Here is a 576716-nt window from a genome sequence, read left to right as displayed (position 1 = left end):
TTATTTGATTCCTGTGCAAATGTTCTACCTGCACCTCTGAATGTGTTTTAATACCTCATGTGCCATGTTCTTTATGTTTTATCCCCTTTGCTAAAAGTGACCTGCTTAGAGGATTGTTGATGTCCCATTACCTTTGCTAAAAGTGACCTGCTTAGGTATTTTATTTTTTATCCCCTTTGCTAAAAGTGACCTGCTCAGAGGATTGTTTATGTTATTACCTTTGCTAAAAGTGACCTGCTTAGGTGATTCCTTATGCTTTTATTCCCCTTTGCTAAAAGTGACCTGCTTAGAGGATTGTTGATGTTTTATTGCCTTTGCTAAATGTGACTTGCTTAGGTGATTATTTTAGGTTTCCTTCCCTTTGCTAAATGTGACTTGCTTAGGTGATGGTTTTCCTTCCATAGGTCCTGATGATAAGGTCCTAGTTCCCTGCGTGATTTTTCCTACAGTTTTAGGGTTGCGTAGGAGGTATTTACCCTTTGTCAGGAAGTCCTGGTTGTATGCTACATATATTATTTTGTGTGCTAAGTGTTATACCTACAAGTATTATTTCTAAAAAGTGCATACCCCTGACAGTGGTCCAGGTGGCACTGTCCTGTACATAATCCCTTGTAAATCTTGCCCGTGCCTGTTGGCACATTGTAAAGTGTGTGTCTTATCTAATGTGTTTTTATTATAATACAAAAGCTATTTTTGATATAACCTTGTGTGGAGTTTCCTTTGTGGTGGGCCTAGGGTGTTGTCGCTGGGGTGCGCGCGCAAACGCTTTACACATCGCCTCCGAGATTAGCCTTGCTTCTCGCGTCACGTTACCTAGAGGGTGAGCAGGGGTTACCTTGGTGTGTAACTCCCTTGCCCTGACCTTAGAAATGGCGATCCCTGACTGACCTTGGCGTGAGCATTTGCCTGCCGGGGGTCCCGTTTCTAACATTGGTGGCAAGCGGTGCGGATTGGACTTGCGTTTGCGCTGTACCACAGTGGCGGCAGGCTACACTACAAAACTCTGCAATTTTAGATAACCACTTTTTGGGGATTATTGTTTTTTAGGGAAGATCAGTATTGCTTCTCCTGAAAGGTGTCATTTTGTGATTTGTGTCCAGTACCTTGTTCCCCGCCCTACTCCCACATTGGTACCTGTGTCGCTGTATGGTCAGGTTGAGAAATCAGGGGTGGTAGAAACTGCCTTACCAGGGGGGGTGTGTGTGAATGAGGGTGTGCTACACTGGACAGAGGAGTGCAATTTCTCTGAGATAGGAATCTTGCAGAATTTTTGAAATTGTGTACTCCTGTGTAAGCTCAGACCCCCAGGTTCCCTGTGTCAAACTCTTCTTGAGAACGTCCGCCAAAATGGAGCCTGTTTTTGATCTCTGTGGTCTTTTTAGGTACAGTAGGTCAGAGCTGGTCAGATTCTGTGAAGAGGGAGGCATGGAGGTGAGTGAGTCGGATACTCAGTCCCAGCTTAGGGACAGCCTGATCCAATGGCAAAAGGATCAGTGGGATCTTGAGCACAGTGAGAGAGATAGGGCCCGGGCCACATGCCATGAGGGTGGTGAGTCTGTGGGGAGCCCTGAAGAATGTGAAGTGAATGAGGATGACAGTGAATGGGCAAAAGCAAATAGTGAGGACCCCATAGATAGGGAGTCCCTTGCTGGGTCCAGTGTCAGTACCAGCGCCCCATCCCTTGTCCTGTCCCCAGAGGAGTGGTTGGATAGGAGGGAAGAGCGGGAGCATCAGCTAGTGATGGAACAGCTCAGGTTGGAGCACGCCAAGCTAGAGGCTGAAAGGGCCTTGTTCAGGGAGAAGGTAACCCTAGAGAGTAGGTTATCCCCTAAGTACAGTTTAGATTTTCTGGATTCCCCAGGGAGGGTTGAGTCCAGTGGTGGCAGCTATTTAAATGTTAGTGTAGACAGTCCTACTCCCAGTTCCCCGAGTATGGTACCTGTTTCCCCAGAAGAGAAGTTCAGGGTGAAATTCAGGAACCTTAGGAAACCACCTCACCAGGAGTGGGGGTATTTTGTGGATGACTGTTCTGATGCAATGTGGGGTTGGCTGATGGCTAACTCGGACAATGAGGTGGACGGAGTAGTCAATATGTTTCTCAAAGAGCAGTTGCTCAGTGTTGTTTGTCCAGAGTTGCGCCAGCACCTGCTGAAGTTGAAATGTTTTTGTCCTTGGGACCTTGCAGAGGAAGCAGAGCGCTGGGAAAGTGCGAGAGGTTCTTTAGAGTCACTAGTGAGTGATTCCAACAATAGTGGGTCAGGTGTCCTCCAGCCCAGCGTGGTGGAGGAGGGTGAGAGTAGCCCAGCTAGGTCCCAGTTTAGTGAGGAGGGTGTAGGGGCTGACTGCCTGTCTCAGTGGAGCGGGAGTGAGTGTGTGACCGAGAGTCCCCAGACGCCCGAAGCCCTGCCTCAGAGCCTGGATGGTTTCTTTAGGGAACACCAGGATGAGAACCTAGGCTTACTTGTTAGTTCACTTGAGGGAGATCTCCTAGTGTGTAGAGGACCTGGAGCATCTGTAAGCGGAGCTTCTATGGTTCTAGAGTCTGGCAGTACCGCTCCGGTAGGGAGGGTACAGGAGTCCAGTGAAAGGAGTGATTGGGGGATAGTATGTGAGTCCCCAGAAGTCCTGTAGTGCCAGGCATTGGTTCCACCAAAGGTTCGAGACCAGAGGTTGGAAGGCCAGGTTCAGGATCCGCCTGACCTGAAGGGTGGGACTACTGTAATCAGTTTCCTGACCAGTTCTTCATCCAGATGTACCGCCCCGGTTGGGAGGGAGCAGGACTCTGGAAGGGGGTGCAGAGGGTGGGAGAGCCCACCTCTGACCCCGGTGTAACCTGAGGGGTTAAACCCTAGGTTGGGAGAATGTTGTTTAGAGGGGACCCCTCGCAGGAGGAGGAGGAACCCTAGGAGAAGAGGTAAGGGGAGGAGAGCCTTCCCTGAGACTCCTGGTCCGCCTGAGGTTGTAGACCCTAGGCTGGAGAACCAGTGGCAGTCTAGCCCTGTCTTGCAGACAGGAAGGGTGGAGAATGGCTATTATGTGCCAGGGGTTACTACCCCCCACTTTGTGAGTAGGCAGGATCCAGTGGCACCTGGATGGCCTAGGGCCTGGTCCTGGCCGAGGGCACCTGGAGATTACCAGTGGGGTAGCCCAGTTAGTCCCTACAGTAGTTTTAGAAGGAACCCTAGGGGTTCACCGTGGCGTAAAACAGGAGGATGTCCCTGCAGTTGCGGGCCCGCGTCCGTGTTTTATCGCCCCAAGCAGGGAAGTCAATCACGGTGGTGATTGGTCTGCCCTGCGTTTTGGCTGGAAGGGGGTTGTGTTGGACTTGGCCCTTAGGGCAGGTTCACCCCTAATCTTTTTGCTTTTATTTGTGACCCTGTGTAGTGATTTTTGGGTCTCTGCGCACTTTTTCCCTGTGTCCCAGAGTAAAGTGCGTGCGTGTAGTATGGCTGGCCTGCCCTCCCATAGGAATGCATGGGGAATGTGTGTGGCCATGTTAGTTCCTGATGTGTGGGGAGTGCAGGCTTGAGTTTGGTATGTGTGAACTCGTGAGAATGAATGCTGCGCGATGGTATGTGCGGCTTGTATGTGTCTAGAAGGGAAGTGCTACTTCTGGACATTGATGTATGTGTGCAGTAAGGGTGCTGGAGCGTGATTGGCTGGAGCTGGCTGGCATGCCAGGCTCCAGGAAGTCTGGATGGGTCTGCCCGGTGGTGAGTGTGAGATCAGCATGAGTAATGTGTGGGAGGAGTGCACCTGGGTCCTGGATGGGCTGGGTTTTTCCCCACACAATGCTGGCTCCGCCCCCCTGTGGTTTGTCTAACGACCCAAGCCTCCCCAGTGAATAAAAGGGGTGGTTGGGCCATCAAGGGTACTCCCAAGCCAGCTGCAACTGGTTTCCCCCCACCCTGCACCCTGAAGACAAAGGATTTTGTAGTATAAGAAGGGGCTGTGTCCCCTTACAATTGGTTCTCTGTTCTACTTTTGGATCCTGCCAGAGGGGGCTGCTGCTGCTGCTGGGGCCAGGAGGACCGCCACTTGGATTGTCTCCCTGCCTGGAGACCCAGTGTGCTGGCTCTGGCCCAGCCTTGCCCCCCTGCCTGTCTCCAGACCCTGCTGGAGCTTTGCTTTTGGCCAGAGCGCCTAGAAGCGCTTTATTTCTCCCCTCAGCGCTGGGAGCGCTTTGCTTATATTTCTAGCGCTGGGAGCGCTTTATTCCGCCCCTAAGCGCTTGGGAGCGCTTTGTGTGCAGCCGGTGCCCACCCGGCGTCTGCCCGTTGTGTTTGGACGATTTTCGGCATAGCGAGTGCCTACCTCGCTTTATATTTAATTTGGGAGCCGGTGCCCACCCGGCATTGCCCCGTGGTTATTTTATTTAAAGCCGGAGCCCACCCGGCATTGCCCCGTGATCCCCGCCGCAGCCGGGGAGCATTGAAAACTGTTGCCGGGCCGCTGCCTAGTGCGACCCGGAAGTCCCGCCTCCTGACCCCCAGGGCCGCGCTGCCATTGGCGGCCCCAGTGGAAGTCAGGCGGAGTGCAGCGAGACCAGGCCACGTGGGAGACGAAGGAAGCAGCCGTCCGGGTCCGAAGCTCCCTCGAGGAAGAGGAGCCCCGCCGCGGCCCCCGCCGAGCCGTCCAGGAAGCAGAGAGCCGGTGAGTGGGGCCGGGAAGAGCGAGTGAAGGGAGGAGGGCGTCGGGGCACATTGCCGGTGCCCACCCCTCCCCTTTAGTGTGCTGACCGGGCCTGAGAGAGGCCCATTGGTGTTAGAGCCCCGTGAGGCTCTTGGGGCATTAGTTGATTCCTGAGTCCCCCGTGAGGGACTCCAACGACCGCCCTAATCATATTTACGAGCCCCGAGGCTTGAGGGGGCATTTGTTGTTTGAGCCCACGAGGCTCCACGCCCATATTTGCTTTCAGAGCCTAAGAGGCTCTTGGGCGCCATTCATTGTTCTTGAGCCCACTAGGCTCCAACGTTGCCCAGCATTATATACAACTGTCCAGCACTTAGTGGACAGTTGCTACGTTTAGGCTTGTGTTCTTGGCTGCCTGCGCAGCCTTCCCTGACATTGAGACTCAGGGTATTTCAACCCTTGCGAGGCCAGTTGGCCTGAGGGACAGTTCTAGTGTTGTGCTACATGCACCCTGCGCAATTTATTATTTACTGCTTATTTGATTCCTGTGCAAATGTTCTACCTGCACCTCTGAATGTGTTTTAATACCTCATGTGCCATGTTCTTTATGTTTTATCCCCTTTGCTAAAAGTGACCTGCTTAGAGGATTGTTGATGTCCCATTACCTTTGCTAAAAGTGACCTGCTTAGGTATTTTATTTTTTATCCCCTTTGCTAAAAGTGACCTGCTTAGAGGATTGTTTATGTTATTACCTTTGCTAAAAGTGACCTGCTTAGGTGATTCCTTATGCTTTTATTCCCCTTTGCTAAAAGTGACCTGCTTAGAGGATTGTTGATGTTTTATTGCCTTTGCTAAATGTGACTTGCTTAGGTGATTATTTTAGGTTTCCTTCCCTTTGCTAAATGTGACTTGCTTAGGTGATGGTTTTCCTTCCATAGGTCCTGATGATAAGGTCCTAGTTCCCTGCGTGATTTTTCCTACAGTTTTAGGGTTGCGTAGGAGGTATTTACCCTTTGTCAGGAAGTCCTCGTTGTATGCTACATATATTATTTTGTGTGCTAAGTGTTATACCTACAAGTATTATTTCTAAAAAGTGCATACCCCTGACAGTGGTCCAGGTGGCCCTGTCCTGTACATAATCCCTTGTAAATCTTGCCCGTGCCTGGTGGCACATTGTAAAGTGTGTGTCTTATCTAATGTGTTTTTATTATAATACAAAGGCTATTTTTAATATAACCTTGTGTGGAGTTTCCTTTGTGGTGGGCCTAGGGTGTTGTCGCTGGGGTGCGCGCGCAAACGCTTTACACATCGCCTCCGAGATTAGCCTTGCTGCTCGCGTCACGTTACCTAGAGGGTGAGCAGGGGTTATCTTGGTGTGTAACTCCCTTGCCCTGACCTTAGAAATGGCGATCCCTGACTGACCTTGGCGTGAGCATTGGCCGGCCGGGGGTCCCTTTTCTAACAGTGGTATTTTGCAATTCCTTAAGCCAATATTCGCACAACTTGGGTGCTTCCTACATTGCATTTAAGGAATCACAATTTGCGATTCCTTAAATGCAATAGCAAAATAAGGAATCGCAAATTTTGCGATTCCTTATTTTGCATGTGGGTTTTTGTGTGCTACATAGCACACTGCCCTAATTGCGATCGCAAATGCTGAAATTCATCAAATTTCAGCATTTGCGAGCGCAATTAGGCTTTCTACATATGGCTCTAAATCAGTCCAGTTAGTTATGCACAAAAAGAGAGCTTATTTATAATTTCAAGCGGATTTATCATATTTGTAAATGTCATTTAATATGAGGTATACCTGAAGGATCTTTCCACGTCTCAGCTTGTGCGGCTCGGTATGTGAACTTGGTGCTTGTCTATCTCTAATGAAAGCTTTGTTAATTAACGTAAAGTAATATTGCAGAACGTTAATAAATGTTTTTCGTTACAATGACAATAAGCCAAATCAATGGTGCCGGTTTCATTGACCCTGGCGTGATGAGAAGCTGAGCAAGCCCTTCCAGGAATTCCCACCCCAGACCTACAATTCAAATGCAGCTCTCCGCGCGCCGTGTCGATTTACTAATTATTGCCTCCTGCATTTTCTCTGTAGACCTGGACACATTGGGTGGGGCAGCAGGACGCGCAGTTCGTTCGGAGAATAGCTCTGCAAAGCCCTCTCCTTAATCCTTCCCCTGTGCGTGAGAAAGGCGCTCCGTCCTTACTTGCTAGAAAGGCTGGTGGTGGTTTCGCCTCGCCCTCCCCCGAGAATGTCAGGTTTCCGTTATGACACGGCGGGCCCTCCCACCTGTGACCTCATTACAAGTGAATACATATCCAGGTAACAGAGCATCTCAGTCGTCAGCTGCAGCCTCCTGTGCGCGTGCCGGAACTCATCCTCAGAATCAGGTGAGACTTGACTCCCCGGAGGCCAGGCACCCCCGTCCGCCCGAGGACAGTCGGAGCCAGAACCTCCCTTTATACCACCCAGGCCCAGTGTACTCTGCCCACCCGGGGTTGTTCAGACCCGGGTAAAATCACAGGAAAGACATTGTCAACACCTCAGAATCCGCCCAATGGAAAACCGCGTGCCCCTGGGATGCTCCCTCGGCAACCAGGGCACCTGGTCCTCATTGCACTCGTGTCCAGTGCCCTACGGCCTCTGACAGGGAAACAGACTAGGGGAAGCCATCTCAGCATTTAAAACCCCAACCACTCGCGGATTGATTATTATGAGATACCATGGAACGTCTCGGACCGAGGCAAGATGGGCAAGGAACTTGCAGTCTGCTCCACCCACATCCAAACGTCTGAAGGGCTACCAGTACAAAGGAACCCCTAAATGAACACCTAAACTCCACTTCAACACATCAGTCCCCAGAAACCCCTCTCTTCCCCTCCCCTGACCCTCGCTACCCCCAATCTCTTATGCCTCCTCTGAAACAGCCAAGGACCGTCAGGCTCAGGGAAGACCCTTTTCCCTGCCGCGACCCACTCAGGACCATTAGGCCCAAGCTAGCCCCTCTTTACTCTCCCAACTCCTCACCCGCCCATGCGAGGACTATCAGGCCGAATACAGGCCCTCGTTACAGACAGCCAGGTCCAGGCGCCTTCCCTCAACTACCTTCCCAGCACCCATGGACCTTCATCCTGCCGAGGGGGGGACCCAGGGAGAGCCGTGCGCGAGCCGGTCTCTCCCTGGGTAGGTTCGCGCAGACGGAGTGGCCACAGGTGAGGTTGATTAGGGAGAGAGACCAAGGCTATATTTAGGGCCAGGGCAGGGTTTAGAGAGGGCTTTTCGGCGGGAGGCGGACAGCGGAGTTTGTTTTGCGGAGGTGGGGTGGGGCTCTCCTAGTCCTTTCCGGTAGTGCCCCCCCGCTTGCGGCTGTCGCTTCTGGTGTCCCTGGTTGGGGGCGCGCGTCCTTGCAGGACGGCGGCTGGAGGCGTGGCTTAGGCGGTCTCTGCCTGCCTGTCTATGCCGTCGACTCGACGGACGGCGCTGCTGCCATGCCCCATGAGCTGGTAAGTGGGGGGGCCGGGTGCAAGTTGTTTGGTGATGCCCCTGCGCTGTCGGGCGCTCCTCCAGAGGTCTGTTCTGCCCCCCCCTCGGGGGCGGGGAGGCCGCTGGGGGGTGTCTGGTGTGTGGCGGGGGCGGTCCTTTGGGCGGGCTGTTCTGTGGGTGGGTGGGGGGGAGCGAGCGAGCCCTGTCGTTGTGAGCAGCTTTCCCTTCACTGTTTCCCACCTCCCAATGCCCCTGCGTCACTTCACTGTTTCCCACCTCCCAATGCCCTGCTTCACGGTTTGTCTTGGTCCTGGCCGGGGTTTTTGCTCCGGCCATTCAGTGTATTTCAGGACTTCTGTTGTGTCTCCTTTCCGCCCTTGGTATTTGGTATTTGTCTGTGGGAGGGCCCTTTCGTGTGGAGAATTTCTAGTCTCCATGCCCACCCTTTTGCTGTGTTTGGTGCTCTTTTGTACTGTGCACTCGTCTTTGTTCTCTTGTGACATGCTGTTTGCTGCCTCTTATCTTTGTTTTTCGATACTGGCTCAGGTGCCAGCATTGCCTACCTACGTGGGTTCTTGTGTTTGAGTGTATTCCATTTCATGCGGTGTTCTACTGCTACTTGTCCTTGGTACGCTTTTGGGAACCTGCACATGTCATTTTCTTCCTGTTATGCACTGTTTGCTACTTCTTGTATTTTGTTTGCCCACGATGACACTTTCGCCTCATGTACTGTACCTTTTGTTTTGTGATTTGTCCTTTTCTCATTTTCAGCTGTTCCTATGGTAGAGCGCTCTGACACCTTGGGGTAGGGTCCGCGCTCTATAACCACGCATAAATAAATAAAGGTAACCTCTGTTTCCCCAGCTGGCTTGGTTGTGGGGCATGGGGGGGGGGGGGATTGGCCGCTTCAGGGTGAGCCTCTTCCGTTGGGAGGGGTGGTAGGGGCTGCCTTTTTGGCCGTCTGCGGTGCCGTTGTCAGTTTCTTTGTGAAGACATTGCGGACTGCGCATGAGGCGGTTCGGCCTGGGGAGGTGGCTCAGGAGAGGGATCTGGAGCGGATTCCTCTTCTGGGGTGTGAGGCGCAGTGCGCAATGACGATTTTATGGCATTTTTTCGGACATTGTTGCAGTTGCCTACAGGTATGGGGGGTTGGTGGTGGGTGTGGCAATATGGGGAGAGTCTCCCCGTCAGAGCTTTCGATCTATTGATTGGGGATGGGGCTGTTGGTGAGCAAGTTGCTCTTATGACGCTGCCGGTGCGGCAAGCTGATGTGCATGCTGCGCCTGGAGGGGACGCCACCGCCGTTCCGCATGGGCGGACAGGGGATGCTACTACACCTATGGTTCATGACGAAGGGGACAAGAACATGTACTACAAATTACCATATACAGGAATTGGTTCAGTCTGAGGCGGGGTGGGGGGTACAGGAGGGGGATCTGGAGCGGATTTCCCTTCTGGGGTGTGAGGCGCAGTGCGCAATGCCGATATTTTTCTGCCACTTTCACGATGGTGGGAGTGGAAACTGGCCCAGGGGCAGGGGTTTATGCTGGGCATGCAGATGACCTGATTATGGTTGTTTATGATGATGATCTGGAGGGGGGTGCATTACGAGAAGTGGAAGTTCCGCTTGTGACAGTCATGACTCGGAGGGGAGTTTTGGGGCATTCTGGTTCACTTAGTCTTTTGCAGGAGTCTCGTGCGGACCATGCACAGGCAGGTTTTTTGCGGAGTCTCGTGCGGACCACGCAACGGCACGTTTTTGCAAGAGTCTCGTGCGGACCACGCAACGGCACGTTTTTTGCAAGAGTCTCGTGCGGACCACGCAACGGCACGTTTTTTTGCGGGAGTCTAGTGCGGACCACGCAAAGGCACGTGTTTCATAGTTTTCTCTTCGTCCAGCTAAGCCGCGACAAGGGGACCCTGTGGTGTTTCGACGGACATTGGTTGACCAGGGGAGAGTCTCCCAGTTATGTGTACTTGTTGGGACTGGGGATGAGCATGTTGGGGAGCAAGTTGCTATTACACCGCTGCCTGTGCGGCGCGCTGTTGTGAATGGTACGTCTCGAGGGGATGATGCCGCCATTTTACATGAGCGGACAGGGGACTCTGCTCACCACAAGGCCCAGGAGGGAGAGGATACGCTAAACCGTATGCAATGGCCTTCTTCAGGTATTGGTATGCCCTTGGTTTCTCACTTGTCAGGCAACACAAAAATCCAGGATTTGGTATCATGCTGTTGTTGATGTGTCACCTGACAGTACGGTAGGTATAAACATGTGTTCACAATGTGGGGTAGGCATCCTTTCGCATACTGCTTCCTGGGACAGATTTTTGGATTTCAAGGGGGGGGGGAACAAGGGGGCAGAGGCCAGTTCTTTTGGTTGTCCCGAAGTGCTCCTACTCCTTTCCAGGTGACGGTCTTGGAACAGTGGTTTCAGGATTTCTCTGGACTTTGATGCAGCAGTGCGCTTGTTATGGGGCTTCGCGGTAGGTTTCACGATTGGTTACAGGGGACCCGGCAGGGTAGGGGTCGGATGACATGCACTCCGCATACAAGAGTCCCCAGGTTGTGGGGAATGACTTGGAACTTGACCTTGTTGGCATTTGCATCTTCTGGGTGGGGCGCTGGTGCGCTGCACGTTGGCCTGTTCACTGCAGCGTCAGGGTCGCAGTGTTGTAATTTTAGAGTTGTTCCGTTTGCTGGTGGCCCTGTACATCTGAGGCACGGAATTCCAGAACAGGACTGGGTTCTTCCATGTTGATAATTTGGCATTTGTGGAATTGGTTCCCGGGCGAGGAGCAAGGGATTTGTGCGTGCTGCAGCTGTTGTGTGCTTTCCGTTGCGGTGACTGCAGCTGCATATTGTTGTCAAAGCGCGACTTATTCCGGGGACCCCTCATTACACTTGGTGGACACCGGTTTTTCGCACACCACTATCCTGGTTCCATGGCCGGGTTTTCTTTTTATGGGCAGCTTAGGTGGAGGAGGGATCCGATGGGGGGTGTTTTTCGGTTGAACAGGTTTTTTGAATGTTTTGGGTAGACTACAGGCTGGTTCTAAGCGGCTGCGGCAGCCTGTCCTTTTGCCTTACTTCGGTGCATGTTGTCCTGGTTGCCTTCTTGCTGTTCTGATGATTTTGAGTGCGTTCTGTTTCGGTTCTGTTTTGTATGGTTCTTTTTGGGGCGTTTTGAGCTTCCGAACTCGGGTTTGCATCGGGTCGGGCATGTCCAGTACAGAGGTATTTGTGGAGGGGTATGGATTGCGCCTTTGGCTCAGTGTCTGAGATGGATCAGCTGGGTGGGATACGCGGATTTTCCTGGGGAGGAGTGGTTTTGGAATGGGAGGTTTTTCTGGATTCCTCTGTTTTAGGCCGGGAGTTCATTTTGCTGTGAGGATGCCAGCCCGATTTTTTGTTGCCCAGTTGTTGACTGTTTTCAGGAAGGTACTTTTGGGGTTGGGGTTGACTCCTTTCCACTTTAGCACTCATTTCTTTAGGCTTGGGGCGGTTCTGAGGCTGCAAGTTTGAGGGGGGGGATTGGTCTCAGATACGCGGCATTGGGTGATGGAGGTCGAGATGCTGTGAGAAGTTTGTCGGTCGGTGGTGCACCTTCTTTTGTTGATCTGTGTTTTTTATCCTCGGTCCTTTTGCACAGGATGGTCACAGTTACACGGAGGGTTTGGTTTGTTGGTCGCTCCTTGCAATGGGCCGCAATCCCTGCAGAATGCCATACTTGGTGGGAGGTCTCTTGGTCTCAGCAGTTCACGCATGACTGTATTGGCATGGTAATCGGGGACTGTGTTGGGGGGACTGTTTCATTTTTGTCTCTGCTCTGTGAGGGAGGGGGGGGGGTTCCGCCAGTCTTGCTAGAACTTCACTGGGTGAAAATGATCTAGTTTTCTCTATCTGGTCTGTCTTTGTTAAGAATGCTGCAGATGGATCCGGACGTCATCAAGGACGCCTGGGCGAGCACCATGGTGATCTGGACGACATTTGTGACACGTTTCCACTGGAATGAAGCTCTACGTCGCACAGCTGTGGGCAGAGCGGGGGACACTGAACAACTCTATGCAACTGTTTTGTAATGGCATGATGTTTTCATTTGGGCTCCTCCTCACTTACAGGTTTCTGAGCGTCACTTGTTTCATGAGGATGGGGTTCACCTTTATCAGATGGGTCAGTCCTTCTCTATTTTGGTATTGCGGGGTTTGATCACGAAAGTTCTGGATGTGCAGTTGTGGTGTTCTCGAGCGTTGATTATTTTACTGTTTTGGTGGGGCAGGAAAACTCTAAAGGTTTTCCTGGGTGGCGGTTTTTAGTGGGGGGTGGGCAGCCTGGAGCGGGTTGGTCCATCCTCAAAGGGCAGGTAAAGGACAGGAGGGGATAGTACAGGATTCAGTTGCCTGGGTTTGTTAGGTTTTATTTGGTGGGGGGTTGACTTCTTATCAGGGTTGCTCAGTGAGCTGAAAGATTTGAGTATTATTAAATAAATAATCGAAATATGTTGAGATGTTTTGCCTACACCTGTCTTAATAAAGTGGCCTTTCTTGCTTACCAAGAAGTTGTGGACAGTGAGTTCTTGCGCGAGGGGGGACCCAGGGAGAGCCGTGCGCGAGCCGGTCTCTCCCTGGGTAGGTTCGCGCAGACGGAGTGGCCACAGGTGAGGTTGATTAGGGAGAGAGACCGAGGCTATATTTAGGGCCAGGGCAGGGTTTAGAGAGGGCTTTTCGGCGGGAGGCGGACAGCGGAGTTTGTTTTGCCCCACCCACCCTCCCCTCTTTTTTGTTTTTAGGTCTTTTTTCTTGCGATTGTGCTTTAGATAATTTTGTTGTTAGGTTTGCCACGATAAGACAGGTTGTAATCTTTTATTTGTAGGCGGTTTTTAGTGGGGGGTGGGCAGCCTGGAGCGGGTTGGTCCATCCTCAAAGGGCAGGTAAAGGACAGGAGGGGATAGTACAGGATTCAGTTGCCTGGGTTTGTTAGGTTTTATTTGGTGGGGGGTTGACTTCTTATCAGGGTTGCTCAGTGAGCTGAAGGATTTGAGTATTATTAAATAAATAATCGAAATATGTTGAGATGTTTTGCCTACACCTGTCTTAATAAAGTGGCCTTTCTTGCTTACCAAGAAGTTGTGGACAGTGAGTTCTTGCGCGAGTGGATTCACACTTTTTTCAAGTGCGTTGAATCTTTTTAAAATGGGGACGTGTCCGGCATTTGAGCAGCTTGTGAGATAGACGGATGCTGGCAGTGCCGCCAATATATCGCCTGAGTAATTTGTGGATGTCAGCAGCATGCACATGCGAGAAGTGCATTCTTTTATGTCTTAATTCTCATTTCCTCGGCAATGTCTGTTCATTCCTCGGGGGCAGTAAATGAGGCCTAGTGATTAGGTGTGCAGTTAAAGAGATGGATTTGTGCAGATGGCAAAGCGAATCGGTGGCGCTGAGATGGGACCGTGGGTACGGGAGTAAAGGGGCACCCAAGTTGAGGGCTTTCGGATTGCGTCAATACGGAGATGCAGTAATGCTTAGAAGTACATGTCCTCGTAAAAATCTGGAATTGCCTTTTTATTCTATATGTGACCTTTACATGTCGATGTTACTGTGATACAGGATGTGTACAGACTTTACGATGTGCTGCTCTGTCTTTTTCTCAGAGGTTAATGCGTCAGACCAGCGAGGGGCTTCAAAATACACAGGGCAGAACGAATCTTCATTCGCCCCTGGTGGTTTGGTTAAATGCAGGGCGTGGCTCATTGCTCCAAGTTAATGTAGTAACGAGAAAACCAGATACCATCGTGCGCGCTTTATTCTCGCTCGCACTACGAATCTGCCGTTATTTCAGAAACGCATGGGCATCTGAAGAGAATCACGGAGGAGGCGGGGTTTGGGGGCGGTGGCTATAAGTGGTTGAATGGGGAGATGGTATCCCCTCAGATTTTGGAGTGGAAGCAGGCCTGGCTCCAGGAATTTTTATTTGGGTGGGCCAAGGGTGTGTCTGGGTGTGCCACTGCGGGCCCGATTTGTTGCTTATATGTCTAGTCAGGCCTGCTTCTGTTTGTCCTTTATCTCTTCTTAGTTTTACAAAGCCCAGTAAAATGCACTCTTTTCCAAATCTCTTTCTAAATGTTTTCTCTCTCAAAGTGTTATTTTTTCTATGTAATGTCCCTTTGATGGGAAGAGGAGGTTTCAGAGGAGGGAGTATCAGGCAAATGACACTACTCAGGCTTCCTCTGTATGAGCCTTCAGGGAGAATCTCTCTTCATTATTACCTCCACCTGACCCCTGACTCTGCAGCGCACTTCCTTACAGGCTTTATTATCCACTTTTCTGCCACCCCTTTCCAGTGCATCTTATCTAACAGCTGACCCTGGTCTACAGCCCCACACCAGCCACCATCTGGTTCCACTTCCATTATTCCCGGTAAAAAAACATTAGCAAAATCACTTCCAAACTTGAAACATTGACTATAGCAGTAAATATAATTAGCACACACTTTAAAGTATGTTCCACAGTTGCCCTAATGACCTGACTGTTAATTAAATAAACATGCACGTGCAATGCAATAGGTCTTGCATTTGCAAGAGTTTAAGCTATTGGCATTGTAAATGGCAATGCCTTTTAATTATGACTTAAAAACCAACACATAAATAAAAGGCATTGTCATTTACAATGCCAACAGCTCAAACTCTAGCAAATGAAAAACCTATTTCATTGCAAATGCTTGTTTTAAATTTCGCGCCTCTCCTGCCCATGATGCTCCCTCGTTCTGCGGGTCTTCAAATTCTTCACTCACAACCTTCGTTCATTGAGAGAGCACTTCTGTAATGAGGACACGTGTGAATGGCAATTTAGTTATATTGCACTTAATACTCCTGATGGGGCATCGTGATTTAGCTGTTTCGGCTCTGAGTGTACATAATGTACTGTTTCTAGTGTGCCTTTTATTAAAGGGCTCTCACGTCAACTTGGACTGCATGTGCCCCATATAAAGGAAAATAAGCATTTCTCCAGTGTGAACCTTCTGGCTGTCCGTCAGACAGACCCTGTCCATCACCCGTTCACAGGAAGCACTCAAAAAGACAGGCCCGCGGTGCAGGCTTCCAGCACATAAGCCATGCAATGAATGAACATGACTGCCCCTAACGTATGTCTTACCCGCATGTCCACATCAGTGTTCCGACTTGCCATTGGTTGTGAAAGGATTGTTGGGTGTAAAGTGATAGGTGCAGCATAGCAATGAAAAGCACCGAGTAGATAGACTTCTGGTCTGAAAGTGCCTGTGTAAAAAACACAAATCGGTGTTTTTAATTTGTGTTTTCAATAGCATGACTTTGTAAAAAGTCAAAAGTTGTTGGTTTTTATGTATATTTTTGAATGTTTGTTTGTACCTGTAGGGGACAGTGGTGCAGTAAATCTTGCGTTTATTTTAAATTTAAATGCCCCTTTTTAAGGATGTTGGTTTGCATGGGGAGTGCTGTTTAGAAGGATTTAGGCGAGCGCCACGGTATGGGTTCACATTGTAACTCATTCTCAAGGGATGACCATACAGAACTAGGTTATCTGTGGGTACATATCACCCCAAATTCACAGTGCCCATTTCAAACTCAGAGGAATGAAAGGCAAAGATGGTCCAGTAAGAATGTCCGTATAAGCTGAATGTTGCACACAGGAGCAGCAGGCGCATTGACACGATGGGCTATACTGCCTCGCTTTGCATCATATCAAGTCCACTGCGTTGTATGGTTTCACACAAGCCTTGACTTTTGTTATGCAAATTTCCCCACTTTGAACACCGTTTACGACATAAACGGCCACTTCGTGTTGATTGTTCAGGAGGTAGGAAGAAGGGGGAACGTGCAGAGTCTCTGTGACAAAGGCAGTAACCCATTGAGATATCCACATACAATACAGTTTATCTGCATTTGAAAACTACCAACAGACAAAATGATTGCTCTCTAGATGGATCATAAATCACCAGAGTTATCAGTGTATTTTTTATTACCGTTGTGCATCATTGGCAGATTCACTGTGGGCCAAGGCTCGTGTTTGGGTGGGCCAGGCTCATGTTTAGGTGGGCCTGGCCCAGCCGGCCCGCCCTCTAGAACCGGGCCTGAGTGGAAGAAGGGCCCGGTGATACCTCTCTAAAACCAACACCCCCCACCCCCTCTGCTCCCAGTCCCCCAGAACATTGGATATAATGGTGGCAGACAGAGCATAATAATCAGTCGCCCCACTGCTGTGCAGCAGCGAAATAAAGGGAATAAATAATAATAACTCAAGGTGATTATCATATTATTTTGTCCTGCTGCTGCAGTTTTGCAGGGCGGGGTGGGCTGCTCTGACCCAGGAGCAGGGGGAGCAGTGAGCACACTTTGCAAGTGCGCATGAATGTTTGGCTGCCTGTCTGTGGCCCGCCAAACATTCATTCACACTTAGCATGTCCTGAGTGGAGAACATGCCCAGGCTCCTTCCTATTCCCTGGCTGAGCGCTGAATGGAGACGCTCAGACTAATCACAGCGCTGCATTGCAGAATTGTGATTTGCTTAGGGGGGCCTGGGTGCTTACCAATCACAACCCTGCATTGTAGCACTGTGATGGGCTTAGGGAGCCTGGGTGTGCTTCCAGGGCCGGACTGGGAATATAAACTGGGCCTGGCAAACTGGTCGGCTGGCCCCTTTGTAGGGAGGGGTGGTGCGGCCAAGCTGTTTGCTAGGGCCGGTTTCGGCTGATTGTGTTACAGGGGGCCGATGTTGCTGGCCCCCGGTAACAAAAACGGCCCCCAGGGACCCAAAACCGCCCCCACCCTGTCTGCCCACTGGGGAAACACCTGGTGCCCGTTACGACCAGTCCGGCCCTGTGTGCTTCATGTTCTGTCACGGTGGTGCTGAGGGACAAGGAGAAGAGACGGAGGAGAGACACAGTGGTATGGTAAGGCATTTTTTTTTTAATTATTTTTTATTATTTTCATTCTCCTTAGCCCTTTCACACGGAGCACATCTGCTCACAAGGTAGTTCCCTTCAGTGTCCGTTTTTTGTTTTTACTTTATAATTATTGTAGAGTTGCTCTTGTTTGTAGTGCTGCCAGATGAGAGCACAGGGCACATTCCAGCTTTATCACTTCCTGTCATCTGCCACTGCTGTTGTAAATTTCTTTTAAAGTGGCCTTTGTTCATTTATCTGACTGCTACTTTTTCACACCATACCACCAGCTCACATGTACTCTGAATATAAGCTCATGAGGGTGCTCTATCTTGGCGCCCTAGCAAACTATCATTCCGGCCTTCTTTCATTCTTTCATTCCTTCTTCCTTTGCTTCTTTCTTTTTTCTTTTTTACTTCTTTTTTCTTCCTCTTTTCTTTTTGCCTTCTTCTTTCTTTCCTTCCATAGTTTCCTTTTCTTTCATTATTTCCTTTTTTTCTTTCTTTCTTTCCTTTTTTCTTTTCTTTCTTGCCTTCCTCTTTTCTTTCTTTCTTTCTTTCTTTCTTTCTTGCTTTCTTTCTTTCTTTCTTTCCTACTGCCTATCTCCTTTTTATCTCACCTTCATACCCAAAGTCAAGAGACTGGCAGCCAATGCAAGACCAGTTGGCTTTTTTAAGCCTGTGTTATTGAAGACCTTTTGATTTGACTAAAATTATGCACACAATATAGTTACTTCGTCTATTAGTCTGTGGTTCTGTCATACACATTTCTCTCCCATCCACTCCAGCATGCATCAAGGGGCAAAATGCTGGTTGACTTCTGCCATTAACTGACTTGACTGTAAGTGACGGCTTTCGGCCCTTTCACAAGAAGCATATGAACACACAAAGTAGTTCCCTTTAGTGCCATAGAGTACTATTGCAATGTGTGTGTTTTCGAGATCACAACAACATTTATGCCTTTAAGCCAATGTTTTTGTTTAGACTGATAAGGGTCCAGCAGCTTTAGAACAATAAAGTTTTGCAAAAACCATGATGAAACAAGATATGAATTGCCAAAAGGCTGGTAGTCAACGCCAGACCTACTGGCTTTGAAAATGTTAATTACACATGGTAACTTTGTCTTGTCAAAGATTTAAAATCATCAGTACTAGTTTAATAAACAAATACAGTAATAAGCAACTGAAAGATGACAGGTCAGTCTTTGCGAAATGCCGTCCACTGTGTGGGAAATCATGTTGCTACATTTTTAGTAGCCTTTGATCCATCTGAGCTAGAAAGAAATGATTTTTTGTTTGTGCTAAAATCTAAAGGTTGTTCAGCAGATAACGGACTATGTGGCAAATGTGACGAACCCATAATCATGCGGAAAAGGCCACGGTGACAGAATCACATAAATCCATACTAATACTACTTGAATAACAACATTTAAATTACTAAACACAAAGCACTTATCTATGGTGTTACAAGAATGACAGAAGAATATAAACCTAGAGTCTTGGAAGTGCACAATATGCAATTCTGGACTCAAGACCCAGGTTTCCCACTTTACCATATTATGTGATCCACAGCTTGTAGCTTTACTTGACTATGAATATTTATCCTTAGTTCAAAATATCTTATATTCATAGAGAACATGACTAACAGACATTTTGTATAACTCGTGGCAAGATTGTCATGACAAGGGGGTATTCCTGAGTGTTCCATTAACAATAAAAAAATACTACTTTCCATAAATGTCACTCTATGAAGTGACATAATTGTATGTATTTGAGATGTAGAAAAAATATTGTATTAATTTTAAAGTCTACATCATATTTTTTCATGGTAACTGTTGATGGCTTGGCTCATGCTTTGGCTGTTAGAGCCACTCCAGACCTCTATCTTGACTCTCCCCAATGCTCTCCTTGTTCCCACTACGCCCTCGGAGAAAGGTGTTCAGAGCCGGTGTTCCATTTTAGGTCACTGTGCTATGACTGCTGAACAGCGTGCAGGTTTGTGATGTGGGTTTGTTACATTGAATTCCCAGGCCACGCCTGCTGGGAAAGATGCTCCGATCGATCCATACCGACAACACCACAGATGAAGCAGTCAGCAAGTTTAGAATAGAAAGGCTTAGAAATGCTAGTCTGGCATGAGTGGGCCACTGACCGATCCTACAAAATGCCAATCTCTGCAATGAAATAATTCTATAAATAGGCAAAAAAGACTTCACGTTGATCTAAAACCAGGCTACTACACAAAAGCAGCAACATGGACCACGTGCGTGACCCCGCCCGCCAGGTCTATGTTTATAGCCAACTGGCCTTTTAATGCTAACACTTGACATCATTTTTCTAAAGCTCAGAATAAAACTCCAGGTTCCAAAATCCAATCTTCTGTTGGCTAGAAAGCAAGGAATACAACTCAAAAAGATGATAGACGGAATACTGAATATTGTCAAACATTCACCCCCCCCCAGTCACAGATCTGGGTTTAATCCATCGTTATCTTGCTTGCCACACAATTCCAGTTTGGACCCAGCCATATGCAAATCAGCCTTGACCCTGCTCCCCATGGGAACAGTCCATCCCAGACTGCCAGGCCCGGTCCTCCCTGGACCAGAAAACAAGCATCCTGGGACCGGTTTCAGGGTATCACCCCTCCACCAGGCTAGCTTGAAACTTATTTATGGCTTAGCGAGCAATGGACTCAAGTCTGGGCATACCCTTTCCCACTTAAGGCAAAAATGCAACACAAAAAGATGATGGAATGCTGAACCCAGTCACAGATCTGGGTTTAATCGATCGTTATTATTGCTCAAGACTGATTTGCATATGGCTGAGTCCAAACTGGGGTGGTATAGTGAGTAAAAGAACAATGGATTAAACTCTGATCTCTTGACTGGGGTTGAGTGGTTGAAAAGTTTTCGAGCTCCATCAATCATCTTGTTGTGTTTGCTAGGAAGCAAAGAATAACTGAAGGTGTTGCACAGGACTACTGACATTGACCTGTATGATGCGCCTTCGTCCAGCAGGGAAAGGCATAGTTTATACACTGTCTTTGCCAACATTGTGTTTGATTTGGATGTGTTCACCAATTGTGGGAAAGTAAGATCTGCTTCTTATGGTTACCCCCAATTTTTGCTTTTTGCACCCACTGTTTTGACTAGTCTGGCTGGGATCCTGCTATTCAGGACCCTTAAATTGATATATATGTACTTTGGTTCAACTCCAGATTAAAAACTGGGGTACCCTTATCAGTCCCTAGTATATGGTACCCATGTACCCAGGGCATAGGTCCCCCTGCCAACTCCCATGGGCTGAAGCATGTATTATGCCACCCCTGAGAGGCCATGCAACATTGAACCCAAGGTCTTCTTCTGCAGGCTGTGTAAGCTGGTGCTTGCACCACTTATGAGAGCTATAGGTTCACTATATCTATATATAGCACTACACCTAAAACCTTATTAGTCACTCCTATAGTAGGCCTTAACAATCCTGAAGCCAGAGTGCTGGGTTATGTGAGAGGGTACTTCTGCATGAGCAGGGCCCCTCTGCAGTCTTCGGAGACCATTCACACGGGCTGTACGTGACTCTGCCAGACATAGCGGTAGAGGTGCTTTATAACCTTGCGGTAAATGCTATCTCAAAAGCGACTGCAACAAAGTATGTCGTGTTTGGTGTCAAACACCTTGGAATAATACCTCCACACCTGTAACTGGTGTGGGAGGTATGATTCCTCCCCTCAGAACCGAGATTCTGGGGGTACCTAAGTCTACTGGTACCAACTTTCTCGAGCCTTACAGCACAAAATGGATGCTGCCAGCCACAGACACAAGTCTGCCCTCCTGCTACTGAGCCAAGCTCATGTAGAGGAAGGTCGGACACTAGGTATCCTGTCACAGGAAGGTGTGACGACCTCCCAGACAGGATTTAATGTATTGGTGCTGGGTGGGTGCACTGTCTCAGTGCCAGAAAGTCTGCACGAGGGGCAAATTTGGTGTCTCCGTGCATAGTCCAGCACAAACCAGTTCTGGAAGCCATTTGCTTGTGCTCTGGCATGAAACTGGACAAAGAACATGGGTGTAGCCACCCCTCTGTCCTGTCCCTCCCCTAGGAGGGACCCTAGAATCTGTCCAACCCTTTCCTGTGGGTATAAAATCGGTTACCTGGCTACAGGACATTAGATTTTACGTGGACAAGATTCTGCAAGAAGATACCACTACACTTGGACCGTCTAGACATGCTGGACTTCGCTGGACCTCCCTTTGGCTTGACTTCACCTTCCCTTGCCGTCCCCAGTCTCGCCACTGTCCGTGATCCATACAGGCTCCGTGCTGGACCCTGTGGACCCCCAAGACAACAGAAGAATCTCCCGTGGGGTGAAGGAGTCACTCCGCTGCAAACAAAGGCACCATAATGCATTTGACCAGTTTGCTAATCCTGAGCTCCTCCGGACTCCGAAGGCTCCAGCAACACAGGAGGTAGGTTTCTGAAAGTCTCTGAGGTTGAGCTGCCCTCTCACTGAGTTTGAGGCAGATATCCCTGGTGGGGACCGTATACCCATACTCCTGTATAACGTGTTCATTTGCAACTGCACATGCTTGTTGTCGTGCAATAATTCTGTGCATTGGGCCACTTGTAGCCCTGACTCCAGCGCATCTTTTCTGAGAAGGATTCTGGTATCCACGCACTCTGTGCACTGCTAGCTAGTATCTTGTGAAACCATCTGAGGCCCGCTTGCGACTCCTGTGTCTTCGGCCTGTGGGTTCACTTGAGTGTCAACTTTGCTTTAACTGGGCCCCCTGGTTTCTCCATGCCTGCCCTCACTCCCTCTGCTGTGGTGAGTACTCTGGTCCTTGCCGGGCTAGATCAACACCGAATTTGACCATTTACGTTGTTTGCCACTGCTAAGGCTTGTTGGTGCTCCCGCTGGACACCAACCCCTCAGCACTCAACATTATTTGTGGGACAGCTTGCCTCTGGCTCCTAGTCATCCTAGACATCTCCAGGGTCCTCGCTGCTGGAGAGTCAAGATCACCGTCAACAAATCTGAAGCACCCGACATCGGTGGGCATTCGTCTACCGAGCCTCTGGTCACTCCAAAGTGACCCAGACTCTGTCCCCTTGGCTTTCAGGTTATTCTCATCTAATATCCATGTTTGGATTCCACCTGACACTTTTCATACTTCCAGTACTTTGTCAAAATCCATACGAAACAACGAGGGTTTCCGATGCCACTTTGCACCCCGCTCCTCTGGAATAGGTAACTCTGGTACAAAGGTATCCATGGTGGGGGTGGCTCTCCCAACTCTTACGTTCCAAGGGTTGTCTTCATAATCTGCTGGGAAGGGTCCTTAATCTCTGATTTTCCAACTACAACGTTCCCATTGAATTGTATGGAGCACGCAGTAGTGTTCTCACTCTGCACCCATCCTCGGTGGGGTCCCTACTCATTCACCTTGGGTGGTTCCTTGGGCTCCCAGCAATTCTACACCTCCTAGACTATATCTAGTCCCGAGTCGTGGTCCTTATACCACTCATTTAGTATATGGTTTGGTCTCCCCCTGGAGTCCACTGTGTATTATGCTACTTATGCTACTTACATCTGATTCTTTACAACTGTATTATTTGATGTGTGCTCTATCCTCATGTAGAGGATACTAGAGAGTATTATAGATAATAAATACATATTTTTATATCAACTGTGTGGTTTCCCCTTCATTTAACCAATACTATAAGGTTGCATTCTGGTAAAACAAGATGCTTAACATTCCTTCAAAACTTAACTTGAAGGCTGCTCTCCTTAGCTACCACTAGGATAGCTTTCTATAAGGTTATATTTGACCTAATCACCATAAGGGTTGTTTGGACTGGTACAAGGTGTCCACTTTAATTAGTGGACAGCATATTCTAGGCCAACTTCTCACACCAATCCATTTGGATAGTTCTACAAGTGCATCCATGTGGCCTCCTTGACATGGGTCAGACCATCAACCCACTGAAAGCAGGCACAGGTAATCAAGTATATCTGATGCTCACTGAAGGTGTATGGAAGAATAAATATCCCATCTAAAAACACACAGATTAAAAAAACATAACTCACTAGTGATGAAGTAAAAGCTGTCCTCTATTTAATGTAGCCAGGAGGAATGCCTCACTAAGCAAATGGAAGTTCTCACCTGACTCACTTGTTCTTTACTGGAAACACAAACGCCCACAAACCTGCTCCCTAGTTCATTTGAATCCTCCATTAAACTCTTCAATTTACATCTAGAATTGCTCAAATATTCCAGCCAATGGACATCTTTTCATTCTTATATAACTACACATTCTTCTTTGCGTAAGACTTTTTGTGCATTGAAATATGATTGGAGGTTTCACTGTAGGTTTCCATCTTCCACCCTAGAATCTTTGGGAAGAGAAAGGATTCTACAATGCAAACAGTGATTCTCATGCATATGGATGACATTGTTGAGGTAATTGTAGGCAGGGGTGGGTAAAATCAGTTTAAGCAGCTGCATTCTGTCTTTGCAAAACGTCAGTGCCATTATCTGGGGGCTGTATCCTAGTTAGGTACTTTCAATGTGAAGATGATCCACTTTTCTCATGGAGAGCTGCTTTGATGGAACAACATGTTTACCACTGTGTGGAGAGTATTGCTGTGCAGCACCGCTTTTGATTGACATTCTTGTTAATCCTGCAGCTTTCTGCCTGAGCAGGCTGGAGATTTGCTGTTTGGTTACCCATACCCATGGGAATACCTCTACCTCTGCAGTGGAGCATATTAATTCCTCCTTGGTTTCCTGAAAACCCAGCATGCAGCACAATAACTCCCCGCATTGATCACTGATTTCCTGTAAAAGACAGGTTCTGAAAATCTTTCTGTACTAATTTAGACTGAGCCAGAATGAATTTCTCTTCTATTTTCCTCTGCTTCATGTCCAATTCATCACTACAGTATTTTTTATTACGCAGGAGTTCGTCCAAAGGCTTATTCTTCCTACAGATCAAACCTTTGTGTGATGTGGGCAATGATTTTAGGCTTCAATCCTAATACAAACTGGGAAACAAACATCCCCATATCCTTTTCTGCAGCATACTCCCACCCAGTGTGCTGTAAAAACACCTGCAATAATCTCTCATAGTATACATGATCTGTCTCCCTCCGCTCTTATGTGGTTCTTTTAATATTTAAAAAAATTGTATCCTTTGGAGGCATTTTCCCTTTCAAAAAGGTAATTTTATTTATTTATTTATAAAGTTTTATATAGTGCGAACAAGATCCCGAGGGATATCAGAGCGCTTTACAGTATGATGAGAGGAAGGACAAAATGCAATATCCATATCAAGTAGGAGGGAGAAGCAAACAGGAATGGTCACATATTACAGTACAATTGCACCCAGGAGGGTAATGTAATAAACAGGTGTAGGCGGGCAGCAAGGGGGAGTCACAGTATGCAGTAATACCGCCTCATATTTCTCCATTACTACTGGCGACAGTTCATTTATCCCTTTCTCTCTTGTCAGTTCTCCCTTCTGCCATTATACCACAGTCTTACAGCTTGCCCACAAATCAGCTGGCACCACAATGTCAAAGAACGCTTTCAAGTCACTCCACAACACTTTCAAAATCCTTATGAACCTTTCTACTTGAGTATATAACTGCACTGGCTAGTCTCTCAACTTAAAAAAAAATTGTTTATAAATGCTGTCAGGTCACCTACATTCCATGGCACATGTACATAAGTTCCTCCAGCTATTTCTCTCAGTGGAGATGCAGCTACCTCATCGCCACACGGCTCATACTGTTTCCCTTTAATTGTTGTTTCTCTCTTTTTTTCATGTTTCTTTGCCCACATGAGTTCAAATTTCTCCACATCTTTCCATCTGTGAATGTATTTTTTCAATTCTATAAGGTGCAAATGCAGTCCTGTAATCCACATATTTTCTATAGCCTGAGCATCCAGTTCAACTCTATAGCCCTGATGCAAGTTTACATTGCTGGAAAGATCCACATCATACTTCTTTGCTATCCCTGTCAATCTGCCATGCACCATTGCAGCCCTCTGAGGAGTATCCTTGCACAAGTAGATTAACTCATTTCTCTGGTACTGATCTACATGATCAAACTCCAGGCATTCCTTAATTATTTCTACCTTCAATTTTGGATTGTCCAATGGTGTGTCTTTTCTAGTATTTAATTATTTTGGGAGCTCTGTGACCTCTAGCTTCTTTTCTCTTTCGTCTTCCCCAAGCCATCATTGTTCTTTAGCTATTTTCTCCACCCCAGTTCAGACCCAGCTATATGCAAATCAGTCTTGACCCTGTGCCTCTTGGGAACAGTCCAGATGAAACTGCCAAGCCCTAAGTTGGCAGGGTATACCCAGATGTGGGTCCCTTGCTCACTTTGCCTCTGGATTCAAGCTAGCCTGGCTGAAGAGGGGTGTCACCCTCAACCAGTCCTAGGATGCTTTTTTCCAGACTAGGGAAGACCTGGCTTGGCAGTTCGGGCTGAACTGTTCACATAAGGCACAAGGTCAAGACTGATTTGCATATAGCTGGGTCTGAACTGGAGTGGCGAAGTGAGCTAAAGAATGATTATGGATTCAACTCAGACCTGTGACTGGGGGTGAGTGTCTGAAAAGTTTCAGAACTCTGTCCATCATCTCCTTGTGGTTACTTAGTCCTTACTCTTTTTCACTGCTTCTGATGTAAGAACTTGATATAATCTGGCTCCTTCAATAATGCCATTCCTCCATCTATGCTGTTCCTCATCCCATCAAGCACTTGCATAATTCTCCATTGCTTTTTCAGTCCTTCTCTGATATTTGTCCTTCTCTCTCGCAACTTAGTCCCACGCATTAAGAGGCTCATATTGCATGAGTCGAGGTAGTGGCTATAATTCGTACAATTTTCCCTTCAAATGATCTAGGATTCTGGTATTAAATGTTCCATATCTAGGAAAACTCAAAGCACACTCATTTTCCATAATCCTACTCCATCGCCAAAGCCATAAACATGAACTTAAACCATGTTCGGTAGTCATAATATATGCCTGAGTACCTCTGCATACAGGAATAGTGACATACCCTCCCACTAATTTCTTACAATCCTTAAAACATTTCATGATAACTTAATTTTCAAAAATTCACGTCAAGCCAAATGTTTTGATTCTGTCCTCCACATGTGAAATTTTAATTCCCCTATAAAATGTCAGCTATTAATTTCATGTGATTCCTTACCAAATCCAAAGACAGCACTAAAACTGATGATACACAATCGCAGCATGGCACTGAAAATCCCCTTAGCCAATGGTAGCGCGAAAGCACACCAACTGTCCAATCCCAGTGTGAAACACTATGCATACACTCTCACTCCTTGCAGCAGTCTCTGTCCTTTATAATTTTCCTTGCATTTACATGCAACTTTCATATAACTTCTTTAAACAACTTCTTGGTTGCTCTACTAAAAGAAAAAACGTACTATAACCATTCAAAAGTTTGCTACACTCGTAAGTGAATTCTCAACCAGCAAAAAGTCACAAAGATTAACGCTGTTTCTCCTGTTTGCGCAATAAGGTTCTGCTAACATTAACCAAGATTAATCAATCACAACAATGTGTCCCTACGTATCGGTGCAAGTGATGGTACCTCATACTCCAGCTAAATTTCTGCACACAAGTTTAAGGTTATATTATTATCCGAGGAGCTTTCGACGTCAACAAGTCTGAATTCAAAGTCTTCTCTTAATCAATTTCTTGATCCCTCTACCACTCACTCACACCACTCAAAAGGAAATACACTCACAACTGCGACATTCACAACCACAACATTTTCACCCTATTAATACTCACACCTTCTAAACAGCAACCACCAAACTGCAACGCCTTCTAATTCCGCTTTGTCACACCGTCAGGATCTGACACTGGAAACAGGATTATTTTAATATAGCTTGGATGCTATTTTTCTGCTCCACTTGGGGTGTAAACCATATCCTCTGCTACCAGAAACTGTTAGGGCCCAAAGAATGGCAAAAATCCGGTTTTAAACCAAACACCCAAACTTACAGCTTGGACTCTCAAAATCCTGTGACTCTTGACAGGTCGGATGGACCTTTGCAACAGTTATGCGAATGGAGCAAGGACAAAAGTAAAGGTCATGTATATCATCAACTGTCAAGTTCTATATTTTCAATCAATGACAAGAAGTTGAAGTCTCCAAAACCTTTATCTATCTTTAAGGAATTAGTATGGTTTTGCCATATTTATTTCAGTTAGTCCAATTTACAGGAATATTGAGAATAAAGGGTTGAATTGTCGCAGCATAAATCAAACAGAGTATTTCATAAAAGAAATTTGTCACTAAACTATCTAAAAGAGCCTAACCTATCCTATTAGAGAACCCACGAAGAGTCCTTTTTAGAAAAGAGCAAGTTTTTCAGAGCATAGATAACAGCTTGCATTTCCCATAAAGGGTTGTTCTGGAAACTCACATGAGTTCCCCACAGCTGCAGTAGTAACCGTTAAAATATATCAGTGATAGAGGAATGATCATTTCAGAAGCATTGATCAAGACAAGTCAGGATAAAGGAGGGCAAAGTCACTGTCAGCAGTAGCTTTCATAAACAAGGAGCAAGGAGTGGGTCTAAGTAGAGTCAAAAGGGGTCTCATGCGCTTTAACTAGGAACACTGAATTATAATATAAAATGCACAATGATGTATCACAAATTAGTAGGTGTATAATGCTTTCAACCAATGAAAATCAAACATCCGATAATGTCATTGACATCAGCTGCTTCTCCTCCCATTTCCCACGGTAAACATTCACACAGGTACATCGTAAATTGAATGTTGCAACAATGGTAAAACAGAGGAATGTTCTCATAAGGACCTTCTTACTTAAGCTATTAGCTGCGTTCGGTGTCTCGTTGTGAATATAAAGGGCTAGCCAAATGCAGTGAAACAAATCTATCAACAGTTTTCTGGTTTACGCATTCATAAAATATCTATAAATGATTCTTTATTCTAACAGTCTATCGTTATGTTATGTTATAGAGTTTTATAGAGTGCTCGTGTACCCTAAGGTGTTTTGGCGCTGTTAATTATGACTCCACAGCAAAGTTCATTGCTGAAGCAGGATGATATAATATGGTGTGATGGAGCAAAGAAACATATTCTTGAAGTCAGCACATTATTTAGTAGGATGCTGGTGCTAGGCAAAATGTTCTAATAAAAATCTATTTAACTGAGAGCAAGCACATTATTTACCCTACTCATTTAAGGCAAGCACATTTCCCTATCAAGAGGTTCACTTATGAATTATTTTATTAGAGTTTAATTGCATTCTAAAGTGATTCTTACACGTTCAAAGAAAGCACATTTTCCCTCAGTGTTGTTTTTCTATGCAATATTGTTTCTGAAAAGTTTTATTTGCACTCTAAAGTGAAATTCTAATACAGTATGCAAGTCGAAATTTGAATTTAAAATGTGTTTCTCACCGTGGCATTGTGCAAGGCCAGGGGATGGAGAAGAGAGGATTGTGGTCTCTTTTACAAAATATTGTTGCTTCTTGGGTGACTTTTTGCTAAGCTGAACTATTTAGCTGGGGTCCAAAAGATATGTTTTAAAATATATTTTTGGTGCTTTTTTTACCATTTACAGATTCTGCTTAAGGCATTTTGTAACAAACTGTGCTCTCCTGTTCTCAGAGACTCTCCTTCGTCATTTATTTTTAAGAACAACTGGGTATAGTTTCCATTATTATGGCTTAAAAGTTTTAAAAGAGCAAGTGTATCAACATCCCAGTCATGACTTTATTGGATAGATTTGTGATTGATATTAACTCTGTGGGAATGTTCTTTAAGTCAGATGAGATCCTTGATTTTAGGTTTGGCACTACTTGAAACCAAATGCAAAGTTGAGAGTACAAAGTATTCTTAACTTTCCTTGATAGGTTTGTTGAGCAGTCAAGACATTTCAAAGGAAGTTGTGAAGTTAGAGCCTGATATAAACCAACCGTTAGCACGATACACACACAAGCGCGCATACATGCAATATAGATGTGCAGTCAGGGCTACAACTTTACAAAGAATACTGAAATAAAAAGTCCAAAATAATGGTACGGTAATAATTACATTCATTTCTCAGTGTCTCAAGCCTGTAGCACTGACCGTTCAAGAAATAGTCAACCACATAGCTTAAGGATTGAGACTGTTTTGAGGGTGTGGACAAATTCTGATTCTATTCTGTGACTCTTCACTGCTAAATACTTCTCCGCGGCTACAACTGGTCAATATTATTTGATAAGAGTTCAACATCAATGATAGCTCGAAAACTTCTGGTGTGTTAACATTTTTGAGAGATGATTCTATATTAATGCCACAGAGTACCATAGTTTAGAAAAATCAGATTGTACACTAGGGATAACTTCTCTCTCTTCTCCATGGTAAAAGGGAACGTATGATAGTCTTCTTCCAATTTGTAGAAATTACATTTATAACTTTCAAGCTGGAGAACATTGGCCACTGACAGCTATGTGGGCATAGCTAGGCTATAGCTTCTGATTAATCAAGACTTGACTATCACCTCTTCCAATTCTGGGAAACCTTCTGGTCACTTACATGATCCTGTATCTTAAACTGGTAAAAGTACAACAAGATTGCCATCTACTGTCTAAGTAACAGAAGACACAATACCTTTATTTTCTAACTGTCTTCTATTTCAGAATGTCACACACAACAAACTATTTGTGCAACAACTGCTATAGTTACATATTTGAAATATTAAACTAGTAAAAGATGAATCATCACACCGATTTCTGCTATTGATGATTTCAAGCACATGACACAAGCATACATGAAGACAAACGAGAGTTGCATGTTCATTTCTCTCAGCGTTAACCAGGCAATCCCTCCACTACACACCGTTTCCTCTGAGTAAAATAGTTGGATAGCATTCCAACCATGCAATTATTCTGTGGGTATGAATCAAATGCTGCATGCAAATCTTTTATTTATTCCCAAATACCTCCATAATATCCGCAGGCATAAAAGCAGTGACACGATTACAGCGACATGACCATACCGTATGTTGAGACCTAATGCATCACCCAATTACCTCATCACAGGACATGCTACAACCAATGCCCTTCCAAGCAAACATGCAGGTCCGCCTATAATTGTGCCAAACCTTTTGACGGCTTCCATGCCACATTAATGGTAGTTGTCAGATATGCATAACGAGGGTTCAAAGGGCCATTTCAGCTTCATTATCGGGGCTGAGCTACATGTTAGTCCTCAGTACATCTGGTTGTGCAGTTGCTACAGCTGGGCTGATCTGATTGAAGCTATGTGATTGAAGAATTTTGGCCCTCATTTACTACGGCTTCGCACCAGGTTAGCGTTACTTTTTTAACGCAAACCTGGTGCAAAGGTTATGCTCGGAATACCTATCCAACACAAATCAGGATTTATATTTTATAGTTTCCCAAAATAACACAAAGTTGTGTTGTAAGAAAATGGGTTATTGGTTAAAGGGTCATTAAACCCTTGTCAAGCACCAACAACTTGTCAGGGTGAACCACAAAAGTCACCAAACTAAGGGGTTCATTAGGATGGCGGACGGATTGCCACCGCCATGCAGGTGGTGGCGATCCGTTCGCCATCCTTGCCCATCTGCCACCTTTTTTTCCCCCGTCATATTACAATGGCGGGGGGGACCGTGGCGGACGGGAAGACCGTCCGCCGCTTTTCCGCCGCGTTCGCCTTGCGACCGCGGCGGAAAAGGCCTGATATGATGGCGGTGTCTATCAGACACCGCCAGCCATATTAGGATGGCCTGAGGGGAATGCCTTTCCGTGGCGGCAATGCCGCCACAAAAAGGCCTGCGGTTCCTGTTTTTGGGGCCCGTTGCGGGCCCCCATGGTGAAGGGGGGGTGGGGGGTGCACATAGGGGGTACCTATGATACCCCCCTGCGTTTCACAGCACAACATGGCAGGCACCGCGCGGTACCTGTCATGTTGTGCTGTGAAACGCACAACATGCATTTTTCACATTGCGGCAGCCGGTGCTTTAAGCACCGTCCGCCACAATGTTAAAAATGCGGGTTGCACCCGCCACTGTGGCAGGTGCATCCTAATTGAGGGCATGGTTCCTCCGCCCTTGTGGCGGATGGTACCTGCCCCCGACAGGATGCCGCCATCCTAATGAACCCCTAAGTTGTGTTTAATTTTTTGGTAGCTTGTCACAAAAGCAGTCTGTCTTAACTTGGAGGCATTCTGTTAAGCAGTTATGCAGCGCACAAACGGTAATAACGTGAAAACATTAGAAAAATCCCTCACCAATTTAGAAAAATAGAGTAAAATGTAATAAATAAAATGAAACCAAAACAATAGTGCCTAAACAATCAAAGCACCAATAATGGGTATCTGGTCCAGGGGCAAGACATGGGTAAAGGCAAAAGTTAAGGCCACCCCCCAATAGAGCATGGTTCGGTTACACTAGGTGGATTGGGCCCGGTCTCGGCTTACCTTCGTACATAAGAGAAATTTAAGAAAAGTTCCTGAGAAGGATAACTTCAGTGGGGCAATGGAGCCGGCTGTGTCCGAGGAGGCGGCGTTGTCATCGGGGAGCTACTGTATGGAGTCGAGGTGAAGACTTCTGCCCTTGTACATTGTCACTTTTTTGGAAGTCAAAATCTCCAATTTAATGAAGCTGCAGTCTGTAGGCAATGAGGACTCCATGAGGCCAGATACATTTGCTGAGAAGACTACTTGAAAAAGATTTGCTGCTGTTGGGAAAACATAGCTGGAACTAATGCAGGGTCTGGCTGACAGACGATGCACCTCGACAGGCAGGTAGCTCCCAGTCTTCTGTTGGTTCTCATCCAATTTTGCTGAAAATATTACAAATCTCAACTTCTAGGTTTAGTCATGAGCAGAAACTTCAGCACCACAATCAAAATCCAGGACTGGATGCTCTCCATTTCGGGAGTCAGGGCTCACTACAACAGAAGCCAGGAGCAGGGCTCATGGTCTCCGGAGCTTGGCAAGTGCCCTTGGAGGCACTCTAGTAGTCCTAGGTTCAAGTGGCAAGACAGGTCTCAGGCAGCAGGGCAGTCTTCTGGTAGCAGCACAACAGTCCAGAGAGGTACAAGGCAGGCATCAAGCAACACAAAAGTCATCTGTGGGGTCCAAGAAGGTCCTTCTGATGTCCTCTGTAGGATAGGGAGTGTACTGAAGAATGAGTCTGAGGATCCATTATTTATGCCAGGTGCTGGCCTTTGAAGTGGGGGAATCTTTTAGGCTACCCTCACATCTGGTTCTGGAAAGTTTCTTCCTTCCTTCCCCTGTCAAGAATCTCAATAAATTTAGGGTCACAAAAGGCTAGTTTTAGGTTTCTTTGTGTGTGCTATAGGAATGTTCTTTGAAGTGCAAGTGGGGGAAAGGAACAGTTCTGCCGTGACCCTTTTGCCAGGATGGCCCATCCTGCCCACACCTATGCCCTATTGACTCACTGTCATATGTCCAAGTACACTGGCAGCAGGCACCAAATTGTTAGGACAAGAAAATTGCAACTTTCTAAAAGTGCTATTTTTAGAAATGTGCCATTAAATCTGACTTTACCATTTAAGATGATTTTAAATTACAATTCATTTGGGGCCAAACATGACATAAAAACCTGTTCCCAATCAAAAGCTATCACTTATGAAATGTATTAATGTAACCCAAGGTTATCTTATGTAGCGAAGAATACATTTAGGGTTTTTTCACTACCAGGACATGTAAAATTTAAAAACACATCCCACTTTTTATATACAATGTACCCTATTCTGTAGACTGTTTAGGGCCTACCTTAAGGGTAACATGTGGATTAAAAAGGAAGGTTTATTTTGTCAGGTCTAATTGGCAGTTTAACCACATCGCTGCGGCGGCTATTCCGCCGCAGCGCTAAGGGGGCGGGGGCGCGCGGCGGGCCCATGCTGGTGACGGACCACTCCGTCACCAGCCGCGGTTGAGCTGTGCTCATGACGAGCGGTTCCGTCATGGCCCCGCCCGCTTAATAGAACGCGCCGCGCAGGCGCGAAATCAGTGCCGCGCAGGCGCGAAATCAGCGCTGCGCAGGCGCGTCGGCGGGCCATGATGGAACCGCTCCGTCATCAGCACAGAGCCACCGCGGCTGATGACGGAGCGGTTCTGTCATCAGCATGGAAAGAGTTAAGACTGCACTTCAGGCTGCTATGGCAGGCCTGATATATGTTCTAAAGTGCTACTAAAGTGGATGGCAAAATAAGTGCTGCAGGCCCACTAGTATAATTTAATTTAAAGTCACTGGGTACATGTAGTACCACTTTACCAGGGACTTACAAGTAAATGAAATGTGCCTATTTGGCGTATGCCAATTTTACCACGTTTAAAGCAGAGAGCACAAGCACTTTAGCACTGATTAGCAGTGGTAAAAGAAGTAAAATGCAAAGAGTCCTAACAGAAATGAAATTCAGAAAATAGAGGGAGAGAAGGCAAAATGTTTGGGGGATGACCACACCAAGGATGTGAGGTCTAACGTGCACTATGCATTGCTTTGCATTATTTTGCATCAGGCTGGCATCCCATTGATTTTGATGCAAATCCCTTTCAGCATATACATGTAGAGAAGGATTTGCATCAAAATCTCACGCCTCCTTGAGGCACATGAGACAAGGAGAAATGTTTGATTTTCTCCTAATTTGCATAAACAGAAAAGGACATACACATACAAAGCAGAAAACATGTTAAATGATTTGTTTTTTATCCAGGAAGGGGCCCTTCCCAGTACAAAAACTATTCATTTCAGAACACACATACTATTTTGAAGGAGTGTGTGCACTCCTGCATGACAGCCTAAAGTGCACCAGTGCAGGCAGTGGGAAACAGCTTCAGTCTTAGTAGATATGGTGCAGTTCTGCTCTCTCCCTTTTTTGTAACACAGTACAGCAACTTTAGTTGCTGTGCTGCCTGACTTGTTTGTAAATCTGGGCCTATATACTTACCTATTTACAAAAACATTTTAAAAAGTGGTTGTAAAGTTACGCTTTGTTCAAATTTCCAGATCTGTTCAGTTTCTTTAGTTTAGTTGTTGGGACAAGTGTATTCAGGCATTTGTACCAGCTGCCATAATCTTTGTCATTAGGTCTGGGGTTAAACAGGACCATTTGATTTTACTGAAATTATATGTAAAATGCACTTTTTGTATGGTCGTTCAGTGTTCCCTCTTCATGCATTGGTCTGCAGTTCGGTCATTTACATTTTACTTCTGCCCACTTCTCCCATTGACTAATTCTACTGTGAATTTTCATCATCATCAATATCTTTATTTGGTTTTTACATGAAAACCATAAAATAACACATCATGAATACAGCTAACAACATCAAAGTTTAAAAATGAAGGTTTTGACAATAACAGCAACCCCCTGAGAAGTGCGAAAGCCACTTCAATTATTAAATAAAGTATTTCACAAGCGAACAGCACCTGATAAAAAATTAGTCAAATTAAAACAAGTAAACAAATATGGTAATAACATTAGGTAAAAAAAAAGCACGACAAACTTGTGCAAAATGCTGGTCAGCAAATAATGGGATAATAAAGGTCTTGCGTAAACTTTTACAAAAAGTGCAAAATATAATAAAGTTCAACCTGACCTAAGCTGATAGGTAATCAAAGCTACATGGGATAAAGGATGAGCCGAAAAAACTGCCTGGAGGGAACTGCTAACAAATTATGAATTAAGTTTAATCTAAAACGCAGCAAAATAAATCAATAGTAATCAGGCATGTTATAAGTAAGATACTGTTCGATTACAAAAGTAATCTGAAGCAGTAAGAGGCTCTTACAGATGGTTTATTCTTAGCCAATGAGGCTCTCTCATTTACTTCCAATTCTTGTAAGACTTCTTGGTTCAAGATTAATTCTCTGTAACTAAAGACTCTGGATGGTACAGAAAACTCCGGTCAGCCTTGCTTGATAAAACTGTCCTTGATCCTACTTAACCAGGGGATACTAAATGCTCAATCAAAGGCGAGACAGTCTTTTAATACTAAACAGGTAAACTTTTTATTGGGTTGTAACCACACCAAGTCCAGACAACAATATATCCTCTAGATAGTCAATGCCTACCTCCTCATGAAGAATAATGGACGGTGAACACTGGGGGAGGGAAAGGAGTCTTTAATGGAAGACACATTGGCATACTCCCAAAATATCGCTACCTTAAGTGGCAATGGAACCACATTTTGCTTTATAAATCTCTATCTTGGCCTTGACGAGTTTATCCTCCAACCTAGATGAAAAATCAAACACAGAAGCGATGTTCCTGGGGACATATGTAAATGTTGACATTCTGTTCTTTCACAAGGAGCACACCTGCACACAATGTAGTTCCCTTTATTTGCCAGGGGCTGCTACAGTAATACATGCTTTTTGAAACCGAAAACATTTTTTGCTTTGAGACCATTTTTCCCTGATTTGCACCTGCGAGGACACAACAGCTCTACCAACATCAAGCATTAAAAAAAAGTGACAAAACAAGGATTTGAAGAACCAAAGTCTGGCAACCGACACCAGACCTACTGGCTGTACTTGTTTTGTCCATGATCACAGCAACGTTATGTGTATGTCCAAAGCAGTGTCAACCAGTTATTCAAGCTGGGGGCCATTCACAACATGCACACTAACTGACTCACATCCATGCATTCACTTGCACATACACACACATGCACATTACCATCCACAGCACACACTCATAAATACATATAAATCCACAAATATACACAAAAACTCACACACCAAACATTTAAAAAATAACACTTACCAGGCATCAGTGATCTTGAGGGGCAGGAGGGAAGCCTTGGTGGTTCCTGACAATTGGAATTGCTGCCTTCTCTCATTGGTATGGGTCTAACAATGAGAAACGGCACAGTCCCTTACTCATAACAGTGTGATGGGGTGAGGGGGCGTGGCTTGGACGCCGATGTAGGCGGCAGCGGTTCCCGGAGCTCCTCCGCGGCTGCCCTTCTCCAGACAACATCCTGGACATATTCACGGCTCCCCGGGCACAGAACTTGAGCCGCAGCACCCTGTGCCCCTTCTGTGCTGGAGGACGAATGGGTTTGGTCCTCAAACGCGCAGAAACGGACGACTTTGCTGCCCCCGAGATAACGAACCCGGAGGCTCCCAAAATGGCGGCGGCGGTCCAGCGACCTACTGCCTGACCGGACCCCTCCTCCGTTGGCTGCTGGGACCCTGGACACTGGGACCACGGAGCGGGAGGTGAGGGGGCCTTGACGCGGTGCCCGCACCGTTCATACAGGCTGATGGTGCAGCGCTACGAGGCTGAGAGCTACTGATGAATGTCCCTGCCTGGCCCTAAGATGGCGGCGCCCACGTGATCCCGGGGTGGTGCTGGAGAGCCTGCTGCTTGTGGTCCCTGGCCCCCGGGAGGGCAGCGGTGCCGCGCAGGAGCTGGTGGTGCATGATCTGACGGTGTTGCAAGCTTTTCCTTGACCCCCAAGTGGTGCGAGGGCCCAGAACACTTGCCTCATCCTTGGCCTGCACCGGGGACCGCGACACTGGCGGGGGACATTGTACACCTGAGATGAAGGGGCCTACGAGCGGATAGTGTTGCTCCCTGCGGCGGAGCGTGGCCTCTGCTACCTGGGGGACGCCCACACCCCATGCTGGCCCCTTCAATTGACCGATTCGCACTTGCCCGGGATTGCTGCCTGAGGATTCTTGTTGGGGCGCTTACCCTGCGCTGACCTTACTCCTGCGCCCACCGGCGATAGAGCGGACCTTCCCGAAATGGCGGAGAGGGGAGTAAGGGGCCAGTGTTGGAGCCCCCCCTGGTGCTGCGGCGCTGAGCTGGTGGGCCTAGAACCCTGGACCCAGGTGGACATCGCCCGCAGCGTCAGAAGTAAGCACGGGGGTGTGGACTCGAGGGGGCCTCCTTTCTTGCGGGCCGCGTGGGCACTCTACCCGGCCAGCACTATCGCTTGGAGCGGACTTCGAAAGCTGACGCAAGATGGTCAGGGGGGCCAAAAAGAAGGGCTTTGATGTGCTGAGACTCGATGACCCAGGTCATTCCATGGAGGGAGACGAGACGGCGTCTGGCCCTGGGAGCTCTGCCCCGCCATGAGACCCCTCCCTGAGTGACATTATGCAGGCCATTGTGGCATAGCGCGAGGCCCTGGAGAAGCGTATAGACACCATTGGGTCTGACCTGTCCCTCTTGAAGGATGACCACAAGAAGCTGAAGGAGCGAGTAACGACTTTGGAAGCGAACATGAAGGACATTCCTGGCGAAGTGACTAGCCTGAAGGCCTCGTTAGCGGAAGTGGCGCAGAAAGTTCGGGTGCTGGAACTCAGGGCCGAGGACAGTGAAGGGCGCTCCAGACGTAACAACCTTCGTATAGTAGGTGTCCCGGAGAGAGGAGGGCCAGGATGCGGTGTCCTTTTTGGAAACCTGGTTGCGGGCGGAGGTGGCGGCAGAGGGGCTCTCCCCATTTTTCGCCCTGGAGCGCGCCCACAGAGTCCCGACGCGCCCGCCTAGACCTGGCGGACCGCCGCACCCGATGGTGGTGCGTCTTCTGCACTACCGGGATCGTGATCACATTCTTCAGGCGGCCAGGGGTTTACCGAACCTGCGCATTGGTAACAGCAAAGTCATGATTTTCCCGGACTTCACCAGGGACGTCCAACGACAACGGGCATCCTTCCTGGCAGTCAAGCAAAAATTGAGAACTATGCAGCTGCCCTATGCCATGCTGTTCCCGGCCCGTCTGAAGGTCATTGCTAGAGGGGACACACACTTCTTCCTTACACCAAAAGCGGCTTGGGACTGGATAGAAGCCAGGGGGGAGGCTGATGGAGGCAACCCCCTGCGACCACGCCTAGACAAAGCTCCACTGATCTGACACCGACGCGACGACCTGGCTCCCCGGCTGGGTGGCAACAGGAAAGGAATAAAGCGGTGCTGGAAGTGGCGGCCATCAGCCAAGGGGAAGTCAGCCCCTCCAGTAATGCCTCGGAGCGCTCGAAGAATGCTGATTTAAGTCCTGGCTCCAGCAGTGCTCATGGTCTCTCAGAGGCAGACCTACCGGTGGTAACTCCACAAACGGCGGATGGCATCTTTGGCTGATGTGGCTGTGAGGACATTGGACACGCTGATGTACGGTACTGGGATATGGGACGGGCCCTGCCTGCTGGTGCTGGGGGGCGGGAGGCAGCTGGCTCCTGTTGATCATTACTGTGATATTGGGGGGTGAGCTGTGGGTTGCTTCTGAATACTTGGGGGAAGGGGGGGGAGCTGAGATTGACGTTCCAAACAGCCTAGCCTGCTCTGGTTGATTTACGCTTGATTTGCAGGGTTTGGATGGGGTTACCACGTTGGTTGTCTGTCCTGGGGAGTGGGAGTTGGGTAGGATTGTTTGGTTATGTTTGTGGGGGGGTGGTGGGTGAAATCTGGGCGTGTCAGAGGGACCTATGAGGGAACATGTGAACTGCGCTGGGGGCTGCCATGGGACCCGTCTTAGGCTACAAATGTCTCACGTGGAATGTGAGGGGGATGCATACCATGCATAGACGCCACAAGATTCACTCATATTTAATTTGGCGGGGCATTCATATTGCCTTCCTCCAGGAAACACATCTTTTAGCAAAGGAGGGGAAAGCATTGCAACGGAGATGGAGGGGGCAAGTCTACCACACTGATTACTCGGCCTACGCTAGGGGGGTGGTCATCTGGATAAGGGCGGGAGTACCATTTCAATGCATGCAGCAGCTTATTGACCCGGAGGGGAGGTATGCAGTGGTGAGGTGGGAAAGCTAGATGGGAGGGACCTAACGTTGGGTTGTCTATATGCCCCGAACGTAGAACAGCCTGACTTCTTCTCCTCGTTGTCCCCCAAACAGGCCCCGTTTTTAGTGGGAACATTGCTCTTGGAGGGGACTTTAATTGTGTAACTGACACTGCATTGGACCGCTCACATCCCCCCTTACCAAATGCACCGGCGAGCAAACTGGCGCTTGCGCGTTCTGCCTCGCAACGTCAATGGGGGGGGCTGATTGACTCAGGGAGAGCTAACCACCCATTAGACAGGGACTATTCCTTCTTTTCCTCCCTTCACGAACTTCATGTCCGTATAGACGCCTTTGTGTGTTCCCCGGAAGTGCACGGAGAGGTGTGCCACAGTGAATACCTTACGCGCACGATCTCCGACCATAACTCGCTGCTGGTGCAGCTACGATGGTCGCAGCGTCGCCCACGAATTCCCACCTGGAAACTACGCCCGGAGACGCTTGACGATCAGGTCTTCCGGACCGCGATAGCCTCGAGTATAGAGACGTATTTTCAGATCAATGCGGGGACCGCGGGGTCGGCCACGATTGAGTGGGACGCCTTCAAATCAGTGGTGCGGGGGTGATGCATTGCGACGGTGTCGGGGGTTCGGAAAACCTGACTAAGTGACATTCGCCGGGAGGACGAGAAGCTACGCTCGCTGGAGAGAGAACTACCTGTGCGACCGGACATTCATGAGGCCCTACTCGAGGCGAGGGAATCAGCGGCGGCGACGGTGGAGCGTCTCAGGTGCTTCGACTACAAATCCTACCTCACTCGTGCACATTCTGAACGGGATAAAACGGGGGCTCTCTTGGCCTGGCTAGCCAATCCGGCTCGCTGAGGTTCGGTCATCCTTGAACTCAGAGATCACACGGGAATGGCGCGGTTCGACCAACAGGGAATTAATGAACTATTCTATGATTATTACACAGAACTATACCGTAGTCTGGTCCTTCCGTCGGAGGACGAGTTCCAGAGATTCCTGGAGGGTTTGGGTTTGCCGTAGCTGGACGAAGAGGACGCAAAACCACTGGGGGATAAAATTGAGGTGAGGGAGGAGAGATTCGCCATCAAGAGTATGGCACGGAATAAAACACCAGGCTCCGATGGTCTCCAGACGGAATTCTATCACACCTACGTCGACCTCCTGGCGCCCCGACTAGCGTGGCTCTACAATGAGGCTAAACGACTGGGCAGCTTACCGAAGACCATGGGCGAGGCGCTAATTGTCCCACTATTGAAACCTGGCAAGCAGCCTTGGGACAGATCGGCGTATCGCCCGCTGTCCATGCTTAACCTGGACTACAAAATTTTGAGCAAAATCTTGGCGATGCGTCTACTCCCCCACATGTCCACACTGATCCACGTGGACCAATCGGGCTTTATCCCGACCCGCAACACCGCGCTTAATATACGAAGGCTCCTCCACGTTCTGGAGGCTGACACCTACGATATGGACGAGGCGGCGGTGTTTGCAATCGACATGGAGAAGGCCTTTGACAGCCTGGAATGGCCCTACCTTTTCCATGTTATGCGCGCAATGGGACTGGGCAAGGACTTTGTGGATTGGACGGCACTATTATACCGGAACGCTACGGCGAGGGTCAGAACAGGAGGTGTAATATCTGAGGCTTGCGCCGTAGGAAGGGGCACTTGTCAGGGTTGCCCCCTCTCCCCCCTATTATTTGCCATAGCGATCGAACCTTTGGCGGCGCGAGCCCGGTTGGGGCGGGCGTATCAGGGGTTGGACGTCTACGGGCAGGTGCACCATATCGCATTATACGCTGATGACCTCCTACTGTTTTTGGCGGACTCTGCTGCCTCCCTGCGGGGGGCTAAATCCCTCCTTAAGTCGCTGAGCACGGTGTCTGGCCTCAGAGTGAACTGGGCGAAATCTTACCTGTTCCCAACTCGTGCGCGTAGAACATGCCCGCACTCTACGGAAGGAGTGACCTGGGAGGAGAGGAGTCTTCGCTACCTGGGTACTTGATCTATCATAATAGGATAGACATTCTAGAGGGCAATATCGGGTCGGCGATCTAGCTTACTAAAATGAATTTCGACTTCTGGAGTACGCTTCCATTGTCACTGGCTGGGAGGGTGGCGCTCCTTAAGATGGTTACTCTACCGAGATTGCTCTATTTTTTCCGAACTCTTCCGGTCTGGATCCCGGCGAGTTACTTCCGGCGGCTACGGGCCATGGTGACTGATTTTCTGTGGGGTTCGGGTAGACGCAGAGTGGCACACAACACGCTTCTACGGCCTCGGGCTGAGGGGGGTCTCGCGGTGCCGGATTACGAGCTGTACTACCTGGCGGCCCAGCTACAATGGTTGACACAGTGGGTAGCGAGGGCCACGAGAGAAGAGGACGGATCCGGTGAGCCGACCTGGCCATTTCGGGTAGTATCCCGGATCGTTCTAGGCCTCCCGATGGGGGACCTCCATCTCTCCCAAGAATTCTCGACGGTCCGAAAGTGTAGGAATAAGTATCTGCGGAGGGGACATATTGCGGTTCCATACGTACCTGAGATCCCGCTCAAATTATGCAGGGCGCTCCCGCATAGGGGCACATGGCACCGTTTGGAAAACTGGGAGCATCAGGGCCTAGCGACCGTTGGGGATCTGTATGATGACGGAGTGCTACTGCCTTTCGATCTCTTGAGAGATCGCTTTGATCTTCCGGGGGGGAGACTTCCTCCTTCATGCGGCTCTGACAGCGGCGATCCGTAAACATTGGGGGTCGGGTATGATGGAACCGCCACTATCCGTGGGCTGTCAATACATGGTAATGGCCGCGGGGACGGTTAAGGCTATTACGTGCCTCTATAGGCGCATGAGTATGGAAGCTTTGACCCCGCTGCTAGCTCTGAAGGCGAAACGGGAGGCGGATTTAGCAACGGAGATCCCTGAGGCGGCGTGGTCTGGTATAGTGGAGCGGGCCTGGAAAGGGACGCGCAACACGAGGTTTCAGCTGGTGCATTTGTACATCCTGCATAGAGCATACCTGACCCCTAACAAAGTACATAAGTACTTCCCGACACACTCGGCGGCCTGCCCGCGCTGCCCGGCAGAGGTGGCCGATTTCCAACACATGTTCTGGTCCTGCCCAGCACTGGGCTCCTTTTGGCATGGGATAGTGGAGAGTCTGCGAGAGGTCACTGAGAGGGATTTACAGCCCACAATGGCACACTGCGTTCTACACTGGTTCCCACACACATCAAAGATCAAAATTACTAGTAAGTTCCTGGACCTGGGTCTGCTTTTAGCGAAACGAGCCATAACATCCCAGTGGAAGGCGAGTAAGGGCCCCATGGTGGAGAGATGGCGGGCGGAGCTCAATAAATGGGCCCGCTGTGAGGGGGAGGTACGTCTGCAGCTGGCACTTAGGGCAGGTACTGATGCTGCTCTGGAGCGGGCCCGGGCCTGGGAACGATTGGTTCTGGAACTCACACTTTCGGACTCTGACAGTGAAGGCTCCCCCGCACGTACTCCTGCTCCTTAGGTACCTTAGCCTAGGTTTGTGATCGTCCAGTCTCCTTTTGGTTACTCCTGATAGTCTGTCTCGGACCCGCACTGCCAGCGATGGATTCTAGCTTGCTCTTGTGGATTTCTGACACCCCTGGGGGGGTGGGGGCAGGGGGTGGAGTAGGGGGGTAGGGGTAGGGGAGTAAGGGACATAGGGGCTTGGGTTGGGGAGTTGGGGGGGAGGGATGTTTGGTTTTGTTAGGGGCTTAATAGGCCGGGGGCGGGAGGACCGGGCGAAAAGAAAAGCAGAACTGAGTACTACCTGAGGGACAGTTGTATTTGAGCCTTAATGCACTTGTCAGCTACTAGTGCTCTCCTGTCTAATGCCGCTCGAACACCGGGGTGTGAGCTGAATGGCCCTGTAAGGCTTTCTTTGGGGGCCTGTGTTACGCAAAGGAGGGTAGCTGGATTGATCGACGAACTGGTTGTACAAAATATAATTCTGCAATAAAAATATATATAAAAAAAAAATAACAATGTGATGGGGTCTGTGAGACTGCTAAACCCACCCCACTCTGTGGCTAGCATAACTGAGTCTCAGACCTCAACTCTTCAGGGCTTAAAAGTGAAGCACCCAGGTCTGAGGCTATTAGTGATGCTCGCTCGTCATGAGAGGATGAGAGCCACTAAGCACTTATCCGGGCTGATGAGGTCACGCCCACAAGGTTGTGACATCTTCAGCCCTGAAAAGTTCAGCTCCGGCAGCGAATTGCCTGCACATTTAGTGAAAGTACACGCCTGACTGCCTGACCCGAACATGAAAAGTATCTGTCAGGCTGACCTCTGCTCCCTGAAAGGGGAGGACTGAGCACTGAAAGTGCTCCTGACCTACCTGAACCCATACGTAGTGTTTGTGAGACTGTAGGATAGGAATGTGGAAATAGGCATCCTGCAGATCCAACGCCACAATCAAGTATTCTGGATCCAGGGCAGACATGACTTGGTCCAAGGTGAGCATTTTACACTTATCCTTATGAATGAATGACTGCAGTGGATGAAGACTAAGGATAGGGCAGAGGCCTACTTTCTTTTAAAGCACTAAAAAGTAACAGAAATAATAATCAGCTATCGTCTCGGATGCAGGCACCTTCTCTGTGGCTCCCTTGGTTAAGAGAGCTTCCATAAGGAAGTATTGTGGCGTGGAAGGCTTTTGCGGAAGGGGTGACAGGAAGGGGAGGGAGTGCCCATTCTACACAATCAAAAGCACCAATTGGTCAGGTGTGATGCTCCTCCACACGGTGAGATAAAAGTTGATATGGCCTTGTGAGAAATTAGGTTATTTATTGAGGCGAGTGTGAGCTATTCTAAAGCAACAGCCACAATCCTTGTCAGGGTGAACCATAACCTGTCACTAAATTACCCTGTGTTTAATCCTCTGACAGCTTGAAATAAAAGCAGTCAGGCTTAACTTAGAAGCAATGTGCAAAGTATTTATGCAGCACATAAACAGTAATAAAGTGAAAGCACAACACAAGAGAAATCACACACTAGTTATACAAATAGAGTAAAATTTGATAAATTATTTAACACCAAAATGACAAAATTCCAATCACTAGAACCGTAAATATGCCATTTCAAAGTTTAAGGTAAGTATAGCACCATGTTGTCCATGATTGAGGGCAAGACGGATACTGGGACCAGGTTAGTCCCTGTGAAAAATTAACCTTCAAAAGTCCAGCACAAAGAGTTCTGTTCATGGGGGAAGAGTCTTCAAGAAACAGAGAGAGCGTTATGGATACTCATCCCTGCAGTGAAGGACAGTTGTCGCTATAGCACGAAGATCTTGTCAGGTGTCATGGATGGTTGTTGCTGGAGCTTTGTTTAGGCAGTCACTGTGGGCTGTCGATGCTGTTGCGTGAAGTACAGATCTCACCATCGCTAGTGGTGACTGTAGTGCAGAGAGTAAGATTCATCGGAGCTTCGCATTGGTGGTTGGTGCAGGCAGTAGGATCGGACCTGAGCCCAAAACTCCAGGATTTCTAATTTTTTCTAAGAGGAGCTCAACGGATGCAACATCAAGGGTACAGGACCTGCGAGGTACCTCTTAGGGATCAGGGACTCACTCTGGCAGATGCCAGCAAGGCTCAGTGATGTCCAGTTGCAGGTCCAGTGCAGCAGGTCAGCTGGGCAGTTGCAGGGAGACCTCTAGAGCTTGTTGTGTCTCTGTTTTGTCAGAACAGGGGGCTAACTAACTAGCCCTTGGAGCTACTCAAGTAGCCTGGGATGAAGGGTGCAGGTCCAGTCTTCCTTCTCTGACAGAAGAGCAGTTCAAAAGGTCCAGGAGTGTACAGAGGAGTGGGTCTGAGGGTCCTGCTTTTATACCTAGCACTAGCTTTGAAATGGGAGAAGTCCCCCCCCCCCACAGATGTTTGGAATTTCAGGCCTTCCTGCCCTGGCCCCACTCTGTCTGAATTCACAATAGGCTAGTGTTACGTTTTTTGTATTTGAGCTGAGGCAGTATCTTTGAAGTGCAAGTATGACAGGTGACAGCTCTGCCCCCCTCATCAAGTCAGGATTGCTGTTCCTGATAACACCCAGACCCTCTATTGGGATGATGTCAGAGAGGAATAGACAAAGGCCAACTACCAACTACAACAAGTCATGTGACCCAGGAAACAGTCAGGAGACATCAAATGGTTGGGACAAACAACTGACAGCTTTATAAAAGTCTCTTTCAACAACAAGAGAGTCAGGGATAAAGATAGTCACTCTCCTACCCCACTACAAAATATTTCAACAACAAAAGAGCAACTATCGATTAAATCACTGTGTGCAAGTGAAAAAAACAGAACAAACAAATAATTATGAACAGAGAGACAACCTATTCGTAATCAAAATGATACTATTTGTAAAAAAAAACCTCACTCACCCTCGTGATGACATGCTTCATCATGGGGTTCCCACGGGGGAAACCGAATATCTCCCCCGTGTGCTACAACGCCTGCGATTGCAGCGGAGCAGGTTGATAGTGATATCAGTGCTGTGTGCTCACTGAATTTAGGTGAAAAGTTAAGAGATCAACAGTACCTCAAAAAACGTTATTCGTTGGTCTGTTGGTCACATTAAAAACAGGTGGGGAGACTGTAATATTTGTTGTAATAATCACTGTCTCCTACAAAAATAATAAGGTCAACATGTTTCTGCTGTCAAAAAAGCCATTTACGGCGCAGCTTTCATCAGGACCATAAGTGTGTGATCCCCCGGGGGTCCGTACATGCTAAGGCACGTCCACACCGTGAGGATATTTATGTGAAAAAAGAAAAAATTCATTGAGGTTTTCTCTTTGGGTAAAAAACTTACGGTTTTTTACCGTGTCGTCATGTACTCACGGTAAATCAACCGGAGCCCAACCTGAAATAACATTCAAACACAAAACATATATTCATTACGTGTTTGTTCAGCATTAATGGTTCATTATGCTAAAATCATTACGGTTGTCTCAATGTTTCAACATCTGTGGTGTATCTATAACCTCATAAGAAAAATATATAGGAAGATACTCAAATTGGTAGGAAGTTCATTACATCACCACTCCCCCTATCTGTGGGTTCTCAAACTTAACCACACTTTGGTCATGTTAGGATTTATGCCTTATTCTAAGCTTGAGAAAAGACAATATTTTAGAATAAAAACAAGAAATACATTCTCTCAAGCTACCCCTGTTACAAAATGAAAATAGTCCCATGTTAGACTACACAATCGACTGTTAAAATCTCTGGAAGATTTGTACACTATAACGCTAAGGTATGGTCTTTAGCAGAAATCTCTACTCACATCAAGTCTGTTTAAAGGTGTGCCCCTTAGAGAAACAGCACGGCTCAGTCTTCACGCTGCGTGTCCACTAGAAAATAATATGAAAAAAGGCAGCGTTTTTTTACAAGCAACAGTCGATTGTGTAGTCTAACATGGGACTATTTTCATTTTGTAACAGGGGTAGCTTGAGAGAATGTATTTCTTGTTTTTATTCTAAAATAACGTCTTTTCTCAAGCTTAGAATAAGGCATAAATCCTAACATGACCAAAGTTTGGTTAAGTTTGAGAACCCACAGATAGGGGGAGTGGTGATGTAATGAACTTCCTACCAATTTGAGTATCTTCATATATATTTTTCTTAGTTTTGTGAATAGTATTTTGCAATATGTAAGTAATACTATTGTGGTATTACTTTATATCCTACAACATGCAGTTTGTGATATTCCCCTCATACTCTATTACTGTTGGTCTTCAGTACTCAAGTTTTCAATTGAGTAACGCTGTGCACTTTTACTTATAAGGCTTTAAAATAGTTATTACTGAATGCTTGTTTATTATTGTATAGCAAAAGAGAGCTTTAACCCAAAACTACTTAATAAACTTATCGGCACAGGCCCATAAAGCTGCTAGCATCGAGGCAAGTTGAATTTCAGGCTCCATGCATCACCTGATGGCCACCGATGCATCAGACAGCTATTCTAACCGAATACTCAAGAGAGCTCCTTTAGGGGGTCAGAGTGTCCTCCATGCATCCAGAGCCTCCTTCATGCATCCACTCTGAAGCAATTTGAGGGTGCCTCTTAAAGTAATTCCCCACTGTCTTCCTACCACAGTGAAAATGTAGCTCGTTATAAAAAGGATGAAGTCAGTGTGTTTGTTTAGTGTTGTTGCCCACAACCTGCCACATTTGGACCAAGATGACATTGACAAGGCCTAGGTGTGCTATGTAAAACATTCTTAACATAAGTGTAAACAGTACTCTTTCAAGCACCGACCAATAATTAGGAGAGTGGATATTCATAAATATGAATAGCTGGAGAAGAATGTTTCTGAAACAAGCTAATAAAATATATTCCGAATCAGGGTAGATATGGGGCAAAGTACAGAGATGATTTTTCTCATGAAAGTAGGGTTGAGCCATTGGCTGTCTGTAAAGATACCCAGGTAGGGGGAAAGACAATGGCAGTAGAATTTGAAGGTAAATAAACTCTTCTGCAAGATAGAAGATAGGACAGTAGGCAAGTTGGCTAGACCCGAAAGCCTCTACCTGCTGTTTATTTCCAAAGGTGTTGGAACCTCTAATATTTTGACAGACTGTGGCTTATGTGTGTCTTTGCGTTTCAGTATGGGTCTTGGAAGAGAGCACCTCTGGAGTGTCAGACACAGAACAGCAAACCCTCACCAACATCTTGTGGCACGCCTAATTACGGGGTTCACTCTTGGATATGGCAATACAGCTGAGACCAGTACGAGGGGAATAGTTTCTGTGGTCTGGCATTGGTTTTCTATGTTCTAGATTAATTATAGAAATACTAACTTTTATCTTTGTAAGCATCCTTTTGCATTGATATTGCCAGCAACAAACAATCATTCATATCCATGCACTAAAAAAGCTCCAGTAAATTCCCTGGTATCACCATTGGGCAATATAAGTGTTGGGAGCAATTCATCTTTATTCATGCATCCACATCTCAATGTTAAACCCAAGGGAATTTTATTTGGAACCCATTGTGTCTTATGTGAATGCCTTTGTGCCTACTTGAATTCTCTTGAGAGGTTAGAGGTATTCTTCAGGATGTGTGTCACCTGAATGAGACCACCTCCCAGAATGTATAGTAGTGCAGTGTAAAGGATACATTTGTGCTGTGCAGGTCACAACCTGTTAGTGGTTTGGCATTCACATCTCCAAAGACGCATAATGCTTGCTCTTGTACCTGCTGGCTAGCCTAATTATTGACCAATCCCGGCAGTGTGATGCTTGCACTTTTCCTTAATTTTTTGTTGAAAAACTGGTCAGAGCATGCAGAGCCTGCTGAATAATGAAGGCATGGGTCCTGGATTTTCCTTTGATTGCTGTAGGATATTTGCTCTTCTTCCTTTCACTGCAGTGAACTGAAGTAACAACTCCCAGAAGAAACTGATCTGTTAATTGAAAGCCCAGGGACAATGGTGGCATTGAGTTGTGGAGTAAGCCTTGCTGTCATCCATACCAAAAACAATACAAATAACTGTGGTATATAAATAAATAATACCGGGACTATTTTTGACTATATTAACAATAACAGATAGCTCAATAAATAAGAGGCAGGATCCGATGTGTCCGAGTCAAAAGGATTTATTCAGGCAAAAGGGAAGGGACTGGAACGGGACAGCCTGAAATAAAATAGGAAGGACGGAAGGCAGCTGCAATGCTTCATCGACAGTGCAGCATGTATAGTAATACATTTCAAATACATTACATACAGTAGGCGTAACTTATGACAAACGTAAGATAAGAGTACATGCGTGGAGAAAGAAACGCGTGTACAGGGCGTGTAATGAAACATGTGGTATGAAACGTCACAGAAGTGTCATGAATGGGGCGGAAACATGGAGGGGGCTACTCGAGCAGCTGGGACCTTTAACCTAGTGGTGCGCGCAAACGGGCAATGACGTGTTACCAGGGAGAACTGGGGGCTATGACTTCTGCGCTAGAAGAGGAGACTAAAGTCTGCGGTGTCAGGGCGACATGTACCTATGGCATATCTGGTATCTGGTGTTTGGAGTACATGTTGATAGAATCCAAAAGTTATCAGGGCAAAGGCTTCTTGACACTAAGGCTGGTGCATGCATTATTCTACATGTATTGCGTGTGCTAGGAATATTCTATGAATATTAATACAGTATTTCTCTTACATGGAGACAGAAAGACTAGACCATAGCTGGAACTGTTGATGCAGCTCAGTAGCTTAGGAATGCAGAGAAGGAGGGCTGGACTGATAACTAGAAGCATAACATACTCTTGGCAGACAGGCAGGCAGAGCCAGGCCGGGCCGGGCACCGTGAGGCAGGAAATAAGTGAAGGGTCAGGGATGCAGGTGGGGGCTGCATCGCTCCTCGGAGTCGGTTCAGGAGACTGGAGCTTGAATCTGATGTCCGGGCCCTTTTGAGGCCTAGGAACGGGGACAATTCAATGAATTAACGTGCACACTGTGAAACGTGGCAACACAGGCCTAATACTCGTTGCTTTCACGAGAACTGGAAACTGGCATACTAGAGTTGGACACAACTATGATTGCGTCTTTAATCGATCATGAGGGAATACATACATATCGATCATGCACATATAACATAGAGTGGGGAACACGTAGGCACATACAACATGGCAAAATTTACTTTTCCACATTCCCTCCTTGTGCCCTACGTTTCCATCAGGAAACATCAATATTCATGATACCATCTATCTGTTCATAAAGCATCATTTGCTCGTCTCGAATTGTCTTGGAACGGGATTTAGAACTAGGAATACAAGAGGTAGCACACATGCCGCAAATCGCAGGGCCACATTGTAAACAGAGGCAGCAACTGAATATGATCATTACTGCTATACCTAGGAATGACAATACTTTCCATCCCCAGGCAGATATGATACTCCAGAGCCAACCGGACCATGTCCAGGTGCCTGGATTCTGGTGTAACTGATGGGCAATTTTATGAAGTCTGGTTATAGCTGAATAAACAGACGGCGCGTTATTTGGAATGAAAATGCAGCAACTAGATCCGTTGACTCTACAAGCTCCTCCTCTATCGGCCAATATGACGTCAAGAACGAGACGATTTTGGAGCACAACAAAACGCATAGCAGATTGCTCTTCGGTTAAGTTACCTAGAGCGGAAGTAGTCTCATTCACTACTGCTTCAAGGGTTCTGGTTAGCCTACGTATTAACTTACTATTCTGGACAGGACCTATAAAGAAAAAGAAACCTTTATTGAAGTCTTGATACTGTTCTAGAGTAGTTTCAGTTTGATCGACAATTGGGGACTCAGTCTCCCTTCTATGTCTAACGTGTACTAGATGTGTGTTTCTGTGATAATCAGATGGGGCTAGAAAAACTGGTGGCAGTAGGAAGGCAATGTAACATGTTCCATCCCAATCGAGGGGCAGGCGGATATATGCGGTCTGACCACACACAAAATAAGAATGACGTGAGGCTTTGAAAATAGATTTCCCACTGTCACTATACTCGACCATAGTAGTACAATCACTATGTCCTACATGTGCGGAACCATTCTTTCTGACACATAATTCGCCTTTGACGGGTAGTACTGAAATAGCAGGCAAATCTGGAGTAGTATCGGATTGAACATTCAAGACCATGAAATTCGAGGAATAATTACCTAAATCATATACTTCATTTTCTAGATCTAACCCTGTTCTATGGGAAAGACCTTGCTTGTCTGGGAAACATGTACGATTCAGAAGGGACATATCAGTTGAGGATGACGTTAACGTGGACCATGCTCCACACGAACCATTATGTGAAAACGGATAAGGAAAAAGTGGCAGAACTCCCTTCGGTGTCTGGAAAGGGGGGAGTCGACCACACACCCAACAATTTGTGGCATTGCTGGTCTGGTGTGAATAGTGCAACATTCGGATAAAAGTGTTGTTACGCATAGCAAGACGATAGGATAACTCGTGAGGAGGCAGATGACTAAATGTGTGCTCTACTGTAACATTAGAAAACATATGTACATGTGAAATAGGAAAACATAAATGTAACGCATAACTTATGCATGTAACCATAAGACTTAGGAACAATAAAAAGAATAGAACGATAATACATCTTTTAGAGTTTTGACTAACTCTCTCACTGTGTGGGTCTATCTGATACATGTCAGGGACCTGTCTAACCGTTTCACCCGAGAGGGACTTAGACAATTAAACTGGCTGACTTACTTTACTAGACCGGAGCTTTGCTTTATACTCCTGCTGCGGAGTTTTCTCTAACAGGGGTATTTTAGATTTATAGTCTGGACAGTCCTTGGGGACGGGGCAGTCCTTGAGAAATGTCTTATTTCTGAGTCCATGGAATTTCTTGATGTGGCTCATATGTAGCCACCCCTTGCGCTTTTCGAGCTTCACTGCAGTCCGGGTGGTAAGGAGGACCACACGGGGCTGCTTCCAACGGGGCTCCAGCGGACTTGAACGATCAAAATTTCGCACCAAAACAAAATCCCCCGGAACGACTTCATGCGGTTTCACTTCGGTGTTGTCTGGAAATGCAGCGGCAACCTGTGAACGACAAGATTGTAGTGCAGACATCAAGGAGGCAAGGTAATCTGTCAGCATATTACTGTCAATATCGGTAATGCTACGGGGTCTAGGTGCACCCCACATGTTAGGGGGGCGACCAAATACTATCTCGTAGGGAGATAGACCTGAACGGGAGTGAGCGACCATTCTCATATAGAAAAGGGCAACTGGCAGTGCTACTATCCAATCTACACCTTTCTCTGCACACACTTTGGCTATGCGGATTTTCAAAGTCTGGTTATGTCTCTCTACGAGACCGGCTGCTTCAGGATGGCGTACACAATGGAACTTCCACTGGTACCCTAACAGAAGGGAAACTTGTTTCATGAGCTCGGATGAGAATGGCTGGCCGTTATCTGAATACACGACCCTAGGTAATCCATAGCGGGGAAAATACTCACGAACCAACTGCCTGGCAGTGGTCGCCGCTGTATAATCTGGAACTGGATATGCCTCTGTCCACCTGGACAAAGCACATACAACTACGAGAACATACTTGAAACCTCGACATCGCTCCATCTGAATGTAATCCATTTGGAGGACCTCAAAAGGGTGGTCAGGAGGATGGAATCCACCTTGTTCCACCAGGACACTTTTACCTGGATTGAACTGACAACATATCATACAGGTACGTACTTTCTGCTTGGCTGCTGCTCGTAAATGCTTGTTGAACCAGAGGTTCTGGATACTGTCTAACATGGCTTTTTCTCCTAAATGTGCTGGACTATGTGCGGTGTTAATAATGATTTGAACCATAGAGTCGGGGAGAAACCATGTGGCTTTTCCCTTCGTCAACCATCCCTGATCTGTCTGGACCCCTCCTTGTTCGGACCATTTCTTGAATCATCGGGAGTAGCATGTAACTGTATATCTAGTACATCTTGTGTAGGGTCCTTAACTGTCATACAAGTAGTCTGTTCTGGAGTGAGTGTCTGTGTCGTATTAACTGGAATGTCTGGAGTCTGAGCTGTGAGCTTGGCTGTTCGATCTGCTAGATCGTTACCCTGGGAAATGATGTCAGTGACTTTCGTATGTGCCTTGCACTTCATGATGGCAATAGCTGTCGGTAAATGTATTGCTTCTAACAGAGCTTGAATGAGGAGACCATGCTGAATCTTGGTCCCATGAGAAGTCATGAAACCTCTCTCCTGCCAGAGCACTCCAAAGTCGTGTACGACTCCGAATGCATAACGTGAATCTGTGTATATGTTAACCTTCAGGTTCTTGGCACGTATGCAGGCTTGGGTCAGAGCAATGAGCTCTGCTGCTTGAGCAGACAGGGTGTCAATACGATGTGTTTCTATAACTTCAGTGTCAGTAGTCACTGCATACGCGGCTAATAGTTCTCCTGTACTTGTTCTCATACATGAACCATCCACATAAAGTGTCAGGTCGGGATCAGGTAATGCAATATCTGTCAAGTCTTGTCTTGGCTTTGTCATGGTGTTAACAACTTCCACACAGTCATGTGTGGCCGGATTTGAAGTAACTGACGGTAACAGTGTAGCTGGATTTAAAATGTTGCAGCGTCTGATTTCTATGTGTGGCTGAAATAATGTCAGTTCATAACCTGTTAAACGTGCAATTGTCAAATGTTGAGTCTGTGTTCGGTTTAAAAGAATTTCCACGGAGTGTGGAACTTGTACTGTCAGGGAGTGTCCTAACACTATGGAATCACTCTGTCTGATAGCTAGAGCTGTGGCTGCAACTGACTTGAGGCACGCAGGCAGAGCCTGGGCCACTGGATCTAATGTGCTAGAAAAATAAGCACAGGGCTTGTATTGTCCTGCTTGATCTTGTATGAGAACAGATAATGCAGTACCATCACGTTCTGTGACAAAAAGTGTAAAAGGCTTACTGTAGTTCGGTGTTGCAAGAACGGGTGCATTACATAAAGCTTTCTTTAACTCATTAAAAACAAGTGTATGTTCCTGGGTCCAAGGGAGGACAGTCGATGCGGCTGCCTCCTGTGTCGTTAACTGTATCAGTGGCTTGGCTAGAAATGCATACTGAGGAATCCATTGTCTGCAGTAAGAAGTGAGGCCGATAAAAGCTCGTACCTCCTTCTGTGTCTTGGGCTGTGGAAGACATGCTATTAACTGGATACGGTCAGGTGTCAACTGCCTACCCCTCTTGGACAGTAAGTGTCCTAAGTAGACCACTTGCTGGACACAGAATTGCAATTTGGAAGGGGACACCTTGTGCCCCACGTCGGCCAGAAAATACAGAACTGTAAGTGACGCACGCTCGCAGTCACGTTCAGAACGGGCTGTGATCAGTAGATCATCGACATACTGGAGCAGGGCAGTGTCAGTTGGCATGTGAATATTGTCTAGTTGTCTCTTAAGTGCTTGACTGTAAATACTAGGACTTTCTGTGAAACCTTGGGGTGCTCGTGTGAATTTATAGCTTCTTCCATTTAAACAGAATCCGAAAAGGAACTGGCTGTCTGGATGAATGGGGACACTGAAAAATGCGTTCTTGAGATCGATAACTGTAAAGAATGTAGCTTCAGAATCAAAGGCTGTCAATAGAGAAGAAATATCTGGGACTACTGGGTACTGAGGTATAATACACTTATTAAGTTCTCGAAGGTCAATCACTAATCGATAAACTGGAGGTGCATTTGGATCCGTACGTTTCAGGACTGGAATGATAGGAGAATTACATACATTGGAGTCAGTTTCTACAACCACTCCCTGAACAATAAGTTCATCAATAATTTTGGATAAGGCTGCTACAGCCTCAGGGGGCAATTTGTACTGTCTGATTCGTGGTAAAACAACACCTTGCTTCAGAGTCACACGATGGGGTGTGATATGCATACAACCTACATCAGTTGGACCTTGCGCCCATAAATGCTGTGGTACATTCAATAATCTTGGATCAAAATCACGTAATACATAATGACCTTTAAAATCACGCAAGAACAGGCGGACCCCTTCTGGGGAGCAGCAAATGACTGCCCCTAATTCTTTCAATGTTTTAATGCCTAACAAATTTTCTGGACAAGATTTCGTGAGTAACAAATCTGTAGTTCGGGACAATGGACCAACTTCTAGAGTAACTGGTTTCGATATTTCATTAACAATAGGCTTTCCTGAAAATCCAAGGGAAACATTTCTAGAGCCTGAGAGTGGAGCCCCTGGAACCTCGTCATGACTGATGGTAGTCCTACTTGCCCCTGTATCAATCAGAAACTTTCTGTCTTTCCCCAATACTTGACTGTGTACATAGGGACCCTCTTGATCTACAGGTATCTCGATGAGAGGCAAGCCTACCTCCCTCTCCAGGCTGTTTCATGAATATGGCTGATAATCTGGATACTCTGTCTGTGCATACTGGTACATCTGCTGTGTAACATGTTGTGTTGCAGCGATAGGCTGCGGTGCGGTAACTGACTGTTGTGCATTCTGTGGTGGCTGGGAAGTCTGTGAAACTTGTTCTTGTCTAGGCGGACGTGATCTCTCTTTAGTTTTACCAGTAGCTATGTTGTGTTTCAGAACTGCACACTCGTTTATAAAATGACCTGGCTGTTTACAGTAATTGCATGTCCCTTTAACGGGAGCTGCAGGATGACTGACTTGATTCGGACCCCTCTTCTGACTGTCTTGTGGAACAGATTGTGCAACTAATACTTTCATTTTCGTGTCTTTCATACGTCTCCTTTCGTGTTCCTGCTCTTCCCTGATTCTGTTCTGGTGATACTGGAGCATTTGAAGCATCTGTGACGGAGAATTAGCTTGCCAGGTACTTTCGACTTTCAGTACTCGATTTTTAACTTGTGGACTTGAATTCTCGACTAGTTTGGTAACAAAAAGATGAGGGTATGATTCACTACTTGTTTTCAGACCACTATTAATAATAAAACATTTTTCAAATCTAGAATAGAAATCACTAGTATCTTCGTCTTGTTTCTGTTTGCAGGCTGAGATGGCATCCCAATCTTCCTTTTTCGTGGCTAGTAATCTTGGCAAAACTTGTATTAATAACTCGGGCAATTCTTTAGCTTTATCCCCAAGACCGGTACCTGGTACTCGTATATTATCTTCAGTTTCTAGAGCTGTCCAATCTATCTTTTTCTCTCCCACCTCCCATTCTTTTTCTTTGAGTTTTTCATATATGCCCGCAGGCAACAGGACCTTTATCATTTTAATGATATCAGGATACGTGTATTCTCCCATACGGAGCATGTCCTTTAATTCACGGTGGAACCCTGCTGGATCTTTATCATGACAAGGAATTAATTTTTTCATCTCTAAGAGTTCCATTTTTGTGATGGGGGTGTAAACAAATACTCGTTCTAGACCACCACCCTCTTTCTTGACTGGATGTACTTCTCGTAACGGATTCTGTCTGTCTATGTAGAATGGTTTACTTTCTGGTGGTGAGACGTGAACAAAATGTGGATTCAGAAAAATTCGGTATTTGTGGCGCTGTTCTAAAATGACACTAATTAAATCGGTACCTAGACCTTTCCATCTGTACTGGAGTATCTCGTTCAATACATCATGTAGAGGACCTGGATCAGAATGTTGATCCTCATACAGCGTAATGAGGTGCTGCATCATATACATACCCACCAGTCGCTGTTCGGCCGGGGGCAGTTTCAGAAACATTTGTGCCACTATTTCGTCTGGAAAAGTGGTAGAATCAGCAGTCCACCGGACTGCCGATCGGGCTAGTTCTTGTTCATGCATTGTACTAAGCTCGCTATAACCTATTTGTGATTTCAGAATGTGATCGGTAGCTTGGAATACTTGCTCAAGAGAACACTGTTCTGGTGCTGGAGGAGGAAAAGCTTTCTTGTAATCTGGGCGTGAATGTCGGTCGGAAAGTCTAGTTCTACCTACATACGCTATTCTGGAGGGATTCTCGTCGTCTACCTCTTCTGTAGAAGAGTCATTCTCTTTCTCGGTTGCTTGCCTTGCTTCTTGTTTCTCGTGTAACTTTATGATTTCCCTACGGATTTTCTTGTACATACTCTCTATACAATTTTGTGTCTTTGTGTTTTCCCTCGGCTATATTGTCACTCCACCTGGTCAGGGCTTTCATTTCTTCCGGATCTTTTTCTGGAGTATCGTGCTCTCTTATTAAACAGTTAATCAAAAACTTTAGAAGCATGAGCTGAGTCTCGACTTTTCTTTGAACCATGGCTTCGTGAATACTTTCGGGATTCACTCCTGTACGGATAAAACGATATATTCTGTCTAGATGTTCTCCCATATCGGGCAGGGTGTCCAAATAGTCGACAACCCGTCTTAAACGTAATGAATATATGACCATATGACCTTCGCCTGGAACTGGATCATAACGGCATTCAGTAAGGGCTCGCTTGATATCTGCGTATGTAGTCGTTTTTGGCGTACGCTGTAACGCTAGTTCATGTAGCGTCAGCCGTCTGGTTTGAGGCGGGGTACGAAGAGAACCTCCCCCTGCGGCTCCTAAACTAGAGTCGTTAGTGTATACTGTACGTGCTGGTAGAGTGACTGACGAAACGGGTACATGTACTGTGGGCTGGGCCGGGGGTGCTGTAACAGATGCTGTAACGGGTGCTGTAACCTGAACTGAACCCACGGAACCAGCGGCTGGAGGAACAGGAATTACATTATTAACGGGAACAGGCGGAATAGGATTTGTATATTCTGGGACTGTATCGTCCAAATAGGACGAGAGAAAAATATCAGCTGCGGTCGGTTTGTGACGTAGCTTAATCGGGACCAATGGTGGCGGGAAATTACAGGGTGCTTCCGGGGTTGCTTTTGGCAAGCCCTCGGCAAGAAGAGGATACATACCTTTAATAAGGGCATTTCTCTGTCTGTCTGACTGTTCTGCTTTAACACGTTCACCTTCCTCAATTAATTCCCTTTCTTGGGCTTTTTCTGCGGATTCCCTACTTAATTCTGTTTTTCTGAATTCTTTTTCGGTTCTTTTATGAGATTCTTTGCGCCATAACTCGATGGCATCTTTCTGGGACTGTCTGGCTTTCTTTTTCCATAATGCTTCTTCTACTCGCATGATGCACTCGGCATCCCATGTACCTGATACGGGCCATCTATATTTCTCTTCTAATTCCTTGGTATAGTCCGCCCATAAGTCTAGATATATAATGGCATCTAAGCAATGCTTGTGATACATAAAATGTCCTGGACTGTCCCTAGGGGGGACAGGAACTGCTTCTTCGAGCAACCCTTTTCTGGTCTTTAACTGACGTAACTTCGAGAACAGAGGCATTTCACCAAGATACTTGAAACACAATACACAATAATCACAGTAAGAACAGCGAACAAAGCACTCATACCACAACATAAAAAATACATTGATAACAGTTCGAACAGAATATTACCTGATACACTGAAAACAGAACACATGAATTTCTCGAGAACGGAACTTTCTAGAATTACTGGATGCACTGCTAAAACATTACAGAACATACCGGTCCCATAAAGAGACACGTCAGGACCCGTATCCACCTAGGTGAATACTTCGTACTGGATCTGCGTACCCAAACCCATCGGACCAGGAACAAACTAATGCTCCTGTCTAGATACTTCCCCTGCGACGGTACTCACCGGGAAAGCAGAAACTGGAAGGCCTCGGACTGGACTTGACTGGACTGCGACGACGTCGGACTACGAACTTCGGAAACTTCGGTTACAGGTGGGCCTCCGGATACTTCGGACCTTGCTCTCTCGGCTTGGGCTCTGGTCGGGACGAACCGCATTCCACACCGCTTCGTCTGGATGTCGGACCGCAGACGCCGTTTCCTCCGTGGGCCTGAGGGAGACTTGAAGCAGAAATATCTGCCGGTGCGCAGTAGAGTTCCGTCACGGCTGTAGAGGGTCAGGGGACCTGCGTGGCATCGCCAGCGCGTGAGGAAGGGGCTCGTCCCTGTTCGGGCGCCATTATGTGGTATATAAATAAATAATACCGGGACTATTTTTGACTATATTAACAATAACAGATAGCTCAATAAATAAGAGGCAGGATCCGATGTGTCCGAGTCAAAAGGATTTATTCAGGCAAAAGGGAAGGGACTGGAACGGGACAGCCTGAAATAAAATAGGAAGGACGGAAGGCAGCTGCAATGCTTCATCGACAGTGCAGCATATATAGTAATACATTTCAAATACATTACATACTTTAGGCGTAACTTATGACAAACGTAAGATAAGAGTACATGCGTGGAGAAAGAAAGGCGTGTACAGGGCGTGTAATGAAACATGTGGTATGAAACGTCACAGAAGTGTCATGAATGGGGCGGAAACATGGAGGGGGCTACTCGAGCAGCTGGGACCTTTAACCTAGTGGTGCGCGCAAACGGGCAATGACGTGTTACCAGGGAGAACTGGGGGCTATGACTTCTGCGCTAGAAGAGGAGACTAAAGTCTGCGGTGTCAGGACGACATGTACCTATGGCATATCTGGTATCTGGTGTTTGGAGTACATGTTGATAGAATCCAAAAGTTATCAGGGCAAAGGCTTCTCGACACTAAGGCTGGTGCATGCATTATTCTACATGTATTGCGTGTGCTAGGAATATTCTATGAATATTAATACAGTATTTCTCTTACATGGAGACAGAAAGACTAGACCATAGCTGGAACTGTTGATGCAGCTCAGTAGCTTAGGAATGCAGAGAAGGAGGGCTGGACTGATAACTAGAAGCATAACATACTCTTGGCAGACAGGCAGGCAGAGCCAGGCCGGGCCGGGCACCGCGAGGCAGGGAATAAGTGAAGGGTCAGGGATGCAGGTGGGGGCTGCATCGCTCCTCGGAGTCGGTTCAGGAGACTGGAGCTTGAATCTGATGTCCGGGCCCTTTTGAGGCCTAGGAACGGGGACAATTCAATGAATTAACGTGCACACTGTGAAACGTGGCAACACAGGCCTAATACTCGTTGCTTTCACGAGAACTGGAAACTGGCATACTAGAGTTGGACACAACTATGATTGCGTCTTTAATCGATCATGAGGGAATACATACATATCGATCATGCACATATAACATAGAGTGGGGAACACGTAGGCACATACAACATGGCAAAATTTACTTTTCCACATAACAATCATCGAAAATCTCATCATTGACGGCTGTGAATCCTTAGTGGAGTGAGTCCAATTTACTGGACAAAGAGATAACAAGAAAAATAAATCCAGATGTAACCACAAAAAGAACACAACATGGGTAATGACAACATCAAAAGAATGAAAACACAACTCAACATACTACAGCACAAATGGAGACAATCAGGACATGAAAGAGACAAAAGCATGCTGTGGCACTATAACAAAGCCTACAAAAGAGCCATCAGAATAAAAAAAAAATGGATCTCTGAAATATTATCGACGGCCAAAATATCGAGTTGCCAAAATATCGTTGAATAATTATCGACTACAAAAATATCGAGTTTATATACTTATTTAACTAACTACAAAAATATCGAGTAAATAATATCGAGTCTATAAAATATCGACTTCAATAATATAGACAAACAATATATCAACCTCAAATATATCTTTTGTAAGCTAAATAACCCTAACACTACAAAAATATTGACTACCAATATATAGACTACTAAAATATCGTTTTTTGTGATTTATCGACTTCGGATTATACACATTATATATGTAAAATGATACATAAATCGTATTGTAAAATACATTACAGAATCCTAATTATATATTATATATTAAAATACATTTTTTAAACACATTTAAATGTGTAAACATTTTTCCTACATATCATGAATACTTTGACAATAATATATACATTTTTCGAAATTTTTCTACATATATTATCACATTATTAGTACATATATTTAAAAAGATTTAATTGACTAACCTGCTTTAATGCAAAACTCTTCACAAATGACCATTTCCACTTCAACAAACCAATTAATTGTGAAAAAAATCAAAGTAGCCAATAAAATGCTCTCTTTCTTAAAACATCCAATGACATTAGAGAACATAAAAATACACACTATAAAAGGAGTACATGCCTACTACCATTTGTTGCTGAACAAGCTATAGAAAACAGAAGGCAACTCTTTGATCAACTAGTTCCTTATAAATCGAGATTACTATTCAAGATTGCTACAAAATTAATCAAGTAAGTGAAAATGTATTATTATAATACACAAGTACTAGGCTAAAATTGTATGTATTTCTCCTAACTGTTTAAATTACATTTATTTTTCTCTTTTAACATTTGGTTTATAGACATCGCCTAAACACATCAAAATACGTGCTCCTAGTTATTTACCACTAAATACTATTTGTAAGTATATGTAAATGTTCTCTAATACACCAACTGCTTTTCTTATTAACTATTTTCTAATATCCTTTCTTCATTTACTCTATCTTCTTAACAGAATTTCTGATAACATCAGCATTCTACTCAACGAAATGTAAAGACTACACAATTTAAACAAGTAAGTATATGTGTACAGTTCTAAAAGGCCCAAATATACTAAAACTATTTTCTAAACACCATTTCTTGTTTATTCTATCTTCCTTACAGATATTCTAAACACATCCTACATCTACTAGACTAAAGGCAAAGACTACACAATTTAAAAAAGTAAGTATATTAGTAAAATTCATGAAAGGCCCTAAAACGCTAAAGCTATCTTCTAAACACCATTTTTTATTTCTTCTATCTTCTCTACAGATATTCAGAAAACATCCTACATCTCCTCTACCTAAAGCTAACACTACAGAATTAAAACCAGTAAGTATATTTATTAACTTCCTCAAAGTCCCTAAAGTTATACATTTATGTACTAATAATCATTTCTTGTGTATTATATCTTCTCTACAGATAATCACATTACATCCTTCATCTACTCCACCAAAGACAAACAGTGAACAATTTAAAAAAAGTAAGTATATCTAATAATGTCCTAAAATGCTAAATTTAATACTGCTTTCTCCCAAAAAAATCTAAACATTTTTTAAAAATGGCTTATAATTTTTTACTTTGCCTACCAACAGGAAAACAAGAAGAACATACTAGAAATAAATTGAAAATAACAGTTTCTGCATTTCTCAACACCAGATTTACTAACTGTAAGTATAAACAGTGAAATATAAATGTGTAAAACACTACCAATAATATTTTACATTTAACCCCTTGGACGCTCATGACGAGCTCAGCTCGTCATGGAGTTTCCATTGATTTCAATGGAAATTCAATGAAGAATCTGAAAGTGCCTTAGCATCCAAGTGGTTAAACACGTTTCTTTCTAATCTTTCCTAGCACAAGTAATACAAAATGACTGAAGGTGCAGAATTTGTTATGTCACAGAAAAATAAATTGTTGTTATGTTATATGGGGTATGTTTATAATCAAGAAAGACAAACAGGAAGCAAAGTATTCTGGAAATGTACCAAATACTATTCAAACAAATGCTATGGTAGGGCTACTACTGAAGACACAAATGTATTATCTACCAGAGAACATAATCACCCCCCAATGTCACAGAGATAGAGATAAGGGATGCTTTAGAAACTATAAAAACAGCTATCACAGGGAGTGACAAACCTACCACACAAATCCTAAAAGAAGAACTGTTAAAAATTCCTGCCCATGCTTCAGGGCAGCTACCCTCAATTGACTCCCTTAAACGCACAATAGCACGTACTAAAAGATTAACTACCACTACTCAACCTAACCCTACATCTTTTGAAGAAATAATAATTTCCCCAGAAATGAGCGTAACACACAGTAATGAGAAATTTTTACTTTTTGACAATGAAAGCCCCACCAACAGAATTATCATGTTTGCAACTGCAACAAATTTAAGAAAAATACAACAATGCGACCAATGGATGATGGATGGGACTTTTAAACCATGTCCCAAACCATTTTATCAACTATATACCATTCATGGATTATATCATCACTACAATATCCCTTTTATTTACTGTTTGTTACCTAACAAACAACAAAATACATATATAGAAATATTAAATGTTATCAAAAATGAAATCAATAATTATTTTTCCCCAAAAATAATTATTGATTTCGAAATTGCTATGATCAATAGCATTTTGAAAACATTTCCCCACACAGCTATCCAAGGTTGCTACTATCACTTCAACCAAAGTATATGGAGACATCTCCAAAAATCAACTTTAAGCATTCAATACTCAACTGATAGCAACTTTGCATATCAAGTAAAAAAATTAATAGCACTAGCCTATGTTCCAGTTACTGATGTAGCGGAACACTATAACTTACTTATTGACAGCACATACTACAAAAAGTATGAAGACAAACTGGCCCCACTACTGGACTATTTTGAGGATACTTGGGTGGGAAGGTTACATAGATCTGGGCACCGACGCCAACCTAAATTCCACATACCTTGGTGGAATGTATATCTAAGTACATTAAACCAAGAGGCAAAAACAAATAACAGTGTGGAAGGATGGCACAATGCATTCCAAGCTACCACTAACAGAGCAAAACCCACCTTCCTAAATCTAATACAATCTTTAAAAAAAGAACAAAGCTACCAAGAACTAAGGATAGAACAATCTGTTACACAAATTGGCCCTAAACTAACAAAACAAACAAAACAAATGTTCAGACTCCTGCAAAGCCAAGTGACCCTATATCCTTCAACCAGAGGTTTAGAGTACCTATCACTGATAGCTAAAAGCCTACTATAAAGTATCACACCAAAACTAACAAAAACTTCTGATAATTACAGAAATTATGAAATCCATAACATTTTGCATTTAATCATAAATAATACATATTTGTTTAATATATTTGTTAAATTTTAAAAAACATTTACTTAACACATATGCAATATTTATAATATTAAACATTGCAATGACATTTAAATCAACATTTCCCACCCAAATAAAATAAATGTGAAAAACTTACAATTTATGTAGCAGAAGAAGAGGTCATCCAGCCACGTATAATCCATACAATACCTTACAATCCAGTACAAATCCTATTTCGGAAACCCTCAAAAACCCGAAAATAATATAATTTTTCTGAAAAACGCTCCAGGAAATCCCGATAATACAAGTGTGGACACTTTATTATTTAAAGTGATATACACACACCTTGTAAAAAATAAATTACGCATATTCTTCTCCCAATGCAATGCGACACCCTACAAATATCCCGAAAATTAGTAAAAGATTACAAAAATCGCTCCAGTAAACGGGGAGTAAACAAAGTGTGTTAAATTCATTAAAAAAATCAACATACACACACTTAGTTAAAAAAAATAAGCACTATGTTATCGTAATCCATTCCAAATGAACAACCATAAAAACCCGAAAAATCGTGAAAAAGATTAAAAATCACTCCAGGAAATCACGAAAAAAGGAGATAGATGTTAAAATATTACATTTATTTGTAATACAAGCTTATCTCCAAAAAAAAACCGCATCCTTCCATGGAATAATACTGCGAAGTTCCGGTACCTGTAAAAAAACATACATTAAGGGGTCGATTCCGATCCAGTAAAAAGCGCTCCGATTTGCAGTTCGGAGCGTTTTTCCCCGTACGAATCGCACCCGTAGGCGTCCCCGTACGATTCAGCAAGTACGATCACAAATAAATGCGTGACTCCGTACGACTCGTAAAAAACACCGTACAAATCGAAAATCCATACGAATTGCAGTCGGCTGACGCACCACGCAGCGTCCGTACGTAAATAGACCGCGCCTTCCGACCCAGGAAGTACGATCCGTGTCGAACACACTCCGTACGGCTCTTTTGCTACGAGAGCTCAAAACTACCGTAAACCCACACTCCGGCAAACCCGGCACCCGGTACATGACAAGCAAGACATGAACGCCATTGTCCGTGTCATCCCTATCCTGTACGCCCACCACCTCGTATATAGAAACCGACGACGGCGCAGAAGGTGAGTACAACGAACTCCAACATACCTGTACTTGTTGCCACACGGGCACATCTCCATTGCACGACTGTCATGTCTGGGTACGTTGCACCACACACTCCCGCACAACACCAGTGTCATACGGAGACGTACCGCACCTACGTCATCGACTTCGGGGTACGGTACGTCACCGCACTCCACCAGTGTCATACGTGCCGCATGTACGTCATCCAGCTCGGGGTACGGTACGTCACCGCACTCCACCAGTGTCATACGTGCCGCATGTACGTCATCCAGCTCGGGGTACGGTACGTCACCGCACAACACCAGTGTCATACGGAAATGTACCGCACCTACGTCATCGACTTCGGGGTACGGTACGTCACCGCACTCCACCAGTGTCATACGTGCCGCATGTACGTCATCCAGCTCGGGGTACGGTACGTCACCGCACAACACCAGTGCCATACGGAGACGTACCGCACCTACGTCATCGACTTCGGGGTACGGTACGTCACCGCACTCCACCAGTGTCATACGTGCCGCATGTACGTCATCGAGCTCGATGTACTCATCCAGCTCACCGCACAACACCAGTGCAATAGACGTGTGGGACATACGTCTGCCAAGTAATTGTATGTGTAAGTATGAGAGTGTGTGTCTGAGACCCCCCCCCCTGGCCACCTGTGCCCAGCATCAGAGTGTGTGTATGGCTAAACCCCCCCCCCACTGCCCACCACTGCCCAGCATCAGAGTCCCCACCACTGCCCAGCATCAGAGTGCCCACCACTTCCCAACATCAGAGTGCCCACCACTTCCCAGCATCAGAGTGCCCACCACTGCCCAGCATCAGAATGCCCCGCATCAGAGTGCCCACCACTGCCCAGCATCAGAGTGCCCAGCATCAGAGTGCCCCGCATCAGAGTGCCCACCACTGGCCAGCATCAGAGTCCCCACCACTGCCCAGCATCAGAGTGCCCAGCATCAGAGTGCCCCGCATCAGAGTGCCCACCACTGGCCAGCATCAGAGTCCCCACCACTGCCCAGCATCAGAGTCCCCACCACTGCCCAGCATCAGAGTGCCCAGCATCAGAGTGCCCTGCATCAGAGTGCCCACCACTGCCCAGCATCAGAGTGCCCAGCATCAGAGTGCCCCGCATCAGAGTCCCCACCACTGGCCAGCATCAGAGTCCCCACCACTGCCCAGCATCAGAGTCCCCACCACTGCCCAGCATCAGAGTGCCCTGCATCAGAGTGCCCACCACTGCCCAGCATCAGAGTGCCCAGCATCAGAGTGCCCCGCATCAGAGTGCCCTGCATCAGAGTGCCCACCACTGGCCAGCATCAGAGTCCCCACCACTGCCCAGCATCAGAGTGCCCAGCATCAGAGTGCCCCGCATCAGAGTGCCCACCACTGGCCAGCATCAGAGTCCCCACCACTGCCCAGCATCAGAGTGCCCAGCATCAGAGTGCCCCGCATCAGAGTGCCCACCACTGCGCAGCATCAGAGTCCCCACCACTGCCCAGCATCAGAGTGCCCAGCATCAGAGTGCCCTGCATCAGAGTGCCCACCACTGCCCAGCATCAGAGTGCCCAGCATCAGAGTGCCCTGCATCAGAGTGCCCACCACTGCCCAGCATCAGAGTGCCCAGCATCAGAGTGCCCACCACTGCCCAGCATCAGAGTGCCCAGCATCATAGTGCCCACCACTGCCCAGCTCGTACATCATAAACATACCATTGTCAACCTCATTACCCTCAGGAGACAGACACATTTTAGTAGACCTAAATGTGAACATCACACCAGCTCCCAGGCACCCAGCAGTCACAGACATCATCACACAAACTACAAATCTGAAAAGCAAAAATTAGCTTTATTCAGCGGAATCACAAAAGAAAAGCAAATGAGAGTCCTCACTCATTAAAGGCCAATGGCCAGTCCAATAGAGTTTCAGCAATAGCTTGTGCCTCCATGGGTGTCATCTCACCCAAACCTGCCTGCACATGGCGTTTAATCAGCTGTGCTGACTACGGGGGCACCATCTGTGGAATCCTCCGGCACCGCATGGACAGGAGAGGGAAGGACAGGTGGAGTGGGTGCAGGTGTAGTGGATTCATCCACACTGGTTGGGGCATCGCCGAAAGTAGATTCAAAAACCTGGCTGCACACCTCAGCCAGGGCGGAAAAACTACCACCTGAACCCGGGGACACATTGGGGGTGGAGGTACAGGGCTGTGAGTCAGTCCTACTGGGTGTGTGGATGCGTGTGTGAGGTGTCTCCCCTCTCCCTGTGGGTGTGCCTACTTGCCCTTGAGACTGTGTGCGTGGAGCTTTGAGCTTCTTATGCTGTGTGTGTGCGCTGGGTGTGTCTGACCTGTGGCGTGTGCGTGTATGCTGTGTAGGTATGTGAGAGGCAGAGGTGGATGGCTCCGAAGGATGGGGGGGGCAGATGCTGCTGGGTGTACATAGCTGCCGTCAGTGTTGATTCAATGGCAGCCACACTCCGACGCAGATCAGACATGGCTGATGACATGCCCTCCATGAACGACACCACCTGTGTAATCAGTTGTGTATGTCCATGGAGGACAGACAGCATGGATGCCTGACCTACTGCAATCTGCCGGAGTAGGTCCACTGTCTCAGCACTGAGGGCAGCAGGGGACACAGGGGCAGGGGCTGCGGTGCCGGGAACAAAGGAGACACTGGGGCTAGCACGGACCCTAGGCACACCAAGGAGTGGGAGGTTGGAGATGGGACTGGAGGAGGGGAGGGCAGCCAAAGATGTATGAGTGACCATTGCTGCATATTCCCCCCCCTCCTGAGAGTCTGTCTCGGATTCGTCGGCATGGTACGATGTGTCAGTCACATGTCGTGCGGCCTGTAGACTCTCCTCCCACTCTGTGCCACTGCCTCCCTCTGACACCTCCCAGCAGGTGGCACTGTCGGTGTGTCCCTCCGCCTGGTCCGCGCCTCTGTCTCCTCCAGATTCAGATGATGATGCTGTGAGCAAGGAGAAGAATGAAAACATATCAGTCACCTGTACACATCAGACATATCAGCTGCAAATCATATGGCCTCTTTCGTCAACATGGCATGCATCATGAGTCACATGACACATAACTCTTCATAATGACAATTCTACTTGTGGAGAAATGTCAGAGACACAAAGCTCAATGTAAAGTAGGAGACAAGGTATAGGCAAGGAAAATACTTGTATGAGAGACACAATCATGATCCACTGCCTGACAACAGGATAGCTGATGATGCATAACAGTTCATTAGCCAACCCTGCCACCCAAATGAAGACCTGGTCATGTTTGATTCGCTTTGACTCTGTGCCACATTAGAAAAGTCCTGGGCAAACTGCCATGTGATGCCATCCTGGGACCTGAAACAAGTCTTCCATCACCTCACACTGCCATCACCGCTTTGTACATCCAAAGTCACATTGTGTGGCAAACCATCAATACTATGTACAAAGAACATGCCACAGATGTTGAGAATATGCACACACGCACTGCCCAGTGTGAGTATGCAGAAGTCCAAAATATAGCACATGTACATTGTGCACCTGCAGCTAACACAAGATAATTAGAAAGTGTACCATGGACAAAGGTCACTGAGGCTGACTTGTGCACAAAACACTTGTTGAGACTCAAGAACAGTGCCACAATATGAAGAAGGGCAGACATAGTGCACATGTGGTGCTACATTTAAGGTACGAACAGGTGTCACATACCCCCCTACAACATGAAGATGTGCAAAGGAAGATGCAACTTGAGACACTGCACCATAGGAGTACATGTCAAAAACAAGCATTAGCCAAAGCAAACCTCTACTGTGGAGTAGGGCAAGGCATGTAAAGAAGCAGCTGCTGACAGAGGGACAATCGAATTCCAATGCATGAACTGCCTGTCTGACTACACCACTCAAACTATGGGAGTGTGGCCATGCCGTAGAGCTCTTCAGGTACCATTTCTCACACACATGACTACAAACAGACATGTACCTACCCCCTTCGTGCTGCTGTCCCTCCTGCAACTGCCTATGGAGGTCTGGGAACACCACTTCCAGGACCCGGAGCATGTTGGGGGTGAGTTGGCGGCTGCCGCCATGCCGGCGTGGAGCTTCCAGCTTCAGCTGGACTCGGGCGATGCGGCGGCTCCAGCACCGGATGTCCTGCCACCTCTTCTTTATGTTTCGAAGCCTCCTGCGAGGCCCCCCCCTCTCTCCGGACAGCCCTGGCGATGTCCACCCAGATTTCACCCTTCTCATAGGCAGATACCTGTCACAAATGTAAAGTTACAGAACATCAGTATACCTGGTGCATGTTCCCAAGACACCCATATGTCCACAAAATACATGATGACAATAGGGCAACGTATGGCACACACATTAGCATCATTGTCCAGGAGTATGTGGCCTGTGTGCTAACACAACTGCTTAGCATGACATAGTAAATCTACAGATTACATGAGGGCTGTAAAACACTCTTTGAGCATGACACTCACTGAACAAGATATGCTATATCTGGGTGCAATGCAGCACGTGACATGCTGTCACACACCACACTACAACAAATAACTCTCTTCTAACAACACTGTGCACCCTGGCACTCACTCACAACAACATTGCATCTATCCACTATTACTACACAGTGGCTATGATGTCACACACACAACAGGTGCACACTCCAAAGTATTGCACACATCACTCACCTGATCCTCTGGTCTCCCATACAGCTTGCTGAAGTTTGGCAGGAGGGCATCCAGAAGGGCCTTGTTCTCACCATCAGTGAATGCAGGTGCCCTCTCCATGTTCAGCTAATCAGGGCCAGAGGATTCAGAGACAGCAGCTGTGGTTAGCACACCAATGTTGTGCAGGCAAGTGCCCTCCCACAGCCACATGCTGCCTTATATCTGTGCTGCAGAGGGTCTGTGAGTCCAAGGAGTAGTGTGTGATAGGCCACCATAATTTGCATCCTATGTTCCATCCAATCACATCACACCTAAGCCCATGACACACATATGCATGGTTTGAAAATAGAGCCAGAGCTGAACAACAACTTTCGCAACATTGTATACTTTTTCCTAACTGAATCTTCCAGGACACCTGTAGGAGTGTAAAAAAACTCCGTATCCATGACAGCCTGGTTGCATTTTGAACAGTACACTGTTCCCCTAGTTGTTCCCTATGCATATTTTAATATCCACACACAAGTACGGTGACATTGCCATTGCCAATGCTACACATTGAATGGTGTAACGATGCGTACACAGGCCCGTACCATTGGGGTACGCTCAGCTCGCGTAGAGCCTAAAGGCGATAAGGAAACGATGCGTACACACGCCCGTACCATTGGGGTACGCTCAGCTCGCGTAGAGCCTAAAGGCGATAGGGAAACGATGCGTACACACGCCCGTACCATTGGGGTACGCTCAGCTCGCGTAGAGCCTAAAGGCGATAGGGAAACGATGCGTACACAGGCACGTACCATTGGGGTACGCTCAGCTCGCGTAGAGCCTAAAGGCGATAGGGAAACGATGCGTACACAGGCCCGTACCATTGGGGTACGCTCAGCTCGCGTAGAGCCTAAAGGCGATAGGGAAACAATGCGTACACAGGCACGTACCATTGGGGTACGCTCAGCTCGCGTAGAGCCTAAAGGCGATAGGGAAACGATGCGTACACAGGCACGTACCATTGGGGTACGCTCAGCTCGCATAGAGCCTAAAGGCGATAGGGAAACGATGCGTACACAGGCCCGTACCATTGGGGTACGCTCAGCTCGCGTAGAGCCTAAAGGCGATAGGGAAACAATGCGTACACAGGCACGTACCATTGGGGTACGCTCAGCTCGCGTAGAGCCTAAAGGCGATAGGGAAACGATGCGTACACAGGCACGTACCATTGGGGTACGCTCAGCTCGCGTAGAGCCTAAAGGCGATAGGGAAACGATGCGTACACAGGCACGTACCATTGGGGTACATTGTGTCAGACATGGTCAAGTGAACGATTGTGTAGGCTGCGTCCCTGTCCACCTTCATGTCACCATTGGCAGAGTCACACTAGGAAATCACACAGCAGGGATGTAGTCTACACTCATGTCAACCATGTGGATGCATACATCAGCATGGCACACATACATCAGTATGTGCCAGGTTTGGCAGACATTGAAGAAGCACAGGGATTGTGACCCTGTGCCTCAGTTGATGTGTAAATAGCTTGCACAACATGTCATCATTCATGATGCACATGTGCATCACATGCATTCAACAATTTCAACACGATTAACGTCTGCAACATGTAGCGAGGCACATGAACACTCGAATGGGCCACAATTCAGTACAGGGAACTGGCACATTATGACAGGAACATGCCCACTGTCACAGAGGTGTCATAGCCGCACAGCATGACCCTGTGTGACCACGTCATGTGTGTGCCATGTGCTACATTGTGCATGCTGTTAGCATATGTCATGAACAGGTCAGTAAAGTATTACTCACCTCAGAATATCCCCACATGTCATCCTGGACATGGCAATTTCCGTAATACCGTACACTTGTGTGTTGGTGTGTAAGTCCTCTGGCTCTGCAAGTATCCTTGGCGTTGTGTCTGCCCTGATGACGTTATCTGAGTAGTCATATGTCACCTCTGCGTCCACACGTCAGGTCCTCTGTTTGTTTCTCAACACCAACGCAGGTCCGGTCTAAGTTAAAGCTTACACATTTTGTACCCTAAATCATTGTACTAACACTTCAGAACATTTACCTTTTATTGTCATACTCAAGACCGTGCCAATAGGGATGTCACTTACAAAGCCTGTGAGGAATGAAAAGGCCTCATGTTGGTGAGTGACCCTCACCGTCTGTGTCTCCACGGTTTTCACGTCAGGCACAACAACAAGAGCTGCTCCAATTGCGGGGAGCTGACATATGAATCCAGGTGTGATATGTCCCACAAGCCACTTAGACTCCAGCAGTTGGCACAGCAGCACAATAGCTCATGGTTGGGATGTAGGACCAGTGCATGTGTGTGGATGTGGAGACATGTGAGCCCCTCATTAGTACATCATTCCCCAGGCGAAACTCGTCAGGTAAACAACAAAAGTCAGAGATGTGTAATTGCATTGACAAATAACCACGATGCAAGTGCAATGCTGCATGGGATTAGGGTGACAGCGACCACACGGCTCCATCAGAATAGCAGCCATCGTAGCCAGCACCACGACCTACGGTCCCAGCCCTGCATGTGACACAGGAGGAGTAAGTGCACTTCCTCATGTCCATGATGTCCCTCACCCCGCCCACTGACTCCGCATCAGCTTCTGGCCCACCGTACCCGTCAGGGGGCAGTTGCGCCTCTGTTGATATGCCCCTGACGCCATCATTCGCTGAGTGACGGACGCAGGCGGTGCATACGTCCCAGAACCGCTGTGACAGACATGATCGGAATGTTCATCCTGGTCCCCGCTGGTTCAACTCACAACCTCACTGCCAGATCTCCCCCAGGTGTCAGCCGTGGCGCCATTCTGGGGTGGTGCTGGCCCCGATAACACACACTGTACGGCTCCGCCGTGGTAACTGTGTGGCAGAACACCGCTCTTAATGCTGCATGGGAATGTAAACATCAATGAGCTGGCCACACCTCATTACAATTGGCGCAAATGAGTATTGGGAGGGTCAAGAAGACCCACTGGCACGTGAGTGTCAGTCCCAACACCACAGGACAGGTGGACTGGGGGATGCGAGTGTTGTGGACACCTAGCCAGACACAGGTGATGTCTCAACTCAAAAGATGTGTTTGGATGATTGGGCAACGTTCAGTGTAGTGTTTATGTGGGCGGTTGTAACCATGGCCCTTCATCTCCCTGTTGCTGCGGTGAGGACCAACTTGTCACTCAGGTCCTTCAACTACACTAACGCTACGCTGAGCCTCTGCAGGCCTATCTTGATGAGAGTACTGTATGTATATTTGCAAGCATGTACAGCCACGCAGCATGTTTGTCTGTACATAGGCACGTTGTCAGACCCCCACTGCCCTACCCGGACTGACCATGTTCCCTGTCCTACCACCCCATCCCAGGAAGCATCTGCATGCAGCCCTCAAAACCACAGAACACATTCCCGTTACCTACGCTGTAGAGGGTATCCAAGAGGTACAGGCACTACGCAAAGATGTCATCATCCTCCCTGACTCTGGGAGTGATGTTTAGCTACTTGACATGCATCTTTGCCTGCTACCCACACTCTCTGTGGGATATGTTTGTGTAACAGCTGCCAGTGTATGCGTTGTAGGTACGGCCAAAACGTGGCCACGCCCTTGTCGGATGCCAATCAACAACACTAGTTTTGCTCCGGTGTGGTCTGGATAGCCAGCACTCACTGGTCAGATCGATGACACCCAGGGAGGCTAATTAGTCCTAAGCTATGTATGTATTGAAATGTGACACTTTGCTACTGCCTACTGTTCCTTACAGATATTGGTTTACAAAAGGTAAGTAACTAGTCTTTGAAAGTACTGTGCATCTGCTGTAGGAGCATCTATGTTGTGTCCTTGCTGTGATGGCAGGGTGACTAATGTACACACACCATGCCACGTGTGTTAATGACCCGTTCACATGTGTGATGGCATCACAGACCGTCAGTGACAAATGTAATTATCATGCTGTATGATGATGGTCATGTAATTGTCACTGAAAGTACACACCGCGACATGACTAAGGCTGAACAGTGCAAATGATTGCACATGTGGTGTGTGTGTGTATTGCAGTCTGCCCTCTGGGTGTGCAGACAACCTCCTACTGACATTGACATGACGTGTCTCACTGACATGATACATTGTCATGGTCACTTAGACCTTTACATCTGAAGGCTTGTATGCATGTCACATCCATTCCACACACTACAGGTATTTACCTTCGCCACGGAGGAGTGTGTGGGAGCTGGCATCTGTGTGTATCCCACACCACACTCCAAATTGTATACATTATTTGAAGAAGTGTTGCTTGTGCCATGTACATTGTTATAGTCTTAGTCAGACAGTTGTAGACATTTCCTTAAAATTGTGTCTTGCAGGGCACCCCCTCTGGAAAGGCCGTTGCCTGACTTGGAAGCCACGAGGGAGCGCAACTGCATCCGTCGATATCGCTTCGGCCGACAGTTGATCAAGGACCTGACGGGCAGGCTTGAGGCTCACCTACAACCACGCCACAGGTATCCAAGTGCACTGACACCCAAGGTAAAGGTGATGGCAGCCCTCCATTTCTTTGCCACAGGTACCTTCCAATTTACCATAGCTGATGTGGGAGGGATGTCTCAGACCATGTTTAGCCGGGTATTGGGTGATGTTTTGGGAGCAATGTTGCTCCACCTTGATGATTTCATTACATTCCCTACTCCAGAAGAGTTGACAGATGTCAAGGGGGAATTCTATGGCCTGGGCCGTATGCCACATGTAATTGGTGCAATTGATGGTACACATGTTACTCTTGTCCCACCACAGGCTCAGGAGCAAGCGTATCGCAACAGGAAACACTACCACTCGATAAATGCCCTGGTGGTGTGTCTTGCCAACATGATTATCTCACATGTTTGTGCACGTTATCCAGGATCGTGCCACGATGCTTTCATCATGAGGCGTAGCAGGGTACCACAGATGATGCTGCAGCTGCACAACCACCGGGCATGTCTAGTTGGTGAGTATACACTGTGAGCTCTGTATGTCAGTATGTCACAACTTCATGATCTGCATCATATGATTCACTCTTGTACATGTTGTCAAATTGCAGGAGACGCTGGATATCCAAACATGCCGTGGCTAATGACTCCGCTACGCAACCCCAGGACAGCTGCAGACCAGCGTTACAACAATGCACATGTGAAGACCAGGCAGGTGATCGAACGGACCTTTGGACTCCTGAAGAGCCGCTTCAGGTGCCTGGACAAGACAGGCGGCGCACTCCAATACAGCCCACGCAAGGTGTGTGACATCTTCACCGTGTGCTGCATGCTACACAACATGGCAGTGGAGAAGGCTGTGCCACTCTACCTGGATCCTGATGAGCTGGAACATCCGCCCGTTGAGGATGAAGGCCTTGGCCAGGATGCCAGTGATGAGGAGGGTGAAGATGATATCCGCGGTCACCTCATCCGCAACTTCTTTTCATGATGGTGAGTCCTTTCATCTTTTCAGTAAAAGATGGACTATAGAGTAGCATGGGTAGCATGCTATGTATGCAACAGACTGTAAGCAAGATCAATTGGATGTGTGTTGTGCTGTGTCACATGTTCAGTTGGAATGCTACACACATACGTGCTATGAGTGCACTCGGAATGTACAGGTGTCATACTACATCTGGCTATTCAACAGACATTGACAAAATGACATTATACCGACCGTGACCCCTTGTGTGCCACTCTCATCCACAGCTCGCCCTGCCTGTTGTCCGTTGGGGTACATCGTGGTCATCCTGCTACTGCTCATTATGATTGCAAAGTCAGCCACATCAACGGAGCATGCTTGGACATGTGGAGAAGTCAATTTGGGTAAGGACTCATATGAGGCTGTTTAGCATTGGTATGTGTAGAAATGTGTGGTACATGTTCATGTGCATGTGGTGTCATCTTGCATACATGCTACTCCATTATGTACCTCATGACATGTATGGCCACTCCCATGACAGGATAGTCACCCCTTCTGTCATCTGTTGTACTTTGATACTCTGGTGAATGCATCAATGTGTGTAGACATTGCCACAGCAACATTGCACATACCATGGCATGACATTGTGTCAGAGGTCACAACCACGGACTCTGTGGGGGATTGCAGCCTCACTGTGTGCATTAGAATGTGACTGGATCCTCACCTCCAGCTTGTGGGCCAGTCCAGTGTGATTACCATGAAACCATGTGGTGTTGGTGTTGCCCAGTGTATGTTCCACATCTTAAGACAACTGTCCTGTGAATCAGTTAACATGGATGCATTGCCCCTTGCAGCAGTATATCATGTCACTGTCATGTCGTTACCTCAGTGCAGGTTGAGAATACTGCTACGCCAGCCTTCACAGTGAGTAGCCGTGATGTTTAGATGCACATGATGCCATGTATGTTTAGCATGACAAAGTAAAAAGTGTGAAAGATGCATATGTGAATTTCTGTGTAGCACCAGTGGAGTGCGGTCATTCACATGAATCTGTGGTCGCCGGCACCATGACTGTGCTATGGTAGGGTCTGATTATGTAGCTTGGATGGACATCACTTGCACTTAATATTTTTTGTACATGCATATCATGTTTAGCATTGTGATGCATACTTGACACACCAAAAGACTGGCTACAGAGTGCCTTCATTGCATGTCGATCATTAGCTTCCTCATCATATGTGATACTAACAGCTGTAGTGGATTTGCTCAAGTTAGCTTACAGGGCCCTTATGGCTAACCAATATCACATACAGACTTTAGAGTTAGCGGTAGTTGGATTTCCATATGTTTCCATTTGTTACTGAGGTCTACCTCATCTGTGCCTGGGAATGTGTTTATACTACATAGATCTTTTTGCATGGGTGCTCACTTGTGAGCGTTACACATGACTCTAATGGATGACAGACTGTCCCAGTTTTTATGTGTCTGTGTCACAGCATCGAATCTGATGTGATGGCATGATTAATCATCATTATTTGTCACCAGACAGTACACTTCACAGGTGTGACTGGTACAGTGTAGCTAATGAGGTTTTTGAAGTGTCTGTGACATGAGAATGTTGTCCTAATGCTTAATTGCCTCTGTTTCAGGTCTCCCTCCCAGCAGTTCCCATCCTCTCCTTCCCTCGCCTGATCACCCTTTTATGTCTGTTGTTTGTACTCAGACCAATGGGCTATTTGGAGGTGGAACCCTTAGAGCATCACACCAGTCTGATGAAGAAAGGTACGGCCAGTCGTTGACAGCCTTGTAGGTATTCGTAAAGCGGCATTACAGGTGACATCATGATTAGTGTAAATTGGACTTATTGACAATGCACATGTATGATTGTGATAGCTCCATGGGCTCACAATGTAGATTATCATGTTGTGCATGACGTCTGACTCCTACAGAATATAGTGCCTGCTTGTGGCTCTACACACATGTCCGTCTAATGTGCACATATACTATTTTGAACTTAGTTACCTCATGCTTGTTAGGTGTGTAACTGTATATTGACCACACGCATGGGGTGGGTGAAGGCTAGAATACTATGTTGTGTGTGAGGTACATGTCTTTGTCGGTGCAGTTTTCCTTTGAACATACTAGCTCTTGTATACACCTGCAGACGCTGTGTGTCTTGTGCCCCACTTGACCGTAAGGGCCCTGATCCACTGACTGTGATGTGTGGTGTTTACTGTGCCATTTAGTTGTCAGTGATCCTGAGTGAGGCAGACACTCCTGCCTTCACATCCACATGTCACTTTGTGCATTGCGGCTGCCCTTGTGTTATGTGTTTGTTTAGCAATTAGTCACACCCCTCCTGCCGTCATTTATTCACTCATTGCTGCAGCTGCATACACAGCCAACATGCAGCGCACACTATCCAGGAACACAGACACCTACAGGATGACCCTCCTTCCATCCATTAATAGAGCATGCTCCGGCCACCCTACACACAGACAACACCAGACATTCACCCTCGTGCTATGAAAATGCTGTGTACTCAGCCATAGCTGCTGCTATGCGTGTGTGTGCAACACATACTGGCACAACTATGCAGATTCACATGACATTGGGTCTATGTACCACCAGGTCATGTGGCGTGCCCAACACACACACACCTTACATAGGCACAATATTGTACAGTGTTAGCTTGTCAACACCACTAGATCCGAAAACTGTTAGCTTACAGTCACGTGCCAGAACACAACATGCTCACACCACTTCAACAGTGCTGTCACAGTCAGTCAAGTTGGCACATGGGACACACACCATGACCCTGTCTCTTGGGTGTGGTGTGATTTGGCCGTTCCGGGGTTGGTATTTGTCTGGTGTGTGTCGTTTTTCTGTATGCGTTGCTCCCATTACAGTAGTATAGTACTTGTAGCTCCATAGGGGTAGGTCACCTAATCAGGTGTGCTTGTGTAGAGTGCTCCAGCCCATTGCCCACAGTCTGTCCTGCCACCGTAATCCTGTGCGGCATTAATCACATACACAGTAATGCATCATGCTGATGGTAGCTCACATACCTGAGGACACAGTTGTAGGTACTCCCTACATGGACTACTACTTTTGTGACACTGACATGTACTCCTCAAAGTGACTCTCCTGGGCCTGCCTGTGCTAGCTGTATTGGGATTCAATCCCCCCTCCAGCATTGACTGTCCCACACAGGTGTGTCTTACCATCCATGTATGTAGTTTGTGGAAATTTCTGACCAATGTGTGTCCTCACTCAGATTCTGATCCAAGTGTGTGGATGACTGCTGTTTGTTGTATACCTTGCATTTATGACATTTGCTGACACATATACATGTATGCTGTTTCAAAGATTACTCACCAAATGCGTATGATGTTTAAATTATTTATTGGGTGCTCTAGTGCATGAAACGTGAATAGGTGCTGTACAGAAAGGGGGGGAATCCAAAATTCACTGCTGGAGATGAGATGCCTTACTGTTTCAGTCAACAGAGTCCAGCCCACAGTGCCTGACATCATTGGGCAGACTGGGACCAGCAAGTCCATGTGGGAGAGTCTCATAGGGGATGCTGTTGCACCCAGGGGCTATATGCCAGGTCCAGTGTCCTGGGAGAAGTCCATGGGCCACAGGCCCTCAACGTCTTCGGCGTGGACGACCCACCTTCCTTGGGGGACCCTCATGTGCAGGCATGGACGGTGCATGGGACGCTACGTCAGAGGGTTCATCCTCCTCCCTCTCCTCCCTCCCTGTGGCTGGTGTTGCACTTTGTCGTGATGTTGCTGGCCTTGTGACACAGGGAGGGGGCTGCATGTTGGCAGCCATCTGACGTAGCACATGGACAATGTCCCTATGCACCATCAAGAGCTGAGCCTGGTGTGCCTCCACCTGTCCATAATGCAGGTCTTGCCTGGCTATTTGCTCTGCCTGCTGTTCTTTGAGCTGGTTGAGGGTCTCCGCAAGCTGGCTTACCTCACTGGTGTCCCGCCGGTATGCCTCAAGGATGTTACCGAGTTCAGCCATACCGGTCCCTGCAGCTGACTGGCCAGATTCTCGCCTCCGCCTTGCGCCACTCCCACCACCCTGACCCACATGAGCACGGCCTGCGCTTGTGGGCACATCCGATCGACGGGCCCCCCGAGTGCTGGGAGGGTGGAGGTTGTCATCAACCTCAGGGGCGCCCGACAAAGGGTGTCCCTCATTTTCAGACTGGCTCGATTGTGAATCATGGGCAGGGCTCTGACCTGTCTGCTGGGATGTGGTGGGAATAGGTCCGGTGGTTGGCAGAGATGTAGCTGGTATAGTTGCTGCAGGGGTTTGGGATCCAGAGGAGCCAGGTTGGTTGGGGTCATCCACAGTGCGTTGAGGGACGGCGCTGGCGGTGGGGTCTGGGTCCTGCTGAGCCTGGGACTGGGATCCTTGGCCCCCCTGGCTGGGGGGGAGATCCGCACGTTGCCCTGTGTGTGGGAGAGAGAGAGACACTGTTAGGGCTATATCAAGTGACATGTGGTTTGGTTATCCATTATCAGCATCACTGTTCCACAAGCTATACATAGTTGACATTGTACAGTTGTGTATTTAGTGGTAGAAAAAACAATAGTACGATGGGGTATATACATTCTTCCAATCTCTTGACAATGACTGACACAGCCATTGCTGTGTCTTGTGTTGCCGGCACCACACGTGTAAAGCATTTGTAAGTTTCACGCAACATCCTGGATGTGGTGAAAATTCTTATGTGTGCGTCAAGCATGCACAGAGTTTAGATGCAGCATGTTGATGTAAGAGACAGAGCATCATTATTTAGCATGTCAGCGACTACTTTGGATGTCTTTTGCTGTTCCATGCTGGCCAAACAATGCCAACACCGCTGGACCTGTACACCCACTTGGAGATCATGGCTTTAGAACTTGGCACTTCTCTGAGACGCATCACCTTGTCAATACCCATGTCCATGTTGGTACTTATGTACATCCACAAAGGTAATGAGATGGGGCACTAGCTTTTTTAGAGGGGCACAATGGACTGGAGCTTCTGTTATGTGCATGTAAGAGTTGTATGCATATTCATATGAGTACGTGTTTTGTTGTGGTACATGGCAATTGGGACAGTGTTGCAATACAACGCCTGTCCCCCGGGGATGAGTTTCTGTAAGGGGTGTGTACAACAGGCCATGCTATTACTTTGTTTGCGAATTGCAAGCGTCCATTGTTCATGTTTTGGCTGTCCCCTCATGTGGCATGCTGCCATTATGTTGGATTTGTGTTGGTGCACAGGATGTGTGACCTTGTCCTGATGTTTGTGTTGGCAATGAGCACAGGAGGGACTTGTGCTGCCTACACCTGTGCCCATTGTGTACTATAGAGCTTTCTGAGATGTGTGTCCTGACACAGTACAGTGTTGACAGCAAATGGTGGGTGTCTTACAGGCACATGGCAGATGCTTGCTGGTACTTGTGAGACATCCCTTAACATTCAGCTCTATGGAGTTTGTGAGGCCTGTGCAGTGCTTGTGTGCAACTGTGTGTGTGCCCCAGGGATGTGCGTTGAGGTGACCGAGGGACAAACACTGACTGATGGAGACAGAGGGAGAGGGCGACAGAGGGAGACAGAGGGAGAGGGCGACAGAGGGAGAGGGCGACAGAGGGAGAGGGCGACAGAGGGAGAGGGCGACAGAGGGAGAGGGAGGGAGAGGGAGACAGAGGGAAAGGGCGACAGAGGGAGAGGGCGACAGAGGGAGACAGAGGGAGAGGGAGACAGAGGGAGAGGGAGACAGAGGGAGAGGGAGACAGAGGGAGAGGGAGGGAGAGGGAGACAGAGGGAGAGGGCGACAGAGGGAGACAGAGGGAGAGGGAGACAGAGGGAGAGGGAGGGAGAGGGAGACAGAGGGAGAGGGTGACAGAGGGCGACAGAGGGAGAGGGCGACAGAGGGAGACAGAGGGAGACAGAGGGAGAGGGAGACAGAGGGAGAGGGAGACAGAGGGAGAGGGAGGGAGAGGGAGACAGAGGGAGAGGGCGACAGAGGGAGACAGAGGGAGAGGGAGACAGAGGGAGAGGGAGGGAGAGGGAGACAGAGGGAGAGGGCGACAGAGGGAGACAGAGGGAGAGGGAGACAGAGGGAGAGGGAGGGAGAGGGAGACAGAGGGAGAGGGCGACAGAGGGCAACAGAGGGAGAGGGCGACAGAGGGAGAGGGCGACAGAGGGAGAGGGCGACAGAGGGAGAGGGAGGGAGAGGGAGACAGAGGGAGAGGGCGACAGAGGGAGAGGGCGACAGAGGGAGAGGGCGACAGAGGGAGAGGGCGACAGAGGGAGACAGAGGGAGAGGGAGACAGAGGGAGAGGGAGGGAGAGGGCGACAGAGGGAGACAGAGGGAGAGGGCGACAGAGACAGAGGGCGAGACAGGGATGGAGACAGGTAGATTGTGCTTGCTCTCTTGCTACACTGCCTTACTTTGTCACAAAATGATGCATCTCTGAAAGGTGTGTCAGCAAAATGTTAATATTTAGCAGCTGTGGTCTAGTATCTTGTGTGATCTTTACCTATCCCTGTGCATTGGGCATTATGCTTGTGTGTGTCCCTGGGACATATGGCATGAGAGCAGCCTCTTACCCTACACATTGCACCCTATGTGCCTCCCCCTTGCAACTACCACCATTTGGTTGTGTACTGCTTGGAGTCATGGCCACCCACCCCATGCTGCTGGGCACTGTTGTTAGTCTACCCATGTAAGTTGTGTTTTTTGTACACTCACCAGACTCAATGGCTCCTTCTATTCCATGTACTCCCACCGCTGGCAGTAGGACCATGACCTTCTCCTCCCAGGGCTGGTATACAGGAGGTCTGCGGGGACCACCGCCTCCAGTGTGGTGTGCATTGGCGTAATCCTGTGCCATCTTCTTCTTCACCATCCTCCGCAGATCGTACCACCTGGCCTGGCATTCTTCCCTGGTGCGCCTGATGGGTGCAACAGCATTGACCCGGTCTACAATCCTCTCCCACAGGCGTGTTCTTTCTGCCATGCTGGTCTGTCTGACCAATGCGCCAAACAGCTGTGGGTCGACTCTGATGACTTCATCAGTAAGTATCTCCATCTCCGGGTTGGTGAATTTTGGATTCTTGGGTGTGTTCATGGTGTGAGGTGTATGTGATTGAGGGTGTGATGGTGTGTATGGATGAGGGTGTGTGTTTGTGATAGTGAAGGAGGTGGTGTTGGTGTAGATGTGATAGGGTGTATGTGTGAAGGTATGTGGCTGCAATTGTTGGTGTGCTCTCTGTTTCCTCGCAAGCATGGGTATGTTGCAAAGGATGATGGGTTGTATGTGTGATCCCTTTTATTGGTCAAATGGTGGGTGTGGCTTAATTTGAATTGTTGGTGTGGGTGTTATATGGGGTGGGTGTTGGTTTTGTCCTCTGTTTGGCTGCTTGGCTGTGACCAGGACATTGATTGTCAAAGGTGTGTACACAGGAGACATGTTCAGTGTGGTAGTGCGACTTGTTAGCAAGGTCCTTGTGGTCGTTTTGGTGTTGGCGTTATGTGTGCTTGCGGTACTTGTGCGTGCGAGTGAGTAGTACGGGCCGTTGGCGGGTGGGGGTGTTCGCGTAGGCTTGGCCGAGGGGTGTGCGTGTCGTACTTGTGCATGCGAGTGAGTAGTACGGGCCGTTGGCGGGTGGGGGTGTTCGCGTAGGCTTGTTGGGGGGGGGGTGCGTGTCGTACTTGTGCGTGCGAGTGAGTAGTACGGGCCGTTGGCGGGTGGGGGTGTTCGCGTAGGCTTGGCCGAGGGGTGTGCGTGTCGTACTTGTGCGAGTGAGTGGTATGGCCCTTGGCGGGTGGGGGTGTTCGCGTAGGCTTGTTGGGGGGGGGTGCGTGTCGTACTTGTGCGTGCGAGTGAGTAGTACGGGCCGTTGGCGGGTGGGGGTGTTCGCGTAGGCTTGTTGGGGGGGTGTGCGTGTCGTACTTGTGCATGCGAGTGAGTAGTACGGGCCGTTGGCGGGTGGGGGTGTTTGCGTAGGCTTGGCCGAGGGGTGTGCGTGTCGTACTTGTGCGTGCGAGTGAGTAGTACGGGCCGTTGGCGGGTGGGGGTGTTCGCGTAGGCTTGTTGGGAGGGGGTGCGTGTCGTACTTGTGTGTGCGAGTGAGTAGTACGGGCCGTTGGCGGGTGGGGGTGTTCGCGTAGGCTTGGCCGAGGGGTGTGCGTGTCGTACTTGTGCGTGCGAGTGAGTAGTACGTGCCGTTGGCGGGTGGGGGTGTTCGCGTAGGCTTGGACGAGGGGTGTGCGTGTCGTACTTGTGCGTGCGAGTGAGCGGTACGGGCCGTTGGCGGGTGGGGGTGTTCGCGTAGGCTTGGCCGAGGGGTGTGCGTGTCGTACTTGTGCGTGCGAGTGAGTAGTACGGGCCGTTGGCGGGTGGGGGTGTTCGCGTAGGCTTGGCCGAGGGGTGTGCGTGTCGTACTTGTGCGTGCGAGTGAGCGGTACGGGCCGTTGGCGGGTGGGGGTGTTCGCGTAGGCTTGTTGGGGGGGTGCGTGTCGTACTTGTGCGTGCGAGTGAGTAGTACGGGCCGTTGGCGGGTGAGGGTGTTCGCGTAGGCTTGGCCGAGGGGTGTGCGTGTCGTACTTGTGTGTGCGAGTGAGTAGTACGGGCCGTTGGCGGGTGGGGGTGTTCGCGTAGGCTTGGCCGAGGGGTGTGCGTGTCGTACTTGTGCGTGCGAGTGAGTAGTACGGGCCGTTGGCGGGTGGCGGTGTTCGCGTAGGCTTGGCCGAGGGGTGTGCGTGTCGTACTTGTGCGTGCGAGTGAGTAGTACGGGCCATTGGCGGGTGGGGGTGTTCGCGTAGGCTTGGCTGAGGGGTGTGCGTGTCGTACTTGTGCGTGCGAGTGAGCGGTACGGCCCTTGGCGGGTGGGGGTGTTCGCGTAGGCTTGTTGGGGGGGGTGCGTGTCGTACTTGTGCGTGCGAGTGAGCGGTACGGGCCGTTGGCGGGTGGGGGTGTTCGCGTAGGCTTGGCCGAGGGATGTGCGTGTAGTATGTATTGGTGGAGCTTGCAGTGAGGCGAATGTCCCATACGACTCAATGTTGAAGCGTGAATACTTTGGCCCGTACGTATCTCGCTCAGGCATGTCGTTCCGAATCGGAATAGTGAGTTTGTACGGACTGATTACGAATCGTACGGTGGTCTGCCCGAGGCTTATTCGTACGGGTATACGAATGTCAATCGTACGGATCGTAGCAAATCGTACGGAAATCAACGGTAACGGATCGGAATTCGCTGGTCGGACGGTAGTTTCCCATTCGTACGGAATCGGCTACGAATACGAATCGTAAGCCGGATTTTTTTACCGGATCGGAATCGACCCCTAAGTAACCCACCCACACAAACACCCAAAGATTCCAAAATACACATTAAAATTTATGTAAAACATGTTCAAACACATATCCTAAGCATAAAAAAACACTAGGGTGTCGATTCCGATCCGGTAAAATGCGCTCCGAATGGTCGTACGGAGAGTTTTTACCCCGTACGAATCGTATCCGTAGACGTCCCGTAGGTACAATGAAGTACGATCCGTACTAGGTGCCGAACTCCGTACGAGTCGTACAGGACTCCGTACGACTCAAATCTCCATACGAATCTCACTCGGAACCCGCTGTACGCGACATCGCGGCACGTTTTTATGACCCAGCAAGTACGATTCGTGCCGGGTACACGCCGTACGACCCTTTTCCTACGGGAGCCGAAAACAGTCGTAAACGCAGAGTTCGCGCCGAAACAGGTACGGAACGCCCCCACCTGTACGCACCGTACCCCATGTACAGTGGGTGTACGGCACGTACCCCATGTACGCTGGGTGTACGGCACGTACCCCGCATGACCACAGGGGTACGCCGCGTACCCCTGCGATCATGGGGGGTACGCGCCGTACGGTGTGTAGGTGATCGTGCGCTTTTCCGTACGAATCGGCGTGTACCGTACGAATCGCGTACGGGTCGGCCGATCGGGATCGGAATCGTCCGGTCATACGGCGTCTGTACGAGTCGTACGGAAACGGCTCCGGATACGATTCGTACGCCGGATTATTTTACCGGATCGGAATCGACCCCCAGGCCTCTAACATACACGACGCCTCGGTAAATACGAAGTTTCACCTAAAACATACCAAAACGACGACTACATACATACAATAACTCTAAAAACTTCGAATATAGTCTCAAACACTACTACTCTCTACGAAATATTAGTTAAAATTCCCCTTACCTTTCTCAACGCGAAGCAGCTTCCAACCGCGATCTTCTCCAGTCCTGAATGAAGCAAAATAACCTTACGCGGTCAAAAAGTAGTCCCCTTAAACTATATTAGAAATAAATACAATGTTCTAATAAGAAATAAAATACATACACAAACTTATAATTTCTAATAAAAATGTGTAACACTAATTACCATTTATTTAGCTTAAATATCCGTTCTTAATTAATATTAAATAATATTTATAGAATATTATTTAATATTAATATTACTTTAAATATATAAACTTTATAATACATATCTTTTAAATATTTAATGTAAAATGATATTTATTATAAATAATTTTCCTTTATTTAAGTAAATGTAGAAATGTATTTCATTTGTAAATTAATAGTATAAATACATTTTTATTTATTTATTTATATTATTAATATAATTTAAATACATCAATAGGAAATAAATACTATGACAACTCTAAAATTGATTTACTATTTTCAGAATGTATATTTTTTTATTGTAACAAATGTTATAATTATTGTAAAATTGTAAATTAATTTTAATAATTAATATATAATATATTATTATTATTATTAATTATCCCAACAATGTATGTAAATTTAAAACATTTACTTAAAAACATTATATCCAACTAAGTCATTGTTTTACTATTTCATATAGTATTAGGAATAATGTTTTTCTCCTAAATATTTGTATATATATAACAAGAATTATTAATTTTTTGTTGTTTATTAAGAACATTGTATGTAATATCTATCAAAGTATTTTACATTTTTTTTTATAATATCTTTAAAACATATACTTACTTTCTTATGAGTTTATAATAATCTATATATCAAACATGTATATTTAATAATATTAATATATAATATATTAACATTATTAAATAGATATTTAACAGTCTGTTAAAAAAATTGATTATAATTTGTCCTAAATATTACAATTTGTCACCCAAATATAAATATGTTACAAATTATTATGTTTTGTATAAATACAGTACAAAAGATATGTTTAGAAAATGTACATTTATAAATTATAATAAATGTAAATGAACACATCCTATTTTCCTAACTACTTATATTGAATATTAATTGTTTTGACTATTGTACTGTACATGTTATAAAAACAAATTGACAATAAAACTTTTAAAACATCCATGTGTACTTATTTTCCTAAGATTATAACACAGTCATGTAAATTTTTCTGTGAGGGTGCTGAACACTGACCAATTATATTTTACTATTCCTAGTCCAGTCAGACAAATATCAGGGAAGGTGCTGAACACTGACCAATTATAATTTACTATTCCAACTCCATTCAGACAAATATCAGGGAAGGTGCTGGACACTGACCAATTATAATGGATGTATGACGTTACAACGCATACTTTTACAACGCATACCTTTACAACGAAATTTTTACAACGCAAAAACCATTACAACGCATGTAATTGAAATTAATTTAATTTAAATTAATTTAATTTAATTTAATTTAATTTAATTTAATTTAATTTAATTTAATTTAATTTAATTTATTTAATTTATATTTAATTTTATTTTATTTGTACCCTGTACCCATCCCCCAAAAACCCAAAACTGACCTGGCCTGAACCCTAAAAATACCCTTTTACCCAAAAACCCCAAACTGACCCTGAACCCTTAAAATACCCCTTTACCCAAAAACCAAAAACTGACCCTGAACCCTAAAATACCCCTTTACCTAAAAACTAAAAACTGACCCTGAACCCTATAAATACCCCTTTACCCAAAAACTGAAAACTGACCCTGAACCCTAAAAATATCCCTTTACCCAAAAACTAAAAACTGACCCTGAACCCTAAAAATACCCCTTTACCCAAAAACTGAAAACTGACCCTGAACCCTAAAAATACCCCTTTACCCAAAAACTGAAAACTGACCCTGAACCCTAAAAATACCCCTTTACCCAAAAACTAAAAACTGACCCTGAACCCTAAAAATACCCCTTTACCCAAAAACTAAAAACTGACCCTGAATCCTAAAAATACCCCTTTACCCAAAAACTGAAAACTGACCCTGAACACAAAAAATACCCCTTTACCCAAAAACTGAAAACTGACCCTGAACCCTAAAAATACCCCTTTACCCAAAAACTGAAAACTGACCCTGAACCCTAAAAATACCCCTTTACCCAAAAACCCAAAACTGACCCAGAACCCTAAAAATACCCCTTTACCCAAAAACCCAAAACTGACCCTGAACCCTAAAAATACCCCTTTAAAAAACCCAAACATATTACATTTTAAATATAATTATATACTTACCAATACTTACGTTGTAATGGTATGCGTTGTAAAGGTACCTACGTTGTAAAAACATGCATTGTAAATACATGTGTTGTAATGGTTTTTGCGTTGTAAAAGTTTTGTTGTAATGGTAGTGCGTTGTAAAAACATGCGTTGTAAATACATGCGTTGTAATGGTTTTTGCGTTGTAAAAGTTTCGTTGTAATGGTAGTGCGTTGTAAAAGTTGCGTTGTAAAGGTTGTTTCCCATTATAATTTACTATTCCAACTCCAGTCAGACAAATATCAGGGAAGGTGCTGGACACTGACCAATTATAATTTACTATTCCAACTCCAGTCAGGCATATATCAGGGTAGGTGTTGGACACTGATTCTAAATAAATGTTCCCACATATTATTTGTGATTTACACTATTTATAATATATTTGTTCATTTTTTATTTTTTATTTAAAAACGTATATTTTTAGTAATGATTTATTTTAAAAATATTACTTTTAATTAATATTTTTATTCTAAATGTTTTAAATTTATGTGCAAAATTGTATTTTGTATGACCTATGTTTGTAATTTTTTTTCACATATTTAATTATTTTATTTGTGTTATAAAATAATATTTATGTTATTTTCTGATATATTTTATTTTTATTTTTATCCTTTTTATTTATTAATAATCTGTTTTTTAATGTATCTGTATATTGTTCTAAAATAAAATAGATTTAACTATTTCTTACATATTTTATGATTGTAATTCTTATATATTATTTCTTCTTCTTTTATTAGCAACATTTAGTTTTTATTAATATTTGTTAAAATTAATAATAATTACATTTAAATATTAATTTATTTTATTAATATTTGAATAAATTAATAATTATTATTTATAAAACAAATTGTGTAGTATTTGATTAAATTATTAATAATTATTTATAAATATAAAAACAAATATTAATTTGTTTTAGTACATTTTTTTTATTTTTAATTAGTTATTTTACATATATTATGCCATATTTATCTGTTTATTTCCTATATTTTTGAAGAAATTTATATAAAAATTTTAAATTTTAATAAATATTTTATATAAAATAATAATATTTATAAATATTTGTTTTTTTTAAATTTTATACTACATTTATAGATTTTTACACTTTTTATTACATATTTTTAAATTACTCCCCACCCTTATCCCCTATTAACCCAACATCCCGCTCCTAAACATTAACATACATTTATATATTTATATAAATATATATATTATTTTTTATATATATTAATAATATTTTATTAACATTTTATCTATACTTGTTCGATATTTTTTACTATTACTACATATCGATATTAATACTACTCGATATTTTTGACTCGATATTTTTGTACTCGATATTTTTTTCACATTAAATAATACGATATTTTCTACTTCGATATTCTTTTTTTTTATATTTTCCTATACTCGATATTTTTGACTCAATATTTTGTCCTTTCGATATTTTGGAGTCGATATTATGACTAGTTACCAAAAAAAACACCACTTCTCCACACGTGTAACTGAAGTAGACTGCTTCTCAAAGAACTTCATAAAATTCTAACAGAATTTGGCAATTCAGTGTGCCTAAACACAGAAAAAGCTTGATCACAAGACAAAATCTTCAACTAATTGATCTAGCAAATTGCAAACATTGAAAATGACCTGAAGGAGATCACAGACAAACACAACCATGTGTGACCTAACTACCACAGAGAGAGACACCAATAACCATCCATCAACGCATACCCCTTAATACCCTGTCAAAAAAAATTCCTTAACATTATCTTTGCAGCCAGACCATCAGGATCACCATAGGACCCAGCACTGCCAAGGATCTTAAACTGTACCCTTAGCTCAACCTGTTCAGGGGAGGTAGCCAGATGCCTAGTCAGCAAGTCCCTGGAACAAGATTTATTTATATCTGAGCTTGAAACCTCCTACATCAGACCTCTCCTCAAAAAGAAAAATATTGACCCATGTGATACAGCAAACTACAGGCCCGTATCCAATGGACCATTCTTAGACACACATCTGGGCAGATTTAATAATTTACATACACGGACCTCATTTATGTAAAATGTTGCAAAGCTGTGGTAACACAGCGATGTAACATTTTTCAGTGCTCCTTCAATGCGACACTATGGATGCGCCTTATTCACTGTACAGCACACTCCATGTCGCAAAGATTTACAGAAACGTCAGGAATCCTGATGTATCTGTCAGCGCAAAAAGGGCACCTTGCTGGAGTGTGTCTGGAAACAGCACAACTCCAGCAATGTGTCATTTCACATGGAGCAAGCCCCATATAAAAAGGCACTGAGTCACCCCTTACGCCATCTTCAAGCAGGTGTAAGGATTTGATGCAGTGAGGCCGTAGAAGTGTTGCATTGAAATCTCTAAGATTTCACTGCGACACTTTAAAGAGTCTTTTCTGCACCTGAACACCCACCCTGCATACATTATACCTGTTGCAGGTACAATGTAGCTCAGGGTTTACATAGTGATGCATCTGCCTAGATGTCTCACTTTGTGAATATACACAACGGCGGAGTAAATGCCTCATAAATAAGACCCACAGCGTGCGAAGCAACCAAATTTGCTGCTTTGCATTGTGTAAGGGAGAAAACACAGAGCAGGGCCATACCGACCGAGAATCACCTGTTGACGATGTCATCTACCGAAAATACCTGGCTGGTAAAATGTCATCCACTGAGCTGGCACTCTAATTTTACATCCTGACACAATGGTGTAGAATTGAGTGTGGGCAGTCCAGCTGAAATCTCGTAATGGAAGACTACCCTTCCAGTACAAATACCTAGGCAAACTCAGAGAGCTCCAGTTTCCTTTGTTATCCCATTCTTCAAGGACGTCTTCATTTTTTGAGGCACAGCTTAGTCAGTGCCTTGTTCGCTCAAAAGGGCTTTCATTAAAAACTTTTGGGAGTTTGAGTTGATTCCCCTCCAGCGACGCCCAAGTAACACCCACTGGACACTCAACAACACTAAGCAGCACAGAATGATGTTTGTGCTGAGAAAAGGGCATTTCTCCTCTCCAAGAAAGTAAATCTGGGATTTGGTGTTTAATCTCAGTCAAGCTCAGTGGGCCGTTTGACTGTCATATGAACACATGCAATACAAGAGATGAATGGTTAGGTGGGCACGAGGGACTAGAGACTGGGGCACAACATCCCAGCCGTAGCTTCTCTTTTCCTTGCCACTGATTTGTGCATTAAATGTCAAGGACTGAAAATAACGCGTTTCATTAAAACATTCCTGCGGTCACCTACTTCTTGATGAGAAAAGGCTCAAAATGTACAGGAGGCGCCGCACTTAGCGCAGAATGTGTGCGACGGGTGAACTGCACATCCCTATGAACAGGGAAAGGATACTGCAAGGAACAACGGCCCTGCACTCCATCAGCCGCTGCCGCTGTAGGTGAGAGCGGTAGGGCCCAGCGAGGATTTCGAGAGACGACCACAAGGGAAATTAAATAATGAATGAATGTTCCCTCGTGCTAGTCCCTCCTAATCCCCCCCCCCCTTCCCCAGCCGGCCGACTGCCCTTACATGCAGTGGCGCGGGTGATTGTAAATTCACTTCGAGCCCTGACGATGCTTTCAAGTAATTTCTGGGTTTTCAGTTTCCAGCACGCAAAATCCTGGAAACTGCGAGTACACATTCAGATCAAGTACCAGCATGCTCGGTGCTGTAGACCGAAGATCCGCACCTGCCTCTGCGTCTGCCCGAGGCCACCCGGTGGCCATCAGGAGGGCGGGCCCTTAGTCACAGAGGGCTGCCCCCGCCCCTAACTGTGGTCAGCCACCCCTCCTCAGGGCAGGCTTGCCCGGTGGAGGTGGGCGGGGGCGGCAGGCAGGGAGAGGGTATATCTCTCCCACTCGCCATCATGGTGGCCGCTTTGCCGCTCCGAACGTCGCGCAGAACACCTCGGGATTGCCCGTAAGATAACCCACCGTGATTACATAATGTTGTATGTAACAATAAAGCTGCAGCAACTTTTCCCAATCTTAACACTTGTGTCTGTGTGTTATTTGCGGGATGTTGGTTATGTTGGGGCGGGGGGTTCCTGTGGCCCTGATGTGACTATGAACCAAGCCCATGACTCGGAGCAAGATGTAGCGAGTCTGTCCATCCCGTGCACACCTTTCTCCGGCCGCAGAGTCTCGCGTGTCTCCGGGGTTAGGATTCGAGGAGCTGAGAGTCAAAATGAGATCTTCAATTATCCTGTTCCAGGTGTGGCGCAGCCTGCCCCACAACAAAACACGGCAGATGCGAGACAAAGGCGCCGGAGGACGCGTTTTCAATCAGGGTTGGCCAAATTCCAGTCTCGTTTTGGTAGCAGAGGGGTCACGGTACTGTCAGAGTTCACAACATTAAGACTTATGGAATATCCTACAGTTGTTTTTGACGAAAGGTTTTTTAAAAAAGGCGTGATGTCTCTAGATAAAAAAAAGAAAAAGAACGGCAATCCCCATATTAGCACTTTATAAATGGACGGCAGTACTTGAAAGCAATTTTCGCCATATCTGCAATAATGTACCTGCAATTCTGTTAGGGGCTTCTGCATAGTCCTTCAAGCTCCCTCAATATTTCTACATATAATTAATTCTACCGTTGTCCTCCCTGGGCGAAGTTAGCTAGCCAGAAGAAGATGTCGTACAGGAAGGGTACCAGAGAACAATAATTGTTTAGGTTTCACGAAGCATATTCCACCGCCTGCAAAATCGAAAAACCCTGCCCTTCAAAAGACAGGCACTACTTTCTCCCGCCTTAACTCGAGGACGAGTTTTGTTTCACCCTACCCCATTCTCTGCAGGCGGGTGTTTTGCATAAGATGGATGGGTGTTTAGGCTGCAGCTAATTGTATCTCCTCACTGGCGCGCGGGGCTGCCTTAGCCTGGGTTGCCAGTGGTGAAACACATAGGGGTGCCCCTAACTCCATGTCATCACAGATAGTATTTACCAGAGGTGTGGGGGCAGGGATTACGGACTAAGACACCATACTCCTGGCATTGCAGGCCAAATCAGACAAGTTGCCTTCCTTTGGGACCTTGATTCTTTCCCTCTTAGTACAAATATTGCACACATCAATCACTTCTGACGCTGGTGGGCAGTAGAAGTGTCAGGAAACATTTAGCATACATCTATATTACATTTAGAGAAAGGCACCACGGTTGGCCGTGGGGAGGATACAACTTTAGAATCTGGTTTTATTAAGTCAAAACCCTGATATACTAAATTGATTAGTGGTTATTGGTCATTTCTGGAGAAACATATCATAAATGAATGGGTATATATTCTTGTTATTGGTTATAAGTTTTCTTTTTTCAGTATATTTTTTAGTATCGTTTGAAGCTCTATATATATATATATATATGATGTTATGTTAAGGAGGTGTTTATAAAGCGCACTATCACCGTGGGTATCATGGCGCTGAAGGGGTGCTGAGAAGAAACAGAGGGAGTTTAGCTGGGTTGTGGGAAGAGCCAGGTTTTTAGTGATTTGCGGAATTGGATGAGAGTACCGGAGATCCTAGCTGGAAGAGGGAGAGAGTTCCAGAGTTTGGGGCCGAGGACGGCGAATCTTCGACCACCAGATCTACAGAGTTTAAAGGAGGGGACCACCAAAAGATGTAAGTGAAGTGATCTAAGATTGCGTGAAGGACAATAGGGTCGGATGAGGGATTTCAGAAAAGCGGGGCAAGAACCAGAGAGAGACTTAAAAATGAGGCAGCCAAGCTTAAAGGCGGCCCTTAGGCTGACAGGGAGCCAATGCAGTTCGACGAGGAGGGGTTTGGCAGACTGCCACTTCGGTATCCCGAGGGCCAGTCTCGCCGCCTGGTTTTGAATGATTTGCAGCCTGTAGATGGAACATTTGGGCAAACCATGATAGATGGAATTCGAGAAATCCAGGCAGGAGAGAACGAGGGCCATAATGACCTGTAGCAGGGCATCGGGGGTAAGGAGGTAGGCCACCTTCCTAACCCTGCGTAGCTGGAACATGCAGGAGGAAACCACCATCCCCACCTGCGGCCCGAGAGAGAGCCCAGCGTCAATAGTGACCCCGAGGCTTTTCACCGAAGCTACCGGGGTAGGAGGGGAGCCAAGCTCTGCCGGCCAAAAGTGTGGACCCCAGTGGACGGCGCTCTTACCCGGCAGGAGGAGCTCCGTCTTTCCTGGGTTCAGTTTCAGCTGGTTCTGACACATCCACTGAAAGATATGGGACATAACTGCCTGAAAGGTGGGAATAGCAGAGGGAGAGTTTAGAGAGAAAATGAGTTGTAGGTCGTCCGCGTAATTAAAAACGGTGACGTCCCACTGCCTCAAAGAAAAAAGAAGGGGGCGAAGATAAAGATTAAAGAGAAGAGGGGATAGAGAGGAGCCCTGGGGGACCCCACAAGGCAGGTGCTCCCTAGGGGCCCTGAATGTGCCTAGGCTGAGAGACTGGGATCTCCCAGTGAGGAAGGATTTGACCCATGCCAACGCCAGGCCCTGGATGCCGGCCTGTTCGACACGGTGGAGAAGAATGTTATGATCCACCGTGTCGAAGGCGGCCGACAGATCTAATAATACCAAGGCCTGGGAGGTACCCCTGTCAGCTCCATCTCTCAAGGTATCCAGAACGGCCAGGATCACAGTCTCCGTAGAATGGCCAGGACGGAAACCGGCCTGGTTGGCCTCGAGAAAGGTGGAACTCTTGATGAACCTTCGAGAGACAGGCAGTGACATGGGCTTCCAAGATTTTAGAAAGAAAGGGTAGAAGAGAGATAGGACGATAGTTCGCCGGGACGGCAGGATCTGCTCCAGGCTTCTTCAACAGAGGCACTAGAACGGCCTCCTTGAAGGAGCTGGGGACTCTCCCGGAGAGGAGAGAAGAGTTAAGTAAAGGGAGGATGCAGTCAGGTAGGGAATGGCAGATGTCACGCAGTATAGAAGGTGGACAGTGGTCGTCAGGGGAACCAGACTTGATACGAACGGCCAAGCTGGCTAGGGATGTAGGGTCTAATGGGGGGAGCTGAGTGATAGAAAGAGCATTATGAGGGGGAGTAGCCGAGTCAGCGCCCAATGAGGTGACCGGGATAGTGTCCTTAATCAAAACAATCTTCTGTAAAAAAAAAGTGCTAAGTGCATTACAGGATTCCTGAGTAGGAGCCTGAGACAGGAGCGTTCTGGAATCAGAGGTAAATTCGTCCAGAACTCTGAAGATCTCCTTCGACTTGCAGGGGGCTAGTAAAATGATGACGTACTGCTGACGATTGTCTATATGGTGGAGATGAGTGATAAGTCAATGATTTGTAACGCATGTTAAGAAACAAAATGTTTCTGTTCCTGTATAGACATCCGTGATGAATGAAATACAGATCTATTTATAAAAAAAGATCACTGACAGTGTTTCCAGTCCTGAATCTGTAACCTACAAATCATCGGTTCTGGTAAGGTAGTCTAATGAGTTCAGGAGAAGTAAACCAAGACTAAGTCACCCATAATGAGTTATTCTTCCACCCACACGCATAGGACTGAAAACTGTGTCCGGGATTACATGGAGTGAGGTGTTCATCCTAGAAACAGAATAGTTGTCATTCGGAAGATGCACACCTTTCATTGCCTTCTGCCGGCTATCCCGCCCTTGGAGTTTCCTGAGGGAGGAATGAGACTGACTTCGCGAAACACCAGCAATCTAGGTCTGGGCAGAGATCGAGGAGTTCCACTACGCGGTACTCCACGAAGTGACATAAAAACTCTGCAGAGTTCCACAAGAAGTCGAGTGCAGTGCGAACTGCTGTTCGCACTGATCTTCCTGCCACTTGGGTAGAAATTCTCCCCTAGCAGCAGCTAGCATTTGCCAACTTACCGTTGGGTAGCTCGAATGGGGGAAAAAATTGGCTGCGTACACGGAGCGGAGTTTTCTGCTCTCTGCGAGCTCCTCCGCGTGCAGAAAACTGCAAACTCCATGACCGTAGCGGAGTTCACCACCCAGGCTTAAAACTAAGCAGCTGCAAAATGGCATACTTACTGTCCTGAGCGGCAATGGGAGTATTCCACCTGTTGTACATAATCATGTTTACTCTTTCTCTTTTAAAAAAAACTTTGACAGTTTCACACTTTGCTTAAAAACTCTTTACTGTTAAAATTTGCACATGCCTAACCCTTACCTCTCCGGATATAGGGTGTACATCCTGAGAAGTTGCATTAATATTTTCGTGTCATATGTGGTGTCATAGTTCAGCTCATCGGCTATCAAAGGCCTTAACTCTGCTCAATATCTGTGTGTGTAGTGCGATTATATAACATACATTTTAACTCTTGCCTGTGACAGCGAAACTGTTGCTTGCAAGATATTGTGTTAGCTTACAGTGAGCTCAGCGCTCACCCACTGATTATCATTGGTTGGTTTAATCATCACTTTCATTTCCTTGCTTCTCTTTCTCTGTGAGTGCTGGCTTTTCTTCCCTTTTGTGTGTTTGTCTGTCCCCCTGGAAGATGGCCCATATACTTGTGTTCATCCATTGCTTTTGCTGCAACTTTTTTCTTTTAGTTGACGCTCTCCATTAGAGTGCATGTATTTACATACAGCCTCTTTCATGTCCTTCTACCCCATACCCATCCTCCTGTCCCTCTGTATTTTGTTGCTTGCCCTCCTCCACACTCTATCTCTTTCCATGTTGTTGCTTACCCCCTCCCAACCTTCTTTCCCACTCAGTGTTATTACTTGCCCTCCACCACATCTCTTCGTGCTGTTGCTTGCCCCTCCCACCCTATTATCCTGCTCTATGTTATATGTCCCCTCTCCAACCACCAAGTCCCCCTCCGTGTGGTTGCCTCCACACCGCTCTGTCCTGTTGCTTGCTCCCTCCGGTCCATCTTCGTGTTATTGCTTGCCCCTTCCACCCTCCCATCCTTTGTGTTCTTCCGTGCTCCCTTGAACATTCCAGTCCCTCTTTATGTCGTTATTTCTCCTGCCCACCCTTCCACCCCTCTCCGTGTTGTTTCTTGCCACCTCTTACCCTGCTCCGTCATGTTGCTTGGCACCTGCTGTCTCGATCAGTCACATTACTTCCTCCCTCCCACCCTTCCCCACCCTGTTCCGCTGTATTGCTTCTTCCTGTCCCCTCAACTAGTGTTGTTGCTTGCCTCCTCCTACCATACAGCCCCAACCTACGATGTTGCTTGCCTTCTCCCAGCCTAAAGCTCCATCCCATGTTGTTGGTTGCCCCCTCAAAACCAGTCTCACATTGTTGCTTGTCACTGCCTAACTTCCCATGAAACCAGGAACAAAAAAACATTTGCAAAGCCAATAGGATTCGCCTATGTGGCCTATTGGCTTTGGCAATGTTTTTAGCCATGTTGAACAGCGGCACAGCTGCTCTGTAGCATGGCTGAAAGTTAGAAATTTAAAGCACAAGACAACATTTTTTTTAGAAAAGCACTATGTGTAGTCAGCACTGGCCACGTCATAGCGCCTTTTTAAACTTTCAGCCGTGATTCTGCAGTGCTGTGCAGCATGGCTAAAAACATTAACAAAGTCAACAGTTCACATAGGCGAGACCTGTTGGCATTGACAATGCCTGTCTAGGTCCTAGCCTCAACCACGACTGTATGCTTGAGGGAAAATGTTGGTAGTGTTGGGCAGGATTTATCATTCAGTTTTTTAATACATATTTAGTGTTGTATTATTTCAATGAAAACAAAAAACGTAGAGAAAGATACTATTAAGGTCGTACAAATCACTACGAGCACCAAAAGACTTTCCGAGATATCATCAGCCTTGTAAGGAAAAACTTTTTTTACGAAACACTTAATTATTAGACTATCAAAATCCAAAAGAGCAGAATTTTTTAAATATCTGTTCCTGAAAAGTATACACAATCTTGAAAAAAATATAAGCCCTGTGATGCTTTTATCTGGTTTTTTTCCTCGCTTTTTTCGATATATTCTCATATACTTCTTTCCTTAAGGTCAGGGTACTGGAATTAAGATAAAAAACTGCTGCCATGGCGTTTTCCAATATTTTTATGCACTTGACACATAATCCATTAGCTGCTACATATTTTGAAGATTTAAACAAAAACAAAATGTTTTTAATTGAAATGGATGAAAAGTTACTTAAAAAAAACCTGCTACACGTACTGTTGCATACTCATCAGCGCAGCACCCTCTGAGCACTAGCACATTACCTCCTCAGTAGCAGCACAGCTCCAACACAACATCAGCACAGCACTGTCTCAGCATCAGCAAGGCATCACCTTGGCATCAGTGAACCACTACCAGCGCAGCCCCACTTCAGCACTGATGCAACCCCACCTCAACAGCAATTCAGTATCAACACTGCACCACTTAAGGATCAGCACCACCTCAGCATCACTCAGCGCCACCTCAGCATCACTCAGCACCACCTCAGTATCACTCAGCATCACCTGAGCACCACCACAGAACCACCATATCATCAGCACAGCACCATCTCATCATTAGCACGGCACCACCTCAGCACCAGCACAGCACCACCTCAGCACCAGCACATCACCATTTCAGAATTAGTGCTGCACCATCTCAGCATCAGTACAGCACTATTTTCACATTAGTGCACCACCAACAGCCTAGCCCCACCTCAGTCCTAGTGCCGCACCATTACAGCCCAAACCTCAACAGCAATTTGGCCACGTGAGGTCCCTCAGGGATCCTCTCTGAGCCCATTGCTCTACAATATTTATGTCACTGAACTGGCCACCCTGATCAAATTGTTTGGGTTCTCCCTCACCTCTTATGTTGATAATACGCAGATCGTTGTGCTGGCCCCTAATAATGTAAATGCCACAATTTCCCAGTTCCTCAATTGTATGAGAGCTGTCAGCAATTGGATGGGCAAACACTGTCTTAAGCTGAACTCAGATAAAACTGAGGTTATACTTTTTGGTAATAGACCACATTTCTGGAGTCCAACTTGTTGACCATCTGAGCTAGGAAGACTCCCCTTTCCTGTTCAAAAAGTGAGAGATTTAGGAGTACTCATAGATGGTGAATTAGTGTTTAATAAATATTTCAGCTCAGTTATCTCCTCTAGTTTTAATACGTTGAGAACCATCCGGAAGATCCTTCCCTTCATTCCACTTAATTAAAGAAAAAATAGCAATTGCATGACTAATTCCTACAAAACTGGACTATTGTAAGGGACTTTATGTCAGACTTCATAAACAATATTTGAAAAAGTTACAGAGTGTACAGAACGCAGCGGCGAGATTTATTCTTGATCTCCCCAAATTTCAACCTGGTTCTGCCTCCATCAGGGTAATCCACTGGCTCTCAGTGAGCAACCACATTAAATTTAAGGCGTTGTGCCTTGCCTATAAGGCATTGCATGGCTCAGGTCCTTGTCAGCTCAAAAAGTCCCTAACCTGGTACGTCCCCAGCAGAGACTTACGATCTGAAAACATCATGAGGGTCTCTCGTCCCCAATTTCAAGTGACTTAAATGGGGGGAGGGGGGCAACTGTTTTTTTCTTCAGAAGCCCACGTATTTTGGAACTACATGCCTCTAAGCATTAGAGCAGCTCCCACCTTACTGATTTTTAGGAGGCTGCTTTAAACTTGGATCATTAACATCAAGCCCTCTCTCTCCCAGCCGGGCTGCTAAAGCTATCTGCACCAAGACACCCACGGTTAAATGTGCGCTTAAAAATTTATAAACATAACATAACAATTCAGCATCAGTGCAGCACTACCTCCGCATCAGTGCAGCATCACCCCAGCACAACACAAACTCAGCATCACTCTGCACCACCTGAGCAGCAGTGCAGCACCACCACCTTAGCATGATTCAGCACCACAGCATGACTCAGCACCACCTCAGCATCACTCAGCACCTCCTCAGAATTACTCAGCATTAACTGGACATCATATCAGCACCACCACCTCAGCATCACTCAGCATCACCTGAGTATTATTCAGCATCACCTGGAGCATCACCTCCGCAGCAGCACACCACCACCTCAGCACCACCTCAACATGAAACAGCACCACCTCAGCCTGCCCTTGGAATGTGGCATCTGTTGATTCTCCCCTAGTGTCCGTTCCCTGCTCGTGTTGCTCGTGTTGTAATTTAGGTACTATCTCCCAACCTCCACCTTTCAATTGTTTATTTCCCCCCACCCCATAACAAAAAAAGACTACTACTGAGAAGACCTTTGTATGCTTTTTCTTGTTTTAATAGGGTTGTTCAATTGTACATAATGTTGGCTTGCTTTCAAACATTCTTTTCGCTCACGCTGGGACCCTGCCTTGGTGAAAACTCACCGGACTTTACTGCTACTGCTCGCGGAACCCGCTTTGCGGGTCCCGCTTCGTAGGGGGGCCTTGACCAACACTGGTGACGCCTGGCTGTGGAAATTATCGACATTTGTTTGTGGTTGTTGCTTGTGGGTGACTGCAGTGAGCAGGGCTGCGAGCGAGTAGCGGGCGCAGGACTTCAAGTCCCAGGAGCGCCCGCCTGCCCAAATTGCCAGCACCTGGGCCGCTCTCCCTGCACGCTCCTCCCCACCATCGCGTTGAAAAGCTCACGTCCTTGGATGCTCTTTGGGACGCTTTCAAACATTCTTTTCGCTCACGCTGGGACCCTGCCTTGGTGAAAACTCACCGGACTTTACTGCTACTGCTCGCGGAACCCACTTCGCGGGTCCCGCTTCGTAGGGGGGCCTTGACCAACACAGGTGACGCTTGGCTGTGGAAATTATTGACATTTGTTCGTGGTTGTTGCTTGTGGGTGACTGCAGTGAGCAGGGCTGCGAGCGAGTAGCGGGCGCAGGACTTCAAGTCCCAGGAGCACCCTCCTGCCCCAATTGCCAGCACCTGGGCCGCTCTCCCTGCACGCTCCTCCCCACCATCGCGTTGAAAAGCTCACGTCCTTGGATGCTCTTTGGGACGCTTTCAAACATTCTTTTCGCTCACGCTGGGACCCTGCCTTGGTGAAAACTCACCGGACTTTACTGCTACTGCTCGCGGAACCCGCTTCGCGGGTCCCGCTTCGTAGGGGGGCCTTGACCAACACTGGTGACGCCTGGCTGTGGAAATTATCGACATTTGTTCGTGGTTGTTGCTTGTGGGTGACTGCAGTGAGCAGGGCTGGGAGCGAGTAGCGGGCGCAGGACTTCAAGTCCCAGGAGCGCCCGCCTGCCCCAATTGCCAGCACCTGGGCCGCTCTCCCTGCACGCTCCTCCCCACCATCGCGTTGAAAAGCTCACGTCCTTGGATGCTCTTTGGGACGCTTTCAAACATTCTTTTCGCTCACGCTGGGACCCTGCCTTGGTGAAAACTCACCGGACTTTACTGCTACTGCTCGCGGAACCCGCTTCGCGGGTCCCGCTTCGTAGGGGGGCCTTGACCAACACAGGTGACGCTTGGCTGTGGAAATTATCGACATTTGTTCGTGCTTGTTGCTTGTGGGTGACTGCAGTGAGCAGGGCTGCGAGCGAGTAGCGGGCGCTGGACTTCAATTCCCAGGAGCGCCCTCCTGCCCCAATTGCCAGCACCTGGGCCGCTCTCCTTGCACGCTCCTCCCCACCATCGCGTTGAAAAGCTCACATCCTTGGATGCTCTTTGGGACGCTTTCAAACATTCTTTTCGCTCACGCTGGGACCCTGCCTTGGTGAAAACTCACCGGACTTTACTGCTACTGCTCGCGGAACCCGCTTCGCGGGTCCCGCTTCGTAGGGGGGCCTTGACCAACACTGGTGACGCCTGGCTGTGGAAATTATCGACATTTGTTCGTGGTTGTTGCTTGTGGGTGACTGCAGTGAGCAGGGCTGCGAGCGAGTAGCGGGCGCAAGACTTCAAGTCCCAGGAGCGCCCGCCTGCCCCAATTGCCAGCACCTGGGCCGCTCTCCCTGCTTGCTCCTCCCCTCTCACACTGCCTATATAAATATATCCTCTCGGTCCCGCTGCGCGGGAGCGCGCCGGGAGAAGCCCGGGACAAGGGCGGGACCGTCTGTGGCCGTCCGAGGCCGGCTGGGGTCGGGTCGGGCCACCCCCCTTTTGCACCTCACATCTAGGTTACCTGGTATTGTGAAAACTTTGGTCATATAGTGATTGTTTTTTATTGTACATTGTTTCATTCCTTGTCTATCGAAAGTGGGGGCCAAGTACACATATATTCAAAATGCCCCTACACTCAGGAAAGGAAAGCCAGGTCCAAGTATCTACGACAAATGGAGTCTTCACAGGCACTATTGACCAATTTTTTAAACATTCCACATGTATTTTAGAAAAAGAAATCGTACTTGTAGAAAAGCGCTTATCGCTTGATCTAGTTACGGGTAAGCGCTCTTCATTAGGGAAAATTCGTGAAGCTGTTTCCCCAGTCCCCCTAACACAATTGGATCCCGTGGCCAGTACTGTTACAGCCACGGTTGTTGTGCCTGTTGACCCTGAGTTCGGAGTTGGAAGGGGGTGCTGATAAAAATATCTTAGATTTTATATCAGAAGGTAGTTCATTATTACACGACCTAGTTAATATTGAAAGTGATGTTTCGGCTTCCTCTAGTATTGTTCTAAGCTCAGAGCCTGAAACACGGTCACCAATTCAGGTGCACAGGAAAACACATATAACTAGTAAAAGGAAACGGGACGACTCGTCACAGATGGGTGGTAACAAAAAGATTCAGAAAACTAATAATACATTCTCGCCCCCAAATAGTACTATATTCCTACCTTCAAACCCCTTAGTGAGTAATAATAACCCAGTTCATGATGTAGAAGGTGCACTACTAGTTAAAATTGAGGTGCTGATTAAATCTCTCCTTCTGCCTTTATTTGAACGATCTAGGCTTTTAAACGCCAAAATGGATTCTATGGAAATCCTAGTGAGGGAAAGTGTGGATACTCTGAAAAAGATATCACAATCTACTACCGTTAAGGGGTTAGAACAAATGAGTGCCCAGAAAGAGGTGCTGAGTAGTGGGGATGAGGGGAAAATGGTTAAACCTGTATCATCTTCCACGAGAGCCCCTCAGCAGAAGCCTGCTACTGATAAAAATAAACAGACTTCTGAGTCGACTATATCCCTTAATATTGATATGGGTAACAAACAACAGTCCACCTCTAAAGGCTTACCTAAACCAACCCGCCCATTGGTTCAAAATACTCAGACAAGGAAAACTGTTCCGTCTAGGAAACAATGTGTGAATCTCCCTCCTGAATCACTGCCATATACTGTAATCCTGACTGGAGTAGCCCCATTGAGAGAGGGCAGGGTGGAAACCCATAGTGATTTACACAATAAAGTAAAATTTTGGTTAAACAAGAACCGACCTCTCCCACCAACGTCTAAAACTGACATCCTTACTGTTAGGAGGGTAGATTGGGTAGGATTTAGCAAAAAAGACCTTGATGGTGATTGTGTAGTTATTAGTTTTAGGGAGCCATGGGTAGCAGATTTTATTTGCAGAGAACCAAGATTTGGAAGAGTGGGTGACGTCCAAACCTTGTCCCTGCACTATTTTTATCCCAAACTTAGTCTAGGGAGGGATTATCCTCAACAAACCTATTCCAACCAAAACATTAGACCTAGAGGAAGCTATCCCCCAGAAGCGGCTGCCTACCCAATGTTTTTGCCCTATCTCACGAACCGTTATGCACCATTATGCGGGCTGGAAGGTGTTGACTGACATAATGGGGGAGTAGTGGATCAGGATAATAGGGTGCCCAGTTTGCTTACTGGGAAAATATCCCCTCATATTTTAGACACCCAGGTGATAGACATTGTCATCGATAGCCTGAGCAATAATGTTGATTCTCTATTGGGTGATCAGATAAGGAATGGCCCTACCACAACAAATTTGGTAGAGGAAAGTATGGGCAGCCCCTTATTGTATAAGAAAAGTGGAGGGTTCTTAGGTTCACTTGATGAGCCATTGGTAGTTCCTGTTAACACACTCAAGATATTGTCCTGGAATATTGCGGGACTGAAGGGGAAAATGGACTTGACAGAATGGGGGGCCTTTATAGAGAAATTTGATATTATTATGTTTCAAGAAAGTTGGTCAATTGATGCTGTTTTTCGCCTTGGTTACTTGAATTTTTATAAACCAGCACATAAAGGGCAAACGGGTCGCCCGTCTGGGGGGCTTGTTATTTGGCTTAAACAATCACTATGTTATAGGACCCATGAGTTAGCTGTCCCAAGCGCTGACTTACAGGGACTCAAACTTAGCAGAACAAACTAACGGGATTTGTTTTTAATTATTATATATGCAAGGGGTCGATCAGGAGGTAAGAGTCCCGGAATAATTGAGGATTTAGAAATCCTATTGAACAATATTGGTCGAGACAAGTGTGTAGCAGTGGCAGGGGATTTAAACTGTACGTTTGAACCCCTACCAACTATGGAAGACAATAGCTATGGTGTGGCAGACCAGTTATGGAATATCCCCAGCCTGGCCTTATCGCCAATTAAAAAGGTCACTGAGGCCGTTTTGCAATGGCTTGGGATATGTTTGGAGTGGGACTTGAGGGCAGCTAATGGGAGGTCTATATCTGACAAGGCGGGAAAAGCCACTTTTGATAATGGCCATAGTACCAGCCGTATAGATTATATCCTTATTAAAGTAGAGTTTTGGAGCTTATTAGGAGATATGGAAATAATCGATAGACCAGAAAGTGACCATAACCCCCTTTTTATAAATCTGAAAATGGATGGTGGGTTGCCCGGAAGAAATGTAACAAAATATACTACAGCTGAGGCATTCCTTACCAACGATTGTCGTAGGGTACGCTGGGGCCAGGTTTTGGAAGTTCCAGACCCCATTGAAAGAATATCACTGGAAGTAGTAGCTGCGACCAAGACTACGATAAGACTTGCCGCATAGCACACAGTTCCTTGATAGCTGTTATTAAAACCAGGGTAACATTGGATATTAAAATAGAGAGGGCTAAATATAAGAAAGTGCTAAAGCAAGCAAAGGCGGCATGGGACGACCAACGTTGGTTGGAACTTTATGAGGCGAGTCAGTCCACTAACCAGCTTAAGTTTTGGCAGGTAGTGAAATAGGGAGGGTCAGGCGACTTGCAAACCCCGGGTAACCATGTTTCAGCCGAAGATTGGGTTGAATATTTTTCGGGACAGTTCTGTGGTACGATTACAGGAAGTCCTAATGTAGGGGAGAGTAACCTGACTCCCACTCCTGTAGCTATTTGTGAGAACATAGTCTTTAAAGAAATTGAGACAGAGATTGCATTAAAACAGATCCAAAACGGTAAAGCAGCTGGAATGGACTGTGTTCCTGCGGACCTTTTTAAGCTTGATATAGTAAACTGGGTTCCCTATATAACCACCCTAGCTAATGCTATTGCCAGAGGAGCCAGTATACCAGCTTCCTGGAAAGGGGCTGAAATCCTCCCTGTATTTAAAAAGGGTGATAAGTCACTTGCGGGGAATTATCGCCCTATAAGCCTCATCGACTCCCTGCAGAAAGTAATTGCCAGAATGCTGCTGGGTAGAATTCAGTTTTGGATGAGTGAAGAAAATATTCTATCACCACTGCAAGCAGGCTTCAGGGCTAGTATAAGCACTATTGACCAAGTCCTTAGATTTCTTATGATCTACTGGAAGACAGTGCATTTAGGAGGAGGCACTATATACGCAGCGTTCGTGGACCTAAAATCTGCGTTCGACTTGGTCCCAAGAGAAAAGCTATGGGAGGCCTTAAGGAGAATGGGTATGCCCCCCGATTTACTTGAGCTTACTATCAGGCTACATGAATCCAACTTTGCAAGAGTTAGATGGGGACGCCAGGGCCAGGTGACAGAGCCCTTCCCAGTGACCCGTGGAGTAAGACAAGGCTGTGTCCTGGCCCCAACTTTGTTCTTACTCTTTATTAACCAAGTAGTTCAGTTTCTTTCATCCACCCCGACAGATGCGCCAGTCTTGGGTGGGACAAGATTCCCCCTTTTAATTTTTGCTAATGATACTTTGATTTTGGCAAAAACACAGATGGGTCTTCAGATTGCTATAAATAAGTTTGTGGAGTTTTGTAAAATAAATGACCTCGAAATTAATGTTTCAAAAACCAAATTCATGGTTCTGACCAAGAATAAACCATTAAGGGGTCATGTAACTATGAATGATTCCAACTTGGAACAAGTAGGGGTGATGACCTACCTAGGGGTGGATATAGACTATAGGCTGCGCTGGAAGGAGCAGATCGAGGCACTTTACTTAAAGTTTGCCCGTTTAACGGGTTGCCTTGTTAAAGAACAGCGTTGCTCCCACACTAAAAGAGTTTTGCCAGCACAAAAAATTTTTAATGCCAAAATTAGTTCAGCCATCCTCTACGGTTCGGACCTGTGGGGTTACGTAGATCTTGCCTCACTAGACAAAATCCAGACCAAGTTCTTCCGTAGTTTAGTAGGTCTCCCCATATCGACACTATCACTCCCCCTTACGTTAGACATGGGCTGCCAAACAATTAAACATCAGGCACAATATAGGATGGTATCCCTTTGGAGACGTATATGGTCCACTCCAGAACTTTCTATGTTTGCAAATGAAATTCTGGATGTGAGAGCGATATCAGGGTCTGGGAATCTAGCCTGGTTTAAAAATGTGAAAGCAACCCTTCATAGAATGGGTCTTCATAAGCAGTGGTCAGATCCGGGAAACCAGGTTTTTCCGTCAAAACAAGAATTTAAACTAATGTTTTGGGCCACGGTCAAAGAAGACTTGGTTCTGCTCTCACAGAACTTTAATTTGACAGGTATTTTCTTGCTTCACAAAGTGGTTCCTCACACTGAGACATATTGGGACAATATTACTAAAAGTGCAGATAGGAAACTCTACCATCAATTTAGAGTTGGTACATTGCCAATAAGGGAGTTTACCAACAAATGGCATAACCAACCATCCTTGCACTGTCCTTGGTGTAGTGAACATAAGGAAACTATGGCCCATTTTCTTTTTGCTTGTCCAGCATACTGCGCACCACGTCAGAAATGGCTAAAACCTATCTGCAGAAGGGTCAATACACGGGTATGGGAAGAAGCGTTGCTTATTTTGAGATTTAACACTGCTGAATGGATTTCTATAGGTATGGCTAAATATCTTGGTTGGGCGTGGATCATCAGAGTTAGGCACCTTTCAGGAAGAAAACTGTGATCAATATGATAACTGTATAAGTAAGAATACACTCAGTGTAGCTTCCCATTGATTGATGGTATGCACTGTGAATTGTAAATCCCTTTTTTTTTTAATGACTCCTAATAACGTCTTGTGAAGTTATTTAATCAATTTTTAAAAATTCCATTGATGGTTATTGAGAACCGTTTTTAAGATTTGTATTAACTATGTTGTGTATTTGTATCTGCTGTCTTTTATGAAAGAAGTTTCGAAATAAAGACGTTAAAAACTGAAACTGATAATGTCGGCTTGGTTATATATAAGGTAACTGAAATGCTTATAGCTCTTATTTATTTTAACTTTTCAACATACTGAACAGCAGCCACTATGCTCTACATCATAGCTTAAAGACACTGGCAAAGCAAATAGCTCTGGTGAGACCTATTGGCTATTCCAATGCTTGTTTAGGGGATGTATGACGTTACAACGCATACTTTTACAACGCCTACATTACAACAAAACTTTTACAACGCAAAAACTTTTACAACGCATACCTTTAAAATTCAAGATTTTACAACGCATATACCTTTACAACGCATACCATTACAACGTAAGTATTGGTAAGTATATAATAATTTTTTTAATTTAAATGAATTAAAAATATTGTAATATAATTTAATTTTATTTAATTTTATTTAATTAATTTAATTTACATGTAATTTTATTTTATTTATAAAAAATACCCCTGTACCCCAAAAACCCAAAACTGACCCTGAACCCTAAAAATACCCCTTTACCCAAAAACTGAAAACTGACCCTGAACCCTAAAAATACCCCATTACCCCAAAAACCCAAAACTGACCCTGAACCCTAAAAATACCCCTTTACCCAAAAACTGAAAACTGACCCTGAACCCTAAAAATACCCCTTTACCCAAAAACTGAAAACTGACCCTGAACCCTAAAAATACCCCTTTACTCAAAAACTGAAAACTGACCCTGAACCATAAAAATACCCCTTTACCCAAAAACTGAAAACTGACCCTGAATCCTAAAAATACCCCTTTACCCAAAAACTAAAAACTGACCCTGAACCCTAAAAATACCCCTTTACCCAAAAACTGAAAACTGACCCATAACCCTAAAAATACCCCTTTACCCAAAAACTGAAAACTGACCCTGAACCCTAAAAATACCCCTTTACCCAAAAACTAAAAACTGACCCTGAACCCTAAAAATGCCCCTTTACCCAAAAACTGAAAACTGACCCTGAACCCTAAAAATACCCCTTTACCCAAAAACTGAAAACTGACCCTGAACCCTAAAAATACCCCTTTACCCAAAAACCCAAACATATAACATTTTAAAAATAGTTATATACTTACCAATACTTACGTTGTAATGGTATGCGTTGTAAAGGTATCTGCATTGTAAAAACATGCGTTGTAAAGGTATGCGTTGTAAAAGTTTTTGCGTTGTAAAAGTTTCGTTGTAATGGTAGTGCGTTGTAAAAATTGCGTGGTAAACGTTGCATACCTTGTTTAGGAGTAGGCACTGGTCCCAGGGGCCACTGCCTGTTCCTCAAATATGTTCTAGTCTACTTTCACAAAAGAGAAGGTGTCTGTTGCGGGCCCCTTCCAGTTTCCAAATTCCTCTTTTCTCCCTTGAATGAAAATATTAATGTTTTTTAACCAGATTTAGGTTGCACAATGTTAACACATACCTTAAGTAATCAGTATTTGGAAGGGACCTCCAGCAAGCCCAAATTGCTATTCGGTAATATGCTACAGACTTCCAATTTGTGTTTTGTTAAATTTAAAAATGCTATTTTGGGGTTGCAAAGGTTCTGTTTTGACCATTGTGACAACAAAAACTGTTATGTATATGAGATCCATTTAAGTCCTAGATTGAGATATTTCTCTCTAGACTCAAGTGCACCTCCAATTGTATGTGTTGAAAAAAAATTAATGAAACACGTCGAAGCACCAAATGAAATGTTCTTAAACCTTGACATTCCTTTAAGCAATACTGTGCGTTTTTTTGAAAAGGACACACCCTTGGACTCGAACTCCCAACAGTCATTCCCGTGAGAATGCCCCCGCCCCACACTGCCCACCAGTTGCCTAAAAGACACAGATGAGACGTGTCCGAACAGCCGCATCTTATAGAGGTGTTGTTTGGTCCTGCACTGGGTGCGTCTCATTCCGCAGGCTTTGAGCATAGTTTGACTTCTGCTTTGCAAGTGAAGGAGGCAGGGGTGGCCGACACTGACAACAGAGGGACACTTCTTATGGAACATCTGTGCCTTGAGGAAATCGTTCCTTCCTCAGTGTTCATGAGGGATTCTCCAGGCGCTTTATTCTCAGAGTTCGAGACCATGGGAGTTTGCTCTCTAGTGCTTCTTATGTTCCTGAATGAAAACAATCCAAGTCTCTAGACTGTAGTATATTGCAGCAGGTCCCTTTTATGATAAGGATTTAGAAACGGCAAATACACCATAGAGCAGATTTACTATTTTTTTACACGTAGCGCACTGCAGCAGCCTCAAATGCGGCGATGTGCTATGTGAAAAGGAGAGAGGAAGAGAGCGCCCTATTTACTAAAATTAGGCACTCTCCTCCCCTCTCCCCAGCGCCCGTGCTGAAATCAGCTGCCATGCGCCACTGAGATACCTTTGCGCCATGGTGCCAGGGTGTCTCCCCGAGTCTAGCAAAGGTTTTTACAAAATACAATCCACAGACTCACTTTAACCATTTTACAACTTTGTATGTGTGCTGTAAAGTGCAGCACACATGCAAAGTCAGAAAAGGAAGGAGAAATGAAGGCATTTCTCCTTTCATACCCCTACTTGAAAAGAGCACAGTTTCTCACGCTAAACCCAATCTACTTTATTTAGTAAATCAGGTTTAGCGTGAGAAACCTTGGGTGGTTGTGTGGAAATGCTTATGCGCCATCCTTGGTATGCCCCCCCCTGGTGCAAAGTAATGCAAAGCAGAGCTATGTGCTGCTTCGCATTACTTTTCTATTATTTGCAGCACTAAACATGGTTAGCGCTGGAAAGTAAACTGGGAAAAAAAGATTTTGCGCCGATTTGTGTCACTCTCGTGAGGCAAATATGGCTCAAAATCTTAGTAACACTCGCCTGTTGTGTTCAAGTGTTGTGTTTATTAGGCCCATCCTCATGCTAACTTGAAGAAGTATTATTCAAAGCAGACTTCCATGGATGTCGTGGCAGGTTTTTCGTTGAAGTATTTGTCTTGCACTTCTTACTCCTGATGAGTAAGTGAAGCACTCAGATTTTCTTAGTTCCCGGCTGCCTTTTCGGAGGTGGTCATTGCAAGGACGCTTGGATATTCTGAGGCGTTTGTAGGATGTGTTCATTGTGGTTCCTGAGGTTGTAAGATGCACAGGGCTTTAAGTGGGATGAAAAAACTGTGAGCGGGGATCTCTCAAAGGGGCGTGGCCTATGAAATTAAAGGCTAGCTTTAAAACACTCAAGCTAAAAACCTGTATTTAGCATAGTGTGCCACTCGATTGGTATTCTGCTGCTTTTGTCATTGCATCCAGACATATAATACAAGTAACATTACACCTACAAAATGCCAGGAATATTAGCATTGTCAGTGATTTTTAGTTGCATAAGATTAATATGGAACAAGTATGGCTTTGTTGTATATAATATTGAAAATGCTTCAGTTCTGAAATTATGAGACTATAAGCGACCTACAACGAGCCATTTTGAAGTTACATCAAAGCCACTGAAGGGTGGTACTGCTGCAGAGTCAAGTTTTTTTTTTTTTTTTAATAGAGGGTGAGGGCAAAAATGGAGAGCCCGATAGGGACCCTTCTCTGCACCTGCTTTTTGGAACTGCCGATGCTGATTACCGGCAGGACCCGGCCCACTTATAGCCCTGAAGATACGTTTCTAGCAGGGCGTGGCATAGGTCGCTGTGCAAAAACAGGAGGTGTTGTGGAGATTGTGAGAGGATAGGCGAAGTCACAGTCACAGATTTCCAATTTTACAAGTCAAAGTCTGCATTACATATTTACATTATAGGGAATAGTCATATTTTAAATCCTTTCCAGTACTGAAAATGAATGATGATTGTTAGTCGGAATGTGTGGCGTATTTTATCACAGATACCTTGATATTTTTTCTTGATATATAAGTTTGTGGTGTATTCTGTGACTATCCCTAAATAAAACACATTAGTTTACCAACAAAATGTATACAAAGGATTTATAGTTTTAATCGAAAATGACACCCAGCTGCCTAAAAAGGAGTTCACATAATAGAAGGTGGTACAAGAAAGAATAATGCTTGCAAGCTATTATAAAATAAGCTAAACGTGGGTGGGTTTTGTTTAGAAAATCTGGCAATAGCCAAAATAACAATTACCAGAAGAAGTAGAATTGATTTTTCTAAAAAAGGTGAATATTCAGTAGTTGGTGGGAGCAATATAGAGCTCTTAAACTGCCCTGCAGTGGTAATCTACAGCATGTCCTGTCTCCTTCAGTGATAACTTGCAGTGCTAAATTTGAGCCGGTGGTTTATGGTGCTCGGCACCGGCAATTGTCAACACGGCACATGCAACAGTCTGCCACATGGTGCCGCTGCTTGTATGCTCTTGAGATTAACACAGCAATAGCTTTATATTCATCCAATATACATTAAAACTGACTAGTACCTAATACCCAAGCCATCGTTATAGCTTTGGGGGGCCTAGAATAGTGTGACTTGTCACAGTTGTAGAAGTGTGGTAGTTAGTAGTTGTGTTGGTACTGTCATTGATAGCGCTGGGAGGAATACTGTCTTGCGCAAGCTGCAGTGGCCTGACAAGGGCCCTGGCATTTACTTTTTTTTTTTAATTAAGCACTAGTAATAGAAGCTTCAGTCCCAACATATGTAACCTCAAAAATCATGACTTAGAAAGAGGAGCTGGACTACTCACAATACTATACTATAAGAGTGACTTTTATGGCCAGAGGAGATTTGTGCATTGGAACATTGAAGCTGCAGTGTGCCTTTGCTGTCCTCCCAAAAACATTCTACAGAGTTGTTAGGTGTCTTCTTTGGCCAAATTATTGTGCTTGGATGATCCCCATAGACTAGTAATTATCAGGAAGCTGTTTATGAATAGGTTAGGAAGGGGAATGGCCTCTAGTCAGGTCAGATCATTACATCTTGTGGTACGTTGCCATTTCACATTAAATTTCTAAGAGCAAGTAGGAGCACTAAAGTCTTAATATCTCACTCTATAGCTGAAACCTGTTTAACTAAACTGGTCTGATTAGAAGTGTAAAAGTGCATTCCATCGACCATGGGTAGGGCCCCTGACTGTCATACATACAGACAGGAATAGGGGAATTCTAACTACATAGTGTAAACGCTAATCAGTATTAACATAAAGTAAAAGAATTTCCAAAGGTCATAAATTCCACACTGATGATTTTTTTAACACAACTTATTTTTTATTTTCTTTCTATAAGTTTTCATCTTAAACTGAATATCAGTTGTTTTGATAGCCAACACATGGTGCGCCCCTTACGTGGTTTGCAGGCCTGGGGCTTTTTTAAATAGTACAGAATCAAAGTTCTGTTGACCACTGTACAGACCACATCCAAAGGACCTACAGCCTCCCCTGACCCAGGACGCCATACCTCATATGCTCGATACAAGGCTCCTTCTCACCATGGATGTCGAAACTCTACAAGTACCACACTTCTCCAGAACGCAACTTGACTCCTCCTGACTGCAGGTCCAGCGACCTAGGAAGTCACTATTCAACCAACCACTATACACCTGAAAACACAACACCTCGTTTCTGGTTCTGCATCATTTCACATATACACTGTAGAACCCAGCTATTTGACCGTTATTTTTTTATATAGACACGTTAAGAACTTTGCAGTATGACTAGGTGCACAGACCCTATCATCACTGGTCTGCCTGTAGCAAAAGATTACCTCTTTACCCTGTTCTTCAAATAGCTGTTGCAACTCTACTGCTACTCAGAAGTTTAGAAAGAAAACCACTAACTGTTGACAAAGCAGAATACACATAACTCCAAAGAGGAAATCAGCAGCAAAAATCTCCTTCATGACTGCCAATCCCACTTCAGATCAAGCTGCAGAAGAGAGATGGCCACATTACAAATTATAGACAATGCCCACCTGACCACAAACAAAGGCGAACCCTGCCTCCTGATAATTCTTGATCTTTGGGCCACTTTTGACACAATTAATCCTCCCACCCTAATCAAATCCTGAAGCCTCAAATGGCATTCACAGGCTCTACCCATCAGTGATCCCCCATCAGTTCATCTACATCAGCACCTCCATGGTTTCAGAAGATCTGTGCCATCTTTAGAGTCCCACGGAGCCCCTTGTTCTCTCCACACTGATAACAGCATCAAAATTCACCAATGCATCAACAACATACAACTCTGCTGGAAAGTGTCCTCTGCTACAGTTATCCAGTGCCTCTTACACTGTCTGCACCTTATTTGGACATAGATGTCCAACACCTACCTGCAGGTCAACCAAACCAAAAAATAATTCCTCCAGTGTGCCAAGGACAAACAAGCAACACACAGTCTTACCTTTGCTCAAGGACTAGAATCTGGACAAATTCAAATTCAATCTTTTATCAAATGCCTTGTCACTCGAATTCACCCTGAACACTGACCGCACCCTCAAAGAACACATTTCATAGGAAACAAAATGGCCTAGTACCAGCTGTCAACTAAAGGAAATGAAGTGAAATATTTTCCCGAAAATAAAACTGTAAAACTGCTGCCCAAGACTCTAGTGATTGCATGTGGATAATGCCAAGACCTGGATCATGATCTCCAGGACTCCACACTAACCTCCCCATAAGATTATCCTATGTGCTGGAGCATGTGCCATCAGGGGCCTGAAAAAATATGACAACATCACCCAAACCCTGATGGATCATCCACGGCTACCCTTGCCAGCCCATATCATCTTCTAAATCAGACTAGCACCCCACCTACATAGCAGGCAAACTTACCACCTTTGGTGGTTCTCAACACATCCACTAAGAACAAAAACAAGGCAAAAGTCTTTCTAAATGTTTGTACTCAGGATGTCTGATTGCATCCTTGTATCCATCATGACAGCCCCAACCTTGCTCCAGCAAAGGAGCTTAAGAAACCCCTCTTTAAAGAACACTGATTCGTTATGATGTAACAGTCCACCACCATGCTCCAAACCTGCCTTTTCCCATCTGTCCCTGGGCAGAGCTTCACTATATTTTGGCTAGCTTTGTGCTATTCAAATTATATATATAACTATTTTACAGAGCAGTGGTATTCACTCTGTAGTTATAGTTCGGTTTCAGAGAGATAGGAATTCCTCAGATTTTTGCTTTCTAATAACTTTGTCACTGATGGATGAATTTCCATGGACTTTTGCAGTCCTATTCCTTCCTTCAAATGAACTTCAGAAAGAAATTCCAGAAGTTTGGAGATGTTTCGAGCATCTTTGAAAACAAACTCCAGAAGTGTACCAACTGGACCTAGCCAGCCAAGCCAGCGACCCACAACCGCGAGCCAGCCTGCCGTCCAGGTTCGTCCAGCTGAAAGGCTCCGGAGGTCCGACTTCCAGAGTTTGACTGGTAGTAAGCTTAAACCTAAGCCGGTGAACCCTCACCAATTCTAGCCTGGTGAAGAGCATTGAGGGACCATGCAAGAAAAAGCTCCATAAAGATTTCTAAGTCCCAACGTGGGACAGGTGACCGGGACCAACCGTGGAGTCAAGATGCCCACCTTCAACCATGCGACGGCCTGGATCTCTGGTTTGTCTCACTGGTAAGCGTCGGAGGTCTGACTTCCACAAGTTTTATCAGTAGCTCGATGCAAGGCAAGTCAGCGAACCCTCACTGAATCCAGACTGGCTGAGAGCTTCGAGAGACTCCAGGAAGAAAAGCTCCAGAAAAGTTTCTAAGTCAGAAGGTGAAAACTTTGACCGAGACCTACCGCAAGAGGTAGGCAAAAAAATTATATTTCCGATTCCTTACATTGAATTTTTTTTCATTTCTGGTGTCATTGTAATGAAAACATATTTCCTATTTTTATAAACTGATGTTGGATTTTTATTGTGTGTTGTGTCTTAATTATTTACTGAATTTGTGCTTTTGAATGCTTTACATACCTGTCTTTGAAGTTGAGTTTGTCTGCTCACAGCCAAGCTACCAAGGGTTGAGCATGGGAATCATTTTCTAAGACCTATACTGAGCCCTATATTGTGTTTGTGGCCTTAGTGTCTGTGATAGATAGAAATGTACCACTACTAATAACCCACTTTCCAACACTACAATCAACAGAGTTGTAAGCCAATTAAATGCTGTTTTCGAAAATCAAATATATTGCAGAAGTATCTCCATACTACTGTATCACTATTGCAGTATATGTATAGTTCACAAACCCTACTATTGAAAAACTACTATTGAAAGCACAACTATCACACAGAGAAGGCTGACATTCATTATGAACTTCGACCTACCGCGAAAGTACAGTGGCACCAAAACAAAACATTTAAATAATGAATTCTATAATAAACAACAAATAAATAACATTATTTGATTAGAAACAAGTAAAAAAATCAAAATGCAATGAAAAAACACAAGTTTACGATAAGTTATAGTTCAGAAAGAGGGAGCGGCTTATGGGTGAGTTGGAGTCTGTGTGAGTGGCTGCATAGTTGTGTGAGTAGCTGTATTGGTGACTGAGTGGCTGTGTGAGTGGCTGTATGGGTAAGGGATTGGGTGTGTCAGTGGCTGTTTGGGTGAGTGAGCAGCAGTTTGAGTGTGTGTATAGGTAAGCGAGTGGATGTGAGTGGCTGTACTGGAGAGTGAATGTCTGTGTGAGTGGCCGTAAGGGTGAGTTAGTGGGTGTGTAAGTGGTTGTAAGGGAGAGTTGGTGGCTGGTGTTGTGCGGGTAAGTGAGTATGTGTGATTAGTTGTATTGTGATCTGTGACAGTGTGAGTGGCTGTATGGGTGAGTGTGAGAGGAGCGTGTGGATATGATTGACTGAGTGGCTGTGTGAGTTTCTGTAGGGGTGATTGAATGGGTGAATGAGTAGCCGTAAGGGGGCATGATTGGGTGTGTAAGAGTCTGTATGTCTGTATGACTGGATGTGTGAGTGGCTGTATTGGTGAGTGAATGGGTGCATGAGTTGCTGTATAGGTGAGTTTGCGAAGTGTGAGCGGCTCTATGGATGATCTATTGGTTGTGTGAGTACTGGTATAGGTCTGGGAATAGGCATTGGAGGGGTGTGAGAGAGTAGAAGTGGGTGTATGAGAGGTTCTCTGCGGGTGTGATTGGGTGTGTGAGTGGTTCTGTGGATGATTTCATCAATGATGTGATTTGAGGTGAAAAAAGTGATGTCACTGACCATGTCATGAGTGAAGCAATATGTGAGGACAGAAGCAGTGCATTGCAGAGTCGTAGTTAATTTTTCGGGAACATTTCGTGAAGATTCATCAACTGGCACCAAAGATATAGGCAGGTCAAAAAATGCTTTTCCGATGGAAACATGGTGTTAACTATTACTACCAACTGGTGACTGCGACAGACAGAGATACTCACACCAACCATTTTATGGGATTTAACAGGTGAACAGTGTCAGCAGTAGCCTCATATGGAGCATGATAAGACTAGAGAAATTGCACTTTGCAATTAATATAGTTTGCTTGAGGTATCGGGTTCTGTCAGGCCTACATACTCTGCAAAAACCCTCAAACACCATAGACAGAAATTGGCACGGAAACTGAAAATGCAAAGAGACAAGTTTATTAGGACCCCATGGGGTGGTGGTACATTCCTACAGCACCCTTCGGCAATGCAAGAAGTATCACACCGAACATCGGTGCGCGACCTCTTTTATACAGTTTAGCAGCAATAAAAAGGTAGTTGGTATACATTTGAACAGTTTTAGGTACATATAAGGGCATTTTTGGAACACAGCCAACATGTGGGAGGAGCTTAATACCACTGGTCAGTTAGGGGAACATTCCTAAGGAGTGACCGCTCTCTAGTCCAAAGATCAGATGTACGCATGCGCGAGACTGACCATTGCTAAAAATAGCCTGTTGCTGGGCAGGGTAAAGGTTAATTGGCATGAAGGAAGGACGAAAGGGCACGCTGACCACGAGGCCGCATGTTCATACAAAATGGAAGCAACCGAATACAAAATGGCCCGCACGTTTAGTCAAGTTAACAGAAATGTTCGTGTAGCTGAGCTTAACGCTAACTCAGGTACTGCCAAATTACGACATGCTGGCCAAGAGAATCAAGAGACTCTCTTTTGGAGGGTCTGATCAACATTATAAACTCATTTTAAAGTGACCCTCATTTTAAGGGTTCAACAAACATTATACCACTGGGCCTGTGCATCATCTCATCCATGCAATGCTTGAGTAGGACTATAATTTGTTTTCCAGAGTAGATGGCCTTGATAACAACTTTTAAAGATTGAACATTATATGGCTGCCAGTGGCATGGAGGAAGGTCAGTTTAGGGATGGATATATTGTGGTTTTTGCCTATTGAGGTGCTATTTTGTTGCTGAGATACAGGAAATAGTAGTTGTATTGTTTGCTGAGATATGTCTACCTGTAAAGAGGTAGGTATTCTGCATGTATCGTGCTATTCGCATTGGTCTGCCTGTAAGAATATGAAAATAAGAACATAAGAAATAACATTTTACTTGAATAAAAATACAGATACACACAAATCCTTTATCAGCCTAAGCCAAGAGTTCAGCATTATTGTTATCTTTAAAATGCAAATTTAAGCAAACAATATATCCTCCAAGGAGTAAGTAAAAATATGAAATGGCAGAGGTAATCAGGATAGAAGTATCAGATTAACACATTCTCACCATATTCTTGTGAGTTATTTCCCTTGCCATTATTAGTGGAGATGCCCACTTTTTTCATGGAATATTGTACTAAGGACAGGAGAACCAGAAAAGGATTTCTGATGCGATGCTAACATCACAATTAAACCGGTTACCAGCCTTTTAGCAGGATCTGAGTGAATGAAGCTAAAGGGAGAATATTTAGAGGAACTTTATTACGATGTGCTTTTGCCATCTGATGTACTATAGCAGTTATCAACGGAACATATTTGAACATCATTAAACACTCTATAATTCTACCTATGGCCGGGTTGTTCCTCCATAACAAATTAACCCAGCTCTAATAAGAAGATATTGTAATGCCTAGGTCTCTGGCTTGATCCCTTCTGGTGCGACGCAAAGATTCGCAAGGTGTTTGTTATGGCCCTAGAAGATCGCATATGTGTTTAAGTACTTCCGGTTTTCTGGTGCAGAACATCACTCAGTTTCCTTGTAACATTTCAGTCCGGGTGCACTCAAGATTCTGGCCCAATAAAGAAGCTGTGTCAGCCTTGCTACAGCTGTGATATCTTTAAGCTCCAGGTCCACATACAGGGGAACATTCAGAGTGTTGGTGGGGGACCTTAACAGATATTTTATGAAACAGCTCTTACAGATAGTCAGCAAGAGGAATTTGTAGTCTACCCTACATAGGACAGCATTTTGTCATTGTTTCTTGACCCTGTGACGCGGAGTGTCTGGCAACCTCTTTGTAAAATTCACAGTTGTAAGAGCAGATTACTTTTGCTTCGTCTGTTTTCTTTCACAGCTTAAACTTATCCAGAGATGGTCAACATCTGGTGCTATGTCCAGGATGGGTTATGGCGGGTTGTTAGACCCACCCAATCGTGCACTGTTCACGTGGTGCTGCGCACCTTAATTACTCATTACACTTTTACTCTTGTAGTAATCTTTTTATTTCTCTTACTTCTTTTAATTGTTATATTTTGTTTGTCAATGTATGTGCTCATATATTATTTACAAATTTCATAACACAAGCATATGATTTGTTCCTTAATCACATAAACATTGATACCTTATACAATAACAACATGTACAATACTTTGGCATTATTTCAATTTATCCACATAAATTTACAACTGAGCCCAATGCATTTCGGCACCCCTATTGTGCCTTCGTCAGGGGCGGTTCTGTAATAAAAACATATAGAAACGTATAAGAATAATTTCTAAGATAGTTCATGGGGGTATGTGAGTAGAAGGTGAGTTCTAATCCTACCTTATGTCTGTTTGTTATGACTATGCGTATGTACTCGTCGCTCTCCTTTCCTCAAGCGTAAATGCTGTAAATAATGGTAAACGGCCATTGAGAGATAAACACTAAACTTCAAATGTCTACAAGTTTAACAATAAGAAAACTTGATAAACATACCTGGTGAACGGTTTCGATATTCTCTGTAATAATATAAAAGGTAAAACCTATCAGCGCCAAAAATAAACCACTCGAGAATCGGATTGCTTTCACTATAAATCTAAGCGTCCTTACCTTGTCTTCACCATCGATAATAATCTGTATGGTGTAAAAAAGAAGATATTCTCACTCTATCGCGTTGAGGAGCTAATTGATAACTACCGATAAACATGTCAATATTTTTAGTTTCTGAGATTTTGTAACAAAATGGTTTATTATTTGTCATAGCACCAATAACTAAGAATGTCGAATGTTTGAATTGTCAGTGACATCTCCGAAGGTCCCATTGGGACAAAGATCCCCTCACCCCTTTTATCAATATTCATTTAAACCAAGGATATCTCCTTCATCCACATTAGGTCTCACAGAGCTTAGCATCCCACACATTAGGATTATTTATCATAACGCAACTACATTTCAGAGTTCCTATGAGCGCCGTTTAACGTTAGTAATAGGTCGCGTCCTATTTTTTCAATATTTTACCATATTTTTCAATATTTTGTTAGTGAATAGTTTTCAACTTCTCATATTAGAACTTATCACATCAAGTAATTGTACTTGATTTTATTTTTCAGATAAAATACTAAACGTCGCGATAACTTAGACGGTAACTCCATTTATACAACAAACATTAAGTAAATCTTGAGGTTTTTTTGATATATTAAGTTGATTAACATGGGATTACCATGATGCGTAGCACAGTGTTTTGAGTAATAGAGAATAACTGAATGAGAGACACCAATATGGCGCTCTTAGTAACAATTATTTGGGTTTGAGGTCCAATAGTTAGTCCGTTTTCTATGTTTTCGACTCCACCTTCTAGCGGAGTTTGCGGAGTTTTAATGGCGACTACAAACACAGCGGGGTTATCCGGCGATAGCGATAGGAGCGATAGGAGCAGGAAAGCATACATGGAGAAAATCTTTGGCATAACAGGTACACGAGGGATAGCATGAAGAAATAATTCTTAGTTATCAATTAGCTCCTCAACGTGATAGAGTGAGAATATCTTCTTTTTTACACCATACAGATTATTATCGATGGTGAAGACAAGGTAAGGACGCTTAGATTTATAGTGAAAGCAATCCGATTCTCGAGTGGTTTATTTTTGGCGCTGATAGGTTTTACCTTTTATATTATTACAGAGAATATCGAAACCGTTCACCAGGTATGTTTATCAAGTTTTCTTATTGTTAAACTTGTAGACATTTGAAGTTTAGTGTTTATCTCTCAATGGCCGTTTACCATTATTTACAGCATTTACGCTTGAGGAAAGGAGAGCGACGAGTACATACGCATAGTCATAACAAACAGACATAAGGTAGGATTAGAACTCACCTTCTACTCACATACCCCCATGAACTATCTTAGAAATGATTCTTATACGTTTCTATATGTTTTTATTACAGAACCGCCCCTGACGAAGGCACAATAGGGGTGCCGAAATGCATTGGGCTCAGTTGTAAATTTATGTGGATAAATTGAAATAATGCCAAAGTATTGTACATGTTGTTATTGTATAAGGTATCAATGTTTATGTGATTAAGGAACAAATCATATGCTTGTGTTATGAAATTTGTAAATAACATATGAGCACATACATTGACAAACAAAATATAACAATTAAAAGAAGTAAGAGAAATAAAAAGATTACTACAAGAGTAAAAGTGTAATGAGTAATTAAGGTGCGCAGCACCACGTGAACAGTGCACGATTGGGTGGGTCTAACAACCCGCCATAACCCATTTAGACACAACAGGATTGACTACCCTGATCAATCGCAGCACCATTGGAAAAATTGGGAAAAATTTTTTGACAAAGCAACGGAGTGCTCCTCACGCCCCTCATCTTTTCATATCAGCTATGTCCAGGATGGCATCACCTGACTCCATAGGGGCCTTTACTTATGTGTGGGTTCTGAATACCATACATTCCGTTTTACCTGCGTTAACCAGCAATCTCTTTAGTCTGCAAAAATCTGGAAACTTTGGGCCATATGCATCAAGGAACCAATTTGCGATTCTGTAATAGCGATTTTTAAGAAATTGCTATTTCAGAATCGCAAAATGGTATATATCAAGAAAAACGCAATTTTTTTGCGATTTCTTGATATTCCTTAATTGCGAATTCGCAAATTGCAAATTCACAATTAAGGAATACTTTCCCACTCATTTCTATGGGCCAGGAGGCCCATAGGAAGGAATGGGAATATTTTCTCAATTTGCGATTCGCAATTTGCGAATCGCAAATTGAGAATAATGGGGCATATGCATCAAAAATCGGTATTCCATGTCCTTAATAGCGAAAAATAAGGAATCGCTAATAAGGACATGCAAACCGCGATGCATCAAGAGAATCGGTAATAATTACCGAATCGCTAAAAATCGTTATTCCACAGCGAAACTACGATTGCGAGACACCATTAGCAAATACCGAATTAGCAAATACCGAATCGGTAAATGCGATTTCGGTATTTGCGAACTCGCAAAAAGACGCGACGCATCGGAAGCAGGCTGATGACATCACAACCAGGAAGTTGGACAGCTGATGCTCCATTGAGTGCCCGAGGAGCTCAGAGGAGGAGGCAGAGCACAGGAGCTGAGGAGCTACACAGAACCAGCAGCAACCAGGACCTGCCAAGCATTTGATCATGGAGAAGGAGGCACCCCAGCAGGGAAAGGACACACCCAGGAAGAGAAAGCGCAAGTTCTCTGATAAGGAACTTGAAATACTCATGGAGGGTGTCAGCAGCAGCAAACATGAGAGGCTGTTTGGGAAGCTGTCCCTGAAGGTGTCTGAGGCATAAAAAAGAAAGATGTGGCTGCGCATCAAGGACAGGGTCAATGCTGTCGGAGTCACCCACCGCAGCATTGACGAGTTGAAGAAACGTTGGTATGACCTCCGTAAAAAGGCAAAGGAGAAGATTGCTGAAAGGGTCAAGGATGCAGCAGGCATAGGTGGGGGGTCAGCCAATGTGACACCAAACACAGCCCTGGAGGACCTTGTGGAGGCAACAATTGAACCTGAAGCTGTTGTGGGGGTCACCCAACTGGACACCTCTGGTGCTGCGGAAGGAGGACAAGGTAAGATGCATGGCAGCGTAGATATGCAGCGTGTTGTCAATCCTGCCCACTCCCCCATGCCAGACACAGTGCACATGTAGCCGTGCCTAAAGCACATACCCTCACCATAGTGTTGCATCATGGGAGTTGTAGTCATAACATGAATGAGTGCATGTCTGACCCCAGAGGTGAATGATATGAAAACAGCAGCAAAGGGCCAAATGTCAGTCCAAATATGTACTTTATATAGACAAAAGAATGCAATACCCACATATAATGACAAAATAATAACAATGCACTGTTTCACACACAGATGCATCCCCCATGGAATCTGATGACAGCGGCCGCCTCGTCATCTATGAGACCCCAGTGGTGACCGATGCCGAGTACCCACAGGGACATGAAGTCATGTCCTCCCCTTCACCATCAGCGCGAACAACACCTCCACCACCGTCATCAGTGCGGACAAGAACACCACCTCCACCACCACCAGTGCGGACAAGAACACCACCTCCACCACCACCATCAGTGCGAACAAGAACACCACCTCCACCACCACCACCAGTGCGGACAACTCCGCAGAGCCGCAGGGCAGATGTCCCCTCCCTGCACGAGATGGAGACGGAGCAGAGTACAGCAGCCCCAAATGTCCCACGGCAGGCTGTCGTCACTCCAACCACCCTAACAGCAGCACGTCAGCGTGTCAGACAGAGGGCCGTGCCCCTGGGTAGGGCTGCAGCGAGACCAGTGGATCCGGCAGATGTGTACGGAGTCGTTGAGACCCGGATGCTGCGTGTCCAGCGCCTGCAGGGGAGACACAAGGGTGCAATTAATCTTACCATGACAAAACTGTCCAACAGAATTGGCACCATGACTGACGCTGTGCGTGAGCTCAACACAGCTGTAGCTGAGGGCAACAATGACATTAAGCTATGCCAGCAGGAACTGACACGTGCTGTTGTTACAGGCCAACAAAGTGAGCGCCGGAGGCACAGGCAGAACATGCTCCATACAAATTCCACTATTAGGGCCATCACTAAGCTGTGCAACAGCACAGCTGTGCTCACCCGCAGGTCCGTGTCCCTGCAGGTGGACTTAGGGCATTATTGTGGGGATGTGGCAAGAGTGACCACTGCAATGGAGCATCTGCAGTCAGGAACTGTCAGTGTCAGCAGTGTGGGAGTGGATGAGGGGAGTGAGGCAGCCTCAAGTGTGAGCAGCGTCTCCTTGCCGGAGACCAGCGGGAGGAGGCACAGTGAGCGCAGCGCAACAGCCACTGACACTCATCGTGGAGATGTGGAGGAGTCATGGGACAGGAGACTGGGGGTACGTGGCAAACGCAAGTAGCCATGTGGCAATGGCTCCCTATCCATGGTAACGTAACCATGGGCCAAATATAGTGCCACATGCAGCACCCGTGTTGACAAAGGACAATTTAAGTTTTGCATTTATTTCAGCTGCATCATGTTTGTGTTACATTTCTCTGCACCAGTCAGGTGTTCATGTCCATTAAACCCTTGCAAACCAGATCATGTTGTAAAGGATCTTTCTTACCTGTCTCAGAAATGATGCCGTGTGATATATGTCCGCCTCCGTTGCCCTTCTGCTGTGTTGGGCACATGTGCCAGTTGGTGTTGGGGGGGGTTGCTGTGCACGTAGTTCATCCTCTCAGTCCACCTCTATGGGTATCCCCCTACGGGTGGCGATGTTGTGCTGGATGGCACAGACAGCTATGATCTGGCAGCAGGTCACTGGGTCGTACTGCAAGGCACCTCCTGTCTTGTGCAGTATTCGGAAGCAACTCTTTAGGATGCCGAATGTATGCTCCACCACATTCCTTGTGCTGATGTGTGCTCTGTTGTAGTGCTGCTCTTGAGGTGTTGCTGGGTTGAGGTAGGGAATGAGTAGATACTCACGCAAGGCATAAGCGCTGTCACCTGCAGGATGGGGAGAGAATGGTCAGCAGCATGAATGCAATGATACATGTGGGGATGGAGTAAATGATGATGCATCAATATGTAACTAGTAGGTGTCCCTCTCCAAAATCACCATTGATCAGGTGCCTGTGGATGCCACTGTGACGGAAGATGTATGCGTCGTGTTTGCTCCCTGGGAATTGGGCTACAAGGTCCGTTATGATGTGCTTAGCATTGCACACGACCTGCACATTGATGGAATGATATGACTTCCGGTTGCGGAAGATCTATTCGATGGCTGAGGGAGGACAGATGGGGACATGCGTGCAGTCAACACACCCTATCACATGCGGGAATTGTGCCACCTGGTAGAACTCCCGTTTGGTGCGGGTCAGCTGCTGGGGGGTTGTGGGGAAGGTGATGTGGCAATGGATGAATGTCAGCATGGCCTCTAGGAACCGGTGGAAGAAGCGTGATAGTGCGCTTTGCGACACGCCTCCGGCCTCTGCTATTGCCTCCTGGAAGCTTCCAGACGCCAGCAGGTGCAGGCTGCATAGGACCTGGACATGGGCTGGTATGGCGTTGGTCCTACGGGTCTGGTGCTGCAGTATTGGTTCCAGATCTGCTATTAGGCGCATGATCATGGCATGGTTGAGTCTGTATTTATCGTACACCTGTTCCTCTGTCTGCCCCAGCAATGTGATGCGCACCTTGAAGACCCTGTCCTGGATCATCCTCCTGCGCTGAGCCTGGGCGTTGATCCTCCTCCTCCTAGCAAGCACGTAGGGGGCAACCATTTTGGTAGGCTTACAGGGTTTCCAGGGGCATTTTTAAAGGGTTACTGATTGTCAGCACCTGGAAAAGTCTTTTTTTTTTCTTCATTCCTTCAAATAATTTTACCTCCAGTTTGAGATTCCCCTTATTTTGCTCATGCTAAATTGCGATTTTGGGCATTTTTGGTATTTGCGATTTTTCATGCATTCCATTGCGATTCTTTATTAGCGATACGTTATTTCCGAGGTCAGCTTTGGTGTTCGTTATTTCCGATTGTCTGAATTGCGATTCGGTAATTTACCAAGGGGATTTTTTAGCGATTCTTTATTTTTTACCGATTTGGGGTTGATGCATTGCATTTTCTGGTTTTGTGTTCGGTATCGGCCTGTTTTACCGATTCGCTATTTTACCGGGAGGTATTTTGCTTGATGCATCTGCCAGAATTTCAAGGGTGCAGGGGTGTCCAAAGGACACCCTGTTGCACCCCTGAAATAAGCATGGGTGCACATGTGGTACACATACATGCCCTAAGGGCATGTATGTGCGTCACATGGCACTTTGAAAAATGCTGAAATGTGCATTTTTCAAGGAAATCGCAACTTACCACCAACTAGAAGTTGGTGGTAATTTGCGATTCCTTTGCTTAATACATTGCATTTAAGGAATCGCAAAATTTGCGATTCCTTAAGTGCAATCGCAAAATAAGGAATGGCAAATTTTGCGATTCCCTATTTTGCACCCAAATTCTTTCATACATATCATTTTGCGAAAATGAGTTCGCAAACGCTGAAATTCTGCGAATTTCGACGTTTGCGAACCCATTTGGCCGTGATACATATGGCCCTTTATCTCGCTTGTAGTTTTGTGGTATATGAGATACTAACAGTGTATCTTTTGCAAACTGAAGATTTGTTGTCTTAGCACCTCCTAACGTTGGTGCTTCTTTCTCTGAGTTTTACACAGCGGGAACTTGATCCTAGGGAATCAGAGCAGTTTACATGAGCACCAGTTGCGTTATCCGAGGACACATGAATTATTTTTTCCTTAGGCATTTCTTAGATTAGGTGATTTGCCCAGAATAATAGGATGCTGAGCGTAGTTGCCGAGACTCGTACCCCGGGCCCCGAGATTGGAAGCTTTAGCGTTTTAACTACAGCCTCTCCCTCTTCCGCCAGATGATTCTCGAGAAGCTCAGCTGCTTGGCAAATGTATGGAGAGAAAAGAGTTGTGACCTGAGAACAGCACTTCAACACCTCCTTGTTTATGGGAAAGTGTTCTCTGACCTCTGTTTCTGCCTCCATGTGGGCAGGTCTAGTTGTAATCGTGCAGACACATCTAAGCCCCTATGAGCATCCAAGAATAGGGTGTGGCGCTGCTGACATGCACGAACATTGGGTTTACAACTGCAACATACAGTGACATTTTTTTGAGTGATATTCTTCTTCACTAATAGATAAAACCTGAACACCTGGTCGATTGTGTTGTCCTCCCCTCCCTCCCTCCCCCGCCCCGCCCCCCTGAAGACAGCATGACTAGTGCGCTCTGATTCCCAGGTATCTAGTCTCAAAATGACCAATGTCCCAAAGATCTTCTGCGTATTATTAATTAATCTACTATGGTAATACCTCTTTGTGTTGTTCTGGCAAAAATATCAGGAGCATCTCAACCCGAGCCAAGACAATGGAATTTGAGCTCCTTTCAGTCCAGCATTAACTAGTGTGGAAATGCATTGTCCATAGAACCACTCTTCTGGCTTGTAAAGGCCAGCTGGAATTGTATTGGATCCCAGTTTAATGCATCTTCTTTTGTCTCCTTGTATATTCCATGGGTCTGAATTTAAATGCTATCAACAGACCTGCCTTAGCTAGCCTGCATTGTTGACTGTACCACAGGCGTAGATTATCTCTTCCTTTAGTCGATGTTGAGCAAGGTGTAGACATTGTGGAGAGATCTACTCAGCTAGAGGGCAACGGCAGAGTGTGGACAGAGCAGTTGCAACCAATTGTGGTAAAAGCAGGTTCAAATGAGGGCGGCCAGTCACAGCCAGTGATAGTATTTTGGCTGTATCTACGGAACTCCGTCTTAACCCCTTCAGTGCTAATGACAAGGGTAACTCGTCATGGAGTTTCCATTGATTTCAATGGAAAGTCAATGGGAAGAGGGGGATGTACCTTAGCAGCCAAGTGGTTAATATGTATCTGTGATTAATTACTATAGAATGAGCATGGGTTTGGGGGAAGTTCTTTGACTAAAAGTGAGGTGTTGATTAGGAGACTGGATTATTCTTTTTTGCTGTGTTTTGCACAATTGGCTCTTCATGCACTTTATGTACTCTTATTGGCCTGGTTTTAATTGAAGCTGTTTTCTGGCCTTGATATTTATCTTATGCAGAGTTTTTTTAAATATATTTTTTATCTTTTTAATTGATCCTGGATGTACTTTGTTATGAAATGTGCCCTTATTAATGTAGGTATAATTGGTGCCGGAATAATGTTTTCTTTTTTAGAATTGATACATTTATATTGCACATTTTTGGATCTCAATCAAAAAAATAAATTTAAAAAAACAAAACGTTTCTTTAGAAATCTTAACAATTGTGTTAAAATATAAGGCCTCCCACGGCAATACCTACCATATGTATGTTCATTGCCTTGCATGAATGCGAATTGTTGGGGGCTCTCCCCCTTTGGATGGAAAATTCAATAACATTTGTTGTAAAAAAAAAAAATACAAGGCCTCAATCATTAGAAAAATAAAAACAAATTGCCTTTAAAAAAAAGATTTTAAAAAATGAGCACCGCTGGCAGTTTGTTTTACTTACTGCCAGAGTTTCAAAACAGACTAAAGGCTTGTGATCACATTGGGGATGGTGTTAAACTCCCATATCATCGATAAGTAGGAACCTGCTAGATATATCATTTTTTAGTCTGTTTTAGTTTGGGAGGGGCCTGGTGTAAGAGTGGAACATGGATTTCTCTCTGAAGGTGCTCGACTATTGCAAGCTCGGAGCACTTACTTGTGGGTCAACATTGCTACCTGAGGTGGGAAGAATTATGTGTGTATAAGTCAACGATTGTAGGGCTTCCACGTGCTATTTCACTGCCGATAATGATCCCGGTAAATGGTGGAATTTATCGGAGTAATTAGATAACTTGTTGCATTGCTAATTTCAAGTATAGAGTAGGAATGAGTTTATATTTAAGAAGGGCATTACAAACAAGCACACCGATTGATAATCCACATTTGTTAGGCTGCACCTCACATACAATTATAGTGCTTTTTGACACTTTAGGACCCCTTTATTTCTCATCCATTCTAAAACCCTGGTATGAGAAGCTTTGAGGGGAGGAGTTTGTGAGCCTTTTTGCTGAATAGCCTGTTCAGACTTGTTTTTCATAGCGGTCGTCTTGACAAACTTCCTTTTATCCCAAGTCTGCGGAATTACATTATGTACAATTTGTATTATACAAGCCTACGTGAATATCGTTATAGAATCTGTGTCACAAAGCATCTGCGTTGTGTAGCCACTCCCCTAGTCATATTTTACACAGCAGGTGGGCGTATCTGGCCTCTTAATTATGGCAACAAATCAAAATAACGCTGATTAATTTTGTATGACATTCAATTTGAAGACTTCAGGTATTCTGTCAGACATATAAGGAGAGACATCTGTTGATTGGCAAATGTGCACTGCGTGTCAGCCGATCAGACCTTCCTCCACGTCATATCTCTTTAACTGAGCCTCTCAATATATTTCACCGCTTCAATCATTGAAGGTACAATTGCAGTTTTGTGGTAAGCAGAAATTATTAGGACTTTGGTTTATAAAATGACTAGGGAGTTTGAGATACATGCACTGATTGACCCTTGATGATATCACAGAGATGACCAATTGTCCCATCCTAAGTTCCTCAACAACTACCTACCTACTGTTGCGAGGCAAGGCCAGAAATTGAAACTACAGAAAGGAGAGAGCTGTTTTAGAGCTCCGTTTCCTTTTTTGTTCCTGCCAATACATCCTTAACCCCGAAGACAAGGAGTAGCAGGAGCACTAAGGGACAATCTAGGGGTAGCAGCTTCTATCCATAGATAGCTCCAATTTCCATTCTTGGAAATGGTACCCTTGTCAGAATGAGTGGAAAGGATCTTGAGAGTTCAGACAATTAATATAACTCGCCTGTCTCTTCTGGGCAGTGGGGTCAGAGGGAGGTGACCTTATTGGCAGGTCCTATTTTCAGCAGAAACGACCTTTGTGAAATACTGACCTTGGGGAGCATATAATGTCTTGTTACTTACCAGTAATCTTCATTACCTCGATTAGGGTCCCCCTCGTCCCAGTCTGACCATAGTGAGGCAGTCCTGCCTCCAACGGCCAATCAAAACGCTTTAAACTTAAACTCAAAGGTCACATAAGCCCCTCTTACCCACCGCTGTACTTCTTATCAAGTCCAAATATTTCAAGTGCAACTGATCTTGACCCTACCCGCACTGCGCAGTGCGAACTGCAGTTTGCTCAATTTATACCCAAAATTTTCTAAACTCTAAAAAGAGTCTTACACAATTTTAATTCATCGTAAATATCTAACAAAATGTATCATACAAAAAATCTTTGCACAAAATCGATTGTTTGAATGCTACAAGTGTTAAACTATTATATACATTTGATTGCACAAAAAGAATTTCTAAGCACACCTCGTATTTTTGGCACCGCTGATTATTTGTTTGTGACCAATTAATGTTGGTAAGTTGTTTTTTCATTTGAGAGGATTTTCACGCACACACAGGGTGTCCAATGTGTATCACTGGTGGAGGTTTAGCATGTACGGTCTGTACGTACGGTCTAAGTTTCTGTAATCAGCTTTTTGACAATTTCATACAGAGTATTATGTGACTGTATTTACTACTGTGGTGCTTGAATAGGAAATGTTTATGTTTTTCATTTCAACAGTTCCCCTGAAGCAGTGATCATGCATCCCGAAATGTATTGGGACAACAACAAAGGAATCATACATTTTGTGTTGTATTCTGAATACACGTATTCTTTTTGTGTAACCAAATGTATATAATAGTTTAACACTTGTTGCATTCTAACAATTGATTTTGTGCAAGTGTTTTTTGTATGATACATTTTGTTAGATATTTACGATGAATTAAAATCGTGTAAGACTCTTTTTAGAGTTTAGAAATTTGTGGGTATGAATTGAGCAAACTACAGTTTGCACTGTGCAGTGCGGGTAGGGTTCAGTGATCAGTTGCACTTTAAATATTTGGTTTAAAGTTTTGAAGGTTAGCTACCTCTTTCCCTCGCAGCACGATTCTACTAAACATATGGTCCAGAATCACATTTAGTTTTGATCGTTCAACATAAATAGGTGTGCGCAGCACAAAACATTATTAACTCTTATCAAGTCCAGACACAAACACAACGGGATGGAGGGAGGGAAGAGGACTGGGATGAGGAGGACCATAATCGGCATAATGAAGATTACCGGTAAGTAACAAGACATTACCCCCTCATGGGTCCTCCTTGTCCCAGTCCTAACATAGTGAGGAACTCACAAGCAGAGAACCAAGAATAAAAAACACAGGACACCAGGGATCCATGCAGAAGTATAAAATGTAATCAAACAAAGGATTAATTAACAGCCACAACAGCAGAACTGTCAACAGAGGCCTGCAAAACATCAAGGTGATAATGCCGAACAAACGTGTGATGGGACTGCCAAGTGGCCGCTCTACAAATCTCCTGGATAGAGACCCCCGCCGCCTCAGCCCAGAAAGCGGACACAGAACATGTCGAACGACCCTGCCCCTAAGACGGATGAGGCAGACCCACAGACTTATAGGACTGGCATACCACCAAAAACACCCATCGACTGATGGTAGAAGTAGAAGCCTTCTTTCCTTTAGCCACAGCCCCATAGGAGACGAACATGGCAGGAGAAAGCCGAAACTCCAGAGAAAGCTAGAGGTAAATCTGAAGACCCCTGCGAACATCCAAAGAAGAAGGAACAATGGAATCCCCCTTCGTAGGTAAATCAGGAAGAATCACCTCCTGCTGCAAATGGAACTTGGACGACACCTTAGGCAGAAAGGCCGGGTCAAGCCGCGAAACAACCCTATCCTGTAGGAACTGCAAATAAGGGAAAGAGATAAGCAAAGCACTCAATTCACCCAAACGCCGAGCGGAGGTGATGTCTAATAAAAAATCCACCTTAGCGGACAACCATAATACATCCGCCTCCAATAAGGGCTCAAAAGCGGGCAACTGCAGACCCCGCAAAACAGTAGGCAAGACCCAAGGAGGCGCAATCACAGTAGAGACCGGACGATGAAGCCAAAATCTCGGAAGAAGTTGACTCACCAAAGGTGCAACAACCTCCAAGGGAGTCCCGGGACCCCGACATCACAAACCGCAGCCCATGGAGCTAACAACGTGGAAGGTGAAAGGGCCTTCAAAAACCCATCCCGGAGAAAGTCAAGAACAGAAGCCAGATCCCCAAGAACAGGATCCACACCATGCGAAGAGCACCAAGATACAAAAGAGGCCCAATGTCTACCATAGCACTTAAGGGCCGAAGGCCGATGTGACAGCTTTATCTCACGGGCCACCACAGAAGAACAGCCCAAAGACTCAAATGTCAGCCGCTCAAGAGTCAGGCTGTCAGATGCAAGTAACAAAGACAGGGCAGAGACAGGTGTGGCAACTGAAGTGGAGCCGGGACTAAGGTAAGCCAGACAAACCTGTCCCCCGCCACCTGCATCAGAAGAGGAAACCAAAGGCGGCGAGGCCAAAAAGGAGCAATCAACAGCACATACACGCTCTCCCCCCGAATCTTCTGCAGCACCCTCAGGAGGAGGGGAAAAGGAGGGAAGGCATACAGAAGGCTCAAAGGCCAAGGAATCAAAAGAGCATCCAAAAGCCAACAGATGAGACTCCACCCAGGCTGAAATTATGGAAGCCAGCAGGTTCAGAGACACGCACCCTGGCAGGCCAAGTAACAATGAGCCACCTGATTGTCAGTACGAACCAACAGATTTGCCCTGTGAAGAGGAACCTGAAAGAACTGCACCATCTCCAAAATGGCCGCCAACTACCGCCAGTTCAAGGAACGGGCGCTGTCCCTCTGAGACCACTGACCCTTGGCCTCCAAAGACCCCAACGTGAATCCCCAATCCCAAAGACTGGCATCCATAGTCAACAAGAGGGGAGGAGGAAGCTGAAAATGCACCCCTTTCTCCAGATTGGGAGTGCAAAGCCACCCGTTCAAGTCCCGGACCAGAACAGGAGAGAGGAACCAGAGTCTTGTAATCTGCCCAGGAGGGGTCCCACTGAGCCAACAGATGAGTCACCAATAGTTTGAGATGCAGGCGAGCTCAACGAACCACTGTAGTGGTGGTAGCCATCAAATCATGGACCCGCAACCAAACCCGAGCCAGGGCAGAAGGGCCACTCAACAGGTCCCTCAACAGAGTCTGCAGGGAAAGATCTGAACAGGAGGGAGAAACACCACCCCCAGAATAGTGTCAAACAGACCTCCAATGAACTGAAGTCTCTGAACAGGAACCAGATGAGACAAGGCCAACATAGCTAAAACAGCCAAAAGAGCCTTAGGAAGAAAGGAAGCAGAGATCAGACAATCATCAATATAGGGTAACACGGAGAAGCCGAAAGGCAAAACCTGAAACTGGAAATGCATCCCTTGGACCGCAACCCGTAGGAACTGCTGACTGGCTGGATGGAGAGGAAACTGAAAATAGGGGTCTTCTAAGTCCAGAGAAGCCAAAAAATCATCCTCCTGAATGAGAGGAATGATGGACTGCAAGGTGACTTTCCGAAAATGATCCAGCCGCACCAACTTATTCAAAGTCCGAATATTCAGAATCAGCCAAAGGAACCATCAGGTTTTGGGACCAGAAACAGAGTGGAAAAGATCTACAGGCCCCTCTCCTCCACGGAAACCGGCACAATAGCCCCGGTTGACAACAATAGGGCGACCCCTGATAACATGGCAGACCACCGCATGGGGTCTCTTGGCGATGGGGTTACCCAAAAATTGTCCAGAGGGGGAGGGCCCAGGAAGGGAATCTTGTAACCCATCCTGATGGCAGACAAGACCCACTGGTCGGATCAGACCTGACCAACCGGCCAGAAACAACCAGAGCCAAGCCCCTACTACGGCATAGTCACTTCTGGCCAGCACCCAGGGGACACTGCAGCTGCTGCTGCTGAGGTCAGAATTTATAATGGAACGCAGCCCCCTGACCTCGGCCTGACTATGAAAGAGATGAGACGACAGAGCCTCCTTAAACCCCTGTCTATGGAAAAAGGATTTCTGCTTTGGCACAGGCTGAAAAGATTTCAACATCTTCTTCTCCTCTGCAGACCACTGCACCATCGCGTTCAAATCGTCCCAAAAGAGACGTGGACCCTCAAAAGGCAGCTTATGGACCAAGGCCTTCTGAGCAGCATCAAGATGCCAGGGCTTGGTCCAGAGGGACCTGCTACCGCCCACCGCCAGCCCGGCAGTGGAGGAGAAGGCCCACAAAGAATCAAAAAGTCACATCAGAGAGGAACTGAGCCAAGCCCTCCATCTGCACCAAGATAGGAGTAGGGTCCCCTTGATCCTGTAAACAGCCAAACAATTTCTCAAAATCCTTGAGAAGGACCTGCGAAGCATAGGCCAAATAAGTACTAGCCCGCACCCCAAAAGGAGAAGCAGCATAAGAATGCTTGAGAGCAGATTCCAGCTTCCGCTCAACTCGGTCCACCAGGGAAGCCTCCTCCGAAGACTAAGAGGAAGAAGAAGCCATGGAGGACAAAAGAGAATTGATTTTAGGAGCTGGAGGGTACTGGGTGTCAAAGTCCGCCAGGCAATACTGTTTCCCCAGAAAGCGAGGAATTCCGTGCTTGTCCACTTCAAGCCATTCCTTAGCCAGGATATCCTTTAGGACAGCATGAAAGGGCAATTCATCCACCACAGAGGAACTATACTGGGAATAAAACCTTTCATTAGATAAGAACTTAGAGTCAAAACCCAGCACCTCCTGAATATGGACCAACATGTCCAAAAAACCTTGTCTGAACATATTTTCCCTTAGGGGAATTGTCCATGTCCTTATCATCATCCTTAGACTTTTTAGCCGCAAGTTTAAGCAGCGCAGTCTGGACAGCAGAATTGATTAAATCCTGCAAATCAGCTCTGCAAATCTGCAAAAGGTCATCCTCCTGGATATTATTCTGCTTGAATAAGGATTTTGCAGGCACTGGAGAGGAAGTCCCATCACTCATGGCTACAAGCACGAAGAGCAAACCACACAGGAAGCCCAACACACAACAGGAAGTTCCCGGCTTCTCCCATAAATACTGCCCCCAATCAACCAAGTCCTGTGAAACACGAGAATTGGAAACCTCAAAGGACAGCGCTGCAGTCTCCCCCCCAGTTACAGAACAAAACACCATAGCAACAGGAGCCGGACGCTGCTGGAAGACCCCAGCGCCAGAACGACCCGAGACCAGAACACAAGGGAAAACTCCACGTCCCCAGCACGTTCTGGCCAAAGAGCAGGAGTGTAGCTGAACAGAACCCCGGTGCGGCCACATGCAGAAAATGCAGCAAAGTAAACATTTTACACCAAAAAGTAAGTAAAAACTCACAGCACCGCTTACACAGTCCGCACTACTCAGAACCGGCAACAGGAGACACAGAGCCCATCAGCGTTCCGACCGCTGTCGGACAGCAAAAGAAAACCAGGCATGTTGGTGGGTGGGAGGGCCTTATGTGACCTTTGACTTAAAGTTTAAAGCGTTTTGATTGGATGTTGGAGGCAGAACTGCCTCACTGTTAGGACTGGGACGAGGAGGACCCATGAGGGGGTAATGCAGACATAGTCGGTGGCATCTAAGGCGTTTGTTATATAGGCCTGGACGGTAAATTCCGTTCTGGTCGTGGGATTTGCTGAATTTGGGTAATTTTGCGTTCTGTGGAGAACACGGAATAGCCAAAAATTCCGTGATCTGCGGCTTCGCTGAATTTTTTGCTTGTTTGCGCTTTCAAAATGCGTGTTCAAAAGATATTTCCCCCTGAGCACACAAACAGCGTTCGCGAACAGGAAAAAAAGCATTGCGAACGGGCGGAACAAGCAATTCCACATGTTCACTGAACTCTGCATGTTCACTGAGATTTTTTACCGTTTCACAGAGCTTTGCGTAGCGCGACTACGCAAATTCCGCTCACTCCTAAAAAATGAGAGAAAATCTACAAGAAGCAGGTCACTGGAGTGAAAAATCAAGACTTAACTGATGCTAGACAATGCCATTTTGTATCCTCTGAGAGGAAGGTGCCATGGGAAGAGCCGGTAAAATCATCATTCTTGCTGGCCTTCTCTGCTGTTAGGCGTACTCCACAGAAGGTAAGAGATTAACCAATAACCCGGACTTACTGCCCTTTGCCTAGCCTTAGTAGCCCTTTACATTGTATTGCCCAAGGTTTTTAGACACCCACTTCATCTTACTGGTGCTGATAACTCTTCCTCTTTACACCTCAGTGCCGTTAATTATGCCTCGGCGCACTCCACCTGGGTTCAGGTATTCATCTTCACTTTACTCTGCACAAAACACTTGCCATGCTGCGTGACGCAGTAGCCCTTCCTCACTCCAGTGTCCAGTAACCGTTCCTCAATCAACTCTTCATTCCTGCTTACAACTGTTCCTCAAGTGCAGGCCATGAAGGCCTTGAAACCCTTCTTCTCTCAATGCTCCGCGGGGCTTCCAACCATTGTGACTGATTCCAGAAGTCCTTCCTTTCTAGACTGTAATACTCTATCCTGATTTTCCTCTTCGATGTACTTACCGCGCTGCTTCATCCAGGGCGGGTGCTTGTAGTTGTTCGTCCCTGCACCTGCCTGACAACCTTGCTCACTTTTGAATGACTGCACAAACCCTCTTTACTGCACGGTGTCGATGGGGCTTTGAGACACCCGCTTACTGCGCTCTCCTGATACACCTCTGCGCGGCATTTAGCCACTACTGCCCGTAACCAGATGTTTGTTAGTACAACGCAATCATTTTGATCGCGGTACTTTACAACGTGGTTTTCACAACGCAAGTCGTTACAACGACTTGCGTTGGAGGGCGCTGGATTGTGGATTATTTTAATTTTCCATTCCAACTCCAGCCCAAGGAACAGTAGGGAAGGTGTTGGAATAGAAAATTAAACTATTCCTTAAGCAAGAGCGCCATCCAGCGCAAGTCGTAGTAACGACTTGCGTTGTGATGGCTGCGTCGTAAAGGCCCCGCGTCCTGTGCCTCCCTCACTGCCCTACCATAAGGTTCAGTGTTCTTAACCTCTGTGCTCTCCGGTGAACCCTCTCGGCCTAGTAGTAATGTATTTCCAATCTCCAAGGCTCCAGGACCAGTACCCATTTTTTGGGTACTGTCCATGTTCCCATTAGCTCTTGCACTCTGCAGGGGCTCAGGGAGTAGATATATTCTAGTGCCTAAAACCCGCTGGCACTTAACTGTAAATTTGGTGATTCGGCGGTAAAATATATATTCAGGGCATTATAAATGTGTAAGAAATGTAGTGACATTGTAAATATGTGAAATGTAGTGTGATCGTGAAATGCACGCGTAAACCTGCAAATTGATGTATTGTGCACCATTGTTACCCTTCTTCAATGTTTATGTTATATCAATACAGCAGCACTCTCATTTGACTCACTAATCTTGTCACTCTGCCCTTCCCTCATTTCAGCCACTTATCCTCATTGCACTCACTATGGGCACAGTAGCTTTCCCCACTCCACTCCCCATAGGTAGAGTTAGTGTTTAATTTGTAAAAAAAGAAATATATATATATTGATAAGTGCAGAGGCCCAAAGTTTTGTCCAGAAACCCGCAGCCACCCCTTCTTGTTGTGTGCTCTGTACCAAGGTTTCCTAGTCTTGATTCCACCTCATGCTCTTTCATCCACCCACAAACACTCTCTGCCCCTTCATCTCAGACTCCGGGTTAATTTCACATCCCTGCTTGCTCCCTTTGTCATTGGTTTCCGTCTTTCTCTTCCTCCTTTTTTGCCACTCTTATCATTTACCTCTCGCTCCGATCAAAGTTTGTCAAGGAAAAATAGCTTCCAGTCCCCACAAATGAGTGTTGGTGGGCCCCCACGTGCAACTACCAGCTCAAATTAAGCACTGACACAGCAACCCCAAATGTCTGAACTTTGCAAAGGCCCAACATCCTCCATCTCTGCACGTTCGCTGAACCTCATAACCATTCATCTCCGCACCCTATAGGTCCAGTAACATTTAATCTCTGCTCTCTCTCTAGGCCCAGTACATTTAATCTATGTGTCTCCCTAAATCCTAGAACCCTTACTTTCTGTCTATTCTTCGGTCCACTGATTGTTAATCCCTACTCTCTCTCTCTGGGCCCAAAAACGTTTAATTTCTGACCCCTCCCTAGGCACTGTAACCATTAATCTCTTTCTCTCCCTCCACACAGTAACTATTAATCTCTTTGCCCTCTGTGGGCTCAAAGGCCTTTCGTGGGCTCCTATAACCCTCCATCACTGTTCTGTCACTGTCTTGGTCATCGACTCTAGTACGCCAACTCGTCCCCATTTGTCATCTGTCTGACTTATTACAACCACTCCTCTTCGATGCCCAAAACTCAATCAAGGGCCTCCATCTGTGCCCTGATCCAATGACCTTTGTCTCAGATCCCCTGATTTCACCCCCTGAGATAGTATCACTCTTTTAAAGGGTGGTCTGAGCCACACAGAGAGAAACTGGACTGTAAGAGTATACACGTTTTGTGTGACTTCCATATATGCTATTTCATGTTTTGTTAAGTTATTGGCATGTGTAGTGCTCTTTCTATCACTAATGCAGCACTGTGCACATTGTCTTAATCTGGACACTTTTTCAGACAGGTCTTCGATTTCATTATTGCTCACCATATATGTTAGTGGGCTTTGGGTTCGCCCCTTTCAAACATTGGGTTCCTTCAACTGACCTTTTTTTAGCTCCCGGTTTGTAATTTTGTCAACCATATCTTTGCTCAGCCCAGTAGAGTATTTATCTTTTACCTAATACTATTGTCTGTTTGGGTGTCTCCTTCTGCCTCCACTCCAAGTGTTTGCATTCAACTGCATGAGGGATTACTTTACAACTATGGCCCTCTCTATACACTCCCCCCCCCGACGTGTATCCCTCTTGTGCTAACACCACATGCTTTAGCACATTACATTTAGACCTGTTGGCTTTGCCAATGCTGTATTTCTTAGCATTCTGCTGTGTTGCCAAAGAGAGAGTTTGTTGAATCCTTAGTGAATGTGAAAAAAAATATGTTGTTACTCTTGGTAAACGCCTTGTAGGGCCTTATGTGTTTCACTGCTACCTAATGACGAACTCTTGTTCTCACCCTGCAGGTCAGAAGGCAGAAAATACCAACGCGAGGGTACTGCAATTTTATTGTTAGCGTTTGTTATTTACTTTCATTTGTAAAGGACTACCAGGGTACAGCCTTTCTAACGCCCCTTGCTGGAAGTTGCACTATTTCGTTTTGATCTCACTGACTGTGCGTCAGCTTTTTGTGTGTATTCTGGGAGCGCGCCATTTAAAACGCTGAGATTATCAGTGAGAGCTCCAAGAGTTGATGACTTACCTCATGCATTGATTGTCACTGTAACTATGACCGGGGAGTCACCACTTGCCTGCCCGACCAATCCAGTAAAAGGAATTATTCAGATATTTATCAGAAATTAATTCCTTCAGGTCATAAGTAAAGCTCCCAAAAAATTAAGAAAACAGAAAAACACCGACTCAAAAGACACGCATGACTTTTCAATCTAAAGAAATTAAATACACATAAAACATGTTTAGGCAATTGCAGAGGAAGAATAAAATAAAGTGTTAAAACAGACTTTAAACAATAACAGACAATTTAAGTATTTTCCAAAACGTCATCAAAACTTCCCCAGAAAGAACAGTGCGTTAACACATATAGAAATTAAAAGAGATACATTTAATTTTACATTTTCAAATATATTACAATAAAACGAAGCCTTATACTGTAACTGTAAGACAATCTTGAGCATTACGCGTTTCTTCAATGATTTATTTTTTAATTGGATTGAAACTGGAAACGTCAAACCTGTATTGCAGTTTTCACCTATTTTCCTAACAAAACGTTTGCGCTCAGCCCCCCTGTGTATCAAGTGAGTAAGATAGGGCGTCATGAAACTCACTATGGGAAGGGAGCACCTTAAGCCCCTCCCTGACACCGCGGCGTGCATATAACTGAAAAATGAAATCTCGCACATGACTTCGTCTCTTCTCTATGCTTCTCACAGAGGCCGTGTCGTTTTTTCCCCTATTACTCCAGAATGCCTGCAATGTCTGGGAAGGAATTCTGCGGCAGCAACTCGCTAATAACTCTGCGACCATCACGGCCTTCAACCGTCCAGATCTCCACACGGTTTCAGAGAAATGTATAGCCACTTTCAGCCAGTTGTCCAACCTCACACAGTCGAGAAATCTGTAAGTATACCTGGGAGCATGCACTGCGAGTGAGGTGCGAGATACCACATGTGCCTCACAGCAGCTGTTTGTGCACAATGCGAGGCCTACCAGTATCCCACAGGCAGAGGTATGAGCATATACAAATGTGGAAGGAGGAGCTATTAAAACTAACCCTGGGCGTAGGACTACGCTACGGTGGCGTAGTTTGCGAAGTTTAGGCAACTACACGCTACGCGAATTGCATGTAGCATAGTGCAAAACGCGTAGCATAGCGGGAATTTTTTGCTTGCTCGCGGTCCTCAACGTCAAGTTGGCGACCGCGAGCGAGCAAAATGACATCCCGGCAAGACTTTCTCCTTGTTCGTGATCAGCAACATCAAGTTGCCGATTGCATATACAAATGTGGAAGGAGGAGCTATTAAAACTAACCCTGGGCGCAGGACTACGCTACGGTTGCGTAGTTTGCGAAGTTTACGCAACTACGCGAATTACATGTAGCATAGTGCAAAACTCGTAGCATAGCGGGCATTTTTTGCGTGCGTCAAGTTGGCGACCCCGAGCGATCAAAATGACATCCCGGCAAGACTTTCTCCTTGTTCGTGATCAGCAACATCAAGTTGCCGATTGCAAGCGTGAAAAATAAACCTCCCGGCGAGATTCTCAACGCGGGGAGGTCAGGTTTCTCATTGCGATTGGTCGCGACCGCTCACGATGAGAAACTTCCAGTCCGCGTTGAGAAAACTGCTGCTCGAGTACAAATCTACTAGAGCGGCAGAAAACAACCGCTTGCACTGTGCAAGATGCCGTTTGCAATGATTGCACAGTGCGGACAAGCATCCGGCACTGTGCAATCAGTGCGAACAGCATTTTCCCTACCGCACTACGCAGTTCGCGTAGCTACGCGTAGCTTGCTTAGTGCGAAGTGCACTTCGCATAGTTACGCGTAGCGCGACTACGCAAACTACGCCCAGAGTTAATTAAAATGGAATATCTAATGTAAAGACTAAAGAAAGCTCTTTGTATGCCTTGAAGGAAATTATTATTGTTCCTGAAGAGAGAGAAGGCTACACCGTGGGAGATGTGTAAGACAGCGACATCAATTAATAGGAGTGAAGTGGATATACTACAGTTGCATTGGAGGCCTACTCCAAAGTGGATAAATACCCCACAGTGGTATGCTGCGCACATACTCTTAGGAGATGCGAAAACAAACAAGCGGAGCGCACCCAGAAGAGCCTACTTGGCTCACAAACAGTCCAGAGGCTCAATTGTCCCTTATGTCTAGACTGTTCCACTGTAGTTACCAGTTCATGTTCTAAACGCATTTTAACAAACTATATAATTTTATAAATATTATTAATTATTAACATACCAAATCAAAGGGGAGGGAACAGAGGCAGACAGCCTCTTAAATAACATTGCTTAAACAAAGAATATCCAGCAAAAGAGAGAAGCTTAAGACACTTTCTTGCTATCCATGTTGGAACAATTGTCATTTTCAGCCACAAATCAGAATTATGGACAAAGCGCCCTCACCCTGCAATAGTTGGCATGCTTCCTCCAAGGATTGCCTCCTTTTCCGCATGGGATTGTTCAAACACAAACGGGAGCCCCCCTGTAGAGAAACCATTAAGCCACCAACTACGATGTATGGTAAAATGAGTGTTGTATATAAAGGGGGTAACGCATATATACTACCTGACCTGGGTCAATAAGTACAGTATCGAACAGTGTGGTCACGGCAGTAAACAAATCTTATGCGTAAAATTAAAGTAGCAAAAAACAGAACACAAATTCAGTGTGGCATATGTCCTCTCCAATAGTTTTATAATGATAGAGATTATCTGATGCGATTGTAATCAAAGCATTTACAGATGGGAGCATTAGGATTACTCGTCAAGACAAATGTACAATATATTACAGTGCTCTACGTGTGGTAGGGAAGAGAGGAGGGAATGGGGGTAGAGTGTTCACGTGTAGGTAGCGGACAAGGAAAAGTCATTGTGACATATATACATCAACATGGTTTGTTGTATACGTTTCCGTGAATGATCAAATGTTCCCAGTGTTGTACATAACTCAGACGGACCCGAAGTTAATTTTATACAGTGTCACTAGAGTTTGTGTTCCAATGTTGTTGACGTTTCGACCCCTCAGGTCAGGACAGGCTGTGGTCCTTGGGGTGGGGTCTTCATCAGGACTGGGAGAGCACCTATAGGTAATTAAAACGGTGTATGAGGGTGGGCAGAAACAAGGTGTGTGTGCTACTAATGTAGGAGGTATGAATACCTACTTGTAGTAAAAACGGGGGAAGAGATCCGCCGTGTTCACTGCGAACGGTGGGCTTGAGTTAGCTCCTAGAGTGGGGAGAGAGGGAAAAAGAGGGAGACATCACATGCTGCTTGCTGATGCATCCCAGACGTATGCAGCTGTGGATAATAGAACCTGGTGACTCTCAGGTGGGGCAATGTTACTTACTCCTAGTAAAGTCTACAGCTGTTCCAGCTTGTAACCAGTGGGGAGTCTACAGCTGTTTCAGCTTGTAACCAGTGGGGAAAAATCAAGTGTTTCCCCGGATTATAGTTGGACAAAGAATGTCTCATCTGCAGCGAGGTCCCCTTGCACAACGGGGGAATAATCCTGTCTAGCCTAGAAAAGAAATGGAAAGACATGCTCATGAAGGAAGCAAGTGGCCTCATGTAGTTAATAAACATAGTGGGACGGGGTGGTCCTGGTGATGGACTCCCGTGTTGGTGGAGTGACGGTCTGTACTCCACAAAGACTAGGTGCCACCGAATGGTCAAGTGAAATTACGGGGAGCGATCTCATGTGGAATTGCACGTAGTGTTTGTGTGGTGCAAAACGGGGACCTCCTGCAGGCAAGCAGGCTGTGGCAGCTGTAATGAGAGCTGGTAGCCTCAAGACGGTGAATCACAAAACGGTAAAGGAATTACGGGCGATGGACTCTCTAATGAGTGAGATGACGGTCGAAGCTAAGCTAACCTGACTGTCACAAAAGTTACTTAACTTAATTGCTAAATGACTAAAACATTTACACCATTCTAAGAGTACAAACTCATTTTACTTGCTTTTTATTGTTATTTATTGCTTACTTACCAAAAGTCATGGCTACTTCGCAGCAATTTGCCCAACCTACTCCTTTTTTGCAACACCCTGGTAAACTCAGTATTCCTTGGCGTCAGTGGGTTAAAGCTTTTGAAAACCATATTGTTGCCATAGATGCTGTAAAATGTTCTCATGATAGCAAGGTTGCAATTCTTTATGGCAGTTTAGGACTTGCAGCACAGCATGTGTTTGAAAACTTACCTACGTTTCCCACTCCTAATAAGCTTTATCTCACTTGGCAAGACATTATGACCAGGAATCAAACATTATGCTTGAAAGACATAATTTCCACAGAAGAAAACAACGCGAGGATGAAACAGTGGATGAATACATTGCTGCATTACAAGTTCTTGCATCAACCTGCGAGGTTGAGGAAGATCCTGAGATTTATATCTGTGATCGATTTGTTTTCTCTTGTTATTCAAGAAAAATAGAAGAGCACCTTCTCAGCTGCAGAAAACCATCTTTACAAGACACTATTCATATCGCAAAGAGCATTGAGAGGTCGATTATTACCTCCAAAGTTCTTCAACAAGATCAATCCATCAACTCTTCCAAGTAAATTTCATATGACCTGGGAAATTCCGTTAATGCTGTTAACGTGAACAAATCATTTAAACAGCCTTTTAAAAAAAGGAACACAATTTGATACAAATGTGGTTCCAGATCACATCTTGGCAACTATCCTATGTGTTTTATGCAAAAAAATTGGCCATTTTCAAGTTCTTTGTAGATCTGCCAAGAGACCCACCATAGTCAATAGTGTGGAATTTACAGAATCTCTCGAAAATTGGTCAGATCAATTTCATGAATTTGACATAGAAATGACGCGTTACTTCAATTTAAGGTTAGAATGCCTAGGAAGGTCAATATTTAGAAAAGTCCCAGAAAAAGGACTTAATATAGTTGGCTGGCAGGATCTTGCTAGAATGGGTTTGCACCTTGTTCCTGGTTCAGATAATCCCATTGTGCTTGGTGATCTTACCCAGGTTATTCCCCAGCTGGTTGGGCAGAAAACGAAGAAAGCACATTAAATTGTATCAATATCACTGATCATTCAAGAGATGTTAAAACGATTTTGGACCTGTTTCCCAATTTGTTCTCCAACAAGTTAGGCACTGTCAAAGGATTTCAACATCAAATAAAACTTAAGCATCATGTTCAACCTTTTTTACATAAGGTTCGCCCTTTACCCCTTAGTGCCAGGGATGAGCTTAAGTCAGTACTTAAGAAATTATGTGATGAAGGGGTCATTCCACCATGTGACTCTTCAGAATGGGTTTCTCCCATCGTTATTGTCTGGAAAAAATCTGATCAGGTCAGACTATGTGCGGACTTACGTACCTTAAATAAGATTATTTTAATTGATTGCCATCCCCTCCCCAAAATACATGAACTTCTGGCCAGCTTAGGGGGTGCCAAATACTTTTCCATAATAGACCTTCGCTCAGCTTATCACCAGATTCAGTTGACAAAAGAGTCACAAGACTTCACCACTTTCGTCACACTATATTGGTCTACAAATATCTCAGATTTCCTTTTGGCCTGGCCTCCGCAGCCAGTGTTTTTAGGACAATCTTTTTCAAGACATGCCGGGGGTTCAGGCTTATCAAGATGACATTCAAGTTTTTGCCAATGATTGGGAAACACATTTGAAAAATCTTACTTGTGTTTTAAGCAAATTGAATGATGCAGAAATGACCATCAGATCTGACAAATGTCAATTTGTCACACAACAGTTGGATTACCTAGGTCATACTTTGTCATCTCAAGGAATCAAACCAAAGTTATCACTTATCAAGTCCATCAGTCATGCTGCTCCTCCCAAAGAAAAGGATGCACTTCAATCATTTTTGGTATTGGCAGAGTACAATGCCCACTTTGTCAAAGGATATGCTCAAATTGTTGAGCCTTTGTGTGCTTTTTTGCGCAAAGGATCAATGTTTCTTTGGTTTGATGACGTATCATTGTTAGATTTGGGGGTCTGTAGTTTGCACAGGTAGGTACTTGTGACAAATAAGGACCCTCTCCTCTAGTCAGGACAAGGGGATTACACTCTTAAAATAACCCCTGCTCACCCTCTTGGTTGCGTGGCGCGAGCAGTCAAGGCTTACTTCAGAGGCGTTGTAAGTTAAGCAGTTGTGACCACATACAGTAACCCAGTGACAACACTACAAATGGACACCACACAGGTTTTATATCAAAAAGAGGTAGACTTTATATAGAGTTACCACAAGACCATAAACGACAAAAATACGCACTATGATTACTTTAAGATGGTAGATTTAAGCTTAGTTCAGTTCAGTTCTTAGATGTGACACTCTGCGTCAATGTACCTTAAGTTGCGTTGCGCTTCCACGACAAGCAATGTCGCAGCGATGGGAAATGCAGCAAAGTCAGGTGAAAAGAAATAAAGACGTGAAGATCTTCCAGATGCAACACACTTCTCTGGGATGCGAGAAGTCCTCGGTTTGATGCGTGGACTGCAGCGGCGAGACCCTTACAATGCGACGGCAACAGCTCCAGCAGCGACGCTCTTCTCCACAATGCTTGAAGCTTCCGCTCGATGCGACAACTACAGCGGCGACATCCAAGATGCGACAGCAGAAGCTCCGACGGCGGCACGCTTCTCGGGGATGCGAGGTGCTCTTGGTCGATGCGGTGCAATGCGACAGTTCCAGCAGCGACACCCTCCCTCGGAGTTGCAATGGCAGGCACAGTGAGGGCGACACGCTCCGACCTCGCTGCAAGATTCTTCTCCTGATGCGGTGCAGTGCGACAACTGCAGCGGCGACACCCTCCTTCTCTGGAGTTGCGACGGCAGCAGCAGCGACGGCGACACGCTTCCTCTTCGTTGCGGCACGCTTCTCTCCGATGCAGTGTAGTGCGACAGTTCCAGCGGCGACACCCTCCTTCGGAGTTACGACGGCAGGCACAGCGACGGCAACACTCTTCTTCTCATTGAGTCGCGCTTCCAGCTCCTTGCGACACGCAGTTCCTCAGAAGGTCCAAAACAGCAGCAGGCACTTCCAAAAGAACTCTGGGGAGCTGGGGGGGTGAAGTCTGTTGTCCCTGAGACTTCAGCAGGAGGCAAACTCTTTTCCAAGCCCTTGGAGATCCTTCACAAGTTGAAAGCAAAGTACACAAAGTTCCATTCTCCTTCCTTTGGCAGTAAGGCAACCACTGCAGGCCAATCCCCCAAGCAGCACTTCAGCTTGGGAATAGTCTCTCCTCAGTTTCTTCAGGTTCCTCTCCTCAGTAAAGGTTTCTTCTTGTAGTCCAAAGTGATCTAATTTCATGGGATGAGGGTCCCAATATCCTTTGTTCTCTGAGGTGAGAGGGGCCTTTGCCCAGTCCAAACCAGTTCTGAAGCACTCTGTTTACCAGACTTTTCCTTTCCTTTCACAGTGCAGGGCAGAAACATCAGACGCCCCACAGGAGGTGGAGCCAGCATTGTTGAAGGCAAGTATAGTCCTGGACACTTTGTTTACAGGACTCCTTCTCTTCTTTCAGTGTGCAGGGCAGAGACATCAGCCGCTTCCCAGGGGGTGGAGTCAGCATTGTGGAAGGCAGGCACAGCCCTATTCAAGTTTCAGATGCAACTCCTCCCTCCCATTTAGGTGCAGATCTCTCTATTCACCACTGGGTGACTCAGCCTGTCTCCTGGAATTCCCCAGCCCTGTCACTCACAAAACTAGACATAGGAATACACAACCTAGCAGAGGCAGGTTTGAATGGTTAGACAAGCAAATACCTACTTTCTAAAAGTGGTATTTGCAAACACAGAATATTAAAATAAACTTCACTAAAAGATGTATTTTATTATTCTGAGTTCAGGCATACTAAACTCGAATTTCTACCATGTTCTGTGAGACAGTTAGGATTATAAAATGTAATAACTCTAACAGCCCATTCTGGCCTATGGAGAACAGGTAGCCTTGCAATAGTGAAAAACGAAAATGTCTGTAATTCACTATTAGGACATACCACACACATCAGAGCTTGTCCTACCTTATACTTGCAATGCACCCTGCCCTTGGGCCTACCATAGGGGTGACTGATATGAAGAAAAGGGAAGGTTTAGGGACTGGCAAGTGGGTGCACTTGCCTAGTAAGCATGACAGTAGCAGACTGCACGCAGGCTCTGCAATGGCAGACCTTAGACACATTTTACAAGGCTGCTTCTGTGGGTGGCACAACCAGTGCTGCAGGCCCACCAGCAGCATTTGGATTACACGCCCTGGCACACTTAGTGCACTAGACTACGGTCTGGAAAGTAAACCAAAATAGCCAAACATGGAACCACTGATTAGTACATCAATTTACAATAGGGAGCACTTGCACTGTGGCACTGAATAGCAGTGGCACAGTGCCCAAAGCATACAACACCAGCAAAAATACATGAGGCAACAGCAAAAAAATGGAAGGGAGACCCACGCCAATGCTGCCAGGTCTAACACTCATCTTCATTTGATCAAACAAAAAAAACCTCATTGTTGAAGCACCCGCACTTCATGCTTTTCAAGATGATTCTAAATGTTTTATTATGGTGGATGCTAGCCTTACAGGGTTGGGTGCAGTTCTTGGTCAGTGGGTTGCTTGAAAGGAACACACTATAGCATTTTCATAAAGAATGCTTAAGTCTTCTGAGACTCATTACAGTACAATTGAATGCGAAGTGCTGGCTTGCGTTTGGCGATTGAGAAACTTAGAAATTACATTTTGGGGCGTGAATTTGAACTATTCACCGATCACAAACCCCTTACACATTTACTCATTGGTGATGGACTTGGGAGGGCATCAGCCAGATTGGTTAGACTACTTTCAAATTTGCAAGAATTTCATTTTTCCATTAAGCTTATTTCTGGTACAAAGAATTTCAGGGCTGATTGCCTTTCACGCATGGCATTTCATGATGTTTCAGAGTATTGAAGATACAGAGTGTCTTGCTGCGGCACTTGATGCTGTCAGAGAATTCCCAAGCATTACTGAACAAGTCTGGTTGGAGGCTTATAGCAAGGATGATATTCTTAAACTTGTCATGGAATATATTGTAAAAGGTTGGCCTGAATGCAGGAAACTTTCTAATGATTTAAAAGCTTTTTGCCTGGTTGCCTCTGAACTGTGCTTGGTCAATGGCATGGTTATGAGAAATGATTCTTTTGTTCACCCATCAATTTTAAGGGAAGATATAATTAAATGTGCACATCATGGTCATTTAGGCATTTCCAAAAGATCGCAACTCATTAAATTGTATTATTGGTGGCCATCCCAAGATTCACAGGTGAAGTTTCATATTGATTCATGTTCGGAAAGCCTCTTGTCAGAGAAGAAATGGAAACTCATGAACACACCCTTGCATCCTGTTCCATTTCCGAACAAACCCTGGGACAAGGTTGGAGTAGATTTTTCGGGTCCTTATGATCTTTTTTCTCATGATTTAAAGTTTTTAATTTTGTTAATTGATTATCGTTCCAAATGGATCTATCATATGTTTTGTGATTCACCCACCTCCATCAATGCCATCACATATTTGAGAAAAGTGTTCTCCATTGAAGGTTCACCTTCCGTTATGGTCACTGACAATGGCACACATTTTATTGCTCAGAAATGTTCTGCATTTTTAGCAGAGAAGGATGTCAATCATTTCAAGGTTGCCTTATATTCACCATCCTCTAATGGTTTGGTTGAAAGGGTAAACAGATTAGTTAAGGATGCCATTCAAGCAGCCCTTTCCTCAGGAAAAGGTGTCCAAGAATTCCATGAGGACAAATTATGGTCACATAATATTTCACCACATTGCACCACTGGTCTTCTTCCTTTTTCTCTTTTAAGAGGTAAAAATGTTCATACTACTTTATGTCCTAATTGGTTGCAAGAAAAACATCTCAATGATACACTTGTTGATAAAAATCTTGCATCTCGGGTTTAAAAAAAACAAAGTTACATGAAATCTGTGCATGATCAACACATTTTTTTTAACAATACTGATTTGCAACTCAATGATTGTCAGGTTCAGCACTACTAGAGTCTAGGGGATAGTGGAACAAGAGATCACTAGTGCGACTTTCTGACTCGCAAGTCACTTCTTTACTTAAGTTATCTAAACAGGAGGTGGAGCAATGTGACTGGACAAACTGGTTGCGTGATCCTTCTTCTGTTATTTCTTCATCTGTATCTCGAGAGGATTCTGTCAAGTCTACTGGTGAGCAGAGTTGTAATACACATACTGCTTTGCATAATACTGCTTCTTGTATTATGACTAGGCTTGCATCTTCTTCATCTGTTGATTTGAGTACTCGTCAAAGAAGATTGCCTATCAAATTTAATGACTATGTATTGGCTAAAGAAAATAAATTCCTTCTCACTATTATGTTATTTTATTTTATTTTTAATTTGTATTTCTTCTCAGGTTCTTCTTTATTTTTCATTATATTTGTTTTTCACTTATTTTGTGGAAAGAGAGAAGTTGTAATATGATGCATTTATTATCGAGTCCACAGTCTGGTGCTGGACGATGTGTGCCAGGATTCTACCAACGTTAATCAGTTGGTTGAGATCCTGGTACGCAGCGGGAGCGCCCGGCCGTGGAACAGACTTCAAATGAAAACATTACGCACAAGTCACTCTCACGCCGAAAGCACGAGAGCACTCGATAATACATGCATATTATAATACATAATTATAAGCGTGTCTTGGTAAGTTACACACGTATGCTGGAATGAACATCTATGATTCTGTTACACCGCATGGTCACCATAAGGAACAGGTTACTTTCTATGCTCACCCCAGTCAAGATTTGTTGCAAAAAGGAAAAAATTGAGATGCAGAAACTTGAATAGACTTGTATCAGCGTGGGATCTGGAATTAAAAGGATGTATTTAAGTGATTTTTAGACGCAGTTACCCTTATGGGGATGTTTAAGTATATTGTAAATGTAATACGTGTCTTGAAAGAGCTTCCCTTTAACAAAGTTGTTTTACTGAATCTTTTCAGCACAAACTATTTACATACACGTATATTGATTTTGGGAACTTTTTCAGGAGTCCCAGGGTAGCTGGAGGTTAATGTTTGAGTCAATCAGAGCCCTTTACTTCTGGTGTCCTGAGGATTAACTCTATTAGTTTTTTTTATTTAATATTAGTTTATTAGTTAATTAAAACCATAAACAAAATCACACAGTTAAAAAGTACATAAAAAATAAAATAGATAAAGGGCGGGTATGTCATACAACTAGTACAACCTCGACTCCTCATACTACATACCCTTTGTTTTCTTCAACTTTCCTTCCTAAAGATTTTAGTCGGGATACCAAACACTAATCTATGTTAGATAAAAAGTGACTAAACAGAAGTCGATCGTTACCCTGATGTCAAAAAAAGCTAGCTTTCCACACAGATAGCTCAAATGTCCATTAAGTAAATTAATATATGTAGTTAAAATGCCTATAAGCAGGACTGGGGCAAGTATAAATACGGTGCCAGATGGATTATGAGACCCACTATTAAAAGCAATTATGCAAGAACTCACATCATTAAAAATACAGAAATAGATGAAATAGTCATTTAAGTCTGACAGGATAGGGAACTACTAGTTTCAGTCACTAGTAGCCCTTCCTTCACAGTTTCTGTGTGTGCTAGGTTAACATCAGAGGTTTCCGAATTATTACAATTTAGAATTACATTTCAGGGACCCCCTCCAGATTACATATCGCGTATCCTATTTTCATTTCCAATCTTTATTTCGATCAACTTTAGATCATAAAAGATATACAGAGCATATTCATTTTAAAATAACAAGAACATCCAGGCATGATTAGGCAACATTTAAAAAAAGGTATAAACAACATTGTCTAGGTATTACAGTTTCCTAAAATCAAAACATTACGATTATGCCGGCTCTTGATCCAATTTTAAGAAGCGATTACGGATATGCCACATCGCAGTTAAAAATGTTGCCACCCCAAATACAATAATAGGTGAAAGGTCGGTTTTTAATATCCTATAAGCTGGGAGGTAACAAGTAAAGCCCAATTGTTTAAGAAGAGGGACAAGCCAGTTTTTCCTCGGTCTTCGATAGGCCTTACAGAAAAATATAATATGAAGGTCGTTCTCCAGATGGTACTTGCATGACGGGCAGTACTCTCTCGATGCGGACTGGGCCCAGTGTTTTGTAAAAGCCCTTGTAGGGAGTGTACCATAGCGCCATTGTAAAAAGATTTTCCTTGTAATGACCGGGAAGATGTCATCTAACACGCACTCAAGTGAGTACACTTCTTTAAACTTAAAAAACAATTCTGACAAGGACCCCTCCCTCGATTTTCCCATTGTAGCGAGGAGATTCATCTCGCGAAAGTCTCTCGCTAAGAGTTTACGTGGGATCCTAGTACATGAATTGACTGGGTCTAGCCATAATTCTGGTCTACCTAATTTCTCACATGTTGATTTGATATAATTTAGCCATGGAATTTGTCTTGATTTAGGTAGACAAAGGATCTCTTGGAGCTCGCTCCTATAGCTCGTGAGTTCTGGCGTGCTCCAGATACGGTGCCAGAAAGGAATTGGTCTTAGTCCCAGTTCCTCATCAATGGGCCTCAGGCCTAAATCAAGTCTCAATGGGATGAGGGGGGTACTGACGGGTAAAGCCGCCATCTACCCAATGAAATTGTTTTCAATAATTTTTAATTTGTGATTAGGACAATGACCCCACAGTTCACCTCCGTATAAAACTGCCCCCCTAGCCTGCATTTTATAAATTTCAAGGGCAGCGCTAAAAGGTTTGTAGGTCGATCTACTTGTCATCCTGGAAATACCTCCAGTTAATTGGACCAATTTCATGTGGGCCTTTGCCCGATGCGAGTCCCACGTCAAGTCCTGATTAATTGTTACCCCCAGGTATTCGAATGTAAAAACTCTCTCTAATCTTGTTGAGCCAATAGTGGGATTGGGACGTGTTAAAGGGGGGGGTTGAGAATCATGAATTTGGTTTTTAGCGCATTGATCTCAAGCCCTCGCTCCACACAGAACGCTGAAAACCCGTCCAGGACTCTTTGTATTCCCATTGGGGATTTGGAAAGCAGCAGGGTGTCGTCCGCAAACATAATTGCGGGCACCCTGCTGCCGTTCAACTTGGGAGCATCGATGTCATTGATCCTGGTCAGGTGATCTATTACCCCGTTGACAAAGAGGCAGAACAGGGTCGGTGCAAGCACACAGCCCTGTCTCACCCCCCTGTCAATGGAGAACCTATCTGAGAGTGCCCCTTTTCTACCACACCTGACTCGTGCAAAAGTTTCCTGGTGCAGCCTTATCAGGATAGACAAAATATCCCCTGGAATGCCCAACTCGGACTGTACAATTCAAAGTCTGTCTCTGGGTACTAAATCGAAGGCGGCATGCAAGTCCACGAATACTGTGTACATGCTGCCGCCCTCGAGTACCGCTATCTTCCAGTAAAGTAGGTTCAGGCGGAATATCTGATCCATAGTGGAAACCCCTTTTCTAATCCCGCCTGGTAGGAACTAAGAATGGAATTTTCTTCCATCCAGTTTTCGAGGCGATCCAAAACCAGCCTGCCAAATAGCTTCTGGGAAACACCTATAAGGCTAATGGGCCTGTAGTTGGCTGGGAGCAGAGGTGATCCCTTCTTAAATATGGGAACAATCTCTGCGCCCAGCCAAGTACTAGGAACCTCCATACCCGCAAGGACAGCATTGAATATCACAGCCAAGTATGGTGCCCATATGTCGGGCTCATGCTTAAATAGGTCGCCCGGCAGACCATCCAGTCCGGGCGCTTTGCCTGTTGCCAGGGCTGTGATGGCTGCTCGGACTTCCGTCTCTGTAAAAGGTTCACCCTTAATTACTGCATCAATGTTAGTTAGGGTGTCATCAGTAGTGTCATCGAGGGCCTTGAATAGTGAGTAAAAGTGATCCTGCCATGTCTTAGCCGAGATGTTGGGCTCGATTGCCGAAACCAGCTCCTCGGACCCCGTATTAACAATACACCAAAATTTACGGGAATCCCTAATGGCTAGTGTTCTTGCAAGATTTTCCCATTTTTCGTGCTCCCATTCTCGTTTGGCGTTAGTGGTCAGATGCTTGTAATCCCTTCTAAGTGCCTGAACAACCTGCCTATCTGAACCATCCTTAATGGATGTCAGAAGGTCCCGTTTTGCCTTCCGGCAAGCCTGGTTGTACCAATTGGGGCGATCATAATGCCGGCTCTTTGCTGTGGTAAAGAGAACCTGAGCCACAGACTCAATGAGGTTCTCGTGTGCCCTCCCTAGCTCCTTGTTTATTTCCTGGGGCGCGGGGGATTCCATTATCATGGACACCCTTTCAAGAGTCGGTATGAGCCGGGAATAAAGTTCCCCAATCTTCTCCGGATTGGAAGCCAGCTTCTCCCACCTCACTCGCCGTCTGTTATTTGTCAGTGTCAACCCTGGGGTAACCTCGTCTACTTTACCCCCTCTGTCCTCCAAATCACGGACCGCATATACCAGTTCTAAGGCGTTATGTTCGCTGTCTTCCCGTGATGTTACATGGAAGTCTATGATGTTCGGCCACATGGAGAGGTGAACCATAATATAGTCCAATCTGGACTCCCTGCCCTCTCTGTGGTAGGTACATTTTGGTGGTATATCTGAGCCCACGCGTCCGTTACATGCCCGAATGCCCCACCTCAGGGTAAGGGCTGTAATTTGAAGGGCTAATGGTGTCCAGGCTCTGGGAGGATCAGCCAAATCGCATCCTCCTCCTGGGATAGTCCATCCAGTAGGCCTGGAAGGGGCTCAAAATGACTGTTAAAGTCGCCGCCCACCAAAAATGGTATACCCTATGGGATGTTATTTAGAAAGACCGAGAGTTGGTCAATGGTATCAGACTCAGTTGTGATGTTTACTGGTCTAGAGTAAATATTTATCATCACAATCAGCCTGCTCTCGTTTGGCCACTCCAACAAGACCCCAAGGATGTCACTGGAAACTGAGGGAATAAGAGAGGCCTTGCATCCCAGGTCAACAGCCACCCAGGTCACAAGGCCTCCCGAGGGGCGACCCTTCCCTCCCCATTTAGCCGGGGTCGAGAAAACAGCAAAGCCTGTTCGAGGTGCTACATCTCTGGACCACGTTTCCTGAAATAAACATACGTCCTTTGCCTCAATGAATAGACTCCAGTCAGGACAGTTCAATTTATTCACTAGACCAGCGACATTCCAGGACAATATGTTAAGTGAGGATGGTCTAGGATGCGAAGCAGGTGTATTAGATGTCAGTTTAGCCCTTCTGATCACCTGCGATGCCACACTGGAGGTTTCATCCCAAACCTCCGTTCTAGAATCTTCTGGGTTAGGAGGAGGGCCCATGCTATTTAAAAAGAATCCCGTGATCTTATTATCTACCTCACCCCAGGCATTTATCTCCAATGGTCTAACAGAACTTGTAGTCGGGAGATCGCTGTTCCCTTCAGTGCAGATACCCTTGCGATCACCCATCTCCCCTCTCTTGCCCTGGTTGAGTCAATCCACCATATCCAGACAACTGTATCTGTTCGATGACAAAAAATGGTCAGGTTGATACTGCCGAAATTGTCTGGGATAGTGGAAATTAGTCCTAGGTCTATCTACCCGGCCTAACCCCCTCCTCTGAGCGGTAAACCAGCCCTCTTCCTCATATTGGTTGTTCACTGGTGGGTAGAAGAAGGAAAGGGGTAATGATTGAATCGCTGTTCCCTGATCTCGGGGTCGCCAGCTACAGATATGGGTGACTGTCCTAGGCTCTCTAAAGTTGACTATGACACAATCACCTTCAATCGATTTGTTTGTGTGGCCCAACCATGGAATTCTCCTAGCCGTGAGGACCATACTAGTGGTTCCGTCGGGTAGGGGTCTGTTCATGGAGAGCCAACTGATGACCTTGTTCCTGAGAGCAAATGCCGACTCTTTTGACTTCGGCCTTAGCTCAGGGACACCGGCCAAGATAACTATGTAAGGGCAGGACTCTGGCGGCAGGTTCACAGGCCTATTTCTTTTTGAAGCGGCGCAAGCATCTTGTTTAACCGCAAGTCCTGTCGGTGAGCAATTGGGCCTTGGTTTACCATCATACCCCTGTACGGGGGCAATTTGTGCTGACAGCGATAGGGTCTGTGGAACATGATCGGCCGCTGAAGTAATGCCAATGTTTGCTAAAGGAGTTGGTATTGGTACTTTGTCTATTGCTGTCACAAGGTCCTTAGCAGGGAGCTTAGATGTAACCTTCCTACCCCTAGGCTCAACCCCTTCTTTCGCTATAGTAGTGTTTAACTTATTAGCCTCTGCAAGATGTAAGTATGTTTGTTCTATGGAGGCTAACCTGCCTTCGATCCTTGTTAGGCGTGTAACTAAAGGGCTTATAAGTGTCTTAAGAAGTGCTTCCATCCTAACTAAAAGCGAATCTTGTGCTTCTAGATTTTCAGACGGGGGTGGGATTGCCACATTTTGTGTCAGCGATATCAGTGAGACAGTGATGGGAGGTAAAAGTGTGTCTGTGAGAGTGAGCCCCTTTTTACTTTGACCTGATTTACGTCCCTCAGCAATTTCATTGGGTTTGGGGATTTTCGCTTTACGTCCTCTGCTTTTCTGTGCCCCTCTTTTCCTTTTTGGTATCGCTCCTTCCCTTTCCCCCTGCGTAAGGCAGTCCCTAGTATCAATAGTCACATCTATATTAGGTGTGATATTAGTGGGAGGAGGGGGAGGCTGTGGTACTTGAATGTGAGGTAACGGTAGGGTTAAGAGGCTGAGATCATCCGTTACACTTGTTTCATTGTCGGTATTAAGCATAATTGATTTACTTAAATTAGGTAGGGCTAACATCCCACCCGTCACATTTTCCCCAGTCTCTGAGACAGCATGATTGAGTCTGTTCTCCGGGGTCTTTGCGAGCGCTAAGGGTCCTATAGAGGATCTCCAAACCCAATCGATTTCCTGTGATATACGTCTTTCCAGAAGAGTTATTTCGTCAACCAAAAGGGACCCTGCTTTGACAAAGTAATTGTCTAAAGCACCTTTTGCTGCTCCTGCAGCCAGCGTGCTCTTGCTCCGGGTTTCTCTAGTCGCCATAGTTCGTTATCCCAACGGGGCAAAGGAGCCAGGAAAAATCAAGAGTAAATGGGGTGGCCCAGTCCCGGTCTCGACCATGCTCGAACGGCCTCAAATGGCCCGCCCTTAGCCCAGGCTTCGCCCCGCGCGCCTCCCGCATGCGCGGCGAGGAGTGCTCCTATATACAGGGGGAAGGGGGCAGGAAGAGTCGCAGGTGCGCCTGGTGATGTTCGCGCTCCGCCTGCTGGGACTCGCAGTCCCGCACCCTCAGGGAAACAGATGGCAAAGTCCTGCAATCGCTGGTGTCCAAGCCCGGTAAATGTCCTCACTTGGCTCTGAAAGGGCTTTATTCCTCCGACCCTCGTGAATCAAAAAAGTCTCCTCCAGACGGCTGCCAGCGGCTCCCGCGGTGCGGGGGCCGCGAGCCGTTATCAGCTGCAGGGGTGAGGGGGCGGGAAGAGTCGCAGGGGCGCCTGGTGGTGTTCGCGCTCCGCATGCTGGGACTCGCAGTCCCGCACCCTCAGGGAAACAGATGGCAAAGTCCTGCAATCGCTGGTGCCCAAGCCCGGTAAATGTCCTCACTTGGCTCTGAAAGGGCTTTATTCCTCCTACCCTCGTGAATCAAAAAAGTCTCCTCCAGACGGCTGCGAGCGGCTCCCGCAGAGAGGGGGCCGCGAGCCGTTATCAGCTGCAGGGGGGAGGGCGCAGGAAGAGTCGCAGGTGCGCCTGGTGGTGTTCGCGCTCCGCCTGCTGGGACTCGCAGTCCCGCATCCTCAGGGTAACAGATGGCAAAGTCCTGCAATCACTGGTGTCCAAGCCCGATAAATGTCCTCACTTGGCTCTGAAAGGGCTTTATTCCTCCGACCCTCGTGAATCAAAAAAGTCTCCTCCAGACGGCTGCGAGCGGCTCCCGTGGATCGGGGACTGCGAGCCGTTATCAGCTGCAGGGGGGAGGGGGCAGGAAGAGTCGCAGGTGCGCCTGGTGGTGTTCGCGCTCCGCCTGCTGGTACTCGCAGTCCAGCACCCTCAGGGAAACAGATGGCAAAGTCCTGCAATCGCTGGTGTCCAAGCCCGGTAAATGTCCTCACTTGGCCCAGAAAGGGCTTTATTCCTCCGACCCTCGTGAATCAAAAAAGTCTCCTCCAGACGGCTGCGAGCGGCGCCCGCGGAGAAGGGGCCTCGAGCCGTTATCAGCTGCAGGGGGGAGGGGGTGGGAAGAGTCGCAGGTGCGCCTGGTGGTGTTCGCGCTCCGCCTGCTGGGACTCGCAGTCCCGCACCCTCAGGGAAACAGATGGCAAAGTCCTGCAATCGCTGGTGTCCAAGCCTGGTAAATGTCCTCACTTGGCTCTGAAAGGGCTTTATTCCTCCGACCCTCGTGAATCAAAAAAGTCTCCTCCAGACGGCTGCGAGCGGCTCCCGCGGAGCGGGGGCCGCGAGCCGTTATCAGCTGCAGGAGGGAGGGGCCGGGATGAGTCGCAGGTGCGCCTGGTGGTGTTCGCGCTCCGCCTGCTGGGACTCGCAGTCCCGCACCCTCAGGCAAACAGATGGCAAAGTACTGCAATCGCTGGTGTCCAAGCCCGGTAAATGTCCTCACTTGGCTCTGAAAGGGCTTTATTCCTCCGACCCTCGTGAATCAAAAAAGTCTCCTCCAGACGGCTGCGAGCGTATCCTATTAGCTGATCATTTTCTTAAAACAGATCAACAACTGAGTCAATCTAATGTTGAGCACGGTCTTGTTTAAGTCCATGGACTCCACCAGAGCATGCCTGCATGACCTAATTCCCCATTTAAAGAACTCCCGCCTTAATAGAAATCCATGTTGAACCATCAAAGTAGGACAAACACAGACAATGTGAAGCAGAGGTTCAGGCCCCTGGTGGCATAGACGGCAGGAACGGTCTTCACTTTGACCGGACATCCTCCATTTTGGCATGAGGTCTAGCGTGGGTATTTCTCCAAATCTTAGGGCCAAAAACAACAGTTTGATCTTCCGGTGGTAAGGTGCAGCTAGCAGGGCTGATTCTCTTAGAGTGGAATATGATTTCAACACCAGCCACCCGTGGTGACGTTTTGACAGGGTTTCTTTGTCTGCCATCCAACTTTGCAGTTTAGTAGATTTGTTTACAAGCTTCCTAAAGATTTGCCCAGAGATATTAGAATTCCAAAGGTCACCCAGATCAAGCATCGTAATACTGTTTTGTAATAAAAGTCTTATAATCACCGTTGCCCCTCTGCAAATTAATGTCCATCCAGACTAGATTTGCCAGAGTGTTTTCCACTGCTGCTCGCAGGTTATATTGGACCCACATTTAAACACAGAGCTCACCCTTTAGACCTTGACGCTCAGGGTAGTAAAGTCAAGTTGTCCAAGGCTTACTCAGGGAGGTGGCGGGGGTTAGAGAGCCTCTATACTCAACAAGCTAACCAGCACAAGTCAGTAATTCAATGTCCAGCTATTTATTGTACTTTGGAAAATAGGAAATATTTTACTCAAAACACACATTATGCAATACAGCACATATGATCTCAGCTCTAGCAAATTATACTGTGTAGTATTACTATAGGTCAGTGATTATGAGGGAGACAGCCTATGAAGGTCTCGGAGGACAATCTCCTTGGGTATTTATTTCCTATAGTCCTTGATACATTTCTTGAAGGGTCCCTCATTGGGTTCTGGTAGCTAGAGAGTTTCTAGAGGGTATACACTGTGTTGTATAGGTCAGTGGGTTTCAAGATTCCTTCCCTGTTGGTAGTAGTCTCTTATCTTGTTAGGCTTTCTGGGGTTGCGCTATGCCTTATCATTGTCTCACTTAGTTCTTTGCTGATGCATACCTCGCATGGAATCATCGGTGGGTCCATGCAGCTCAATGTGGTGTGCCTTGCCTAGCCCATGGAGTTACAAATAACAAGGGAACCCGAAATTCACCTGGGGCATTGGGTACATTTATGTACAAAAATACTGCTCCCACGGGAAATAATATCATCATACATTCAGAAGTAGCAAATTGTTACTTTGAGTCATATATCAAATCATAAGAAAAAACATCAAAGAATGTGCAGTGGATGGGTGAGAAACTTACTCTGTGCACCTATGAATGTGATGCACACAAGTTAAAATCAGTGATCAAAAGATGCGTATCGTAAAACAAGAACAGCACAGCCCATTTCTATATACCTTCTTAAAAAGGGGTCCAAAGTAATAGTTAGTGCTTCGATCCCCTAGAAAGATAGGTGGGGCCTTCATCAGGACTCTCAGGATAAACAGCCCTTAGTCAAGAAGAACACGAAAGGGGCAAAGAGCAAAAGCCTCTGAGAAAATTTAGAATGTGGCGGCCATCTATGAATAAGAGCGTGCCTTGAATCAGGACGTATAGAAGTAGTATCCAAAAGTGTTAGACTTGGCATCTTTTGGCACGGTCTCCCCGGACCTTTTTGGCTGCTGATCTCATGTTTGGACCTTGTTTTGCTGGCTTAGGACTTTCAGTGCATTTGCAATTCAGTGCCAAAGCTCTGTGCTTGTCATATACATACTGGTAATTGTTGTATACATGATTGGCTGATTTGAGTTACTGGTAAGTCCCTGGACTAGGGTTAAGACATACACCCAGGACATGTAACTTGAACACTCCTCCGTGGGCCTGCAGCACTAGTTGTGGCATCCACTGAGGTAGCTAATCAATTGTGCCACAGGTTTGCCTTGGTGGGGCCTGTGTGCAGAGGCTACTGTTACTCAGCTTGGCATTTAAAAGCTATGTGGCAAGATTCTGCATGTCTCCTACTATATTGGAGTTTTCCCTGGGGATAGGGTACTGTGTCTGAAAGAGGTAGGGCATGTGCATTACATGCAAGGGCCGTGAATGTTGTGTTGGGTACGATGGGACCTGCTTCTCTCATTGGATTATCCTGAGTGGAATATAGGGAAAGGCTATTGAGCAGTATTTCCTATGTGCAGAATAGTAGCAGCATAGTGTTTGGTGTCAATAAGTTCTTAATGGCGAATATTCTCTGGTAGTGCTAGCTGATTCGACATTATGTGTGCGAAAATGTGACATTGGGAAAAGTGGTGAATTCTGATTATCATGACTCATTGTGCCTGCCAGCCCGTCTCTAATTGATATCTTAGTGCTGTGTGGACAGCTACATCTCTACATTACTGATAAAAGCCCATAAACTAGGGGTTCAAGGGAAACTGCAGATCTCTGAATTTGAGGGGTCTTTCTGTGATGGTTTTGTGACGGATGGAATTGGCACCTGAATTCCAATGGTCAGGATCTTGGCCCCACTAAAGATAGAGATCAAACCTCCTGGGGTAGGATGGCAGACTGAACAGAATTTAGTGAGGGTCTGTGCATGCATTTCAAAGGTGGCCATTAAACTTGATTGTATCTTCAAAGTCCATTGTGGGTATAATCAATGGGGATCTGGCCTCAGTAGTTAGAGATGCTTTTGGATTTAGAACCATACTACGCAGGTTATATGCTGGGGCATCAACAAGGGGAAATTGTGAAGGCAAGACGGACTGCCACTGGATTATCCACAGACTTGTACAGACCTGGGGCTTGTTTCGCTCCAGGAAGGGGATTTTGCCTGGACGTTGCTGGTCTGCAGATAAGTGCCAACTGTCATGGCCTATGTCCCTAAGAACTCTCCAAGGGGTCGTTAACTGGCCTCCAGTACACAAGATCCCAGGGACACAAAGGTTCTCCTTGTTTCCACAAGATCTTAAGGACTGAGCAGGGTGTGGTGAAAATGGGGTGAAGTAATCGTCAGTTGGGACAAAGACCATCCCGATGTACACCGTCATGACACTCCGTAGAGCAGTGTGCTCATAAAGATAAGCAGCCCACTTAAGATGTTGTGGCATGATAAGCTTTAGAGTATGGGGGAAGCTGGCAGAGTCTGAAGGACCCATGCTTGCAACTGGATACTTGTGCTAGCTTGAACTTCGGAGCGTGTGGTGTCCGAGGGGTGTTGGGGAACCTAAGCTGGGAGCTGAGACTCTCTCCGACCTCCAGATTGAGAGTACAAAAGTGCCTGACATTGCGGCCTCCATCTGGGGTCAAAGTCTCTCTCCCCCCAGACCTATGCAACAAGGTGCTGTGTTGTGGAGAACATTGTGATGGGACCCAAGCGATTTTGTTGTGTCTTGTGGGCATCTACGGTGTCGCAAGGTTTCTGTTCTCACACAGAACTGTGCACAGAGGAGTGGAACCTCGACGAATTAGGGTGTCCCAAAACTCACCTTAGCAACCACCTCACCCCTTACCGAGCTAGCTACAGTGTCTCATTGGACGTATCAAACTCCCAATGTTTAGACAAACCAGAACATGAACTTATAGTACCTCAGGGTACGTGGAACTCATGAACACTCTTTCGTTATATTATCATTACAAACCAGAACATGGAGTAAAGAAGACACATGTGCATTTGAAATGTTTATTTACTAATGCCGTCTTCTCAGGCGCAGTATCTTAGATAATACAAGTATACTTATTATCAGTAGCAAAATTATCAGCATAGTTACTAAGACATAAAAAGCGAATGGTAACAGCATGTTAACATGCTGTAATGAATAAGAGTTAACAACACTTATATCTCACCCTCCCTAACACATATATTATATTATTAGCTAAGAAGGTCTCTTTGGGTTGTTTTAGGGCGGGCCCATACCTTATTGTCCTAGCATGAAGGAATCACATCAGCATACACCAGCTCTCTCTGCATGTGCACCGCATCAAGTGTGTTATATGTGTTTCGTGCAAAGCAATATCAATCCCGCCTGAAGCCAGAGTTGGCAAAGGCTGCACTTGTGTTATGACTATGAAGGCGTGGAGATCAGATCTCATAACAATTCCATATCGTGTTGTTCCTGAAACTTCAGCACTCTTCGTGCAGACATAGTTTATTAAGCAAAGCTGATATCAGAGCAATAACATATTATTCTCACATACACCACGGCAAACTACTAGGTTGAAAGCTAAGTCAACAATTAAGTGTCGTGTGCAGAAGTTGCAAGAAAGAAAAATGGCGTTTAAACCTCAAATGTACCTATGCTAACTTAACACGATATAAGGATATACAGGAGCTATATGACACCCCCCCATGATCCGAGAACGGACAAAATATGATAACAGAAGTGCCATCTCATGAGAGCAGAACTCAACAGTAAACGAGCATGAATTGAAATTAAAGAATAAAAAGGTAATGCTAAAAAATAGCCCGAAAATATAATGTGGCTCAAGCCAATAGGCAAGACAAAATTAAAAATTCATGACAAATAAATCAACGACATGCTATAGATCAGCAAGTCAATATGAAGCAGTGTCTATGACAAAACTGTATATGAAAAGTAAGTAGCAACAGCCTCCAATGGGAAGTCACTGTCCTCATCCGAAAACAGTTCAGCCATCCAATTTAAAAGATGAAAGGAACATACGTGTTCTTCCAGCACCGGATCCTCTATAACCATCAGAGGACAGCTCGGTGGGTTTTCAAGAAAACTCAGTTCCAAGAAATTCCGTGCTGCCGACAACACATCCCAGGGACCAATTAGTCCATGCGCCACTGCTAAGGCCATAATCCTCTCGTCAGAACAAACCAACTCGTGAGCAATGATAGGACTCATCAGTTGATTAAAATCGACGTCAGGAGAAACCGGTCCGCAGAGACACAAATCAATGGCCCACTGGAAATCACAGGTCAGGCAGTGAAAAACAGGCTGGACACAGGTGAAATAGGAGAATCGAAAAGATAATCCAAATGCCGTGCTCAAAGTCGCCAACGGCAGTGTGCCATAATATTCAAGCATGCGATTGCGGAACCGCGTCAGCAGCAGGTGCGCGTGGTCTTGCACAGGATGGGCATCCATATTTAAAAAGACAGAAAACCACCAGAGCGCCAGCCGCTACTGCAAGTAAAAACGGGAACCCTCCAAACAAGGATGAAAAGATTGAATGGAAGAAAGCAGGGATGACTCCAAAAATTTTCTCAAAGGAAGTCACGAGACCACTGCTAACAACTTTAAAAAAATGTGATAGGCCCTTTGTGGAGGATGCCTTAAAGATAGTACGAACCATTGCTCCGAAATGTAAAGGCAAATCAGTATTCAATAGAGCCTGAACTTCTGTACGTGTGTTAGCAACGTGAAGCACGAAAGTTTCACGGGCCGAGCTCAAGGCCACCTCTTTCTGGGACAAAAGAGCTCTTATTCTTGCCATGCCGCTGAATTCTGCTCCCAAGGTTGGTATTCTTGGCCAGATGGAAGAATCTCTATGTTCATGTGTGGGAGGGTAAAGCACATTTCTGCAGCAAATAACCCGCTCACTTACTGTAACTATGAAAGGGATACCTTTAATTAACCCACAACAGTCTTCATTATTGAGCATCAAATAACTTCCATTCTCTAATAATTTAAAAGTGGGGATGATAGCAGGAACAGGCGTGCCTTGTAAAACGCAAGCCATATTCGGCCTGTCCTTGTTGCATGAACCGTGTAACTGTATGTGTCGACACATTAAAGAATGATCTGGCGTCTCAGTACACTCCTCCCCATTCAGATAAACCTCCTGGTCATCCTTAAAACATCTGTACGTGTATGGGAGTGACCAGACTTCATGAAGGAAACCGCTACCCAAAGGTTCATAACGACCTATTGGCACATATTTCATACAAATTGAAAATTTATATAAAGCAAAAGGCAGTGTTATTAAACCGTGGATAAGCCACGTTGCAGCAGAGGCTTCTGCCACGGAAAAAGGTAAAGATTCTAACCTCTCAATATGTAACATAGAAAAGGAAGCATCACGCATTGAAAGCAAGCGTTGTTTCTCAGTCAAATTAAAAGGTGCAAATAAAGAAGAAACGTTCATGTAACCCCAGGGGACTTTACCCATTTTCAGAGTTTGAAGGGTCCACGCAAACTGCATGATTGATCGTAATTGATTCTGACCATGGTATAACACAGATATTTCATCATGCACAATATCGACAACTGACGACACAATATTATCCAATGTGTAAATTCTAGAGGAAAGCACATTAATGCTATTGTCAACAACTGCAAGCACTTTCTCAAGATTAGCCTGATCAATAGCCCTAAGGCGTGTAGCAGCCTCAATCTGTGATAGCTTCCAAATTTCATTGTAAACCCCATATAACCACCTTTTCGACCTGCCACTAGCCGGGCCTTTAATGAAATCATTCAAATCCACTTCTGCATTCAATTTGGAAAGGTGATTCTTAACCGCAGGTAAAGTTGAATGCTTCAGCCAATTTTGACACAACTTGCCTACGGAATACGAGGTGACAGTATGACCTAAGTCAAACCGGGGATCAGATCTAACAGTCTTAAAACCGTCAGTTAAATTTAAAAATCTACTTTGACAAGAATCTGCACTACGGTGCCAAAGCAGCCAACCCTTAGGATTCATACTGGAAATGTTAAAGGAGGAATTGAGAAGCAGAGTCTGTAATTCTCTAATTGACAATTGAGTAAAATTACTCCAACCATCATATTCCTCCAACTCCGGGAAAGACGGGGTGTTTAACCTTTTAGATGTAGCCAATCCAAAGCATGTGGTCTGGGAAATTGTTTCATTTAAAAACAACATATGATTCGGGATGAGACATGCACGGTGCAAAGCCTCAGTGCCTTGTACCTGCCAGGCCCTTGAACCCCAAACCGATTTAAGGTCTATTGTTTCCTTCCATAGCTCATAGCCTCCAATAACTAATTGATCTAGGAAGGCCTTCGAATACAACAATTTTGTATCGGTAAGTCTAACCTTGGACAGTGGCTGTTTGTGAAATTTAAAATAAAAGGACTCGGGATTGGACTGGTTAAAGTCAGTGAAATAAGTATACTTTTTAAGAAACGTTTCTGAACTCCCTTGTGTAGGTGCTGGGCAATGTTCCCACTGAGTAAAATTAACAGCATCCCTTCGGGATGATGTTTTGTGTAAAAAGTGATTGCCATAATGTTGGTAACAGAACAATTCACCATAATTAGCAGATTCTAAATATAAATCCTCAGCATCAAAGGCAGCATAGTATTTTAAATCAGAAAACAACCTTTCCACAGCATTAACATCCCAGTCATCAGAACGAATGTTTTGTTTCACCACATCCCCCATATTCACTCTAAGTACATTAGGAACATTAACGACTTCCGTGGGGCCATGAATCTGAAACCGAACTGCATCCCACACTATTCCATCAAGGACAGGCCATGCTGTGATGTTAACCAAAGTCAAGTCTCTTTTTAATCTGTGTGTAGAATGTGAAGAGGAAAGAGGGGCCAAAGTTCCATTTAAATGAGTTATGCATGTTCTTTCCTCGACATAATGTCCATTGATGATTCGAAAAAAATAAAACACAAAACCAATTGACATAAAAAGGTAAATCGAAACAAGGACTAGCCAAATGTAAGTCCAAGGCGGTATCAAAAAATGTTTTTTAAACAGGCTTGCATAAACTGCAACACGAGAGGGTTCCTTTGAGGCAAGAGAAACAGAGTCAAAAGAAAATCTGGAGTCTGTGGCTAAACGTGCTTGCAGGTCAGGTATGGACAAATCAGTGGGATAGGCATAGTCTGTCTCATCAATGTTAGTTCCAGGTAAATTATTTAATAAAGGACTGGAAAGAGCAGGTAATTCGATGGCCACTTCAGGTTCATTATTAGAAGCAGTAGGCATTACTGAATTTCTCACAATGGAAGGACAGGAAACAGCCGGTGTCATGCTAAGAAGAATCGGCCACTCTGTGTATCTTGACATTGTCAATTGAAATAAACCTGTTTTCCTTACGACCAGGAAGAGGTGGTAAAATGACTGTTCTTGTGCCCTTCACTCCAACGACGGGAACCGGAGCTCGATAGGAAGGACCAAATTCTTTCTTGTTATCGATCTTCTCCCGAACCAGTTCTCCAACTTGGGGTAGCCAGCCAACTACCGGGATCTGCAACGCATCATCCGACGTGGAGGGCAAATGTTCCTTTGCAAGACTGTCTCTGGTCTTTTGTAGATTCTGTAAAACATTGCAATGTTCATCTGCGTCAAAGGAAGTGGCGCGAACCACATAGTCTAGACCGTCAAGGTCAGGGACGTACATCTTGATTCCAAAGAGCATTTCGTATGGGGTCCGCCCACCCAGAGACCTTCTAGGGAGATTATTAAGAGCACGCTGCACGCCATAGAGGTGAGCCAGCCAGTTTCTGCCAGTGCCTATAACTCGGGCTGTCAAAGATTGCTTTAAATCACGGTTCATTCGTTCAACTACACTATTACCCTCAGGTCTGTAGGGTGACGAAAACTTGACTTGGACCCCCATCGAAGTCATGGCATCCTTATACGCCTTAGAGGCGAAAGCCGGACCCTGATCCGAATGGAAGGTACCACAGGCAAAAATCCCTATAAAGACACGCAAATCTCTAATGACAGTCCGTGAATCAGCGCTGCGATGTGGCCAAACCCACACAAAGCGTGTGCATGAGTCAACTGCTACTAAGATGTATTTATACGCAGTATCAGATGAAAAAGGACCGCAGTGATCTAAATAAACACAACCTAGCGGTTTATTAGAAATGTACAACTGAGTCTGTGGCGGACGCGTAGCAGTCGAAGGTTTAATCTGCTGGCATATGTCACAAAGCAGGACATAATCACGCGTCTGTTTGTACAGTCCCCGCCACCAGAAACGTTGTTGTAATTGAGTTACAGTGGCTGAGACGCCCGCATGCGCAGACGCCACACCTTCATGTGCCGCTGTAATCAAGTCTGCTCTGCGATCCGAGTTGGGAATCAGCCGTTCCCCAACATCAGGAATTGTCACAAAAGGAACCTTTTCGGAACTTAAGTGGTATTTGTACTTCGAAGGGAATCCCGCAGGATGTTTACTTCCCTTCTCAGAGGCAGCAATCGCTGCCAAGATGTCGCTATCAATCTTGGTTTGTGACCTAGTAACCGCTGCAACTAAGTATGTAGATACTGCTGATTTCGCTGCTTCATCAGCAAGCGAGTTGCCAACAGCGTGAACTCCTACACGCTGATGACCGAGAGTATGAATCACATAAACGAGAGACAACATAGCCTTAAGCTCTGCCACTCGAACCCAGATCATTTTGTGTTTTATTGTGCTACCCTTGGAATCATGAAATTCATTTTGAATCCAAAAGAACAAGTTTTCATTGTAAGACTGGACACAGTAGTAAGAATCACTTACAATCAGAGTAGTAACACTTGGATCCGCGTACTCTAACGCTAGTAAGAGTGCACGAAGCTCTGCTAATTGTGCGGTGCAGTCACCCAGGGGCAACGTGTGCACTTCCCTGGAAATGAACTCATCATCCAACATAGCACCGACCACAATGGCGCATGCGGAAACGTAGGCATGTTTAGAGCCATGCGCAACCTGCGCCGACCCATCAGTGTAAATGATGCAATGGAAGTCCTCCAAAGGTCGCATAGCAAGAGGAGCAGGATGAATGAATTCGTACTGCAAGTACTCCTGCGACCGTAAGGAGGCGTCAAAAATAAACGTGACATCCGTGGATGTCAATGACGCAGCCCACTGAATCCACCGAGGGTGCAAAGCTTTTGAATTTGGAACACTGGCTTTCGTGACTGCCTCCAAATGAGGACAGGGTGTTACCACTAACATGCGTTTCCCCTGCGACAGCGCTCGTTCTTTAAGAATCGCCATTTGTACAGCAGTTAAAACTTTCTCCACAGTGGGAAACCGCAATTCAGCCGAAGTGTACAAGTGTGACTTGTAAGCAATAGGAACTGTGTCACCTTCATTAAAAGTCAGGTACGTGAAACCCACCGCCCCAGGAATTATTCTTATCACCAGGTTGGTTTGGTTATCACGAGTCAGTAAGTATTTAGAAGCGAGCAGATCGGCCTGCAAAGATTGCAAAATGGCCGAATGCTCAGGCAGCCAGCATGATTTTGAAAAAGTGGGTTGTATCAAAGCATACAAAGGCTTGATACGCTGGGCATATTCCGGGACATAAGTTCTGCCGAAATTCAAGAAGCCCAGTAAAGACTGTAATTTCTTCAGTGTTGTAGGAGCGCGCAACTGGGCGCATTTTTCCAGGAAGTGAGGAGCCAATCCTCGACCTTCATTGTTCAGCTCATAGCCGAGGAACAACACTGTGTGTTCTGCAATGTGCGATTTTGCAAAATTAAACTTGTAACCCATATCTGCAAAGTTACAAATTATTGAATTCACCCGACACAGATGCATCCAAATTTCGTCGTCTGTGAGATATATGTCATCCACATAAGAACATGCATCTGGATCGATACTCTCCAAAAGAGTGACTATCCTTGAGGTGAAGACGCCAGGACTATTTTTGTAGCCCATTGGAAGTCGCCGGAAGCTTTTTTGCACACCAGCGGACGTAAAACTTGTCCATTGGGAGCTGAAGCCATCCAGTCTGTGTGCATAAAAACCATTGGATATGTCAAGCGTTGTCTTGAAACGCTTACGCACTAGACTATCCACTAGCGCAGAGCCGTGAGTATTCTGTACTGCACAGTTACGGCAATGCGAGTTCAAATGCCGGTAATCCAATACCAAACGATATGATCCGTCAGGTTTGGTCACAGTAAAAAGGGGATTATTCATTGGTGACACACATGTTTCAATAACTCCCTGATATTCCAATTGTTCAAGGATTTCTGCGACGGCAGCTTTAGCTTCACGCCATATGGGATATTGAGGCTGAGGCTGCGGCTCAGACCGCAAAGGAATTTCGTGGCAAGGGGACAATTTGTCCCAACCACATTGGTTGCGGTAGAGAGCCGGTGCAAGAGCCCGAGCCCACTCTTCTGCAAAATGCTGCGCATGCTCAGTCGAGACAGTGTGCGCGAAACTGGGAAGGATCACCTCCTCCCCTCGCGGCGCTGCGAGCACAAAAGGTGGGGGCCAGTCAGCCTCGGAAAGCAAAATGTTGTACGTAGACGAAAGGTTCTCCCAAAATACCCCTCTGACAGTACGCTGTATGTCACCTTCAATTAAAAGGACAATTTCAAAAAGTCTTTCAGGGGGAGCTAATCTCGTATCGGCTGTTTCTATGACAACAAACACTTCAGTCGCTGTCACCTTCAGTAGTGGACGGAGCGCCTCTCTGACTATGGTAATCTCCGCCGCGCTGTCCAGCAAGGTCAGAGCCCACGTCAGATTCCGAAGCCGCGTTCTCACTATCTGTGGCATATCTATGCGCTGTTAAGGCTGCGACTTTCTTTTTCGCAAACTGCGGACGCTTAGGCGTAGAATCCTCCTGCTTCACTGTGCCGTCCGTCTGGCGGGACTGACCACGTCCTTGTTGGCCACCACGTCCACGTCCACCCCCTCCTCCAGTGGTCTTCGGGACCGATGTTTCCTGAAAGGAACGAGGAGAGCGTTGATCAGAACCCTGAAATCGATCAGGTGATTTAATCATCGCGCGATCGCGCAAATCATAAACTTTTTCTGTTGGCGCAGGTGCTTGTATTATAGGAAAAGAATCCTGAGTCTGTTTATTCTGCTTCCCCTGTGTCTGTTTCTTAGGCCAATTTTGTTTTTTGGACTTGGGCTGGACATCTGTCACTGCAGATTGTCCCTGAGGTTGTTTTTTCTCCTTTACTGGAAAATATTTCAGACCTCTACTTGTGCGGCCAATTGTCTTATAAGCGGCCACCACAATCTTTGCTAACTGGCGGGGTTTGTCGGCATCGGGCAGAGCAGCCAAAGCATTCGACACCTGAAAGTTAACTGCATCTCCTTTAACATTGGAGAGAATGAGATCACATACAATCTCAAAAGAACCACACAGGCGCATACCCAATTCAATGGCTGCCTCTGGACCGTGATCATTCTGAACACGTCTAATGATATCAGGCAGGGCAGTCATAGACGGGGTGCCGAAGCACCGTGTATAAACTGCCGCAAATGTTTTTCCCCAGCTTTCACAGTCAACAAGTTCAGGAGTTAAATCCTTCGGTAGAGTAATCGTTAACATTCTATGCTTATCAGCAGGAGTAGAATTCGGAAAAACCGCCTCCAGTTGATCAAACTTCTCTGCTAGCCAGAATGGGAAGTCATCGTTGTCAACAGGACGAGCACCAAAAACCGAATTAACCATCACTGGATTGAGACGCATTCCGCCTCGATCCATGGGAACGGCCGCACCCCCCTGGGGACCACCAGGCAGGTGGCGACCGATGTATTGCACTAATGCACGAATCACGGAAATGGAAACAACATGCAGCCTACGAATTTCCTGCAGGGTACAAGCACCGTGATTCGGGTGCGGGGTAAAGCCACCCAACGCAGGCCAATTTGTACCTGGAATTGAGAGTGGACCTAACCTCGCAGCTGACAAAGAGTGGGGGAGGGCGCCATCAAACCAAACCCGATGCTGCCAATGATCAATAGGTATTTCCAATGCCCTGTACGGTGTATACTCAGCCGGGACATCCGAGGCGGTGTAGGAGTGGAACAAACCAGTATTAGCGTCCACAGCCGGAAACGTAACCCAAGAGTAAAACAACTCGTAAGGGAACGCCGGATCTGCACATACCACGAAAATCACAGCCATCCCATCTACCGGGACTTGGTACGTCTGAAGATGGTTGCGTACCGCTACGCGACTATGCTGCGCAATAGCCACCGCCGCCATGACAACACTGGAAACAAGAAAACACAAAGAATACTTTGTAGCACAACTGGGTAGTAATTCAAAGAAACCGTTTAAGAAAGAATCAAGCTTGAATAAGACCTATTTTAAAAATAGGTAGGTTTCACCGACACCCCGCTTTCCGGAAACGGAGGTGATGGGGTTAAGGTACGAACGATAAACTACTCAAGTGTCATGATATAAGACCACCGAAACCGTTGGGCGCCATGTCGCAGGGTTTCTGTTCTCACACAGAACTGTGCACAGAGGAGTGGAACCTCGGCGAATTAGGGTGTCCCAAAACTCACCTTAGCAACCACCTCACCCCTTACCGAGCTAGCTACAGTGTCTCATTGGACGTATCAAACTCCCAATGTTTAGACAAACCAGAACATGAACTTATAGTACCTCAGGGTACGTGGAACTCATGAACACTCTTTCGTTATATTATCATTACAAACCAGAACATGGAGTAAAGAAGACACATGTGCATTTGAAATGTTTATTTACTAATGCCGTCTTCTCAGGCGCAGTATCTTAGATAATACAAGTATACTTATTATCAGTAGCAAAATTATCAGCATAGTTACTAAGACATAAAAAGCGAATGGTGACAGCATGTTAACATGCTGTAATGAATAAGAGTTAACAACACTTATATCTCACCCTCCCTAACACATATATTATATTATTAGCTAAGAAGGTCTCTTTGGGTTGTTTTAGGGCGGGCCCATACCTTATTGTCCTAGCATGAAGGAATCACATCAGCATACACCAGCTCTCTCTGCATGTGCACCGCATCAAGTGTGTTATATGTGTTTCGTGCAAAGCAATATCAATCCCGCCTGAAGCCAGAGTTGGCAAAGGCTGCACTTGTGTTATGACTATGAAGGCGTGGAGATCAGACCTCATAACAATTCCATATCGTGTTGTTCCTGAAACTTCAGCACTCTTCGTGCAGACATAGTTTATTAAGCAAAGCTGATATCAGAGCAATAACATATTATTCTCACATACACCACGGCAAACTACTAGGTTGAAAGCTAAGTCAACAATTAAGTGTCGTGTGCAGAAGTTGCAAGAAAGAAAAATGGCGTTTAAACCTCAAATGTACCTATGCTAACTTAACACGATATAAGGATATACAGGAGCTATATGACAACGGCTGGCTGCAGAGAGCTACAGCAGCTTTCACCTTCACTTGAGGGGAATTATTTCTCTAGACCTGGAAGCGCATCAGCTTACTGGATCTCCATCTTTTACCTATGGGTAGGGATAGGGATCCTGCACTCATGTAGGTGCTGCTGGGTGCCTGGAAGTCTAATCTGAATGGATGAAACAAAGTAACTGTTTCTTTCCGCTTTAGCTGGTTCTGACAATCTAATCACATGTCTCCCGGAGGCACAATATGTATCGTTGGATGGTGTAATTGAGTGACAGAGGGGCTGGGTCATGGGGCGTAGTCAAAGGTCTGTGATTTCTTGATCATTGCAACTGTTGGCTTATGCAATATCGGGGAACCTAAGCTGGGAGCTGAGACTCTCTCCGACCTCCAGATTGAGAGTACAAAAGTGCCTGATATTGCGGCCTCCGTCTGTGGTCAAAGTCTCTCTCCCCCCAGACCTATGCAACAAGGTGCTGTGTTGTGGAGAACATTGTGATGGGACCCAAGCGATTTTGTTGTGTCTTGTGGGCATCTACGGCTGGCTGCAGAGAGCTACAGCAGCTTTCACCTTCACTTGAGGGGAATTATTTCTCTAGACCTGGAAGCGCATCAGCTTACTGGATCTCCATCTTTTACCTATGGGTAGGGATAGGGATCCTGCACTCATGTAGGTGCTGCTGGGTGCCTGGAAGTCTAATCTGAATGGATGAAACAAAGTAACTGTTTATTTCCGCTATAGCTGGTTCTGACAATCTAATCACATGTCTCCCGGAGGCACAATATGTATCGTTGGATGGTGTAATTGAGTGACAGAAGGGCTGGGTCATGGGGCATAGTCAAAGGTCTGTGATTTCTTGATCATTGCAACTGTTGGCTTATGCAATATCGGGGAATGCCGAGGTTGATGAATACCTCTGAGTAGAGCATATATGTTTAAGCTGCTCTGCTGCTAATGGGAAAGTTTGACAATTGCATATCATTGTAAAGTGTATATACAATGTGTGTATCATTTTGATTTTAATATGTGTGTAATACTGTAGTACTAGAAATCCTCAAACTCCTTCTCAGGCGTCTTACCAATAAGTAGTCCATTCAAAAGCAGCAAAGAAATCAACAGAGAATCTAAAATATGAAAATACATCTTTATTACAATTAATTGTGAGGCTACGTCGCCCAGTCACACCTAAAGCAACTGAATGAGGCAGCCTGCTGAATGGTCTCAGCACAGACCTTTTATACCATTTATTATGCCCTAGGCACACATTTTCTCTTTGAAGTACATTATTGTTGGTCACTCCCAGGACGTGCACACACTGCACGATGACAAACCCACTTTTCAGTTTGTCCAGCCCAAAATTAATCATCAAACAAACCCATAATAAACATTCTTCTTTAGACAAGCTGGACAAGACCCATAATGAAAAGGCCCGCAGCCCACATCATAAATAGACCATAAAGAAGGAACAGAAACAGATAGGAGCAAGATAAAGTGGTGTGTGCGTGTACAATAAACATTGCAATGTCCAGCTCTTTGATCTCTATCTGACCAGCTGCCTAACAATTAACTGGCTCAACGAGGTCAGCCTCGGGCAAGGGAGTCAGCTTTCGCCAGGTCATGCAGGAGTCAGCACAAACCCATGCTAAGGTTATGTCCTTTAAATACTTGTTCGCCACAGTGAGGGCCTACTGTAAGGGCAATCCACAAAATGGCTGCCGTTCACAAAATGGAACCTGAGGGTTCAAGACGAAAATGACAATTTCGAGGTGAAATCGTTACTGGAATATGATGAAAATGCTTGTACATAGTGTACTAGCCATTCTCGGTCTTTTGATATAAAAATCGTCATGCTACGACAAAGTTTATTACAGGAGTCCAGAATTTTCAGTACCACAGACACTCCTTTTGCCCTTACATAGGCAATAACCTATACTCACGCTAGTCTGAGTCCAGGTCTATATTTATCAAATCATCAAGATGTTGCTGAAGCATAATCCTATTACTTAGCGACTCTCTCCGGACAGGTCTCCTTACACTCGCCATATACAAAGGCCATATATGGCAGGACCAAATAGGGAATGCCTCTATCTGTAGTATGTGGTATAAGACCACACACCCAACAATTAGTGATGTTCACTATTTGGTGTTGATGCAGAAACTGTACAAAAGGAATTATCAGTAAACTCTGACCTCCTAACTAGTCCATGTTCAGGAAAAACAAAATCTGAAAAGAATGCAAAGAAGTAGAAGTAGGAAGAGACATAGGTTGGGAGATGGGTACAGATGTGAATTGGGCAGCAAAAACAATCCCACCCATAAAAGGCAATGCCATGTTTAAAAAAACACTAGAAAACACGTCATTAAGAACATATAGACAAAGTAGTGACCGCTATTACAAATGAAATCATAATTTTTCACAACCCTAAGCAAGGTAAATCCTAAAATTATGCATTTTCTGTAATTTATTATATGTTCAAGTGAAACAGTGGTGACCCTTATTAATGCTCTGAGGTGAAAAGGGGATACTCTTCCAGAGGAAATGGACTTTATTCAGCTTTTTCTAAACAGAATACTACTTAAAAATAATGCCAGTCGTACAATAAAATCATTCTCCTAACACTTAGTCTATACAATCACACGGAAACCTCTTGTGACACCAACTATGCCCAGAGTCTGTTCAAAAAGCCTCTCTGGCAGACTTCTATTGTCCAATCAAGTCTGCTCCCGTTGTTGCATGGGCCTTTGGATTCAGGCCTCCCATGCTTTTGATGTTCAGTATCTGTTGGAGTGCCCTCCTGGCAAACACTCATAGCTCATTCACAAAGTCTCAATGTCTCAAGGCAGTGCACCGTATCTCTCCTCTGCGGCAGACACTACAGATATTGTGCGCTTCATTGGTCAATGGGCACAGATCATCTCGTGCAGACCCGGGACCATTCTCAGACACCAACACTCATCATTCAGTGTCAGAGGACGCTCAGGCTGCTCTTTCATGGGCACCAGAATGGAGTGCCTTTTGCCGCTCTTGGATCCTCCGATGCACTGCACTCCCGTTGAAGCAAGGGAAAAAAGGGGTGCGTGGCCAAAACTCAGGCCAAGGGGCTGAAGGGACTGCACACTGTCAGAGGTTGACCAGCACATAACAGGCGCTCTTTTGCACTGAAATCTCAAGGGACTGCACACTGTCAGAGGTTAACCAGCACATAACAGGCGCTCTTTGCACTGAAATCTCAAGGGACTGTGGCAAAACCAGCTCCTTCTTCTTGATCTTGAACGCCTTCTGATGAAGCAAGTGCGGTGCTTTAAACAGTTCATTGTACAACAAGGGGACTGCAAACAGGTGGCCTGCGATCTTCAAAGGGGTGGCCACAGCCATGGGACAAATCTGCGTTGAAATACACTGTCAATCCCAATGGCAATGCAAAAACAAAGGCAATAGGCAAAACAGTGCTCTAGTCTCTTCAATTGGGTTTCCGTGTGAGAGCATATCCTTCATCATCATAGCGACATGGGAATTCTATCTGAATGGATGTCCTCACACATAGTGGCATCGTCTACTTGGGTAAATACATTTTATCTCAATGATACACATAGGTGTTCCTAAATTCCTCATCTAGAACATCTCAAAAGCGGGATCACATACATGTTATCATAATAATTGTGCATCAGGTGGGACTATGCAATACAAAAGCTAATTATCAAGATGTGGAAACAAAAGACAAGAACTAGAGAGTCCTGGTATTTCCATTATTTAAAATACATCTGGTCCATTAAAATTAAAGCAGTTAAAAGGAACTAAAAACCGATTTTAGAATAGGCATGTAATTTGTCATATTAAAAAACGTAATGTGTCTTCTATTGAGGTGGAAAGCTTATCTTACTATAGTATTGAGTCAGTAAATCAGTCCTAACAGTCCTAACAGTCAGACTGGAAAAACATCAGAATAGGCCTAAAGAAAATTCTTAGAAACCAGTCTAGTTATGCAAAAAGGGAATTATACATAAGATGGGGGTCCATGGTACATTACTGCAATCTGAAAATGTGAACCAGAACAATACACTGATAATAATAAAAGCTGACTGGTGAAAGGAATACGGAAAAGAGAATAGGACACAGCTAAAATCTCCAATAACTAGGCCGGATGCACTTGGGTGATAGTCAGGCATGTGACACAACTAATGTTCCAGTTCCTTCTTCAGGAAAAATGAAACCTGGTTTCTTTTACGGTCCAGAGCCATAGGAAGGCCACTTAGGAAGCAGAATAAAACTGACTAATGTGAAATAGAAATTAGGTCACCATGTACAAGAGTCACAAATCTATAATTTATCCTTACGTCCAATCAGGATATATAATTTTAGGACTGCCTGTTCCTTACAGGAAAAAGGGCAGTATCGTGACAACAAATGACACAATTTGCTGTTTATTTTTCTTCAATACTTATAGCTAAATTTGACATACACGAAGTGTTGTCTGTCTGGTTCACAATATGAAAAAAAAGAAAAATCATATCTATGAATTTTAGTATCAGCGAACATTTTACCCAACTGTTGACAGCGACACGTATCGTCATACATGTCACAACAACACGGGTGAATTTGTAATAATTTTCTTAAGCAGCAACATACAACATAAAACATGCAAAAACGCACAAAACGGACGTCAAGCCATCAGATATACTTGCTGTAAAACGACAGCATACATAAATGAGCGGTGACACATAAAACTGTGTAAGGATACCCTCCCTTTTGACAGTAGATCCCCAATAGTGGGTATCTGCTGTCAAATACAACCAGCAAGAACAATTCATGATAGATCAAAATACACAAACATGAAAAACGCATGGACATTTTTTTTTTTCAAAGGAGTTGCGCAAAAACACATCTTTGTCTAACCACCCAAACTGACGTGTCTTGTCTGCTTCAAATCACCCAGAACAATCCATGAATGGTCTGTAGGCAGAAGCAACAAAAAAAAAACATACACAACACACAAGAGAGACATTTCTGACAACAAGCGAATTTCAATTATAACTTTTAATCAGAAGACAAAACATTATACACATTAAGAAACACAAAAATAAATGTCCATTACTTAACTGTTACCATCTTGCCAGTCACCTTGCAACATGAAGCCCTTTTGACTTTTTAGAGGTAAAATCCTTTCCCTGACACCTAAAATTAGCCTTGTGCCACAATCTCTATGATAAAAAACTTCTTAATTGGCAAATCGTTCTTACTTATTCATGTAGGCTTCAAAATTTTTGTAAAAGGCTGCATCTTATATTTTTGTCTAACACTTTTGCAACACTTCGTTTTCTGTCAAATAAAAATGACTAGCAAACATTATTTTTTTAGATCAAAAATACAAATGTCATGATGTTGGGACTTTTAAAGAAACCTTTCAAGAAATCTCTATTTATATTTCCCTTTGGAATTAAGTCTTTAACTTTGAACCAGAAATTCGACCTTTCAGAGGCCTGTTTAGCAATGTTATTCTGCATTTCACAGAAACAAGGCTCGAATATAAAAGGTCACAATGTCCAGTTTTTAGAACAAATGTTTGCCCCACCCTATATGGTACTCATTTTAGCAACCTAACATTGATGAACGTCTGAAATGGGCCCCGCTAAATTTAAATCTTCAACCCTGATATTAAATACAAAGTTCCGCACCGGGCACATTGGCTCACCGAGCTATGAAAAACAACCTAACAACCCACAAGTTTGTATTATGCACAAATGTATGCATTTACTGAAAGCCAGAGACACTTTCTAGCTATGGTAAATGACAAGAGTCTGTGTTAAAAAATTTTTAACTCAATTTCGACTTTTATCTTTGGGGCACTTAAAAATAAATATACTATAATTGTTTTACATATTAATCATCCTCAGGATGTTCTTTACACGTTACAGATATTAGACATTAGTCATATCTCATGTAAATCCCTGGAAAAATAAGTTTTTACGCCTGCGCCAAGTGAAAACCAACATGCAAATTACCTAATTACACCGTAACACATAATTTAAATCAAATTTTAATACTAGGAGGTCATAGTATGAGTATTAAGCTTTATAAATATCAAAAAACGATTTTAAAAAGCACTTATTTTTTTCTCAAATAATTTTTCCATAATTAATAATTTTTCGTTCAATGAAACCAATTATCTGTTTTATGATAACTCCACATTTAAAGGTAAGCTGCATCCCTTGCCTATCATTTTTAGATGCATTCATTTATGCGCCTACGCACAAAATGCCTAACTTAAATCATGACATTTTTCGCGCCATTTTGAAAGGGCCATCAGTATTTAGCAAAAGAACCAAAAATATACTTTAAAGAGAAGAAAAACCCCATTTGGATGTCTTCGAGTGATACAAAGTGATGAACCTTATTTTTGTAACCCTCTAAAACACCACTCTGAAATGAAAAAGATCCAACTGTGCTAAATAAACGTTCCAATGCTATTTATGGCCTTCGAAAAACAACATCTGCTGCCTTAAGGCAGGAAAGGCTGAAAACCTGAAAGAGTGCTGAAACCTGAGCACTCTTTTAGTTTTACTGAAAACAGACATTTCAAGTTTTAAAAATTTGCGTGCAAAAAGATGCATTTAAATCTAGCAAGAAAAAAGTGTTTGCCTTTTACATGTACACAATGCATGTAAGTAAAAAACGACAAATTTGTTTTGCTACAAAAGACACAATTATTTTTGAGGCCTTCATATTCTTAGTGAATGTGAATTTTAACATCTATTTTAAGCATTTAACAGTTTGCACATATGCGTTTTTGCTTAGTCTGTAAATTAAATAGCAACATATAGCAATTTTAGCATGTGACATAGTAAATTGCTGGAGTGTTATTTAATTTCTACTTAATATTAATGAATCTGACATTTTACTTAACAGACTGAAAACATCAAGAAACCTACAAACACATTGAGCTCATTGCAGACATAAAGAGAAAAGTGTTAAACACTCAGGACACACAATACAGTGCTGTAGCTATTACTGAAGTTACACTAATGAGAAAAACCACATAGACATTGAAACACACATTGAACCCAAATATCGACACTTAGGACGAAAATAAAGCCATTTGTAAATACTAGCTAAGTCATATTTACAAGAAACACGTCTCAATTGTATTATGTCATATTTTAATTCCCTGGGGATACAAAATCACCAAAGAAGAAATATGTTTTATAAATCTAAACCTATTTAGATTTCCCCTTTAGGGGAAGCCGGCTATTCCTAACGTATACAAAGTTGGCCAACACAAATCTCCAAATTCGCTAAGATCAGGCATCTTATAGCTTACTAATCTAGCTTCAAACTTCAAGGGGCTATCTCTATCGATACACTCATAAATATACAAGACCCTCGGTTTTTGAAAATTGCAATGTTCAAATAAACTAAGGACCAAAGAACTAAGAACTAAGGACTGGGAGCGACCCACTTATACTTCAACTAAAGCAGATGGAGAAAAGTCTCTTCATTACCTGCCTACACAAATTGCAATTTGCATATACAAACCTATACAAACCTATCAAAGCTATACCAAACAAATAGTTGTTCAAATTCTAACTGCCAAGTTCTAACTGCACTAACAGTCTCTTTTTTTTTTTTTAAAATACTTAAGCCAAAAAGGTTCCTCAGTCAGGAGTGACATCTTTTGGAGAGTTTAAGTCAGAAAAATCAAAAATATACTGGGCCGCAGAGACAAAGAATCCCCCAGAACCTCTGTGCACAGAGTACCTCTTTTAGTAGATTTCTGTCTTGCCTGCACCAGTAGATTTCTGTCCTCTGACAAGATTACTCCTCCAGATAGTCACTTCTTGATGAGGCCCATCGTTGGTCGCGCCATTTGTAGTACTAGAAATCCTCAAACTCCTTCTCAGGGGTCTTACCAATAAGTAGTCCATTCAAAAGCAGCAAAGAAATCAACAGAGAATCTAAAATATGAAAAGACATCTTTATTACAATTAATTGTGAGGCTACGTCGCCCAGTCACACCTAAAGCAACTGAATGAGGCAGCCTGCTGAATGGTCCCAGCACAGACCTTTTATACCATTTATTATGCCCTAGGCACACATTTTCTCTTTGAAGTACATTATTGTTGGTCGCTCCCAGGACGTGCACACACTGTACGATGACAAACCCACTTTTCAGTTTGTCCAGCCCAAAATTAATCATCAAACAAACCCATAATAAACATTCTTCTTTAGAAAAGCTGGACAAGACCCATAATAAAAAGGTCCGCAGCCCACATCATAAATAGACCATAAAGAAGGAACAGAAACAGATAGGAGCAAGATAAAGTGGTGTGTGCGTGTACAATAAACATTGCAATGTCCTGCTCTTTGATCTCTATCTGACCAGCTGCCTAACAAGGAACTGGCTCAACGAGGTCAGCCTCGGGCAAGGGAGTCAGCTTTCGCCAGGTCATGCAGGAGTCAGCACAAACCCATGCTAATGTTATGTCCTTTAAATACTTGTTCGCCACAGTGAGGGCCTACTGTAAGGGCAATCCACAAAATGGCTGCCGTTCACAAAATAGAACCTGAGGGTTCAAGACGAAAATGACGATTTCGAGGTGAAATCGTTACTGGAATATGATGAAAATGCTTGTACATAGTGTACTAGCCATTCTCTGTCTTTTGATATAAAAATCGTCATGCTACGACAAAGTTTATTACACGAGTCCAGAATTTTCAGTACCACAATACAAAGACCAGTGTTTTATACATGTGGTGTAGAGTCTTTTTGGTAGCATAGGCAGTGTGGTGTCCTGCCAAGATTTCACACTTGGGCTCTAACGAAAACCCTAACAACTCTGTGCCAAGCTACCCAAGGGTGAGCACAGGTTATCGGACATGTGCATCGTACTCATCCTATCTAGGAAGGTGGATTCTGACTCGTTTTCATGCGTCCCAGCCGGCTGGAATTTTCTGGGTCTAGCAAATATGGTGGTGGTAACTTACTGGTTTGGTCCATAGTACCTCTAAATAATATACAGCAAGCTGGTAAATGAATCGAGGCAGTTTGGATGCTCTGCAATGCACTAATCTCCGATGGAGTACAGCACAAATCAGGACCAATAGCTCCAGAGAGAAGTGCGCAAGTAGCCCAATGTTGCTGTATATCCAGTGAGGACTAGGAACACTCTCACCTCTATTTGAGTTGTAGGAACTTTCCAATTAAGTACAGCTTGTACTTTTTTTTCCAACAGACATATTTTCCAATTCCTCATCTGAGCTCCAGAATAAACCACAGACGACTGATTCACTTGGCCCTTCATAGTTTGGTAATAAGTTTGTCCCCCTTTATCCTCTGCAAAGGCTGTCTAGGTGCTTAATGTAGTCATTCCATGAACTCCTGAAGTAAGCAATGTTATTCAGGTAGGCTACACAGAGCTCTTCCAGATCTGGCTACACCATTGTCAAGGCACTTAAAAGTGGAAGGAGGTTTGTTTAATCCAAAATACCCTAACCGTGAATTGAAAAAGGTCCTTGGGGGTGGAGAATGCAGTGTTCTCTTCACCAGCGTCTTCTGTGCAATCTTCCACTTGCCACTGGTTGGATCAAAAATACTGAGGTGCTTGAATATCCACTAGCTCACCAGCATAGAGGATAAAAAGGGCATATCTTGTTGTAAAAATATTGAGGGCCCAAAAGTCTATGCAAAAGCACATATATGTGGACCTTCGTTTAGGAACTAGTACCATTAGACTAGGCCATAGGCTTAGAGAGCATTCAGTCACTCCAAGGTCCATCATTTTGGCCACCTCCGCCTTGTGGACTCCAGGCCTCAATATAACATCCTTTGAAGTTTGCTTTTCATAAGCAAACTGCCCCAGTGTGTTTGTCATGGACAAAGAATAATGTTATCTCAGTGGTGAGTGAGAAGAGTTGGGCAAGCAGCCCAAACCCCACTCTACTCTCCATCTGTTGTTCAGAAGTCAGGTCAGGAGCAAGCTTTACCCCATCTACTGAATGATTCTTCAAATCGCTGGTACATGGATATGGATACCATAGAGATGGGGAGAAGAATTCTTTCTAGGTGACACTCTAGAGAACACTTGTGTGGGACAGTGCAGGGAAGTGTGCACTGAGGACTCAAAGCTGGTATCCATGGCACACTCTTTACTGAGGTATCTTCTACTGTACCCTCCACTGAGATTTCTACATCCTTCATTATGTATAGGACTGTTCCCCCATTGGTCCATCATAAAATCTAGAATAATCTCCATGTCGCTGGACCCGTTCTCCCCCTCTTCCAACGTATCTCATTATTTTCATTTAGGGACTGATTTCTCATGCTTTCCTTTGTGTCTTTGTTGTTTGCCATTCTAATGTAGAGGGTATTGTGATGAAACTTGATTTATTAATCTCCATAAGCACTAATTGAAACTGGAATATAGCCATGCTCACCGCTTGCCACAAATAATCATAATTCATAGGAGTGCCAGACGAGCCAGTGTTTACTGGGTTAAAACTATGTCAATAAGAGCTGTTTACCACTAATGTCATTGCTTAACCCTACTTTCCTGACCCAAATCTTAGCACTAAGTACACCCCTTTAGCATTTGACCATCAGTATCATGAAGATGAGCTGTCCAAAACTTATTAGGGAGATAGTGTAGGGGATAAGAGCTCAGAACACAACAGTCAACCAATAAATACAATAACATATTGACAAAGTGCTCATACTTTATTTAAATAAAAGCTCTTTGATCTCAAAGCAAACAAAATACTACCCAGTTTAATGCAAATGCAATGCAGGCTAGTAATATAAGATGCACTTAACAATAATGCGCCACACCCCTCTTTTCTTGTTTCCTGTCTTCATACTAGAGTTAGAATCCTATGTCTACAGTCTGAAATACACCATGGATTAGGCATTGATTGGCTACAGCTTCTGACAGTGTCAAAAAAGTGGGGGGTATGGGGGTTAGAGAGTCAGCTCTCAATCAGTTAACTCAGTGTTCTTCAATCTGTGGGGCGCAAAATCCTTAAAACGTCCCTGAATGTTTATTTTAAAATTACACAGGCAGGCGCGCAAAATGCCAGCCAGCCATGTGTTTAAACAGCTTTCAAATTGCTAAATATGATTATAAATAAGAAGTATGTTTTCATTTGTAATGTTAACGAGCTCCCGTCCCCCTTCTTTTTGTTGATTCATTTGTAATGTGCCTTTTCTATCTTTGTTCCCTTTTATTATCAGTCATGGATCATTCATGCAGCTCTAGAAAACAATTAAAAGTTCTTTCTATTTATATTTGCTGTTCAAAGTATGCACAGACAAGTGCTGAAAATACAGCTTTAGGTGACTGCTTATTTTTATACCATCTGTGACATCAAAATAATGAGCTGGCAACCGTAATCATAAGACTGGAAGTTTGTTGAGGGATCCGCACATTGTTTATTTCCTCCAACCTGATTCCTGGTTACTGCCATAATATCAATAGTTTAACACATTTGAAACCCTACGCTGCCGTCAATAATATGCTGAGTTACTTCAAGTGTCTGGGAATGCACCCTGCATTCAGACCACTCACTCCTCATTCTCGCCCTTCACTTTCACTCTCACCCAGCACTCACACTGACCCCGATGCACTCACGCCATTCACCCACTTACCCTCCACTTACAGCAATCACAATGCACTCACACTGATAACTATGCACTCACACCATTCACCCGCTCACCCTGCACTCACACTGATCACCATGGTCTCACACCATTCACCCACTTACCCTCCACTCACAGTGATCACTCTGCACTCACAATGCACTTGCGCTTTTCACCCTGTACCTCAGCCTGCCGTCACACAAGCACACTACTCAACCATGCACTCATGACACTTCACTCACCTGTCCCCCTCACTGTTCAATCTGCAATCTCACTCCAGTAAACCTACCACTAACCATACATTCATTCGTCCCACTCTGCACTAACATGCGCCCCCAATTTTATCTTGGAAAGTGGTGAATTGAGCTGTGTAATAAGCCTCTGTCATTTCACCACACCCACCTACTCACAAACCTGCAGTTTACTAAGCACTCTTATTATATTGAATGTTATTCGCTGAATATGCCCGGAATGTGCGCGTGGCGGTCGAGTCCAGACATTTCTGTCAGGTGGTGGGGGGGCCCAACATCTAAAAAAAATCAGCTGGGGGGGCTCAACCTACAAAAGTTTGAAGACCTCTGAGTTAACTAATGTAAGTCAACAATTCAATGCAAAACCAATGCTTGTTTTTTGCAAACAATAATTATTTTACTCAAAACATACACAACATAATACAGTACATAACTTCTCAGTGGTAGCAAATTTTATGGGCTAGTACTACTATATCTCAGTGGTTAGAAGGGAGGCAGCCTACGCTGTTTCCAGGGGACAACCTTTTATAGTATTCATAGGCAATACTACTACACCAGTGGTTCTTACCCTGTGGTTTAAGGACCCCATGGCGGTCTGCCAAGCCTACTCAGGGGTTCACGACTGCATAGAAAATGAAATAATATTAACAGATTATTAAAGTGTATATACACAAAAAGGATGAATGTACAACTGACAACTTAAAAATGTCCTGTAAATGTGAGGGAATTTGAAATCTTAGGCTAAAAATTACGGGCTCAATTCACTAAGGGTCTCCACATTCATGGCAGGAGTCCCATACCCTGGGTGGGATCTCTGAAATGAGAAGCTTCAATGAAGAGGTCCCGCAATGACTGCTGGGAATTCACCACAAAAGCAGAGGCCCTTTGTGAATCTTTTCATAACTTAGTATCCTCAGATTGCTTCTTGGTTGCAGTGTAAATGCATAAGACAGAATATAGTATGAATGATGAGTGTCCTCAATTGAATTTGGAAAAGCCCCAACCTGCTTAACATGTTTTTTTATATTCGCTTTTGCATTAAATACAATATTTAATCATTTGTGTATTTGCTTGACGAATGCATGTTTTTTTTTTTTTGGGGCACATGCATCATTGTACGATTTTGCGATTCTTAATTTGCAAAAATTACCGAATCGCAAATTAAGAATTGCAAAATGGTATGCATCATTTTTTTCACTATTTATTTGCGATTCGGTAAAAATCGCAATTTTTACCGAATCTCAAATAAATAGCGAATTCCAAAGTGCATTTTCGCAATTCCCATTGATTCCTATGGGCCGAAAGGCCCATAGGAGTCAATGGGAAGGCATTTAAGAATTTGCAATTTGTTGATGCATTCCATGGGTGCAGGGGGGGTCCAAAGCCCCCCCCCCTGCACCCCTGAAATGCATTTGAAAGTGCATGTTTCACACACACATGTCCTAAGGACATGTGTGTCTGTAACATGACAGTTGTAAAAATGCATTTTTTTCCTTTTTGAAAGATTTTCGCAAATTAACACGAGGGTCAACCTCGTGTTAATTTGCACTTCCTATTTCTTAATTCGCATTTTTTTTAAAATTGATGCATTGCATTTAAGGAATCGCACAAATGCGATTCCTTAAATGCATTCGCATTTTTTAGAAATGCAAAAAAATGCGAATTAAGAAAAAAAGTTTGATGCATACCAAAAATGGTTTTTGCATTTGCAAACGGCCGATTTTTCCGATTCGCACCGTTTGCGAATGCAAAAACCAATGATGCATGTTCCCCTTTGTGCATTGTTTTACAGTTCAAATCATCCAAAATGCTTATGCCAGGGTCTTTGGCTCAGTGGGTGTCACCCAGATTCTAATGATTTCATGGGGTCCCCCGATTCCAGTAATGATTAAGTGGGGGTCGATAGAAGTCAAAATGTTAAGAATCATTGTCCTAGACAGGTGACTGGTGACCCATCATAGGACTTTAGGACTTCAGTAGCTGGACAGTCTCTAGGGGGATACTACCTAGCAAGTGGGTTAGCACGCTTCAAGACTCCCTCCACTTTGGAAGCAGCCCCGTCCCACCTTATTCCTCAGTTCTTCTGGGTTTGCATAGTACCAGATTTTTGGCCTCATTTCATTTTTGCTGGTACATGCCTCGCCTGCACTCGTCAGTGAGGCAGCATATCTTGACATGGTGTACCCAGCAGGGCCCACAGATTGTGGGGAGCAGTGACTCTACCCTGGCCCTGCTTTCAGCTGTGCAGTCAATGTCTATTGTACCACTGGGAGTTTGGCAGAGACAGCACAGTATCAGTCAAGAAGGCGACTGTGGAGTCATGGTGTTCAACAGACTTTGTGGGTTGGATTCTTCCTAGGGTCACGACACACAATCCTCCACCCAAACAAGCAAGGTGCCCAACCTTTGTGGTCTTGGTGAGTACCTTATGCTGGATGCAAGCATCTTGGACGATGTGGTTCTCCTTCAGTACTGGAGACAACAGTCCGATGATCTTGACCACTGCATTGCTTCTTGGTACTTACGTTTTGCTTTGGAACTGTTAAGACAAGAGTTACTCCCTCCCTCTATCCTCAGCGGTTCATGTTTTCACTCTAGCTGCAGGGTCTCGTCCTTGCAGATCAGTGCATGCACTTCCCTGATGTGGCAGTGGGTATCTTTGGCTTTTCTCACTTTGCTTCTTCACAGCCTCTATTGACCAGTCAGTCAACTCTCTCTTTCTTGAAGCAGGGTCTAGGACATACCTCTTAGGCAAAATCCCAAGGTTCTTCGTCCTGAACCTGGCTGGGGAGTTGGTGGTTGATGCTGCAGCCTTCAAGTACAGAGAGTTACTAAGTTGTCTTTGGTGTGGAGTCCCCAGATTCCTGGTAGAAAACGTTCGGTAAACCAATTGGAAGTCTCTGTCCCAACTTTATACCAAACTGGCATACTTAAGTTGTGATTTCCAATAAGTTTAATTCTGAGAGCCATCCTGGGCAGTTCTTTCCTTTTGTTTACTCCTCTAAGACTGATCCTGTCAATGTCTTTGTCTCAAAGGGCAAGTAGGAAGGTGGGGTAGAGTGGGCAATCTCCTGCAGCAGAAAACCAAAACAAGGACACAAAGACAACGAAAGCTGCACCACTTATAAACCTGTTACCATGTATGTTAGTCTTTACAGAGAATAATGGGCCAGGAAGGGTCAGAGAGAATAGTAGTTTCCTAGCTTCAAAGGAAATTTCTGGGTCCTCTGATTAACATTCATCAGTCTGATCCACTACAAAAAATCTCTGGAATGTACTAGGGAACCGTGCAATTCACATCTGATGTCTGGGCTCTACCTCAAACCCTCTTAAGTACAACTTAAATGTAATAAATACAAAACAGACACCAGTGTGGCTATGGTCACCTGTACCATAAAGACTCTATGCACATGTCCTCTACACATTAGTAGATCGAATGCTGATCAAGCTTTCAAACTTGAAATAGACTCCTCAGTCAACAATCTTGAAGATCTAGGAGTGCTGGCAATTGCTGAATTCACTAGGATAACAAAGTTTATTATCACGTCTGCTCTCCACTCGACTGGATTCTCCCTGAAGGATCAATGGGGAAAGCTGATCAACTAACAGTCCCCCTTCCTGACTTTCTGCAATCTGTCACTGTAAACGGCTGCAGTTTCAGAGATTTGGAAAAAGCCTTATTTGTCACATCGTTGAAGAAAGTTACAACTGGTCCCTCTGCCCTTGGTAATTCCAGACCCATTTCCCTGCTGCCTTATCCAGGAAAAATTCTGTAACAATTTGTCAACTGGAAATGATTAGAACACCTGGAGGAGAACTCCCTATTTGATGAGGCATAATGCGAGTTTCGTCCATTACATGGGACAGAGGTGGCTCTGACTACAGTGCTGGATGACCTCCGAATGGCAGTGGATATCGGATAGCATTGGTGTTGCTTGACCTGTCCCCTGCTTTAAATATGGGGAACCACAATATCATCCTCTCCAGGCTGGCAGGTGGGAGTGAAAGGACTGGCCTTAATGTGGTGTAAATCATATCGTGAGGGTAGACTAGACGCACTACATCTGCCTCCTTATTTTTCAGCTTTTAAGTCAAGTAAATGAGGGGGTAGCCTGAGGGATCTGCCCTTAGTCACACATTATTCAATGTCTACAATTAGACCTTTAGCTTGTTTGATAAGATCACATTGCCTGTGGTTCGTCAATTAAGCACATGATATGCAATTGAATATCACCTCTGATCAAACTACGCCTATGACCTTAACCCCTTCCACAATTTTATGAGTGACAGATTGCATTGGCTGGGGAGGGCAATTCTCTTTAATTCAATAATGCAAAAACTGAAATCATGCCAGATAGGGAAACCCAGACAAGTCCTTCACAAGGGCTTTTGGCTCTCAGACGGTAGCCCAGCCCTAGTAGTGGCAACATTCGTCTGGAATCTGGGAGTGAAAATGGACTGTGATCTCTCTCTAGCGTCCTATGTCAATACATTTTCTACTTCTTGCTTCTCATTGATGAGACCCTTATGCAAAGACCTACCACTTCTGTCTAGTCATTGGCACCCCATTACAGTGCGGAGTGTCATTTTGAGTAGGTTTGATTATGGAAACCCCTGTTAAAGGTGCCCCACTTAACCTGATCCAGTGGCAAATCTTGAATCAATCCGCTCATGCTATGATAGTCTTGGCTTTGCCAAAATGTGCCTCTACCACAGTGGCATTACATTCCCTTCACCCATCTACTTGCTCCCCGTACCTAAACATATTTTATTCAATTCCTTATGCACTTCTGAAAGCATGTATCAAAGGGTCGTACTTCGCTTTTGGGCAAATAACTTCCAACATTTTGCTTCTTGTTGACACGTCCACGTCTCTGATGCTAGCCTTCTTAAAGTTCCCCAGTTTAACAAATCCCGAGCTGGGTGTGTTGAGATTTCTCAGCCTAGGCATCTCAGCTTTGGAACAGTCTCCACATCACCTGTCGGACTGCATCTAATTTCAGAAAAACTGCAGAAACCTGGTGCACACATGCATCTTCTAAGTCCAACATGAATGGGTGAAGGTCTATGTTGTAGGGGGCATGTAGACTAAATTGAGCACTGCAGGTATAAAAGCCTGTTGGATCACTATAAACAATGTTGCTGCTTCGACTGTCAGCCCTCTACAGCCTAGCAAGCTGACAGTAGTCACACTTGGTGAAGAGGGAGAACATGCTGTGCGCCTCAAATCCACAGAGCCCCCCGCTGGGTCTCAATCTGTACCTTAAACCTACATCCAAATATACACTCATGATCAACATATGTGCTGAGGTAGAAGTTGAAAAAGGTCCAGCTTGTTATCATGGAATTCTAGATAGGTGTGCCTGCTCTCCAGAGCCATGCAGGAAATGTTTCAAACCTTAACATATACATCTATATAAGAAATTGGGTTATGGGTTGATAAGGGCTAAGCCCCACTCAGGTAACAACAACAATCCAGGTTCAGGGTGAACCACAAAAGTCACTAAATTAACCTGTGTATAACCATCCAGTAGCTTGGCACAAACGCAGTCAGGCTTAACTTAGAGGGAATGTGTAATGTTTTTATGCAGCACACAAACAGTAATAAAGTCAAAACACAACACAAGAAAAATTCCAAGCCAGTTTTAGAAAAACAGAGTACATTTGAACAAATGGCATGAATCTGGAATGACAAAAATCCAATGAGTAGGACTGGAGGTATTCAATTTCAAAGTTTTAAATGAAAATAGAGCCTAAAAGCACAAAATGCCACTCGCTTTCATCTGGTAACTCTAGACTGGGGGTAAGTCACAAATTCCGCTGACTGAGATGGAGAGGGAGTGGGATAGAGGGAACAGGTTGTCCAGCTGAAGTTATCTTCTCAAGTCCGGCACAAAGAGTTCTGTTCACGTTAGAGGAGGTCGCAGGAGGAGGCTTTCAGCACAAAGAGCAGGTCGAGTGTCACAGACAGTTGTAGCAGTAGCACGACGGTCCAGTCATTGTTGGGGCTTCGTGTTGACAGTCATAGTGGGCTGTGTTTGCTTTAGCACGAAGTAGGCCTTCCATTGATATTGGCACAAAGAGCCAGTTTCATCTGAACTTCGCATTGGCACTTGTCTTGGGCAGCAGAGTTTCGGAATAAACAGGCTCTTTCATGCCACAAGGTGCCCAAACTTCAAGATTTTCCCATTTTATTATTGAAGAAGCTTTCACTGATGCCAGGCAATGGTCCAGGACCTGGGGGCATCTCTTGAGGATCACAACTCACTCTAGCAGAGGCAAGCAGCAGGGTGCCCTTCTCAGACATCAAGGCGGTCCTTCAAGCAGCAGTGCAGTCTATTGGTACAGAGCAGTCCTGGTTCTGAATGTTCCATAGGTCCAGGAGGGTTCTGATGAGTGGCTCTATAGGTCCAATGTTTACACCTGGTGCCAGATTTTGTGTGGGGGACTCCCTGTGCTACCCCCAACACTGGTTCGGCAAAGTTCTTTCCCTTCCTTTGGAGAAGTCTCCAAACTGTCTAGGGTGATAAAAGGCAAGGTAAGCCTGGCATCAGGTTCCTTTGTGTGTGATGTAGGATTAGCCCAGTGAAGTGTAAGTGGTGCTGGGTACAGAGCCTCCTAAGTCATCCTGCCAGGATAGCCCACCCTATCCACACTCAAGCCACCTTGTCACACAAATCTAAACAGTAGAGACATTCACAGTCATGTGACTTGGGACACTGGCAAAAAGGTTCTAGTAGGTTGGGAAAGAAAATGTTAACTTTCTAAATGTACATTAAAGAAGAGGTAGGCCCTACACCACACAGCTAGATTGGGCCAGTAAATAATAGTAACACGGGAATATCTAGCTGACTGCTAATTGTGCTGTCAACTATTTTCAGATTGAGGCCAAATTCACAAATAAGATGGTCTACATCAATCAATTTTTTTTTTTTAAATAATCTTATGCATTTAAGATCCACAAAGAGTAGCTATGGACAACACTTCATTATTTACATAATGTGAAAATTCTGCTCAAAAAGAGATCAAAACAAAAAATACAATTATAACTAAGGCTTCCGGGTTTTCCGTTTAAACTGATTTTTACAGATAAATACAGACGGAAAAATATTTTTCTTCTATCTGTATTTATAAATAAAAACTGAAAAATACGACCAAATCAGATTTTCAGATTCTGAGAATTGTTTGGCAATCCGTGCTCCAGCCCAGGGTTGCCTCACCTTTGCCTTCTTCCTGATTGCTGTTTATGCCTGCCCAGTTTAACACCTGCTGAGCCATTATTCTTTGGTAGGCGGGGGGGGGGGGGGGGGGAATGAGTGTGATCTAAAAAGATCAGAAAGACCTGTGGCATAAACACAATAGAGAAATTAGGTCGCATTGCCAATACTTTAAGGCCTTAAAATGTAAACGTCCCTCCTTGACTTGGTGCCAGGGAAAACATGTAAGCTCTTTTTCAAGTTAAATCGTTTTTTTCACCACAGTGTGAGGAACTGTGTGGAAATACTGTATTAAAGTGAATTGTTCAATTTCTACTAGCTAATAGAAAGTAAAATAAGGCAAGTGATACACGCCCAATGTTTTCAATGTATGGAAAATGTGTTTTTGCATTAGCGAAGGACTTAGTTTAAAAAAACGTTAATTAAAAGCTGCCAGCTCACATGGGAGTTGTTGGATATTTTAGGCCTCAGAAATGTGAGGGAAATAGTGCCCGGCATGACTAATTCAAGGGCCATTAATTTATTTCTGAAATAAGAGCTTGCTGCTTAAAAGGTGGTCAGCTGTGGATAGTCAACTCGCAACACAGCATGCTGCAGGGAGGAGCATGGAACTGACAATAAGGAAAACGAGGTATCCAATATCTCTAATTTATCGCAAAAGTAGACAGCTCTTTCATGCCTCTTTGGCCAGGTCACTGAAAGTGCACAGGTGCACTTGTCTAAATTCAAATTGTGCTTACATCTAATAATCGTGGCTAGTGACAGTATTTTCAATATTGTAACACTGCAGCAGCTCACTAATATTACTGCAAGTAATCTCTGTGACACCAATGTGACTTGTATTACAATGGCAACGTTTTCAGATGATAGTATTGTGTTTACCTAATTTGTCACATATAAAAATAAAGCTAAACTATAACAACCGTGTGCACGTCTATTTAAATAAATGTGGAAAAATACTAGCTGCAACGTCTTTTTTTGCTTGAGACAAAAATAAATGTGGCTAAATACAGAGAAAATGACATAAAAATAAATATGGATAAATACAGACAGAAATGTTAAAAAAATAAATACCATAAAACCGGGAGCCCTAATTATAACTCAATCAGTAAGTGATTTCACAGGATAACAATTCACGAGTGACAACTAAAGTGAAAACATCAAAACTGAAACACATACAAATCAATTATACAGCTACAGCTACTACCAGTCAAAAAAAAGAGAGAACAATAATGAGGTAACCCATATACCCGTCAACACTGTTTCAATGGAACACATTCAGGATACCATCCAACAATGGTATTTACATTTTATGCAATTGAGGATATAAAGTTTGGAAAAAGTTTTTCCCTCAATTGCTATACTATTTAAAACGTTAGCTGATCCCCTATTGGTTAAAGTTATGCCAACGCGTTTCGAAACCCTTTCTATTTTAAGGGATTTTCCTCAGGGCTGTGAGCTGATTCTGTTATTGTTTCTAGACATCACGTCAGGATCGTTGAGGGCCCAATTTTTCACGTTGTTGACCATAGGCTTGTGGCTCTTGATAATGTGGGCAGAGTTTGGGGAGTATTGGATTAGGCAGGTTTTGTTGTTTGAAAGGCACAAGCGCTTAAACATTCATTGTTCTCTTTCTTTTTCCGGGCTGCAGTGGAGAAGCTCTCTCTGTGTCAGCTGTGATTTTAACATTTGTTGAATTTTCGCAAGCGAGTAGTGCACATTAGGAAACCTGCTCCTGACGGCATAGATGAATGAATGTAGCGGTTTTCAAGCGCAATGCATGCTTGCAGTAATTATGTTTATTTCTCAAACAGCTGTCCTTTAATCCGCATGGCAAAAATAGATAGGGTTTTAAAACACTTTGGCAGAACTTTAACCAACAGGGGATTAGCTGGTGTTTTAAATAGTATAGCAATTGAGGGAGAAACCTTTTCCAAATGTTATAGCCTCGATTGCATGAAATGTAAATACCCGCCTTGGATGGTATCTCGAATGTGTTCCATTGAAACAGTGTTGCCGGGTATATAGGTTACCTCATTATTGCTCTCTCTTTTTTTTGACTGGTAGTAGCTGTATAATTATTTATATGTGTTTCGGTTTTGATGTTTTCACTTAAGTTGTCACTTGTGAATTGTTATCCTGTGAAACTAATTGAGTTACAACTGTATTTTTTGTTTTGATCTCTTTTTTAGCCTAATTTTCACATATGTAAATAATGAAGTGTTGTCCATCCCTATTCTGTGAAGTTCTTAAATGCATTAGAATCTTTGAAAAAAAGAATTATTAAATGATGTAGACCATCGTATTTGTGATTTTGGTCTAAGTCTGTTAAATAGTTGACAGCACAATAAATAGTCAGCTAGATATTCCTGTGTTTCTGTAACTTTCTAAATGTGGCATTTTTCGAAATGCGACTTAAAATCCGAAATTACCATTTGAGGGGCTTTTTAATTCCAAGTAATTTGACTTTAAACCGCATATCTCTCTCTGCTCCCTATCTGAAGTTAGCACTTATTAAATGTAATAAGGTGACCCAGTGTTAGTTAATGGGAGAGATAAGCCTTACAACTGGGAAACATGACTTTAGGAGTTTTCCATTGCTAGGACATGTAAAATGTAACTACACATACCCTACATTTCAAAACACAATGCACCGTTCTCTAAGACACTTTAGAGCCTATCTTAATTGTGACTTATAAGTACTAAACAGGAAGGCTTAGGCCTGGCAAAAAGCTTATTTTGTCCGATTGAATTCACAGTTTAAAATTCACTACAGACTACAGCGGAAGGCCTGAGATATGATTTAAAAGGCTACTGGGTGGCAGGAGTGTTGCTGCCCACTTGTAGCATTTAATTTACAGGCCCAGGGTACATGTAGTGCCTTTTAATAGGGACTTACAAGTTAATTAAATGATCCAATCAGGTACATGCCAATTGTACCATATTTTAAGGAGAGAGCACAAGCAGTTTGGCACTGATTTGCAAGGTCCTAATGCCAACAAAAATGGGTTCAGCAGCAGACAGTAAACATCTAGAGGTGATTCTGCAAAATATGGCCTGATCCAACAATAGACATCCCTATACACACACAGATATGAATAGGGTGAAAGATTTGACTGAAAACATACAGGTCTCGGTGGTTCAGTAGCATATCAAGGGGCAATAGTAACTTTTTCCCATTATATGGACTCTTGTGTGGTCACAATTTTTCATCTAGTGAGTAGGCACTATATTTTACTACCTACTTATGGACAAACAATTGGATATAATGTTCGAGTGTGTCAATGGACAAACAATTGGATATAATGTTCTCTCTACTTTTTTGTCCATATCAAGGATTATATTGGAGCGTTGTCATTAGCTTGTGACTGATAGTGATATTGTGCAGTCTTCATTAGCAGTGATGGGGTCATTTCAAAGTAATGCGTAGGATCTTTGTTTTGAACTACTATAAACACTTTAGAAGGTCTGTGAGGTTGAAGCAGAGTGCACTGTCCTTTCCATGCCATCTGGTCTACACTCATCAGAGGGAATGACTCACAAGCTCCGCCCCAAACATTGTATTTTCACTTTAGAGAAGGTGATTTGTATTTCACTCTAGTTTGACCAAGAATAAGAATGTCTTTTCCGCGCAGGGTGAAATTGATCGTCCCCTACTATGACAAAATGAACCCAGGATCCAGGGTTGCCATTTTCAAATGGATTGACACGATCCACACTGTGAAGTCCTCGGCAGACAGCAAGGGTAAGAAGAGTCCGGATATCTATATAGAAGATGAGTGACGAAGTAAGCATGTAAGCTATTGACCCTCCACAAAGGTGCACCTTGCTACAATGAGATGTGATCTTCCCGAGTTTTCAAACACTGCTCCAAATGCTTCAATACACTTCTGATACTGAGATGAATGTAAAATTAGAATTTACAGAAAGACCATGGGGCAATGGGGGCATTATCTGGACTTAAGGCACCAGAATTAAGGGAAGAGATTGAGTATGCTCGATGGTTAGATCCTAATATACTGGTCTTGCATAGAGTAGCAGTTTGGAAACTGTTTACAGAAAAGTTAGGATTTTAACTTTATATTTCAATGTTCTACAAGAAATGGGAATCTTGGTTCAGTCCATGAAAGGAGGTATGTCGTTGTGCTGTCTAATTACTGGTGAGATTCAAAAACATTTCATCTGAGGTTTATTCTGCATGACCGTACAATCTTTGGTCTCAATTAAAAACATATCTCTATGATTGCAGGCAGACTTTGTTCTCAAAGCCAAGATAAGGTTTAATCTCTGCAGCGAATATCACCTAGATGTTGAAGAAATCCCTAGCACTTATGATGCCTTCAAATGATGTATCAGTGAAACCAAGACCGATAACTGTGTTTTGTTTCTTAGATTTTTCTTGTTTCTCTAAGAGAAATGAAGATTCTTTTTTTTAAACGCATATCACCTCGATGAACGAGGTGAGAGTTACCCCTGCATAGCATCAAATTAATCTCTTTTTTTATTGAATTTTTTATTTTATCTGTGTCAGAGGGATCATGACATCTTACAGGATTAAGTCAACTCATCACATTCTATAATTACCAAGAGATGAAACAGAGAAAAGGTCAAGAAAAAAAATCCATACAAAAAAGACACCTGTACCAAAGAGAGAGACGAAAATAGGTATTTGCAATGCTAATATCAATACCATACTCAAGCCTTTGTACTATGGATAACTTACATCCATTGATGTTTGGACCAGATCTTAACCACTTTCATAAATCGCCTGGGTCCATGTGCCTTAGCTATTGCTATTTCACACTCATACGTTTGTCAGAATAATGACCAAAATTCAGCAACTCTAGGTGGTATTACCTCCACCCATGCCCTTGCAATGCATAAGCACGCACTAGCTGTGATGACTGATATCAGAGATTTAAGACTGTGATTGTCCCCACTCTGTACACCAATTAATATCTCTTTGTTATTTAAGCTAAAGTCCACCCCATCTGTGTGGACAGCAGTCGGAATATACTATCCCAAAATTCTTTGAGGGTTGGACATTCAATAAACATATGTACCATGTCTGCGGAATAGAGATTACAGCTGAGGTACTGGGTTTTTCGGAACCCAGTGGTGTCAGGGTACACCCTAAGACCTCGGGTACTTTCCTGATTCAGACACAGAAACTCAGAGTCTTCTAGGTGAAGTCAAAAGATCGAATTTATTGACTGCAACCAAGTAACAGGCGTCCTAGAAGTACAACACAGTGTATATTCTCAGGAGACTGCTCAATCTTACAAAGCCAGTCTTCTCTTTTTATACAAAATATTATGCTTCAGGCAAACATTCTTAGGTTTATAGTTGACCATTCACATATTTTCACTACAAAGAAAAAGCAGAGTCATGATGACAAGCCCAAATTTCAGTTCGTCCAGCCCATAACAAATTACCCGGCAAGGCCCAACATTTTCATCAGATATCGGTGGACCCCCAATAAAAACGGGCACCTCCTCCTCGTAAAGCAAGTCGTAGAGAAAGAAACAGGGACAGGTGTGAGCAAGATTAGTTAAGGGTGTGTGTGCGATGAAAAGGTTTATGGTAGGCTGTGCCTTGATGCTATCTCGCTCGGCCACTGGGAAAGGAACTGGCCGGGCAGGTTCGGCCTGGGGCGATGGTTCCAGCTTGCCCAGGTCGCAGAGAAGTCAACCAAGGTGTACGTGTCCTTTGGAATCATGTTTGGCTTTAATCATTGGCCTATGTGAGGGTAACTCACAAAATGGCTGCCTACACAAAATGGAAGCCGAGGGTTCCGGACGCAAATGACGATTTCGAGGTGAAATCGTCACTCGAATATGACGAAAATGCTTGTACATAGTGTACTAGCCATTCTCGGTCTTTTGATATCAAAATCGTCATACCTGGACAAAGTTTATTACACGAGTCCAGAATTTTCAGAACCACAAACCCTCCTTTTGCCCTTACATAGGCAATTTAACCTATCCTCATGCTAATCTGAGTCCAGGTCTATATTCCTAAAGTCATTGAGATGTTGCTGTAACATCATCCTAGTACTTAGCTCGTCTCTTGATACAGGTTTCCTTACACATGATGTAGCACAGAGGCCACGTATTGCAGGATCACACTGCACGCACAGACAGAACTGGAAAAGAATGGCTAAGACCATCCCAATGACCATCAGAATTTTCCATCCCCAGGCGGATATCAGTTCCCAGAACCATCCCATTAACGACCAATCTCCTTTATCCACATGCATAGATTCAGAAATCTTATGTAGTTTGGAGATGGCCTGGTACACTGTTGGAGCGTTATCTGGAATGAAAACACAGCAACTCGATTGGATCAATTTACATACCCCACCTCGGTCTGCAAGTATGACATCTAATGCGACCCTGTTCTGAAGGGTCATGAGACGATCCGACTGGAGCTCAGCAGTCAAGTTACTAAGGGCACCGGCAGTTTCAACCACTGTGGATTCAACCACCCTTGTCAATTGCCTTATGTTCCTGCTGTTAACCATGGGTCCCCAAAACGGCAGAAAACCCTTTACGAAGTCCCCAAATTCTTGTCCTTGAGTGTCTTCTTTACTGAAGACACCTCTAACTATACTTGTCTTATGGTAATCTGCCACAGCTGTGTAGGTGGGAAGCAGCAGGAACGAAACAAAACATGTGCCCGAAAAGTCAGGGGGCAACCATGTGTAGGCTCTATCATGGCAGATGAAATAGGTACCCTTAGCTGCTAAAAACGAAGGGGAAGTCTGAGATGCAAAAACATAAGTTTTAGTACAGATACTCTTCCCTAACTGAGCTCTGGGATTCTTGCCAGTACCTTGCAGACACAGGTGACCCTGATGGGGTACAATCCAAATTGGGGAAGATCTCTTAGCTTGCTGTTTCTCACTCAGAGTAGCTCCATATCCGGTCACGTTCCATCCTATGTATACTAGTGTCTCATCTCTCGGGATAGTCTGGTAGGAAATATCTTCCTTAATCATGTCTACTATACCCTTAACTAGAGCACTATTCTTAGGATTGTCTGTTACAGAATGTAGGGGGTAGACTTCATGTGCATAGATGAACATCGTTCTGTATGCCCACACAGAACCATTATGGCTGAAAGGCAGGACCAGATAGGGAATACCTTTATCCGTTGTGTGAGGCATAAGACCACACACCCAACAGTTAGTCGTGTTCATTACTAGTTGGTGTTGGTGCAAAAGCTGAACGAAGGAGTTATTAATAAACTCTAATCTCCTAGCGGATTCATGTTCAGGAAGGGGTTGAAAATAGTGTGGGGAAACAGTAGAAGGAGGAGGTGTGGGCGATGTAGTGGGTGCAAATGTCACTCGAAAAGAGAATAAAACATATCCTATTAAAAATATCATTACACTGAATGACATGAAAATGCACAATATCAAAAAGCTTTTCTTGGTCATCATTTTACATAGTCTGCTTTTAAAGTTCATTTCTTTGGCAGGTCTCTCCATCTCGAAAAACTCCATCCTCTCTAATATGCTGCTCGCAATGGTTGGGTGTTCTATGCTAAGGAATGCTTCTGTCAGTCCAGGGTAACTCCCTTAGACCAACCAGAACTGTTGACCTAACGTCTTCAGCTGCACCCCAAAGACTTTGGGCAACCGCGACCCTACAGCGGAACCCGGATGGTGGTTCGAAAAACAAAAATAAAAGAGTTTCTCAGATGAGAGAGCTGCACTTTCAAAAATAGCAATGAAAAGAATTTTTTTTTATTTGTCCATAGTTCTTGGCCTCAAATTATATCGTTGTTTTCCCGGTATTGTCTGGTCCCGGAAAAGGAGTTCAGGTTCTGTAGTGTCCAATCGAATTGACGGTGGCACAGCTGATTGCAAGAGATTGTCACTTTCTTTCTCAGAAATTGTTCCTTTTATACGTGCATCACTGAAAGGTGAAAAACGAGGCACAGTTTCAGTCTCTGAGTCAGCGACACCCTCCTGAACCCACCGGTCGTACGGCAGAGGCAAAGGCACCCTCTTACAATGTACACCGTGGATCCAGTGCTTCTTTCCTTCTACTCGAACGGCTGATCTTGTTGAGAGAAGTACTAGGTGAGGGCCGGTCCACCTGGGCTGGTCATTCTTTGTGCGCTGAAAATTTTTCACCAGGATCGATGTGATGACCTGGAGCTTCAGAGGCTTGAGGCAGAGTATCATGAACCTGTTGGTGTAAAACACGCAATTTAGCCGTCAATTCGTACAAATAGTCAAGCAAAACCGGGTGTTCGATTTCACTGAATTTTGGTGGGCCTTGGCACTCCCCATATGTTGGCCGGGCGGCCGAACACTATTTCATACGGACTAAGTCCCACTCGCGAATGCACAGTCATTCTGGTTGATAGGAGTGCTAAGGGCAGAGCGTCAGGCCATTTAAGACCAGAGCTCGCTTGAATTTTGGCCAATTTAAGTTTTAACGTGCCATTGTAGCATTCTACTAGTCCAGCTGATTGGGGGTGATTTGCAGCGTGAAATTTCTGATGGATGCCTAGCCCTTCGCATACTTTCTTCATCACTCGACCCACAAATTCACTCCCAATGTCACTCCTGACCATTCTCGGCATTCCAACTCTAGGGAAGAACTCCTTCACAAGGGCTTTAGCTGTGGACAAGGCAGTGTTGTCCTTTAGGGGGTATGCTTCTACCCATCTTGAAAAGGCACAAACAACTACGAGTACGTATTTTAAATTGTTGCACCTTTCCATGTGGATGAAATCTAGCTGCAAAACCTCGAACGGATACATAGGAGGTGCAAAATGACCAGCTGGAGTTGGGGTTCCCCTACCAGGATTGTATTTCAGACAAACCATGCAATTCTTGACCACATTCTCTGCACACTTAGGAATTCCAGCATTTTGACATACCGGAGCCAACAACTTGCAAATCCCTTTCACACTGATGTGAGCCATTCCAGGGCCCGCAACATACATTCGACTCATTACATTCCTTGCTGTTTCTTTTGCGATTTCGTCAGCAAATGCATTTCCACGACCAACATCATCAGTCACCTTTTTGTGTGCGCTACATTTCACAATCGCAACTTGCAAGGGCAAAGTAAGTGATTCAAGAAGCTCATTCACCAACTGACCATGCTGAATCTTAGCTCCATGCGAAGTCAGGAACCCACGTTCTTTCCACAATCGTCCAAAACTGTGAGCCACACCAAATGCATACTGGCTGTCGGTATATATGGTCACTTTCATTCCTTTCGACAACACACATGCTCGTGTAAGTGCAATCAACTCTGCTGTTTGAGCTGAATTATGTGGGTTACGTGCAGCTTGAACAATCATATGCAAAGTCGTGACAGCATATGCTGCAGTCGTATCACCATTCGGAAGCTTGAAGCATGAACCATCCACCCATAATGTACCATCACACTTTACAAGAGGAGTATCTTGGAGGTCTATTCTCCCTTTCGTTTCTTCTTCCGTTCGGAGAAAACAATCATGCTCTACAGAAGCATCTAACTCTGTTACAATTGGCAACAATGTAGCTGGGTTTAGCTTGTTGCATCTTTTTATGTGCACATGACTCGCTAACAATGTCAACTCGTAACCTGACAATCGAGCACTAGTTAAGTGCTGTGTCTTGGTCCTGTTTAACAACGTGTCCACTGCATGTGGAACCATCACAATCAATGTATTATTCATCACTAAACCAGCAGACTGCCGAATAGAAACAGCTGCTGCCACTGTGGCTCTCAAGCAACTTGGCAATGCCTTAGCTACCGGGTCCAAAGTAGATGAAAAATACGCGCATTGACGCTGCTTGTCTCCAACAACTGTGTCAACACTGACAATGCACAACGCTCTTTCTCATGGACATACAATGTAAAGGGCTTACTGTAGTCGGGAGTACCCAACACAGGAGCCGAACATAATGCATCACACAATTCGGAAAAACTTTTCTGACACTCTTCAGACCATAGAACGGGATTTGGTGTATCTTTACAGGTTAATGCCACCAAAGGTTTGGCCAGCAAAGAAAAATTTGGTATCCATTGTCTACAATATGATGTAATACCCAAGAAAGCACGCACTTCTCTCTGTGTTCTTGGCGCACTCAATTTCGCTATTGCCTGAATTCTTTCTGGGGTCAGTTTCCTTCCCTCCTTCGATAAGAGATGACCTAAGTAGGTCACTTCTTGTCGACAATATTGCAACTTTGAGAGAGACACTTTGTGATGCAGATCACACAAATGACGCAACAATGACAACATGGCTTCTTTACAGATTTCCTCAGTGTCTGCAGCGACAAGTAAATCATCGACATATTGGACAAGGGTAGCACCATCAGGTAAAACAATCGTATCAAGCTGCGTTTTTAGAGCTTGACTATATATCGATGGACTTTCACAGTAGCCCTGGGGAGGGCGTTTGAAGCGGAAGCTTCGACCTCCTAAACTGAAGCCGAAAATATCCCTACTCTCCTCGGCAATCGGGATGCTGATGAAAGCATTCTTCAAGTCAATCACCGAAAACCAAGTCGCGGAACCTGGAATCATAGTCAATAGGGCAGTGATATCAGGGACAACTGGAAATTGTGGCACAACTATCTTATTGACTTCTCTAAGGTCAATCACAAACCTGTAAACAGGTGGCTGTGAAGGGTCAGTTCGTTTCAAAACAGGCAGAACAGGACTATTGCAAACGTTGCCTCTTGTCTCTTCAATCACGTCTTTGTCAATTAAATCGTAAATGATCACTAGCAACGCCTTTTCACCTTCGCTAGAAATTTTGTATTGGGGAATTCGTGGCATTTTAACATTTGCTTTCAATGTCACGACATATGGCGGTATTTCCAAAAGACCCACATCATTAGGACCAGTAGCCCAAAGAATATTAGGAAGAAACGACAATTCCGTCGGGAGTTTATCCTTCGACAAATACATTGAGGAAACCACTTTCTTACCCAGTGTAAGTTGTACTCCTGAAGGAGAACAGTACAAAGTCGCATACAATCTTTTTAAAAGGTCCAATCCTAACAAGTTTTCACCACAACCTGTCGTTAGAATAAGGGGTGCTTCGAATTCACAAGGACCAACAGAAAGAGACATAGGACTAGAAATCGGGTTCCTAACCGGGGCGCCAGAAAAACCTACTGATACATTCGTTTCGCCAGACAAAGGTGCACCAGGGAGTTTAGAGTGCATAATAGAACTCTTTGTAGCACCAGTATCCAACAGAAACGGCTCTGACACACCTGATGTAATCACCTCAACGTAAGGTCCACTCTGATCTACTGGAACTGAAACAACTCCCTCTCTTTGTCTACGGCTGTCCTAGCAATCATTACCTTCCATATGTTCATCTTCTGCATAGTAGTCATCAGCATAGTAATGAGCCGTCCTACCAGACGCGTTATTCTGCTGATCAAAACTATTCATTGAATTTTGAGGCGGAAGGGAACGTGCGTTCTGGGGGAAATTTCCACGTCCTCTACCTCTAGGCGCTTGTTGAACACCTCGACCTCTTACACCAGAAGCACCATTTGTACGCTGTAACAAGATAGGACAACTATACTTGAAATGACCCTCTTCCTTACAATACGAACACTGATTGGGACCTACAGGAACACGTTGTTGAGTATACTCGACTCTTTGCCTTTGAAACTGCTGAGGTTGCTGATAATTATTCTGATAGTTACTCTGACCACCACCATTTTGACCACCACGTGGCGGATACGCTTGCTGTAACAGAACCTTCATTTTTAACTCTTTAGTTTTCTTCTCCGCTCTATCTTTCTCATCCTTATCTCTATTTTCGTAATACTGTGCAGTAGCCAATATCTGTGCTGAAGAGGAAACGGTGCAAGAACTTTCTGAATCCTTCAACTTTTTACACAACTCGGGAAGCAAATTATGCACAAATTTACCAACGAACAACCGTTGGCCACCTTCTGTACTCATATCTTGACCACTGTGGTCGACAAACGTTTCTTCAAACCTGCGGAAGAAATCAGACACCGTTTCATCTTTCTTCTGCTTGCACGCAGACAACTTGTCCCAATTCACACGCATCGCAGGCATTAAAGTTTTCATGTAATTAATGATCCTACCAGGGAGATCTTCTACTAAAGGTTCGGGTTTAGCACCACCAACTTGTCGGGCATCTGCAGCAGTAATATTAGCCCATGAGTCACCTAACTCTTGATCATGATCTGCATGACGAATCTTTCCCCATAAAGGCTGTGGAACAACATTTCCAAACAACATGTCTATATCGGCTAAATTTATGATGCATGACCCTGCAGTCTGTGACAATTCCTTGTAATACCCTGCAGGATTTTTACGGGGATCAGGCAATGTCTGTTTAAGGGCCAAAACTTCAGCTCGCTTCCATGGCACATGTACCCACACACGCTGAAAGCGAGCCGGTACAGCATCAATATTACGACCCGCATCAGCCTGCACTGCTTCCTTCCATACCGCAGGAACTTCTCTCATTGGGTATTGTCTCACCGTCTTCTTAACAGAGGAATCAGACTCAAACAATGACCGAGAAACACCTTCAGTCCTTAATGACAACAATGTTGCAACTGCTTCTTTAACATCTGAACACACAATTGCGCCTTTCCCAAACTCGAACCGTACACGACGCAACTCAGGCGGATTGGGCTCCAAATCATTCTCCTCTAAATCCTCACAAAGGAAAGTACACATTTTCTCAAAAATGTACCTCTGCTTCGATGCTTCCCACTGATGGAAGACATCCATAACAGATTCTAGCTCATATGTTATTGGGTCGGTAACCCATTTATGTGCCAAATAATTCAACGTTTCCTTCTCCCTAGAATCAGGCAGTTGGCTACGGAACTGTTTACGCCCAGAAACAGGGGCTACACTTGTTGCACCAAAGAGAGTATATCGAACACTAGCGACAGTACTAGCCACTCTCTGTCGAACAGAAGGAGAAGTCGATGAAAGGACAGGCGGAAAAGCAGAGTGAGGGAAGGCAGACGCAGAGGCAGTGTCAGGAGGAGTACCAGGAGTGGTAGTCGATATAGTGGTCAAAGTTGTAGGAAGTAAAGGCAGAGCAGATGTCAAAGCCGGTGGCCCTTGAGGAGGCTGCACCAGAGGAACAGGCGCCAACTGAAGAACAGCTGGTGGTTGTGGAGGAGCAGGAAGCAATACAACCAAATTTTGCGCAGCTAAAGGTTGCGGAGGTGCCGTAGCACTCTGCGCGTAGGGGGGTGGCGAACTCAATAAATGCGACATTAGGGGGTCTTGTTCAAGGTCTTTTGCTGCATCTTGCTGAAGAGGCGGCAAAACTGGATAACATTTATCAATCACCATTTTACGTTGCCTGTGCAACTGCTCACTCATCTGTTCTTCTTCGTTATCTTTGAACTGCATAGCAGCTTGCATTATCGAGATACCCCTTTCTCTCTTATTTTTCTTAGCTAATTTAATTTCCTTCTGTTTGGCTTCCTTACGCCATAGGCGGAAAGAGTCAAACATCGCCGGCCGGGCTTTCTTCTTGAAAAGTTGAACTTCGAGGTTATCTAAGATTTCCGTGTCAAAGCTACCATATTGGGGCCATTTTAAAAGACCCTCCTTTCTGGTGTATCGGATCCACACTTCATTATATGTGATGGGGCCTACTCCATGTTTCGCATACAATTCATAAGTTGGAGTTCCAATCGGAGGAACCGGACACGAGTCCTCCAATCGGGAATCCCTATTATTAACAAAACAAATTTCCAAATCTGCTAAGACCAGGCATCTTCGCTCTCTAGTCTAGCTTCAAACTTCAAAGGATTATCGAATACGATAGTCTCGTGAATACACGAGTCCTTCGGCTTTGGTACTTGCAAGTTCCAAATCAAAGATCCCAAGGGGATACCCAAAACTAAGAACCAAACTAAGGACTGGTAGACGCTCCACTTATACTTAACTGAGGTATCGATGACGTCACCAGAAGACTCGTCTATCGTTTCGCTCTACCAAACGTCAAGGGTCCACATCAGGGCGATAGCCAGGGCAGCAGTCCTTCGTAGCCGTCGGGAAGCGGGGAACCTCGCAGCAAAGACTTTCGGACCACGTCGACATGCAGGGGTCGATGAAGTGGCGGCCTTCCTCCAGAATTTTCACACGAAGCTCCTCACGAACCTCTGGCTTGGACCGGTACCGTTGGTATCACCCCACGTTGGGCTCCAGCTGAGGTACTGGGTTTTTCGGAACCCAGTGGTGTCAGGGTACACCCTAAGACCTCGGGTACTTTCCTGATTCAGACACAGGAACTCAGAGTTTTCTAGGTGAAGTCAAAGATTGAATTTATTAGCTGCAACCAAGTAACAGGCGTCCTAGAAGTACAACACAGTGTATATTCTCAGGAGTCTGCTCAATCTTACAAAGCCAGTCTTCTCTTTTTATACAAAATATTATGCTTCAGGCAAACATTCTTAGGTTTATAGTTGACCATTCACATATTTTCACTACAAAAAAAAAGCAGAGTCATGATGACAACCCCACATTTCAGTTCGTCCAGCCCATAACAAATTACCCGGCAAGGCCCAACATTTTCATCAGATATCGGTGGACCCCCAATAAAAACGGGCACCTCCTCCTCGTAAAGCAAGTCATAGAGAAAGAAACAGGGACAGGTGTGAGCAAGATTAGTTAAGGGTGTGTGTGCGATGAAAAGGTTTATGGTAGGCTGTGCCTTGATGCTATCTCGCTCGGCCACTGGGAAAGGAACTGGCCGGGCAGGTTCGGCCTGGGGCGATGGTTCCAGCTTGCCCAGGTCGCAGAGAAGTCAACCAAGGTGTACGTGTCCTTTGGAATCATGTTTGGCTTTAATCATTGGCCTATGTGAGGGCAACTCATAAAATGGCTGCCGTACACAAAATGGAAGCCGACGGTTCAGGACGCAAATGACGATTTTGAGGTGAAATCGTCACTCGAATATGACGAAAATGCTTGTACATGGTGTACTAGCCATTCTCAGTCTTTTGATATCAAAATCGTCATACTACGACAAAGTTTATTACACGAGTCCAGAATTTTCAGAACCACAAATTTTGGGCAATGTACACATGGTGAATTCATAGAGGGTGTCCATTTGGAAATATGTTTCGGTGTATAATAAAGCATATATATCGTTATGAATTGTTGCAGTTTGAGATTCACAGAAACTATTGCTTGATTGAGTGTTTCCTGTGCCTTTTGTAATTCTAATCCTGTTCTTGTAGTTGCTAATCGCAGGCTCCATTTTGCCACTATTTGTGCGCTATCATCTTCGCTATGTGACATAAGCTCCCGATAAAATGTACCTATGCCACATTTTGAAGATTGATAGAGTAATGTATAAACTCCGAAGATAGCCTGTTAGTTATTACATTCGTATTTGTGAATAAGATAGTCCCTGACCTGAAGATATTTAAAAAGGAATTTTTGAGGTAGACCAAATGTTTCCTGTAACGCAGCAAAGGATCGTACTCCCTGACTATCATATGATTGGCCCTGCTTTTGTAGCCCTTTATCTCCCCAGACTCGCCCCACATTCTCATGAAAGATATTCGGGAGAATTGGATCACCCCACAGTAGAGTAAGTGCGTGAATAGTTGGCAAAGAAAACTTAATACATATTTCACGCCAGACTTGAACCACATCCCGAATCACCTTAAATCTTACCCTTTTGAAATAATTAGGATCTGTAAGCTTATGCATTGCATATCTGATACCTGGTCCTAATGCTAATTGATAACCAGCTGTGCACTCCCTCAAGTTATCCCCATTCAATAAGCCCAGAATTCGGCCAAAAAATGCAGCCCAAAAATAAAGTTTAAAGTCCTGCAGTTTGAGTCCGCCCTGCTCATATGGCAATTTCAAATACCTAATGGCCCGTCTGGCTTTCCTGTAACCCCATAAAAAATCCCTATAGCTCCTTCAAGTCGCCCAAAAAAACACATCTGGTACCCACAATGGTATGGAGCAAAAAATATTAAGAAACTTGTGTAGAATATTCATTTTTATGATATTACATCTACCCCATATACTCAGAGGAAGTCGGTGTCATTGCCGTAGCTTGGCACTGACTAACTTTAGTAGTGACTCGTAATTGAGGGTGACTATACTTTCCACTCTGTTGCTAAAGTGAACCTCCAAGTAGGTGTCAGTATCAGTAGCTCCCATAACTGGCGTAGATGGAGTAGGCATTTCATAGTTCAGGATTGTTTGCATTTTCAGTAGATTTATCTTGTATCCGGATTACACCCCAAATGCTTCTGCCTCCTTAGAGCTACAATTCATGCCAGGTTGGTGGCATATAGAGCAATATCATCTCCATATAAAGTTATTATAAACTCGACCCCATGCAGCATTAGTGGCTGTATGTCCTGGTTCAGAAGCAAATCTTTAATATATGGTTCAATGTAGAGAGCAAACAAAAATGGGGATAGCGGACATCCCTGTCGCGTCCCCATAAATGTGGAAAATAAAGAGGAGACTTTACCATCTGAGACAATTTTGGCTCGGTATATAACTTCTGCATTAGGGCTATATACTGGTCACCAATGCTCAACGCTCCCATGGCCACCCAGAGTGCCTCCCAGGTGACTCTATCAAAGGCCTTCTATGCGTCTAGCATTATCATTCCTATTCGTTCTGGTATTTTACCAGCAACATCAAAGGTAGAGATGGCAGAATTGAAATGCACCATCGTGTCTCTTCCAGGGGCACAAACCCATGTTGTTGTTTAGAGACAACTCATGCATAAAAATGGCCAGACACATTTTTGAAAATGTCTTTGCATCTGCGTTTATCAAGGAAATTGGACGGTAGGACCCTCTGTCTTCCGGTGATTTACCCTTCTTAAGAAAAAACGGCTATGTTCATCACTCCCCTTGATGCTGGAGCTTCCCCACCACTGTATATGTGGTTTGTCAGTTTTAGGGATTCAGGGACTAGAAAATCTATGAATACTTCATACAGTTCCAGGGGGATACTATCATCCCCAGGAGCATTCCCTGATGCTATGTTACTCACTGCTGCCCCCACTTCGCCTATCTACACCTTTGCCGCTAGTACGTAAGAGTGTATGTAATTTAACCGGGGATCTGGTTCTCGGCCAAATAGTTGGCTATAACCTGACCTTCGATAATACCTGGTTTGCTATAAATCCTTTGATAGAAAGTGGCAAATTGATCAGCGATGAGCTGCAGACACTTTTGTACGACTCCATTGTCTCCTGTGATGCATTGAATGACATTCCGCGCCTTTTTATCTGTTTTCTGATGGGCAAGAACGCGTCCTATTTTGTCGGTATACTCATACTGGTAGACTCTATTCTTATGATATTTAGCTGCAATTTTTCAGTGAACCCACGATTAGCCATTTGATGCTGTTCCCTTAATACTGCACACTTCTGATTTTCCCTAGCACTGGTGCTACATTTGGCTGCCTAGTGCCAACACAGGCATGCTTGCACCATAGTGCAAGGGTACCTGCATTGACAGAATTGTTGTTTATGTGCAGTAAGGTGTGCCTTCCTGCACATAAACAATCACTTTTGGTGATTTGTAACTCCTATGTATTCTGCATTGTGCAGCACACGTAGAAGTTGCAAATCATCATTTGTTTAGTGATTGTTCATGTGCAGGAAGGGCACCATCCTGCACTTAAACAAACATTCATGGCGATTTGATGTTTCATGTAAACTGCACAATGCAGCACACATAAAACTTGTTGTGACCTTCCTGTGGCCCCCTTTGTGTGAAGGATTATTCCAGGAACATCTGAATCACATTTTAATGTTCACCTGTCAGGATATCTCATGAGCTTAAACAAGACAAGTCGGTCACCATGTTCATTAGATTTTTGTTCTTACTCTAGAGAGTCGGTTTTGCGTCAGGAGGAAAAATATCTTAAAGGGAGACCTGAATACATTTTTTAAGGCTTTGAGTTGACCTTCCTGGGTCGCGCAAAGCAAAGTTAAAGCATTCCTGACCAAGTGTGCAGGCAAGCAGTGGCAACTTAGCCTCACACCAACAGGGAATGTGTCACACTGCACAAAAAAAATGTTGTATTTCGTGAATCAACTGTAGTGGTTAAAAGGGAGATTCAGCCTTGTTATGTTTCCTGGTTTTGTAGAAAGTTGCAAACTGTGATTTTAAGTGGAAACTGCTATCCTCTTTGACCCCAATAGTAGGTCTAAGAAGATATCAACTTCAACTTATTAAAATTGATTTTCAGATTCCTCTGCGTGGAAAATAGATGTACTTAGCCTTTACTTTTGAGAGCCGTCCAGCTAGGAACCAGCAAAGTAATAAATAATATAAGGGACCCCCTGTAAATCCCTGCACTGTGTGGCAGGCACAATGTGGTGTCCGGGACAGGGCGCAGGGTTTTCTGCACACACACCATTTCCTCATAACAGCCTGTGTTGTCAGGTGGAACATGGGCTCCCATAGGGAACAATGGGACTCTGACAGAACAGTGTTCGGTTGACTCATAATTGGTAGGGCGGAACCGCAGATCATGAGTCAGTTGGATCCTGAATCCGAGACGTTGTCGGGCAGAAAGGTTCTGCTCGATATCGTAATGAGGCCCTAAGTGTGAGGCAATGTAGAATCAGGTGACTGTAGACTGCTTTGACAAGACATGATGGTGGATGTCTTGCAACAGCATGTTCAGGAGGATTAATGGACAACTACTTCTAATACTAGCTTGGAAAATTGGGGGATTATCACAGCTCAACAGCAGTATTCATAATATTGAGAAAGAAAACACCCTTGAGGAAATCCACAGAAGTGAAAAACATGTCTAATGCCAAAATTGTTGTAAACCACAAACCTAGTCAAAGTGCAACTTTGCTAAACAAAGAACCAGCGCAGCTCTGTCTGAGTATGCAAAGCTACATTGCTTTCTTTTTCACCTCCTTTTATGCAATTGCAATAAGGTAGCAAATAAAGGATATCACATGTGATCAAACAGAAACTCAAGCAGGTGCCTAGTTCGTCTCCTAAGAGAAATGTGAAAAGTCCTTGAGAAGGAGATGTAGTAGGGTTTACTAAAAAGCTGACCTAGCTAAATGCTTGGTTTCTCACTTGTCTACATCAGATTCGAAATAAGGCTATGTTTACTTGAACCACCGATTCAATATATGGGTTTGATTCACAAAGGTAACTTGCACTTTTGAGTAATTTACAGTACGTTTATTGCTTTCAGTATTCACAAACTCAAGTGTAAATTTACTATAAAAGTGTAAGTTGCATGTCTCCACTACACTGAGTACAGCAGTTGGCTTACTCTTGTGTGGGTGGGTGATGTCCCTATCTATTCCCCTTTGGAGTAAGTCAGCCCCTTTACCGACAAACTCTCTACAATCCCACCTACATTTACTACTAAAGCATTTACTTATTTGTGCAGACACTCCTGAGTCGGGGCATAAACTCTGCAAATAGTTTGTGCATAGCATTTTGTAGTATGTTTTGCAGTACTACAAAAAGTACTACAAAGTGCAGTTTGTAAATCAGGCACATCGTCTTCAGCAGCGAAATACAAATGGTAGTAAGTTCAAAATGTGTGTTAATGTGCAAAAATGGGAATGTTTTGGTAGTGTTTAAGCAGATATAAATATGATTACTCATATGTTATTAAAAGTAGATATAACTTGTTTTATCCATATTTATTAATTAAGATCTTATGGCCATGAGTGAGAGGCTGTTTAATATTTTTATAAAATACTCTAACGTGGATATTACAAAATATCAACACATTTTGTTCACTGTCCTTTAAATTGTTCTCAATTTGATAGCAGAACTGTGAATTAGGTTATGATCATCCAAGTAATAATAAGGCTGCACTTCTTAAAGTTCAGATTTACACCTCTCTGCTGCACTCTAATCGGATGCATAACGTAGTATAAATGCACTTAGGAGATGCAGCGAGACAAACTGGGTCACATTATGAAACCAACCATGACATCAAACATCCTTGGGTTAAGTCTTATCCTAACACTCTTCTAAACATGGCTAATCTAGGCTGCTTGCTCGTGCTCAGTAGCTGTAACACATTTTCTCTTACTGTGCATTTAGATGCAGTATACATTTAGCATTTCGTGGACCTGGACACTATCTCGCACAGGTCTCATTTCACTCTACAACCTGGCATGCATGTATTCCCTACATAGCCTATTGGTGCCTGTGGCACTACAGGGACATACCGCCAAACAAACAAATCACCATGAGCCCATAGCAATTGCGTACGTGTACAATGTAAGTTTATTTTTTAAATTGCATCTGTTATTATTGTTTATATATAGGTTTGCACAAATTGACTCCGCACACTTAAATAATAAATATCACAAAGTCATTAATGTTATCCACAGCGATCCAATATCTCTTCAGTCATTCTCCCAAGAATTCCAAAGTCAGGTTTTCTTCAGTAGAAAAATTCTTTATTTTCACAAACACTTTTAAGATCAATAGCCAACGCGTTTCGTCCGTGACCGGACTTCTTCAGGGCTTTATCTCGAATTCTCTATTTATGATGCTGCACAATGGTCTTCTAGCTTGAGATATAAATATTTTCCATATGTTTATTTGTTATCGCAATCCAGGTCAGTCAAGTTTCAGTATATATTTTTTGGAAATAGGCAAAGTTTTATTGTAAGCCGCGAGTAAAGTATCGGCGTTCCGTGAAGCATGCGGTCGTCTGGTACCAGACGACCGCATGCTTCACGGAACGCCGATACTTTACTCGGAAAATATTTATATCTCAAGCTGTTGCAGGGTTTCTGTACTCACACAGAACTGTGCACAGAGGAGTGGAACCTCGGCAAATTAGGGTGTCCCAAAACTTACCTTAGCAACCAACTCACCCCTTACCGAGCTAGCTACAGTGTCTCATTGGACATATCAAACTCCCAATGTTTAGACAAACCAGAACATGAACTTACAGTACCTCAGGGTACGTGGGACTCATGAACACTCTTTCGTTATATTATCATTACAAACCAGAACATGGAGTAAAGAAGACACATGTGCATTTGAAATGTTTATTTACTAATGCCGTCTTCTCAGGCGCAGTATCTTAGATAATACAAGTATACTTATTATCAGTATCAAAATTACCAGCATAGTTACTAAGACATAAAAAGCGAATGGTGACAGCATGTTAACATGCTGTAATGAATAAGAGTTAACAACACTTATATCTCACCCTCCCTAACACATATATTATATTATTAGCTAAGAAGGTCTCTTTGGGTTGTTTTAGGGCGGGCCCATACCTTAGTGTCCTAGCATGAAGGAATCACATCAGCATACACCAGCTCTCTCTGCATGTGCACCGCATCAAGTGTGTTAGCAATTCTCGTGCAAAGCAATATCAATCCCGCCTCAAGCCCAAGTTGGCAAAGGCTGCACTTGTGTTATGACTATGAAGGCGTGGAGATCAGACCTCATAACAATTCCATATCGTGTTGCTCCTGAAACTTCAGCACTCTCCGTGCAGACATGGTTTATTAAACAAAACTGATATCAGAGCAATAACATATTATTCTCACATACACCACGGCAAACCACTAGGTTGAAAGCTAAGTCAACAATTAAGGGTCGTGTGCAGAAGTTGCAAAAAAGGAAAAATGGCGTTTAAATCTCAAATGTACCTATGCTAACTTAACACGATATAAGGATATATAGGAGCTATACAACACCCCCCCATGATCCGAGAACGGACTAAATAAGATAACAGAAGTGCCATCACATGAGAGCAGAATCCAATTATAAACGAGCATGAATAAAAATTCAAATATAAAAACTAATGCTAAAAAATAGCCCACAAGTATAATGTGGCTCAAGCCAATAGGCAAGCAAAAATAAAATGTCTTGACCAAAAGTCAATAAAATCAAGGAAATGCTATCAATCAGCATGTCAATTTGAGGCATTGTCTATGATAAGACTGTATATGAAAAGTAAGCCGCAATAGCCTCCAGGAGGAAGTCACTGTCCTCATCCGAAAACAGTTCAGCCATCCAATTTAAAAGATGAAAGGAACATACGTGATCTTCCAGCACCGGATCCTCTATAACCATCAGAGGACAGCTCGGTGGGTTTTCAAGAAAACTTCGTTCCAAGAAATTTCGCGCTGCCGACAACACATCCCAGGGACCCATTAGTCCATGTGCCACCGCCAAGGCCATAATCCTTTCGTCAGAACAAACCAACTCGTGAGCAATGATAGGACTCATCAGTTGATCAAAATCGACGTCAGAAGATATTGGTCCGCAGAGACACAAATCAATGGCCCAAAGGAAATCACAGGTCAGGCAGCGAAATACAGGCTGGACACAGGTGAAATAGGAGAACCGAAAAGATAATCCAAACGCCGTGCTTAGAGTCGCCAACGGCAGTGTGCCATAATAATCAAGCATGCGGTTGCGAAACCGCGTCAGTAGCAGCTGAGCGTGGTCTTGCACAGGAAGGGCATCCATATTTAAAAAGGCAGAAAACCACCAATGCGCCAGCCGCCAATGCAAGTAAAAACGGGAACCCTCCAAATAAGGATGAAAAAATAGAATGGAAGAAGGCAGGGATGACTCCAAAAATCTTCTCAAAGGAAGTCACGAGACCACCGCTAATAACTTTAAAAAAATGTGCTAGGCCCGTTGTGGAGGATGCGTTAAAGATAGAACGGACCATGGCTCCGAAATGCAAAGGCAAATCAGTATTTAAAAGAGCCTGAACCTCCGTACGGGTGTTAGCAATGTGAAGCACGAAAGTTTCACGGGCCGAGCTCAAGGCCACCTCTTTCTGGGACAATAGAGCTCTTATTCTAGCCATGCCGCTGAATTCTGCTCCCAAGGCCGGTATCTGTGGCCAAATGGAAGACTCCCTATGTTCACGTGTGGGAGGATAAAGAACATTTCTGCAGCAAATAACTCGCTCACTAACCGTTACTATGAAAGCTATACCTTTAATTAAACCACAACAGTTTTCATTATTGAGCATTAAATAACTTCCATTTTCTAACAATTTAAACGTGGGGATGATAACAGGAACTGGCGTGCCCTGTAAAACGCAAGCCATATTCGGTCGGTCCTTGTTACATGAACCGTGTAACTGTATGTGTCTGCACATTAAAGAATGATCTGGCGTCTCAGTACACTCATCCCCTGTTAGATAAACTTCTTGTTCATCCTTGAAACATCTGTATGTGTATGGGAGTGACCAGACCTCATGAAGAAAACCGCTACCTAAGGGTTCAAAACGACCTATTGGCACATATTTCATACAATTTGAAAACTTATATAAAGCAAAAGGCAGTGTTATTAAACCGTGGATAAGCCACGTAGCAGTAGTGGCTTCTGCCACAGAAAAAGGTAAAGACTCCAATCTTTCAATATGGAGCATAGAAAAGGAAGCATCACGCATTGAAAGCAAGCGTTGTTTGTCTGTCAAATTAAACGGGGAAAATAAAGAGGAAACGTTCATGTATCCCCATGGAACTTTACCCATTTTCAGAGTCTGAAGTGTCCATGCAAACTGCATGATTGACCGTAATTGATTTTGACCATGGTACAAAACTGACACTTCATCATGCACAATATCAACAACAGACGACACAATATTATCTAATGTGTAAATTCTAGAGGAAAGCACATTAATGCTATTGTCAACAACTGCAAGCACTTTCTCAAGATTCGCCTGATCAATAGCCCTAAGGCGTGAAGCGGCCTCAATCTGTGAGAGTTTCCAAATTTCATTGTAAACCCCATATAACCACCTTTTCGACCTGCCACTAGCTGGGCCTTTAATGAAATCATTCAAATCCACGTCTGCATTCAGTTTGGAAAGGTGATACTTAACCGCAGGTAAAGTTGAATGTTTCAGCCAAGCTTGACACAACTTGCCCACAGAGTAAGAGGTGACAGTATGACTCAAATCAAACCGGGGATCAGATCTAACAGTCTTAAAACCGTCAGATATATTCAAAAATCTTTTTTGGCAAGAATCAGCACTACGGTGCCAAAGCAGCCAACCCCTGGGATTCAAACTGGAAACGTTAAAGGAGGAATTAAGAAGCAGAGCCTGTATATCTTTAATGGACAATTGAGTAAAATTACTCCAATTCTCATATTCCTCCAACTCCGGGAAAGACGGGGTGTTTAACCTTTTAGATGTAGCCAATCCAAAGCACGTGGTCTGGGAAATGGTTTCATTTAAAAACAACATATGATTTGGGATGAGACATGCACGGTGCAAAGCCTCAGTGCCTCGTACCTGCCAGGCCCTTGAACCCCAAACTGATTTAAGGTCTATTGTTACCTTCCATAACTCATAGCCCCCAGTAACTAATTGATCTAGGAAGGCCTTCGAGTACAACAATTTTGTATCGGTAAGTCTAACCTTGGACAGTGGCTGTTTGTGAAATTTAAAATAAAAGGACTCGGGATTGGACTGGTTAAAGTCAGTGAAATAAGTATACTTTTTAAGAAACGTTTCTGAACTCCCTTGTGTAGGAGCTGGGCAATGTTCCCACTGAGTAAAATTAACAGCCTCCCTTCGGGAAGATGTTTTGTGTAAGAGGTGATTGCCATAATGTTGGTAACAGAACAATTCACCATAATTAGCAGATTCTAAATATAAATCCTCAGCATCAAAAGCAGCATAGTATTTCAAATCAGAAAACAAACTTTCCACAGCATTAACATCCCAATCATCAGAACGAATGTTTTGTTTCACCACATCCCCCATATTAACTCTTAGTACATTAGGAACATTAACGACTTCCGTTGGGCCATGAATCTGAAAACGAACTGCATCCCACGCGATTCCATCCAGAACAGGCCATGCTGTGATGTTAACCAAAGTCAAGTCTCTTTTTAATCTGTGTGTAGAATGTGAAGAGGAAAGTGGGGCCAATGTTCCATTTAAATGAGTAATGCAAGTTCTCTCCTCGACATAGTGTCCATTCATAATTCGAAAAAAATAAAATATAAAACCAATTGACATAAAAAGGTAAACCGAAAAAAGGACCAGCCAAATGTATATCCAAGGAGGAATCAAAAAATGTTTTTTAAACAGGCTAGCATATACCGCAATTTGAGAGGGTTTTTTCGAGGCAAGGGAAGCAGAGTCAAATGAAAATCTGGATTCCGTGGCTAAACGAGCTCGCAGGTCAGGCATGGACAAATCAGTGGGGTATGTATAGTCTGTCTCATCCATGTCAGTTCCGGGCAAATTATTTAATAATGGACTGGAAACAGCAGGTAATTCGATGGCCACTTCAGGTTCAATATTAGAGGCAGTGGGCATAATTGAATTTCTCACAATGGAAGGACAGGAAACCGCCGGTGTCATGCTAAGAAGAATCGGCCACTCTGTGTATCTTGACATTGTCAATAGAAATAAACCTGTTTTCCTTACGACCTGGAAGTGGTGGTAAAATGACTGTTCTTGTGCCCTTCACTCCAAGCACTGGGACTGGAGCTCGATAGGAGGGACCAAACTCTTTCTTGTTGTCGATCTTCTCTCGAACCAGTTCTCCAACTTGGGGTAGCCAGCCAACTACCGGGATCTGCAACGCATCATCCGAAGTGGAGGGCAAATGTTCCTTTGCAAGACTGTCTCTGGTCTTTTGTAGATTCTGTAAAACATTGCAATGTTCATCTGCGTCAAAGGAAGTGGCGCGAACCACAGAGTCTAGACCGTCAAGGTCAGGGACGTACATCTTGATACCAAAGAGCATTTCGTATGGGGTCCGCCCACCCAGAGACCTTCTAGGGAGATTATTAAGAGCACGCTGCACGCCATAAAGGTGAGCCAGCCAGTTTCTGCCAGTGCCTATAACTCGGGCTGTCAAAGATTGCTTTAAATCACGGTTCATTCGTTCAACTACACTATTACCCTCAGGTCTGTAGGGTGACGAAAACTTGACTTGGACCCCCATCGAAATCATGGCATCCTTATACGCCTTAGAGGCGAAAGCCGGACCCTGATCCGAATGGAAGGTACCACAGGCAAAAATCCCTATAAAGATACGCAAATCTCTAATGACAGTCCGTGAATCAGCGCTGCGATGTGGCCATACCCACACAAAGCGTGTGCATGAGTCAACTGCTACTAAGATGTATTTATACGCAGTATCAGATGAAAAAGGACCGCAGTGATCTAAATAAACACAGCCTAGTGGTTTATTAGAAATGTACAACTGAGTCTGTGGCGGACGCGTAGCAGTTGAAGGTTTAATCTGCTGGCATATGTCACAAAGAAGGACATAATCACGCGTCTGTTTGTACAGTCCCCGCCACCAGAAACGTTGTTGTAGTTGCGTTACAGTGGCTGAGACGCCCGCATGCGCAGACGCCACACCTTCATGAGCCGCTGTAATCAAGTCTGTTCTGCGATCCGAGTTGGGAATCAGCCGTTCCCCAACATCAGGAATTGTCACAAAAGGAACCTTTTCGGGACTTAAGTGGTATTTATACTTCGAAGGGAATCCCGCAGGATGTTTACTTCCCTTCTCAGAGGCAGCAATCGCTGCCAAGATGTCGCTATCAATCTTGGTTTTAGACCTAGTAACTGCTGCAACTAAGTATGTAGATACTGCTGATTTCGCCGCTTCATCAGCAAGCGAGTTGCCAACAGCGTGAACTCCCACGCGCTGATGACCGAGAGTATGAATCACATAAACGAGTGGCAACATAGCCTTAAGCTCTGCCACTCGAACCCAGATCATTTTATGTTTTATTGTGCTACCCTTGGAATCATGAAAGTCATTTTGAATCCAAAAGAACAAGTTTTCATTGTAAGACTGGACACAGTAGTAAGAATCACTTACAATTAGAGTAGTAACACTTGGATCTGCGTACTCCAAAGCTAGTAAGAGAGCACGAAGCTCTGCTAATTGTGCGGTGCAATCGCCCAGGGGCAACGTGTGCACTTCCCTGGAAACGAACTCATCATCCAACATAGCACCGACCACAATGGCGCATGCGGAAACGTAGGCATGTTTAGAGCCATGCGCAACCTGCGCCGACCCATCAGTGTAAATGATGCAATGGAAGTCCTCCAAAGGTCGCATAGCCAGAGGAGCGGGATGAACAAATTCATACTGCAAGTACTCCTGCGACCGTAAGGAAGCGTCAAAAATAAACATGACATCCGTGGATGACAATGACGCAGCCCACTGAATCCACCGAGGGTGCAAAGCTTTCGAATTCGGTACACTGGCTTTCGTGACTGCCTCCAAGTGAGGACAGGGTGTTACCACCAGCATGCGTTTCCCCTGAGACAGTGCTCGTTCCTTTAGAATAGCCATCTGTACAGCAGTTAAAACCTTTTCCACTGTGGGAAACCGCATCTCAGCCGAAGTGTACAAGTGTGACTTGTAAGCAATAGGTACTGTGTCACCTTCATTAAAAGTGAGGTATGTGAAACCCACCGTCCCAGGAATTATTCTTATTACCAGGTTGGTGTGGTTATCACGAGTCAGTAAATATTTAGAAGCGAGCAGATCAGCCTGCAAGGATTGCAAAATGGCTGAATGCTCAGGCAGCCAGCATGATTTTGAGAAAGTTGGTTGTATCAAAGCATATAAAGGCTTGATACGCTGGGCATAATCCGGAATGTAAGTTCTGCCGAAATTCAAAAAGCCCAGTAAAGATTGTAATTTTTTCAGTGTTGTTGGAGCGCGCAATTGTGCGCACTTCTCTAAGAAGTGAGGAGCCAAACCTCTACCCTCATTGTTGAGCTCATAGCCCAAAAACAACACTGTGTGTTCTGCAATGTGCGATTTTGCAAAATTAAATTTGTAACCCATGTCTGCAAAGGTACAAATTATGGAATTCACTCGACACAGATGCATCCAAATTTCGTCGTCTGTGAGATAAATATCATCCACATAAGAACATGCATCCGGATCGATTCCCTCCAATAGTGTGACTATTCTGGAGGTGAAGACCCCAGGACTATTTTTGTAGCCCATTGGGAGTCGCCGGAAGCATTTTTGCACACCAGCGGACGTAAAACTTGTCCATTGGGAGCTAAAGCCATCCAGTCTGTGGGCATAAAAACCATTGGAAATGTCAAGCGTTGTCTTGAAACGCTTACGCACTAGACTATCCACTAGGGCAGAGCCGTGAGTATTCTGTACTGCACAGTTACGGCAATGCGAGTTCAAATGCCGGTAATCCAATACCAAACGATATGATCCGTCAGGTTTGGTCACAGTAAAAAGGGGATTATTCATTGGTGACACACACGTTTCAATAACTCCCTGATATTCCAATTGTTCAAGGATTTCTGCGACGGCCGCTTTAGCTTCACGCCGTATGGGATATTGAGGCTGAGGCTGCGGCTCAGACCGCAAAGGAATTTCGTGGCATGGGGACAATTTGTCCCAACCACATTGGTTACGGTACAGAGCCGGCGCGAGAGCCCGAGCCCACTCTTCTGCAAAATGCTGCGCATGCTCAGTTGAGACAGTGTGCGCGAAACTGGGAAGGATTACCTCCTCCCCTCGCGGCGCTGCGAGCACAAAAGGTGGGGGCCAGTCAGCCTCGGAAAGCAAAATGTCGTACGTAGACGAAAGGTTCTCCCAAAATACCCCTCTGACAGTACGCTGTATGTCACCTTCAATTAACAGGACAATTTCAAAAAGTCTTTCAGGGGGAGCCAATCTCGTATCGGCTGTTTCTATAACAACAAAAACTTCAGTCGCTGTCACCCTCAGTAGTGGACGGAGCGCCTCTCTGACTATGGTAATCTCCGCCGCGCTGTCCAGCAAGGTCAGAGCCCACGTCAGATTCCGAAGCCGCGTTCTCACTATCTGTGGCATATCTATGCGCTGTTAAGGCCGCGACTTTCTTCTTCGCAAACTGCGGACGCTTAGGCGTAGAATCCTCCTGCTTCACTGCGCCGTCTGTCTGGCGGGACTGACCACGTCCTTGCTGGCCACCACGTCCACGTCCACCCCCTCCTCCACCACCGGTCTTCGGGGCCGATGTTTCCTGAAAGGAACGAGGAGAGCGTTGATCAGAACCCTGAAAACGATCAGGTGATTTAATCATCGCGCGATCGCGCAAATCATAAACTCTTTCTGCCGGCGCAGGAGCTTGTATTGCAGGAACAGAATCCTGAGTTTGCCTAGTCTGCTTCCCCTGTGTCTGTTTCTTAGGCCAATTCTGTTTTTTGGACTTGGGCTGGACATCTGTCACTGCAGATTGTCCCTGAGGTTGTTTTTTATCCTTCACTGGAAAATATTTCAGACCTCTACTTGTGCGGCCAATTGTCTTATAAGCGGCCACCACAATCATTGCTAACTGGCGGGGTTTGTCGGCATCGGGCAGAGCAGCCAAAGCATTCGACACCTGAAAGTTAACTGCATCTCCTTTAACATTGGAGAGAATGAGATCACTTACAATCTCAAATGAACCACACAGGCGCATACCCAATTCAACCGCTGCCTCTGGACCGTGATCATTCTGAACACGTCTAATGATTTCAGGCAGGGCATTCATAGACGGGGTGCCGAAGCACCTCGTATAAACTGCCGCAAACGTTTTTCCCCAGCTTTCACAGTCAGCAAGTTCAGGAGTTATATCCTTCGGTAGAGTAATCGTTAACATTCTATGTTTATCAGCAGGAGTAGAATTCGGAAAAACCGCCTCCAATTGATCAAACTTCTCTGCTAGCCAGAATGGGAAGTCATCGTTGTCAACTGGACGCGCACCAAAAACCGAATTAACCATCACAGGATTGAGACGCATTCCGCCTCGTTCCATGGGAGCGGCCGCACCCCCCTGGGGACCACCAGGAAGATGTCGACCGATGTATTGCACTAAGGCACGAATCACGGAAATGGAAACTACATGTAGCCTGCGAATTTCTGCCAGGGTACAAGCCCCGTGATTCGGGTGCGGGGTAAAGCCACCCAACGCAGGCCAATTTGTACCTGGAATTGAGAGTGGACCTAACCTCGCAGGTGACAAAGAGTGGGGGAGGGCGCCATCAAACCAAACTCGATGCTGCCAATGATCAATAGGTATTTCCAATGCCCTGTACGGCGTATATTCAGCTGGGACATCCGAGGCGGTGTAGGAGTGGAACAAACCAGAATTAGCGTCCACAGCCGGAAACGTAACCCAAGAGTAAAACAACTCGTAAGGAAACGCCGGATCTGCACATACCACGAAAATGACAGCCATCCCATCTACAGGGACTTGGTACGTCTGAAGATGATTGCGTACCGCTACGCGACTATGCTGCGCAATAGCCACCGCCGCCATGACAACACTGGAAACAAGAAAACACAAAGAATACTTTGTAGCACAACTGGGTAGTAATTCAAAGAAACCGTTTAAGAAAGAATCAAGCTTGAATAAAGACCTATTTCAAAAAATAGGTAGGTTTCACCGACACCCCGTTTTCCGGAAACGGATGTGAAGGGGTTAAGGCATGAACGATAAACTACTCGAGTGTCATGATATAAGACCACCGAAACCGTTGGGCGCCATGTTGCAGGGTTTCTGTACTCACACAGAACTGTGCACAGAGGAGTGGAACCTCGGCAAATTAGGGTGTCCCAAAACTTACCTTAGCAACCAACTCACCCCTTACCGAGCTAGCTACAGTGTCTCATTGGACATATCAAACTCCCAATGTTTAGACAAACCAGAACATGAACTTACAGTACCTCAGGGTACGTGGGACTCATGAACACTCTTTCGTTATATTATCATTACAAACCAGAACATGGAGTAAAGAAGACACATGTGCATTTGAAATGTTTATTTACTAATGCCGTCTTCTCAGGCGCAGTATCTTAGATAATACAAGTATACTTATTATCAGTATCAAAATTACCAGCATAGTTACTAAGACATAAAAAGCGAATGGTGACAGCATGTTAACATGCTGTAATGAATAAGAGTTAACAACACTTATATCTCACCCTCCCTAACACATATATTATATTATTAGCTAAGAAGGTCTCTTTGGGTTGTTTTAGGGCGGGCCCATACCTTAGTGTCCTAGCATGAAGGAATCACATCAGCATACACCAGCTCTCTCTGCATGTGCACCGCATCAAGTGTGTTAGCAATTCTCGTGCAAAGCAATATCAATCCCGCCTCAAGCCCAAGTTGGCAAAGGCTGCACTTGTGTTATGACTATGAAGGCGTGGAGATCAGACCTCATAACAATTCCATATCGTGTTGCTCCTGAAACTTCAGCACTCTCCGTGCAGACATGGTTTATTAAACAAAACTGATATCAGAGCAATAACATATTATTCTCACATACACCACGGCAAACCACTAGGTTGAAAGCTAAGTCAACAATTAAGGGTCGTGTGCAGAAGTTGCAAAAAAGGAAAAATGGCGTTTAAATCTCAAATGTACCTATGCTAACTTAACACGATATAAGGATATATAGGAGCTATACAACAAAGCTAGAAGACCATTGTGCAGCATCATAAATAGATCACGGACGAAACGCGTTGGCTATTGATCTTAAAAGTGTTTGTGAAAATAAAGAATTTTTCTACTGAAGAAAACCTGACTTTGGAATTCTTGGGAGAATGACTGAAGAGATATTGGATCGCTGTGGATAACATTAATGACTTTGTGATATTTATTATTTAAGTGTGCGGAGTCAATTTGTGCAAACCTTTGATTTGTAAAACAATTTCTTGTTTTTCGAAAATTGGGATCTAGGGGATTGTATCCCAGACTACCTGCACCTAAACACACACACACACTAGGGATTTTGTCACCAGTGCGGGCATATTAGCCTTAATCCCCTGTTCTGGCTTGACTATTGTTTATATATAGGTTAGTTTTTTTTACATATAGTTTGTAATTTTAAGTGATTTCGAACGTTTTTTAAATAGTAATTTATAGTGTTATAGCGGGTTGTTGGGTTTATACTGGAGTAGGATGGGAAATTAATTAATTAATAATTGTTTATAATTTATTTACCAGATTTTAATTCAATCATATGACTGATAGTTACTATGTAAATGATATAATATTGATTTATTTTCATTATATGTTATTTGCATACTGTTAGGTTTGTAGGGGTATAGAATGGGAAGTTAATTAAGTAATAATTAACAATACAGTTTTTAATTGGTCATTATTTGATTTTAATTATGTAATTTTATGGAATACTTATTTATTTGCCTTATATTTTAGTTGCAGGCTGCTAGGTTTGCAGGTGTCTAGGGTAGGAAGTAAAGTATATAATTCATTGACAAATTAGTAATAACCTTTAATTAATTATTGAATACATTAGTAATCATGTAAAATATTGAATACTGATATATTTGACTGATATTTCAGTTGTGATATGCTGGCTTGTAGGGGCATGTGGCAGCAACTTAATTAAGTAATATTTATTAATAATTTGGAATTTAGCTATTTAATTTTACATATTAAAATTATGGAATATGTGTTTATTTTAATAATATTTTAGTCGGGGACTGCGAGATTTGTAGTGTTCTAGGCTGGGAAATGTATTAATAAATAATTTGTTTACTAATTATTAATTGATTTAAAATATGTTAACTATGAAATACTTATTCTGTAAGTTACATTTTAGCTGGGGGCTGCTAAATTTGCAGGGGTATAGGGTGGGTAATTAATTAATTAATAGTTGAATAATAACTATGTATTGACTAATAATTATTTTATTGAATAGTAATTATGTAAATTAGTCAATAGTTTTTTGTTTTTAATTACATGTATATGTATTTTATGTTAATTAATACATTTGATATAAAGAGTTTAATATTATTTCTACATTCATTGTGTTACTTATATATGAAACGTGTTTAAAGTGTAGAAAACCTCTTAGTGTAAAACACCACCTTGCCTATCTTTCCTTTAGGGGAGATCCACACATATCTAAGTTTACCACTAAGGGGCCGATTACAATCTCGGAAGAAGCAAATCCGATTCGGAAGTTATGTTTCCGACTGAATTGTCTCCCAAACCGAACCACCAAGTACGATGCAAAAATCTCATTCGAGCAGACTGAATCGGTTCCGAACCCGTTCCTGTTGTGTGACTCGTTCACAGCTGAATCGTGCCACGCAATGGAGCCGGCATCCTAATGAGCGAGTACGATGCAGGATTCCGACAGCCATATCAATTTGGTTTTGCCAGGACAAACTTTGGGGGGCCATGGCAGGCCCCCTTTCACCCGGGGGCCTCCGAATCAGTCGCAGGGGTACCCATGAGTCCCCCTTTCCATGCATTCTTTACTCCACCCACCCCTTTTTGCAATGGGAGCCTGTGAAAGCGTTTTGTAAAGTGGCTCCTATTAAGTTCAAGGGGCGTCGGAGCGAACCAACTCCGTCACTATACGGACATATCGGAATCGGTCGCACGGACTTCCTGAGCACGCGTCATTTGGAGAGCGGTACCAGACCCGGAAATATTTTTGGCAGCCTACGCAGCACCCCTCCACACATTCCTACTCCCTGCTGACGAGAGGCAACAACCTCGAAACACCGGTGTCCAGGGATGGCCAACGCGACTGATTTTTCCTTGAGACCTGGGCAGAGGCGCACCCGCTGATGCTGACTACAAGGACCACAACGCACTGGGGCTACACGCTGGTAGGATAAGTAGTGAGCGACCCACTGGACTTACTTTTACATTCAGGCTCCCTTGAGCCGGTGGGGCTGACGGGCCCGGGTTACGCTCCTACGTGCCACGAGCGGTACCAGACCCGGAAATATTTTTGGCAGCCTACGCAGCACCCCTCCACACATTCCTACTCCCTGCTGACGAGAGGCAACAACCTCGAAACACCGGTGTCCAGGGATGGCCAACGCGACTGATTTTTCCTTGAGACCTGGGCAGAGGCGCACCCGCTGATGCTGACTACAAGGACCACAACGCACTGGGGCTACACGCTGGTAGGATAAGTAGTGAGCGACCCACTGGACTTACTTTTACATTCAGGCTCCCTTGAGCCGGTGGGGCTGACGGGCCCGGGTTACGCTCCTACGTGCCACGAGCGGTACCAGACCCGGAAATATTTTTGGCAGCCTACGCAGCACCCCTCCACACATTCCTACTCCCTGCTGACGAGAGGCAACAACCTCGAAACACCGGTGTCCAGGGATGGCCAACGCGACTGATTTTTCCTTGAGACCTGGGCAGAGGCGCACCCGCTGATGCTGACTACAAGGACCACAACGCACTGGGGCTACACGCTGGTAGGATAAGTAGTGAGCGACCCACTGGACTTACTTTTACATTCAGGCTCCCTTGAGCCGGTGGGGCTGACGGGCCCGGGTTACGCTCCTACGTGCCACGAGCGGTACCAGACCCGGAAATATTTTTGGCAGCCTACGCAGCACCCCTCCACACATTCCTACTCCCTGCTGACGAGAGGCAACAACCTCGAAACACCGGTGTCCAGGGATGGCCAACGCGACTGATTTTTCCTTGAGACCTGGGCAGAGGCGCACCCGCTGATGCTGACTACAAGGACCACAACGCACTGGGGCTACACGCTGGTAGGATAAGTAGTGAGCGACCCACTGGACTTACTTTTACATTCAGGCTCCCTTGAGCCGGTGGGGCTGACGGGCCCGGGTTACGCTCCTACGTGCCACGAGCGGTACCAGACCCGGAAATATTTTTGGCAGCCTACGCAGCACCCCTCCACACATTCCTACTCCCTGCTGACGAGAGGCAACAACCTCGAAACACCGGTGTCCAGGGATGGCCAACGCGACTGATTTTTCCTTGAGACCTGGGCAGAGGCGCACCCGCTGATGCTGACTACAAGGACCACAACGCACTGGGGCTACACGCTGGTAGGATAAGTAGTGAGCGACCCACTGGACTTACTTTTACATTCAGGCTCCCTTGAGCCGGTGGGGCTGATGGGCCCGGGTTACGCTCCTACGTGCCACGAGCGGTACCAGACCCGGAAATATTTTTGGCAGCCTACGCAGCACCCCTCCACACATTCCTACTCCCTGCTGACGAGAGGCAACAACCTCGAAACACCGGTGTCCAGGGATGGCCAACGCGACTGATTTTTCCTTGAGACCTGGGCAGAGGCGCACCCGCTGATGCTGACTACAAGGACCACAACGCACTGGGGCTACACGCTGGTAGGATAAGTAGTGAGCGACCCACTGGACTTACTTTTACATTCAGGCTCCCTTGAGCCGGTGGGGCTGACGGGCCCGGGTTACGCTCCTACGTGCCACGAGCGGTACCAGACCCGGAAATATTTTTGGCAGCCTACGCAGCACCCCTCCACACATTCCTACTCCCTGCTGACGAGAGGCAACAACCTCGAAACACCGGTGTCCAGGGATGGCCAACGCGACTGATTTTTCCTTGAGACCTGGGCAGAGGCGCACCCGCTGATGCTGACTACAAGGACCACAACGCACTGGGGCTACACGCTGGTAGGATAAGTAGTGAGCGACCCACTGGACCTTCATTTGGAAAGCTTGACAGATCCGAGTCGTCTGGAAGGCTTTCTGTATGAGATCGTAATCAGGCCCTAAGTTGTACATATGAGAGGGGCCAGGAGAGTGGATGGAAAAAGGGGCATACTTAGTGCTAAATTGGAGGGTTTTAGGGAGGAGTGAGGGGGGGTAGGGTGGGTTGGCAAAGGGGTTTAGGGAAATTCATACATAGTAAAAGTTCGGAGGACCAAAGACCTGAAAAGGTAGGCGAAAATTCACTAATCTTCCCCTTATGATTTGATTTTCCAAAGACACCCAGGGTATTCGAATTGTAGTGCCTGACATGTAAGTGCTATAAAAGTATTTAGGGTCTTTTGGCAGATGCAGAAAGTGCTAGAATTGTGTGGTTTGTGTCACCGTGCATCATATTAAGGAAGGCCATCATGTTCCTATATATTTATAAAGACATACTCTTATATCAATTAACTAATTCAGAATGGACATTAATTTTATTGCATGTGATTACTCTGAGTTCCAGACCTACTGCCACTACTTTAAATAAACCTTGACCTCTCAATGTAGATACGTTTGGAGAAGCAAGTGTACAAGAGCAGTAGCTTGCTTATTCTGTTGCAGCTCAATAATACTTAAGGTCCTATGACACTCCTGTTAAAAGACAATAGTCATCATTGTGACGGCCGAGTAAACATCAACTGACAGTCTGCAAAGGCATCACATTGAGTCACATGGATTAGCTCTTCATAGATTTCCATCTGTCAATGGGAAGAGTACTCAGCCTTTGTCCATGACCTTTTATTTCTTAGTCTTCCTTTCAGGGGAGTGGTGATCAGATGCTTGCTGTAGTTTTGAGAGCAGGAGAAGTGACTTGAAAAGTAATATTTACTCAAGGCTCCCTGCCCTCCTCTATGATATCATAAGCAGAATCTTCCATTCAGAATCTGTCTCCAACATTCACAATGCGCATTACACATTAAAAAGTGTTCATATATGCCTCTGACAGACCTTCCCACATTAATCACTCCCTTAGATTTGGCTTAGTCCTTTGCTTTTATCACTTTTTATGTGCTGGGTTCTTTGATCATGCGTTCCTTAATAATTCAATCAATCAATCAGGATTGGTAAAGCGCAACTACTCACCCGCGAGGGTCTCAAAGCACTAGGGGGGCAGCTCCATTAAGTGCTGGGGTAAACCGAAGAGCCAGGTCTTGAGGTCCATCCTGAACTGGGACCGTGTGGGGGCTTGCCAGAGGTGGAGGTTGTGATGAAGCAAAGCTTCGCATATTTTGCGGCTTGCCGAAATCAAGAACCTCGTTTATGTGTAATAAGGTAACAAAAGTGTATGTTTTACTAACATTTATTTTGTTTAGGCAAAGTTCCCGAAGCTTGCCTATGTGTATTTCTAATGAATTAATCCGTGTCCCTAAAAATGGCCGCCGCTTGTATTTTAGTTACTGCGCATGCGTCAGCCACACTCACATGTCCTGACGCGTCTGCAGAAGTGGAGGGAAAGTTATGCGCATGCGTAATTCATAGCTGTGCTTATCATGTGGTACTGCTCGTGCCACTGCTCTTGTGTCCGTGTCAATGTAGCTAACATTTAATGCCATAAGTTTATTTCTTGATGATGATTTAAAAGTACAAACCCTGTGATGTGTTTTCATAATGACATTATTATGTATTAATTTGTTTTCGCTTACTTTTCATGTACCGCGGGAAATGGGGGTCTGAGTGAGAGGAGAGCCATATTGGAGGTCCCTTCTGCGCCTGTGCGACATTCGGCAGCACGAGGGACCTTGACAGATGGAACACCGCCAGTTGGCAGTGATGGGCAAGATGCTCCTGAGAAAGTCACCTCTGCCCTGCGAGAACAGCGAATGTGGCTCCTCATATGATACAATGTTAAATTGTCATTGTGTTTCTGCACAGTTTTTCCTGGGAACCCCAAACCTGCTAGGCGGTACCCAAGTATGCTAATGAAGGCTTTAAATCGTGTATTGTGATTGGTGTGTTACCCAAATCCTACCTTAGGACCAATCGAAATTGAGGGATTCTGACACTTTGCAACATTGGGGGGTGGTACACTGTCCCCAAACTGTATATCTACCCTGGGTTCACCTAGTGAACCGTCCGACTTGTCTGGTTTAGCTGACCTGTCACTGACCCAACGCACTCAATAGGTGACTGAAGATACAGAGCGCTGCGAAGCACTCTGTCCGAATTTGACCATAGACTGAGGTTCTACTGAACCTTAAAGTGCTGGCGAAGCACTTTGCTGGGAGTTTGCTGACCCAATTGGGGTCTTGATCGATAGCTGCAGAGCGGGTGGAGCGCAGGCGTTGCTTCCGAACTGTGGGTTCCGGTCCTGTCCTGAAGAGGGTCCTGTCCTGAAGAGGGTCCTGTCCTGAAGAGGGTCCTGTCCTGAGGGTTTGCTGTCCTGTCCTGAGGGTCCTGTCCTGATTCCTATTCCGAGGGTATCCTGTCCTATCCTGGGTGTCCATTCTGCACCTGCTGTCCTTTGAGGGCTATCCTCCCTTGAGGGTTTCCTGTCCTTAACTGACCCGTGGCCAGGGTTTGGTTTCCACACCTTTCTAGGTAAATATTGCTCTGAACCTCTTGAAAATCTTGCACCTTCTGAATTTCTAACTTTTGCTTTAATAAAGTTCAACATTGCACATGTGATATTTTCCATGCCTTTCTGCAACTATTGAAAAGTCATTTATAATTTTGCAAAGTTATTCCTATGCCTTCTCATTTGTTAGAAATTATATTTTGCATAGCAGTGTGTCATTTCCTGATATGGTCTAGAAACTTCGTTGCCTAGATTGTTCAAAGGCCCCTTCACCTTAAGTGAAGCGTGTTATTCATTATAAGCTCTCCTATAGTCACCCACACTTAGTCTATCCCTGTTTAGATAATACTGACTTGCATAGTATTTTCTCGCTACATTTTATTAGTACCTTGATGATTACTCTGTCATTATTTCTTCATGCTTATGTGATTTACGTTATCTTGGTTATTGATTGCCTTATTTTACTGTACCTCATGCAAAAAATTATTGAACTTTAGATAAACATTTTAAAACTTCCAGTTGTCCGTGGTCATTTAAACAGTATTTGAATATTATTGGTTGGGTTTGTATTTTGCTGCCTTTCCTTTACAGCTAGCTCCCTGATTCATTGTGGTCATTAGGCACCCGCATCGGCGGATGGTAAGTCGGGTGCACCGAAAATTGGTAGCAGGGAACACACACACTCCAACCTGGTAGAGCTCGTGAAGTCACCCGATCGATGTATATGGTGATTTGAAAAGTATATGGGCCCTGAAGCCGGAAACGGCGAAAACTATTGGCCGGGTGGCCTCGCGCGCTCAATCAGTTTTCTGGTAGCTAGAGGATGGTTAGGGACTAGTTAAGAGTAAGGCAGGGATTAGTTGGACTAGTTTAGTCGGAAGCTGCTATTATATTAATGCTTCTATAAGAGCGGCTGTTCTGAGGGAACTGATCACTCTCTTGTGAATACGCTGCTGAAATTCATGAATTTTTGTATTGTCATTATTCTTGTTCTTATATTGTTATATGTACTAATCCATGCATTTGTAAATCGAATCGTTAAGTGTTGTCCGAACTCCCCGGGGAATTGAAAGGGCAAGTGGTGAATAGAATCCATTGTCCTGAGGTCACAGGTTCGAGGAAAGTTAGGTGCAGGTTAGGATAACCGGGAAGCACTAACTAGGGTTTTCTGAATACATGTGTGAATAAATGATAGTAACGGGGTTCATTGGCAAAATTCCCAGAGTGGCGTAACCTAGTAAGGGTCACATCGGAAGAGTAGCAGGTTCCTCGGAGCTAGCGTGAAAGCAGAGGGGTCCGCTGAGAAACCTTAAACTCGGAACATATCCCGGAAAGAAGTGGATGAGTTTAGGGGAATAACAGGTTCACCAATGCTAGAGTGAAGGGTAGGCGGAAGAGATCTGCCCGCAGCGAGTGAAAAGTAAATGGAAGTAGTTTACTTGCAGTAAAATAATTCTTTCTCTGTCTAGACACTTGAGCACTGTGGCGAATGTGTATCTGTTGTAAAATAACCAAGCACTGAGCACTTTAAAAGAAAGAAAGTTTCCGTTACCTTGTGAAGGGAGGGAGTCAGTCGCGAAGCGCCTCTGACGTCACTCTGTGCCGCGCTGGGATTGGTAGAAGCAGCGGGCGGGTAGCGGAGCTGAAATTGTAAAGGAGGGGTGAGCGCCGGAGCGTGGGAACTGTCTCACGAAGGGGCCGCGCACCCATTGGCGGAGCTTATTTTGTGTCGCGCACCCATTGGTTGCACGAATTTCTGAAGCGCGTTCTGATTGGAGGTAGTTTGTAAACAAAGTTAGCGCAGAAGTCGTATGTGGCACTCGCGGACTACAGAGACTCGACCTGATCCAAGGCATCTAGGGTTTGAAAGGGATCAGTGGAAGGCTAATAGATACGATATTATGTACGGAACCAAGAGAAAAATGTCCCTTGTAAGTAAGGTGAAAAATTATTTTAAAACGGACAAACCGATTAAATCTAGAGAAGGTGTTCTTGTCCCAGCACCCAATACTCCCGCCTCATTCATGATGTTTGACCGAGGGTACAATACCTTTGTGTGGCTGGAGAATTGGGTGAAGTACACAAAAGATGACGGAGTATTGGCTTTTCCGTTAGATGGTACTTTCAATGGTAGGATCTTATTTAATTTAAGAACCCGAATGAATGAACTGCATCCCAGACCAAGACTAACGCAGTATGAGGCATTAGAGGAATGGGAGATTGAGGCTTTTGAAAGAGAAAGACCCCGAATGGACAAGGGTTTGACCAAGTGGTACCCCAGGCAGAAACAGGAGTCCAGGGATAAAAGGATGAAACAGTGGAGACAGAGCATGATTGTTGAGGGTCTGTTTCCCATGATGCCGGCATGTCATAACATTGGAGCGGGTGAGAAAAATACTGAAAAAGGGAAGCATTGGGGGGCCCTGGGGGATTCAGATGATGAACTAATAGATGACATCTGTACCAGAAGTCCGCCACCTTACAATGAGGGAACCCGACCTTCCAGTGTAGGAGATGTACCCCGACGTCACTTCCTAAAAGAAGAAGACAGGTCCCTGGGACTGGGAGGGGGTGGTCAAGTATTGCCCTATCCTGAAAAACCCGAACTGACGGAAACAAGGGATATATATCCCAAAGTGCCCGCAAGTCAGGAAGAAAATTATTCACGTACGAAAACCTTTTTTCCCAGACCCTTGTATGAAAGCGAAGAGAAACCCTCGAATTCAGGACTGCCTTTTGTTCAACCTCCATATGGGGAAGAGCGCAGGTCCTTTAATACTGGAACTTTATTCCCGAAACCAAATTATGGGGGAGGACCAAGTGAGACGCATCCTACTGCCCCGAGTTTTACTCCTCCATTGACCCCCCAGATATTACATGACACAACGTTAAGAAGGGTGCTAGTGGAAAAGGAGCAAGAGGCTCTAGCTAGACAAAGAACAGAAATAATTCAGAAAATTTCTCAGTTAAATACCAGTCCTGAGGCATTGACTATTCCAGTAACTATTGGACCGGTGGTCCCGTTATACGGAAATGGTCAGGGAAATCCGATTACTCCAGTTATGACCCCAGTCATGGCAACCCCGAGACAGGAACCGATCATCATAGATGATCAGTCCAGTGAGTGCGAGTCTGAAGTTGCGTTTTTGGAATTGCCAAACAAACAGACTGGAAAGGGAATACAGCAGAGGTATAACCCTTTTAATACAAAAGAAATTAAATTAGAGACAGCAACAGGTACTAGGAATGTCTCTCTGGTAACTCCGGATGAAATTGAGAGTTGGAGTCGTGAATTAGAGAAGCAGACTCCGCAAACAAGGCCTTTAGATCTCTACAAGCTGAGGGTCGAAATAGAAGAATTAATGGCAGGAAATGTGGGGTTGGATCGATTGAATACCTACTCTGAAGAAGAATTGTCGTTCATATGTAAAAGCTTTACAAGGAACACCAGAGTGCTCCACGAAAAACTGACCGAAACAGCAGTTAGTATGGGGGTAGATATCTCAAAATCCAAGCCCTTACAGAAACCGTACAGAGCAGACTTCTCAGACAAAGACATAGAACACCTGAATGTGGCAGGGAAGAAGTTGCAGATTAAAGAATTAATGGGGGTACTGCAGAAATGGGGAGATGTGGAAAAGTGGAGAAGCAGGTGGGCGAAAAAGAGGGAAGAGGTTCGCTCCCGACAAGTGACTCCCGAGTTTGCTTTAAGAGAGGTAGAAAAACCTGAGCAGTTATGCCCCATGCGCGAAGTTCCAGGGGGAAAATATGTGCATGTCCCCTGGTCTAGGCAGGATATTGTGTCCTTCACGAACGATTTTCCAAAATTACGAGAGAAACCAGTTGACTGGTACAGGCAGGTGGAGAGGTTCGTGAAGGTACAGAAATGTCTGTGGAAAGACCTGGATGGGTTTTTCGACATTGTGGTTCCGGTAGATTTATGGACCCAGTGTAAAATAGCCATAGATTGGCCCAGTGAAGAGTATCCCAGAAACAAGGAAACTGGAGAGCCATCAAAGGATGTCATGCGAAAGTATGAGCAGGTAATTCAGCATTTGAAAGAAAAGGTGCCCGCAAAGGAAACTGATTGGACAAAAATAGATAGAACAACACAGGAAAGGGACGAGACAGTGCATTCCTTCTATGAGAGGTTATTGCAGGTATTTAAAACATACAGTGGTATTGACAACATCGACCTGAAGGATATGACGCACTTTATTTACAGGTTTGTAAATGGTTTAAGACCTGAAATTTGTCAGTGGATAAAAGATAATAAAATCTGTTGGCATACTAAGAAAATGGATGAGGTCCTGCGGTACGCTAAGTACTGCGAGGACGAGATGGCAGAAAAGAAAAAGGCCCTTAAGGAGAAGGTTATGTGGGCTCAGGTGAAGCTCGCAGAACAACAGGAAAAACAATTGAGTAACATGGTTACAAATGCTGAGAACAAAGGTCCTGGGGGAGGGGGTGGAGGAAAGCCCCGGCCCAAATTTAGCAGGGAAGAGGCTATGAAAAAATTTCCCTGCCATCAGTGCGGCGAAATTGGACACTGGCGAAACGAGTGTCCCCAATTAGTCGATGTTAATGAGAAAACTCCTGATTTAACTCCACAGACGCAGAAAGAAAGACCAAGAAAGACTCAACCCCAGGTAAAAACAGTTCAGGTGCCTCGAGCACCCAAGCAGGTATACAGGGGAAGACAGGCAGAAAATGAGGAGATAGAGGTTTGGGAAAGCGGGGAGAACAGAAATACAGCAACTTCGCAGTATCTGCTGAATGATACCTTCCTTTGTAACGATCAGGACTGACGGGGCCTGAGAGGGGAGGACGAGGAGTGCGTACTTGGCGCTTCCTTGCCGGTAGACCAGTCTGGACCATATATTGAAGGAAAGGTTGACGGAAATGATGTCACCTTCCTGTTGGACACTGGCGCTACCCGTTCTACTGTAAGAACAGTGGACGTTCCAAACCTACCCCTCTCGGGAGAAAATATCCAAGTAGTAGGTGTATCTAATCAATTGATTAGTACTCCTGTTACCGAACCAATGGAGATTTCAATTGGAAATTTTAAACAGATGCATAGATTTGTCGTCTGTGACACCAGTCCAGTAAATCTACTGGGACGTGATTTGCTGTGCAAAATGAACTGTACCATCTTTTGCACACCAAAGGGTGTTGAAATACAGACCCCAGATGAAGACGGCATTTATAAATTATTGTTGCTTAGACCTGACTCAGAAATTAAAAGATTGACCCTGCAGGACTTGCCCCAAGAACTACAGGAAGCCGTAAAGCCAGAGGTGTGGGATTTCACTGGAAAGGATGTGGGGTTGATGAAAGATGTGGACCCCATACAGATAGCCATCAAGGACAATGCAGTATATCCTAACACTAGGCCCTACCGAATGAATGCTGAAGTGAAAGCAGGTGTCACTCTGGAAATACAAAAATTATTGGAAGGAAACATCATACAGGAAGTGATGAGCAGCCCATGCAACTCACCGATTATGGGCATCAAAAAGCCTAGTGGCAAGTATAGGGTAGTGCAGGACCTGAGAAAGGTTAACAAAATTGTAGTTCCTTGCTGCCCTATTGTCCCAAACCCTGCAGTGATATTGTACCAGATTCCTTGGGATGCTGAATGGTTCACTGTGATTGATTTATGTCATGCATTCTTTTCGATACCCCTGCACCCCGACAGCAAATTTCTTTTCTCATTTGCTTTTGAGGGTCACGTGTATTGTTGGAACAGGGTCCCTCAGGGGTATACAGAGAGCCCCTCTATTTTTAATCAGATCTTGAAAAAATGTCTAGAGACTTTGATCTTACCTGGGAACTCTGTGTTAGTGCAATACATAGACGACCTTCTACTGGCGTCTAAAAGTCACAGGGACTGTGTAGTTGACACCATTGCCCTCCTAAATCATCTGTGTGAGAAAGGGCATAAAGTAGCCCCTGACAAACTACAGTTCTGTGCGAAATCTGTAAAATATCTGGGACACCAAATAGAAAAGGGTGTCAGAAAAGTCACATCAGAAAGAGTGAGAATAATTCAAAAAATGCAGTTGCCCCGTACTCAAAAAGATGTCAGAATGTTCCTGGGTGTATTAGGGTACTGCAGGCAGTGGATTCTGGGATTTGCAGCCTTAGCCAGGCCCTTGATAAAAATGACCACGAGAGGAATGCCAGATGTTGTAGAGTGGGACGATGAAAGTCTAATGGCTTTCACAAGATTGAAGAACTGTCTGTGTACAGCCCCTGCGTTGGGAATGCCAGATTATTCCAAAGAGTTTGCCCTTTTCTGTGACACTCGCGATAATTGCGCATTGTCTGTCCTGACTCAAGAACATGGCACGACCAGAAGGCCTGTGGCTTATTTCTCTGCCACATTGGACCCAGTAGCTGCTGGGTTACCAGGCTGTCTGAAAGCAGTAGCTGCTACCTGTGCAAGTTTGGAACAGAGTGAGTCCATTGTCATGGGACATCCTGTGACCGTGTATGTTTCACATGGAGTGGTAATTCTATTGACCAGAACTAAAACACAGTATCTCACCCCTAGTCGGCTGACTAAATACGAGAGGATTCTTGTGGGTGCAGCAAATGTAAGCATTGTTAGGTGCGGTATTCTGAACCCTGCCACCTTACTCCCCGACCCCTTGGAAATAGAAGGTGGGGATGATGATGAACATGATTGTATTGACCTAACAGAGTTCAGTACTAAGCCACGCCCAGACATAAAAGAAGTACCATTGCCTGAGCATGATAAAGAACTATTTGTGGATGGTTCCTGTCTAAGACATGAACTAGGAGGCTTGAGTGCTGCTTATGCAGTAGTGTCTTTCACCAAAATTGAACAAGCAGGTTACCTATATAACATCAAGTCTGCACAAGTAGCCAAATTGATAGCCATGATAAAGGCTTGCAAAATTGGGAAGGACTTACGCATAACAGTGTATACTGACAGTCAGTACTGTTATGGTGTTGTGCATGACTTTGGCCAATTGTGGTTACAAAGGGAATTCATGACTTCCTCAGGTACTCCCATTCGGAATGCAAAGGTTGTTCATGATCTTTTGGAGGCCATCCAGTTGCCCAAAGAACTGGCAGTGGTAAAATGTACTGCTCATCAAAGGAGCATGGACAGAGTATCACTGGGAAACGATTATGCTGATCGAGTGGCTCAATGGTGTGCCAAAGATCGGTATATTGTGAATCCAAAACGAGGGGGGCCAGGAACCAGCTGCCAGCTTCAGGTGTTTGAGGAAGTGCCTACATGGGATGAGGTGAGAGAGTGGCAGGAGTCGGCTCCTTGGCAAGAAAGAGAGAAATGGAAGGAGGATGGGTGTAGACCGAGACGTGTGGATGGTGTCATCTTGGGCCCAACTGGTATGCCTGTGTTACCCCGACACTTGCTTGGCACAATGGCAAGATTAATACATGAAGGATCACACATTGGTAGGGATGCCATGATTCTGGTATTTCAACAGACTTGGTACAGTAAAAAGTTCAGGAAGGTGGCAGAGTCCCTTTGCCAGAGGTGCCTGTCATGTCAACAGATGAACCCAGGCAAGAGGACAATGGTTGAACTGAGCAAGATTGGGAGATCAGGGGGTCCCTTTATAAGGATACAGGTTGATTTCATCACCATGCCCCGTTGTGAAGGGAAACGATATGTCCTTGTCATTGTTTGCGTATTTTCAAAATGGGTAGAAGCTTACCCTACTCCTCAAAGTGACGCACTGACAGTAGCGAAGTGTTTACTAAAAGAACTGATACCTAGGTTCGGAATACCATGCATTATTGAATCAGATAAGGGTGGACATTTCCAGAATGACATACTGGCTGAACTCTGTAAGGCCTTTGGAATAAGGCAGAAACTCCATTGTGCATACCACCCAGAGGCTTCTGGAATAGTGGAACAAGTAAATGGAACTATCAAAAACAGATTAGCAAAACTGACGGATGCTACTGGCATGACCTGGGTAAAGGCCCTGCCCCTAGTCCTGATGGGACTGAGAAGTGTTCCAGACCGCAAGACAGGCCTAAGTCCCCATGAAATCATTATGGGAAGAGTGATGAGACAAGCATGGGTGCCAGGAAGCAAACTGTTGAGTATTACTGATGATTTGGTGCTTGAATACTGCAGAAGATTGGGTGACCAAGTGCGTTCTATCTCTCGCCAGATTGGAGACGACGGCATCCTCAATCCAACGACTCCTCTCCACAGCTTGGTTCCAGGAGATTGGGTCAAAATAAAGAAGCACACTCGATCAAGCTGTCTGGCACCAAGGTGGGGAAAGAAACGCCAAGTAATCCTGGTGACAACCACTGCAGTGAAGGTCGCAGGTGTTCCTCAGTGGATCCACGCTGGACACACCCAGAAGGTATTGCCAGACAAAGGATTTGAAGAAGAAGGGCAACCAGCAGAGGACCCTGAAGGAGCCAGACCAGAAGCAACTGACAACGAGCAGCCCAGCACCAGTCAGGTTGCAGGAACAGCAGACGTTGGCCCAGGAGTAGTTGACTACGAACTGCCAAGAATCCAGCCTGCTGAAGAGGTCCAGGAAACTGAGCCAGGAGTAGCTGAAGACGAGCTGCCAAGCATATGGCCAGAAGAATGGATACCGATGATTGATCTGACTGAAGATCCTATCAGAACAAGAGAACGACTTAGTGAAGGTAGAGAGTGGACTAGTCAGGAAAAGCAAGGCACAGGCGAAGAACCTCAGCCGCTTGAGATTCACATCAAAACTGAGGAAGGAGAAGGTCAGACAGGGACAGAGCAGATATTCGATACACCACCGCGAACACCTGATGCAGATAAGGGAGAGATTAGAAATAGAGTGATAGTTCGAGCAGAAGAAAATCAAGAGATCGAAGTGCGTGAACAGGATCAGAGAGGGGTAGAAGAACGGGTTCAGGAAACAGAAACAGAAATAAAGACAATCGAAAGCCAAAAACAAAATATTCCTGAACAAGGCCAGATTAGCAACCAGGCAGAAGAATTTGATGCTAGCCCTGGAACTAGCCAGATAAGGGAAGTAGGAGAAGAAAGTGGAGAAGAATTACCACAAGATAGAGAGAACAAGAAAATAAGAAAAGAAAGTGAAGTCCAAGTACCGACTAAGAGACTAAAGAAAAGAAACAACCTTGAGCCTAGGTTTGTAAAAAGATTGAGACTTAGGATAAAGACAGTGGAAGAAAAACGTGCAGAGGCAAGAAGAAGTGCTCGGATAGCAGAGCAAGAAGAAGACTCTTCCAAAAGAAGGAGTGAGCGAATAAAAAGACAAAACAAAAAGTACAAGTCTCCTGAATGGACACTGGTTTTGGAAGAACTTGAAGATCTTGATATAACTGACGTGAGCGACGGAGAGCCCGTCCCAGAGTACTCAGCTGAAGAGGAAGACGAACCACCGTGAATTTGCACAAAGTAAGCTAGTTGTGTAAAAAGCCAAAAAAAAGAGGGGTGAGAACACTCCTTCTGAGCCAAAATGTCTGATTCAACAGTGAATGGTAGTCCTAGTTGCAGCCGTTTTAAGACGTGTTGCAAGGTGTGTATATGTAGTGTAGTAGTACTGATAGTTATCTGGATAGGATTAACAATTTTCATTCCCTTTGCTGTAAGTAAAGATACTAACATTGTCCCTGCTGAAACTGTAAATACTGACAGTGAGGAGTTGACAACACAGAGTGTAGAAAGACATGAAAGAGCTTTGAGACAAACAAAACAGAACTTAGAAGCATCAGATGAGGGAGGACTACATTATCATGGAGTTAAGAACAAGACACACTTAAATGTTTTCGCAAACTTGCTAATACACTATGTAGAGACTATGGAAATTGAAGATTGCTATGTCTGCATGAAGCTACCTACTTCGGTGGCTGAAGGCGTGACATACCATCATCTGCCATTGACATATGGAATTTCCTGTAGCATTTTAGCTAGTTTATTTTACAAAAGGGGACCGTTACAGTATTATTACTCTAACAATGACGTGATCTTTTCTGAACTTCCTATACGTGGGAACTTGAATCCTGTACATACCAAAACTGACACCATAAGATATATGGGAGACTACTTTCTGACTATAGGTAACATTGACATAGCAGACGCACACAGAGATAACTTGACTTGTTCTTTGCGTGAGCAGGAAAAGATGTTCCTGAACATGGCAGAGAAAAGGAGAATTAAAATTCAGAAGAAGGCTAATGACGAAAGTCAGAAAAAGCCAAAGTGGGCAGAAAACATGGAAGGCACCTCATCTGGTGGAGCGGGTCCTGCTCTGTTGCTGGATTTTGAAAAGAAAGGCAAGCTATGTCTTCACCGCGAGAAGACTAGCTATTATAATAATGTTTTCATTGGTTCCAGTGAATGCGAACATAATTACAAGGTAATTGGAGGTTGGGGTTTCAAAAATGGGTCAGAGCCTGTGTTTCCTGGAATTTATTATATTTGTGGGGACAAGGCTTATTTCAAATTGCCGGATCACTGGTATGGAAGCTGCTACTTTGGCATTGTTTTCCCGAAAATATACCATGTGAATGGAAAAGCTGGAAGCAATGAAGATACCAATGGCTTAGTGCGTAGTAAAAGAGAAAGTATAGGTGAAATTATGGGTAGTATTTTCAGTGCACTGATACCTGGAGTGGGAGTGGTTCTGAACACTCACAGAATTTGCAAATTATCTACTATAGTAGATGTGCTGTCTACTGAAACAGCTCATGGATTCCTGCTGGTCAATACCGAAATGGTTGCGATCAGATCAATGGTTTTACAAAATCGACTTGCTCTTGACACCTTATTAGCGAAAGAGGGCGGAGTCTGCCGGATGTTGAAGGCGCAACATTGTTGCACTTATATTCCGGATAAAAGTGTACAGATCAAAAGATATGTGAAAAACATTACTAATTTGGCAAAGGAACTCAAACCACTCGAGGTTGATAGTGCCTGGAAGAGACTGGTAGATGGTCTCTCAAATATAGGTCATTGGCTTGCTAGCATAGGTAAAAGCTTATTATTCAAAATTCTGATGCCAATTGGTATTATAGGTCTTATTATACTTTCCATTTTCTTATGCTGTAAATACCGCAAGCGCACCAAAAAGCACGAGGTAAATGCAAGAGGAGTGAAACGAAGTGTGGATGAGATTGAATTAGAGGAAGTGAATGATCAGATATACAAAAAGGTGAAGACTTCTCACCCTGCTAAAACTGAAAGAGAAAAGTTAGAACGGTTGCTGGAAGAAATAGAACTTTATAAAGTGTGAAAGAAAGTTGGCATCTGGTTCCATTATAATTTGTGATGATAGTAGATATCATCAAAGAGGGGATTGATGAAGCAAAGCTTCGCATATTTTGCGGCTTGCCGAAATCAAGAACCTCGTTTATGTGTAATAAGGTAACAAAAGTGTATGTTTTACTAACATTTATTTTGTTTAGGCAAAGTTCCCGAAGCTTGCCTATGTGTATTTCTAATGAATTAATCCGTGTCCCTAAAAATGGCCGCCGCTTGTATTTTAGTTACTGCGCATGCGTCAGCCACACTCACATGTCCTGACGCGTCTGCAGAAGTGGAGGGAAAGTTATGCGCATGCGTAATTCATAGCTGTGCTTATCATGTGGTACTGCTCGTGCCACTGCTCTTGTGTCCGTGTCAATGTAGCTAACATTTAATGCCATAAGTTTATTTCTTGATGATGATTTAAAAGTACAAACCCTGTGATGTGTTTTCATAATGACATTATTATGTATTAATTTGTTTTCGCTTACTTTTCATGTACCGCGGGAAATGGGGGTCTGAGTGAGAGGAGAGCCATATTGGAGGTCCCTTCTGCGCCTGTGCGACATTCGGCAGCACGAGGGACCTTGACAGATGGAACACCGCCAGTTGGCAGTGATGGGCAAGATGCTCCTGAGAAAGTCACCTCTGCCCTGCGAGAACAGCGAATGTGGCTCCTCATATGATACAATGTTAAATTGTCATTGTGTTTCTGCACAGTTTTTCCTGGGAACCCCAAACCTGCTAGGCGGTACCCAAGTATGCTAATGAAGGCTTTAAATCGTGTATTGTGATTGGTGTGTTACCCAAATCCTACCTTAGGACCAATCGAAATTGAGGGATTCTGACACTTTGCAACATTGGGGGGTGGTACACTGTCCCCAAACTGTATATCTACCCTGGGTTCACCTAGTGAACCGTCCGACTTGTCTGGTTTAGCTGACCTGTCACTGACCCAACGCACTCAATAGGTGACTGAAGATACAGAGCGCTGCGAAGCACTCTGTCCGAATTTGACCATAGACTGAGGTTCTACTGAACCTTAAAGTGCTGGCGAAGCACTTTGCTGGGAGTTTGCTGACCCAATTGGGGTCTTGATCGATAGCTGCAGAGCGGGTGGAGCGCAGGCGTTGCTTCCGAACTGTGGGTTCCGGTCCTGTCCTGAAGAGGGTCCTGTCCTGAAGAGGGTCCTGTCCTGAAGAGGGTCCTGTCCTGAGGGTTTGCTGTCCTGTCCTGAGGGTCCTGTCCTGATTCCTATTCCGAGGGTATCCTGTCCTATCCTGGGTGTCCATTCTGCACCTGCTGTCCTTTGAGGGGTATCCTCCCTTGAGGGTTTCCTGTCCTTAACTGACCCGTGGCCAGGGTTTGGTTTCCACACCTTTCTAGGTAAATATTGCTCTGAACCTCTTGAAAATCTTGCACCTTCTGAATTTCTAACTTTTGCTTTAATAAAGTTCAACATTGCACATGTGATATTTTCCATGCCTTTCTGCAACTATTGAAAAGTCATTTATAATTTTGCAAAGTTATTCCTATGCCTTCTCATTTGTTAGAAATTATATTTTGCATAGCAGTGTGTCATTTCCTGATATGGTCTAGAACTTCGTTGCCTAGATTGTTCAAAGGCCCCTTCACCTTAAGTGAAGCGTGTTATTCATTATAAGCTCTCCTATAGTCACCCACACTTAGTCTATCCCTGTTTAGATAATACTGACTTGCATAGTATTTTCTCGCTACATTTTATTAGTACCTTGATGATTACTCTGTCATTATTTCTTCATGCTTATGTGATTTACGTTATCTTGGTTATTGATTGCCTTATTTTACTGTACCTCATGCAAAAAATTATTGAACTTTAGATAAACATTTTAAAACTTCCAGTTGTCCGTGGTCATTTAAACAGTATTTGAATATTATTGGTTGGGTTTGTATTTTGCTGCCTTTCCTTTACAGCTAGCTCCCTGATTCATTGTGGTCATTAGGCACCCGCATCGGCGGATGGTAAGTCGGGTGCACCGAAAATTGGTAGCAGGGAACACACACACTCCAACCTGGTAGAGCTCGTGAAGTCACCCGATCGATGTATATGGTGATTTGAAAAGTATATGGGCCCTGAAGCCGGAAACGGCGAAAACTATTGGCCGGGTGGCCTCGCGCGCTCAATCAGTTGTTCCAGGCCTTGGCTGGAAGGTAGGAGAGAGATTTTCCTCCCGTTTTGGTCTTGCAGATGCGTGGAATAGTGGCCATAGAGAGGTCTGCTAAATGGAGGTGTCTTTTGCATGCGTGGAAGGAGAGGCGGATGTTCAGGTTTGTTGGTCCGGTGTTGTGGAGGGCCAGGACCTAACATTTTCCGACAACCCAATTGTGATCCAATTGACTTGTGACAAGTTTCTTGTGACACTATGCTACTTGCTGCATCGTTTCCTGTGGAATATATTAAAGGATCGGATTCGGCACAACCTTCCCTATGAATTTCCAGTCTTGCATAGTTCTACCTCTCATACAGCATGAATACCAGGGAATAGCTGGATCACAGAAGTAGTAATGCACAATGTGAGTTTATAAACCTGTTTGGCATTACAAATGCCAGAAAGAGACATGTGAGTACATGCCTGTTTGGCCTAAAGTGAAAATACAAGTAACTCTTGCATGCATGGCCAGTATGTGGGCGCACATTGCCTCATTGCAGTGTACAGAGACATTACATTGCCACACACAGAGGAAATAAATTAGAGGGAACATTGCTTCCCCCAACGCAATAGCTACGCATCTGCACTGCCGACACCAGGGTCAACTCGCTATACGGCAGTTGGAAGACTGCCAGAGTGGTGCTCTACAGTCACTATGAGAGCAAACAATTAAAATTTGTAGTGTGCCACATTTTATATAACAAGCCTCCTGTCCTGTCCGCTCACAAGGCCCACTCTTAGGAGTGATTATTTAAAAACAGGTTTCCTAACTTGGTGAAAACACTTTTCCTTTTAATCTGCCTTTACAGTGCTTTAAATGGTCATATATGTTTGTTATATATGTTGGTGGTTTAAATATGACAATAGCCCACAATATGGCGTTCATCTTCTATGCAGTTACTGCATTTTCTGCACATTTACTATAGCCTTGCTGGAAAGTTAAATATACCAAATAGGTGAAACCAATTTTAACACTAACATTTGACAGCTAGAGCATGCACACATCATCACTTACCAGCAGTGTCACAGTACACAAAATCCTAATACTACCTAATAGCCCAGAAAAAGTGAAGACTCCTCTTTAACCATGCAGAAAATGCTGATTCCCTCCACATTGCTATGGCAGGCACATTAATCTGCATCATTTTGCACTGTTGACTACTTAACCACCATAGTAAAGGCCAAAATCACTGCCATGTACTAAATCAATGAATCAATCACTTTTGCTACTTGTCACCATGAGGGTATCCAGGCACTGGCAGGGTCCAGTTCATTGGCTGAATAGCCTGGTCTTCAAGGGCTTTCGGAAATCTGCAAGAGATGGCGAGGTCCTTAGATGAAAGGGTAACTTCTACCATGTCTTCATTGCTAGGTAGGAGAAGGAGCAACCTCCGCATCAGCTATGTCGGATGCATGAGTTGAGGGTTAGAGAAGGTGAGGCAGAGCGGAGGTGTCTGGTGGGCTGATGGAAGTTCAGGTGGGAGCCTTTCCAAAGCCGTTTTGCTCAAAAGGGATCAGTCTGGTGACCATTACATATTTTTTTTAAAGCATTTAAAAGTCGTGTAGAAAATAATTTGCAATTGGAATTTGCAAGAGCTATAGGACTATAGGTTGAAGGATTCTGCCTATCACCGTTTTAAGGTTAGAGCAAAACAATAATCTACATCAAAACAGCGCACGTAAAACAAACCTTCTCGAAACACCGAACAAAGAAAAGGGTGTGCAAATAATTTCTTTCTTAAATAACACCAATAAGAAACCTCTGAGCCTGTTGATTTCTCTTCCTTTGGTTGGTAGATCTTTTATTAGTTGCTAGAGAGGTAAGTGCGAGTTAGCATCATCTTTAATTATCGTACCACATGAACAAAGGTAGTCATGCAATAAAGCCAGGACTACTAGATGAAGTTAAAGGGTTTTATTACAAACTCAGAAAAAACTGATATAGATGAGTCCCAGAAACATATTATAAAACTATAGTATCAAAAGAATAAATCCGAATCTCCTGATGAAATTCAACCTAAACGATAAAAAGCACACCAGAAACTCAGTGGCGGCTATGCAGAAGATTAGGAAGGGGATCTGAAGATTGAACTGCAAGATTCGATCCTCCATCCTAGTGATTATTTATTTATTTTATTTAGAAGTTTTCTATAGCGCTAACAAGACCCGAAGGTAGCAGAGCGCTTTACAGTAACAGGCGTGACAGGGTGAACAAAAATACATGTAACAGGTAGAGGCAGTCCTCGAAAGACAATATTGGGGGAGGGAAAGTTCGTAAAGTGGGACTTTTGGTATAAGGATACATAGATAACACATAGTTCAGTGGGAGATCTTAGTTATCTGGGACCTAGGGAGCGGATGAGGAACAAGGATTTGAGTTGGTTCTTGAATTCCGCATAGGACGGTAGAGTTCTGATATGCGGAGGGATAGAGTTGCATATTTTGGGGGCATTTCCAGTGAAGGAGCAGTACGCAGTTTTCTTCTTTCTGGTTTTTGGAAGGATGAGCAGCAGGGAGTTGGAGCTTCTCAGATATCTGCTTTGGCCTGCTTTTTTGAGCTTGGTTGCCAGGTATTCTGGTTTACCGGTGTGGAGGGCCTTGTGGGTTAGGCAGGCCGTTCTGAAGGTGCTACGCATTTCCACCGGAAGCCATTCGAGTTCTTTAACTGCTGGGGAGATGTGGTCGAATTTTTTGCATCCTGTGATCATTCTTGCTGCCGCATGTAGTGTTGTTTTTAGTGGCGCCAAGTGTGATTTGGGGATACCTGTAAGGATTGAATTCCCATAGTCCAGTCTAGATAGAACTAGAGATTGTGTGGCTACTTTAAGATCCTTGTTTGGAATGAAAGGTTTGATTTTGTTCAGCAGTCTGAGGTTGAAGAAAGCACTTTTTGCCGAGTTCTTAATGTGGTTTGTCAAGGTTAGTTTGGAGTCTAGGGTGAAACCCAGAGATTTGACGGAGTCAGTTGGCGTGAGTGAGCCTTTAAGAGCATCGATCGACTTCAGCCACTCAGTGACTTGAGGGTTGTCTTCTTTGTTAGAGATGAGAAGGGTTTCGGTCTTATCGGGATTGAGTTTCAGGTGGTTTTTTGTCAGCCAATCTTGAACATCTTTTAAGACAGCATTTAGTCTATGGATGTCGTTAGGTGAAGAGGTTTCCAGGTAGATCTGCGTGTCATCCGCGTAGAGGTGGAAGAGGATGTTGGCATTCCTGAGTAGTTTGGCGAGCGGTTCCATATAGATGTTGAAGAGGTGAGGAGAAAGTACTGATCCTTGGGGGACACCCTTGTTGACTTGCTGAGTTTCAGAAGTGAAGTTCTTCAGTTTTATTATTTGCGAGCGGTTATGGAGAAAGGAAGAAAACCAGTCAAGAACTACCTCGCCGAGGCCAGCTCTTACTTGCAGAGTTTTGATGAGGAGCTTATGGTCTACCGTGTCGAAAGCTGCGGATAGATCAAGGAGTATGAGAAGGCAGCACTTGTCAGCGTCAAGAGAACCGTGAATGTCGTCTATGATGTTCAGCATTGTGGTTTCTGTGCTACGACCTTGTCTGAAGCCAGATTGGAGGGGGTCCAGGAGATTGATGTTATCCAGGTGATGATTATTAGTCATTAATAGATCTAAAGATATCTAACTTATCATACTCTAAACTAAATTCAAAAATCCTAATAAATCTAAGGAAAACAAGGACAGGTGTCACCATTATGGAGTGCATATACTAGGAGTCAAGTGGGAAGTACAGGACTAGGTCGCCCTCCACTCAGTCAATCAATAATCACAAAAAGACCTAGTCCTAAGGGCAATTTATCTTATGGATCTGTGAACATCTATGGATTGCCAAAAGACCATCTACGCCTGTGGAGACGTTACATCGATGACGTGCTCCTCATCTGGTCAGGAGAAGAAGATTCGCTCCCTCAGTTCCGTAACTGGTTAAACACGCAGGACATGAGCCTACGGTTCACGTGGAAATACCATCACACAAGTGCAGTCTACCTTGATTTGGATATTGAGGCCTCCGAAGGAAAGTTTGCTACCAGCGTGCATCAAAAACCTACTGATAGGAATTCATTACTGGCCTACCAATCATACCACCCGAGGTCCCTCAGGGACAACCTCCCAGTGGGCCAATTCATGCGATACAGGAGGAATTGTTCTTCTACTGAAGTCTATAAAGAACAAGCCAAAGACCTGAGTAGTAGGTTAAAAGCACAGGATTATCCATGCAAAGTAATCCGCCAGGCGAACAAGAGGGCCTTGAATACACCTCGGACAGCCCTTTTAGAATCTCAAAGTAAAGAGAAATCAGAATGTTTGTCAGTGGTCATGACTTATGACCCGATGGCTTCGAAGATTCGCCAAGCCATCAGAAAGCATTGGCCCATCCTTACCACGCCAGACCACAAGATGCCTCTACCCCGCTTCGCCTTCCGAAGGGCCCACAATCTTAAGGACAAACTGGTCCATACAAGGATGATAGAGAAAATACAAACAGAAACAACCACTGTACCGAATGGACATTACCCATGTGGGAATTGTTCGGTTTGCCACCTTACGAACAAAAGTACTACAGTTGTGCTAAAATCGGGAAAGATATGGACACTGAATCATTTCAGTAATTGTAACACTACTAATGTAGTGTATAGACTGAGATGTGAATGTGGTCTTGAGTACATCGGACTGACGACACGCAAGATCAAGCTCCGCATTCAAGAGCACTTGAGTACAATACGACAGGGCAAACTGACGACCAAGTTGGTGCAACATTGCCACCGTAATAAACACTCCTTTACTTGGGTGGTCCTGGAAAGAGTGGTAGGCGAGGCGCAGTCCATGGAAAGACGCCTGGTAACAAAAGAAGCACGCTGGATATACCAGGAACGAAGCAAACAGCAAGGATTAAATGAACTATTGGAATGGAATAAGTTACGTTAAAATACCTGTATAGATGTTCCATGGCTCAGCAACCTAATGTTCGGTATTCAAACATATAACATAATGTGTTCACTGTTTAAGTTCCGTTATCTAATCCCCTCTTTTCCTTTTGCCCAGCTGTTTAAACTGTGCCACGTGAATCAATATACCTTGTACTATCATCCCTATAAGCTTAGGGTCATAGCCTTAATAAACATGCAGTAGCGTAAAAATGATCTATACTGAAAAACTTGAAAAACTTTACATTTAATTTGTATATTAAGGAGGTATGTCAAGAAAGCTTATAAAAGTGGCGATTACCCTGTGAACATATTCACTACCTGAATCCCTATAATATACAAGGGGTTGTGTATGCTAAATTCATACATTAAGAAGTAAATCCCCACATTAAGAAGTAAAAACACGTGCACTCATTGGAGCATTCAGTCTCAATGATTTTAATCCACACTTACTACAGCGATGAGACTACCAACATTGCCTTGAGTGTAAATAGCGGGTTCTAGGGACACACAGCGCTAACTCTCGATAGACCGTTCCAAGATGGCCGCACAATTTAACGGAGTGTACTCGGTGTGCCGGTAATGAATAGGATCGTCAGTGGTAAGCATGAGGCCGACCAGGCATGTGTACTACTTGCCCCTTATATCCAGGACACGTAGTACTGATAAAACTAAACGCTAAGGAAAAGATATGTAAATATTGTGGCAAAGCTCGAACCCAATGTCACGCAAGCCATGAGACTATATCGACCAATCGGAGCCGAGTAAGGCTGGCGTCTGGAAAGTAAATAGATCGTACATCACTCGCTCGGCGTTCCGGTGCCGAGAAGACGCCGAACGAGTACTCTCCACTGATAAACGCTGCGAAATGGCCAGATTTGGTGGGGTAATAGAAGACAACTTCGGTGAGACTAGAAATACCGCTTCTAATTATCGCCCGTGTGGCGTTCCCTTTTTTTACCAGATAAAAGTATTGAAGGGAGACAAGACCATACTCACAGATTGGGAGTTGGAACTTGATTTTAGTAAGTGGTTTTCGTGAACTGTATGAAAGAAAAATTGGCCAACTAGGTAATTATTGTCCATTATGGTGTAATTCAAAAAGTTTGCGCTGTGTTAACTACACAGTGGAACTACAGGCAGTCCCTCATACGTACACGTCTGTCTTGATTTACAGCACGCAAAGCACAGTACCTCTGGCAGTGGCAGCTCAATACTATTTGCCCTGAAGAAATTGCCTGATAAAGACCAAGGCAATGAAACATGTCGGCTGTGAGCAGAGTGCGAATCGATAGGTAGTATTCACATCTCTCCTTTTTATGTATATGTGTTTACTGTTTGCAACAAGAGAATGCGAGTAAAAGGTTTCTGTATCTTGTTTGCACAGTAGTATTTGTGTTATATGTTGAACGTTGTCAGTCCTTGTCACATATAAGTTTTGCGTACACTGCACCATTCACTGTCTCTTTTCCTTTGGGTTTCGGACACGTTTACGTTAAGCTAGGTGACACCGATGATGAGAACAGGGCCATCCTGGTGAGTACCATCCAGGGGTCCCATTGGTGGTGCGCCCGTGAGGTGTCATCTAGCTATTCACACATTTTTTCAAATGTTGTCCTTCTAGTGAATGTATGTCCTGTGCTGTCCGGTTACATGTTTATCAGAGAATGGCTATCTTTTATCTTGGCAATAGACTGGAACATGGTAATAATCTCTAAAATTAGAGGTGTGGTTGGAATGATCTTTTGGCAATCCATAGATGTTCACAGATCCATAAGATAAATTGCCCTTAGGACTAGGTCTTTTTGTGATTATTGGTCACCATTATGGAGTCTTTTGTAAAAGTACTCCAAGTCCAAAGAAAGTGTAGAATGAAGACATACAGTGAGAAGAATAGCAAAGAGATCTGCACCTCGGGAAATCCTAAGGGTCTGTGCTCTCCTACTAACAATGCTACACCTATTAACAAACAAAGTATTGTACCAATTTACCAACGTCATCCTCTCCAGTATATTTCCACCTTCCTCAGTAGAAATTGGAAACATTCAGCTCTTCTCCCATACCTTCCAATGGGTACATTTGTTCGACCTTGAACATCCTTTCTCTGCCATGAAAACTCATGCCTAGCTTCCTTAGCACGTCTCCTTCTCGCCAAAAGTTCCTTCCTGTACCTTACCATGGCAACAAATAAACAATGCCTTTTTACTAATTATTAAAGCCTTGTATCTGCACCTGCAGAGGAGAGAACATGCAAGCAAAACAATTCCCAGTAAAAGTTTAAACACTGCGCTCAAAAACCTAATCCCCTAGTTATGCTAAATTAGCACAGCAGTTAAATGATACAAATGATTACAAACACAAATAAATGAATATTATGTGGATTGAAAAACATGGTTACATCGAACTGTGTGTTACCTTTTGAAACATTTGTATAGCTATGAACGAGAACTACATTTTTCACTAGAAATGTTTAACATTAGTATCCACCCATTTTATACTTCAATGTTCAAGTCATGGAACATTCGAGGAATATATTTGGAACTTCATTGTTTATTCAGATGTCAGACCACATGAAATATAAAAGTGGCAATCTGCCCAAATCAACGTAAATATGTGTCGTGTAAGGGTGGAGCCAAAATGTAGCTGCTCCACCACTCATTGAAAGTCTATTAGGTCCAGGATTTCTCGCAGCTCGGGAGCCATTGCCAATTCTCTGAAACTATATGAAACTCTAAGGTATTCGACTTCCTGTTGCACAGTGCTCATTGAACCGCAAAGTGCCTCAATATATGCTTACCAAGAATTCAAAGAAATAACGAAATGGTTGCATCACGAAGGAAGATTGCAACTCGGCCTCTATTTCTCTCCATTACACAGAGCCACCAATGGCCTGTCGGTCGCTTTTCGACCAATTACATTACAGATTTACCCAACCACCATAGTAAACACTTTGGGGGTTAATATTTACAAGGCCCCTCCGCCAATTTTGCGTCATTTTTAGCATGGGAAAAGTGCCGCAAAAGTGGCGCAAGGGGCCTGTAAATCTGCAAATATGGTGTAAATTCTCGGAAAAGGAATCATAATCTAAATGAAAGATATACATTTAATTAAGTTCAGGGCTATAAACATCGCACAAGAATGCGTGTTCAAGAGTAGCCTCCTGCTTTGCAAGTGGTGGGTGTACCCTAAATGCGCCCATTCACTACTCCCGCATTTTGCATCTGCAGAACCGATTCCAAATCTCTGCTTTCGAATCCAAGGTCTGGATATTGTCAACTGTGTCTGTGGTAGAGTCTCTAAAGCAACATAGCCCGTTTAACACAAGCAACTCTAAGGCCAAACGTTCGTTTTCTGGAAACACATTATATTATCTTCTTCATAGACTACAATCTGGAAACACCACTAATTTTGTAAAAACAGCTATAATCCACAAAATTAATTTGAATTCACTAACCTTGAGAGTTGTAAGGGGATGTGATTAGCTGATGGACTATTATTAACGCGTATTTTTAAAGTATGTACTTGGTGGGTTTACATCTGGGTAAACTAACGCTCCCAGTTGCCATCCCTAGTCGTTTATAACAAGGTAAAATTGTTGATTTTGTGTACCCAGGCTGGTACTACAGATTTTCACTTGTTAGTCGTTTTATCTTTACCTGCTCAGCTTTTTTGGTTGATTAATACTGCTTCTCTTAATCGAGGTTAGAAATAATCCCATTCATTCCTTTTTGACCGGGTACCTACCCCCTTCCTACATGGACACTCACCTGGAGGTTGCACCACCAGCACTAAAGCAAAGGGATATATTTGGTGGCGTTGGGTATTGTTTTATCCCCCAAATAGTATTTACTGCTTTCCCAATTGGGTTTGCTATTTCCATTTAAAACAATACAACGATAGTCACAGGAAACAGTTTTTGTAGGGTGTACTTCAAGAATACCTCACAGCTGCTATCAGCAAATTATAAATATGTCAACGAGGAAAGGAGGCCTAACAATTTTACAGTCGATCCTGATTTAAAAAAAAACTAATTCTGCCCCAGATCTACAAAGATAATACGATGTAATTGCCTTTCTTTAATCCCCTCCGTTGCACCTCAGAATGGCCCAACTGAACATTGTGCACTTCCATCCCTCCGCCACCACAGAGTTAAACATTGGTCTTCCAGTGGTGGCCGTGGAGGATTATAGCGCTGTTGAAAGTTGTGTTACTTTTACCAGCTGAGTTCACGCTGTTCTCCATTACTGACAACTTCCAGCAGTCTTCTTCTGCTGTGTGTACACCGTCATGGCCTTTGTTAAGTTGTAGCTTTTGATCATTTCTAGGCAGGTCAAGGCTTATGCCATTTTAAAAATGGCATATCCCAGGACATCTTTCTCCATTACATCCAAAGGAGTGAAATCGTAAACACCCAAGGTCAAAACTACCGTTAAAGTTGACTGTTTTGTTGGGCAATTCTGAGCTCTGGTTACTTGTTAAACCACTACTCTTCAAACATTGAGTTGTCAGGGAAAACTCACTTTTACATGTCAGATATTCAGCAACGCCACTGGACACTGCTTTCCCAAATTCCGTTGGTATTTGACCACCAGTTTTAAAGATCTAAAAATTCTTCCGTTTTTCATAAATCATATTTTTAAATTCGGACACTTGCTGGGTAATGGACAAATGCTGGCCTCTCTAGTGTTGTCTAGTGTCTGGAGGGTTGCATCCATATGCCAAGTATAAGTTCCTGTCAGGGCATTTCATTGTGTTACATATAACCTTCAACAACCACCTTCAACAACTCTCTTACCGGTTGCCTGGATGGTTCCTCGAACCTTGTTGTCTTGAAGGGATTCTGAGAAAAGATGTCCGCCCTTCTCCTAAGCAGTTCCATTCTCCATACTTTCCGTTCCGAGCTCAATATTGTTGGCAGACAGGCATGTTTGTAATTAGTTGGGAACTGCAGATTTCGAGGGATTTGACATATTTGGATCGGATATTAATAAAATGGAGTTGTTGCCCACTTTGTTATCAACCGAAGAGAGATGAGTAGCTCCCTAGTTTAAACACTACCAACGGAGTCTCGTGTTTAGTAGATTGCCCTTTTAGTGCAGCTACTACCTAATCTAATGGCACATCAGTTTCTATAGGCTCAAGACTTGCTGTATGAGAGTATGTCATTAATTTAGAGATGACAGCTCCTCCTGCTCAAAAAATCTATTAGACACAGTTTAAAAGCTGAAAAAGTCGCTAGTTTAAAAGTCTTTTTTCCAGTTCTTCAGCCTGGTGTGCACCAAGATTTAGGAACACCTGTATTGTTTTTGTAGGAGTAGGACGTATCTCATTGACCCGTGTGACGTCATAAGGTTTCTCCCAGGCTGCAGAAAGAAACAGTGGTTTTACTGGTTGTTACAACTGGGATCCCTGGTTGGTTGAGGTAGGTACCTTAGGCCAAGTAGTGACCCGTGTTCCAACGTCAGGGAAAGGAAGGTCACCTTTTTAGGTAGCTCCGCTCACCCCCTCGGTAGCTTGCAAAAGCAGCCAGGCTTATCGTCAAGGTAAATGTGTAAAGTATTCGCAACCATGCTCACAATAATCCAATAATGACACTGCAAAGAGACTCCACACCAGTTTTATAAAACGAGTTTAAACTTTATGTAAAAAGATATATGATAAGACCACATGATATAAAACCAACATATGAGGGTGTGTAATATTTCTCCTGGCCGGTTGTTAGGCCAGCCAGCCCTTGTAAGTTCTGGCGATGTCAATGAGCATTTCTAAACATTCTCCTGTACTCCTAATATCATATCATACAGTTCATAATGCTGGAATCAGGCACTTTTGCAATGTAAAAATACTGTAATGCGTTCCATAGCAATCAGACACTCTGCAGTGAAAAGAATGCAATGCGTAACGCAACAATCAGGCACTTTGCAAGATATAATAATGCAATGCGTAATACAACCACCAGATATGTCATTCTGCAAAAAGAAGGCAATGCGTATACACTAATCAGGTAATTCATTATGCAGGAATAATACAATGCGCAATACGCTAATCAGGTACTTCGTTATGCAGCAACAAGGCAATGTGTCAAACGAAAACCAGGTAGTTCGTTATGCAGATAAAAATGCCATGCTTCATACACTAATCAGGTAGTTTGTTTTGCAGGAATAATGCAATGCATAATACTCTAATCAGGTACTCCGTTATTCAGAAATGATGCAATGTGTAATACGACAGTCAGGTACTCCGTTCTGCAGGAATGGAATAATGAGTAATATACTCAGGCCCCGATCACCGGGCCTTAGATGGTCTCTCCACCTCTCTGTCTGACCTGCAGTCAGCCTCTCACCGTTGCCCCCAACACAGTACGATGTAATCCCAAAGTGCAGCTTCGCACTCTGGCCCCTGTACCGCCACCCCATTGGCAATAAGGGCCGCAATAGGAGCCGAATCAAAGGCTCGTGCTGCCAACATGAGAGAGAGGCCGAGAGCGTCTCCCTCCAAGCCAGCACCCCGCCCCAGGAGTCGACACATGTTACTCAGGGCCATATGTATCAAGCTAATTAGCATTCGCAAAGGCCGAAATTCTGCGAATTTCGGCCTTTGCGAATGCTAATTAGACAAATGGTATGTATCAAACATGTTTGATGCAAAATAAGGAATAGCAAAATTTGCTATTCCTTATTTTGCGATTGCACTTAAGGAATCGCAAATTTTGCGATTCCTCAAATGCAATGTATCAAACAAAAAATATGCAAAAAATGCCATTAAGGATTAGCAAATTACCACCAACTTCTAGTTGGTGGTAATTTGCGAATTATTTTCAAAAAGCTTTTTTCCAAAAAACAAAAGGTGCCATATGACGCCCATACATGCCCTTAGGGCATGTATGTGCGCCATATGCCGCCAAATGTTTTCTTCAGGGGTGCAGCAGGGTGTTCTTGAGACACCCCTGCACCCTTGGAAAAATTCCTAATTTGCGATTAGCAAATTGCTAATCGCAAATTGCACTTTCATTCCTATGGGCCTCCTGGCCCATGGAAATGAATTGGTAATTTGCGATTAGCAATTTGCTAATCGCAAATCAGGAATGCTAAGGATTCGCTATTGAAAAGCGATTTTGTACATACATACCGTTTTGCATTTCCTAAATAGCGATTCCTTAAAATTCGCTATTTAGGAAATGCAAAATAGTTTGATGATACATATGGCCCTCACTCTCCTCTCTTCGTTCAGCGGCTGGGCCTCCAATGCAGCTTTGTGAAATGGCAATGGCGGCTCAGGCCGGCAACTCAGCTCCTCTGGGACTGCCGGTCCGGGCCACTTCAATTACGTTCTCAGGCTGCCACAAAGCACACGCACACAGCGTCGCTGAGTCTTCCTTCACTCCGGGTGCACAATCACTGGGCACTCCTCACACAAGTGCTATGCTGCACGAAGATCACACGTGCAGCGTCGCTGAGACTCACTTTACTCTGGTGTACACAATAACAAGACAAATCCTCACGAAGATCTCACGGTGCACAATGCACACGCACACAGCGTCGATGAGACTGACTTGGATTCCGGTGCACACAATAACAAGGCAAATCCTCACGAAGGTCTCATGGTGCACAACGCACATGCACACAGCATTGATGAGACTCACTTGGATTCCGGTGCACACGATTACTGGACAATCCTCACAAAGGGGTTCAGGCTGCACAAAGCACACGCACACCGCGTCGCTAATCCTTGCTTGAACTCCAGGTGCCCCAGATCACAGGCCGATCCTCCTGAAGGTTTCAGGCTGCACAAAGCACGCACACACAACCTCACTGAGACTCACTTGGCCGCCAGGTGGCTACTATCACAGGCAGTTCTTACGAGGGTCTCAGGCTGCAACAGGGACGCTCACACAGCGCCGCTGAGACTCTCCTGGAAACGTTTGTTTTCCTGTGTTTCCGAACAGGGAGCCAGCTCAACTTAGGCCCTTTGGGATAGTTACTTCAGGACACAGCACACCGCAAAGTCCTTCAAGCAGGGGGACAGAGCACACAGCAAAGTCCCTTTAGCCTTTTCTTGGTTGCAACTGCATGCCAGCCCCAGATCAACAGCAAGGGTCAGTTCTATCCTTCATTCTCTTCAGTTGTTTCTTCCTTGGCAAGGGTCCTCTTGACCATGAAGTAGCTCCAGTTTAGTTCAAGCCATTCTCCAAAGCTCTGGGGCTTCAACTCTCACAGTTATACCCCTCAATGGCTTTGCAGTATTTGTGCTCCAGGAGCAACTGATCCCTGTTCAAACCAGTTCTGGGTACCTTCCTGCCAGTGACACCTTTCTTCCTTTGATTAGTGTGGGTCTGGATTCTTAATCACTCAGCAGACTATGAACAAATTGTTTTATAGCAGCAACCCAGGCCTCCTTACCTCTAGGGGTTTCTCCTCCCCCTACACTCTAGATGCAGGTCAGCCTGTTGCTGTCTAACCTCTTCCCCTGGGTCAAGACATTCCCCGGATCCTATCGCTTCAAATCCAGTCAATCCACAGCCAGGCATATGTCAGAGCACAAAACTCAGCCACTTCTAAAAGAGTGGCTTCTGAACACACAATGCAAAAACCACCTACATAAAAAGATGTGTTATTACATTGTGAGTTCAGGCTTACTGAACTTCACCTTTCCATCTTAAGCCTTTGGGATGATAGGCTGGAAAACATATTACATAACCGTCCCATTCTTTCCAATGGGCAAGATGGCCTTTCAACAGTAAAAACAAAATGGAGATTATTTCACTCTCAGGACAAGACACACACCTTAGTACATGTCCTACCTTTCACATGCAACACACCCTGTCCAGGGGGCACCCTGGACCTACCATAGGGGTGTCTGATGTTCCTAGAAAGGGAAGGGTAAGGTCTGGCAAGTGAATGTACTTGACAGGCCAACCTGGCAGTTTAACAAACTTTGTGCAGTCCTTGCAATGGCAGACCTGAGTTCCCTTTTTAAGGCTACTTGTGTGGGTTGCACAAATAGTGCTACAGGCCCACTAGTAGCATTTGCATTACCAGCCCTGGCACACCTAGTGCACTTAACTATGGACTTTACTAGTAAGGCAAACATACCAATCATGGACAACCAATGACCATTACTTTATACAGGAAACACTTACACTTTGATACTGTTTAGCAGTTGCAAAGTGTCCAAAGTATCTAAGGTGGCAACCCCATGTCAGAAAAAAGGTCTAGGGGGAAAGTAAAAAGTTTTGTGACTTTAGCCCAAAAGGGCCAAGTCCTACACTGGTAAAATAAAAATCTATGGGACTTTACTGCCTCTGTTGCAGGGATAGTGAGATAAAGTGGGCGCCTGTCAGTATCGTTGCACTGATGTCTACAATGTTTTCCAAAGTGCCATTTTGTTTCTTCCCCTGGAAGCAACCCTTGTAAATGGATAACATTTGCTTATTACTCTGCTTAGTTTCTAAATGAAATTAAACATGCCTGACATCGCATCTCAAAACAGGCTGCTAACACCTCTCTTTTATTTAGTACGTGAGCCTACGAAGAGCGTTGCCAACACCACCTGCTACTCATGACCTGGATATTTCCATAGTAGTCCCAATACTGACACACCCCACCTAACAGTACTTCGATTTCTTTGTGACCCACTATTTTATAGGCACTCCTGTCTAAATGGTTTAGTAGTTCATTTTGAGTTTGGGTACTCAGTCGCCTTCTCCACATTTGTTTTCTGAAATTTGTTTTTGTTGGCCTAAGTACTCAGTGCACTTTTCCACTGCTAACCGGTGCTAAAGTACTTGTGCTGTCACCCAAAAACATAGTAAAATTGGCACATTTGATTTAAATATGTCTCTAGGAAATTTGTTCTAGATGTACCTAGGGCCTGTAAATTAAATGCGACTAGTGAGCTTGCCGCACTCATTATGTCACCCACTAAAGTAGCCTCTTACAACATGTCTCAGGCCTACTACTGCAGCTTGTAGTGCAGTTTAAACTTTCAGTTTGAACTGGCAAAATAAACCTTTTGCCAGGCCTAAGCCCTCCTTCTTAACACCCCTAAGTTACCCTTAAGGTAGGCCCTAAAGCTCAAAGGACAGGGTGCAGTGTATTTAAAAATATGGCCATGTACTTTTCAGTTTTACATGTTCTAGTAGTGAAAAAGTCCTAAATTAATTTTTCACTGCTGTAAGGCCTGTCTCACCCATTGGATAACATTGGGTTACCTTATTGCATTTAATAAGTGATAACTTTGGATTGGGAACAGGTAGGAGTGTAATATTTACACTCTAATGAATTGTGATTTAAAATCTTCTTTAGTTGTACAGTCAGATTTGAGTATACACTTGTGAGAATGCCACTTTTAAAAAGTTGGCCTTTTCTCGTCCAAAACATTAGGAGCTTGCAGCCTGTGTCCTAGATCTCATGACTGGGTGTAGTTGGCAACTGGCATTTTGCATTTCTCTCAGACAGTGAGTTAAATGGGTACTAGGTCTTGGTATGATGGGCCATACACACAGATGCGTATGGTGGAGCTGTACCCTTCCCCACTTATACTTCAAAGGGCCTGTCTCCACCACACTCACAAAGAACTTGACATCTGTTTATTGTCACCCCAGATTCCTTGGAGCCTGGGCAAGTGAAAGAAGGAAATTCCAGAACCGTGTGTGGTGGGGGGAGGTTAGAGGTTTCTCTCACTTCAAAAGCTGGCACCGGATATAAATATTGGACTCTCAGATCAAGTCTTCAGTGCCCTCCTAGATCTGCAGAGGATACCCAGAAGGACTGCCTTGTACTTCAAAGGACTGCCTGCCACTTGAGACCTGCTTTGTATCTCAGACATCTACCATGCTACTACCAGAGGACTGTCACTCCTGTTGCTTTAAGCTTGCTCCGTACCCTTAAAGGACTTCCCTGCTGATTTGAGGCCTGCCTTGCAGCTTAATCCTAGGACTACCAGAGTTACTTCAAGTATCAGTTGGCTGAACTCCAGTTCTGAGTTACAGGGACAAAACAAGCTCCAGTGGCCTCTCTGCAACTGCTCTGTTGACCTGCTGCAACTGGCCCTGCCTAGCCATGCATCTGAACCAGCATGGATCTGCATGAGCCCTGCTAGTCTCTGCTGGAGTTCCTCAACCCCAAGAGGTATCTCGCCAGGTCATGGACTCTTGGCTGATATCAGTTGAGTTACTCCTGAGAAATCCTGAAGTTTTAAATTCTGCGCGCTGGTCTTTGAGAAAGCAACTTTTTCAGTGGGACTAATCTGGTCCATGTATCCTGCTTGCTCTCCATTGCAGTCAGCCTTACCATGTGACTTTCAACTGGTCTAACACGACTAGATGATCGCAAGTGGCGCTTTGTGCTTTTACACGCTATACTTACATAAAATATTTAAATTTCATATCTTCAGTTCTACTGATTGGAGTCTTGTCGTTTTGGCCTCTATTTACTAAAATGTTCCCTGTTTTTTAAAATTGGTGTCGGATATATCTTGTGTCATGTTTCACTTTACTACTGTTTTAGGGCTGCATAAAAACTTAACACAGTGCCTCTAAGTTAGGCTTGACTGCTTTTGTGCCAAGCCACAAGAGGGTTAAACACAGGTTCATTTAGTGACTTTAGTGACTCACCATGACAAGGACTGTGGTTGTTGCTTCAGGAGCGTATTCACCCCTTCAATGAAAATCTCAATTTCTTACAGCAAAACAGTAATCTACTTATTCCTCCTAAGTCTAATTAAGACTCTTAATCATTGACTTTGGCCACCCAGAACTTCCATTCTGAGAACATGCAGCACATATTCCCTAACTTATGGTACTCTACACACAATTCTAGAAATTAAACTATGTTACAGGTTTCTGAATTTAAGTCAGCCCCCCTCCACTAAACTGCTCCGCAAAGCAGGGGAGCACAATTTGTGGCACTAAAATCATTTACATAATTTTGAATAGAACCAGACAAGGGCTCTGTAGTTTAAAAATGTGACATTCCACTTTTGTTAACTAATCTTGTTGGTTTTTTCATAGCTCTGCAGCTTTTACCAAACCAACAGCACTGTGTGGAAAAGACTCTACGATTTAACGGCAGCCCAAGCAAAGATTCTCACTGATGGTCTGAGCAAGTGTGGCGCGAATGTGACTTCCTCCAAGGTTATCCCCAGGTGAGAGAAGACATCATCAGTAGCAATATACATTGCCTGGAGTATTTCTCTCCACATAAGTGAGGCAGTGTGCATGTGCCAATCAGGGCCAGACTGGGAACCGAAACCAGACTTGGCAAACTGCTCGGCTGGCACCTGGGGTGGGTGGGGGAGGGGGTGCAGCCGCGCTGGGTACTAGGGCCGGTTTCGGCAGATTTTGTCACAGGGGGCCTATATTGCTGGCTCCTGGTAACAAAAGTGCCCCCCAGCGGCAGAAAAACAGCACTCACCCTGGCGGCCCACTTGGGAAATGCCCGGTGCCTGTTATGGCCAGTCTGGCCCTGGTGCCAGAGTCTATCAGGAGGAGCATAAAGAAGAGATATATTTTTCCCTTACACACAATATTATAATGCTTTGGAGGCACAGAACTGAAAATTGGTACAGAGCAATGTGCGGGTATAACTAGATTTTTTGAGCCATTTTAGATAGAGGGCCTTATTATGATGGCAGTCCGATGAACGTCTGACCGCCATCATTGCGGGATGGATACCGGCTGACATGTAGTCGGCGGTTCCACTCGCCTAATTACGATCTGACCACCATCCAGGTGGTCGAAAACATACCTATTTCTATTGCGGCTTGTGCAGCGGCCCGGAAATGGCCTGTGGCACAAGCCACAATAGAAATAGGCATGTTTCAAAAATCCATGCACTGTGTGCCAGGCACCATGAGGTGCCCAGTACAGTGACCATGAATGTTTGGTGGGCCACCACATATGCCCACCTGGCCCCATAGCGGAGACCAATGGGGCACGGGGGCCCTGCTAGTAACCTCCAAAGTCCCTTTCTGTCTGTTGGCACTTGACAGTTGGACCGCCATGTACAGGCTGAGGGAAATGGTCATTGTGATCCCTACACCAGTGCCTGAGTAGGCACCATGCTATTGTAGAGATTAAGGTCTGAGCGCTGTCCGGACGGGCTCCTTGAGCCCGTCAGAAAATCAGCGGTCTGTCCCTACACTGATGCTCTCTGATCGCAGGATCAGAATCCAGCTGTCGTACTGCTTCAAAGGATGGTGGTAGAACCGCCATCGATGGGTTGCCAGTGGCAGTCCCCCCGCCACGGTACTGAACCCCATATAGCGCAGAAATACACATTTCAGATTAGTCGTGCTTTCCGAAGTGACACAATCCAGCCGCATCTCCCTAATGCCACATGTTCGGTATAGAAGTAATAAACAATTACAATTGCCCTTAATTAAACAAGACTACAATTTAAAATGTGGAGGACTAGGTGGTTTCTTGTAAGCTCCATGGAACCACAAGGATACAAATCCTATTCAAATGTAGCTTGTCCATCATTCAGACAAAAAAAATAAAAACTGTTTCAGCTGAAACAACCAGCAGTTGCCTGACCTTCTTCTTGCACAAGCATATTCTGCTTCAAAGGCATATTCTTGGTTAGAGTTGTCCTTCCTAAGAGCAATTTCTGTTATGATCAGAAGTCTGAAATCTTGCTATTTGGTAAATTTCCTCCCAATTTTCGAGAGCGGCTGTGACTGCCAAACTTTTGCTGCCTTCCTCTTCCGGAAGCCAGTTAAAAATCTGGGTGTTTGGTTCGATGAGGGCCTTTACTTCACGATACACATTAAGAAGTTGGCAGGATGCTGCTTTGCCCTTCTTAAAACCTTTAGAAAATTCTTTCCACTTTTGCCGCAGGCTGCGAGGACAACGGTCACATGTAGTCTAATTCTGTCATGGTTGGACTATGTCAATGCCCTTTTTGCGGGTGTGCCAGGCTACCTGTTGAAAATACTTCAGGTGGTCCAGAATGCGGCAGCTAGATTGCTACTGGGTTACTTCGGCTAGGAGCAGCATTCACCATCAGCTGCGCTCTCTCCATTGGCTCCCCGTGGTGGATAGAGTTAAATTCAAATCTTTGGTCCTGCCGCATCGTCCTCTCCACAGGCTCGGTTCTCACTATCTGCAGAGTCGGTTCTCTTTTTATGTTCCTTCGCGAGCCCTCCGATCCATGTCCTCACGCCTTGCCCTGGTCCCCTGTTTTAAGTATCAGAGGCTTGGGGACAGCTCCTTGGCTGTGAAGGCAGCAGTGGCCTGGAATGCCCTTCCTCTTGTCCTGCGATCTATCCAGGATCCCATGGCTTTTAAGCGGAAATTAAAGACTCACCTCTTTACCTATTAGCTTCCTTCTTCCCCCCTCAGGCATTGTGCCGGGACACTCAAGAGTATCTGTGAGCGTTATAAATATAGGTAACATAACATAACATAACATTTTAGCCCAACCCCTATTAAAGAAAATACTGCCAAGTCTGTTTTCTTCAGACAGGAATCCTCCCTGGAAGCCATTCTATTCATTCTAAAAAAAGATTGAACGGTTTTAGACACAACCAAATGTGTACAAATCCGTGGTGTAATTAGTTAAAGATGTAACAGTTATTTTAAGAGTTGCTTTTATATGCTCATGTATCAGTACTGCACCTGATGGAATATTGCTCACTTATGAGTGGGGTATGGCAGAGAGTCAAAATGGTTTCATAGGCATGTGGGCATTTATACTAAACATTTTAAAGAGTTTAAAAACTGTGGGCCCAATTCACAAAAGTAATCTGAGGCACAATCCTAACTTTGAGACTTTTGGTATTCACAAAAGGCATTAGGAGTAGTAAAGTTAAGGTTACTAACGTTACTACTCCTAAACTGTGGAAAATCCTAACTATACAACTTTTGGTATTCAGAAAAGGCATTTAGGAGTAGCAAAGTTAGAAATCCTAACTTTGCTACTCCTAAATGCCTTTTGTGAATACCGAAAGGCAAAAAGTTAGGATTTTCCTAAGTTTAGGAGTAATAAAGTTAGGAATCCTAACTTTGCTACTCATAAATGCCTTTTGTGCATACCGAAAGTTGTAAATTTAGGATTTTGTCTCAGATTACTTTTGTGAATTGGGCCCAGGTTTCCTAACTTTACTACTAATAAACTTATATATATATATATATATATATATATATATATATATATATATATATATATATATATATATATATATATATATATATATATACACATAACAATCATTTCGTGAAATTTCTTTATTCGGTTTAAATACTGCAAACTACAAAAGTACACAGTAAAAAGAGATATAATTAATGAATAAAAAATACAAAACAAGGGTTCATGCCTCCATGTGAGCTCCCAATTACAGAAATCTATTACATTAGTGTGTAGCAGTGCAGGCTTTTCTTACCTAAAGAACAAAAACCTACTGAATGGTCTCCCATGTTATTAGTAATAATCGCCTTGCACGACCCTCATATGTTCAAATCAATTCAGTCAATCAATCAAATGTCATTACAGTCAAGAGCAACAATGTCCATATAAAAATCTTTAAAAATGTTGAGATTGTTTCATCTTAAAAATATTTCACTCTTTCTCATTTCATTAGTCAAACAGCCGATGAATTGTTTATAGGCGAACTATATTTGTGTCAAGAGCAGCGTAAGGTATCCATTTCTTTGCTCTAATTAGGACCATTCCTATTAAAAAAGATAATACAATGTTTTAAAGACGGTATAATGTATAATAGAATTGAAAAGGCTCCACCAAATAAGAATGCCAGGAGGCACATAATGAGTATTGCTATAGGCATCTTCAAGAGATTCCTAGTGCGGCCTCATTCGAGAAGGCTTCCAAATGTGCAAGATTTTTCCTTCTTAGAGCAAATATAATGAATGATATAATGGCAAGAGAAATGACCACATATTCTAACGCAGGTAAATGATTAAAAGCATCCTGATAATTAATATATTTTACCGGCTTTATGAATTGGCGCTAGGTATTGTTTTCTGAGATCCCTATAAGCTACAGCACAAGATAAAGTATATTGTGCTTTGGCTGGTTTTACCATCACATGGGCATTTTGGTAATGTGTCAGCCCACTCCTCCACTTTTAGGAAGGTAACCCTCAGGTGCAATGTTCCTAAAAGCAGTCTAGTGAAGTAGAACCTATAATGGGTGTTCTTCACCATTACCAGGTAGTTTTGCAGGTCGGCGTGTACCGGGCAAGACATGTATCTACACATTTTTTACGCTCACAAGAATGTCTTTCTAGCTCTCTAACTCCTGTGAGTATAGATTTAACCTCAGTCCTACTATATTATAAAAGTGTAACTGTGTCTTTAGCTCCAATACTATTTTCCACTATTCTTAGGTGGCTTTCTATATAGGTCAGCCAACTTATCTTTCCCCATGTGTCTAAGGTTAGGCAATCTGATATTATATCCTTGGCAAACTTTGTCCCTACTTTGCTACATATGTTATACCACAACAGACCGGGGCTGGCATGTAGGTCATCCTCTAAAAAGGAACTGTTACTTCCTTATAAGTAATGTAGGATGAGCTGGTTTTTGGAACAGCCAGGAGTTGGTCTAAAAACAAATTCTCTAAGGTTTGCAGAGTCACAATTTGCTCCCACAACCCCCACAGTGGGGCACCGTAACTAGCACTTGGCAGGTATTACTTTTATATAACAACAGTATTTCCCTAATAGCCTACTTTGCTTGCAAATCTTAAAATGGATTCTATGGCTCTCTGGAATTTAATTTGAGATGTGTTTAATTTAGTTTCCCAACGCCCTGATGCTGTAATTTGGACTCCTTGATATGAGAAGCAATGGGTCTCGGATAATCTTACTCCCATAATCTAGTGTGCTCTCTTGTATGCCCTGCCTTTCCTACTCACCATGATAAATCTTTTCTGTAGATTTACTCTCAGGTCTTTATCTTCCATAAGTGTGACAACATTTTCAATCAGGAGCTGTATATAATAGGATTGGAACTGGGCGGGATTCAACCGTAGAGGCGTCAGCCTTCTCTTTCTGTAACATCTCATCCACTCCATTTATATGGAGTGGGAAGAGCAGAGGGCAAGGACACAACCCTGTCGTATCCACCGGGCAACCTTAAATCGTGGGGTACATTCCCCTTTCAGGCCATAATGTACCCGTGCAGTCAGATGGGAATACAATTGTGACAGGTAACTGATAATACCCATCGGGGAGCCCATGTCCATGGGATTTTCCCATAGCGTTTCATGGTTTACCAAATCAAACGCACTGCTTAAGTCTGCAAAGCATAGATAAATGTGTCCTTCTTTTGCAACTGTATCTTTATTGATAAGCAAATGTAGTTTAACACATTGTTCTATCGAATCAACATCCCTCCTGCGCCCATACTGGGTATCAGTGAGGATATGTTTCTCCTCTACGCACTGTTCTAGCCTAGCCAAGAGAATTCTACCCATTAACTTGGCACTGGAATCCAGAAAGGATATTGGGCGGTAGCATCTTGGGTCCCCTCTGTCTCCTTTTTTGAATATCGGAACAATTGTACTTACTGTCCAAGTACCGGGGAGAAAACCTTTAACTATAGCATTGCACACTTGTGTTAGCAAGGGGGCTCACAAAATATCATGTGTCTTAAAAGTATCTATCGGGACCCGTTGGGGTCCAGAGCTTTTCCGTTGACAGATTTATTTAAGGCGTTAATTACCTCTTCTAGTGCCAAAATGCTCTCCCCAGTCCCCCTGTGGTACAAAAACGTCTACCCTAGGATCCACTATATCTTTCAGGAAGGGCTGATTTATTGTCTTCCAAAAAATGATATTATTATTTAGCTCTGCAGCCTGCAATAGATCATTCCAAACCTGTCTTTCATCTCTCTCTTCCTTTTATCCAGGTCAGATTTGTACGTAGCTCTTAGGGCCTGATTATGATGCGGTTAGAAAAGCATTCCCACCTAGGGCCCAATTACTGGCCAGATTCCGATCTCGCTCGGAAAGCCCTATGGCTGACTCTGTCCCATAAACTGCCCGTCCACATAGCGATTTTAATTGTCTTATTTTGCGGCGTGTTTTAAAGAAATACTATTGCACTTTAAACTTTCTTTTGTACTGTACTCCTCCCTGCCTGTGCCCCGTTCCACCACGGGTTCTCCCGCTTGTGTGGAGGGCACGTCGGCAGACATCGGGTCCCTGCTTCCATTGGCTGCCGTCAGTCAGGTGGGACGCGAGAGCTGACTCTTCAAAACCAGGCTATCCTGAAGTCTCGGTTAGTTCGTGTCCCAGGGCATGAGTGCTATGTTCTGGTGGCCTGTATGAAATTGCTGCTAAACTGTCCATCCATATTGCTGCTAAACTGCCCGTCAACATAGCAATTTTAATTGTCTTATTTTGCGGCGTGTTTTAAAGAAATACTATTGCACTTTAAACTTTCCTTTGTACTGTACTCCTCCCTGCCTGTGCCCTGTTCCACCACGGGTTCTCCCGCTTGTGTGGAGGGCACGTCGGCAGACATCGGGTCCCCGCTCCCATTGGCTGCTGTCAGTCAGGTGGGACGCGAGACACGTGACCCAACTCACATAATTGGGATGACGTTATTCGCGCACAGCGAATGCGCACAGCGAATATGCGCCGAAGTTGCGCCAAAGTTAAGCCCGTCTGCGCCCGTCTGCACTGAGGACGGGCTGCAGGACGGGCTGCACAGGGAGGAAACCACGACATCGGTGGACAGCCAGGTAACGTGGCCCTATGCTTATAGGGATATAGTCACACTTAAACCCTCCTTCCTACCCTGCCACCATAGTCTCACCCCGGAAGCTCTCCTTCGTTCACCCATGTATAGGCATTTATATAGCGCACTACTTACCCGTAGGGTCCCAAGGCGCTTCGACCGCTGCGAAACCCTTCCTAGCTTCCCTGAGAGATGGTCCCTTAATGGGTATCTCCAGGGTGAGACCAGGCATCCCCGGCGGTCTGGTGGGGCCGTTAGTGAAGATGAGGCAAGCTAATGCCCAGAGTTGCCGAGTGTGATCGCTGATCAGAGTGGGCACCGAGGCGAGAGAATTATCGAGTCCGCTGACCCTGGTCCAGAAACCTGCCGCGCCGGGAATCGAACCCTGGTCCCGGGCCGTCCTCTGCTCTCGGGTCTGCCGCCTCTAACCAGTGAGCCACACCACTTCACCTGAGCCACACCACTTCACCCACATGTCGTTGCTACTCTAGCTACACTGAGCCCTCTCTCTCTCACTTACCTAAAAGACGCACTATGGTCAAAACACCTCCTACGCTTACCGCTCACATGGAAAGAGGTTTTCTTATCAATGCTAGGTCATTGATTAAAAACAATATCGCGTTCCACGATTTTGTTACAGCCAGGAACCCCACATGAGTTTTTATCACTGAAACCTGGGCATCTGAATCCTCTGGTCTGGACCTCCTGCACGCCATCCCTGAGGGCTACGCGTTAAACAGACTGGATAGAGTAGGTCGCAGGGGCGGAGGGTTGGCGATTCTTTATAAAGTCTCTTCTGTCTGTCGCATTAAAACTCTCTCCACTCCATCAGATCTTTTTCAGGCTATTCACTTCTCTATATCCTCCTCTCCCTCTGCATCTTTTTCCGGTCTCCTCATTTCTAGACCCCCTGGCCCCAGATCCAGTTTTAGTCACAAACTTCTTAAAATTTTAGAACCCTATTTTGGCAAACCCCTCCTTACGGTTATGGGGGACCTAAATTTTCATTTAGATGATCTTTGCTCGAAGGATACCCTCTCTTTAGTGGACCTCCGGGTTTTTGGATCAATCTCAGCACGGTTTCCGAAAGTTCCATAGCACCGAGTCGGCTCTCACTGTAGTGGTCGACAACATTCGATCTAAGGTTGACCGAGGCCAGACTATTTTGCTGGTCTTACTCGACCTGACTGCAGCTTTTGACACCCTGTCTCCTTTGACTCTAACAGCTCGGCTAAAGGAGATAGGGGTGGAGGGCCCAGTATTGAGCCTCCTGTCCTCTTTCCTCAGCCAAAGAAAGCAGAGGGTCAAGCTAGGAGAGTTCCTCTCCCCTGCTAAGCCTGTGCAATGTGGGGTTCCACAGGGGTCGGCCTTGAGTCCGACCCTTTTTAACATCTATGTGGCCCCACTTGCCAGGTTAGTAAGATCGCACGGGATGGAGGTGGTATCATACGCCGATGACACTCAGATCATGGTGTCCCTCTACCACTCGGTGAGTACCTCCGCGTTCAGCTTCAGGAACTGCATGCAGGCAGTCTCCGAATGGATGATTTTAAACTCAATGAAGCTGAACAGAGAGAAAACCGAGGTCCTGATCTTTGGCAAAGATCAAGACATATGGTTCAATGACTGGTGGCCCCCTCCTTGGGAGAATGTCCTGTGCCAGTAAAATCAGCCCGCAACCTGGGCGTGATTATTGATACGTCACTGGCCATGACGCAGCAGGTTAACCGAACTGTGTCCACCTGTTGGGGAGTCATTAGGATTCTTAGGAAAATAGCCCATTATCTCTCCCTGCAAGCCCGTAAACAGACCGTGGTAGCCCTAGTGGCATCACGGCTGGATTACTGCAACGGACTGTATGCAGAAATAAATAAGAGACTTATTCTACGCCTCCAGACCGTTCAGAACGTGGCTGCCAAATTTGTCCTGGGCGTCCTTAACACCTCCTCTGCCACTCTCGCCAGGAAGAGTCTGCACTGGCTCCCGTTCCACCTTAGGATCACTTTCAAAATTCTATGCCTGGTTTTCAGTGCTCTATCAGGCGGAGGCTCAGAAGCTATTGGCTCCCTTTTGATCCCTTACATTCCTAGCAAAAGCCTTCGTTCTGCCTCCAAGAATCTCCTATCTGTCCCTCGAACAAACAGAGTCAGATGGGGTGGAAGGGCCTTCTCCTCTATGGCCCCCAAACTGTGGAATGACCTCCCCTCCAAGTTAAAAGCTCAACCCTCTATGGCCCTTTTTAAGAAAGCCTTAAAAACGTGGCTCTTCATCGAGGCCTATCAGTAGCATGCTCTCTGACTCTGGACTATGTTTGGTTAGGCGCCTTGACACCCGTTGGGGAAAGTTGCGCGTTATAAGTTGTGTTTCATTCATTCATTCCCATAGAGCTTTCTGAACGACTCGTGCTCCTGGGCGCTGAACGCCCAAGTACCATGCAAGTACGTGCTAACGGACTCGAGTCTCTTGAAGCCCCATTGAAGACAACGGGAGCCTGTTTTACGATGCGTACAGAGGCTTACCTTGAGAAAAAAATAAGCCGCACAAAAGGGTGCCGCCTGTCGTGGGGACACGTCAGTTCTCCCTGCACCATACATGCATGTGTAAGGGGACCCTTGGGTCCCCCTGCGACTGGGTCATTGGGCTATGGGTAAATGGGGGGCCCGCTACGGTCCCCAAAAATCCCTTCCCAAAGCTTCTTCGAGTCAGAGGCTCAGAGTCGCTTCGGCTGCTCAATGCACGCATCGTACTTGGTCGCTCGAAAATTGGACCCATAGCGCTGCACGAGTGCCTTGGATCACTGACAGAATATCGACAGTCAGAATATCGAAGTACAGAAATAGCGACACAAGAATATCGATGTGCAGAATATCGAAGTCCTATCTCCATCATGGTAAGTACAAAAATATCGGAAAAAAAATATTGATGTAAAAAATATAGGTAAAAATATTTGTTTTTTTTAAATGTTAAAAAATAATGTAAAATAAAGTAAATAATACATATAATTAAAAGAAACATAGTACAAAATATTTTAAAATGTTAAAAAATGATAACTAATACATATGGGGTCGATTGACAACACTCCGTACGACTCTTTTTCTACGGGAGCTTAAAACATCTGTAAAAGCAGATTTCGCCTCGAAATGCGTATGAAACGGACCCCCCCCCCGGGTATGGTGCGTACACCCCATGACTGCAGGTACGGTGCATCGGGGTAGGGTGCATACACCCCTGGATTTCAGGGGTTCGGTGCATATGTCCCCGTGCGTACTCCCCATTATCGTAGGTGTACGGACCATAGGGGTACAGTTCGTACACCCCAAGGTCGTATGTGTACGGTGCATACACCCCATGCATACACCCCTTGTTTTAGGGGTACGGTGCATATGTGATAGTGTTGCCCTCTGTACAAATTGCTCATACCCGACGTTTACTTGTACGAATCGTGTACTGATTACCCGGTCCAGATCGTACTTGGCGGGTCGTACAGCATTTTTACGAATCATACTGTTCACTGTGCGGGTCGATGTCGTACGGATTTACCCTTCATTTGCCTACAGTTCACAATGATTCGTACGTATTTGCTCACAACGGATTTACGCAATTCAGACGGATTCGTACAATTCGGACGGAAACGGCTACGAATACGAATCGTCGTAAGGATTTGTTTCCCGAATCGGAATCGACCCCATATTGTAAAAATAAATTAAACATATACATATAAAATATAATATAATATATATACTTACTTAATAATCTTCATAAATAATTATTTTAACGTATAATTATTTAAAACATTTGATACATTATAAATACATATACACACATACAACAATAATATAAATAAAAATATAAAAATGTATATAACAATAAAGAAATGACAATATTTTTAATCTTTTTAAAATAAATTATACACTACATTAACAAAAACAGTAGATGAAATATTGGATCGCGGAGGGCATAAAATTACTATTCCCACTCCAGAGAGTGTAACAGTAGGGAAAGTATTGGATAGCATAGGGGTAAAAATTACTATTCCCACTCCAGTGAGTGCAACAGTAGGGAAAGTGTTGGATAATGTATAGACTAAAATAACTATTCCCACTACAGGGAGTGTAACAGTACGGAAAGTGTTGGATAGCGTAGGGGTAAAAATGACTATTCCCACACAAGAGAGTGCAACAGTAGGAAAAGTGTTGGATAGCATAGGGGTAAAAATTACTATTCCCACTCTGAGAGTGCAACAGTAGGAAAAGTGTTGGATAGCGTAGGGGTAAAAATTACTATTCCAACTCAGAGAGTGCAACAGTAGGGAAAGTGTTGGATAGCGAAGGGGTTAAAATTACTATTCGCACTCCAGACAGTGCAACAGTAGGAAAAGTGTTGGATAGCGTAGAGGTTAAAATTACTATTCCCACTCCAGAGAGTGCAACAGTAGGGAAAGTGTTGGATAGCGTAGGGGTAAAAATTACTATTCCCACTCCACTGAGTGCAACAGTAGAGAAAGTGTTGGATAGCGAAAGGGTTAATATGACTATTCCGACTACAGAGAGTGCAACTGTAGGGAAAGTGTTGGATAGCAGAGGGTTCAAATTAACATGTTTGTCAATAATTTTTTTCTTAAATTAAATAACCAATTAATAATTATTTAACAATACATTAATTATGAATACCAATAAAATACAATTCATATTTATTTCAATAAAATTAAATGACTTACAATCAATCAATCAATCAATCAAGAAATTTGTATAGCGCGCTACACAATCGCCAGGGTCTCAAGGCGCTGGTGGGGGGGAGAAGAAGCTAGTGGTCAAAGAGCCAGGTCTTGAGCAGTCTTCTGAACGCCGGGAGGTCTGCAGTTTGGCGTAGGTGGAGGGGGAGGGCGTTCCAGGTCTTGGCGGCACGGTGGGAGAAGGATCTGCCTCCAGAGGTGGTTCTGTGGATGAGCGGGACGGTGGCCAGGGACAGGTCGGCGGAGCGGAGATTCCTGTTGGGTGCGTAGAAGGATAGTCTGCTGTTGAGGTAGGCGGGGCCAGTCTTGTGTAGTGCTTTGTGTGCGTGGATCATGAATTTGAAGGTGATCCTTTTGTTGACGGGGAGCCAGTGCAGGTCTCTCAGGTGGGGGGTGATGTGGTTTCTGCGAGGGACGTCGTGGATCAGAGGCGTTCTGCATTCTCTGGAGTCTGTTGATGAGTTTGGTTGGGACTCCGGCGTAGAGGGCGTTTCCGTAGTTGAGTCGGGTGCTGATGAGGGCGTGGGTGACTGTTTTCCGAGTGTTCGTCGGGATCCATTTGTAGATCTTGCAGAGCCTACGGAGGGTGTGGAAGCATGCGGAGGAGACGGCGTTGACTTGGTTGGTCATGCTGAGCGTAGAGTCGAGTATGATTCCCAGGTTGCGTGCGTGGTTGGTCAGTGTCGGGGGGGCTCCCATGGAGGGGGGCCACCAGGAGTTGTCCCACGCCCAGGGGTTGGGCCCCAGGATGAGGATCTCCGTCTTGTCCATGTTCAGCTTGAGCCGGCTTGCCTCCATCCAGGCGGCGACGGCCTTTATGCCCTGGTGCAGTTTGGATATGATGGTGAGGGGGTCCTTGGTGAGGGAGAGGATCACCTGGGGGTCGTCGGCATAGGAGATTATGTTGAGATTGTGTAGTCTGGCGATGCGTGCGAGGGGAGCCATGTAGACGTTGAATAGCGTCGGGCTAAGGGAGGATCCCCGAGGGACGCTGCAGATGGTCTTAGTGGTTCCGGATTGGAACGGGAGAAGGAGGACTCTCTGGGTTCTGTCGGTGAGGAAGGAGGTGGTCCAGTCCAGGGCCTTATCTCGGATGCCTGCGTCGAAGAGGCGTGCGCTGAGGGTGTGGTGGCAGACGGTGTCGAAAGCGGCGGAGAGGTCCAGGAGGATGAGGGCTGCTGTTTCGCCATTGTCGAGGAGCATTCTGATGTCGTCTGGGATGGGTCCAAGATGTTGTTACCTTCTAGGTAGCGTGTAAGCTGGGTGTTGACAGTCTTTTCAATGACTTTCGCTGGGAACGGAAGCAGGGAGATTGATCCCCCATTAACCCATAACCCACTCCTAAAACAAATTATCACAATTAATATAATAAACAATTAATAACAAATAATTACCAATTATTAATTAATTAACAATAAATTAATGATCAATTCCAATAAATACAAATTAATAATTACTTTATTATAATTAATATACTTCACACCCCATTCCCCTATAAACCCACACCCGCTCCCCCAAATATTAACACAATTAATATAATTATCAATTAATCAATCACTAAAAATGAATTAACGATTAATAATTAATTAACAATAAATTAATCAATACCAATAAATAAAACTTTATAATTAATGTATTATCATTAATTTACTTGCCCCATTACCCTATAAACCCACAACCCGCTCCTAAACTAAATTAACATAATTAGCAAATAATCAATTAAGAAAAATAAAGGACCAATTAATAATTTATTAAAAATAAATTAATTATCAATACTAAAAAATAGAAATTAATAATTACTTAATTATAATTAAATTACTTCCCACCCTATTCCCCTATAAACCTACAACCCGCTACGGAACTAAAATGCTAAATTTAATTAAAAATAATTAATAATTTCCAAAATGTATTATTTAATTTACTATAATTAAATAACTTCCTACCCTATTCTGCTATAAACCTACAACCCTCTACGGTACTAAAACGCAAAATGTACTTAAAAAAAAAATTACTAACTTTGAAAAATGTAATACATATATTAAAAAAAATACAAAACATGTGAAACACATTCATGTAAAATATATACTAAAATACATAACACTAACATAAACATTGATATTATTAACAACGATATTTTTGCAAACGACATTACTGACTTCAATATTACCAAAAACAATATTTCTTACCTTCAGGTCGATATTCTGGTCACCAATATTCTTGATGTCGATATTTTGTCCCTTCGATATTCACAACATAATATTTCTTTACTTCGAAATTAAAAAGTAGATAATATGTCTGTTCACTGTCTACCATGTTGTAGTCATCTGGATGGCTTTGCTGATGGGTAAGAATCGGCCGGAGCGTGAGGCGATATTCATATCGTACTAGCTCGCTCGTACGGCAGTATGAGTCGGTTGGAAATCACACTCGCGACTTGGACTCGCTCCTGACGGATGCCGTAAGGAGCCCTTTCGGGCAAGATCAGAATCTGGCACTACATTTGCGGTTAGGAAGACCTCCTAACGGCATTTGGTCCTCCAGAATCGGATTGGAAATGTGTCTTCCCGACCGAGGGCCAGATTATGATGCAGTTAGGAACATAGGTGCCCATAGAAGTCAATGATAGTCCAACCAAATCGTCTCTGGAAACATCCAGATGCATCACACTCAGTCAGTGGGACTCTCCCGACTCGAGTCGGTCGGAAAACATTTCCAAACCGATTCGATCCAGAAGATTTCCTAACCGCATCGTAATCAGGCCCTAACCCTGATCATTTTATTCCTATCTCTGGGATTGTCCCATAGGGCTTTTCTCAGTTTTCTGTTGGCCTGGGAACAGTCCTTATAGAACGATCCCTGCCTCTTTTTTCCCTTACTTCTAGTGGTTTATCTTAGCTTCTCTGACATTGTTGCGATTATTTTGCAGAAGACTAGCATGACACATGACGGTGGAGACCTCAGATCCGTACATATGTTAAAATCACTAAGATTTTCTGCCATGATTTTCCCTGCGATGGAGGTACCATTTATATACGCCCATTTTAGTCTGATGCCGTTTCTGCCCTGGGTTTTGATTTGGTTTATCGTTTGTGGACCGTTTGGCCGTAAAGTATTTATATAAAAGATAACTGTCAAAAGGGCTTGATCGCTAAAAATGCTTGGAGTAATGTTAAAAGAGTCTTTTAATCGATACTCATTTTCAGTGACCAGTATATGGTCAATAGTGGAGCTTCAGCCATTCCCATAATACATGGGTACTTGTTGTAACCCTAGCCCTTAGGGGTGTTCTAAAAGTTCAAAATTATATTTAAAAATAAATTTGTTTATTGCCCCTCCCTATGGATTGTGTGAGAAGTTTTTAGATCCCATCCTGTTGTATTGACTTAATGCTATTTGTAAATATTTTAATCTCCCTACTTAAGTTCACAATTATATGAGTTTTAGTTTTGGCAAAGACATTATTATTAAAGGATTACTTAAACAAGATTTAGCTTTTCCTCTATTTGCAGGTGGAATAGTTGGAAGTAGGGAGAACGCGCATAAAATCTCATCAATTTCACTGATATGGTTATAGATATTAAAAAGGCCAGACCCCCTTAGCCCGCCCTCCCTCTGAGGCGACTGCCAGGGTTAGAAACAATGCAAAGCCCTCCACATAAAAATCATCTGTTGCCCATGCCTCTTGTTGGCAGAATAAGTGACTTTCACTGATTGTCTCCAGCCACTCTGGATTCCCCAGTTTAGATTTTACTCTTGCAAAATTCCAATTCAAATTGTAAGGTTAGTGCTTTCATTTTTTATACAGGTCGATATACCCCTATCCTATGTGATTCGTAGTCTATGTTATGTGTGTCAGTTAAACTACTACCCTTGTTCCCCTCTCCGCCCAGTTGTCAATCTTGTTCATCGCAGTTGTAGAGGGCGGAAAACCAATTTGTAATTAGGACTGTTATAAGTGGACTGTGATTCAATTTTACTTGCTGTTGGTGGGCATTCTTATTCGCTGGTAGCCCTATTTGGGCAGAAGTACTACCTATGTCAAGGAACATGTCTGGCATGTTCAAAAACCCAAGGGGTTCAGCTAAAATGTTCCCTTGGGCATTCTCAGAACGTAGCTTACAGCTTAAATCAACGAGTCTTTAATCTTAAGTGATCGAAAATTAACAACAATACAGTCGCCTTGGCCAATTTTTCTACAGGGACCTAGTCAATCAACTCTTCTGACAAATATTACTTCTTGGAAAAGACACTGTGTGCTCGAAAACCGCTTGGCCAGCCAATGTATCACCTTCTTTTTTTAAGTTTGATCCATGTTTCTGTTACACTAGGTATTAATTTAGGGACATTTCTCAATATGATTACATAGGGTGTTGGTTCGAGTGGGAGATGTGAAATTGTGTTTACATGTGTCTCTGAATTTATCAGGGGATTACTTTCGGTAGGATCTGGAGGTGAATCTATAGGATCGACGTACAGTGTCGTAGTTGCTGATATGTTAGTTTGTGCCACTTTCTATGGGGCGATGTCCCCAGATTGCTTATAAATTAGAGTGAGCACCTCTTTTACAGAAATCTCCAGTTTAGATATTCCAAGTTTAATGGCCTCCAGTTCCTTCCTTACCTAGTCTTCCAGTGTTAGCAATCTGCCATTCAGCTTCTTTAATGTAAAGTCTGTTGTTTTAGTTGCATTTAGCGTTTTTTCTTTATGGGTAATCCTGGGTAACTTGGGAGCAGTGGGATTTCCAAGCTCCCCAGTGGTTGTTCTGCCCTTTTTTTTAAATTTGGGGTTTCTGAGCCAGCTGACTGGCAAAAAGTTTTTGCTCTGGCGTTGACGCCTTGCATATAAGTGAGTCTTCACTGATCGGAAGGGGATCATTAGAGACACATCGGGGCAGATTCCGATTCGGTAAACTAATCCATACGACAAATCGAATCCGTAGCCCTTTCCGTACGAATCGAACAATTCTGTCCGAATCGCGTAGTACGATTCGTATGAAAAATATACGACCAAATTGTTGCGAACCGTGCGAAAAGCAAGGGAAAATCTGTACGATACAAACCCTCAAAGTGAACCGTACGAATCGTAAAAATGCCTTACGACCCGACAAGTATGATCCGGACCGGGGAATGAGAACGCGATTCGTATGGAAAACGTTACGTATGAGCAATTCGTACAGAGAGCCACGCAATCACATATTCACCGTACCCCTGCACTGTACCCCTATGCACCGTACCCCTATGTACCGTACCCCTGCACCGTACCCCTATACACCATACCCCTATGCACCCTACCCCTATGCACCATACCCCTACGCACCATACCCCTATGTACCGTACCCCTACGCACCATACCCCTGCAATTATGGGGTGTACACACCGTACCCAGGGGGGGCCAATTCGTACGCGGTTTGAGTCGAAATCTGCTTTTACGGATGTCTTGAGCTCCCATAGAAAAAGAGTCGTATGGAGTGCTGACGAGACGAATCGTACTTGCTGGGTCGGAAAATGCTGCTTCGATCCGTACGGACGTCGTGTACTGCGTGTTCGGAATGCGATTTGTACGGATTTTTAAGACGTATGGTCTTTCATACGATTCGTACAGAGATCTGCTTTGGGTCCGAATCGTACTTCACCGTACGTACGGGGACGTTTAAGGGTATGATTTGTACAGGAAATATGCTCCGTACGGCTATTTGTAAGGGATTTTACAGAATCGGAATCGGCCCCATGGTGTTGCAAGCTTTTTCTTTTTGGGTAGAGTCCCTGGATCTGGTAGGGTATCTTCCTCAATAACATTGTCCATTGTATTGTGTAAGGCAGATTTAGTTGCAGCCAGTCTCTCCTCTGCGTTGATAATCTCACTATTCAAAAGGCCCATAGCATTGGTTAAATAGTAAATTGCTTTAGTTGAGGCTACTGGCTTTAGTGCTCCCGTCCCAGCTGCCTGGACCAATTTATGCTCGCCAATACTCTGGGATGTGTTTAGTAATCGTAGAAAAGATTAAAGAAGAAGAAGCAGAGACTTACCCGGTCTTTTATCTCCTATCTTGACCGAGTTCAGAGTCCAGGGTCCAAGGTGTTCCCAAATAGAAAACTAAAGAGGGGGGACCAGCCCAGCTTTGTACGGCTGCGCTGTAGGAGTCTGATGGTGCCTTTGGGCATCTGGGAGGCTCCTCCTCCCTCTGGGCAGCAGTAGTGCTGGCTGGGGGACCGAGTCCCACCTCAGCACGGCATAAAAGAGCAAAACCCGAGTCTCAGTGCGTCCCCACAGGTGTACAGTGCGTCCGTTTTTTTCCACTGCCCACCAATGGGTGTTTGGGCTAAGGGGGGGTGGGGTAGTTGGTTGTCTCCAGTTAACATCAATCAGTCAGACTCCAGTTAGTTCCAGATTCCGCTAAAGTGAGGTTGTGATACAAAGCAATTAGGCAACTATGGTAGTTATTGTGATACTTGAGACTATTGCGGTAGTTGTGACCATCAGTTGTGATCGTCACACAATAATATAATGAAATGGTTTAAAAAACGTTTAACTTACTGAATTAATATGCTGTAACATTATATTTTATTAATTCAAGGTAAATAATAGTTATTAATTCATTTACACATTTATTTTACAATAACATGTTTTTAATATTTTTTAATGAATTGATAAACGTTATTGTTCGTCCCCTTACTTTACATAGTTTGATCTTCACCAGTGGTGGAGCTCTCCGACTACATGTGAAAATGTACTTGTAGTAACTGTAAACAGCTTTAATTCTGTCTTACATGTCACCACCTCGTGATTTCAACATGTAAGTTTGCACTAAGGAGAAAATCTACACTCAAAAATAGTAACTAGCCAAAAACGGTAGACTTGCAAGTAGGTGCAGATTATTTACATGTGAGAAAATCTATACATGAAAATGTAACTCTCTGAATAAGGCCCTAATACCTTTTACATGCACATGGCTAGGTACTGAGAAGTGTTGGTGTATGATCGCGGGCCCCCCTCACCAGTGCTTAACCGCATGCGCGCTAGCGGTTTTCCCGCTGCGCGCTGCGATTTTAAAAACCCCGAGTTACATGACGAGCCCAGCTCGTCATCAGCGTAGGGCACGTTACGCTCATGACGAGCTGGGCTCGTCATGAGCGCCGAAGAGGTTAATTTGCAGAAGATTAAGTAACAGGTCACAAAGTTTTGCTCAGAATCCCACGGCCAGCACTATCAAAGGTTGAAATAGCGAACTGCCAGGTGAGTAATATCGATACCTCCTCATGCCTCTTTAATCCACTACGAGACACTACCTACTTCTTACACTCACTCTCACCCTTTTTCAGTCTTTGTCTCCCTACTTCTTTCTATCTATTGTGTTTTTCTGTATCCTGCTCTGGATCAAATTCTTTTGAGGAAAAATTTGTATGTATTTGTATTTGTATTTGTATTTGTATTTTTATTTTTATAAAGCGCAACTTACACTCCATGGAGCATCTTGGTGCTGAGCATTCGAGTCACAGAGAGGTGGACATCAGTGAGCGAATGGGAGCTCGGTTGAAAGAGACATCCTATATGCCTGGAAAAAGGGGATTTAAATTAGAGAAAAACAAAAGGTGTCAGTGTTTTTGAAGATCCATGTTTTGAGCGCTTTTCAAAAGAGATTCTCTGACGGGATCTGACGCAGTTGGAGTGGAAGTTTATTCCAGGCTCTTGCTCCAAGTACTCCAAGGGATTTTCCTCCTTTTGTAGTGAGTCTGAATTTGGGAGTCACCAATAGGTTAAGGTTGGAAGATCGGAGTGCACGAGGGGGTGCGTATCTCCCAAACCTTTTGAACAGATAGGTGGGACCTAATTGAGGGTAGGCCCTAAAGGTGATCACTAAGATTTTGAATAGTACCCTCTTGTGAATAGGTAGCCAGTGCAGTATCTTGAGTGCTGCTGAGGCAGAAGATTTTCTAGGCCATCTCAGCACAAGACGGGCGGTGGCGTTCTGGACGATCTGCAGTTTATGCAGTGTAGCTTTGCTGGAACCTGCATAAAGACAATTGCAGTAGTCCAGATGAGATGTAATAAGAGCCACCGCTACCGTCTTTCTGGCTGTTAGGGGGAGGAGGTCAAAAAACCTTCTAATGCCTTTGATTATATTAAAACAGGATCCTGCCACAGTACCTGCTTGTTGTCTGAAAGATAGTGCCTCATCGAACCGTATCCCAAGGTTACGGACAGTTGAGATGGTATTCGGGGGGACTTCCGCCTCCTGGGGCCACCAGTCTTTGGGGGAAAAAAGATTTTTTTGGCCAAAAGGGAGAATTTCAGTCTTGCCTGAATTGCATTTGAGATGGTGATTTCTCATCCATTCAAAAGTTGCGGACAGACAATCTCTCAGGTTTTCCTCTGCCTTGGTGGTGTTGTTATCCAGGATGAGGATGAGCTGAGTATCATCAGCATAGGACACTGTGCTGATGTGGAAGGATGAAATCAGCTCTATCAAAGGGGTCATGTAAAGGTTAAAAAGTATTGGACTCAAGCTGGAGCCCTGTGGTACCCCTGTTGTTAACGCTTTTTCATCTGAGCAGTGGCTTCCTAGTATTGTTACTTGCTTCCTGTGGCTAAGAAAACTTTTGAGCCATTCGAGAGCAGTTCCTGCTATTCCTGATTCTGCTAGGCGGCCAATTAACACGGGGTGTGAGACCGTATCAAAGGCCGCCGATAGATCCAGCAGAACCAGGACAGCCTTTTTTCCTTGATCCATTGCTGTCTTAAGTGTTTCCACCGTGTGAAGCAGTGCTGACTCCGTGGAGTGTTTAGCTCTAAAGCCTGCTTGATTAGGATGTAAGATGTCGTTATCCTCCAAGTACCTGGTCAGTTGTTTGTTTACTGCTGCTTCCGTAAGTTTGAAGAGGAGTGGGAGCAGTGAAATAGGGCGGAGGTTAGAGAGTGTGGTGGGATCAGCTAAGGTTTTTTTTTTTGTAAAGGTTTTACAGCGGCTAATTTCCATGTAGATGGAATGGCTGCAGTGGCCAAGGAGGAATTGATGATAGCATTAATGCTTGGATTTACAGTGTCCACTAGAGCCTGTAGCAACAGAGGAGGGCAAGGATCAAAAGGGGAACCTGACTTACTGGCGAGAATGGCCTGGCGAGTTTCCTCAAGACTAACCGGAGAGAAAGATTGTAGTTTAATTTTATTATTCGTCAAGTTAATATTTTCAACAGAAACAGACTCTGGAGGGTCAGGGAAATCTTTGGTAAGGTTAAGTATTTTCTGTTCAAAGTAGTTTGCTATGGAGTTGCATAGCGGAAGTGATGGCGGAATCTCTTGTCTGAGGAATCTTGGGTTCATGAAGTCATTGACTATTTTGAAAATATCTTTCTGTTTGTTATTTGAAAGGTTAATGGCTTTTAAGAAGCACTTTTTTTTTGCGTCTTTTATCATTGTATGATATTGTCTCCTAGAAGTTTTGTAAATAGTGAGTTCATCTGTTTGATAAGTACGTCGCCATTTCTTTTCCAGGGCTCTAACCTCATTATGTTTTTCTTTTAGAGGGAGAGAGAACCAGGGGGCGGACTTTTTATTCCGCTTTTTACTTATTTTTTCCATGTCAGCTGGTCCACAGAAATCTGTGACCCAATTACAGAAAATATTGTAGTCTGTTTCAGTGTTACCAGTCAAAGATGGTTTAGTTTCTTCGGCAATAAGGAGCAGATTTGGGGAGTTTTTTTATTTTATTCCAGTCTCTCTTAATCTGGATATCAATTTTCCCATTTACTCATTTGGCCCTTCTCTTATTAGTAGTCAGATTGAAAGGGATCAACCAATGATCCGTCCAAGTTTGAATCTGGGGGGATTCGACTGTCAGCGTTTTATTATTAGTACAGATACAGTCTAGAATATGACCAGCTTTGTGTGTGGGTTCATTGGTCAGTATTGTGAGTCCCAAGATGTTGGTTAGGTCTCTGAGCCAGATTGCATTAGGGTCATTAATTTTATCGAGGTGAAGATTTAGGTCGCCTAGTACTGTAAAATTAGCGAATTTAAGAGTTAGACTGCTGAGTACTTCCTCAAAGCTTTCTAAAAATTCTTTCTGAGGCCCAGGTGGACGATAGATTAGGACACCAGCGAATGTGTTTTCCTCATTTATTTGAATACAGAACCCCATGCTTTCTGCCCCCTTTATATCTGCAAGTTCAAATATGGTGCACTTGATGGAGTCCCGATGAATAATGGCCAAACCACCCCCTCTTTGTTCCTGCCTGTCAACCCTCTGTATAAGATATCCTTGGGGGACTGTTTGGGCTATTACTGGGTTGCACCAGGCTTTAAGCCATGTTTCTGTTATGAAGAGCATGTCGAGGTCTGTCTCCATCACTAGGTCGTGAATATGTGCCCCATTCTTGCACACTGACCTGGCGTTAATCAGGCCTCCTCGAAGAGGAATCTCCTGTTCCCTGTTTAGTACCCATTTCTCCGGATTGAGTTGGATTCTGCATGTATGGCAGCATATTTGCCCTAGCCACTTGTCGACGGCGATGCGTTGATGGCAGTTTATAGTCTTGTGGTTTAGGGAAAGAATCTTTTCCCTAGTAAGAATAGGTGTTTGAGTAATACCTGCCGTGGTTTGGACATCGTGACTGGCCCAGGGCCCGGCCGCGGCACGGACGGGCACAGACGGGCTTGCCTTAGGCGCGCCTTCGGCGCGCAAACGTCGCGCCCGATGCGCCCGTCCGCTGCGCGTCCAAAAAAAGCACATGATTTATAGGGATACAGCGGCGTCTTGAGAGGGCGTGGCCTCGTCAAGGGGGCATGTCCGTGTTTCGTGGCAGTGACGTCAGGGAATGCTTTAGCGTTTGTTATTGTGCCCGGGCCAGCGATAAGATCCGCTGCGTGGGAGTTTTCAAAAGGATAAAGAAGGTACAAATGAATCAAAGTGTTTAAAAACAGTCAAGATAAATGGTGACAATCAAATTTTAAAAATTGCGCTATGCTAGCTCCCGGCTTTCCGCCTCAGGAGACACGAATGATACCAGCGTCGCTTGTGATCAGCGGCGCCTAAATAGTATGCTTAAGTGGGCGTGGCCTTGTCAAGGGGGCGTGTCCGTGTTTCGTGGCGGTGACGTCAGGGAATGCTTTAGCGTTTGTTATTGTGCCCGGGCCAGCGATAAGATCCGCTGCGCGGGAGTTTTCAAAAGGATAAAGAAGGTACAAATGAATCAAAGTGTTTAAAAACAGTCAAGATAAATGGTGACACTCAAATTTTAAAAATTGCGCTATGCTAGCTCCCGGCTTTCCGCCTCAGGAGACACGAATGATACCAGCGTTGCTTGTGATCAGCGGCGCCTAAATAGTATGCTTAAGTAGGCGTGGCCTCGTCAAGGGGGCGTGTAAGTTCTGGTCCCCAAACAAATAAGTGCTGGTGGGCCCCATCTGCAACCACTGGCTGAAATTAAACACTGCCTCTCACTACGAATCATTGTCCAATCATACTCCATGACTGTTGAAGAATCTTTTAAAGTGTTTCTCTTTGAAATAACTATGGATGGTTCAAAGTGTGATATTAATATTTTATTCTAGTCCGGGACAGCTCTCCTGTTTCTTCGCCGACTTGGTTGAGAAGATGGATTCTAATTCTCGGGAGGCCCTAAACAACGCGTTGCCCAATTGCACCCGAAATGTGAAGGATGTAAGTAAAGTAGAAGTTTTCTTGTACCTAGTAACACCTGCATTGTGCTGTAGAAGAATGTTCGGAAAGAGAAAAAGACGCTTTAGAATCTTTGCATTTTCAGACTCCTCAAGTCTCAACCCTTCAGTTTGAAATTCACCCCATAGAACACAGTCCTGTTTTTCGCCAGCCTTAGTGGCCAAGTTGATGTAGATACAATCTCACTGTTAGAAATCATAACTTGTTAAAACATTTTCTTTTGGTGCAAGTCATACTGGCGAGATCTTCTTAACCTAATACGTGTCTTATAGGTTTTTTATCCTCTTCATATTTCTATGCTTCTCTCCTTCTTTCATCCTTCATTTTTTAGTTTCTCCACAATGGTGCAGTATAGCAATGCCTTAAATGTAAACTTTATATTGCGGATCCAAGAACAATTGACTCATGGCTCACTGCCAGAGAAAACGAAGGGGCATATTTACAATAGAAGTCACGTCTGAAACACAAGGCTGCCCCATATTTACGACAATATGGTGCAGCCCTGCATTTCCCCATGCGCTGGCGTTAAATGCTGCCTAGTGCCAACTCAGGCACCCTTGCACCATAGTGCAAGCGTGCCTGCATTGTAGGGGAAGATTATTTATGTGCAGTAAGGTCTCCCTTCCTGCACATAAACAATCTTTAAATGGTGTTTTGAAACTTCTATGTGCGTTGCTTAATGCTGCACACATAGAAGTTACAAAACGTCATTTAAAAAAAACGTATTGTTTATATGCAGTAAGAGACAGCTTCCTGCAGATAAACAATCAATGACGTTTTACTAGTTCTATGTGTGCTGCACAACGCAGCACAAATAGAAATAGTAAAAACGAGGAGAAATGAAACATTTCTCCTCGTTGCATTAGGGTAAAACCAGGTTTCCCCTGTTCTTAATTTTGCCGCTGCCCCATAGTTATGCCAACCTTGTAAAAATGGGACAGCGTCAAAATCTATGGGTGGTGCAGTGGAACGCCCGCTGCAGCACCCATTGCCCTCCCCTTTTATGCTAAGTATAGTGTAAAAGGGTGCCTTATTTACAAGGCAGCGTTAAGTCACGTTAAGTGGCTTAACACTGCCTTGTAAATAAGGCAAAGCCCCTATCGCCACCACAACATCGTGAAAAATGACATTGTGGTGGCAATAGGGGCTTGTAAGTATGAAAAAAATCTCTCTGTCAAGGGCAAATTTCCAGCAAACCTGAGATTCTCCTTCCGACAGGAAATACTGCACCCCTTCCTAAGAGTAAAAGCAACTAATCCATGGCCAGCAGATAGGTACAACTCTCCCATCTTCTACCCAATGAGATTAACTTAACCACAACAAATTCCTTCAGAGTTTCGTTAGAGTACCAAAATGGATCAATAAATATTTATTAACCAATTTTGAAGAGCCAGAGAGGTATAATAAATAAACTCGATTTTTTGGCAAGTAGATGGTCACATAATCTTAATACTTGAGTTCTACTCACAGAAGAAATGCAAACTTTTTATGAATGATATTATACATCGTATAAATTTCATAAATGGGATCTTAGGGAGACATTTGATTGTTATCGTTGTAGTAAACCGTAGTAGATACAACACATATTTTTGCAACCTGCGTTATTATTATTTCATATTGTAATAAAGTTTTAAATTAAATTAAGCAATTTCTGAAGATAAATGCCCTCCCGAAACCTAAAACCCTAAGGCTGGGTTACTCACCTAGTATTCCACCCCATGTAGTTGGGGGTTTATGTTTTTTTGCTATAACAGTGGCCAGTCTGGCGACTGGATGGACATGGCTACAGAAAGAAGGTCCGGATCCCCTATCTTGGTGGCAGGATTGTGTGTTTCTTTGCAGGCTGGAATTGCCAGTGAAATCTGAGGGGGGGTCATTCTATTTTCACACCTGACACTGTTTATTAGCATTATCTGTATATTGAAAAAAAACGCTTGCGTTTTCGATGAGTAATGAATTTTGTTAGACAATTGTAATCTATGTACAATATATAATATTCATTATACATATTCGATGATTCTATCCAGATATTTATTATGCTGATTTGCAATGTACCAATGAAATGTTTTGAAATCTTTAACTCAATGATGCTGCCACATCTGCCAGCGCTTTTACTTTCAAAAGAAAAAGTACATTATTCTCCACACATCTTAACACTACATATGAACATATCAATTCATGTGGATAAGCAACAAACAGAGAATAATTCTTATCAAACAGACCAAACACTGTCAAAATAAACCTCACCTTGTCCATAGTCATTGGCAGAGGTTTTTTTCTAAGTAATAAGCCACACCTATTGGCTTTATCCAAGAGTTCTCTGCATATTAATCACTCATTAGGAGTAATTCCCAAGAAAGTCAAAAGAGAGCTCATGCTAATACACCATCTATTGTGGTTGGAATGTATATCTATAAATTAATACATAGAATAATCAGAATGCTATGTGTCTTACTCACACAATGATGGGGCGATTGCCATGGTACAGAAGGTAAGAATGAGAGCTTAAATGGGAAAAGTAGATATGAAATCAGCATTCAAGTTATTATTGGTTAACCCAAAGAACTTTGCACTGCTAGGAATCAAGTTAGAGGGTTAGATCTTTCCCGACAAAGCACTGATAATGTACAGTTTTCAAAACTTTTAGCAGCGTTTGTAGAATGAGCAGTGAAAGAAGGAGGAGGGTCAGAGTAAGTCCTGCTCTACCTCAACAATGTTCTTCTAGGGGAAAGGAGAAGCCAACACGGTAAACACAGATTTCTGTTGAGGGTGTTAGACACAGTAACAGACAGGTTTAGAGTGGCCACTGGTTACCCAAAACAAGCATTGGCATAGCCAATAGGTCTAGCCTTTGGGACCTTATAAGTGTTTAGCCATGCAGAACATTATCCTGGGTGCTGTGCCACCAGGGATTGAAGAGCTTTACAATTACTACACAGTGGGTCATGCAGTCTGTTTCAGGAATACATGCTATTAAAACAAGGACGATTTTGGGAAGTAGGCACTAGACACTTTAAACTGATAACATATGCCTAAAACAGGCCAGAGAATAACAAAACATTCACAAAACAAACATACCTTTTGCGGATAACTATCTTACGATTGCAATCATAATAATATGATGTTTGTGTCGAAATATTTCATGTGGATATGTTTCTAGAACCAATTTTTAGTACAGAATATATGCTTCAAGGTAGTAAGTAAATGCAATATCATTGACTATGATGAGAAGTATTATTGCAGTACTGGTTACAGGCATGCACAGCTATTTTGAGTTCACTTTATAGAGCTCTCTGACGCAAGGAAGCATTCGAGGTATAAGTATACCAATATCCTTAAATCGTAACATCTATTTTGAACCTCTAGGTTACCAGCTGGTCATGAACATAGTTTTAATGCAAACGCTGATGACAAGAGGCCTCTACAAAGAACAGAGGAAATCTATTTTCTATTGATCACAGAAAGATTTGGCAGACTACAATCAGTAACTTGCCTGCTTGTTTTTGATAAACAGGAAATGTCTCCAATGGAGATGGAATTTCTTTGCACTCTAGATTTCTATGAGAAATAGTCCGATCGTTTTCGGTGTGGCTGTAAAGAAACTGGCAGTTTGATAAAACATTAAGGGGCCGATTAGGATGGCGGACGGACTTGCGTCCGTCCGCCACCCCTGAGTAGGAGGGACCGTCCGCATGGGCAGCGGCGGTCCCTCCATGGCAATTAGGATGTGACCGCCAGGGAGGCGGTCACATCCTCTATTTTTAACATTGCGGCGGGTGCAGCTTCAAGCTGCACCCGCCGCAATGTTAAAAATGCATGTGTTGAATTTACATGCACAAAGCGACAGGCACCGCACGGTGCCTGCTGCTTTGTGTACGCAAATGCAGGGGGGTACCATAGGTACCCCCCATGTGCACCCCCCACCCCCCATTCACCCAGGGGGCCCGCAACGGGCCCCCAAGGTGAATGTCCGTATGCTTTTCCATGGCGGAAAAGCCGCCGTGGAAAAGCACATTTACACCAACATCATAATATGGCGGACGGTGTCTCATAGACACCGCCTGCCATGTTATAGCTTTTCCGCCGCGGTCGGCTTCCGACCGCGGCGGAAAAGCGGCGGACGGAATTCCAGACCCACCAGCCATCCTAATTTGGCGGTGGGTCTTTGGAGTCTCCGCCGCGGTTTTTCCGCATCCTCCAGGCCGGCGGACACTTCCGCCGGCCCGGAGGATGCGGAAAAACCGCCATCCTAATCGGCCCCTAAATTAGGAACGATATATTACATTGCTCAAAAATAAGAAAAAAACACCACTGAGGTCAGATTTTTTTTCATGAAGCTACGCATCAATGAATTAAAAACATAACTTAATGTGCAATTTGTAAATTCAAAGGGAAAAATGGAAAACATGTACTACTCTAATAAATCTGTAAAATAGGAGGCAGTTCAATTTGTATCCAATCAAATGGAATTATTAGAAAAAAACTATTGAAAAAGAATAACTAGCTTACTATTGTGTCTTTCTCTCCCCCTGTGAAGTTGTGCACTTTTGGCCTTGCTGTGTCGCCTACCATCATTGTACCTGCTTTCAGGACTATTCGACTGTCGCAACATTTTCTTAGATGAATGATCCCCCATCTTTTCATGGTGGTGATCCACGGTACTAGGATGAGTTTTTGAAGAGTGTTTAAGAGTCTACAAACGGGTACTATTAGAGAAGTGTGGTGTTGTGGGCCCGAGGCCCACATGCTACTGAAATCCTGACACAGACACTAGATATATACTTAGGCAACTGGCCTCAAGCACGTGTACCCGGGCCCGTTTATTAACAGGGTCCCGTCACTCGTAACATCTGTGATGGATGGGTATGGGGTGCATGTGTGTCCACTCCCACAAGGGTTTGGCTAAGTGTTTGTTGAGACACTAGAACTTGTCCAGCACAATACTACATTCCTCCCAAACTTTAGTCAAAATAAAACAATGTCCAACCTCTTGAAAGAAACTATTCCCATAGGCCACCATACAGTCTCCTCGTCCAGTGAGGCAGTCCACAAAACAAAAGTGGACATGTGCAGAAGGGAGCACCCAAACATGCCGGCACACATCCATAATTTTACCAGAGTCTACTGGGCACAAACAATGCTTCAATGGAGTTTGGATTCCCTGGCAGCCTGTCTGGCCAATTAATGTCCTCTTACATGCTGATGAATTAATTAGCATGCTCTGGCGGTGATGCTGTTGGTGTCTGTCAACTAAACAATGGTGCATCAGAAGCATCGGTGGAGTCCGGCTCCAGAGCCTTCTCTTGAGGTGTCTAGGCACTATGATGCCCAATTTGCCAGGGTTGGAATGGCATTGACGATGTTCAGGACATTATCCTCTGAATTCGCGGTGCCTCCCGGTACCTTGTCAGAGGAGCCAATTCTCAAGCATTTCTCGTGAGAGGATCCACGGGTGCAGGAATATTCTTGAGGCCCTTGTGCAAGGCTGCCACGATACTGTGTTGACTGTGCAGGGTTGCTTGTGGGCTGCCTGGGGGCCGCTGCAGTATCTCTCACAACGTTGTTCGGGCAACCGCCTGGGTGTGTAACTTAATGGTCGGTGGGCTTGCCAACAGGACACAGGGGCACATGGACTGTCGGATAACCCCTGAACACTTGGTCTCTCATTTCAATGGGGGTGCCTCAGTCTCTTGGCTCTTCTTTAGGTGCAAGGTTCTAACTCAGTGACAATGTCGCTCTTTGTGTGGATGGTGTGATGCACATGACAGTGATGTTGTGGTTGCCATTGAACCTGGACAACAGATGGTGACAACTTGCTGGGAGAGAAGACGTCTGGAGGATAGGATTTCTGGTGAAACTTGCCAGCCATGTATCTTTGTCTTGCTGAGGCTGATCTTCACGCATGGCATCTGCGGAAAAGGGATGCTGTCTGACTTAGACTGCAACACTCAGGAATGGATGGTCACACTGGGAAGCGTTGGAGAGAGATGTGGTTCTCCCCTTGAGCTGTATCCAGGAACGTTAGTCCACCTCGGTGACGGTCTGGTGTCTCTGGGTGCGCTCTCGTCTTGTGGTGGTGCGAGTCCTTGTTCTTCTCCCCTTGGTCTCTCCAGCGCTCCTGTGGTCATCCGGTTCTTCATGGTGACAGGATTGTCACTCTTCTTTGCACGGACCTCTTGTTGGTCCGATCCCTTCCTACTGGGTCTTCTAGGTGCTCCTCTACTAGGATGGCAGGTCACCTTCTTCAATCAAGGGCGTTGTGCTTGTGCCTCGAGTCTGCGCCGTTGTGGTGCCTGCTCCTGCCTCTGTTGAGACATGCTTGGTGGGGTCAGTCACTTTGTGTGACGTCCTCCTGGCTTGCAGTGCGAGGTGGTATCTGGCCACATGTCGCATGTCAATGGAGCACATGTTGCGATGGCAGCTTGCCACTTAAAGTGTGGAACCCTCCTCCTGCCTGTCTTGGGCCACTGGTGACTCTGTCTTGAGGCAATGTAAGGGATAACACTCTGTGTTGTCTTTGGCTCACTGCTGGGCTTCGTAGGTGCAGTGGAGATGTAGTGGCTCTCCCTCCTGCATTCAGTATTGCATTTTATCTGTCGAGAGGTCTCTCTCTACTGGGCGCCTTCCCGTGCTGTCAGATTTGCTGGTGGAGCCTTCTGCGCACCTCTTACCTTGTGCACTCCATCCTCTTTGTGGATGCTCTCTTCTAGCACTTGGTGTGCCCGTTTTGTAGCTTCCAGTGGTGTCCGTTCAACACTGGGGGTGAGTGGTGCAATTTCCTCACTTGCGGTGGCATCAGGCAGCCACTAGGGGTTGCACACTGTGCCCATTCTCCCCCAACTTCATGTGTAGCTTGCTGTCTTCTTGGGCTTTGCTGCTCTTGTCTTCTTGATGCTTGTCTGAGCTGGTGCAGCTTTGGGCTTCTTGCGGCTCTTGGTGGGATGTGACAGTCTTTTGCTGTAGTATGGGAAGTGGGAAGACTGTGCAGTTCAGTTTGTGCTGGGACAAAGTTGGCTGCAACATATACTTATGCGTGGGCCTTAGGCATTCTTCACTGCTCAGTCCCATTACTAGCAAAACACACAAGATGATGGACGGAATGTTGCACAATGGCAAAACATTTACCCCTAGTCACAGATCTGGGTTTAATCCATCGTTATTTTGCTCACCAAGCCACCCCAGTTCAGACATGGCCATATGCAAATCAGTCTTGACCCTCTGCCTCATGGGAACAGTCCAGCCCGAACTGCCAAGCCATGTCTTCCCTGGACCGGAATCAAGCATCCTAGGACCGGTTTCTGGCTATCAGCCGTCATCAGCCAGGATAGCTTGACTCCAGTGGCTTAGTGAGCACGGGACCCACGTCTGGGCATACCCTTCCCACATAGGGTGAACAGCAAAACGCACCAGATGATGGACGGAATGTTGTACAATGGCAAAACATTCACCCCAGTCACAGATCTGGGATTAAATCATTGTTATTTTGCTCACCCAGCCACCCCAGTTCAGACATGGACATATGCAAATCAGTCTTGACCCTGTGCCTCATAGGAACAGTCGAGCCCGAACTGTCAAGTCATGTCTTCCCTGGACCGGAATCAAGCATCCTAGGACCGGTTTCTGGCTATCAGCCGTCATCAGCCAGGATAGCTTGACTCCAGTGGCTTAGTGAGCATGGGACCCACGTCTGGGCATACCCTTCCCACACAGGGTGAACAGCAAAACACACAAGATGATGGACGGAATGTTGCACAATGGCAAAACATTCACCCCCAGTCACAGGTCTGGGTGTAATCCATTGTTATTTTGCTCACCAAGCCACCCCAGTTCAGACATGGCCATGTGCAAATCAGTCTTGACCCTGTACCCCATGGGAACAATGTAGCCTGAACTGCCAAGCCAAGTCTTCCCTGGACCGGAATCAAGTATCCTAGGACCGGTTTCTGGCTATCAGCCGTCATAAGCCAGGATAGCTTGACTCCTGTGGCTTAGTGAGCACAGGACCCACGTCTGGGCATACCCTTCCCACATAGGGTGAACAGCAAAACATACAAGATGATGGACGGAATGTTGCACAATGGCAAAACACTCACCCCCAGTCACAGACCTGGGTTTAATCCATCGTTATTTTGCTCACCAAGCCACCCCAGTTCAGACATGGCCATATGCAAATCAGTCTTGACCCTGTGCCTCATGGGAACAGTCCAGCCGGAACTGCCAAGCCATGTCTTCCCTGGACCGGAATCAATCAATCAATCAAAATCCTTTATTCGGTTTACAAATATATAAAAAAACACAAACGTACATACATAAATATGCACATAAAAACGTATTTAAAATATGATTTTCTTATAGAATACATATAAAAATTCATTAGGATTTTTGACTTTATATAATGTACAAAAAGGCAGTCACTTTAAAAACAATCTAAAAACATAATGCACTTATACAAAATATAAAAATATGTAGTTTTAGTATACAGTTTTTGACAACCCTATTCTAAATTTGGCCTATGCCTAACAACAGAATAAAACCGTGTGTATTGAAGATTGAAGGGAAGCATCGTCACAGGGGCACATTGGTAGAATCACTGCCCAGTTATTTGTTTTGGGAAAGGTGACTAAGCGATAGAAAGTATCCAGCCTAAAGCGTATTAATAGAATTCTTTCATACCTCAACAGATTAAACGTTAAATAGGGTTGAATACTCATAGTCATTTGAATCATTAACATATGTTGGACTGATACTTTGCTAACCTTGTTTGTCAGGCGCAGTTGTTCTAAATGCGTCAGACATTGTTTTTTAAAGGCTTTTCTAGATAGAATATTCGAAGATTAATGGGGGGGAATGCTAGTATTCGAGCAAGCCAAAGTCATGGAAGACATTTTTGATATAGGCAATCCACCCAATCTTGTGAGCGTTATATAGCGAAAGGCAGTCCTGTATAAACCCTTGACAAAAGATAGTTTTGTCAGACGTCCAGATACGATGCCATAAAAGGAGTGGTTGGATTTTGGCTATGTCTGTTAGATATGAGAATCCTAACTCCAATTGGCATGAGTAAGTCGAGGTGCCTTGTGGTACAGCTAACAAAAACCTTAGGAAGGTGTTTTCAACCTTTTGTAGGCTAATCAACTTTCCATATCCCCAAACACCCGGCCCGTAAAGCGCAATGGATGAGCATTTAGCCTTATATATCTGTATTAGCTCAGTGGGGGACCTTTGTCCTAGACTTCAAGAGAAGTTAACTAGTGCAGCTGTTGCCCTCATGAACAGCTATTTTCTAGATTCTATGGCCTGCTTCCATGAGAATTTATTATCTATTAGAACTCCAAGGTAAGTGTACGTGCTTCTGGTCTCAAGTTATTTGTTATCTATAAAAATGGGCCTTACTTTTTTTGTTCTAGGGCCTGCTGACATTACGTAGGCTTTCTTGATATTGATATTCAAGTCCAAATCGGCCATAAAGGTATTATATCTCGATAAGGCGCGCTGTAATTCTAGGGGGGTGCGTGCTAGGATTGGATGTATGTCATGACAACGCGGGCTTTACCCTGCGCTGCCATTACGACACATTCATTACAACGCAAGTTGTTATAACGACTTGCGCTGTAGGCGCTGGATTGTGGAATAGTTTAATTTTCTATTCCAACTTCAGCCCACGTACCAGCAGGGAAGCTGTTGGAATAGAAAATAAAACTATTCCTTTATCAAGAGAGCCCTCCAGCGCAAGTCATTGTAACGACTTGCATTGTGATGGCAGCGTCGTAATGGCAGCGCGGTGTATAGCTTGCGTTGTCATGGCTGACTCCCTCTAGAATTACAACGTCATCGGCATATAGAAGGGCCGGTATTGGACGATTATTAATGGTTGGCAAGTCCTGGGACCCTTTAATCATTTCCTGTTCTAAGGCATTTGTATAAAGGATAAAAAGAAAGGGGGCCAGAACACAGCCCTGCCTGACCTCCCTCTCCACTCCAAATGGCGCCGTCAGTTCCCCCCAACACCATACCCTACTCTTGCAGTAGCGTTAGAGTATAATTCACGCATGAAGTTTACCAGCGCCTGCTCAACCCCCATTTTCAATAGAATAGACCACAGTTTTGAATAACTTACGCAGTCGAAAGCTGCTGATAGGTCAACGTACACCATATACAAGGCTCCCCCCTTAGCATTAACATATTTATCCATCAAAAGGGATAAATTAAGGGCTTGCTCTGTAGTGCAGAGTCCTTCTCGAAACCCAAATTGGATATCTGAAATTATCTGTTTATCATACACCCACTGCTGGAGTCCCTCGAGGATAACTCGACCCGCCACTTTCCCCAACGAATCTAGCAGGGATATTGGGCGATAACAGACAGGAGATTGACGATCCCCTTTTTTAAAAATGGGGAAAAGGATAGATTCTGCCCATGAGTCTACTAGTCCTACAGCACAAGACGCTTGGAGAACTCTTGTCAAAATTGGGGTCCACAGCTCCGTGTTGTGTTTAAAAAGGTCAACTGGGACCCTGTCAGGTCCTGGTGCTTTTGCATTTTTACTAGCCAGCAAAGCCTGCTGTACTTCCCCAAGCATTATATCTAGTGCAATAGGGAATATAGTTGTTTTCAGTTCGGAATTATTTTTTACCAAGTCAATCTGTGCTTCCTGTCTTTTTAGGGGAATACGAAATATCCGGGCAAAGTGGTCGACCCAGGTTTGCTAATCAATTGCCACTTCAATTTTTGGAATATCTCTAGATTGTGCAAGGAAGGGAGACTTGACAACTGCCCAAAAAGCAGCACTATCTTTTATATTGCAGCTTTTATGGAGTTTGTCCCATAGTTCTTTTTTTAATTCATTTTTCCTGAGTTTTATCACCTGATTATACTCCCTCCTAAGGGTGGCAATTTACTGTGCATTCCTTTCTGTTTTTCAAAGGGCTGTTTTTAACTTGGAATAGGCTTCTGTGCATCCGCTATTAAACCAGCCTTTACTCATAATCTTACTGCCCTTTAGTTTGTAGGAGAGAGTATCTTTTATTGTTTTTGTTACGATTGCAAAATTGACCATAACTTCTTTATTTGACGTAGCAGGATCAAGACATTCGTTAATCGCCACTAGGGAGTTTTTAACTATGTTAGTAATAATTGTTGACGGATTCACTTTATCCCACTTTAGCGTATACCCGTTAAGTCTATATAAAATCTGGATATTTTGACCAAGCGTCTTCAAGGTGTTACTCCTATTTGAACTCTGCAAGAGTGATAAGGTTATACTGTTCAGAAAGTGATCGCTAGTAGCGTTATAATGAGTCTAAACTTTCGTGATTCGGGGGTCAGCCCTACATGAGATAAAAATAAAATCTATTATGCTAAACTTTCCGTTGCCATTAAAGGTAGGAATAAGCAGAACTGGTGGGTTTATTATTTTGTTTGCCAAACCTAGCTCTAGTCCAAAACAAATTTCATTCAGGGAGTTCCCAGTCGTTGTATGGGGAAAGTGTGTTATTGGAGTATTATCCTCATGCACAATGCAACAAGCTAGGTTATCAATGTTACTACATAAGGTTTGATTAAAATCACCACCCCATAAAATTACAGCGTCTGTCTTTAACTTGTTTTTCAATTCCTGTAATGAAAAAAAGATCTCTTTTAATACTATCGCTAGTTCTCCCTGTTGTAAGTTATTATAAAAATTAACAACAACTACAATATCAGTTTTTGTTAGGTACAGGGTTACTATTTGGAAGTTAGGGTTCAGTTTAACTGGAACAATTTCCTTGATTTCCACAAGATTTGAAACAAAAACAGTCATACCCAGCTTAGCTGTCCCCGAGGGTGATAGTAATGCGGCGGAACAGTAGGTTTTGTAACCCTCTATGTGTATTTCACATGTAGCCCAAGTTTCTTGAAAACACAATACATTAAACTTTTGTATAAATTCACACCAAATGTCATTGCCCACTTTCAAACGCAAGCCTGCAACATTCCAATGTAGAATACTAAGGGAAGATCTGGGACAACCCATTGCTGAATCAAGTCCTATACTGGGGGTTTCAAATATTGAGTTGGAGTGGTATTTACTATCCATGTGTGCTTGTCTATTACTAATAACTAGGCCCGGTTTTACTAATTAAGAAAGAGAATGCTCAGTGTAGGATTTTAGTTCCGGGGCAACGGGAGTCCTATTAATAGACCGCTTAGGAGTGACCATATGAGCTTCCTGTTTCTTCTCAAAAAGGGTTGGAAGATCGTGTTTCCCTGATAGGGATGAAATTGATGAAATAAGTCAATCGGTCTCTTCCAATCCCGACAAAGTATTATATCTATTAGAAGTTGGTATATTATAACCCTGGCTGAATGCGTTGGCGCCAAACCCACGTACTCTCTGGGACTGAATCAATGGTGTGTAGAAATAGCCGAGTGGTAGAATATTAATCTTGCCCCTGTCTATGAGATAGTTGCCACTCTCTTGCAAGATTTTCTGACCAGGGAAGGAGATCTAAATATCAGAACAATACAGTCTCCCTGAAAAACTTTCACTCTGCTGCCCAGCCCGCAAACCCTTCTTGCCATCTTAAATTAATTGAAGAGATGGTCCGTTAAACCTGTTTTTCTGCCCAGACAGTGTAGTGATTCATTCCTAAGTGTTTCCCAACCTTCTGCGGCTGATTCTCCTTTTTTCGGAACATTCGCCAGAACTATTATATACGGAGTAGCAACCGGTGGTAGATCTAGGTGTTGATCAGTCGCCAAATTTACCCCGATTGAATCCAGTTTGTTTGATGCTGACAAACTGCAAGCCTGAGTGGGGAAAAGGGAAATAGAGGGACTCGGAATGGGATTGGTATTCTCCGAAACCCCTGACACACCGCTCAGGATTGCATTCCTTCCTACACCCACCATGTCAATCTCCCATGCCCGATCTCCTACAGGATTGTTGGTCAATTGATTGCGCCTCGTAGAGGCTATGGAGTGGGGTTCACTATCCTGATTACAAAAGAGGGGCTTAATCTGAGGTGGTTTATGCTTATCGTTCTTGACTAAACCCATATTTGCCTTCCCTTGAGGGGAGTTTATTATCTTCTGGGTTTTGTTTGTTAATATTAGATATGTGATCTTCTATGAGGGTTAGTCTGGAGCTCAATTGATCCAGCCGAACTCTCAGATACAGATCCAGCCTTTCCACCAGGGTCGTTAAGTTCTTAATGCTATCACTTTGCCCCTCTGGGTTTTTACTATTTTTGTCACTACCCTTTAATAAGCGTTTTCTTGATCCCTGCTTTTTTTTGGGATGTTGAGTTAATTTTTCCCTTATCGAGGGAGGTTCTACGGAAACAATTTTGTCACCATCAGTTATGTTACTTTCAACTGCTGCATTCTCGTCTGGGGAAGGATTTTTATGTTTCTTTTGAGGAGGTTGAGAAGGTGAATCTGAGTCGCTTAGGATAATACCTTCCACATTGTGCTGAATAAAGCCGTTAGTAACTTTTGTAGTAATGGAGATGTTCCTGGTCAATAATGGACCGTGAGGCACTTGCTTCCAAAGTTTCTTCAACTGAGCCAATCTGCTTATCTAAAGCCCCCATAGCGCCAGTAAGGTAGCTTAGTAAAGTTTGTTAGGTCTCTATTTGGGTTTTCCAGCCCGGAATCAAGCATCCTAGGACCGGTTTCTGGCTATCAGCCGTCATCAGCCAGGATAGCTTGACTCCAGTGGCTTAGTGATCACGGGACCCACGTCTGGGCATACCCTTCCCACATAGGGTGAACGGCAAAACTCACAAGATGATGGAAGGAATGTTGCACAATGCAAAACATTAACCCCCAGTCACAGATCTGGGTTTAATCCATAGTTATTTTGCTGACCAAGCCACCCCAATTCAGAAATGGCCATATGCAAATCAGTCTTGACCCTGTGCCTCATGGGAACAGTCCAGCCCGAACTGCCAAGCCATGTCTTCCCTGGACCGGAATCAAGCATCTTAGGACCGGTTTCTGGCTATCAACCGTCAACAGCCAGGATAGCTTGGCTCCAGTGGCTTACAGCCTGATTCATCAACCAAAATTGCGATCGCAATAGCTGCGAATTAGCTATTGGATCGCAATTCATTGAAGCTCAATTCATGAAAAGAAAACTGACAATTTTGCGAATTCGCAAAATTGATATTTCAAAATCGCAAATAAAATCGCAGGATCTAGCTGGAACCCCCTTAGCGAATCGGAATTAGCGAGACTCCAATGATTCTGCGATTTCATTTGCGAAATCGCTAAATATTCGCAAACCAAATTCATGAAAAATCGCAATTAGCGAAAACCCCCAAAATCGCTATTTGCGAGGAGCAATTTAAGGAGAACCCAAACCAGGTGGTAACCATGAAGTTAAAAAGAAAAAAAAAATCCCAATCTAGCCACAGGTGCGGGCTTGACCAAACACACTTAAGAAGACACAGTAGGAGCATGAGGACATTCACAATGCCAGGACTCTACATGGTGGTCAGGCGGCGGAGGCTCCAGGCTACAGCAAGGAACAGACGCAGGATCCAGGAGCGAATTTTCCGCCAACGGATCACACTTCTGGGCCAAACTGAGGAGGAAATCTACTCCAAGTACCGGCTGAATGGGGCAATGATTACAAAGCTCATCCGGGACCTTGACCCCCTAATGCAGCACCCAACGAGGAGGACCAATGCCGTGTCCACCCATGTCCAGGTCTTGTGCAACCTGCATCTCCTGGCCTCCGGAAGCTTCCAGGGGATAGTTGCCGTTGCAGGGGGGATCTCCCAGAGCACCATGTCCCGCTGCCAAAGCAGTTTCCTGGAGGCCATGCTGACCCGGCTACACCATTACATCACATTCCCAACCACCCAACAGAACTTGAACCAGACCAAGCTAGATTTTTACCACATTGCGCAATCCCCCCATGTAATTGGATGCATTGACTGTACCCACATCCACATCTGCCCACCTGCAGGAACAGAATATATGTACCGGAACCGCAAGTCCTACCACTCACTGAATATCCAGATGGTGTGCAACGCTAAGACAATCATCACGGACATAGTGGCACAATACCCGGGGAGCACACATGACTCCTTCATATTCCGGCACAGCGGCATGCACACACGACTGGTCAGAGGAGACTTTGGAGAAGGACACCTTCTAGGTAAGTACACATGCCAACAAATAGTACATTGCGACCATGTAGCTGCGCATAACAGGCACTCACCCTCTGCTCCTTTCATTCAGGTGACAGCGCCTACGGTCTCCGTGACTACCTCCTCACCCCATACCTCAACCCAGCCACACCACAGCAACGGCGTTACAATGCTGCACACATCCGCACAAGAAATTGCATTGAGCGGACATTTGGGCTTTTGAAGAGCCGATTCCGCATACTACACAAGACTGTTGGGGCCCTCCAATACCAGCCTGAGGTCTGCTGCCGCATCGTGGCCGTGTGTGCAATACTCCACAACATTGCTACCAAGCGGAGGATACCTGTAGAGATCTCTGGCAGTGAGTCGGAAGGGGACAACCGCCGACCTGCACATATGCCTCATGCACGCGGGGAGAATCCTGCTGAAGGACACAGGCGCAACAACCAAATCACAATGAACTGTTTCTAGTTCACCCACTCCCCTCACCCAACACTTCACTCATGCATGACAAATGAAATAATGACATGAGTCAGATTAACTTGTGACTATTAAATCTTATTGTTTTTTTCACAATAATGCAGATATTCTTTTTCATATGACATGAGAGCTGTATTCACTCATACATCCCCATGTTTGTGAAGAGGGCATGCTTGTATCATCAGCATGGCCCTGCTGGTACAGCACAATGAGTCAGTGGCGCCTCCGGGTGGACGCACCCATTCGCCTTTCAACTTCCTCCACATCAGTATTAGCCCGTGAGGCTGAAGTGGGCCTGTTGCTGCGGCGGGGTACCGTCACCAGCGGCAAGGACAGGCTGCTGTGGCTGGAATTGCCCTCACTGGCATAATCCCCCCCCACTAGCTTGTCCATGGCCAATCGCCTGCAGACTCAGCACTGCTGTGGTGACTTGCTCAAGTGCCCTAGCGACGTCCTGGCAGCATTGCACCATCTGGATCTGCATCGCAAGGGAGCGACGCGATAGTTGGGAGGTGGCATTTCCAATTATATGATTTGATAGTGTGTAAACTGACAGGCGGGTCAGCAACTGGTGGTGGCGGCGGCGGGTGACATCCTGCTGGGACAGCAGGACCTGTCTGTTTTCACGGACAGCTGCGTTCATGAGTTACCTGCTATCAGTCAGCTGGCCCACATTATGCGCAGTCTTGTGCAGCTGCAGGTGGATGGCTGCCAAGTGACGTGCCTGCTTCTGGTGTACTCTGAGCATCCGACGTTCGATGGACAGGCCAGGATCTGGGACAAGTACCCCCCTGCCAGCGCATGTTGTTACGTCTCGCTGCTCCCTCACCAGTCCGCTGGACTGTGATCGCACAGTGGCTGTGCACCTTGTATGCTTCCTGGCTGCTGCTGTTGTGGCCTGTCCCACTGCCATGTGTGTTACATGGGGTGGTTGTGCCGCACCTGTGGCTGCAGGGGTGGTCCAGTCCACATGGGGTAGTGGTGGTACTGTTGCTGCTGCTGCTGACTGTGATGGTCCGGGTTGAGTGGAAGGATGGCCCTCTCCCTCGGTGTCCTCGGGGTTCTCATCAATGTGTAGGGCCTCACTGTCGGTGCTGGGTTGTTCAGTGCCACCTGTGATGTAAATGGGACCATGATTATTGACATGTTTCCTGCACATGGGAGGTTGCTACATGCATGCAGGCTTGCATTCCCTGACTGGCTTTAGGAATGACTCTCACTTGACAGGTCTGGCTGTGTGGGGCTATCTGGTAATTGTGGTCACACTACGAGTCCCACAATGCAATTGGGCATTTCTGGTGTGCATGGCCTGCATTACTGGGGTTGTCTAATGGGTAGCTCTGGAGTCATGGCCATTGTTAGGGGACAGGGTCGCAGTCGCATGGCCGGGTAACCTCCACGCATGCTTTTGGATTCAGGGTGTCCTCCACAAGGTCTTCCAGTGGGCTGTTGGGTGCAACAGTGGGCTCTCCTCCACCAGTTGCAACTCGCTTCCCCAACCTCTCTGCGATGCGTTCTTTCGCACGCCCTCTGAGGTCATACCACTTCTTTTTAAGTTCGTCAATGGAGCGCTGGGTCACTCCCACTGCATTGACCTTTGCGCGGATGCGCAGCCAAATGTGCCTCTTGTCCACCTCAGGCACCCTCCGGGAATCCTTACCGAACAGGCGGTCATGGTCCTTTGTCACTCCCTCTATTAAGTATTCAAGTTCCTGCTCGGAAAATTTAATTTTCCTTTTTCTGCCCGGGGCACTGCTCCCTGCTGCTTCCTGGGACATGTCTGAGGTTGTTTGTCTCCTGGTATGCTGCTGCAGGTGGTCTGTAGTGGAGCTCTGGCTAGTGCTGCTTCCACGTTCAGGCTCAGGGATCAGAATGACAGAGGGAACTGCCTACTTCCTGGTTGTGATGTCATCATTGTGCTTGGAATGCGACTTCCCGTTTTTGCGATCTCGCAATTAGCGACATTGCAATTTGCGATTTCGGTAATTGCGAGATCGCAATTTCAACATGGAAAACGGCCGATTCTGCGTATTTTATGCGATTTTGACAGAATCGCAATTGGCAATTGCGGGCGATTGCGATTCGCTTTTTTTAATCAAATTCTTTAATGAATCCCATTTTGCGAATTCTAAATTGCGATTCGGTAATTATCGCAATTTGGAATTCGCAGAATGTGACCTTGATGAATCTGGGTGTTTGTGAGCACGGGACCCACGTCTGGGCATACCCTTCCCACATAGGGTGAACAGAAAAACACACAAGATGATGGACGGAATGTTGCACAATGGCAAGACATTCACCCGCAGTCACAGATCTGGGTTTAATCCATCGTTATTTTGCTCACCAAGCCACCCCAGTTCAGACATGGCCATATGCAAATCAGTCTTGACCCTGTGCCTCATGGGAACAGTCCAGCCCGAACTGGCAAGCCATGTCTTCCCTGGACCGGAATGAAGCAACCTAGGACCGTCGTCATCAGCCAGGATAGCTTGATTCCAGTGGCTTAGTGAGCATGGGACCCACGTCTGGGCATACCCTTCCCATACAGGGTGAACAGCAAAACACACAAGATGATGGACGGAATGTTGCACAATGGCAAAACATTCACCCCCAGTCACAGATCTGGGTGTAATCCATTGTTATTTTGCTCACCATGTACCCCAGTTCAGACATGGCCATATGCAAATCAGTCTTGACCCTGTACCTCATGGGAACAGTCCAGCCTGAACTGCCAAGCCAAGTCTTCCCTGGACCGGAATCAAGCATCATAGTACCGGTTTCTGACTATCAGCCGTCATCAGCCAGGATAGCTTGACTCCTGTGGCTTAGTGAGCACAGGACCCACGTCTGGGCATACCCTTCCCACATAGGGTGAACAGCAAAACATACAAGATGATGGACGGAATGTTGCACAATGGCAAAACATTCACCCCCAGTCACAGATCTGGGTTTAATCCATTGTTATTTTGCTCACCAAGCCACCCCAGTTCAGACATGGCCATATGCAAATCAGTCTTGGCCCTGTGCCTCATGGGAACAGTCCAGCCGGAACTGCCAAGCCATGCCTTCACTGAACCGGAATCAATCAATCAATCAAAATCCTTTATTCGGTTTTCAAATATATAAAAAAACACAAAAGTACATATATAAATTCGCACATAAAAACTTATTTAAAATATGATTTTATTATAGAATACATATAAAAATTCATTAGGATTTTTGACTTAATATAATGTACAAAAAGGCAGTCACTTTAAAAACAATCTAAAAACATAATGCACTTATACAAAATATAAAAATATGTAGTTTTGGTATACAATTTTTGACAACCCTATTCTAAATTTGGCCTATGCCTAACAACAAACTTCAGAAATGTAGCTATGTCTTTTGCTATACACTCCTCATCCAAAAATTGCAGAGAAAGGAAGGCAGGGCGGCATCTGCGTAATCCCATAGCTTTTAGGATCGGGAACAGCCAGCGTCTTCTCGGTTCATTATAGAATTTGCAGAATAAAATCGTGTGTATTGAAGATTGAAGGGAAGCATCGTCACAGGGGCACATTGGTAGAATCACTGCCCAGTTATTTGTTTTGGGAAAGGTGACTAAGCGATAGAAAGTATCCAGCCTAAAGCGTATTAATAGAAATCTTTCATACGTCAACAGATTAAACGTTAAATAGGGTTGAATACTCATAGTCGTTTGAATCATTAACATATGTTGGACTGATACTTTGCTAACCTTGTTTGTCAGGCGCAGTTGTTCTAAATGCGTCAGACATTGTTTTTTAAAGGCTTTCCTAGATAGAATATTCGAAGATTAATGGGGGGGAATGATAGTATTCGAGCAAGCCTAAGTCATGGAAGACATTTTTGATATAGGCAATCCACCCAATCTTGTGAGCGTTATCTAGCGAAAGGCAGTCCTGTATGAACCCTTGACAAAAGATAGTTTTGTCAGACGTCCAGATACGATGCCATAAAAGGAGTGGTTGGATTTTGGCTATGTCTGTTAGATATGAGAAGCCTAACTCCAAATGGCATGAGTAAGTCGAGGTGCCTTGTGGTACAGCTAACAAAAACCTTAGGAAGGTGTTTTCAACCTTTTGTAGGATAATCAACTTTCCATATCCCCAAACACCCGACCCGTAAAGTGCAATGGATGAGCATTTAGCCTTATATATCTGTATTAGCTCAGTGGGGGACCTTTGTCCTAGACTTCAAGAGAAGTTAACTAGTGCAGCTGTTGTCCTCATGAACAGCTATTTTCTAGATGCTATGGCCTGCTTCCATGAGCATTTATTAGCTATTAGAACTCCAAGGTAAGTGTACGTGCTTCGGGTCTCAAGTTATTTGTTATCTATAAAAATGGGCCTTACTTTTTTTGTTCTAGGGCCTGCTGACATTACGTAGGCTTTCTTGATATTGATATTCAAGTCCAAATCGGCCATAAAGGTATTATATCTCGATAAGGCGCGCTGTAATTCTAGGGGGGTGCATGCTAGGATTGGATGTATGTCATGACAACGCGGGCTTTACCCTGCGCTGCCATTACGACACATTCATTACAACGCAAGTTGTTACAACGACTTGCGCTGTATGCGCTGGATTGTGGAATAGTTTAATTTTCTATTCCAACTTCAGCCCACGTAACAGCAGGGAAGCTGTTGGAATAGAAAATAAAACTATTCCTTTACCAAGAGAGCCCTCCAGCACAAGTCCTTGTAACGACTTGCATTGTGATGGCAGCTTCGTAATGGCAGCGCGGTGTAAAGCCTGCGTTGTCATGGCTGACTCCCTCTAGGATTACAGCGTCATCGGCATATAGAAGGGCCGGTATTGGATGATTATTAATGGTTGGCAAGTCCTGGGACCCTTTAATTCTTTCCTGTTCTAAGGCATTTGTATAAACGGTAAAAAGAAAGGGGGCCAGAACACAGCCCTGCCTGACCTCGCTCTCCACTCCAAATGGCGCCGTCAATTCCCCTAACACCATACCCTACTCTTGCAGTAGCGTTAGAGTATAATTCACGCATGAAGTTTACCAGCGCCTGCTCAACCCCCATTTTCAATAGAATAGACCACAGTTTTGAATAACTTACGCAGTCGAAAGCTGCTGATAGGTCAACGTACACCATATACAAGGCTCCCCCCTTAGCATTAACATATTTACCCATCAAAAGGGATAAATTAAGGGCTTGCTCTGTAGTGCCGAGTCCTTCTCGAAACCCAAATTGGATATCTGAAATAATCTGTTTATCATACACCCACTGCGGGAGTCGCTCGAGGATAACTCGACCCGCCACTTTCCCCAAGGAATCTAGCAGGGATATTGGGCGATAACAGACAGGAGATTGACGATCCCCCTTTTTAAAAATGGGGAAAAGGATAGATTCCGACCATGAGTCTACTAGTCCTACAGCACTAGACGCTTGGAGAACTCTTGTCAAAATTGGGGTCCACAGCTCCGTGTTGTGTTTAAAAAGGTCAACTGGGACCCTGTCAGGTCCTGGTGCTTTTGCATTTTTACTGGCCAGCAAAGCCTGCTGTACTTCCACAAGCATTATATCTAGTGCAATAGGGAATATAGTTGTTTCCAGTTCGGAATTATTTTTTACCAAGTCAATCTGTGCTTCCTGTCCTTTTAGGGGAATACCAAATATCCCGACAAAGTGGTTGACCCAGGTTTGCTCATCAATTGCCACTTCGATTTTTGGAATATCTCTAGATTGTGCAAGGAAGGGAGACTTGACAACTGCCCAAAAAGCAGCACTATCTTTTATATTGCAGCTTTTATGGAGTTTGTCCAGTAGCTCTTTTTTTAATTCATTTTTCCTGAGTTTTATCACCTGATTATACTCCCTCCTAAGGGTGGCAATTTACTGTGCATTCCTTTCTGTTTTTCAAAGGGCTGTTTTTAACTTGGAATAGGCTTCTGTGCATCCGCTATTAAACCAGCCTTTACTCATAATCTTACTGCCCTTTAGTTTGTCAGAGAGAGTATCTTTTATTGTATTTGTTACGATTGCAAAATTGACCATAACTTCTTTATTTGACGTAGCAGGATCAAGACATTCGTTAATCGCCACTAGGGAGTTTTTAACTACGTTAGTAATAATCGTTGACGGATTCACTTTATCCCACTTTAGCGTATACCCGTTAAGTCTATCTAAAATCAGGATATTTTGACCAAGCGTCTTCAAGGTGTTACTCCTATTTGAACTCTGCAAGAGTGATAAGGTTATACTGTTCGGAAAGTGATCGCTAGTAGCATTATAATGAGTCTAAACTTTCGTGATTCGTGGGCCAGCCCTACATGAGATAAAAGAAAATCTATTATGCTAAACTTTCCGCTGCCATTAAAGGTAGGAATAAGCGGAACTGGTGGGTTTATTATTTTGTTTGCCAAACCTAGCTCTAGTCCAAAACAAATTTCATTCAGGGAGTTCCCAGTCGTTGTATGGGGAAAGTGTGTTATTGGAGTATCATCCTCATCCACAATGCCACAAGCTAGGTTATCAATGTTACTACATAAGGTTTGATTAAAATCACCACCCCATAAAATTACAGCGTCTGTCTTTAACTTGTTTTTCAATTCCTGTAATGAAAAAAAGATCTCTTTTAATACTATCGCTAGTTCACCCTGTTGTAAGTTATTATAAAAATTAACAACAACTACAATATCAGTTTTTGTTAGGTACAAGGTTACTATTTGGAAGTTAGGGTTCAGTTTAACTGGAACAACTTCCTTGATTTCCACAAGATTTGAAACAAAAACAGTCATACCCACCTTAGCTGTCCCCGAGGGTGATAGTAATGCGGCGGAACAGTAGGTTTTGTAACCCTCTATGTGTATTTCACATGTAGCCCAAGTTTCTTGAAAACACAATACATTAAACTTTTGTATAAATTCACACCAAATGTCATTGCCCACTTTCAAATGCAAGCCTGCAACATTCCAATATAGAATACTAAGGGAAGATCTGGGACAACCCATTGCTGAATCAAGTCCTATACTGGTGGTTTCAATTATTGAGTTGGAGTGGTATTTACTATCCATGTGTGCTTGTCTATTACTAATAACTAGGCCCGGTTTTACTAATGAAGAAAGAGAATGCTCAGTGTAGGATTTTAGTTCCGGGGCAACGGGAGTCCTATTAATAGACCGCTTAGGAGTGACCACATGAGCTTTCTGTTTCTTTTCAAAAAGGTTTGGAAGAGCGTGTTTCCCTGATAGGGATGAAATTGATTAAATAAGTCAATCGGTCTCTTCCAATCCCGACAAAGTATTATATCTATTAGAAGTTGGTATATTATAACTCTGGCTGAATGCGTTGGCGCCAAACCCACGTACTCTCTGGGACTGAATCAATGGTGTGTAAAAATAGCCGAGTGGTAGAATATTAATCTTGCCCCTGTCTATGAGATAGTTGCCACTCTCTTGCAAGATTTTTCTGACCAGGGAAGGAGATCTAAATGTCAGAACTATACAGTCTCCCTGAAAAACTTTTTCTCTACTGCTCAGCCCGGAAACCCTTCTTGCCATCTTAAATTAATTGAAGAGATGGTCCGTTAAACCTGTTTTTCAGCCCAGACAGTGTAGAGATTTATTCCTAAGTGTTTCCCAACCTTCTGCGGCGGATTCTCGATTTTCGGAACATTCGCCAGAACTATTATATACGGAGTAGCAGCCGGTGGTAGATCTAGGTGTTGATCAGTCGCCAAATTTACCTCGATTGAATCCAGTTTGTTTGATGCTGACAAACTGCAAGCCTGAGTGGGGAAAAGGGAAATAGAGGGATTCGGAATGGGATTGGTATTCTCCGAAACCCCTGACACACCGCTCAGGATTGCATTCCTTCCTACACCCACCATGTCAATCTCCCATGCCCGATCTCCTACAGGATTGTTGGTCAATTGATTGCGCCTCGTAGAGGCTATGGAGTTGGGGTACCCTATCCTGATTACAAAAGAGGGGCTTAATCTGAGGTGGTTTATGCTTATCGTTCTTGACTAAACCCATATTTGCCTTTCCTTGTCGAGTTGAGGGGAGTTTATTATCTTCTGGGTTTTGTTTGTTACTATTGGATATGGGATCTTCTATGAGGGTTAGTCTGGAGCTCAATTGATCCAGCCGAACTCTCAGATACAGATCCAGCCTTTCCACCAGGGTCGTTAAGTTCTTAATGCTATCACTTTGCCCCTCTGGGTTTTTACTATTTTTGTCACTACCCTTTAATAAGCGTTTTCTTGATCCCTGCTTTTTTTTGGGATGTTGAGTTAATTTTTCCCTTATCGAGGGAGGTTCTACGGAAACAATTTTGTCACCATCAGTTATGTTACTTTCAACCGCCGCATTCTCGTCTGGGGAAGGATTTTCATGTTTCTTTTGAGGAGGTTGAGAAGGTGAATCTGAGTCGCTTAGGATACCTTCCACATTGTGCTGAATACAGCCGTTAGTAACTTTTGTAGTAATGGTTCGGCTCGAGCTATCAAGTACCTGGAGATGTTCCTGGTCAATAATGGACCGTGAGGCACTTGCTTCCAAGGTTTCTTCAACTGAGCTAATCTTCTTATCTAAAGCCACCATAGCGCCAGTAAGGTAGCTTAGTAAAGTTTGTTAGGTCTCTATTTGGGTTTTCCAGCCCGGAATCAAGCATCCTAGGACCGGTTTCTGGCTATCAGCTGTCATCAGCCAGGATAGCTTGACTCCAGTGGATTAGTGATCACGGGACCCACGTCTGGGCATACCCTTCCCACATAGGGTGAACGGCAAAACGCACCAGATGATGGACGGAATGTTGCACAATGGCAAAACATTCACCCCCAGTCACAGATCTGGGTTTAATCCATCGTTATTTTGCTGACCAAGCCACCCCAGTTCAGAAATGGCCATATGCAAATCAGTCTTGACCCTGTGCCTCATGGGAACAGTCCAGCCCGAACTGCCAAGCTATGTCTTCCCTGGACCGGAATCAAGCATCCAGGGACCGGTTTCTGGCTATCAGCCGTCATCAGCCAGAAACAGGCCCGGACTGGCCATTGCGGGCACCGGGCAATCCCCCGGTGCGCCGCAAGGGTAGGGGCCAGTTTTGGGCCTCTAGGGGCCGTTTTTGTTACAGAGCCGTTTGGCCCTGTAACTAAATCGCCGAAAACCGTCCCTGGTAAAATGGTACAGCATTGCCCTTTTGGAATTCGTCCCAGCAGTACTTTCAGTGTGAGACTTTCAGGAAAGGACTGCCAAACAGGAAGATGACTTTTGTCATAGATAATGAGGAGGTCATGAATGTGATTAACAGGCCGTATTAGCTGCCTCATCGTTAATACAGATGGCAGCTTTATTTTCAGATCTATAAACATTTTGCAACAGGAATGCTGGTTCTCTTAAAAAACATAGGGCCAGGGCAAAAATGACCCCACTTCCAGTGCCTTTGATGGGCCTGAGGTGGACTTAATAATAGGATGATGGAATTGGAACTGGAAAGTCTACAACAGGAATGGCATCTGTTACCACACAAGCCAAAACAACGTGTGACTCAACAGTGCAGTCGATACCACAACTGTGTTGCTACCACGAGTTCCATTACAACGCAAGTCATTACAACAACTTGATTTAAGGAAGTACTGGACTTTGGAATAGTTTAATTTACTATTTCAAATCCAGTCATTGTATCCATAGGGAAGGGTTTGGACATAAAATCCAACACCAGTCCTTCACCGCATTCCCTAAAGCAAGTCATTGTAATGACTTGCTTTGTAATGGAGCTCATGGTAAGGTCACAGTCATGGTACTGACTGCTTTATAACAGCGCTATGTTGTAATGGCTGCGTTGTAATAGATGTTTCCACTACAATAGCACAACAAGTTTGAACACTGAACAGTTTCTTCCATCCTCTACTTGGAATGTGAAGTTAGTTTGCCTAATAATAATTACGGCACGTCAAGAATCTGGATCCTTGAGATCATTCCAATTTCTGGTTGTAAAGATGCAAAATCATCAAACATTTTCCTGTAGACTAAGATCTAAAGTCTCCATAGTTCCATTGCGCTGGAAGTTCAGAAATTGTAGCAGTTACTGACACATGGTCCGAGAAAGCAATCTCTGGCTGGAAATGTGAAGGTGGATATGGAAGCCCACGTGCAACAAAAGGCTATTGCCAAAATTGAAATTTAAAAAAGCAGAGATGTAAATTTGAGGGCACTAAGTAAAAAAAGACAGACCCACAGGGATCCCAGAAATAGAGATGTAGAAATTTAGCCAACCGCCAGGTAAATAGTAAATGGACACATTTACACTGATTAGCCGGTAGCTATGCAAATAGGAAAGAAACTTCACTATTTATCTGTTCGGTGGCTAAACGGTAGAGACTATGCACTGTTTGGCTAGAGGCCACACAAATAGCTAAGAAGCTTCACTATTTTCCCAGAGTCTGGCTAAACATTGCTTTCTATTTGGTTGGCAGCGGTGCACACGTACGAACCTTCACCGTTTACCAGGGGGTTAGCTAAATAACAGACAATATGTAAGATGTGGCTGGTGACTGGGAAAATAACAAAGAATCTTCACTATGTACATGACCACTGTCAAAATACAGGGGTTTATATATAATGTGGAATACAACTATGCAAAGAAAAGTAACTTAATTATGCACAGAGCCGTTGTCTAAACAACATAAATGATGGACCATTATCCAAAGCATGGATTTCAATAAACACCACTAGGAAGAAAACAGGGAGTAAATACAATTGGCACCTGTCTCCTTATGAAAGTGAATAGAAAAACTGGCTTAAAACATTTGATACATGAATAGCATCAGCACATTTGTCTGAAAGGCCCCAATAATTATTCAAATGAAAATGTCCAAATTATTTTGGCACGTATGGTTCGGAAGGCCACTCCATTACACCAAGGGCCATGACACAGTAGGGCATATTTACAAGGGAATGGCAAAGCGTGGCATTAAGCAAACATGGCTAACGCCACGCTCTGCCTTTTTGAAAATGTAGGAATGTGCCGTATTCACAAGAATGTGGTGCACCCCTGCGTTTCACATACAACTGGCGCTAAATCTAGCTGCCTAGCGCCAAGGCAGGCACCCTTGCATCACAGTGCAAGAATGTCTGCGTTGGGGGGAATGATTGGTTATGTGCAGCAAGATGTCCCTTTCTGCACAGAAACAATCCAGAATGGTGAATTGTGACTTCAGAATTTTTTTAATGATTGTTTATGTGCAGAAGGGACACCTTCATGCACATGATCAATTATTCATGGCGATTTGCTGTTTCTATGTTTGCTGCACAATGCAGCACACATAGAAACAGTAAAAACGAGGAGAAATTAAGCATTTCTCTTCCTTTCACCATGTTAAGACCAGGTTTTCCCTGGTCTTGGTGCTGCCTCCTATTTACGCCACCCTTGTAAATAGGGGGCTGCGTCAAAATCAATTAGTGTTTTGGTGCAATGCCCACTGCAACACCCATTGCACGCACCTATCACACTAACACCTAGATTCATAATCGGCATGTTTTGCGAGTCTGTAATAGCGATTATTAAGGAATCGATATTACCGACTCGCAAAACGGGATTCAAGTAGAAATCGCAATATTTATTGCGATTCCTACAGCTTCCTTATTTGCATTTAGCTAATTGCTAATCGCAAATAAGGAATAACTCCCCATTCAATCCTATGGGCCTAAAGGCCCATAGGAATGAATGGGAAGACATATCATTGTGCTATTCGCTGTTAGCGAATCGCATGTTGATTTTGCGATTTCAAGGGTGCAGGGGTGCACCCCTGAAATGATATTGGATGCTGGTGTTACGCACACACATGTCCCAAGGACATGTGTGTGTGTAACATACAACTTAGAATAATGCACTTCAGAGCATTTTTCTAAGTTTCCGCTATTTACCACGAGGTTTGACTTCGCGGTAAATGGCGGCCCAAAATTGCGAATTCGTAATTTTTAAATGTTTCATGAATTGCATTTAAGGAATCTCAAATAGAGATTCCTTAAATGCAATTCGGCGCAAATTTGCGACTTCTATAATTGCGATTTTTGCATTTGGGATGATGAATCCCAAATGAAAAAATTGCGCTCGCAAACGGCCAGATTCTCAGAATCTGGCCCTTTGCGAGCCGATTTCGGCTTCATGAATCTACCTGTAAGTGTAGTGTGAAAGGGGGCCTTATTTACAGGGTGCCAATAACGCAGACTTGTCAATTAAGCAAAGGGTTTATCGCCACAGGAACATCATAAAAAGTGACGATCCTGTGGTGATAGGGGCTTGTAATCATGGCCCAGTGAGTTTAGAAGACGGTGTTGGAACTGTCTCTTACTTCACAAATGCTGTTGCTGATTTAAGTCAATCTGAAAAGGTGGTCAGTGAAAGAGCTGATCAGATCCTTTGCAAAAGTGAGCAGAGTTGTTTACTCTTCTAAAGCTATTTGCTTGCTCTTACGCAAAAAGTCAAAGGAACACTCCAAGATCAGATACGGAGTTACCAAATTGGTACATGCCATCAGGGCACCGTTTTCCACCATGCAATTTCATTTAACAAATTAGTACATTCTGGGAGGTTTCTTTCTGGTTCAGATTAAATAAAACAACAAAGGTATCCCAGTGCCATGGTGCCAGCTGGTGATCCTAGCCAGGCAGGTTTCTGACTGTGTGGTTAAAAAAAAAATGTTTTAAAGTGCCAGATGAAAGTCGCAAACGCAGTCAGTAAGGAAGAAAATCTAGATATCTTTAAAAAACACATGGAATATTTGTACCTAGCCTACAGTCAGTCACTCTTTGTTGAATGCTTTCATACCAATGATTGGCAGATTAATACTGCAGCTACAAATATCTGTGTGGATTTTGAGGATATTAACATTCAAACACAAAAGATAAGCCAAAGCAGCATAGGCCCTACAATTGCACAAGTGTATTGTACTAACTATCATCAGTGGTCCCACGCTCAACTTTCCATGGCCCCACTGCTTGAAGCCACAACTATTCAATTTACACCACAACAATTAGAAAAGGAACATTCACTATATTGTTTTGTTTCTGGCCCAAATTCCAGGCTGGAAAATGTCATATGTATTGAAAAATCAATAAAAGTTGGATACTGGTGAATCTCACTTCTTGTTCATCATTGTGATATTTGTTAATATTGGATTGCCTGAATTTGGGCCAGAAACAAAACAATATAGTGGACGCTCCTTTTCTAATTGTTGTGGTGTATTTTGCCATTCAAGTCTGTCTTGGTTAAAAAGAAGAGCCAGGGGCAGTTGATCAGGAATATAGCCTGGATATTTTATTTCCTAATATTTGGTTGATAAGGCAGTGTCTATGCATTGCATTTATAAACCTGTTGATGCAGCTATTGTTCCAAACTTTTAGATATTGATTATCTTCTCATTAAACTCTGTTGTTTTTCCAAAATAGTGTTGCACTGACTTCACGCAGCTAGTATTCAGTCTACAGAATCTACGAGTATAGCCATGTGGGTGCACAACGGTTGTATCTCAGCAACCCTTACAATTTCTACATGTAAATCAGTTGCAAGGAATCGTGCAGCAGGCTACTTTCTATGACTCGTAAGAAGCTAATCAAAGTACATTTCCTTCTCTACAGTAGTGATGTAAGCATGTGGTATTAACAGAGAATGTGTTGGTAATCTCATAGGAGCTTTTGAAATGTCCCTAAGAGGTTGATTTGTTTAAATTCAAATACTACAGTCACTCCTATAGAGGCTCAGTATGTACTCGAACTGTAAGTGGGGGGTCTATTTGAACCGAGGTACATGCTAAACAAGATTGTAGCCTTCAGCAGGCTGCCCTATTCGAAGGCGAACATAGTAGCTTTCAGATACTGCTTCCCAGGTCTCTCTCAATTAAACTAGCTCTAGCTGGTGGTTGACGAGAAAGCTGCTACACGGATCATTTAGTCAGATTAAGGTTCTTTTTGCTCAAATGAAACTCATTCACCATCTTCTTTCTGCATAGAAGCTTGCCTCCAAGGCAAAAGGGGCATACGGAGAGCTCTGTCTGTCCTGAAATAAACAAATTACCATTTTCATACTGGTCTGGCTTGCGACCTTTGGCTTCAAAGCACAGAAATAGTTGGACAACTACAGGAAGAAACCCTGCTCCAGAACTGTACAACATTGTATTATAAAATTTGTGTAGTGCTACATTTTTAGTCTTTGAATATTTAGTTTGAATATTTTGTATAAACGTTTAAAAGGGTAAAGAGTTGGCAGGACAAATGACATTACCAATCATAATTTAGTACAGCACGGAAAACAATGTACAGCAGTATGGAACTACAAGATGTGCGGTGCATTCCAATGCTGCAGCTTACAGTGATACAGATATTTGACCATACGGAAAGAGTAGATTGCTTGGATGACTCAAAGGGGAATACCAAAGGCAATAAACTGTCACAACTTAAACCTCTCCAGCTTTCCTACACCCTCCAAGTCCCTCATATGTGTCAACAGTACACACCTTTTCAAACAAGTAACCGAGCAAACCTGAAACGTGATATTGGTTGAGCATGAAGTAACCAATCATCGCCCCACATGCCCGATGCGAAATATTGAGTCAGGTCTCCAAACCCACATCGCTTTCTCCCGTTGCTGGGCCTTGGAGATTTGAGTCAGGGTGTGTTTCGTTTTGAAAATCACGCAGTATAACGTCGCAGTTGCAGTTATACGGATCTTACGCAGTCCCACATTATCTTCCCTATGTACCATAATGCACTCAGCTTTCTCCGACACCAGAAGCGATTGTCTCCAGGTCGCCAGAGGTGGAGGCTCTGGCAATTTCCAGAACCTCGAGATTAACTGCTTAGGCACCAGCATACCTGGATCAAGAAAGCGGGAGGTGACTGTAAAATCTAGAAGAGGTTCATATTTCTGAAGCACAGGAAATGAAGTAGTAAGCAACGTAGAAAGTGTATTCATGAGTAACAGCATAAAGAGCCCAAACACAGCTGCCGTCCGTGAAGTCACACAACGATCTCCTCGCTGGGAGCTCGACTTAGAAACTTCAGCACTGTGACATTCTAAGACACGTCACTGGGGTACAAACCAAGGTCAAGCAGGAGGAGGGAGGTGAGGGTAAATATGACAACCCTCCCGTACAGGGTAAGATACCACAGTGACCCTCTGCTTCTTATCTATACAAAGGAGACCTAAGATACACATTTCCCATGTGTGCATCACTGTGCGCCCTGTGCAGGCAGACAGCTGGGTCGTGACGCCTTGCCAGTAAGTTGTGAGGAGTGGACAAGCCCATAACATGTGAAGGAGGTTGGCGCCTGTCAGATGACACCTGTGCAACTGGCATTGGTGTGGTGAAAATAGAGGTTTATCTTAGCAGGGGTGAGGTTATCCCTTTGGACAAAGTTATATTGAATGGGGCGGAAGCGGGCGTTTCGAGGGCCTCGATTCGGGCTTTCTAATATGGTAGCCCATTCGTCCTTGCAGGGACAGGCTGGATCTACCTCCCAGGGTCGCCGCAGAAGTGCCATAACGTGTAAGTATTGTACATTAAAGTGTAGTGGATGCTCACTCATCATGTCACCCCAATGCTGCAACTAATGAGTTATGCAGAAGGAAGTGGCCCGGTGGTAGGCCCTCCTCTTCTACTAGCGTGCCATAGGGCACCTGGGTGCCATCCCTGTAGAGGTCCCCCAGAGTTTGTGAGCCAGCTTCCAGCCAGGAGAGATCTCTGTGGGTGTAGTAGTGTTACAACCTCAAGGTGTGCCCAGTAGGGACCGTGCATCTAGTGATGTACAGACACCGACTGTAGCACCGATATGCGACTCCAAGGAGCAATGACTGAAGTGGTTTCCCCCCAAGTGCAGCGGTAAAATTGTCAGAGTAGCACTGGGAGAACCCAAGCCTTTGACAATGTGGCAGTGTCTGACAGATCTGCTGTTTACCTGGCCACCCATTGGAGCTGGCTAGCAAGTTAATAGTATGCTATATTCGACACTGCAAGACCTCCCTGATCCGTAGGTAAATAAATCCTTGTCACTGCCAACCTGCAGCTGGGTTTATTTCAAATTAACTCTCTAATGGTTTTCTCAAAAGAGTGAAAGTAGGGAGGCGCGACATAAAAGGGCAGGTTGGTGAAATAATAGAGTAGCCGGGGTAGGACCACCATTTTATGAAGAGCTGTACAACCCATGAATGACAGTGGTAGTGTGCGGCAAACGGACATCTGGATCTGATGGGTGTTGTAGCTCTCACAAGATTATTATTCAACAAGACATCCAGCTGATGGTACACTCTGACTCCTAAATAACGGAATGTGTCTGGTTGCCACAAAATAGGGGCACCACAATTGACAAAGGTAGGGCTGGGATACACAGGGGTATACGGAAATGAACAAAATTTGACCCAGTTAACCGTCAGGCCAGAAAGGGCAGCAAAGCCATTTAAAGGCTGGGCCAGAGTGGCAGGAACTGAGCAGATGTCTCAAATGTACAGTAGAAGATCGTACGCATAGTGTGAGATTGCATGGAAAGGGGTTCAATGGCTAAGGAGAAAAGCAACATGGATAGCGGGCAACTTTGGCGGGTACCTCTGCATATTAAAATTTGGTCCAAAATGTAGAAGCCTATCCTGACTCTGGACAGTGGTTGGGTGTAAACCAGGTGAATAAAGCAGAGAAGGCAACTCCTGATACCGTACAGAGGCAAGGTGGCAAACAAAAAGTCCAACTCCAGTGAATCAAAGGCCTTCTCAAGGTCCAGTGGCAGGCACCCAGAGTATGGCCATTGATTTGTGGCATACATTATGTTATGTTATGTTATGTTATATTTTATTTGTACAGCGCAAAGCTACTAAAAGTGTCCCGGCGCTAACTCCAGAAAATTAGAATTTATCTACACTCCGATGTCAGGCTTAAAAGAGCAGCGTTTTAAAAAATTTTTTTAAAAGCAATGGGTCATAAATACTCCTCAAAGCCAGCGGTAAAAGGTTCCAGGCAAGGGCAGCTTTGCGGACAAAGGAGTTACCACCTAGCCTCTGGCGATTGAACCGAGGATTCTGCATAAGCAACTGATCCGATGAGCGCAGGTGTCTAGAAGGTTTATAGAAGGCACATCGCTTCTGCAAATAGCTAGGACCAAGTCCATACAGAGCATGATGAGCAATGGAAAGCGTTTTAAATTTAATGCGAGACTCCACCGGGAGCCAATGCAGAGTACGTAAATGAATACGAACACACTGTTTAAGAGGCAATCCCAGTAGCAGTCTAGCGGCCGCATTTTGGACCACTTGCAGTTTCCTGGTCAAATAAGCCGGGCTGCCAACCAGCAAGGCGTTAGCCGAATCTAAACGAGACAAAATCAGTGGTCTGACCACCGTCTCCTTAGCGCTAACTGGCAGCAGAGGAATAAATTTCTTCAAGATTTTCAGGGTCCCAAAACATGTCCCTGTCAACTATTTTATCTGAGTTGAGAAGTTCAAGTCTTCATCGAACCAAACCCCGAGATTTTTGGCAGAGCCCTTGCTCACCGTAGGACGTGGGAAGTCAGTGGGCCATAGCCTATCCATGAAATCCTCTGGGAATGAGCCATACAGAAGTACCTCCGATTTTTCTTCATTACACTTCAACTGTGCGCATGCCAGCCAATGAAACACCAAGACTAGGCAGTGTTGCACAGCCTCCACCACATCCTCTCCCCTCTTCCAAGAGAACAGGAGTTGTGTGTCATCTGCATAGGCCATCACCTTAGCCCCCAGGGACTCCGCAAAGTAAACCAGCGGAGTCACATAGATGTTAAAAATAAGAGGGCTAAGGGATGACCCCTGCGGAACACCAGTGGCCAGATGCAACAGCGTAGACGCACAGGGAGGCAGCCACACCTGCTGTGATCTGCCCTCCAAAAAAGCTCGAATCCAGCTCAAAGCCGAACCAGAGATACCAATTGCTATTAGGGGATCCAGGAGTAAAGAGTGGGGCACCGTATCGAATGCCACCGAGAGATCGAGCATAACCAGCGCGACTCTCCCGCCAACATCCAGGCACTCATGGATCGCCTCTGTCACCTCCACAAGCGCAGACTCCGAGCTGCGGGCTGCTTGAAATCCCGATTGCGCTGGGTGTAACAGACCAGCCACCTCTACATAGTTGGTAAGCTGAGATGTCACGACCTTCTCACAGACTTTAGCCAGACTTGGCAAGAGCGAGATAGGCCGATAGGTGGCAGGTGACATTGGATCAAGGGACGGCTTCTTAAGGAGGGGCAGGATTAGTGCTTGCTTCCATGGTATCGGAACACTGGCCTCGCGAAGCGACTGATTGATCACTAGATTGACCTCGCAATAAATTGTGTCAGCCACCTCCGCTAGGAGCCTAGCGGCACAGTGGTCTTTCGGCGAGCCTGATTTGAGTGCTTTCAAAATTCTGAGCGATGTAGTTAAATCCACTGGACTAAATGCAGATATGGTGCCACCCCGCTCCCTCAGCCAAAACTGCCTTGGGCCCACTCAAAAAAGATTGCTGGATACCGACTATTTTTTCCTGAAAGAAGTTAACCAAGGTTTTACACCAGGTAACAGAGGATGGTATCACCGCCGCCTGGGCACTAGGAGCCACAAAGCTCTGCACGATGGCAAATATTTATTTGGAATAGGGGGGAGATCTGTGACCCTTTGCCAGAAGGGGATGGCCTGGATTCCGAAGGAGAGGATGAGTAGAAGATAAGGACGGGGGTATTAACCTCAGCGAACCAAATGCTCAACAGTTTTGCGCCGAACTAGCAGAGTGGCGATAAATGTGCTAGGAGAATTGCTGATTGGGAAGGTGGGTGAAAATACACTGGTAATGATGACACATGTTTTGGGGGGGGGGGTTGTTTGTTCATTCTTTAGTATGAAAGTAATGTTCATGTTGAACAATGCATAACGGGGGGAAAATTTCACGAACTACAGTGATTACAACTAGACCACAGGAAAGCGTTCTTAAGGGTTTCGTGGGTTTAATGCATCACAGTTTATGCTTATGTCATGAATACTGCCACGTATGAGGAGATTTATGTACGAAATGCAGATCCAACCATAACAATCTATGATACTGAATGCATATTATACCTTTATGTTAATAAAGATTTTCAAAAAAATATATATATTTATTTGGAATTATTAATGGCCCGCTCAATACGAGCTGAAAAATAACAGCCCTTGGCTAGGCCAATAGAAGAATAGTAAAGCTTCTGTTTAGCTCTAAGTGCCTGTTTAGCAATGGGGCAGTAACCACTGGAACGCCAGGCTCTTTCAAGGATCTTACAGGCATGTTTCAGTGTTCTCAGCTCCGAGGTAAACCAAGGCTTAGATGGAGACTCTCTCCTGAGCTTACTACGCACTGGGATGGAGATAGCACTGACCGAGCCAGAAATCCAATCAGCAAAACTAGCCACATTCTCTTCCAGGCTGCCCCGAAGAAGAGGCCGCCCAGCAGCTAGACAGCCGCTGAGTTGCCCCGCGTCCAGTTTCCTAGCAGTAGGGGGACGATGGTGACTGGCTGCCCGCAACGGGCGTTGCGCCGTCCATGAAAAAAATATGGGGAAATGGTCCGACCAAGCAACCTGTAGGGGCTTCACCGTAGATATAGGGAAATTGGTGCAGATGGGATCAAGAATATGCCCCCCTTGGTGGGTCGGATGTACTACCCATTGGGAGAACTGGGCAATCTGAAGAGTCTCAAGAAAAGCGACTGATTCCGCCAAGTCTGTAACATCCAGATGCAAATTGAAATCGCCCAAGAGCAAGTAATTCGTAAAGCGTAGTGATCTGTCTGCCAAAGCATCCCCAAAGGAATCCAGAAACGCCTTAGCTGGCCCCAGAGGTCGATATAATAATGAACCCCCTAAAGTGAAATGCGGAGATAATTGCAGGCAAAAGTCAAGAGCCTCGCAACCCCCCCACAAGGAGGAGGTTTCACTATGCAGAGACCACAGTCCCTGTATAGGATGGCCAAACCCCCGCCTCTACCAACTGGACGCTCCAGGCGATGAATTTTATAGCCAGTTGGGGTAGCCAACGCAACAATTGGATTAGAGAATGTATCAAGCCAGGTCTCCGTGATGAATAGGAGATCTACCTGATTGTCGGTAATCAAGTCTGTTATATCATTAAAATGCTTCCTCATAGATCTTACATTCATGAGACAGGCATTAATGATTCCCTGAAAGCCCGGGGTGGTGATCGCAGCGTCCGTGGGAAGAGTCGAGGTGGGAAGGTACCCACAATCAATGCACCCGATGCCGCTGATAACCCCTAACTGGTTGGTTATCCGAGATGGACAAATGGGAGTACTGTATGACTTGAGCACAGTGCTCGAGTACTGGATAATCCTTCTATTACTTTTATCGTGGGAAAAACCGGCAGAGAGGCTCACACTGAGCCCTGCCTTAGCGCTGACAGGCACAGACGGGCTTGCCTTAGGCGCGTCTTTGGCGCGCCATCGGCGTGCCCGCTGCGCGTTCTCCCAACACACATTTATATAGGGTATGGCCAATGCTGGTATGCTGCATGAGAACAACTGGACTGCTGACCGCGAGAGACGCGTGTCACGTCCAAAATGTCCGCTACCCGACTGCAACTGTGCCGGGATACGCAGCAGTGGCGTGGAATTAGCCCATACGAGGAGCCGTGCAAAAGTACCCCAACACAACACAAATTCCCCAAGTAACAGGAACAATTTCAATGTGATGCCGTTTTTTTTAAATTTCATTCCCCCCTAATTCCCCATTAAGTACATAAAAGCGCTAAAGCAATCAACATTCGGAGCGTATTAAAAAAATAACCTTTCACAGAAGAAGTGTTGTAGGTTTAAGTAGGTATTGCAGGCTGGGACCATCCTGTTTTGGTCCGTGTGGACCTGTGACGGGACCAGCGGTGCCCGCCGGACCGGGAGGACCTTTGCCAGTATTTCATAGTCAGCGTTGAGTAAAGCCAAGGATTGATAGGAGCCCAGGGCGGTGAGATCCCTATCAAGCTTTGGTAGGGAGATGAGTAAGGCCTCCTCCAGGGACTCAGGAAGGAAGGAGGCTGGAAGGACCTCACCATATTGGGTGCGTAATTGAGGGGCCAGCACAGGAGCATAGGCTTTGCAGTATTCAGGCAGTAGGCTATTCGGTCCTGGGGACTTGCCTGTTGCCAGGGCCCAGATGGCCTATCGAATTTCAGAGAGAGCAGTGGGTTCATCTAGTTACACTCGTTGTTTGGGCAGGATGTGGGGCAGGTGGGCTGTGAGGAAGAATTCCTTGAGGTGATCTTGAATGGGCTCTGTGGTAGACTGATATAGTGAGCGGTAGTGCAGCGGCGGTTTCTGTCCAAGGGCATCTGGGCACACCCCTTTTACACTTGTAGTAAAAACATCGCAACCATAGCAATGCTAAATCTGGTTAATACACAATTGTAATTGTTAGAACTTAGAGCACTGTCTATCCCACTCAAGAGGTTGTTAATGAGATTGTCGATAATACATCACATGATGTATGTGCTTTCACAAAGTTGCTCCCCCTGGGCGGGTACAAAGTCTAAGTATTTGCTGGCCTGACAATCTCACAGCCCTAAGGGTTATAATGTCATCAGCTTGGCAAAGACTGAGCATCAGGACCCATTCTCCTCCCCCTGATGACGTGGGGGTAAAGTTAGCCCTGAGCATTCCAGATATAAGCCCTGTAGCTCTAACCGTCCACGTCAATCAGGGAGTGGAAAGCATTGTCACACCTCCTTTCCCAACTCGTCATAGGGTGGGATCCGTCCCACCCTGTGATGAGTTGGGAAAGGGTGTGGTAGACTGGCTCCAGGCAGTAAGGAAACAAATTAAGTCTGCACAGACTTGAGTCAACTTATAGTGTGAGTGAGGCAAACTGGACATTGGAGCTGCACGCTATTTTAGCGCCATGGGTGTGAGTGTTCAGACACATGAAGTGACACATTTTCTGAAGTCTGCAGGCAGTGCTGGCAGTACCTTGCGCACAGCACTGCAACTTTGTGTGGTGGCTCAACTCTGACTCGTCCGTGTCTGTGAAGGTTGGAGGCGACAGACCAAGACCGAGCACTGGGGCGGAGTAAGGTAGTTAAAATAGTGAAAACTGCCTGGCTAAGGCCCATTTTGTTTGAATGTAATTTGGCCCGTTTCAGGGTCTGGTCCTGCTGCTTGGATAGAGCTGAGTGAAAGCACTGCGCAGACAAGCCTAATGAATGATCGTGTGCCCTGCTTCCTTTAATTGCCTGTATGACACATAGCCTTGGGCTCTCATGCATATATTTAAAAAATGCCCTGACATCCTTTGTTCATGTGTGTAATGTAAATATACTAAATAAGGTTCTTGAATGTTGGAGGCATCGGGGCATGGGAGAGCCACCGAAGAGGCAAGAGAAGTTGCACTGGCGGCAGCCAGGTTTGGTGTAATATAGCTCAGTGAGATTGCAGGCAGGGAAGGGATTTGTGCCTAGACCAGGAGGCTAACACAGAGGCCGGCCTGGTCTAGTTAACTGTTGATACGTGTACACAGGAGGGAGAGAAAGGCGTGTGCCTCATATGGGCCTGGTTGCCCGGGGTGTGAAGAGAGATGCCAAGCAAGTGATCATTCCAGCCCGGTCCTTGAAGGGGACGTGTTGGCATCATCAGTGACGGAACAGACTCTCTGTCATGAGGAGCTCTTGTGCTGATGAAGAGCTTAGCTCGTATGTCGAATGGGTGGGTGCAATGTGGAAACCACCTGTGGAGATGGAAGGAGTGAGTCCGTGGGATGTTACACAGAGCAACAACCCAGGCATCCTCCCCGATGCTCTAGACATGGTGACATGTTTAAGAGGACTATTTGGTGTCACAACATCAACCCTCCTTTAAGAGATACACTGAAGAGGGGCTGGGTTAAATACATTGAGCCAATAAGATTTTGGACAAGCCATCTGGTATTAAGCAGATTGCCCGCAGGTATCTGGGGTATAATAGCTCCTGGAATTTGTGAGCCCTCCCTAGCTTAGGGCAGTGCCACAGGAGGTGGAGAAGGGTCCTAGAGGGGCTGCATCCTCTCCAGCAGCAACTGGATTTAGCCGGGTTCCATTTGTTAATTTTTTTCTGCATCTTGTACCAGTACGCCAACAGCTCATATTGCATTTCACAGAGTTGGACATCCATTGCAAAGGTCCGTATCCTGCTGTAGATGCATTCCAAGTCCTCAGTGGGTCACGACTGTCCCAGTTCCACTTCCCAAAGACATTGGACTGGGGTTTTAGCGACTGGGGAGGACTCAATGAGAAACCTGTACAGTGTGGAGATAAGTGCTTGGTCATGGTGTCCAGCCTTCCTCCATTTTTCCAGACTTGTGACAGAACGGTTCTCTTATAAGACTGTACAAAACTGTTTCATTCTGCTTAACCACACATGAACAAGCATACTGATCTGTACAAAAATTAACACATCACCAGAATTGACAAAATTGAAAAATAGCCTATTTCTCTTCCTTTAATTCAACTGGCAGATCTGTGGTAATTAGGAGAAAACGAAAAGACAGCTAGGACTGAATGCGCAACATAGAGGAGCTTTAAAGGACTGGCATTCCAGGTAATTTATAAGGTGCTTTTATCACATTCAAGCCTCCGATAACATGGCAAGATGAGGTCTAAGTCGAATTCCAAAGGTTCGATGTGGAATAATGATTGTTTTAACCAAACCAGTGCCTACCATAAAATAGGTGTGATAGAGCACAGCTCCTTCAGGTGTGATCTTAAACTGGTGGTAAAAACATATTAGCTTGTAAGAAACTGAATTGAAAAACTTGAAAGGGATGCAGGGACCCTTTCCATTCCACTTCACCAGAGGGACATTTTTTTTGTTAATGCCCCCATGTGTCTCCAAATGTGTGGCCCGATGGCAGTAGCCCGCGTGGGCCCACAGACACGTGTGGTGGAATGCTATACACAGACTTGGTGGCACCACATCGAAGGGAGTATAGTGACATAAAATCAGCCATGTTCTCTGCTATGGTATAATCAAGACTCAGTTCCAAAGGTGTTACCTACAAGTCCGCTGTCTATGCCGGTGGAGTACGTCAACAAGAAAGGAGTACTGCAGGTCTGTGTCGCAGAGGCTGTGATGGTCTGAGCAAGCTGCCAGGGTTGCGGGCCTCGGGCTTGGAGCTTGCACCAGCACGTGGTGGGCCGTCTTCGACACACACCGGTGTCGGCAGGTGAGCAATGCGGCCTGGGTGCCAAGGGGCGGGCAAGACGGGTTCGGGGCCCAGCGGCCCGGGGTGCAGCAGGCACAGTTTCGCAGGCAACACCGCTCAAGGCGATGGCATCGGCCTCGTGGCGGGGACAAGGGCTCCGCCGTGGCAGAGACGTTTGGCATTCCGGAAGAGAACCACGCCCAGAGCTACTTGCTTTTTATTCACACACCTACGCTGGCTTGGCATACGCCGGGCCAGCCCACTCCACTCATGCTTACAGGGGGGACATAACAAGCTACACTTCCGCGATCTTCCCCATTGACTGGGATGACATGGTTGTGTCCACTGTCCACTAAACTCCAAACACCAGCGGTGTATGTCGATGACATGGATATGTGTGTGGTCTGCACAATGCAGTCTGGCCATCTAACCCACGCCACACTTGGCATTTTGTACATTCTCATTCATGGGTCACTTGCCTCCTTCGCACATGCCTGGTCCCCACCTCTCCCCATAATCCACTATCCACTATCGTGTGGCTTGGGTGTCATGCCGTTGTTGGCTTATGTGCATGGCTGGCCCAGGTTCCCACAGTAAGATGTGCTGTCGTGCCTGGTGGTTGGGCATGTTATTTGGCATATTTAATGTGAGTTTGTAACGTGTGCATTCCCAGTGTTGTGAGTTGCATGATTGTGGAGTTCAGGTGTGTGGTGTATTCATTTGGTACTTGCCAACTAGCAGTGCATTTACGTAGGTGCCATTCTGGTAGCACTGGTTGATGATGGACTGTCGGAAGATGTAGGAATCATGCACACTGCCTGGGTGGTTGGTGGAGATTCCCTGGTTGTCCACTATTGCCTGCACATATTGGAATGTGTGTGCTTTCTGTTGTGGTTATTGTGTGCAGTGTTGCAAGGGGGCACAATTAGGACATGTGTGCAGTCAATTGTGTGTGGGAAGCCAGCTATGGCATAGACACCTTGCTTGGTCTCAAGCTGTTCCTGCACAGTGTGGCGGAATTATAGATAGTGGGGTACCAAGCTGATGATGTCTTACACGACCGTTGTGAGGAACTTGGATTGGGCTGGCTGTGAGACTCCTCCGACTCTGGCAGTTGTTGGTTGGAAGGTACCAGAGGCCAACACGTGCAGCACAGCCAGCAGCTTTGTCTGAGGTGAGATGTTAGTTGTCTGCTGTGTTGGTAACGTCAGTCTGTGGGCAATGGTGGTCAGGATGTGAAGGATGGATCTCCCTTTGAGCCTTTAGTGGGCAATGACATTCTCTTGTGTTAGGTCTGTGAGGTTAGTGTGTTTTCTGAAGGTTCCTGTCTTTGTCTGTGCTGCCTCAGTGTTGGTCTGGGAGAGGGGCGTTGGAGGTCCGGGGGGGTCCTGGGGGTAGTGTCGGTAGGTGTTGTTGCTCTCTTGGGTGTCCAGCCTGCATGATCAGTGGCTCCACGTCATCTGTTGCCCTTCAGGTGTAGCTCTTGGCTGGGCTCCCTTTTCTGGTGCAGGCCTTCTTCCGACTTTACACCAGGTCAGAGCAGGTGTTTATTTCCTGCTGCTAACGTGCCTTTTCGCCTGTTTTGGGTTCCTATCGCTGATCTGGCTTGTCATAGAGAATATTGAGTAGTGATGTTCTTGCGGCTTTTTGCACGGGAAAGCCTACTCTGCATCTCATTAGTAATAGTTGCCGGGGTCATCTGTGGCGATGTGTTTTGCGGCTGCTATCGCAGGCTAACTGGTGATATGGGTTGTTAGCACCAGCTTGTGAATGGGGCGATATATTTATCGCCACTGGCTGCGATAAAGTGCCATTAACTCAGCGATAAATCCTTGAGAATACGCCCCACTATGTCTATAAGTTGCCAGTGTAGGAGCCAGTTGCACAGCGCCTGGGCATTGGACATGGCAAGCATGTGAAGTAGGGGAGGGAAAGAGGAGTGGAGAGCTGTACTGAGGATGGAGTTAAAGTCACCCCCTAGGAGTCACAGAAACTCACTCCACCAGGACAGCTTGCCAGATAGAGCAAGCAGGAACAAGTACTGTTTCATGTTGGGGGAATATATGGCTCCCAGCAGAAGTCAGTGACCATCTAAGTGGCTTTGTATTAACACATATCGATCATCAGTGTCCACCACTACCCCATCTGCTGCAAATGGGATCCCTGGTTTCACCCAAATTAGCACTCCCCTGACGTATGAGGAACAGTCAGTGGCAAATACTTTACCCAGCCATCGGCTTCGGAGTCTGCAGTCTTCAGCCAGCGTCAAATGTGTCTCCTGTAATAGCCCTATGCAAGAGGATCTGTGTTTGAGGTAAGAGTACACAGCAGAACGGTGCAAGGGGTTGTGCATGCCCTGCACATTCCAAGTTATGATGTTAGTGTGGGCCATGTGGGAAGTGTGACATTGCCCTGCATGTAGCAAGCCCATTCAAGGTAAGGGGTCTTGTAGAATGTAGTAGTACTTGTGGGGTAGAGTAGTTGGGAGGGCTGAGCGCTTCCAGGCAACCAAGCATAACTGGAAAGGGAAGGAAGAATAAATCAGAAACATTATCAGAGCGGATGTGCAACAGGTATCTGCCCAAACTACCAGAGGTAAAAACCAGCCCTACAGCCAGGTTCAAGGAAGAGTGAGGGGAAGGCACAGAAGCCAAAGGTGCCTTACCCCACCTGTGTAGGACACAACAATACCAATTGTGCTGGCAGAAGGGAGGCAGCAAGGGTTATACAGCCATTTTCTTGGGCAAAGGCATGTGGGCAAAAGATGGTCCCCTGGCGGACCAAAGAGTGAAGCATGGTAGGACCTCTGAGTGAACCAGGCCCAACGTCACAGGGAGAATGTGCTTTGTAGCATCTCAAGCTAGGACCAAGCACTTAGGGAGTTAGGACCAAGTGGGGCCACAGGCCGCACCCTCTCCAGCTTCAGCACCATTTCAATGCAGGGACTCAAACAAGACAGCTTCCCGAGGGTGCCCTCAGGCAGCTGCCTCCTCGAGAAGTACACTAAACTACCGGTAGCAGCTATGGTGAGGGTGATGCCCGACGTAGCCTCCAGGCCTCACCTGTTTCCTAGTGGGTAATCGTGCAATCAGGGAGGTGGCAGCGCCACAGCTACTCAGGCTCACCTGGATGATGGTACTAAAGTGGTGTCAGTCTCCCATCACGCATGCATCTAATGGTGGGGGCTTCCTCTCCTCAAGGGCCAGGAGGAGTGTCTGGCAGAGGCACCATCTCAACGCCACTCCCCAGCTCCAGCCAGTTGGGTGCTCTACAGCACCCAACCCGTCAGGCCTGCAAGGTAACCCGGTCTCCACACCTGATTCCTCCCTAACAAGCACCAACTGGCCCGGAAAAGACAGCAGCAGGTGCAGGGCAATTGTTGGAGCAAAGTGATATGCTCAAAAGCTACAGATGCATGATGGCATTAAGGATTAATGTTGGATAAGGGATTAGCAGTGCTGAGCTTCCCTAGAATGAGTCTGCCATTTAGGACCTGCAAGCCATGCCCGCTTTGTGTAGTGCTTCATACCCCTGACAAGAATGCAAAGAACTTTTGGGTCATCGGGTAAAAGGCACCCGGTTTGTTATGTAGGATTGGTACTGCATGGCCAATGATATAAACATTACATGTTATGAGTGAGGTTCGGAGGTGTGCGCCAATCATTTAAGCTTGGATTGAAGTGGCAAGATTTAAGTGCGACAGAGTTGCATTTTTAAACACATGCCATCTTCTTGGTGGTTGTGCTTGCTTCGCAGAGTGGGTTTGTACTGTGGAATTTATAAAAACACATTATGTGTCATGTTGGAGGTTCAGAGGGATGCTTAGTAATCTTGTAGGTATGATTATGCATGAATTGTGACACACCAGAGTAAGATGGTGTCAGACTTCTGGATACATACAATGGTCCTCTACCTTCAAGCTGTGCTTGATCCTCTTATGTGGCAAAACCAAGGTCTTTACTGCCCTCTTGAATTCACAGTTGTCACAGATTGTCCTTATTATTATCAGGTGAGAGCTTCTGAGCGTGTCACCTGAAAGAAGGTCAGGCCTGGAAACTGCTGGATTGGAGCATTATATTTTGTGAGCATGGTCTTAGTTTTAAGTGGATGATGGTAGACTCTATTTTGTGAATGGGCCAGTGAATGATGTAGAAAGTCTTGAAATAGCTACATGTGGCCATAGGCAGCCAGTAAAGAGTCTGCATAGCTGACTATGTGGCTGTGCATGCACATATACAGTAGTTCAAGGATGGCCACATTTTCAATTTCATGGCACGTGCTTGGGAAGAAGACAACTTTTATTATGTGGTTCATTTGTAATTTCTCAACTTGTGGTGATTGGACAGCAAAGTGGTCAGTTTTTTCCATGATCTGGAGAGGGTCTTTTTCACAACTGTGAGGGATGTAGAAGGTGCAACGTGGAGGGTGAAATCAGAGTGATTCTTGTAGTGGTCCCTTGAGGTGATAAACTGATTGGCTGTCATACTGAAGTGGTCTCGAGTGTGTGTCTGGCCTATGGGTCAAAAGGCAGGTTCTAGTTTTAGGAGGATCTAGTTTGTCAAACCAATATTGTAGGTCACAACAAAAAGTAGAGGTTGATGTGCGTGATACTGATGCCAGCAATGACTTTGAGGCAGGTGTTGTTAGAAACACACTGATAGGCTCCATTTTAGTAAAGTTGGCCTATTTTTCCATTCCTCACCTGTATATGTTTAGCCGAATCTGTGAAGGTCATGTTCATGGCTGCTCCCTCCTTGTTTATTATCTTCAATTACATTTGTCACAATTATATTAAGGCGCCTCGCTATATAGATTTTAAGGTTTTAGTAATGGGCACTTAAAAATGTGGACAGAGCTGACGCATTTTTGTCCTGGTAGTTAGTCTGTTAACAATTTCATGTCTCCGACCCGATCAAATCAGTGGTGAAACCCTGCTTAAGGTCAGGGATTTGGCTGATGAGTAGGGGAGCACTTCACGTAAGATTATTAACAGAAGTCAGGCCAGATTGCCAGATCAACCACTCTGAGTTGGAGAGTATGGTCTGGAATTCTAGCAGAGAGTGCTCTCTCGCTTAGAGCACATTTTCTCCACCTGCAGGACTCCGGTAAGGAACAGCTTTATTCGCGGTCAACAAGCATGATGTGTGATCCTCCTTAGGAAACCTGAGAAGCAAGTTCGATATTAAATGCTTTGGCTAAAAATGTAATGTAGCACTTAGAAATAGCTAGAGGATGTTAGCAATGTTCTAAACATGTTAGAAATGTTCATTTTATTCTAACTGCTTATGACATGCATAATTCCTTTTATATGTTCATGCAGTGTGATAAATATGCATAATTTAAGTACTAGATTAAACATTTTTAAATAAACATTTTAAATAAATCCCTGTTGCTTCTATTACAATGCTTGATGAGGTTGCTTAAGAATGAAAGATGATTTGGAATACCACAGTGTCCTTGAAAGTTTAACAGGATTGATAAGTAACCAGACAACATTGCCCACACAGGATTGCTTAGTGGGGTAGTCACATGGCTGTGGTCCAAACTGTATTTCTTCCTCAGCATAGTGCATTGAACTAAGTCCTTGCACTCATTTGTTAGATGTCTAACCCCTTCACATCTGGGAAATCCCAGAATTCATATCATTTGTCACCCAAAGAGGAGCTTTCAGATTGTTTCTGTACTACTTAATATTTCTTGAATACATGCAAAGCAACTAAGTATTTCAAATAAATAAATCTGTCCGTTGTGATCTAGGTTACCTCCTTCAGATAAAATTGGAATCCCTGTTTACAGTAGGTTTGTCAAGCTTGTTGGGCATTCTGATAGGTGATTTTCTATATTTTGGATCTAATGTTTATTGAATCTATTCATTAAAATGGTTGTTCCTATTGTGATTGGAAAACGTTATAAGGCAGCAGTCACACACCTCGTTTAAACAGGGGTGTCTCAGACAACAGGGTTTCGTCACATTAGTGGTAAGCACACATGCGGCATACATCTTCGAGACATTTTACCCATAGGTAGATTTTGACGCTGTAGATGCCAATTCAGGACCCTTTCATTATGTATAAAGATGCAGGGGAAAGTGAGAGGGAAAAGGCTGGGTAAGAGCAAATTAGAAGGAGAATGTGACCATGGGTATCAACAGAGCTTTTCATGTTGACACTGTGGGTCACCACTTCAGACCGATGCTTTGCTGTATGGTTAATATGTTGCATTTAATTTTGCATATCGTGTTTTTGTATAACCTTAGCCTAAAACAGTTTGTGGAATGGAATTGAACTTTACAAATTCTAGAACCCCTCTGCACTTTTCTTGTCAAGATTCCTTCAATTAAGCAAACCCAGAATCTAGTCCAGACCCACATCATCCATCCTAGCCAGCCTTATCCACATTTATCCAATTTTCATGGCTCCTTCACAATCACTTCTAGACCTCCTTTCACAAAACCCCATCCAAACACACATATTTATTGGCTACCTGAGTCCCTCAGTCACGTGTTTCGACCCCGCCACAATGTACGCTGATACTTCACTCTCTGCTTCTGAATCTCAAATCATCCTACCGATGCTGAGTGCCTCTACCTGTGGCCAGCTTTAGAAGCTCCTTTGCCATGCCTCAAAGCCCATCCTGTTACAATTCTCCAATTGTCCCAAATCCCCCCACCAACTACAGAAATGCACTCACCACCCATTCCCCTCCACCTGCTGGTCACCATCAACTGTTAAAGCACTGCAGCGAGCCTAAGCAACAGCACCTCCTAACCAGAAACGGATGCAGGTTTCGGACCCAGAGGGAGTGAAAGGTTGGTCAGGGGGCACGAGTTTAGAACATTTGTCTACTTAGAAAAATGATACGCATGTTTATTAATAGTTATGTTTGAGTTGGGTAGCCCATATGAAAAAACATTTTCAGCATGGATAACTACTTTTTGCCCATTTGAAGAGTTTGTACCAGATGTTTCAGAACTCTACTGATTATGGCTGTGTTCCAAATTTAGCACAGATTTGTTAAAAGTTTTGGCAAAACAAAAAGTATACTTTTAAACACTTTTTTAAAGTAAACATTTTCATTTCTTGTCAATGCTGGCCCAAACAAAAAGATTTTTTGAAATCATTTTGAATTTTTAACACCGGTAATGAGAATAATAAAGCCTGAAAACCTGATGATTTCCAGATAGACCAGTGTCTCTTGAAGCCTATAGTAGGGCTGACAGAATCACTGATATGGTAGGCACTTAAATAGTATGGCTGATGGCTCTGACGTAGGTAAATATGCTTTCGATTTGAAATCTCTTATTGGGTGAAAAAATAGGGAGAGGCCTTTAACCCAGTGGAAGGAGACAGCTGGGGAACAAGGTCCAGTACCTGCAAACGTCTGGTGGTTTTCAAAGAAAATACTTTACTATAAAAATAGGAAATTGTGAAGACGGTTAGAAACCAAAAGGCATAGGATACAGGCTATTTTGTTTGTTGTGTGGCATTAGATCGCATGAGATTGTGAACAAACCTTCCAAAATATTGGTTGACATGACCATATGTAAACCACCTTCCACTCTACTCTCCAACACTCCACACAAAAGTGCAGATGTTTGTTTGTAAACACATAATAAGAGCAGCCAATGCCAATCATGCTCAACACCAAAAACACTTCCCACATAAGGTTACTCTTGTGTTCTGAAATCTTTTACAAAACAAATTATTATTCTGTATTTGAATAGTAGTGGACCAAGATAACTAGGATGGGTGATGTAGGTCTGTACTCGATTTTGCTATGCTTATGCACCTCATATAATGCCTCTTTGCTCCACTACATGCACAGATGCAGCAACATATCACAAGATAAATGCCCAGCTATGGTCATCATATACAACACCAAACCATCTCACACAGAGGCCATACCCTTTCATCATCGTCGTTCCTCTAAGTGCTTTGTGGTCTCTTTGAGGGATGTAAATATATCTGGAATCCAATACAATAAGAAAACTCAATCCATTGAAGGGGTGTTTGTCAGGTTGCGCCACAAGATTACCTGTTTCTTGCGGAGAGATCTCGCATAGATAACATGAGCTATCGCCCTCATGCCCACCTTACCCCACCCTAGAATTGATAACAAGTTAGGATGAAGATGGAAATGGGGAAGGTAACTAAAAAATGGCAGGATGATGTCAGGAAGGCAGTAAAGGACGTCCCTCTGTTCGGATGATCCGTGTACATCAGCTGGACAGGGAGATAAGGGAATACATGTTACTGATTTGCACAGACAAACCTTCTACCAATCATTAACATACACTCATGCGGAAGTCAGCGGTTACCTCATTCTTGGACATCATGGATCAATAGCCTTCTTGAGGATGGAACAAAAAGGCGTGCCACAGTAACTAGCACCCCTGCGCAATGTACAGAAAACCAAACAGCGCTCCTGCACAATGTACCAATATTCAAACAGTGCTCCTGTGCAATGTACCAATATTGAAACAGCGCTCCTGCGCAATGTAAAAGAAATCAAACAGCGCTCCTGCGCAATGTACTAAAAAAGCAAACAGCGCTCCTGCTTAATATACCAATGTTTAAACAGCGCTCCTGCGCAATGTACAAAAATCCAATAAGAAACAGCGCTCCAGGGCGGTGTGGCAATAATTTAAGGGAAGACAAAATAAGCGCTCAAGTGCGTCAGGGTAAGGCAGCAACACAAGTGCACTAGCGCTAAGGCAATGTCAATAAGCGCTCCAGCGCTTCAAAGTAAAGTCATGGGCACACAAACAAGCGCTCCTGTGCAGCAAAGAAAATGAGGAATGAAGCGCTCCAGAATGGCAAGGCAGAAGCACGCTCCAGCGCTTCATAGCAAGACAGATTAGCGCTGCAGAGCGGAAAGGCCCTGCACTTTGAAAATTATTGCTGTGAGTGCTTTCCTAAGAAAATTTCAAAAAGGGGGTGGTGATGGACAGAGTATCTGAGTTAATCAGAACACTCCTACCCAGTCAACAGATCAGGGCTTGATCCATCACCGTTTTTTAGCTCACTGCAACATCCCAGTTCAGAACCAGTTCAGTTCAGTGAGTGCTTTCCTAAGAGAGGCAACTTGTGGAACTTAATGTGTACGGCCCAGCCAGGCCGGGGATTGCACCTTTGCAGGAGTCATGGCAAGTCCTGTGGCGCGAGATGATTTTGCGCTACCTTGGAACAGCAAGATGTGCTTTACTTATGGGGACACTTTTAATGGATGAACATTTGACTGAATAAAGAAGGTATGCTGCTTATAAAAATACAAGTGTCCTTTGTTTCTGACCCACATGGGTTTAATTTGCACTCCAACTACCGTGATGCAACATTTCAAATGCCAGGATGGGCGTGATACTTAAAGAGGGGATAATCAGTTGGTGAAGTTTTGAAACAATCACTTCAGAGCATGCGGCCTCTGAGGAAAGAGTATATCTCTGAAACGCGTCAGGCGAGGCATGCGAGAAGATTGCATTTGTCTTTCATTTAAAGGTGTCCCTGCGCTTTGAAAATTCTTGCTGTGAGTGCTTTCCTAAGAAAGGCAACTTGTGGAACTTAATATCTAGAATCCAATACAATAAGAAAACCCAATCCATTGAAGGGGTGTTTGTCAGGTTGCGCCACAAGAATACCTGTTTCTTGCGGAAAGATCTCGCAGAGATGACATGAGCTATCGCCCTCACGCCCACCTTCCCCCACTCTAGAATTGATAACAAGTTAGGATGAAGATGGGAATGGGGAAGGTAACTAAAAAATGGCAGGATGATGTCAGGAAGGCAGTAAAGGACGTCCCTCTGTTCGGATGAACCGTGTAGACCAGCTGGACAGGGAGATAAGGGAATACCTGTTACTGATTTGCACAGATAAACCTTCTACCAATCATTAACACACACTCATGCTGAAGTCAGCAGTTACCTCATTCTTGGACATCATGGATCAATAGCCTTCTTGAGGATGGAACAAAAAGGCGTGCCACAGTAACTAGCACCCCTGCGCAATGGATGTATGACATTACAACGCATGCTTTTACATCGCATGCCTTTACAACGCGGTTTTTACATCGCATACCGTTACAACACATAGTGCTTTTGGGTGTTGGATAGTGAATTATTTAATTTACTATTCCAACTCCAGTCCCCGTGGATAGTAGGGAAGGTGTTGGATAGTAAATTAAATCTATTCCCTATCCTAGAGCGCCCCCCAGCGCAATGCGTTGTAATGGTTTGCGTTGTAAAAGTTGCGTTGTAAAGGCACTGCGTGGTAAAAGTTGCGTTGTAAAGGTTGTTCACCCTGCGCAATGTACAGAAAACCAAACAGCGCTCCTGCGCAATGTACCAATATTCAAACAGTGCTCCTGGGCAATGTACCAATATTCAAACAGCGCTCCTGCGCAATGTAAAAAAAATCAAACAGCGCTCCTGCGCAATGTACCAAAAAAGCAAACAGCGCTCCTGCGTAATATACCAATGTTCAAACAGCGCTCCTGCGCAATGTACAAAAATCCAATAATAAACAGCGCTCCAGGGCGGTGTGGCAATAATTTAAGGGAAGACAAAATAAGCGCTCAAGTGCGTCAGGGTAAGGCAGCAACACAAGTGCACTAGCGCTAAGGCAATGTCAATAAGCGCTCCAGCGCTTCAAGGTAAAGACATGGGCACACAAACAAGCGCTCCTGTGCAGCAAAGAAAATGAGGAATAAAGCGCTCCAGAATGGCAAGGCAGAAGCACGCTCCAGCGCTTAATGGAAAGACAGATTAGCGCTGCAGAGCGGAAAGGCAAGGTCACGGGCACTTCAACAAGCGCTCCTGCGCAGCAAGTTGATGAGCAACGAAGCGCTCCAGCGCGGCAAGGGTTACCTGAAGGACGTTCAGGAACACAGCAGGCATCCGTCAAGGGAAATGGCAAAATGTGAAGTGCCGAACCGGGGGAAAACCGCTACGGTTATGCGGATTCCCCCAGAAGCGCTGGGGACATAGTAGCGGTTCCGGCAAAGAAAGCTGGACCGCTAACCACCGGAAACCCCGGAAGTGAGGAGGCTCACTTCCCGCGTGAGCCGCGATCAGCCGCACACAAGCACTCAGGCAACAGGGGGAAGGGGGGCCACAGACGAACCATGACAGCACCCCCGCCCAAAACAGACCCCCCCTCAACAGCAGAATCACACAGGGGTGGTAGGGCGAGGGCTAAGCGGGTGACTAACATGAAAGGTGCAAACCAACCGGGAAGCGTGGCGAACATGTGATAGGGCCTAACAAGACCTCTCTTCGGGACCATAACCCTTCCAGTCAATCAGGTAAAAGAGCCTCCCCCGGGTACGACGGGAACCAAGAATAGCCCTGACCTCATGTTCAAAGTGATCATCCCTGAGAACAGGAGAAGGAGGGGAGGACACATTGCACTCAGGGTGAAAGGGACGCAGAAGGGAGACATGGATGACGGGGTGTATGTTCAACTGAGGAGGCAACAAGAGCTTCATAGACACACGGTTAACCACCTTCTCGATCACATATGGTCCCACAAAACAGGGCAGCAGTTTTTTGGGGCCGTGCACATTGAGATTCCGAATGGAGAGCCACACCCTGTCTCCCTTCTTGTAGGTGGGTTCCCTCTTCCTTTATTTGTCCGAGAACTGTCTATAGTACTCCTTGGCCTTAGCTAGCTCAAACCGGGCATGCTGCCAGAGTGTACAGAGCCTGGCATGGTATGCCTGAACTGTAGGCAAGGGACTGTTCTGTGGTTCTTTCCATGGCATAGTTCTAGGATGTTTGCCCTGGAGGCAGTAGAAGGGAGACATACCAATGGCAGAATGCTTGTTGTTGTTATAAGCGAATTCCACCATCAACAGCACTTCTACCCATTCCTTTTCAGCTGACAGAAGTAAGCAACGGAGGTACTGCTACATGGTGTGGTTGGTTCTCTCGGCTTGACCGTCGGTCTGAGGGTGGTATGCCAATGACAAGCGAACGTCCAAATCCATGGTGGTGCATACCTCATTCCAGAAACGAGACACGAACTGCGAACCCCGGTCTGTTATTACCACAGACAGTATGCCTTGCAGTCTCACCACGTTTTGCAGGAAGACCACTGCCAATTCGGCTGCCGAAGGTAGTCTCTTCAGTGGTACAAAATGAGCCATTTTCGTGAGATGGTCCAAGATGGTAAGGATGGTAGTGTACCCTAAAAAGATGGCAGGAAATTCCACTGCAAATTCCATGGAAATGGTGTGCCAGGGATGTGGAGTAACAGGAATGGGATGTAACAGCCCAACGGATGACCCAGATATGTTCTTTCCTTGGGGACACATTGCACAACGCGCAATATGAGCCCTGGTGTCATCTTCCAATGTGGACTACCAGAAATGTCTCTGTAACAGATCAACGGTCTTGTGATATCTAGGGGTGGGCGGAAAATGCGTTATCGTGTTACGCAAATCTCCGCGAAACGGTAAAAAATCTCCGCGAACACGCAGAAATTCCGCGAACACGCAGAATTGCTTGTTCACGATGCTTTTTTACTGTTCGCAATCGCTGTTTGCGTGCTCGGAGGGAAATATCTCGCGGACATGCATTTTGAGAACGTGATCAAGCAAAAAATTGCGCAAAGTCGCGGAATGCAGAATTTTGGCCAATTTCGCGTTCTCAGCGGAAAATACTTTACTATAAAAATAGGAAATTGTGAAGATGTTTAGAAACCAAAAGACATAGGATACAGGCCATTTTGTTTGTTGTGTGGCATTATATCGCATGAGATTGTGAACAAACCTTCCAAAATATTGGTTGACATGACCATATGTAAACCACCTTCCACTCTACTCTCCAACACTCCACACAAAGGTGTAGCTGTTTGTTTGTAAACACATAATAAGAGCAGCCAATGCCAATCATGCTCAACACCAAAAACTTAGCTAAGGAATGATTGGCAATCGTTCAGCGGCGAACACATAGTCGTTGGTGTCCTCAAGGTGGGATAGCGCGTCGGCCTTGGCGTTCTCCTTTCCCAGTCGGTACATGATGCGGAAGCCATACTCATTAAAAAAAAGAGTATATCGTAATTGCCTAGATGTGAGGGCACAGGCCGAGCGAAGGAATTGCAGCTTCCGGTGATCAGTATAGATAACAACAGGATGTTTGGCGTCTTTCAGGTGGTGGCGCCACTCTTCGAATGCTGTCTTGATGGCCAGTAGTTCTCAATCTGAGATGGTATAGTTGCGTTCGGCATGGTAGGAGTTTTCTGGAATAAAACGCTACAGGGTGTAGGAGACCCGTTTCAGCATCCCTTTGCGACAACACACCTCCTAGAGTGTCCTGCGAAGCATTAGCCTCCACAGTAAATGGTTGTTCGAAGTCGGGGTGCCTCAGCATGGGAGCCGTGGTGAATTTTCTTTTTAGTTTCTGAAAGGCGTGCTCACCTTTAGTATCCCAGCAGAAATGGACCCCTTTGCCTAGCACGCGAGTGATGGGAGTAACAATCCTGGGAAAGCCTGTGATGAAGCGGCGGTAGTAATTGGCAAATCCCATAAACCTCTGGATGTGCTTCACGGTGGTTGGAGATGGCCAGTGCAAGATAGCTTATACCTTCTTGTTGTTCATTTGAATACCAGCTGGAGTGATGACATGTACCAGGAATTCTACAGACCTGGTATGAAAAATGCTTTTCTCCAGTTTGACGTACAAACCGTTTTGTCTCAACTGTTGGAGGACGGTGCGTACGTGTTGGACGTGGTCTGCCACTGTCTGCGAATAGATCAGTATATCATCGATATATACTATACAGAATATATCGATGTAGTCCCTCAATACTTCGTCGATGAAGAACTGGAACGCCGCGGGGGCGTTGTAGAGTCCAAAAGGCATGACCTGGTATGCGAAGAGGCCGAATTTGGTCTAGAATGCTGTTTTCCATTCGTCACCCTTCCGGACTGTGACTAGATGGTGAGCCCCCCTGAGATCCAGTTTGGTGAAAATGGAGGCGTTCTTCACCTGATCCAGTAGACTGGAAATCAGAGGCGGTGGGTACCTGTTTTTGATGGTGATGACATTCATAGGCCTGAAGTCTATGCACGTTCTGAGATCCCCCTCCTTCTTGGCCACAAAGAAAAGAGAAGGGGATACAGGTGACCTAGAATGGCACATGAACCCATTCTGTAGGTACTCATCCAGGTAGGAGCAGAGGTGCTCGTTCTCCTTTTCGGTGAGGGAGTAGATCCGACTACAAGGAAGCGTGGAGCCAGGGATCAGAGCAATCCTGCAGTCGAATGAACGGTGAGGAGGAAAGGTGTTGGCTCCCTTCTTGTCGAACACTGCAGAAAGGTCAAGGTATGCTTCCGGGACGTTGTCTTGTGTTGTCATGCCTGTTCCTGTCATGGGTAGGGTGTGGGCCTGTATGGCACGCACGCATGAGGAGGTGGTAGAGGTATAACAAGAGGCACTGCAGTAGGCGGAATCCAAGACTAGGATTCCGGATGTCCAGTCTATCCATGGGTTGTGGCGCACCAGCCACGGAAGGCCCAAAATAACTCGGAACTGGGGGGCATCGATCACGTCGAAGGCAATGGTTTCCATGTGTTCATTCTTGAACGCCATCCTCAGGTCCTCAGTTTGGTAACGGATGAGACCAGAAGTGAGATCAGTGCCGTCCACTGCCTTTACTGTCTCTGGTTTCGTATTCTTTGCCGTGGCCATAACCAGGTTCTTCATATACTGGGTGTCTTGCTGGATGAAGAACCCAGTAGCTGGACCCCGCTACCTACTGGGTTTCTCCGTTTCCCGTCTCATCCATCTTGGATACAGGCAGGGCAAACGTCTTCTTTTTTTTTTTTTTTCAAAACAATTTTATTTATTTTTTCTGAACGAACAAAAGAAAACATCCTAGAATACATCGAGAGCTCATATTACAATATTTCGAATTTGAAGTCAACTGCAGGTATCGCAGTTCCACAATCACACATTTCAACTTCTTGTGTTATAACACCTGAAATCCCACCATTGAGTCGTTTCCCTGGATTATCAATCCCCCTCTGAGTCAGTGTCACTATCTTCAGAGTCCACGGGAGGATCACAAATTTCACCCCTGTACGTGTTCCATGCACCCCACACTTTTTTCCACTTTTTGGGGCATCTTCTAGTACGGTATACTGTCCTCTCAGTCACCATGGCTTTATCCATATCCTTACTCCACTGTGATAGGGTCGGTACCTCAGCGCCCCCCCCTTTCTGTGCTATATTTCTTTTTGCCACCATAATGCCCAGGGTAGCCCAGCATTGTCCCATACGTGTAAGGTCGTTAGACTCCCACATGTTCAGAAGGCACCGTCTGGGTTCAGGTATCAGTGACAACTCCTCCACCTGAGAAATTGTCCTCATCACCTGCGTCCAGTAGTCCATGAGCACAGGACAGTCCCACATGGTTTGAAAAAAGGTACCTTCCTCTCCACAGCCTCTCAGGCAATAGGGATGCGCAATTTTTCATATCTTATGTAGGGTGTGTCTGGTATAATAGGAGCGGTGTAAAATACGTAGTTGTACAAGTCGGAGTCGTGAGGGGATACCCACCTCCCGTGGAGATGCCAGTGCCTCCTGCAAGTCTGAGTCATCTATGTCTGCCAGGTCACACACCCATTTCTCCCTCAGTGTTCCCGTTGGATCAGGGAGGTTATTTACAAGTTTACGATAAGTGTGTGAGGTGGCCCTCCTCGGCATATATTCTGTCAGTAGTCTATCCTACATTGAGGATGCCTCCGAGACATCGGCTCCGGCTGACAAAGCCCGCACCAGGGTGTGTCGTATCTGTGTGTATCTAAACAATTCGGTAGAGGCTAGTGCGTACTGTCGTTGTAAGCTGTCAAAGGAAACCACCTCTCCCTTTTGCCACATATCTCCGACCGTTGATATCCCAATGACATCCCAACGGTCAAATCCTTTACTGTGTCTGAGGCTTCCCAACCTTCTCAGGTCCCACAATGGAGTAAGTCGGGTTATCACTCCCTGCCATCCTAATCTTGTCTGTACTGCATGCCACAATTCTAGGGTGTGTCGCAGCGGGCCAAACGTTAACGTCTTCTTTCTTTAGCTCAGGTAGGTTTGTGGAAAATGACAATGTATATATACATAAGCGGCGTTCATTTATGTTCACCCTCGCCACTGATGAAAGTAAAGCGAAAGTCACGAAACAGTTGCCACGCCATCTTGCCCCCTTTTTAGGCCCCATCGCGAACATAGATAGCAACCATTTTGTGTGTCATGACCTCTCTGCCCACTGCCAATAGCCTGCGCGTCTCTCCCCCTCACTCCCCAGCCTCGCAAGTATTCCCCCCCGCGCCCTGACAGCCCCCGGTCTCTCCTGCTTGGGTCATAAACGCACCTCTAAACATGACCCTGTCTCAGAGCCACATCCCGTGCTGAAACCCCTGCCCCCTCGCTCTTTCATCCCACCCTTAGAACAGGCCCTTTGATATAACCCCTTCCTCCTTGCCCGATTGTCCGGCCTGATCCCAGGCCATCACTTAGCCCAAACAGATGCAGTGTATTGCCCCAACAGTAGGACCTCGCCTCACTTCAAAGGAGCGGGGATTAATCAATGCCCTCACACCCCTAGATCCGACCGATCACCCGCATTCCTGTTCCCAGCGGAATGTCCAGCTGCGCGATAGCCATCATGCTGAGGTTAGGGGTGGGGACTCCTACTGTAGATATGTGTGGGAACGGGCCTGAACCGGGGATTCCAAAGATTCCTTTTCCGTACTTCAAAGCAATACCACGGATGTCACAAATGTAATAAAGCCATAAAACTGTGTATAAGAGGCCAGGCCTCAGAGATGCGGTTAGAGCACCTCGAGAAGATACCCTGTTGTCTGATTTGACGTGTTCTGCTCCGTCGGAATAAACTCCTGTTTCCTGCCTTCCAGTCTCCAGCGCCTGCCTCTTTATTTGATAATCGTGAGTTGGGTGAGAAGCGGCTAACGCCGGGCAAACCTTGAAAGGGGTAATCGACCTGATCTGCCTGAACCCTTTGTTTAACAATTGGCGTCCCAAACGTGGGGCCCATCAGCGACACGTGGATCCAGTGGGAGAGGTCCCAATGACAGAGTGAACGACTGCAACGATCGGGAAGAGCTCCTGCCCAATAGACCCTTGTCTGGCAGCCGATCATCCGAACTTCACTGGTTCCGAGCAGACCTCTCTCGAGTGATCTACGGTCCTGACTGGGAACCATCAGGAGTGCCACAGCAATTACGGAGAATAGAGGACAATCGGGCGCCGGAAGCGGAAGACGAGAAACTGTCCATACGGTCCGGGTAAGGTCGTGTAAACACGACGAATTGCGAATTGATTGTTTGATTGTCATTGGAAAATACTAGTATTACGCATTTGATTGTTTTGTCCTGAGAGATTCTCAGTCTACTAACGGGGAAGGATAGGAGTATTCTCCCTTTGCAGATAGTGAAGGGTGGGTAGCGCAGGCTTTTGCCCCCGTTGTAACCCGTCGCGCCTACTTCCCTCTCCATTTGATTGATTGTTATCCAAGCATTTATTGTTTTTGGAATTGGTTCTCTTTGGATCATTCTCTATTTGCAAACAAGCACAGAGTCGCAATACTCTGTTTAGTCTTTGCAGATAGTGAAGGATAGGTAACGCAGGCTTTTGCCCCCGTTGTAATCCGTCGTGCCTATTTTTATCCCTCATTGATTGATTGTTTGACCGGACATTAATAGTTCGGAATTGGTTCTCTGAAAGGATCTTCTCTGCCTACAAACAGGGAGGAACAGGAAGATCTCTCTCTTTGCAGATAGTGAAGGGTAGGTAGCGCAGGCTTTTGCCCCCGTTTCAACCCGTCGCGCCTATTTTATTCCTCATTTGATTGATTGATTGTTTGTCCGAACACTGACTGTTTGGAATTGGTTCTCTCTTTGGGTATTCCCTATTTGCGAATACTGTAAAATAGAAATATTCTATCTAGTCTCCGCAAAGTAGTGAAGGATAGGTAGTGCAGACTTTTGTCCCCGTTGTAACCCGTCATGCCTATCTTCTCCCCATTGTTCAGTAGTTGGTTCAGCCCGGACCTTTTTTTAGAGGTAGATCTGTGGTGTTGGGTTCAAATCAGGCCTACATACTCTGCTAAACTCTCGAACACCTTAGTATAGAAGTTGGCACGGACACTGGAAAAAGCAAAAGACAAGTTTATTAAGACCCCATGGGGTGGTGGTACATTCCTACAGCACCCTTCGGCAATGTAAGAAGTAGCACACCGAACATCGGTGCGCGACCTCTTTTATACAGTTTAATAGCAATAAAAGGGTAGGCGGTTACAAGTTACACATTTTAGGTACATATAAGGTCATTTTTGGAACACAGCCTGCATGTGGGAGGAGTTCAATGGCACTGGTCAGTTAATGCTAACATTCCTAAAGAATGACCAGTTGATGCATAGTGCACATGTGCGCTTGACCAGTACTAAAAATAGCCTGTTGCCGAGCAGAATAGATGACCATGGGTATCAAGGAAGGACGAAAGGGCACACTGACCACGAGGCAGCGTGTTCATAGAAAATGGAAGCCAGAAGGATTCAAAATGGCCCCCGTTCGTTTTGGTCAAGTTAACGAAAAAGACCGTGTAGCTGTGCTAAACGCTAACTCAGGAGCTGCCAAAACACGACAGACGGCCCTTTTAGCGTTTAGCAAAAGCTACCTCATAATGAACATAATCAGAATGCTCGTCATCAATGTTCATAGCCATTATGTTCAGCACTTCATCATTGATCAGTTTTTCTTGCTTAATAATAGCTCGTTTGGACGGAATACAGGCTGTGATACATACAGAACATAATGTTGGGCCACATTGAATACATAGACAAAGGGAAAATAGTACTCCAATAAAAATACATAGAATGGTTAATAATTTCCAACCCCAAGTACTGAGTAGGGTCCAGAACCAACCAGAAAAGGTCCATGTTCCATTTTCTGGGTGGATCTCAGCAGCTATCTTATGTAGTTTCGTAATCGAATCATACACGGACGGTGAGTTATCTGGCACATACACACAGCAACTACTTCCGATAATGCGGCATGCTCCGCCCCTATCAGCTAGTATCACGTCTAGAACCATTCGGTTCTGGAGCGTCACAATTCGGGTAATTTGCAATTCTTCAGTAATATTCCCTAAAGCAGAGGCAGTTTCATTAGCGACAGCTTCCACTATACGTGTAAGCCGCCTTATTTTCCTGCTATTCAGTGCAGCTCCTACAAATGAAAATAAACCCAAATTGAAATCTACATATTGCTGTAAAGTGGTATCAGTTTGGTCTATGTCATCAAGATCTAATGTTCTTTTAACTCTGTTTAGAACGAAATCATGATACAGAACGTAATCATTGTGATACATAGGAGGAGCAATAAATACAGGTGGTAATACAAAAGCTATGTAACATGTGCCTAACCATCCCAATGGCAGACGATGGTATCCCTTATTTCCACAAATGAAATATGTATTACATGAAGCTACAAATGCAATTCCATTTGGCGTATCAAAGGTAAGTGTAATATTACATTCACTGCGGCCTACAGGGATTGTACCTTTATTTCTAATACACAGATCTGCTTTTGTATCAATAACTGTTATCATATGCAAGCTCGTTACATTTATAAGTCTTTGATTCGTATATACACGAGGTGCAGAAACATTGTCCGGACGATACTCTTCCCATTCAAATTTAGTTCCTTCAGCGTGTGGATAACCATCTTTGTCGTTATAGCATATCTTGTTCAATCGAAAAAGTAGTCCACCTTTCGTTGGCCATCGTAAGGTGAAAAGAAGAGTGTACCAAGCATGGCAAGAACCATTATGAGAAAACGGGAGAGGAATGAGTGGAGTTCCTCCCCTCTTCTGATGTCCGGGCAACATTCCACATACCCAACAATTGGACGTATTGGTCATGTTGTGAGTATGATGCAAAATCTGAATAAAACTGTTATTCAAATAAGTCTGTCTATGTCTCTCTTCATGAAAAGGCAAAGTAAAATGAAAATGTTCAGATGGGCTTGGAGTGGTGGGCAGTAAATGTTCTCGTGCAGGAAACAATTGTTCTATAGTCCAAGCTACTACTGTGATCACCACTATGGTCAAGACAAACAAAACAGCACCAAGAATTCTCCTTTTTCGTGTCGAAGGAGATGCCATAGTTCGAAAAACAATAACCCTCAAGAGTAACACTAAACGAAAAAATAAAAACGATGGTACTGGACAGAGGCTGCTGTTGATTTGTTCTCCGAGATTCAAGACGGGTGTCGCTACACTGGGCAGAACTGATCCCCCCCCTTGATATTCCCGGCTTCCGTTTCACAAACCTCAGAGCGGTTACCAACCAGTTCAAAAATGCAAAAAAAAGAAATCTTATTTCCTGGGACGTAGATTGTACTTCACTTCATCAGAAACAGTGTGGTCTGGGAAGTCTCCCTCCAATTCATCAGACAGCTGGGCTCTTTTCTGCATCCAAAATCTTTCTGTAGTCGGATAGCACCACAGGGCTCACCAGATCCGGAGAGACACGTCGGCAGTGCGTTGAATGTATCCACCGCTTCTTATTGGTGACTCTTACAGCGGTCCGAGTCGCCAGCAGCACTTGCTCTGGGCCATGCCATCTTGGTTCCAAACTGCTGGATCGCTCGAACACGCGGATCATCACGTGGTCCCCAGGACGAAGATCGTGAGCCTCACCAGTGGAGTTATCAGGGAGCGCTTCTCGAACCTGTTGATGAATAGAAAGCAAATCATTTGTTAATCGTGCCAAATAATCGTTCATCATTATACAAGGCACATCATGTATCAAACGAGGTTTTGGAACTCCCCAAATATTCATCGGCCTTCCAAACACCACTTCATAGGGTGTGAGGCCAGATCGAGAATGTGGCACTGATCGAATAGACAGCAATGCCAAAGGCAAAGCATCCGGCCATTTCAGAGATGTGGATGCCACAATCTTTGCTAGCTTCAGCTTCAGAGTTGCATTGTACCTTTCTACCAAACCTGCTGATTGCGGATGAAAGACAGCGTGGAATCGTTGTTTGATTCCCAATCCTTTCAGGACGTACTCCACTACTTTCCCGATAAAATGAGGACCGTTATCATTCCACATAAATTTACAAACACCATAGCGCGGGAAGTACTCTTTGAGTAACACCTTAGCTGTTGTCAATGCTGTATTGTCTTTCGTAGGGTAAGCCTCAATCCATTTGCTGAAGGCACACACCACCACTAAGACATACTTGAGGTTATTACAGCGTTCCAGCTGGATGTAATCCATCTGCAGTACTTCGAATGGTGCAGTAGGTGGAACAAACCCTCCTTTAGGAGTATGAGTCCCTTGTCCAGAATTGTGCTGTAAACATATCAGACAGGTCTGCACTACTCTCTTAGCCGTACTAGCAATTTCAGGATTCTCCCAAACCCGTGTAAGCAATTTAGTAATTGCGAGAGCTCCAATATGTGCCAGCCCATGTGTCATTTGTACCATTGTTTGTAAATAGGCCATTGGCAGTTTCCATCTTTCCATATCATTACTGCGCCAGCAACCCTCATCATCCAATACTCCTTCAGTGGCCCATTTCGTAAGTTCTGCCTCAGATGCTGACTTCTCTATATCTAGTATTTCTTCTCTAGCACCATGCCACCGCTCAGCTTGTGATTTCACCACGTACATGGGGGAATTATTTTGTAGCATAGCAGTCTCTCTCGCAATGCGATCTGCGAAAGCATTGCCTTGTCCTATTTTGTCCGTCACCTTTTTGTGTGCACTGCATTTGACTATTGCTACTTTCTTTGGACACAATAGTGCATTCAGGAGATCGCGTACCAATTCTCCATGCATGATGTGTACTCCGTGTGAAGTCAAGAATCCTCGTTCCTTCCAGAGTAGGCCAAAATCATGTACTACTCCAAAAGTGTAACGACTATCCGTGTAAATGTTCACACATAGCCCAGCACTTAACTCACATGCTTTCGTTAAGGCTATTAATTCAGCTGCTTGAGCCGATTTCTGGGGTATTCGTGCTGCTTCTACCACTGTCTTAAGTGTCATGATCGCATAAGCTGCGGAAGTCGTGCCATCTGGTAACCTCACACACGATCCATCAACCCACAGTTCCCCATCTACATCTGGAAATGGTGTATCCTGTAAATCGATACGACCCTTTGTCTGTTCCTCAGTCAGAAAAACACAATCATGTTGTTCTTCCTTCTGAGTCTCAGCAACAGGATCCGGCAGTAAAGTAGCAGGGTTCAGTGTCGCACATCGTTTTAGTGTGATGTGCGGCGCCAACAACGTTAGCTCATATCCTGTCAGGCGGGCACTGGTTAGATGCTGTGTTTTCGTTTGATTCAACAACGCATCTACCGCATGGGGAACTAACACCAACAATTTGTGTGACAAAACTATTCCCTCACTTTGTCGTATCGCTACTGCTGTTGCTGCAACTGCTCGAAAACATCCAGGCAATCCTCGAGCCACAGGGTCGAGTACCGCCGAGTAAGCATGGGCGTAAAATCCGCTCCGATCGCGGATTTTTCGGATTTTCGGCAAATTCGCAATCCGCGAACTCTCGCGAATTTGTCAAAAATCCGTGAATCCGCTTGCGGCGGATTTTTTGCTTGGTTGCGGCGCGCGGCGTGGTGCACGGCGTTCACTTTCCGTCATTTAGCGTTTGCCGAGTTGTTTTTCTTTGCGAGTGCCGCGCCATTTTGGATCTTGCTGCGTGATCCCGCGGGAGTTTGGCGCCCGCGAATACGTAATCGCGGCTTGCCACCTTGCACAGCACACCTCGCGAGAGTTCGCAATTGCGAACACGTAGTTGCGGCGGAAAGGAACAATCTCGCACTCGCGAAATAGAGCTTTTGCAATTCTGCACAAGAAAATCACCAGCAAACAGGATAAACCTTCAGAAAATTATGATTTTTATCAGAATCACTCCTCAGATTGACATTTGCATGGCCTTTTTTTTTGCAAGGAGTCCATTTTTTGGGGGGGGGGGAGGAAGGAAGTGCCCCACAGTCTCCAACTTCCTGTTCCTGTCCAGCAGGCTCCTCCCAGTGCTTTGTCCATCTCCTGGTCACTTTCATTTGGATCTGGAGCTGGAAGGATTACTTTTTGTGGGTGCTGCTGGATATTTGGATTTGAGGCCTTTTTGACTGTCTTTGGATCACTTTTGGATTAGAAATCAACTTTCACAAGTAAGTTTGTTTGGGGCATTACAGTTGCTGCAAGTAAAATTTTGGAACTTTTTCAGAACATTAAATACATTATATTGTGGGTAGCCACAGTATCCAGTAGGACCAGGGTTGGTTAGGGGTGCATGATACAACTGTTTTGTTGAATTTAAACACCATTGAGGGGCTGGGATTGTGCTGATTTTTGTCGTTTTTTTGGGCCTGCTGGTGGGGCCCTTTGCCCAGGGGTGGTGAGTGTTGCATGGGCCTAGTCTTTCTGTGGGGTGTCTTCTTGAATTTAAACATAATTGAGGCCATGGATGTGCTGGGATTGTGCTTATTTTATTGTTTTTGGTCGTTTTTTGGGGGCTGCTGGTGTGGCCTTTTGCCCAGGGGTGGTGGTGCATGGACTGAGTGTGCCTGTGGTGTGGTCTCACTCTCTTTAATGTAAACATCATGGATGGCATTGGATTGTGGTGATTTCTGGCTGTTTTTCTGTTTTTTGGGGGTGTACTGTTGATGTGGACTGGCCATGTGGGTGGTGGTGGTGGCCATCTTGAGTGCTGGCTGGTACAGGCAACATGTGCTTGGGGTGTAAGGGGCCATTTTGAGGAGAGGCAGTGTCTGATTCCTGCACTTATTTTGCCTACTTTTCATCCTTTATGCCCAGGGGTAGTGAGTGTTGCATGGGCCTAGTGTTTCTGAGGGGTGTCTTCTTGAATTTAAACACCATTGAGGCCATGGATGGGCTGGGATTGTGCTGATTTGATTGTTTTTTGTCGTTTTTTTGGGCCTGCTGGTGGGGCCCTTTGCCCAGGGGTGGTGAGTGTTGCATGGGCCTAGTCTTTCTGTGGGGTGTCTTCTTGAATTTAAACATAATTGAGGCCATGGATGGGCTGGGATTGTGCTTATTTTATTGTTTTTGGTCGTTTTTTGGGGGCTGCTGGTGTGGCCTTTTGCCCAGGGGTGGTGGTGCATGGACTGAGTGTGCCTGTGGTGTGGTCTCACTCTCTTTAATGTAAACATCATGGATGGCATTGGATTGTGGTGATTTCTGGGTGTTTTTCTGTTTTTTGGGGGTGTACTGTTGATGTGGACTGGCCATGTGGGTGGTGGTGGTGGCCATCTTGAGTGCTGGCTGGTACAGGCAACATGTGCTTGGGGTGTAAGGGGCCATTTTGAGGAGAGGCAGTGTCTGAGGCCTGCACTTATTTTGCCTACTTTTCATCCTTTATGCCCAGGGGTAGTGAGTGTTGCATGGGCCTAGTGTTTCTGAGGGGTGTCTTCTTGAATTTAAACACCATTGAGGCCATGGATGGGCTGGGATTGTGCTGATTTGATTGTTTTTTGTCGGTTTTTCGGGCCTGCTGGTGGGGCCCTTTGCCCAGGGGTGGTGAGTGTTGCATGGGCCTAGTCTTTCTGTGGGGTGTCTTCTTGAATTTAAACATAATTGAGGCCATGGATGGGCTGGGCTTGTGCTTATTTTATTGTTTTTTGTCGTTTTTTTGGGCCTGCTGGTAGGGCCCTTTGCCCAGGGGTGGTGAGTGTTGCATGGGCCTAGTCTTTCTGTGGGGTGTCTTCTTGAATGTAAACATAATTGAGGTCATGGATGGGCTGGGCTTGTGCTTATTTTATTGTTTTTTGTCGTTTTTTGGGGGCTGCTGGTGTGGCCTTTTGCCCAGGGGTGGTGGTGCATGGACTGAGTGTGCCTGTGGTGTGGTCTGGTCTCACTCTCTTTAATGTAAACATCATGGATGGCATTGGATTGTGGGGATTTCTGGCTGTTTTTCTGTTTTTTGGGGGTGTACTGTTGATGTGGACTGGCCATGTGGGTGGTGGTGGTGGCCATCTTGAGTGCTGGCTGGTACAGGCAACATGTGCTTGGGGTGTAAGGGGCCATTTTGAAGAGAGGCAGTGTCTGAGGCATGCACTTATTTTGCCTACTTTTCATCCATTATGCCCAGGGGTAGTGAGTGTTGCATACTTGCATGTCCCTAGTCTTTCTGTGGGGTGTCTTCAATGTAAACATCATGGATGGCATGGGATTGTGCTCATTTTTCTGTGTTTTGTCCATTTTTTGGGGTGTATAACTGAACTGATGTTCCTCTGTCTTCCATTGCTTTTAGGTGCACAAGAAGACTCAAGAGAACCACCAGTGCCAGGAAGAAGTCCTGCAGCGGTGTGTGTGTGCAGCATAACATCACGCGACGTCACGTCTGGACACAGAATCCTCTGCAACTCGTGCAACTGCTGCCTGCTGACCTGCTCTGAAGAAGATGGCCCCAAAAAAAGTAACCCGTAGCTCCTCTAGCAAGAAAGGTGCCAGTAAGGAGCAGAAGAAGCAAGTTACCAAGGACACTGGTGTGCCGCCCGCCCCTTTTTTTGGGAGTAAAAAAAAAAGTATGCCTGCAGCAGCAGCGGGATCTGCTGGGGACCAAGCTGGCAGCAGCACCCCCGCTCCATTGGGCTCAGTGCCACCACCACCACCACTCCAACTTAAGTCCAAGCCCTTGAGTGCTGCAGAGGCAGCCAGTATAGTTCTTCAATCACCATCGACCAGTGATGTTGGCTCATCGCAAGAAAGCAGCAGCAATGTCCCTCAATCAACACAGGTTGTTGTAGCTCATCTGACGAGTGTTGAACAACCACAGCCGCAACAACAATCACATGTGCAAGTACAAGCCCAAGTACATGTGGAAGGAGAGGCAGCGCAAGGAGATGCGCAAGCAGAGTTGCATGGAGGGTCACAAGTGGCCACAATAGTTGTTCCTCCCAAAGTAGGGGCACATCAGGAAATCGACAATCAAGGCGAGGTATCATTTGAGGAAGCCACTCCTCCTGATGATCCTTCATTGTCTTCCACACCCCTAGCAAGGAAGAGATCAAGGGTGGTGTCTACATCTTCTTCAAGCACACCTCCTTCTGATGATACGGATCAAACTTGGGAACCAGCACCACAGCCGTCTGAGAGTGAGGCACATCATGATCCGACAAAGGTAGTTAAGCGTAAAAGGAAGCTCGTCCAAAGTCTCAGAGTTATGGAGTGTGATGAGGCTCAACAAGAAGTGGCGGATACTGCTGCTGATGAAGACTCTGCCAACGACGACCCAGTCATCATAAAGATCACTGCAGCCCCAGCGGGCATGCAGCAAACAGACATTTTGACCCTAGCCCGAAGAGCTGCTGAGCGTGATGATGATGATGATGTTGTCGATGAGGAGGCAGTGGAAACACCACAATCATTGGAGTTAAGTAGTACACCAACTCGTCCCGCTTCCATATTTCTTTCTGGCAAGAAGAGACCTCCGTCAACCTCGACCTTAATTAGTGGCGGTGAAAGCGCAAAACGTACAAAAGTTGGGCAATCCAGATCCTCCACTTCATCTGGCATTAGCTTCATGACCACCACCACCAGTATCGCCGCCTCCTCCAGGTCCCACAGACACTTCAAGTCCCCAGTTTGGGACTTCTTTACTGTTTGTCCAAAAAATCCAAAGTTTGCCATTTGTACCATTTGTAAGCAAGCAGTTAGTCGTGGTAAGCCAGGTACCAACTATGGTACCGGAGGCCAGAGAGGTCATCTTAGGAGACAGCACACTGTCAAATGGTTTGCGCACCTAGATGCGATCAAGAAAGGCCGAATTCAAGGAAACGTTGATGTTTCATCTGATGATGACGAGGAGGAAGAAGACGTGTCAAACACTTCCCTTACACCCAGTACCCCTGTCAGCAGCACACCCAATGTGAGGCACACTAAGAGTGTTGGAGCGACTGAGACACCAACGCACAAAAGTTCACCAGCGAGCAAAATTGGGTCAACAAAGTCATTATCAGCCCGTAAATGCTTGGTCCAGGGCAACATTAGAACAATGCTTACTTCAGACGTGCCATATGAACGCAACCACCCACTGACGCGTCTGTATAACACTAAGCTGGCTAAAATGCTAGCTGTGGACCTTCTCCCTTTTTCTTTTGTAGAAGCGGTAGGTTTTCTAGAATTAGTGGCAACGCTCTGCCCTAAATGGAAGGTTCCTAGCCGGTTCTATTTTGCCAGAGTTGCGGTTCCAGCACTACATGAAGATGTGCTGGAGGCGATTGGGGCAGCTTTGCAGAAGAGTGCTGTTCACACAATACATCTGACAACAGACATGTGGACCAGTGGCGCAGGCGCTGATTACATGTGCATCACTGCACACTGGGTCTCTTTTTCAGGTGTTAAAGCAAAGCTAAACGCAGGTGTTGACCCGGACCAAGTTTTTAAAGCTGCTCGGAAACATGCAACACTAGCCACGTTTGGCTTGGAGAAAAGTCACACAGCAGAAAACCTTTTGGAAGAGTTTAACAAAAAGGTCTTGAAAATGCTATCCCCCCAAAAACGCATGATTGGTTATGTTTCCACGGATAATGGCGCCAATGTAGTTAAGGCCATGTGGCAGGGTGACTATTTTAGAGTGCCGTGTTTGGCGCACTGTATCAACCTGGTAGTTCAAAAATTCTTGAGTGATAAACACAGTCCAGCGTTCGAGGTAATGGCCACCTGCCGCAAAATGTGCAACCATTTCAGCCATTCTTTTAAGGCCCGGAAGCATCTGAGGAGACTGCTACTTGAACGTCAAATGCCAGTGAAAGCACTCATCCAGGAGGTGGCAACACGTTGGAACTCAACCTTCTACATGCTTGAGCGTCTGTATGAGCAGTATACGGTACTCGATCACTATTTCTTCACAGAGGGTACATCTCAGAAGGAGGACATGCGGTTGGGTGCGGCGCAATGGGACATAGTTAAAAGCCTGACAGACATGCTTCATCCTTTTGAGTTCTTCACGTGTGCAGTCAGCCAGGAGGACTGTAATTTGGGAAAAGCTATCCCATTGTTGTGCATGCTGGAGCACCAACTGATGGCGGTGTCTTCTGAGTTTGAAAAAGATGAAAAAAAAAAAGACCATTTTATTTTGTCTGAGAAATTATTAGAGCGCCTACGTGGTGATGAACGTCTTAAAAACATCAAGTCAGAACAGCATTACATTTGTGCTACTATTCTGGATCCACGCTACAAAAAGGCACTGGCAGGCGAAGCATTCTTTCGTTTTGCTGATGCAGATGTTCAAAAGTACAAACATTGGTTAGCCTTGTCAGCCAAGAGGTTTGAAAAAGAACGGCAGGTTATTGAAGGAGAAGACAGTACATCAGCATCAGCATCAGCAGGCCATCCCCAGTCACAAGAATCCACTTCTGCACCTGTGGCTGGGGCACAAGTGACCTCTCAGCCGTTTAAGGCAACTGGATCATCTGCACCACACACAACAGTAACAGTGGCTGTTGTAGAGGATTGGCTAAGTTTGCTTGGGTATGGTTCTCGAAAAAATGTCAAAGGCACAGCAAAAAGTAAGCAAAGTAGAGGAACCATTGATGACCTTGAGTCGATGGTGCAGGACTATATGAATGACTCAACAGAGGTCTTTCTTAATGATGAGCCATTGCAGTATTGGCATGGCAAAAAACAATTGTGGCCACAGCTCTCCAACCTGGCTATAAACTATTTGTCTTGCCCACTCGCAAGTGTGTCTTCTGAACGTGTTTTCAGTGCTGCTGGTGGCATTGTAACTCCCAAACGGAGCCTCCTCTCGCCCACAAATGTGGAGCGGCTGACAATGATCAAGATGAATCAGCACCTCATACCACCAGATTACAAAGTACGAGAAAGCACGCCGCATGAAGACGAGGAGGACGGCAACGTAGATGAGGGGATTTGTTCTCTGTTCGGTGGCACTGACCTCATCCTGCCTGAATTCGCAGAGTATGATGACGAAATCTTCTTCTTATTCCCTGACACCGAGCCCTGAAAATGAGACAATGAATCAAGAACTTTCTTTTTCGTCCTTATTCACTTTTATTCCTGTTTGTCTCTCTTTCTTTGGTTTGCACAGTTAATTTAATTCAAACTTTAATCACCTAATCCCAAAAACAAGACCATCAGCAGAACTGTCTTCACTTGTTTGCTTATTGATTTGAAGGTGCCGCAGTCTACATTCCTCAGGTTCACAAGTTCTGAAGAACATGCTCCTCTATCCTCCTCCTCCAGACTGCGATTTCCCTCAAAGCAGAGTGCTGGATTATGCCCAATGAAGAAAGACTCAGCACTTGTGGGGGTGTTTTACTTCTTTGCGGGTGAGTTGACGGATTTGGGCCCATTGCTGTGAAGCTCTAATAATGGACAAAAGTGTTTTGGACCAAATATGAGGTGGAAATTTCTTGCCGTTTTTGCTGACTTGCTTGCCTTTGGGGTGCTCTTTGGCGGGGTTCCGGGTGTTTGTGGGTGATTTTTGGTGTCTGGGAGCACTGCTGCGACAGTCTAATCTTGATTGCATTTGCTTTTCAGGAAATCCGTGGTGGAAAACAGGAGTTATGATGATTGATGATGATGACCTAGCTGCACAGCGCCGCGTTTGGACCGAAGGCCGAGAGATATTGTAAGTATGAGATTTAGCTTTTTCGCTGTTTGGGGGTGTTGTCGGGTGGTTTTTTCCGGGTGGGTTGGCGGGTCTTGCCTGGGGCATTCCTGGGAAGGTCTTATACCGGATAGAAGTGTTTTGGACAAAATCCTTAAGGAACAGCCTTTTTTTTGCTATTTCTTCTGTCATCTTGCTCAATGTAGCGTGTTGGGGGGCTTCCTGCTGTTCGTGGGTGGGTTGCGGCCGGGGTCTCTGTCGAAGCACTGCTGCGACAATCTAATCTTGATTGCATTTGCTTTTCAGGAAATCCGTGGTGGAAAACAGGAGTTATGATGATTGATGATGATGACCTAGCTGCACAGCGCCGCGTTTGGACCGAAGGCCGAGAGATATTGTAAGTATGAGATTTAGCTTTTTCGCTGTTTGGGGGTGTTGTCGGGTGGTTTTTTCCGGGTGGGTTGGCGGGTCTTGCCTGGGGCATTCCTGGGAAGGTCTAATACCGGATAGAAGTGTTTTGGACAAAATCCTTAAGGAACAGCCTTTTTTTTGCCAATTCTTCTGTCATCTTGCTCAATGTAGCGTTTTGGGGGGCTTCCTGCTGTTCGTGGGTGGGTTGCGGCCGGGGTCTCTGTCGAAGCACTGCTGCGACAATCTAATCTTGATTGCATTTGCTTTTCAGGAAATCCGTGGTGGAAAACAGGAGTTATGATGATTGATGATGATGACCTAGCTGCACAGCGCCGCGTTTGGACCGAAGGCCGAGAGATATTGTAAGTATGAGATTTAGCTTTTTCGCTGTTTGGGGGTGTTGTCGGGTGGTTTTTTCCGGGTGGGTTGGCGGGTCTTGCCTGGGGCATTCCTGGGAAGGTCTAATACCGGATAGAAGTGTTTTGGACAAAATCCTTAAGGAACAGCCTTTTTTTTGCTATTTCTTCTGTCATCTTGCTCAATGTAGCGTTTTGGGGGGCTTCCTGCTGTTCGTGGGTGGGTTGCGGCCGGGGTCTCTGTCGAAGCACTGCTGCGACAATCTAATCTTGATTGCATTTGCTTTTCAGGAAATCCGTGGTGGAAAACAGGAGTTATGATGATTGATGATGATGACCTAGCTGCACAGCGCCGCGTTTGGACCGAAGGCCGAGAGATATTGTAAGTATGAGATTTAGCTTTTTCGCTGTTTGGGGGTGTTGTCGGGTGGTTTTTTCCGGGTGGGTTGGCGGGTCTTGCCTGGGGCATTCCTGGGAAGGTCTAATACCGGATAGAAGTGTTTTGGACAAAATCCATAAGGAAACACCAGTTTTGGCACTTTTTGTAAGTTAGGGTTCGTTAGGGTTAGCCCTAGCAGCAGGATTGCATGTGTTTCGGGGGGTTCTATTGCAACGCAGTTCTGGTGTTGTAGAGCACTGTTGGAGCGATGCTGGCTATGGATACTTTTGCTTGCTTGCAAGTGGTTTGAATACAATCCACGGTCTGTATTTGGGCCTACTGTTACTTTCAAAGTACGTTTTTTAACCATTTTTCTGCTAGGCATCGTTTTTGGAGATCTGATTGGGGTTCTTCTACATTTTTGCTACTGGCTTTAGTAAGGGTCTTGGTGGGAGCATTGCTGGGAAGGTCAAATTTTGTTCTAAAACACAGTTTACAGTACACCTACCTTGAGGGGAAAGATCCGCTATAATATTTTGGCCATACTTATTTATCCTTAAAAAGGTGACTCAGACAGAGCACGCAATTTCAAAAATATTGTACTGTCTATTAGGGAAATCAAAGTGTCACTTTTTGAACCACACAGCGTACATACCTTTTATTTATTTATCAGTGGTATTGTAATAGCACTTCCTGTTTTCCGTTCAATAATTACAGGCCGGGTTTCAGTCAACATCCGCCAGGCAGGCAGTGGACAGGGTGTCTTCTGTCAGTGGTCACCAACATTGATGGACGAAGCGTCAGCTGGAATGGAGGAGTGCCGCCAATAAGAGGAATTGTTTGCTGCATGCAACTTACTTACCAAATTCAACAGGACAACTCCAACAACATACGCAATACAGATACAGTATCCATTGTTTTATTCTATGAGTGTGACTGCATGTGCTTAGCTTTAGTTTGTAACCAAAGATTGTCTTTATCTTCAATTATTGTTTGTCCATGCTCTGCTTTTTTTTTCTTCTCTCAACAAAACCTACCCAAAAAGAAACCCCCATTCCCATCCATTTTACAAACCCTAACCCTCTTCCCCCGGGCTGTGTTGTTTTGCTTGATGTCTGACTAAAATGACATCAATAATTCCACACACTTGCTGGGGAGGATAAGGTCATAGCAACAGGCTGGTGAAGGAATACGAGGATATCTTCTAGACTTACTCAGCTTCAGTACTATATCTTCTAGTAGTAGTAGCCAATGTCAAATAAATTCAAGGCAAGTACTAGTTATACTTGCAAGCAAATACTTTACCATTTGTTAGGCTACATTATGGCACTGTTCTAGTGTACTGTCACCTGCTATATTCTCGATCGTACCGTAACCGTTGTAATGCTACAGTAAGGACAAACAAGGTTTCGTTTTCTTTTTTTCCATAGGCATGCAACTGCCACTGTGTCACACCACTAGTACCACCGCAATGAGGAAATGTCACCCGCCCAGGATTGACAACGTTAATCCCCATTTCACGTGGAGCCAGCCCTGGGCCTAGCCCTAATTTCTAACACTAATTACAGGTAAGATAAGCGTTTGGTGGGAGGTAGTATAATGGAGTATTATTTCGGAGTAGACAAGAGATTGACGGTTGTACTACTAAAGTCCTACGACTGTTCAGGAAAACAAAGTTACTGTTACACCCCCGTCCCCCACCCACCAGACTGAAAAGCAGTAAAAAACAGGTATGGTCAGATAAAGTTTAAAAATGTATATTTATGTAGCCCTAACAAAATAATCTCCCTCAAGACCCACCCTAACCCCAACGATTGTCTTTGAAACGTCCCAAAACGATCCCAACTCCCAAATCCCACCCCCCAAAAGTCTATAAAAAAAGGGCAAGGGACACTCCACTACTGGAGGGTGCTGGTGCTGGTGCATTTTGCCGCATGGGCATCATACTCCTTGCGGAGGGTGGCAAGCTCGGAGCGGAGGCCCTTCACCAAGTTCTTATACTTCTGGACCTCCTGCTCCAGGTTGGACATTCGGACTCGTAGGCGGCGTTGGCGTTCCTTGCAGCTCCTGTGGGGGGCAGCTGGTTTTTCTGTTGCTTGGCGGTGGCGGTTGGCTTTGTTGGCCCGGCTCGGTCCCGCTGGAGCACTGCGCATGCTGGCGTCCCGTGGGGTCACGGAGGAGGATGCAGCGGTCCCAGCCGAGGATGTTGTTATTGCACCGCTCGACTGCGTGTCCTCCTCCTCCTCCAGGGCCACCAGCCGCCGATATTCGGCGACAGTGGCCTCCAGCCTCCGTTGCCGGGCCATTCTAGCCTGCTCCCTCCGTGTTGTTGATTTGGAAGGAGCAACTATATGAAGAAAGAAAGACATAGTCTGTAACCAATGCTCCTTAGCATTAATAACACAAAGTGATTGAGCCGAAAGTTGGGTCACAGTACAAGTAGCAAATTGAAAGCACAGTACATAACTATTGAGGACAGTATCTATGTAACCTCCCACTTCTGCATCCTTGCTCTAACATTAGTGGTACTTTAATGAACAAATTCTACGACCACTATGGACTTCCATTACAGTCGACTATGACAGTACACCAGTCTTATTCTTCTTCTTCTCTCTTGTTTAGGAAAATTGGTACGTTATCTTATGCAAGCCGGCAGAATGACATGGACAGCACAGTGAACTTGCACCCGAGAAAAAAAGTTGCACACCATGATGAGTGAGACAGACTTGCGTTACTGTACCGGTCCAGTACATGCAGGTGGTGAAGCTATTACTTTTCTATTACGGGTGGCACTGAGAATACTCTGTTACAAGGGCTACTGCTTAATTAATTTACCTTTCACCCTACAGTGCAAATGAGTACTAGAAAAGGAAAATGAAGAAGCTAACTAATTTGATTATCTATCACTTCACATGGGACGTATTTGATGCCATATGGGATGACTTTAGGTGCTTTGCTTAATATTGAGTGAACAGTGATACACCCACACATGAATGACGTACTACAAGCAAACTAAAGTTATTAAGAGAGGTACGGAGTGTCCACCGTAATAACCAGATATATGCTGTGATTGCAGACGCAATACAAAGTACTGCTACTATTCATGGTAGTATTGGACACATTTACAATTCATTTTCCTTTCCTTCCCTGCACTGGAACGGACGTGCGGGTGCGGTGGTACATGCTCTTCAAGGTAACACTTAGTACATCTGGCGACCATCTACTCTCTCTAGATACACATGTGCTATCTAAGAGTCAGAGAATACCATGCTCCAGGCATCCATTCAGTCAAAGTATACGCACACATACAGTTTCTGTTTCACCCACCTAGGCTGCTGTCCTTCCACCCATCCTTGCTTCATCATTGACCCAGCCATGCACCATACCATATTCTTTCCTTCCAAGCCACCTCGGGGGCCAAGCAAACACATATCGTTCTTCTTTGCCAGCCATCATACAATTTCGTGTCCCACTTACTTACACCCTTCTTTCGCTTTTCGTTCATCCCATCCATCACGTTCGTCTAAGAACTTATTGGGATTCTTCTCACCAAAAACTTCACAGCTAAGTCGAAGTACATTTCGAGGAGGCTACTACCTGGTTGATTTGTAATACACCCGTGCAGAAAGCACACTATGCAGTCTTCAATCTCAATAAGTAAGGAATATATAGCTTACCTGTTTCCGCCACCACCGTTTGAACCCCCACAGGACCGTCCGCCGGCTCTTGCACCGCCTCCTCCCCAGAGTCCTCCGAGTCCTCGCCCAACACAGCCACCTCCGCGCTGGCCCCGTCACCAGATGTTACACCTACAAAGTACATTTAAGAATGTTAGAATACACCACTCACTACTATATAATATTTGGTCTAGGAGAAATGTTAAAAAAACTGAATACAATGTAATAATTTGTGACTGTCTACTCCAAAGTAAAAATGTCCCTTTTTCCAGGGAAGGCTGTTGTCTTGCTGCACTTTTATGCACAACTGATGAATGCTTGCTTTTTATTTTTAACACGCACCACTTTTTCTCCTAACAGACAGAAGCTTGACTCCTAAGAACACGACCAGGATCAAGTTCAAACCAGGTGAGAGCTCGGCTCGACCACAAGAAATGTGTCCAATTAATCGTCAGCACTAACCACTTTTCCGTTTTCAGTTAAATAGTTTTATGACAAAGTAGATTTTAATAAATGTGTTTACTTTTAATAAAGCTTTTAAACTTAAATAGACTCTGTGGTTTTTGGTCCTCCAGACTAGAGTGGATGAGCTAAAGGTTTTGGAATTTTTGCAAGCATGAGTGCCTCTGACACTTCTTGACTGTGCTGTGACTCCGTACTCTCTTGTCCTGCGTACGATAATCTAGAGATCATTGGGGATCAATAATCGGTGACTACAGAGCTGAATGACTCTGCCACACTATCTAGTCAGTAAGGAGACAGTGCATAGAGCTATTGCTGAATAGAATGGGAGTCCAATGGAATTGCCAAATGTCCAATCTTAGTTAGCTACACAGACAGACTAATAAGAATAATCTAGTAATACCACAGGGAGTCATATTAGAGCCAGGATAAGAATTTATATCCAGTGTACAAGAAGATCAAAGACGATTTAGAAAAAATCGAATGAGGAACGCTAGGAAAAAATAGGTACTCTTTATTACAATTAAAACTTACTGGGGCCAGCAAAGGAGCCCTCGCCTGCCCGATCCTGGCCTGCATCCTGAGCACCCTCCTCCTCCTGTGTCCTCTTGCCCTTGGGGGGAGCTGATGTACAACATGAAAGAAAGAAAGACCAGAAAACATGGATGAGATTTGTCAACCAAATCAACCATTTCAAAAGAGCAATAACAACATTTTTTGGAGAAATAGCAAATAGATAGACAACTATTCCACGGGATCTATCTCATGTGGTATACTACGTTATTCGTATTGCCTGATTTGCGGAACGTTGACTTAGAAAGTTCCTATGTAACTCAATAAGCAGACTACTAAAGAGGTTTGCCTAGGCCTGGCACTGCAGGCAGCAGTCCGCAGCACGCGAAGTGACAGACAAAGTCCATCCTGCTTGCAGATCAGTGAATACTCAAACTATCAATCCACCCACCACCACCACCATTTCTTCTTATAGCCATGTGTCTAAAGGAAGGAGTGGACTTCAGTCTGTTGGGGCTGATTTAGAAGTCCCTTGCGGCTCATTTTCCACCATTGTTGCGTGACTTTTGTGACGCTGCGGCAGAACAAAAGACTCGCCATGGTGTTGGTGCGGCGTATATATTAAAAAAAAAGAAATTATGGGCGATGCATCACGTTGTAAAGCCCTGCGCCATCAGGGGGCGTTCCGGCGCAAGGGAGGGCGTACCTGCGCAGGGACGAATCCTAAAAGTGGCTGAGGGAAATCTACAAGATGTCAATCAGTCACTTTTAAGACAATGATGCATGAGTCAAACCCTGCGCGCTTGAAGCCGACGTACGGCTTGATGCAGCATTGGGGAGATAGGGTACCCCAGAGCATTGCTGGAGCTGCGCCATCGTCGGCACGCAACTCCAGCAATGCGCCGCCTTTACGGCACTGATGCGTAAGGCTTCTGTGACGTTTTGGGCCAATGGGTGGTGGTGGTGGCATGGCACACAATTACTGCCGGATCCCTGCTACTTTGCAGGGATGCGCCGTTAATTGAAAATATGACCCTTAGGCCCAGATGTAGGTAAAAAATATTTACCGATTCTTAATTACCGAATTTTACCGATTCGGTAATTAAGAATCGGTAAATATGAAGGGTGGACATGTAGGTCCATCCAGATGTTTTTTTTACCGAATCGGTAAAATTCTGTATTTACCGATTCGGTAAATACCGACCGGTAATGCTCCATTCATTCCTATGGGCTTTGAAGCCCATAGGAATGAATGGGGCATTACCGGTCGGTATTTACCGAATCGGTAAATACCGATTTTGACAAGGGTGCAGGGGGTGTCACTTTGACACCCTCTAGCACCCCCAAAAAAGGGTCGGGGCCATATGGCAGGCATACCTGCCCTAAGGGCAGGTCTGCCTGTCATATGGCACAGGTGTGCATGCACACATGTGCATGCACACCTGAATCGGTATTTCACCATCAAATTGAATTTGATGGTAAAATACCGATTTCTTAGGCCTTGTGGGACTCATAAGAGTCCCACCTACATATCAATTTTAACGAATCTGTAAAAATACCGGTCGGTAAATATACCGACCGGTATATTTACAGAATCGGTAAAATTACCGATCGGTAAATTTACCGAATGGTAAATTTACCGATTCTGCCCCCTACATCTCAAAATCCTTTTACCGGTCGGTAACGGCCGAATTCGGCCGTTACCGACCGGTAAAACCCTACCTACATCTGGCCCCTAGTGTCTAGCAATACGCAGTTCTTATCTTTACACTACACTCATACATAATTTCTCAGGCCAATGAAATTAACACAATGTACAAAACAAATAAGCATAGTAGCAAGCAAGGCTACTGAGAAGGAGAGCAGTGCACCTGAAATGCATAGAAGATTTTGAAATATAATTTACCTACAATGTAATCGGCAGCATTATTGCTCTTGGTAAAGAACAAAGATTTGCAAATAACAGAGCCGGATAAAACAGAGTAGTGATGAATAGCTACTACTACTCACCAAGCCCGGGGACCTCTACGCCGAGCGCGTCCAGCAAGTCCCGTTCCCGGTCCATGACATCGGTCCAGCGGTGGGTGGCCTGGTTATATGTGCGCCGGACCCCAGAGAGCTTATACATGGCCCGGCACACCTTCTCCCACCGCTTCCGGCGCTCCCGGATGCCATAGCCAGTCGCGATCTTGCCGCCTCCCAGGATCGTCTTGGGGAGGCGGCGCTGGACGTGGAAGATGAGTGCCGCCACTTCCTCCGCGCTGAAGATCTCCCGCGGCACCACTTGCTCCCCCCTCAAACGCCCGCACGGGAGCCGGGCACGGGGTGCGGGACCCTTCCCCTTCTCAGGGTGCTTCCCGGCTCCCTTTACCATGGTCTGGGCAGAAATAAACTTAAATGATAAAGAAGAAATAGAATAGTGAAGAAGAAAAGAAAAGAGTTTAAAAAAGTAGTTTAAAAGTAACTAAAAGTAGCAGAAAACACAAAAATATACAGCTAGAAAAATAGAGGGATAGATAATAAGTAAAATAGATTAAATAAACGTCAAAAAAGCAAAGGATGGCAGAGATTCAGAGAGGATACAGAAAGCATGCCCAGAACCATAGCAATGAATGAGAAACAAGATGGCCGCGCCCGTTCACAACCGCGTGGGTAACTTCGCGCGAGATTTTCCTCGCGAGCACGCGCGAAATTGTACTAGCGAGCAGCACAGTTTGCGAGATTACACATAGCGGCCGGAAACGGAATTACGTCACGCAAACAAGATGGCCGCGCCCGTGTACGACCGCTAGGGTAACTTGGCAAACGTATAGCTACAAGCGCCTCGCAAACACGCGCAAAAGCCCGCGAACATACACGTCGCAAAAAAAAAAAAAGTGTATTCGCAAGCATTCGCGGCTCCCGAAATCGATCTCGCACGGATTCGCGCCCCAAAAAACGCGCGAAATTGCAGAAAAAACGGTTTTTGCTAAACTGAAAGCAATGAGCAGGTGCAAAAGTTCAAACTTAACATTTGTAACATTCACTGTAGTGCTGCTTCCTGAGGGGCCCCTCCAGAGTTTGCAACTATTCTATGACCCTGCTATGACCCAAACAGCAGGCTCATAGAATAGCTACAAGTAGACCATAAAGGTCCTGTGAAAAAAAATTTCACTGCAACAGAAAGCAAATTACAGATAAGGAAGGAAGCAGGTGCCAGCCAGACTGGAACTTTCTAAATAACTGACACATTAATCAACCCCCAATTAATTCATGGCAGTTGAAGTAGGGGAGGTGTGCTTGCTTTTTTCACCCCCCATAAACTACAGTGATAAACAAACCTAATGGGTGGCAGTGAGGATGTACCAGAGGGTGGCATGGGTGTCCCAGAGGGTGGCAGTGGTGAAGCAGAGGGTGCTGTGAACCTGTGATGATAAACCAGACGTAGAAACAACATAGTCGCGGCCGTTGCGTGCCGAAAAGTAAGTTCGCAATTGCGAAATTGTCATAAAATCGTCGCGAACGCGCGCCAACTCAAAAAACGGGAAAATCCGCAAATCCGCTAGAGTTCGCGTATCTTCGCGGATTGCGAATCTGTAAATCCGCAATTTCGCGTACGCGAGATCCGCTAGATCCGCCATGCTTACCGCCGAGAAGTATGCACAAGGTCTCTGTTTGTCTCCGTGTGCTTGCACTAAGACTGACAATGCACACCCATCCTTCTCGTGTACATACAATGTAAAGATCTTCGTGTAATCAGGTGTACCTAACACTGGTGCAGAACAAAGAGCTTGTCTCAATTGTTCAAAAGCATTCTGACATTCATCCGTCCATTCAATGGGGATCGGTGTATCTTTGGACAACAATGCCAACAACGGTTTAACAATGTGTGAAAAACCCAATATCCATTGTCTACAAAAAGACGTCAAACCTATAAAGGCGCGAACATCTTTCTGAGTGCGGGGGACTGGTGTATCTAAAACTGCTTGAATTCGATCTGGTGTCAATGCACGGCCCTCCTTAGACAAAAGATGACCGAGGTAGGTCACCTTGGGTCTACAATATTGCAGCTTTTTCTTTGAAACCTTATGATTATTTTTGGCTAGGAAGGAAAGCAAGGAAAAGGTACTTTTCTCACATTGTTCTTACGTGTTTGCTGCAAGTAAGATGTCATCTACATACTGAATAAGAGCCACTCCATCTTGCAATTCAAAGGAATCAAGCTGTCTTTTTAATGCCTGACTATAAATGCTAGGACTTTCAGTATAGCCTTGAGGAACTCGACAAAATCTGAACGATTTATTATTCAATGTAAAGCCGAATAGATATCGACTATCTGGATGTACAGGAATCGAGAAGAAGGCATTCTTCAAATCGATGACTGTAAAAGTAGTTGCCGTCGGTGGAACCAACGTAAGCAACGTGGTGATGTCAGACACCACCGGGTACTGAGGCACTACTATCTTGTTGATTTCCCTCAAATCAATAATAAAACGGTAAACCTTAGCATCTGTATCTCTTTTAAGGATCGGTAAAATTGGGCTGTTGCAAACATTGTAGGGGACTTCCTCAACTACTCCTGCCAAAATCAAATCGTTCACAATGTGTATCAAAGCAATTTCACCTTCTCTCGAAATTTTATATTGTGGGACACGTGGCAGAGATACTCCCTCCTTTACAGTAATACGTACTGGAGGAATTATCATTTGCCCTACATCAGTATCAGAAGTGGCCCACAATGTTTTTGGTAAGTAGGCTAATACTTCAAATTCATGGAGAAGACACACTCGCTCAATTTCTGGGTAATTTTCATTCAACACAACTCGTACTCCTTCTGGGGCACAGCGAATAGTAGCTCGAAAATGCTTTAACATATCGAGTCCCATAATATTATCTGGTGTATTTGGAGACAGCAAAAAGGGACAAGGGGCAGCAAATTTGTCAACATGAAATGCAACGGGTTGAGACAGTGGGCTAGAAGTAGGTGTTCCATCGAACCCTATAGCTGTTATTACCTCGCCAGACAGGGGAGCCCTTGGAACCAAGTGTTTGGACAAAGCGCTACGAGTAGCTCCTGTATCGACCAGAAATTGATCAGTGGAACCCAAAACATGTGCTTCTATATATGGACCCCTTTGATCAACTGGTACCTCAACCGATTCCACACCCCATCCTACGCAATCCTATGCATAGCGCTCATCGCGTGGCTCAGCAGAGCCACCCTCATTTATCTGATATTGATTTCGATTATCAAACGTATTATAATCTGTCTGACCACGACCCCTTGCTCCATATCCTCCACGATCATTTGTTCCGCAACCTCCTCGATCATTTGTTCCGTAACCTCCTCGATCATTTGCTCCCCATCCTCGTGGCCCTCCATAATTATTCCTAGACCTTCCACTTCCTCGTCCCCTCAAATTACACTGTTCTCGAAACACCGGACAGTCCGCAATCCAATGCCCAAACTGTTTACAGTATGCGCATTGATTCACAGAAATGTCAGAACGGGGGGGAGGAGCATTATTATACGATCCTCGTCCCCCTCTATTGTTTCCCCTCGTAGCCTGAACCTGAGCCAACATTACCTTCGTCTTCAAATCCTTCGCTTTCTTCTCACTACTTTCCTTTGCCTCCAATTCCTGTCGTTCATAATATTGAGCCATAGTCAAGAGAGAAGCAGGGGTTGCTGTGGTCCATGAACTTTCACTCGCCTTTAATCGTTTCGCAATCTCCGGTAGGAGATTAGCCACGTACTTATCAACGAATAAATGCCTGCCTGTATCTTCTGTTAATGATTGCCCACTGTAATCATGGGACGCTTCCTCAAAGCGAGAGAAGAAATCGGAAACCGATTCATCCGTTTTCTGCTTACAAGAGGCTAATATAGTCCAATCAATCTTTTTAGCGGGAGCAAGAGTCTTCAATTTCGTTAGTATGGCCCCTGGAAGGTCTAATATTAATTGACAAGGCTTACATGCTGGTTCCCTATCCAAATCGGCTCGAACTAGATCTTTCCAAGTGGCCCCGAGAGTCGTGTGGTCATCAAACTTACGAATCGCCCTCCACATATCAGGGGGCAATATTAACCCGAAAAACAGATCAATATCAACTAACGTCATAATACACGAAGAAATTGCACTTTCAACACTTTCATAAAAAGCCGCAGGATTTTTACGGGGATCAGGCAAAGCATTCTTAAGCGCCATAACATCTGCTCTATTCCAAGGCGTATAAACCCAGTTATACACAAAATACCCTTTCGCGTCTTTAGAGCTTTTATCATCATCTGTGCCATCCCCTTTATGAGGGACATATAAAGGCGCAGCCTCTCGCATAGGTCTAACATTAATCGCAGCGATCTTATCTGTTCCAAAGATAGGGCATTCTTTGGATATCCCCGTCGCTCCGGACGCAGGCGGACCCTTCGACTTTTCCAACTCCCGTAGTCGTGTCGCCTCATTCCGTAGCTGAACCAAACGTTTGAAAAATTCATCCGCATCTGAAAGAACAAAAAGACCTTTACGAAAGTTCTCGCAACCCTTGGATATATCCTTGGGTTCTAACTCTGGAGAATATTTTCTGAACCGTTCAACAACCTCATCTCCAAAATGATCTAAAAAATACAGTCGCTCCTGATCAGACCATTTTTCCATTTGCTTACTAACTTCAGAAACAGTAACAATATTAGTATTTAGCTATCGTGCACACGAACGTAATTCCGCAGTTCGTTCCGCATGTAACCTTGTATGCTGTGCACATTCATTATCCTCATCTGATTCCTCGTTCGGAGCCGTAGGTGCGACGTACTGAGGCGGACAGCGATCTAGTAATGAAAAATCATCTGTTTCATTAGTAAGGACCGGATAAAGAGGACGCCTGATAGGGAACTAACCATTAACCTGCAAATTATGTTCTCGCGTCTCCCTCTCTTTCTTTTCCTGTAATTCCTTCTCCTGTAGCTGTAAAGCTTTATCGCGTGCAGCCTTTCGCTGCACCTTCTCCCCCAAGGCTTCCTCACGCTTCGCTCGTTCACGCACCTCTTTCTCCCACATACGCACGCAATCAAACATATCTTGTCTAGACCTTCGCTGAAACAAACACTGCTCTACATATTGAACCTTTCGAAGATCAAATGACCCATGTAGTGGCCACTGTAATCCACGATCGGTTTTAGTATACTTATGCCATAACGTGCTGTACATTATTGGTGGAATACCGAATTTAACATACATCTCACGATTTGGAGTCCCCTCTGGGGGAGCCGGCTGTGATTCATTTAATCGATAATTGGTACCATTTTCAAAACAGCACATCCTTCGGAGCGTGCTAAAAACAGGCATGTTCAAAAAGTACCACGAAAACGCGATACTACACAAAATGGCACCTAATGTGCTTCATACACGATGTGCCGTTCAAATCAAATAAATCAGAGAAATATCCCTACATGCCTGCCTATGTGAGGTGCACTCCACATATTCAAATTCAAATTCAAAGAATCAAACGTTAGCTAACTTCAAACAAATTCAAATTCAAATTCAAAATTCAAAAAGCCATAGTAAGTGTCAGTAGACTACCTCACCAGTCAAAAGCTTACCGAATATCTTCAAAACGGCCAAGGTCCAACTGCCAAGTTCTGTAATCGAATCAGCCAAAACGGCACATCACGACAATCCAAGATCAGAATCTCAGTCGAAGACCGGCGCCACCTGGAAGGTCAGATCAGAAGGAAGGAAAGACACACCATGGGTGCCAAGACTCGGGTCACTCAATGGCAGCGATCGCTTCCATGGCGAGTTTCCAAACCTTCGTCGCGACCTCTCCTTCGGGCATCCGAGTCGCCGATGAGTCCCATCTGGGTCGCCAATTGTGGTGTTGGGTTCAAATCAGGCCTACATACTCTGCTAAACTCTCGAACACCTTAGTATAGAAGTTGGCACGGACACTGGAAAATGCAAAAGACAAGTTTATTAAGACCCCATGGGGTGGTGGTACATTCCTACAGCACCCTTCGGCAATGTAAGAAGTAGCACACCGAACATCGGTGCGCAACCTCTTTTATACAGTTTAATAGCAATAAAAGGGTAGGCGGTTACAAGTTACACATTTTAGGTACATATAAGGTCATTTTTGGAACACAGCCTGCATGTGGGAGGAGTTCAATGGCACTGGTCAGTTAATGCTAACATTCCTAAAGAATGACCAGTTGATGCATAGTGCGCATGTGCGCTTGACCAGTACTAAAAATAGCCTGTTGCCGAGCAGAATAGATGACCATGGGTATCAAGGAAGGACGAAAGGGCACACTGACCACGAGGCAGCGTGTTCATAGAAAATGGAAGCCAGAAGGATTCAAAATGGCCCCCGTTCGTTTTGGTCAAGTTAACGAAAAAGACCGTGTAGCTGTGCTAAACGCTAACTCAGGAGCTGCCAAAACACGACAGATCATCTGGCTCCACCGGAGGACACCCCTAATAAAATAGAAACATTAGGAACAACCCCTCAGGAGAAATATGAAACTAGTGAGAAGAGCCGAACTCAACGCCATGATGACTGCAAGACAGCCCGGCTCCATCGCCCACCCCGCCCAAATAACGACAAACCTGACGCAAATATTATAAATATACAACACTCCAGCAAAGTAACATGTCAAAACGTTTTATTGTACAACTACATATTAAGCAACTATTTACATGGCAAACGGCTGCAACAACAAACCCACAATGCATTTCGCCGTCTGCTTGACGCCGTTCCTGTCCCTCCTTCCTCAAAGTAGCAATGTTGGGCTACTTTGGGCTACTTTTTAGTAGGTTTTTGGGCGTTAGAAAGTCTACAAAAGCCATCAGCTGGCGAGGTAGCGTCTGTGGCGGCCTGGGGTGGAGGACCATTGCACAAATAGCCCGGAGGCGACACCACGCGCCGAGGCCTGCCCCAGGATGTACCAGCGTTCCGCTCGACGAACCCCGCGCTTGGCTGACCGGGGGGACCCGCTCCTGTGGCCGTGGCGAAGAGCGACTGGCCGCCATCGGCCGGAGAAGTCGTGGGGTGAATGGCCCGGCCCGGAATGTACTGGTCTTCCCATTCTCTTCTTCTTCCGGCGCCTTGCAGGCCACGGGGGGGGGATGTCTTGCTTATGCCTCCGACCCCCCCCTCTTTCATAGCCTGGTCCAGCCATAACGAATGTCAGCGAGACGGCGTGGGATGCACTGGGAGGAAGAGGCAGCGCGGACGAGCCTCTCCCTCCTCCCCAGGTGGAGGTCCCTCAGCTGCACCCCCAACGCTCCCCTCACCCGACAAGGGTTCGTCCACTCTTGCGGTGCAGCGACGCTCCACTCACCCAACAAAGGGTTCGTCCACTCTTGCAGTGCAGCGACGCTCCACTCACCCAGCAGGGTCTCGTCCACTGTGGCGGTGCAACAACGCTTCGCCCGACAGGCTGGAGTCCGTCTGCTCTTGCGACCCAGTGACTGCCGGTAGCTGCAGAACTCCTAAAAATGGCGGCCGGCTCTGCAGGAATGGGCCTGGCGTGAAAAGATGGCCTGGTCGCCTGTCAACCAGAAAATGGGCCCCCGTCCAGAAGCGTTCTCCTTAGCCTTGAAGATTCTATGAGAACTGCAGGGGCCCCAGGCCCCCCGATGGGGAACGACTGCCATGATTGCCCGCAGAACGACCAAGACGTAGCCACGAGACGTTGGCGCCCTCATGCTGACGCCAGCCTCAGTTTGAATGATCCAAAATACTGCAGACTACCGATTTGATCAGTTCCGGTGGAACACCAGTATGACCCGGTAAGAAAGATTGTTGCCCCCCCCCCTTTTTTTGACTGATGGTTCATGTCACCGGTCCCTTCTGTTGCCCTTTAACGAAACTTTTGGACTGCCGAAAGAGGCTCTGGTCCAACCATGAGTTGGTGGAGACATTTTGACTATACATGGACCTGCCTGACCCCACCCAAAATGGCGCCGGTACAAACGAAACTCGCAACTCCCTGTTGTGTTCCGGATGTTCAGCCTTGATATCATGAGATATGTATGCAGTTTTTTTTTAAGCGCATGGCAGGAGAGGATGGGTACTGATTGAACATTCAGACAATGAATTTATGTTAAGTTCTGACGCGTCATTGATTACAGTATTATTGAAAGTTCGAATTTTCGACACTTATGGTACTTGCCCACAATGAATTTTCGATATGATTTTATTGCACTTATCGTACCTTTATGTAATCAACGACCACCGACTCCGTTACGTTTTCCTCAAATAAATATGCCCTCATGTACAGTTCCAGTCTGCTCCGTGGCCGGCCCACGTGGTTGTAGGCCCGCATTTGTACGCCAACATTTTTTAATAAAAGTTTTTGTGAAAAGCAAACATAGTTGTAGCACTTGGATTGGTAAGTTTCGAAATAAATGGCCATTGTTTCCGATATACGTAAAACACAGGTGAAATAAAGCAATTCGATTACTTAAAGGTTAAAAAGCAAAGTACACAGAAATATTGCAAATGTGAATGGTCCAGGTCTGTTGCGTGTGTTTTTACTTTTGTGCAAAGTAAAGCAATCGATAAAGGTCCCGGTATTTAGCCTTTACTTTATATGCCACATATGTCAGGGAAGTTGTTTCAGATGCCCCTAAGCCACTCCGAAGGAATGCCACCTAGCCCCTCTAGTTTCCGTGCCTGATGAACAAAAAAGACCCTGTACCACTGTAGACCATCCCTCCTCCTCGAAGGAGAGCACGAGTTCACCCCCCACTTTACACTGACTACCCTTTTGTTTTGACCCTCCCCTACACACGATCCGCAATACCACACGTGGGCGATCTATGCAATACACAGTCCACCAATGATTATCTCTCCCGCACTACCAGTCCCTCTGGGCTTAAAACGCCGAGATGAAAGGGACTGCATCCCGCGGAGATAGGTCGAATATGTGGTAAGTAAAAGCCTTTTCGGGTTTATGCGCGCGGATGTGTTTTAAAACGCTGCCCCCACCCCTTCTTTTCCCCTTCTTTCTGCAGGTCACATCGGGACATCGACTAAAGAATGGAGAAGACCTAATCAACATGCCATGGTTCCGCGGGGAAAAATTATACATTATCTATGGAGACTGCCCCTGAGAACGTGACGAATTTGTGTGATATGAATGCACGCGTGTATGCCCGGATGTGTATAACTCGACTGGATACACGTTGCACACGTTTGACTTGATAAGAAAGATGTTTTATGTATGATTTGAGTGATGATCGAACGGCCGATGGAATGGGGAAAAAGGGGTCTGAACATGATGCCTATACACGACGAACAAACAAAGATATAACACTCCCTTACTTAGAAACTACTGTCTCTCTCTCTCTCTGAACCCAGCGACTGGAAGGGTGGCCTGAAGCAGAAACTTGGCGGGTTATTGCAGTATGACAAAAATATGACTCCAACCGGCACCCCAGATAATGCAACCAAGAATGACGTGCATCTATGAGTAGATTCATACGGTAACTAAATAGGGGAAGGTTCAGGAATATTCCGGGGTGAGGTTTACCCAAGTACCCTCCTCCTGGAAGACTAGGAATATTGTCGATGTTTAAGATTTACCACCTCCTTCTTGCACCCTCATAGACGTGAAACTCAAAGCTGCCCATTGCTCTCCCGACTGACACCCTCTGTTGCCTCAGCCTGGATACCCATTCGCTATAAACGATTCGAAGATCCCACCGTGAGTATTAGCCCGACCAGGTTAGTTCCCGAACAATTGACAAAGGTGTAAGTATTTGCGACCAAGGCCAACAGCAAAAGACAGCCAGGTGAATTAAATAGGATACTAAGGATGCGCAGCATGCAGGAGGAAATCTCTTTGGCCAAGTACTGTCCTATGTTTTGTCTTGGGTTTTTGTATATAATACATGTACTACCCGCCTGAATTCATGTGTACGTAGTGTGTGGATTTATGTCGTCCCTCAGTCTGTGTTTCTATATAACATGACCCTACTGTTTTGTGTTGTGTGCGCACTAAATGGCCTATTATTGTACACGTTTCTCTCTCTCTTTCTCTCTCTCCATGTCGTACGTGTACCGAATAGTTCATTTAAAATGCGGACGACTCTCCCTCCGAGGGTCCCCCTGTTCCCTCTTCCTTTGTGTGGTAACGTTGTGCCCCGCCGGCACGAGCCTAATTGGTTTTGAACACAAAGGTGTTCGGCAAATTGACAGAAACTAAAACAATTGTAATTTGCCATATTACTACCTCTCCTTTCTGTAAAATGATGGAACTTGAATTGGCTATGAAGGAAAGGACAGGTAAGACGACTGATGTCCCCTAATCTGGCCTTTTTATAGTAGGACTATATATCAGTGGCCTTCTGTTCTCAGCTCGTTAGAAACACAATCTCCAATGCCCAGATTGCACCACCTCTCTGCACCCAAGTACGGATGTCCAAAACGTCCCGGTTCCTCCCGATTGACCCCAGCTCCATATCCTGAAGTATAACTGATGACCCTAGTTAACTGTTGCTCCCCGAGAAAAGAATGTTTAGCCTCTACCCCTCTCTCATGTTGATAGAAGACTGCCAGGGCTTGGGTTAGAAAGACGAGTCTCTACTGAAGGATCCGATTTCGAGTTTGATGGAATACACAGTTGATAGGAGTCTGACCTCTCTCCCTATACGTCATGAATGCACGCCAAATAGACTTAGTACAAACTCAGTAGACATGCCTGTATACATGCTCCACAGTGATAACTTCTGACCGTGACCGATGAACGTACCCCCAACTACTTAGATTTGGGGCGGAATTGAAATGTATAAATGTCCTCTCCTGCCAGTTCTCTAAAACATGTTTTTTTACCCATTCAAAGATACACAGTCACCGGAAGAGAGGGGCCGGACGTGACGCTCAACCTGACCGCAGATCATGAGGCACGTGTGACCTCGACCTAAGGTGGAGCCGCAGAGCAACGGGACGCGGGACGAGGCACCACTCTCAAACGGGGAAAGTAAAAGGATGGAGGGCTGCCTTGAAGCCCTCTGCTTGTTGACCCACGCGTTCCAGAAGTCCCCGCCCCTTTGAGCCCGATTGATGGCCCTGCCTGCTCATCACCCTTTGCTCCCTTAGTTTGTCTCGAAGATCTGGTCCCACTCCGCCCTCTCTTCCCTCGATTATCCGACGAACCACCCCCCCTTTTTCCTTTTCACGTGGATTTTGACTCAGAGAAGAAGAACAGCATTTAGGTAGAGTAGGGTTTGCCGCGGAAGGAGAAAGAAATGCAGGTGCCCAGCATGCGGCACCCTTAAAAAGATTAGTTAGGAAACAGGACTGTGGTCTAAAAGCAGAGGACAGATCGCACCCTGCGACGTGTAAAGAAGGATCCGAGCTGGACCTATAGCTCCACCGCCGGTGCTCAACAGCGCCAACGGAAGAAAACGAACTACCAGAGCCTACCAGTGATGGCTCGCTACTAAAAAGACACTGTGGCGAAGACCCCCCTTTTTTTGAACTTTCTACCCCCCCCTGACTAATTGCTTGTATTGGACTAAGTTCCTCCCTCAACCACTTTTGTTGCCTTCAAAATGTTTCATCGGTCACTGTTAAACACGACAGATGTAAATTCATTTGTATTCCACCTCGTATGTCGCATCGACTACACATAGTTATATGCAATCCGCCAGTACTGACAAACGCTATCTCATTGACCACACCCGACTATATGTACACCCCGTCAGTTATGATAAACACAGAAATGAACTGACTTATGTTAAAAAGCGGCGACTGTGGAAAATGACAATGTATATATACATAAGCGGCGTTCATTTATGTTCACCCTCGCCACTGATGAAAGTAAAGCGAAAGTCACGAAACAGTGGCCACGCCATCTTGCCCCCTTTTTAGGCCCCATCGCGAACATAGATAGCAACCATTTTGTGTGTCATGACCTCTCTGCCCACTGCCAATAGCCTGCGCGTCTCTCCCCCTCACTCCCCAGCCTCGCAAGTATTCCCCCCGCGCCCTGACAGCCCCCGGTCTCTCCTGCTTGGGTCATAAACGCACCTCTAAACACGACCCTGTCTCAGAGCCACATCCCGTGCTGAAACCCCTGCCCCCTCGCTCTTTCATCCCACCCTTAGAACAGGCCCTTTGATAACCCCTTCCTCCTTGCCCGATTGTCCGGCCTGATCCCAGGCCATCACTTAGCCCAACAGATGCAGTTTATTGCCCCAACAGTAGGACCTCGCCTCACTTCAAAGGAGCGGGGATTAATCAATGCCCTCACACCCCTAGATCCGACCGATCACCCGCATTCCTGTTCCCAGCGGAATGTCCAGCTGTGCGATAGCCATCATGCTGAGGTTAGGGGTGGGGACTCCTGCTGTAGATATGTGTGGGAACGGGCCTGAACCGGGGATTCCAAAGATTCCTTTTCCGTACTTCAAAGCAATACCACGGATGTCACAAATGTAATAAAGCCATAAAACTGTGTATAAGAGGCCAGGCCTCAGAGATGCAGTTAGAGCACCTCGAGAAGATACCCTGTTGTCTGATTTGACGTGTTCTGCTCCGTCGGAATAAACTCCTGTTTCCTGTCTTCCAGTCTCCAGCGCCTGCCTCTTTATTTGATAATCGTGAGTTGGGTGAGAAGCGGCTAACGCCGGGCAAACCTTGAAAGGGGTAATCGACCTGATCTGCCTGAACCCTTTGTTTAACAGGTTTAACTGGGCATTCCCTGACGAAGTGCCCATTCTTACCGCAGTACAGGCACGGGTTCTGTCTCCTCCTTTTCTCTCTTTCCTCATTGATAAGAGGTCCTCGTATACCACCTATCTGCATTGGTTCAGGCACGTTGCTGGCAGGTGTTGGCTTATCTTTAATCTTGTCCTTGAAGGACAGGAACCGGTTGTCGCCTCCTTTGGTTCTCTCATTTCTTCGCTCCTGTAATCTGTAGCTAACTTTGACCACCAGATCGATGAAAGAACCTTGCTCATCCGGGGGATCACACATCTGTGAAATCAGGTCCTTTAGGTAGTAGACCCCTGTAAAACATGTATACTTTTTTGGTCTCGGGCCAACGGGCTTCTATGACAAGCCTACTGAAGGTTGTGATGTAATGGAGTAGGTCGGAGTTGCCTTGTTTCAGATTAAGCAGTTCTTTGTCCACGGCTTGAACAGAGGTGTGACGGGCGAACATTCGCCGTAATACTTCCTTGAATACTGGCAGGTTGTATAGCATGGGGTCGTCGTTCTCCACCAGGGAGATGGACCATTGAGCAGCGTCACCACCCATGTAGGAGAGGATGAATGCTATCTTGGAAGCATCGTCCGGAAATGCGGTTGCTCTAGCAATAAAGTGCAGGTGGCACTGGTGAAGAACGACACTGTATTTGGTGGTGTCGCCATCGAAGCGTCCGGGTGGAGCTAGTTGTACGGGGTGGGGAGCAATAACCTGTATGGCATTGTCTTGTTGTGTAGTGGAGGAGGCCCCCCATAGGTGAACAAAGGAGGTCATAGCAGACCCTCCTACCTAACTCTATCAGAAGGAGAAGGACCTCAAGGACCCGTAGCCCCAGCCGCTACCTGACCCTGTAAGGCCGTCATGTCTTGGCACAAGCTGAGGTTTTCTGCCTGTATGTTCACAAGCATAGCTGCTATGTCTTGCAGCTCATGTCGTCTGGGCGAGATGATTAACTTATGCTTCGCATTCTGTCAGGTTGCCCACAAGATTACCTGTTTCTTGCAGAAAGATCTCGCAGAGATGACATCAGCTATCGCCCTCACGCCCACCTTCCCCCACTCTAGAATTGATAACAAGTTAGGATGAAGATGGGAATGGGGAAGGTAACTAAAAAATGGCAGGATGATTTCAGGAAGGTAGTAAAGGACGTCCCTCTGTTCAGATGAACCATGGACACCAGCTGGACAGGGAGATAAGGGAATACCTGTTACTGATTTGCACAAACCTTCTACCAATCATTAACATACACTCATGCGGAAGTCAGCAGTTACCTCATTCTTGGACATCATGGATCAATAGCCATCTTGAGGATGGAACAAAAAGGCGTGCCACAGTAACTAGCACTCCTGCGCAATGTACAGAAAACCAAACAGCGCTCCTGCGCAATGTACCAATATTCAAACAGCGCTCCTGCACAATGTACCAAAAAAGCAAACAGCGCTCCTGCGCAATGTACCAATGATTAAACAGCGCTCCTGCGCAATGTACAAAAACCCAATAATAAACAGCGCTCCAGCGTGGTGTGGCAATAATTTAAGGGAAGACAAAATAAGCATTTGGGTGCTTCAGGGTAAGGCAGCAACACAAGTGCAGTAGCGCTAAGGCAATGTCAATAAGAGCTCCAGCGCTTCAAGGTAAAGTCATTGGCACACAAACAAGCGCTCCTGCGCAGCAAAGAAAATGGGGAATGATGTGCTCCGGGATGGCAAGGCAGAAGCATGCTCCAGCGCTTCAAGGCAAGACAGACTAGTGCTGCAGAGACGAAAGGCAAGGTCACAGGCACTTCAACAAGCGCTCCTGCGCAGCAAGTTGATGAGCAACGAAGTGCTCCAGCGCGGCAAGGGTTACCTGAAGGACGTTCAGGAACACAGCAGGCATCTGGCAAGGGAAATGGCGAAATGCAAAGCGCCGAAACGGGGGAAAACCGCTACTGTTATGCAGCTTCCCCCAGATGCACCGGTGATGTAGTAGCGGTTCCGGCAAGGAAAGCTGGACCGCTAACCACCAGAAACCCCGGAAGTGTGGAGGCTCACTTCCCGCATGGGCCGTGATCAGCTGCACACAAGCACCCAGGAAACAGGGGGAAGGGCGGGGGGGCACAGAAGAACCATGACAGTGTTCAAGGCATCTTCCCACTGGGTTTTTATAAAGATATTTTGATTTACTATATTGCAACGTAAGCCAAGATTTATCAAGCGCCAGACAATGCAGTGCTGAAATCCACAACACTGCACAGAAGTCTCCACTGTTGAAGCAGAGGTTAGCCACAAGAGAAAGTAACCACAATTCAAAAGAGTTACATACCTCCTAACTGTTAAAATGAAGAATGGCATCCCTGCTTAAAGCACTACTAATTGTGGGGCCTGCTTGACTCTCTCCCAAGGTCCTGTTTGCATGGCTTGAGACCCCAAAAATGTGTCATAAACTTGCAACACAGATACTGAGTACCGCTGAGAAGAGTCAACAAATCTGAGGCATTGTGGAACTTGAAGAGACAGGTTGATGTGGGGCTGACTTAAGACACCTGCAGGGTCCATCCCAAATTGTTCGCACAAATCTGAGAGAAGCTGATACTGCCTACACTCCCCAGTGGTTTGTGTTAGGCCACCTCTTGGGCAACACTGCATGCACATTCCCTACTGCGGCCACCATGGAAGTGGCTGCGGAGTCTACCTGACCTGAAGCATGAGATGCAGATCAGCAGGATTCATCCTTGCGACGTGGCTGATATCCCTGTTCTTTCACATTTTTTAGGGAAAGTCTAGGCCTTGGATATTTGGATGGTGGCCATTTTGCATTGGGAATTACTAGTGCTACTGACTTCATAATGATCTATAGGGGCTGCCATCTCCTTGTATTGACAGGGCAACAAATACGGAATGCTATTTTGTTAGTTCACCATTGCTTCTTCCTTCAGGGCCCAAAAACAAAAGTATCTGGAAACATATTTTACAGAACGTCAGAGTTCATTTCAGAATCATGGGTGAGAGCAAATAATGTGATATTAAACCTCCCCCCCCACCCTCCAGGCTTTCACACCTAACCTGATTCTAGTGCAATTCCGGGGAAATACAAGCTTTTTACAATTATCTCTTATGCTATACCTATATTTAAAGGGCATCAAGGTGATTGAGTATACCTTAATTGTATTCCCGAAGGTATATTTATGACTAATATTCAGACAAAAATGTAGCAATTTCACCTCATGTCAGTAACACACTTGCCAACTGCTGTTTTTCAGAAGCAGTTAGCCGAAACTGAAACTGACTGGTACACATGCAATCAGCAATATGCCCACAATTACTCTTGAGACACATATGATTCAGTTAAAAACAATTAAGACATCCTTGGTGAGCAATCAACTTCTGAAAACAGTAAAGATGTTGAACATTTGCAGACCAAGCTGAGAAGTTAAGAATGAAGCTAGAGAAAACAGCTATCTGATACAACCCATTACAGAATAAATGACAGGGAATCCCTGACTGGAGTAATGACATATGTGATAAACATTCACATATTTTTTCTTCCAGAGAAGGAAGAAGGTGACAACACGTTATCTTTTTTGGCCACTTTTTTTTTTAAACTGTTGAATATCATGTAGCAGGGCTATGAGACTGCCAGGTGTGTCTGCTAATGCGCTTGTGAATGTTACTAATGACATGATACTAGATTACTGCAAAGTCCTGGCTGATGTGATGCATTCTGTGTCACATCAGTTTGAAGTGGCCGCAGTCCCACCTCATCAGAAGCAGTGCCATGAACGTAGTCCTGGTTACTGGGTCGGGTTAAAGAAACATGTAAGGAAGAGTTGTCTTGAACCCCGCTGGTGTGGTCCCTACCAGGTGATTCTTGTCACCACAACTGCTGTAAAGTGTGGAGGTCTTCCTGACTGGGTGCATGCTGCCCACATGCTGCCCATACTCACAGAGTTTAGTATCTCCTTAATGATGTAGCAGCACCTCTCCCAGAAGCGCCAGTGGTGGTTGAAAGACAGGTTAGTCAAGCTGTAGGGGACCAGTCATAATCCTTGACAGCGCTCAATTGGCCTGAGGGGGCTCTCGCCGAATCAACAGTTGGAGCTGAAGCAGGAGAGCCTTATCCTGTAGTGATGAATGAGCCAGAGTTGGACCCTGACATAGGGCCTAGTGCTGTAGAATGGGAAGTGGCCACTAGAGGGCATTGGCTGAGAAAATATGAAAGAGGGAGACTACATTTGTCAGCAGATAGTGAGCTCGAGCCAATTCAGGAGAACTCTGAGGATTCTAGTCTAAGGGTTCTCTTCTGAGGGACGAAGGAAGTGAAGGGACTGTACTGGGGAAATCAAAATGGGCTAGAGTACCCTGTCAAGGTATTCTTCCCCTGAATAAACTTATTTAGTTGCAATTGACAGAAAGAGGGAATTCTGGGAACCCTCGGGTAATGGTGAAGATTCAACTGAAACTTCGGGAACTTGATCTTGAATTTGCTCTTACTTTTGAACTTTCCTTGTTAACAAGATCAGGGGCCATATGTATCAAACTCAGATTTTGCATTCTCAAAATCTGTTTTTTTGGCGACTTGCATTTTGAGAATAACTAAACCTGATGTAATTAAAAGTTCGCTAAAATTTAGCAAATCCCAAAAATTTGCAGAATTTTAATGCAAATAACAAATTTGCGATTCCTTAATTGCAAAGTCGGAAATTCAAGTGCAGCTTGATGACATCACAACCAGGAAGTGTGACTACCCATGCTTCACCTGAGTTTCAGAAGCAGAGTGAGAGGCTGGAAGGAGGGCTAAGGCACTAGTACACTGCTACTGAGAGAGGAGACATGGCCACACAGGAGAAGCAGCAGGGGGACACGCTCAAGAAGAGAAAACAGAAGTTCTCAGAAAGGGAGCAGGAGGTGCTCATCCAGGAGATGGTGGTGAGCCATGAGCTGCTTTTCAGAAAGAAATTCCTGCGTGTGCCAGAGACCCGCAAACGCAGAATCTGGGCTGACATCCAGGAAAAGGTCAACTCCATTGACGTCACCCACTGCAGTGTAGAAGACCTGCGAAAACGCTGGTACGATATGCACCAGAGGTCTAAGGAAAAGGTTGCTGCCAGGCTGGAGGAGGCAAAAAAGACCGGTGGTGGGAAGTCCACTGCCACTGATTCCACGACACTAGTGGGCTTGATCGAGGGGACCCTGCTTCCGGAATGTGTGAGTGATACAAAAGGGGATGATAACAAAAGGGGATGAACAAAGCGATACAAAAGGGGATGATGGACGGAGAGTTTGAGCAAATCAAACACTCACCCCCAGTCAACTGATCTGGGTTTAATCCATCACCATTCTTTAGCCCACTCAGCCACCCCAGTTCAGACATGGCCATATGCAAATCAGTCTGACCCTGTGCCTCATGGGAACAGTCCAGCCCGAACTGCCAAGCCATGTCTTCCCTGGCCCGGAAACAAGCATCCTGGGACCGGTTTCGGATTCATAATCCTCATCAGCCAGGCTATCTTGAATCCAGTGGCCAAGTGAGCAAGGGACTCACGTCTGAGCACACCCTGCCACACTTAGGGCGAACAAAGCGATACAAAAGGGAATGTGTGAGTGGCGTGGCAGACCTTGACCGCTCCGAACCACCAGACCCCTGACAAGGTAAGAAGCATGCCATTTCACCCCTGATACCTCCCTACTTTACCCACACACCCAGGAGAGACCTAGGCACCCAACAGAAATGCATTTCCAGTGCATGCACAAAAGCACACACAGCAATGCATTATGGGAGATGTAGTCACATGCACCAAACAGTGGAGTAGTAACACCCAGCAAGGGTCAATCAGTATGTGTGTATCAGGAAAGGCAAAATACAGACAGTTAGGACCCATGTAACTCCAAACAGTGTAAGTTATTGTATGACAAATGCAGGCAGGACACTAAATTAATGTATGCATTTACATCCAGAGCATCCCCAGAAACACAGGCACTGTTGGCAGGAGGAGAGGATGAATCCCACATTGCCGAAGTGTCAGGGCAAGAGGAGGAGGAGGAGGAGGAAGGCAGCCCAGTGATCCCAGCTAAACACCCATGGCGCATCACAGTACCACCATTTCCACCACTGGAGGTAGAAACACTGGACACAGTTGAGGATGGGCATCAAGTCCAGGGCCAGTCTTACCACACCACAGAGCACAGTCCCCTGCACGTCCCATTCCAGCTATTCCAGCCAGGCGCAGGGCACTGCCGTCCACAAGCCCAGCTGCTGCAGGAGAGGACACGGTCTTCGGAGGGCTTGAGGGCAACATGCTGGAGGTACTGCGCCTGCAGGCAAAAACAATAAAATTGTTTCAGCGACAAATGATGGTGGGCTGCATGGGCCTGACAGGTGCCCTGGAGGCACTGTGTGCTGAGATGCGAGAAGACCGTGCAGCCAGGCGCAGGGAGAGACAGCACCTCCACACACACCTGGACTTATATACGAGGGCTGTTAACCGGCTGTCCTCTGCCACCTCAGTGCTGTCACAATGTTGCATCAGCATGCAGAATGAGTTGGCACACTGCTGCAAGGACGTGGCCAGGGGACTAGTACAGTTCACATGTGCGGTGGACCAGCTGCGGGCAGCAGCCACTGCTGGCACAGGAGCCCTCGGCTCACTGGAGGAAGATGGGCAATCGAGCAGGAGCAGCATCACTCCACCCCTCCCACAGGACAGGTGCCGTAGTGTGCGTCAGGGTAGGGCTGCTAATGCTTCAGGAGAGGGCACTGTGCCCTCTGAGCGAGGGGCTACAAGCCGTCAACGCCGATGTTGAGGTGCCCTGACTAGCACATGGCAATGGGTGAGTTAACCCATTGCACACAGACCCATGTTTATTAAGATTTTTTTGCACTATGTGTTCAACATATGCGGGACATTTAGACCAACATAGTGTGCAACACAGGCTGTGTGATGGTAACTTTCCTGAACGTTAGGAAATAAAAACACAGTCTTGCACCAATCTGTAGCATTGTGTTATCATTTCTCACCTAGAAATAGTTCTGTGTGAGCTCATCTCGCCTCTGGCGCCCGGCAGCAACGCCAATAACACCAGCTGGCCTGCATCTTGGGGCTGGCCCCTCCTCGTCTGATGATTCTGAATCTCTGAGCTCCACTGGGGTACCTTTCTTGGTGGCGATGTTGTGCAGCATGGCACACGCAACAACGATCTTGCAATAGGACTCGGGCTGTACTGTAGTGCCACTCCACTCTTATGTAGGCAGGGGAAATGGCTCTTGAGTATTCCAAAGGTCCTCTCAATGGTACAGCGGATGGCTGTGTGGGCATTGTTGTACCTCCGCTCCCCAACGGTGGCAGGATTCAGGTACGGCGTCAGTATGTAGTCATGGACAGCAAACGCACTGTCACCTGTAGGGTGATTAAGAATCAGGTTAAACACTTTCCAGCCGCTGCTGCGCTTCACTGGTGTTTCCTTGTTACCAATGCGTTTAAATAGTAAGAAGCCATCAGCAAATTCACCATTTGTGAGTCATCTGTGAATCCCATTGTGGCAGAAGATGAAAGAGTCGTGGGTGCTGCCTGGGTATTTCGCTACGATGTCAGTGATGATATGCTTGGCATTGCACACTACCTGTATGTTCAGGGAATGGTAGGACTTGTGATTCCTGAACACATACTCATTCTGTGAGGGGGGGATTTTGCGACATGGGTCCCATCTATGCAGCCAATGACATGGGGGAATTGTGCAATCTGATAGAACTCCTGCTTGGTTTGGTCTAGTGCCTGTTGTCTGCTGGAGAATTGCATGTGGGGATGCAGCCTCTGTACCATTGCATCAAGGAACGTGTGGAAGAAGCACAACAGCGCACTCTGACAGACCCCTCCTGCTGTGGATATCACCCCCTGGAAACTCCCTGATGCCAGTAGGTGCAGTAAGCACACAACCTGTACATGAGTGAGGATGGTGTGTGTCCTGCGTGTGGGGTGTTCAAGTATGGGTTTCAGCTCCGCTATAAAGTCCAGGATGCTGTCTTCATCCAGCCTGTAGTTCACATGGATCTCCTCCATAGTCCGCTGGAACAGGGTGATGCGCACTCTGAAGTTCCTTTCCTGGCATCTCCTTCTCTGTGTAGCAGCACTGATTCGCAGCCTCCTGGCTATCCTATACAGCCCAGCCATTGTGGAAAAGTCCTGTGGCATTGTGGGACTCTTTAAATAGGTTGCACCTGGTTACCACCTGCTCAGACTTGGTGGTAATTGCGATTAGCAAAATAGCAAATTTCGGCAATTCTCAATTTGCGATTTTTTCATGCATTTCGTTTGGCGAATTCGCAATTTGAGATTCCTTTTTTGTGATTTTCGCTATTTGCGTGGCTGAGATAGTGATTCCGTAAATGTATTCACAGAATCGATTTCTTGCAAAATAACTAATCGCTAATTTTGCGATTAGCAATTTTGCGATTGCTATGGCGCTCATGCATATGGAATCTCTGTTTTGCGATCGCAAACACCTTTTTTTGCAATTTGCAGTGTTTGCGATCGCAAAACAGCTTTATACATATGGCCCTAAGTGTCTTGAGACACCTTATCCTGAATGTGGCTGAATTTCCTTTTCTGGATGTGATTCAAAAATGAACTTGAACAATTTCTTATCAGAGACATTAACTAGACTTCGAAAAAGAAGTGAGAAGAGTACTGAGGCCCAAGCTGCTCAAGAAATGTAAAATTGTCCCTTAGAACAACACAGAATAGGTCTAGGGAAGTCTCTCACAGATTTGTAAATATCAAGTTGCTCCTTTCTATATGAACCTTGGTGTTGTTGTTTGCACAGGTGGAGGATAACGGAGAAGATTCTGTTGCTGCTGTTCTCCAACCATTGGTCTGACACTTCAAGACGTGATGGAGCCTAAACCTTATACTCGTAGATGTAGGTACATAATAGGGGGTGCAGTATTATTTCTGGTGATGCTATTAATTGTCTTACATGTAGGATTATATTCATCTACATCTGAGGCTAGATGTACGACCCATTTATGCATGCTCGAACGGGTTAGCAACTAATAGGGCCATGCACAAACCCTATTTAGCGAGTCGCAATTTATTTGCTACTCGCTAGATAGGATTGAAACTCGCAAATAGGAAGGGGCGTTCCAAGGGTGCCCCTTCCTAATTGCGACCCGCTACTCTATGTAGGAATATTTTGCGACCGCAAAAAACTCGCAATTTACCGACCTCTTCAAGAGGGTGTTTATGCACTCACAAACCCTGGGAACCCCTTCCCCTTTGCAAATGCAGGGGGAAATATATTTTAGGGGCAGGCAGTGGTCCCAGGGACCACTACCTGCCCTTAAAAAATGAAACGAAAATGTTTAATTTAAAAAAAAAAAATGAATCCTGTTTTCCTTTAAGGAAATGGGCTGCATTTAAAAAAACCCTGCTTTTTTCAAAAGCAGTCCCAGAAATGGAGGTCTGCTGAGCCCAACAGGCCACCATACCTGGGAGGGCCAACCATTCCTAATGGGGTTGCAAATTGCGATTGCCTCATTAATATTGATGAGGCATGCAATTTGCGTCCCAATTGGGAATCACAAACAGTGTCTCTGACACTGTTGTACAGGCATTTATATACTTGGAAATTGCGACGCGCAATTGAGCGCAATTTGCGAGTTGCTAAATGCCCCAGTCATACATCTGGCCCCTATTAGTTTGGAGGATAAGTCAAAACCCAAACCCAAATCATTACACGTTACTGACAGTAATTTTTATTAACTAGACGATCAAGACTTGCACGTAGATTTATCTAGAGGAGATTACTCTTTAAACAACTACACTAGATTGCTTTATGAATACATTGATACTATAGATGCAAGGGACTGCTATGGCTGTATGCAGTTACCAGATTCAGTGGTGGAAGGTATAAGCTATCTCCATATACCTCTGACATATGGTATTTCTTGGAGTATCCTTTGAGGCTTTTCTTTGGACAGGGTCATTTTCAGTATTATTACTCAAACTATGTTTTAGTCTCTCGGAAATTCCTATGTTCAAACACCTGAATTAAAATGCATATTTTTGAATAAGTGGCACAGTCAGATGATATTTTGTCCCTGTTAAAACCTTAGATAAGGCTTATGCCCACAGACATTATTTGACTTGTCTATTGACTGAAATTGAGAAAAAATGTATAATCCTAGTTGAGGATAGATACAGAGGAGTGATAGCCAATGCCACTAGGCTAACAATGATACCTAAAGGGTCACAGGAAGAGAGAGACCATCAGAAAGAAGAGACTACGGGAGTGTTAACTTTATGTTTAACCCCTTCGATGCTCATGACGAGCTCAGCTCGTCATGAGGCACACTGGAGATGTGCTTATGACGAGCTGAGCTCGTCATGAACAATGGGATTTCTCCATCAACAGCACAGGGGGGGGAAAGTCATAGCAGCCAAGGTGTTAAATATGTTTTATTGCTGCAACAACAAGCAAATGAAGCACGGTAAGCATCAGCCGCTGCGGTGTCAACATTCAGCCACCACAGGCAACTTTCCCCCATTTTTAACAAGGAAAAAAACAAGAACTTTCCCCCAGTAAACCAGTATGGATTGGTGTGCTACCCCTAGGGCCAACCTATTATAAGAGACAGTGGTCCCTGAGTTAGTAAAGAATACGGTTGAAATCAATATAGCCCCAATCGGTACTATATTTTAGCCTCTATCCAGCCAAATAAGGGCAGTTTAATATGCAGATAAATTAAATAAAACAAACATGTGAATTAATTACAGTGGGACACAAGCCTGTTTCCATGAACTCACATAGCAAACAAACACAGTGAAAGGCTCTGGCAGTTTGTAGTTGTTTGTATCAAATGATTACAATAAAGTAAACAACAATTGTAAAAAGGTCACCTTTACACATAATTTTATATACAAATCACTGTGTATAAGGTTGACAACTTTGTTGACGGCTTTTCGATCCTTAAGGGGGATAAACTGCCCTTATCTGGTTGGATAACGGCTAAAATATAGTACCAATTGGGGCTATATTGATTTCAACCATATTCTTTACTAACTCATGGACCACTGTCTCTTATAATAATTTAGCTCTCAAGGTCCCTGACCAATTCAAATTTGGTTCCCTTGTTCTTTATATACACCCATAGGGCCAAAGCAATATGTCTGCCCCTTCCGGATTTGAGTGGGTAAGTCTGTTGGTTGGGGAGGCACAACACTACATATGAGGGGAAATGGGGTAGATGGGTGTTGTAGGAAAGTGTCCCTTTTTGCATGGTTGCCTCCCACTTTTTGCCAAACTGTTGATGTACTTTGACCGATTGTGCCCTGGGTTCCTTCCAATCAGGTACCCAGGGCCTATGCTCTTTCCCTAAACTACACTGATGCAAAACCCAATTAGCAGCTCTGTGGCCACATGTAAGCCCCTTGTAAAAGATACCCCAGGTACCAAGGGCACTGTAGCACTTATTGTGCCACCCTTAGAGGCCCTGCACCTTTACACCCACACACTGCCATTGCAGGCGGCGTGTTTTGGTGCAGAACAAAGTGAAGAGTCGACATGGCACACATGCCTGTGTGCCATGCCTACATGTTACTGCCCTGGCATAGGTAAGTCACCCCTCTAGCTGGGTGCACCATACCTGTGGTGAGGGTAAAGGGACATGAGCCCTGTACCCCTACAGTGTCTAAGTCAATTATTTGACATTGTAAGTGAAGTAATGACATACAGAGTAAATGGTCGGGGAGTTTGTCATTATGAACTCCACAGCACCATAATGGCTTTACTGAAAACTGAGACGTTTGGTATCAAACTTCTCAGCCCATTAAACCCACACTGATGCCAGTGTGGGATTGATTGAAAAATGCATTCAGAGGGCATCTTAGAGATGACCCCTGAAAATGACCTAAGTCTAGTGTCCTGGCTGAGTGGCTGCTCACCGGCTGCCACCACCAGATATGCTCCTGGACCCCTGTTTTGAGACCCCTGCTTTGCCTCAGGACCCTGCTCTCTGGGTCTTGAGGCAAAGCACATCCTGGGACGAGGTGCCAAGCCTCCTCCCCCAGGAGGAGCAGGGTCCACGAAGGGGAAGTTTCAAAGGCTTGCCGCCTTTGTGAGCTGCCCTAGCCCTTTTCTGATCCCAGCAACTGGCCCCCACCGGTTCTAACCCCCAATTGGGGGGAGAATCGGTGGGGAAACCAAGTTAGGAGGAGATGTGTGCCCACCTTAGCCACCCCCACCCCTCAGGTGGGAGAGGTGAGGTGCAGCACAACTCTCAGTCCCGCCACCTTGCGGATGAGGGGATCCAGCCAACCAGAGTGAGGCTTGTGCCCCCCTCCCACTGGAGGGTGGCATAATAGGTTGTGTACTCACCCCAAGGAAGAAACCTATTGGTCCCAATCTGTCCCTACCTGCAAACGCCTCTAAATGTAGAATTTGCGGGCAACCCTGAACCTTGCCTCCTCAGACCAGAGCCAAAAAGAAGAAACCAGAAGAAGGACCGAACAGCCGTGCAGAGAGAAGAAGAGGAGGATACCACCTGACGTGATCCCAGCCCCACCGGCCTGTCCTGACCTCAGACTCCTCCAACAGAACCTTGGTGTGTCCTGCAGTCAGCAGTCTTCAAAAACCCAGAGAACCTGCCCTGCCTTTGTGACTAAAAAGGACTTTGTCTCCAGTGAACACCGGACTTGCTAAAAGGAAACCGACTTTGACTCCGACCGAGTCTGTGAGTCACCAACATTCTGCTACCAGCACCCGAGCCAGAGTGACAAAACGCCCTCAGGAGGTCTTTCCAGCGATCCTAGCCTGCATCCCAGTGACCCCTGAACCTCAACCAGCTCTCAAATTAAACCTGAAGCCAACAGCAGGAAGGTCCCCTCATCTGCGGCCAAAGGCGATCCCCAGACCGACTCCGTAGCCAAACAGGTCTAACGAAACCAACCGCAACCGTCCGACCGACTCCATCACAGAACGTTTGCAGTCACAGCATGACAACTCCCAAAACCCCTATTCGCCTCATCAGCCGCTGATTGACTCCGAGAGATCCCTGACCAACTATGCAGCTTCAGCCAAGGCAGCATCCTACACCCGGCCTCCTCTGCACCTTTGGTGGTGTATTTATTGTTGACCCCAGGAGCTTTTCATTTCCTAACCTGGTGGCCTGCTTGCTGGCAGTCCCCAAACCCACAACCATGCTTAGCCCGTTGGCTAACATGTGGTCCCTGCACTCTGCATCTGACTGCCTCTGTCTGCTGGTGATGCAACTCGAGTGCCCGTTTGACTGAATCCTACTCACGGACCCGTAACCCTTGGTTTGTTCCCTTAAGACGAAATGTGTATCGTGAGTAATCTTGCCAAACTGTAACTATATTGCAAAATCTATTATCCTTTTTCCTACCTCCTAGGAAATGAACCAGCCTAGTATCTAGAGATATTTGGCTGAGTAAGAACAGTAATTGAACTGTAATTCTGACTATCTGCAAAGACAAAGTAATTCTACTGTAATTAATTCCCTGCATTCAAACTGTATTTGAATTGCATACTGTTGCAAGGTATTCTTATACTTACCTGTACCAGGCCTGCCTTGGCTCTAGAAAATAAATATATCTAAATACGTTTTTTAATACAAATTAATTGGTCAGAGTTCAGTCCTTGAGTGTGTGAAATCATTCCCTGCCTGAGTGATACAATAAATGCTTAGCACTACCCTCTGATAAGGCCTTACTGCTCACCCACACTACCACAATTAGAGAGTAAAGTACCATCTACTGACACCTCTGCCTACCTTTGGGGTTCCACTGGACTCTGTGCACACTATACCTTACTTGGGTATAGTACATACAGAGCCATCTTCCTACAAGGATTAAAATGCGAATCAATATCTAGGAGGAGCTGTTCCCAGAATTGTGTCAGCTTGGGGAATTCCCACATAATATGCCCAAGTGTACCAGGGGAGCCAAAGAGTCTCCAGCACCTATCTCCTCTATCTGGGTTCTCTCTGTTTAGGCGGACCAGGGTTACAACCGAATAAATAGCAATTTTTGTTTCTGCTTCTATGCTGGAGGAGTTAAATGCTGTGTGTCTCCCCCGATAGTATATGTCCCTCAATTCTCCAGGGACAATTACCTTTTCAGCTCCCTCTTCCATCGCAATTGCGTGGGGTCAGACTCCCCACACATCAGCATTGTGTACAGTTCGGAGAAAAGGCATCTGTCAGAGTCTTTGCCAAGAAGCCACCTCTAAAACTTCATCAGGTGCTGCTGCACCGCCTCCCTCATCGCTGGTTGCATCACCCATTGCCGTATCTGTGTATCCTGGAATCATTCTACGTCTGGTATTACATTCTTGGTCCGTAAGGTGTCAAATGGGATAGGGCGCTCCTCATCGAAGAAGTGGCCAATCTATCTACAGCTTGATTTTTGCCACAAAATAAATGCAACACAATCCAGTCCCGGGGTAAAGTCCTGATTCTCCATCACTGGCGTGAGTGGAGAGGGAAACAATGAGAGCCCCCCTCGGTCGCCACTGTATGCCAGACCCTCGGAGTGCATGTAGTGATCGCGGACAAGTAAAGGCTGGCAGAGCGATTTAGACAGGGTCGGGAAATGGATCTTCCACAGAGCTGTTCTGGCCAATGCCCTATCCATGAACAGCCAACCCTTATCTGAATCTGGATGCAACCATTCCCCTAAGAACTTGAGTTGCGCGGCATGAAAGTAGAGTAAGATGCATGGGATACCCAATCTTCCTTCCGCAGGAGCCCACCAACTACGGTCGCGTCTCATCTGGGAGCGGTAACCCACCAACACAAAGCTCTGAAAGGCTCTCTGCAAAGTCTGGAGTTTCCCCACTGGTTCGCCACAGAGGCAATGTCTGGAACATATATAGAATCCTGGGGAGGACTGTCATCTTCAGTGCAGCATTCTGTTCCAACCACGAAAGTGGATACATCTGCCATTTGGCAAGGTCAGACCTCACCACCCCCAACTAAATTCTGGTGGTTAATAGACACCATCTCTGTAATTGCTGAGGCAAGTTGAATACCTAGGTACGAAAGGGAGCTCTGTGCCCACTGGATAGAGAGGGTTCTATTAGAGATTCCTGAGTGTCCTGTGAGACTATGAGACTCAGTGCCTGTGATTTGGCAAGGTTAATCTGGAATCATAACGCTCCCCCAAAAAGCCTCACCTCTTCCAAGAAGCCAGGGAGGGCCTCTCTTGGATTCTCAAGGGAAGCAATGACATTGTCTGCTTATAGCGTTATGAGGGGCTCATCTCCCCCGAAACCTATCCCTGTAGCCCTCAGATTATCTAAAACCCTCTGAGAGAACAGCTCCATGTAGAGCGCAAATTACAGAGGGGACAAGGTACACCCTGCTGCACACCTCGCCTAATGGGAAAGCCAACTGAGCTTCTGCCATTGACCCTGACGAATCCCTCGGAGCCCCATACCCGCTTAAAACCCATGAGCTGAACCTCTCCTCTAGGCTGAAGTGTTTCAGTACCGCTGCTAGATAGGGCCAGTGAATGCGATCAACCTCTTACTCCGCACCAATGGAAAATAGCATGGTCTTGTGCTGAGAACGGGTGGCCTTATCAATGAGGTGTAGGAACCTGCCTGGCCTGGGTCAATCAGTCCTGGCATGAGGGGAGCAAAGTGAGCTGCCAGTATCCCTGTGAACAACTTTGCTTCAATATTTAACAGTGAAACAGGTTGGTAAGTCCAGCACTGCTTCCTGTCTTTTCCTGGTTTTACTAGGGCTACTATCGAGGCCTCTAGCATTGAGGGGGAAGTGTTGCTGACCCTGTGATCAAATTGTAGACCCTAGTGAGAAGAGGGGCCACAGAGTTGCAGAAGTCTTTATAGAAAGTAGCCGGGAAGCCATCTGGGCCAGGCGATTTATTGAGCTTCAACCTGGAAACCGCAGCGATGACCTCCTCTATTCTAATCAGGTCGTCTAAGCTTGCCGCCTGTTCCATTGTCAGACGTGTAACATTATCTCCTTGTAAGTATTTCATGATATCCTGGGAAAGGAGGTCTTGTACTGAGTAAAGATCCTTGTAAAAGCCAGCAAATCTGGCCACCACTGCCTGATTTCCCTTGATCACAGTCTCCCTGTCTGATATTGAAGCCTTTACTGTATTACCCTGACGCTGTCCTTTGAGTTTGTTTGCTAACTTTCGCTTGCCTACATTAAGGGTATGACTAAGGCGTAGTATTGAGTATTCTGCACTATCCAAATCAAGCCCTCCAACTGTTTCCTAGTTGCTTCTAACTGTCGTCAGACCCTAGGGGCCCGGTGCGGTGGTGTATGCATTCAAGTTCCAGTACTTGCTGTTGCAGTTGTGAATGCTTATCCCACCTGATTTTATTGTTGGCCTCCGAAATGGCGATACATTCCCCCCGGATTACCCTTTTCATGCCATCCTAAACTATAGCAATAGGTGTCTCAGTAGTGTCGTTGGCCTCCAGGTAGCCTCTGATCGCCCTATCTATTTGTAAGGTTATCTCTGGTCTGTGAAGTAGGGGTTCCCGTTACTGCCATGAGCGGGACAACTAGCCATATGGCGGGATGGCAAGGAACAACATGACAGCTGAGTGATCAGATAGAGAGCCGGATTCTATCTCTATAGAGCGTGTTGCTGCCTGCACCTCCCGGGAGTCCAGGAAGTAGTCAAGTCTGGCATAGGATTTGTGGCCATGAGAGTAGAAGTTGTAATCCCTTGACTCTGGGTGAGAACCCTGCCATAGACATTTCAGACCCATCTCGTGAAGCCATATGGGCCCCGAGACCAAAAGCCCCTGCTGCACCCTAACTCTGAGTTGAACAATTTTGCTCAAAATGGAACATCATTTTTAAGTCCCCCCAGAACCACCCACCAGTCCCGAGTGGACATAACCTCCCCCACTGATCCCTGTAAGAACTGCTCCTGCCTATGTTGGGAGCATTGATGGACCCGATGATAATGGATAAAGGGCCCAGGTGGATGCAAAACCCAGGAGTTAACACTGTACTGGGGTGAATGTAGGACATTGTTCTGAATTCTGTCCATCAACTGTTGTTTTTTGCATTTGTTACCCCGAGTGGGATGGGTATGCTCAGACGTGAGTCCCATGCTCTCCACACCACTGGAGTCAAGCTATCCTGGCTGAAGACGGCTGATAGCCAGAAACCGGTCCTAGGATGCTTGATTCCGGTCCAGTAGAGACATGGCTTGGCAGTTCGGGCTGGACTGTTCCCATGAGGCACAGGGTCAAGGCTGATTTGCATATGGCCATGTCTGAACTGGGGTGGTGTGGAGTGCAAAAAAACGATGGATTTAGGCCCAGATCTCTGTACTGGGGTGAATGTATGACATTGTTCTGCATTCTTTCCATCAACTGTTGCTTTTGCTTTTGTTACCCGGAGTGGGATGGGTATGCTCAGATGTGAGTCCCATGCTCTCCACACCACTGGAGTCAAGCTATCCTGGCTGAAGACGGCTGATAGCCAGAAACCGGTCCTAGGATGCTTGATTCCGGTCCAGTAAAGACATGGCTTGGCAGTTCGGGCTGGACTGTTCCCATGAGGCACGGGGTCAAGGCTGATTTGCATATGGCCATGTCTGAACTGGGGTGGTGTTAGGTGCAAAAAAACGATGGATTTAGGCCCAGATCTCTGTACTGGGGTGAATGTATAACATTGTTTTGCATTCTGTCCATCTACTGTTGTTTTTGCATTTGTTACCCCGAGTGGGATGGGTATGCTCAGACGTGAGTCCCATGCTCTCCACACCACTGGAGTCAAGCTATCCTGGCTGAAGACGGCTGATAGCCAGAAACCGGTCCAAGGATGCTTGATTCTGGTCCAGTAAAGACATGGCTTTGCAGTTCACGCTGGACTGTTCCTATGAGGCACAGGGTCAAGGCTGATTTGCATATGGCCATGTCTGAACTGGGGTGGTGTGGAGTGCAAAAAAACAATGGATTTAGGCCCAGATCTCTGTACTGGGGTGAATGTATGACATTGTTCTGCATTTTGTCCATCAACAGTTGTTTTTGCATTTGTTACCCCGAGTTGGATGGGTATGCTCAGACGTGAGTCCCATGCTCTCCACACCACTGGAGTCAAGCTATCCTGGCTGAAGACGGCAGATAGCCAGAAACCGGTCCTAGGATGTTTGATTCCCGTCCAGTAAAGACATGGCTTGGCAGTTCGGGCTGGACTGTTCCCATGAGGCACAGGGTCAAGGCTGATTTGCATATGGCCATGTCTGAACTGGGGTGGTGTGGAGTGCAAAAAAACGATGGATTTAGGCCCAGATCTCTGTACTGGGGTGAATGTATGACATTGTTCTGCATTCTGTCCATCAACTGTTGTTTTTGCATTTGTTAACCCTTTATTTCTGCAACAACGCGGAGGGATTGACAGGACAATGGAAAATGGGGCTTATAAACTGCAGGTCACTCCCTAAGCATAAAATAGAGATTGGGATGCTCTTACAAGAAGAGTAACTCGACATATTGTTCCTCACAGAAACCCTGTTGAATCAGAGCTCTACCCCTGATATTATTATGGCCCTTACCCCAGGCTACTCTAGTTGCAAGCATGACAGGGTGGAAAAACTGGGGGGAGGAGTGGCCATCATTCATGAAGCCCTGGTCACCTGCTCTATTACACCCTTGACCATAACCAACTGCGAGGTCATGCAGATCAGAATTACATTCAATCACACCTTCTCTTTCTCTGAAGTGCTCATCTATAGACCCAGGGCACTTATACAGCTTTTCTAGATGCCCTCCCAGAGCTCCTGGCCAGTCTTAATATAGGAAAAGGAGCTCTCACAGCAATTGGTGATTTTAATATTCATGCGGCCACCCTGACAATGCGGGTGCTAATAGATTGCGGTCGGATCTTAAAGCCCAGCCCCTGCCTCCACCCCCCTAGGAGAATTACATTGAATATACTATAAAGGTTAAAAAAACAACACCTACCTTAACTGCCATATCCCCGGGCTGCCATCCTCCTCTTCCTTGGTTTCATGATGATCTGCACGCGCGCTCATGCATGCACATTCCTTGCGAGAAATGCGCATGCGAGGGCTCGCGCGCATGCGCAGATCATCATGAAACTGAGGAAGAGGAGGACAGCAGCCCGGGGACGCCGCAGTTAAGGTAAGTGTTTTTTTAAGCCTTTAAAGTATATTTAAAGTAATTCTTCCTAGGGGGAGTGGAGGCGGGGGCAGAGTGGAGTTTCCACCGAGATGGTCCTCAACTCCGTGGACCGACACGTAGTGCCGCTCCGCCAGCTCCGCCCAGGCTTACTCTTCTGTAGAGTAGAGGCTGCCAGGTGCTGATTGAGGGTGGGCGGAATTGGCAGAGTGGCACAATGCCGAATTCCACTGAGTTGCTTAAAAACTCAGTGAAATTCTGCTCTGCTTCGCTCCACCCTACGCCAAACCTCAGCTTACCTCTGCCAGCAGTGTTTTCTCGACTCCAAGTCCTTCCTGACTCCTGGCTGCCTCCTTCGTGCAGGATTCTTCTTCCAATCATGGTGGCTGTAAAATGGAAACCCCTTCCTGCAGGACTCGTGAGAACTGTGCATGCACGCGCATGGAGAGTGGAGCCCTTAACCCGGTCTCCACTCTCCATGTACGTGCATTCCCAGTCCTTGTGAGTTCTGTAGGAAGGGGTTTCAATTTCACAGCCCAAGAGTCAGGACTGGAGGAGAAGAAGAATCTTCCTGCGCCGAGGAGGCAGCCTGGGCACGTAGTACGCCTTGCGGAGATCTAGGTAAGGAGGACTCAGGCAGGGGTAGGGTTTTAGAGGTGGGTGGTAGGGAGGAAACTGCGCCATGGGGTGGAGTCTGAGTTTTTTACTAACTTTGCACTCCCAGCGAGTGCGGAGTTGGCAAAACCCCACAAAGTCAAATGTCGGATTGGAGTTCCCTAACCCACCTTTAGTCCTGATAAAGGTGGAGGGATCTGACCTCGGAGTTTGATGGTCGGCATTATCCAGGCAGCTTTCCGGATCTGCTCTTTAAGGGAGAAACTGTAGACAGAGGTCAACATATTCAAGGGGCAAGACAGGCCACGGCCCCAGCGGCCCACTCTGTAGGTTCAGTTCAAGTGAATCTCTGCTGCCGGGTTGACTCCCAAAATCTGGGCCAACAGAGTCGCCATGTAGGCCTCTAAGTCTACCCCTTCTACCTCACGGGGGGCCCTGCCTATTCTGATATTGTTTCACCTTGAGCAGTTTTTTAAGTCCTACCATGTGCTTGCAGATCTAATTGTTGGTCCGTTAAGAGGAAGACCACTTGCTGCAGGTGTTCAATTTCCTCATACCGTTAGGTCTCCTGACTCTAGTGTGCATAGACCCTGGCCCCAATGTCCGTCACCTCCTTCTGGATCGCTTGCAGCTTGCTCGTGAGGTTCCTTTTGACTGCAAGTGTGTCATCTTTCAGGGCCGAAAATAGGGCTTCCAAATACGGGTGTGTAACCATGCCCTCAAGGTCCTCACTAGGTGACGAGGCTACTCTACTCGTGCCTCCCTTGGGATCTCCTTCCTAGGAGCCAGTTGGCTTCATAAGCATTTCTTTGATGGAGTTGTCCTTCTTTGTTTTAGCAGATGCCATCTGCTCAACCCTTCCGGGTTCTCAGGAGAAGGGCGGGTGTGTTCTTTATGCTGGACCATCTCCGCCACTACCTCTGCTCAGACAGACCTCTTACTGAGAAAGAACTTCGCCAAATCTTCGGCAAGGCTGACTCCACCGGTCTGGTCCCTGGGGCTGTCTCCACCTCAACAGCTTGTCCAATAGTCCCACTGCCCAACGGGCGGCGTGCCGAAAAGCTCCCAGCATCAGAGCTCAGGATATTCCAAGTGTGTTGAATTGGTGGCTTCCACCTCTGCAAACCCAACTCAAGGGATCTGTCCCAATCAACCACTCACGTGGAGGGGTGTCACCAGGTCCCCTATGCCTTGGGCTCCTGTTGTTCTCACTCTTCAAGGCCGGGACATTCCTCTTGTTGCGGCTTCCAGCACCATCGCAGGATTGCACATAGTCCTTTAATCTGGAGGTGTCTCCCCCACTCCAGGGTCCTCTTGTGTTTCATGTGGCCCGGGAGGCACTCTTTGTGTGAACTGCTTGACCTCAGCTCTAGGAGTCTTATGGCCTCCTGCTAGGCCTTTTCCGGGTCGACTCACTGGCCTTCTTCCAGGTAATACTGCGGCAGCAGGTCTCGCAGCTCCTTGCAGCGACCTGGGCAGGGCGCCCCTGCTATGCCGCTTTAAATGATGTTCCAAGCATGGGGGTCAACCCAGCCCATCTCCCCCCAGCACCAGGATTGTCTTTGCCGACCTCTGTGTCTCTGATCTCCACCCCTGATCAGCGTGAAGCCATTGACTGCCCCCCTTCTTGAGGCTCGGCATTCATCCGCGCTAGCCACTCCCTCTGGATCTAGGCAACGACCTCAACAATCAAACAGGCCCCCTTTTTATAAATCCTAGAGGATCCCACTTTCCTCAAGATCAGGTTTTGAATCTCGCCAGTGTCGCTCTCCCCCAGGCTATCTCCGCCACTCCACAGGGCCAGCAGACACACTCAAGATGACCAGTTGGGACTCAACGCAGGCCAATCTCATGAGAGGCCCACTCTCTGTCACTCGGCGGCACTGCTGTAGCGTCTTCCAACTCCTGGCCTGGTCTATCTGTGTGCGCTGGTCAGTGTACGGAGACCATAGCCCTGACCTTGGACTTCCGCCTCGCACCCATACCACTGTCTGGCCCAGGCAGCAGCCCTGCGTACTCTTGCCTCGAGCCGAGATCTCCTTCTTGCACTCTGCCCCAGAGGTCTTGCCGGGGTCATTCTCGTTGCAATGGGGGCACACCCACTTCCCCCTATATTCAGGCTTCGTTGTGCATAGCTTTAGAGATTTTTACAGGGGACTGCAGTGAGGCTGCACCACGCTGGGGCAGGAGAGACTGACTGACACGTCTCGCACCACCTCCATCTTGGCTGACCCACTGAATGTTAACTTTAGATTGGCAGCATACAGGGAAACTGTGTGAGCAGAATGACAAGAGTTAGATACTGTATTTGTGGGAAAAAGTGAATGTGATCGTATGTTCAAAGCTAGAACTGGAAGGGAATTGTACCGGGATGCATAGGATACTGTGATTCCTAGAATGTATTTCATTTGGGGAACATCTGCTTACTTTAAATTGCCCAAGAAATGGTCTGGAACATACTATTTAGTTGTAGTTCTTTATTAAATATACCATTTGGAGAATTTTAATCATTCTGTGTGGGAGCAGAGAAATACGACAAAACAAGGAGCTAGTGCTGGGGAAATTATGGGAGATATTTTTGTTGCCATAATCCCAACGATGGGAGTGATATCGAATGACATTAAGTTTGGAAAATTGTCCACTGTAGTCGACAGACTATCTACTAGTATTCTACTGGAGCTTTTTATAGGCAGAAGGATCGAAACTTGCAATCTAATCATCAGATTCTGTTTCTCATTTTCTGCATTACAGTAACCAAACTACTCATATGCTTCCTAATATTGTGGATAAATCTTGTTCAACGCTTTGGGTCTCCATTAGTAATTCTGCATTTTTACAATATGTTCTGTAACCCATTTATATCAGCTTGGCTTTGAGTCTATAATAAACCTTTTAAACTTTAGACTTTAATTGTGTGGTCATAAAGAAATTAAAATGTAGGTTAACCCCTTTTACCTCTCAGGCTACTACTAACATTTATCGACTGGAGACAGACTGTAAGAAATTCCCAGCGCGCTCTCTGGTGTAAATCAGATAGAGGCTGATTCACAGAACTAATCTGAGATAAAATCCTAAACTTACTACTTTTGGTATTTAAAGGAGGCATTTAGAAGTAGTAAAGTTAGGACTCCTAACTTTACTACTGCTAAACTCCTAACTTTACTACTGCTAAACTCCTAACTTTACTACTACTAAACTGAGATAAAATCCTAAACTTACTACTTTTGGTATTCACAGAAGGCATTTAGTAGTAGTAAAGTTAGGACTCCTAACTTTAGTACTACTAAATGCCTTCTGTGAATACCAAAAGTTGTACGTTTAGGATTTTATCTCAGATTAGTTCTGTGAATCGGCCCCATACAGAGGAAAGCTTATTGTAATTTGGTACAAGCAGCTTCCTTGGTTCTGATAACAATGGACTAGAGTGTATATGTGTCATTATTAAGGTTCTTTGCAGCAATTCAGTCCACCTGGGTTAATCACCTGCTGCAGTTTTATCAGAGGAAGATAAAGTCATAACTTAAGGTCATGTGGCTCAATCAGGGGCGTAACGCAGGCTCCCGCAGCCCCCGTGGTGCGGGGGGCCCCGCAGTCTAGGGGGCCCCCTCAGCATAATGCATGCACTACCTAAATATTAGCTCGCAGCAGTCAGTGTCACCGCACGGTTCGCCTGTGAAGAGTCTCTGATATTCCTTCTTCTCACGTAATGCCAATACCCTTCAGGTCGAGTTAGCACTATATAAAAACTGCCCAAATAAAGAAATGTATTCACGTATGAAAACTGTAAATCTGGCTGATATTGCAGTGCAAAATGTCAGGCAGAACTGTTAGGTTAAGTGAGGTCAATGGAAGCGTGAGGCGACGTGCAGCAGCTCTTGAACTGTCAGGACAGTGGAAGTATTCTTTCCTCTAAGTTTGTTGAGGTGTCAGGCAGGCATCATTCAATATGTGTTTTTTTCCTTCAATTTCCTGCCAATGGACCTGGGCCCCCAGGAGCTGCTGCCCGTGGCACCAGTGGGAGATTGATTGTGCTCCCTGACCTCCACAGGCACGTCAGGGCGGGCCACGGCAGCAGGATCATGGAGTTGAGACACTATCAGCGTGGCTTTCCTCGAAAGTGCATGGGCCTCCTTTTCTCAAAGTTATTTCTTGCAGGCAGAGGCTCGTGTATTGTGTGTATTTGGAAGCAGATGCAGCCATTGCTGAACTCGTTTACTTTTGTTTTAATACTGGTTTATTTTTATTTATTTATAAAGTTTTATATAGTGCGAAATTGATCCCGAAGGATATCAGAGCGCTTTAGCATACAAACATCAAATTTAACCAGTTTAATCAGACTGTGGCCCTTTAGTTTGTGGATGAAGGCACAAATATTTCACAATGACTTTTTAAACAATAACAAGTACAGCAGGCAGCAGCATACAAAAATAAAACCAGTTTAGTCAACCAATGCCCATTTGGTTTGTGCATGAAGGTGCAGATGTTTAAAAGTCACTGATAAAACAATAATAAGTACAGCTGGCAGCAGCATATAAAAATCCCGGTACTCTACCCTTCCCAGGCACACACACATCTAGCTCCTGCGCAGCACTGCACATCTAGCTGAAGTAGGCCAAGGGTGAGTCAAGCACACAGCTGCTGAACTTTTAACAAAGTGAGTGAGCCTGCAGGCCTCACTCCAGTGACCTCATCACTACTACTGATCACTACACAATATGCTGCCACCACTGTCCTTGTTCTGCTTAAAACCTGGCGAAGGCTGCTACCTTCCACCACTATAAGGATAGCACTTTGGGTGCCCCTACTTGTCCAACCAGATCGCATGCCATGAGACAGACCTGTATCATGGCGCACCCACATGATCTGTGTTCACCTATGAGAAAAAAATCAGCATTAGAGATCCAGACAACAGTACAATAGAGCAATCAGGGCAGAGCTATACGTCTTTAGACATGCAGAGGACTTTTCCGATAGATAGGTAGATAGATAGAAAGATAGATAGATAGATAGATAGATAGATAGATAGATAGATAGATAGATAGATAGATAGATAGATAGATAGATAGATAGATAGATAGATAGATAGATAGATAGATAGATAGATAGATAGATAGATAGATAGATAGATAGATAGATAGATAGATAGATAGATAGATAGATAGATAGATAGATAGATAGATAGATAGATTCTTTAAGGGAGGAAAAGTTATTTGTATGCAATTATGAAGGCATTTCAAGCCAGGATCAAAATCAGAATTGTAGGTTTCGAAAACCTCTCTCTGAAACCATAATAGCGTAGGCAAATAGCTTGTTACTCTTCTCTTCAAGCCTCCACCTGTAAATGACAAGGAGTCAGGGAATCAGCCCTTTAAACCATGATGATGTTTTCTCAATTAAAAAACACCCTCTTCCGATGATAGGGAAATACTGGCACCCTCTCAGAAGCAAATGAATGAAACTCATTAGACATAGCAGGTTTGCTCAGAAACAGAGTGAACTTTATTTAATGGTGCCAAAAGCATGCATCATTGCTAATTAGCAAGGAAGAAGTCAGATCTGCCACATTAGGGGCTCTCAGACCGCTTCTTCCCAGAGTGACAGATTTCTAGGTGCTATATACCTAAAGTAATGCCATGTCAGCGGAACTAGAATAAGGCACCAAGCCAAATATGGCTGACATGGATGTGCAATGTCTGCACCATGCAAAACAGCCAGATATGGGCAGACCAGAAAGGCAGGCTCTGCACTGTGTAACACTTGCATAACATGTAGTCAAGACAAGCAAGGTGACCTGTAAGGGGATACAGAATAGCTTGTTGAAGCTTGTCCAGTCAAGGTCAGATAGGAAGCCCTTTTGAGCTCCAGCCTCATGTTAATGTCATGATATCTTTTGAAGTGCACATGAATTTATATGGATATTCATATATATTTTACAACAGCTGAATCCCTTGTGTCTCCAGTTTTCTGGCAATGATTAAAATCATGTCAAGATAACTCTTGTGAATAATATTCCTGCTGGAGCAACATCAGCATTCTGTCAGTGGCAGTTTTCACCCATCCTGATGTAGCACAGAGGGTTAATATGCCTGCTGCTAAAGTGCATTTTATGTGAGTAGCTCAGTGGGTTACTGCTTTTGTCACTGAGATTATTTAGTTACTTACAGTTCATAAGTTACAATCGTGATATAACACAATTATGTATGAACTGCATTAAAGAGTTTGTATTCAAACTGCGTGGTAAGGTTAGAACATTATACCCCCGTCCCCCAAGACTCTCATTATCCTAATTTTGCTAAAAGGTTGCGTTTGGGTAAAAATACATTGTTTTTAGTAAAACCAACCACTGTGGTACGTTTTAAATCCAGACCAACACTCTTAAAATATACTGTCAATTAGTATTGCTGACATGTGATTCTACAACCTAATCCTCACTATTTTATGTAACATTTCCTTTAGACTGATTACAAACGTATGAATTATAGTCTCTCTATAATGTGGGTATGATGTAAAGTGCTCTGACACCATACACTAGTAATGGTGCTTTGTAGAAGTTTCAAGATCCTCTTTTAGTTTCTCACTGCTCATATGGGTGTAACTTTTGGTATTTATCTGTTTCCACGGATGTCATTGCTTGATTTTACTCGGGAGAAAGTATCATTCTTAAGTGTCACACATTGGTTGTTGAATGTCACTCACAAGTACATTGAAACTATGAAAATGTCACACATAAGCAATGTCAAACCTTGGCAACTATGCGTTTCCTCTGTTGTATTTCTATCTAGGACCCTAATTCGATATTCCTGATTTATGCCCTTATGTGGTTATAATAAATAATATCCTTATAAAGGCATAAGAATCATATCCATATTTAGTCGTAGCCCATGCTATCCAAATTAAGCAAGGCTACTTCCCCAGGCCCCTAGAGAGTACAACGAGTTCTTTAAACAAAACAAACCTCCAGCAACCTGGGAAATCCCCATGCTTCTGTTTTGATTTGTCCTAGAACTCCTGCGAACACTAAAAGAACGGCCAGTTCTTAGTGACATCTTTATTGATGTCTTATGTCCAACCTTACGTCAAACCCGGCACCTTTCAGGTATAAATATACCAACGTTGCCTTAAGCAAACACACGGTGGTTTGGAGTAGAGCGGCTATCTACTTGCCCGAGAGCCCAGCTGATGTGAGAGCCCACGGAAGCCGCCCCTCCCTTTTGACGCACTGAGAAAGACGCTGTCTTTTTCTCCAGCCGAGAAAATCCAGCTCCAGTGTTTTCAGCCGCCCTTGCGGGTTGCTGGGATATCGAGTCCTGAGAGAGAGATACCAGACCTCCTGCTTTCTATTACCCAGGTACAGAGCTGACTAAACCCTTAAGAGAATTCTTGACTCAGATTCTTGGCAAAAACCAACTTAACTTAAACTGCTACTTACTTACTCCTTCCCACGTATTAGGCTTAGGTCAGGTACACCGGGGTAGGCGTATTTAGAAGCACCAGTTGAGTACGTTAGTCAATGTATATATGTATGTATATATTTTATCCATTTTAAAGTATCATATGGCTAAGAAACCATATCAATGCTTTTACAGTATTATTTCATAATACTCCTTTTACTGTACGCACTTTACTTCATGTTAAGTATTGCAATTGTGGCAATTCATTTCTCTTGCATGAGAAAGAAGACTGCTCAATAAATAACACCTTTTATTGAAAACGCCCGTCTCTCTATTCTCTGCACTCTAGTGAAACTAAGTATGCACGATTGACTGAGTAAAATAGCTGTCTATTGTTTTCACACGACTCTAGAGATACACTCTTATTCTGAGGGAGCAAAGTTGTCATGTTTATGGTTGTTAGAAGCTAATCCCTTCTTGTCTATCCAGGGAAGTTAAACTCCTCCTTGTTTATTCGAGAAAGTTTCTAGTGACCTCTGAGCTAGCTGGCAAAACTAATTAAGACTAATATAGTCAGTAGAGACCTAGTCGACCTAAGTCCTACGTCTACACTGCTGTTTATATTATTCCAATGCGCAGAGCCTATTGGGAATATAGGAACTACACTACATGGCGCCCAACAATTGGTAAGGCGATAATCTAACGCAAGACGGTATACAGCCTTTACAACGAAACTTTTACAACGAACTACCATTACAACGCAATTTTTACAACGCAAACCATTACAACGCATAGCGCTGGGGGGCGCTCTAGGATAGGGAATAGGTTTAATGTACTATCCAACACCTTCCCTACTATCCACAGGGACTGGAGTTGGAATAGTAAATTAAACTATTCACTATTCAGCGCCCAAAAGCATTATGCGTTGTAATGGTATGCGTTGTAAAACTTGCGATGTAAAGGTAGGCGTTGTAAAAGTATGCGTTGTAACGTCATACATCCACGCAAGACACTAGAGTAACTCAGTCGTGCTTTTTCACACAGAACCCTTTTTTCCCGTAAATACTCCAAAAGATGTCTGGAGTGGGTAAAAGGTTAAAATCCGCCGGAACTTTGTAGGAAGAGATTCCTATGTATAGTTTTTGGTTTAGTCAACGTTGAAGGATACAGTGTTCCAAAATATTGTGCACCTAATCTTTGTTTCCCTTGAAACTTGATATGCAACAAAAAACTTTCTGTCAGTAAAATGCCTGACGGAGACGAAGAAAGAGATGCTGCAGCGTCTCAACTGTTGTTGGATGACACAACTATCCAATAGAATGACCCGAATGCTATATTCATTCCGGTCAACATAAGAAGAACTATAACTGTTAAACTTATAGAAAATGGACTGACATCACGAGGTGGTACAGTCATATTCGTGGTAGAGGCCCATGAATATCGGCAGACAGAGGTATTCTATTCATGGATACATTTTCCAGCAGCAAATGCTGTGACACACGACTTCCACTATTACAAAATAGAGGAACCTCCGATGAATACACTCCTTTCGAGGAGGTTGAAATCCGATTAAATTACCAAGAGCACCTGCTCTGGTTTAAAGGCGCCCTAAAACATAAAAATCACATCACAAGGCTCGGTCCACTAGGCAGACCAGGAGCAACGTGGCCGGTTCCAGCAAGCTACACACTACATCCCGACATTGAAAAAATGTCAAGTGAAGAACTTTTAGTTAAAATAAAAGAATTAACAAAGGAATATAGAGAATTAGTTCAATTGGCAATGGAGGACATAACATCCGCCAGAAATTGAAAGAAACAGATATAGCAGAACAACCTTTTGAACTTGCCAGAATCATAGAAAAATCCTATGAAGAACTAGGAAGTGATAGTTTGGGTGGGAAAGCAGTAAAACCCCAACTAACTGAAAATCCTGAAAAAACTTTTATTAAAAATAATCTAAATACTCCAAAAAAGAGTTGGGATGGTAATAAACAATCCACTCCCAAAGAGAAACGATTCCAGTCCAGAGGAAGGTCTCCTCAACGGAGAGAAAGATCTCCGGACCAAGGACACAAGTCTCCCCAGAGGGAGCCCTCTGAGAAAAGATACAACCTTAGAGATAGGGATAAATTGAGAAAACCTGATAGATATCAAGATATTGATACACGTCCCTCTCGATCTTTTCAGGCTTCTTCACAGAAATCGGAAAGAAGAGGACGGTCAGAACACAAGGAAGAGCACGTCAAGTCCAAAGAAAAAGAACCTGCTCATCAAAGTAAAAAATTGCAATTTCCAAGAAAAAAGGTAGCCAGTATTAAAATAATTAAACATGCCGAGGATACTGAGGACACAACTGAAAAACGGACAGTGGGCTCAGACAATGCTAGACAGCGCAGCAGAAGTGACCATAGCTCGCAAGATCCTGATGAAACTTCTGGAGACAGTGGACACGAATGAACACATTCAAGTAGAAACTGCAAATACCAGAGTTAGCAAACCTCATAAAATATACGAAATAACACTGTGTATAGAGGGGGACAAGACTAGGAAAGTAAGGGGTCTCTTTTGGGATAACCTTTCGAAAGGCTATGTCATCCTTTTAGCTGAGAAAGACTGGCCACCAGAGTTTGTCAGGGAGTGCCCTCATGGCGAAGAAATGATTATGCCTGCCTTCTCAGATCATATTTCAACTCATAAAAAATCCATATATGCAAGAAAATGGGCAGTGGCCCAAGCTCCTGCATTGTATAAAAATCATGTAGGATGGGATGAGGACTCTCCTCCTCACAAAATCCAGTTAAAATGTCAACCCACTGCCCAAAGGAAGTATCCTGTTAAGCAAGAAGCTAAAAAGCAAGTCAGGGAGTTCTTAGATCAACTTGAATATCAGGGGGTGATTGAAACATGCACCTCACAAATGAACAATCCTTTGTTTCCTGTCTCCAAGCCAGACGATTCATATCATCTAGTTTTGGACTACAGACACTTAAACTCCTGTTGCAAAACATTTGCAGTACAAAACTCACACAGTGCAGCACTAATGAATAACATTGTGCGCAAAAAATATAAAAACGCCATTAGACATCTCTAATGGATTCTTTTGTCAGAACATTGCACCTGAGAGCAGGTATTTGACCGCGTTCGCAATAATAGGGTCGCAAAAACACTTCTGTCGACTCCCACAGGGATTCAAGAATAGCCCAGGATTATTCTCAGCAAGAGTAACAGAGTTACTACAAATATATGATGATGAAGCATTATCTTATGTCGATGACATCTATCTCACAGATGATGACCTGGATACTCACTTGAAAAGAGTAAACACCATAATACTTGGGTTTGCAGCTGAGGGTTACAAATTCAACTTTAAAAAGTCACGAATTGCCCATCTAACTGTCCTGTTTTTAGGATATGAATTATCAAGTGAAGGCAAAAGCCTAGCAGACAACTTCTTAGAGAAGTGTGCTGTACTCCAAGCACCTAAAATGCTGAAGAACTTACAATCAATACTAGGTTTCCCGAATTTCAGAAGAACATATATTCTAAATTATGCAGAGAGGGCTAAAGCTCTCTATGAATTAATAAAACCTGATTTCAAACCAATCAATTGGACTCAGAAACACACAGAAATTTTAAGATCATTACAAACAGACATGTTAGCTAAAACAAAATTGCAAACACGCGAAACCGTACGCAACCTTGTAATCCGAGTCATCCCAGGAAGATGCGTATTCACGTACCTAACCTCTAATGAGGGAGAAACTGTACCAATAGCTTACAAATCACACTTGTACACACAAGCTGAAATGAAATTCAGTTCTACTGAAAAAATTCTAACTGCGGTTCAAACTGCTGTAGCAAAAGAAAGAGCCCAAGCCAAGGCAGGAAGATAACTGTTTTAGCAGCAGAATCAGCTCTTGAGGCATTAACAAGCCCATATTTGACTGCTGTGGCATTAGATCCAAAATGGATACAATGGGAAAATTCTCTTGCTGCAGAAGACGTGAAATACTATTTTGACCCGAAAATGAAAAAACTAGAAAATCTAGAATACGAAGAAGAATATCCTCTGCCAATCGAAATTCTGCCTCTCGAACAATACACATGTGTAACCTACATGGACAGATTTGCACAACACTACGATGTAGAGGAAAAATCCTACAACGCAGCGTGCGCGATTGTTAAAGGTCACTGGCGCTTTGGTAAATTCAGACCATTAATTACCAAAACTGAATCACTCAGAAACTGCTCAACTCAGCGAGCTGAAATAAGATCTTTTAAGATGGCGCTTGAAAATGCCGATCGCGAATTCCCCACACTAATAGTGTGCGATTCGCATTACTGCGTCAAGTCTTACAATAATGACATGCTGACCTGGATTCAAAACGATTACAAAGATGACACAGGTGCCACAATAAAGCATAAGAAGCTTTGGGAACAGGTAGTTCTTTTGCAGAATGAACTACAAAAGACTCACGTGATACATACACTGAGTCATCAACGTGATGGCGTTCACGTTACAGGGAATTCATTGGCTCCAAGAGCCACAGCGGAAGCGGCTCAACCGGCTTCCGTAGCCACAAAAAAGCGTTCAGAAAAATACATAGACGGAGAAACTATGCTGGCGGTAAAAGCGTCTTTAAAAGGCGACTATGCAGCATTACCTCTGAACTATCCACTCAGTAATACATACATAATTGATGCAAACTCCGTTCCTTTTGCTCGAATCCCTGGAGTGGGGGATAGAGTAATTCCATACACAAACAGGAGAGTCTTTTTAATAGCAGAAGCACACATGGGATTGGATCTAAGGCACCAAGAGATCAAGGAATCTCAGAAAAAATTACAATCAGAATACTGGTGGCCGGGGATGAGCCTGCAATTTTACAAATTTGCAATGGGCTGTCCAAACTGCAACAGAGATCGCAGTCGCGAACCGACCGGAGTAGGGCCAGGACCCTTCTCTTAGAAAGCATAAGGCTATCTATACGCAAAAATCCAGCAGGAGAAATGCGTCCCATTAATGTTTAAGACTAGATTCACTTAAAATGTAGGCCCCAGCGCTCGGCTGACGCCAGAACTGTTATAAAAGATTTGCGAGTCTTTATCGGCACATACGCAATTGGCATGCTACATTCTCACCAGGGTCCTGCGTTTAGCTCTAGGGCTTACAAGGAGGCCATGGCCAGCATGGGCATTGCATTGCGGTACTCTTGTCCCTTCCATCCTGAGGGAAATGCGGTAGTGGAAAGAAAAAACCGGGACATAAAGCAAACTATAACGGCGAGTGTATTAGGTTTGGGTGCTGGGTGGGTCAAACATTTAACAAGTGTCCACCGTAGTCTTAATAATCTGCCAAGAAATTCTCTAAAAGGTCTCAGTCCGTACGAACTATTGTTTGGTACTAGAATGTGTATTCAGGACCTTGATAGTCACACTTCAGTGGTAGAAGAAAAATGCTTTGATATCAAAGACCGTTTGGCTGTTTTGCAGGACTTAAATGAAACAGCCACTGAAGAAAAACCACCTGTCCCAGCAAGGCCTGTCTGGATTCCAAAGATTGGGGATCTGGTCAGAGAGAATATCGCGGTAAAGAAGGAATTTGGGCCTTCTTACAGAAAAGCATACCTGTTTTAGCTGTCAGTGGAACAAGATCAGTTGTACTACCGCCCCTTGCTGGTAAAAAGGAGAACCAAGTTGTATCCATCGACCTGGTAAAACCACAATCATGTGGCCAATAATAAGTAGTAGGCCCAGTGGACTCCCAAGAAATAGCAGAGTACCAAAATTTGCTACAATCCAAGAGGTTCAAACTGAGAGACTAATCACATTCGATAAACCTGCAGTGAATAAAAAAGGACTATGCAACAAAGCCATGGATCTTATGCCTCTTGAAACCCAAATTGCAACAGTTCGTCAAGAAATGCCAGTCTACAACGATGTAGCCTCAGACTATGTTAATAAAACAAAGAAAAATCCAAAAGCAACTGAAAATCCGGGAGCAATTCCAACAATTGACAGAACTGCATCTGGCTACTTCATCAATTTCGATGACTTTTCTGAAGATCCAAGCGAGCCTGAAGAAACGCCAGCCACAAAAACTTTCAAAGAAAAAGTAACAGAACTCTTTCATCAACTCAAAGAAACCTATCTGATTTCTCCATGGATTGAATTTTGGATTATGTTAGGTGTACTTTTCCTCCTGCTTTGGCTCATCATGGTTCTTTGTTTGGGAAAATTCATTGAAGGAAAATACAGTACAATGGACACAGCAAGTCAGAACATCAACTTGGTCCTAAAACCTCACAAGTCATCTCACATCGAGAAAAGAGAACTATCATCAGTGAATGTCACAGCCAATCCAATACCCGGTGGGGTAGCATGGGACAGAAGTGAGTATGACATTTTTGGCCCGATTGAGCTCTTGAAATATCCACACCAGTTTAAAGTTTCATTAAGTGACTTTGTAAAACCAAGTACTTTCTCTGATGATTGGGACTTTGAAAATATTAATAAGATGATGTCAGATTTAGTAATGTCAGCAAAATTTACAGAACATGATTATTTACAGGGTTCATCAAATTATGAAGAAATGTATTGCTACAATCATTTTGGTCATCACTATTTGCATAAATCTGCTCAACCTAGAAATGTTGGAACATTGTGCAATGCCACCTAAAAGCAGCTCAAAAACATTTTATGAGAAATTCCCATACTTCTCAGGGTTTAACACAAGTGATGCAGAAACATTCTATTTTAAAATGTTAAATAAGACAGGAATGAAAACAATGTTGACGAATACTAAACTGATTTATTCTGAAGCATTTTATGAAAAAATGACTACATTTGGTTTTGAATTCTGGAAAAACAACATTGAAACAAAAACCATCTGGGGTACAAAAGAATGGCAGGTCCAATGTTTAGAAGCATTGTTTAGAGCTTGCATGATCCCAGAACAATTAATATTCTTGAATGACACCATTCAACAGACTACCTGTCTTGGCATAGCCAAAATTAAGGACTTGAACAAACCGTCTATTCGAAAACCCATACCTGATAGTAATAGCACTACTGATATGGAGATAGACGTATCCCATATTTTATACCAAAACAGAACACATCCTGATTGGAAAAAATGGTTGATCTGGCCCACAGACACAAATAACTGTCAAGATAGATTCCTGAACAAAATACAGGGGTTAAAACTGAACAGGCCAGACCTAATATACTCCCAGAGACAACATCCAGGGATAGTTGCAACATACAGTGTAGGGAAACTATGCCTCGAATGGCTACAAAAATCCACACTGGCTGAAATTAAGCAACACTTGACTTTACTTAAAGACTGTGCTGACTTGCGTGATTTCATATTGGGACCACGCAAACAGCGTCAAAAACGTTTCATAGCGGCCGGTATATACGCTGCGTACAACGAAGCTTGGAAAGTAATGCAAATTGAAACAGCAGAAAAAATACGAGAAATTGATCGCATTAATTTGGAAAAATCACTTTCTGTTGTGGACAATGGGTTAACGACTCTGTCCTCCAGAATATATTCACTGGACAGTATTGTATCATCTGCTATTGATATAATAGAGCAAGACTTACTAATGTTACAACATGGTCAGTCCCAATTACGTTCTATTGTACAGCTTAGCTGGACGTTGCAAAATCTGCGTTCAGGCTATGTGCCATGGCGTTTAATCAACGTAACGTCATTATTTTCTATCTTTAACCTTACTGATAAACAAATCAGTTTGGCACAAAAAGGAGCAGACTATACGATTCTGAGCATTGAAAAACTTGAGAGATTACCATTGACAATGTCAGTAAGACCTGTCATTGAATGGATAATACACGGAATAATCACAATTCCGATAAAAACTTTCCAATTTAAATACTGCCAAGAATATATACCAGCGGGCCAGTATGAAAGGGTACATCAAGTCAACATGGAATTTACCTTATACACACACATGTTACAGTGAAAAGAAAAAGAATGTATTTCTTAGTGGTAAAAATTGTAAACGATCACTAAGCTGTACACTTCTGTGTCAAGGTATTAACTTGCATGGAGCCTGCGAAGGGTCTTCGAATAACCTTTCATGTCACCTGCACGGCACTCCTGCAACACAGATAGAGCCATTCTTTAGACAACTTTCTAACGGGAGCTATGTTCTAATAAATGACCACAGCTGTTGTGGCATGGTGCCAGGGAAAGCCTATCTCGTCAGCGTTAGTTCCATGGTCACTTGCTGTATGCAAGTACTGTATCCAAACAGCAACCCAGATATGGAGGTGGCAATATGGCCTCGTTTGAATATCTCTTCTATTCGAATTGATACTTTAAGCAGAATGAAATCCATTCTTTTACAGACAACTGTGTCTTTGACCTCGTCCAAATAAACGTATGTTCTGCAAGTTGCAAGGACAACGGCAGAGATACATACCCTTTTATCAACAAATTGCCCCGTGCATTTCGTAGAAATGTTAAGCCAAATCCTAAACATGTCGGATACCAGTGGCATCGCACATGTATTTAAGACAATTTTTTCGGGACTGTTAACACCCTTTGAAACAGTTCTGGGCGTCTTCCCCAATTTTGTCCATTCTGTCTTTGGCGGCCTACCTCTACTTTTGGGACTCGTAGCAGGAATTTTATTTTTGATTCTTCTGCTCCGATATGGCAAGCCACGCCGCAGACAAGACTCCAGCAACTATGGAAGAAACGATCCTAGCAATACGCTACCGGGACCGCATAACTAAAGTCCTCGGATTAGCCCGGCTAAGAGATCTGAATATGACCTGGTTTCTTTCATTCAGACCTATCTGGCAAAATTGCATCTTACCTGTGCTTCGATGTATGCTATGCGGAGAAGAATGCGTGTTGGACATCTGTCTTACACTACCATCAGCAGTACCATTGGATACAGATACTTTGCTAGGTCCTGTAACGGCTCATGCATTGTGTTGTCCCCAGCGGCTACCCATTCTGATGACGGCATTCGTTGAGACTTCACCACTACGAGTATGTGGCAGTGGAGTACGAGATGAGAGCAGCATCACCCAGGTACAACCTTCAGTGAGCATTGCTGATCCTGACATCGATGATAGCAATCATTCTCATGACTGCACTGTTGCGGCATTTTCGAACTTGGTCGAACTTTCACCTGAAGCTGTAGACCAAATTTTTGCGAGTCTGTCTGAAATGATGTTCTCCCCTGAACAGAAAGAATAATTTTTAAGCAACAAGCACACAGCGTTCCCTGAACTCTGAATTCGGCCTCCAGCTTTGATAAACAAAAGCTACTGAAAACATTTGGAACTTTTTTTTCTCCCCCGAAAACGAAATTATTTTTTCACTTCCAAAATATTTACCTTTTTCTGGCACATGTACTCTGCTTAAAGTAGAACTATTCTTAGAGAACAGAGCGTCTATTTTTTGGACCTCTAGAGGCAATATTTTACCTCAGCCTCTAGCACATGTACAGCATTTGTATTAATATGTGATGGAATGGTCTCGACCTTCTCTTCTGTATTAAGAGCCATTTCATGTGTAATTTTCGCAATTCATTCAGCTGATATATATATGCATTTTTAAACTGAATGATACCACTGCTTGAAAAGCGTACAGTACCAATACTCATTTTCGTGTATTTACCATATACCATTTCAAATGCGAATTATGTATTTTGGGGTGGGGTGGAAAACACATGCACCATTATATGTTTACTATTGCTTAGTTTTAAATAATGAGGGACATTAGATCGTGGAGTGGGTGTTGTATTTCTATCTAGGACCCTAATTCGATATTCCTGATTTATGCCCTTATGTGGTTATAATAAATAATATCCTTATAAAGGCATAAGAATCATATCCATATTTAGTCGTAGCCCATGCAATCCAAATTAAGCAAGGCTACTTCCCCAGGCCCCTAGAGAGTACAACTAGTTCTTTAAACAAAACAAACCTCCAGCAACCTGGGAAATCCCCATGCTTCTGTTTTGATTTGTCCTAGAACTCCTGCGAACACTAAAAGAACGGCCAGTTCTTAGTGACATCTTTATTGACGTCTTATGTCCAACCTTACGTCAAACCCGGCACCTTTCAGGTATAAATATACCAACGTTGCCTTAAGCAAACACACGGTGGTTTAGAGCAGAGCGGGTATCTACTTGCCCGAGAGCCCAGCTGATGCGAGAGCCCACGGAAGCCGCCCCTCCTTTTTGACGCACTGAGAAAGACGCTGTCTTTTTCTCCAGCCGAGAAAATCCAGCTCCGGTGTTTTCAGCCGCCCTAGCGGGTTGCTGGGATATCGAGTCCTGAGAGAGAGATACCAGACCTCCTGCTTTCTATTACCCAGGTACGGAGCTGACTAAACCCTTAAAAGAATTCTTGACTCAGATTCTTGGCAAAAACCAACTTAACTTAAACTGCTACTTACTTACACCTTCCCACGTATTAGGCTTAGGTCAGGTACACCGGGGTAGGCGTATTTAGAAGCACCAGTTGAGTACATTAGTCAATGTATATATGTATGCATATATTTTATCCATTTTAAAGTATCATATGGCTAAGAAACCATATCAATGCTTTTACAGTATTATTTCATAATACTCCTTTTACTGTACGCACTTTACTTCATGTTAAGTATTGCAATTGTGGCAATTCATTTCTCTTGCATGAGAAAGAAGACTGCTCAATAAATAACACCTTTTATTGAAAACGCCCGTCTCTCTATTCTCTGCACTCTGGTGAAACTAAGTATGCACGATTGACTGAGTAAAATAGCTGTCTATTGTTTTCACACGACTCTAGAGATACAGTCTTATTCTGAGGGAGCAAAGTTGTCATGTTTATGGTTGTCAGAAGCTAATCCCTTCTTGTCTATCCAGGGAAGTTAAACTCCTCCTTGTTTATTCGAGAAAGTTTCTAGTGACCTCGGAGCTAGCTGGCAAAACTAATTAAGTCTAATATAGTCAGTAGAGACCTAGTCAACCTCAGTCCTACGTCTACACTGCTGTTTATATTATTCCAATGCGCAGAGTCTATTGGGAATATAGGAACTACACTACACCTCCTCCGCAATAATACCATAGTGGATATGGTTGTCTGGAAGGAGTCGCTCACACCGTTTTTGGTCTGATTTTGCAGGGGGTTCTGACCGAGGAAGAGGAGCATTTTAATAATGATAATGACCTGCCGCCCATGCACCGCAAAGGCTGGCTCTGTGCACGGGCAGCAGGCCATTATTAAAACAGGCCCTCGGCCTCAGAAACAGAGGCTGGGCTTGCGCGGCCGCAGTGCTGTATGTTCACATTTAGTGCACCACCTGCACGCCATCATGCATTGCTCTACAGGATGGGTAGGGTGGGCCATGTGCGTAGAGTAAACTGCGTGGTCAGCACCAGTCATCTGCGCCTTCTCCTGTGGCCACTACCGAAGCAGCCTGCAAGCAACTGTTAGGTCACGTCTCCTTCCATTTTCTCATGTAAAAATCCTTTCTATAATCATTGAAATGTTTCCATTACACCGGGGCCACAAAGTCAGAAATTCAAATTTGGTGCTAATGCACATTTGACTGCCTTGCAAATGAACGTACAAATCGTATACTTTGAAAAGTGTGACCGACTAGAATTGCATATTTTAAAAAAATTGACTGACAAAAAAACACCACAAATTGAGAAGGTAATGTATATATTTCTTCACAGCATAATAATATAGTGATCGCTTTTTGTTGTATTACACAATTTGACACTATATGTATTTTAAAAAAAATGCCAAAATATAGAACTACGCTTGTTAGTGCTTTAATCATAACGCAAGCATCATGTCAGTCCTACATGCAGCTCCGCGTGGCACCTTGCGCACACTGAAAGCAACCTCCATTTACATGTTGAATAAAAAGCAATTTGAACTTTTAACTAACCCTACACACAAAGACTGTCCTATAAGACCTATCAACTGCCTTGGGAAATGTTTGGCTGGAAATCCAGGCTTGATCTAGGCAAAGGCAAAGATGGACAGTGCTATGGAAATTTCCAGATGTTTATTTACTACGCGCTGTTGTTTGCCTTAGTGTCTGGGTAATCATCCATTCATCGGGGTCATTTTGGGTGCACTGTAAACAGCATGAAATGGTCAGGTAACCTTTGCTTGGAAAATATGTAAATATCTTCAAAAAGGCTGAATTATATTAGGCATACTAAAGGTCCTCTACGATTTGGTGCATACAAATTCTGAATATCGAGAGAGTGTACTCTTTAGGTAATGCTTGACCATGCAGTGTTTCTTTTTTTTGTGGTCGGTTGTAGCTTTATTATTCTTATTAACTTTTATATAGCGCGTAGCTACCCGAAGGCGTCCCAGTGCTTGCATATAGACATGGGTTTCCAGCAGACTATGCACCAGGTTGCTGGAAGAGCTTTCAGTTGCATTTTACTTCATTTTTGTATGTACTGTTCCTTTATTTAAGATAAATTACTTCATGTGCATCGAAAGAACATTTGGGACACTCATGCCATTGATTTGTCTAATTTCTGAGTGCATTAATATTGATTTTACAAAAATACAAAAAAGGTATGAGTAGCGTGATAGTGTCAACCAAAAGACGACATTTGATGCACAACAGGCTTAAGGGTTAGAGTGCAGAAGGGTGCTGTTTTTAACTTGCAAAGATTTATAAAATGTACAATTCTTTCTATTTGCGAAGCTTGCAAAGTTTCCCATTGCAATCCAACAAAGTTTGTCTCTGCATAGTGTGATGGGTTTTACTGCATAGCAATATATTTTTCTCACTTTCAACAAAGCTAGCCAGGATGAAAAATGTATCCACGAGTTTATCTTTTGCAGAGTTTTTCTATGTGTAATGACATTGCAGAGGAAAAGAAACAGGGCACAATCTCCAAAGGTTTTTGCTATGACTTATTTTTGTAGTACTCCTGGCTTACGTTTGAATTCTGTGAGGAAGGCAGGAGTAAGTTAGGAACAGTCTACCTTATGTCAACAATTCATGAGTAATATAGGAGTACTATATGTGTAAGTCTCACCTTCTCCCAGCAAATCTTTTGTTAATTGGCTCATGGAGCTCAATTTACATATGGCCTGATTCACAAAAGATTTGCTATGAGTAGGTACGATGTATTCTTGCAGTACTCGTGGCTTACTTCCAAATTTCATTAATAAACCAGGAAAACTCCTGGTTTACTTCTGGAATTCAGTCCCAAGAACACATCCCATTCTCTGGTGCCCTCCTAAGCCATCAGACCCATTGTCTCTAATACCCCTGAATCCCTACCCACGATACAAAGGCTGACCTGGTCCTGCCCCCATTCATCACCTCTTAACCCCTTCCACGCGGTGCTAATTCCCCCTCCGGGAGGGGGGGTCACGCACGACGCCGCGGTACTCATGACGAGCCCAGCAGGAGGGGAATTTGCACCGCGTGGGCATTCCGCGGCAGTTATGACAAGCTCAGCTCGTCATGAGCACAGCTCCACTGTGCCTCATGACGAGCTCAGCTCGTCAAAAGCGCCGAAGGGGTTAATAGCTGATGGTGAATCAAAGCAGATTTGTCCACAGAAGGGAGGCTCCAGATGTCGTTTTAGACCAGGTAATTCCCAGTTCATATGTTAATTCACATTCTAGAAACCAGTACTCAGAACAGCAGGATTCAGGTCTGGATATACCATCTGAATCACTCTTTCTGGCTAGATAGGATCCTAACAGCTCAATCCAGACCACCTGTAATTGGGAGCTTAATGTTTCCTTTCATTTAAACCCTTTCATTTTCTCTGCACCAGTTTTGGTGACACATTGATTGGCTTACCCTGAGTGCCTACCCGACGACCTATGACTGCTGCATGTCCTGCTTTTATAACCATAGTGAGAAATACAACTTTAGCTTTCAAAAGAGATTGCTAAATATTTTAATCTTGAAAAGAAATATTAGTGCTCTCTCACTGTGACTCTTTTTTAGCAGGAACTGAAAATAGACAATAAAGTGAGAGGGGATGGAGTGTTACTTCAATGTATGGTACCATGCCCCCCTTCAGGCTTGAAGAGAAGAGTAACAAGCTATTTGCCTACACTATTATGGTTTCAGAGAGAGGTTTTCGAAACCTACAATTCTGATTTTGATCCTGGCTTGAAATGCCTTTATAATTGCATACAAATAACTTTTCCTCCCTTAAAGAATCTATCTATCTATCTATCTATCTATCTATCTATCTATCTATCTATCTATCTATCTATCTATCTATCTATCTATCTATCTATCTATCTATCTATCTATCTATCTATCTTTCTATCTATCTACCTATCTATCTATCGAAAAAGTCGTCTGCATGTCTAAAGACGTTTAGCTCTGCCCTGATTGCTCTATTGTACTGTTGTCTGGATCCCTAATGCTGATTTTTTTCTCATAGGTGAGCACAGATCATGTGGGTGCGCCATGACACAGGTCTGTCTCATGGCAGGCTATCCTGTTGGACCAGTAGGGGCACCCAAAGTGCTATCCTTATAGTGGTGGAAGGCTGCAGCCTTCACCAGGTTTTAAGCAGCACAAGGGCAGTGGTAGCAGCATACTGTGAAGAGATCAGTAGTAGTGAACATGTCATTGTAACCCTGTCACTGGAGTGAGGCCTACAGGCTCACTCACTTTGTTAAAAGTTCAGCTGCTGCGTGCTTGACTCACCCTTGGCCTACTTGTAAATGTAGTTGAGCTTATATAGCACACAGCTACCCGCAGTGGGTTTCCCGGCGCTTGCTTAGGGAACCCGTCCTGGTATTCCCTTGTGAGATAGCAGGGTATCCACAAGGTGAAAGTCAGGCATCCCGCTGCGAGGGGCCGTTGTGGAGATTAAGCAAGCTATTGCCCAGAGTCGCAGAGTGTGAACCCGTGAGTCGAGGAGGCACCGGGGTGAGAATTATCGAGTCCGTGGAATTTTTAGCCCAAGACCCGCCGAGGCGGGGAATTGAACCCTGGTCCAGGACCGATCTCAGCTTCTGGGTCTGCTGCCTCTAACCCCTGAGCCACACTTCTTCAGCTAGATGTGCAGTGCTGCCTGTGCAGGAGCAGTGGCTCTGCTAGATGTGTGTGTGCCTGCGAAGGGTACAGTACTGGGATTTTTATATGCTGCTGCCTGCTGTACTTATTATTGTTTTAACAGTGACTTTGAAATATCTGCTCCTTCATGCACAAACCAAATGGGCATTGGTTGACTAAACTGGTTTGATTTTTGTATGCTGCTGCCTGCTGTACTTGTTATTGTTTAAAAAGTCATTGTGAAATATTTGCGCCTTCATTCACAAACCAAAGGGCCACAGTCTGATTAAACTGGTAAAATTTGATGTTTGTATGCTAAAGCTCTATGATATCCTTCGGGATCAGGTTTGCGCTATATAAAACTTTATAAATAAATAAAAATAAAAATCGTGCTTGTTATTGTTTGACCATTCACTTTGAAGTATTTGCGCCTTCATACACAAACCAAAGGGGAAATTGTTTGACCAACCTGGCTTCATTTTCTGCATACTGCTGGATTTATTTTTATCATGCACTTTGAAAGTGTTTCACCTTGATGCAAGAAGAAAGGGGGATTGCTTTACAAAACAAGCTTGAGTTTTGTATATTGCTGGATGGCTGATTCTTTTTATGTGCTTTGAAAGTATTTGCAATTTTTCCTTTGCTTCACCAGCTACAGTTAGTATGCATTCTGTCATTAGGTACTTGATAATATGGTTTGTTTTTCTCCTACATGATGCGTTATTGATGGTGTTGTTTGCATTTGTCTAAAATATGTGCACCTGAAATCGTGTAATTAGCTCTGTTTACAATACAGCAATGATAAATACAGGCACACATCTGCATCAGTGTTCTGAAGCATCCAAGCAGTTTTCATCCTCAGCCTTTTGTGCCTGCCTGTTTATGCCCTGCTTACCAATAAAGCCCTGATGGTAGAAATTGAAATTACATCCTCAATTCATTTTAAATACTATAGAGTGGTTAATATGATACAAAATCCCTGACAGATGCAAGCGTGTGGCATGCAGATAATTCAGACCAGTTTATTTTCTTGGAGCTGGCAGGATACTGGGCTATATCTTGTGTACTGCTCATATATATTGTTAGTCAAGTCTGTTAAATTGCAGATTTGGGTTTGTCTTTCATAGTTTCAAGTTATTTTCCATCAATGTCAATTCTAATTCAGACCCTATGTAGTTGTTCTTTGTTCTGCAGCTATAGGCAGTTCCTCAAACAATAGGACCGCTCCTTGGCATTGCTCTGATTCCTGTCTCTGTTAAATAATCTGCTCTTGACAATAATGTTACAACATTGAGTACACGAATATAGAGGCATTTCATTTAATGTTGGAGGTTTCAATTCAAAATATACGAGATTTTTTGGTGGTGGGGCAAAGTGGTGGGTGGTAGGTCGGGCCCCCTCCATATACTTTGCAGGGGGCCCCCTCAGATTTCCCTACGCCACTGGGCTCAATTTACCTGGTGGATCCATCACTTACAATACACAAGCAACAAAGAGTAGCTGATAATCAAAGGATAGTTGAGGGGTCTTTCTCACAGCTCCCAAAAAGGGATGGAAGGTTGCCCGGCCTCCATTGACTTTGGAGTTAGTGCTTGAGTACAGCTGCTCTGGGTGGAAGTAGCACAGGTCCGACATCATACCAAGATCTATTGCTAACAGGAATCCTCCACCTAAGCTGCAATTTTCACTAGTGTGTTTGAGAAAGGCATTCTATAAAACACACCACCAGGCTGTGTGATAGCGATATGGTGGTTTGCCAGTACTGTTTGCAGCCCTGCAACATGTGTGTAGATAATACTTGCACTATTACACAAAAGGGGCTATAATTAGATGAAGGATACATGATCTGTTAACATTTATACTTGTTGCCTTGCAGCACTGGCATCTGAGTTATGTGGGAGTATGTATAATACATCCTATCTGCTATTCATGGGTATGACTTTAGCAGAAATGTGTGGATTACATACAGTAGGAGATGTAAAAAGATCTTATCTGGTATGATGTTGGGGTTCCTTGGCAGAGACAAGCCACGTAGCTGGTAAAAATGCAAAATGAAAATGATACGCTGGTCCATTGGAGAGAGATATTAGTGTAATTCTGGCCCAACACCATGCAAAGACTTTCTTATCTCTGTCCTGGAAAATCTTTCCTTTATCTGCCTTCTCTCAGACTGCCACTTTTTCTTGATTTCACCTACAATGTGTACCTCTAACCAGTGGCAGCTGGTAACAGGGCAGAGTGATGAGGCGGGGGACGAAAAAAATAATTATAAAACCAAGACTATTTACCTGACTCTCGCCGCATCGCTGACTCGGTGCTCTCCTGCTGCTGCACTGCACAGGCTCCCGGGCTTCCCTGCTGCCAATCCTGACATTGCTGTCATGTTTGAAAGCAGCAGCAGGATTGGCCTGAGCGATGTGAATTTGGAATCCCAGAGAGACTGGGAGCCTGTTCTTTGCTGTCTCCAAAGAGCTGGGTTCTAGACAGCTTCAGTGCGCATGTCGGTTTGGCCGTCCTGAGACGGCTAGCCAAACCGACATGCGCCCTGACTGCAGTGCTGCCCACCACTCCCCCTCCAGTGAGTCATCATCTGCCCCAAGACTCGTTCGTGCTAAATATATAAACCTGCGTTATTATCGTTTTATTTTTAGAGGTTTGTGGCTGCTGGCGGGCTGGGGGCGATGCTCCTCTGCAATAAATGAGGAGCCACCACTGCCTCTACCCTGGAACCTTATTAGTTACAGCCTGTCACATGTCTGCCTTCTCCAGTCCACCAAGGATGTGAGCAAAATATGCAGTTTTCACAGTGGTCAATTACAAAGTTTACCATGATGTCTCTCCCCTCCTCAGCGAACTTCTCCTTCCTCTCATGTGGGTTGGTTTGTATATTGGGGGTTGTCGTAGGGTTCTGGCTCCATTACTTTGTTCAGCACAATGTATTTATATGCTGAAAGTTGCAAAGATTTCCAAGGAGTGAATGTTCTCATTTGTTGGCTTCTTCCCTATTCTGTGGCAGTCGAAGTATTATACAGTGCAGGTGGATTTCAGTGCCTTTGCGTCTAGGCGGTGTTACAACTAAAATACAACTATAATTTCACAAGTTCTAACATTACAGTCACATTTTGAAGTGTAGGTGTCACCACTGACCTACTACAAGGTTCAGAGGGGGTGGGGACACATACACCTATTACCAGATGTATTTTTACATTTTTAATAGGGATTGCATCTAAGCCGAGAAGGGCATATAGTAGTAGGCATGCAACTACATGAGTGGAGTTTTCTGCTCAGGAATTTACCTTTGTGAATTAGCTCAACAGTTTGTCGCTTTGGAAAATACTCTTGACTTACAACTAATTGTAATACCTCCTTTAGTTTTCTTTACTTTCAATATATTATTTCAGAATAAGCACATCTACTTTAAAGCAAAAAACACTACATTAATAATTAAATATGCATACATATCATTACTTTTTAAAGTCAAGAGATGATTATGAATTATCTAAGATGGCAACTCTGCCTTTTTCTTGCTTGGTCATATTAATAAAGGAGTTTGTGTTTGCCCGCACAACTCCCTTCAATTATATACCCCTCATAGTTCACTACAATGGAAAAGCAAACTGCCAATGCAAGTCCATGAAATCAAACATCTTGTATGCACCACGATGCTCGAGATCAAAAGCGTACTTGTCCATGGAGAAATGTTGTGATCTCTGAGCCGGCCAGAATCTCAGAGTGAATGGGAGAATAGGTGCGCGCTCAGTTACAAGGCAAGTTCGCTGGCTGTTTGTTGTACGATTGGGCTTACCTCTGGGGATTTTTTTATGCTAGTATCCAGCTTTAACAGTCGTTCAGAAAAACTCGGTCAGGAAGGCTTCAGTCATGCTATATTTTGGGGCTATACACATACGATAAATTTGCATACGATAAGTTTAAATGGAACTCATCGACTTCTATTGGTTATCATACAAGCTTGCCACAGAGAAGGAAAGGTGGACTTATATACATTGGACACCCTTGCTTTACAATGCCTGAGAAGCCTTTTAGCAGTCAAGCTGCATCTCATATTGTTCCTGACATAGTGACTATTCCTAATACTTATACATACATTTTTTCTACGTTTCTTTCATACGAATACGGCTACTATAATATATCCCAAGGATACCCCTACATAAGCTTTTAAAGCATTCAAATTCTAGTTCACCTATTTAAGCGATTTAAAGTTTCACATTTCATTAATAAAACAGCAAAGATTGCTGAAATATTAACATCAACACTTTAAATTAGACACAGCTGTTTCTAAGAGATCTAAGTTCAAAGGTGGCCATTTAGTGGCCCAAGGGAGGGATTGCATCTTGAATGTAGTTCTACAAAGATGTTCGTCTAATCAGCGGCAGGTGCCATTAGCAATACATAATGTCCTGGTCACAGGAAGCCCAAGGCGTAGGAATGGTAAGGATCTTGCCCACTGCATGGGAGATGAGGAGGGATTATGGCCGTCTCAAACATAATCATAGAAAAAATCTATGAATATAAAGTATGTGAGTGCATTATGATAGAATAATATAGGTCGCTGCTGATCCCTGCTGATGATGCTCGCTGATATCTCCGTATGCATAACTTGGTACTTAGAGCACATTAGCCTAGCCAGGTTGCAAGGGGATGATGGCCACTAAAGAGGTATGGGGTGGAATCGATTTAAGATCGTGTACAGAAATCAGAGCAGAGAATGAAGGTGGATATTTTGTGTGTGCTGCCGTGGTTGATCAGGTTTACTCCTCAGGCACAGATACCGATTACTAATGTTCGTTAATGCCTGTACTTCAGCGTTTCACTGTAGCAACTGACACTCTGGCTCTGATGTCTTGTATTACTGCTCACAGATATTTCCCCATATTTGCTGTTTAGTACTGTGCCCACTTTCACTGCATATTACTGTAGTGCCAATAATGTATCAACTGCAGTCTTCCGGCCCGGGCACGGACCAGAGGCTATAAATAAAAGGGGAGACAGCTGCCCGTGGTTGTTGTCACCCACCACAGCAACTGCAGGTGTGTGTGTCTCATTATTGCCATAGTCTGGGCCCCAACCATAGGTGTTATTCTTTGTCCTTCCCTATATATGTCCCCTTTACAATGGTGTAGAGGCGGGATCCAGCCTGCAACATGCCAAGACACTGCCATTGTGATGGTGTGTGGCGCATGAAATCGAGAGGCAAAGAAGTGGGCCTTACCATAACTGGCCGAAGCGAATACATGCTTCGCGGTGGAAGGCATCAGAGGTGCAGCAGCGTGGGACAGCGGCGGTTGGCAGTGCAATCACTGCATGAGGTGAGGAGGCCGTAAGTGCTGAAGCTGCACGTCGCTCCGAGGGTCGGCGGAAGCCCCCAGTAAAGAGCTGCATGTGTGGTGCGGCGCGATACAACCAGGCCTGGGCGAAGCACTACGCTACGCTCGCGTAGTTTGCGAAGTTTGCGCAACTTCGCACTACGCGAGCTGCACGTAGCACAGTGCGAACACGCGTAGCGGTCATTTTTTGCTTGCTCGCGTCCTCAACGTCAAATTGGCGACCGCGAGCAAGCAAAATGACATCCTGGCAAGACTTTTTCCTCGTTTGGGATCAGCAACATCAAGTTGCCGATCGCGAGCGTGGAAAATAAATCTCCCTGTGAGATTCTCAACGCGGGGAGGTCTGTTTTTTCATTGCGAGTGGTCGTGTATGCTTGCGACCGCTCGCGATGAGAAACCACCAGTCCGCATTGAGAAAGCTGCAAAAAATCGGGAAAATCTCCTCGAACGGAAGACAACTACAGCTCGCACTGTGCAAGATGCCATTTTCAATGATTGCACAGTGCCGGATGCTTGTCCGCACTGTGCAATCATTGAAAACGGCATCTTGCACAGTGCGAACATGCTACTACGCAGTTTGCGTAGTGCTACGCATAGCTCATCTATTGCGAAGTGCACTTCGCGTAGCTTCGCGAAGCACTGCTTCGCTAACTACACCCAGCCCTAGATACAACGTGCAGTGCGTGTGGCTCAACATGACCTCTACGCACTCCAGCGGTGCTCAGGAAGCGTGTGCGCGACAGGTTGCAGGAGAGGGAAAAACGGAGCAGAGGCCAAGGACCGGCGACAGCGCGAGGTGTGCCAGAGCGGAAAGTCACATAGGAGGCCTAGAGGCCTGTGTAAGAGAAGAGCCAGAAGATCGTCTCTACTCGGGACATGGGGCAAGCTGTGAAAGCGTGCACACATGCCCAGGAGGAAGGAGCCTGCTATACAAGTGAAAGAAAATGAAGGAATCCATACTAATATTATAAAGAGAGAGCCCAAACCTTTGAGGCGGGTAATCTCAGTAACCACAGCACCAATCACAACACCTAATACAGCGTTGGAAAGGGCAGTTGCAGCAGAAGGACATAGGCTATGCAGATGGATAAAAAATGTATAAAACAATATTGCAAAAAACGACATCATCCAGAAGGCCGAGGGCCAAAATAACATCAAACAGGAAATGATGTAATAATGTGACTCACTATATTGAGACTGAGAGCCTGGAGCCAAATTGATCGTTAACAAGGGATATGCTATCCCGAAATGCGTAGATTTGTGCCTGCCAGCTTGAGAAACTCCATGCTGTGAGGATTAAATAAAAAACCACATAAGTGAAGACAAACGCGAGTTCATCCCGTTTTTCTCCCAGCTGGGGGAATTGGTTGTGGATTTAAATGCGGCGTGGTTCTGCCGCAGGGATTTACGAACCGGCGAGAGATCAATGCAAATTCTGGCGAAAAGGAACCGAGGGGTATCTATATATATATATATTACCTACTGGCGGTCGCCAGTAGGTATATATAGTTAGGATTTTTTCTCTATGGGATTTTTGAAAATTCTATGTCTAATAACTTTGGCGTTTGTGGACGGAATTGGCTGAAATTTTCAGGAAATTGGAACATTTTGTTTCTGAGCAGCCCCTGAAAATTTGGGGGGGGTTTGTCAAGGGGGGGCCGAGAAAAAAGGGGGGTCCCAAAACGCATTTTTCCTATGTTAATTTCCATAGGGCGGTTGGCCTAACTTTTAGCCCGAACGGCTGAATGGATTTGCACGAAACTTGGCAAAATTGTAGGGACTGGTAGCCCGATGTGCCTTTGCTCGGTCTCAATATATGTGCTCCAGTGGATTTTGAGAAATTAACGTTCAAAAAAAGATATATATCTGTGACAGCGTCCCGGGTAGCGCTCCGTTTCGCGTACTTTTCGCGTTACGGAGCTTTGCGAAGCGAAGCTGATTGGCTCTCCGGTGTCTGTAAGCATTCCAAAAAATCCATAGCGGCCGCCATCTTGTCTCTCGGTAGGATCGAGAGACAAGAGGAGGCCGAAGCGAAGGGGCAAATGACCATAAGGGGGCATAGTATATCCTCCCTGACCCCCTAGGTTTGATGTGGAGGTTTTAAAAGGGCCCCGCGGGGCAAAAAAAAAAACAAAAAAAAATCGAACGGCTGAATGGATTTGCATGAAACTTGGCAAAATTGTAGGGACCGGTAGCCCGATGTGCCTTTCCTGGGTCTCAATATATGTGCTCCAGTGGATTTTGAGAAATTAACGTTTAAAAAAAGATATATATCTGTGACAGCGTCCCGGGTAGCGCTCCGTTTCGCGCACTTTTCGCGTTACGGAGCTTTACGAAGCGAAGCTGATTGGCTCTCCGGTGTCTGTAAACATTCCAAACAGTCCGTAGCGGCCGCCATCTTGTCTCTCGGTAGGATCGAGAGACAAGAGGAGGCCAAAGTGAAGGGGCAAATGACCATAAGGGGGCATAGTAGATCCTCCCTGACCCCCTAGGTTTGATGTGGAGGCTTTAAAAGGGCTCCACGGGGCAAAAAAAAAAAATTGTTTTTTTTTCGTGGGGTTCGCGTAACGGGAAGCAGACTGGGGAGCGTACTACAAGGAAACAAGAATGATTGACTTTTAACTTATTGTATGTTTATAGACTTTTTTTTTCTTTTTTTTCTGCTGAGTGACGTCTCGGCCTATCTCCACGGGATGCAGTCCCTACCATCTCGGCGTTTAAGCCCAGGGGGACCGGTAGTGTGGGAGAGATAACGTCTGTTAACGTTCGATTCGAAGGAAATCAGGAAGTGTTGATAAACATTGTCTGCGCCATCTTGCCTTTTTTCAAATGCCACACTTTTGTCGTGCATGGCAGCCATTTTAGATGCCTTGACCAGACCCACTCTCTGCAGGCTGTCGATCCTTAGCATGGCTCCCCACCCTCGCAAGCATCTCCCCCAGGCACTGGTCACCCCCGCTCTCTGTCTTATGCATGGGCAATAAACCTCCCCCCATCTGCGCTGCTCTTCACTGAGAATCACACCCTGTGCCCGCCCGACACCTCCCTTTCGCCCTATTCACTACCGCACCCTCTGACACTCCTCTTCCTCTGTGTCCGATTGTCCAGGCCGGTCCCAGGCTATCACCTAGCCCTGCAGATGTAGTTTATGGCCCCAGCTGTAAAGAATCACCCCTCTTCAAAGGAGTTACAGTAGATCAAGGCCCCCACCCGATGAGATCCGTCACACCACACGCGTTCCTACTATCTGAAAAACATCCTGTATTGTGATTGGGGAGGGGACCGAGCCTGAAGCGGAAGATTCCAGGGATGCCTCTTTGTACATCAAAGTTTTTACAATTATGTGTCACATTAAAAATATATAGCACTCCAACAAAGTAGTAGGATTATAAAACTTTAATAACTTTAAAATGTATACAACGCAACAAAAACAGTAAAAACATTTAAACATTTTTAGGAAAAAAGAAGCAACAATGGTCAGTAGCTGTGTTTTGTGCGAATAGTCCCAAGGCAGCACAACGTGCTGAGTTCTGACCGGCACCCAGGTGATGTTGCCTGGGTGCCGCACTGGTTTTGGGTATCCTACAATGCAGCTCCGAAAAACGGCGTGGGGCGTCCCGGGGGGTGGCCTCGTCAGTAGCGGTCTGTTGTGCGAATAGTCCCAAGGCAGCAGAACGCGCTGAGATGTGGATGGCACCCAGGTGATGTCCAGTACGTTGCCGCACTGGATTTGGTATCCTACAATGCTGCTCCGAATAACGGCGTGGGGCGTCCCGGGGGGTGGCTCGTCAGTAGCGGTCTGTTGTGCGAATAGTCCCAAGGCAGCGGAACGCGCTGAGATGTGGATGGCACCCAGGTGATGTCAAGTAAGTTGCCGCACTGGTTTTGGTATCCTACAATGCTGCTACGAATAACGGCGTGGGGCGCCCGGGGGGGGGGGGTGAGGCGGCGTGAACGGGCTTCCCCAGGTGGAAGCTCGTCTGCTGTAGTGGGGCGCCCCTTCACCGTTTCAGTTGCCATTCCGCCCGCTTTTGGTAAACTGTGCCAAAATCCGCCATTCAGCTGAGTTGCGCCCACTCTTGCGGTGCAGCGATAGGCGGCTGCCACAGGACTCTCAAAATGGCGGCAGGCTCTTTCCTTTTTGGGCCTGGTCCACTGAAATGGCCCTGGGACACCTTGTAAATCGGACGCTTGTCTGCTAGGTCTTGGACCCCATTCTCGAAAGCGTCCCCTCAGCCTTGAAGATTCTACAAAAGTCTTGGGGGCCCCCGACTCCTGCAGGCTTCCGGTGGGGAGCGGCTGCCATGATTGCTCGCGGAATGACCACAACGGAGCCACGAGATGGTGCTGCTTTCATGCTGACGCCAGCTTCAGTCTGAAACATCCAGAAACAAGGTGGGGCTTTCATCGTTTGGGAAAAAAAAAAGTTTTCATCCAATGAAAAGTGTTATTTTTAGGTCATATGATCAAGCCTTCCATCATTAGGAAACCAAAAGTAAAATGAACCAATGAAAAGTTTTATAAACAAGTCACATGACCTGTTATGCGGCATAGGGTATAAAAAGCGTAGAAAATCCGTTGGCACGTGAGGCGGCGTCAGTAGCGGACCGATGTGCGAATAGGCCGAAGGCAGCACAACGCGCCAAGATCCGGATGGCACCGAGGTGGTGTCCACCAAGTTGCCGCACTGGTGTGGCCATCCTACAACGCTGCGCCGAAAGTCGGCGTGGGGTGCCCCGTTGGCCTGTGAGGCGGCGTCAGTAGCGGACCGATGTGCGAATAGGCCGAAGGCAGCACAACGCGCCAAGATCCGGATGGCACCGAGGTGGGGTCCAGCAAGTTGCCGCACTGGTGTGGCCATCCTACAATGCTGCGCCGAAAGTCGGCGTGGGGCGCCCCGTTGGCCTGTGAGTTCGCGTCAGTAGCGGACCGATGTGCGAATAGGCCAAAGGCAGCACAACGCGCCAAGATCCGGATGGCACCGAGGTGGGGTCCAGCAAGTTGCCGCACTGGTGTGGCCATCCTACAATGCTGCGCCGAAAGTCGGCGTGGGGTGCCCTGTTGGCCTGTGAGGCGGTGTCAGTAGCGGACCGATGTGCGAATAGGCCGAAGGCAGCACAACGCGCCAAGATCCGGATGGCACCGAGGTGGTGTCCAGCAAGTTGCCGCACTGGTGTGGCCATCCTACAATGCTGCGCCGAAAGTCGGCGTGGGGTACCACGTTGGCCTGTGAGGTGGCGTCAGTAGCGGACCGATGTGCGAATAGGGCCAAAGGCAGCGCAACGCGCCAAGATCCGGATGGCACCGAGGTGGGGTCCAGCAAGTTGCCGCACTGGTGTGGCCATCCTACAATGCTGCGCCGAAAGTCGGCGTGGGGCGCCCCGTTGGCCTGTGAGTTCGCGTCAGTCAGTGGGGGCTGTTTGAGGATCTGACTGCATTGGAAAGCAATGTGATGCTGTGCGTCGCCCCCAAGATGAAGGTTCCTCGGCTGCAGTGGGGCGCCCCTTGGTGTTTCACTTGCTATGCAGCTGAGTTGCGTGCACACTTGCGGCGAATAGGCCGAAGGCAGCACAACAATATTTTCGGAATGGAAGACACCACAAGGCGCTGAGATTCGGTTGGCACCGAGGTGGTGTCTAGCAAGTTGCCGCACTGGTGTGGCCATCCTACAATGCTGCTCCGAATAACGGCGTGGGGTGCCCGAAGGGGGGGGGGAGGCGGCGTGAACGGGCCTCCCCAGGTGGAGGCTCGTCTGCTGTAGTGGGGCGCCCCTTTACCGTTTCAGTTGCCATTCAGCTGAGTTTCGGCCGCTCTTGATGCTACAGCGACAGGCGGCTGCAACAGGACTCTCAAAATGGCGGCCTGTTCTTTGGATTTGGGCCTGGTCCACTAAAATGGCCCTGGGACACCTTAGAACTCGGACGCTCGAATTTTTTCTCCTTTCCTCTACATGCAAAAAAGGTAAATGCCCGGTACGTTACCTGCCTCATCTGCCACGATGTACTCTCCAGAGGAACCGAAAAAAATATAGTTATGGTAATTATACCATGCATCGTCATATGGAGAGGTGGCACCGATTAATTATAGTGCTGCACAAAAGAGAGATTTGGAGGAGAACCCCCGACCTGCCAGTACATTCACCAAAGAAGTGGCACTGACAGCATCAGAGGCAAGGGAAACGGTCCCAAATATTTAGAAGAACTTTGGAAAGATTAAAATGACATGTTTAGATTGTGGCAAATTAATTTCATGTGGACAGATGAGTGTTACTCTAATAAATACAGCATATGAACATCATCATAGTCGATGGTTGGTGGAGACATTTTGACTATATCCTGGACCTGCCCATCCTCGCCCAAAATGGCGCCGGAATAAATGGGACTCGTAACTCCTTGTTGTGTACTGGTTGCACAACCTTGATATCACGAGATACGTATGCAGTTTTGAAGCACATGGCGGGCGGGGACGAGAATTGATTGAATATTTCGACATCCCTATTGATATTAAGTTCTGATCTGTTATTGATTACTGTACTATTGAAAGTTCGAATTAACGTCACCCATGGTACTTGCCCGCAAATGTATATCTAGATAATTTTATTGTAACTGGCCCTGTCGTATTTTAATTATAAAATGTACGACCACCGATTCCGCAACTGTTAGACACCTTAGTTCTTGCAACCTAATGGCCCGCCCGTTACGTTCCTCTACAGTGTAAATGTCTACTCATCATATACGATTACAGCTTGCTCCATGGCCGGCCCACGTGGTTATAGGCCCGTATTTGTATACTGACATTTTCACAATAAAGGTTTTTAAAAGAAAACATGGTAGTAGTATTTACATTGGTAAAGTTTTTAATAATAGTCACTGTTTTAGAATCAGTAAAAGGCAAGTGAAATAAAGCAGTCCAATTACATGAAGGGTAAAAGGTATAATACGCAGGAACGCAGTAAAGATAAATGGTCAAGGGCTGTTGTGTTTTCTACTCCTGCAACATAAAGTGATCGATAAGAATCTGATATTCAGGCGTATCGGCGACTAAGACAGCAGGCCGAGCCTCTTTTGCTCAACGGCTCCGTCATGGGACGAAGAAACGCCCTTTTTCTCGAAAAAGGAATATATTTTACTTGCAGGACAGTTGTAAATTTTCCGGGAAAGTACATTAGCCTGGAACATTATAACTTATGTTTAAGAAAAAATAATGTTCGAAAGTAATAAAAAGCGTAATTTTTAGGTCATATGACCAAGCTTTCATCATTAGAATAAGAAAAGTAAAATGAACCAGTGAAAAGTTTTATTAACAAGTCACATGACCTGTTATGCTTACGTTACGCGCTGCGCGCCGCGCGCCGCGCCCCGGATCGCTTCCGGGAAGCTGCGCTTTGCGCACCGGAGCACTTCCGGCGCGTCATATGACGCATTACGCAACAACGCAGGTCCAGAATATAGTCAAAATGTCTCCACCAACCAGCGGTCGGAACACAACCCCTTTCAGCAGGCTAAATAGTTCTGTTAAATGACAACAGAAGGGACAGGCAACAAGAACCATCAGTCAAAGAGGGGAGGGCAAGTTCTTCTCTACCGGGTCACGTTGGGGCGCTACCGGAACTGATCGAATTGGTAGTCTACAGTGTTTCTGGATGTTTCAGACTGAAGCTGGCGTCAGCATGAGAGCACCACCATCTCGTAGCTCCGTCGTGGCCATTCCACGAGCAATCATGGCAGCCGCTCCCCACCAGAAGCCTGCGGGAGTTGGGGGCCCCCAAGACTTTTGTAGAATCTTCAAGGCTGAGGGGACGCTTTCGAGAATGGGGTCCAAGACCTAGCAGACAAGCGTCCGATTTCCAAGGTGTCCCAGGGCTATTTTAGTGGACCACGCCCAAATCTGAAGAGCCGGCCGCCATTTTGAGAGTCCTGTGGCAGCCGCCTATCGCTGCACCGCAAGAGCGGGAGCAACTCAACTACATGGTGAGCGAGATGCTGTAGTCGAAAGAGCGGGGGGTAAACAGCTGAATAGCGGAAGAGGCACAGTGTAGCAAAAGCGGGCGGAGTGGCAACTGAAACGGTAAAGGGGCGCCCCACTACAGCGTGTCTTTAGGTGAAACGGATTGTGGGACAAGGTCAAGAATGGAAGAGTCACCAAAAGGCAAAAAGTTCCGCTTGACCCCGGGAGCCGGCCACCTATGTCGGGGGCGATCTCAGGCCACACCAGGGCAACACGACTTGGGGAGGGGGCCGGAGCCAAGCGCCCCCTCCGAGTCCGCGCCATCACACCGTCCCTCGGGGGCCTCTGTCAAGCGGTTCAGGGTGGCACCGCATCACATTGTTTTCAAATGCAGTCACGTCCTCAAACAGCCCCCACTTACATTGAGAATAGTGAAGCTGTAGCAAGTGCAAATAAGCTTCAGGCAGTGTTACAAGCACTCCTCAAAACTTTGAACTATCAGAGTGCATGAGTTTCATGCTCGATCGATTGAGCTAGCTGGATCGGGCAACAAAAAGTATAAAATAGTTATGTAAATAGTTATTTAATAAAATGTTTTACCCTGTTACTTTGCTGGTGTGTTGTATATATTTGTAATATTTGCCTAGAGTTTATCGTTATTTTGGGCGGGGTGGGTGGCGGAGCCGAGCTGTCTTGTAGCCATCATGGTGTGGAGCTCAGTTCATCTCACTAGTTTCGTATTTCTCATGAGGGGTTGTTCCTAATGTTTCTATTTTAGCGAGGTCAAAAAGAGATCCCATTAGTGGCCTACTGATTTTGCTCGATTCCTTTTGTTTTTTTACATGATTTTTCACTATCTGCAAAGACTAAACAGAGTATTGCGACTCTGTGCTTGTTTGTAAATAGAGAATGAACCAAAGAGAACCAATTCTAAAACAGTAAATGCTTGGATAACAATCAATCAAATGGAGAGAGAAGCAGGCACGACGGATTACAACGGGGGCAAAGGCCTGCGTTAACTACCCTTCACTATCTGCAAAGAGAGAGTACTCCTAATAGAAATGAGGGGAAGGGGGGGGGGGGCAGCATTCAAAGCAGATCAGTGTGCATAAACACGAAAATGTTTTTACTTACCATGTACTTGACATTCGACAGCTTATGATATTTGCTATTAAAAAACCATTGAAATTCACTGAAAAAACCATAGGTTAGAGACCATATATAGTTAGGAATTAGCATTTAAAAAAACTTGAAAATTCACTGAAAAAACCATAGGTTATAGACCATATATAGTTAGGAATTAGCATTTAAAAAACCTTATTTTACTCACACAAAACCATTGAAATTCCATATATAGTTAGTTGCACTAACTATATATCGCGCACCCGCAATACACTGCTGATGATGTCACATATTACATCATTCATGACATGGTCAGTGACATCACTGATGACATCACTGATGACATCTCAAATGACATCACTGATGACATCACTGATGACATCTCATTTGACATCATTCTTGTGCTAATACGATAAACCTCTTCAGACTCTAATATAACCTTAGATACACTCAGTGTATACAGACACTCACACACTGTCACTCATCCATGGAGTTACTCACACACCTAGTCAGTCATGCAAAGAAACAATCTCACCTCCATTTCCTCAACTATACAGTTATACACACCTTACTTATTCAAACATATACTAACACATATTTACTCTCTTATACAATCCCTGATACAAGTTCACAATGATCCATACAGCCACTCACACATTCAGTGGCTCTCATGCACAGTTATTTATATATGCCAACTCTCACATGTACTGTGTTTTACATATGTACTTACTATGACATGTAGCATTGAGATATCCATTCACTCATCAATACACTCATGCACACAGTCAACCGCCCATGTAGCTGTTTCCACATGCACTCTTGAACTCATACACCTAGTGAATCAACTGCTCACACATCTATGCACAGAGTCACACACCTCCCAGCCACCCCCACACAAACTCAATCTCCCATACAAATACTTGGGCAACCAATCAATAACACATATAACCTCTCGTATAGCTAATGATCAACACATGCAGCAGTTTACATCACAACAGACATACTGATGCACACATTCCGACAGTTTAGTCACTAACCCATGCATTTAGTACGACACATTTATTCACTCACTCATACAGTCAGTCACGCACCTACTAAATCCTTCATCCAGACACTTATACATCCACTCATTCTTCAATATATCAAACATATTTAAACTTTACAGAAACACACAGTCACTGGATGATGTCATCAGTGATGTCATCAGTGATGTCATTTGAGATGTCATCAGTGATGTCATCAGTGATGTCATTTGAGATGTTATCAGTGATGTCATTTGAGATGTCATCAGTGATGTCATCAGTGATGTCATCAGTGATGTCACTGACCATGTCATGAATGATGTAATATGTGACATCATCAGCAGTGGATTGCGGGTGCGCGATATATAGTTAGTGCAACTAACTATATATGGAATTTCAATGGTTTTGTGTGAGTAAAATAAGGTTTTTTAAATGCTAATTCCTAACTATATATAGTCTATAACCTATGGTTTTTTCAGTGAATTTTCAAGGTTTTTTAAATGCTAATTCCTAACTATATATGGTCTCTAACCTATGGTTTTTTCAGTGAATATATATATATATATATATATATATATATATATATTTCACAGTTACCAGATTCCCAAATTGATGAACTCACTACTGGAATCTTCCTGGTGGTCCTTCAATTTGGGAATCTGGTAACTGTGAAATGTTTAGCGGCCGTCCCGGTCGCGAAGGTGACCCCCCAGCCAATGGATCCGAGTCAGCACCACTGGGTGCGTGATGTCAGCGGATGGAAGACGCGTGAGCACGATTCCAGTAGTGCTCACGCGAACGCTTTTTCATGGCTGCAAAGCGATGTGACAGGGCACATCTCACCCTCTCCGCCCACTTGGGATTATATATTGGTGCCAACAAACACTTGAACTTCACACCTACATAGGTAAAACTACAATGCCCAAGATGCCGCAGGAGTGGCAGCGTCCCCGCCCAGGGGCGTGGCTATTAATAAAGACAGTGAGTTCCTGTGCTCAGCAAATTGCGCCACAGAAGAAGGTAGCAGGTTTCTCCCGAAACGCGTCTGGCAGCTTTAATTCCTGGAGTGATTGACCTGTGTACATGCCACAAGCAAGCCGTGAATAAAACTGGGCGTTTTCTAAAAGAATCTTCCTGGTGGTCCTTCAATTTGGGAATCTGGTAACTGTGAAATGTTTAGCGGCCGTCCCGGTCGCGAAGGTGACCCCCCAGCCAATGGATCCGAGTCAGCACCACTGGGTGCGTGATGTCAGCAGATGGAAGACGCGTGAGCACGATTCCAGTAGTGCTCACGCGAACACTTTTTCATGGCTGCAAAGCGATGTGACAGGGCACATCTCACCCTCTCCGCCCACTTGGGATTATATATTGGTGCCAACAAACACTTGAACTTCACACCTACATAGGTAAAACTACAATGCCCAAGATGCCGCAGGAGTGGCAGCGTCCCCGCCCAGGGGCGTGGCTATTAATAAAGACAGTGAGTTCCTGTGCTCAGCAAATTGCGCCACAGAAGAAGGGAGCAGGTTTCTCCCGAAACGCGTCCGGCAGCTTTAATTCCTGGAGTGATTGACCTGTGTACATGCCACAAGCAAGCCGTGAATAAAACTGGGCGTTTTCTAAAAGAATCTTCCTGGTGGTCCTTCAATTTGGGAATCTGGTAACTGTGAAATGTTTAGCGGCCGTCCCGGTCGCGAAGGTGACCCCCCAGCCAATGGATCCGAGTCAGCACCACTGGGTGCGTGATGTCAGCGGATGGAAGACGCGTGAGCACGATTCCAGTAGTGCTCACGCGAACGCTTTTTCATGGCTGCAAAGCGATGTGACAGGGCACATCTCACCCTCTCCGCCCACTTGGGATTATATATTGGTGCCAACAAACACTTGAACTTCACACCTACATAGGTAAAACTACAATGCCCAAGATGCCGCAGGAGTGGCAGCGTCCCCGCCCAGGGGCGTGGCTATTAATTAAGACAGTGAGTTCCTGTGCTCAGCAAATTGCGCCACAGAAGAAGGGAGCAGGTTTCTCCCGAAACGCGTCTGGCAGATTTAATTCCTGGAGTGATTGACCTGTGTACATGCCACAAGCAAGCCGTGAATAAAACTGGGCGCAAGTTATAGTGAGTCCAACTAACTATAACGTGGAATTTCATTGGTTTTATATCAGTAAAATTTCCCGCTAACTATAACTGGTGTCAAACCTATGGTTTTTTCAGTGAATTTCATAGGTTTTGTAAATGCTACTTCCTAACTATAACGTGTGTAAAACCTATGTTTTTTTAAGTGAATTTCATAGGTTTTGTAAATGCTACTTCCTACCTATAACGTGTGTAAAACCTATGGTTTTTTCAGTGAATTTCATTGGTTTTTAAAATGCTAATTCAGAAATATCTCGTGTATGCAACCTATACTTTTGTCAATAAAGTTCTGGCAATATTTTTTTCGGAAACAAGCCGTTTTCTTCACTGTTCAAGTTGCATAGAGACTCCTTGTAAAGCGCTACAGAATTAGAAAGTCTGTACCTTGCCTTTTTTTGAACGCATTAAAATTTGTCTGTAAATAAAAATAACCGTTCTAAACTTTCGTGCGCGACCCGGTGTGCGCACTCTCGACAACAGTTCTCAATAAAATGGATAGCGCATTTCCAGGCTTTCGTGCGCGACCGACTGCGCGCACCCGCCTATATATTTCGTGAAAACTTTGCAATTTGAACTTATTGAATTTCTTCATAGACCCATCAAAGAACTTATACTACGTCAAAGAGACTAAACCTAGGCTTCTTTTTTATTATTATGAAAATTTTCATTAAATGGAGCCGAATGTCTTTTTAAACTTTCGTGCGTGACCGAATGTACACACCTTGGTATTTTTAAAAAAAATATAAAAGGTTTTATACTTTAACAATTGTATGCTTGAATCAAGCTCAGGAGATATATTAAATCCGGATGTGTTTGGATTTACTCCTTTTCACGTTTGAAACTTCGCTGAATTAGACTTCCACTTCCAAATTACGTACGTGACCAGATACTGTCACCGCGTACACGTCCTGAGACGCGCATGTGAAGTCATGTGACTTGAAAACAACACTTCCAATTGGTTCTTAGTAGTTTCTATTCTGCAATTTACACGGAGCACTCCACCCACTTCCCTCACTATCTTTTGTACTCTCAAAAGAGAACAACGTTCAACATCTTTCGGAAAACTTTGCTGAAATGGCCGCATTCATCTTCCGAATCTGAAGGAAATGAGCCACTACCTTTAAAAAGAAAAAAGGAATCTTTTATTTGGCAATTTTTCACTTATCCTGAAGAACAAAAGAAAGTGAATGCGCCAAAAGTTACCTGCACGATATGCAAATCGGTTCTCTCAAGAGGAAATCCAACAAAAAAATATTCCTTTTCCATACATACCATGGTGCGGCATGTCAAACAAGTGCAGCCTGTGGAATTTGCACAGGCATCGACAAGAGCCCTGGCCACGCTATTACCATCAGAGGTGGCCAGCACATCTTCTGGTGGACGACCTGTATCTCCATCGAGTGCTGTGATGGACTTGAGACCATATCTTGAACTAAGCACTCAGGGGCTACGTTTAAACGTAACATCATCTCCCCAGAGGTACATCACCTTACACAGACATGCACTCTGATCTCCTTGGCCTCAGTCAAGCATCAATAGTAAGATTTTCATAGGTGAGTCTAGGTTCATGGTTTTCCATCCAGAGACTAAAAGCCTGGAGTGGGAGTGAAAAAAACATAACTAGGTAAGAAGGAAGGCAGAAACAGAATCTTCCTCTGCAACATCAGGCTCTACATCGCTACTTACTTATAAATGCAGAAAAAACTCAATTAACACAAGGGCTCTTTTCAGAGCCACCTTATATCAAAGCACTCAAACTTCTGATTTATCTCCATTTTCACACTCTTGTAAATAGGTGTGCGCGCCCGCGTGCGCGCACCCCGCAACTTTTATTTTAAAAAAATATATATATTTTCGCCTTTAAGGGCCTTACTGCACAACCTGAGAAAACCTACGCAGCAAAACAATCTCTACCTTCTCCCCTTTCCATGTTCCAACGCTTTGAAATGAACAATATATTTACTCGCAGTGACAAAATGGCGGTCAACACTTCCTGATTTCCTTCGAATCGAACGTTAACAGACGTCACGCAGCAAAAAAAATTCCGCTCGCGCGCAGCCGCGTGAGTGCGCGCACCCGTGCGCGCGTATAGATATATAATTGACTTTAACTTTAATTTTATCAGCAACTACGCCTCCTTCAAGCACATGCACAGTTTTGAAACAGCATGGGCCTGAAAGTCACTGAGTGAAATATCATGCATTACAGTCAGCCACTTTCAAGACGCATTCCTTCAGAGGAACACTTACCGTTTATTAGAGGTAGATCGTCCGACTCCACCGGAGGACACCCCTAATAAAAAGGACATATATATAAAATGCGGACTAGCCGCTGTATCGTGCTAGCAAACTTTAACTTAAAAATCGTTAGAAAAAACAAAAGGAATCGAGCAAAATCAGTAGGCCACTGATGGGATCTCTTTTTGACCTCGCTAAAATAGAAACATTAGGAACAACCCCTCATGAGAAATATGAAACTAGTGAGAGAAACCGAGCTCGACGCCATGATGGCTGCAAGACAGCTCGGCTCCGCCGCCCACCCCGCCCAAAATAACGACAAACCCTATGCAAATATTATAAATATACACAACACACCAGCAAAGTAACAGGGTAAAACGTTTTATTAAATAACTATTTACATGGCAGCCTGCTGCAACATCGATCCAAATGCATGACGCTGTTCCTGTCGAGGTAGCATAGCTGGCGGCCTAGGGGTGGAGGACCGTTGTGCAAATACCCCGGGGACGACACCATGCGCCAAGGCTCGTCCCCAGTACATCCAGAGGTGATGTCCGACAAGTTGTATGGGGGGATGCCTTGCTGATGCCGCCACCCCCACCACCTTCTTGTTGCCTGATCCGGCCAGCTCAATCGATCGAGCATGAGACTCATGCACTCTGATCTCCTTGGCCTCAGTCAAGCATCAATAGTAAGATTTTCATAGGTGAGTGTAGGTTCATAGTTTTCCATCCACAGACTAAAAGCCTGGAGTGGGAGTGAAAAAACCATAACTAGGTAAGAAGGAAGGCAGAGACTGTAGGAAGGACTCTGGATATGCTTGGTCCCTGACATGCTTCAATGTCACTGCCTTGCACAAATGGCATAAGTCCTGGATGTTGGGTGCCATAGTTGAGGGTTTGACCTAAAGACACGTCCTGCGGTGCCCTGGTCCAACCATCACATATACCTGCGCCAGGAGATGGCGTGGGGTGCACTGGAAGGGAGAGGCGGCGCGAACGAGCCTCCCCCACCTCCCCAGGTGGAGGTTTCTCAGCTACAATCCAGCGCTTCACTCGACAAGCTGAGTTGTTCCCGCTCCTGCGGCACATTGCCTCGCTCGGCCAGCTGAATTACGCCTGCTCTTGCTATTACAGCGTCTCACCCGCCATCCGGCTGAATTGCACCCACTCTTGCGATACAGCGACAGGCGGCTGCCACGGAGCTCAGGAAATGGCGGTCGGCTCCACAGACTTGGGCCTGGCCTGCAAGGATATCTCTGGGCAACCCTGGAACTCGGACGCTTGACTGCTAGGGCATGGGCCCCATTCCCAAAAGCGTCCCATCAGCCTTGAAGATTCTACAAGAGTCACCGGGGCCCCCGACTCCCGCAGAGTTCCGGTGGGGAGCGACTGCCATGATTGCTCGCGGAATGGCCACGACGTAGCCACGGGGTGCTCTCATGCTGACGCCAGCTTCAGTCTGAAACATCCAGAAACACTGTAGACTACCAATTCGATCAGTTCCGGTGGAGCCCCAACGAAGTATCGCGTTGTTGCATAATGCGTCATATGACACGCCGTGTTAGCGCACCCGGAAGTGCTCCGGTGCGCGAGGCGCGAAGCGCAGCTTCCCGGAAGCAATCCGGGGCGCGGCGCGGAGCGCGTAACGTAAGCATAACAGGTCATGTGACTTGTTAATAAAACTTTTCATTGGTTTAGAACTATTTTTTGTCCCAAATGATGAAAACCCCTCCTTGTTTCCTCTTGGCTCCTGCCCCCTCCCCAAGTCTCGAACGGCCAGCTGAGTTTCGCCCACTCTTGCGGCCTACGACATGGATAGGCCGGGGCGTTATGGATCAGTATGGGCAAATATACACTTGGGGATTCACAAGCAACAACAAGCCTTTGTATTTGGGGCTCTAAATCAACAACAGTGACAGAGAACAGAACCGAACTAAGCACTCAGGGGCTACGTTTAAACGTAATATCATCTCCCCAGAGGTACATCACCTTACACAGACATGCACTCTGATCTCCTTGGCCTCAGTCAAGCATCAATAGTAAGATTTTCATAGGTGAGTCTAGGTTCATGGTTTTCCATCCACAGACTAAAAGCCTGGAGTGGGAGTGAAAAAACCGTAACTAGGTAAGAAGGAAGGCAGAAACAGAATCTTCCTCTGCAACATCAGGCTCTACATCGCTACTTACTTATAAATGCAGAAAAAACTCAATTAACACAAGGGCTCTTTTCAGAGCCACCTTATATCAAAGCACTCAAACTTCTGATTTATCTCCATTTTCACACTCTTGTAAATAGGTGTGCGCGCCCGAGTGCGCGCACCCCGCAACTTTTATTTAAAAAAAATATATATATTTTCGCCTTTAAGGGCCTTACTGCACATCCTGAGAAAACCTACGCAGCAAAACAATCTCTACCTTCTCCCCTTTCCATGTTCCAACGCTTTGAAATGAACAATATATTTACTCGCAGTGACAAAATGGCGGTCAACACTTCCTGATTTCCTTCGAATCGAACGTTAACAGACGTCACGCAGCAACAAAAAAAATTCCACTCGCGCGCAGCCGCGTGAGTGCGCGCACCCGTGCGCGCGTATAGATATATAATTGACTTTAACTTTAATTTTCTCAGCAACTACTGAACGGATTTACACCATTCCAAAAAAAGCGTAATCTGCGAGCCGGACTCTACAGTTTTGCCAAATTTCTTATAAATCCATTCAGCCGTTCGACCTGTAGCCGTGTCTAAACGTCCTATGGAAAATAACATGGAGAAAACACGTTTTGGGACCCCACTTCACCAATCCCCCCCAAACTTTCAGGGAAGGAGCGCAGCGGACCGAGCCATCTTCTTTGAGAAATTCACAAAGATTCATCCACCAGGGCCAAAGTTAATCCAAATAGAATGTTGAAGATTTCCTATGGAAACTAGGTCCTAACTATAACTACCTACTGGCGACCGCCAGTAGGTAATATATATATATATATATATATATATACTAGCAGCCCGTCCCGACGTTGTCCGGGCACTTACATGCCACACACCGCGTCAGTGTCCGCTCCCGCCCGTCCCGACGTTGTCCGGGCACTTACACTTACACACCATGTCAGTCTCCAATCCCGCCCGTCCCGACATTGTCCGGGCACTTAGACGCCACACACAGCGTCAGTGTCCGCTCCCGCCGACGCTAGACGCACACAAACACGCGGGGCACTTACACGCCACACACCGCGTCAGTGTCCACTCCCGCCGACGCCCCGACGTGATAGAACGCTATCCTGACGCCGATGCTGTAGGCGTGAGTATCAGACCGCACACGCCCACAATGCTAAACGACACACCCAAAACGCTATTCGCATGCTGTATAATTGCTTTTCACACGCCCACCTCTGAGCTGGTGCCACTCCTACGGACTACTTTGCCCCACAATGTTTTTTCCCCTTAAAAAGTATATGTTGGGCTGCTGTATAGCCTATGTCCATCTGCTGCAACTCCCCTTAACAATGCTGTATTGGGTGTTGTGATTGGTGCTGTACTTCTTGAGCTTACCTGCCTCAAAGGTTTCAGCTCTCTCTTTATAATAGTAGTATGGATATATCCATCCATACTAATATTATAAAGAGAGAGCCTAAATCTTTGAGGCGGGTAATCTCAGTAACCACAGCACCAATCACAACACCCAATACAACGTTGGAAAGGGCAGTTGCAGCAGAAGGACATAGGCTAGGCAGACGGCCACCATATACATTTAAAAGGTAAAAGTACCGTGCCAGCAAAGTAGTCCTTGTGGGCGTGTCTGCGTTCTGCTGTGGGAGTGTGCTGGGGGCGTGACAAACGCTGGGGGCGTGTGGTACGTTCCGCCCTTCATGCCATGTGAGTCGTAATTGCGCCGCATCAAGGGGCACGCTGGGGGCGTGACACGCTGGGGCCGTGACAAACACTGTGGGCGTGTGTCCCCGCTGTGGGCGTGTGTCCGCCCTTCTTGCCACGTGAAGCGCCAATTACGCAATTGCGCCGCATCAAGGGGTACGCTGGAGGTGTGACAAACGCTGAGGGCGTGTGCTACGTTCCGCACTTCTTGCCATCTGGGTCGTACATTAATCAGATCGTCTGGTGTGGCCGTGTGCTGGGGGCATCACAAAGGCGTTCACCTCGAAGCGTGGTAAGTAACCATTCGCAAGAGTCCCTTGGGGGACGGCCCGTTGTCTCACACATACTGGGGGTGCCGAATGCAGTGTGTGCCTTGGCCTGGGTGCGTCTGAAAGGGCCGAACGCAGTGTGTGGCTTGGCCTGGGTGCGTCTAAAAAGCACTCAGGCCGAAGAGCGTCGGTGTGGGTCATAAAAAAATAAGAACAGCGGTAATCAATCATTCAAGACTCACACAATTCTAATTGTTAGACGGTCGCCGCTGGCCCTCAAGCGGGGGCACACGCGACTGAGTGTGTCTGCGGGGACAATTACTGCAGCCTCTCATGCGCGCTGTTACTGAACTATCACTTTAAACCAAATTACACACGCCTGCTAACATCAGCCAGGGCTGTAGCCGGGCCCAGTCGGTGGATCACTACACTAATTACATGCGCCTGCTAACATGTACCAGGGCTGCAGCTGGGCCTCAAGTGGGGGGACACGCGCCTGCTAACATCAACCAGGGTTGCAGCTGGGCCTCAAGCGGGGGAACACGCGAATGACCATATCTGAATACACACATTACACACATTTTATTTCATACCCAGACAACGTCGGGACGGGCTGCTAGTAACATTATAAAAGGGAAAAGAACAAAGGAAAAGGAGAAAATAGCAATAGGTAGAGGAGAGAAAAAGCACACAGCAAAGGAAGCATCAGGTACACCGAGATAACAACCATTGGTAAAGGCAAGGCCAGGGAAAGACTTAAGGTGGGGGATGAGCACAGACAACACAGCGCATCCACAAAGTGAAGCACACTGCAGAAGAGCATGTCAGTGCAGGAAGGTGATGGGACGAGTGGTGACGTCAGATGAGTGATAGAGCATCATTCACACCCCGTGCTTGCCGTACTGCCCCCGTTTAGTCAGCTAGAGGTCCCAGCTATGACTGCACCCTGGTGGAGGAAGTGGATTGGTTGCCTGGAAAAATACTTTCAGGCGGCGCGAGAAACCAATGGGGGTGTCGAGCGGTCAACGATGCTCCACATGGGTGATGATGAACTTTACAAAATATTTCAAGACCTGCCTAACACCGGAGACCGGAATGAGTATGAGGAGGCCGCTCCTGCGCTCAACCGACACTTCAACCCGCAGTTGACCCCGATTTTGAATACTTCAAGCTGCGGCAGGTAAGGCAGCAGGAGGGAGAACATGTGGATATGTTCTTTGCCCGACTCAGGAGAATAGCGAGTTACTGCACAGGAATAGACAAGCAACTTGAAATAAGGGCCCAGCTCATATAAGGGTGCAGATCATCAGATCTGAGAAAACGTATCTTATGACAACCCAGTATCTCGCTGGATGAGATACTACTTCTATGACAGTGGCACGAGCTGGCAGATGTCAGAGCAGAGGTGATGGAACCGGCGCTGTCACGACGGTCATCGGTGCCACCTCAGGCGCATCCAGTGGTGGTCACGGAGCAAAGGGTGGACGCCATCCAGAAAGGTGGTGGACGCAGCACCCTAGTGCCTACCAGGGGAGACGTGGTTGCAAAAACTGCGGGATGAAGAACCATCCACCAAGAGGCTGTCCTGCATTTGGGAAGTTGTGCCTGAAGTATGGCAAGACGGGCCACTTCCCCAAAGTATGCATGAGTTTGAAGTTGGTGGCAGAATCAGGGAGTCGTGGAAGAAAGCTGGAGAAGGTCAAACTGGTAGCCGGGGCGTCAGAGGACGCAGAAGACTTGGATCTCTTGTGCCAAACTTTTCAGGTCATGGAGTACGATGACTATGATGAAGCTTTCGTGATATCCTTCACTGGGAGGACCAGCAAGAAGAAAAGACTCCAGAGATGTGCCAGATAACAATTGGCGAAAGCCAAGTGACTGCGCTGAACCACACGGGGCGTTGGTGAAAGTCCTGGATGCGACCCACTACAGTCCACCGTTGATGCCCACAAGGGCGAAGATATTCACATACGCAGGAGACACTCCCATTCCTCTGCAAGAGGTGATTGAGGTGGAGGTCCGGCATGGCGACATTGCAGCAAAGACCAAATTCCTTGTGACCAGGGACAATGCAAAGACACTATTGGGCTGCCATTCAGTTGAGGAGCTATGACAGGTTTTTTTTGCGCGCCAGGTTCACCAGCCTCATGCAGAAGACATCATAGCGGAGTTCCCAGTGCTGTTTGAAAGTTGGGGTGTCTCAAAGGAGTGAAAGTGCACATCGACAATGCCGTCAAACCAGTGGCACTGCCCCACAGAAGAGTGCCATTCCACCTGCATCAGCATGTGGAAATGGAGCTGGATAAGCTTGAGAAGGCCAGCATCATTGAGAAGGTGTCAGGACCAATGCCATGGGTGTCCTCATTGGTCATTGCTCTAAGTCCAAGCAGACTGTAGTGATCAGGTTGCCAGTGGACATGTGTCTCCCCAACAAGGCCAGCAAAAGGGAGAGACACATCATGCCCACCATCGATGATATCGTAGTGGACATCAACTGAGCAAAGTGGTTCTCAAAGGTGGACCTTAACTCCGGTTACCACCAGTTGGTGTTGGAGGAGGCTAGCCGCTACATTACGATGTTGTCTACCCATGTAGGACTGCGCAGGTTCAAGCGTCTGAGCTTTGGAGTGTCATCAGCAGCCGAAGTCTTCCAAGACGCCATTTATGAGGCCTTCTCTGGGTTGATCGGGGGTCGTCAATGTTAGTGATAAAGGGTTTATATTTTTGCAAACGTTGGAAGAACATCACGAAAGGCTGAGAGCGACGATAAAAAGGATAGTGGAACAAGGCCTGACCCTGCATGGAGACAAGTGCAAATTCTACTCCACAGAAGTGGAATTCTTTGGTTATAAACATTTGAGAAATGGCCTCCAGGTGGACCCTGCCAAGGTAGAGGCATTCTGTGCGGCTTCTATTTCCCAAAATCCAATGGAAATGAGGAGTTTTCTGGGGATGGCAAAGTATAGCGGTAGATTCATCCCATACCTGGTGACCATCACAGAACCACTGAGGGCCCTCATTAAGAAGGACACAAAATGGGCATGGACAAGCGCAGCATCCCAAGCCTTTCAAGAGGTAAAAGGAGCGCTCCTGAAAGGAGCAACAGTGGCATATTTCAAGCTGGGAAGCCCCACTGAGCTCATTGTGGATGCCAGTCTGGTAGGATTGGGGCCGGTACTGCTGCAACAAGTGGACTTGCAGGAATGGGTACCGATTGCCTATGCCAGCAAGGCGCTGACGGCCGTCAGGACAAGATACGCACAGATCGAGAGAGAGGCATTGGCAATCAGGTGGGCTTACCAACACTTTAACATCCATCTATGTTCAGAGTTGTCACGGACCACAAGCCGTTGGTGTTGCTGTTTGGGGAAACAGCGAGAAATGGGCCCCCAGAGATTGGACGTTGGGCTGTCCAGCTCCAGCAGGACGACTTTGAGGTGACATAGCGGCTAGGGGTCAACAATACAGCTGACTATCTCTCACGGCATCCAATGGCGGCCAACCCTGATGTCAGGGGGAGGTAGACAGGGGTGCTGAGAGTTTGTTAAGCTCATTATGGAGCTGGCGTGCCCGTGGGAGATGTCGCTGGTGGAGCTGTTAGAAGCTACCAAGGAGGACGCGATCAGTTTCTAGTGGCAGAAGGCTGATGCTAGTTGCTTATGTTGGTGTCTATGTTTGCTTTTATGTTTCTCTGAGGAATTGTATTTTTTAAACTACTTTTTTTTTACTTGTGCCTACCACCTTATCCCCTAGCCCCGGTCCGACGTGGCTGAATGCCGATTGTTCGGAGGCCTTCCGGGGAGTTCAGCCTCACTTCCTGCTGGGTCGGCGCTCTAGCCTCCGCGCACCCAGATCTACTTAATCTCTTGCCTATGCGCACGCGCAGCGGACGCGATCCGTTTCCAGTGGCAGAGGGCTGACGCTAGTTGCTCGTGTGGGTGTCTAGGTTTTCTTTTATGTTTCTCTGAGGAATTGTAATTTTTAAAATAATTTTTTTTTTACTTGTGCCTACCTCCTTATCCCCTAGCCCCGGTCCGATGCGGCTGAGTGCCGGTTGTTCGGAGGGCTTCCGGGGAGTTCAGCCTCACTACCTGCTGGGTCGGCGCTCAAGCCTCAGCGCACCCAGATCTACTTAATTTCTTACCTATGCGCATGCTCAGCGGACGCGATCAGTTTCCAGTGGCAGAGGGCTGACGCTAGTTGCTCGTGTGGGTGTCTATGTTTGCTTTTATGTTTCTCTGAGGAATTGTAATTTTTAAAATACATTTTTTTTACTTGTGCCTACCTCCTTATCCCCTAGCCCCGGTCCGACGCAGCTGAGTGCCGATTGTTCAGAGGACTTCCGGGGAGTTCAGCCTCACTTCCTGCTGGGTCGGCACTCTAGCCTCCACGCACCAAGATCTACTTAATCTCTTGCCTATGCGCACGCACAGCGGACGCAATCAGTTTCCAGTGGCAGTGGGCGGACGCTAGTTGCTCGTGTGAGTGTCTATGCTTGCTTTTATGTTTCTTTGAGGGAGCAACAACACCCAAGGCCCACCACAAAGGAAACTCCACACAAGGTTATGTATGAAATTAGCCTTTGTATTACCAAAACACATCAGATAAAAGCACACACTTTACAATGTGCCAACAGGCACGGGCAGAATTTACAGGGGATATGTACAAGACAGGGCCACCTGGACCACTGTCAGGAATAGACACTTTTAGACTTAGTACTTGGTAGAATTAGCACTTAGAACATAGAGTATAAATCACTTTAGCACACAACCAGTAACTACTGGTAACCGGTAAGTACCACCTACGCAACCCTAACCACCTTAGGAAAATGTCACGCAGGGAACTAGGACCTCACTAGCAACACCTGTACTAGGAGAAAAACAACCACCTAAGTATCACCATACATTTTAGGGATATAGGCATAGGAACATACACATGATGCATAAACATTCAGAGGTGTAGGGAAGGAAAACACATGATGCATCAACAACACATTCAGAGGGGTAGGGAAGGAAAACACATGATGCATCAACAACACTTTCAGAGGTGTAGGAACAAGGCACATGACGCATACACAACACATTCAGAGGTGCAGGAACAATTGCGCAGAAATCACATTAGTCACCACCTGTGACTGTCCCTAGGCCAACTGGCCTCACAGGGGCTAGGACGCCCTGTGTCCCAAAGTCAGGGGGGCCTAAACGGAGCAGCTGCCCACTAAGTGCTGGGCAGCTGGATGAGGATGTGGCCAACACACTGGAGCCTCGCAGGCTCTGGCCAAATCAACTGTCCCCTTGGAGCCTTGCTGGGCTCTACAGCAAAGCAATGCCCCTGAGCCTCTCTTGGCTCTGAATAAACAACTGGGCCCTCAGGAGCTTTTTGTGGGCTCTGCAACAATGGGGCCCTCGTGAGCCTCTTGGGCTTGGTAGAAAAAATGTGGAGCGAGGTGGGAGCGGCCAGCTGCCTCCCGGGGCCGCTCTACCACTAAGGAGGCTGCCCCCCTGAGCCTTCGTGGCTCCAACTAAAAAATGCACTCCGGGGCTCTCCTTTTTCCAGCGGGGACGTCCTGGGAGGCGGGGTGGGCTCCCGTCCTCCCTCGGTGCTGGAAGATGTCCGGGGCTCTCCCTTCACTCGGGAGCCCCGGGCAGGACACGCAGGCCGCTTCTGGTTTCCTGCTTGCAAGGCAGGTCCCGGGCCGGCAGCCAATCAGAGCGCGGCCTGGGGAATGACGTCACGGGGGTGTCCCGCAGTCCCGCCCCCGGCCTGCCTGACTTCCTGGTCGCGGGCCAGCGGCAATTTCCTCGAACTGGCGGCAATACGGGGTGGGCTCCCGTTCTAATTTAAATATAAAGCGAGGTGGGCACTCACTGGGGGGCCACAAGAAATAGCGGCAAGGTCCCTGGCGGGGTGGGCACCTGCCAGGGGACTTTAAAATTGGCAAGTATGCGGGGCAAATGCCGGGTGGGCACCGACTGTGAGCAAAAGCGCTCCCAAGCGCTAGAGGGTTCCAGGGGCCAGGACAAAGCGCTCCCCAGCGCGAGGATGCCCCAAAGGGTAGCAACAAGTGCTTCAGGAGGTGGGGGCAAGGCTGGGCCCAGAGCCAGCTCACTGGGCCTCCAGGCAGGGAGGCAGTCACCAGTGGCGGCCCTCCTGGTGCCAAGCAGCAGCCGCCCTCAGGAAAAAGGACCCAGGAAGAGAACAACATTTCATGGGGACACAGCCCCTTTTTATACAGTTAAACCCTTTGTCTGAGGTGCAGGGTGGGGGAGAAACCAGTCGCAGCTGGTTTTGGATCACCCTTGATGTGCTCAACCACCCTTTCTATTCACTAGGGAGGCTAGGGTCATTAGACGCACCACAGGGGGCAGAGCCAGCATTGTGTGGGTAAAGCCCAGCCCTATTCAGGACCCAGGCGCACCACTCCCTCACATCACACATGCTAATCTCAACACTCACCATCGGGCAGACCCATCATGACTCATGGAGCCTGGCACCTCAGCCAGCTCCAGCCAATCACACGCCAGCACATTCACTGCACAGACAGGAACACTTCTAGAAGTGGCACTTCCATACTAGACACATACACGCGGCATGCATCATTGCGCAGCATTCAATCACACAAGTCCGCAAATACCAGACTCGAGCCTGCACACCCCACGCATCAGGAACTACCAGGGACACATACATTCCCCATGCATTCCTATGGGAGGGCAGGCCTATCTCACCACATGCACTCAGAGAGCGCACACACTTTCCACTGGGACACAGTGAAAGTGCGCAGAAACCAAAAATCACCATCACTAGGTCACCATTAAAAAGCAAAAAGTTTAGGGGTGAACCTGCCAGAAGGTCCAAGTCCAACACTGAGGAATTGTAATTTTCAAACTAAATTTCTTTTACTTGTGCCTACCTCCTTATCCCCTTATTCTCTTGCCTATGCGCACGCGCAGTGGACGCGCGTCACGGGCGTGCCGGTGGTGCGTCAAAGGCAAGCCTGTCTGCGCCCATCCGCAACAGGCCGGGGCCAGAGGCCAGGCACCATTCTCATTTTAATGCGTATTCCTCCCGAGAACTAGTTGCTCTTTGGGGCAATAGGGCTATCCCGGGCCAAACACTCTTTCGCATTAAAGAAACTGGTATCCTAAACGCCACCCCCATCACGTCCCTCCCATTCCCGATAGGTCAGCCGGCATATCCCTTGTCCCAGGCCGTGGCATCTGTTCCCTCCCAGCCACCCCTAGCTCAGCCCGTCCCCACGACAGTGTCCGCCTATCTCCCCAATACTCGCGCTCTAGTGAAGCATCAGCTTGAGCTTTTTACACTTCTGGATACTGTTAAGCCTGACATGCTGTTTCTTACTGAAACATGGCTCTCCTCTGACTCTTCACCAGACATACTAGCGGCAATCCCCGACCCTTATTATATTTTACGTTCAGACCATCCGGTTGGGAAAGCCGGAGGTGGAGTCGCGATAATTATTCATTCAAACTTTCAGGTTCTGCCCATGCCCTTTCCCACTATTGCAGCGGTCGATTTCCTCGTTGTCCATTCCATCTCCTCCACTGCCCCTTTAACTTGTGTTCTTTTTTACCGCCCACCGCAGTCCATGCCCCTCTTTTCACAGGCAGTCGGGGAATTGCTGGCTCTGCTTGTTATAAACAACTCTCGCTTACTGGTGCTGGACGATTTTATTTTCTGGCCCTCCATCCCACGGGAGGATCCCTACACTAAAGAGTTCACCGATCTGCTTTGCAATTTGATTTTTTCCCAGCACATACATTCCCTGACCCATATTCATGGTCATATTCTCGACCAGGTTTGGTCAATCAATCTGAATATCCCTACCCCGATTATCAGCCCATGTCCTTGGTCCGACCACTCCCTTATTTCATTTTCCTTTAACCTCGTGGAGGCGAGTAAACCCCTGCTCCTCTCCAACACCTGGGCCCGAAATTGGGGACGAGTGGACACATCCCTCCTTTGTTCTTCCCTCTTATCCTCACGCCCTATCCTACATTACCTCTCCCCTCACTCCTAGGCCATCGCAATCAAACAACTGGTTCTCCTCAGTCTGCGACCAGCCGGCCCCCCTCTAAAACGTCCTAAGACTCGTCGCCTCCATGACTCAAATAGATGGTTTACTCCCGAGTTAAAATCTAAAAAACTGGCCCTCAGGCAAGCTGAACGTCATTGGAGGCTCAGGTACTGCCCAACTCTAAAATCGTTGTACCTTACTTTGCTACATGATTATAAAAAATATATTCTTCAGGCTAAATCAGATTACTTCACCTCCAAAATTCTCCTTTCTGCTAATAAGCCCAAAGACATTTTTTCCATTGTTCATGACCTGTCCACTTCTGCAAGAGCCACCCTCAAGCCTTCCCTTTCACAAGCCCTCTGTAATTCTCTCAATAAATATTTCATTGATAAAATCAGCATAATTAAAGCAAATATCCCTTCTCCTCCACCCAATTTCTCCTGCCCTGACCCCTCACCCAACTTCCACTTTCTTGAACAGTTCCCTCACATATCCAGGGAAAATTTTATCTCTCTACTCACCAAAGTTAAATCTGGCTCTCCCACTAACAGTTGCCTGTTCACCTATTAAAAGAGGAATTTTCTGTTTGTCCTGACCCCCCTCTATTACTTCTTAACAATTCCTTTTCATTGGGACGGTCCCTGACCTTTTCAAATCTGCTAAAATCATTCCCATCGTGAAGAAAGCAGGGGCCGACGCGTCCTTTCCTTGTAACTTTTGCCCTATTTCCTTGCTTCCTTTCCTGGGGAAAATCTTAGAGAGCCATGTTACAGCCTGCCTCAGTTCCTTTATTGAGAATACGCACGTTCTAGATCCCCATCAAGCGGGGTTCCGTCCCACGCACTCTACAGAGTCTGTCATTCTCTCTGTGCTGGATGAACTCAGGTACAGAGCCGATGCCAACTCTTCTCAGGCCTTGGTCCTTCTGGATCTTTCGGCCGCCTTTGACACCGTCGATCATACCATCTTGATCGACCGTGTCAAGAGCACTGGCCTCCAGGGATCCCCCTTGGCCTGGATCTCCTCATTTTTGGAGAACCGTCAGCAGGCCGCCCAGTTGGCCGGCTTCTCTGCTGCCGCTTTCCCTATCACCTGTGGTGTTCCCCAAGGTTCTTCTCTTTCTCCCCTCCTTTTCAATCTGTATATTTTCCCTCTTATCTTTGCCCTTCAAAAACTGGATGTCACAGTATTTAACTACGCTGATGACCTCCAACTTATTTTCAATATCTCCTCTTCTCCTTCTTCTGTCTCTAATTTTCAATCTGTTATGACCTTCATCAGCGACTGGATGAATTCTAACCACCTTAAGCTCAATCCCGATAAGACTGAGCTTGTGCTTACTGGCGGTGTCTCCAGTCCCTGGTCCCGCATTTTTTGGCCCCTTTCTCTTGGTCCCCCTCCCTCTCCTTCAGCCTCTGTCAAAAGCCTTGGTATTAGAGTCAGCAGTGGCCTCTCCATGCACAACCAAGTCAGTGCGGTGGTCACATCTTGTTTTTTTAATTTACGTATTATACGTAAAATTTCCTGTTTCTTTTCCAATGAGGCACTTAAACTAATCTTGCTAGCCATGGTTATATCACGTCTGGATTACGGAAATGCTCTGTAAGTCGGAATTCCGACGTACGAGCTTCGCCATCTCCAGCTAATCCAGAACCAGGCTGCAAGGCTGGTTCATAAACTTCCCAAACACTACCACATCACCCCGCTTCTAAAAGCTTTACACTGGTTACCACTCACTGAACGTTCCTTTTTTAAACTTGGTTGTCTGATTTTCAAGGCTTTAACCGGCTCAGCTCCGGCTTTTGTAGCTGCCAAACTTAAGCCTTATGTTCCCGCCCGTGACCTTCGGTCTTCCTCCAAGCACCTCCTGTGCATCCCTCTTTGCAGGAAGAAGAAACATGGCGGCACAAGTTTCTCCTTCTTGGCCCCCTCTTTTTGGAATTCTCTACCCCTCAGCATTAGGACCACAGCTCTCTATATGGACTTCCTCAGGGCTTTGAAGACCTGGCTTTTTCTGCAAGCTTTTGCCGAGTAGGCACCTTTCCACTCACTCCCGTCCTCAGCGCCAAGAAACCGATTGGTCTACAAGTGCTTTATAAGTCTTTTAACTTTAACTTTAATTTTGACGGACGTCAAGGAGGCCCTGCGGGGACACAACTGGAGAACTTCCTGGATAGTGTAAGGAGACTGACAGATAAAGAAAGAGAGACCATAATTTGTCGGTGGAGATGCCAAGAAGAGCTGAGTGAAAATGAAGAAGGCCTTGTCCTATGAGGAAAATAGATCATGGTACCCCAGACACTGTGGAGAATGACAGCGGAGCTCATGCATTAAGGTCATCAGGGTATAGCCAAAACCAAGGCCAGACTTAGAGCCAAGGTTTGGTTTCCGGGGGTCAAAAAAATTATCGAGGAGATAGTGAGAGGGTGCCACTCGTGTTTGATATCGGGCAGCAGACCTCCCATGCATCCGATACTAACCGAAGAGGCCAGTACCTGGAAATGGACTGCCTTCAACATGGATTTTGGAAAGTTTCCGAATGGCCCAGCCACACTGGTGATGATGGATGGCTACTCAAAGTTTCAGGTAGTGGTGGTGGTGTCATCCACAGCTTTCAAGCACATCAGACCGATCATGGAAAAGACTTTTGCCATGTTAGGGTTGCCAGAAGAAGTCCAGACAGACAATGGGCCGACATTCCAGGGGGAGGAATTCAGGGAATTCTTGCACTATTGCAACATTAAGCATAGAAAAGTGACCCAAAATGGCCTCAAGCTAATGAGGAGGTAGAACGGTTTATGCAGACCCTCAATAAGACGCTGAGGATTGGGGTGGATCACCAGGTTGAGATGGAGCGATGTCTGCACCAATTCACGAGGGCATACCGACAGGTGTCCCATGGCAAGACCGGGTGTTTTACCAAGCTGACTGATAATGAGAAGAGCCGTGAGAGATATTGTGTACTGATGAGCGACCGGTGGATACAGGGAACACTGAATACCGATTTGGTTCAAGCAACAAGGAGGAAGAATAATGAGAGAGCCAGCCAGAGAAGGAGGACACATAAGGTGAATCTGGAGGTGGGATAGCGTGTGGTCGTAAAGAACCTATATACGGGCTCAAAATTCAAAACACCATTTGAGCGAGATATCCAGGCTGTTGTCGTTGTGAGAGGAACCATGGTTACAGCCAGGAGAGGTAGTCAACAACTGTCGAGAAATGTGTCATGGTTGAAGATAGTGTTATCACCAGAGGAGGCCATGAAAAGTGAAGGTCCATAAAAATTGTTGGGGAAGCCCCTGACAGGAAATGAGGACTTCGAGAGCGACATGACGTTAAGGGAAGAGATGGAAATGAAGACTGCTGAAGCTGAAGAAGAGAGGGAGCACGACCAAGAAAATGAAAATACTGATAAAAGATGCAAGGGTGCTTAGCAGCGTGGCCACCGTTATCGGATGAGAAACAATCTCCAACCGAGCCAGAGGCACAGAGACTATGTATGCCAAATATGAAAAGACTGCAAGTGGACTCATGGTTAACTGTGTTTTGTTTTTATTTTATTGTTTTCTCTTAATTAAAGGTTACAAGGGATGTAGTGAGCCACCCAGCCACTGCCAAACAATGTATCCACTTCATCCTTCTGGCCCGGACGTGGATGGGAGGCTATAAATGAAAAGGGTGACAGCCGTTCGTGGTTGTCGTCACCCACCACAGCAACTGCAGGTGTGTGTGTCCCATTATTGCATAGTCTAGGCCTCAACCATAGTGATTATTCTTTCCCCTTCCCTATATATGCCCCCTTTACAATTACTACTTGCACCCTTGCTGTTCAGTGGTGTGTGTGCACTCTGAAATAGAAATGTGGCTATCTGTCCATCTTTGGGAGAGAGAGCGTTCACTTTTGAACTGATATTTCTGCCCTGACATTTCTTTAACACTCGGTACATAAACAATGATTGCTGCCAACACTCAGTTAAATCACTTTTCCTTATTTTTGCTCTGTTGCTATCTTGCTCCTAGCTTTTGCCTTAGGTCTGACGTCTTTCTGGCATGCACACAGACACACATATCATGCATTTGACATAGTTGGTTACATCCTTTGGGGTATTTTTAATCATAGGAGCATTTTTGCATAGACAAATACTATTGTAGTGTAGTGTTGTACTGGAATGAGAACCGCCAGGGAACTCCAGACATCAAGCGTGTGCCTGTCTGGAAATTGGAGATTTATTTATCAGATAATGTACTGAGTAATGCAAAGTTGAGAGATCTCTTTTTGGAAAACTGTTTTTCTGTCTGAGTAGACCATCTCACCTGCAGTGAAATTATTTTCACAATTGCAAGGTAATAAATAAAGGATGGTTGTCTTAATGGCCTCTACGACTAAGTATTGGAGTCGTCTGATTTATCTGACTCCAAATTCGGTTTCCAGAGGAGCATGGCTCGGAGATGACCGCCTCTGAAGCTCAAACTCGATCCTGAGGTCTTTCTAAAGTGAGCAAAGGGGCGTGGCCAAGATGCCGGAGCGAGCGGGTGTGCTTTGCCAAGCACGCTTCATCACACTCAAACAGTTGATGTCTCATCCGGCAGGGAGGGGGGGCGCACAACATCGGGGGCAAGCACTAATCATCCGGAGGCCTGACCGTCCCCGATAGGAGGTTTCCTAGAGGTATTGGAGACCTGAAGCGCACTGCAGCCTGCATCGTGCACAGGCCGAGTCACACCCGGGTGATGACTGGGGCGGAGAAGAGGCGCTGGCCTGTGGGCCGGAAGAGAATGGGGGAACAGGAAGAAGCATTCACCTGCATCGGCTCTGAGGCTCTCAGCGACCACTGCCCGGATCTCCGTAGGCCACCAGCAGTGCGATCGAGCACATGAGGGCCGCATCCTGGAGGAGGCCTGAATCGGGAGCCTGGGACCTCTGGCAGTGAGTTTTCCTTGCGCACACTGAGACCTGATGACCCTGCCCACTCCAATGGCATTGCATCCCCTGTAATTGACCACCGCCACACCACAGCAATGTAAAGCACTCTTTGGGCCCCAGGGGGGCTGCAAGCCACTGGTCTGAGCGTATTGGGGCTGGATGCCGTGACACCATAGCCCTCATTCCTCTCCTGCCGCGGAGAGTGCCGACAGACCTGGGCCATCTCCTGAGGCCCAAGCAGAGGTGAAGCCTGCAGAGGTGAAGACTGGTCCTACCACCGCCACACAATCCAGCCCACAACCCACCGCAGGCAACTCCAAGAACCACAAAACAACATCTCTGACCTGTGTCCTCTACAGTTGGCAGAAGCCTAAGGCCCCTTTCTGCTGCCAGGGATCCAGGTGGTGCACTGAAACTCTGTGTCGCCTATCAGCCTCATAGCCCTCCTTTTCAAGCTGGCTGGCTAGAGAAGAAAGCAGGTGATCTCCACAAAACTTTCGCAGGTAGCAGCTGTCACTCCCATGAACTGCCCCGGCTCTGTGATTTTTCGGGCCCACCAATGAGCTTCCCAGTATTACTTGGCTTCCACAGACAGGTGGCTGAAGGGTACCCCCACCTTCATTGTTTTGTGGCCCCTCATCTTTTTTTTGCTGGATCTGAGCTGCGCTAAGGGCCTTAGAGGCGGCAAGCACCGAGTCCAGCACATCGCTTGGGGACCCGGCTGCTGCATAGCGAGACAGGGGAGCCATGACCGCAATCCTACCCCAACAGTGCTCACTAGATTCGTCTGGGTCCCGACTCTGCCCTAGAACCTGATTGGGCCATGAGCCCGACGGTACAGCCGCATGTCTTGTACCCCTTGTTCCTAGGGCCTGGAAGTGGGGAGATGACTACAGCTAAAGGGAAGAAAGACAGATCCGTTAAAGACATGCTGCTTAAGGGCACATTGTATTCCCAGCAGGAAAAGTCATCCATGGAGGACTCTAAGCATATGGGAAAAGGTGATAGTGCTGAGAGTTCGGTGAGCCATGAATTCCTAGAGGCGCTGTTCGCATCCTTGTGGGATGATCTACAGATGGTTTAAAAGGATCTTACAATGGAGCTCAGGGAAGTGTGTCAATACATCGATGAAGTGGGTGAGAGAGTGGTTGCCCTTGAGGAAAGCTCCTTGACCAGGGACGTCGAAATTGAAGCCTTCCAGCAGGAGATCATTTGTTTGCAGGACCAGCTGATAGACCTCCAGGTCCACACTGAAGACCTGGAAAACAGGTCGAGACGGAACAACATACGCATTTGGTGGGCCCCCAGACGCACAGAAGGTACTGATCTTGAGGTCTATGCCAAGGCCCATGCGGTAGCATTCTTGGGGACAATGCGCCTAGCAGAACCAAGTTAGACTGATGCCATAGATTCGGCACCCCCAGAGCACCTACTCATCCACCAGCTGACATCCTGGTCTGTGTCCACAATTAAACGGAAAAAAGAGGAGATTCTCAAGGCTGCCAGATCTGACCAGAAAACACAATTTCAAGGCCATTCACTCCAGCTATTTCAGTACCTAACGGCATCCACTCTGCACAAAAGGAAAAAGTTCTGCATGGTCATTAGCCAGCTTCACTCCCAGGGCTTTGCTTATTCCTGGGGCCAGCCATTTCACCTCATTTTCCAAAGGAATGGTAAAACCTACTAGCTGCGCACCCTGATGGAGGCCTGTAGGATCCTCAATCTTGAGCTACCTGACCAGGAACAACTGTGAATCTAGGCGAGGACCGCAACCTGTGCTCCACCATCTGGGTCCAGCCACTATGGCCAGAGAAAGGACTAAGGTACTATGTTCCCTCTCCAGCGAAAGCAAACCTGATGTTGACCCCCCTCATGAGGTGCAGTACTTTTGTAGAAGGGAGATTATCCTCGGTTCGGGGACAGGGTGCCAAATCATACAGTTTCTTGTTAGCTCACTGCGTCTTCGGACTTCCAAGTCATGAAGCACTCTATAGACTACATGTTTATTCTTGTTTCTTATTTTCTGTTGGGATTTAGGGGTATTGTTTGGGCGTTCCCCTTCCGACTGACTGCATCTGTGCGAGCTGACACACCTTTGGACCAATATGATCTCACCCCGAATGTCTGACTCCCATACACCTCACAACTAACCTCATGTATTTTGATGTATTTCCTATGGGAACTGTATCGATATTCCTGTCTCTGACCCTTGTCCGGTTATAAATCAATAGTGGCCATACAACGGCACAGAAACCCGCTTTCTGATTAGGTCATAGCGCATGCTATCACATTAGGCAAGCACTATCCCTCCAGCCCCCATAGAAAGCATACCGAGTTCTCAAAACAAATCAAACCTCCAGCAACCTGGGAAATCCCCCGCAGCTATTGTTTTGATTTAGCCAAGAACTCCAGTAAAGAATGTAAGAACGACCAGTTCTTATGACATCCTTATTGACGTATTTATGTCCATCCTTACGTCAATCTCGGCACCTTTCAGGTATAAATATTACCGACATTGCCCTAAGCAACACACGGTGGTGGTGACGAGATTGGAGCAGCGAGACTTGCCGAGGAGCCCAGCTGATGCAGAAAGCCCACGGAAGCTGCCCCTCCCTTTTGACGCGCTGAGAGAGACGCTGCCTTTTCTCCTGCCGAGAAATCCAGCTCCGGCATTTCCAGCCGCCCTCGCAGGCAGCTGGGATATCAAGTCCTGAGATAGAGATACCAACCCTCCAGCCTTCTAAATCCCAGGTACAGAACTGAATAACCCCTTACAGAGAATTCTTGAAGCAGACCCTTGGCAAAGCAAACTTAACTTAAACTGCTACTTATCTACTCCCGCCCACGTATTAGGCTTAGGTCAGGTACACTGGGGTAGGCGTAGTTAGAAGCACCAGTTGAGCACGATTAGTCAATGTATATATGTATGTATCTATTTTATCCATTTTAGTATCATATGGCTAAGAAACCATATCAATGCTTTTACAGTATTATTTTATAATTCTGTTTTTACTGTATGCACTTTACTTAACTATAAGTATTGCAATAATAGCGATTCATTTCTCTTGTACGAGAAAAGAGACTGATCAATAAATAACTCCTTTTTATTGAACACGCCCGTCTCTTCCTTTTCTCTACAATCTGGTGAAACTAAGAATGCACGTACTGGCTGAGTAAAATAAGTTGTCTTTTGTTTTCACACGACTCTAGAGATATACTCTTGATTAGGGGAGAGCAAAGTTGTCATGTTCTATGGTTGTCAGAAACTAAATCCCTTCTTGTCTATCCAGGGAGGTTAAACTCCTCCTTGCCTATTCGAGAAAGTTTCTAGTGAACTCTGAGCTAGCTGGCAAACACATAACTTTAAGTCTAATATCGTCAGTAGAAGACCTAGTTAACCACAGTCCTACGTCTATACTATTGAAGATATTATTCCAATGCGCAGAGCCTATTGGGATAATAGGAACTACACTACATGGCGCCCAACTGTTTGGATAGGCGATAAATCTAACTTAAGACATTAGAGTAACTCAGTCGTGCTTTTTCACACAGACCCTTTTTTCCCATAATACTCCAAAGACGTCTGGAGTGGGTGAAAGGTTAAATCCGCCAAACTTCATAGGAGGAGACTCCTATGTATGGTTCTTGGTTTATTCAACGTTGAAGGATACACTGTTCCAAAATATTGTGCATCTAATCTTTGTTTCCGTAGAAACTTGATCTGCAAATAAACAAAATAACCTTCTTGTCAGTAAAATGTCAGACAGTGAAGAAAGAAGAGAGACAGCTAGAGTAGCAGCTGAACTCCTAGCAGCTGACAATAGTCTCCTACAGCAAGACCCGGAGGCAATACTAATCCCGGTCAACATAAGAAAAACTATAACTTTAAAACTTATAGAAAATGGACTGACACTGAGAGGTGGTACAGTCATATTCGTAATTGAGGCACACGAATATCGGCAGACAGAGGTATTCTATTCATGGATAAACTTTCCAGCAGCAAACGCTGTAACAAAGGAGTTCCACTACTACAAAACAGAGGAACCTCCGAATGAGTACACTCCTTTCGAGGAGGCGGAAATATCACTCAAATACCAAGAGCACCTGCTCTGGTTTAATGGCGCCCTAAAACATAATAATCACATCACCAGGCTCGGTCCACTAGGTAGACCAGGAGCAACGTGGCCGGTCCTAGCCGGATACACACCACATCCAGACATTGAAGAAATGTCTACACCAGATCTTTTAGCACAGCTAAAAAAACTAATTAAAATACACAGACAATTAGTCCAATATGTAATGCGGACTTCAACAGTCCAACCAGCTATTAAAATTCCACAGCTGACCCCGCATCAGGGGAACACAAATAAAATTACACCACAGAACATACAGTCCTGTCTAGGTAAAGTACCCGCAAAACGGGAACAAATTCCATTCTGGTTAGCACAAAAAATCACTCAAATAGAGGCGGTATTTCCAAATACCACCCCGGTTGAGAAACACAGGATTCTGACTATCTGCCTTCCAATGGGAATCGCACCACATGTGGAGGACTGTGACACTTGGGGTACAGTCTTTGCTTCCATTTACACAAAAACACATGGTGTTCCATCCATGTCGGTAATACCAGATGTGCTAAAACAAATTCAACATGAATACGGTCCAGAACCTGCTTGAACTCTTGGTATGAAATTACTAAAAGACTTAAAGCAGGTCTCGGCAATATTACTAGCCAATATAAAGGGAGAAGCAGCAAATGTGGCGATCCGCCAGAGGTTGAAAGAGACAGATATAGCAGAACAACCATTTGAAATTGCCAGAATCATAGAAAAATCCTATGAAGAACTAGGAAGAGATAGTTTGGGTGGAATACCGGTGAAACCCCAACTAATTGAAAGTCCTGAAAAGGTATTTATTAAAAATAATCTAAACAATCAAAAGAAGAGCTGGGATGGAAATAAACAATCCACTCCCAAAGAAAAAAGATTCCAGTCCAGAGGAAGGTCTCCTCGGCGGAGAGAAAGATCTCCGGACCAAGGACGAAAGTCTCCCCAAAGGGAGCCCTCTGTGAAAAAATACAACCTTAGAAATAGGGATAATATAAAAAAACCTGGTACACGTCCCTCTCAATCTTTTCAGACTTCCTCGCAGAAATCGGAAAGAAGAGGACGATCAGAACACAGGGAAGAGCACGTCAAGTCCAAAGACAAGGAACCTGCTCATCAAATTAAAAAATTACAATTTCCAAAGAAGAAGGTAGCCAGTATTAAAGGAATCAACCATGCCGAGAATACTGAGGACACAGATGAAAAACGGAGAGTGGGCTCAGACAATGCTAGACAGCGCAGCAGAAGTGAGCATAGCTCGCAAGATCCTTATGAATCATCTGGAGACAGTGGACACGAATGAATACATTCAGGTGGAAACTGCAGATACCAGAGTTAGCAAACCTCATAAAATATATGAAATAACATTGCGTATAGAGGGGGATAAGACTAGGAAAATAAGGGGTCTATTTTGGGATAATCTCTCCAAGGGCTATAACATCCTTCTAGCTGAAAAAGACTGGCCACCAGAGTTTGTCAGGGAGTGCCCTCATGGCGAAGAAATAATTATGCCTGCCTTCTCAAATCATATTCCAATTCATAGAAAATATACACTTGCAAGGAAGTGGGCAGTAGCCCAAGCTCCTGCATTATATAAAAACCATGTGGGATGGGATGAGGACTCTCCTCCTCACAAAATCCAGTTAAAATCACAACCAACTGCACAGAGGCAGTACCCAATTAAGCAAGAAGCTAAAAAACAGGTAAAAGAGATCCTAGATCATCTTGAATACCAGGGGGTGATTGAAACTTGCACCTCACAAATGAACAATCCTTTGTTTCCTGTCTCCAAACCAGATGATTCATATCGTCTTGTTTTGGACTACAGACACTTGAACTCATGTTGCAAAACGTTTGCAGTGCAAAACTCACACAGTGCAGCACTAATGAATAACATAGTGCGCAAAAAATACAAAACAACATTAGACATCTCTAATGGATTCTTTTATCAAAATATAGCACCAGAAAGCAGATATTTGACCGCGTTCTCAATAAATGGCGCAGAAAAATTTCTGTCGTTTGCCCCAGGGGTTCAAGAATAGCCTAGGATTATTCTCAGCGAGAGTAACAGAGTTACTACAAACATATGATGACGAGGCATTATCTTATGTCGATTACATCTCTCTAACAGATGATGACTTGGATACTCATTTGAAAAGAGTGAACACCATAATACTTGGGTTCGCAGCAGAGGGTTACAAATTCAACTTTAACAAATCGAGAATTGCCTATCTAACTGTCCTGTTTTTAGGATATGAACTATCAAGTGAAGGCAAAAGCCTGGCTGACAATTTCCTAGAGAAATGTGCTGTAATCCAAGCACCCAGAACACTAAAAAACTTACAATCAATTCTAGGCTTCCTAAATTTCGGAAGAACTTACATTATAAATTATGCAGAGAGAGTTAAACCTCTCTATGATCTAATAAAACCAGATTTAAAAAATATCAACTGGACTCAAAAACACACAGAAATTTTGAGATCCCTACAAACAGACATGCTAGTTAAAACAAAACTACAAACACACAATCTTGTGATTCGAGTCATCCCAGGAAGATGCGGATTCACATACCTGACCTCTAATGAGGGAGAAAAGGTACAAATAGCATACAAATCACACTTGTACACAGACGCTGAAAAAACGTTCAGCATTAAGGAAAACATTGTTCAAGCGGTTCAAACAGCTATAGCAAGAGAAAAAGACCAAGCTGACGGTAGACGTATTACAGTCAGAACGGCAGAATCAGCTTTCGAGGCATTAACAACCCCATGTAATTTACCGACTATGGCACTGAATCCAGAATGGATACAGTGGGAGAATTCTCTTGCTACAGACAGAGTAAAATACTATTTTGATCCGGAATTGAAGGAATTAAAACATCTAGAATATGAAAAAGAATATCCTCTGCCAATCGACATTCTGCCCTTACGACAGTACGCCTGTGTAATCTATACAGACGGACATGCTCAACCCTCAGTTTGGGGAGAACAAGCATACAACGCCACATGCGAGATTGTAAAAGACGTGTGGCGCGGAGGTAAACTGAGACCTCTATTTACGAAAACACACTCAGTGGAAAGTAATTCAGAACAACAAACTGAAATAATAGCGTTAAAAATGGCACTAGATAATGCCGATCGCGAATTCCCGACACTTATAGTGTGCGATTCGTATTACTGCGTCAAATCATACAATAAAGATTTACAGAAAAGGATTCAAAACGGTTACAAAGATGACACAGGTGCCACACTAAAGCAAAAAACGCTTTGGGAACAAGTAGTTCTTTTAAAGAAAGAACTACCAAAGACTCACGTGATACATTCATTGAGTCATCAGCGTGATGGCGTTCACGTTGCAGGGAATTCATTGGCTGAGACAGCCACAGCGGTAGCAACTAAATTGGCTTCCGTAGCTATAAAAAAGCGTTCAGTAAAATACATTGACGGTGAAACAATGCTGGCGGTAAAAACGTCATCAAAAGGCGACTGCTCAGCACTACCGATCAACTATCCACTCAATTATACATACATAAACGATGCAAACTCCGTCCCTTTTGCTCGAATCCCTGGAGTGGGGGATAGAGTAATTCCAAACATGGACAGGAGAGGCTTGTTAATAGCAGACGCACATATGGGTGAGGGTCTTAGACACCTTAAGCTAAAAGATTCCCTGGAAGAATTACAATCAGTGTACTGGTGGCCAGGCATGAGCCTGCATCATCACATGTTTGTAAAAAACTGCCCAGACTGCAACAGAGATCGCAGTGGCGAGAGAAACGGTATAATACCATGGAGTTTCGCTCCAGATTGGATCAACAATAAAAAATAAAACCCAGTATGAATAATGCGTCAAATTGACATGTAAAGACTATTTTCACTTATAATGTAGACCCCAACTCTCGGCTGACGTCTGAACTGTTATAAAAGATTTGCAAGTCTATAATGGCATATACGCTAGAAGCATGGTACGTCCTGACCAATATCTTTCCCTTAGCTCTCGAGCTTATGGGGGGTGCCTGGCCAGAATGAGCATAGCATTGCGGGAATCTTCTCACTTCCTTCCTGAGGGAAACGGGATGGTGTAAAGAAAAAACCAAGGCATAAAGCAATCTGTAACAGCAAAGGTATTAGGTTCAGGAGCTGGGTGGGTCAAACATTTAATAAGTGTCCAACGTAGTCTTAATAATCTGCCAAGAAATTCTCTGAGAGGTCTCAGTCCGTACGAACTATTGTTTGGGACTAGAATGTTAGTCCAGGACCTTGATAGTCAGACTTCAGTGGTTAAAGAAAAATGCTTTGATATCAAAGATCGTTTGGCTATTTTACAGGACTTAAATGAAACAAGAAAAGACCTCAGCAACATAAAGTTGAAACAACAGCCAACAACCACTGAAGAGAAACCACCTGTCCCAGCAAGGCCTGTCTGGATTCCAAAGATCGGGGATCTGGTCAGAGAGAAGATCGCGGTAAAGAAGGAATTTGGGCCTTCTTACAGAAAAGCAGTTCCTGTCTTGTCTGTCAACGGGACAAGATCAGTAGTACTACCGCCCCTTGCTGGTAAAAAGGAGAACTGAGTCATATCCATCGACCTGGTTAAACCACAATCATGTGGCCGATAACAAGTAGTAGGCCAAGTGGACTCCCAAGAAGTAGCAGAACACCAAAGTTTGCTACATCCACAGAGGTTCAAACTGAGAGACTGATCACATTTGAAAAATCTACAGTGAATCAACAAGGACTATGCAACAAAGCAATGGAACTTAAACCTCTGAAAACCCAAAACAAAACTTTTCATCAAGAAACACCAATCTACAATGAAGTAACAAATGACTATGATGATGAAACAAAGCAAATTCCTAAAGCAAAAAGGAACACAGAAGCAATTGAAACAATTGACAGAACAGCATCAGGCTACTTCATCAATTTCGATGATTTGTCTGAGGATCCAAGTAAACCAGAAGAACAGCCGACAACAAAAACTTTTAAAGACAAAGCAAAGGAACTTTTTCAACAACTGAAAGAAACCTATCTGATTTCTCCATGGATTGAAATTTGGGTGGCACTAGGTGCATTTGTCCTCATACTTTGGCTCATCATGGTACTATGCTTGGGACATTTCATTGAGGGGAAATATGCTAAAATGGACACAGCAAGCCAGAAAATCAACTTGGTCCTTAAACCACACACATCTTCACACGTCGAGAAAAGAGAACTTTCTTTAGTAAACTTCACAGCCAATCCTATACCCGGCGGGGTAGCATGGGACAAAGCTGATTATGAAATATATGGCCCGGTTGAACTCCTGAAGTATCCACACCAATTTAAGATTTCATTAAGTGACTTTGTAAAACCAAGCACATTTGCTGATGATTGGGACTTTGAAAGTATTAATGATATGATGTCTGATCTTGTGATGTCTGCTAAATTTACAGAACATGATTATTTGCAAGGTTCATCTAATTATGATGAGATGTTTTGCTATAACCACTATGGTAACCATTATCTGCATAAATCTGCTCAACCTAGAAGTGTTTTAAATTATAACCAATGGGAACATTGTGCAACCCCACCAAAAGGCAGTTCAAAAACATTTTATGATAATATTCATACTTTTCAGGGTTCAACACAAGTAATGTAGAAACATTCTATTTCAAATTGTTAAATAAGACAGGAGTGAAGACCATGCTTACAAACACAAAATTGATATATTCAGACTCATTTTTTGAAAAAATTAATACATTTGTTTTTGATTTCTGGAACAATAACATTGAAACGAAAACGATCTGGGGCACAAAAGATTGGCAGGTACAAGGTATAGAATCATTATTTAGAGTTGCATGATCCCAGAACAAATTATATTTTTGAATGACACTATTCAACAGACTACCTGTCTTGGCCTAGCCAAAATTAAAGACTTACACAAACCGTCTATTCCAAAGCCAACAACAGACAGTAATAGCACTACGGATGTTGAGATAGACGTAAACCATATTTCAAACCAAAACAGAACACATCCTGAATGGAAACAATGGTTGATCTGGCCCACAGACACAAATAACTGTCAAGACAGATTCCTGAACAAAATACAGGGGCTCACATTGACCAGGCCAGACCCTAGATATTCCCAAAGACAACATCCAGAGATAATAACTACTTACAGTGTGGGAAAACTCTGCCTTCAATGGCTACATACATCCACACTGGCTGAAATAAAGCAACACCTAACTTTACTTCAAGAAGGTGCTGACTTGCGTGATTTCATTATGGGACCACGCAAACAGCGTCAAAAACGTTTCATAGCGGCCTCTATATATGCAGCTTATAACGAAGCTTGGAAAGAAACTCAAATTGAGACAGCAGAAAAAATACGGGAAATTGACCGTCTTAATTTGGAAAAATCACTTTCTGTTGTAGACAATGGGTTAATGACTCTGTCTTCCAGAATATATTCACTGGACAGCATTGTGTCTTCAGCAATCGATATAATAGAGCAGGACTTACTGATGTTACAACACGGTCAGTCTCAATTACGTTCTATTGTACAGCTTGGCTGGACGTTACAAAATCTGCGTTCAGGCTATGTGCCTTGGCGTTTAATCAACACAACGTCACTATTTAATATCTTTAACCTTACTGATAAACAAATCAGTTTGGCACAAAAAGGTGCTGATTATACAATTCTGAGCATTGAAAAACTTGAGAGATTACCATTGACAATGTCAGAACGACCTGTCATTGAATGGATAATACATGGGATAATTAATATTCCAATAACGACTTTCCAGTTTCAAAACTGCCAAAAATATATACAGGCAGGCCAGTATGAAAGGTTGGGTAAAGGATACATTAAGTCAACATGGGACTTACCCTACACACACACATGTGCCTGTAATAAAGGACAGAGTGTATTTCTTAGTGGCAATAATTGTGCAAAATCACTAAGCGGTATACTACTGTGTCAGGGTATAAGATTGCATGGGGCCTGTGAAGGGACTTCAAATAACCTTTCATGTCACCAACTAGGCGCACCTGCGACACAAATAGAGCCATTCTTTATGAGACTCTCGAATGGGAGTTACATTCTAATTGTAGCTCACAAGTGTTGTGGCTTAATGCCCGGAAAACCTTATCTCGTAAGCGTGACTACCAGGGTCATGTGCTGTGAAAGAGTATTGTTCCCGAATGATGCTCCAGACAGGGAGGCAAGGTTATGGCCCAGTTTTAATTTCTCTTCTATTCGAATTGATACTTTAAGCAGAATGAAGACTGTGCTCCTGCAGACGCCAACCCGGTTGACGTCATCAAAAGAAACGTATGATCTCCAAGTTGCAAGGACAACGGCTGAGATTCATTCACTGTTATCGACAAATAGCCCCCTACACTTCGCAGAAATACTAAACGAAATCTTAAATATTTCTGATACGAATGGTATCGCAAGTGTATTAAAGACAGTTTTGTCGGGAGCTTTGACCCCATTCAAAGCCATCCTGGGTATTTTTCCTGGCTTCGTCCATTCCATCTTTGGCGGACTACCTCTCCTGTTGGGACTAGTAGCAGGCGTCTTATTTTTGCTACTTTTGCTTCGCTATGGCACACCATGTCACAGACATGACTCCAGCAACTATGGAAGAAACGATCCTAGCTATCCGCTACCGGGACCGCATAACTAAAGTCCTTGGACTAGCACGGCTACGTGATTTAAATATGACTTGGTTTCTTTCATTCAGACCCATGTGGCAGTCTTGTGTTATGCCTGTATTAAGGTGCTTGATGTGCGGCGAGGAATGCGTGTTGGACACCTGTCTTACACTACAATCAGAAGTGCCATTGGATGCAGAGACTTTGTTGAGTCCAGTTAAGGCTCATGCATTGTGCTGTCCCCAGCGGCTACCAATCCTGATGACGGCATTCGTGGAGACTTCACCACTGCGATTAAAGGGCAGTGAAGTACAAGATGAAAGCAGCATCGATCAGGCACGACCTTCTGTCAGCAATGCTGATCAAACCATCTCTGAGAGCGATCATGCTCATGACTGCATGATAGCTGACGAGGTAGCGGAGCGCATTGCTGCTTAGAGCGTTTTGCGCGCTCGCGTTTTATTTCTTTCTTTTAAAAGTGCTCATTTAGCCTATGGTCCTCTGGGCTGCCCGTTTTTAAATCCCCCCTTACCTGCACCGTAATTTTGTGCCCCCACCGCCGCTTGGCGGCCTTGGTCCCCGGGTTGTTGCCATCTTGCCTGGGCTGGGGAGGTTCTTTCATCAGCGCGTGACTGCGCATGCTCCTGGGACGGGACGCCTTCTTAACGCTCCTCCCTCAGCGTAGCGGGATCGCGTAGCTGGCATGTCCTCGCGTGGCCGGAGTCGTGCCAGAGTCCTGCCCGTCTGCGCCCGTCCGCGCTAAGGACGTGCGGGACGCTGCGGGCAGTTGGGCTCAGGTAGGCTCCTGTGGTGTGTTACTATGCTAACCTACTCAAGAGAGAGCCTTTACAATATTGGCCAGGCCGGACAGAGGTGTCTTCTGCCGCCTGTCCATCCGCTCTGTGGCCCGTATCGGTGCCGCTGTAACCGCTGGGCGTTGGATTTGCCGGGGACAATCCTTGTGAAGGCTACAGTGCCGGTTCGTCGGCTTAAGGGCTTTTCGCTCTCTCTGCGGGTTTCCAACCTAAATGTTAGATCTGCACTGAATCATTACCAGAATATCTATGATTTAGTTGAGGATGGTGCCCCAGACGTCCTGGCCATTACGGAAACCTGGCTTCAGGACACGGATGTAGCTATTCCAAATTTGGTTTGTCCTCCTGGCTATTCCATGTTCACTTTGAATAGACCGTCCAGAGGTGGCGGTATAGCACTTATAGTCAGGTCCTGCTTTGCATGCGTGTGGAAGGGCCTTAACATCGCCGGCTGTGAAAGCGCCTCTTTTAAAATCACTGTCAGCCCGGAATTTACATTCTCTGGGATGGTGGTGTATCGTCCACCGGGTAGTGACGTGGTGTTTCGAAGTTCGTTTCCGGATGCCCTGGGCACACTGGTCATAGGGTGTGCCAATTATTCCATCTTGGGCGACCTGAACTTACATTTCGACGCCCCCTCTAACCTGGCGGTCCGTAGCATCACCGCTGACTTAGAGGCCTTCCAGCTTATTCAGCTGGTTTCGCAGCCTACCCACATAGGGTGTCACATTCTTGACCCCTTTTTCACCAACTTGCCGGGGACTAATATTACATCTATCTCCCCGATAGCATGGACTGACCATTTTCTGGTGACCATTCTGTGTCCCATCCCGACGGCTCCTCCCACTCCGTCGGTGAGATGTGCTCCTAGGAGGTTGTGGAATCAACTTAAGCTAGAGGATTTGCACCACCTTCTAGCGGAAGATCCGTTGGGTCCACTGGTAGATGTTGAGGATGGTTATGACCGCTTCTGCTCCTGGACTACCAGGGCTCTCGACACTCTGATTCCTATTACATCAACTAAGATCAGTACTAGAGAGTCGAGCCCCTGGTACGACAGTGTCCTGCGTGCCTTGAAGACGGCCTGTAGGCGGGCTGAAAGAGCTTGGCGAAAGACATATGGGGCCGATTTAAAAGCTGCATATGCCGCATCTACCAAGACTTACCATCGGGCAATTTGCCGAGCTCGGGCAGCTTATTATACTGCAGAGTTTCGTTGCAGCCCAAACCCATCGAAGACAATCTTCAAGGCCGTGAAGGATTTGGTAGCGAAGCGAACTTCCTCCGCAGTGGTGAGTTCTATCTCCCACTGTGAATCCCTGGCTGCTTATTTCTTGGGGAAAGTCCAAACTATCTATCAGGCATTCCCCGACACAGGGATTGACTTGGGAGGTTCTAATGCGACACCACATTCCACCACCCTGCTTTCCTTTCCCCCTCTTCCCCTAGACGGGTTTGACAAACTCGCCTTGCGAGTTAAATCTGGCTCTCCATCCGACCCAGTTAGGTCTGCTCTGTTTAGAGAGCAGGCCTTTATGGGGCGCACTGCGGTGTGTTCCCTTGTCAACCTATCTTTGGAGACAGGGGTGGTTCCAACTAAGTGGAAACATGCGGTGGTGTCTCCCATCCTCAAGAAATCTTCCCTTGACCCTTCTAAGCCCGAGAACTATCGACCCATCTCGCTGCTGCCTTGGCCGGCGAAAATCACAGAGGCCCATGTCAACTTGGCCCTGTCGGAGTACCTCACACGAACTAATGCCCTCGATCCCACACAGAACGGCTTCCGTGCTGGCCACAGCACGGAGACCGCCCTTCTTGTGATGGTGGAACATCTCCGTGCGGTGTTGGATGCTGGACAGACGGCGGCGCTGATATTGTTAGATCTCAGCGCCGCTTTCGATACCGTCTCGCACAGCATCCTCCTGCATCGGCTTGAGGAGATAGGTGTCGGTGGACTGGCCCTGCAATGGTTCCGCTCCTACCTTTGCGATCGTTCCTTCTGTGTTTCCATCTCCCCCTTCAAGTCCAAATTTCAACCACTGGCCATGGGGGTCCCACAGGGGTCCTCGCTGAGCCCCACGTTGTTTAATCTTTACGTGAGACCGCTAGCTGATGTCGCGAGGCAGTGGGGCCTAACATTGGTCTCATATGCCGATGACACACAGCTGGCGGTTACTCTCAGCGGGGACGCAGAAGTGGATGCCCCCAGGTTTCAGGATGGATTGAAGGCAGTGGCAAGCTGGCTGACAGGAAACTGTCTCCAGCTGAATGCCACTAAAACAGAGGTTATGGTTGTCGGTAGGGTAGCAGAACTCTGGGGTGACCAATGGTGGCCACGTGAGCTGGGACCATCCCCGGCGCCGGTTCTGGAGCTGAAAAACCTGGGCGTGTGGATAGACTCGGTCCTGACTTTTGTAGGGCACACTAAAAGAACAGCGGCTTGTTGTTTCGGTCTGTTGAGAGGCTTAAGACCTGTTCTTAAGTACTTTGATGCCCCAACTAGACAGCTTGTAATCCAGGCTACTGTCATCTCTCGCTTGGATTACGCGAGTTCCCTTCTCGCCGGGGCCAATCAGGCCGAACTTACTCGATTACAACGAGTACAAAATGCCGCAGCTAGGGCAATCGTCGGCCTCCCTAAATTCTGTTCGGTCGCGAATGTTCTCCGTTCCCTACACTGGCTCCCAATACGGAAGCGGATTCTTTTTAAGATACTCTGCCTCGCCTTTAAGATCTTGAGAGGCATGGGTCCTGAAATTCTGTCTGGCTCTCTTCTCTTTTATGTCCCTACGCGCACTCTTCGCTCCCAGGGCCAGGCCCTGGCGGTAGTTCCCAGATATAGGCTCTGCCGTATGGGTGGCCGTTCCTTTGGAGTAAAGGCGGCATCAGCTTGGAACTCCCTCCCGGTAGAACTGCGCCTGTTAGAAGATCTTATGGCTTTTAGGAAAGCCTTGAAAACATTCCTGTTTTAGTTTTTTAGCTTCCGTATGTGCTATGCATTTAAGGTGGTCCCTTTGGCTCTTTTAGCTGTGTTATGTTTCTCATGCTATTCCTCGTCAATGCGCCAGGACGCTCCTTAGCTGGAGTAGCTGCGCGCACAATAAAAATCTATAACATAACATAACATAACATAGCGCCATTTTCCAACCTAGTCGAACTCTCACCAAAAGCTGTTGACTGTTTTTTCGAACATCTAAATGATATGATGTTTTCACCAGAACAGAAGGAATAACTTTAAGCAAACATGCACACAGCGTTCCCTGAACTCTGAATTTGGCCTTCAAATTTTGAAAACAAAGCCACTAAAAATTTTTTCAAGTTTTTGCAAGAAAACGAGAACCTTTTTCCAATAGCCAAAATATTTACATTTTTTTGGGCACTTATCTTCTGCTTAAAGTAGAACTATTCTTAGAGAACAGACATAATCTATTTTTAGGTAACTCTAGAAAACATTACCTCGACCTCTAGGTTGTTTATTAGTAGAATTGCATTTCTATGTGATGAAATGGTCTCGCAATTTTTCTTCTGTATCAAGAGCCATTTCATGTGTTATTTTCACAAATCATTCATACTGATATAACAATGTGCATCCTCTCTTTGAATGATTACACTGCTTGAATGCATACAGTAGCTATACTCATTTTTCGTGTATTGCGCAAAACCATTTTTTAAATGCAAATTAATGTATTTTGGGGTGGTTTAATATACACATACACTGTTAGTAATGTTTACTATGCTTAGGTTAGTAAATATGGACATAGATTCCGTGGAGTGGGTGTGATGTATTTCCTATGGGAACTGTATCGATATTCCTGTCTCTGACCCTTGTCCGGTTATAAATCAATAGTGGCCATACAACGGCACAGAAACCCGCTTTCTGATTAGGTCATAGCGCATGCTATCACATTAGGCAAGCACTATCCCTCCAGCCCCCATAGAAAGCATACCGAGTTCTCAAAACAAATCAAACCTCCAGCAACCTGGGAAATCCCCCGCAGCTATTGTTGTGATTTAGCCAAGAACTCCAGTAAAGAATGCAAGAACGACCAGTTCTTATGACATCCTTATTGACGTATTTATGTCCATCCTTACGTCAATCTCGGCACCTTTCAGGTATAAATATTACCGACATTGCCCTAAGCAACACACGGTGGTGGTGACGAGATTGGAGCAGCGAGACTTGCCGAGGAGCCCAGCTGATGCAGAAAGCCCACGGAAGCTGCCCCTCCCTTTTGACGCGCTGAGAGAGACGCTGCCTTTTCTCCTGCCGAGAAATCCAGCTCCGGCGTTTCCAGCCGCCCTCGCAGGCAGCTGGGATATCAAGTCCTGAGATAGAGATACCAACCCTCCAGCCTTCTAAATCCCAGGTACAGAACTGAATAACCCCTTGCAGAGAATTCTTGAAGCAGACCCTTGGCAAAGCAAACTTAACTTAAACTGCTACTTATCTACTCCCGCCCACGTATTAGGCTTAGGTCAGGTACACTGGGGTAGGCGTAGTTAGAAGCACCAGTTGAGTACGATTAGTCAATGTATATATGTATGTATCTATTTTATCCATTTTAGTATCATATGGCTAAGAAACCATATCAATGCTTTTACAGTATTATTTTATAATTCTGTTTTTACTGTATGCACTTTACTTAACTATAAGTATTGCAATAATAGTGATTCATTTCTCTTGTACGAGAAAAGAGACTGATAAATAACTCCTTTTTATTGAACACGCCCGTCTCTTCCTTTTCTCTACAATCTGGTGAAACTAAGAATGCACGTACTGGCTGAGTAAAATAAGTTGTCTTTTGTTTTCACACGACTCTAGAGATATACTCTTGATTAGGGGAGAGCAAAGTTGTCATGTTCTATGGTTGTCAGAAACTAAATCCCTTCTTGTCTATCCAGGGAGGTTAAACTCCTCCTTGCCTATTCGAGAAAGTTTCTAGTGAACTCTGAGATAGCTGGCAAACACATAACTTTAAGTCTAATATCGTCAGTAGAAGACCTAGTTAACCACAGTCCTACGTCTATACTATTGAAGATATTATTCCAATGCGCAGAGCCTATTGGGATAATAGGAACTACACTACAGTATTTCCCACTTACATCTGCTTAACCCTCTCTACTGTTCGGATAATGGAGATAAAATGACTTAGTCTTAATGTGAAAGGCCTTAACAAGCCCACTAAGAGGTCAGAGATACTCTCCTTTTTAGAACACTTGCAAGGCGATATTTGTTTGCTTAAAGAAACACACTTGCTGGCACAGGACACCCATAGAATGCACACCAGGAGATTCCCACAACAATTCTGGTCCTCGGGGAGGGGGAAGAGGGGGGAGTGGCAATCCTCCTCTGCAAGCGCTTCAAAGGGGTGGTTTTAGGTACATGTCTTGAGATCAAGGGTAGCTTGTTGGCCATCTGGGCGAAAATAGGGACATGTCATTTCACAATAGCCTCACTCTACACACTTGCTAAGGTCCTTCAGTCACCTGATCATGCAATTTTTGTGGGAGGAGATTTCAACATAGTCATGGACTCGATGCATGATCGCTCCGGGCAAAGGATTGGGCATGCTGGGGCCTTTCATCCAGAGGGGCTGGCCTGGTTAGCAGACGGTGGGTCACGCAATGTGACGTTTGCAGCAATGAACGGGACTATACATTCTATTCAGCGGTGCATAAAATCTACTTCCTTTTAGACCATTTCTTAGCCTCTCCTTCAGCCGGGGACCAGATAACAACTTTCTCCATTGAGCCCCACTCACTGTCCGACTATGCAGCTATCACACTCACTTTAACTGCTTTCATGCCCCCCACTCAGCCCCTGCCATGGCGCCTACGTGAAACGCTGTTGCACTCCCCTGAAGTGGTGTTATCAATCAGGCAGACGATTATTGACTATCTGGCTATTAATGACATAGGCGAGAGTGGCGGAGCTAGCCACGCTGGGAAATGGCCGCACTCTAGGTGAGCTCTCCTGACTGAGACAACATCCTGCAATAATCCTGTGTCACTGAACTACTAATATGCTGAAGAACTAAAAAACTGCATACCAGAAACATCCTGCTACAGTCTGAAGTATCCGTACGTGCCAAAAATCGCCTGGGGTGCGAAGAGGATCTGATCTCACCGGGAGGTGGAGGTGGCTGTGTCCTGCCTGACGTCGCAACGCTGCTCCCACGTCAGTCTGAGGCGTGATCGGCCCGTTGCAGGCCTGAAGCAGAAAGCGTTGCTGTGGCTGCTAGTGAGTGACAGGGAAATGCGGGGGCTGGTGCGTGGCCCGGGATCCTCCATCTGCGACAGCCGTTGCCCCTAAATATCTCGGCGCCTGGGGGCTGAGGCGGCGACGCATGGACATCAAAGACTGCCCCCCGAGGAGCGGCCTGCTGTGCGGACGGGATCGGCGCTGCGCCTGTGAGGTGCGGAGGGCTGCAGCAGCGTCGGCGGAAATAGCACCCTGCCGTCTGATAAGGCTCATACTGGCATAAGGGCCTGAGGTGCTGGTTGAGGGTGGGCCCCCATGGTGTTTACCGGGGGCCGCATTAGAACAGCGTGGCGGGTGGGACTGTCCCGCGATCTATAGTGCAAAAACAATTTATTGGCCCCCAGGCAGAGACTACACAATGGCCATTTCTGGAGTATGAGACCCATTGCCTGAAGCCTGGATTGCGCGTGGCCCCCTACATAATTGCTCTACCTGCCCTAGGTAATGCCACACAACCTGCATTGGTGTTATAACACGGTGGGGCAACAAATTTTCTTTTTTTGGACACTTAGCCCCTATAACAGAAGGAGCTGTGCTGTGCTTCAGCTGCACTCAGGTGGCTGCACAGCTGAACTGTGACGGTGTCCTGTTTATTGGTAATGGGGCGGCGGTGTCACCACTCTCTACAGCATTCCTTCACATATTGCGTCAACAGATTGTCTGCTAACCCGGCGGCCGCTACAATATCAGTGCGGAACTCCCAAAACTGCTCTGTCCTAGATTGCTTCATTACAAAGCATCATTTAAATATTAGCAGAGGTGGTAACTACAGAGGAGCAGTGCTCACCTACCTGTGTGAGGTCGCTGGTGCCGATTCGCCGCCCCCCGCAAGTCATTGGGTAATGGGGAACTAGATAAACACCAACCAAAACTGAACTTTTCACAGCAGCGGAAGGCACCAGAAATGAACTCTGAAGCACCTGAACGGAGCCAAATGAACACTACGACCGCGGCGGGATCAGATGCGACGGTGGACTTCCAATCAATGTTTACGGCAATACAATCAACCTTATCTAATATAGACAGGAAAATAGACTCCCTAACGTACCGTGTGGACCGTAAGTCCGAATGTCCGGATAAATACACAGAACGTATAGATATGGCTGAGCATCCCATATCGGTCTTGGAAGACTCCCATCAACAATTGGATCTGAAACAAACTAAAGCTGACAAGACTCTACAAACTCTGCTAGCTAAAACAAAAGATTTGGAAGCCAGGTCGCTACGTTGCAACCTACGCATTATGGGAGTGGCTGAATCAACACGCACTAAAAACATGGAACGGTGTATCGAGACACTATTAACCACAATGCTGGGCAGAGACACCTTCTCCGAGGTATTCATAGTGCAGCGGGCCCACAGGTACCTGGCGCCACCGCCTGCGCCTGGCGCACAACCTCGCCCCATAATAGCCAACATTTTGAACTATAGAGACAGGGATGCCGCACTTCGCAAGGCCCAGGAGCTGGGGAACCTCACTCACAGGGTAATGACAATATCTCTGTACCCAAACTTCACATCGCAAGTTCAAGGGGCATGAAAGAAGTTCATGGATGTAAAAAAGAAAATGAGAGAGAACAATATCTCCTACGCCATGATATACCCCGCTCGTTTGAAAATAACTGAAGACGGAAAGAGCACCATATGCAATGATCCTAAAGAAGTAATCAAATTCTTACAACTGCACCATCCGCACATTCTACGTCGCAAATCTCCTAGAGGCCTGAACTTTGAACAAGACCACACCTCAGATGTCGAATAATGTCAAGACTGATCAACGAGGCGCAAGAGGAAGAAGGAACTAGGACAGCGCTACTTGGCAGCACTCCTAACAATATCTAACTTTAGTTACTAAATTGTCTAGAGCTGCTCAGAAACACATCAGATATGTAAGTAGTGTTAAATATATAGCTGATGTAGACTGTTATGTTACGGAAAGTATCAGGATTTGGGGAATCTTGGGGTGCAGGTAACGGAAACGTTATGAATAGGATGTGACACGTAACTGTTTTGCTTCATAGAAGTATGTAATGTTGGATCAGTCCCTCAGCTATATCATTGCTGAGGTTGTTAGCTACCGTCTCCCTGTACGTCACAACCTTTGCATTTGTTTAGTGATTATTAATAACCGGGGAGGGTTTCAGGGGGGGGTTTATACTTGTTAACAGTTAATGGGAATTGTCTTTGCCATGGTTGGGTTGGCGAAGTGGGTGTGGGGCGGGAGAGGCGGGTGTTTTGAAAAATTAAATATCACATGCTTGCTGAATACTGATGTCTGTGCATTTGCGTGTGCACCATTGTTAAGTAATGAGTACACAAGTGGCACAGAACAGTCCCGAAATTATGCTACACGAGGCCAATTGTGATGACTGTGGATACAGGTATCACATAATGCGTCTGAAATTACACCGGTACGATTCTTAACCTGGAATGTTAGAGGCCTCAATAGTCCCAAGAAGATCAGACAAGTATTGGCCTACCTTGATAGACAGCATGTTGACATAGCCCTACTCCAAGAAACACACTTGTTACCACGTAAGGCTGAAAGGTTGGGCTTCAGATGGGCAGAACACACAGCATCGGCTACTTACTCATCATATGCACGGGGAGTGTCAACCCTTATACGTAGGGGCATCCATTTTCTGTTAGAACAAACACTCACTGACCTGCAGGGACGGTTTGTCATTATTACGGGCACACTACGGGGCACCAAAGTCGGTATCATTAATGTATATGGGCCGAATACGGACGACCCTGACTTCTTTCAGAAACTCTTCACTGCCATACCCACCTTACCGCCACTGGAGCTGATTTGGGGGGGCGACTTAAACCTTATATTGGACACTGGGAAAGACAGATCTCAAAATACCACAGAGTACCACAAACGCGCAGTTTCTGTCCTAGTGAATGACATGACGGAGTTTTGCTTGCGTGATATATGGCGTATGCAACATCCCACCGCATTAGAGAGCACACACTCATCAACAGTTCATTACAGTTGGTCCAGATTGGACTACTGGCTTCTCACTGAACATACCTCTACATGGACTAAAGACGTGAAGCATCTTCCCAAGGCCCTCTCGGATCACAAACAGGTCCTCCTAGCCCTACTGATTCCAACATACACACCTCCACCATTTGTATGGCGCTTCAATGCAACAGCACTGTTGGATCCCGTTTACAAAGAGGCAATACATCAGGCAATAGAAGACTACTTTGCAGACAATACACACTCAGATGACAGCGCCGGGGTGCTATGGGAGGCATTCAAGGTGGTGCTGCGAGGCATCTGTATCAGCACACATGCTGGTATATTAAAGGATATAAGAACCCAGTTGAAGAACTTCGAGGATAGAATAAAGGAACTGGATGCAAATTATGAGGTCACCCACAATGCACTCACACTAGGTGACTAGCCGGATGAGATCAGCAGATACAATGAACTCGCACAAGATGAAAATAAATAAATTGCCCGCCGTTATACAGCACGTAGGCTGGGCGAAAGTGGCAGACTGGGCCGAGTATTGGCATAAAAAATAGATATTGAATATAAACAGCACACTGTTACACAACTAGTGGACAGCAGTGGATAGATACATTACGACACCCAAGGTATAGTGTCGACATTTGTGGACACTTATAGTGACTTTTACAGCACACAACATACGGTACCAGAGTCCGAAATACTACAATATGTCAAAGACATTGCGCTGGTATGGTTATCAGATTCACACCGTGAATACCTACCCCAACCCGTAACAGAGGAGGAAGTACAGCTAGCTATAAAGTCGTTACCCAACAGCAAGTCACCTGACCCTGATGGATACACTGGAGAATTTTATAAAGCATATTTGGATCTACTGATCCCACACATGCTTGAGATGTACAATGAGTTCTATAACAATAAAATCCTTCCTCCAATGCTGCCTGAGGCGCTTATAGTAGCACTGTTGTAGCCAGACAAAAATCTGGACAAAGCGGAATCCTACACGTCCCTCTCTCTAATAAATAAGGACGTTAAGGTATTGGCAAAAATTATTGCTACAAGGTTGCAACCACTTATGTCCACTATAGTCCTACCTGATCAATCAGGATTTATCCCTGAAAGATCAACTGCACATAACCTACGCACCATATTTGCCTTATTACATCAGCTGAATCCAGATTTATGAGCGGAAGCGGTCCTACTGGACGCAGTTAAAGCATTTGATTTTGTTGAATGGCCCTATATGTTTGTGATTTTAAAAAGAATAGGTTTACCACCAATATTTAATAACTGGATCACCCTCTTATACTTAAAGCCCACTGTCCGTGTCAAGGTAAATAGACACATATCAGATGCAATATCAATACAACGAGGCACAAGACAGGGCTGTCCACTGTACCCACTTCTTTTCTCCATAGCTTTGGAGCCATTAGCTTGCAAAATACGACAGAACTATGCACACACGGCACTCCGGTTCCATCTCAGGCCAATTAACATATCATTATATGCAGATGAAATGGTGTTATACTTATGAAACCACGAATATAATCTGTCACCTCTTCTGCAAGAATATATACAATTCGGGCGACACTCTGGATTGCAGATTAATTGGGACAAGTCAGCAGTAATATCACTGACAGTAAATACAAAAGCACCAACTCTGGAATTTCCCCTTATATGGCAGGAAGATACGATTAAATATCTCGGAATATGGGTGCACCGAGAGACGGACATAGTACTTCTATCAAATGATGGTGTTGTAGTGGATCGCATGGAGGCGCAAATAAATGGGTGTATTACTCTCCCTTTTTTATTAGCAGATAGGATATCGCTAATAAAAATGGTATTATTACCCAAACTGCTATATTTATTTATTAATATACCAATACCGCCGCCCGCTCCAATTTTTAATAGAATGCGTGCGGCCTTCATCAAACTAATATGGGCGGGTAAGCAGGCCTGAATCAGTCTAAAAACCATGACACTTCCATACGCTGCAGGTGGATTCACAGTCCTTGATATCTACTTATATTATTTATGCGCCCGGGCACAATATGCTGACTATTGTTATCATCCTGTAAAATACCTACCACACCTTGCAGTGGAAGATGGCGATGCGGATCCCATACCGCTACCCCATATACTTCCCCATACACGACCTCACCTATCAAATGCGAGAAATCAACACGATACATACCACGTCACAGGCGTGCCAGCGCATCAGTCACTTAGCGAACAAGACCCCTCTATACACTCCGAACCTACCTCTAGCAAACCATCCTGTCACACAAGAACAAAATAGTATGTTGTTACTGGAACAGGTGGGTATAACTCAGATGGGCGAACTATATACTGATGGAACCTTTATCACCCCTGATGATCTATCGTATATTAGTAACCAAACGCTACTATTTAGATTCAATTATCATTGGCTAAGAGCGGCTGTCAGGGAATTGTACCCCTCATTCCCCTTGGAACCCCCTAGCCTTGAACCACTACAGACATTGATAGTGGCAACCATACACTCCCACATTGTATCGCAACTGTATAAAAAGGTACAAACGGAAATAGGAGCTGATACCTACAAAGCACGTGACAATTGGAATAAAATACTAGATAATCCACTGACGGACGAATACTGGGTCTCTTGTTGCACACTTATCACGTTGCTCATGCCTAACGGCAATCTCCGCATCATCCATTTTGAATACCTACATCAAACATATCACACCCCAGCAAAATTGTGTAAATATGGACTACGAGATAATGCATACTGTAAACGATGTGGTACTAACCAAGCAGACTTTATACACCTTGCATGGGCTTGTAATAAGGTACAGAAATTCTGGGAGGATGTGATTTATCATTTGGGGATGCTGGTGTCGGGTACACTGTCATGCATGCCTCAGCTCTGCTTGTTGTGGCTTGGCATACCTGCGAGATCAATGCAAAAGAAGCTGATAGCCACAATGTTATTGCTTGCGAAACGCAGGATGTGAAGCACTGGGACAGCAAAATGTCCCCCACTCTTAAAATCTGGATTTTAGATGCTGTCTATTGTAGAGATAACTTATTGCTATATGCAGAAGAACTACCAACTAACTCTAAGCCGTCGGAAATTTGGGAACCTCTGACAAGTCATTTGCATGAACATCCAGACTTATTTAAATCTACTCACTAAACCAAATGCTACATTGTTAAAAACGACATTGATGTACTGTGTGCATTGTTCCTCTATGTATTATTGACTACTGTGTTATATTGATTCCCTCAAAACCGAAGCTTACCGGCTCCAGGTGGGGACGCGGAAACGCCGCTCAGACGCTGCTTGCCCTGACTTTGCCTCACAGCGCTGCTGGGTCCCTGACGTTGTGGTCGCCCCCGCCGCCGTGCAGCGCCATCGCACGGCCGCGGAGCGGAGCGGACCACAACTCCCAGCGAGCCCTGCAACATCCTCCGCCCACTTCCTGCACAAGCGCCAGGAGGCGCTACTAAAGGCGGCAGCTACCTCCGCGTCGCGGACGCGCGCGGACGGCGCCGGGCGGAGCCCGGGCAGAGGGCGGGCCGTCTAAGGCCGTCCAAGGACGACCAGGGACGGGACGGGCCACGTCCTTAACATCTTCTACAATGGGTAAGCGTAAATTGCCAACACCATCGGCGGATGAAGCTAAGGCGAAGGTACCTAAGTATACTACAAGTATACTTACATATTTAACTACCAAGGTGGGGGAATTATCATCTAAGATTGCTGAGTCCGAGCGTGAACTGGGCATTGCCTCTAGTCCCGGGACTGCTGATACTTCATATGCCTCATCTTTAAATTGTATACCTTTGGAGCCTCGGGTTATAATTGAGGCTTGTAGACCCTCCCTGTCACTTCCTGCTACAGTTCTTCCATGCCCGGCCATATCTGAAACTGTGATACCTAACGCCCCATTGAGTCCTGGGGTTGCTGGAAGGTCGGATTCAATTACGGCTGGCTGTTCCCAGCCAGCCCTTCTGACGGAGGAGGTCATTATGGCCTTATTGGAAAAACTGTTTACAGATAGACTTGAGACTGCTTTAATCCAGATTGCTTCGGATATTAATGAAACACTGAAGGACTGTGTTAAGAACCTTATATCAAAATGTGATCGTATAAATGATGTTCTTAACGCTCGGACCCCTGCATTTTCTATGCCTCTGGCGCCATGTCCTCCAGTTGTAAAGGTCACTATCCCTAAAGTTGGTGACCCACCTGTAATTAGACCAGTTAATATCCCTCTTTTACCTATGCCACCAAAAGGGAAAGTAGACAATGGAATATACATCCCCACGACAGAGGTTGCCCCTGGTTCAAATTGTTCCACAAGGCCTAGAGGCCAGCGGGGGGCTCCGGAAAAAAGTATACCACCTATAAATTTACCACCGGATTCAACACCCTTTGTCGCAATACTGGTTAACGTGCCTAAACTCGAAAACGGAGCGATAGAACAACATGAGTCTCTTCTTAGTCACGTTAAAAAATGGTGTAATGCCAACTGCACGGGTGAAAGTAACATCGCGGATAATATTGTAACAAGTAGACGGGTAAACTGGGTGGGTAAAAGCAAGAAAGAAGTTGCAGGAGACTGCGTCATTGTAAATTTTAAAACTAAGAATGTCGCGAGTCGACTTTTCTGGGATGACTCCCCTTTGGATCCCGTGAGTAAAGGGGTGCGGGCGATGCCTCTGGGTTTCTTTTACCCCCGTCCACAGAGGTTAGTTGTAAATGAGAATATTAAGTTACAATCTATTGATAACACTTGGGCAGAGGATAACCTTATCTCACCTATGCCTTTTAATGTCTGGATGACTAAGCCAACTAAAGCTAATGGTGCAGTAAATGTTACAAGGAATACACTCTCTAATAATCTACCATTGTCAAATATGTTTTCAGCATTAGCTGATAGAGTAGACATTGAATGACTAGCACCTGTACCTGACCAGGATAACTTGATTTGCTCAGTCAATACTGATGTGGCCCTACCTGTTGTTAGTGTCGAATCTGTTATTAATGACCCACCACAGTTAGGGGGAGAGCGCATACGGTTATTATCATGGAACATCGCAGGCCTACGGGCAAAACAAAATGACTGTATTTGGTTACAATTAGTGAAGAACCATGATATTGTCGCATTACAAGAAACTTGGTCGAAAGATAAAGGGTTCTGGGTAGAAGGATTTATTTCTTTCTTTGTTGATGCTCTGAGTTCCACATCGGGTAGGGACAGAGGGGGTTTGTTATTCCTTGTTTCAGTTAAAATTGCTGGCAATGTTAGAGAAATCCCTAGTTTTTCTCACTACTTCCAAATGGTGGAAATTAGTTTGGCTGATAAGAATAAGATTGTATTAATAAACTGTTATAACTCCATGCAGGGGGGACCCCCAAATTTTGTTTTAGACGGTCTATCAGACTTTTTAACCAAATATATGTCCAAACAAACCACTTTTGTCCAGTGTATAATGATGGGTGATTTTAATGTTCATTTGTGTGAGTCCCATTGCCAGATTATTGATGAAAATGGTCCTGATCATACTTTATCGCCACACTTTGAACATAGTCCAAAGGGTGTGGCAATGGAAAACATGCTCTCATCAAATGATCTATATGAACCTGGGATTGCAGATACATCAAACCGTGTGGTCACATATAACGCTAGGGGCAGTGAATCAATTATAGACTATTTTTTTACGTCTTCAGGGCTCCTTCGTTATGTACTATTTTATAATGCGTTTGTTAGTGGATTTAGTGACCACAATCCTGTGTTATTGGTTTTAGATACTCTCTCTGGTTTGCATAAAGGAGTAGCTAGGCCTACTTCTATAAGGGATGTGAAGAGCAAAGACCAAGGCAGACGCCTCAAATGGTGCAAAGTCTGCCCAGAGGATTTTCATGATCGTATTGTGCAGGACATGGGAGCTGAATTTGGGATATGTTTGAATAAAGAGATGAGGGGAGGGGAAGTTGTGAGTGCCTTTGAAGATATTTGTGCCAGAGTGGATAAAGATCTCAGAGTCAAACCAGGGAAAGGCTCGGTCCCAGTGTGTAGATGGTTTGATCATTCCTGCTCACAGGCACACGCAGCTCTGTGGAAAAGTCTTAAACAATCGCCTAGAGATAGAATTTTGGTGGCAGATCTAAGAAGACAATACGCTTTGGCAGTCAAACTTCGAAAAAAAGCCATCAAAGATGAAGCCTGGGACTCTTTGATGGACCCCATTACCCTTAAACATAGCTCCAAATTTTGGGCTATAATTAATAACCCCTTGTTTTCTCATACATCTAATCAGGACCTTGAAATTAATATATCTGAAGCCGATTGGATTAATCATTTTTCCAACATATATGGTTCAAACGAGATTGTTGAGGTGTTTAAAATACCTTATTCCTCGGCTTCTCATATTAAGTTAGATTTCACCAAATCTGAAGTAGAGTTGGCAATTTTAGGCTCAGCTGCAAATAAAGCCCCGGGCCCGGATGGGGTTCCCCCGGACTTATACAAACTTAATTCAGAGTTGTGGGCTGAGATTTTAGCCAATGTTTTTAATTGTGTGTATGAGGGGGGGTTGCCAAAATCATGGTCATGTGCCATTATAGTTCCTATTTTTAAAAAGGGCCTAAGAAGCGACCCAAAGTGTTTTCGGCCAATTTCACTATTGGATTCCTCAATGAAGATTTTGGGTAAAGTCCTGCTTGCTAGAATTAACACCTGGTCTACAGTTAACAATATTCTAGTTGATGCCCAATATGGGTTTCGTGCTGGGAGGGGGACTGAGGACCAATGCCTAAATCTTCATTTATTAATCTCGAAATACACAACTGTCAAAAAGGGTCAATTTATGTTGCATTCATGGACCTATCCACAGCTTTCGATTTGGTGAATAGAGCTCGATTATGGACCATGTTGTTAAAGCTGGGTTTGGACCCCCCCCTTGTATATTTCCTGGCAGAATTACATAAAGATCTGAAAGCCTCAATCAGAATGGACCAGGAAGGTAATCGTACCGCCTGGTTCAAATCAAGCAGGGGAGTGCGGCAGGGCTGCATTCTCGCGCCCATGCTATTCACCTTGTATATAAATTCACTTGAGGAAACTCTTTTATCAGCGACCTTGGATACTCCGCGTGCAGGGGAAACTCGTATTCCGGTTCTCCTGTACGCGGATGATGCCGCTTTAATAGCTCGGACTCCTATAGGTCTACAAAAACTTTTAAATGCTTTTAATGATTTTATGCTATCATTAGACCTAGTAATAAACAACTCCAAATCACACGTCATGGCTTTTGGGGCTGGTAAAAACAACTCCAGGCAGTTTTATTGTAATGGCGACGTGATCACCAATGTTAAAGTTTTTACATACCTGGGTGTAATTTTTGATAATAAGGGAAGTTGGGCTCCGCAAATTGTAGCTAAAACTAAGGCGGTTAGAAGCTCAGCAACTGCTATTTTAAGTTTTGCTAGGAGACTGGGCGGGAAGCCAACAGGTGCTTTACTTAACTTGTACAGGGCAAAATCAGTGGCAATAGCCAGGTATGGCTCTGGTCTGTGGGGCTATGTAAATAGTGAATCAATACAAAGGGAAGAAAATAGATTCCTGCGTTCTACCTTAGGGCTCCCCCAATCTACAGCCACGTTTTCAGTCCACCAGGAAGTCGGGTTGGGCTATATATCGGACACCCTTCTTATGGCCCCTATCCTGTTATGGATAAGGCTTTGGACAAATAAAAACTTGGGCCTTAATCATAAAATATTGGCGGACTGTTTAAAACTGGATAATTACAAAAGTATAGATTGGCTTTCACATATAAAGAAGTGCTCTTTGGATCTGGGTCGCCCTGATATTTTTCTTATTCCTCAGGATCTTAAGAAATTAGATTTAGCCTGGGTGAAGGCCAACTTTATAACTAGGAAAAACGTGGAGAGGGAAGAATGCCAACTACTCAAGCCCACGGTCAGAGCCCACTATCTGACTATCACGCGTCTTACCATCCAACCGTACCTTACTATTGTCACTATCCCCTTTCATAGGTGGCTTCTGGTTAAACTTAGGTTTAACCAGATTTATACGGTTTTGTGTGACAGTCACGGTTGGTTTAAGGAGGAAGATGCCCCTGTCTGTAACTGTGATAGTTTTTCTCCTCAAAATAATATGCACTTTATGCTATTTTGTAATTTTTTTATTGAGCCCAGACAGAAATACCTTGTACCAGTATTGAAGGAAAAAGCTTTTCTTCAGGCAAAACCTGCTCTCCTGTACCTCCAATTAATGGATTCTACGTTGGCCATGTTTAGCGTGGCCAACTATCTTGTTGCTGCGGTTAGGATCAGGAGGAAAAGACTTAAAGATGTAAATATTGGTGTCTTGTGAACATAAATGAAATGGATGTGGTTTTCTTTTTAAAATGTCTATTTTATTGAGTATTCTCTCTTTTATGATGTATTTTTATAATGTGTATTAATCCGCTATTATTGTTGTTTCCTCATATCATGTATTTTTTTATGAAATTATCACTGATTGATGCTTTTGTATGTGTTTATGAATTTGTCTGCCTTTGTGATGAAATTGTAGAATGCTTTTATGATTTTTAATCTAAATCGAATAAAGTGGTTTGTGACTGACTGACTGATTCCCTCACTGTAATGTAACCCAAGGGAAGGACTCAGCTGTGATCACCAATGTGTAGAATTGTCAGACCTTTCAATAAAATCTATATTAAAAAAATAATAATAATAATGACACTGGCGAGGTCTCCCTCTGTTCAGTTTGGGAAGCTCTTAAATTGGTCGCCCGGGGAGCTTTCATAGCAAAGGCAGCCCTGACAATAAGACCTGGAAAGATAAAAGGAAGGAGTTGGAGAAGGCGGTATTTGAAGTGGAATCCATACACAAGCGCACTGGGGCTCCTAGAATCTGGCACAAACTAGACCAGGAGACATTGCAACTTAAACACCTGGATCTAGATTGGGCTGAATATGCAATGCTTCACCTCAAACACACATTCTATATAGGGACCAACAGGGGGGCAGAAGCTAGCACAATGCTTGCGCAGCCAGCAATATGCAAACACAGTCAAGACCATTCCATAAAGCGCAGGTTCAGGAGTATCTGATGCCTCTACTATTGCGGCAGAATTCCGGTCGTTCTATGCCAACCTATATGCAGGAGACCAAACAATAGTTTCGGACCCCCAAACCTACATACTGCAATGATCACACCTCTCCCACCCGCTGAATCAGAGTCACTAGACCAACCTATTTGAATAGACAAGGTGATCTCGGCGATTGAATAGCTGAAGCCAATGAAATCGGCTGACCAAGATGGGCTCAGCTCCATCTTTATAAAGACATTTATAAAGAACTGGCTCCCCTTCTGACTTGCCTTTTTAATTCCTTAGCTGACATGGGCACGGTGACATCTTCAATGTTGAAGGCTTCTATTTCAGTGATTCCGAATCCCGGGAAAGACCCTAAGCAATGCAGCTCGTATCGTCCAATATCCTTGCTCAATGTAGATGCAAAACTGTTTGCCAGCATTATGGCACATCACCTAAATCCCCTAATGCCTGACCTCCTCGATACAGATCAGGCTGTTTTTATTCCCTTGCGCCATTGTGGGGTGTGGTGGTGGGTGTTTGGCAGGCCGGAAAAGCAGGCAAGGAGGCCGTAGGTAGTGGGCTATGCTGGTAGTTTATTGCGCACATGGGGATAATACTAAAAGTTTGTGTCACCTCATTAATAAAGTCCAGCACTCCCGGGAAGAGGCCCTTTTACTAGCCATCAATGCCAAGAAAGTGTTCAATACAGTGCACTGGCCCTATTTGTTTTCAACTCTGAGGTGTTTCGGGGTGGGCGAGTGATTCGAGAGGTGGGTTAAAAGCATATACAGTACGCCAAGCGTGGTGGCCAGGGTCAATGGCGTGGGCGTTAGCACATTTACAGTCGGGAGGGGCACGAGGCAGGGCTGCCTGCTCTTCTCGCTCCTCTTCGCTTTATATATGGAGCCCTTCGCACAGTGCCTTCGAAATTATCCCAAGGACTTGAGCATTCCATTTGGGGCCGATCATCACTTGATTAGTCTCCATGTGGACAATATTATATTCTGTATCACCTGATCCCTGTCCTCGCTTCCTGCTATTATCTTGGAACTGGAGGCATTTGCGGCCGTGTCAGTCTTAAAGGTAAATTTGCCAAAATCACAAATAGTAAACCTCACCATACACCAAGACACAGTGCGAATTCTATGTGCCCAGTGTAACTTTCAGTGGGCCGAGACTGATCTCCCCTACCTGGGATTGGTACTGGATTGGAGTCTCACTAATACTACGTAGGCTAACTACTTTAGACTCATGGCCAAAATTCGCAAAGACCTAGATCTTTGGCAACACCTTCCTCTTTCATGGATGAGCAGCATGCCTGCGGTGAAAATAAATGTTCTATCCCATGCCCTTTTCATTTTCCAGATGCTTCCCCTCTCTCCCCCTCCTGGAGTGCTTCGCAATCAACAAAGAGAGATTGATCGCTTTATCTGGGGAAAGACAAAGCCCAGATTACAAAAACAATTGCTGCAACAAACTAAACAAGAGGGGTGCCTGGCAGTGCCTAATATCTTGCGGTACAGCCAAGCCGCACAGCTGAGATACTTGATTGAATAGAATCACCCAATGACGTAAAAGCATTGGGTCTTCATTGACCAAACTGTAGTGGGTTCAGATATTTGGAGAGAGGCCTGGCTCCCCAGAGCCCACAGATCCTGGAGTCTTCACTCATCCTCAGTCCCCGGTCCTATACTGAAAATATGGGATCGAGTAGTGGAAACTGCCAGGCTCTCGTCTTTCCCTTCCTCTATGACTCTTCTGTTTGCAAACCTGGAGTTTCCACACGGTTTGTCACCGGGCATTGCTAAGCGTCGGTTAGCGAGTGGCTGCAAGCGGGTTGATTGCCTTTTTGACCACGAGGGCCTTATTCCCTTATACCAACTCAAGACACACTACTCCTTGCTAAAACAAGACAGCTCCATTTACACTCAGCTAAACCATTGGTTGCTCAACACAGGGACGCGCCTTAAAGCTAGCAGATCTATGACATCTTTTGAGAAATGGCTGTTCTTCAAAGAGAATGGCAAGATACTTGTCTCAGAAATCTATCGCCACTTAATGAAAGCATCCCTCAGCTGTAAGACCCCAGGCCAGATCCGTTGAGAGATGGAACTTGGGCATAGCCTCACTGACAAACAATGGGGAGATATATTCTATAGGATGCACGATATGGCACTTAACGTAAGACACACTGAAACAGCAAATAAAATTAGTTCATACTGGCACTACACCCCTGTACGCATTCAGAAATGGAATGCGCTATGTGATGCCCAGTGCTAGTACTATGTGATGGCCAGTGTTAGCGAGGCTACACCTCCTGATACACCTCCTGTGGAATTGTCCCAAGCTCACGAGATTCTGGGAACTGGTCCTCAATGATATTGATAACGCCTTCAATACTGAGCTCCCCTGATTCCCTGCATACACTCTCCTGGGGCTCTCCAATGCCCTTACATACCCATTCCTGTCCATTAGAGGCCGACAGATTGCCCTGGCCCTTAACGCTGTGCACAGGTCACTCTTGGCAAACTGGGGCTCAGACAAAATCCCTGACCATAGACAATGCCTCCATCAGCTCTGGTCCTTGTTAAGCATGGAAAAGTTGTGGATGGCAGCTAGCTCTGACCCTGTAACATACGCGAAAATATGGTCCCCTTTCATCACTATTTTGTACAAAGATTTCAGGGAATTGACCTGGCCAGCGTACTTCTGTATCCTTAGACTTTTGCCTCAGAAACAGGAGGAGGTCGGGCCTCATAAACTTAGTGTCCCTAAATCACAGCAGTCCAAGCCAAACAATTTACAAACTATGGGGTCGATTACGATTACGGACGGAAGGCCGACCGCTGTCCTGGAGTAGGCGGAAAATGCCTTTTGACAGTCCGCCAGCCGCGGCCAGTCCGTCCGCCATATTAGGATGGGAAGCACTGTCAAATGTCCGTACGCCACGGAAGAGCACGCACCGCCGCGGAACTACACCCGACCCCGCGGTGGACGTAACCAATCCAGAGACACCGCCGTACGGAATGACGTCTCCGACCGTCCTCTAAATCACGATCGCGGAAAACACACATCAAATTGCTGCGGAAAAACAACCTGCAAGAACACGGCGGATTCACCACAGCGGAGAGGCAAAACATTGCAGAGATACCCACCACAGGTAGATCGCCGTCATGGACCCAGTGCTACACGCATTCCCTATAATCTTCCTGCGTCACCAGCAGCAAGTCATGGACCGTCGCCGATGATGACGCAGGTACGCAAACACACCAATTGCTGTCGGAAGGGGAGTACCTTCCGGGCCGTGACCTGGGGAGGGGGAGGGTCATGTTGGGGAAACAGCATTTACGATAGCACCAATACATCAACAATGCAAGTAGACAACCAGGAATGACAAAGACAAACCACTACACACGATTGACTTGCTTTCTTGCACATCATAGTGGTATAATCCGAGAGTAGCCAAGAGCATGGGCACTGGGTAGAACAGATCAGGTACATCCGAGGCAGCACATGAGAGGGCACAATGCAGTATCAAAACAGCAACAGGGCAGTGTCCATAACAGAGCAGGTACATCTGAGGCAGCACATGAGAGGGGCTAAGTGCATCAACAGTCCATGGCAGAGAACAGAGCAGGTACATCTGAGGAAGCACATGAGAGGGGCTAAGTGCATCAACAGTCCTTGGCAGTGAACAGAGCAGGTACATCTGAGGCAGCACATGAGAGGGCACAATGCAGTATCAGAACAGCAACAGGGCAGTGTCCATAACAAAGCAGGTACATCAGAGGCAGCAAATGAGAGGGCACAATGCAGTAACAGAACAGCAACAGGGCAGTGTCCATAAAAAGAGAAGGTACATCAGAGGCAGCACATGAGAGGGCACGGTGCAGTATCAGAATAGCAACAGGGCAGTGTCCATACCAGATCAGGTACATCTGAGGCAGCACATGAGAGGGGCTAAGTGCATCAACAGTCCATGGCATAGAACAGAGCAGGTACATCTGAGGTAGCACACGAGAGGGCACAATGCAGTATCAGAACAGCAACAGGGCAGTGTCCATACCAGAGCAGGTACATCTGAGGCAGCACATGAGAGGGGCTAAGTGCATCAACAGTCCATGGCAAGGCACAGGTACATCAGAGGCAGCATGTGAGAGGGGTAAGTGTATCAACAGTCCATGGCAAGGCACAGGTACATCAGAGGCAGCACATGAGAGGGGCTAAGTGCATCAACAGTCCATGGCAGAGAACAGAGCAGGTACATCTGAGGCAGCACATGAGAGGGGCTAAGTGCATCAACAGTCCATGGCAAGGCACAGGTACATCAGAGATGCACATGAGAGGGGCTAAGTGCATCAACAGTCCATGGCAGAGAACAGAGCAGGTATATCTGAGGCAGCACATGAGAGGGCACAATGCAGTATCAGAACAGCAACAGGGCAGTGTCCATAATAGAGCAGGTACATCAGAGGCAGCACATGAGAGGGCACAATGCAGTAACAGAACAGCAACAGGGCAGTGTCCATAACAGAGCAGGTACATCAGAGGTAGCACATGAGAGGGCACAGTGCAGTATCAGAGCAGCAACAGGGCAGTGTCCATACCAGAGCAGGTACATCTGAGGCAGCACATGAGAGGGGCTAAGTGCATCAACAGTCCATGGCAGAGAACAGAGCAGGTACATCTGAGGCAGCACACGAGAGGGCACAATGCAGTATCAGAACAGCAACAGGGCAGTGTCCATACAAGAGCAGGTACATCTGAGGCAGCACATGAGAGGGGCTAAGTGCATCAACAGTCCATGGCAAGGCACAGGTACATCAGGGGCAGCACATGAGAGGGGCTAAGTGCATCAACAGTCCATGGCAAGGCACAGGTACATCAGAGGCAGCACATGAGACGGGCTAAGTGCATCAACAGTCCATGGCAAAGGACAGAGCAGGTACATCTGAGGCAGCACATGAGAGGGGCTAAGTGCATCAACAGTCCATGGCAAGGAACAGGTACATCAGAGGCAGCACATGAGAGGGGCTAAGTGCATCAACAGTCCATGGCAAGGCACAGGTACATCAGAGGCAGCACATGAGAGGGGCTAAGTGCATCAACAGTCCATGGCAGAGAACAGAGCAGGTACATCTGAGGCAGCACATGAGAGGGCACAATGCAGTATCAGAACAGCAACAGGGCAGTGTCCACAACAGAGCAGGTACATCAGAGGCAGCACATGAGAGGGCACAATGCAGTATCAGAACAGCAACAGGGCAGTGTCCATACCAGAGTAGGTACATCTGAGGGAGCACATGAGAGGGGCTAAGTGCATCAACAGTCCATGGCAGAGAACAGAGCAGGTACATCTGAGGCAGCACATGAGAGGGCACAATGCAGTATCAGAACAGCAACAGGGCAGTGTCCATACCAGAGCAGGTACATCTGAGGCAGCACATGAGAGGGGCTAAGTGCATCAACAGTCCATGGCAGAGAACAGAGCAGGTACATCTGAGGCAGCACATGAGAGGGCACAATGCAGTAACAGAACAGCAACAGGGCAGTGTCCATAACAGAGCAGGTACATCAGAGGCAGCACATGACAGGGCACAATGCAGTATCAGAACAGCAACAGGGCAGTGTCCATACCAGAGTAGGTACATCTGAGGGAGCACATGAGAGGGGCTAAGTGCATCAACAGTCCATGGCAGAGAACAGAGCAGGTACATCTGAGGCAGCACATGAGAGGGCACAATGCAGTATCAGAACAGCAACAGGGCAGTGTCCATACCAGAGCAGGTACATCTGAGGCAGCACATGAGAGGGGCTAAGTGCATCAACAGTCCATGGCAAGGCACAGGTACATCAGAGGCAGCACATGAGAGGGGCTAAGTGCATCAACAGTCCATGGCAAGGTACAGGTACATCTGAGGCAGCACATGAGACGGGCTAAGTGCATCAACAGTCCATGGCAGAGAACGAAGCAGGTACATCAGAGGCAGCACATGAGAGGGCACAATGCGGTATCAGAACAGCAACAGGGCAGTGTCCATACCAGAGCAGGTACATCTGAGGCAGCACACGAGAGGGGCTAAGTGCATCAACAGACCATGGCAGAGAACAGCGCAGGTACATCTGAGGCAGCACAAGTACTTGGGTCAAGCTCCCGGACCCATGGACATTAATAATGCAAGGGTGGTTACAATGGACAATCTAGACACCAAGTCAAATGACATGTGAGTGATGGGAGCTACACCTCACAGCACAGAATCTGGTGGACTGCTTGACCTAGTCGCATCGGACACACTGCCAGCACCATAAACAGGAGTGTGAGACACAGCCACAGCTCTAGTGACTGACACATGAGCTATAGACCCAGACACACTGCCAGCACCAGATACAGGAGTGTGACACACAGCCACAGATGTAGTGACTGACACATGAGCCGTAAACCCAGACACACTGCCAGCACCCGATGCAGGAGTGTGACACACAGCCACAGCTCTAGTGACTGACACATGAGCCATAGACCCAGACACACTGCCAGCACAAGATACAGAAGTGTGAGACACAGCCACAGCTCTAGTGACTGACACATGAGCCATAGACCCAGACACACTGCCAGCACCAGATACAGGAGTGTGAGACACAGCCACAGCTCTAGTGACTGACACATGAGCCATAGACCCAGATACAGGAGTGTGAGACACAGCGACAGCTCTAGTGACTGACACATGAGCCATAGACCCAGACACACTGCCAGGACATGTCCCTGTACAGTGACCAACAAATACCATGCCAGCATCTGAGACATGAGAGTGGCGAACACACACAGTGCCAGTACCTGAAACAGGAGAGGGCACAACTGACACAGTGCTACTACATGAGGCATGACATCGAACAACAGACACAGTGCCACTATCTGACACATGAGAGTGAACTGCAGCTGACCCACTAGGACCACTGAAATGATGAGCCACAGGGCTGTAAGGGCCAGGAGGCAGGGTGGCTCTGGGAGCTGGGGACAGCTGTACTGGAGCGACATTGGGGTGGGCAGGTGTCACTGGTGTGTGTCTCCGTCTCTTTGGGATATGTAGGGGCACCCCGGACATGACTGAACTGGTAAGTGGTGTGGCCGCATCAGAAACATCACCCATCAAAGGTGGATCGTGTGCTGGTGGGGGTCTGCTCCCTGGGGACGAGCTGGACCCTGCTTGACGTTTGCTGTGGGTCTGCCTTCTGCCCTCTGCATCATATGTAATGGGGGATGCAACAACAGAGTACTCCTTCCTCTGCTTCTGCGGGATGTGGATGGGAGTAGAGGTATGGGGGGACTCCACCACAGATACATGTGTCTTACGTTCCTTCACCAACATCAGCCTCAGGGCAGGCAGGGGTGATGTATGCCTGTCCTTGATGGAGCTCGTGTCCATGGGAGAACCCTTGGCCCTGGGAGGTGCCTTGGCCACAGGAGGTGTCCTGTCTCTGGAATGTGCCTGATCCGTGGGAGGTGCCCTGTCCCTGGGAGTTGGCTTGTCCTTTGTAGTGTCCCTGTCCATTGTAGTGTACCTGTCCTTTGAAGTGTCCTTGTCCTTGGGAGTGTCCGTGGCCTTGGAAGGTGCCCTTTCCTTTGTAGTGTCCTTGTCCTTGGGAGTGTCCCTGGCCTTGGGAGTTGCCCTTTCCTTTGTAGTGTCCTTGTCCTTGGGAGTGTCCCTTGCCTTGGGAGGTGCCCTTTCCTTTGTAGTGTCCTTGTACTTGGGAGTGTCCCTGGCCTTGGGAGGTGCCCTTTCCTTTGTAGTGTCCTTGTCCTTGGGAGTGACCCTGGCCTTGGGAGGTGCCCTTTCCCTTTGTACTGTCCTTGTCCTTGGGAGTGTCCCTGGCCTTGGGAGTGCCTTTTGAGAGGTATGCCTGTGTTACATGTGAATCCCTGTCCCCCAACACCCCTTGAGGATCCTGAGTGTCAACTCCAGGGTAGCTGATGTCGTGTTCGGTGAAAGATTTCCTTGTCCTAGGGTATGGTGTCTGTTCCCTCCGTGCCCTGCCTTGCTGCCTGTGGCTGCTTCTAGTGCAATACCCAGAAAAAGAGGCCTGGTCTGAAATGTCACTCTCTCCTGAGACATCTAGTGGTGTGGATGGGTGAACTGAAGTAGAATCGTAATATAAACGGTGGGAGTAGGGTCCAAGGGAAATATTTAAAGACCTCAACACAGTTATAACCCCTTATTAGACACTTCATACAAACATAATAACTGTGGGTCTCAGGAAACTTAAGGCTCTCTGTTCACATCATGTCCCGTCCACTACATGAGACGTTAGGACCCATCACAACGTGGTATGGATACCCATCAGTTACGTTTTCTAGATCGCCCTGTTGGTCATCATTTGGGCCAATCTCACTAAGTGGTACGTCTACAACGTGCCATCAGTGCACAAAAAAGTAAGTAACTGAAAAGCAGTGCATAAAGAATAATACGTGATAGTGAATGATTAAAAATGGATAGTGGATACCAAAATTACTTTAATCAGTCGTAATCCACTTCCAAGATTAAAAAAATGTGCAAAATATCAGAAGTTTAAACAAATATCTACTGGGTGTATATAGAGGTCGACATGTTTCTGCAGTTACTGACACTACTTGTATCACCTGCTTCCTCAGGACCACAATGTTATCTTGCTACTGCTTACAAAATGTGCATATGTGCATAATGAAAATAATAAGGTATCACCTGAAACGGTATTCTCAATGCTTCTGTTTAGTAGGAGCTGATGAATTCAGGCAGGAAGAATCATGTATAAACGACACACATAAAGAGAACAGAGAACAGGGGAACACATTAGTGGGGTTACCCATCATTAGTTTCAACTATCAGTATATCATTATACTTACATTTTCACAATTTTACAGTTTTAGAGCCCAACCCTTCTACATTTTGAATATATCTCTCACTCACCTAGAGTGTGAGAAACTGGCGTCGCACCTCGCCTGGCCACAGCTCAGGAATTAGGGGCACCGCTCTATTCAAAAAAATAATAATAATCAATAAGTAAATAAACCAAAAAAGTCCAAAGGGTAAACCTCAAATAGACAGCCAAATCTCAAGCAAACAGATTGCCTCGAGGTCAACAAAAACCTCACATGGCACACTAATTTATCAATAGTGCTTAGTAAGTATTATTCCGTCAAGCCAGAGTTTTTTTCACAGGAAGATTAACCAATCATTTTGGATGTGCCCTGATGGTATCAGCCCAGGCGTCACAAGTTACAAAGGCATCCCAATCCGCATAGGCGCGCTATGCCTAAGTGGTGTCAGCCCACGTGTCAGAAGTCATATAAGTGCACAAGTGTTTTCAAGCGCGGTCACTGCGCTCCAGATAACGGCAAACCAAATCAATTGCACAAACATCCGACAGTCAATCATGAGTCATGTCGGCTTCCTTAATGCATACATCGCGCATTGTGCATACCAGTGGTTAGAAAAACCTACCTATCCGTCGATACCCCAGTCAGGCATCTGCGCTGTACGGGGAGGCACCGCGTCCTTTCTGTTTACTCTATTTCAAAAGGAGGAAGTGCCGTCACTCCGTTCATCGTAGCATTGCGCATGCGCAGTCTCGCTACTCGGTAGAACTATCAGAATCATGGGAAATGTAGTATTAGAGCTAGCGATCGTGAAAAACAAACTCAGCTCTATTTAATGTATACTTCAGCAATCGTTATTATTTATCTAGTAATAATAACATGAGCCTGTCTGCTTTGAGGTGTTTTAAACGCAGACGGAGACACAACATTACCTATATGTAATAGGTTGTTTGCCTCAGATTAAGTTGAAGGAGACACGCAGTCACTCATCCCAAGATGTGCACATGTAACATGTCTTATCCTAATCTTACATATTTTTTACATTTTTAGTATAAAGATGTAACCAATTCTTATAGCCAAGCTAACAATTTGTTCATAAACGTGCCAGGGTATTAGTGTGTTATAAGCTATGACATAGGTCTCCCTTGTTAGTGCTCTTAGCCACATGATAATCAAAATTATCCTATGATATCACTGGCCTGTGATAGTCTACAGATGAGGCACTTGTATGGTATTTGCCATCCTGATGTACAGTCGTCATTGAATAGTCTGCAACAGCATGGATACTCACACATTAACAATTTACAATTGGGATATGATACTGGGGGCCAAACAACGACCATCCTATAATGTAGTCCAAGGAATGTCCTCATTGAGACCATTTTTATCTGTGTTCAGACGATACACCCATTTTTGCTCAAGTTTGAACAGATGTTTTGCGATATCGGTGACGTGCGGTGGAATCCAGGGTTGTTCCAACACAGTCCAAGAAAAATCTGAGGGTGCATGTCCTACCTCTAAGAAATGGTTCGTGAGGCGGGTGGATTGTTTTTTGCACCGGATCGTGCTTTTATGCTCCGATATCCTGACTTTTATTTTTCTAGTTGTCATTCCAACATATTGTAAGGAACAAGGACATCTAATGAGGTAGATAAGATTGAAGCTATTACAATTAGTAAAGCGTTTCTGTTCCCAACGTCTTGGAGTTCCTATGTCAATGCTGGTAGAGTGGGTTGTTTGGGTACATGCAGCGCAATTTCCACACGGGTGGTGACCTTCAACTGGTGGCAAATCCCATAGGGTACCCACTAGGTGTGTTTTCTTAGGTCCTGGTCTTGTATGCACTAGACGGTCTTTCAAACTTGGTCCTCTCTTGTATGCAAACAATGGTCTGGGGAGATTGTCCGGGCCAGTATTAAGGATCTTCCAGTGCATCTGCACAATTTTCTTGATTGCGTTTGATCGTGTATTGAAGGTATTTACAAACGCTATCCTCTCGTTCTTTGGTTTCGGGCAGGCCACCTCTAATAGTGATTCACGATTGTTGTTTGAAGCTCTCTTTTTGGAGTTTCGAATCAGTTTCCGAGGATATTTCTTATCACGGAGACACTGTTCAAGTTCTCCTGCATGTTTGCGAAACCCCTCTTTGGTGTTGCAGTTACGTTGAATCCGTAAAAATTGACCAAAGGGCAGGTTGTCTCGAAGCGCCTTCGGATGACAGCTGTCGTATTGGAGCAGTGAGTTCCGTGCCATCGGTTTTTTATACAGGTCGGACACCAGGCCCGTTGGTGTAGCCGTGATGCGAAGATCCAGAAATGCCAAGGTTGTATCTGAAAATTCGATAGTAAACCGTAGGAACCTGTTTTGATCATTCAGCCATAAGTGAAAGGTCTCTAATTCACTCTGTGTCCCTCGCCACACTATCAGAATGTCATCTATGTAACGTTTCCAAACCCTTATTGATGAAAAATAGGGATTGGTAGGTGACAGGACACACTCTTGTTCGAACTTGTGAACATAGATTCATAAACAACAACGCCCGCCACCAGGACGCCCAATAATTTCTGGTATTGGTTCAGTACTGGAACCGCTATCGACCTTTGTCGATATTTTTCTACGACCCTTGGTAAAATTAATGCCAACCTACATCCAGGACACGAAAGATCTGTTAAGAACTTTACCAAATATTGAGTTTGATACCAACTTGGACATCTTGGTATCCTTCGATGTAGAGTCTCTCTACACCTCAATACCACAAAATGAGACTTGAGAGGTGATCGAGACATTACTGCGAGAACAGAGATGGGACTCAATTACTCCTGTATCCTTTGTGATGGAACTGGCCACCATGGCAATGAAAGAACATTTCTTTCGATTCGAGGAGACAGTGTTTCTCCAGACCTCAGGGACCAGCATGGGCAGCGTTTTTGCCCCGTCCCTAGCTAATCTCTATGTTCACAAGTTCGAACAAGAGTGTGTCCTGTCACCTACCAATCCCTATTTTTCATCAATAAGGGTTTGGAAATGTTACATAGATGACATTCTGATAGTGTGGCGAGGGACACAGAGTTAATTAGAGACCTTTCACTTATGGCTGAATGATCAAAACAGGTTCCTACGGTTTACTATCGAATTTTCAGATACAACCATGGCATTTCTGGATCTTGGCATCACGGCTACACCAACGGGCCTGGTGTCCGAACTGTATAAAAAACCGATGGTACGGAACTCACTGCTCCAATATGACAGCTGTCATCCGAAGGCGCTTCGAGACAACCTGCCCTTTGGTCAATTTTTACGGATTCAAAGTAACTGCAACACCAAAGAGGGGTTTCGCAAACATGCAGGAGAACTTGAACAGTGTCTCCGTGATAAGAAATATCCTCGGAAACTGATTCGAAACTCCAAAAAGAGAGCTTCAAACAACAATCGTGAATCACTATTAGAGGTGGGCTGCCCGAAACCAAAGAACGAGAGGATAGCGTTTGTAAATACCTTCAATACACGATCAAACGCAATCAAGAAAATTGTGCAGATGCACTGGAAGATCCTTAATACTGGCCCGGACAATCTCCCCAGACCATTGTTTGCATACAAGAGAGGACCAAGTTTGAAAGACCGTCTAGTGCATACAAGACCAGGACCTAAGAAAACACACCTAGTGGGTACCCTATGGGATTTGCCACCAGTTGAAGGTCACCACCCGTGTGGAAATTGCGCTGCATGTACCCAAACAACCCACTGTACCAGCATTGACATAGGAACTCCAAGACGTTGGGAACAGAAACGCTTTACTAATTGTGATAGCTCCAATCTTATCTACCTCATTAGATGTCCTTGTTCCTTACAATATGTTGGAATGACAACTAGAAAAATAAAAGTCAGGATATCGGAGCATAAAAGCACGATCCGGTGCAAAAAACAATCCACCCGCCTCACGAACCATTTCTTAGAGGTAGGACATGCACCCTCAGATTTTTCTTGGACTGTGTTGGAACAACCCTGGATTCCACCGCACGTCACCGATATCGCAAAACATCTGTTCAAACTTGAGCAAAAATGGGTGTATCGTCTGAACACAGATAAAAATGGTCTCAATGAGGACATTCCTTGGACTACATTATAGGATGGTCGTTGTTTGGCCCCCAGTATCATATCTCCATTGTAAATTGTTAATGTGTGAGTATCCATGCTGTTGCAGACTGTTCAATGACGACTGTACATCAGGATGGCAAATACCATACAAGTGCCTCATCTGTAGACTATCACAGGCCAGTGATATCATAGGATAATTTTGATTATCATGTGGCTAAGAGCACTAACAAGGGAGACCTATGTCATAGCTCATAACACACTAATACCCTGGCACGTTTATGAACAAATTGTTAGCTTGGCTATAAGAATTGGTTACATCTTTATACTAAAAATGTAAAAAATATGTAAGATTAGGATAAGACATGTTACATGTGCACATCTTGGGATGAGTGACTGCGTGTCTCCTTCAACTTAATCTGAGGCAAACAACCTATTACATATAGGTAATGTTGTGTCTCCGTCTGCGTTTAAAACACCTCAAAGCAGACAGGCTCATGTTATTATTACTAGATAAATAATAACGATTGCTGAAGTATACATTAAATAGAGCTGAGTTTGTTTTTCACGATCGCTAGCTCTAATACTACATTTCCCATGATTCTGGTAGTTCTACGGAGTAGCGAGACTGCGCATGCGCAATGCTACGATGAACGGAGTGACGGCACTTCCTCCTTTTGAAATAGAGTAAACAGAAAGGACGCGGTGCCTCCCCGTACAGCACAGATGCCTGACTGGGGTATCGACGGATAGGTAGGTTTTTCTAACCACTGGTATGCCCAATGCTCGATGTATGCATTACGGAAGCCGACATGACTTATGATTGACTGTAGGATGTTTGTGCAATTGATTTGCTTTGCCGTTATCTGGAGCGCAGTGACCGCGCTTGAATACACTCGTGCACTTATATGACTTCTGACACGTGGGCTGACACCATTTAGGCATAGCGCGCCTATGCGGATTGGGATGCCTTTGTAACTTGTGACGCCTGGGCTGATACCATCAGGGCACATCCAAAATGATTGGTTAATCTTCCTGTGAAAAAAACTCTGGCTCGACGGAATAACACTCACTAAGCACTATTGATAAATTACTGTGCCATGTGAGGTTTTTGTTGACCTCGAGGCAATCTGTTTGCTTGAGATTTGGCTGTCTATTTGAGGTTTACCCTTTGGACTTTTTTGGTTTATTTACTTATTGATTATTATTATTTTTTTGAATAGAGCGGTGCCCCTAATTCCTGAGCTGTGGCCAGGCGAGGTGCGGCGCCGGTTTCTCACACTCTAGGTGAGTGAGAGATATATTCAAAATGTAGAAGGGTTGGGCTCTAAAACTGTAAAATTGTGAAAATGTAAGTATAATGATATACTGATAGTTGAAACTAATGATGGGTAACCCCACTAATGTGTTCCCCTGTTCTCTGTTCTCTTTATGTGTGTCGTTTATACATGATTCTTCCTGCCTGAATTCATCAGCTCCTACTAAACAGAAGCATTGAGAATACCGTTTCAGGTGATACCTTATTATTTTCATTATGCACATATGCACATTTTGTAAGCAGTAGCAAGATAACATTGTGGTCCTGAGGAAGCAGGTGATACAAGTAGTGTCAGTAACTGCAGAAACATGTCGACCTCTATATACACCCAGTAGATATTTGTTTAAACTACTGATATTTTGCACATTTTTTTAATCTTGGAAGTGGATTACGACTGATTAAAGTAATTTTGGTATCCACTATCCATTTTTAATCATTCACTATCACGTATTATTCTTTATGCACTGCTTTTCAGTTACTTACTTTTTTGTGCACTGATGGCACGTTGTGGACGTACCACTTGGTGAGATTGGCCCAAATGATGACCAACAGGGCGATCTAGAAAACGTAACTGATGGGTATCCATACCACGTTGTGATGGGTCCTAACGTCTCATGTAGTGGACGGGACATGATGTGAACAGAGAGCCTTAAGTTTCCTGAGACCCACAGTTATTATGTTTGTATGAAGTGAACAGAAGTAGAACCTTGTCCATGTAACTGTACAATGGCTGCAGACACAGTGTTTGCTAATGACTGAACTGTTCTGTGGAGACCAGCAACATCGCCATGAATGCTACCACCTGCCCCAACTTCCTATCGTGGTCTTGGAATGCATTGATCATGTTGGTCTGCCCTACACACAGCTGTCGCAGCACAAAGTGCACTTTGTGTCACAGGGGCAGCGGTGCCTGCACCGAAGGCAACTCTGCTCCCCCTACTCTGGCGAGCACGAGCAGTACTTGTTGCAGTTGGTGGGAGTGTGGGCCCTGTGTGCTGTGTACTGACTGAAGGTGTTGATTGCCCACTCCCTGTGTGTGACAACAGTGCTGACCCACCAACACTGTCTGAAGATGAGGACGATGGTGTCTCCACATGTGAGTCCTCAGGGACGGTTCTGTCCCCCTCTCCGGGGCTGCCCTCTTCAGTGTCAGTCTTCGTGTGTGTGATCTCGGATCCGGATGCATTGCCACCACTCATCTCAGTCGTCTGTGGGTCAGTGCCCTCGGCCACATCTGAAAGAGAGAGAAAAGATGTCTACCTAAGTGCCACACTCACGTACTGAAGGTTACAAAATTACAACTTTCCTTACAGTCGACTAACATGTAGCACCCATCCTGCACACGAACCACCCCTACCAGACATCCTCATGTCAAATAACCGGGGGTGCCTGTGAAACATGTACATCTAACAAACAGGGCAAGTGCATGCAGACCATCACACATGTCATGCCATGGGACCACAGACCTCAACGGCATGTCCTGGGACCCTCCACTACAAAGCAACTGGTATGTCCACCTGGCGGACATGGATGCTAACGCTCACTCCGCTAATGGCACCAACATGCAAATGCAGCAAAACATACGCACCACGGATGTCACAACTGTGTCTGAGCACCAATACATGCATGCACTCACAAGTCACAGACACATATAGTCTACTTACCGCTAGTTTGCTGTTGATCCCCTCTCAGCCGGGCGGACAGGTCAGGATGCGTCACAGCTATTATACGGTGCATCAGAGGGGTCATGGTGCGTCGCGCAAGCCGGGTTGATCTTGGAATCAGCCCCAGTGTCATCTCCGCCACATTCTTGCTGAGCCTGGATATGTCGTCCCAGCGCTTGTGGCAGTGTTTGTGTCGTCTATTGCACACCCCCACTGCCCGTACATCACGTGCTATGGTCCTCCACACGGCCTTGCAAAGGTGCAGCTTGACCTACCATGATGGGAGACAAAAGGGGAACGTCAGTGGACAGTTGGACATTCACAAACATAGTAGCAACACGTATCTTTCAGCAGCCATGCTCAGTACAACACATGTGAAGGTCCCACAGCACACCGCCAAGCTTGCAGAAGCCAGGAGTCAGTGACCACCTCATGCACACCAACATGTCCCCCACTGCACTTACCACCTGTCCGGGGGCACCGTAGAGCCGTTCATAGTGACGGAGCACACCATCCACAAGGACATCCAGCTCCGCTGCGGTGAAGGGACGAGACCGGATCTCTCGCACACTCTGCATGGCAAGGTCCAGGACTGTGGCACAACAGCAGCAGTTGTTGGATAGCTCAGCAGCAGCAGGTTGAGGTGATGTTCGCAGGCAGCAGTTGTTGGATAGCTCAGCAGCAGCAGGTCGAGGTGATGGTCGCAGGCAGCAGTTGTTGGATAGCTCAGCAGCAGCAGGTCAAGGTGATGGTCACAGGCAGCAGTTGTTGGATAGCTCAGCAGCAGCAGGTCGAGGTGATGGTCGCAGGCAGCAGTGGCTGGAAGCAGTGAATGTGTGCTGCAGAAATTCACACATTTATAGGGCCCTTAGCTCATATCAGTGGCACATGTCTGCAGCAATTGGTTTTCCCTGGATGCCTCATTCAAAATGAGCCAATGACTGGCCCTGGTGTGGCGGTGCACGGCTTCCGCTATTTTTGCATGCGCTTACGCGCCCCGCGTTACCTGTTTCCATTGGCTACATGTGCACGGACCGTCACGGTCACACACCGGCAACCGCATGTGCGCGCTACCGCGATGGTGCATCATTTGAAATTAATCACTCACTGGCGTCGCTATGGTGGAGCACGCATCCCGCCAGGGCGGTGCAGGCTAACACATATATTTGAATATGCAAGTGGAAATGGCAGTTGGTACCCCCCCTTACAGTCACATTGCAACACCCACCGCAGACCGCAGGCCCTGGCCGGTCACCCACCGCCGGCCCTGGCCGGTCACACACTGTGTGTCATTCATGTCCATTTGTTGCATTGTGTGGTCATACTATTGACTTTGCCAGTGGTTAACAAAGGCCAGTGATGTGCACCCAAGTTGCGTCAGATGTGCAGGGCGATGTGTTGACGTCTTGGTTTTGCGGACACACGTTTCCATTTGTACACATCTACACAGTACATCAAGGCTGTGTACCCACATTCAGAAGCTGTTGTGAGTGTGTGGTTTGTGTGTGCAAGTACCAATGATGGGGGTATACATGCATTCTGTGTATGCGTATGTGTGTCGCCTGTTGTGTGCCCATGCATGTCATGTGAGGATGCCCAGCATTGTAGGTGGGGTCATGGGTGCATGAAGACAAGGAGGGTGTGTTCCATGTTCATGTTGTGTGTGCACGTCCATGTGTGTCTGGGGGGACGCTTGTCCACACTTGTGCCCTCAGTTATGTGTTGTTGGCAGTTCTTTCAACATGTGTGCACGTTACATTGGGCATGTTTGCACACAGGATGTTGTTTGGGGGTGAACATTGTGTGTGTAGTTAGCTGTAGTACCTTATATATAGGTCACGTCACACATACAATCAGTGTCTGAAACATGTATTATATGTATTGTGTTTGTCAAGATGTGATAGTGTGGCACAGCTATGCGGTGTTGGTCAATTGACATCTGCTCCCATCTACTTCCACACAGGAGGGCTCCAAATGTGCATCGACCATACACTGTGCTGGAGGACATGGTTGACGAGGAGGTGATCCGCAAATTCCGGCTTGACCATCGTAGATTGCAGGAGCTTGTAGCCCAATTGGCACCTCATCTGCAGCCACGCAGGCCATATCCAGGAGCTATTACACCCACAGCAAAGGTGATGGCGGCACTTCACTTCTTCGCAACAGGCACTTTCCAGTACACAGTTGGTCATGCCGGGGGGATGTCACAATCCATGTTCAGCATGGTACTGCGGGATGTTCTGAATGCCATGATGCATTACAAGGATGATTACATCCATTTCCCACGTACGGCAGAGTTGGCTGCAGTCAAAGGGGACTTCTATGCCCTGGCCCAGATTCCACACGTAGTGGGTTCCATTGATGGCACACATATTGGTCTAATTCCACCCCAGGCACGTGAACCTGTATATCGCAATCGGAAGCACTACCATTCGATCAACGTGCAAGTGGTGTGCCTGGCTGACAACATCATCTCCCATATGTGTGCCAGATTTCCAGGGTCCGCACATGACTCCCACATCCTGCGGAGCAGCATTGTCCCCCAACTGATGGCTAATCTGCGTCCAGAACGTGTGTGGCTTGTAGGTGAGTGTGCTGTGAGGACTATTGTGTTGTATGTGTGCCATGGTGTTCCCACCAATCCTGGTAATGATGTATGTGTCTGTCATCTCCCCACCTAGGCGACACTGCGTACCCAAACCGGCCGTGGCTGCTGAGCCCCATACAGAATCCTACTACCCCTGGTGAAATGCGTTATAATGATGCCCATGGGAGGACACGTCGGGTGGTGGAACGTACTTTTGGACTGCTGAAGTCTAGGTTTCGCTGCCTGGATAAAACCGGAGGGGCCCTGCCATACTCACCAGCCAAAGTATGCAAAATCGTGATTGCCTGCTGCATGCTCCACAACCTAGTCTTGCGCAATAATATTGAACTGATCATGGACCCTGCAGACCAACAGGTTGCTCCGCCTCCCATCCCAACCATGTCCACTGATGAGGATAGTGGGGAGGAAGAAGGTGTGGACCAGAGGCGTCAGCACATTGATCGCTACTTTCCTTGAATGTGAGAAACTACCTCTTGTGCTGCTGGTCAATGCGTGATGTATGTTTGCTGTTGATGTGTGGATGTGGTGTGTGAATGCCGCCTGTTCTGGTATGTTCTGTTTGCAAATGGGTGTGGGAGATGGTGTACTTGCAAAGCTCCCTGATGTGTGTCCTGTGATCCACTTAATTGGTGATGAGTGTGTTTTGTGGGATGTTGCAGTACAGTGTGATGTGATGGGTGTGATTCAGTTTCCTGACCTGTGCTTGTTGTTCTCTCATTATCCCTACGTCACTCCCACAGAGGCATGATTCTCAAGAACATTGATCCCTGCACCTGGTAATAACAACTTATAAGACAAACATGTGATTAAATCATGGAGGTCACACAGCATTGAGTGTTTACGTGGTGTTTATTAACAGGTTGTGGATTGATGTTAGTGCATATTTACAAGTAGGTGTTGGGGGGAAGTGAGAGTTGAAGGTCATGGCAGGTGAAAACACCGTGGGGACAACACATTGTGTGATGTACACCTAGTCCAACAGACGTGTGCCAATGCTTGGCATTGTGGGGAAAGATAGTTTGCAGGGTGAATGGCAGGCTCAAGGAAGGGTGAAGTCAGTGGCCGCCCTTCTTCGAGCGGGTGGATGGTGCATTGCCACTGCTCTCAGCTGGATCCAGCCTCGGACGGCCCCTCTGTCTTGGAGCCGGAGCTGAGACAGCTGTGGGGGCAGGTTGGTCAGGGCCCACCTCCCTGTCAGTGGCCTCAGGTGATGGTGGCGGTGGTGTTGGTGACCTGTCCCGCTGGGCACTTGGGTGAGGGGGAGGTGGTGTGGCGCGAGATAACCACTCCCTCCAAAGAGCAGTTTGCTGCCCCATGAGGTCAACAATTTGGCCAATGCGGGTGTCCATGGACCGCAACAGCTAGTAGCTCTGTAGCGAGTCTTGGTGGGCCCGATCCGCCTGTGCCTGCGACCGCTCATAGGAGGCATGGACTCTGCCGATGGCATCCAAGGTCTCGGTCCCAGGATGGGGTGGGTCTCGTTCCCGACCTCAACCTAGCACCTGGACTCCTATATGTGAGCTGTGACCTCACCTGTGTCCTCTCCCGTCCACTCTCCCTGCTAGTCTGAGATGTCGATGGACCATCATCGGACGATGAGTCAGGCAGGGTGGCACAGGCAGGAGTGGTGGTGGTGGTGGTGGTGGTAGCTGCACAGCTCACAATGGCAGGTGTTGGTGTTGTGACACTGGCCAAGGTGGTGGAGGCCGGGATGTCCTGGGAGCCTGATGGCACTGGGAGTGTGCTTGGGCCAGCATCGTCCTCTGCACCCGAGGTGTCAATGGGATCGTCACCAGAGAGTCCTGGCTGTGAGGGGGGCGACTGGTGCTGGCAGTTGCTGCTTTCGCCTGTCAAGTTGCGATCACCTGAGGGACAAGAATATCAGAATCAATGTTGTGGACATGACAGGTTTTTTGTTGTAACATTACAAATCACTATGGAATCAGGACATGGTTGTTGTCATCATGTTGTTGTGGTTGACAGTACTGGGCAATATGGTGGCGTGGAGGTGGGGCGACAATACTTGGATATGTGTGGTCCGGTCCTGCTATTGGATGGTGCCCCTGTGAAGATGTCTATCTACCTGAAAGTTTGAAGGAGGAGATGCACTGGTCAGCAAATGGTGGGCGGACTCCATCTTGTTCTGGCATGAGAAATGGGGGCCTGTTGGGAGTTGTTGTGCTGGTCTCTCACACCCCCCACCCACATCTCTCACCCCCCCACCCTCCCTGTCGACATGGGGGCCTGTTGGGAGTTGTAGTGCTGGTCTCTCACACACCCCACCCACCACCACCCTCCCTGTCGACATGGGGGCCTGTTGGGAGTTGTAGTGCTGGTCTCTCACACACCCCACCCACCTCTCTCACACCCCCCACCCACCACCACCCTCCCTGTCGACATGGGGGCCTGTTGGGAGTTGTAGTGCTGGTCTCTCACACACCCCACCCACCTCACTCACACCCCCCACCCACCACCACCCTCCCTGTCGACATGGGGGCCTGTTGGGAGTTGTAGTGCTGGTCTCTCACACACCCCACCCACCACCCCCCTCCCTGTCGACATGGGGGCCTGTTGGGAGTTGTAGTGCTGGTCTCTCACACCCCCCACCCACCACCACCCTCCCTGTCGACATGGGGGCCTATTTGGAGTTGTAGTGCTGGTCTCTCACACCCCACACCCACCTCTCTCACACCCCCACCCACCACCACCCTCCCTGTCGACATGGAGGCCTGTTGGGAGTTATAGTGCTGGTCTCTCACACACATCACCCACCACTCTCACACCCCCCACCCACCACCACCCTCCCTGTCCACATGGGGGCCTGTTGGGAGTTGTGGTGCTGGCTGCTTTGACTACATGCAAGCTGGGAACGTATGAGGCAACATTTGTGTTTGGTCATGGTGGGTGCATTTGAGCCCAGGACTTCACATTTGGGTGACTCTGTGGCCCACATGCATGGATTGGAGCCTGGGAGATGTGTCTTGGCATTTGTGCAAGGCAGACCATGGCAGTGTGATAGTGGTCATTGGTTTGTACTTACCAGCCTCTAGTCCCTCTTCTATTCCTTCCAGGCTCTCAGGGTGCAGTATGCCCAGCACCTTCTCCTCCCATTCTGCAAATGGAATAGACTCCGGGGGTGTGCCGCCGCCAGTGTGGTGTGCCCGCAGGTGGTTCTTGGCCCTGATGCCTTTCACCCTTGCCTTGAGGTCGTGCCACCGCCTCTGGATCTCGTGTTTGGTGCGTGGCACGGTCCCTGACGCATTCACTCTGGTCACTATCCTGTCCCACATGTTTGTTTTGGTTGCCAAGGTGGTCTGCTGGACTAGGGTACCGAACAGATGTGGTTCGACACGGATGATTTCATCCACCATGACCTTCAACTCACTGTCTGTGAACTTGGGGTTTTTCTTGGGTGCCATGGTGTGTGATGTGCAAGGTGTTGGTGTGGTGAGGTGGGGTGTGCAGGTGTGTGGTGTGTAGGGATGGTGTTGTGGGGGTTTGTGTGGTGGGTGTGTTTTTGTGCAGGTTGTGTGTGTGTTTGTGTGTGTCTGCTGTTTGTGGTATTCTGCCTCTTTCTTGCAGCTATGCTGTGATGCAAAGGATTATGGTGATGGGAGGGTTTCATTTTATACTCTGTGTGGTGGTTGTGTCCCAATGGTTGTTGCCAGTCAGGTGTTCTGTGGGTGTGGTGACTTGGGTGCATTTTTCAGTGCTTGAGGGGGGTGTCATTGGGGCGTGTAGTTGTTGGGGGTGGGTGTTTCTGGTGGGTGTGTGTCCTGTTTAGTGTGTTTTCTATTTACTTCCGCCAGCCATTTTGGAATCGGTTTGACGGCCGGGATGTTGTTCGTTTGGTCCTTCCGCAGTCATGCTCCGTTTGTTGAAGCATTGTTTCCGCGGCGGTCGAGGGAGGTGGTGAGCTCCGTTGGTATGGCGGCGTTATCCTAATTGTGCGGCCGGACCCTCCGCAGGTATTGCGGCGGTTGGGCCTGTTTCCGCGGTCATATTAGTCCGCGGCGGAGGGTGTTTCTTTTTTACCGTCCGCCTACGGTGTCTTTGGTGTGATCCGTCCGCCGTGGACGGTGTTTGATGTGATCCGTCCGCCGCGGACGGTGTTTGATGTGATCCGTCCGCCGCGGTCGGTGTTTCTTGACAGAAATATCCTAATCGCAACCGCGGATTATCCGCGGTGCGGTCGGGAGTGTTTTTGCCCCAACCATGACAGATGGGACACGTTTCCGTCCGCCATCCTAATAGGCCTCTTAGTATGGTCTAGTCGGAAGGGGAGAGGGTGGGGGGTGGGTTAGGGTTTTGTTTAATTCTGAATTGTCTTTTATCTTTGTTTCCCTGTTTTTCTTAGCATGCAAAGTGTTCAGCCACACTCAGTGCGCTATAGTCATTGCTACACACAGCTGAATATGAGAACTTCCACATTTCCTATTGAGCCTGGATGGCCTCTATCTCTTGTTCCCATACGCTGCCGGCCCATTCTGGGTTGTGGGCGACATGCTTTGTATTACTAAGCCCACTTTGCCATTGCTAACTTGATGTGCTTGTCTCTGCCCATTGGTAGGCATCTGAACTCCGCGGCCCGCCCGTAATGGGTTGTGCTTGGCTTGCTGTGTATGTGACTTGCCTTATGGTTTGCCAATAAAAAAATGTGATCCATAAAGGCTATGCTTTGGACGCAAAATAACCTGGTCTGCTTGACTGGGCACAAATATAAGTTTCAACTTGTGTGTCATGTTCCCACACCTTATGATTTTGCCTCAACTATTAGGTGCTCATAGAATGAGTCCAAAACCTGAGAATTGGATTTGGCAGCAAGATCTCATTCTTAATGCAATTACATGATCCACCAAACCATGTTTCTGCCATTTCTCTATTTTTAGAAGAATCCTGCCACGGCTCTCTATCTCTTTTCAAAATTATAAAGTCACATAGTCCTTCAGAGATCATGCTCACACCTTTAACTACTGTAATGGTTTACGCAGACTCTTCAAGAATCTCTCTGTGAACTACAAAGAGCACAAAACCATACAGATCGGCTAATGTTTGGCCAATAAAGGAGAGATCCAGATTCACAACCTTCAGCATGTTAAAAAAGTACTACCTTGTGTTTGTCCAGGTTATTTTGCCAAGCTACCTATTGCATATTGACCAATGTAAAGCCTCTGCCAACTGCAGTGTGCTCAGGACCTGGCAGATCAGACAAAAGATTTGGCACAGGGTCTGTTCACAGATCCTCTCTATAGAATACTATACTCTTACATCTGAGAGTCAAGAATGGCTTTCTCTTAATCAGTAAAACCCTGATAACTCACCTCTTCATACAGGCCTATAATCTACTTCCTCACTTTTACACCATGACTGGTTATGTGTCAGTGTACTGATTAACCTCAGTACTGTACAATTCCTCCCATTTACAGCAGACATCTCTCTGTCTAAGAACAATTACTTGTCCTTGTGATTTTCACATCCCAAGACTTTGACATTGCACATATGTTTAATAGGAATAAGGGGCCTGATTCACAAAATAACTTGAGACAAAATCCTAACTTTACGACTTTCGATATTAACAAAAGGCATTTAGTAGCATTAAAGAAAGGATTCCTAACTTTACTACTACTAAATGCCTTTTGTGAATACCGAAAGCCGTAAAGTTAGGATATTGTCTCAATTTAGTGGTAGTAAAGTTTAGATGGAGCAAGGACTCAGAAAAGAGACTTGCTCGGAAGCAATCCGCTCCTTTAACCCACTAACAAGTTATTAAAACTGTCTTGTGTAAAACTAATGCGCACCACACCAACACACGGGTTAGTGACGCTTGTTTATGTATTTACTAACGATAATAGCATGAACGAAGGACTAAAACTGCTTTAAACTGGAAAATCTTTATTGCACATGCGTCAACTGCATCTCCGCAGTATGACGAGCTTTCGCTTGGAGGGAAATTCTTGCACATGAGCAGAAGGTACTAAAATGGAGTCTTGAAGACTTGCGTGCATGGCATCTGCCTGTCTGAAACTAAATTGAGTGACTTTACTAGTGCTAACGCAGGGATAAGTCTTACAAATAAACTGGGATAGAGTAGAGGTGGGTAGTATACAGTGAAACTATTTAATTTTTTTAAGTAACATCTGTCTTTCTGACTTTATTACTAGTGCCTATTTTGGCCTCTCATGTATGGCTGAAGTGGACTGAGTCATGTGACGACTGCGCATGACTACTGAAACTTAACCCGGAATGATGACACAGAGATTGAATGAAAGCCAAGGTTGCAAAGTGTCCTAGCTTGAGAACGGACGGTGAAAAGTTCAACGAATGTGGACTTGTATTTAGACTGTATACAATTTTGTTGCAAGTAAGACATGAATGCGGGTGCGAAATAAAATTGTGAATTAAAGTTAAGGGGATGGGTTTGTGAACAATGGGATTAATTAATTAAATGACATGTAAACATGGTGTGATGATCTTCCCCTTTGCCTGATCAATTAGAATTCGTATTTTTACGATATTGAAACTTTAGTGGGTGGTACATGAAGAACGAAAGGTAAAATTGAGGTAGCCTTAGTTAGTTAGAGCGATTTGGGATGCTGATGCTGCGGGATGTGCTGATGCTGGAAGAGTAGCTGTGAGAAACTGATGAAGAATCGAATGCAGAACCTTCTATCTTCATTTAATTTGGTTAGACGGAAGATCGCGGAAGAATCTGGAGGAGGAAGAGAGTGTCAGAGAGGGGTGCTATGCAATCGTCTGTATTCTAGAGAGGTCATCTATTGTGTACTGATTTCTGTCCTGAAGTCTTTGTTGCCTGATGTATCCCAGGGGACCTTACCAGCCCTTTGCCCAGGGGGTTGGTCTTCACACCATTCTTGGTAAATATATTTTCCCGCTATTTGCAGATTTTATTTTCTCTCTGTCCTCTCTCTTTCTAAGCATTGATAATTGCATGAGTCCAAAGTATTTGTTTAATGAATTAATTGAATTTTCTCTCCTAAGGATGATGGTGACTGCACTGTGTATTTAAGATGTTTCACATGCATTTGAAAATTTAGATAAAGATTTAAAACGTTCCCGAGTCTGTGGTTATTTGCATTGAATAAAAGAACAAGTTAGCTTATGTCATTTTCACCATCAACTAGTTCAAATAATGGTCCGTCGACCAGAGGAAAGAACTTTTTGATAAGTGAGAGGTTAGTTATGAGCACTTGAATTAACTACTGTTGAAAACTGTAGAAAAGTATAAACTTTGACTCCAGCGGTTTACTCAATTGTGTGTGTTTATGTGCCCAGGTGCGAATATGGAAGTCGAGTATCTGTTGTTGGTACGCCGCTGGATGTGTTATGAGTCCTAACTTTCCTACTACTAAATGCCTTTTGTGAATACCGAAAGTTGTAAAGTTACGATTTCGTCTCAGATTACTTTTGTGAATCGGGCCCAAGACTCTTATCAAGATTATCAACCAATCTATTTCTTGATTTATTTTTCTGGAGTGTTAATCTCTTCTCTCCCTTCCTTTTGTCTCCTTCCTGAATGCCTTGACATTAGCTAAGGTGGTAAGCAATGCTTTCTGAAAACAAATTTAGAAATATTATCCAACATCATTCTGACCTTCTTCTGATGTTCTATTTCAGTTTCTAAAATCCCTGACATTACAATATGGCACCTCATCAAGGAACTAAGAAAGTACAACATAATTACTCTCACATTTTAGGAACTGCACCGGCTCCCTCAGTCTCCACGTGTCACTAATGATGTGCTTCATCACCTTCGAGCCTGTGAACTCCAATAAGCCCCTACACCAGTCAAGCAAGCTCAAGATCCTGAGTGGTCAATGGACCACCTAAAGCAGTGTCATTGCCTGGTTCATGAGAAGTACCAGTATCCTCCAATTAAAAGTATTATGCCTCTCTTGAAAGTGCTGGTACTCTAACTTTCAAAATAAATAAGTGTCGGTACTCGGTACCGGGTAGTACGGGCCCATTTAAATCACTGGTCATCATGCCTTCTCCTGCTGTTCACCTGGCATGTGTAAGCCCACCAAAACTCTGATTCAGAAACCTCCTCCTCTCCTCGAGTTGCAGGAGTAACTGAGGGTTCACCTCTCCAAGAAATGTTTTGGCCTCAGGCACATCAGTCCTGAATGCTCTTTGAAGACTGACCTTCCAACTGTAGTGCTACTCGCTTCACCATCTTTGTATACCTCCTTGGAGCCCATCACAGACCTTTGCTGCTTTTCGCTGGGTTCATGCTACATATGTGCAATTCCAATGATTGCAAATGGCAGGCAACAGCACTCATTTGTGAGGGACTGAGACTTATTTTTAATCATCAGACTTTGACCCATAGCAAGATGGAGCAAGGCAGATAAGGTTGTAGAAAGAAGGAAGAGAAAGATGAGGAACTGTGACAAAGCGAGAATGCAAGGATGAAAAAGAACCAGTAAAGTGAGACAAAGACACATTAAGCATATGGTGGTGAAGAATGAACTATAATCAGGATTAGGCAGTTTTTCTGTTTGGCGCCTAAAACAATCCATGTGTCTATTTAATTATTCTTTTTAAGCACTGTTTCCATAAACATGATTGCAACAAATAATTTAAAAGGAAGGGTAGATGTTAAATGATACATAATTGATAATTAGTGTGCTTCTATGTTGATATATTTGTAAGCACACAGTATTTGTGCACTTCAGATATTATATGCCATGCAAACACATTGGCCTGCTTCGAACAATACAAATAAGTGCATAAAATACAATAACATGCAAATATTCCTGTTCACAGGGCACTTAATCCCAGCAGCTACTCAAGTCTTGGCTCCCCTCACTGCTTTCTCGCTCCGCAGCCCGCTTTTCTCCATGAAAGCTAGAACAGACGGACAGTTTACAACAATTGTGCAGCCACCCCTTTCCTTCGATTCTTCGGTTCAATAGCGTGATTGTAGTGCGTTTATGAGGCATGACACATCTGTCAATCTTGCGTTATAGCTCAGTGCGCATGTGCAGAGTGCTAATCACAGACACACCAAAAAAAATCCGGAAACCATGCAGGCTTAGATTGCACCTCAGCTCTCCACTGGCTCCCCAACGGACTCAAATAATTTTCATAAACTCTTTGAAGTGAAGGATTAATGCAAAATTATGCAAATGCATGTGACTCTGTAATGTTGATGGAAAGACAATTAAGTGTTGTTGTTTATTTTCAAATGACTGTTTCTTTTTCATGTCTCCTGAAGTTCATTGGGCCAAAAAGGGGCAGCACAGACCACACACTGATTTATTGTGTGGAAAAAGGCTCTTTATTGAAGACAAGTGCACCACATAAACCCCAAACCTAGGCATCCCTCTCACAAAACTGCACCTCACAATACAATACTTCATGCACTTCCCCCTGTCCCCAACCCGTAAGACTCCAGCCTCTTTTAACATCTTTCTCTTGCAACTGTAACGCCTACTCTGGCATTGAACTGTTAACCTTTTTATCAATCATCACTTTTTTTTTTATGTTTGAAAGCTTTATTAAAGTAAATAATCAATCCAACAAGGTAACACCAGCATATATAAATGAGGAAGAGGGAATATGATGAGAGGATAAAAATAAAGCTGATGGTACAAATGAGTAACAAAGCATTTTAAGCGTTTTTTGTTTTGTTTTGTAAGGGAGGGGGGGAAAGGAGGGCGGGGAAAAAGGGGGGGGGAGTAAGAAAAAACCTGGCAATAAGTCATAAACGGAAGATTGCAGTAATTATGAACAACATGCATAAGAAAGTACAGTAAAAGCACCAATGACTTTAAATAACGATAAAATATATGGTCTAAAGGCAGTAAATAACATATTATGAAGTATAAAACGGCATAAGCGAGATAGTAAGGAAAGTGAGTAGATACAGGAGTACACGTATTCAAGGGGGCTTAAAGTTGGCAGAGGAAAATGTATATGGTTTTGTCTTGGCAGATTGATCCAAGTGTAAAGTTAAAGGTAACCAGTATAAATCAACATTACGAGAGGGTTTGCTCAGGGCTGCGAAGGCTACGTCAAGCCTATGGGAGTGACATAGTAAATTCCACCAACAGACCATGGAAAGTTTGTGTAGAGATTTCCAATTGGAAGAAATGTGTTGGAGGGCAAGGGCAAGCATGAGGTCAAAGAGACCTCTCGAGTGTGGTGGGAGGTCAAGAGAATCAGACAGACTGCCTAGAAACACCAAGGAAGCTGAGAAAGGGAGAGAGAAGTGAAAGATATGAGAAATACAGGTCCACACCTGTGACCAAAAAAGGCGGACGGAAGGACAGAGGAAGAAAAGGTGAAAGGAATCCGTATTGGTAGCATTGCAGGTCCAGCAGTCAGCACTAGAAGAGGATAGAAAACGAGATAAGGAAAGTGGAGAAAAATAGAGTCTATGATAAAAGAAAAAGAGAGATTGAGTTAAAGAGGCATTGCGGGAGGTTTTGAGAGATTTAGCCCAAATTTTATCCCAAAGAGAAATTGGCCACATAGAACCGAGATCTTTCTCCCAGGAGAGTTCTAATTTCGATTTGGGGCGATCAGGGTCAGAAGCAGAGAAAAATCCGTAAACAAGGGAAGCCCTGGGGACAGTGGAAAGAAGGGTAAGTAAAGAAGAAGAGGATGGGGGTGTGATGTCAGAAGCAAGAGAGTAGTATCGTTCAAGAACAGTTTCCATAAGAATGAAGTATTTCTTTGCGAAAGAGGAAGGGCAGTGGAAGGAGGACTGAAATTGAGGAAAGGAGCGAGGGGACAAGCCATCGAAAAGATGATTGACCCAAATAACACCCCTCGATCTCCAGGTAGGCCAAGCAATAGGTCTATTCCGTATAAGAATAAGCGAATTATACCAAATGGGCATTAGCAGAAAGGACTCCCGAGAAATAGGAGCAGATGAGGTCAAGGATCGCAAAGGTCGCAAAAGAGATGTAGTATGTCGAAATATAGGGGAGACAAGACACTGGGCTTTAGCGGTGAATAGAAGAACTTCCTCAAATGAATGTGGAAGCAACAGATCACGCTCAACAGAAAGCCAAAGTGGAGATAGAAAGGAGATGTCGTGTGACAGCCAACGAGAAGCTTGACGGAGGGAAAAGGATTTGTGGTAGAGACGGAAATCCGGGAAATTAGTACCACCATTTACTTTGGGTTTACGAAGGGAGGAGAGTGAAATACGTGCTTTTTTCTGTTTCCAGAGGAATTTGGACAAGACAGAGTCAATACGACGAAAGTAAAGAGACGGAATATGGATCGGGAGCATGGAAAGTAAATAAATTAAGATTGGAGCAATCATCATTTTAATGGAGTCGAGACGACCCCACCATGAGAGGAAAAGGGGATTCCAGGAGGAGAGGAGGGAATCTATTCTAGAAATAACGGCGTTCATGTTAAGACGAACAGATGATGAGGGAGAGTTGGAAAAAAGTACACCTAGATATTTAAGTTTCTTACTCTGCCAAGCAAAGCCAGTGGAAGAAAAGAAGTGCGGAAGACAGAATTTAGTGAGGGGAAGAATCTCCGTTTTATCCGAGTTGATTTTATACCCGGAGACCAAAGAAAAATGTTCAAATTCAGCCAATAGGGAGGGAACTGAAGTAGCAGGGTCAGAAATAAAAAGAAGGATGTCATCAGCATATGCAGACAGTTTAAGGTGATTGGGTCCATATGGAAAGCCAGAGATAGAAGAATTATTACGAATAGAGGTCAAAAAGGGTTCAAGAGCAAGGATGAACAAAAGAGGGGAAAGAGGGCAACCCTGGCGGACACCGCGTTTAAGAGTAAAGGATGAGGAGAGTTTACCATTGACTAAAACAGAGGCTTTGGGCATGGAATAGATTAAGGAGACATAGGAAATGAATTTTGGGCCAAAACCATGCCATTTCAGGGAAGCCATGAGAAACGACCAATCAACTCGGTCGAAAGCTTTTTCAGCATCCACTGAGATGGCCGCAAGAGGGATGGATAAGGAAGGGGCTTTACTGAGGACATTAAGGAATAGTCTAGAGTTGTCCGAGGTGAGGCGACCTTTAACAAAGCCGCATTGCTCTTTCCCTATGAGATGAGGTAGAAGGGGATCAAGGCGGAGAGCGAGAAGTTTAGCAAACAGTTTATAATCTACGTTGACCAAAGATATTGGTCGATAGTTTTTGCAAAATTTGGGATCACGACCTTCTTTAGGGATGAGGCAGATGGTAGCATCTTGGAAGGACCCTTGAGCGAGGCCTTCGGAACAAAAGGACTGAAAAAGGAGAAGAAGACGAGGTAAGAGAATGTCGGAAAAATGGAGATAAAATTCAACCGGAAAGCCATCGGGGCCGGGGGTTTTGCCTTTGGTAAGAGACGTCAATGCAGTGGATAATTCAGAAAGGCTAATGTCAGAATCTAGAGTCGAGAAATTGAGCTGGGAGGTATCAGGTGTAGGCAGACGAGCAAAATATGACTGAAGAAGATCTGGGGTAGGTGGATTTTCAGGAGTATATAAAGTTTCGTAGAAAGAATGAAATTGCTCCAAAATATCTTTATCCGTATGGAGGAGAGTATTGGAAGGGGAATAAATAGCATCAATAACAGTCCGCTCCTTCCGTGATTTAAGGTAATTAGCAAGTAGCTTACCGGACTTGTTGCGACCCCCGTAATACCGAGCGCTACTGCGGAGAAGATAAGAAGAGGCCGAATCTGTGGTAAGCTTATTAAAGGCAAGTTTAGAGCGAAGAAGCTCAGAAGACATCTGATTTGGAGAAGAGGTATAAAATTGGTGTTCAAGTGACTTAATATGTTGTAGGGCGACCTTGCGTTTTTGAAGAAATGCTTTCTTTTTCTTAGAGACAAAGTCAATAATGAAACCCCGGGCCGTGGCTTTAAACGAATCCCAGAGGATGTGCAAAGGGGTAGTAGGAGTAGAATTAAGGTGGAAAAATTCTGAGGTGAAAGAACGAAATGCTGAAGAGAAAGTGGGATCAGTGAGAAGAGAAGAGTTAAAGCTCCAGCGAGAGGATTTAGGGGTAGGGGGGAGAAGATCAAAGACAGTAAGAATAGGGGCATGATCAGAGATGACAATAGGTTCAATGGAAGAGGAAAGAAGGTTTTGAGATAAGGAGGAAGAAAGGAAAATGTAATCCAAGCGGGAAAAGGAAGAATGTGGGGGAGAGAAAAAGGAAAAATCCAAAGTGTCCGGGTGTGTGATCCTCCAGGAGTCTATGAGATGAACCTGAGAAATAGTGTCAAGAAACTGCTTGTGGGGTTTATGAGGAATGAAACGAACAGAAGATTTACGATCTAAAAAGGGGTCTACAATCTGGTTACAGTCTCCACCTAGTAAAAAGGCATCGTCCTTGTATTGGATACATTTTGCTGTGATCACGGGCCAAAAAGAAGAATCAGGGCATGTAGGACCATAAACATTCAGTACAGTAATCGGGATAGCATTGACAAGCAATTTAACTAAGATCCAGCGACCCTCTTCATCTCTCTCCTCAAGGAGCAGTTTACATTTGAGACGTTTGTGAACTAGAATAGCAACCCCATTTTTTTTATGAGAAGCAGGTGAAAAGAAAACATCGCCGACCCAGAGTCTTTTGAGTTTCAAAGACTCAACGTCAGAGAGGTGTGTTTCTTGGATAAGAGCAATATCAGGATTATAAGAGGAGAGGTGGGAAAGTACTCTCTGCCGCTTAATAGGGTGATTAAAGCCTTTAACATTCCAGGAAATGATGTTAAACATGAGACCGTATAACATTATTTAGGAAGAGTAGGCGCCAAAACATACTGTACATGTAATAAGGTGAAGTTGAAACAATATAAGCTAGTAGAACTAGGGAATGGAAAACTGAATAAACATATTGTATGAGCAATAGGTTAAACTGCAAAAAATCGAAAAATATTAAAACCATTGAAAAGGCAGAAAGAAGAGTAGGAGGAATAGGAAAAAGAGAGGGGGGAGGGGAAAAGGCGAGGGGAAAGGAAAAAAGGTCAGCAAAGGATGGTGAAGAAGGAAAAGAGAGAAGGCATAGAAGACAGTACAAATCCAAAAGGATGACTGTAATAAACATACCTGAAAGGGGTAAATACAGAAAGGGAAGGCGGGGAGGTGGTGATGCGTAACAGGACGGGGGACCAGGAACAGGAGCGGAGCCACACCAAGACCTCACAAAAGGGGAACGAAGGACTGAACAAGATGGTGAAGGGAGCATCCGAGAAGATCTGCGCATGGAAAAAGAAAGTTAATTAGGGACATACGGAACAAGATACACGAGAAATATAACCAGAAAAGAGAGAAGGGAAAAAGAGGAATGTGGAGCGTAGTCAAGGAGACTCAAGAAAAGAAAGAATTCAAGAGGAGAAAAATGAAAAAGGGCAAAAGAAAAAAGTCGAGAAGAGTACATAGAGCTAGAGAAAAAAGAGAGCTAGAGAGCAAAACATGAATACAACAGAAACATTTCAGCCACTGTCTGAAGGAGAGGAGGAGGCTTCCATTCCTTCCTCATTCTGCAGAAGAAGAAAATTACGGAGTTCACCAGGTTCCTGAAAAGTCCAAGTCTTATTCCGATGAGTGACTCTGAAGGTACAAGGATGAAATAAGCCATAACGTGCCCCAAGAGAACGCAAAGAGGGACGCATTGCCAAAAATTCCTTGCGTCTGGAGGCAGTAGCATTAGAGACATCCTGAGAGAAGTAAATTCGCTGACCTTGAAAAGTCAATTGTTTTTTGGTTCTTGCTGCCGAGAGAATCAAAAGAAGGTCGGTGAACTTCAAAAACAGGATAATAACCCCACGGGGTTTGGCAGATGAAGATTGTCTGGCGCCAAGTCTATGTGCTCTCTGAAGACTGATGGACGTAGAGGGGGGTAAGTCCAAAAGTTTCGGAAGGAAGGAAGTGAAGAAAGAGACTGGATCGTCCCCCTCAAGATTTTCTGGCAGATTATAAATACGAAGGTTGTTTCTTCTGTTGCGATTTTCCAAATCTTCCGTGTGTTTCTGCAGAGAGAGGACAGTCTTTTCTAATGTTACAATGCGTTGTGTGTTGGACTGAACCTCAGGTGAGAGTAGTTCAACAGAAGAGAGGCGAGCATCCATGGATTCCCATTTATCTTTCAGAAGCTGCATATCTTTGCTCGTCTCTTCGATAAATGGACGCATTGCACGAAGTTCCTCCAAAATTTGATCAATAGGAGACGAGGAAGATGGGTCGTCTGGTGTGGGAGAATTTTGTTTGGTACGTTTGCCAGTTGGAGCCTGTGGAGAGGATCTACTGGAGGCCGAATTACCAGAGGGGGTACGCTGAGAGGAAGGAGTCGACATTTTAGTAGACTGAGGCAATGTAGATCCAGCAGGTGAAGAAAGCTCCGGAAAACACACCGAAGAATCAAAGAGAAACTTAGGTTTACGTAATGATACCATAGGGGGCTCTCCCTCAGACAACAATGAAAGTTCAAGGCGCGTAGAAGTGAAAAGAAAGACGACAGTAGTGATGCAAAAGAGCACCGCAGTGTTAAGGGAGCCAGTCACTGGGGATATATAAGAAAATTCAAAAACACATCTCCGTGGGTTACGTTGACCAGAGGAGAGCAAAATTCGTTTAAAAACTTCAGTTAAATATGACAGGCATGCGCCAAAAAAACAAACCTGAGGAAGTACAGGTAAATTACATTGAGAAGCTCAGCGAGCTGATTGGCGTGGGTGCCGGTGGTATTGAAGCGAAAAGGCACAAAACCTGCCTCAGAAGGAAAAGGATGTGAGGCATTCAGGAAGCAAACAGTGAGGGAAACAGTCACATTACACCCCAATGACAAGCGCTGTAGTGGCAAAGCGTGTGGGGAAGCAGGTTTCACAGCAGGATCCTCACAGTTTAAAAGTCTGAATAGACGTGCCTCAAAGGAGAGGAAATTGTAGCAGAAATGCACTTTAAATGCTCACCCCAAAAATTAGTGTTGCCAAGCGACTCATGGTGGTCGAGGGAGCGCTGGTTTGGTGAGGAGGCGGAGGTCCGGTGCGTCGCGGCATGCCTAAAATGGCGGCTGCGTGAGGAGCGGCAGCAACATCGCGGCAAGTGAAGAAAAACGGCAATTGAAAAGCCGCACTGGCGCTCCGTGTGGTCTCCGGAGGTTCCGATATCAAAATCCAGGAAGAAGAAGTGAAAATAATCCCCTTCACATCGGGGAAACTTCAAGGAGGTCGGGTGGTGCGGCGGAGCTCCGTAGCTAGCCGGCCATCTTGCGCGGCGCCAAGCCACGCCCCCCATCAATCATCACTTTAACCTACATCTTTGAACATCTAAATATCTATGTATCCTAAGTCTTAACTTTTAATTTGTTGCTTTTTCCAGGAATCATTTTATAACCACCTCCATTGTCCTGATTTTTCTATGTTCACAACCATCATCTTACTGTATAAGCATGGCAATGGAAACTGCCCCACTGTTTTGCACCTGCTAAAAACGACAAAAAATTACAAAGATCCCCAGCGGTCCAGTGCTCAACAAACCAACACTCCAGGAATCTCAATTAACTGCCAACCCATAACAAAAAGGAAAGAACCACAGGGAAAGAGCCCGGGTGGGAGGGAAAATACTCTTGATGGTTGAACAGCCACTGTGACACCAACAAAATGGGGCCTGCAATTATAAAAGGGTAGCATATATCTGGAGCATATAGCCCAACTTGATAGAACCCAGGACTAGCCCAATGAAGCAAAATGAAGCCTGGGCTGACCCATTATCCTAAAGTCCATGGCGGCGCATCTAGCTTTGATCGTCTGCCCCCCAAAGCCCATTCAGGAGAGAGGTGACCATCTTGATACCGTATATTCTGGTGATATTTTTCTACGTGTATCAAAAGAAAAGAGCTGCACAGGTGAAGGCAATATAAATTGTCTTCCGCCACACAAAATATTTATGGAGCATTAGCAGTAGTAGAAGGTTACTGCCCTAACATGGACTGATCTGTTACAGCCTGGGCAGCAGCAGTGAAATCTGCCCTCACAAGTAACGAACTGGAGCAGCGTCAAAAGCAGTAGAACTAACTGCAAGCTTCACCCACTAGCCCTGAAAGATGCAACATGGGCAGGAGCAAAGCAAGCTTCCTTAATTAGCAAACTTGTACAGCATGGGCAAATACAGAACAGCACACTTTCTCTACTAACACTCAGTGGCAGCTCATGACATTTAAAAGCGGTGCGGCGTAAAAGTGCAAATTGTACAGCACAACAACTTCAGGCCTTGTAAAGTGCGTGCTTATCGAGTGTCTTTGCAATGCATAAGGCATCAATTTTTGATGAAAATGCTGTAACCAGACTTTGGGAAGCACCCACAGCTGCTGGCTGCAATCAGTCATAGAAAAATATGTGCAGACAGGTCTTCAAAATGGGTTGAAAAACAGTGGGGACTGTTTAAAGGGGAACATGTAAAAGAAATGTCTGTGATTCGATTGTTTGCCACCCAACCAGTATTTTGGTTTCTCTCTGAGATGTTATTGCATCTTGATATACAACACAACTTACATACACCTAAAACCTGTCAGTACGATTGACTTTGTCAATGATTGTTATCTGTTTAAGAGAAATGAGCAACAACAATGATTTGGTATAAATAATTTACATGGGAAATGTTCTAAAATCGTAGGGCTGTGAAATAAATATTATGTAGGCCTGTGGCCTTCAGTTGTTTGTGCTTAATGTTAGATATGTATGCCCTTTTTCTCTGCACATCTCATCCATCTGCACATTTTCATCCCTCTGTCTTTCCTCTTGAGCACCATCTTTTCACTCCCCTCCAAATGTACTTCATCTCATCTTCCTCATTTTGCTACCCCCAACCTATACTGTACTCACTCACATTTAAGCACTTTATTTCCTTTTACTTTGTAAATATTATGACATCTGTGTACCCCCTTCACACACATTTACACAGGATATCAATTGCAACTGAAATGCATGACCATTGTTCTGTGTGCTTTGCAGAGATGTCAACCTGCTGGCAGGCACATTGCTTTGCTTTCAGTCTCATCACCAGCACTCTAAAACCTACCTAAATAAAACAAACCCTCATAAACACCTGGTACAACTCAAAGTATGCACTAAGCAGGGGTAATAAGATGCTAGAAAAAAACTACAGGAACACAACATGATGAAATAGCTAAATCTCTTAGGGAACGCAAGCTTAAGTAAAACATAAGAGAGAAACTAAATCGCTGACATGCTTTATCTTAATGTTTCTAACATTCATTGTTCGTAAAGCAATCTATGTTTTTGGCTTTAATGTTAAGGGCAAGAAGACAGGGCTAGTTTTAATGCCATACAGCGTATAACTCTCTTTACTGTAAGCAAGCATTTCTCGCTTTGTGCTTGACTCAGATATTCGGATCAATTTTGCACGGGGACAAGAACCCTGCTTGTCTTTTGGATCAAATGTGCAGGGGAAACAAATAAAGCAGCTCCGCTTCAAAAGGGGCAAGCTCCTGTAGCCGGAGGTGTAATGGTGGGGAAGGATAGCGTGATGCAGTGGTGGCTCCTCCGCTAAGGCCGGGGAACGTCGCCCCAATGATTTTTAGCAGTGAAATAAAGGGAAAATAACTTGAGTTATTATCATTTTTTTCTTACTTCCAGTTGCTTTGTGTGAGGGGACGGGAGCAGGAGAGGATTAGTAGCACACTCTTACGTGTGGAATGACTGCTTAGCTGGCCCTCTGGAGCCGGCCAAACAGTCTTTCTCATTTTGCATGTTCTCCATGCAGGCTGCAGTACAGCAGGCTTGGAGGACATGCCCAGGCTACTAGTCAGAGTCTGAGTGCCGAAACGCGGTGATCAGACCATTCACAGTGCTCCCAAGGCAGCGTTGTGATTGGATGACTGGGAGCCTGGGTGTGTTTCCTGTTCAGGCCAGCGAGGGAGGACTATGGAGGAGAGAAGCGGCGAGGAAGCAATAAGAAGGAACGTTTATTTCTATTTGTTTTATTTTTAAATATCTGTTTCCCACGTATCCTTGTACCCTCCCGCCCTGCCCCCCTACCTCTATCTGTGTTAGTGACCATTGGTGTGACGTGGGGTCTCAGTATAATAAACAAAACACAAGATTAGTATTATAGAACTTATCATCACCAAGGACAAGGCACCAAATCACAGGTGCTGGCATACACATCTACGTGTGACGAATTGGAAAGGGTGGGATCTATGCCTGTGAATAAGGGTTGTCTGGTATCATGCTGGGATACAGATCCCGACACCCAAAACCGTGACGCGGATAGTGTCCTACAGTGGATATCACCGTAGAGTACACTGGCAATGAAGAGCTTTAGAAAGGTAAGCTCTGCATCATGCGTCACAGTGAATCATTTCTCTTGCCATACCTTTGCCAAGAACATCCCCACATGAGAAGGTAAACAAATTTGCGTGACAGTAAGTTTTAAATAACATTGCCACTCGCTACATCTTATTGGAATGCAGTCTGAATGTTCTCTGACTAATCCTAGGGTTCTAAAAAACGTTTCTGCAAAGTCTTATTTTTTTGTTCCTTGCTCTCCTTACATAGGATGTCCTGTAAAACCTAGGCCATCGAAATTCACTTCTCAGTATTTGTAATTTATTTAAGATTTTACATCAGAAAAGCTTAGTTTTTATTGTAGATGTTAAAATTATGGTTAGCCAATCTCACTAAATGAAATACTATATCTATACACAATTATCAGACTCGTTTATTACTAGACTCTTTTAGTCCAACTTCCTGTTTAGTGTGTTTGCAGAGCAGGGACCATGGGTACTGACCGTGCGATAGTTTCTGTGTGCCTATGCAGCATCCCTATCAATCCCTGTTTAACTTTGCTCTTTGCGATCTGTCTAGGTGGCCAGTCGAGGCCAACATGCCTCCTTTTCTCTTTATTGAGGTTGGAGGGAGGGATGGGGTGGGGAGGTTTTTTCGAGTTATCTACTGTTGGCTACATGGTTGATGCATTTTCCATGTCTTTTTCTTCTCCTTTTGTATTTATTCTGATAGCGTTTTTGTCTTTTTGCTATGTTTTCTTTTTGGCTTGCACTTGTGGACACATGCCTATTTCTTACAATCGTGTCTGTCTTGAAACTGGAAATTATACTGGAAGCACCTCTCTGAACGCTTACTTCCAAACCATTTCTACATAGTAAGATATGACTAAAAATTGCCATACCTCCCTGTTGTCAGTTAGGCCTTTAAGTCCCTGTTTCTTAATACAAAAGTTCTTAATCACCCAATCAAGTTGAAAAACATTTTAGATTGTTATCACAAATTAAAATGTGAATATCATCCTACTCCAGGAAACTAGACCAGGAGAAACAGAGGCTCATAGTAGCACTCCTGGATTCATAGCTATGCCTGCCCACCTGCAATAACAGAAAAAAATGAAGTGTTCATCGTTATATAAAAAACACTAACTATACTTTGAGACAATAATGGCAGATGGCTTATTACAAAAATTGTTAAAGACAATTTTTCACTCTGTTTTTAAAATATACTCCCTCACCACAGACAAACCCTCTTTTCTGGGCCACTCGATACAAAAAAACTAAGCAAGTTACATAGAGATAGCAACATTATCATGGCTGGTGATTTCAACCTCTCTCATGAAACAATGGCAGATATATTGTCGCGTATTCTGCACAAGCCTTATTGCTCACATTCACAAATTCACAAATGCGTCAATTACGTCATGACAATGATCTAACTGATTTTTGGAGATTATATAACTCCTCGGGCAGCAAATATACATTTTGTTTCCATCCTCATAATACCATGTCCAGAATAGACTATATACTAACCAGTAAAAACATAGGGGCAGATTTACGACTTCTGGCACATCTCTGCTAATCAGCAGAGATGTGCCAGAAGAGTTGCGACGCATCTGCCCACCCTTGCGCCACCACTGATGAGCCGCATTTACAATGTGGCACACCGTGGCGCTCTGATGGCGCGCGCGTGACGCATCCCCGGCGGAAATGTGGCGCATTACTGAAGTTGCGTAGCAAGAGCGACGCAGCTCAAGCAAGGCTCAGGGGAGCCCTATCTCTAACATGCTGTGTCAATCCTTACGCCTGCTTCAAGCAGGAGCAGGGTTTTGACGCAGCATGGCCCTAAAAGTGATTGAGTGAAATCTTGTAGATTTCACTCAGCCACTTTTAGGAGGCGTTCCTGCACCGGAACACCCCGCCCCTGCGCAGGAACGCTTTCTTGTTGCGCAGGCCTTTACAATGTGACGCATCTCCCAGATGCGTCACGTTGTAAGTACCCCGCACCATAGCGCTGGATTTGTGCCGCCGCTGCATCACAAAAGTGATGCAACAGCGGCGTAAAAAGGGGCAGGGGGCTTGTAAATCTGCCCCCGAGTCCATTTGTATTTCTTTTTTTTTCTTTTTTCTTTTCCGGTCAGAGATTAGGCTTACATAGACTCATTGTAATACATATTTTGTGTTTCAACTATACAGTTGAGCCAATTGTCATGTCCAATCATGCCTATCTCACCTTGGAAATGAACCTCTCTAAACAAGGCCCAGAAGCAACTTGTGGAGAATTAACAGTTTTGTTATCAATGCCCCAGATTCTAAAAAGCGAATCTCTCAATCTTTTATCCATTTCTTTCAAGTCAATACGACTCCACATATGTCAGTGGGAGTGATCTGGGGCACAATTAAGGCAACAATTAGAGGGGAAATATTGAATAATAATGCAACTAAAAATGAAAATATGAATATGAGAGTACATTCTTTAGAAGCCCAAAGTAGACAACTGGAAACTGAAAAAACTTTATAGCAAATCCCAAAAATTACTACCTGAATAAAAACACTTAAATATAAATGTACTAAATTTTAAGTGGTTTTAAGTGAATGAGCACAGCTCTGATCCCATCTCTGATCCCATAAAATCTAGGCTAGAAACCTTCTAGAATGCAAAAAGGTAGGTAAACTCTTAGCTCTAACACTTAAATAATTTAGGAGTATGATCCAAATCTCAGCCATCAGAGACAAAACAGGGCCATCTTAAGGTTTACCATGGAAATATCCTAGAGTATTTCAAGTCATTTTATGCTGACTTGTACAACCATAGTCATAATAACACTATAGAAAGCTCTGATGTCTGTCGTAAATATTTGGATGGGATGTGTGGGACCCGGGCCTTAGGGCAGGTTCACCCCTAAACTTTTTGCCTTATGTGTGACCCTGTGTCAGTGATTTTTGGGTCTCTGCGCACTTTTCCCTGGGTCCCAGAGTGAAAGTGCGTGCGTGTAGTATGGCTGGCCTGCCCTCCCATAGGAATGCATGGGGAATGTGTGTGTCCCTGGTAGTTCCTGATGCGTGGGGAGTGCAGGCTCGAGTTTAGTATGTCTGAACTCGTGAGAGTGAATGCTGCGAGATGGTGTATGCGGCATGTATGTGTCTAGAAGGGAAGTGCTACTTCTGGACATTGAGATATGTGTGCAGTGAGGGTGCTGGAGTGTGATTGGCTGGAGCTGGCTGGCATGCCAGGCTCCAGGAAGTCTGGATGGGTCTGCCCGGTGGTGAGTGTGAGATTAGCATGAGTGATGTGTGGGAGGAGTGTACCTGTGTCCTGGATGGGCTGGGTTTTCCCCACACAATGCTGGCTCCGCCCCCCTGTGGTGTATCTAACGACCCTAGCCTCCCCAGTTAAAAGGAATGGGTGGTTGGGACATCAAGAGTGCTCCAAAGCCAGCTGCAACTGGTTTTCCCCCACCCTGTACCTTCAGACAAAGAGAAATGGGGTATAAAAAAGGGGCTGTGTCCCCATGAAAAGGTTCTCTTCCAGGATCCTGAGGGGGCTGTTGCTGCTGCTGGGCCAGAGGACCGCCACTTGGGGTGTCTCCCTGCCTGGAGACCCAGTGTACTGGCTCTGGGCCCAGCCTTGCCCCCCCTGCCTTGCTGAAGGACTCTGCTGGACCTTTATTTTACTTATAGCGCCTGGGAGCGCTCTATTTTGGTCCTCTAGCGCTTGGGAGCGCTTGATTTTGTTCTAGCGCTTGAGAGCGCTGTATTTTGCATCTAGCGCAGGGAGCGCTTTAAATTGCCTTTTAGCGCTGAGGAGCGCTTTGTCCGCCCAAGCGAGTGCCACCTCGCTTTTATTTGTGAATTCCCGGGAGGCTACCCCGGATTGCGGCAAAAAGAAGTTCCCCTCGGCCTCAGCAGCGCGACCCGGAGCCTGGGGGGCTCGTCTGCAGGGCCGCGCTGCCATTGGCTGTCTCGCCAGCCTATCAAGCTTTAGCCTGGCCGGAGGGTTGCCCGGCAACGGGAGAAGCGTCCTCGAGGACGTCGGGGAAAATGGCGGCCTAATCGCGGCTGGGGCGCCGGCCGCACGTACTGCCCAGGAGGAAGAAGGAGACCAGCGTCTTGTCCTCGGCGAGGCTCTCGAGGGTGAGAGAGCCCCGCCCGCGGCCCGGTAAGGAGGAGAGCCAAGCTCCGGCCGAGGAAGGAGACTGCCAGCGTCCCCGCAGCCTACGGAGAGACCGAGCCGGTGAGTGATTTGAGGGAGAGGGGGCGTCGGTGCCCGCCCCTCCCCTCCAGCGCGGGGTGCCTGGGTGTAGAGAGGCCCGCGGGGCCTCTCCAGATACTGAGTCCCCCGAGAGGGGCTCCCGACCCTGCCCCAGTAGGAAGGAGCCGGAGAGGCTCCAGAGACAGCCGCCTTTTGCTTGCAGGGCCCAGAGAGGCTTGTGACGGCCGCATTTCTTGTTCGGCCCACGAGGGCCCCGGGGGCACATCATTTCTTCTGAGCCCATGAGAGGCTCCTGGGCCAAAGTGAATCTTGAGTCCCCAGGGAGGGGACTCCGACGCTCCAGGGGCATAATTTGTTCATTTGAGCCCTGAGAGGCTCCAAGTGCCCACATTGGGTTGCGAGCCCAGAGAGGCTCGTGGGGGCATTCCGTTGTCTGAGAGCCCAGAGAGGCTCTGAGGGTGCCATTCCTTGTTTGAGAGCCAGAGAGGCTCCGCAGTGCCACAGTGGTGGTTCTTGAGCCAGAGAGGCTCCAACGTTGTTCTAAACTTTCCCTGCACCAGTTGCCCAGCACTTTGTGGGCAACTGCTACGTTTAGGCCCTGACATTGGGACACAGGGACTGTCACAGGTGGTGACTGATCTAAGTTTTGCGCAATGTGATTGCTACACCTCTGAATGTTAATGCATCATGTGTTTTGTTTTTACACCCCTACAGGTACTGTGATGTGTAGGTGGTTGTTTTCTCCCTAGTACAGGTGGTGCTAGTGAGGTCCTGTTACCAGTGATTACTGGTTGTGTGCTCTACTTTTATATTGTGTGCTACACTGATTTTACTTCCTAAAAGTGCATACCCTTGACAGTGGTCCAGGTGGCCCTGTCCTGTACAATATCCCTTGTAAATTCTGCCCGTGCCTCTGGCACAGTGTAACAAGATGTGTGTCTTATCTAATGTATGTTTCTTATAATACAAAGGCTATTTTTATATAACCTTGTGTGGAGTTTCCTTTGTGGTGGGCCTTTGGGTGTTGTTGCTGGGGTGCGTGCGCAAATACTTAACCTACATCGCCTCCAAGTTTAGCCTTGCTGCTCGCGCCACGTTACCTAGAGGGCGAGTAGGGGTTATCTTGGCGTGTAACTCCCTTGCCCTGACTTGGGAGTGGTGGTCTCTGACTGACTTTGGCGAAAGCCCTGGCCAGCCGGGGATCCCATTTCCAACATTGGCGGCAGCGAGTGGGATAAGGATTTGTGTTTGCGTTGTACCACAGTAGCGGCTGGCCACACTTCAAAGCTCTACATTTTGAGATAACCACATTTTGGGGATTATTGTTTTTGGTGAAGTTCCATTATTGCTTCTCCTGAAGAGTGTCATTTGATAATTGTGTTCAGTACATTTGTCCCCCGCCCTGCTTCCAGAGTTTGGTACCTGTGTCGCTTTTGGTCAGGTTGAGAAGTCAGGGGTGGTAAAACTGCCTTACCGATCCGAGGGGAGGGTGTGTGTGGATGAATGGTGTGTTTTCCTGGACGCATGAGTGAGTTCTCTTTGATAAGGAGATTGTTGAAATTTTGGAATTGTGTACTCTTACTTCAGATTGCTAGGCCCCTTGTGTTGCACGTGTCTGTGAGCATCCTGTCAAGATGGAATCTCCTTTTAACCTCTGTGGCCTGTTTAAGTACAGTGTGCATGAGTTGGTACGGTTTTGTAAGGAGAGAGACATCCCAGTGAGTGAGTCAGACACCCAGTCCAAGCTTAGGGATAACATGATCCTGTGGCAGAAGAGTGACTGGGAGCGTGAGCACAGAGAGAGAGAGAGGGCCCGGGCCGCACACCAGGAGGGTGGTGGGTCTGAGGGGAGCCCTGAAGAGTCTGATGTGGAGAGTGAGTTTGACAGTGGATGGGCGCCAGCAGAGAGTGAGTACCCCCTGGATAGGGAATCCCTTGCTGGGTCCAGTGTCAGATGTAGCACCCCATCTCTTTCCCTGTCCCCAGAGGAGTGGGTGGATAGGAGAGAAGAGAGGGAGCACCAGCTGGCCATGGAGAAACTCAGGTTAGAGCATGCCAGAGAGATGGCGCAGCTGGGTGTGAGTGAGCGGATTGCAGAGGCTGAGAGAACCTTGGCCAGGGAGAAGATAGCCCTAGAGTGTAGGTTATCCCCTGACCTCAGTCCTAGTTTTCTGGATTCCCCAGGGAGGGTTGAGTCCAGTGGTGGCAGCTATTTAAATCTCAGTGTAGAAGTCCCAGTTCCCCGAGTATGGTTCCTGTTTCCCCAGAGGAGGAGAATAGGTTGCGGTTTAGGAACCTTAGGAAACCGTCTCATCAGTCTTGGGAAGATTTTGTGGATGACTGTTGTGGAGCCCTGTGTGATTGGGTACGGGAGCCCACGAAATGTGATTGGGACATATTGTTCGATATGTTTCCCAGAGAGCAGTTGCTCAGTGTTGTTTATCCAGGATTGCGCCAACACCTAGTAGGGTGTGGATTGTCTGAACCATATGAACTGGCAGAGGAAGCAGACCGCTGGGAAGGTACCAGGGGTTCTGTAGAGTCATTAGGGAGTGACTCCAAACGTAGTGGGTCAGGGATCTTCCAGCCCAGCGTGGTGGAAGAGGCTCAGTGTAGCCCAGCTAGGTCCCAGTATAGTGAGAAGGGTGTAGGGGCTGACTACCTGGCTCAGTGGAGCAGGAGTCAGTGGGTGGCTGAGAGCCCCCAGAGGCCCGAAGCCCTGTCTCAGAACCTGGGTGGTTTCTTGAGGGAACCCCAGGTTGGGGACCTAGGCTGTCCTGTTAGCCCATTTGAGGAGGACCTCCTAGTGAGTAGAGGACCTGGAGCATCTGTAACCAGAGCTCCTGTGGTTCTAGAGGCTGGCAGTACCGCTCCGGTAGGGAGGGTACAGGAGTCCAGCGTGAGGAGTGATTGGGGGATGAGTTTCCACGTGGATGCCCCAGTGGACCAGAGACTAGCCAGTTGGGCTAGATCTTCTTGGAGGGACCCGGGTGGTGCCACTTCTGGTCTGGGGGATCGTCACGCACTGTCAGGTGGACAGAGGGCGGGAGATCTGCGCCAGACAGACAGTCACACAACAGATGTGTCATTTGTTAGCCTCAGGGGGATTGTGTGTGAGTCCCCAGAAGTCCTGGAGTGCCAGGCAGTTGTTCCACCAAACGTTTTAGACCGGAGGTTGGAAGGCCAGGTTCAGGATCAGCCTGACCTGAAGGGTAGGATGACTGTAACCAGTGTCCTGACCGGTTCTTCTTCCAGAGGAACTTCTCCAGGTGGGAGAGGGCAGACCTCTGGAAGGGGGTGCAGAGGGTGGGAGAGCCCACCTCTGACCCCGGTGCAACCTGAGGGGTTAAACCCTAGGTTGGAATGGCGTTCTAGGTGTCCCCCTCGCACGGGGAGGAGGAACCCTAAAAGAAGAGGTAAGGGGAGGAGAGCCTTCCCTGAGACTCCTGGTCCACCTGAGGTTGTAGACCCTAGGCTGGAGAACCAGTGGCAGTCTAGTCCTGTCTTGCAGACAGGAGGAGTGGAGAATGGCTACTATGTGCCTGGGGTTAATACCCCCCACTTCGTGAGTAGGCAGGAACCAGTGGCACCTGGGTGGCCTAGGGCCTGGTCCTGGCCGCGGACAGCTGAGGAGTACCAGTGGGGTAGCCCAGCTGGTCCTTACCGTAGCTTTAGAAGGAACCCTAGGGTTTCACAGTGGTGTGGAACAGGACGGTGTCCCGGCAGTGGCGGGCCCGTGTCCGTGTTCTTTCGCCCAAAGCAGGGAAGCCCATCACGGTGGTGATCGGTCTACCCTGCGTTTTGGCTGGAAGGGGGTTGTGTTGGACCCGGGCCTTAGGGCAGGTTCACCCCTAAACTTTTTGCCTTATGTGTGACCCTGTGTCAGTGATTTTTGGGTCTCTGCGCACTTTTCCCTGGGTCCCAGAGTGAAAGTGCGTGCATGTAGTATGGCTGGCCTGCCCTCCCATAGGAATGCATGGGGAATGTGTGTGTCCCTGGTAGTTCCTGATGCGTGGGGAGTGCAGGCTCGAGTTTAGTATGTCTGAACTCGTGAGAGTGAATGCTGCGAGATGGTGTATGCGGCATGTATGTGTCTAGAAGGGAAGTGCTACTTCTGGACATTGAGATATGTGTGCAGTGAGGGTGCTGGAGTGTGATTGGCTGGAGCTGGCTGGCATGCCAGGCTCCAGGAAGTCTGGATGGGTCTGCCCGGTGGTGAGTGTGAGATTAGCATGAGTGATGTGTGGGAGGAGTGTACCTGTGTCCTGGATGGGCTGGGTTTTCCCCACACAATGCTGGCTCCGCCCCCTGTGGTGTGTCTAACGACCCTAGCCTCCCCAGTGAAAGGAATGGGTGGTTGGGACATCAAGAGTGCTCCAAAGCCAGCTGCAACTGGTTTTCCCCCACCCTGCACCTTCAGACAAAGGGAAATGGGGTATAAAAAGGGGCTGTGTCCCCATGAAAAGGTTCTCTTCCAGGATCCTGAGGGGGCTGTTGCTGCTGCTGGGCCAGAGGACCGCCACTTGGGGTGTCTCCCTGCCTGGAGACCCAGTGTGCTGGCTCTGGGCCCAGCCTTGCCCCTCCCCTGCCTTGCTGAAGGACTCTGCTGGACCTTTATTTTACTTATAGCGCCTGGGAGCGCTCTATTTTGGTCCTCTAGCGCTTGGGAGCGCTTGATTTTGTTCTAGCGCTTGAGAGCGCTGTATTTTGCATCTAGCGCAGGGAGCGCTTTAAATTGCCTTTTAGCGCTGAGGAGCGCTTTGTCCGCCCAAGCGAGTGCCACCTCGCTTTTATTTGTGAATTCCCGGGAGGCTACCCTGGATTGCGACAAAAAGAAGTTCCCCTCGGCCTCAGCAGCGCGACCCGGAGCCTGGGGGGCTCGTCTGCAGGGCCGCGCTGCCATTGGCTGTCTCGCCAGCCTATCAAGCTTTAGCCTGGCCGGAGGGAGAAGCGTCCTCGAGGACGTCGGGGAAAATGGCGGCCTAATCGCGGCTGGGGCGCCGGCCGCACGTACTGCCCAGGAGGAAGAAGGAGACCAGCGTCTTGTCCTCGGCGAGGCTCTCGAGGGTGAGAGAGCCCCGCCCGCGGCCCGGTAAGGAGGAGAGCCAAGCTCCGGCCGAGGAAGGAGACTGCCAGCGTCCCCGCAGCCTACGGAGAGACCGAGCCGGTGAGTGATTTGAGGGAGAGGGGGCGTCGCTGCCCGCCCCTCCCCTCCAGCGCGGGGTGCCTGGGTGTAGAGAGGCCCGCGGGGCCTCTCCAGATACTGAGTCCCCCGAGAGGGGCTCCCCGACCCTGCCCCAGTAGGAAGGAGCCGGAGAGGCTCCAGAGACAGCCGCCTTTTGCTTGCAGAGCCCAGAGAGGCTTGTGACGGCCGTATTTCTTGTTCGGCCCACGAGGGCCCCGGGGGCACATCATTTCTTCTGAGCCCATGAGAGGCTCCTGGGCCAAAGTGAATCTTGAGTCCCCAGGGAGGGGACTCCGACCCTCCAGGGGCATAATTTGTTCATTTGAGCCCTGAGAGGCTCTAAGTGCCCACATTGGGTTGCGAGCCCAGAGAGGCTCGTGGGGGCATTCCGTTGTCTGAGAGCCCAGAGAGGCTCTGAGGGTGCCATTCCTTGTTTGAGAGCCAGAGAGGCTCCGCAGTGCCACAGTGGTGGTTCTTGAGCCAGAGAGGCTCCAACGTTGTTCTAAACTTTCCCTGCACCAGTTGCCCAGCACTTTGTGGGCAACTGCTACGTTTAGGCCCTGACATTGGGACACAGGGACTGTCACAGGTGGTGACTGATCTAAGTTTTGCGCAATGTGATTGCTACACCTCTGAATGTTAATGCATCATGTGTTTTGTTTTTACACCCCTACAGGTACTGTGATGTGTAGGTGGTTGTTTTCTCCCTAGTACAGGTGGTGCTAGTGAGGTCCTGTTACCAGTGATTACTGGTTGTGTGCTCTACTTTTATATTGTGTGCTACACTGATTTTACTTTCTAAAAGTGCATACCCTTGACAGTGGTCCAGGTGGCCCTGTCCTGTACAATATCCCTTGTAAATTCTGCCCGTGCCTCTGGCACAGTGTAACAAGATGTGTGTCTTATCTAATGTATGTTTCTTATAATACAAAGGCTATTTTTATATAACCTTGTGTGGAGTTTCCTTTGTGGTGGGCCTTTGGGTGTAGTTGCTGGGGTGCGTGCGCAAATACTTAACCTACATCGCCTCCAAGTTTAGCCTTGCTGCTCGCGCCACGTTACCTAGAGGGCGAGTAGGGGTTATCTTGGCGTGTAACTCCCTTGCCCTGACTTGGGAGTGGTGGTCTCTGACTGACTTTGGCGAAAGCCCTGGCCAGCCGGGGATCCCATTTCCAACAGGATGATTTTACCTTAGGTACGCAACAAAAAAGCTGCAGATCTTATTAAAAAAAATTGATGCTGAAGAGAATGTTGGAATGATCACATCACTTAGAATCAAGAAAGTGCCGGGCCCAGATGGTTTCCCGGCCTCGTTTTATAAATGCAATCAGAACATTTTATTACCACATCTTATGGACCTCTATGACAAGTTTGAAACTTACTGGTACAGCCTCAGAAGCACACATTGTTGTAAGAAGGAAAAGATCCCATAGAAATGAAAGATTTTACACACATATCTTTACTTAACACAAACTATATATTGTATGCAACAATGTTGGTTTTAAGATTGGAAAAATCCTTCCATCTCTAATACATCCTTATGAGACTGGTTTTGCAAAAGGTGGACGTGCTGCAAATACTATTCAAACTTGCTGTCATGTATAGGAAAAAGCAAAGCTGATCCCTTCTCCCTCCATGGCCATTACACTGCATGCAGACAAGGCATCCAATAAGGTATAATGGCCTTTTCTCAAAATTGTGCTGCAAAAATGTAACTTAGAACTGTTTTGCCATGTCCCTTTTTCATAAACACTCAGCCTTCATTAAGGTCAATCTACAAATGTCAAAAGAATTCCATCTTAGGCAATGTACTAGGTAAGGTTGTCCATGTCCCTTTATTGTTTCTTCTCTCAATCAAATCGCTTCTCAATGCCATAGGAATCACCACCATTATGAAAGTTATCACCTTCTCCAGAGGATTCTAAAAATTGGCTGCCTATGCAGATGATGTTCTGATGTCTACTAAGGTGGAAGTAGCCGCACCTGAAATCCTTGCTACAATCTCTAAATATGCTTCTATGTCAGGCAACTCTTTGAATGGGGAAAACACGGAAATCCTCCTACTCAACATGCTTTGCCTCCAAAATATAGCCCTGCAATCCAACTGGAAATGGCAGCCCTCTAAACGTAAGTACTTAGGTATTGAATGTTCACATATGATCTAGGGCATCAGAGCATGAGAATGCTTTAATAGCCAAAGAAAAATGATTAGGAGATATGTGGTCGCCCAGATGCATCACTTAGTGAGAATGCATTGAGACTGTCAAGATGACCAACGCTCCACAAATGAGTTTCATTCTTAGTATGTTTCCTGTGAAACTCTGTGATTGTTTCCACAAATATTCTTTCCACTAATTCCCACTTTTATTTGGATATCTAAACATGTGAGAATGTTGTTGCTTAAGCTACAAATTGACCAATTCAAAGGAGACTTAGTACTCCCGAAATTCACATTAATCAAACTGTCTTTCCGGCTAAGCCAGCCACATGGTGCTTGAACACTAAGACCCATATTCATCAAGCTTTTGCATTGCCCTTGCATCATTCAAGGGGGCAAAAGGGTGATGTAAAACCTAAGTGAGATTTATCAGCCACACAAGCCCACCTAGCATGGCCCTGCATGGCTTGGTAAAACTAGAGTAATGCAAGGCAATGCAAATCACTGCCTTGTGTTACTCAGCCACAGGGAAGTGTTCAAGGGGTGCTCCCAGGCGTCCACCCATGAACTGTGGTGCATACCTGATTTACTATTAGTGGTAGACCTGGTACAGCTACAAAATGTGATGCCTCCCCATGTGAGGAGTAATGAGAACAAATATCTTTTTTTCTCCTCGTCTTATCCTCTTTCCATATGTGCTGTATTCTGTAGCACAAATAAAAAAGAAGAACATGCCTATCAGGATTGTTTTTGTGCAGGAATGTTTCCCTTCCCTCACAGAAACAATCTTGCCTCAACGCAGGCAACCTTGCAACACGATGTAAGGGTGTCTGCATTGGCGCTAGGCAGCAAAAATGCACCAGCGCTGGGAAAAGACAGGTATGAGCTGTATAATGTTGAATACGGTGCATTACTGCCTTTTCCCTTCCATGCAGCACATCAAAGTGGCTTTCTGATAAATCTGCCCCAAAATCTCCTTCTCGCCTACCCAAGTCGACATTGAAGCTAACCTTGTCAGCTGTCTCTCCATTATAAACACTTTAAAGATAACACATCTTAAAGTTCCTCATTCTTTTATGGACATTAAAGTCACACTGTCATCGAGGATAAAACTGGATAACTGTTTCAACAATCAGGCAAAGGGATCAGACCTAGCCCTACAGAGGCTCAACCTTTGTTTTAACCCGTTCCGTGCTCGCGTTGGCCAACGGCCGACGCGAGCACTTGCTCCCTGGTGCTGCGCACAACTGTTGGCCGATGCAGCTCCGCCCACCCTTCAGAACGCCCGCACCACGGCAGAATGTTCGCCGCAGAAAAATGGGTTAAAAAGGATTTCCCAAAGAGCATTTTGAAAGACTGTGCAGGCCTTGGTATTCTTTATGTTAAAGATTTAGGCAACAAAAATAACCCCCTCTATTTGAAATGCTCCCTTAGATATTCAACCATTATTATTTCCTGTAGATAAAAGTTGCTTTAAGAATATTTTGTCTACCCTACCCTGTGAAATGTAATACATTTCTTTAGTTACTAGCGACTACACCTAATACTGTGTTTATAATGCATAAAACTTTGCAAAGGAAGAGTGTTAGACCTGGCATCATTGGCGTGAGTCTCCCTTCTATTTTTACACTTGCCTCATCTGATTTGATATGTTTTTACTGGTAATATGCTTTGAGCACTGTGCCACTGCTATTCAGTGCCACAGTGCAAGTGCTCCCTATGTTAAATTGATTTACTGATTAGTGACTCCATGATTGTTTTTTTGTTTTTTTATATATATTTTTATTATTAGAAGAAAAAACAAGAGGAAATGGTATACATATCGGGTATCATACAAAGGGTACATTACAACGGTGAGTAGGCGAACAAGCCATCGAGGCACAGGTCAATGAGAGGAATAAAAGACATAAACATTAGCAGGTATGTAGTAGGAGAAAAAACAGTGCGATCACAACCCCGTTAAACTGAGGCCTACGAGGCCCGTTCACCCACAAATCAGAACAGGTAAGACCAAAGTAGACACCCAGATATGAGAAAAAGATCGATTCAGGATAAGCAACCCACCTCTCATAGAAGAAAAAGGAAGCAAAAGGCCATAGAACTAAATAAAGACAAAAACAAAACAAAAAACCCAATCCCCCCACCCTGCACCCCTGCAATGGCTACGGCCTGACCCCACTAGCAGCGTGCCTGTCGCCCAACTAACTAAAGCCTAAAAGAAGGAAAAGAATGGAGGAGGAGATATCATACAGGGTCTTGGTCTCCCCTACCCCAAGCCAGAAGCAAACTGTTGAATCAAAGCAGAATATCCCCAGATATTCCTACGCTTTTTTTATCAATAAAGTGGAGGGAATTTACCGAACATTTCCCAGCTCTACGGGCCCCCGGCAGCTCACCACAGCCACTTCTAAAACTACTCTCTCGCTATCTTATTTTCCGGAGCTTTCTATAGAGGAGTTTGACAAACTCGTGATCAGGGTGAAATCGGGTTCCCCGAAAGATCCCTTGCGGCCCTCACAATTTAGAGAATCCTCCGCCTGCCTTCCTCCGCTCTGTAAACTCATCAATTTATCACTGTCATTGGGCTCTGTACCAGCTGCCTGGAAACAGGCGCAGGTAATTCCTATTCTGAAAAAACCTGCGTTGGACCCCAAAAAAGCTGATCATTATCGCCCCATCTCTCTCCTCCCGTGGGCTGCTAAGCTGACTGAGGCCCATGCTAATACTATTCTTGCAAAACATCTCCATTCTGCGAATATTTTGGATCCTTCACAGAATGGGTTTAGGCCCGGCCATAGCACCGAGACGGCGCTCCTGTATATGGCCGAACATCTCCGCATGTTAGAGGATTCAGGTCACACGGCGGCACTTGTGCTCCTCGATCTAAGTGCCGCCTTTGACACCGTCTCCCATGACATTTTACTCCAACGTCTGGTTGAGGCTGGGGTGGATAAGCTGGCCCTTGAATGGTTCAGATCCTTTCTATCTGATCGCTCCTTCAGGGTCATCACTCCCCCCTTTGAATCCAAACCTCATGCGGTGGCCCAGGGCGTCCCCCAGGGATCGGCCTTCAGCCCCACTCTTTTTAACCTTTATGTCCAGCCGCTGGCTGATGTCGCCAAGCGTGGGAACCTTTCCATCGTGTCCTACGCTGACGACACGCAGCTTGCGGTAGCGATTAGTGGGGCCTCCGATCTCGAGGCGGCTAAGTTCCGTGAGGGACTTATATCTGTGGCCCACTGGATGAATGATAACTTCCTACAATTGAATGCTAAAAAAACCGAGGTGCTCATTGTGGGGAAACAAATTCATCTGTGGGGTGACAGCTGGTGGCCACGTGAGCTCGGTCCTACCCCTACCCCTGTCACTGAAGTTAAAAACCTCGGGGTGTGGTTTGACTCCCAACTAAGCTTTTCCATTCACACAAAAAAGACCGCTGCATCTTGCTTTGGAATCTTGCGTCAACTTCGGTCCACTCTCAAATTCTTTGACGCTCCTACACGCCAACTCATTGTGCAAGCTTTGATTCTGTCTAAACTAGACTATGCCAGCTCTCTTTTTCTTGGAGTCAATCAGGCTGAGCTCTCCCGTCTCCAACGCGTCCAGAACGCTGCTGCCAGGGCTCTGGTTGGTTTGCCTAAATTCTGCTCAGCTAGGAGAACCATTTTTAACCTCCATTGGCTCCCGGTGGCACAGAGAATAAAGTTTAAATCTCTGATTTTGACATTCAAAATCCTTAAGCTTTCTTCTCCTCAGATCCTGCAGCAACTTATTCTTCCTTATGCTCCAGCTCGTCCTTTGCGGTCTTCTGTTCTCCACCTTGCCACTGTTCCCCGTTTTAAAAGATCCAGGATTGGCGGCCGCTCCTTTCGAGTCCTTGCCGCCAAACTGTGGAATTCCTTGCCCGTCCACATCCGTGCCATCGATGAGCTTCTTGCTTTTAGGAAGGCGGTTAAAACTTTTCTCTTCCCCATAGCCCCCTAGTCCTTTGTCGTTGTGTTGTGTTTTCCACCTCCTGTCCGGTTTTAGTTCTGCACTAGCGCCAGGACGCCCCTTTGCTGGGGCAGCTGTGCGCTCAATAAATCAGGATAACATAACATAACATAACATATCCTCAAGCACTTCTTTGGCATTAGTCGCCTTTAATTCAGTCGAAATTATCAAATAAAGAGGTGGGCGTTGGGATCTGGAAAGCAGGAAACGGATTTATTCTTCGAAGGAAAACACATCAAATCGGACAAGCAGTGTGTCGTCTTGAGGTGCTCTAACTGCTTCTCTGTGGCCTGGCCTTTTATACACAGGTTTATCTCTTTATTGCAGTGTAACACATTCCTGATTTTACTTTGATGCAGTGTGAACCATCTTTGGAATCCCCGCTTCAGGCCCATTCCCACACATACCAACAGTACTGTACCCCCACCCCGGTTTCAGTAGGTGATTGCTATCGCACAGCTGGGCATTCGGGCAGGAGCTGAGATACGCGCAATCGGTCGGATCTCATGGGGTTGTGGCAGTGATTAATTCGGGCTCCTTTGATGAGAGGCGGAACCCTACTGTATGGGGCAATAAACTGTATCCGCAGGGGTTGGTTATGGCCTGGGATCGGATTGAGCAGCCAGGTGCGGGGGAGGAGATTATCGGAGGGCTGGTTCATGCGCCAGGGATGAAAGGGTATGTGGGCTCGGCACGGGAAGTGGCTCCGGGGCAGGGTCGCGCTGAGGATGCTTTATGACTCTATCATGTGCTTGGGGGTTGCCAGCGCGGGGGATGATCGCAAGGTCGGGAAGACGCGCAGGCGATCGGCAATGTTACGAGAGTGGCCACAGGCTTAAAATGGCTGCCGTTTACGTGCTCGCAAAAAGGGCCTAACTGGGACAAGATGGCGCCGGTAATGTTCATATCGCAATCTAATATTTAACAGTCCTTCTTTTGAACATACCACAACATCTTGCTAGTCTATGTCAATGTTCATTATATGGTGGATCTCTGTCTCGTACAACACTTTCATGTTTTCAAACTTATTGTCCAAAGTCTTAGGGCATATCGAATTCGCAAAAAGAGAGCACAAGGGCGGTATGCATTGTATCCCCAGGCAACACCCACACAATACAAAAACTGGCACCAATATTATTATTAACAATTTCCAGCCCCAGTCTTTCAAAGTGATCCAAAACCAGCCTCCGAATGTCCAGCCGTCTTGTTCCTGGTGGATTTCGGAAGACAGTTTGTGAAGGTGTTCTATTGCTTTGAAGACAGAAGGTGAATAGTCCGGGACAAAGGTGCAACAGCTGGCCCCGATGATACGGCATGCTCCTCCGCGATCCGCTAGTACCACGTTGAGCACAAGGCGGTTCTGCAAAGCCACGAGGCGGACCGCCTGCAGCTCAGCTGTGTTGTTAGCAAGGATGCCGGCCGTGATGTTCAATGCTGTTTCGACTGCTTGGGTTAGATGACGGATGGCCTGACATCGGGCCCCAGAAAGGAATGAGTCCCTTCGCAGCATCGAGGAACTGCGAAGAGGTGGAGTCCGCTTGTTCTGTGTCCATTGAGCGCTTCTGCCTGTGGTATGCTGCTGGTGCCACATAGGTTGGAGGAAGGACAGAGGAGATGTAGCAAGTGCCTCCCCAGCCTTTAGGGAGCCAGGTGTAGGCTTTAGTGCCGCAGACGAAATACATGTTGGGAGATGCTACAAATGAAGGAGAGTCGGCAGTATTCAAGGCCCATTTATGGAGCAGGAACTGTGGCCCACGATTTTTGTCGCATGGCCCTCGATGCAAACAAGGCCTGAGACATTTACCACAGACAGGGCCACAGTCAAAGTTGCAGCAGTCCGTTTGCGTTGGTATGAAAAAGTGGGACTGGCTGGATTGTTGAACACCTGCATCTCGAGCCGTTCCTTCTACGGGATGTTCAGTTGAAGTGTTGTGTTTGAGGTCTGAGGGCAAAAAGGAACTGATGTTTTCCTACTTTTGTCTAGCCACACCTCATCATAGAACTGCGAGATCGTTTCACCAGATGTAGAATTGTCCTTATAGCTCTCCTGCAGGAGCATCAGCCAGGCAAGGCAGGATCCATGGACAGAGAAAGGGGAAGGGATGAAGGGAATAGAATGTTCGGTTGCATGTGGTAGCAGCCCGCAGATCCAACAGTTCGTGGCATTGGCAACAAGATTATGTTGGTGCAGCAATTGTACGAAGGAATTGTTCCAAAATTCTTTATGTTGCTCTCGGAGATGAGGGGAGAGTGAGACCAGATGATGCTCTTTCTTGGTGGTGGGCTGCATAGTCAGTATCATTGCCTGATGAGTGGGAGCAGTTTTCTCTATGGCCCAAACTGTGGCCATGAGCAGGAGGCAGAGGAGGGATGAAATGAAAAGTAGGATTGTCTTTGTGCTATGCAGCCTGGCAGTTTCGGGGTCTTTGCATTGGGTCTTCGGTTGTCCGGGATCTTGCATCATCTTCAAGAGGGCCCGGTAGCGGGCAGAACCACACGCTTTGTCTGGCGTCTCTCCTGGTAGCCTTTGTAGTGTTAGCTACCGCTCTGAGACTGTTGACTCAGTTAGTTGCCTGCTTTGCCGGAGCCCTCTCCTTTCGTCATAAGTTGTACCCTTCCCTGGATGGCACAGTGGGATAGGGGAAACTTTGCCAATTCGAGGGCCTCTGATTCCGGGTAACAACTCAAGGCTGGTCTATCTTTGCTCAGGAGTTCTTCTTGGGCGTCCACGTCTTCATTCGTTGTCAATGTTGGGGGTACTCTTTTGCAGTGATGTGCATGCAGCCAATTTTTCTTCCCTTCCACTCGGTGTGCAGTTCGGGTGGTGATCAAGACTTGCCAGGGGCCCGTCCACCTGGGTTCCAAACTCTTCGTCCTCTGGAAGTTCCGTATTAAGACGTACTCTCCAGGCTTAATGTCGTGTCCGGGGCCCCTGGATGCATCTGGGATGGCTTTGCTGCACCTGTTGGTGGATAACAGTTAGTTCTTTGGTAAGATTATGCAAATAATCAGACATTAGGATGCCGGGGACATCGTGGATGGAAGCTGGCTTCGGCACGGCCCATATGTTCATTGGCCGGCCACAGACAACTTCGTATGGAGTCAAGTGGAGTCTGGTTGGGGTGGAGCGCATGGATAGCAATGCTAGTGGGAGGGCGTCAGGCCACTTCAGTCCTGTGGTGGCAACTATCTTGGCTAGTTTTAGTTTCAAGGTGGCGTTGTGTCTTTCTACTAGGCCTGCATATTGGGGGTGGAAAACTGCGTGGAACTTTTGCTTTACACCCAGTCCCTTCAGTATGAGCTGGATAACTTCGGCTATGAAGTGGGGGCCATTGTCGCTCCACAAAATTCGACAGAGGCCGTAGCGTGGGAAAAACTCTTTTAACAGTACTTTTGCAGTAGTGGTGGCGGTGTTGTCGCGGGTGGGGTATGCTTCTACCCATTTGCTGAACGCACATACTATGACTAGTGCTTATTTCAGGCCATGGCACCTGTCTAGCTGTATGTAATCCATTTGGAGGACTTCAAACGGATGATCGGGGACTCCGAATCCTCTCCGTGGTACAACTGTCCCTTTCCCTGGATTGTGTTGTAGGCATACCATGCATTGCTGAACTAAGCGTCTCGCTGATTCTGCTATCCTGTCGTAATGCCATACCCTAGTGACTAATTTGATCATGGGGGTGGAGCCTATGTGTGCTGGTAAATGTGCCATGGTCAACATGGGGATCACATATGCATTGGGTAACAGCCATTTGTCTCTGTCTTTTGTCCTCCAGCAGCCTTCATCATCTTTTAGCCCCACCCGAGCCCATTCAGTCAGTTCGTGTGGTGTACTCATCTGTTGGATATCTCTGATAGTGGTCCTAGTGTCTGTCCATTTCTCTGCTTGTGACCTGGTCACATATATTCGTGTCGTTGTCCTGTTTTCGGCTGTGGCTCTGGCAGTGGTGTCAGCTAGTGCGTTTCCTTGTCCTACAATGTCCGTCACTTTCTTGTGTGCCTGGCACTTGATTACTGGTAGCTACTTTGGGGAGGTGGACCGCTTTGTTCAGGGCGGAGACTAGATCTCCATGCAGGATCGGTGTGCCGTGTGAGGTCAGGAATCCTCTTTCCCTCCAAAGGAGCCTGAAATGATGAACTACCCCGAAGGCATACTGGCTGTCTGTGTAAATGTTTACTGTTGTCCCTGCTACTAAAATACATGCTTGTGTGAGGGCAATCAGTTCTGCCGCCTGTGCGGATCGCTGGGAAATGTGGGCAGCTTCAACAATGGTTCGGGCTGTGGTGACAGCATATGCGGCTGAGGTGGTGCCATCGGGGAGTTTGATGCATGAGCCCTCTACCCATAGTTCTCCGTCAGGTTCTGGGAAGGCAGTGTCTCGGAGGTCCTTTCTACTCTTTGTCTGATCATCAGTGAGGGTCACACAGTCATGTAGGGGAGTTACATTAGGGTCGTTTTCAGGCAGTGGTAACAACGTGGCCGGGTTCAGAGTGGTACATCGTTTCAGAGTAATGTGTGGTGCCAATAGGGTCAACTCGTATCCGGTCAGTCGTGCACTAGTCAGGTGCTGTGTCTTGGTCTGGTTCAGGAGGGTGTCAACAGCATGGGGTACTAACACTGTAAGGGGGTTGGAAAGCACAATTCCTTCACATTGTCTTATCGAGACTGCTGCAGCTGCAACAGCTCGTAGGCAAGTTGGCAATGCTCTTGCTACGGGGTCAAGGGTGGCTGAGAAGTAGGCGCAAGGGCGTTGTTTGGGGCCAATCAATTGTGTCAGGACAGATAAAGCACATCCCTCTCTTTCGTGCATGAAAAGGGAGAATGGTTTGGAATAGTCTGGAGTTCCTAGAACGGGCGCCGAACAAAGGGCGTCTCGTAGTTCTTTGAAAGAGGTTTGGCATTCAGGGGTCCAAGGGAGGGGAAAAGGGACATCTTTGGCCAAGAGGGAAAGTAGGGGTTTAACAATGAGGATAAAGTTCGGCAACCACTGTCGGCAGAATGAGGTGAGGCCTACCAGAGAGCAGACTTGGTTTTGGGTCTTTGACGGGAGTGTCAAGGATAGTCTGGATTCTGTTAGGTGTGAGTTTCCTTCCTTCCTTTGATAAGAGGTGTTCTAGGTAGTTTACTTGGGGTTTACAGAACTGCAACTTCTTTCGGGAGACTTTTGTGACCATTCTCTGCAAGGAAGTGTAGGAGCTGGATGGTGGCTGTGACTGCAAGTGGAGTGGTGTCGGCTGCCAAAAGGATATCATCAACATACTGTATTAATACCACTCCGTCTGGTAACTGAACTGCGTCTAACTGCCTTTTGAGTGCCTGGCTATAGATACTCGGGCTTTCGGTGTACCCCTGGGGTGCTCGACAAAATCTATACGAGCGGGATCTTAGGGTAAATCCGAAGAGGTAGCGGCTGTCTGGGTGGCTGGGTATGGAGAAGAAGGCATTTTTGAGGTCGATGACAGTGAAGGTGGTGACAGTCAATGGGATCAGGGTCAGGATGGTGGTGATGTCGGAGACTACAGGGTACTGCGGCACAACTATCTTGTTGACTTCTCGTAAGTCGATAATGAAGCGGTATGCTTTCTCGTCTCCCTCTCCTTGTCTCTTGATGATTGGTAAAATTGGGCTATTGCAGGTGTTGCTTACCACTTCTTCTACTACGCCTGCGTCTACTAGTGACTGTATTATTTAAACTAGCGCTTTCTCGCCTTCTGGAGATATCCTGTACTGCGGTATTTTTGGCAGCGTCGCGTCTTGTCTTACTGTCACATGCACTGGGTCTATCATCATTCTTCCCACATCTGAGTCAGCTTTCGCCCATCAGTGCGATGGCAGAGTGTCGAGTAGGGATGCGTCTGCATCAGCAATGGAGTACATGTGTCGTGGGGGGCAAGGTCTGAGTGGGCCAGGGTTGTCATATAGGAGGACTCGCACTCCGTCAGGCGAGCATCTTATAGTTGCTCGTAAATATTTCAGTAAGTCGAGACCCATAATGGCATCCGGGGTATTGGAGGAAAGGAGAAATGTTGTGTCAGTGATATTGTCTTCAAGATCAAAAGGGATCGGTTTGGACAAGTCGTTGGTGGAGGGCGTTCCATCAAATCCTATTGATGTCATGTGTGAGCCAGACAAGGGTGCCCTTGGAATCAGTCGTTTAGATAATGCACTACGTGTTGCACCTGTGTCTACCAAAAATGGAGACTTCGTGCCTAGGACCTTTGCGGTAACATAAGGGCCTTGCTGGTCAACATAGAGCTCAAATGGATCCCTCCCTTGCCCTTGGCAGTCCTATACGTAGTCGTATACGTTATCGTGGTCAGACTGTTGGTACTGATTTTGTCGGGGACGGTCAAAGGTATTCTTTCTCCCTGGCCTTTCGTCACTAGTGTCGTTTGCATGCCCTCGTCCGCGTCCTCTATTTCTCGGTCCATTCGCCTGTTCTATCGCTTCTTTGTTCCTGATTATTTCTAACAGGACCGGACATTGAGACTTCCAATGCCCGTACTCCTTACAAAAAGCACATTAGTTTTCGCCTATATCTTTGCGTCCAGTGTAGGGTGCGGATGCATTGTTTCGGGGCGGTGGAAATCTAGGGGTAATCTGTTGGTGACCTCCTGTTCTTTCCCTAGACTCACGCCTTGTAATTGGGCTATCATAACCCGTTCTTTCAAATCCTTCTTTTTCCTTTCGGAAGCTCGATCACTTTCATTCTTTTGGTGTTCGTAGTATTGAGCCATTTAGAGGATGGCTGCGGGCTTCGACGCAGCCCAACTGCTCTCACTGGTTTGCAATTTTTGTGAAACTTCCGGCAACAACCCTTTGACATAATTTTGTACGAACAAGTGATGTCCGGTCGCAGTGGTCATGTCCTGTCCACTGTAGTCGAAAAACACCGTTTCGAACTGGGAGAAGTATTCGGAGACATCTTCTTGGGGTTTCTGGCGGCAGGCGGTCACTATAGACCAGTCTACCTTTTTCTCAGGGACCAGAGTCTTTACCTTTTGTACAATTTTATCTGGAAGATCTAATATTTCTTTTAGAGGTTTCTGTCCGGGGTTTCGTTGCTTATCTAGTTTGTCGAATTGTTCCCAGGTATGTCCGAACAGATCGGTGTGGTCGACCTTCCGGATTTGCTTCCACACGTCAGCTGGCAGACATAGCCCAAAGAACAAGTCAATATCGGCAATGGTCATGATTGTTGATCCCAAAGCGATACCTAGTTCTGTATAGAATACGGTGGGATTCTTTCGCAAGTCCGGCAAGGATTTGCGGAACGTCAGGATGTCCTGCCTGTCCCAAGGCTGATACACCCAGTTGTATACCACTCTTCCTTTCGCATCCTGGTGATTTATATCGTCGTTAGTTCCTGACCCTCTCGGGGGAACCCAGTAGGGGGCAACTTCCTTTATGGGCATCATATTATCAATTCTTTCAATCGGGGGTTCTGTGATCTCAGGCGTGACACTCTTAACTATTCGTCCCTGTTCTATGAGGTGGCGGAAAACTTCTAAAGTATAAGAGAAGAGTTCGGTCACATTACATTCACTTTCATCCCCTGTATCCACTTTCCTATATAGAGTCATGAGACGTCAGGTCCCGTTTCTTTATATTTTTCTTCGTAAGCCGTGAGGGTGTGGTAGCAAAAACGCACGACAAAATGTCGTTTGTAATTGCCAGCATACGAGTTACACGTGTCTGTGATATGCTCTTCGGTTTCCTTCCTATCGACTAAGGTCTTTACTACTCTGTCAATACCGGCCCGCTCAGTAGTGCTCAAACGGGGGATTCTTGCCAGTTCACTCTCTGGGGTTTCAATCTTACCTATCAAACTGTTTGGCGAAGTGCTTAGTACGAGGGGCTCGGTCGGCGCTGAGGCCATGGGCACTGAGGCCCTGGCACTACCTTCAGTCGAGTTCTGGGGTTCTAGGTGTTGTACTAAGGGATGGGTAGGTGCATAAGGAGGAGGCATATAGATGATTGGGGGACCCAAGAGTAAATCATCATCCGTCCTTTGCTTTGATGGTAGCTCAGGGTAAAGCGCTAAGGGTGTTCTAACAGGGCATTGGCCTGAGGTTCCTGATTCTCGTTCTTTCTTTGCATTTTCTCTCTCCTTCACTTCCTCTTCTAACTTTTTACCAGCTAAGTGGGCTGCCTTTTGTAGTTCTTTCTCGCTTTTTGCTTCGTCTCTCTTTTTACGTTGCGTTGCTTCTTTGCGCCACATGCCGAGACTATCAAGTATGGTCGGCGTGGTTCTATTTTTGTGAAGGGCCATTTCTAGCGCTTCAATTTTGGTGAGGTCAAAAGATCCTATCAGTGGCCACTGACTTTCTCAATCTTTCTTGGTATTTTTATGCCATAGTTTACTGTAAGCTATGGCGACTAGTCCATATCTAACATACATGTCCTTATTAGGGGTGCCTTCCAGTGGAGCTGGATGATCTACCTCTAATAAACGGTCCGGGTTGAACCAATTTCCAATCAGTGGGGAGAAGATAGGCATGACGTATATTGGACAAGTGAAGAGCTCAAATAATGTTGGACAAAGGTCCGCACTACCTATCCTTCAGTACCTGCAAAGACTAGACAGAATATTTCTATTCTTCGTTGTTTGCAAGCAGAGAATATCTCGAAGAGAACCAATACGTTGAATAGCAATAATCGGTAGACGAATCAATAAATAATCAAATGCGCCGGGTAGCAACGAAGGCTAAACAGACTAATAAATAAGCGAATACTAGTATTTTTTCAAACAAACAATCAATCAGTCGATCAAAACAGTCGTGCTGCACGACCTTACCCGGACCGACTGTCTCCACTTCCAGCGCCAGATCGTCCTCTATTCTCCGTTGTTGCTGCGGCACTCCTGTGGGATCCCAGTCAGGAACGTAGATCACTCGAGAGAGGTCCGTTCAGAACCGGTGAAGGTCAGATGATTGGCTGCCAGACGAGGGTCTATCGGGCAGGAGCTCTCCCAATCGTTGCGGTCGTTCCCTCCGTCGTTAGGACCTCTCTCACTGGACCCACATGTCGCTGATGGGCCCCGCGTTGGGACGCCAATTGTTGAATCAAAGCAGATTATCCCCAGATATCCTCAAACACTGCTTTGGCGTTAGTCACCTTTAATTCAATCAAAATTATCAAATAAAGAGGTGGGCGCTGGGATCTGGAAAGCAGGAAACGGATTTATTCTTCGAAGGAAAACACATCAAATCGGACAAGCAGTGTGTCGTCTCGAGGTACTCTAACTGCATCTCTGTGGCCTGGCCTTTTATACACAGGTTTATCTCTTTATTGCAGTGTAACACATTCCTGATTTTACTTTGATGCATTGTGAACCATCTTTGGAATCCCCGCTTTAGGCCCGTTCCCCCACATACCAACAGTACTGTACCCCCACCCCGGTTTCAGTAGGTGATTGCTATCGCACAGCTGGGCATTCCGGCAGGAGCTGAGATACGCGCAATCGGTCAGATCTCATGGGGTTGTGGCAGTGATTAAATCCGGATCCTTTGATGAGAGGCGGAACCCTACTGTATGGGGCAATAAACTGTATCCGCAGGGGTTGGGTATGGCCTGGGATCGGATCGAGCAGCCAGGTGCGGGGAAGGAGATTATCGGAGGGCCGGTTCATCCGCCAAGGATGAAAGGGTATGTGGGCTCGGCACGGGAAGTGGCTCGGGGGCAGAGTCGCGCTGAGGATGCTTTATGACTCTAGCATGTGCTTGGGGGTTGCCAGCGCGCAGGGGATGATCGCAAGGTCGGGGAGACGTGCAGGCGTTCGGCAATGTTACGAGAGTGGCCACAGTCTTAAAATGGCTGCCGTTTACGTGCTCGCAAAAAGGGCCTAAGTGGGACAAGATGACGCCCGTAATGTTCATATCGCAATCTAATATTTAACAAAACGACCCCAGAATGTTGTCAAAACATTGAAAAATAGCAATTCCAAGCCAAGCAAACCGGGGAAGTTTATAAAAATCGCCCGACTCCCGCTTCATTACAGACTGCAAGTCCTGCATCCAATGAAGCCTTTATATCAAACCCAGACAATCAAACTCATCCCTGGACCTTCCGATCTTTTGTGCGAGCTCTCACCACTAGAACCGCCATGTTGACAGGGGGAGTAAAGCGTTCAAGAAAGTCAAAATCTGGATGGTAAGATCGAGTCCAAAGTTCCAGTGCACCAAGTCCGCAAATAAAACTAAAATACCCTTTCACCGACAGTAAGTCTCGTGAACGTAGTAGAACCAGCTGGGAGGAGAAAAATGGGAGGTCAATCCGGTATGCACTGAGAGCGTTCTTCAGGAATAGAAGATTAGTTGTGTCCATCTTGGGCGATAGTGGCATTGAAAATGATGAAATGTCGGTAGTTCCGCGCTAGCAAGGTGTTGTTCGTGAGCTGACAATATACACCAGTCCAGGTTTCTGCATGGGGCCCTCTGTTTCAAGCAAGACCCGCTGCATGGGTAACACAACGCGTTTCGAGTCTGGCAAAGGGTCGGAGTCCTGTATCAAACAAATAGCCTCAGCTGTTACGACCATTTTGTGGATGATGGCGGTGATCCACAAATGAAGCGCCCCAATGGAGGCCATTACGGTTTTCAGCGACGGCGTACACTCCGCCCGCTCCATCTCCTCTTACGAAGTGACAGATCAGATCATTAACCCCGGAGGTCGACTACTCCGGGGCAACAGGAACAGGCTGAGCGCACAGTAACGGTGGGCGACCAGTCGATCTCGTGATCCCCACCCCGTCACTGCCAGCGAGGATCCGGACCCTTCGACCCCGGGGGCCCAGCAGGGCCGTCGGGCAACGGACTCCCGTCCACAGTCACAGATGCATCTTGCCGCCAGACACTTAGCGCCAACCGGACCACAGGACCACCATCCAACCCGGTCAGGATATTCTCCACTTCGAAGACCGGACTCCGCCCAAGTCTCGCAGCCGATGTTGTTCAACTCCAAACCCGGGTGGGTCAGGAGGGTGGGTTAGGCCGAAAATGAAATACGGACGAAAATGAAATACGGCATAACTTCATCAATAGAGGCGATAAAATGTTCGGGATTGCACCTTTAAAATCAGCAGCGGTTCAGCCACATGGGAGTCTGGTGCGAATTCAGGATTAGTATCAGGATTTATCAGCTACCGGCGGAGGTCGGCGGAGCCGGGAGCTTACGCGGCCATCTTGGTTGCAAGCGTAGCTCCTCCCCCCATGATTGGGTTATTTGATTTACTTGTCAGACCCTAGTAAAGTGCACCATGTGTGCATAGGGCTTGTAAATCAAATGCTGCTGATGGGCTTGCAGCACTGCTTGTGCCACCCACAGAAACAGCTTGTAAAGTGTGTCTCAGGCCTGCCATTGCAAGGCCTGTGTGCAGTCTGTGACTGCCATGTCGACTTGGCAAGTGCACCCACATGCTAGTCCCTAAACCTTCTCTTTGCTTCATATCAGACACCCCTATGGTAGGCCCTACGGCAGGGTGCATTGCAAGTATAGGGGGAGGACATGCCCTGGTGTGTGTAGCATGTCCTAATAGTGAATTACAGCCATTTTCGTTTTTTTACTATTGCAAGGCTACCTGTTCAACATAGGCTAGAATGGGCAGTTAGATTATTACATTTTATAATCCTAACTGGCTCAGGGAACATGGTAGAAATTCGAATTTAGTATGCTTGAACTCAGAATGATAAAATGCATCTTTTAGTAAAGTTGGTTTTAATATTCTCTGTTTGAAAATACCACTTTTAGAAAGTAGGTATTTTCTTGCCTAACTGTCCAGGCCTGCCTCTGCTAGGTTGTGTACTCCTTGTCTGGGTTTGTGAGTGACAGGGCTGGGGGATTCCAGGAGACATGCTGGGGCAGCCCAGTGGTGAATAGAGAGATCTGCATCTAGATGGGAGGGAGGAGTTGCACCTGGGACCTGAATAGGGCTGGGCCTTCCCTCTACAATGCTGGCTCCACCTCCTGTGGTGTGTCTGATATCTCTGCCCTGCACAGCGAAACGAAGGAAGGAGTCATGTAAACAAAGTGCTCAGGAACTGATTTGGACCAGGCAGAGGCCTCTCTGCCTTCAGAGGACTAAGGATGTTGGGGTATAATTGGGACCCAGTCCCAAGAACTTTAGATCACTTCTGGAACAATAAACCTTTTGCCTAGGAGAAGAACCAAAGGAAGCTGCAGGAGTTTGGACTGCCCCTCTGCCAGAGTGCTGGTTGCTGGCCAGCGGTGGTTGCTTCATTGCCAAGGGAAAGGAGAAGGAACTTTTTAACACCTTCAATGCTACAGGATATTTTCCTCCTGTGCTGCAGATCGATATTTACCATTGTTCATGACAAGGTCAGCTCGTCATAAGCACACAACCAGTGTACTGCATGACGAGCTGAGCTCGTCATGAGCAGCGAAGGGGTTAAGAATGTTCATCATCTACAGAATATTCTACAAGGGCTTCAACTGTGCTTGCCTCCTGCTGAAGTCTCAGGGACAAAAGACTTCACCACTAGCTCCCCCTGTGAATTTCCTTGCTGGGAATTCTATCTACAGACATTTGCATGTCGCTGGGAGCTGGAAGAGCGACGCATCGAGAGGAAGCATGTCGCCGCCGCAGCAGAAATCATCGCATCGCCGGAGAAGCGTGCCGCTGTGGCATCTCCCAGGAAGCGTGTGTTTATTGAAGCTGCCTGCGGTCGCATTACCGGAGAAGCGTGACGGAGGCATTCCACCCCAAAGTGAATCACGAGGCAGACTAAGATCTGGGAAGGTGCCGGTGTGCTTTGCCCTGAGTGGCTTTTTATTGGAAGCCCGTCTCTGCATTTTAATCCGGACCAAGAAGGACTGAAATAATCATTTTAACTGAGTAAGGAATTCTTGCGGTGAATTGATGGTTCTTTGTAAAAACTTGAAGGCTCCCTATCTGTATGAGGAAGGGTCCTAAATAGCCTGATGGTAAAGCCCGTAGTAGCGGACTTTGCTGTCACTTCAACCAAGGTACTGATTGCATCCAATACCGTGTGGTAACGCTGATCCGGAGGCATTCACTGGCCCTGGGAATACAGACTATTAATATTTTGCCTGGGACATATTTGATTTTCCTGATGAAGGTGATGGCCGTGCATTTATAGGCTCACCGGAATGCGTCTATGCTCAGTGAAGAGGAAACTATCTAAAATCTGCTGGGCCAATTGTATTGTATGAATTGCATTAGATATGTCACCCTCTAGAACTGGGAACTATTGTTCTCTCTTTTTCTCTTTGTTCCCCATTTGTAACGAATGTTACTGCATGACACATTTTCTATTATGGTTTTAACCTTATGTCATTCTGACATTTTTAATCAGCTATGTACTGTTTTTTAGCTTCATTCAATTGAATCTGATTTGATGTATGTTTTTAATAAAATTGCATTTACTTTTAGTGTGGGTACTTGGTGATCACATCCTTTATGTCCACTCTCATGTTACTGGTGTGAGGCAGTGTGTAAGATCTGTATGGCGAGTGTATTCGTAGCCGTAGGGGCACTTTCTTTGTGACTAACGCCATCGAGAGAGTCACCATCACATCACCGGAGAAGCGTGTCGCAGGGCCTGTCGCGGCTCCAAAGTACAGAGTCGTCGCAAGGCTGCCAGGGCGTCTACGCATCGTCATCGCATCATCGCTTCAAGAGCGCAATCTTCTCACATCGCAACCAGATCATCGCATTGCATCAAGGCGCCATCTTGCACATCGCAACGGGCCCGCAGGCCGAGAATCAACGGATCACCTCCACACCGGTAAGGATCGCAACGCATCCCCTACTCTGCGCAAGCATTGAGGCACGACACATCCTTTCCCCTGGATCACGGAACCGACGCATCTCCCCTTTTGCGAGCCTTTTGTTCACTTTGCGTTACGCATCCAGGTACTTTGTTGAGAACTTTGTCGCATTTATCATCAACTTGAACTAAGTAACATTAATCATCTTTAAGTGAACTTTAGGTATAGTATTGTGGATTTTTGTTGTTTGTGGTCTTGTGTTAAGTTTACATAAAGAATACTTATTTTTATAAACCTTGTGTTGTGGCCATCTGTAGTGTTTTCACTATATTACTGTGTATATTCACAAATGCTTAACACACTGCCTCTGAGATAAGCTTGTCTGCTCGTGCCAAGCTACCAAGGGGGTGAGCAGGGGTTATTAAGGAGTGTAATCCCCTTATCCTGATTTAGAAGTAAGGGTCCCTAATTTGGACAAAGGTGAATACCATGGCCAACTAGAGACCCCCAGATCTAACAAAGAGCATACCAAATAATAAAAATGTTTAAAATAAATGAACAGATTACTGCTCTTGAAATGTTATTACCCCCCTAGTACCTTCTACTTGGGAGTATGAAATTCAGGAATCTCTCATACAATACAAAACTTTCCGCTTTCTATACCAGTGTTAATACTGGATCATACATAAACCATTCTGGTTCCCTACACAACTATACAAACTAGGATAAACAGAAAGCAAAGCCCAGTCCTTTTAGGTCTATGCTTGCATTGCAGAGTTGATTCTAAAGACTTAGATCACATACTCTTTTATTGCAACTGTATCACACCTTTCTGGATTCACAAAGAAGAGGATCTGAACAAAATATTTGACCCCAGACTCAAATTAAAACAAGTTGTTGTCTCCTTAGGACCAATAGCCAGCAAAATCAAATTGTGGCATCTGAGACTATTATCTCATGGACCTATTACTCGCTAACAGTGTTAAAATGATTGTAGTCAATTGTAAACATCGCAATCACATATCATATCACAGTTGGTAGGTTTGGGTATGCTTTATTCTGAGTAGAGACAAGATTGTACATAAACAAACATCAACAACAAATTGTCTGGTCTTTTATGGTCTAAATTAGACCTTTAGTAAGAAACAAAAACAAACCACCATAAGCAACATCCTACATGCAAAGTTTATTGTCCACCGTTAGAAATGGGGCTTCTAGGTGGCAGTGATTTTCACCCTCTCCAAGTAGGGACCATCACTCTAATCAGGGTAAAGGAGTCACACATCTAAGATAACCCTGCTCACCCGCTTGGTATCTTGACATTAGCATTCAGGCTTATCTCAGAGACAATGTGTAAAGCATTTCTACATACGTACACACTCACAGTATTACAGCAAAAACACTCTTATCGTCCCATTACGTTAATAAACGTAGACTCCAAAATCTACTCTAAACTGCTCGCTAATCGTATCTCATTAATTATACATAAGGTTATCTCTAAATTTCAGCATGGCTTTATCCCCGGGAGAGACACTACTAATCACACACGGATGGTAATCAGCATATTTGACAATACCCAGGTTACAGGAGACCCGATAGCGTTAATACTACTCGACGCCGAGAAGGCTTTTGACAGGGTCTCCTGGCCATTCCTCTGGCAGGCTATGTCCCGGGTCGGATTCAAGCAGGTTTTCATACAGGCAATTCAAAAACTTTACATTAGTCCTCGTGCTATGGTGATGGTCAATGGCTGCATCTCTAAAGAACTCAAAATCTCGAGAGGAACTAGGCAGGGATGCCCGTGTTCCCCATTGCTGTTCGCTATTTACATTGATCCATTTATTAGGAGACAGGAATATAATAGGAATTTAACTTCTATCTCGACACATGGATATTCAACAAAGACTCTTGCATATGCCGATGATATCGCCATTGTCACTGCTAATCCAAACTTGACTATGCCTATTATTGAGCAGGAGGCTGTAAGATTCGGGAAAGTTTAGGGTATGCCCTGAATCAAGGGAAAACCCAAATAATTATCAATAACAAATGTGATATGGCAGATTCACGCATAACAGAATCAGCCACTTATCTAGGGGTCACCATTACATCTGAATTAGGGAATTTAGTCGACCTGAACCTAAAACCCTCACTAAATAAAATACAAAAAGATCTCCGCCGTATTAATAATTTACATCTCTCTTTGATAGGACGGGTGAATGCATTAAAAATGGTCTATTTTCCAAAACTGTTGTACATATTTAGAGCCATTAATCTAGAAATTTCAGACCAGTGGTTTAAAAAAATGGAGCGTATTTTCACAAACTTTGTCTGGTCGTACACACAGCCCCGCCGCGCCTATAAACTGCTGACACTTCCAAAAGAAAGAGGAGGATTAGCCCTTCCAAATCTTAAGTTATATTACTGGGCAACAGGTTTGTTATATAGTCATGAACTCTTTCATCTTGATGGGACAGGGACAGATGCGAATAATGATGCCCCTTCAATCCACCAAATAATACTGGGTGATAGAAGCACTGGCTATCTTTGGAGATATCTCTTCGATAGCTACCATAAAAAAGTGAGATTAAAAACACTTATAGGAACATTCAAGGTTTGGAAATCAGTGAGGAAAATGATAGGTTTGGGATGTTTATCTTTTTACACCCCCATACAAAATAATCCTTCCTTACCAGCAATATTTAAAGATACCTACATCAATAGGAGGAATACAGCCGGAATCACTCATATAGGGTGTTTTTTTTCCTCAGAGGGGCTACAGTCTTTTGAATTTTTGAAAGATAAGTATAATTTGGAATGGAGAGACTTCTTCATATATCTCCAAATAAGAGATTTTCTCTCACGACGAATAGAGAGAGAGGGCACCCTGATTAAAAACGCCATAGCCGAGATTCTAAGCAACTCTCGGAAAAAACTCAGGATTGGGGGGCTATATCAGCTATTATTGATGCATGTTACAGATGATATGCAGAAAATCACTAAGAGATGGCAAAGTAAAATCACTATTTCCACAGAAGAACTTCATTATGCATATGGCCTATCGCAAACTGCTCTTATTTCGACGAAACTACAAACACAATTTTATAAAATATTTTTCTTTATGTATTATACCCCGGACAAAATTGCTAAATGGGGCAGTGGGAGAGGCACATGCTGTTTTCGATGTAATTTACCAAATGCGGACTGTGTACACATTTTTTCATCCTGTTCTGGTTTAACTCCTCTTAAGTCAAAAATCGAACATTTTCTTTCATTGATTCTCAAAATAGTGGTTACCCTATCTGATCAAGCAGTTATTTTGGGCGTAACAAATTGTACCAACCAGAATCTCGGTCATGAATTGATTTTTATCTCGATGGCCGTACTAAGAATTTGCATAGCATCAGCCTGGCTAGATCCTTTGGCCCCCTTGTATCAACAGTGGTTTTCAAGAATGTTAGCCATCTTTAATCTAGAAATGGCAATATATAAAACAAAAGGTAGGAAACGTAGGACCAAAGGGACAAGAATCTGGTCACCCTTAATAGAATGGTCTCAATCTCAATTACATATATAGTAACAATATGGCTGTAATGATCTAACTGTCACGTGTACCTTTGTAACCTGAAGTTTACCCGTTTTTGAATGATTATCTGATAATGCTTTAGTTTACATTTTATTTTTATTACATATATGTATTATGGTTTCCTTTTTGTTCCACATACAACCTGCCCAACCGGAGGGGGGGGGGAGGGTGTTGTTATATGTGTTGTGTCACCTTGTCTTTTTTTGTATAAAAGCTAATAAAGAAATTTAAAGGGAAAATAAAACACTACAAAAGAAGCTCACACCAGTTTAGACATATAGTCAATATTTATCTGAATAAAACCAGATCAAAACAAAGAAAAACCATCATACACAAACCAAGATATCACTACTCAAAGCTTAAATAAGTTTAGTTCATAGCAATCAATGAATGTGTTCTTTTTAGCACAAAGTACCTTAGATGCGTCCAAAGTTAAAGGTGAGAACAGGTATAGGGCAGGTGAGGCGCTGGAAAACAAAGTGATGGATTGGTTCTTTACTCCACAGGGGAGTTGATATGTTGGTTCCATACTGCTAAGCAGAGGAGGTGATGCGTTGGTGATGAAGCAAAGCTTCGCATATTTTGCGGACTTGCTGAAGTCATGAACCTCGTTTATGTGTAATACGGTAACAAGTGTATGTTTTACTAACTTTTATATTAAGTTTGAATAAGGATTTAGAAGCTTGCACATGTGTTTTACTAAAATGATTTACTCGAGTCACTTAAAATGGCCGCCGCTTGTATTTAGTTACTGCGCATGCGTCAGCCACACTCACGTGTCCTGACGCGTCTGCAGAAGTGGAGGAAAATTTATGCGCATGCGTAATACATAGCTTGGCCCAGTGTGGTACTGCTCGTGCCACTGCTCTTGTTGGTGTTTCTATGTAGCTAACATTTAGACTGCATAAGCATATTTCTTGATGATAAGTTAGAAGTGCAAACCTTGTGATGTGTTTTCATAATGACATTATTATGTATTAATTTGTTTTCGCTTACTTTTCATGTACCGCGGGGAATGGGGGTCTGAGAGAGAGGAGAGCCATCTTGGAGGTCCCTTCTGCGCCTGCGCAACTTTCTGAGGCACAGTGGACCTTGACTGATGGAACACAGCCAGTTGGCAGTGATGGGCAAGATGTTCCTGAGAAAGTCACCTCTGCCCTGCAAGAACAGCGAATGTGGCTCCTTATATGTTACATTGTAATATTGCGCTACTGTTTGCCGTGTAGTTTCTCATGGGAACCCCAATCTAGCTAGGCGGTACCCAAGTATGCAAATACAGGCTTGAAATGTTGTATTATGATTGGTGTGTTACCCAAATCCTATCTTAGGACCAATCCAAATTGAGGGATTCTGACACTTTGCAACATTGGGGGGTGGTACACCGTCCCAAAAGAGTATATCTACCCTGGGTTCACCTAGGGAATTTGTCCGACTTGTCTGGTTTAGCTGACCTGTCACTGACCCATCGCACTCAATAGGTGACTGAAGATACAGAGCGCTGCGGAGCACTCTGTCCGAATTTGACCATAGACTAAGGTTTTACTGAACCTTAAAGTGCTGGCGAAGCACTTTGCTGGGAGTTCGCTGACCCAATCGGGGTCTTGATCGATAGCTGCAGAGAGGGTGGAGCGCAGGCGTTGCTTCCAAACTGCGGGTGCGGTCCTGTCCTGAGCGGTCCTGTCCTGAGGGTTTGCTGTCCTGTCCTGAGGGTCCTGTCCTGATTCCTATTCCGAGGGTATCCTGTCCTGTCCTGGGTGTCCGTTCTGCACCTGCTGTCCTTTGAGGGTATCCTTCCTTGAGGGTTTCCCGTCTTTAACTGACCCGTGGCCAGGGTTTGGTTTCCACACCAGTCTAGGTAAATATTGCTCTGAAAATTCTTAAACCTTGCACCTTCTGAATTTCTAACTTTTGCTTCAATAAAGTTACTCATTGCATATGTTATTTTTCCATGTCTTTCCGCAACTATTGAAAGTCATTTGCATTTTCCTCATAAACTTGTTCCTATGTCACCTCACCTGTTAGAAATTATATTTTGCATCGCAGTTTGTCATTTTCTGATATGGTCTAGAACCTCCTTACCTAGACTGTTTAAAGGTCCATTCACTTTAAGCTTAGCGTGTTACTCTTTATAGGCCCTCCTATAGTTACACATGCATAGTCTGTCCATGCTTAAACATTACTGAATTGCATAGTATTTTTCCCGTTGCAATTTATATTAGTATTTCAATGATTACCCTGTCTTTATTTCTCTATAGTTATATCATTTATATTATCCTAGTTGTTGAATGTCTTATTCTCGTGTATTTGATGAATGAAAATAATGAACTTTAGATAAACATTTTAAAACTTCCAGTTGTCCGTGGTCATTTAAACAGTATTGAATGTCATTTGAGATTGCATTTGCTGCCTTTCCTTTTACAGCTAGGCCCCTGATCCATTGAAGTCATAGGTACCCGTGTCGGTGGATGGTAAGACGGGTACACTAAGTAATAATAGTAGGGAACACACACAATTGGTAGCAGCCCGTGAAGTCGCCCTGTCAATGAGTAGTGTGAATTGAAAGTATATGGGCCCTGAAGCCGGAAACGGCAAAATCATTGGCTGGGTGACCTCGCGCGCTCTATCAGTTTTCTGGTAGATCAGAGGATGGTTAGGGACTAGCTAAAGGTTAGGTAGGACTAGTTAGGCTAGTTAAGTCGGTAGCTGCTAGTATATTGATGCTGCTAGAAGAGCGGCTGTTCTAAAGAGACCTGATCAATCTCTTGTGAATACGCACGAATAATATCTTGTAAAAATAATTCATGAATTTTTGTATTGTTATTTTTCTTGTTCTTATATTGTTATATGTATTAATCCATGCGTTCGTAAACCGTATTGTTTCTTGTTGTCCGAACTCCCCGGGGAATTGAAAGGGCAAGTGGTGAATAGAATCCATTGTCCTGAGGTCACAGGCTTAAAGGAAAGTTAAGTGCAGGTTAGGATAACCGGGAAGCACTAACTAGGGTTTTCTGAATACATGTGTGAATAAATGTCAGTAATGAGGTTCATTGGCAAAATTCCCATAGTGGCGTAACCTAGTAAGGGTCACATCGGAAGAGTAGCAGGTTCCTCGGAGCTCGGGTGAAAGCAGAGGGGTCCGCTGGGAAACTTTAAACTCGGAATATATCCCGGAAAGAAGTGGATGAGTTTAGGGGAATAACAGGTTCACCGATGCTAGAGTGAAGGGTAGGCGGAAGAGATCTGCCCGCAGCGCGTGAAAAGTAAATGGAAGTAGTTTACTTGCAGTAAAAGAAATCTTTCTGTCTAGACACTTGAGCACTGTGGCGAATGTGTATTCGTTGTTAAATAACCAAGCACTGAGCACTTTAGAAAGAAAGAAAGTTTCCGTTACCTTGTGAAGGGAGGGAGTCAGCCGCGAAGCGCTTCTGACGTCACTCCGTGCCGCGCTGGGATTGGTAGAAGCAGCGGGCGGGTAGCGGGGCTGGAATTGTAAAGGAGGGGTGAAGCGCCGAGGAGTGAGAACTGTCTCACGAAGGGGCCGCGCACCCATTGGCCGAAATTATTTGAACGCGCGCACCTCATTGGTCGCACGGAATTGCAAGGCGCGTTCTGATTGGAGGTAACTTTGTAAACAGAATTAAGCGTAGAAATCGTATGTGGCACTCGTATTGTCCAGAGACTAGACCCGATCTTAGAAACCAAGGGTTTGAAAGGGATCAGTGGAAAGCCAATAGATACGATATTATGTACGGAGGAAAGAGAAAGATGTTCCTTGTAAGTAGGGTAAAGAATTATTTCAAAACGGACAAACCGATTAAGTCTAGAGAGGGCGTTACTATCCCGCCACCGAATACTCCTGCCTCATTCATGATGTTTGACCGAGGGTACAACACCTGTGTGTGGTTGGAGAATTGGGTAAAGTACACAAAAGATGACGGAGTATTGGCTTTTCCGTTAGACGGTACTTTCAATGGCAGAATTTTATTTAATTTGAGAACTCGCATGAATGAATTACATCCCAGACCAAGACTAACGCAGTATGAGGCATTAGAGGAATGGGAGATTGAGGCTTTTGAAAGAGAGAAACCCCGATTGGACAAAGGTCTGACCAAGTGGTACCCCAGGCTGAAACAAGAGACCAGGGATAAGAGGATGAAACAATGGAGGCAGAGCATGATTGTTGAGGGTCTGTTCCCCATGATGCCAGCAGGTAACCCTTCTGGGGGAGAGAAAAGGACAGAAAAGAGTAAGCATTGGGGAGCCCTTGGGGAGTCAGACGATGAATTGTTAGATGACATCTTTACGAGAAGCCCGCCCCCTTATAATGAGGGAACCCGACCTTCCAGTACAGGAGACAATCTCCAACGTCCATCTATTAAGGAGGAGGACAGATCCCTATGTAGGGGGGGAGGGGGCCAGGTATTGCCCTATTTTGAGAAGCCCGAGCCCCCGGAAGTACGAAATATATATCCCAGTATGCCCGTGAACCCGGAGGAAAAATATTCCCATGAAAAGCTCTTTTACCCCAGACCTCTTTATGAAAACGAAGAGAAGCCATTAAGTTCAGGAGTGCCCTTTTTGCAGCCTCCATATGGGGAGGAGCGCAGGTCATTTGGGATAGGAACCTTGTTCCCAAAACCAAATTATGGTGGGGGACCAAGTGAAACGCATCCTACTGCCCCAAGTTTTACTCCTCAACTGACCCCACAGATGATACCTGACCGAACCTTAGGAAGAGTATTAGATGAAAGAGAGCAAGAGGCCATAGCTAGACAGAGGTCAGAAATAATTCAGAAAATCTCCCAGTTAAATACCAGTCCTGAAGCTTTGACTATTCCGGTAACAATCGGACCCGTGGTTCCATTGTACGGGAATAGTCAAGGAGGTCTGAACCCTCCAGTTATGAACCCGATAATGGCCCCGCCGAGGCAAGAGCCCTTACTAATAGATGATCAGTCCAGTGAGTGTGAGTCTGATGTTGTATTCTTGGACCTGCCAAACAAACAAGCAGGGAAGGGAGTGCAGAAGAGGCATAATCCTTTTGATACGAAAGAAATTAAATTAGAATCAGCAACAGGTACCAGGAGTGTCTCCTTGGTAACGCCGGAAGAAATTGAGAATTGGAGTCGTGAGTTAGAGAAACAGGCTCCGCAAACGAAACCTTTAGACCTCTACAAACTGAGAGTAGAAATAGAGGAATTAATGGTAGGAAATGTGGGATTGGACAGATTAAATACCTATTCCGAAGAAGAATTGCTGTTTATGTGTAAAAGCCTTACCCGGCGTACTAGGGTGCTCCACGAAAAACTGACCGACACTGCAGCTAGTATGGGGATAGATATATCTAGATCGAAGCCCTTGCAGAAACCATACCGAGCTGAGTTCTCCAACAAGGATTTAGAGAACTTGAATGTAACAGGGAGGAAGTTGCAGATTAAAGAGTTGCTTGCAGTTTTGCAAAAATGGGGAGACGTGGAAAGATGGAAAACGAGGTGGGCACATAAGAAAGAGGAGGCCCGATCGAGACAAGCTACCCCTGAGTTCCCTTTGAGAGAAGTAGACAAGCCCGAAACTTTATGCCCCATGCGCGAAGTACCCGGTGGGAGGTATGTGCACGTTCCATGGTCCAGACAGGATATTGTGTCCTTTACTAACGATTTTCCAAAACTGCGCGAGAAGCCAGTTGAATGGTACCGGCAAGTGGAAAGGTTCGTAAAGGTGCAGAAATGCCTGTGGAAAGACCTGGATGGGTTTTTCGACATTGTGGTCCCGGTCGATCTATGGACCGAGTGTAAAATAGCCATAGCCTGGCCTAGTGAGGAATACCCAAGAGATGAGAAAACAGGGGAACCATCGAAGGAAGTAATGAGAAAATATGAGCAAGTAATTCAGCATCTGAAACTAAAAGTGGCAGCAAAGGAAACTGATTGGACCAGGATAGATAGAACAACGCAGGAAAGAGAGGAGACAGTGCATTCCTATTATGAAAGGCTGTTGCAGGTGTTTAAAACATACAGTGGTATAGATAACATCGAGATGAAGGATATGACGCACTTTATTTACAGGTTTGTAAACGGTTTAAGACCAGAAATTTGTCAGTGGATAAAAGATAACAAAATCTGTTGGCACTCCAAAAAGGTAGACGAGGTCCTGCGGTACGCAAAGTACTGCGAGGACGAGATGGCAGAAAAGAAAAAGGCTCTCAAGGAAAAGGTGATGTGGGCTCAGGTGAAGCTCGCAGAACAGCAGGAAAAGCAGTTGAGTAACATGGTTAAAAATGCTAAGAACGAAGGTCCTGGGGGAGGGGGAGGAGGCAAGCCCCGGCCCAAAATGAGCAGGGAAGAGGCTATGAAGAAATTTCCTTGCCATCAGTGCGGCGAAATTGGACACTGGCGTAACGAGTGTCCTTACTTGCCCGAAGATAACCCCAAAACTCCTGATTTAACTCCACAGACGCAGAAAGAGAGACCAAGAAAGACTCAACCACAGGTAAAAACAGTTCATGTGCCCCGGGCACCAAAGCAAGTATACAGGGGAAAGCAGGCAGAGGGAGATGAGATAGAAGTCTGGGAAAGCGGTGAGAACAGAAATGCAGCAACTTCGCAGTATCTTTTGAATGATACTTTCCTTTGTGATGACCAGTACTGACGGGGCCTGAGAGGGGAGGACGAGGAGTGCGTACTTGGCGCCTCCTTGCCGGTAGACCAGTCCGGACCATACATTGAAGGAAAGGTTGACGGAAATGATGTCACCTTTCTGTTGGACACTGGAGCTACTCGTTCTACTGTGAGGACAGTGGACGTTCCAAACCTACCCCTCTCGGGAGAAGCAATCCAAGTAGTGGGTGTATCTAATCAATTGATTAGTACTCCTGTTACCAAGCCCATGGAGATCTCAATTGGAAACTTTAAGGAAATGCATAGATTTGTCGTTTGTGACACCAGTCCGGTAAACTTACTGGGACGTGATTTGCTGTGCAAAATGAACTGTACCATCTTTTGCACACCAAAGGGTGTTGAAATTCAGACCCCAGATGAAGACGGCATTTATAAATTAATGCTGGTCCGCCCTGACTCGGAAATTAAACGAATGACCACGCAGGATTTACCCCAAGAACTCCAAGAAGCAGTGAAGCCAGAGGTGTGGGACTTTACTGGGAAAGATGTAGGGTTAATGAAAAATGTGGACCCTATACAGATAGCAATAAAGGACAATGCAGTATACCCCAATACTAAGCCCTACAGAATGAATGCAGAAGTGAAAGCTGGTGTTGCTGTGGAAATACAGAAATTGCTGGAAGGAAACATCATACAGGAGGTAATGAGTAGCCCATGTAACTCTCCGATTATGGGCATCAAGAAGCCTAGTGGCAAGTACAGAGTAGTACAGGATCTACGAAAAGTCAACAAAATAGTAGTTCCCTGTTGCCCTATTGTCCCGAACCCAGCAGTGATTCTGTATCAGATACCCTGGGATGCTGAATGGTTCACTGTGATAGACTTGTGTCATGCATTCTTTTCCATTCCTTTGCATCCAGATAGCAAATTTCTTTTCTCATTTGCCTTCGAAGGTCACGTGTATTGCTGGAACCGGGTCCTTCAAGGGTATACAGAGAGCCCCTCTATCTTTAATCAGATCTTGAAAAAATGTTTGGAAACTTTAGTCCTACCTGGGAACTCTGTCTTAGTGCAATATATAGACGACTTCTTGGTGGCGTCTAAAAGTCATAAGGATTGTGTGATTGACACCATTGCCCTACTGAATCACCTGTGTGAAAAGGGACATAAAGTGTCCCCTGACAAGTTACAGTTTTGTGCAAAATCAGTGAAATATCTGGGGCACCAGATAGAAAAAGGTGTCAGAAAAGTGACATCGGAAAGAGTGAGGATAATTCAAAAGATGCAGTTACCACGTACTCAAAAGGAGATCAGAATGTTCCTGGGTGTGATAGGATATTGCAGGCAGTGGATTCTGGGATTTGCAGTCCTAGCTAGGCCCTTGATAAAAATGACCAAAAGAGGAACACCAGAGATTGTAGAATGGGATGATGAAAGCTTAACAGCCTTCACCAAACTGCGAGATTGTCTGTGTACAGCCCCTGCATTGGGAATGCCAGACTATTCCAAAGAGTTTGCCCTATTCTGTGACACTCGCGATAATTGCGCGTTGTCTGTCCTAACTCAAGAACATGGCACAACTAGAAGGCCAGTGGCATATTTCTCTGCCACCCTGGATCCAGTGGCTGCTGGATTACCAGGTTGTCTGAAAGCAGTAGCTGCTACCTGCGCAAGTTTAGAGCAGAGTGAGTCCATTGTCATGGGACATCCGGTAACTGTGTATGTCCCACATGGAGTGGTAATTTTACTGACCCGAACGAAGACTCAGTACCTCACCCCTAGTCTGCTGACTAGATACGAGAGGATTCTAGTGGGTGCTGCAAATGTAAACATTGTTAGGTGCAGTATTCTGAACCCAGCCACCTTACTCCCTGACCCAAAGGACATGGAAGGGGGGGTGGATGATGAACATGATTGTATTGATCTAACAGAATTCAATACCAAGCCACGCCCAGACATAAAAGAAATACCATTGCCTGAGCATGACAAGGAATTATTTGTAGATGGTTCATGTCTAAGGCATGAACAAGGAGGCCTGAGTGCTGCCTATGCGGTAGTCTCCTTAGAGAAAATTGAGGAAGCAGGTTATCTATATCACATCAAGTCTGCACAAGTAGCCGAATTGATTGCTATGATAAAAGCTTGCCAAATTGGGAAAAACCTACGCATAACAGTGTATACTGACAGTCAGTACTGTTATGGGGTCGTGCATGACTTTGGCCAATTGTGGCTACAGAGGGAGTTCCTGACTTCATCAGGTACCCCTATTCGAAATGGAAAGGTGGTCCAAGACCTTTTAGAGGCAATCCAGTTACCAAAGGAACTGGCAGTGGTAAAATGTGCTGCTCATAAGAAGAGCATGGACAAGGTATCACTGGGAAACGATTATGCTGATCGAGTGGCCCAATGGTGCGCCAGAGATCGGTATATCGTAAATCCTAAACGAGGGGGGCCAGGAACCAGCTGCCAACTTCAAGTGTTTGAAGAAGTGCCCACATGGGATGAAGTGAAAGAGTGGCAGCAGGCGGCACCTTGGCAAGAAAGAGAGAAGTGGAAGGACGATGGGTGTCGACCAAGGCGTGTGGATGGTGTCATCTTAGGTCCAACTGGTATGCCTGTGTTACCTAGACACTTACTTAGCACAATGGCAAGGTTGATACATGAAGGGTCACACATTGGTAGGGATGCCATGATTCTAGTATTTCAACAGACTTGGTACAGTAAAAAGTTCAGGAAAGTAGCAGAATCCCTCTGCCAGAGGTGCCTGTCATGTCAAAAGATGAACCCAGGGAAGAAAACTTTGGTGGAACTGGGAAAAATTGGGAGGTCCGGGGGTCCCTTTGTAAGAATACAGGTTGATTTCATCACCATGCCCCGTTGTGAAGGGAAAAGATATGTCCTTGTCATGGTCTGTTTATTTTCCAAGTGGGTGGAAGCTTTCCCTACTCCCCAAAATGATGCAAAAACAGTAGCTAAGTGTTTACTAAAAGAACTGATACCTAGGTTCGGGGTGCCAGTCACTATTGAATCAGATCAAGGCTCACATTTTCAGAATGCAGTGATCGACGAACTCTGTAAGGCCTTTGGAATTGCCCAAAAGCTTCACTGTGCCTACCGTCCAGAGGCTTCTGGAGTAGTGGAACAAATAAATGGAACTATCAAAAACAGACTAGCAAAACTGTGTGATGCATCTAAATTGACCTGGGTGAAGGCCCTGCCCCTGGTCCTGATGGGACTGAGAAGTGTTCCTGATCGCAAAACAGGCCTAAGTCCTCATGAAATCATTATGGGAAGAGTGATGAGACAAGCATGGGTGCCAGGAAGCAAACTGTTGAGTATTACTGATGATTTGGTGCTTGAATACTGCAAGAGATTGGGTGACCAAGTGCGTTCTATCTCTCGCCAGATCGGAGAAGACGCCATCCTCAATCCAACGACTCCTCTCCACAAACTGGTCCCGGGGGACTGGGTGAAGATAAAGAAGCATACTCGGAAGAGCTGCCTGGAGCCCAGGTGGGGAGAAAAACGTCAGGTGATCCTGGTAACTACCACAGCAGTAAAGTGTGCAGGAGTTCCACGCTGGGTACACGCCAGCCACACCCAGAAGGTATTACCAGACGAGGAGCCTGAAGCAGAAGGGCGTCCAGCAGAGGACTCTGCAGGAGCCAGACCGGAAGTAGCTAACAACGTACAGCCCAGTACCAGTCGAGCTGTAGAATCAGCAGATGTTGGCCCAAGAATAGTTGATGACGAACTACCAAGAGTCCAGCCTGCTGAAGGGGTCCAAGAAGCTGAGCCAGGAGTAGCTGAAGACGAGCTGCCAAGCATATGGCCAGAAGAGTGGATTCCATTAATTGATCTCACTGAAGATCCCATTCGAACAAGGGAGCGACTACAGGAAGGTAGAGAGTGGACTAGTGAGGAAAAGCAAGGTACAGGCAAAGAACCTCAGAATCTTGAGATTCACATCAAAACTGAGGAAGGAGAAGGTCAGACAGGGACAGAGCACGTGATTGATACAGAACAAGTGAATAAGACTGAACAAGTGCCCGATACTGAACAAGTGCAGGATACAGAGCAAGTGTTTGATACTCCTCCACTGACTCCTGATATCGGGAAGGGACAGACTAGATATAGTGTAATAGTTCGAGCAGAAGAAAATCAAGGGATCGAAGTGCTTGAACAGGATCAGATAGTACCAGAAGAAAGTGTTCAGGAACCAGAAACAGAGACTTTTGAAAAACAAACACAAAACTGTCCTGAACCAGGCCAGATTAGTAACCAGGCAGAAGAAATAGATGCGAGTCCTGGAATTAGTCAGATAGAAGAGGAAGAAACTGAAACAGAATTGCCAACAGTTAATGAGAACAAAAGGGCAAGAGAAGGAAACGAAGTCCAAGTACCAACTAAAAGACTTAAGAAAAGAAAGCATCTTGAGCCCAGATTCGTAAAGAAGTTAAGACTAAGGATAAAGACGGTAGAAGAAAAACGTGCAGAAGAAAGGAGAAGTGCACGCATAGCTAAACAACAAGAAGATACTTCCAACAGAAGGAGTGATCGAATAAAAAGGCAAAACAAAAAGTACAAGTCACCTGAATGGACACTTGTGTTGGAAGAACTAGAAGATCTTGATATAACTGACGTAAGCGACGGAGAGCCCGTCCCTGAGTACTCTGACGAGGAAGAAGACGAGCCACCGTGAATTTGCACAAAGTAAGATACTCGTGTAAAGTCACAAAGAGGGGTCGAGAAACTTCTTCTGAGCCAAAATGTCTGATTCAAACGTGAATGGTAGCCCTAGTTGCAGTCGTTGCAAAACATGCTGCAAGGTATGTGTCTGTAGTGTAGTTGTCCTGATATTACTTTGGATAGGACTAACAATTTTCATACCCTTTGCTGTGAGTAAAGATACTAACATTGTCCCTACTGAAATTGTAAATACTGACAGTGAGGAGCTGACAACACAGAGTGTAGCAAGACATGAGAGGGCACTGAGACAAACAAAACAAGACTTAGAAGCATCAGATGAGGGAGGACTACATTATCATGGAGTTAAGAACAAGACACACTTAAATGTTTTCGCAAATTTGTTAATACACTATGTAGAGACTATGGAAATTGAAGATTGCTATGTCTGCATGAAGCTACCTACTTCTGTAGCTGAAGGCGTGACATACCATCACCTGCCGCTGACATATGGAATCTCCTGTAGCATTTTAGCTAGTTTGTTTTACAAAAGAGGACCGTTACAGTACTATTACTCTAACAATGACGTGATCTTTTCTGAACTTCCTATACGTGGGAACTTGAATCCTGTACATACCAAAAGTGACACCATAAGATACATGGGAGACTACTTTCTGACTATAGGTAACATTGACATAGCAGACGCACACAGAGATAACTTGACTTGTTCTTTGCGTGAGCAGGAAAAGATGTTCCTGAACATGGCAGAGAAAAGGAGAATTAAAATACAAAAGAAGGCTAATGACGAAAGTCAGAAAAAGCCAAGATGGGCAGAGAACATGGAAGGCACCTCATCTGGTGGGGCGGGTCCTGCTCTGTTGCTCGATTTTGAAAAGAAAGGCAAGCTATGTCTTCACCACGAGAAGACTAGCTATTATAATAACATTTTCATTGGTTCCAGTGAATGCGAACATAATTACAAGGTAATTGGAGGTTGGGGTTTCAAAAATGGGTCAGAGCCTGTGTTTCCTGGAATTTATTATATTTGTGGGGACAAGGCTTATTTCAAATTGCCGGATCACTGGTATGGAAGCTGCTACTTTGGCATTGTCTTCCCAAAAATATACCATGTGAATGGAAATGCTGGAAGCAATGAAAATACTAATGGCTTAGTGCGTAGTAAAAGAGAAAGTATAGGTGAAATTATGGGTAGTATTTTCAGTGCACTGATACCTGGAGTGGGAGTGGTTCTGAACACTCACAGAATTTGTAAATTGTCTACTATAGTGGATGTATTGTCTACTGAGACAGCTCATGGATTTCTGCTGGTCAATACCGAAATGGTTGCGATCAGATCAATGGTTTTGCAGAATCGACTTGCTCTTGATACCTTATTGGCGAAAGAGGGTGGAGTCTGCCGGATGTTGAAGGCGCAACATTGTTGCACTTATATTCCGGATAAAAGTGTACAGATCAAGAGATATGTGAAAAACATTACTAATTTGGCAAAGGAACTCAAACCACTCGAGGTTGATAGTGCCTGGAAGAGACTGGTAGATGGTCTCTCAAATGTAGGTCATTGGCTTGCTAGTGTAGGTAAAGGCTTATTGTTCAAGATACTGATGCCAATTGGAATTATAGGTCTTATCATATTCTTCATTTTTATCTGTTGCAAATGTCGCAAGCGCACCAAAAAGCACGAGGTAAATGCAAGAGGGTTGAAACGGAGTGTGGATGAGATCGAATTGGAGGAAGTGAATGATCAGATATACAAAAAGGTGAAGACTTCTCACCCTACCAGAACTGAAAGAGAGAAGTTGGAGCGATTGCTGGAAGAGATAGAGCAGTATAAAGTGTGAGAGAAAGTTGGCATCTGGTTCAATTTTTTGTGATGATAGTAAATATCATCAAAGAGGGGATTGATGAAGCAAAGCTTCGCATATTTTGCGGACTTGCTGAAGTCATGAACCTCGTTTATGTGTAATACGGTAACAAGTGTATGTTTTACTAACTTTTATATTAAGTTTGAATAAGGATTTAGAAGCTTGCACATGTGTTTTACTAAAATGATTTACTCGAGTCACTTAAAATGGCCGCCGCTTGTATTTAGTTACTGCGCATGCGTCAGCCACACTCACGTGTCCTGACGCATCTGCAGAAGTGGAGGGAAATTTATGCGCATGCGTAATACATAGCTTGGCCCAGTGTGGTACTGCTCGTGCCACTGCTCTTGTTGGTGTTTCTATGTAGCTAACATTTAGACTGCATAAGCATATTTCTTGATGATAAGTTAGAAGTGCAAACCTTGTGATGTGTTTTCATAATGACATTATTATGTATTAATTTGTTTTCGCTTACTTTTCATGTACCGCGGGGAATGGGGGTCTGAGAGAGAGGAGAGCCATCTTGGAGGTCCCTTCTGCGCCTGCGCAACTTTCTGAGGCACATTGGACCTTGACTGATGGAACACAGCCAGTTGGCAGTGATGGGCAAGATGTTCCTGAGAAAGTCACCTCTGCCCTGCAAGAACAGCGAATGTGGCTCCTTATATGTTACATTGTAATATTGCGCTACTGTTTGCCGTGTAGTTTCTCATGGGAACCCCAATCTAGCTAGGCGGTACCCAAGTATGCAAATACAGGCTTGAAATGTTGTATTATGATTGGTGTGTTACCCAAATCCTATCTTAGGACCAATCCAAATTGAGGGATTCTGACACTTTGCAACATTGGGGGGTGGTACACCGTCCCAAAAGAGTATATCTACCCTGGGTTCACCTAGGGAATTTGTCCGACTTGTCTGGTTTAGCTGACCTGTCACTGACCCATCGCACTCAATAGGTGACTGAAGATACAGAGCGCTGCGGAGCACTCTGTCCGAATTTGACCATAGACTAAGGTTTTACTGAACCTTAAAGTGCTGGCGAAGCACTTTGCTGGGAGTTCGCTGACCCAATCGGGGTCTTGATCGATAGCTGCAGAGAGGGTGGAGCGCAGGCGTTGCTTCCAAACTGCGGGTGCGGTCCTGTCCTGAGCGGTCCTGTCCTGAGGGTTTGCTGTCCTGTCCTGAGGGTCCTGTCCTGATTCCTATTCCGGGGGTATCCTGTCCTGTCCTGGGTGTCCGTTCTGCACCTGCTGTCCTTTGAGGGTATCCTTCCTTGAGGGTTTCCCGTCTTTAACTGACCCGTGGCCAGGGTTTGGTTTCCACACCAGTCTAGGTAAATATTGCTCTGAAAATTCTTAAACCTTGCACCTTCTGAATTTCTAACTTTTGCTTCAATAAAGTTACTCATTGCATATGTTATTTTTCCATGTCTTTCCGCAACTATTGAAAGTCATTTGCATTTTCCTCATAAACTTGTTCCTATGTCACCTCACCTGTTAGAAATTATATTTTGCATCGCAGTTTGTCATTTTCTGATATGGTCTAGAACCTCCTTACCTAGACTGTTTAAAGGTCCATTCACTTTAAGCTTAGCGTGTTACTCTTTATAGGCCCTCCTATAGTTACACATGCATAGTCTGTCCATGCTTAAACATTACTGAATTGCATAGTATTTTTCCCGTTGCAATTTATATTAGTATTTCAATGATTACCCTGTCTTTATTTCTCTATAGTTATATCATTTATATTATCTTAGTTGTTGAATGTCTTATTCTCGTGTATTTGATGAATGAAAATAATGAACTTTAGATAAACATTTTAAAACTTCCAGTTGTCCGTGGTCATTTAAACAGTATTGAATGTCATTTGAGATTGCATTTGCTGCCTTTCCTTTTACAGCTAGGCCCCTGATCCATTGAAGTCATAGGTACCCGTGTCGGTGGATGGTAAGACGGGTACACTAAGTAATAATAGTAGGGAACACACACAATTGGTAGCAGCCCGTGAAGTCGCCCTGTCAATGAGTAGTGTGAATTGAAAGTATATGGGCCCTGAAGCCGGAAACGGCAAAATCATTGGCTGGGTGACCTCGCGCGCTCTATCATTGGTCCCTTACTGGAAGGGGAGGTGATGCGTCGAATTACAGGCTCTCGGCCTTGATTTCTTACTGTGACGTGGCATCGATGAAGAGTTGATGCGTCAAATTACAGACACTCGGTCTTGATTTCTTACTGTGACGTGGCATCGATGAAGAGTCAGCGTTCAGGGACATGCTGCGTTGATTTGATGATGGTGAAGCAGGTGCAGCATCGATATAACAGCCGCGAAGAAGGCGCTGCTTCGATTCTCTAGCCGCGATGTGGGAGTCGAAGCGGATGCCACAGTTGTCAGTGACACAGTGCTTGGGACTCATCCTGCGGTGGATTCTTAGCCACAAAGCAGGTACAGTGTCCATTCTTCAGCCGTATATCAGGTGCTGCGTCAATTTTTCAGCTCTACAGCAGGTGCAGCGTTGAGAAAATGAGTGCTGAGAGTTGATAATCCGGGTGAGGAATGGCTGTTAAGGCAATGGTGCGCAACGACTTGAATCAGTTCTAATGATAAATGCACTTGCAATGCAAAAGTCTTGCATTTACGAAACTTTGACCTATTGGTATTGTAAATACCAATGCTTTTTATTATTGCAGGTTTTTTTTAGACACATAAATAAAAGGCATTGTTATTTACAATGCCAAAAGCTCAAAATCTCGCAAATGCGAGACCTATTGCTTTGCAAATGCTTTTTTCCCTTGCTGTTATGATCATGACCTATTTGCCATTTTTGTATAATGTACCATCATTTACAGGAATGTATCACCATGTAAAATTCATATTAATTTACCAGATTCCCCCACTAACAATGTTTAAAAAACAAATAACTAAGCAGATGTCTGCCATTTTCTAGTGTTTGCCCATTTTCCTTCACTGCTTGTTAACTTGCCAGAAAATGTGCAGTGTTCCATTAAAATGGTTAAAGGCAATGTGTTTTTGGTGTCGTGTTTGGTCCCGTTGCAAATTGGCATCTGGGAGCGTTGATTTTGTAATGTCATGCTAGTCCGAATATTCCACGTGTTGTGGCCTTGGGTTTATAAGATGTCAAATGGACTACGTAGAGTGAACTTGGGGACTCAGTATACAACTAAGTGGGGATGTGCAAAGTTGCAAAGATTTCATCTTGCAAACTTGAGATGATTTTCACAAAAAGCGCAATTACTTTGATTAGAACACAAAGTTTTCTCAAGTATACACACATGTGCACACAGCCCACGTGCGTGTGTACACACACTCACAATCACACACACGTGTTTGTACACACACTCACACACACACACACACACATACACACGCATGCACAGTCTCCATCCATCCAAAAGCTAGCTTCTAATGCCTAAGCACTCGGCACTTTAATGTTATGCCAAGCCACGGTGTCAAGACGAGATAAGAGAACTTCTCTGCATCAGATGTATTTATTTATTTATTTATTGATACCATTTGTAGAGCGCACTATTACCAACTGGTGTCCTGGCGCTGAAGTGGTAGCTCCCTGAGTTTCCAGCCTCTGATCTAGGTCGAAAATAGCCAGGTTTTCAGTTTTTTTCGGAATGCCAAGAGGTTGGTACTTTGCTTTAGGGCCAAAGGAAGAGCATTCCAGGCCATCGTTGACCCTCTAGCGAAGCTTCGGCCCCCCCCCGCGCACCTTCCTAATACGGGCAGTTTTGATCAGCCCCAAGTTAGCCGACCTTAGTTGTCTTTCCGGCGTGTACCATTGGAAGAGCTGCTGGAGGAACATTGGACCTATTCCATGGAGCGCTTTGTAAACAATGCATAGGGACTTGAACCTGATCCGTTTCCCCACCGGGAGCCAATGCAGCTTATCCAACTCCCTGGAAACGGATGCAAATTTCGGCAGACCGACAATAAGACGGGCCGCCGCGTTTTGTAAAACCTGCAGCTTATTAAGCAGCCCCTGTTGAGCCTCTAGGAGTAGGCTGTTACAGTAATCAAGGCTGGAGAGCACAAGGGCTGACACTACTGTCTTTCTACTCCCTACTGGTAGAAAAGGGAGGATCTTCCTGATAATTTTCAAGGTCCAATGAATGGATGAGGAGAGCGCCTTTACTTGGGGTTTATAGGAGAGTTGGTCGTCAATAATCACTCCTAAGTTCTTCACCTTCGTAGCAGGGGAGGGAGGGGATCCCATGTCTTCTGGCCACCACTCAGGGCTCCAAAGGTTGGTGTTAGTCCCAAAAAGTAGCTCCTCCGTTTTAGAGGAGTTCAACTTTAAGCAACTTTTTTCCATCCAGATGCTGACTGCCTTCATGCAATCCTGAAACCTGGCGGCAACGCCTAGATTTTTCCCCGGAAGCAATGATACCACGATCTGTGTATGATCGGCATACGATGTTAACTCGAACCCGTAGGATCGGATCACCGGGGCAAGAGAGGAAACATAAAGGTTAAATAGTGTGGGGCTTAGGGAGGATCCCTGAGGGGACCCCCCCTGGGAGTTTGAAAGGTTTAGACTCGAAGTCTCCCATTGCCACCACCTGAACCCTGTTCCTCAGGAAAGCTTTCAGGATACTCAGTGCCCTCCCCTGAATCCCACAGTCCTCTAAACGGTCCACCAACACATTATGGTGGACCGTATCGAAGGCTGCAGATAAATCGAGAAGGACCAGCACCGCTTGGACTCCTGCATCCAGAGCCTTCCTGACCTCCTCCGTGGATTTAATCAGGGCGGTCTCAGTACTGTGGCCTTCCCTGAACCCATGTTGGGCTGAGTCCAGGCCCTGTGACGAGCGCAGAAAGGCACACAGCTGGAAATGCATGGCCTTCTCAATTAGTTTAGCAGGAAGCGGCAGCCTAGCAATGGGCCTGTAACTGTTTGGATCAGTGATATCCAATGAGGTTTTCTTAAGCAGGGGAAAAATTAGAGGCCCGTTTCCAACATGTGGGAAAATCACCCACATCAAACATCTGGTTGAACAGCACGGCAAGGGTGTCTGCGATTGGGAGGGCTGCCAGCTTAACTACTGACGCTGGGCATGGGTAAAGGGGGATACCTGATTTAGTTGCGTGCAGCAGACTAAGAATGTCTGCAGTGCATACTGGCTCAAACGCCAACATTTCTCTTCCTGAGGGATACTCGCTGGAGTCCTATGTGAGCCATCAAGTAAACTTAAGGCTACCTGTGGCTCAAGAGTGGTAAAGATAGCTTGCACCTTGTTGAGAAAGAACTCAGCTAAAGACTCACAAAGTTCCAGGCTTGGAGGAATGATCACTGGCTTGGGAGTAGCCAAGCGAGCAACGGTATCAAAGAGTTCCCTAGATGAATTATTTGCCCTCTCGATCCGATCAGTGAAATAAACACTCTTAGCCTGCCTTATGAGATCTTTGTACACCCTTTGGGAAGCTTTCAATCTGAACTTGTCTGTATCGTTGTAGTCGGAGCGCCAGATGCGTTCCAGCTTCTTACAGACAATTTTAGCATCTCGAAGCTCATCCGTAAACCATGGGGCTGACGGGGCCGATCTCATCGGGAGGCACACTTTCGGCGGGGCCAGGGTACAACAGGCCTGATCGATCCATTCCGTGTACCTGGCAGCTGCTCTGTTCACATCAGTTGGCAGCACTGTCCTAGAAGACACCAGAAGCTCCTCAAGAGCATTGCCATCAAGTTTTTTCCAGGGCCTACAAGTCATTGCGGTATTCCTACCATGCGTTAACTTAGGCACCGGAGGGCTGGAGATGTTAAACAGCACCGCCGCATGGTCTGACCAGGCCATGGGTTCGGTCTTTACAAATTTTAGATCAGGGTTATTCGTAAAGATCCCATCTAGCGTGTGTCCAGCCAAGTGCGTCGCTCCTTTGACCCGCTGAATGAGTCTTGCCCCGTGCATTGCGTCAGATAATGTGAGCGTGTCCGGGTCAGTACTGCCCTCTAGATGAAAATTAAAGTCACCCAAAGCTTCCTCTAGGATATTCCTCATCTCTTCAAAGAACCGGGCCTTTGCCCCCATGGGTCTATAAAGAAGACAGCCTTTGAGGGACTGATGGTTAGATAGCAAGAGCTTAAACCCCAGGGCTTCGCATGTTTTAAAAGCCCTTGGCTGAAAGGACCCTTGGATGGAGGCCTGATAGATAATGGCCAGGCCCCCTCCCCTTTTCCCTGGCCTATCCAAGACAAAGTTCAGATAGTTAGGTGGGGTTGCTTTTACAAAATCTGGCCCAGAAGCTGCATCAGTCCAAGTCTCTGTAATAAAGGCGATTTTTATATTTTTATCCTGCATCAACTCTGCACACTCCACACTATGCTTTACCAGAGATCTTGCGTTGATCAGGAGGCAGCTCGTATTGTGCTCCCCCCGCACCTCTTTAAAGGAGAAGATCCTGGGGGGTGACCGGACCCGATCCCAGATGAACACAGGGAGATGAAGCAAACATGATGAGCACCGACGCGGGCTCGTCTGGCCGTCCATGTCTGACCTGAGAGTAGTGCAGCCCACTTTGCCACAGCCCGGATTTAGTTTCAGCAGCTGATCTCGACTGAAGACCCGTCTTGACGGAGCTCCAGAAGGTTGTGGACCAGGGGTCATGGCGCTGGGCGCGGATCCGGCGCGGACGGGCGCAGACGGGCTTGCCCTTTGGTGCGCCTTTGGCGCGCCACCGGCGCGCCCGCTGCGCCCTCCCGCTGCATGGACGAACCCCTGCCGCCATTTGAAGGAGCGAGAGGAGGGCAGGAGGCAGCGAGAGCTAGACCGCCGACCTGGCCTACCCCCAAGATGGCGGTTCCCTGTGCCCCCTACCGCAGCAGCGCCTATTCGGCTGCACGGGGGGTCAGGAAGTGTTGACGAGCAGGTATGTGTCACCAGGAAATGAGGAATTAGAACGGTGTGGAAATAATATAAAAATTAGCAGCGACGCGCAATTTATCAAAATTCGTCTGCAGGGCTCATAAAAACAGTTCTAACAGAATTCTTGGTCCTAAATCCTAATCCCCGGCTTTCCGCCTCAGGGGAGTACCAACAATGCGCTGCGCTTACCAGCGCGTTTTTATGTCTCTGGGCGGGCGGGAGGCAGCGAGAGCTAGACCGCCGACCTGGCCTACCCCCAAGATGGCGGTTCCCTGTGCCCCCTACCGCAGCAGCGCCTATTCGGCTGCACGGGGGGTCAGAAAGTGTTGACGAGCAGGTATGTGTCACCAGGAAATGAGGAATAAGAACGGTGAGGAAATAATCTAAAAATTAGCAGCGACGCGCAATTTATTAAAATTCGTCTGCAGGGCTCATAAAAACAGTTCTAACAGAATTCTTGGTCCTAAATCCTAATCCCCCGGCTTTCCGCCTCAGGGGAGTACCAACCCCACACAGAGAACATTGAAACTCTACCCATGTAAATTACATACTCTTCCATCTACTAGATTTCCATAGATGGAGTAGTATGCTACTGGTCCATAAATCGCTTTCATTGTCTCACCGCTATTATGAAGTGTTACATGAATGGAGGCAACTAATCTGATTTCAACTGGGTTTACAGTGATTCTTTAATAAGTATAAAATAACAAACTTTGTCCCGTAAATTGTTAAATATACTTTTAAACATCACTTTATTCCGCACTTCTTAAAGGTGTACATGACAGATATGGTTGCCACCCAATTTATGATACTCAATTTACTAACCTCATAGGAATGATTCTGCCTCACCACATTCAAACTTGTGACTTTCAGAAGACCACATTTATCATAAGCGGGCGTTCATAGGAGTGTTGGTAGTGCGCGTGCTCTGGCCCCCTGTCTGTTGGTTGAATTATAAAATACAGCACATTCAGGACTTGGTGGGCCCCTCAGGCCTCTGTGCCCTGGTGCCACTACACCTGCTGGACCAGTGGAAACTATGCCCCTGAATTTTCAGTTCAGTGAGGCGAGCATTCTTCAGCTTCCAGTTACCCTCTGTACCCTCTATCAATACTGCATTGAAATATTGTGAACAGGTGACGCAATGTTTCTATCCTAGTCTCTGACAGAGACTCCCACATTAAGTTCAGTCAAAAACATTAATTCTGATTGCATTAACTTCCAGAATGTTCACCCACCCTGGTTTGAATCAGACAGTACAGATAAGGATGGTCGGGTACCTCTAGTCAAGAGTCAGTGTTGTGTGTTTTGGGAATAGCAAGTAAAACGCAAAGATCAGGGAGAGACCGTGTTATGGTTCACTCACTGGCCAGAGCAAACTTTCCACAGGAAATAAGAACTACATATGTGCTTTCATAAATCCATCCGATTTTCTGAATCTTCCGATTCTGCACTGAAGAGCTGGAGATTCTGGACTCTCGTTTAAAAAAGCACTGGAACAAAGTAACTGTTACAGAGAGTGGCTGCTGGGGAATCGGAGAGGCAGGGGTAAGGATTGTTAACATGTTCCCTTTTTTACCTCATCTTGTGCCCCACACACACACACCACTGGCCCCTCACAGTGTTGGGCTTACACGCAGCTGCTCAGGAAAACAATTGGATAACTGAGCCAAAAAAAAAAGTAATTCTGACGACCCAGTAACTAAGTTTGTTTATAAGCACAGAGCTCGGGGAGGATACGTTGTGCAGGTGGCATAATGTCTGCACCTGGTTACCATTGACGCGCACGTGACCCTTGCTGGCCACGTGACCCTGTCAGAGCCATTATGACAGCTATATGAGCTGTAGCAAGTGCATTATGACAACAGCTATATGAGCTGTAGCAAGTGGCATCTCTGGGCATTTCTTGGCCTTGAGCTAGAGAGGCGCCCGCAGAGTCCAGGTTGGGGTCTACCTATTCCTATACTCTGTTTCACAACTTGTGCAACATACTTTTTGTTACATTCAGTGTTTAACAAACACCGACGGAAGAAATGATTGCGAAATTCTTGATTCCCGTGATTGCTGCTGTGATAGCAGCAGCTCACATAACATATCGGATGTTGAGCCGCGAGAGTAAGAGACGCAAGGTAGGAGAACCCCTTTAACATAATATAAAAGCATAACAGCTATACAACCATTTAGGTTTCAGGGCACTGTCAACCCTGCTGCCAACCCTGTTTCCACACTTTATCTTTTAAATCACATTTTAAGCCCAAATCGACTACCATTTCCCAGTTACCTTTTTAGTAACATTTACATTTTAATAAGGTATCAGAGAAGACTTTTTTTTTATAATTGGCAGTTTATTAATTATATAAAAATGTGTGTGTGATTCTTCACTCCTTAGTCTTGCCACCTGCCAGCTTATTCACTCACCAGGAAGTTGGAATTCTGAGGAGTGATAGGTTTAGATACCCTTTACTGAAAAGAGGCAAATTGCTCACCTAACGGAGCCCTGAGGTTGACCGAAGGCAAAGTATGAAGTTGTTCTACAAATATTTTGGGAAGAAAAATCTACATGTGTTTGTCCAATGTTGTCGCCGATTTCGGTCCCAGATTTAACCCCCTTTGCTTTAGTGTGTATTCCTCCTTACTGTATTCTTGCGGACTAGATTGTACAATCCACACCACAAGACACCTCGTATATCCCTGTCGTCCAACAAACACACATCACTTAGAGATATAGCTCAGCTCATTACATCGACTCGTGCACAACATAAAATTCCAAATACATACACAGCAATGCCACTATTTCTCACAACCAACGAAACACTCACTATACGTAATACAGCAAGTGATCTTCTCGAACTACTCTGCGAATCCTGGGGCAGATTTAAATTCCCCTGCCCCACCAGTACATCACTTTTCGTAACATACAGGTGGCACAGGGGGCTCCTCCATATTTACAAGGACAGGAAATGCCATTCTGCCTGACTTTTCCTCTCCTTGTAAATACGGCCCCTTCACACGCAGCACTTTTTGCGTTGAAGGGTCGTTCCATGGGTGTTACTGTGGGAGTTCCAATGCAACACCCATGGAACAAGACATATCTCCAGATTTATGAGAAATCGTACTCTGGAGATGCTTCTGAATGCTACGCCACCCTAGAGGTGGGGTAGCGAGGCGCAAGGAGGAGAAATGTTTTCATTTCTCCAAGTTTTTTCCTCTTTCAATGGGTGCTGCATTCTACAGCACACATTCAAAGAGGAACATGCTGGTAGTGATTGTTTTTGTGCAGGAAGGTGCCCCTTCCTGCACAAAAACAATCTCCCCACGACGCAGAAATCCTAGCACCATGGTGCAAGGGTGCCTGCACCAGCGCATGGCTGCAGTTTATGCACCAGCGCAGGGGGCAGCACAGAGATGCAAAATATTCTTGTAAATATGTTGCATCCCTGTGCTTCGGAAGTGCCGCAGCGTTGCGCAGCCAAACGGCTTGTGGTGCCACGCTGCAGCGCTTCCTTGTAGATCTGCCCCACTGTGCTTAATTTATCAAAATAAAATAAACACAGCTTTTCTTAGGAGTGTGCTTGGGCTGCTAAACTTCAAAGCTGCTTATTCTTGATTCCACCTCTTGCCTCTGTCTTCCACCCTTACTCTTCCTGTTTCTTTTCTTCAACCGTTAAACTTTCATTTTCTTTATTTCATTCCTGCTATTACTTTTTCCAACCCTGCTTTCCCCACCTGTTACACTTTCCTATATTTCTCTTCCTCCTTCTTTCACTTTTTCTGACTTTATTTCTCTTACTTTTTTAACAAAACCAGTGTCAAAACACAAAATGAGTGCTAATGTCCTACTACGTGCAACCACTGTCGCAAATTAATCACTGAGGGATTTACTCCATGAGCAACTCTTTGTTCTTAGAGGAGCAACATTATTACCAATCTCGACTTGTCTGTACACTTCATCTGTCTTTCATGTCAGCTTCAATTCCTCTCCTACCACCACCACGTTTTTAATCATAAACTAGTTGCCATCGTCACATTCCTTTACATTCCCACCACATTTCTCACTTGACTTTCCAGGTTTTTAATATTTCATATTAGCTCCTTGGTATGTCTATGTATACATCTAGATTCTTAGTGAGAAGTGGAATGTGATGCAGTGTTATCCAATGTAGGGGGCGATTGCTGGGAGGAAGGTTGGGTGGACTGAGAGGGGATATTATTGATGCAGTTGTTGCTGTACCTGGTTGCTCCTTTAAACAAGCATTTGCATTGCAATAGGTCTCGCATTCACACAAGTTTGAGCTATTGGCATTGGAAATTACAATGCCTTTTATTTATGTTTTGGGTTTTAAAACATAAATAAAAGGCATTGTCATTTACAATACTAATAGCTTAAACTCTGGTAAATGCGAGACCTATTGCATTGCAATAAAGGGCCTTCTTGACCGCTTGTTAGATTGTAAATATCAAAGAAAGAGACTGGCCTGCGACATCTTCAGCGTAGTGATAAATAGTGCAGTGAAGGTTGTGTAAGTGTTGTACTGTACACAGACACAAAGTG

The sequence above is a fragment of the Lissotriton helveticus genome, chromosome 3_1, assembly GCF_964261635.1.
Source record: "Lissotriton helveticus chromosome 3_1, aLisHel1.1, whole genome shotgun sequence".
Classification (NCBI taxonomy): Eukaryota; Metazoa; Chordata; class Amphibia; order Caudata; family Salamandridae; genus Lissotriton; species Lissotriton helveticus.
Note: the sequence above shows the minus strand (reverse complement) of the source record.